The sequence below is a fragment of the Camarhynchus parvulus genome, chromosome 9, assembly GCF_901933205.1.
Source record: "Camarhynchus parvulus chromosome 9, STF_HiC, whole genome shotgun sequence".
Classification (NCBI taxonomy): Eukaryota; Metazoa; Chordata; class Aves; order Passeriformes; family Thraupidae; genus Camarhynchus; species Camarhynchus parvulus.
In genome coordinates, this window is record NC_044579.1 from 5,284,221 (window position 1) to 5,860,936 (window position 576,716).

Genomic DNA, 576,716 nt, shown 5'->3' on the forward strand with positions numbered 1-576,716 from the left:
CCTGTTTGGTAAAAAAAAAAAAAAGTCCATTCCTGTGATGCAGATACTGTGAATGATATTTTAGTGGCTACTTTATACTGACATTACAGCAGCTGGCTTTCCAAAAGTAGGATGGTGTCCCACGTTTTAACACAACATAGAGAAAGAGCAAGAGATGTTTTAAAGCTGAAACGAAAAGATAAGAAATGGTTTTGGAATATCTTCATATGCTTCATGGAATATAAGTTTGTTCTTTTCAAAATATTTTATCTATTTGATTTGTTTATCATGGTAGCATACACAAAAGCAAAATTGAGTGTGATATTTAATTTCTTGTATCATCCTTGGACCAGATTTCCAATAAAATTAGGATATCAGTCAGTCTTTGGAAGTTCAGTAAAAATATAAAGAGCCTGCATTTATTGATTTCACACTTTTGTAAATATGTTTGCAGACCTTTTTAAGAAAATGTATTCTACCATTTTGAAAAAAAAATAACAATGGAATCATTGTCTCGTTTATCTATTGAAATTACAGGCAATATAATGTGCTGTGCTGACATTTCTAGGAGAAATAAAACCGATAAAAACCGCATTTTGCTCAATGGTATCTCAGTTGGTTGTACCTGGTGTTCTCCTCCCACGGAAGACTTGCAAGGCATGGATGAACTTCCTGGATAAAATCCTCCATAGGAAAATGTAGTTGTTGTTTTTGTTGTCTGTACTAAACACGGATTCCTGCGTCACGAGTCTTTAATTATTGGATGTTTTTGTTAATCACACACTGAAAATCAGATGAATAGAGGTCTAACAAAGAAACATGTTACAGTTGTAAAGACACCACTGCACAGAAGATGCTGGAATTTCTGTTGCCAACTTCACTAGGAGATGAAACAGCTGACTTCACAGGAAGCTGTCAAACATCATGGTATTCCTTTGATGTTTGGAAGTTGTTGCATTTTCCCTGTGATGTTAGTTTAAAATATTGACCTTTCCCCCCACCTTTTTTTCTAGTACTGAACAGTTACTGGTGGTCGCTTTTTAATGTAAGGGAACGTTAGATAATTTAATTATTATTGTGAAAATGTGCTTCCAAATAAATTAGATTAATGGGAAATTCCCTTCAGAGGTTTTGTTATTTTTCATTCAATGCTTTTGTCAAAATATCTGTTGCAGCAGTTCTGTTTTGTTTTTTCCTTCAGTCTGCAAGCTAAGGGACTTTCTCCAAAGAACATTAAAAATCTCTTTTTCTATTTGAAATAATAACACTATAAGATTAAGATGCCCTCCTGAGGCCTCCAAGTAAATATGAACAATTTGAAACATGGCAAATGAGCTTTTACTCTAAACATTCTTGTTTGATTACATTCTGGCACATCAATACATTTGTATGCAGACCAGAAAATTAGCAGCATTTGATAAGGTGTTCAAGAGAACTTTGCAGCAGAATCGATGAGTTCATCACCAGCCATGCACAAAGTCCCTTTTCTCTTAGGTTCTGTTCATGCTACTGTATAATAAATTTCTTATATACAGGTTCAGTAAAACCTTAACTTTGTGAAATGGGAAATTGTTAGAACAAGATAATGAACTTTATCTGATGGAAAATGTTTAGAAAAAAACCTATTGAGAGTCACCTAGGAGGTGTAGATTTATATGCAACCTGGCTTCATTCCTTTTCATTGATATTATAATTCTCAGTAATTTGTACACCTGGGAAATCATAATTTCTGTAATAAGCTTTAGTTTTGAAAAATAATTTGAGTATTGTATGTAAATCATGGATTAAAACCTGAGTTTCGTGACCCTTTGCTACTGGGATGAATGAAAAACCTCGTAGAAGTGCAACAAATTTGTACAAGCAAATTTTATACAATCTCTTGAAATTTGTTTTGTTTTCACTTGAAGATAAAAGTACCATCACAGCAGCAGAAGCTGTGTATTTGTCTCAGAAAATGAAATGGCTTCCGGTGTATATATGCATCTGTCTGCACATGCATACCCACATGCAGCCAATAAAGGAGATTTCAAAACATGAGACTAACCAGGGAATTTTACCTTTTGGCACCATTCAAAGGTGTGGAGGTAATGCCTGCCCCTCATTCTGCATTCTCCAGTGTCACAGAGCAGCTGATAAGATGATGACAATGTTTTCAGCTCCAGCTGAATTAGTATTTTTTGTGGGACCATTGGAATCAATGAAGCCCTGGCAATTGACACCAGCTATCGATCTGCTTCTGGACCTTTAATGTTCATCATGGCTCATCTCACTGTCCAATTCTGCATATCTTCTCATGCACAGGAACACCCACTCACAGAAATTATTACAAGTATCAGTATCCTGATTTATGAGCACTACCAGGCTTTAAAATATGCTTTACAATATGCTTATGGATATTTGCATGTAAGGCAAAAATTCAGGGGGAAAAAGTCTTCTATATTAATAAAAACCAAACCCTGAAGTTACATGGATGCAAAGAAAAGATTAGTACCAGTCTGCAGCCTTAGCATGCTGTAGTAACTTTTATGTTAAAATCTATGTATAGAAAGGAACATTCAGTTCTTCCTGATCCTCAAATCTATATGTTGACCTATATGTCAAAGACAATGACACTTTACAGCAGTTGGAAGTCTGCTCTGTTCTTCTCCATTCTGGAAGGGAAGAGACAGACAACTGGGCCACATGTTGCTATAAATTCAGGACAGATTTTCTCTGTCATCTGAATTTTTCCCTCTCGATGTCAGCAAGGCCAGGCAACAGCATCTGTGAGCTGAGATTTATAATGATGCCATTAAAAAAAAAAAAAGTGGAGCTTTTGAGCCTATAGGGATACCCAGGTTTTTGCTTTACAGCTATAAGAGCCAGCAACTTTTTTTCAAATGGAAGTTGATACTGCTGGCACTCAGATGTGATAATACCAGAGCACAGTTAACAAAAGGTTGGTGAAAGACTCTATGAGCTGGTAACACTTCAATTGCATTATTAAAAATACAAAAAAAGGAAAAATATTTCATCTAGTGATTTTGTTCAGTTTTTGAGGAACTCAGGGAGCCTCACTGGACCTCCTGGGCAAGAAGGACAGAAAAGGAAATTCTGGGACTGCAAAGCAATTGTGGGCCAGATCCTGCGCAATACACTTGATTTCTACACTTGATAAATTTTCCCTGGAATAAAATGAGGAGTAGGGCAGAACCTTGCGGCCCGAGGCAGTTATGGGAGGGTGAGGTGTACAGTGTACCTGTTTCATCCAGTGGTTTGTAGAAACAACTTCAGCAGTAATTTTGAGCAATTAGGTCTATACAAAAGGTTCTAGAAATAATGCATGGTTGACACCACATGCATTTTCAGAAAAAGTCGTGCAATATTTCACTGATTGATGATAAATATATGGTTGCATAGTGTTGGTTTTTCTGCTTTTCATAAGGTTTCTCTTATGCAGAGGTGATATTCAGCTGAACTAATGAATAAATTTTGCTCTTATTGGCATAGAGGTAAGTCTGGAGAAATTTCATGAAAAGTGACAAGTGGGATCTTCAGTATGGTAAATAACACCCAAAACCAATTACTTTTGGTCAGCTAGTAGAGATTCCCTTGTTCAATCACGTGCTGATTTTTTCTTTAACATCCCTCCATTTGCCATAAATATATATTACTCTCTCCCCAGTTATTAATTGGAATAAGTGTACCCTGCTCTCCACAGAAGATGAAGATAACAGGAACCATTGGTTTCCTCTTCGCTCTCCAAGAGCAGAAAATGTAACAGAAGACAAATAACAAGCCAGGGTTTGGGGGCTGGGAGTTGAGGTTTGAGTTTGTTTTGTTTTAGTTTGGTTTTTCTTTCTTCTAGGCTATTTTGAGTATCTTGACTCTCTGAAGGCTGACCAGAAGCCAGCAAGAGATACAACCTTAATTGCTGCAGCCAGGAACCTTTTGGGGCATTTTCCTTTTGCCTTGTCCAGGAGGAAAGAGCAGGGTTAAATCCATGAAAAGAGATTTCTCTGGAAGAGCACTCCCAGCTGTACTTCTGAGATACACCACGGAAACATGAAAAAACTCACAGACTTTGCTGTGTTTGACAGAAAAAGAAACATAAAATTTAATACAATACTGATAATAATGATATATCTGAGATGACTTTTTTTTTTAATACAAGTAATCCTTTTTCAACAATACAGTTTATCTGAAGTCTAAAAGGGCTCATTGGTTACTAGACTTTAGACTGTATTGTAATACTGCATGTGAATTCCCCTTTGTTGAATTCATACTTGTCCTGGCTCCATTCTGTAATTCAATTTTATTTTAAAACTAGAAACTCTCTGCATTTTATCGAGTTGTTGTTGCTGTATGGACTATTGATAGTTGCAGTTTGCTGTCTCCAATTCATCATTTACTTAAATGCCATCATCCTTTCATTTATGAATTTATTTTTTCTTGCTTCTTTACAGGTTTTGTTGGGTTTTTAAAAAAATGTCTCTTGTGTGATAAGTGCAATTTTGTTCTTCATTCCCTCTCACATTGCTTCTACTGTCTCACACAAATGCAAATATTTGAAATAATTTAAATGTTTTCTTCACTTTATCTGTGTTCTTGTTCCTTCAGGTAGGAATTTTGCTTTAAATTGTTTTTCTTGTAGTTGCATATCTATCCAGGGATATTAAATTATGAACTCCCAGCTACAAGGATTACTATTCAGGGGGGGAATGGAAATCCAGGCTGCTCTAGTGTCTCCAGCATCCAGTAGAGGCAAGGCCAGCCTCTCCTGGCTAGGTACAAGAATGCCATCAGTCAATAATGACAGGCATGTGCCAGGGAGTTATCCACCACACACAGATGGCAATTTTTGCCTTTGAAAGATGCCACAGGTGCAATTTCACAGGGAACTTGGAGCTAAGGCAAGTGTGTGCCTCCAGACACGAGCAGAGCCTCATAAACTGAACTGCTTGCTAGATTAAGAAGCTTAAAAATAAACACCTTGCAGCTCATGGCCACACTTCAGACAAGTGCTGCTGGATTTTTGGGGCTGTGCAGGCTCTCAGAGCTTTGTTCTCAAGTGGGTTTTGTTGCAGTGCCTGTCTCTGTGCTACAGCTGCTCCATGGAGCTGAGCCCCTGCAGGAAACAGCCAAACTTCTGCTGACTGCACCTAGGAAAGATGAGCCCCTCTCCTTGCAGGGGGAATGAAACACAGATGGGCAGCATCAAACCCAATTTTCTACTCATTTTTAACTTGGAACAGCCCTTTGCTTCCCTTCGTAAGGGAGCAGCAGGGTTGAAGTTTTGGCTATGATTGTAGGAGGTGTTTCTGCTGTAGGTCTGTGCTGGATGTTGAAGGTTATCAGTATGAATTTCTTCCTTCATAAACTAAACCACCAGTGTTAGGTGCCTAGTGTAGGAATTTTAGTATTGGATAAATCATTGTTTACTGGTTATCTGTTTTTCCTTGCTGCCTAAAAGAGAACCAAAAGGAGGTGAACAAATTTACTACTCCTTCTGTCCTTCAGGTACACTTAACTATGAAAGCCTGACTTGAGCAGTTATTTTTACATACACATATGTTATTAACAATAATTATTTTTTTAGTTGCATAGATCGCACAATCACACCTTTTCATACCCAGTTTTTATTTTATTATGATGTGCCTCAGGCTGAGGAAGCAAGACCAGCAGTGATCAGAATTGAATGGCATGGAAAATCCTCACTTAAAAGAGTTTATAGTAGAAACTTCACAATAGTGAGCATAGTTATGACTGAGGGGAACTGCACATGGCTTCTACAGCATGGAATGCATTTCAGAGTGAACTCTGCCTTGGGATGGTTAGATGGCTAGAGTTGTTCTTATTTCTTCTATTTTTATAAATAGCTCCAAAATGAGATAGATGCATTCAAGATCAGGCACAGTGATGAGGTTTACAACAATTGCCATTTCCACAATGCCTCATTCCCTGTGATATTGCTTTGTGAGTGAGTTAGCAAAGTGGGAATGCAGAACAGAGAAATGCCGTAGGGGAGAGAAAGCAGGGAAGAAGAGCTGGAGGAAAAACACCAGCCCAGAGGAGTGAATTTTGGAGATCAAACCACTACTGAGCAGTCTGGCACACCAGCAGAAATGGGGCTTCTTGCAGGACTTGGTGAGACTGCTGTGTTTTGCCAGTTTGAGCTTCTTTGATCAAATGGGCTGATTCTCCTCAGGAGTTAGTGTGGGTTTAGACACATTTAACACACAATAGCTGTACTTAACAAAAAAGACTGGCTGCTTGTTCTGGTGCAAGGGAGTCCTTATTTTATGCAGTCAGACATTTCACTTTCTCCTAGTTTTGAGTGTGTTTGCAGGCTTCAAACCTTTGTCTAAGGACTACCAGAGATGATAGGAACAGCAAGTGTTCACAAGTGAAAAGGATGAGAGTTGTATTTTCAAAAACTGCCCCAAAGCACATGGGGTTTTATTAGCTGTAAGCAGCATAATAAATTATTTCTGTCATCTTAGCAGCCCCCAGTTACACTGTCACAGTGAGTGGCACTATTTTAACCTGTGTTGAGCATGAAAATATACAATAGCTGCATTGATGTCAAGCATTTGCAGAAGGGTTTACATGAGTATTTTTAGACTTCTGTGTGGTCTCTGACATATATGTGACAAGCACTTAGGACCACTAGATTTATAAAAACATACTTTAGAGCAATACTACATATAAATCATTGTGAACTTATTTTACCAGAGAGAGAACTGACTGTCCTGTAAATCATTAGTGCCATTAAGAGACCTATGCAGAATATGATCACTTATGTCTTGGAGAGGAGCTACACAAATGCCTTGGCTGCATTTGTTCAAACCTCTGAGCCTCATGCTGTGTGTTGCAATCAGATTAACTGAAAAGCTCAAAACAAACAGAACAAAACACATAAAGGTGATAGCAATATTTGCCCCATGCTGAGGTCAAAGAGGTGTAAATCCTGACAGATATTGATGGTTTCATTGCTTATGAAGCTACTAAACATCATCCATTTAGGAGAGATCAACAGGAAAAGCGCCAGCTGAAGGGGACTACCTGTGGTGCAATCAGCACCAAGTACACGTCCATCCATGTCCATCCTGTTGATGTGTAAGGCTTCTGTAAAGCTGCTTTCTCAGATTAGCAGTCAAAGCTGAAAATTATGAATTTCAGATAACAGCTGTGAGCATTCCTTGGACTCATTGATTCCAAGATTTTCAACAAACTCTCATTTATTTGAATAATTTGCCAAGAAGTTGCCATCTTGTTAACCCAGATACTGGGCATAGCAGCCTTTGGTTTGCAGTAGAGGTGTTTGGGTTGGTATGATTATACATGGTTCACATCCGATCAGCAGAAAATAACCTTTTTTAATATTGTGACCATTAGCTGTGTACCTTGAGTCCTGCAATTTCAGAGGATGAGAGCAAAAGAACACTTACCTGGATATTAGCTGTTTGACTTTCACAAAGTTAATGAAGAGCACTTCTGGGAAATGGGACATGTCTTGTCTTTCATCCTGGACAACAGGAATTTCCCTGCTGGCATTCAGACAGCTCCTGCAATTAGATTTGCATTAATATCTACTCTGGTTTCCATCTTCATTCTTATAGGTACATGCTAATGAAAAAAGAAATCCTGAATGTTCTTGTTCAACTTTTGAGTGTAAAAATATCTTTGCCTGGCTGATGTTAATGACACACAACCCTGGGATGTTGTGAGGCTGTTGCACAGGTACACTCCAACTCGGTGACTGGAATGCAGCTGCTCTGTACAAGCATTTTGATAGTGTAAAAAAACTTCCAGCTTTACACCACAAACACTGCAGCTTCCATAGCTCCTCCAGCTGTCTGGGCAGTGCCAAAGTCTCACTGGAAAACCAAGAAAGGCCGTCAAAAGGCAGCTGGAAAGCATCTCTGTGCAGGTTGGTAAGGACAAGTGGTTGCAGCCTTCCACATGGAATTTACAAGTATCGGACTGAAACGCAGCAGGAGAGAGCAACCAAAGAGCTTGTTTCAGGTTTTTATCACTGCCATGATGGTAATGGAGCTAGGTCTGTGGTCTGGTGTGCAAAGGAAATAGAAACAGCAAATCAAATCTTGGGAAAAAAATCTTAGGGAAAAAACAAGCAAATATTTCTGAGCTTAAAATTTTAATCTGAGCTGTTGGCTTGCTGGTGACCTTAACTCTCACAGCTGTTACCTCACAGCAGACCTTCTGTGCTTTTTCTGCACACTAGGTGACAGCAGCTTAAATCTTCAGCTGTTTGTTTCCAAAGTAGAGCAGATCTGCAGCTTCTTCATAGTTGACGTAAATCAGCTTGTGAAGCTGGCTTCATAATTTCTGTGACCTGTCCACAATCGCCCAGGTAGGTGCTGAGTTTATTTTTTCATGGATGTTCATCCTGGGTCTGTGTTGCAATGGTCAGAACACAGTGTGGGTGTGGGTGGTGAAAACTGATCATATGATAAGGAGCTGAATTTGGAATTTGCAGGCTGCAAACCTTTGACACCCCATCTAGCAAGCTATGCTATAGACTATGTTTTTCCCATAATGTGAAACTATTTTTAAGATGGGAACAATAGATAGTTGCATAGAAGAAAGAAAAGTCTCATTAAAAATCAAAGAGAAAGAAGTGCTATAATAATTTTACCAATCATTTATTTCTTGGTTTTGAAAAAAAAATTTTTTCCTATTTTCTTCGGTCAAATTTAGTAACATCTAGAAAAATAGTCCATATTTTTCAAAATGTTCACAAAATTACATTGCAATTATTATTTTGAATGAACTAGTTTTATTTCACATGTTTTCACCAACAAAAAGGAAAGAATAGCAATAAACCAGCATGATTTCTAGACTGCACTGAGCATTTACCCCACGCAAGCCTGAGATGCCTACCCACAAGATAAATCCTCTCGTTCAGCTGCAACACGAGCAAGTGGCAGCCTCAGAGCTGCTCTGGGTTAAACTGGCAGGGAGGCATCCCGTTCCAAAATCTGGATTCTCTGCCCCATGGTGGTGCCTGTGAGCTGGGCAGCAGGGGCAAGGGGACAGTGGTACTGAGATTTTTCACCTGCATTCAATGGCAGATGAGGGACAGAAGGCACAGACCCATTTTGTCCCTATCAGCAACTGCAGCTCCTCTCCATGCAGTCCCTCTCACTTATCTTGGACAGATCTCTAACAGCATGAGCTTGTGCCCCATTAGGCAAGAGTTAAAACCTGCAATTAAAAATACTAACATTCCATTTCAGAAAGTGGAGGCAGGCCAGAATAACCCAGAGCAGACAGCAGGGTCAACAGCAGGCAGGGTCTGTAAATTGACTCTGTCTGGCATGAGCAAACTTAGGTAAGTGCTGATTAGGCAGCTCTTGTGCCTTTTGTGGAAACAAATTCAAGCTGCAGCCTCCCATACACAGCACAGCTGATGATGGGTTGTTACTTAAAGGTCTGGGAAAACAGCTTTCAGATCCTGAGCTTGTCAGAAAAAACAGCAGGAGGGTGCAGGAATAATGAAAACAAATGTACACTGAGAACCGGGTGGGTAACACAGGTGCAGAAGTCAACAGTGTGACGTGCCCCAAAAGGTAAAGCAGGAAACTGCAAAGTCAAAGCTGAACCAGGACACCCAAACAGCTTCCTTCTGTTCATTACTTGCTGTGCTTAGGTCCTGACAGGGCAAACAACATAAATTATGCTTTTCTTCCCCTGTGCAGGGAGGCACAGCTTTAAGATGCTTCCTCTCCTTGGAGAAAGAGGCTGCAAAATTGCCCTGGCTGGGAGAGATGGTTTGAAGGAGAAGGAAAGCAGCAGTGGTGCTGTTGCAGAGGGGGGAGCCCACTGACAAGTGGCATCAGCAGCTGGAGCAGAGCTGATCTGCAGCACAAATAGATGGTGGTGGGTGTTCAGGCTATTCCTGTAAGCCCTAATGACCACAAAGCATTTTCCTTCTATTCAGTATGAAGAAGGTTTTCAGACAGCACTTAATGATTCACTTCCCTTACAAATGAATAGAGGAAAACATCCTTTAATCAACAAAACCCTCTCATTGCTGTTGATAACAGGTTTTTTCAGAGGTGTTTAAAAAAAAGTCTCATTTCCAGCTGTCTCATATGCACAATTCTCAAAATAGCTGAGAATTTGGAAGACATTTTATGTATTTTTAGGTTTAAAAGAACTTCATGACTACACTCATGAGGAGTAAAATAATTCTTATTGTTGTTATCTAATTTCTGGCAGTAGGTACTAATTAAAAAAACAAAAAAGGAACTGTGGAAAACTACTACAGCTATTACTTGACCTACTCTGTAAAAGGTAGCTGCTGTAATTTTACAAGCAGCTCCAGCTGCAGCTGTTTATCTAATGAGCTTTGGAAGACCCAACTCTCCCATCTTGACAGCTCCAAGAAACACAGAAGCATGGCAAGAAGTGGCATTGATGCTTTAATAAGTGACATTCTTTCCTCCGAGTCAGCATGAATGAAACATGTTGGAAGAGTGGTGGAGGCACTGGGAGACCACTTCTAATTAAAGCTTAAAGCCAGCACCTATCTTTGTGCTAAGAGTGAGAGACTCCAATGCACAGATGATAAATAAGTGTAGGTGGTCACAGACTGCAAGGAACCTACAAAAGACAGAGGCATTTTGTGGCAGAACAGAGTCATTTCGGGTCCTTGCCATACATGTGAGCTGTATAAATGCTATTGGATATTTCTGCTTTGCATAAACTAGGTTTGCATAAACTAGGATTTCAGATCCCTTGAACAGGAGTCCTGTGGTAGCCCTGGACCTTCTCTACCAGTCCATTTGATGCTGCTGCCCCAGTCTAGTGCAGGGTAAGGCTCACATCCCTACAGCACTGTGCCACAACCTCCTGCTGCTGTCACCTTCATGGTTAAGCCTCTAGCCAAGTCACTTAAGTGGTCTCAGTGTCTTGATGTCAACAGCTTAACCCTAGAAAAATGTGCATATTCAGGTTCGGACAAGGAGGAATCACAAATTGGAATTAAAGCTGAGCTCCCCGTTTGGCTTTGTTCTGATGCACAGCCATTCTCAGAGTACAGTTAAAAATAAAATTACCTCTTTCTTTTCCGTGCTGCTGTCATGATTGTCAGTCCCCAGCAGATGCCCTAACTTCCCACTGCACCCCGCTGGCTCTGCTGCCCCTGTTGTCTCTCAGTCCAAAGAGTTTCAGAACAAGAGACAGGCTTTTATGGAGCCTGGCAAAGCTTCAGAAGGGAAAAGGAAAAAATCAATACGGCTTCAAAGCGAAGTCTTTGCTTCAGTGATTATGACACTTGCCCTTTCTTCACTAGTGGGAAAAACAACAAGGACACTTACACCAGCAATGGAAATAGAATGAACAACAACAGAGAGACCTTCCAGGTTTGACTTGTAAAAGGAAATAACTTTATAGTCATCGTCCCTGTTTGGTGACATCAAAAGCAGGTATAGGGTGTTAGGCGGTGCAGCCTGGGAATGAAGTGGAAAGTAACACAAAGTCAAAGAGAAGAGCTGAAGGAATTTGGATCAAGAGATAATGGACTCTGCTGAAGAAACGGCAAGAAAAGACATGACACAAAGGTCAGGTCCATCGTGGCACAATCAAATCTGTTATAAAATGTCACCTGCAAAGGTGGCCCATAACAGTAAAAGGACCTTCCAATAAGTTTTACACCATTTGACAGCTTTGCAGCAACTGAAAATGGTGACAGACCCTCACACTTTGCTAATGAACAGATTCTCAGTAGAGTTGAGCAGGTCAGAAATTTTCTAACCAAAGCTGAAAATGCCAATTAAGGAAATTAATGTTTCTGCAAAATCAAAACAACTCTAAAAGACTCCCACTGATGTTTTTTAGAGGATTTGCAAAAATATAAACTAAATGTAACCCTCAGAAGTCTGCTTCAATTATTTTTCATATTCAATTTTTTAAATTTGTTTCCAGTTCCTTTTGTTTCAAAACTATGTGCTTGTTCCAAGTTCTTAATTGCATTCTGGTCTGAATATACAACTTCTTAGCTGGTTTTCCAAGCTGTTTTGTTCTGATGTTTCTATTTCTGTGTCGTTCTTCACATATAACTTTGTGGACCTCTTTCTTTTGGAACACAGTGCATTGTTTCGATAGACTTTGTGTAATTGTTTGAAAATAGTATTTTTGTAAAGGCATTTTCCTTAAGTGAAGCTGCGCCTTCAGCTGCAGCTGCCCCCGGCTTTGTTGGAGTTTCTGGCCTGTGCAGGGGATAATTTGCAGGACCTGCAAATTCCCCCTGCTGAGAGGGATCCTGGGCCAGCTGCTGTTGCTGCAGTCATGTCAGGGAGCAGGCTCCATCCCTGGTGAAGCCCAGAGCAGATTTCTGAGGATTTCTACATGGTTAGTGTGGCAGGACAGTCATGAACTCCTTGCTCTCACCCCTGTACTTGTGCTTGGGTGAGAGTTCTGCAGCTACAAGAATCAATGAAATTGTATTGATTTCTCCTCACCATCATAAAGCTTGTCTTCTCCTATCTCCAGTCTGCAAGCTGAGAAAGGAGACTGTAAAACTACCATTGTCTTACATTTTTTCTCTTTTTTCTTCCCCCATTCTGTGCTTGCACAGGAGACCAAGATTTGAGTCTGACAGAGCCACCTGGTAACTGCATGACAGCAGCCTGCTCTGTTAACACTCAGGTTGTGAAAATAGCTGCTTTTGAAGCTTTCTAAGGAAGAAGGGCAGAGTGGGATTGCCCAAAAGGCAAAAGTTGAGTGACTTTTCTGGCTTTACTCATCTCTCTACAAGCAACAGCAGTCAAGGAGATGTAATGTGAGTGAATAGGTCAGTGCACCTCCGGATATTCCAGATTCACATAAAATTGCTTTTTCAGAGTAATTTCAGCTCCCTCTGCTTGATGTTTGCTGTTCTAGGAAGAAGATAGGTAGCCCTCATTCATCTGAAGGACACGGGAATGTCCACAACTGTTAAAAACTGTCTCAGTGGAAAAAGAGAAAATGTATTTTCAATAATATTTATCTTCACAGAAGCTGTGACTAAACCAATGCCTGTCAAAAAATGAGTGGGCAGGTGTCTACTTCTGCTGCTCACACAGACTGGTGGGGCAGTTTGGCTTTTGACAGCCAGCTGATCCAACTGAGAAAATCTCCAGCTACACAATTTTTATTTAAAAAGTTGCAGTATGGCAAGTAAAACTGTAATGGCTGTTAGATAGGTGTAAGTGCTGATCAAATGACCAACTACATACCTGTTATTATCAATATTGAAATCTGCATTGAAATTTTGTGTTATTTAAGGGATAAATTTGAGTAGCTAATGCTTTCTACTCCACCAAAAGAATGAGGCACACCCAGTGAAAACAAAAAAAAATGCCATGTGATTTATCTGCCACAGCACTGTTTGTGACTTTCCCCACCCTCGTGGCTTCAATAATTCCCATAATTCTTATTCACACTGTGGGGGCTGTTGCTTGCAGGGTGTTGAGCTACACTCAGAGTAGTGTGAGCAGGGTCTGCAGATGAGGACACACAGAAGGAGAGGGGAAAACTCCTCTGTGGGTAGCTGGGAAGAGCAGTGCTGGGGTCCCCAGCCAGGTGTCCTCTGGGCCGAGGATGAAGAGAGAGATGATGATTTTTCTTGTACACTTTCCCACTATTTATTATATGCTTTTTTTTCTCAGTGGGATCAACCCAAACTCCCTCTTGGATGCTCCTCTTTGTGGCATGATTACAGCTGAGTACAGTAATTAGGGAAATTGTTGCACATTGGCCATTAACCTCCTGTGCCCATGTGTTATTGGCTAATATTTCAGTGTTTAAAATACTAATAGTACAGAGTATACAAACACTGGTTTGTTGTTTCAGTTGCCTCTGACACAAACTAGCACCTACAAAACGAGGTATGAAAAGGCTGGGGGAAAGGGCTGATTTTCACACCAGAGGTAATGGCTTCCCATGAGAACCTGCCATATAAAATTATTGGGGTTTGCAGGTGCACGGCCACGGGAACAATTAAACAAAGCTGTGAGAACAACAATGGCAGCACAGCTGCTGTGAAAGAGTCCAGAGCTGCAAAGAGCTGCAAAGAGCAGCCCCTGAGCACTGGGGCACCTGAGGCACAGCACAACCCAGGCCAAATTCAGCTTCAACACAAGCTAAAGGGGATGTTTTAGTGCTCAGTGCCTCATCTCAGCTTCAGATGTGAACCCAAGCCTTGCAATAATGTAGAACATAAAAATATACATCTGAGCATCTTTTGCATCAAAATATACATCTAAGCCAATCTACACTTTGGGTTTTGTTCTGGAATGGTGTTTATTCAGAGAGTGTAATCCTTCCTAAATAAACAAACACAAACTCACACCTCTCCTCTCCCTGTAGCCCACAGATCACAACGTGAATCATGCTGAAGTACAGAAAACGAGCCCAATCAAGCTGGTGAAATGACCCAGATTGGAGATATGAAGGCCTCTAAATTAAGAGTGCTCTGCTGCAGACCCCCAGGCTAGTAAAGCTCACGACTGTTTGCTCCAGCATCACAGTTGCTATGGCAATTCATATAGACAAACCCAGTAACCTGTCAGGATCCAACCAGGTAAAAAACTAGGACTTAAATTATATTCAGAAACAAACAGGAAGCTGATAGAGATGCCAAAGAATCTATGTACTCTATTCTCAGTGTCTAATACCATTTCACAGGCAGGCAGTGCATTCTGTACAAGCTGCACATTCCTAAAGCTTTTGAACACTTCTACCACACAGAGCACATTGCAGCAACTCTGACTTGTAGGAAAAAATAAAATAGAAAAAAACTTTTGTAAAGAAACTGGGAACAGACAGAAAGTGCTTAAACAGACCCAGACAATGCCTGCTTGGAGGCTACTCTAAAAAAAAAAGGCAGATGGTGTCTTATTAGAAGAGAGATGAGATATTTTTCAGATTCTTTGACATGATGCTGAGACAAAACCCAGGTACCTTGCAAATGACAAATCTCCAACAGCAGGGAGACAAGCATGTGGCTGTGATGGGATCTGCTGCATTTTAGAGATGTCAGGCTGGACCTTGTTTCCATTTAATTAGTGAATCCATCTTGTTCATGTTCCTAGTAGTATAGCACCTTAAATTGCATTATAATCTGCTTCTCAGTAGAAATGGCATTGAGAAAAAAAAACCCAAAACCACAAAAAAATTGTCAGGAGCTGCTTTTACCCAATTTCATTAACTTAGTTTTGTCATCTTCAGTAATGAATTCAGTGACATAAATAAGGGATTTACCAAATAGAGACCACAGCTTTATCACACTGAAACTTTCTTATGTCACTCACAAACACCTTTATAAAGTGCAAAATATCACCTCAAACAAGAGATAAAACAGATATCTAAATGTGCATTTCTGAGAAGGACTTTCCTTATTCCTTTTGCTCACCTGGAGGTGCAAATGACTGAAAATGGGTAGCAGACAGTCCCGTCCCTCCCTCACCAGGCAGTCAGAGACCTTCTAGATGGGCCAAAGCAGAAACACTGTGACCCTCACAAGGCTGTGGCATCAGAGAGGTTCCTTTATGGGGCACTACCAATGTAGGAGCAGTCAGTTTTTAATTTCGAAAAGCGAAAAACACTGCTGTGAGCATGGAATCCTGTCAACTGTCAGAACAGGAATCACAGAAAAGACCTTTAAGATCATTGAATCCAACCATTGCTCCAGCACTGCCAAGCCCACCACCAAACCATGTCCCCAAGTGCCAAAATTCCCCATCTTTTCAATCCCCCCAGGGGCTGTACCAAGGATTTGACCAAACCAACATTAGTGTTAACACTGCCTGCCACCACTGCAGGGGAGAAGGGGCTGTGTCTCCTGTCAGGCACAGCTCCTCCCTCCAAAAGAATGCACTGGCACAGCTTTGTACTGTAACATTTCATTCCTTGCCCTGCCTGCACATCTCCCTTCTCGAGGAGCTGTGGACACACCAAGTAAATCAAAGTGATAAGAATTTATGAAACCCAAAGCAGCGCTGGATTTTGGACTGACAGCATGATTGTATATGGGTACTAATAAAAGGCAAAGGTTCCCTGAAGCCACAGGCTATGAAGTGGAGTAGAGCAATGTGATTAAGAGAGAGTTAAGAGGTATTAAACTTTGAAGGAAAAGGCATTCCACAGTGACATGTTAATAGATCCCAGGAAAGATTTGTTAATGGACTAAAAATTGAGAGGCTCTTTGTAGGCAGCACTAAGTAAAAAGTAAATCACAGTTTCTCCATGGGGGAGGTTCACTGAGAGCCTGGAGAAGGCAGGAGGACACCCAGGGTACACCCAGGGCTGCCTGGTGGGGGCTTGGAGCCCAGGACACAGGGAGGACACAGGGACACAGGGCTGCTTCCAGTGGTGCTGTACCACAGCTCTGCACAGCCACACCTGGTTCGCATCTTCCTTCCCATCACACTGAGCACATGAGTGAATGAAATCTTATGATTTGAGTTTACAAAGGTGGTTAGGGATGCAGTGATTTCCTGAAAACTTCTTTCTGGGGTGCGAAACACAGAGTGTGACACAAGATATAGCTAAATAGTAGCTAATTTTCAAATAAAACACACTGCAGTTGGGCAATAGCTGAAAAATGAAATACGATCTTATCAAAGTCTGAACCTTGTAAGGACACTGAGCCCAGTAAAAAACTTCATCTGGCTGGTATGAGATACTAAAATTTCCTGATAGCGACCCAAAAGGAATTGTAATCAGGGTGGAAAAAAGGGCAGTAAAATGTTTGTCTTGGCCTGATCTTCTTTCTGTGATCTTCTTTCCAAGCTGACATATTGGAAGCAACAAAAGTGACAATATTTCAGAGCACACTCCTCTCTGAAAAGCAGAGAGCTCCAGAACAAGTAATATTGTCTCTTCTTGACAATGAAAGGCTGATTTATTCTTGCTCCATTATAATAAAAGGCATCACATATTTTGCGACATATTGAAATCAGTGGGGGACCTTTACCTTTTACCAGTGGGGCAATTTCACTTCTCCATAGCCTTGTTCAGATGCACCTGAGATTTTTAGACTTTCTAACACAAAGTCTAACCTGCATTTCATAGGCAATGCAAAAGTGACTGCAGGAACTTTGGATGTGGCTTTGGAGAGGACTGGATGTAATTCCACAGCTGTTATTGCACCACCAAACACAGCTCTTTCCTGCAAAAGAGGCAATCCTGTGTATTTGATAACAGGGAGTGGTGTACATGGTGAAAAGAATTAACAAAACAGGTGCCTAAAATCTGGTTTGGGCTTTTTTTTTCAGACTTGTGGCCTGTCAGGAGGCTAAAGATGAGCATCAAACAGGCATCAGCTGATGCTTTATTCACTTCTTGTGTGTTCAAGTCCTGGGTCAGTCCCAGTCCTTTCCTGATGTTTTACTTTTGGAATCCCAAACCCAGGCTGAGCCCTGGTGATGCAGGTTCCTTCAGATAACAGCAGCCAGGAGTTTTGCATTTGGGAGTTCATGAGCTACATAAAGTTGTTGAAGGGCATCAATGACCATCAATGTTTGCAGCTGGGGCTGCGCTCCCTCAAGTCTCTGCTGGAAAGAAACTTCAAGAAAGAGGGGCAAAAGCAGAGCTGTGAGAAGGGAAGAGATGGGATGCAGTTCTGGGACCCTGGTCTATAGCCACAAAGCAGGTTTGGAGGGAAGGCTGAAAGGAGTGAGATATCCAGGACATCTTCAGCCTGTGGAGAAGAGCCTTTCCCATGACTGGAGGTGGGTGTTTTAGTATCTTAAAGGGAATGGAATTTATATGGTTGTTTTGCAGGTACTTCTGAATGGGTGTGTTTTAAGGTGGGGATAAACAAGGGGAGTTAGAGGGAGTAGAGCCAAGGAGCTGTACCCACTCACTGTGCCTTTCAGACAGCAAAGCAATGTGAAAAATGCAAAGTGAGGATTCAGAACTGGAGAAATATTTGGTTTTTTGTTTTGTTGTTGTTTTTTTTTTAAAGAGTCCTACATCCTGCTGATAAAGTCCTACATGGTAGAAGAATGCCAAACTGTTGATTTTCTTGGAATGCTTATGATCCTAATTACTTTATTGATTCAATGCCTGTATTATATGTGGGTTTTGTTCTAACTTTTTGTTTCCACTTGTTTTTACTATACATAGCACTGAAATTTAATCTGTGTGAGATGGAACTGTCCTAGGGCTTTTTGTTGCTATAAGTCATAGGAGGTTTTTCAGACTATTTTCATATTAATAACTACTTAGCTTTTTCTTCTGGCTTTTGTTTTCCATGAGGAATACCCACTCTCTCCTTGTGGAAGAGGGGGAATGACATATTTGTTTGGGAGTTTTTGATTATTTTTATTTCAGTCTTTATTTCTTACCTGAGAACAGTCCTCCTAATATCTACTTTCCAGTGAGCACAGTAAATCATGAAATTATGTATTTATAATCTCTTTTTATTTTTAAAGGTATAGTAGAAGGGAAACCCATTTAGCAAATCAGGTACAAAACTAAGATCTATGTTTTAGGAGCTGCTGGGGAGTTGGAAGAAAATTGGCTCTTATGATGAAGCATTATTCAGTCCATCACACATGTGAAGTGTGATTTTGCCCCTGAGGTGAAGAAATGGGTGCTTTTCCCCTTTCTATACAACCTTGGAATTTGGAGGATTTTCCTTGTGTGCATTACTGTGCCACGTGGCAGTGCCTCTTGCACTTATATTTGGGATATGCTAAGAATGGCAGAACGTGTCTACTAGCAGAGTGAGGCAGGTAGAGGAAATAGGGTCAGGACTGTCCCCAGTTCTGCTTCCCCCCACACAGCTGCTCTTCACAATGGGAGAATGGGGATTTTATTATTTGGTTTTGTTCTGGATCTCTTTCAATAATAGTTTCTCTTGATAGAGAATTAATAGAACTCAGTGGTTTAATTTCAAACAGGTTTGAATTAACCTGTCTGTATGCACAGGAGCAACCCAGAGGTCTGAGCTTTGTGCACACCCTGTCTAAGCTCTTAGGGAGCCATCAACACTTCCATATCATCCCAATATTGCCTGGGCTGTAGGGCTGTGTCTGTGGTTAGGGCTGCCTCATGCTCCTTAGCAGTGATTTCAAGGTAGGCTAAATTAGCCATTAAATTATGAACTCAGAGACTAAGTGAGCTCTGGTTATTTGAAAGAGTGTATCGCTATAAGCCATCAATAAATATATCCCAAGAGGTGGGAATGGGTGTGTGGTGGGCAGAGGTTCAGCAAGCAGAATTTTCAGTATCCTTGGAGTAATGTTCAGCTTTGGAGGGCATGGAGAGCAGGAGCAAAGGGGGATGTGCTGCAACAACACCTCTTCAGTATTTCCCTTCTTTCACGTACAGCTTATTACCTTTAGTGTCACTGTGATGCATGAGAGTGACTGTGAGTGATGTTGATTATGTGCTGTGGGAAGGATGGAGTTTGAATTCTCCTCTTTGACTTTCCAGCACTTCATTCTGGTACAGAGTAAGATTGTTTTCTTGCCTTTTCCTGTTCCTCTTCAGAGCACTCCAAGAATACTAACAGCGTTCTTGTTCTGTGCTTTGCTGAGCACGGGGCTGTGAAATCCAGCTGGCACTTGCACAGAGATTCATATGGAGAACTGTCCTGGCTTCCTCCTCTTAACCCTCTAGGAGGCCAGTCATTCTATTTTTCAAGATATAAATTAATAAAATAAAACAAAAATTCCAGAATAGAATGTAGAAACTGCTGTTGAATCTGACTGATGTGTTAAGACTGCAGCTTGAACACAGAGGGCAAATCATGTGAAAATGCTAGTACTGTAAGAGAGAGAGCAAGGTTTGCAGAGAAGGAAAAATAATTTAAAGAATATTCTAAGCAACAGTGCCAGAAGGAAGTTGTACATATTTCAGAGAGACAGATTGGGTAAAGAAGCCTGGCAAAGCAAATCCTTGTAGCAAAGCTGTTAAAGCGGCATTGTCTTAGAGCAGTGCAAAATCTGCACTCTGCATTTCTCTGCATGAGTTAACCTGACCCCCAGCCGTTGTTTCCTACAGGAGTGGAATAACTTGATAGGCAGCAGGAGGCAAAATTATTTCAAGTCTTTTGGCATTGCTTCCTGTAACCAAAAAAGTAAACATGGACATCAGCATGTAAACAGGATGCTCAGCTGTAAGTTAGAGCAAGATGTAGCTTGTTCTACATTCAGCTTTTCTAAAAATAATTCTGCTTTAGTAAATAAGACATTCTGTATGTGTATCCTACTTCAACACATTTCAGATTGCCGTCAACAAACTGTAGGGTTTTAGAGGAAGGTGTTTGCTAAATAATAAGTAAGGCAAACTGGATTTACTAAATCAGAACCTTCTCTGTTTTTGTTGCTAAACTTCTGTATGGAATACGCTTTTCTGTATTTAGATAAATGCTGCTAGGGATTTACTGTTCTATTTGTGAATGTGGCTGTTCTTGCAAAGCAGTCTTATGCCTGAGATACTGGGAAAACCAGGAGGTGGGTGTTCTACTTCTAGTGCTGCATTACTGTGTTTTTCAGCCTTTTTTTTTAAGATGTATTTTGGCAAGCAAGACCATTTTCTTAACCAGATTTTTTCTTTTTTAATTTTGCTGCTGGCAAAAATGTGATCTCTTTGGTTTCTAGATAAAAAACTGCTGCAGTTTCTCTCAGAAGTCATAATTTGGACGTGTAGAGCTGCATCTCATAAAATAAACCATAGTCCCACAATATCCTGGGTTGACTAGGTACAGGGAAACTGTAGCTCTAAGGGGGACCTGACAGCAGCCTCCCTGTGCCTTTGAGCAAGTTAGCAAGAAGACAGAGCCAGGCTCTTACGGCACTGTATGGCAGGAAGCTGAGAGGCAAAGGATATAAACTGAAATCACAGAGGTTTACATTGAATTTAAGGGAAAAACTTTCTCATTGTTAGGCTAGTCAAGCAGATTTTGCCCAACGAAGTTGTGGAGCCTCCAACTGTGGAGATTTTTCAAAATCTGGTTGGATAAAGCTCTAGGCTGCTGTGGCAAACAGCAGTTTTGGATCATAATCTAGTTGGGGTTTTATGTCAAAATCTGATGCACCTGTATAAACTTCTTTTTGACCTACATAGATATAGGAGAGGGCAAAGCAAATTATAGCCTGAGAGATTTCTTCTCTTGACTTTCCAGCAAAGATGGTGTTCTTAACATTAGATATGGAGTAAGAATATAGTAGGAGCAGTACTTCAAGCTTTATATTCTAAAGGTTTTGTTCCTTGTCTGGATGGGACTCTGAGCAGTGCTCCAAGATGATGACATGGAGCTTTCAGTATGAAAACTGGCATGTGCCTTGCAACTGAAAATGAAGGCAGATTGTTGACATGCCAATTCCAGGTTCAGGGTGCTCTGATGGCTCAGCAGCTTCTAACTGAGGGAGTGTATTCACTTATCAGTGTAATGCCAAAAAACAGTGCTGGATTCATTTTATTTATTATTCATTTTATGGAGTAATTTTTCCTCACTGTATAGAAGACAATCAAACGTGGCACTACAAAGGAGGCTGGTGATGCTGTGTGTTCTGTTGGTTAGATGGAGAAGATGCTAAAGCCAGTATAAACTCAATGTGAGTTAATGAGTATAGCTATTTGTTTTCAACACTTATCCTGTAACAGAGCATTCATGCTATCCTAACAAGCAACTAAGTTGTGATGAAAATTGTTATTTGCATCTCAGACTTTGCTAGTCAGAGCCAATGGAGCTCTGCATGAAAGGCAAGGAAGGTCAAACTGCATGAAGCTTAATGTGCCATCTGAATTCCAGGTACTAGGAATTTCCTTTTCCTAGGTAAAGGAAGATGTCTGAGGGAAAAGGGTATACTGATCTAAAATATTCAAAATGCAAAAGAAAACAGGCTGTACTCTGCCATCCTTAAAACACTAGAGGTAAAAGCCATAAATATAGGCTGTATTTTTATGGGCAAGAACAGTACGTTTCTTGGTCTGTTGCACAGTCAGCCTTTTGCCATACTAATTGCTAAAATCATAAACATCCATAGTTTCAAGCTGGTTGCTGAAGTTGCCCACTAAATCTTTATACAAAAATTTAAGAAGTAAAAAACCAACACAAACTATAGAGGCTTCTTCCCAAGTTCTCCTCTAATGACACTGTGGTTCTAATAAAGTGATTAAACTTTCTCACCCCAGCTAGGGGTGCTGCTAAACCAAGTTGAAATACCCATCTTGCTGGGATTACCCTTCAGGCACTATTTAAATGATGCACCAGCAAATACATCGACTTTAACTTGACATTTGTTGTCCTTGCTGCTTTCCCCTACTAGTTCTGTAAGACACCGAATTCTTCCCTTGGAGTCATGAGTAGTGTTTAAGGAAAAAGAAATCTGTCTTTATTCTCAGAAATGACATTTTTTGTTGATGAGCCATCCATTTTCTTTCACTTATGAACTTTAAATTGTATGCTGCTTTGACAGCATTTTTACTCATGGAAGTATCCAGCTACACCATCACACTTCAAAAAAATTCCAACTGTTCAGAGCCAAATTGTTGTCTTGCTCAATGCACTGATGCTTGGTATGAAAGTGAACCAGAGCAGTGAAAAGCTATTTATTACATGATGGCATCTTCAAGCTTGTGTTAGTCTGAAAAGGTATTTTATTCTACTGAAGTTGCCACCTTAGCAGTCTGCAAGTTATGTTTTGCTTAAAAACTAACTTAATCACCCTTAGTTTTAAAAGTTTTGACCATGGGAATTAAAACTGTTACCAATCCCAAAATACCAGCTGAAATGAGAATAAATGAAAATACTAGGTACTGAAGCAGTGCTGCCTCTCACACGGTCTTTCTTGGACCCCTTCTGCCCAGAATTAAAAAAAAAAGGCAATGTTTTCCTATAAATTTGACATGTATTTCTCTGTACCAGTCTCTTTGCTGTGGATCCTGACTGGAATTAAAGCTCATGCACTGACAGAAGCAGTGTGAAGAGATCAAGTGGGATTCAGTCACGTGTCTTCTGTTTGCTTGTAAATTGCAATAGCAGAAGTGCGTTTGAAATTAAAAGGTCAAATAACATACTCTTTACAGTAGCCTGCAGTAGGACAAGTAAATCGGGTATAAGATGTGCCATAAAGAAAGTGTAAGCCCTGGACAAACAAAACCCCAATTTATCCACTTTAACCTATATTAGGTGTTTTACTGGCTCGAGTTTGCTTTTGCTATATGCAACAAATGGGCAGCACCGACAGGTGCAGGTAAGATTTTGATTAAATTCTGGCGCCCTCTTAGGTTTTCAATTATCTTTTAGTGTTTGCACTACTTGACTCCCTTTATTGGAGTTTGTTGGGTATATGTCTGGGAAACAGTGAAGAATTACAGCCACCAAATTGGAGAACAAACTTTACTGTGTGGATTTCATAGCAGCTCATGTAAATGTTTCTACTGTAGAGGTGTAGCGTGACAGGATTAACATCCATCCTCTGAAGCTACCTTTGAATCAGCAGTGAGCTGCCTTCTGTTCCTGTACCTTGTGTAGTCTCTTATGTCAATGCAGAGGACATGAAACCAGTGTTGGGATGTATTTTAACTTTTTTTAAGAGGGTTAAGTTGGATCACAAGACCAGGTACAGATTTAAATGGAAGTTCCATGAATGCTCTTCTTTAGAGGACTTGAGCGTAGCAGAACCTGCTCTGTTGTGGGTACAGCCACAAACAAGGCAGAAAATACCAGGGAAACAGCAAAGAGAGCACATCCCTTGGGTGTTCTCCAGGCTTTTTAGGTATTTAGATCTGAATTATGGGAGGCACAGGCCTCCTGACAGTGAGAGAATCAGGAACATGTGAACTCCTGCAGGTTGAAGCAGGTGCAAGGAAACAACCCCAGCGCAGTGGGATGGACCATCCCTGCTGTGGGTAGTGCTGCTCTGTGAATCAGTAAAAACTGTGGTGTCCCGGAATGGAAATAAGTGATGACCCATCAGTCTGCACTTGGATCTTCACCATGGACTTACAATGGGAGCAATAAGGCAGATTTCAGTGCCTGGGCTCAGCGCTGCACTGACAACAGGATGCAGCATGAGCTGAGTGGCAGCTTCCCACCAGATGCACCAAGGCTTGAGTGTGACTCTGTCAGCACTCCTAGAGTATGGTCTTGCTCAAATTACAGTTTTTAAAATATTTCAGTTTTTTACACACTGGTCCCCTGGAGAGTAAAAACTGAAATGTCCTTGATTCTATTGATTTCTGTGAAAGTTGTAACATCATTTTATCAGGTTTTGATTTAATTAGTCTGCTTCAGGGAGAGAATTACCATAGCATGTATAGCCCCTATTTAAGTGTACCCAGAATTGTATAATAGTGAAGTTTGTGCCAAACAAACAGCTGGGCTCTGTCTGGAAAAGCTTATATTGTGGTGGCACAAACAAGAATACACAATAAATACAAACACAGAACAGCATGTGGCCATTGCAGTTGGTAGTAAGTGGAAAGAAATTAAATTCTTCTGTTTCTGTGAGGTTTTTCTGCTAAGTGCTACAGAATTATAACAACTTGTTATTGTTTCTTTGTATGGACTATCTCTTGACACACTCCCCTTTGAAACAGAGCTTCTGTTCCAATTCTTGGATTATTCACCAGATTTCTTCTTATAACTTGCACCTTCTTTCCTTGTTTAAGACCCTCGTGATAATTTTGCTTCCAAGTTATAATATCTGTCCATCACTGATGGTTCCATATGGTCACTCTGTTTATACAGTTAATTTAATTAGGTCCTCTACAGTGAAACACTGCATGGGCATAAGCTCTAGTGTCTCTCCTGATGGATCACTAGGCAAAAGCCCTCAATCATGGGGACTTATATTAGAATGTGGTTTTAATTATTTAGATACTTATGAAAATCAGTCAAAAGATATATTAAGAAAGCAATGTTACACATTTCTTTAAAAAACAGTTGTAAGGAGGTGCCTACAAGCTAGTGAAGTTTACATTTAATGTAATCGAAAAAAATCTGATTTCTTGCTATTTATAAACAAGACTAAAAACATTTGCCCTCTTAAATATTATTTTCTCATTTTTCTGACAGCAAACTTGGGAGGAATCCTTCCCACAATAGTGGAACCTTTTTTTTTTTGTGTCTTGTCAGAGATAAGGTGACTGTGTGGAAAAACAATGATGATAGAGATCTGTAATTACTTGTGACTGATGAGCATATCTGACACTGTTTCCTGGTATGCACTGATAATTCTCTGAGGTAAGAGGGAAACAGACAACTTCCTCTGCTGGCAGTAGATATTTTATGTTCGGGATGCTGCTTGTGGTGAGGTTTTGGGCAGGATTGCTACACCACAGCGTGAAAATATTAGGAAAAACAATGCGTGTCTGGGGAGCATCTGTAAATGTTTCTGTCTTTCAGGTTGGTATAGTATGAATAAAGAGAAAATGAGTCCTAGGAGACAGAGAGCTCTTTCAGATGTCAGTCCTCCAATTACCTCTGTAAGGGCACACCAGAGCATCTCTGGGTAAAGGCCATCTGTCTTTTTCTCTTAATATGAATGGTGGCAATATAATTATTTTGAGTGGTGAAAGAAGATTCTCTCTTGGGAGAAATTTGTCTTGATTCAAAAGTACTGATATATGCAAAGTCAGAACTGGACCTGTAGCAGCTTTATTTCATGCTGAACATTTAAAATGTGTATGATATTTTAAAGTTTCTGAGAAGTTTTTGAAATGTGAACTAGTCTAAATTATGCAGAGGTCTTAGAGCTGAGCTAACTACAAACAAGCTTTCAAATCTACTACTAACCCTCAAAACTACCTCTACCTGAATGGCTTAAACGAAATGCTGTGCTCTGGAAGGGTAAGAGAATAATATTTAGCTAAACTGCACTTTATCCTGTGCGTCTCAAAATGATCAGTTGCAGGACAATCATTAAAATCACAGGCTATATGTTACTGTCTTTGGAAGCAAATGATACATTGCAAGATTTGTGGGTCTTTGTCTTTTATCACAGCAAATCGAATGTGTCTGTGTCAACAGGGGTTCTTTTTAGATTGTTCCTTATTTTGCTAGACCTGCTACTTTTAAATAAAATGTTTTGAGTTAATAAAGAACAAAAATGCTGATGTTTGTGGTGGTTTAAGAATTGCTGTTTGGTTTAAGTCTCTTTTCTTGCTAAGTACTAGCTATAATGCAGCTCCAGATGAAATCAACCAGTAATTAGGGGTTGCCTGCTCTCTATCTTCTCCACAATCTTCAGCAGTTACCTGTTTTGTTCAAAAACAACTGGAAGTCAGGTTATATGAAGAAACCCCGGGATGAGTTAAACGATCAAGACCCAGAAAAGCCTGGAGCACTGCAGTCTGTAGTGTTCCTCCTCCATTTGGAACAAATTACCTATCCCAGCTTCAGACCTCAGTGGGGGAGAATATAAATTGGTTTTTATTTAGTCTTAATGTTGTGTTCACCATCCTACCTGCGCTCAGAGTATTTGCTGTAAGTGTGAGCCCTGCAGGTTGCCAAAGGGCCACTTGCAATGCTCTGTCTTCTGCTCCTGCTCCAGTTCTGCTGTTTTAGCCATCCTGGATTAGAAGCCTAAACAGGGTACAGAGCATCAGGGGAAGAAGCCTGGAGAGAGGGCAGGGAAGTCTGGCTGGAGAACAGCAATGCATGTATTTCATGGTAAAAAGGTGCAAGAGGATCTGGAAGTGCCAGGCTTTGGTGAAAAAAAATAGGTAGTTAAAAAAGAGGATATGTTCTATAAACAAGATTAAAGGAAATTAAATTGGAGGATTAAGGCTCAGCTTCTCTACCTGTTCTCATTTTCTGTTTCAATTCACAAAAACCTCCTAAAATCCACCGGTGATTATTCTTTAAATAATGAAAAAAGCAAGAAGCATGTGTTCTCCATAATCTGCGGCTATAATCTTTATCATAGAAGCTGTTTCTCTTGTGGAACGACTTTGGGTGTTGTGGAGCCCTGTGTATGAGGGATGTTGATTATATTCACTCTCATCTCTGGAATGAGTGGGTCTGTGATTCACTGAGTGCTGTGTCCAGCTCTGGAGCCCCCAACATAAGGATGGTTTTGACCTGCTGCAGTGAGTCCCACAAAGATGATCACAGGCCAGGAGCATCTTTCCAATGGAGTCAGGCAAAGCTGGGGTTGTTCAGCCTGAAAAGGTTCTAAGAGACATTAAAGCCCCTTCCAGTACCAAGACTTTGAGGAACTATGTCTTGCAGCTAAGGATACAGCTTTACTGAGTGGGAGGGGAAAGGTGGGGAGGATCTACTGCAGGAAAGCTTTGATAAGAAACAGGGCTTCCATCTCATTTCAATATGATAGATTTCAAAGTTTAAAGAAAATGAGATTAAGTAGGGAGTCATTTCCTTTACAAAAAGAATAATCATACTCTAGTTTAAGCTTGGACAAAAATGAGAATTTCCTGCTTTTGCTAGTTATTCTTTGTAAGGCATGGATCAAGGGATAGAAAAATTTCAGGTGTACTGCAGAACCCCAAAAGAAATTAAGTTTTGCATCACTATGCACTACTTAAACAGTACTTGAACATGAATCAGACCAATTCTTCCACAAAGCATATGTGCTTAAAAGCCATTTTTAGGGAGGTATTTCACTGCTTATGGGATGATGAATAATAATGGCTTGTCTAAGTATGTCGCATTCCTCCTTGTTTAGTTGTCCTTTCCTAAGTACTTGGGGGAGCCATGGTAGCCTTTCTAGGCCTAATTTTGTTATCTTCTCACTTTCTTAAAACTGTATACGACTGTGCACTTTTGTCCTCTGGATCAGAGTGCTTGATTGTACAAGGGTAGAAACAGACCCTGAGTTAACCTGGAATTATCTCAGGAGGTGCAGCGAGGCAGTTCAGCTCTTAGGATACCTGATACAGGAACATCAGCTCTAGTGAGTTCCCGTGATCCATTTAATGTCTTCATTCTTTGGAAGCTACTGCTATTAGCAGACTTTATAGGTAGGTAACGCTCATTTTGGTTGCTTTGTAGTGTTATTTTTCCAAATTCATTATTTAAAAGGTCATTTTCCAAGGTTGCTAGGTCTGAAATGACTGTTCTTGGCAGCAGCTCCAACTGTCTCTTCATTTCATTAATTTTCTTGCTGAATCGTGGATTTGTTCTGTAAAATACATATATCCAATTAATTTTTCAGTATAAAAGGCAGAGACTGCCCATAAAAAGGAATTTTAGACTTTCAAACTGCATTTAGCAGATGGTTTTAAAGGTATTTAATTTCTTGTTTCCTCAAGTGCGGCTTCTGTTATTTAAATGTGTGGTGCCTTTAGCCTGGTAAAGAAGCAGGACTTGACATTCCAGGCATGCCTACCAGTCCTCTTGGTCTCAGAACCTTCCTTGATTAAAAGCTGCGGGAATGGGCGATAAGGGGCAGGATTGTAGGTCCCTTTCAGACCTTTAAAATGACGGTTTTAATGCTCTCCATCTCCTGGAATAAATAGTCCTGCCAACTACAGTGATCAGTGTCCTCCAGCAAAGGAGAGGACATCACCCTTCACAGTGTCAGTTCACCAGCGTGGCAACCAGGTAGGATCTTTCTTATATGGGTCGTAGACTGAACTCTCTTAAGAATTAGATTTTTCTGTTAGTTAATCAAATACAACCCAAAAACGCAGCATCAAACCCAGCAAGGATTAAGGGAGCCACGAGGTGGCAGTTCTGCTGCACAGAATGCCTAAAGCTGAATCACTTTGCAGGCTGGTAAAAAATACAAAAAGAGACAGACAAACCAACCCAACTTTCACGCACAGAAGGAAAGTAAACTTGTTCTTATAAACAGCCATTTAAAGTCAGGAGTTAAAAGCATCACATGGATTCCTTTCAACCTAACCAGGAGCTGGGCTCGATGATCCTTGTGTGTGCGTAACTCTCTTCCAACCCAAGTTATTCTATGCTAGACTTTCTGTAAAACAAAAACTTAGAAACTGCCTTATTCAGTATCTCAAGTCAATGAAATCTCTTTAAACTTAATATTCCATTTTCCCATGTTTCCATGACCATTTTCAAACTACCTGATATTTTTTTGATAAGGAAAGGTGTGCACCAATACTGGTGTTCTTGGGATGTACAGTTTTCATGCGCTGTTTCCTTTCAGGAAAGTTTTAGGGAAGGTTTTAAGTTTATATTTGATTATCTTGCATGTCCTTTTCTAGCCAGGTCATAGTAAGTTTTTGCAAAATGTAATTGCTTGGAGGTTTCTTTTTATTCATAGTGTAAATCTATTTCAGTTTCCCTGAATGTTGGGGGGCCATTTGATTTTTTTTTTTTTTGGTGACTTCCAGAGTGTGTGGTTGAGAGTCAGTATAAAAAAAAATGCCTTGCCAGTTGTCTAAAACGTCTCCCTTTGGTTGTAGCTCTGTACTGTGGTAAGCAAGTGCTCTCTGCCTGTGATCTTAGATGGTCTTTTGCCAATCCTTGGTAAAAGTGTTGGGGGGAAGGCAGGAATTCTTACAACAGCAGCAGGAAGACAAGGGTTTGTGCAGCAAAGCTAGCCTGGGTTTAGCACAAAGTTAATGGAATTTTGTATTTGACTGACTTTTGGCTATTGCTTAGTAATTAAGAGACCTGTCCAGGAATTTCTGACTAAGATGCAGCGGAGTTATGAGACTCCAAACAGCTTTCCTAACAAACTCCTAACGAGTTTGGAGGCCTGTGTGAAAGCATGTGGATTCATGGCTGGTGCACTTTGCATTTGGAGATAATTTCTCTGCTGCAGTGTCAGCTCACGCTTGTGCCAAGCTTGGGACTATCCAGAAGTAGTTCACAGCTGAAGCAGGGAAATGTGGAACTGTGGTGGTGTCAGATCTGTTTTAAACTTCAGCCTCAGCCTTTCTCATGGAATGGGCATGACTGGCTTAAACTGCACAGTACAAAATCCTCAAGTCTGGATGAACAAAACCAGTCTATAGCCATGGCTCCTACCTGGGAGTGGTATAGAAAAGAGAAGAATGTAGGAAGGAGCAGAGTTATAACATGTTATTGCAGGAGATGAAATTGTGAATAAAAACTGATGAATCATGCTTTGGGCAAATGCATTTGTACGCCTACAAGCCTGACAGATTTCTTTGGGCATGAAAAGTACACCTCCAGCTGCAGCTGCTTTACTTCTGCTTAATGTTGAAAAAAGTACTTTATTAATGAGGATTGTAGACTAGTTCACCTGCACTGTAGTGACCACATTGCTCTGTTTATTTCTAAAATTGTTTTCAGAGCTATGGCAGTCCAGTCAGACTTTCCCATTAATACTTTATTAGCAGAAGCCAATTCTGTTATAGATGCTGGAAATTTGCTTTTCTGTCTGCTTATATGTGCACCATATGCCTGGAAGACTTATGGAAGACTTTGTTTTCTGCCTTTTCTGCGGCAGCTGCTGGGCTAATATGCCTTTATTCCAATGGTAGTTTTTACTCAGTAGGGAAAACGTTTTAAATGTTCTTTTTTTTTTTCTTTCATAAGCATCTTTCTGGAAAAAGTAGCTGGACATATTTCTTCTTAAAATGAACATTTCTATCAGTAATTCCCTTAAACAATACTAACCCTGACTTCAGAGAGTGAAATTTACCAGTCTGATGCTTTTCCTGCCTTTGTTGAACAGCTGAGCCCTGCACCTGGTGTGGTAGCATCCGGGATTACAGGACAAATTGTAGATTTAGGGACAGAATTAACAGCAAGACGCTTCCAGGCAGAACTAAGTCATTAATCTGGGTCGGGGAAATTTGTTTTACTAAGGAGGCAGTATTGAAATGGCAGCGCATTCAAGATCAAAGTTTACCTGTTGAGAGGCTTTGTGAGAGCAGAGTAATTGCAGCAGTTCAGACACCCACAGAACTGCGCTCTGGTGTGGTTCGATCCTTCAGGGTTTGGTTTCAGGTGTGCTCGCGGTGCTCGGATGTTCAGGGATGCTCAGGGATAACGTGGATATGGGTCCTGCCCAGGGACCAGGGGTGAGCTCAGCTCCTCATCTCCCCTCACAGCTCCTCACAGGGCTGTGACCTGTACAGGCACAAAATGCTGCACGTCAGAAATTATCCCCCCACAAAAGATGTAAAACAAGGCTTGAACACCACCGTTATCTACCAAATGGTACAGAAGGCTGAGAGAGTTTGGGCTGTTTTGCCTGGAGATTAGAAAACGCCAAGGAAACCTCAGAGCCCCTCCTAGTTAAAGGGGCTACGAAGGGGTTTTGACAAGGGATGGAATGGTATGATGGAGAATACCCTCTCTCCACCGAAAGCTAGACTTAGATTAGATAGATGAAAGAAACTCTTCCCGGGGCGGGTGGTGAGACCCTGGCACAGGCTGCGCACAGAAACCGCGGCTGCCCCATCCCTGGCAGTGCTCAGTGCCGGGCTGGACAGAGCTTTGCGCACCCTGCTCTAATGGAAGGTGTCCCTGCCCGCGGCACAAGAATTGTAACAGGATGCTCTTTACAACCCAACCATTCCTCGGTCCCCTGACCGCCCTCCCCTCTGTCCCGTCCCATCCCGGCGGGGCTCGGCGGCTCCGGCGCGGCCCTGCGGGCGCTCCCCGGGGTGGCCCCTCACGGCCGGGGCCGGGCGCGCTCCGCTTTACGGCTGCTGAAAACTCCCTGGGCGGGCCGTGCGGCGCCGGGCACCGCGCGGGGCAGCGCAGGTACCGCCGGGTACCGCGGGGCACAGCGAAGGTACCGCAGGGCACAGCGCAGGGCGGCGCAGGTACCGCGGGGCACAGCGCGGGTACCGCGGGGCAGCGCAGGTAACGCCGGCTCGGGCGGACCAGGGGCGGGCGGGACACCCGGGCTCCTCGCCCCGAGCCCGGCTGTCAGCGCGGAGGAGAGCTCGGTCAGCTCCGTGCGTGTTTTTTTTTTTTTTTTTTTTTTTCCTAAAAGTTACTCAGACCTTGGGGAAATGAAAGGATCCGCGGCTGCTTCTGCGAGGGCTCCGGGCTGGAGCTGGTTTGGGGTAGGAGCGGTAAATGCGCCGTGCGGACGGTCCCGCACAGCCCGGAGCTCCCGCTCTCTCTCCATCCCTGGTTCCCACTGCCCGCGGGGAGCCGCTCCGTGTTCTGCTCTTTGCTTTCTGTTCGCCCAGAAACGGGACACGAGCGTGGTGTCTCTCGCCCGAGTTTAGAAACTGAACGGTGTGTTTACTAAATATTGAAACAGACTCCCCAAAACACAGTGAGCTGTGTCAAGTGTTGAAAACTTTCTGCAAGCCGTGAGCGCAGTCGGGAGGATGGCAGGACGCGCTCCCCTCGGGGTTTGGGGTGTGCTCAGGGTACCAGAAACGCAGCTGGGAAATTTCGCAACTTTCAGTCTAGGACAACATTGTCATTGTCGCTCTTCTATGTCATCCTCGGTGTCTTTGTTTCTGCATCCATGCAGAGCTCCTTGACTTCGGCAGGTGTTCGTCTCCTGTAGCTGAGACGGCCTCAAAATTGTAATTAAAATAAACTCCGTAACGAGCGTGGAGTTGACACTTGCAAAACAGCACTGAGGCATCTCGCTGACTTCAGCTGAAACTTGCGGAATTGTTGCTGACTCATCAGGACAGAAATATTCGGGGGAGAAATAAAGAATTTAGATTTTTAACCCTGATATGAACGGCCTGTTTCATGTTGGCTTATTTATTACTCGGTACATATTTCTTGCATTTACAGGCAAATTTATTTGTTCAGTGGTTAGCATATGGAAAGCATTAGATGACTGAAACTGTAACAATGCCAGTCTTGTATCTCAAGCAATATCTGTATGTATTTTTAGAATTTTAATCTAAAGAGCTCTTGTATGAGTCCCAGTACATCCATAACACAGCATTTATCTTTGCTATCATCAAAATACTAAAAAGTGTCTCCTGAATTTTGGTCATGGATCACATTCCTAGTAGATGTCTTAACTGTATGATAATCTACCATAAAGTTAATGACCTGAAACAAGCTGAAGAGTGATCTTTTGTCGTTTATCTCTAGGAAGTTTTTTTTCTACTGGAGTTTATTAATTAAAAATTTTACTCCAGAGCTACACACACAACATTTTGTTTAAAAAGTTATCCCACAGAAACATCCTTTTTTCCAAGTTTCATCAGATATTTCTTGGATTTAGTGTCTGTCTAAACTTTGCAGAGTTGTTTTTTCACATCCTTAAAATTATGAGAGTTTTACATTGCTGAAGATATTGGCTGAAACAATACTAACAGGTCACATTGTTTGATAATGAAGCAGCATTTTGTTTGTGATAATGGAAAAATGGTATTTTTTGCATTGAACAGTTGGGTGCAGGTTGTTTATCTGAAGCAGAAAATAAGGTTTAAATGGGAAGAAAGTCAGAATTGTCTAAGTTAATAGAAAGATGCTTGTGGTTCACATGGATGTCACAAGCTGCAGTTTTTGGTAGCAGCTCCCATAGTCATGCTGGATCATATGACTTCTCGCTCCGTTAATCCTCATAGCTGAAGTCTTTGCTTGTCACTGCTGTGGTACATACCTGCATTATTTCTTCCCCCTTTTTAAATAACCTCAGGCTATGAATACAAACCAGACAAGAATAGACCTTCAAAGTGCTTTATCTCCCCCTTAATAAACAGATTTATTTCAGAAGTTCTTTGTGATTCACATGTAATCCTCCAGGGAACGTGTGCTGTAGATCTTCATTATGGCAATCTGTCAAATAGACATTTCTAAATCCTCAGACTTTTTCAGTGGCTCTGGATCTTCTACTCCAAACCTAATTTTGTTGGCAAGGCCAGCATTCCTGCAGCATAGAATTGCCTAAACACTGCTTGGGAAGTGTTATGCTTTCTCGTTTTGTTTGGTTTCTTTTTCTTCTTTTCCAACCCTCTCCTCCCCTGTGATATTTGCTTTGGTGTTTGGACACGTGCATTATAAATACATTTATAAATGAGTTCATTAGGAGTATGCAATGTAATATGAGGACATCATTGATAGATGGCTCTGAATTAAAAATTAGTAGGACTGGGATCCTGTTTGGCATTTTTGTGCAGATCATACTTCGTTTTGCAAGTAATCCTGCTACGTAATGGGCCTTGTCTGCAGCTGTGGGATCCAGATACTGATGTGGAAATTGCCTCCAGTAAGCAACTCAGTGTTCTGACTGGGAAAGGAGTTTCTAGCCAGGTGAGGGTCAGTCTCTTCTTCTAAATAACAAGTAAAAGGACAAGAAGAAGCTGCTTATGCCTGGGGGGGGGTTTAGATTGGATGCTGGAAAAAAATTCTTCACAGAAAAAGACTGTTGAGCACTGGAACAATCTGCTCAGGAGAGTGGTGGAGTTGTCATGCCTGGAGGAATTTAGAAGATGTGTAAATGTGACACTTGGGGACACTTTTTAGTGTTGGGCTTGGCAGTGCTGGGTTAGTGGTTGGACTCCATGTTCTTAGAGGCCTTTTCCAGCCTAGGAGGTGCTGTGATTCTATCGTCAGTTGAAAACAAAGCATTGTGTTCTCAAAGACTTGGCAACATGTGCACCACAGCGCTTTGTTCCTCCTCAGGCGTGCATCTCTTGGGTCTGTCAGTGTGCCTGGTTAATGCTGCTGTGCAGGGAAGCAGCAAAGGTCGCTGTTCATCCTCCAGTACCTGTACAGTTTCAAAAAACCGATAATCAAGTGCACCTGTCACAGCCCAGGCTGAGTGCAGAAAAGGAGTTGTTTCCTCTCAGCCATCTTCTTGCCATGGGAGCTGTTGGTCAGTTGGGATCTAGCAGGGAAAAAAGAGACTGCATATCTGAAAACATAGTCAAGAAGTAAGCAAATGAAGGTTCACCAACACTGCTTCTTCTGGCTTCTTGTGCAAATGTGTTTGCAGTTCTTCGTGGATATCTGAGGCACAGAATAGGCACAGGAACTGAATAAAAATGGGAATATGCTATTATTTATTACTGATCTGTTACTTGTGTTGAAAATTGATGATACAACACTATTGACATGGGTTGTTGGCCTCATTAAGCCTTGGCTTTGAATTCAGGCTGGTTAACTCTACACGCTACTAAGTACATCATTCCACATTATCCAGAGCCAGAGGATTCAGCAGTCACACAGTTGTTCTGGGCTTTCTGCTTGAAAATCAGAGGGATGTGTCTCCCAAACACATGTAGGGAGGGGGATATATGCAACAGGGAAGTTGAATTGGTAGAATTGTTGGGTCTGTTGTTTAGTTTTCTCTGGATTGCTTGTTTTAGCTTCTCAGTTAACTGTTTTCCATGTAAATACAGATTAATTTGAGGGAACTTGTAGAAAAGCTCCAATATGGCCCAATCTCTATGTGACTGGGCAGGAAATGTACCGTGTCTTTGCATTTGGCACTAGTGAGATCACACCAAGAATCTTCTGTCAAGTTTGGGTGTTCATACTTCAAGCAGGATGTTGGAGTCAAAGAGACTTCAGAGAAGCACTCTAAGAATGAAAAAGGGCTGAAAATAGCTCCTGAGGGAGAAATTCTAAGAGCTCAGTATGTTAAATATTATCAAAGAGAAAGGAGGGGAGGGACTTGATTGCAGTGTTAGAGTGTGCGCCTTGTGAACTGAAATTTCTGATGAAGCAGAAAATGATGGGATATGAAGATCTGGCTAAAATATGAGCCAGATGCATTTGCAGTAGAAATAAGAACTGCATCTTCAGCAAGAGGGTAATTTATTGCACATAATGGTAGGATATTCATCAAAGGAAAATTTTAATTCGAATACGGTATTATTCCTTTAAGATGTACCTGAGTAAAACTTAATTGAGGGCATGTGTCCATGTGCTACACAAGTCACAGCAGATGATCAAAGTATTTTTTTCTGTATCTAAATACTTGCATGTACATAAAAAGACAATCATAAAATATGGTTAGCCCAGGAGACTGTTGAAATTAGAACAGAACTGATGGATAACGGAAGACTTTTAGTGTCTAAAATGCCTGGAAATGATGAATCACAGGATACTTAGTCGGGAGAGATGTCTGGAAATCCTATAGTCCAACCTCCAAAACAAAGAATTCTTAAACAAGAATTTGTTTTAACCGTACTGAAGGTTGAAAAGTTGGGTTGGCGAGTAATTCTTTAGCAATGCAAAGATGTCATTACACTCAATTTCTGCATTCGGAGGTCTTGGCCATTTTACATACTTATTTAATGTGCCAGTTGCTAAGATTCCTTACAGGTTTTCATGAAAGTGCTGTGGATATTAAGGTGGTTGAAGTTCAGAATCTGAAAGAAAGGTGAAATTAAAAAAAAAAACAACAAAAAACCCAAAAATCCTGCTGTCATTGAGTAAGTTTCATAGAAGAGAACACTTGGACTGCTATAGAAAACTGCTGAATACAACACGGTGGTAACAGAACATACTGTGTGTGTGTGGGAATTAATGGAGGGTTTGCAAGGAGGGATTTGTAGATCCTGCAGAGATTTGGGGGAAATCTGTGTTATAATGCATTATCTCCTGCAGTGAAGAGCCAGCAGGAATGTTCTGAGGTTTTTCCTGTGCTCAGTTTTACATGCCTTTAGCAGTCAATGCTTTCAGGTCTTAGGCTTAGTGGAATTGTAGGCAGCTGTGCTGGTTTTGCTGGGGATAGAGTTAATTTTCTTCCTAGTAGCTGGAACGGGGCTATGCTTTGGATTTGTGCTGGAAATGGTGTTGATAATAAAGGGATGTTTTGGTTAGCTCTGAGTAGTGCTTGCACAGAACCAAGGCCTTTTCTGCTCCTCACCCCACCAGTGAGGGGGCTGGGGATGCACAAGGAGTTGGAAGGGTCAGAGTTGGGACAGCTGATCCCAGTGACCCTGGGAATATTCCAGACTAAGTGGGGTTGTGCTTAGCATAAAGCAGGGAAGCAGAAAAGGATGACATCTGGAGTGATGGCACTTATTTTCCCAAGTCATTTTTACATGTGGTGGATCCAGGCTTTTCTGGGGTTGTCTGAACACCTGCCTGACCATGGGAAGTGGGGAACAAATTCCATGTCTGGTTTTGCTTTCGTGCACAGTTTTTACTTCACCTGTTAAACTGGCTTTATCTCAGCCCATGGCTTTTCTCACTTTTCTGATTCTCTCCCTCTTCTCACAGTGGGGGAGTGGCTGTGTGGGGCTGAGTTGGACCCCCTCGCTGGGGGTTAAACTGTGACAGCAGCAGGAGGAGAAATGAAAGAATGGAACATCAAAATAGCAAACCCTCGCTTTGACACAGTTTGACAGGATGAGCAGAAGTCAAGCTGCAGCACAAGTCAAATAAGATATGCCTGTCTTGTATAAACTCTTCAGCTTTATGGAGAACTTGTCAGGAATCAGCCTTCAATATGATGAGAGATCATCAAAATAAATGGAAAGGGCCAAGCTAAGAGCACATCACTCAGTGAAACCAGTCTTTTTTCTTAAACCCCAGAGGATACTGAAGCAATGACCAGGGGATTGATTAGGGAGCGAGGTTTGGTGAACCAAATCATGTATATGATGAGGACCAGCTGCTTATAAAACTGCAGCAAATTGCAGCAGGAAAAGTCTGCAGCTGGAAGGATTTTTGAGCGTCTGAAGGTGATTGTGCTTCTTGTCTCAAGGGATTATGTGCAAGTATCCAGAAAGTTTCATGATACATGCTGAAGAGAGAGCTGGATATTTGTTGTATTGCTCAATGTAAGTGTTGGAAAAAGCTGAAAAAGTGGAGGTTTTGGGGCTCAGTCCACAAATTTTAAGCCATTTACTTTGATTGCGCACTTCCTTACAAATGTTTAACAGCTTAGAAACAGCTGGATGATGGATGATTCTGAAGGCTGCAATTACAGAAAAACCTGCAGCAGTAAGTGTGCAAGACAGAGATGTTTGACCATGTGTTGTTTTTCTCCTTACTAGCAGCAGAAACTAATTCATAGGTGAATTCATACTTTCCTTCAGGATTGTTTTTAGTTGTTATTCTTTTTAGGCATTTATTTTTGTGTTCTAAGTAGTTCTATAAAAGTTCTGCATTTATTTTATATTTCTGTTCATGTTAGAGATTACCTAAATTTGTTTCAAGCTTTGTCTTTGCAATGGTGGTAAAAATTTAACTTTCATAAAACATAAGATTTTTTTTTATGCACTGACTTAGGCTGTTAATATGTGTGATATAAGATGTCATGGGCCAGGTTTGTGGTTTAAAAAGATTAACTTTAGTAAAACTGTAATGTAGAGTGATGGGTGAGAAATTTTTTAAAAAAGCTAATTATTTGCAGAAAACCATGTGTATACTGACAATTTCCAAGTAGACTTGGGTGTATTTATCTGCCCATTATAGTTCTTATTTTACAGATGAATATGCTAAGTGCTATTCAGAATTATTTGGCCATATGTTCCTGTTTTTATGGAACTTCATTTTGCGGGCTCTTTATATAAATAAAGTTTTCTCTTCATGATGGAATATACTAAGAGGGAGAGAAAAGAATGTTATTTCAAATGTTATACCTTTTGCAAAAGAGCAGATGGTGTTTATATGTGGGGCTTCGAGGAAGTTTTACACTTTGAAACTACTGCTTTATTCCAGATTGTCTGAGAGAAAGGTGGTTTTAGCTCCTGTGGAGCATCCCAGGTTGTGTCATAGCTGATCTCAGGGTGTTCTAAAGCCAGCAGAGTTGTGGGGTTACGCTGACCCTTTGTCACTGTGTTTGTATAATGTGGATTGTTCCCAAGTGCGGGCAAGAGTTGCTTGCCTAGAGTTTATTTTGTGCAGTACTTTGGCAAGAGTGGTCCTGAGCGAGGTGACACTGAATGGTTTCGAGCTTCTGCATCTTTATTTGTGCCTTTTAAGACTTGACTCTTCCAGTTTTCAAATTTCCAGCTTTGGAAGTTGTCGGGGAACAGTCCCGTGGTGACACAAGTCAGCCCCTTCAGCACCTTTGGACAGCTCACCACCACCACAGCTGGTTCTCTGCAGTCAATTTGATGCCTCATTGGCACTAAATGTGATCCAAAATCCCCTGGGAAAAAACAGTAGGCAGATGATGAATTTTCTTAGTTGTCTTTTAATATGAAATTTGAAATCCACTGGTCATGCCAATGGTGAGAAAAAATGAACTTGTTAGTAAAGTCTCAGAGGAACTTTTAGGTGGGTGCTGCAGGCTGCATTGACACATTAAATTATTAAACATGACTTTTTACAAATGTGTTCCAAGACATTTACATCTATGAATCACAAACATCACGCTGGGTGAGACTAAAGGCAGGGATTTATGTCGTTTTGCTGTCCACATTAGTTAATTGTTTTTCACTATTCCCTTGCTTAGTTATTGGGGGTTTTTATGACAATATTTGGGCACGTTAAGAAGCATATTTTCCTCATGGTGATTCGCTTCAAATAACTTTGTTTTAGTACTATTTTGGTAGGAACAAATCCGTATGGGCTCTGGCACAGAAATAATGTCTTGCATGAATATTTGAAATGTAATTAGAGAGCAGCAAAAAATACTGAACTGCTGTAGATACACACCTTGTATCTACAACAAATAAAGCGTTATGTTGGGGGCTTAGAGAATTTTGTAATCTTCCTGTTGACACTGCAGTTGTTGTGGGAGCCACTGCAGAGCATCTGCTGCCTGAAGGAGCTCCCTGTGAGGAGGAAACTGAAACCTTGGGGTCACCTGTGTACAAAAATGGAATGTACTGTGCCTCTGGCTCTGGCCTCTGAGGCTCAGCTATGGAAGCCTAATAAAATGTTAGTGGATTTACTCATTTAGAGGACTCTGACAATACCTGTGGAAGAAAATAATTGGCTTGATCAGGCTCTTGCTTCCTTTAACTATTAAAGAAGGTTGTGCCCTCATCCCCATTCTGTAAGAAAGCCACTGCAGCCATGCATTAGGGAGGAAAAACCAAAAAGTTTTGATTAGACAGGGGAGATAGTTACATGATGACAGAAAAATGCCTCTGGAATTTTTATTTTAGTAGTGAGACGTTGCACTACTGCATATTTTTACTGTATCAACTGAGAATAAAGCCTATTCAGTATTATTTATGTAAGTGCTTCCACAAGAGAGGCAGTGCTGTGGGACACTCAAAGCCTTGTTTTCAGACCAAAGTGTTGGCCCAGAGATGATGTGTGAGCATGTGCTCAACATGTTCAGTGCTCAGTGGTTATTCAGCCTCTCTGGGCTGCAGATAAGTACGCAGAAGTATCCAGTGTTCTCCTGGGATGGAATGAGAACAAATGCAAAGATATTTTTAAGTCAAACTGAATTCTTGTTTTCTTACCAGCTAATCACATGTATTAGATGCTTGATGAGTTTCTGCTGTCTGAAAAACAGATTCAACATGGGCAAATATGTCTGGCGCAAGCCAGATGGTTTGATTTTTGTCTTCATGGAAGGAGTAGGAAAAAATACATGTAGTGAGCAGAGAGGCTGTGGAGAATGTGGTGCTTACAGGGAAAAATAAAAATTACTTCTCTATCCTGATCAATTACTAGCCTATGCAGTTTTAATAAAGAGCTTTTCTTGATTGCCAAGTTGTGGCTTCTTTTCACTTGCTTCATCCACCTACTTGTAATGCTTTGAAAATGACTATTTTGGGATGTGTTCTCTTGCTTTCATCCTTAGTCAAAAAAGGGTTTTTTCCCTCCTGTTTCCTAACAGCTGTTTTTCATAAGTGTGTGTGTGGATAAATACTAATTTCCCCTGTGGTCTAGCTGGCTTTTCTGCACTGTTAATGCTCCACCACAGCAAAAAGTGATTCTGTATCTACACTTCATTCTTGGTGTGTTTTGTATGCCAGCAATTAGGTGTAGATTTTGAAGCTGAGTGGGTGATTAACTCTGAAAGTGTAAATTCACTAACTTTGCATGTCTGTTTTACATGGGTTTCACTATCTAACCAGTTCTTAGGAACACTTCTGTTTTTCTAAGAGCAAAACATGTCTGCTCTGCACGAGAAAAAAAAAAAAACAAACCAAAATAGGTTTCTAGTATTTTTTAAAATTTAATTAATGTGAATATTCAAAGATCCAGCAGTTCAGAATCAGAAAGTCCCAGGAACAAAAATATTCCTGGAATATGTGTTCCGAGGTAGGATACTTCTCTGGCACAGGTGTGGAGTTTTAGCTTTGTTTGTTTGGGTTTTTTTAGTAAAGTTATTGTTTTGCTTTTCCTTTTGTTTGTGAAATGGAGCATCTGCTGCTTTGTTCTTTTGAGCAATGTAAAGATGGTTCTTGCAAATAAGAATTACTGATATACTTTTGAGTACAGGGAACTGAAATGAAATACAGGTTTTCATATGTAGCAGTTATACACTGATGTACAAAGACAATAAAGAGTTTTTTATATATGTACAGTCTTGATCAGCTAGGCTCGTGGCCTCTGAGTTTGTAGTTTCCAGAAAGGCTGTAGGAAATACTTATAGGAATTTTTCTGAGTGCCTATGCTAAGAGGGATCTGAGGTGTATTAAAGGAAGTGTGCATTTCTTAGGAAATAGCAAGTTTGAAGAATTATGGAATTGCTATTTCAAGTTACGTGCCAGTAACCTGAGACTATCTCCCTTTTGAAAAAAGTTCTGGTTTTCTCTTACACACTCCAGGATTGAAGTGTGTTTGTTTTCTGGCTGCTGATGGATCAGGGCTTGCTGGAGTTGTCTGTGTGTCAGAGCAGAGGGACTGACAGCCCCTGGAAGGGGTGGGGTGAAACTCTCTGGTGTTCTCCAGCCTTCCTTCCAGTGAAGGACTTGTGTTCCCATACTTGAAAGGAATGGAAAAAGCATTAGTAAATATAAAATTTTTGTTGAATCATTGTGAGTAAAATACTTGTTCTTGTTGCTACTTCCTAAGGCAGAATTTTTTGGTTTGCTCTATTTTGCTCATCCAAGTATTGATGAGAAACTTGAAAAAACTTAATCTTGTGAGAAACAGAAGTGTGTTTTTGAAACAAAGTACTAATGCATAAGGACTACTTTCTGCTCTTTGTTTTTCTTATTTGGTTTTATTTTCCCCCCTTTTAGAAAAAAATATCTTTCTAGATCTAGATCCTTCTAATCTCTTAAGTGGCAAAGCCTAAGTAATTTTTTTCCTTTTTCTAGCAGATACTCTGTGTGATTCAGTTTTGAAGTCAAATTCCTTCTATGTTTAATGGAGACATTTCTTTTTCTTTATTTTGGTTGAAAGGAGTTAAGTAATGACCCTTCCTAGAAAGATGAGATAGAAGTGTTACCAAAGAAAAGAAAAAAAATTTTCTTGACCTTTAGTGCATATTTTTTTAAAGTATTGGTTCAAAAGTCTGAATATCCCTGATGTCCTGAGAAGGCATAAAAGTGTCAGTGTAAGAAATGTATCAAAGTAATTTGGTTTTTCAGTACTGAAATAAATGTGATTTAAAGGGAAACTGTCAAGATACTTAGATCTTAAACTACTTTTGTGGGAATTTGATTTTTATTCTGTTAGAGGCTTGCATTTACACTGTTGGTTCTAGAATAAATGAACTAAAAGCTGTAGAGAAACTTCAAAGATTACTATTACAGTGCTCTGTGGGGAATATTAATCCATTTATTGTTTATCTCTTGCCTTGGAGGAATTCCTTGTAGAAACTTTTACTCAATTATCTTGTGCAACGTGCAGTGTTCTTACCTGCTATGTGAATGTACTCCTGTTTAAATGATTGACTGCTGGCTGACACAAAGTTATCCTGGCTTGTGAGGAAAAGTGGCGTGGCAAAAGAACAGAATTTTCTTTGAAACTGTGTAGAGGAAATTGCCTTGCAGTGATATGAGATGTGCCTCACAATCTGCCTTAAAATGCACACTGACCCTTTTTCTGATATTGAGTGGAAACTTGGGTAGATATTTCTCAAATAAAAAGCAATCTGGAAATGGATTAAACCTGAATAATTATTCACTGATGGAAATCTAGATTTTGGAGCTTCCTAGGGACATTCTGTATGCACCCAGAAGTTCCTGAATGTACAGAAGCTAATATAAATATTACCTCAGTCTTTCCTGGTAATCTTTTCTCAATCTAGGCTTTGCTTAAAACCTAATTTCTGGTAGTCTATAGTCACTGACTATAACATGCAGGCCAGTGTGTGATTTCTGTTTCAGAGCATTTTTTTAACCCGGGCATACTAATCAGATTCTGCAGAGCTCTCTGCTGTATTTTGTTAGTTATTGCAGCAGGTTAAAAATTAAAAGGAAGGGCCAGTGAAAACTAATTTAACCAGGAGCTCCTTGTGCAGAGTCAGTACTGAGTGTGGTTTATCAGGGCTTTGTAATAAGAACACCACTATGAAGTAAAGAGGGATTCAGTGTTTATCTAAGATTCTGTTAAGATGAGAGAATTCTAGATCTTTTCCAGGGGACATTTTTGAAGACTTGTCATTTTTGTGGTATTTGTGTTTTTTATATTCTCAGTTGGCTGTTTGAGGTGAGCTGGACAGCAGGTTAGACTTGAACAAAATAAATATACACAGCCTAAAGTATGCAAGATTTTGCAATCAATGTAATGGAGCTAAACTGTTGGGGGGTTGTGTGGGTTTTTTTTCTAAGATTGGTTTTACCTTCATGAACTCTATATTAATATTGGAATTTTTTAAAAATACTCTACTACTAAAATACATGCTGAAATTATTTTCATTAATAGCTTAGTGTCTTTCCAGGCAATATTTATTCCTCATCCTCAGCCACTAACCTTTGTTTCTTTGATTTAGGCTTCTTCTGAGATTGTTTTAAGCCCCATTTTCCAGGGTGGGGATGTGTGGGTGCATTAGGAAAAATAAAAGACTTTACCTGGAGCTTGTACTGATCCTAAAAGCACTGAGGTATCTGAGGTGCTTGGCTTTTGTAGTGATTGCTTTAATCAAGCTAATTTGGGGACAATGAAATTTAGATGTCAGGATTTACAGGTGACTTACCCAGTGCTTAAGTCAGGGCTCCTGCTCAGCAAAGCATTAATATTGGCGATTATATGCTTTCTTCTGCTAATTCAACAAATTAATGAAGAATGTTTGCTGAAATCTCACAGACTTCACTTACTTGTGAGGAGATAATTACTTTTTGTTATGAATAAAGATCTGCAGTCACTGGCAACCTCAGGTGACTGTAAATGCTACACGAATGGCTGAAACAAAATCTGGAATAGTCAGGGTTGTCCATTTAGTGCTGGGCTGGCTTTGGCTGGTTGAAGGTCAAGAGCTGATGGGAGCAGCCCCAGTTCTCACATGTGCAGGGCCCCTTCCATGAATTCCTCGTGCATTTAGGGTGACCTGAGAGCTGTATTTGGATCCTGACAGTGAGACTGCCACACCGATGTGACAGCACAAAACTTGTGTTGTCCTGCATCAGCAGACATCAAAGAAACCTTTTTATTTAATAGTAAGAGATGCTCTGAGGAGCACAAAGTGGCTTCTTTGTTGTCTTGTTGGACAGACAGAATATCATATGCAGAATAGATTGTTGTACAATAATGAGTACCTAAGAAAAGTCTGAGTTATTCAAACATGTTGCCACTGGGCAAAGCAGGGGTGGGATATGGTTAAAAAAAGTCCAGCAAAGGAAGCTGGAACACATTTATATTGCGTTCTTTGCTTCCAGAGTAGCTTTCTTTATTGGATTCCTTATGTGTAAGTAACAAAGATTCATGAATAGTTTATTTGAATTTGATTTTTTCCTGATCTATGCATGAGTTTATTAGCTTTAGGCAGGTGCATAAAGATTCAAGGCTGTTTTTTGCTAAAATTCAGCTCCTAGTACTACATCAAATTTTGTTTGCTTTTAACTAGCAGAGGTTGTCAGAGTGCTGTAGCTGCTTACAGCTGTAATTCATGTCTGTTCCAGACGTGTCAGCCATTGGACTTCAGTGGACCTGAGGTCAGACTTGATGCAAATTTGGTAGTTTTTAAGAGAATTAATTTGGTGGAAAGAAATGAATGGAAAGACCTGAGCATTTTGCAGTGTTGTATTGAGAAATTCAGCCTTGACTAATGCAACTCAATTGTGTCCTTTTTTGTTTTGTGTTGTCCCTCCATCACATGATATGCTTTGACTGGCACAAGTGGTCACTAACAGAGCTAAATTAGTGTTAATCAGCTTATGGAACAAGTCCAGTTGGAGAGGTGAATAAAAAAATGTAAAACCCAAGCCCCAAATAGCCCTGCTTAAAAAAACTTACAATAGCATATTTATATATTACTGAAATTTATGTTCTCCAACCTAGTTCCAAGTTAATTGAGAAAAAAATATTTTATTAGGGTCAGAATTTTATCTGAGTGGACGTTCTGTAGTTCTGCGAAGTCTGCATGGTGAGAGCAGCATTGCACCTCCATGAAGTGGAGCAGGATGGATGCTGCACAGCTGAGTTCCTTACCTGCTGCAGCTTCCCAGGAGGCTGCTGGATGCCCTGGGGATGGAGTTCCCTGGGCTCTCTCCTGATTTCGTGGTGTTGCTGGATGTGTTAATGGAGCAGCAGATGTTAAAAGCAACTTTCCATGGGTTGTAAGCCAGGAATCACATAACTAGGAGCTCTGTCAAAGCCTGGAATAGGCTCTTAGGGAGCTCCTGAACATTATCTGTTGTTCTCTGGACTGTGTAGCTGCTGGAAATGCAGTCAGGAACTGAAGGGAAATTGTCTCACTTGAAGACTGAAAGTTTTTTTGTTATTTGGGGTTTGTTTTTTAATTATTGTTTTGTTTTTATTAATTTTTACCTAAATATTTTCTGTCCACGAGGAAAATGTCTAGAATATGAATATTTAAACACAAGTGGGAATGAACTTTGATTTTGAAGACTTGGTCACTATTAAAATACAGCCACTGTTCCCCTGTATGGCCTTATCTAATGCTACTTTTCTTTCCTGTGCTTTCAGTTCCCTGCCTATAAAATGAGTGATGTTATGCTGTCTTTCTAATGATGCTTCAGAAAAAGCAATAAGAAGCAGTGAATTAGGTCTGAGTTAATAGTTTTATATAGTCATAAGATTTTAGAAACCTTACTATGTCACTCTAGTTATGAGCCAAGAGTTTAATCTCTTTGACTGAATGATGAAGCTTATTTTCAATGGCAGTCTTGCCATGTGCTTCATTCGTGACACAGTTGCTGGGATAATAAATACTTGAAAAGTTAAAAAAGAGGAAGGCAAGACAAATAAATGTGAGCTTGTTTCTCTCTGCACTCAGGTCAGTGATTGCTTCTTTGTACTGAATATGGATGGTTTGAGTGGGAAGGCTAAAAATGGATAATTAGGAAGGCAATGGCATGTTTTGTCAGATTGTTTTAATACCTTTTGGGCTGTATCCAGTAGTAAAAACCTCATAATGTCTCCAGCTTTGTTTGAACTGTGGTTTCTGGTGGATGATGATGCTTTGTGTGGTGACTGATGCTTCTGGTGTGCAGCCTTTAATGCGTTCTTCACATTCCCCTCGCCGTTCCCTTCCTGCACAAACTCTGACTAGGAGAACAGCAATAGAAAAATCCTTCCTGATAATGAGGAAAGCCCTGCAGATATTCACAGCGTGTCATCATGTACGATTCCTGGATCAGAGTTGCTGGGGGGACAGGTATTTTTAGTCAGAGGATTGTCACAAAATGGATCTTCTGGCAGGAGGATGCGTTTGGTTCACCACCAAAGGCACAACAGCTTAATAGCACATTTTTGGATCTGTTTATGTTCAGTCAGATATGTGTTCTGGACATTTTCCTTGTGAACAGAGGATATTTGGAATGAAAAAGAAAACAAAAAAACCCCTAAGAAATAGGAAGTGTTGTTCCAGGATGATCACTGGGAGGAGCTGTTCATTACAGTTTTTATGCATTAAATCAGTGGCAAGGAAATGATGAGAGAGTGGGAAGGTGATGTGGAGGCAAAGAAACTTAGTCATGAGTGGGGAATACTCTTAGTAGAAAGGGATCAGTGGTTTAAAAAAAAATAAATTGAAGGAGCAGTGACCTCAAGGGAAAATACCAATTCACTAAAGTTTTGAACTTGTATATTAACTATTAAAGCAGAAGTGAGGTTGGGCCACATCATTCCTGGTGGGAATGCACTGAGCAGGTAGCAGTTGTCCAGCTGGCCATTAATGCACTGGAGAGCCCATGAACTGTTCCTGCCATTGGAATACTGAGAGGATCTTTGTCAGTGATCCTGTTACAGAGGTAACCCACCTCACAGAGATAATTTGTGTTTGAACCCTGATATGACTGAGTGAAAGGGGAAAAATCTTTGTAAAAATTCTCCACCACTATCTCCATAATCTCTACTTTAGTGAGCATCAGTCAAGTGAGAAAATGAAAAATTATAACCTGCCAAGCATCACTGGCAGACTGAAATGAAAAAATTGCAAGTTAATAACAGTGAAGCCTCCAAAAAATTTGCTGGCCAATTTAACATTGCTTTATCCAAGGTCACATCTTGCAACTGATTATTTTTAGCAATTTGCAGATGAGGATTTTCTACCTTTATTATGGGAAGTAAATATCAGGGAAACACCAAGTACAGTTTTAAAATTCAAAGTTATCAATCTCTTCATATCAAAAGTAAGTCGTGTTCCCTGCTTGTTTGCTTAAGACTAGGCACAGAAAATTTTTCCACTGTAATGAAATGGGATGTTTATGCTATACACTATGACAGTGATGAAGTCAGTGTGACATGAAAACTCACAGTGGAGTGAAAGAACTGAAAACAGGAAAAATTAGAACTTGCCTGAGTTTGTTCTGGAGCATTCTTGCTAATGTTTATGTGATAATTTTTACATAATAGTCTCAAAAGAGATTATGTTGCCTGTTTTTGAGATTAAAGGATTGTGAACCTATTGCAGGCAAGTACACAAAACTTATATAAGCTGTGTCCTGTGAGATGACCAAGGCACCTTAGTGGAGTCTAAGGTGTGAAAACCATTAGTGAACTGGAGCAGCATTTAATTTCCTCCAGTACAATCATCACTTTAATATTACAGGGTAAACCTTGGTACAACATTTGCAGAGCATTGTCACACTGTCACTTATTTAAAAAAGACCATTCTTCAACAACTGGAATGTATCATTGGTGTGTGGAAACTCCTGCCCTGGGCTTGCAGTGCAAGGGGAAACCCTCTGTTGTTTTCATGTGGTTCTGTGGTCCTTTTAATGAGGGATATGCAATATCCTGATATGCTGAGTGTACACAGCAGTTCTAGGGAGATTTTGTGGTCTGGTGGTTCAGAAATCTTGGCTGTGGGTAATTGTTTGTCAGCCACTCAGTGGTTGCAATGCAGAAAACATTGCAGCTCTTCTGGCCAGCATGGAAAGTGAAGGGCATTTCTTGTTGGAAGATTGATGAACCATTCTCTTTGTGACTGCCCTGGTTTTTAGCCAAAAAGGTCTTACCTATCATTAAAATAATAAAATTACTTGAGAAGCTCCACTCAAGGACTCCCCAAAAGCATTTGATTTTGTTCCTGTGTGTGCGAGCTGTGTAAGGTGGAGCTGCTCTGTGTTGAGAGAGGATAAACATGCAAAAGGTGCCCTGGTGTTTGTTAAAGATCTCCATGGTCAGAAGCCTCAGCCTCCAGAACCAAGTTTGCTGAGCACATGCTCAGTAGAAACAGGAGCTGAGTTCCCAGCTCTGTGTGGAAGTTCCCTGTTAGATCACTCATGTCCTGCCAGCCTTCTGAGATCTGACAAGATCGTAGCTTGAACTGTTTAATTTTTCTTGCTGTCGTGCAATGCATCACAGTGAGTTAGCTCTGTAGCCCTAATCTAATGCTTACTGCAGTGAAGCTGGGAATGTAGCCATCAATACTTATTTCAGTAAGCAAAGCAAAATGAAATATTTTTTTGACAACTTCTGTCCATTTCATTATCTCCTTTTTAGTCACAAAACTGTCTCATACAGTTTTTATACTTTCTTAAACTTTGTAGCCTGTCTGCTTTCATGTACATCAGGCTGATGCCAGATCTCTCTCTCCTCTCCCAGACAAGGTTCCATCCTTGTATTAGGTTAATCTGTTGCATTCCTGCAGCAGAAGGAAGCTGATTCTTTCCTGATGTGTCCAGCCACCTCTAGAGTTTAGGAACAAAAATTTCAGGGAGTAGAAGACTTTAAACAGATGTTTTATTGCCTTGCCTTTTTTTTTTTCTTATTCAAAAGTAATCTTGTTTAATGATATTTGCAATGCAAGCAAAATTGAGAAGCTTTAGTATTGCCATTCTTTAGCATCACTCAGTCATGCCAAAGTCTGACAGGGTGTGCTCTGTCCCAGACCAGACAGAGCTGCAATTCCTGCATTATGCTCACATTCAAAGTGGAATTTCCTCACTGAACTCTTTGCTATTTCCCCACTTATATTAAGGCTACTTTCTGTTTCTGCACGAAACTGTGTCTGTGTGTAATCTCTGTAAGTATACATGCCCTTTCCACCTTCTTTGGAGCAATAGAGTGGAGATTAAACTGAGTTTTTTCTGTAAAGCACTCAGTTTTCTAGGGTAATAGTTTTCTTTTAATGTTGCAGACATTGAGAGAAACAAATAGGCAAGAAGAAGAAAAAAACAAAGAATAGAGAGGATAAATACACACAGCTAGGCATGAGTTTTCTTTCACACCCTCTGGGACAGAACTGGATGAATTGTCCCTTTATTTACAGCAGCAGTGTTGATTTAGATGCTCTGTTCTGCCTCTGCTCCCCAGGAGTTAAATATCAGGGCACAACTTTGTTTTTACTTACATACAACCAGCTCTAGGGATGCTTGGCCCTCTGGATGGAGGAGAGACATCCATTGTGACATGCAGTTGTAAAATTGCAGTTCTTTGCTGGCTGAGAGGGATGCAGCGAGCTGTTCTCAAAACCAGGCCATTTTTCCTTGCTCTTGTGAAAAGCTTGAGCTTGACTCTCTCATTTTTGCTTTTCAGGAAGCTGAATGCTTTTGGGCTGTCTCCAGCCAAATGCTGATAATAGGCTCTATAAGGGAACTTCTATGCAGTGATTCTTTCAGCAAAGAAATTGCACATAGCAAAGGTGGAGCTGACCAGGAGAAAGGGAAGGTTAAAGCAAGCATTTAGATTTTTTCTTTTTTCAAGAGCTGGTCAGAGTAGATTAAGACCACCTGAACACACAATAACTATTTAAAATAGAATGGCAAAGCTGCACTTTTTTCCTGCAAAAATCCTCTAGAATATTGTTCATCCATTGATGAACACTTATTTTAAAGTCTTTTTCTGTGACAGGTATTTATGTATGAGGCTTGCCTTGTAATTGTGCAAGAAATGAAAATTGTTCATGTTAATTGACCTTCCTGTCCTTAAAGGAAATGTAGATACTTGCAGACCACTGCATTTTGTTTTCTTCTGAAAACATTTTAAGGTAATGCACCTTGTTTTTATAATTTGGGAAGTATTTTTCCAGTGGGCCTGACAGTGAAATGATGGCAGAGTTTTAAAATAGATACCCCCTTTGAAGCTTGTGTGCTGATTATTAAAGTGTGTGGAAAGGAGTTCTCTGACCCATTACAAAATAATTCTTTTGCCAACACAGAGCATAATGCATTCTGATGACGCTCATAATTGCAGTGCTTCCAGAGTAATTACCTTGGTAGTTAATTTTTGTATTGTTGGAATTCATATTTGTGTGTTGTGTTTAATTGAAATCTGCACGCTTTGATCTGCACACGTGTGGAAATACTCATTGGGTTTACGTGACAGCAAATGTGTATTTACTTGGCAGGTAAGCAAACATCTGGGTGTCTTACAGACAAATGCCTTTTTATCTCACCTGTGTGCGATACTCCATCCCTGTGCAGCTGCATTTTCCCAGGTTACAGCCAGCCCACGTAGTGGTGGATACTGGATGCTCAGGTGTTCATCCAGCATATCAGTTTCCAGAGTTCGGAATTGTGCCAGAAACCAGTTCATGGTCAGATTTTGGCCTCTGCCCTCGGATTCATTTGCTGATGTTGCCTCTCTTTAGTTACTTGTTACCTATTTGTACCAGCTGAGGTTCTTCCAGAGAAAAAGGAAATGAGTCTCCTAATTTTGAATTTTTGCCACTCCTCACTGAGCTGTGATGGAACTTGCTCTTTCTTTCGGCAAAGAGGTGCTTGAACTTTTTGTATGCAACTGAAAGCACCTGGTTATGAAGTGCTGAAGCCTAAAGAAGGAAGGGCATCTCTGTACAAGATGAAGAGTAAAGATAATGTGGCAGTGCTTTGACACAGAATGGGAAGGCAGATTTGGGAGTAGAAATAAATAAAAAAAAACGACAAAAAAAGTTCAAACAGTGATGTCTGTCTGTGTGGGTGTGATTTGCCTGTGTTAAAGTTAGGCTTGTAAGGTAAAACTAAAATAAACACGGCTTTCCCTGTAATAGACTTGGGTATTCTAAAAAGTCTTTTTTATAGAGTTCATATTGTATTTTGGGGTTAAATTACCCCAATAAAAATAATTCTTCCGTGTGCTTTCTGGATATGAAGTTTAATCAGGCTGTCTTGGAAAGAAGCCTGGGACTAACATGAGCATTTCCTTGATGTGATGTCTGCACATTTTCACAAGAGGAGTAAAGGTCATTCCCCTGTTGGATGGGAAAGAGCTTCCTAAAGCATGTTGGCAACACTAGCTATTTCTACATTTTCTTTACAGTGGTGATGTCATGAAGGTTAAATTTAAATTCACAGCTAAAAATAGCACCTAGAGTGTAAAACAATTGCTACATTAGCAGTTATTCAGTGATTGTAAGTCAAAATAAAGATAGTTATCGAGGAATTCTTAGTGGAAATCAGTGTTATCATCTGACCCTATTTTTTTTTAATCTTCTAAAAGCCTTCTGCATTACAGCTCTTCTAATGGTATAAAGGAGTGAAAGTTTTCTTGTATGAGCAGATCTGAGGACTGGAGTGAAGCTGCAGCTTGTACATCCAGGGGGTGATCACTGGATAGGAGCTCTTTTTGGTTATTACCAAAATACTGAACTAGGCAATCATCCAAACCTGTTCATGTCCATCTTTTTAGGGTGTAAATATTTTAAAGGCAGTGTTTATTACAGCAGTGTATTCTGGGGGCTTTTTTTTTTGTGTTCAGGATAAAAATGCGTGTGACCTTGGTTTAGGAAAAGTACAAGAACAAATTCCTTTGAATAAAAGCACATCTGAAAAGTTAAACAAAAAAATCCTTCTCTACAGATTAAGCCTGGTGCTTCTCTCCTCCCTTTTAAACATTTAAACACACCTCTTTACATGATGCTTAAGCTTTTAAGTCAAAGTTATGAGGTGCTTTAGCCAGGCTTGAGCCTGAGAACAAGACCCAAACCAGGACAATAACAAAATGACACAAAGATTGACTTCACCGTGCTTGCTGGATGAAGTGAAAACTGCTGAAATGTAATTCCCATATCCTGGGATTTCACTGCCTGCTGGAACTAATCTCATTAACTTAAAACCACCTGAGGCTTAAGAGACATATACACTGCTGTGAGAAATTATATTTATCTCATCCTAGGGGGAAATCCTTTCCCTCCCCTGGCTTACCTTACTTTTGACTTTGTCATTCGTGAATTACCAGGTCATTTCTCCCCCATGGGAAAGTCGTCATAGCTCACAGCTATGCAATTACTGTATCTGAAGTTCACTGCTGTATGAATGCTGAGATCACTGTTCGAGGGTTTTCTTCTTAAATAATTTCCTAGAGAAAACAAAGACTGGAAAAAGAATAGGTTAGCAGTTTACTTAAATAAAGTTCCTCCAGAGATACAGGAAAAGATTCCAGAACTAAAAACACAAGTATAAGGCAAAGAGGTTACTGAAAGCATTAAGGTGTTTATTGCCTTTGTAAACCAAACACTGAGTTTTCTTTAACCATTAAAGTTTAAGAGATTGGTGCCCTCTGATAAGTGGTAATTGGATGCAGAAATTTCCGATGTGAGGTTGCAGTTTGAAGTGAGTGTAGCCCGGGAGAGTTCTATAGTTGAGTGGTTGATTGCTGCACTCCAGCTTGGATTGAGAATAGATCCCAAATCTACATTCAGTATTAAATCCAGCCAGTAGAAATACTCTGTTTGACATAGGAGGATTTTGGATAAGGCTTTTACTGATAATCTTGTTGGACTTTGCAGCAAGGCAAAACGACCTTGTTCAAGTGTCTTTCAATGTGTGTCTACTTCTGAAAAAAAAAGACTGAATCAATTTTGGGTTATCCATTAAACAGCTCTAATATAAATGATACTAAGAAAAAAAAGGTAATGCAAAGACAGAGTGACTCTGAAAACCAAATCCTGAAGGCCTGATCTCGGAGATGGAATGCAGAAAGCCTTTTGCAGTGGAAGCTTTTTGTGGTGAGCCTGGCCCTTGGGTGCTGCTCCCAGAAGGGAGCCTTGGAGTGTAGGGATTTTGTGTTGTTGAAGTTACTGTCAGTGAAATGGAGGTGCCAGCTTCTGTGACTAACAGAAATGACCACTGAGCCAAACTACATGTCATTTTTGTAGAACCCAGCTCAAGAGGTGATTTGTGGGTTTGAATCATGGGTCTGTCAAAGTTCACTGTTTACAGTGGTTTATTGGCCCTAAGTGGCCATTTCCCAACCAGCCATTTGAATTGTTCTGTGTTGATAATGTGTGTATAGGGACAACAATAGATGCAGTTGCAATTGCAGACCAATTACAGTAATTAAAAATGATAATATAAGCCTCTGTTTCTCTTTCATCTGCATGGGATGAAAGTAATATGGTCTGTTGATGGGAATGCCCCATTAATCCTCTGCTAATGCCCTACATTTAAGGACCTACAATGAAGTGTAAGCAAGTAGTGAAGTGCATTAATGTCTCTGGATTAGGAGTCCTTGTAATTATGGTGCTAATTATGTGTTGTTGTGATCTTGTCTAGATGTAGGTGAATTTGGTCAAGTGTTTTTGTTTAATTTTGTCGAGTAATGAATAAACCAGTGAGGTTACACTTGGCTGTTGCTATTGTGTTGTTAAGAATAGAGTCTGTAGGGGTGAATGGTTGCTGAACTCTGGTGTACATTCCCTTTTCAGTCCTGCATAAATGAGCCTGGCATATTCCAGTTTATTTAGTGATGGACAGGCCGTTAGCTCTTAAAATAGCTAAGGAATAGGAACCTGACACCTTGAATGATTTATGTGTTTTCTTTGCAAGCTTGTTTCTGTTTTGTAACCTTTAAAATGTGAGTTTTATGAGCGATATCATTAAAATTTATGCTCCCTCTAGTATGTGATGTTAGTCATTATTGCTCTGCTGTGCCTCCAGATCACCTGTCTGAATTACAAAGCAACCTTCCTTGGAGCTAAATAATAATTTTTTTTCCAAATGTGTGCTGACTTCATTATTTTTCATTGGTACTCCCTTACCAGAGTAGAGGCCAGAATCTGGCCTTTCCTGCTTTCCATCTAACTGGGAAAGGTTACTAGGAGTAACTGTATATTTTTAGGGATGAAATATGAGGGGTCGTTTAACTTAAGAGATTTGATATCAATCAGAAGAAACTTCCGGAGAATTTGTTTTGAAGTGTACTCTATTTTCTCTTAGGTAACTGAGATTGATATGCTTGGGAGGTGATTTAATGTTGTGCTGGGCTTTGTTACGCTAATTTAAAAGTTTCAGCGAAGAGTGAATCTCAGAGGGAAAAAATGCTGATACTGAAAGTGAATCACAGTCCTTGATTCCATCAATTGAGACTCTTAAAGATCTTTATATACCAGGAAAGATTCTGTAAAAGGTTTCAAAGTTACACCTTTAGTCTGCATCCTCAAATTGAAGGTGCCAAAAAGGTTTCTTCTGGAAACCTCCACAACACTCAAAAGGTTTTGGCTGTTTTTTTTAACAAATTAATCCAATGAAAAATGGAAATTTTGCTGAGCTGTGGATTACTCCCCTGGTTCTCTGAAGGCTGTCAGGCAAACTGCTCTGTAACTCATGAAGACCCATCTCTCACTTCTTTCAGGAAATAAATGATCCTTATTCAATGGCTATGTTGTATATTGTCTAGCAGATTATGGTATAGAATAATTAATTGTGAGCTACTAGCAAGCTTTCATTCAGAGGTGAGATGGGATTGATTTCTGATCGGTATGACAGCAGATGGTTCAGTTTTTTCAAATCAAGCCTGTTTGCCTGGAATCAGAAAATTGAGTCCAACCATTAACCCAGCACTTCCCAGTCCTCCACAAGCCCATGTCCCCCAGTGCCACATCTTGTAAATACCTCTGGCCATGGGGATTCAGCCTGGGTTCCAGTGAAAAAATTTCTCCTAACAGCCTGTCTAAAACTTGCCCTGGCACAGCTTATGGCAGTTTCCTCTTGCCCTTTTGCTTGGGAGACAACCCTGCCTGGCCCCAACTTCCATTCAGGTGATTGTAGAGAGAGAGATGAGGTTCTTTTTCTCCTGGCTGATCCCTCTCAGCTCCCTCAGCTGCCCCTCAAAGGACTTGTTCTCTGTGCCTTCACCAGCTTCATCTTTCAGAAGATGCTGGAGCATGCAAAAGAGCTGGGATTCAGGCTTCTTGTAGCAATGTCTGTATGGTTTTTTTGTGTGTGTTTGTTTTTCTTACAAAACCTTATCATTGTAATACAAATGATTTACTGATGTTAACAGAGGATAAAATACTAATTTCAGCGCAGCCTGAGGCTACCATGATCTATTCAGTGCTGTCATCTAGTTTCATTGAAAGATATGTGATATAGCACTAGAAAATGAGTTTGAACAACAGAAAGTGTGTTACTGTTGGAAAACATAAGAATGGAATATGTCAGATAAGAGTTGTGCCAGAATAAGTGTTCTCAAGCACTGGATCCTCCAGCCACTGGCCTTTTCCTGAAATAGGTGGTATCATGTTGACTGTTGTTACTGTTATTAAAATACCTTGTCTGCTTCTGTTCCCAGAATGATTATTCTCTCAATATTTGCAAGGCAAGTTAACTGTCATGTTACAGATTTCCCTATTTATTTTTGTAATAAAGAAAATGTGAGCATCAGAGGTTCCTGCATTGAACACTTCCAGCAGCATAATTCCTAGAGCTGGAAGGAAAGCTCTGTGAGTTTGCACTCCTAATATCAACAGAGGTCTGTTTCGAGATTCTTGTCCTCACCACACACACTGCAACTAGACTTTGATTAAAGTAATGCTATCAGGTTGAAGTTTAATTTGCTCTATGCTAATTATATGTATTTTAAATTGTGAGTGGACTCCATACATAAATGTCAGTGAGATGGTGAAGGAGGTGGAAAGAAGAGCTGTGATGGTGATTAGAGGAGGCTGAGTTGAGTTTTTCATGGGATTAATGCTTTCCAAATTGGAGAATATAAGATTGAAAGTGAAGGGCACAGTCCTTGTTGAGGGAAAGTGGTGGAGTGATCCTAATGCGGAATCTCATTAAAGCAACTGTCAGGATTCCTCTATTTTACCATCACCCCCCCTTTTCTATAAGAGTCAGCTGTCGTTTGGAGTGAGCATACTGCCGAAGAGGCATTTACAAATAAATGAAAAATGTCACAATTGATTTTGCTCCTTTCAGAGGACTCCGTGTCAGCTTTGTCACAAACCCTTTGTTATTCTCTCTTTCAGATCTCTTGTCTGGACTTTGGAAATAACTTTGGTTCTTGGATTCCTTCTGTTGACCCGGGGTAAGCTCCCTGGATTATGACTTTTTATTAACATTTGTGCAACAGTTAAATAACACTGACTTTTCAGTGGCTGTGAAGGGTGAAATGCTAGAAGTTCTTACCAATTACCCTATGAGTGTGTATAGAGGCTGCATAATACAATCCACGCTTGAAAATACCACTAAAAACCAGATTTATTTTGTGGTTTCTCTTATAGAAGTATTTGCACATTATGGTAATTACTTTGCAAAATGTTGTGTGCCGTGGTAGCAGCCACATAAAATATGAATAGCTGTGTGGTTTTATTTGTTTCTAAAGAATATGTACTTCTAAGGTTGATAGTGTTATTTTCTTCCATATTTATAATTTCTTACTCTTTCACGGTATGTTAGATGGTTACAGTGCATTTTCCTGCGTGTTGAGGAGATCAAAAGGTTGTTTTTCTTATGTACTTGCTGGCTGGATAAGTGAAATGATGTGCAGTATCACTCTACCTCTTTTAATGCAAAAGTGTTGCCATAAGATTGGATATCTGTTGAAATGTCATTATAAGAAATAGTTGAGTTGGTTTAGATATGAAGTACCTAAACTACAGCTGCATCTAAAAAACCTCACTTAAGTTATTTTTTCCTTGTGCTTCAGTATTTGACATTGCAATCAAAAATACAGTGTTTTACTAAAATTGCTGTGAAAGAAGCTTCATTAACATCCAGAAAAATACCCGTGATCTTTTAAATAGGAGTTGAAGATTTCTGAAGACAGACCTGGTGCTACATTAAAGAGTAAATTTTGTCCTTGCATTTTCTGCGATGTCCAGCAAGTGTAACCTGCAAATAGTAATAGGATGAGAATTGCCACTTTCCACTAACTTCAACAAACTCACACCATATAGAAATAATTGGTTTGTGATGGTTTTGTATTTCTAAATGGATTCTTCAGCAACAATTCACATGTATTTTGCAATCTGGCAAACAGCCAAAAAATCCCTCTTTCAATACATGTTTTCTTCGCAGCATATGAAACAAAAGCTTGCTGCATTTTATCACTGTTGCTATTACTAGATTCTTAAAAACAAGAGACCTGAAGAAAATCACTTTGCTGTCACTTTTGTAGTCCAGAAACTCCTAAGAAGTTGGGGAAGTATTGGATTCTGCAAGGAAAACAAGAACAATTTATGGTGTCACCTGCCCTGTGTGCAGGTTTTGCTTCTTTCCCTCTTTCCCCTGGGATTTTAATGTAGCTTGATGGGCTCTACTTTAGCACTGCAGAACTCTGCTTGCATTGCTGTATGCATATTTGTCAGCTGTTTAAGCACTTTGAATGCATTTTATTTCATACCTGGTTTTTGCTGTTCTGATATTCCTTTTGCTTAATTAGAATGAAAGGTGTTGAATTTGTTGTAAAAGAAAATTTTAAATGAATGTTTGAACTAACTGTTGAATTTCCTCAAAGTTCACACCTTTTCTTCTTTTACTAGAAATCAAAACTTGTTAACTGGAAGAGCACCAAAGAGCACCCTTAATTTGTACTTTGGGCAGTTTTGTTTACATGGTAGTTTGTGGCAAAGCTCTCTAGGGCAGTCGCTAATAAATACTGTGTTGTGAGCAGTGGGCTGCCCAGTGTTGCTGTTTTTCTGTTAGTATTAGAAAAATGAAAAAAAAATCTAAGATATGAATCTGGAAAGACAGAAAATGAATTCTGGCAGTGTGGAAGATGATGACAGTCTCAAGGAATGAACCAGACAGTTCAAGGCTGTTATATTTGTGTAATTAATTATTACTGTAAACCGAGATGGAAGGAAGGAAAACTACGGGGAAAATAAAGAACTCATCATTATCAGCTCTATTCATTTCCCTCTAGTTCAAATTAGTAAATTGTTTTGAGGTAAATCTAAATGAAAATCTGTAGTATTTCACATCTAAATGAGGCATGCACTTAGGAGTAAAGCAGTGCTACAAAGGCCATTCCAGATCTCTCCCAAAATGCCTTGGAACAAAAATGTTTAAATATGATGTGGCAGATTTCAGAAGCTTAGACTTCCACTCACCAGATTTTCACTCAGCCACATTTGATCATGTTACTGATGTTGATGTGTCCCAGCTTCTGAGAGCTGAGCATACTCTGATCCGTGGTTGAGCAGATGTAAATATCTGTGCCCCAGCTGTTGGCATAGATGGGAATTAATTCCATATATTTGTCTGAATCTCATGTGAGATTGCTCTTGAGTTCTGGGTGTCCCTACAAGCAGTGGATGAAATGTCATGGCTGGCAACATTGCTGTGAGTTAGAAAATAGTGGGAGATTGTCTAAGGTCTCCATCCAGCAAATAGCAAAAACAGATTATTAAAATAAAAGAGAGACGTGTGAACACCTCTACTGCTTGTTCAGTTCACTGAGGAACTTGGAGGTTGGGAGTGAGCCTAGGAGGAGCCAAAGGGATGCACAGAGCATTTGTTCAAAGGAGAACCCTTCATGGAAGTGAACCAAAGGCAGTCCTGTGCTGCTAATTCAGGTTTCCTGAAAGCTTCTTTTCAGCCAGGAGGAAGGGAGCAGGGAGGTGCTCTGAGAGCTGTATCTTTCTGCATCAGTTTCTGTTCTTAAACTGCATGTATAAATGTTAGATCTGTTAAAATTTAATTTCTGCCGAGGGTGGCCATCCTGTTCCCCAGTGCTCACCCAGTGAGACTCTGCTGTTCATGCTGACAGTTGTTCAGCTCCTAGACTCAGGATATTCTTTCACTGTATTTTCATACACAGGTGTCTCTCTTCCTTTTTAATTTAATAGAAGTGTCTTTCTGAGTCTTGGGGATTCTGGTCTCATTTCAGCAGCGTGAATCACAGACCCTTCCTAGTGCCCAAATACACAACTTCTTGTGGAATAAGACAGCTTTTCTATATATGGAAAAAAAAAATTGACAAAGAGGGGAAGGTGGGGAAGTAAGGGATGATAACGTCAAGTAGAGAAAGAAAGGTTAGGAGGAGTTATTATTCATGAGTTTGTCAATTAAGTTATTACAGTGCACTTTTAGAAGAGTTACTTATAAAATCCTGAAGATAGTTCCTAGTTGAAACCAGCCCAGTTTTTGCACCACGTTATTTTTTAAATTCCATATTATTCCATTCACTATAGAGAGGTCACTCATACAATAAACAAATCGTTCCTCACCTCTTTGTATCTGAGGCTCTGCTCTGTGCTGCTGCCCCCTTTTAACTGTTACAAAACACTTATTATCCAACTGGTGTCCTCTGAAGTGTTTTGTGTTGTTGCTTTATAAATTGCAAGTGATGTAATAGAACTCACAGCAGAAAGGACATGTGGAGAAGACAATGCTAACAAACAGTTTGCAGCTCCTCATTGCCATGGCTGAATGAGTTGGTTTTAGGTAATTTGCTATTCAAACAGGAATAATGAGGTTAAATGCGTTTTACTCGTTTTTATTGTGGCACAATGGTCAAGCCTGAACCACTTAATTTGAAGGGGTTGGACAAGGCAAAGAAAATTGCTAATCATGTGCTTAATTGATCATTCTCTCACGATTGCCTGTAGCTGTAACGTGTTAACGATGGTTTGAGATTAACCATCAGAAAATCACTGAGACCATACAGGAACATACCATGGAGCAGCTTAATGGTGAAATGGTTCAATTGCTGCCAACTCAGCAGAGCCAAGGCAGGGGATGGAGCTCTCATTCTGAACCCCAGAAACCTGAGTTTTTCGTCAAAACCTGACTTGAAATGCATGTGGTGTGATCATCTCTGCATAGTCTGTTTGGAGGGGCAGGAAAGTACCTTTGACTGCATTTCCTGGGGTCATTATTTTGGCAAGAGCATCTTGGGAATGTTTTCAGCACGGAAAAGTATTTGCAGGACCTAATGCATTTTGAGCTTTCTCTATGAAACTGTAGTATTTGCTTCAGCAACAAATAATGATAATTACGGCTGGGGTTGGTGGTTTGGTTTTTTGTTTTTTCAACATTTCCTAGAACCAAAGTGTTTGAAATCCTATTCAGAATTGGTTTCCAAGTTCATATGTCTGCATATAGATTGGAATTACTGTAAGGAAAAAATCAATGAATTGCCATTGTGTTAATAGTATTGGCTCTATTTGATAAGTATGTCCTTGGGCTTTTTTCAGAGTTGTAGCTATAATTTATGAGTGCTGATTACAATTCCTATTTGTCTTCTAGAGAGAGGTTCTGCAAACTTGTCAGCTGTGACAGTGGCCTCCAGTAGCATGTTGGTTTTGCACAATGTCTTCATATAAAGGAAACAAATACAGCCTTCCACCCCCCACCATCTGTTGTTAGGGGTATTCCCTTATTTTCTACTGTTTTGGGGAAGAATTTGGCTTAGTGTTCTTGAATGAAGTATAATAATTAAGATTTTTAGCATTTGTAGAAGCTTGACTTGCATGCAGGAGGTCGATTGAGACAGCCTGACACGCTGTACTAAAACGATACATAAGTAGAGCAATGTTTTCATCAACAGAAATGTGTTGCTGTTCAAAGTTGATTCTCTCTGTGGGGTGCCATAAAGCAATTAGAAGACCATAACATGATCCTTCAGTATTGTATTAATTCCTTAGAGGGATGAATTCATCTTTTTTGACTGCAGTAGCGCCTGACTGGCCATGGAAATGCCACTGAATTATGAAATCATCTCTAAAACAAAGAACAGTTTTTCTAGAGGAGCATGTTTATTTTACAGAACTCGTAAAAGGCACACGCTTTTAGTGATTTTTGCTTGTAGCAAACTGGAAGTGAAAGTATTTATCTTAAAATTAAAAATCAACATGGAACACTCTGTACTTTGCCTTGAAGAAAACCGTATGTAAAATATTTGTCTTCTGTGAGGACAGGAGACTCTTAGATGGTTTCTGCCAACACAAGAAGAATCTCTTGTTACAGGTGATGAATTTTTGCAGCTGGTGTAAACTAATCCAGCTATGGCTTCATACTGTAAATGCAAAGCATGAGGATTTTGTGCAGTTTTCTTTTTCCCAGCAGTGGGTGGAGAGCTGAGTTTGTATAGTGAGACAATGCTAAAAATTAGCCTTGATTCAGCTTTTCTTGGATTTTTATTTTTATTTGTTAAATGACCAATGGTCTAAGCATGAGTTTGTAATAGAGGCTTGTGTTGGCTGGAAGTGGAGGGACACTGACCATGCACTGCTCAGATGGGGGAAGACTGGAAATACTTAATGGGTTTGATCAGAAAAGATTGTGTGCAGCCCCTCTAAGCTGACATGTTGCTCTGCTTACAGCAGGAATTCTAAAATGCACAAGGACATTGTTTTACCATCTTTTTATTATTCCCCTGTAGAACATCTTTCTGATTGTGCTATGATGTGTGTTGCAATTGAGAGCTTCTTTCCAGCCCACCAGACTTGTTTGTTTCTGCCGTGTTTCAGTTTGTACTCAGCATTAATTCTTCCTGTACTTATGTTTTCAGGTGCAGTGTTGGAAATGGCCCTTGCTGCCATATCCCAAAATAAGGCCCTTTTCTTAAAGAAATGACATTGAGGTCTAGTTTGCTATGGCAGAGGCTTTGGGAATGTGCAGCAAAAATTCAGAAGTGTAATTAAGGAAGCATTGACTTTAAGGCCTGCCTTGACTATTTCACTCAGGTCAATAATTCAGTGACTTTGCAGAGGCTGCATGCCTTAGCACAAAGAAAGGCATGAGTGGTTCCATATGTGCAAATTAGAAAATGATTCTCTTGTATGACACATGAAGGAAGACTTTAGTTTCAAGCAGGGGAGCATAATCACTGTTTCTTGGTTGCTAAATATCCAGTGTGCAAAACCAAATTTTCAGTGAAGGTATAGATCATTATTTCTCACGTGACTACTGAAAAATGAACGAAAATACAGAAGCTGCAATAGATGCTTCACACCCTGCTGTAGTTCAGGGGAGAGGTGCAATATTTAGCATCCTCATGGTATTCTCAGTATACTTAATTCTTTAGGACTATGCTTTTCTAATTATAGCACTTCTGAGTTCAAAAGAGTGTTTCATATAGCCTTAAGGCCTATGAAGGAGATTATCTTCTTGGGAGTTCTGACATTTGTTTTAATGGAAGCAGGATCAAGCACAAATGCTAGGCTGCAGTGACATTTAAATGTGATCAGCAATACTGATCAGCGATCAGGAAATCGAGCTGTTCCAGCTGCTTACTTAAGAGACTCCTTTATGTAACATATTGTCATTGTATGGGGTTTCTTTAATATTTTCTTAAAAAGAATATGGCTCTCCCTCTATGAATAAACCACCCTATCCTGGTGATGTGGATGACAAGGCTGTGATGGATTTCAGCAACATTATGAATCTCACCTGCTGGAGATGGAGTTTATATGCATGGATGCAGAAGTGCTCAAAGCAAAATGTTTCACCATCCTCAGATGAACGCTTTCGGTGCTCCGAGGCATCTCAGTGTGTTAGGGAAGGGAGCTCGTCTCCACAGAGATGAATGTTTTGCAGTGGTTTTATTCTCATAAAAAGCTGAAGCCAGAACCAAGAAATGGAGCAATTTTTGATGTAAAAAAAAATCATCCCAGCTCCTCTCCCCAGACAAAACACCTGCACAGGAAATAAATGATATTGTAATTAAAGTAACAGAGGTTTCAGCTTCAGCAGGGAGAGTGTCCAATAGTTTTCTGTATCGAAGCTCACCTCTTCATTTATCCATTAGTTGTAGTCTTCTTAATACACAGAAAAATCTGCCTCACAGGTACATGTTGAGATATGAGTAGACAAAGGCTGGGGCAGAACTGAAGCCTCTGGCAGAGACATGGCAGCTGACAGGGGATGTGGCACTTTGCATTTTAGTTGTGACTAGTTAGCTGGTTCTGCAATGTTTGTAGGAATACATTTGCAATAAGAAGTGAGAGCACCTTCTTTGATAGCTTTCATAGTGGTATTGGTTCCTTCAACCCAACAGAAGCAGCCTGACATCTTTCTTTTTCCTGTTGTTTCTCATTTGGTTTGTCCTGTACTGAATGGATATATTCAGAGTCAGCTGAAGCTTGACAAATGCAGCTGTGAAGACTTGTCTTCAAGCTATACTGCAGACTTTTCTCTCCCCTTTCTTTGCTCCAAGAAATACCTGTTCAACTGTTTTTATAGTATTTTTATGATAGGCATTTCAGATACCTACTGCTGGATAAATAAAACTGCCTTCCTAGCTTCAGGAGGTGGGGATGTTTTTTCATTTGTTTCTCAAAATTTGTTGCAGTGCAGAATGTAGTTGGATGTCATAGTAAAGAAGATGGCCTGGCATGGAAATGAGAGCATAATTAAAATTATTTTTCCTTTTCTAAGGATTGGGAACAAAATGTTGCTTAAACCTTTTTCTTAGAGGTATTACACCTAACAAGCTCTCTTGAGAGAGATGGGGGTAGAGCAGCAAAGCTATCAACAAAAATACGGAACGGCTGCGTTCCCTGGGGTTTGCTTAAATTTGAAAGTAGATAGGAACTGTGAAGAAATATAATGCAATCTGCTAAAGAAACTGCAGTATAACTCCAGTGGCCTCAGACACAGTAATGTACCAGTGTAAAGATCTCGTATTAACCTGAAAAATAGGTAGCAACATAAAACACTCTAAAGTTGCTTAGTTTACATTTGTCCTTGATGCATCGTCTTCAATGCCTTGTGGTGTGGAGATCAATTTATGCTGTAAATGCTGTGGAATGGAAATCAGGGCTTTTTACCTGTTGTGGGAAGGGCCCTGTGAACCTTCTCTGGGCTGCCTGTGTTGGAGTTTGACATGCTAAGTTCAAAATTACCACTGAGCTAAAACAGCAGTTAAATGATACTAAGTTCTTGGTCTTCATTTAATGGCAAGTTGAGGTTTACTGAGCCATTGAAGCCACTTGTGGTGTGAGATTTTCTGTCCTTGCCCACATGAATGTACCTGATGGAGTCATAACAGTGGTGCTTTAGGATTTGCAGCAAAGTAAGTAATTCTTGAGTGTTTCAAATGTTTGGGTTTTTTCTTTTTTTTGATAATCTGGAATGCTTGTTAATCCATGCAGTATTTGTTTTATTATAATCTTTTCTCAGAATTTGTGAATGCCTTCCATACAGAATCATCAGTAATGGTTTTGCAGAGCTTTTTACTTCTGAAATTCCAATTGAGAAGTAGCAGTTCTTTTGTCTGTTGTTTTGAGGAGGAGTTTGGTACTGGGTTCATAGAGAAGAGCGTGCTTAAATTTGAGCAAATCAATGCTTTCCAAGACTGACATAGATTTTTTTGAGAAATCCCATTGAGTTACAGTCTCCATTGTTTCCTTTCACACACACTTGAAAATCTGGAATCAGGTTATTGGTGTCTGAGATATTGGACAACTATGGGAACTGTAACTTTCAAGAACAGATCTGCATCTCAATAGAAGGAACATGGAAGATATGAGAAAAATCGAAATTTTATGTCAAAGCTCTTGTGGCTTTGAAGTTCAATAGAGGTGAACTGTAGAAGCAAACTGTTACTAAATAGTATCTCTTGCATCCTAAACATTCACATTTAGGTGTTGGTTTTCATCTTCCACAAAAGTCCACATAGCCAATGTGCCGATATTGCTGCTCTGAGTGTTAATTAACTTAGGGCTCTAACGTAATGGGAGTTGCTCAGTTTATTTGAATGAAGCTGTTGCTTTATTTGGTGTTGCTTTCCCATAACAGAACTTTGGGAGATTTCTGTGGGAGATGCTGCTGGTTTGTGATGGACTTGGTGAGCCTGTGCTGCAGAGAGGTGTCCTGATGGGCAGTGCCCAACCCAGGGCTTTCTGGAGAGGTGCACACTTGATTTTGCCAACTGCATCTCTCTGGCTTTACTGGGAGTGTTATTCTGGATGCTTTGCTCTGGGAGGTTTCTCCTTTTCTCACAATCAGCACATTCACTTTTTCCCACTACACTCTCATATCCCTCGTGTTTCTAATTATCATTTCAAAATCACTGCCTGTCCTTCATTCTGCATAATCTGTGCTTGTTTGCATTCCAGCAGCACGCCTGTACTGCAAATGCAACACCAATTAATAGTCTTTTCAGTAGTTTAAAATAAATACTGTCCGTGTATGGGCTTATTCTCAAACCATAATATATTCAGTATTTTTTATTTGACAGGCCTTGAGTTCTAAGAGCTGGATTTAGCAAAAGTTTGAAACTCTGTTTAGGCTGAGTAAGCAGATATCTTTGTCTAATCAGTTAAACACACCATGCTTCTTTATAGCTCTCTACAGGAGTAAAGAATTAAAAAAGTTAAGAAGTGAATAAATATCTCAAAAGATACCTATTTTTCCTTGAAATGTGCTTCACCTAGAAAAATATTCTTAATCTACAGTTTTCCTCTTTGCTCTTAGGTTATCAAATTATATGTGCATACAAATTTCAAAAGCAGACCTGAAATCATTGAAAATATTTTGCTGCCTTTTGCTTTAAGTTTTACTGTACTGTTTTTTTTTCTCTTAAACTTGATAATCTAAAATAATTGCAGTAATGAAGTAAGGGATAAGGTAAAGGCAAATTACAGCTAAATACTTTAAAATAATAAAAGCTTTATGGCTTGAAATTTGCTTTTGAAGTTTTCAGAGCCATCTAATTTCCTCAATAAAATGTCTCTGCAGTGTATAAAAAAAAACAGGACTATTTATCTTTTCTGAGGAGGAGTAAAGTATGACTTAACCCAAGAATTCATGCAGAGAATAGCATATAGAAACATGTTGATGTCAATAACGTAATGAAAAAGAGGAATCTTTTTTATTTTTTTGGCAGAAGACATCAGGCTAAGAGCAGCAAAATAAAGGACATATTTTCAGGTCAATTCTTTTGTTAAGGACTTCCTTTGAATGTTAACTTAGGTTTTCTGATCCAAGAAAAACTTCTGGTAATATGATTTAAGTATTGTCTTGGCCTCTTGCTCTCATGCTTGGTTAAATCATCCCTGACCATGAGGAAGAAGATGAGAATTTACAGAGTGATGTGGCTCTCCCTGAGAGCTGTGAAACAGGGAATTGTCCAAAGCTGCTGTGCTGGACGTTAATGAATATAACCCTGTAAGTAATTCTGACTATACGAGGGCAGTGTCACCTGGTTGGTGTTTAAGCACCTTTGTGTGCTTGTGTGACATAAGTACAGGGTCTGTACTTTGATTTCTGAACATGCAACTGATTTTGTAACTTCACACAAACCCCAGTCCCCACACTTGAAATTTTTCAAATCTATCAGGTTTTTTCCCCCTTTTTTAAGAAAAAGTATTACAGTATGTATTGTAGCTGATCTCTGAAGAAAGTACTTCACACCCCCCCCCATGAAAACTCTTGACCAAATTCTTGAAATTGCATCTTCTCTGTTATTGCTCAAAACTGATGGATGAGATGCAATGTTATGACTTGACAAGCTTAAGTACAAAATTATTGATCTCTGAACTGCAGCAGAACTCCTAAGGATAATCTCTCAGTATATATTTGGCATTGAGTAGTATTTAGCACTTGTTGCTTTTGCTGCACATTATTTCTTTTTGGATAATTTAGCCAGTTTCCAGAACTTCTTTGACAGCTGTGTTTCTCCAAGTTTCCTTTGGCATGGAAGAAAATTTGGGGCCAGATTTTTGCCTCAGAACTGATATCAAGTAATAATTGTCTTTTGAAATTGAGAGGATTTACCAAATGCTTGAAATTTGGGGATAAGCTGGAAATTTAACCTATGTACTAAGTGTATGGAATAAATGCGTTCACTAGTTTTGTGAGTCTGAAGGTCACAGCTATAGACAGATCCAAACCAGTAATTAACTAATTTATAATTTGCTGTTGGTTTGAATATTGAAATGAAGGTTGTATATCGCTGTGAGAGATGTGATCTAGCTCAGCCAGATGCATTGTGGGCTCAATGAAGAAATTGCTGAGTTAAATTCTTTGGCCTGTGCAATGTAGAAGGTCAGTCTGGGTGATCACAGTTGCCCTCTAAAATGCTGGTTGTCAAAAAGGAAGAGGGATGTATTTGAAAAAGCACAAAACAGGGCTTGTTAGAAATGAAGTGCCAATAGATAACATGGAGTGAGCAGATAATTGTCAATTTATGCAATTAGAATGTTTTAGAAAAACTGATGAAAAAATTGCTGGGTTAATGGAAGCATAAAGTAACATTGGTTTATCTTGCTGAACAAAAAATCCCAACCTTTTTAAAGTTTAACCCATACATAAAGTTGGCTGTTGCAGTTCTATGAGACTTGCAGAACTGAAGGATGTCTGTGTCCTTCCATCCATATTTAATATACACAACAGGACTCCATGTATACAGTTTTTGCTTGAGCTCCAGTGTGCTTAAATAATCTGGTTGCCTGGGGAAGAGGAAAATTGATGGGATAGGAAAAGGAAGGAATCTGAAAACAGGCTCCCAAACACACACCACAAAGCCTGTGTGCACACCTGCACTTGGTTTGTTTTATGCATTGTTGCACCTGAGTGGAGTCAAGTGGCACTAAAAGGAACCTTTCTTTATATTGGCTACTTATTTTCTAAAGAGTTTCAAATACATGTGAATTCAGAACCTATGTGGTAATCAGCCTTAGCTAAGGAAACCTTCATTAGATCCTTAGGAATATTAGAGTTACACAAAAATGCTAAAATCAAGAAAATTGTCAGTGTCCCGGTTGCCTTGATCAGGAAGAAATAATTTCATGTAAGTATAAATGCAAATGCCTTTAAATCGAATGGATATTCTTTAACATGGGGAGTATTTTTCTTACTTCCTGGATGTTTTCCCTATTTCCCTTTGTTGATGCAGGAGAAAGGTACTGCTTGTCTGAGAGGACTTGGCTGCTTCTCTTCTCCCTCAAAAATACTCATACCCAGAACATGCAGTGACCTAAGAAAATGTAATTTTGTGCTTGGTTAGTAACCCTGAATAACACAGTCTAACCTTAGATAACCTGGGAGTTTAGATTATGTTTTGAGAATATTTTAACTTTTTAATTAATATCATAGTTCTGCTGTTTGGCTTAAAAACTGGTCTTTGTCCAGTTCCTTTCCATGGAGCTCCATGTGGGAAGCAGCTATCTGCTCAAAAACAAGCTTACAGAAGTAATGCCTTGATTTGCGCAGGAAATATACTGGGTTACCTGTCGTGAACCCTAATCCCCTTAAACACATCAGAATTTAGTGGTGACTCTTCCCATACCTGGAAATATTTAAACAGGGACCCATAGGATGATTGAACAGAGTAAAGCAAATTGAATTTGGTTTAAGAATTCATCCTTTTTTGTCCTACATATCTAATTCATTTTTCTCAAATGCTGTTCATATTGTGTTGCATATTAATTGCATATTCTATGTTCTTTATTCATAATATACCACTGATAATAACAGAAAATTAAATTTTTAATTCCCAATGATACCTTAATTTAATGTTCCAGTTACTTCTCTTCTTTAACTAATCTTCTGTCCTCTGAACAAATTTGATTAAAATCATTACATTTATTAAGAAGAAATGGGCTAAAATGTATCACTTTAGTCCCACAGGGTATTAAAAATTCCTTTCTAAAGTGTGTCTTTTGGTGGATGGCAGATTTTAGGCAAGGAAATGGCTGATTAAAGCTCAGAAATCACTAGGATATTGAAAAGTGGAAGAAATTACTTGCTTTAGTTACTGCTTTTTCATTTTACAGGTAACCCATTCCTTCTTACTCTTGTCTCCTGATGCTGTAGTAATTATGAATTTGTGAGATTTGGGACGGGATGTGGGACACAGAGGAGTGATTACAGACTCATATCTTTCCTGGTGCTGTTTGCTGGGAGCCCTTGCAGGCAAGTGCTGAGGAAAGTTCCCCTGAGCTCTGTTCCTTTCTGTGCTGGGCTGAGCAGAGTCAGTGACAGGATCTGTAGGGTGGGACAATGCAGCCCTTGGACTTTTTTTTTTTCACCAGACAAAAATCTGTGGTCGGTGTTTACATTTAGATGTTTTGTAATTTGTAACTTCATGCTGATTTTGTTGCTTTGGTTTGGATTAAAGTGTTAGTGGTTTAACCTTCTTAGTTTTCTGTTGAATTATGTGATTATTGTGGCCCCTTTGATGTTATGCATATCTGTGTAATTAGGATGTTGTAATCTTCTTTCTTGGTCTCTGATACCGAGTTAATAATACCTCCTTAGGAAGTCTGATACAATATTGTTAACTGGTTGGGTAGGGAGGAGTTCACTTATCAGTGAACAGAATTTAAGCAGAGGTCCTTTTCCAAACCAGCAATATAAAGAAATGCTTTTGAAATGCTTGCATTTATTTTTTGTGGCTGTCCCTCTCAGTTCTCACTGTATGGCTGATTAACTGCATTCAAAACTCGATTTGCTGCCTGTATAGTGACAGAACTTTTTTGAAAATGTGAGTTAATGAAATTTAATGCTGTCTGTGCTGGCTTTTTTAGGTCCTTTGAGCACCCATTAAGTAGGTTAGCTGCTCACTTGTAAAGCTCTTTCAGCTGTGAATTAGAAAGCATCTGCCTTTACTGTATGGACTGTCATCTCATAGTCATTCTAATTTTCTCATATTCATTTCTAATTTTATCTCCTTCTGCTCCCTGGGCCTTAATTCTGCAAATTCATGATATTAATTTTGTGATGCCACAAATTAGTACACCTTCCACCATCCCTGGTTGTTTCAAGCCCTTTCAAAGCTGGCCTTGGACACTTCTGGGGATGGAGCAGCTTCTCTGGGCACCCTGTGCCAGGGCCTCCCCACCCTCACAGAAAAGAATTTTTTCCTAATGTCTAATCTAGATCTACTCTCTTTCAATTTGAAGAAATATTGCAAAATAATAACATTTCTAGGCACTTCATTATCTTCCATATCAGACAAGGAACTGATAGCAATTAAAACCATTTCCCCATCCAGTGTAAATTACAAAAACAGAAATAACGATTTGGAAACTTCAAAAATTCAACTTGAAATGTTTGAGTTGCACAAATGACTTAAATCACTGCATCATGTCTGGGCTATTCTACTTGGGCATTGCAAGAATTTGGAATTAAAGCATGGTGCATGTTAGCAGAAAAGCAGGAACACAGGTGAAAGGAATGTTGGAGTTCTAATGGAAATTCTGAGTTCTTTATAAATCTATCTGGTTTTGCTGCATTCATTCTTACATAATTAAGTAGCTTATAGTGATATTATGTATATTAATGTAGGAAATAATTTAGAATAGTTTTTGATACTCTGTAAGCTGTGGTTCACACAAGTCAGCCTTGAGGATGTGAAGACAGTGTTTCACAATTTTCACCAGGAAAACAGGGGTTTTTTTCACAGCTTTGTTAAAGTAACTATAAAGCTTTGTGCACCCTGTGCTAAATTTTGGTATGGAATTTCTCACCATAGGGGAATATACAACTTTTTAACCCCTGATTTAACACTTTCTCCCCCTATGCTTCAGAGGTTGAAAAATGGAACTTGGCAGACTTACAGTGTAATATGTGTGTTAGAACATGCATCTCAGGCCATGTGTATGTGTCTGTCTGTTTAAAATGTTGGGAGTGATGGAAACAATTTATGTGTGGAAAAACCACATAGTGGATATTAAAAGAGCAAGTCTTGGGAAAGTCTGAAAGAATGGGGAGGCACAGGCGAATAACTGGCTTAACACCAGGAAATGTGCACTGAAAAGGAGGGATTTAGCAATTGAGGATGGGATTATCACATGATGAGTTGCAGCTGGTTCAGGAGAAGGACTGACACTGAAGCTAAGCCTGGTTCCTCAGAGCCTGTTAGAGGGTAGAGAAAGGGAAGCAGAACTTCTTGGCTGAAGTTCTGGGCTGAGTTTTGTTGCAGCCCAGGTGTGCAATCCGGACGCCCTGTGTTTGGGGGCATGCTGTGCTTTGTTTGCAGGATGTATTCTGCACTCCCAGACTGGATTTATCTGGAGTGTAGCTGCTGCCTGACATGACCGGTGTTACACAGACATGAGAGAGGTTCCAGCTACACCCGTGTGCCACCCAGGGGCTGCTCTGGCAGTGCTGGGGTGACACTGGTGCTACTGCCTGGGCCAGCAAAGGCTTTGCTCTGGGTGAGGGTAAGTCCAGGTGTGAGTTAGAGCCATAATTCATAGCAGATGATACCTCAGATTTTAGCTTTTGTATTTTTGAGATTCTGTGCTGCTTTAGTGTGTGGGTCTAGGCTTCATATTTGGGGATGGTGAGCTCTGTGCACAGAGCAGGGAGACAAAACAATTCCTTCTCTAGCTGGGCACCAAGGACAACTGATCCAAATCTCAGGCCCAAGAGCACAAACAACGTGGGCTGAAGAGAGGAAAACAAGAAGGATGGGACTTCATAACCTGAAGCTGGAATTGGACAATTAACTCCAATATGCAAATGGAGCAGAACTTACAGAAGTGTAAGACCCTGTGAGCAGTCGTCCATTTTTGTGACCATTTTGGTTCATATTAGGTGTAGCCCTGGCTGTGCTCTTGTGCTGCCCAAGATGGATCTATTGAAGCCTCCTAATAAATCCCTGCTTTATTCTTTAGCTCCATCTAGTCTCGGTTCTGAGTCAGCCTGCACAAGGCATCAATGCAGATCCCGGTTCTGCACTGAAATCTGAGCAGGAGGAAACTCCCCCACCCATGGCCATTGAGCTGGGGACACTCTTGGCATGGGGAGGGAACAAAGAGGGCTCTGTGTGGGTCCCTGCATCCCCCTGAGCATTAATTTGTAGCCAATTATCTATTACATGCTTCATGCCCTTCTTCTTTCATTCCTTCTTCAAAACTATGTATGTGGGTGTGCAAACGAGGTTTTGATCTCCTTCTCTCTCTGCAGAAGTAACTTCTGATGCCAGATTTTGTAAAACTTGTTTTTGTTCATGCTGAGATAGCTGCATGCCAATATCCTTCTTGAAAGAATATTTTCTTAACAAGCCCTGATAATGGAAGTACCTGTAAAAGGTACTACATCAGTGTAATTAGAACTTGGATTAAGGGGGGAAAGTACAAACCACTTTTAAACTTGGATTTCAGACCATGAAATGAAAAGACCTGAATTTCTTACTTTTGGCAGGGAAGGAGTTTCAACAGTAATATAATATTCTGATCTTGATAACAGAATAAATTTTTGTTATAAATTGGAACCAATGCTTCCCTATTGAGCGTACAATATGACTTTCAAAATAATTATTTTTTTGGCTATAATATTAAATTGCACTTTTCAGGCTCAGGTTTTTATTCTTCATAGAATTACACTCATTTTTATTTTTGAAAGCAAGAGTCACATCACCTTTTTATACAGCCTCATGGGTTTTGGTGATAATTTTCATATGAAAATCGATACTAAGTATTAAAAGTCTGTTAATGAGTATAAATTAGTTCATATTCTTAAACCATTGCTGAATTGTCAAGTGGTTTATGATTTTTGGTCACAAAGGCCACTATGTGATCAGAGTCCAGGTGTTCAAAGCAAGGCAACCCGTGCATGGGACTAAGTGCTGCCTGCCTCACATACATCCTCAGAAAAAACCTACCATATCCCAAAGAATCTTGAGATTGCCTTAAATTTTGCTGTTTAAGAAGGAGGTCCTGTGTATATTGCGTGAGATAGGGTTTTTTTTGTGCTCCTCTTATTTATTTTTTAACCTTCCAGGTTCATTTTTTAAACCTTGCAAACTGAAAATACTAAATAAAATCACATCACTCCATAATTTGGAGTCCAAAGAAAAATGGCCTCTTACTGTGACAAAGCTCCTGAAATACTGAGCAGTTGATGGCTCTTTCCTTTTGGCATGCCTTGCATTTAAAAAAAGAGGAAAAAAAAAGACAGGCGGTTTAACTGGAACACTTGACAGACAAGGTTTAAATTAGAGAGAAGTGTGATTCTTTTGTCAGTCTCTGTAACCTTGTAGTTTCATAAATTAACTGTTCTTAAGTACTAATGACCTAGGAAAGGCAGATGTTGTATCCAGCTGTTAAATGGCTTTTTAATGCTTCCTTTTTATAGAGACAGTTAATTCCAGGGCAAAGCCTAAAACCATTTCAGGAAAGAAATTTCTAATGTAGTCCTCAGATGACTAACAGGAGTAATAGCAGTGAGTAAAAATGATAAACATCTGATGTTAACTACTGATTTTGAGCATTCCCCTATCCAGAGGTGACAGGAGCTCTGTGTAGGGAAGGAGGAAAGGAAAGTTGGGGCTGGGGACACCCAGAGCTTTGCTACCTTAGGCTCTCCAGCAGGAGAATTGAGCACTGTGAAACTGGAGCTCATTCTGAGTCCTCTGTGTGATTTTGGGGACCACAAAACAAGAGAGGCAGAGTTACCGGAGCGTCCAAAGGGGGCTGTGAAGGTGGTGCAGGGTCTGGAGGAGGATACCAGGAGTGGCTGAGGTCACTTGGTCTGTTCATCCTGGACACTGAGGTCAGACCTCATCAGGGTCTGGAGCTTCCTCACAAGGGGAAGAGGAGGGGCAGACACTGATCCCTTTGCCCTGGTGGTTGGTGACAGGACCTCAGGAATGGCATGGAACCGAGTCAGGGAAGGTTTAGGGTGGATATTACGAAAAGGTTTTTCACCCAGAGGGTGGCTGGACACTGGGACAGGCTCACCAGGGAAGTGGTCACAGCCCCAAGCCTGACAGAGTTCAAGGAGTGTTGGGACAAAGCTCTCAGGCCCAGGGTGAGATTCCTGGGGTGTCTGTGCAGGGCCAGGAGTTGGACTCAGTGATCCTTGAGGGTCCCTTCCAACTCAGGATATTCTATGATTCTGTAATTAACTAAATTTACCAGCTTGCAAGGTGACTGAATGCTCTTTCACTGTCTCACCAGGGTCTCATCCTCACCATGCTCACAACTCTGAGCTGTTCCTATTGCTCCTGTTTCCTTCTAAAGGTTGAAAGTGCTTGGATGGAGCTCTGAACTGCCTGGTCCAGTGGAAGGTGTCCCTGCCATGGCAGATGAGCTTTAGGGTCCCTTCCAACCCAAACCATTCTGTGATTCTCTGACTGAAAGCATGGAAATGCATTATACTGAACTACAGTAGAGCTATTACTCTTTAAAAAAAGCTTTTTTTTTCGCTTAGACATTTTTATTCTTTGGTGTGTTACTAATGGGCCGGCAAAGAGAAAAAAGCTGCAAATCTTTGGTCTTAAGTTTAGCCTGTGACAGATTGCAGGCACAGCACATTTAAAACCTTTATTTCAGTACCACATAGTTTTGTAACTAGTTTTAAGTACACTGTACAAACTTTGTCACTAATAAAAGCAAAGGTATGTTTTTACACTGCTTTCATCTCATACTGGCTTCTCCCCATCCTAGTGTCACATCATCCACTTGACATATTTTCATAATACTCATGTTATTTTTTAGTCTGTGTCTTCTTTTATATTCCTCCTAATTGTGTCAGAAAGCAATCATAAAAATGATTTATTTTTACTCCATATGGAAGTTTGTGGGTATTCAGAAAGATTATATGAGGGTTTTAGTGCTGACTTCATTAGCTGTGATCCTGTTCTTAGTCAAATCCTCACTGGGAGAACCAGTAAAATAACATCAGAGGATTTTTATGTGTGTGGAATTACGTAATTTGTTTTGTAATTACAGTGAATACAGAAGCAGGAAAAAAAACCCTCTTTTCCATTAATTATTAGACAGGAAAACAAAACATTTAATCTTTTAAAAAGTTTTAGGTTGTGGGGGAACATTGGGAATGATGCCATGTCAAATATTTATCCATCCCTTCCGGACAAAGTGTTGTGTGAGGTAAGAAAGAAAATGCAGTTAGAACAGCAGAAAACATTTCTGGCCACATTACACATCGATCATTCTTACAGGGAGGGGAAAAAAATGTGCCCTGCATTACTTAAAGGTGCTGGGAAGTAGGATGGAACTTAATTCTGTTACGGGAACAAATCATTTTGCCCTTCCTGTAGCAGGTCAGTGTTTTTGCAGCTGCTTTTTGTCCCTGAATATACTGGGCTTATGTGGCTGTCACTGGAAACTCGATGGTTACCAATAATGCAGTTTTGTGTTTGTCACTCCTGAGAAAATGTGGAGCAGAGCTGAGCAGAGAGGTTTCCTCTGCTGAGAAAGGACCTCTGAGGGATCCTCATGGGTGGAGGTGTCCTTGGACTGGAGGGGAAGTGTGTTTCTGCCCTGCTGAATGGAGCAAACTGAATCGTTCAGTGTTTGAAAATAAAAACCATGGTTTGAATAATCAGGGCCTTGGAAATCACATGGAAAGTGATTTCTGTCATCAAATTCTGCATTTCTGCTGATGTCCCGTGTTCCTGGCAGTCTGAAGAGAGGAGTTAGGAATGTGTAGCATGCAGTGATCAATGTACCTGAGCTGTGCAAGTGATTTTTCTGGCTGATGTCCATGTGTGCGGAGCTGGTGTGCAGGCTCTGTTGGTGTCAGGTTGGAGTCCCCAAGGAAGGTTTCGTGGTCCTCCTGTCCCTGTCAGTCAGAGTGTCTCAGCCTCTTCCTGACCTGGGATTTTAGCCTGCAACTCGCTTCAAGGGATAAATGAATGAATACAAATGCAGCTGTGTGAAAACAAGAGTTCAAGCATGGTTATCCCTTACAATAAATACACTGGGTTGATTAATTCTCTTGACAGTTTCCTTATGCCACTGACCAAAATAACATTGCTCTTATCTGTGTCTGTTGCTTCATCAAGCTTATCTCGTATCAGGCAGTTCAACTCTGCCTAAATGAAATATTCTTGATGCTTATGGTTGCATTCAGAATTACTTCTGCAAATCAGTTAGAAACAATGACCTGGTTACCCAGGGGTAAGATGAAAATCTCCTGTACTTCTTTAAATTTAAAAAAAGGAGAAGTTGGATGAAATGAAGTATGCATTAAGAAGTGAGTGACAGCAAAAGCTATCAGACTGTTGAGCTGTGTCTGCTGCTGTTATCAATTACAGTAAAAGATTTGTGGATCTTAAAAGAGGGTGTTTTATTCACAGGTAATTCAGGTTCATTTCTCATTTATACAGAGGGTCTGCTCAAGACCACCCACCTGGGAATGTGGAGTGGATTGAGACCTTCTGTAGACAGAGAGGAGCAGCCTCACATTCTCAAACCCTGGTCCTCATGGAATCCTGCTCTGGTGGGAGATATCCCTGCCCATGGCAGGGTGTTGGAACTCCATGAGCTCTAAGGACCCTTCCAGCCCAACCAGCTGTGAAGCTCTTTGTGCAATGGCACACTTTCATTTGGAGGAAAAGGCCTCTGAAATGGTGTTATACTAAATATTACTGTGTGAATTATTTGCTTTGTGGAATTTTTTTTCCCCCAAGTGACATTAATCCAGTTTTAAGCATGTGAAACTTCTGTGAAATTGCAGCAGTTTTACTTCGTTTGCTGTAAAAAAGTCTCGTATCAGGAGGAAAGCAGGAGGCTGTGGATGCTTTGTGGTTGTGATATAAACTTGTACTTAGCTGCAATGAGAAAAGCTCTTAAGCAGTATTTAATTTTGAGCACAATAATCCTTGTGGTTGTCAGTGAAACTAAATACAAATTATTCACCTGATTAATGTCTGGTGTACCTGGGGTTGGTGTTTGTAAAGGGTTGGATAATACCCAGGTCCGTACAGTTTTGTCAGACCATACTTCTTTGTCACATCATCTATAATTGAATATTAAAAATAGAATTTCTGATATGCAGCAGGTTGGAAAAAAATAGGCAAAGAAGTCATTGTCTAGGTCTGAGGAAACTACTGTGAAAGCTCCTGTTGAATGTTGGAATTTTGGAAAGGTTCTCTCTTGATTTCCTAAACCCACCTCTGTTTTGCTAATCTATAATCTATAATCTCTATATATATATATTTATATATCTGGGTGGGATCTATATGCAGTGGACTTCTGTGCCAGAATTTCTTGCTCTTGTGTGGTGACCCAGCCCTTGTCTTGCAGAAGTGAAGTCTTGTTTCACTGTGCTGGGTTTGTGCTGTGCTGCTTGGGTTGTCTGCTTTTGCTAGCAGTGTTCCTGACAGGATGCTTCTCTCTCAGCTGAAGAAAAATGGTATTTGTGAATATTTATGCTGCTTTTTGGTGTCAAAACCATGACCATCAACAGGACTACCCTTGTTACTTACTGTCAAGTGACTGTCAGCGCATGCTGAAGCCAAGTGGCTGAAATAAAGCAAGTCAAAAAAACAAAACAAAAAAGCAGAAACACAAATCAAAACAAACAATCAAAAAAATCAACAAAAAACCCCCCAATACCCCAGAAAAAAATATTTCTGGTAATGTGAAATTCACACCATCTCTCAAAACTTAGATCTTATCTAGTTGAGTGCTGCAGATGTACTGGTATGTACAAAATGTGCTTTATTCAGCTGTTGAATAATTAAGAACTTGCTGTAGGATGAGTTAAATGCGTTAAATTGCCCTATGTCAAGGGGAATTCAGAGAACTGACCTATGTGAAAGGAATTTGTGCAAAAGCCAAAAGTTTGATAGAAATCTCTCTAAACAGCCTCAAAATCTGCAAGTTTTCTCTGAATGGACTAGTTTCCTTCAGAACACTGCTGAATATTCCTTGTGAAGATGTAACAAAATTACTTTACTTGTTCCTGAATTTAAATTTTAGAGTAATAATAACATTAAAAACAAAAGAACAAACCCAACCCTCAAAAGATGCCTGCCAAAAAAAAAAAAAACCAAACCCTATTAATCTTTGATTTGAACACAGTATTTCAGACAAACATCCTATTACTTGGCCTTTTCTAGTTACTGTATTTGTCCATCATAGACCTTTAATGTTCTATGGAGCTTGCAAAAGAAGCTCTGTCTGCAAAGAAAAATATTTTTTAAGGAAGAAATATGTAAATCCAACCAATTCTGAGAAGGCTTAAAGGGTACAACTGGTTGTTCCTCAAGCAATGACCATAAACTTTGGCCTTTCAGTGTAACATTGCTTCCACAAAAACAATTTACCTTGACAGTGACTGATTAAGTCTGTTTACACCATCAAGGAACTTTTAATTTTTTTGTGGTGGTGGTATTAAAGTCACTGTTCTTTTCTCTGCTGCTCTGCAGTTCTTTGGAGGAGAACTATTCAAATAAAAGGCATAATACTCATTTCCTGAGGAGTTGCATCAAAAATGAAAGCACTGCCATGCTGATGGAGGGCTATATTGAAAGGCATCAAATAAAATTTATATTGGAGGAGCTGTCAGTGAAAAGGGTAATTAATCAAGATCCTTGCACATCCTGTTCTTTATTTTTGTCTCTATTAGAATCCTATGAACATGACAATAGATATATTCTTCTGATTAATGACCAATCTGTGCAATTGATCCAGCAGATTCAGTTACTGCTTATGATTGGCTTTCTGTCTATTAAAATACTGCTATTCATTTTCTATTCAAAGACCTAAATATTTCAGAACTTCTAGGATTTCAAGGGCTTTGTAGAAGTAAGTGGTTTTGTATGTCGTAGTGGCCAAAGAAAAAGTAAAAAATGAGGAAAAATCCAAGATTTAAAAAAACCCAAAACCCTAAGACATACATATGTATATATATCTTGCATAAATATGTACTAGAAAGATATTGATAAATATACTACAAATACTTAGAGATTTTTATATACATTAAAATTGCCCGCAGTCTCTTCAGAGCAGTTGGGCGCTATTGTGTGCACCACAATATATAAAGGTTATCTCTGACTCTGTTATTTATTTTATTCCTGATGTGAATTTGACACTTGAGCATCATAAAACACTTACATACACTGCAGGATGCATTTAGAGATTGTGCAGTTTGCCTCACCACCCTCTTCCTTTGTTACTCCCAAGCTGGTAATATCAATCTCTCAAGGTTTTCATTTCAGATTCTGACTCATTCAGTTTTGGTCAATAAATGACATAAGTTGTGTGTCAAAAGAAAAGACACTCACCAAACCCTGGAGTGTTGAAGCTGATGGGACTCTGGCAGGGATGGTAATTGCAGAGGGAGTGACAGGCACTTTTCTCTGCTGACCCCTCACTGTGGCTTCTGTAAAACACTGGACTTAATGTATAAGATTTTTTTCTCCCATGAAATTATTTTTTAGTGTTTATGAAGCTACGTAGTCATGTTCTTGAGCTAGTGTGAATGTCAGTCCACTGCTGGGCTGTCATTCAAAAATAAGGATCACAGAAAAATCAATTATTGCCACTATGAGGGTGCAGATGTGCAGGCAGATGAAAGGTGCAGGTGCACCTCATTGTTCCTGCTCTCTGGAACTCCTTATCCAAATCTGGGTGTTGCACTCTGAGCTGGGCTGCAGCAAGCTTGTAGAAATTGTGCTGCTGACTCCACTGGAATAAAGTTAGTGATTATAGCCCCATGTAGGAAGGCTTTTTCTTTTAGTGCTGTTAATGTTTGAGTGAACTTCTAACATTCCTGATTCTCAGCAGAGTATTAGGCCAAAAGGTTGATTTCTACTCCCATAAACCACTCAGAGTTTACACTTTTCTTTAAAATTTGAGGTCTCCATATTTCATTTCATTTCATTTCATAGGAAACAAATGGAATTTAATCCATTACCACCTATGACTTTTTTCCCCCAGTTTCCTGTTTAAATTACTTTTTCTCTTTTAATTTTCACATTAGCTTTCTCTTTGATGTAGTAATTGAGTCTTCTTCAGATTAAAAGGGGGAAAAATCATTGAGGAGCATGTTTCAGAGACTCAAAAAGAGGTAATTTGTAAAATTGGGTTATTTAATAAAACTCTGGATGATTTCTGGTAGGGTTTTGGCTCTTTAACATAGTACCATTTGTAAAGAGAGCTCTCAAAGAGGTGACAATGGCTGGAAGATTTTATAGGGTGAAGGGGTCAAAACTCTGGCCTGTCCTTACAGAAGGACAGATGTGTTCTAGCTACAATACTGATCATACTGGAGTTCAGTATCTCATCTCCTTAACTGCAATTCATGTTTGTTAATGACCTGCAGTCGGCCTGAACACAACTCCTTAATGCCTGATTAGTAGAACACTTGAACGTAAGAGAACATGGCATTAAGCATCTTCTGGACAGGGGCACAGGTGGGCCATATATTTTTGGGTGACTGGGAAAATTTCAAAGCAGATAAAGAGATGTTGTAGGTGAGCATCATCACCTGTGCTTGTGCAAAGCATGATCAGTCCAGGGGGGTGGCACAGGAGAGAATCAAACCTGTTCATACCCCAGGTAATTAGGAAGTCATTTGTTTAATTTAGATTTAGTAATAACATTGTGGTCATAAATAAAATCATTGCAGGATGGCAAAAGTCACCAGTGACTGTTTGGATTATTTTCTAATTTTAATTTTCTATTATAAAATAACTCAATATCAGACTTTATGGCAAAGTGCTTATGCTCTTTGGTTTGTAGGTGTGACGTGAATATAGGAACTCCCTGCAAAAGCCTTGGTGGGGGACGTTGGATTGGATGACATCCAGAGGTCCCTTCCAACCTTAATGATTCTGTGATTCACATTTGTAAAACAAAAACTGCATACAAGAAGGCCAAAGTGGTTTTGGTCGTTTTTTGTTTGTTTTATTTTGGGGGATAGATTTTTTTTTGTTTGTGGTTTGTTTGGGTTTGCTTTTTTAATGATTAGGGCAAGGAAATTATTTTTCTCCAGAGCTGCCTGTATAATAACCCTGGTGGTTAAATAAAGTGTAATTGGTCTATGGATCTGTAGATAGTAGTAATCATTTAACTGTTAGCCTAAAGGAGATGCATTTGGCCTTAGAATGTGTTATTAATAGGGCAAGATTATGTAGGGTTGTTGGGAAAATCAGTATTGAAATGCAGTTGCCCTGGACATTAATGCCATTAGAACAAAGTAATGCTTTCTGCTTGCTAGTGGAAGATCACCCATGACAAGGGAAAACTCCTGACTTGCAGAGAAGAGAGTGCTGTAGGGTACAGGGTGCCTCTGCTGAAAGGCTGGGCAGTGGGAGTGAAAAAAACCCTGTGAATAATTGACTCCTGTATCCAAGGATACAGGAGTAGGGAAAGGGACAATGAAAAAGACATTTTGCAGCGAGACACTCTGACAGATTTTCATAAATCTCCAGTTGTTAGTTGGTGAAATGTTTTATTTGCGCACCAGGAGTGCTGCTCGGTGTGCTCTGGCAGCACTGGATGTTTATTGTGGCTGATGGTGAGAGAATGCTGAGAGCTCAGGATTTAGCAAGGGAAGTGTTGGGTACCACACAAAGGACAGTGTTGATTCTGGTGCTGCTTTAGAGTTTTAGAGTAGCATCAATTTACTGTCTCATTGGGCTGAATCTTCCTGGTGTGTTAGACTGATGCAACTTGTAGCTGCCTGATGGATAGATGGAAACAGAAATATCTCCCAAGTCTCCATTCTGCCACTTGAAAGCTTAAGGTGTAAAAATTTATGGCTGACTTGCCCAACTTGTGCCATTGTGGGGCATTCAATTATGGATCTATGAGGCTGGCTTGGTGTTTTTCATTTTCTAAACTTCCATCCAATTATTCATTCTGGGACAGATTCAAAGTGTGCTGTTCTGGAAATTGTGTGTCCCTTCTCTTTAAAACTCTATTGAACTGCTGTTAAGAAGCCTCAAGGGAAATAAAAAAATAACTGAGCTGAATCACATCACCCAGGCTGTGTTGCCTGCTGCCTTCTGCTCTCAGGATGATGAGAACTTTGGGTGATGCCTGCTGATTTAATGATGATCATTTTCTGTGTGGTCAGTGAAACAATTGATCAGTTTTGTGTTACAGTACTGCCACGTTTTTTGCATGTATTAAAGTTACTTGAATTTGTGGTGATTTGTTGGAAATTTCAACAACACAGTGTTGGGTTTCCAGCTTGGGAGTGCTTCAGTGGCTGCTTGGCTTCTCTCTGCTTCTTGCCCAGGGTTGTGAAATCCAGATGTTGGATGCCTTGGTTGGGCAGTGGGGGACAGGACCAGCACTGAAAGGAAATGGAGCCATTGGGGTCAGCAGGACTGAGGGCCAGTACAGTGCTTTTCAAGTCTAAATAGATTAAAACTGTCAGTAGGTTTAACATTATGGTTTCCTTGAACCTCACATGTTATTTCTAAAGGTTTAAGATCCTCTTTTTGTGTAACTGGGTATAAATCCCTCCTTTTCTTCCTGCCAGTGCTGCTGAATCTGTAACTTTTTGCTAGGATAGATAATGATTAACTTGGGTGCTATTTGTACACGGGGAAGGAAACACCTGATACGCTGCCAGGTTTGATTTGGCTGCCCAGGAAAACCAAACAAAATCTCTGGAGAGAAAACCAGTTGGTCACTGACAGGAGCCAGTGTCTGAGGGTTTACCCAAATTTAAAACAAAACCCTTGCTGCTGTGTTGAGGGGACCTTCCTCCAGGCAGAGGGTGAGCAGAAGCAGTGTCAGAGCACTTGCTCAGCATCTGGCAGGCAGATGTGTGACCCCGGTGGGAAAAGCTGTAACTGCACTTTCAGGGGGCAGCAGGAGAGACTGTTCCCAATTGCTGCATGGAACTGAGTCTTGGTTTGTATTTTAATGGACTCAGTATCCTCTGAAATATTTAGAAAGTGCATTGCATTGTATTAGTCGCTCTGCAGGTGTGATGCTTACAAAGATTTATCTGAAGCCTCTGTTCAGTGTCCCATCTGTATGGATCTTTCAGTGTTTTGCAGAGAGGACATGCAATTAGAAGGCCTGCTGTAGGCTGGGAATTCCCAAACCTTGGACCTAGTCACCACTCCTGAGGATAAGATTTGTGTCCTACAGGGGCAGGGACAGCAGCTCAGGGCTCTGTGCTACACCTGGCAAGTTTTTGGGAGCGTGCAAGTCCCCAGCACAGCTTCCTGCCCATTCACAGGGTGATGCTTGAGGCTGCCAGGCTGTGCTTGGCCATGTACAGGGCCTGGAGGGCCATTCCAGACTCCCATTTTTCTCACACACTGCTGAATTGTGGTTTGTGTGTCACCAGATGCATGAGGAACCTCACAGGGGTTGGTGGTGAGGGATGTGAGCCTCTCTAGGTTCTCCAATGAAGGCATATTATTTTCTAGCTAAAACTTGGGGTTTTTTTCCTTAACTATCTCTGGTATTAAGTAATATTGGTGTAAGGTGGTGTGGATAGATGTACCCCGTAAATCTCTAAATCTGTCTTTAATCTTGTCTAAAACCATATGCTTGGCAGCTTAAGAGCCATAAGTAGAGGATGCAAATGTGAAACATCAGGGATGTTTATGTGGAGTGCTAAGGCGTGATTCATACTGAAATAATTTTATGTTGTGTATTCTTAGCTAAATATTAGCAGAATTCATATGACTACCAGAACTTGATAATGTGTGAAAACCGTGACAAAACCACTTGAGATGCACTTTAGTTACATCTCGAGGAAAAGGTTAGAGAAGACTCATACATCACTGTAAGAAATAAAATGCATAATACAGTAAATGTATTTTAATATGTGAAATGAATAAGCAAAAGTAAATAAAACCCATTAGAAGCAGTTGAAAAATGTTTTGTAGGTGTTTGTTGTGTGACTGTTTTGTTTAGAATTATCTACATTTATTTCCTCATTTTGTCCCTTCATTTTCCCCTTTAGAAGCTTTCTTCTAGAATGATCTAGAAAGCTTTCTTGCAAGACTTTTCTTTTTCCTTGAAAGGCAAGCACTTGCCATTCTTCCCCTTCAGCAGATTTTTCTTTAGTTGCAATGTAACTTACAGCAGCATTGGAGCATAGTTTATGGCAGGGAAAAACAAGTACAGAGCAGTTACTGGGGAAGCCATCAATGGCAGGCAGATCTCTTGCAAAATTAATGGGTTTCACTTCAGTCATGGCTTAATTAACATGCAGATTACTTCTACTGGTACTACTATCAAAGCAAGTGGGCACTGTACAGACAGTCATCAGTTATTCAGGTTTTTTTAAACCAACTCCATGTTCCTCCTTAAGCTATGTTGCCTTTCATTCCTTTAAAAATACAGTACATATGTGATATATCTATGTACAAATAAACATAAATCCATATTAGTTAACAAGGCAAATTTGTCTGCTTACCTTGCTTGGAGTGGCACTTTGGGATACTTTATAGTGGATGTACAAAGCACTGGCACTGCTTCCCTTGGTGTGAGGATTTGGCTGCACTTGGAGCTGTGTTCTATGTCACTTGAAAGTGGTATGGGCTAATTATTTCCATGGATTGTTTCCCAAATGGTAAAATAATGTCAGCACTGTTCCCAAATAACAACAAACTAGGTAATTTCAAAAATAAAAAAGAGGAGAGTGACAAATTTGTTTCTGAGAGAGAGGAAAAGTCATGTAGAGCAATATATAGTTTGTCAAACCACTATGTAATTACAGGAATAGAAAGACAAAAATATTTGAAATAAATTTATTTGTATTTATCTGAAACCTGAATTCAGAAGCTAATCAGAAGCTTCTTTTACTTTATAAAAGGAAGAGTGGCTTGTATCAGCTGTCTATCTTCTGTGTTATTTTTCCCAGTGTTGGTATTCCTGTTAATCTTTTTTGTCAGCTTTCCCAGCTCCCTTAAATCTCTTTTTTTTGTGGGTTTGCTTGAAGCAGAGAGGTAGACTAATATCCTGCTCCCTGAGGTTTACTTCTGGCTGCTTCTGCTGGAAGGGAGAGTTTAGAGATGGAGCCTGCTTAATGTATTTGTAGTTTTTCTTTGAGATGATTACTGCTTGGGTTGACTGAAAGTATGAATCCCAAACTTCCTTTAAAATAAAGCTGGGGGTAAATGGTGGTTGATGACTTAAGGCTGTTTTTGTTCTGTAGCTGGTGGAAACCTGAAAGACTTAATGTTTATGACATGAATTTCCACTTTCTTTTACGTGTTAGCTTTCTATACAAGCAGCAGATTATGAAAACATACATTTTAAAAAGTGGTGAAATGGTTTTAAATGGCTCCTAAAGTGTTTCTTTTTTAAAGAAAAGCTGTCTTTATATGTTTATAAAGTCTTTTGCAAGAGGAGAGGGATGCGTGATTCTTTGGGCTTTTTCTCTGCACAAGAACTAAGCAAGCCTTTATTCAAATGAAAAGATTGCTATTGAAATCTGTTTAAAGATAAAATCAGAAGTAACTCTGACATGCTAGCTAAATTTTGTAGGGCTGTTTGCCACTCTTAAAAGTGTGCTACAGAGACACACATACACATAAATAGGAGAAGAAAGTGGTAAAGGAATGGGAATATAAACCTGCAGGCTTTCTTATTAGCTAAAGCTGAAAAATATAAGTCCCAATTTTTATTCTTTTTCTTCAGATTTTTATTTCCCCCCCTAAAACCAGGATTTCTAGACAAGAATCCACACTGAGCAGCTCACAGACAGCAGCCTGGGAAGTTAGCACTGAAGCCAACAAATCGTTTCCTATATAATACTCTGCTGTGATCTCTATCTTAATAAAGAAAAAAGTCTCATCATTTGAACATTCATGTCATAATCATGTAGTGTAAAAAGTGCACAGGTTCAGCTGTTTTGTGTTTTGTGGTTGTTTTTTGTTGTTGTTTTTCTGAGTGCCCAGTACTTCCCAGTTTATGTATTCAGCACGAGTTTTTCAAAGCAGTGTAAGTAGAAAGAGAACTTTAGGGGCTGCTGTACAAGTGCACAGAGTATTTGTTTTACAGATGGACAAAGAAGAATTTGCCACATTGACAAATGAATCTCGAATTTCCTGAGTTCGCTGTGAAGATGTGTATGGCGTGACTCGGACTAAAGATGTTCTAACAAGTTGGACTGACTGGTGTGAATGTTTTTTGTGATGGCTCCACTAAGTTCAGCATCTCTGCATTATTTATAGCCATCTGCTTGATGTGTTGAAGGCTCTGGCTCAATTAGATTACCTTTTAGCAGGAACAGCTCTCAGGAGCAGTGCAAACAGGCATGTGTCTGGCTGCTGCAGAATAAATAAGGCAGTAAATAAAGTCAGTGGGGCTCTTTAACTGCTTTACTTAGGGAGTAAAAAGGACACATAACAAAAATATTTCAGGACAAAATATGTGATGACCTTTGCCCCTACAGTGAGAAAAAGGAGTGTTAAGGAATGGAATTATCCCTGTATTTTCAAAGGATTACAAAAAAGCCCAAAACCAAATCCAACAAACCAGTGAGTTGCAAATGCCTCTGAGCTGCTGAACTTCCAAAAATCTACATTTCCGTTTTGTAGGGTGGAGTTATTTATAAACTTAACTGAGGGGAGATATGGAAGTGATATTTGAAACAAGGTATTTAAAAAGACCAGCCAAGAATGATGGAAATCACACCATACTGTGCTGCTGTGACCAGAAAGTCCTTCAGTCCTATTTCAATCTGTTTCTAACAGCAGCACTACAAGAACAGCATTCCCCTTCTGCTTGATCTGGTTTGGAGAAAACTTCTGCTCCCAAATGAGTCATTTCACTGTGGAAATAGGGGATGTGTGAGGGAGGGAGTCAAATAGCATTGACTCCCTCTTGATTGTGGGTGGAGGAAAGGGAAAGAACATTCCTGATGCTTTTAGAGAACTGTAAGCTGTAAACAAGAGTGTGCAGCCCCAGAATTCTCCTGTGTGCTCAGTAATCAGGGTGAGATTGAGAGGCAAAACAGTCTTTGAACTTTTCTGCTTTTCACAGCAGGGATGAAAGTGAAAAGATGAGCAGGATCTTCTGGAGGTCAGCAGTGATGTAAGATCAAGGAGAGCTCAAGCATCCTTGCAAAATTAACCTGCATCAGTAATGCCAAATGAGAATGTTGATGAAGAGATATGAATGGATGGTGACAGTGTTGGCATGGAAGAGAAATGCTGAGGAGTAGGCTTGTAAGCTTTTTATTGTGTTCCCATCAAAAACCTGCACCTGGGTGTAGGAATGCCTTTGTCAGCCATTCCTGAGAGCCAGCCCCTCAAGGGTGATGTGAAAACTTTGAGTTCCACAGTCAGAGATGAAAATTGCTCTGGGAAAACTGTGCAGACTTAGTGGAAATGCATGGGTCAATATAGTCCTAATTTTTTAATTATTGTTTTTTTCCTACAGAATTTTTTTTTATCTGCTCAAGAAAATAGTATACTAAGAGTCAGCATTATTTGCATTGATACAATGGAGCAATTTCAGTAGTTAGGAGCTTTTTTGCATGTTGATTAGTGTTTGTTTATGGGGAAAAACTAGAAGGATGTGGAATTCTGCCTCCACAGAGGTGAAGAGAAGCTGTCCACTCTAAGGACCATGACTAACTGGAGCATACACATCAGTAACACTCCTACTTGTAATTATGTAATTTGCATTTTACCATCTGCCTCTTCCTTAATTGGACAAATTAGAACCAATACAAATTATTATGACAATGACAGTGATTCCAGATTGATAAATTAGAGGGACAAAGATGGTGCAAATAATTTGTTCTCTCCCCTAAATCATCTTGGTCTGCAGTTGTATGGAAATGCTGCCATTTCTTCATCCTCTGGAAGTTGTTTTTCACTTTCAAGCTGCTTCTTGATATTTTAAAATCAGCCTGTTATTATCTTAGCATGACATTTGGCCTGCAGTTCCCAGCTAGGGATGGAAAAGGCTATCATTGGGCCTCTCTGCACAAAATAGCTGGGCAGAACATTTCTGTACACAGGGACTGTTATTCTCACCTTTTGAAGAGCAATTTCTTTTGATGACTTGGAGAATATTTGACCTTCAAAGTAAAAGCTGCAGGCAGTACAATGTGCCTTTGTAGTAGTTGTGTAGAGGGTTGAATTTTGTGTGTGTGTGTGTCTTCCTTGTTAGTTTTGAGAACAATCTCTTCACTTTTCTGTAAATTGCAGTGATCGTTGTTGACCTGGTTAGTCCCATTCAGGCTTAGAACTGAATTACCAATAGTTGAGAACAGGTAATATTTAAGAAAACATCTTTTCTTGAAAAGCTCATGGAATTCTTAAAAGCCTCCTCAGCTATATATGAGAAAATTGGGTTTCTTCTATTTTCTATATAAATGACTTTCTGTTTTCTGTGTAAGTGATTTTCTTTTTACTCCAGGAAAAAAACCCTCTCTTGTTGTCTCTCAGCTTCAAGCTAAAGGACAGAAGAATGTGATGTGTGGATGGAAAACCTGTCCCCAAAGTACCTGTCCCCCAAACACCTGCAGGCTTTTGCACACCTGCCAAGTACCCAACATGTAACCTTTCTTCCTGAATGTGAGAATGACTTGGGAGGCTGCTCAGTAGAGAGGTCAGAGCAGATCTTGAGCTCTTCTAGAACTGTTCTCATTTATTTTATCTACTATCAGAGGAGCTTTAAGAATGATTTCAAGGGAATATGTGTGTCAATATATATGTGTGTATGTGTGTATATAATATATACGTTTATGTTGTTCTTAAGTTTAATTTGGAACTTGTACTTCTAACGAGCAAATTTTAAAAAATTTTGCACAAATTTTTAAAACTTATATGTCTTCTGGAATGCTGTAGCACAAATAAACATTGCCAGCGACTGAAGATCACACAGTTAGCAAAGAAGGAATTGTTTTCCTGTTGAAAAGATTTTTTGCACTAACATTCAAAGATTTTGCTGAAAGAATAAATATTTAAGCTTTGCTCTGTCCACTGTTCTGTCAACTGTTGAGATTATTGATGTGTTCTCTAATTTTGACTAGAAAATCCAAGACATGGGACTGACAGAATTCCAGTGTTGCTTGTACACACCAAGGAGAGGGATCTGATTTCATATTGAGGCAAAAAATGGTTTCTTATTTGGGACCACAGTATTTTCTAAAAAGAGCTATCTATGGAGGCATGAGAGTATTGATTACAAAAATTTAGGGCAGAAAGTCCATGCTAAATAGTGAGAGGTGGTTGTGAAACAGTTGACAGTGTTCATATTTACTGTATTCAGTTAATATCTTCAATTTAATACTAAGGTTTAGATTTCAAATGTAATCAAAACAATACAGTTCATCTTAGGATTGCCTTTTCTGTCTGAATACTGTGTACTAACAAATAACATGGTTTTGGTTAGCGACTTTTCCAAAATTCAGTTAAGTTTTGCTAGATTTGTATCAGCATAAATAAGCATATTTCCCTCTCCATTGAAGAGATTGGTCTCTTTCATTCATCATAATCTACTTTTTCACCTTTCCCTTTATGTTTTCCCAATTTGATATATCTGTAGGAGACTGGGACAAGAGGCTCAAAGGTGCATTTTCTGGAGCACGTGTCTGGCTTGCTGTGAGACGTGGGTACATCGGTGGACAAGGAGCTGAATTAGTGATGGGCATTATTTGTATTGGTTTATGGAGCACTGCTGCACTCTGTGGACAAACAGTGGATAATCCGGTGTCTGTTAATGCACTGTGGGTTTTGATGTGCTGCTCACTTAATGCAGAAAACCCTTCAGCTCTGCTTTTCATTGTGGGAATAAATGGATCAAACCAATCAACAGGTTAGAAGAGCTGGGCAACAAATTCCTGAAAAGCACTGCTGGTTTTACCCAGTCCCTCCTGAATAATTTCATGAATTATTTTTATTTCCAATAAATTATGTATAACCAGAGGACCACAAACACTTGTTAGAAGGGTGCTGGGATTGTTCCCCTCTGCTCACATATGGACTTGATGAGAGCCCAATATTCCAAAGTACTGGATGTGCTCCTTTCCTTGGATGGGGTAGGATTCTTGTTAGCTTCTATAGCATCAGGGAGTGTAGGGGCAGGTAACCACACACAGCTGTTTACTGCTAAATAAGACATGTGTAAATTCTTCCCTAGTACAGAAAAATCTATTTTCATGTGGCCTTGTCTTTGAAAATGACACTTTACAGAGGATGAGGAAGGGACTGTGCTGGGGTGATACTCTGTGCTGTAAACTCAGCTTAAAAATCTGAGCAATAGTGTCTTTCACAGGTGTTAGACAGTAAGTTTCTGACTGCTTCTGTGAGGAAGCTGCAGAGTGTATTTAGTCAGAGAGGACACAATTCACAAGCAAGACAGTACTAAAATTTCTTGGATATTACTTGCTTAGAATAATTTTTAAGGCTTTTGTTCTGCCGTGTCTTTTTTTCACGCAAGACATCATTTAATTTGTAAAACACTAGGATGGTATTTATAGAACAAAGTCTCTTAACCTGAAGTCTGGTGATATATTGGTATTTAAAGCAGTGATAATGCTGTTAGTGAGGAGCTTTAATTGCATGATTATAGACCAACAAAATTAGGCACAGCGACGTGCAGTCATGATAACCCAGTGATATGCTAAATTTATAGATAAGACTTCCTTTCTCTGCATCCCTATACTGTCAACATATACAGAAATGTTCCTAAAAGCTTGTGCTTCAGGGAATTTGGTGCTTGCTCCTGCTCACTGCCTTGCCAGGCAGTTTGGTGACAGGCTGTATGGATGTCATTGATAAGGCTCAGTGTCTCAAAGGTGGTTTATTCACCTGATGCCCTTGGAAAAAAACTCTCTCTGTGTGCCAGTTTCTTACCTTCGAAATGGTAATCTTGGAGGATACTGTGTGAAATCCATCAGGGGTCCAAGGTACACAAGGGTTATTTTATGGGATCCTAGCTGTACCTGCAGAGTTGGCTCCACTCATGAGCTGCACTGGGAACCCCCCCAGCCATCTGTTTTGCAACCCATTTTGAAAAAAACACCATAGCAAAGCACTCAGATTGCCTGTTAATGGAAGACTGAAGTTTATGATGACAGGTCAGCTTGTAAACATGGATTTACTGTTCTCTTTTACTGTGTGTCTATGCTAATCCATAGTTACATGCCATAAACTGAGGCCTCCTATGAAATTCTACATGCAAATCAGACATTATTCTATGTTTTCGTGGTAGGGGTTTTTTTGGGATGTGATCTTTGGGATGCATGAGTTAGCAGGAGGTGTACGTGACAGGAATGATAGTGATCACAACTGCCCTTTTTCTTCAGTGAAGTGTTACACAGTCCATGGCACGTTGCTCTAGAGCAACGTCCTCGTTTTGTGCGAGGACAAGGCAAAATGTGTCTTATTGCAGAGACTGTGCTCAGCAGCACAGTTGGGAATGATTAAATGCAGCTCAGAACAACATCTTTGCTCATGACACAGTGATTCAGCACTTCATGTTTCTGAGCAAGGAACAGGACTGCAGCCATCCCCTAATTGCTGTCAGCCTGGTGTACAACCGGTGTTTTCTGCTTGGGTCCTGTGCTCTGCCCATCCTCTGCACGCTCATCCTCGTGGTTAAACCATGGCAAGTTAACTTGCAGAGGTGTTACACCCTGGAGATAACAGCTGAATAGCATCATTCATTAAAACAAAACAAAACAACCTAGATGGTCTCTGCTGCTTTTCATTTTGAAATGGGAAAATTATCTTGGCACAGGGCATTTCCTGGGGATTAATGACTGGCTGGGGTTAATGGCCCTTGGCTTCACTGTGGGCCATCCACTCCTCCCTGCTGGTCATTAATCTGCAGGAAATGCCCTGTGCCAAGATCATTATTGTTGTATTTGGGTTCTTTGAAAGCTGAATTCGGGAACCCACACTGCTCTAATGTGTCAGAGCCTGCTGGGTGTTCTTACATTTAGGCCCTACATATTTTTTTTTTCCTGAGCTTATCTGAATAGAAAGTTTTCCTGAGTTTCTCTTAATGGAAAGTGTCTGTAATGCTTGAGATCCTTTAAAAATACTTCACTGAGCAGCAAGCAAGGTAATGGTAAACTTTGTGGTGAAAATAGAAGTTCTGTGTAGTGAAAATTTTTGAAAAGGTCGTGTACTTGGGGGCAGTCTGTGCCTTTTAGCCTGGTCTAGAGAAACAGGCAGAGCACTGGACCTGGCATGGAAACCTGCCAGGCAGTCTGAATGGGCTTTCTGCTCCAGGGTGGGAATGCAGGACTCAGGGTCTGCACAAGCTGTAAACCCCTTCTTAAAGCTAAGATGGTTCCCATTTTTAAAAGACTTTTTCTCTCCTGGAAAATTAAGATTAAGAAGAGATAACTGATTTTCTCCTCTACCACCCGCCAACAGTGTGCACAAAGTGGGGTTCTGTTCGTTCTCCCCAAATGATTTCAAGTTCAGAATGCACAATTTTTTTAATATAGATTTTATGTAATAAGGTTATGATGTCTTCTTGTACTCCATACTGAACTGGTTTAGGGTTGAATACAAAATTACAGAATTAAAAAAAAAAATTCCTTTGAGTGGGTCTGTTTAGTGTTGTGGCCAGGAAATGTCAACTTATGACTACTGGGATATTTCTTTATTAAAAATAATGTTAAAACTCAAACAACACAAAACCACCACCCCCACACCAACTACCATTCTTCTATTAATTAAACTATTTGATCCTATTAGTCCATATTAGAAGTAAGGTTATGAAGAAGTGAAGCTCATGCAGCACATAGTAAATGCAGTTTTGAGGGACCCAGCTGGTGAGTAAAGCTGATACTGTGCATTCATCTGACATTCTTAGATGGCTATTTTTATGTCAGTGAATTAATGAATTCACTGAAAAGAGTAAAAAATCAATGTTGTGCCCTGATTTTTTTTTCCCCTTCTTAAATGCTTTTTTCCCTTGCTCCTTTCTTTCACTCTGTGACTCAGGCAGGTCTGTGAAGTGTCCTGCTCTTTCCTTCAGGGGCTTTGCAAGCAGGCAGCCTGTTGCTGTCCTCCTCCCCATCCTCAGATGTACCGCTCTGTGAAGCTGCCTTGGGTCAACAGGAAACCTTCAAAATGTGCATTTCTGATCTTGAAAATGCCACTGTGAGCGTGAGGTTTGAAGACAGCTGCCAGCTTAGTAGAGTCTGTCGCATCTCTGTAGACCTTTTTGATTGATTTAGTAGAATTTTGGCAAGGAGAAGGAAAGATGTTTCATCAGGAGAAAAGGTTCTGGCTCGGGTCTACATCAAGACTTCTACAGATCTTCAGATTAAATGTGAGATTTGGATTTTTTGGGATGAAAGTATATTCATAACCCAGTTCTTGTGTCTACAAGTCAAGGATTATTTCTGCTGCTGTAGAAGGAACACTCTGAAGTCATTCTCTGTAGTAGTGATTATGAGCTGTCAGTCTGAAAGTTTTACCTAGAAAATATGATGTGACAAGAAATAAGGATTACTAATATTTTATAAGTAAACAATACTCTTATAGCAGCCTTTTTGTTCCAGATGGAATGGTAATTCCTACTCTGACAATAACCCTGTAACAAGGAGAAGACAGCTTGCCATTACTAGCTTTCCATGTGCTTTTAAAAATAGATTTTCATGTTCTGTCACTTACCCACTGAACATCAGAGATGATGTAGGTAAGTCAGGAAGTTGATATTGTTGTCAATGCATTTGAGACACTCTGTTAGTGAAAGCAAAGAAAAATGCAGTGATTAGCAGGGGAGAACCTGCCTATGTTTAGAACCCTGCCTTTGTTTGCCTGATCTAGGAAGATGTAAAGGAATGGGGAAAAAAATCTGCTTGTAAAGAAACCTTGCCTAAATTCCAGAGTATCTTTCTTTTGCTACTAGTCTGGTAAAGCCATCTTTTATTGTTGTCAGACTATAAACTTTAGGCAGAAAACATCTAGTTGGTAGACATGCATTTATTTTGCCTACTTTCTCACCAAAACCATGGTTTTTTTTTCCTTTGGATGAAGGGACAGGAGAAGGGCAGTAATAAATGAGAAATGGATTTTCCAGCTGCTTGTTTCTCTGCACCCAACCTTGGTAAGGACGGGCCAGAATGGATCCCTGGTACCCAAAAGTGGAGGATCCCCTTTGGCTGTGCTGGCCTCGTTGAGGGATGAGCATCAGTCCTGATGACTTGTATATGTCTAAATAATTTCCTAAAGTACACCCAAGGATAAACGAGGCTTTGGATCTGTGCTGGCTGGGGTAGAGTTAATTTCCTTCACAATGATAGTCCTCTTGCTGTTGTTATTAGACATATCCAACTACTTTACTTTGGTGGTATCAGGATGTGAAATAAAAGGTGTTTTTTGTTGGTTTTGTGCTCTTCAGATTATTGGGTTTACATAAATTTAACCAGCTAACAGTTATTTTCTAGTCAGAGACAAAACCAAGGCTGAAGAGTTAAGTATGAGCTTTGTCTCAGATAGGAGTCAGAGCTATCTTTACTGTACGGTTAAAAAACCTGACAGAAATTGAGTAAATGTTAATTAAAAATGCTGTGGGCTGCAGACAACATTTCCATTAAAATTAAATTTAAATAGAGAATTCCAAAGCAGATTTGCTGGAGTGAGAGCCATGAGGATCCTGATGAAGCTGAGTAGTTAAGATGGTCAGATGTACACAGCAGAATGCCAATATTTGATTGTTATATACCATACTCATTATACTGTGGTTTTGTGTCTTGTTTCCAGAAATTATCCCAGTTTTATCTTACTCTGATGTTTTTCTAGCTGTCCTAATATTTACAGAGCAGTATTTAGAGCATGGCAAAAAATATGGAAGCAGAATGATGCCCATATTTTATCTACTGTATCTAATATTCATTCCAAAGAAGGAAAATTTTAGCTGCTATTTTTCATTGTAAAAATTAATAGGTGCTTGTGTACATTTCTCAGCCAGATTTTTAGCTAGTATTTGTCTTTCCTTCTCATTTTCATACCTGCCAAACGTTTGAGTGTATTATCCCAAGAAAGAAATGGAGGCTGTGATAGTGATTATTAATTGTAGAAAAGTAAGTAGCTGTCAGTAACACTTTAAAAACTTGTTAGCCAGATACTTGTCTATATGTATGTGTTGCTTAGTTTTGTTGGCTTCAGCAGAAATTTATCATTCTCTTTGAAATGTGGAACATCTTAGAGGAAAGACCGACTCGTAGCATTTGCAAACCCCAAGACGCCAGGAGAGCTCAGTTTGCAATCATAAAGAGAAGCAGTCATACCCAAGAGACATCACTACTGCACTAAGAAAAATGTTTGCCAATCAGCAATATATAATGAATAATGAACGATATTTGTCATCGCCCTGAAAGTGGGGCATTGCAATACAAGTTGTACAGCTGTTATTGTTTAATTGCAGCTGGATTAATAAAATGTAATTTTTGCAGCCCATTTGCAATATACCACTGGGGAATACATTTTATTACCACCTTGGGTGTCTCTTAGTTAATAATTTGTGCCTTTTGAGCATCAGTGTTTGGCTTCAAATCCCAGATACAAGTTTATTAAAAATTGTAATAGTTCTTAGCGACTATAAAATGAAATGAAGTGCACAAAATGTGCATTTCCAGTGCATGAGTTTAAAATAATTTTTTTACTTGAATAATTTCAGTATTTCCAGGACTTAAAAGTATTGAATTTAAATAATTGTTAAATTTTTAATTTGCTAGACATACAATATTATTTTCAATAGATTATTTATATTTGTTCATAATTACAGATTCAGAATGGCATTGAGAATGTGGTCATAATATGTAATTTTTAAGACATGCCAAGTGTTTATGCAAAGCAGTGGCAATGCAGAGAAACTGGACTGATGTTCGAAGTCAGAAACAAGAACAAGACAGTAGTTAAATGATCTGATTTACAGAATTAGGCTGACCTGGTCAAAAATAATTGACAGGCCTTTCATAGATAAACTGGGCCTTGCTGCTGGTTGAGTGGGATCTCCTGTTATAGTCAAGGGTAAATCAGTTCTTGGCTAATTTCCCTTTGCTTATCAGTGGCAAATTCTCTAAGCAAGTGTCAGAAATGCAAAGCTGCCTCTGGATGAAAACACTTCTCCACAAATTCCCTCAGACAACTGGAGCAATTTCTCAGTTACCTGTGAAAAGCAGCACTGCTCCAGGCTCTGCTCCACATGCTTGTATCTCTTTGCCATCCACATCCAGCAGTTACTCCCATTTTATTCTTCTGAAAGAGAAACAAAACCCTCTCTCATTTTTGGGATGTGGCACCTTTGCTTCCCCTTTGGCTTTTTTCAAGTTTTAAGCTGGTGGTACTCAAAGGTGAGAAGGTGCCTTGGTGTTGCTGCTTGATGCTGTGAATGTGCTGCTCTTTCTGCTGCTTTCTAGGCAGTCTATCTCAGTACATACAAGTGGAAGTTGATATTTTTGGGATGGAAAATGTTGAAAACCTTCTCTTCTACAAGTGGCACAAGGTTTTTTGATTCTGGTTAAACAAGCATGGCACCTGGTGATTCCAGTCTTGTTTAGAGCGCAGTACTCTAACTCAGTTGGTTAAATGAGTAAATATTGCTAGAATGAAATGGAAAGTAACAGTTCTACTACTAGCATTTAAAGGAGCCTACTAAAAGCATGCTTACTGTTCTTTGTGTTAAAAAGGTAAAAAAAAAAAAAAAAGCTCAGGTAAACATTTGGTAAAAGATTTCCAGAACCCTTAATCCAAATTCTGTCAGCATCAGGGGGAAGGCTGAAGAGGAGGAGACTTAGAAAATGTGATAGTCTGCAATATTCAGAGAAACTCAATTTCAGAATTAGATTTTTGCCAGAAAATTGATTCTGTTCCTTGTTCCAGCAGTGCTTAGAGCACAGGTGAGTTAAGTGTGTGCAGCAACCAACCCCACTTTATAAAAGGTGTGCTGTGACCTTGCAGTGAATGTCCAGCACTTGTCTGTAATTACAAGCAACTGACCCTACCTTTTAAAAACTGCTGATATTTACCATGATTATCTGAGCAGAGAATTGGAAAAGCTGCTTTGCTGTGGTGTTACAGTTGTGGCCAGCCATTTTATAGGTTGAATACATGCCTGTTACTCCTTCATCCTTTTAAGGTTTTACTCTGAATATTGAAATTGGTCTGTGCCAGGGAAACCCTCTCCCATCTTTAGTTTATTCCATTTTTATCCAAAGTAATGGGTCACAGGACAAGATTAACACAGCCCTTCTGTGGATGAATGTACAATTTAGAGCAAGACGAAGGTGAGAATAGAGAAAGGTGGAGAGCTTGCCCTAAGTAAACATGAAATGTACTGCCTCTCCTGTCTCTGATAAATCCTCTTATCTCTGAGCATGGTGGGGAAGGGAGGGATGAAAGATGAACCTATCCCTTGCTGAAATAGGAATTTGCTTAAAGGTGAGAGCAAAGTAAAAGGAGCTATGTTAAACTTGAACTGTAATTGCTGCATCTGTGTCAGGGTTTGAAGGATCATGCACTGCACAAAGCTTCAATAGAAGAGCAGTCCAGCTGTAGCCCTGCTTTTTTTGTTCCTATTTTCCTTGCTGTGTGATGAGTGAGCTTACCTGGATTACTTTACATGTGATGATAGTACTTCTGTGAAACGACAATGACATTTGGTTTTTTAGATCATTAAGGAATTTGATCTTGAAAACTAAAACTTAGCAATAAATATGAGCTTGCTGAATCTCTTGCCAGAAAATTTTGTCTGAATTTAATATTTGAAAGAGTCAGAGTGAAACAGGGAATGACCCAACCTTCAAACATTCCCACATGTCATATGATTGTCAGTAAAAGAAGATTTGCCTTGTATGGGCACTTGCTATTAAAGCTTTACCATGGGAATCCTGGCTGAACCTGGGTTTCTGGTAGACAACTTGACACGACTTTCTTGGTACTCACAAAAAATCTGTAAGGTTTGACTTTTAATCACAGGAGGTAGTACAGACAGATGCTCACTGTTTGTGTTCAGTAATACCCAAGTGGAAAAGCTGTTGCAGGATCTCCTGTGAATTAATTTTTCCTGGTAATTAATTGTCTAAAAACCTGAGGGGGTAAGCTAGGAGAAGTTCTTCATGAGTATTGCAGCACCTGAAGGAGAAGGTTAAAGTGTAGAAAGTGCATCAAGCTGCTCAATCTTTTTTGTGCCTCCTGAAAATTCTCCCATCTCTTTATTTTCACAGCCACATGAAGATCGGGGGTACTGATTTAAAGCATGATAGTAATTTGGATTTGCTTGTGGTGTTAGTAGTCAGATGTGTATTTTTATCACCTTGAGGCACTGAGGAAATTGGCTGTGAGCATTTATATTTTGTTCTGGCTCCACGTTTTCCGGTGTGTTCATGGCCATGGCATTACACACCCTTGGTGAATACGAGGATGCTTATGAAATGTTAAGGCTGAGTGTATTTAATTTCATGTCAAGAAGGACTCCCTGCCACAGTGTTCAGCTGAGCCATTGTGAATAACTGTCAGTCTCAACACTGACATAAAGCACTTTTGTATGTGTGTGTGATGTAAGTTTTTATGGATTCAAAGCCCTTTTTTGTTGGTGTGTTTTCAAATTCTACAACAACTGGGCTTTCACCTCTTCAGAACATGCAGAGCAGTTTGTGGTTCTTCGGGCTTGCTAAAGTGGCCTTAAGTTTGCGGGGGTGGATATCTTCAGAGCTTAACAGTTCCATTAATATGTTTCAAAATTTATATATCCAAAATAAGTGTATATGTTTATTCCAAAATCATATGCCAGTCTTCTTTCATTGAGCTTTCATATTAATTTCTTGTTTCACTGTCAATGCCGGAATATACGGGAACAATTTTTTCATAAAAATCTTTTATATTAATAGTGTTTTGTAATAGTAAAGCCAGTAGCAAAATAAAATTCTGGAAATTATTTGGCCACAATTAAATGGAAGGGAAAAGTACCATTCTGATGACAAAATTGAAATCTTGTTTAAAAATGGGGTAGAAGTTTGCCAGTCTTCAGGAAGCATAAAATGCCATTAACCAGCATTTAGTCACTTGCTAATACTGGATGTGATTTCTAATTGCTTCTATACTTTGTCATTGTTTAACACAATCAAATCAAATTGGCCAGAAAATTTTTCTTGGATCGTCACAGTCCGTGACTGTGTTTTTACTGTTATTGTTCCAGCTTCTTTTTCATCACCTCAACCTTTACTGCTTCGTTAAGTCTAAAATTAGACTTTGACAATCAGCCTATTTTATTGGAATTATGAAAAGAAAGAAATATACATGGCAAAGTTGAAGGGGAGGCTCCAGTATCATATTTTATTTCATGCTTAGCAGTTCCTTGAGAGTTATCAAAGTCAGGGATCCTTTATTTGTAATTAAATACTCCTCACTTTAAAATCACGACTAATAAATGTCAAGTACAAGAAGAGGCACTATTATTCAGTGAAGGTCCTTGGATATGTTTTAGGGTGAAAATGTGTAGGCATGAAGGTTGTTAATTTTTAAAATGTTGTAGGGCTGGTTTCATTACAAAATCCTAAAGTTAACCACTTCAGATAAAGCTCAAAAATCATTGAAACATTTGGGGAGCTCTTGTACTACAGGAAGCTCTTGACATTTATAGTAATTAAAAGTGAAGGTATCTATTAAATACTTAAGTTATTCATATAAACACCAAGCTGGCGTGCAACTGTAAGAGTTTATATATCTTAATTAGAGCTGGTCAGAACTGTTCAGTGCAACTGTTTTCTGTGTTTGGTGGTGGCTGGGGTTTTGTGTTTTAATGAGACCCAAAAGCTTTGAGGAAACATTGACATAAATGCTTTGGGAGTCACCTGGAATGAGATTTATTATCTTGTGATTGGCAGATCCAATTTGGTTCCTGCAAGGCAAGGATTTGCAGTGCCTGGAGCATCTCTTTGTGAGACAGGCTGACGGAGCTGGGGGTGTTCAGCCTGGTGAAGAGAAGGCTCAAGGGGCTCCAAGAGAGCTTTAAGGTCTCTTCCAGCCCAAAACATCCTGTGATTCTTTGATGATTCTCCCTCCCTTGCTGTTGTGTATGTGTCTTGTAGCCTGTTTTGGCATGGGTGTTCTGTGCCCTGTGTGGTGTTTGGATGTTTTGTTTTGTTTAGTTTCTAATGAAGAATAGGAAAATACAAATCTTCCATTTCTCTGTGGGGTAGTCCAGTGGATCTTGGCCACAGTGACCCTGGCTGGTTTTCCTGATCCTGACTTAAAAGCATTAACTCATGTATTAGGATTTACGAGACTCTAGAGAGAATTGTATTTAGATATTTGGATATTTAAGTTTTGGAAAGTTACTCTTTCTACTGGGCAGCATCAACAAAATGTTAGTTCCCAGTACTGTTTTAAAAGTTACAGGAATTTGGTCTAACCTGTAGAGAAAAACAATATTGTCACTACTTATTTGATTGTAAATCCCTTTCAGTAAAACTTGCAGAGTGCACCCAAAACATATTTCTGTCTATTCTTGCCTATTACTATAACATCTGGGGGCTTTCCTGTCAGACAGTGAGATAATCCCATCTCTAGGATGAGCTTTTTTGCTTTTTTAAAGATTCCTCTTCTTGAAGGAAAAACAATATGTGCATTTGGATTGTGCCACAATTAAGGATGCACCAAAAACGCATCTGGTTGACCTAAGGTGTAATACTGAGCACTGTTGTGGAGTAATAGTTCTGTTACTGAGGCACAGCCATTCAAGTAGCATTGTAATAGGAAAGGCATTTTCTTTCCAGAGATAAAAGGCTCCCCTGTAAAATGGTGAAATCTCTTCCCAGTTTGTAGTTTTTTTCGCACTGGGCAGTCCTTTTGGTGGTGACGGAAACAACCAGAATAAAAGACTGGATTGCAGATTGGCACTTCATTATAACCTCTTAAAAATAATAATAACAACAAAAATTACTTTTTGGATACCATATTAATTCAGCTGAGAAGTATTTATATACCTTGAAGGCTGTAACAGAAACGTATTTCAATGCATTTCAGAAGAGATTTTGAGCATGCTGTGTTCAAATTTGATAAATGTGCCACTCTATTCAATTTGCAAATCCAAGTCTCTCCAATGTACTTTTTCATGCATTAGGTTTTTAATACTTACTTTTCCACACGTGCCCTGGAGAAAAGCATGCAATCCACTGTTACTCTGAGGTAAACTGGATTTCAGTGTAGTCTGTTTCAGATTAAATGAAATTGTTTATTAGTTTTGCAGTTCTGGAGAGCAGAGGCACCCTTGGGTTTTCATTGAGCTGATGAGGGATATGTTAGCCCATACATCCAAAGAGGACTGATGCTAATTGGGCTTTTCACTTTGATAAAGTCCTTGGTTTCAATGATGATATACAGGTTAGCTGCATCTTTTAATTAACAAAAAAAAAAAAATTAAATTCCTCTGCTGGAATTCCTTAACTGGTGAGTGATTTCTATATGCAAGCATGCTCTCTTGTGGTAAGCCATTTTATTGAATCCTCCACCAATCCAAAATTGTAACAAATTCTATTTCAAACTGTGATATTTTTAACCTTTTCTTTTTTATCATGCCATTGTTTCCAGGGTTTACAGTGTGCCATACAATGGCAGAGCCCTGGATATGGAATATGTGTCTGTACATATTTTGCAGATCTGTGCAGAGCAGTGAGTTGCATTCAGTGCTTGAGCAGCACGTGACTTTGCTGGCAGCATTCAGTTTGCTGTGGAATAAAGCGCTGTTTGACTAGCAATGTGTGATTCAGGGTGTGATGCTTGTACAGCCTCTAAACATCAGGCAGTAAAGAAGAGAGGATTCTAGTGCTGAAGCACCTTTATCAAATTCTGGTAACTTCATTTGTGCTTGTTGCAGCTGCTGAGATGCTGTTTAATTGAATCTGAGTCTCAGAAATTCAGTTACTCTGGTTTTGTCCAATAACAGAGAGTGTGGGGGGAAAAAAAGGCAAAACAACCCAAACTGTGCTGTGATGTGGGTATTCCTGGATGCTGTGAATGCCCAGGTGCATTTCTTTGCTCAGCATTGCAGTTAGGACTATCATAAGCATACAGATAAATTCAAAAAGCATAAAATTGAATACATCTCAGTTGCCTCCTCTTAAAAACATCAGCAAGATGGTTTTAGTCTTCATGATTAGCTTAATATCAAAGTATAACTTAATAAATGCCTGGGATACCCTTAATCCTCTATATTTCTCATAAGACAGCTGGGATTTCTATCCAGATTCTTTACTGGCTGAGTAATTTCCATATACATTTCTGTAGTGTTTTGCCTGGGGGTGAGGATAGCCAAATGTCAGCAAAGACATGAGGTTATGTTCAAATGGTCTCAGTCATGCAAGTTGTGGATACTTGCCTTCAACGGAAAATAAGGCTGTAAAGAAGAATTTCAGAGCATGTTTTTTGAGGGCCATGAAATTCCTGAAATCTGCTTAAACCCAGAAACACTGGGCACATCTCTCGTGAGCACAACTGCTGTTGACTTTTGTGGAAGTTTTGGCAGGCTGGCAATGCAAAGATCACATTCCCATGGTCGCAGAGATGATGTGATGGGTGCCCCTGTGCATGAACATTTAATGTCAAAACAATCAAATATGCAGCAGGTGTGGGCTATAGTGGAATGATCTCATTTGGCACAGAGCTTGGATAACGTGTAGGAGAGTAGGAGATGGATGGAATAAGAGCATACTGGAGTAATACATTCCATTTGCTGGAGCTTAATTTAGTTGTGGAGATGAGCAGCATTTTTAAAAGCAGTTTCTGTTGCATTCGTGTTATTTTATTTGTTATTCTTTAATATCAGTTACAGCTTCATTCAGTGAGAACTGAGAAGTGTGACCCTGTCTTTCAGTTTTCTTCTGGTTTTATGTAACCTGGAAGAAACATTTTAGAAGGTTCAGCACGTTGACTCAGCTCTTCATGAGAGCTTAATAGACCCTGAGCAGGAACCTGTGCTAGAAGCTTAAAATAAATATTTTATGGGGAAATGAAGTATTATTTTAAGGGCAGAAGTTGGTTAAACAGCATCAGCAGTTTCAAACTAAGGCAGACAGTGAACTGCACTGTTTACAGTGATAATTGTAGGAAGGTGTGAGGTGTGAATCTAGAGTTGAAGATGATGCTGTGTCACTGTGCTCAGACACAACCATCTGCTCGTGGTGCTGGTTTACCCCATCTTGTTGCACATAAGTTCTGTGCAGTCTGTTTTACCTGAAGCACAGGATTAGTCTCAGTTGAAGTTTTTTTTTCCCCATGGGCCTGGTTTGCTATATTAAGCAGTCATCATCTCTCTTGCAGTGGGCTTTAACTTCGAAGTTGTTTTTGTTTCCTGCTGTCCTTCACATTTCTCTTTTCCTCCATGTGCTTACCCACAGTTCTTTCTCCTCCAATGCTTAAGAATCCCATTTAGAAACACTTCATCCATCTTTGATATTGATCCAACTTTCTGTGGTATATGTGTGTTAAATAGAAGATGGTAGAGTTTTTCTTCTGGTTCAGTAGGCTCTCTTCAAGCTTTTATGTAACTGGGTGAGATTTTCTGTTTCTTTTTCTCACTGGAGAGTACTGATAATATAAGTAAAGAACCAGACAATTGCACTGTCTATTTTACCTCCACTTAAATCAATTTAGAGCACGAAATTATAATAATAAAAATAATACATCTGTGTTTAAAATTGATGGCTATTCAGTGCTCAACTCTGTAATATTATTCCTTTTTAATTTTTTTTTATTGTTCAGTTTTCTAGGAAGGCTGAATAACTCTTATCAGCCATGCAATGCCCACAGAGTTGACCAGCACCTCTCAGTGAGCCTGAGACCTAGAGATGTGCAAAAAGGTTCTTCTGATTATCTTTAAAAGAGCAAGACCACGAGTAGTTTGCATTCACTAAGGATGAGGGATGCACAGCTTTTTAGGATGGTGCCCCTGTGCTTCCAGAGGATCAAGAGAAATCAATGGTTTGGAGTATTTTAGGCTCTGCAGTGTGACTTTTGGAGAACACTGTTGACCACGAGTCTCACTGCTCTCTGGGTCCATTTCTGCTCTTTTCTTTGGCCTTTCCATGTTTTCTCTGCTGCTTCTCCCCAGCCCTTCTCATCCCAGTTGCTGTGCTGTGAACTCCATTTGCCCTAAATCAGGGGAAATGTGCTGTGCTGAGATTTCTTGGTTTTTGTTGGTGAATTAATGAAATCACATTTCAGAAATCTGTAGAAACATCTGCCCCTGGGTTGAGAAGTTTGGAATTTTAACCCACAGGGTCAAAATCTGGCAGTTGGAGGCGTTTGGAGCCAGATGCCATGCAGTTCAGCACTCCAGCCTATGGACTGAACTGGCTGCCATGGAAGCTGTGTGAAAATAACTGTACTTTATTTCACTCTTTTCCATTCTGTCTTGTTGCCAGTTCTTCCTTTAGTGTCCAGTGTTCAGAACCTGTGTTGCTAGTTTATTTTATTGGTTTTTTGGGGTAAGATTTTCAGCTCAACTCCTAATAGTGTGCATTCTTCTCTATCTAGAAGAATAAATCCAAGAGGATGGAGGAGAAACATCTAATTAATAGTAAGGATCACTGAACTTTGGGCAGAAGGTGAATCATATGGGAGTTGCATTGGTGCTGCAACTGAAAAAGTTTTAAGGTCTGAAGACCTATTTTAAATGAGTGATTTATCTTTACTCTCCATACTTATTTCTACCCTTCAAAAGGTGCAAAGAATCCGTTATCCTTCCTTGCCACAATGAATAAGGTTATTTCTGTGCTGGAAATAAACGGGCAATCACCAGAGCTGGAGACAGTTTTTCTTCTGGGTGGGTGATTTCAAGTAATTAACTAATTCAGTCATATGCAGAATACTGTTCTTAAAAGCCTTCTGAATTTAGTGTGTGCTGGCGAGTTTTTCTGTACATGAACCTTGAAACAAATTTCAAAGCTATCAATTTTCATAGCCACATTTGTCAGTTTGGCAGCAGTTCATTCTGAGCTTGATGCTAAGCATGATTATTGTAAGTTATTAACTATGCTTACTGTAAATCACCTGAATCTGCCCAGCTCTGCTGGCAAGGTGATGTGAGGCTCAGGGTTGTGCTGGTACATGTATTTATGACATATGCTACTGTTCAGAAATTACCTTTATCTTCAGGTTTTCAGGAGAAGGGATATAATTTGGTAGCGAGGATAATTTTAGCAGTATTCCTGTCTTGTGAAGAAAATTACTGAGCATCTGGAGTTCCTAATATTTTATTTTTTATCCTTCAAAAATGAGCTATTTCTGTTCTCTGATCCTTAAAATCAATCCCTCAGCTGAAAAACATGTTGAAATAACAGGTTACTCGTGGCATTTAGAGTAATGTTTAGAGGCTGCAGTGGAAGTCTGGCACTTTTTGCATTTGGTTGCTGCCTGTGAACAAGCCCATCTCTCAGCCCAGCCTCTGTCCCAAAATGCTTAAATTGAAATTTAATTGCAGTGGGTGTAGCTGGAGGAGCACAAGTCAAGCAGTGATGGCTTGAATTTTAGTAGGAAAGGAAAGGAAAAAAAAAAAAGAAAAAAAAGGAAGATGTCACAGCCCAGGCTCTACAGTGCAGTCCCTGGGCAGGGGCTGCAGGACCCAGTTCCCACAGCTGCCTCCTGTGCCTGCAGAAGGTGAAATCACACGTGCAGTGCATGTTAGTGGCCCCTGGAGGTTTCCCTATTGATCTGTGTCTTAATAATGCATAATAGGCAATCAGAGCTTTCCTGATCTTTTCAGAGACACGCTGTCAGCGAGAGTTGTAAATCACCCTGCTGCTGGTGGCTGTGTCTGACCTGCCCTCTACAACACCTCAGCAGCTTCCACTTCCACTGGGACTGCTCCTGACTCACCCAACAAGTCATCATTGCCTGGCCTTTCAACGAGGCAAGATAGATCTGCCACTGGTTAAAGAAATTATTTCAGAATAGAATAGGTACAGGTATTAGGATGATTTTGTTTTGTTTCTGCAGGCACGAACAAGAATGTTGGTTTTGCATTATTAGCCAATTTATCTGTTCTGCCTTGTTTAGGCTTTGCTCTCCTTTTGAAGATCATTCTTTTGTAGAATGGCTTAGGATGGGATTTTTGCTTTAGATGCTCAACTAAGTAGGGTTTTGCAATTCTCATGTTGCCTCTGTCCCACTTATTGGAACATTGACTTTTAGCAATGCATAGTCTTAAATCAGTAGGATCTTTATTGATACTTGCTGGTGACACAGCTAAGTTTAGCAGCAAACTGCAAACATACATTGCAGTAGTGCAGTGGGTTTACTTAGAAAGCAAGAAAATGAGATTTCAGAATTACATATTGTTGTTGGACACCATCTGCAATATTTGTCTTCTGGACTACTGGAATTCATAATCACTGCTGTAAAATATAACTTTTACCCTTGGTCTTTGGGAGTATTTAACAACACAGGCTAAAAGAAATTGGTGTAATTGTGTTACTACTATGTGTTAGTACTCATTGTGCAAACCCGTTCTGATTTTGCATTTGACAACATCAGAAGTTAATTGGATTACCAAAATAATGCAACAGCAGCAATGGCAGAGAATTCAGCTTATAGCACTAGTTTAAGTTTGTTTGTGTCATCCCATGGCTATTCCCTTTTTTATTTTTTTATTTTTTTCCCCTTAAAAAGGCATAGCTTAGGCATAGTCGTGACTTCTCCCTGTGTTAGTTCTTTAATAATAAAAAAAAAAAAAAGCAAAAGCTACTGGGGCGAAAACTCATTTAATTTGCGCAGGAAATAGGAGAATTGCAGGCTATTTTGGATATTTTGAGTACAATGTTTAATGTTTTATTTATATCTAGCATAATAAATATGCTGACCAATAATAAGTCAGCAAAACTCAGTGTAGCTGAACTGTTCAAAATGAATCAGCTTCTGTTTTTCCCTCTAACCTTGGACAGATGGCAGGCTGCTAGTGCTGTGGCTGACCAGGTGGATATCCCTAAACCAGGATTATCTAAGGAGGATGAAGATCAGAAGATGCCAATGGTCTGAGGCTGAGAATTCCAGAGATTGTCTGGGCAGGGGTAGACCTGGGATGTAGATGCCACATCCATGGCATGTCCTAGCCATGAAATTCCAGGCAGAATCAGGTCTGGCATCTTCTCTGCTGGTGAATCCATGGCATTGAGTGCCCCTGATCCTGGGGAGGAGGAGGGTCAGCCCTGCTGAGGCTGTGTCTCAGGAGGGGTTCTGAGGGGAAGAAAAGGCTCTCCTCCCTGTGCACCCCTTGGTGAAAACACAGCATGCCTTAGCTGTGGTGGCTCCTGAAGGGTGGGATGAGGGAGCACAATTTAGGGCTGGGCAGGAATACCCAACTGTTGCAGTAAGGCAGAAAAATGATAAAAGAAAGGCCTCATAAAAGCAGGCCTGCTGTGTTAGATCAGTGGCCTGTCATGTCTTCTAAGTGAAGGTAGCACTTTGCAAGTTCCTATGTGAAAACCATCCTGGTGTGAACAGTTCATTAACATAACAATCTATTCCTGGGTGAAAAACAACTAGCACCTGCATAAAATCTATCCCATGAGAATCAGTGGAGAAAATATTGAACCAATTTAAGAATAGAGAAATTTGATGGACAAGGAGAATACCTTTTACTAACCAATGGAGTGATTGGCAAAAAAGCTATTAACCAATTGGATTCACACACGAGGTCTGTAAAACCGTATAAAAAAGAATATGCAATAAAAATAGGCAGTAAAAAAAGGCCTTTGATACATTGCTCGGTGTGTCATTTCTGTCCTTCTCTGCAAAGAGACCCAACATAATTCAGGATAAGTGTCTTGAATGCAGTCAGGTTTCATTAGCACCCAGCTCTGAGCTGCTGCTGTGTGTGATGTGCCTGGACGAGCTCGTTGGTTACTGCTTGGTGCATCTCTACACCAAAAATCATTTTATTAGACAAAAATGTATCCTAACTGACACTGTACTCTTTGTTGGCATGGGGCTGAATTTCCTTGTCCTGGCCTCACACACCCTCTGTGATTCCCTGGACACAGGAGAAGGTTTTGAACTTGCTGGGTGCTAAAGTCACCTTTTCCATGGAGCCCCTGAGTTCTCCCATCTCAGCCAGGGGAGAACTGGAGGATGGAGGATGAAAAGTGCAGTGATGAGCACATTTCACACAGCAGCTCAGCCCTTGCTGATGGGCCAAGAATTGTTTTAATTTTTGGAATTTGGCTTGTTGTGTGCTGGGGCAAGATGGGAATGTGTGGATCAGTTTTTTCTCCTTACTTAAAAAAAAATCCCTGGGCTTCACAATGTTTCTGTTTGAAAAAAAAATAAGAAATATATATATATATATAATTTTCAATTTATGAAGCCTGCTGATATAAGGAATTTATATAAAAATGCTGGCAGATGATTATCTACAGTCATGCTATATAAACCTGGTTTTGGTGAGGTCTAGATCTTAGCAGTAGCAAAATACAAATTATTAGATGAAAATAGTTATAAAGTCTGGAAATTGACTTTTTGCTACTTTTTTATGATTTAATCTATTTATATGGAGAGACATACCTTCTTTTTCAACTGGGATGAATCTTGATGAGAATACAAGTAAAAATAAAATGCATATTATCTGTATTTTTTTTATTTATGCTGAGGGAGAAAATACAAACCCTTTTGAAGATGAACCTGTTGTCTTTGTGCTCCCGCTGAGAAATCTGCGTTCCCTCTCATTTGCTTTATTTCTTGTGTCTGAATCCCCTGAGCATGCGAACCTTCCTTTTCCTTAAAGGAGAGAAGCTTAAAGATGAAATGTGTCGTGTGTGCCCACTAAACCTGATAAACTGATACTCCTTTCCTGATATAATTTCAGCGGGCGTAAGGGACATATTCCCAAACCTGTTAAAATCAACAGAAGTTCTGCAAACTTCCGTGCATTTTGGACCAGGCTGGAAGTGAAATGTGTCACCGAGTTTATCACGGCGAGTTATTTTCTTCTCCTGCAGAGTGTTTCCTTCCCTTGGTCATCTCGTGTTATGCACTTGCTGCTTTGAAACACTGCAGTGGGGCTTTTTCTCAGTCTGTGGTGGTCCAAGCCAGCAGATATTTCTTTTATCTCGGTATCAAAGAGCAGAATGTGGCTTTAACATTGACAAGAAGCACTTGGAGACAAAGACTGACCTTTTGAAAGTGATGAAAAGGAGACCCCAGGGAATCCCATTAGGAGCAGGGAAGGTAGATAACAGCTCCTTCCACCCAACAAAGGTACAACATTCTGCTTATTCTTAGGGGACTTTGTAACTGAGGCCGGTGTCTTTGGCCTTTTCTTTCAGTTCAAAGCAGCCATCTGTGTCCTTTAATTTGAGTGGTAGATATTCAGTTATTTTTATCTGAATATATAAAGGCAAACTGTTGGAGTTCTTATCTCAAAGACAAAGCAAAAGGCCAACATAAGCTCTGTGTTTCTCCTCATGTAGTGGCTCTTCTTTCTCCCAGCCCTTTGCTGAGGTGCAGCGTGGATGCCCCGGGTGCTGCCAGGGCTGGTGGCAGCATTGACATTTGTCCTTGATGCCCAGCTGTCCCCTGGCACTCCTCAGAGCAGTGTATCCATCAAACTGCGCGTGCTGCTGAGATCTCAGCTGCACCTATTGATTTTTCTCGTGCATATAATACAAATACTTGCTGCTCTTCCCCTAATAGAAGACATGAGAACTACTTTGTCTAGATGCTTCCTGGAAGGTTTGGATGAAAGAAATAGGAAGAGGGAGATAGACTGGGTTGTTTTAACAGTGTTATTCTTCCATAGAAGCATTTAGTTGTATTTTCCTCAGTGTTTTTTTCTGTTATAATTGGCCAGAATTTCCTGACTCTGAAATGGTGGGATCCTTGGACATGCTTCCTTCTTTTCCAGGTCAACCTAGCATATGTTTAGGTCTTTTAAATGAATCCCAAAATGATAAAATAGAAAATGTATTGTATCCTTCAGATATGAGCTGGCCATTTTCAGTAGCAGGACTGGAGATTTGTTGTATTTATTTGGCCTGATTAAAAAAGTGTGAGTTCCAGGAGACCTATATGAAAGTTAGAAAGACACAATAATTTCTCTGTCATGCCATGGCTTGAGAACTTGATGGTGATCATAATATTCACCTGTTCTGTTTACTCAGAGTTCCTGATTTCAGGTCTTACAGATGTGGCAATTTGGAATTTAGGGTTAGAATTTTATAAATATTGAAGCTACCCTTAACTTTCAGTCTTCTAGTAAATTGTCAAAACACAAGGGAAGGAGATCCTTTCCATATTACCTGTTTGATCTGATTGCAAGTCAGAGGTCTTGCTATACAAATACCAAGAATTAGAGCAGTGATAAAATAGCATTATTTGGATAACATTTCATCATGTATATTTAATAATATATAAATATTATTAAAACTAGTAATAAAACTGCATTTTCTTAGGTTTGAGGGTAGTAATTTCAGATTACTGAAGTGTAGCAGGTCATAAAGTTGATGCTTTTCTTTCTTCACCAAGATCCAAGGACAGAAAATTATCTTTTGTGTAGGAATTTTACTTTCAGGTTCTGTGTCCAGACATGAGATTGAGAAAGTCCTCTTTTCTGAGGTTAGAAAATGCTGCAGGAAAATTATGGTTTCCTTTAAATTCTTCTTTTCATCATCCAGTGTAACGGGTGCATATTATTGCCAACACGGGATTGTGCAGAAATTGAAAAGATAAATTTGGATGGAAGGTTTTTCTGAAATACTTTCCTTCATTGAGAGAGTGGGAGAAATCTATGGTAGTTATCAAAATTTACGGCAATCATGCTTCTGTGTTTTATGTGTCTCAAAAGCAGAAAAGTAAATGAAAGGAGTCAAAAAGGATCTTTCAAAACTGTTGAAAATCTTTGCTCTCAGTGATGCCTTGGCTATTGTTTTAATTTGCTTTAGTTCTATGGTAGATTGTAACAGTGGGTGAGTAATTTACAGAAGCAACAAAGCCATCCCATTACTTCTTGGCAATAACAGAAATGAGCTTTTATGCTTAAACAAAGACAGTTTAATTGCAGTCAGCTCTGCTGCAAAACAGTAGAAAAAAGTCAATGCAAGAAAAAATTGGTTTTTTCTGGGGTCTTAAAGTGGCACATAGCTCTGTGTCTTCTGTCTGCAGCTGGATGTGCAAGTTGCTCTTTTAATGAAGATATTTTGAGTGGTGATCCTGATAACAGGGAATATGGGGGAGAAGCTTCTACCTGCCTGATGCTGATTTGTGAACTGTCTGCTTTTACGAAGGCTGGGACGGCTGCACAGCTGGCTTGGGTTCATGCTTTAGGCCACTGAAGGTGTTTTCTTGGCAGGGATGAGAGTGCCAGCAATCATATCTGTTGTTGTAGTCCCTCGAGGGTTTTCACATCACACAGCAGCCGCCTGACCACATGGCTGTGCCTGCTCAGAGCAGGCTGCCTGGGCAAGGAGCACATCAGGGAGGACAGCAGGAAAGGGATACCGGGTGCTGATGTGTTTGAAAAGTGACTGTCACCAGCTGGAGCCTTCCTGATCCTGGAAATGTGCATTCCTGAAAAGCAACTGAAGGGGATCCTGACTGCTGCCAATAAGTGCCAGCTGCCTTTAAACTTTGCCCTGGACCTTCTCCTTGAATGCACTCTGTGTCTGTGTAATATTTAACTGGCAGGGCAGACTGACTGGCTGAAATTTCAAATGGCTTGAGATGCCAGTGCAGATAGCTTTGAAAAATGGGGAAAAAAAAAAAGAAGAAAAAAGCTTACTTGGTTGCTCTGGTACTCTCAAGTATTCACTTCTGCATCACTTTTACTGACAGATCTTGTTTTGGGCCATGGGCTGCTCTCCTTCAGTGGAGGGCAGAGAAGGGAGAGATGTTCTCTGCAGGGGTGGGTGAACTGACCACATTTTGGTGAGGTGCTGGTCACAGGGGTTTACTAGAGGAGAAAGCTTCAAAGCCTCGGGACAGCAGATGATGACATTAGTTTGAGTTAGTACCTGCTCTGTGTGCAACACTGTGCCTTGGACTGAGACAGTCTCCCTGCAGGAGGTAGAGCTCTGCATCTCACAGTGGGCACTTTGCACTTGGAACTTGAAAATGCTCCCATTTCCTGGGGATTTAGGGAACTGCATTTGGGAGTTTACCTCCCTAAAGAACTGAGGATGAAAGCCTGTAACTCTGCTGCTTGGCTCTTGTCCCTTATCTCTGGTGTCCCTGAGTACTGGAGAGCCTGAGCATGTGTCCAGACCTGTTGCAGGCTGCAGCAGCCCCAAGGTTACACACAGTGGTTTCTTTCACCTGTGTGGATATCTTGATCTCTCCTCTACAGATGTAGGTTTGAAAGACCGCTCTAATCCCTCTTTCTCCATGTCAGCCTTTCAAGGGAAACTCTTGGTTTCCCCACAGAACATGTGAGATGCCTCAGTGTCAATACTGCACAATAGGACAGCGGGTGTAAATAAGATGATGAGAATAGGAGCAGTTTCTGTACTGTGTCCTTAAGAATCAGCAGACCTACTGATACCTCAAGTACCATTAATTCTTGATTGGGGCATGCTGAGCTTGTCAGAGGAGCCATCTGCCACCTCATTCTGTGCGTATTTATTTATTTATTAGAAAGGTGAATCCCGACACCTTGCATGGAAAAACTGTAAGGGGAACGATGTTTTTTATTCAGCTTCCTGCAGAAGATCTTACGAAAAAAAAAGGATGGTTTAACTTCTCTTGTTGACTATTTCTTCTGATACGCTGCATCATGTTGTATTCCCTTTTATACTGTGTTCACTGACTGGTTTCTGACTAATATGTCTTGATATTTGCTACTTGAACTGACATACAAAGAAGCTGTCATCACCAGCTGTGCAGAAGACATCTGAGAAAACCAACACTAAGTACTAAGAAGGAAATGAAAATGTCTTTTCTGCCCCGCTAAATTTGACTTGTGGTACTGGTTTTTTTGCCATCTTTCTCACTTGGCTCAACACGCTTGGCTGCTCTGAAAGAGAAACACTTTGCTGGCTGCCTCTTGCATGATCTCCAGGTGCAGGGGCGAATGCCCAGTTTCCTGCAATGCAGAAATAAGTCAGCTGATTACATTTTTGATGCCTTTTTGAAATCTGTGATCTTCAGGCTCTCCTCAGGTTTAAAGCATATCAGGATAGGTTACTTCTGTGTCTGAATGGTTTAGATTGGAAAATAGATGTTCAGCACCGATCGCAAATAATTTACTGTTCTGTTAAGAGGGGAGAATAGGAAGTAAGCTATTACCATAAAAAAATTTTACTGCAATTTTCCTCTGCATAAGCTTAAATTCTGTGTAGAGAGGTTGTCAATTAGTGTGCAGATTTTTTTAATTGGCTATAATAAAAAGCTAATTGGTGTTTTGCTTAAAGAGTGAATTAAGAAAGTGTTGCTATAGAAACTTTACATGTGTATAGTGCTGCTCTACATAACAGTAGATATAATAGTCTAATGACCTTTCTGAGCCAGCTGTAAAGTCAAAGAAAATGTGTTAAATTCAGGCTGGCTGCAGAGATCATTAGAGGGTTTGTGACTTTACCCATTTCATTGCCAGAAAGTGTCTCTGGCATTGTCTCATAGAGTGTTTCTCTTGACTCATGTCAAACCATATAACAAATGCTGGTCTCAAAAGACCTGAACTTTTGTAAAATCCAAGTGCTCCAATTGTGAATGTGTAAACTGATCTGTAATCTGTCAAGCGTGAAATGTACTACTGGGAAAAATTCATTTTCATAATCTGAGAAAATGCGATGATGGATCGAAAGTGGCAACATCTAATCCAAGAGCTGTTGTATCCTTGTGTCCCTCCTTCCTCTCCCTGCCCTCTCTACCCACTCAATTCTGAGCCTCATGTGAAACACAGGAATTACAATTTTAAGTGAAATGGGATTTCTGCTCTAATTTGCAATATTCTCTCCTAGCAAGAAACACTTACCTTCTCAAATATAAACTTTGTTGAGGAGAGAACAATCTCTTCAGGATTTGTGTACAGAAATATTTTTCCTCAGGCTTCCCTACTGAAATTACTTCAGAGTCATTATCTGTACCTTTGCTAGCTGCATAAAAGTTATATATAGGTGGCATGGATGAACATAGTTGTTACTGCCAAGGAAGGTGGTCACTAATGAAATAAATGGCCCTGGCTGGTAAAATTGAAACATGACCTTTTATTTTCAGTTCCCTGAATCTTATTGTTACTATGTCAACAAATTGTTCTGCTCCTTTTAAACTGTATATCTAGAAGGTGTAGGGGTGTGGGAGCCTGCAGTTATTAGACACGATGACAGAAAAAACCTAAAGTGTTCTGCATGTCCAAATGTGAGAGACAGGACAAAACTATAATCTGTTGATGTTCTGTGGAATTGTTCACTCTGGGATTTTTTTTTCCCAGTGATTTTCAACTAAATAAACAAAACAACCCCCATTCTGTGTCTGCTAAATTTGCCCCTGTACTTGTTCTTCAAACTGGTAAAACACAACCATGTTTGAGTGATTAGTGTATGATTTGACATTTTTTCCCCCCTCCCTTCTTTTCCTCTCCAGTAAATGCCTAAAAAAAAATAAATCAGTCTTCTAAGTGGTTGAATTTAGGAGAATCTCTCAGAATTCAGTGGAATTATACAGACAGCTTCTTTCTGTACCTCTGGGTCAGGACTGAGGAGTGTCATAACTTAGCAGCTATTCTTCCCTTGATACACATATGTAAGCCCTATTAGTGTTAATGCCTTTTTGAAATGCCTCCCTCATATATTCAATATCTACTACTGTGTCCAAACTCTGAAGCCTTATGAGTTGCATGGCATGTGACTGTCTCTAGAGCTTAATAGAAAGTTGGATTTAATCTCATAGTTCATCTTTTGAGCAGTAAAACTGTAAAAAAGATAAAATGTTGTAACGTGAAGCTTTTATCTGAGACTGTGAGCAAATAAGTTTTTTTTCTGGTCCAGGGAAAATACTGGGGTTTTTTTGTTATTTTTTTCATCTTCCTTTTGTCTTGTCCAGTCAGACCATGAATGTAAGATATACTTACAGGGGCTGTATAGTCTAGAGGTGTTCTTTTTGCAGAAGAGTAGTACAATATTGTATTGTCAAGGAAATGTAATTTTTGAAACCCAGTAAATCCATCCTTCAGTTTAAATTTTTGCTGCTTTGCTGCACTACATTTTCAACTGCCTTTGTGAAGAGGGGACTGGGTTTCTGAGGGGCAAAACATGAATTTTCTTTAGGACTGGTATTTTTCTCTTAGTTTTACTTGGCTGTACAAAGCTCTGAGCATCCCAATCTAACATTGGTATTTCTGTTCTAACTGTAAAATCAGTAAAATTTATATTAAAGCCAAGTGTGTGGGAGATGAAACTCCTGCTAGTTCAGTGTGTTGTTTATTTGGATTAGTGCTGGTTGTGGTGCTATAAAATGGAGTAATGAGGAGCTGGGTGGGTTCTGCATTCTGGACATTGAAAAGAAGTCACAGAATCAATGAGGTTGGAAAAGACCTTGGAGGTCCAGAGTGAACCAGACCTTGGCACTGGGTGCCACAGTCTTTCCTTCAACTGTCACAGTGCATTTTTATTTTTTATTTTTTTAAATTATCTTTACTGATATGGTTGTGTTTACAGAAAGTTATGACGAAAGTTGGTTGCTATTGGTCCTTTTCCCTCTTTGTTTTATAATTTATGGAGTGCAGCAATGGAAGCTTGCTTATTAGTGGAGCAATCTGTGGAATCTCTATAATAAGCCTTGATTAGGACTGAACTTCAGTAATATGCACAGAGACTGTTTAAATATGTACTGAACTACCTTGTTTTGCTTAAGGAAGGAACACATTGACAACTGAATTTCATTAAAGAAGGAGGGAGATTTATATGGGTGATAATGAGGTTGCTACTGGGAAATAGGTGAAATATTGAAATGATGATAATATCAGTGTTGTTTGTTTTTTGTAATAAGAGCAATTCCTGTTTACTGATGGATAACAAAGGCAATTGTTTGTTGTCCAGTGTTTTGTAGTATAGCAGAAGTGCCACCACAAATTCCCTGCTGAGGAGTCATGAGTCTTCATGAAACAGACCTTGCTGGGTACAAGGACATTGATTTTAACATTTTAGGCAGATATTTTGTTTCTTTAAGTAAGAAAAATATTTCCTAAGTACCATCATGCTTCAAAATATGTTCTACTTTGCTGCAGTGTCAGGAAAATGCATCTTCTATTTATATTTACAATTTGCATCATTGCAAATGATCAGCTTTCTGTTTCAATGAGTGGTATTATAAAATGTGATGTATCCCTCTTTTGCAGAGAATTAGTGTAGAGGCCAGATTGAAAATATGCCTTCGTGACAAAATCTCCACAAAGCTGATCCCTTCTTGGCTTTAAGGTAAATGAACAAAAACCTCTTCTGACTTTTCTTCTCATCATGGTTGTTATTCTGCTTGGAACAAATGTGAGGATATCATATGCTCAGAATAAAAAAATAGTATTTTAAGGAGTTAAGCTGCAAAACTTAAAATTTAGTCAAAGTGTAAGCATAAGCCAGTAATTTGAGTATGGCTTCAGTAATTAAAAGAAATGACAGTGGCATGAATGCTTATGTGTCTTACATACTGCCTTGCTAACTGTCTGTTTTTGTCTGAAAATTGAATATGCATATGAAGGGAGAGATCATTCTAATTGAATGGAAAATATGAAATTAAAAAGGCAACAAAGTATAAATAATTGAAAATCAGGTTGCAGCTCTCAGCTTCTGTATGTCGGGAGCTCAGTTGCAAACAAAATTGGTAGAATGGTAATTCACATTTTTCTTCCTCTTAATTTTCCTTTCATGGTACCATACTCCTGGTATAGGGAGCAAGGCAGTGAAAATGATGAAGGGGTAATTAAATATCTGTAGGAAAGTAAGAGCCAAACCAGAGACTAATTTTCAGCACTCTACAGCTTTCATTATATATGTATATGCTTTGATTTCTCATGTATATGGAAAATGTATCCTCTAACTGCATATTTTTAGCCTTTCTCCTCCAGAATTGTTTAACTTGCTGTGGCAAGCTTGTTTTGTTTGTGAAATCATTGCAGAAAAGAATTCTTTTAAAAACTTTATGAACAGTTAGTTACCTGTGCGTACAGCTAAGTATTCTTAATCTCAACTAAGTGTCCTTTATCATGGTTTTACCTGATTTGAATGTGTAGCATGTCTTGTTCCTTCATTGAAATCACTCAGAATGGGTAATTTTCAGTGTTTGGAACTTCTTGATTCTACATGCCCTGCTGTGTCTGTGGATGAAGGCACCAGTGAGGTTGCTTTACCCAAAACCCTTTATTTTCAACCAAAACTTGCCCCAAATTTAACCAATGCACATAGACATCACAGAAATCATCTTCTGCCACTTCATATCCCAGTACTGGGGTTGTGATACTGGCACAAGCCATAGACCCACATCCCAGGAGCACAATAAATTGGAAATACTCTCTGTCAGAGTTTGCTCAGTTGTGTATTTGGTTTAAAGGCCCAGGATTTGCCCTTAAGTGTCAGGTACTTCTAGAACCAAATCAGATTCAGTAGCTGTTGGGTATTTGATGGCAGCATAAGGTGATGCAAGAGTGGACTTTACCTGAAAGAGCTGTGTCCTCCCCTCTGTCCCCAGCATGGCCTTGCCACTTGCCCTGTGCCACTGGGGACACTTGGGATGCTGTGGGAGGAGCTGAGTGAGAGCTGCTCTGGCTGGAGCCAACCTGGGCTGGGAGGAGAGAAATGTTCCCCTTCTTTTGCACTGCCCAGCTCTGTCTGGGCTGCAGGACTGCCCTGCTGGTGCTGCCAGTGGAAGTGAACCTGGGGCTTGAGAATTACAGAGAGATAAGTGGTCCAGAGATGGGGTGTATTTGCACTAAGGACTGGATCAGTACCTCCAGTGGCTGAAGTACTGCTTTGTTTCCCTGGAATAAGTTAAAGATAGTTCTGCTTCTGAGATCAATTGGTTTTTATTTATCTTGATATGGTTTAGAGCAGCACTTCCTCATGGTGAATGCTGTTCTTCTGGGTTTAAAAAAAATGTAATCTGTTGCTTTATTTTTTACAAATTCAAAGGGCATTTAGTACTGTCAGCACGAGATCATCGTCGTCTAATAATATTAGATGTCCATTAATGTCAGCTTTTAACAGAGCCCTCTTCCTAATGCAGCCATACCTTGCAATCATGCTGAACCTTTCACTACAAAGCAATTACCTGAGTTGTGTGAATTGGCTAAAACCTCTGAGCTATTAAAACTCAGAATGTTGCTTCTGCTTGGAAAGAAAGTCGTGTTGTTTAACTCCCCCCTCCCCTTCATCCATCTCTGAGAGTGGGAGCCTGTGTGAGGGAGAAAAGAAAGGGAGCCTGATGGTGCTTAATGGCTGATGAATAAAGCCAAGGATACGGGAACGGTTGCCTGGCAACCTGGGAGGATGCACTGAGGTCCCTTGTCACTGCATAGGAGTTGACACTGGCTCATCTCTTGAGCTCATGAAGAAGGATTACTGAGGGTTTGCACACTTTATCCTCAATATGCATCGTGGCTGGTTTAGATCTGTATCTTATGTGTTTTGTCTCTGTGTATTTCACACTTCTAGAAAGAAACACAAGAGGAATAGAAGCAAATAAAGTGTTTTACTTAAAGGAAGAAAATGTGTGCTTCCTGTCCCATGCATTATTGTGCTTTCAAGATGAGAGCTGTGTCTAGGAAGATATTTGCCTAAAATTGAGAGCTCTTACACCTAATTCCATGTAAAGTTCTGTTTTCTTAGTCTGAGAGCCCTCTGAAAATTATCATTAGTGCTAAAAGATAATGAGCTTGAGTTTGTGTTACAATTGCAGCCCTGAGAAGAAGCCTTTTTGTGGTTAAACACAGCTCTAAAGTGACACATCTGCTTTATTTCCCTTCTTACACAGAAGTAATGTCAGGCTGAGAGCACACTGAGGATTCTGACAGACTTGACCTTGTACAAGTTATTCTTAAACAATTCAAATGGATTTTGAACGCAGGTGTCAGCATGAGGAGTGGATCTCTCTTTGTGCTGCAGGAGGGTTGTGCATAGGTGGTGTTTCCTTAGGGATGTGGTATTAATTTGGTGTTCCCTAGAAGACTTCTGGGAAAGTACATGGACATTACCCCGTGAACGTTGTTGTCATCAAGTGAACATTGATCCAGTAACTATTTTTGTTTTATATGGAGATAATTATTAAGGAAAAAGGTGCAAGAGGCTGCATAATCCAGTGTGTTTTGAACAGTTCAAGTAATTTTCTTTGCTCTTCTGTTTCTCAGAAACAGCTTTGGTGCCTAATGATGAGATCAAAGCTGTAGGAAACATGTTGGGTTCTTGTTTTGAGCTGTTGGACAAAAGAGCTACCTGGCATTTTTGGCCCATTTCTCACACAAGGCAAAAGTGAGGTTAAAGGGTGTGTATATCTACAATTGTATCATTTTGGGGATTCTTAAACAAAAAAAAAAATCAAACACCTCTCTCTTACTGGTAAGAGCAATTGTCATTTGCCAAATGCCTGCTTCCCTTTTTTCTTGTTGAGTTCAAGCTTTTTGTTAATAGTTGTTCCTACAGCTGAAACTGTAGAGTATTTTGGCATAGTGTGAAACCTGACCAGCTGTCAAAAAACACTGTTTGCATGGAAATGTATTGATGGAATTTGCAAAGAAATCTATTAAATTTACTGCAGGCTTTGTAATTATCAGACTTGGAACAATAATCTGATTTTTATCAGCATTTTCATCTAACTTTTTTTTTTTTTCTGTACAATCCATTCTCCTTCTCTGTCCCCAAGCAAACACACAGAGGCCAGACAGCAGCAGCCAGCTGTGTGGAACTGCTTCCTTGTAACTGGAGATCCTCAGAAATCAGGTGAAAGGTCTGAAAAGTTTCAGTGTGGATAGCCAAAGCCTTGAGGCCATTGTCATTAACAAAATGGTCTTTCTCCTTCTTTCTCTTGCAGGCTGCTGCATCTGACTTACTATTTATCTTTTTAATGGTTTATACTTGTATTACAAGCCCTGAGTTTGCTACAGGGTATTGAGAAATGTTACCTAGCTCATGATGATTCATGGGAAAGTTTGGATAAACTGCTCTGGACTGGTAACTTGTATTCTTTAGGGCAACCTTGGTCTGGGGCAAGATTGCTCTTTCTCATCATCTGCACGTGTGATTGTCTGTGGATAGAATTGTATTAACCCAAATTTAACCACTAGCATGGAGGGAGCTGCAGCTGCACTGGTGTTACAGAAACTTTGGACCCAAAGCCTTGAAGCTGGGCTTTAATCTGCTGTATCGATGAAGGAAAAGATGAAAATTTTAAGATGAATCTGTTCATGTCCAAAGTGTCTAAATTGCTGGCTGCTTACTCCCCTATAGCAGATTCTAATATAGCAAAATACCTTAAAAATACTTATAATTGAACCAAGACAATAAGTAAGTTTTTTTTTTTCTTTCTAACTGTGGGCAGTTTGTATTATTCTGTCTGTACAATACATTTCTGTTTAAAAAAGCACAACCAACTTCTGCCATGTTACCAGAAATGTTCTTTTATTTGCAATTCAAATGGAATAATTTTAAACTTTAAAACCTTTTTGTCCATCATGTTGTAAGGAATGTGAGTGGAGTATATTAAATGCTTTCAGCATTCTATTGAAATGCCTGCTGCTGTCTTAGGAAATTTCAGTTTTACTGATCTGTTAAAACATTGGTTACATTGAAATGTTGGTTAAGGAAACTTACACTATGATGCTTCAAATCAGCCAGTTTTGACACTTTCAACTTACTTTTTGCAAGGATTCTAATCTTCTTTTCTGACCCATATTGTAGTAATATCTGTAGGACTGCTTAATTTCTTATGGAACTGAAACACAGAAAGTCATGGAAAGTTTAACCCAGAACAGACAGGAATTAAAAAAAATTACTTTCTTTGTGTGTATCATGAGCACTGTAGGAAAGTGAGAGTCTGATTTCTTTTTCTTAATTATGGACACAAAATTAACTTCTCATCCTTCATTTTGGATTCTATGCTGTTTTGTGTTACATAATATCCTCTCCATTTGAGATATGGAAACAATTTATTAGTGAAAGCATATGATACAACAGGGGAAAAAAAGGGTCATGGTTGATGCATTTTTAGATCTAATTTCCTATATTGTTTCTGTATTTAAAAAATCCATGTGAAAATATAAGAAGCAATGCAATAACTGCATACAAGCAAATACCAAGCCAACAGCTGTGTTTTCTAAGAGTACAGCACTGCAACTGGAATTGGGAAAAATAAAACTTTATTGTGGATTTGGGGAGAAATGGAAAACAGTGCTAATCTAAAAATAATTGGTCTTTTTTTCCCCTCAGTTGGGGAGAATAAGATCTTGCTGCCTTTACTCTCTCTGGAAAAATAGAGCTCCTTCTGTTTTTTAGCAGTACTGCAAAGCTGATTCAGAGATGCAAACAGCAATGAAGAGTGTTATTCCACACTAGAAAGGCTTTGTATGGGGAGTTACTTATAGTAAATAATTGATCTAACAACTAGTTTGGAAAAAGGAGGCATTTATTCAGTCTGGAGCACAACTTGGATGCAGAGATGGTGCTGGGCAGAACCTCGGCCTGGCTTTGTGCAGTCCCCGTGCCTGCCCATCTGATCCTGCAGCCTGCTGGTTAAAAACCAAAGGAATGTGCTTTGCTGCAGACTGAGGGGCTGTGCGCAGGTGTGATGTGCGAGGCTGTCCCTGGAGAGGACATGGGTGTCACAGACACATTTTATCAAAAATCCTTTCCTTAGGATTTTTTCTCCTGAGAAGCTGAGAGGCCTCAGGAACAAAATGTAAACAGTGGTTATCTGCTGCTGTGGAATGCAACAGGTGGCTGTGATTGGTCTCATGTGGTTGTTTATAATTAATGGTCAATCACAGTCCAGCTGGCTCGGACTCTCTGTCCAAGACACAAGCCTTTGTCATTCATTCCTTCTTATTCTATTCTTAGCCAGCCTTCTGATGAAATCCTTTCTTCTATCCTTTTAGTATAGTTTTAATGTAATATATATCATAAAATAATAAATGAAGCCTTCTGAAACATGGAGTCAGATCCTCATCTCTTCCCTCTTCCTCAGACTCATGTGAACACCGTCCCAGATGGGGGTGAGGCTGTGCTGAGCTGAACGTGTGCCCTGCATGGAGCAGCAGGGTCAGGGAGCCTGTGCTCACCTTGCAGCCTGCCAGCAGCAAGGAAAGCTGCTTGTTCCCTTGTGGGTGCCCCTGCAGGGGCTGATTTCCATTTTTTATGGAGCAGGAAACAGAGATGGAGCAGGAAGTACTGGAGACCTTCCTACTGTGGTGATGCCATGATGATTTTTTTACCTTTCCTTTTATATATATACCTCTTATGTATTAAGCATGCTAAGTACCCTTAGCATGCATACTTGTAATTCCTTAAATCTGATATTTTAGCATAGTTCTGCTATTCTGTTAGGCCAGAAGACCAAACATCCCAAAGACCTCACAGCTGAAGGCAAGAAAACCCTATGCTATCTTAAAAAGCCAAGGTCCTCTCTAAAACACATCCTGCAAACTAGGATTAAACCCATCTAGGGGGGAGTACGTTGGGTTAGGGAGATGTCATGCTATTCATTCAAGCTCTCATTAGGGCATTTTTGTTAGATAAGATAATTTGCAAGATCTATAAAATTGTATCCATGATCTACCATGTGTGTGCATTTTGATGTGTTCCACCTTGGCAAATTGTTGCACCATAAAAATCCTTATTAAATACCCAGGTAAAAACCCTCTATCCCTTAACTGTGTCTGGCTCTTAATTTTAGAATCAAAGCAAATGCATCAGTGGGGCCAGTGAAGGGAATGGCCTACCAGAGCTTTGTCAGGAGACAACACCACCTGGCACAAGGGGGCAGCAAGTCTGCTGGCTAGAAAAGTAATAAATGGCTGTGGGAATATCAGCTCAGAGGCTTTTCTGCTCAGTTTGTGCCCTCCTTTGTCCATGGATGTGACAAAAGTGTTTTTCAGAGACCCTGTTTAGCCTGGTGGATGGTGTGTCAGGGCAGGGTTTGGTTGCTTTGCTCCATTCTGGAGGGATTCAGGCTCTGCTCGATGGGATGTGTGGATTGCAGGAGCTGCCTGTCCTGCTGTACGGGGCAGTCCCACACTGTGAGGTCCTTTGTAGCATATTATTGCTTCTCTGTAGGATATACATGGCTGTATATCTTTATATATATATGTGTGTGTGTGTTTTACAGCTCTCCTGTTGTAGCAATCTTTAGTGATTGAAGATTCACTCATAAGATTCTTCCTGGCTCTTCTGTATTTGCTGGGGTAGAAGATATTTCAGCATTCAAGTCTTCGTTGGCTTGAAAATCCATCTCCATGTTAAATGACTGTATTTCATATAGTAAATTTGTTATAAAAGCTTACATATGTGCCTGGAATGCAAGCTGACCTACTTAAACTGCAGCCCTTCCCAGCTGTGCTAGATGGATCTAGAGATGTGTGTTCATCTTGCCAAAATCTAAACCCTTTTTTGAAGAGGTGCTTTTTCTAAAAGAGTAAGGATAAAATGGTGATTTTTTTTCCTATTTAGAGCTGATCAGGTTTGATTTCCTGTATTAGGTTCCTAGACTCTGTGCTTCCTAATGTGATCTTAGAATAGTAAGATTTACTTCTTAGTTGTGCAAGATGGAGTTAGTTTTAGCATTTATAACGTGAGCTCTCTTGCTGACAAACTTTCTTCATTCCCTCCCTCTTCCATTCTCCTTTTCTTAAGCTGCTTACTTTTGTCATGCAATTTTTCCTTTGCTTTCAATTATAACTACAAGATTCATCAAAAGTAAGGGTGGTAGAAATAAATTGTGACGAGATTTTTCAGCCAAACAAACAGCATCTTTAAAAAGCTCTGGTTTAATTCTACTGTTCTCCTAAATAATCAAGTGGATCAAAGGGCAGGGGGATTTTTATTATATTTTGTATACTTTGCATTACTATCATTTATAGCCCCAGATTAAAAAGTACCATCTTCTGTGCGCCAGACCTTTATAGGAGTTTAATGAATACAGGAGTTTGTTGAATACAGAAAAGACCAAATTAGAAGGAAACAGAAGAAACTAATCCTTTTTTCCCACCTTCTGCAAACCAACTTCACAGTAATGTGTCTGCAGCTTTGGCTTCTGTGCACTCATCCTTCAGCTGCTCAAGTCTGAAGCTGCTGAAGCTTGAGTTGTTATTTATTTTCTGCAGACCTATTTTCATTAACTAGGAAGTATAAAACATTAAAAGTGAATCAGGAGGCCATTGCTGATTTTGATTGCTAACTTTTTTTTTTTGAGGTTTGGTTGCTAATGCTCTGGGAGTGAAAACTGAGGAGCAGAAACTGATTAGAAAATGGAATTTAAAGGAACTTCAAAAATTGCATTTTGACAAAGCACCTGTTTTCTATGGAGGGAAAAATACTTCTGTGAGGAAAATGGTCTTGTTTTAGCCTTCTAAATCAGGATTTTGAGAGGGAAGAAGGAGAGAGGTTCTGAGTTTTCTTATGGTCATAAAAGGTAAAATAGGTCACATTGTGTTACATTTGCCAATCATGTGAGGACAGTTAGGTCTCAGAGAGACAGAACAGTTACCCATAATTCAGGCATTGTGAAAATAATGTACACATTGTTAACAAAACAACAAAAAATAATGAATCCTTCTTTTTTCTGCATACTAATACATTCCCTTGGCATGTGATTTTCTCACTCAGCAAGGGATTAGGGAGAGCTTGAACAACATGTCAGTCATTTTGCTGGATATGCTTTTGAAAAAGGAGACTGCTCCTCTGTGCAACCTTCTCTGGGATCTGGAAGATCTAAATCTTAATTCTGTTCAGTCCACATCAGTGAGTTGCAAGTCAGAGTGGTGTTTTGGTGTTTTCTGGTCCCTTTAGTAATTGCCTATTATTAATGCTTAGAAATAAATGGGAACAAATATATTTTGTTTCTCACTAAGTTCCAAAGAGGTGATGTTAGCATCTGTGTGAAGTTTTATACCACAGCACCCTTGCAACTGGTGAAAAAGTGGTTAGCACAATTAGAGTTGGAAATAAAATGATGGAGTAAGTCTTCCCTGGGCTTTGCTCACTACTCAGTGCTGTCTGTGCAAGGTCTCTGCTGCTGGCACTCACTCTTTTTTTAGTGCATCATTTGCATTTAGTGCATTATTTGCATTGAAAACCTTTTTCACTGTGGGTTTGAGACTGGTTATCCTTTCCTTTGTGTTTAGTCCATTTTAATTGTGGAAGAAAGTATTTTTCCCTCCCATCTCATGTTTTAATTGAGGTTGTAGCCTGAACAACTGCTTGTAATTTAGAGGGAAACCAAATAGTGCTGTTCCTTTTGCTGTACCATTTTTCATGTGATAAATGAAGTAGCCATGTTGCTCTGAACAACAGAGAAATAAGCAGCACTAACATCAAGAAAACCCAAGCACCAACACTACACAAGCATCAGAATCTGTGCCCCTCTGGTTTCGTGAGGCAGACAGGATTGGCACTGTCCCTTTGCTCCCAGCACTCCTGCCATTGTTGAAGGTGAAATATTTGTTAAATCTGTCAGCCCATGGTGCCAGACAGGTGGTCAGTGCAAGAAACTTTATTGGCTGCTTCTGTCCTGTGATGCGCTTTAAAACACGTGGTTATCAAGGAGCACGTGTTCACAGAGCCTGGTTCAGAGTCATCTCAGCAATTGTGTGAAGGAACTCTGCATAGTCACAGTTCTTATGTTTCAGTTCTGGATATTATTTTGATTATCTCTGCAATTTCATATGTAATAATTGTGTCTCCTTATTCATGTTTTGGAAACACTGGGGCAATATTTTTTAGAAAAAACCAAACCCCAAAATGTGTATTTCCATTCGTTTTGTAGAGTATCTAGTGTAACAAAGCATGTTACCAGTAAGGAGTGACAGCAGCAGTGTTAGCTGTGGGTGATACTGCTTTGTTTGCATTGATTCTATAAAATAACAATATTCTTGAGTAAAAGTGAGAGTCCTGAAAGCCTTTGGGCCAGCACATAGAGGAAACCTTGGCTTTTCTGAAGGCTTTCATTTGTGAGGGCCTCTAGCTTTGCAGACCTACTCTAGGAAGCTTGTGACAAAATTCTCTGCCCATTCTCAGCACTGTTGGTGGGGTGTGCTCTGTTTCCAGTGACATGGAATTTAGGCTTACAGTCATCCATGGTGGCAGCAGGATGATGCAGTGATCGGCTTGCCACGGCTTCATGCACAGCATAACCAAATTTTCTTTTTTTCAGCCCTGATCACTACAATCATCAAATTACATTTCCTTTCACTTTCTGTCAGATCCACTCTTTAGACTAAGAAATATTGTATTTGATGTGCAGTAAATACATAGAATCACTTTCTCTTTTTTTCTTTCTGGGAGCAGAGCAAAGCCACTGCATTTTCACACTTGGGTGTTTCTGGAGAGGGTGAGTGAATTAAGAGTTCCTCCTTTGGAAAACACTCCATTTAAATCATTGCACACAACTGAGCACAACAAACGGTTCTAAGAGAACATAAAAGCAAGAAAGCTGCTTCTCACCATCAGTCATTGTTGAGAGAGGGAGTGTGAAAAATCTTGAGTTTCCGTCCTTTTTGCGCTATTCCCACTTGTAGTCTTCATTTCAAGGGAAGAAGTATTTTCAGTGCTATCATTCTCATCTCTTGAATTCTTAAAAATATTTAAGAGTTAACAGAAGGTGATGTGAGAAAATGCTAGAACTGTAACTACAGAATCCTTCTGTAGGTGCTAAAAGCCTAAAATCAAAACCTTACTCTTGAAGGAAGTGCTGGGAAGGAAGTGCTGGTACTCAGTAGCTAAGGAGAGGAGTTATTTATATAGCCTTAGACTTTCATTTTCTTTGGAATGAGTAGCTCTCCTTGTGGGGGTGGAGGGCACCTCATGGAGTACAGCAGTGAGGGTAAAAACTAATCATTGTGATTTTTTTCCATGCTTAGAAGTAATACCAACATAGGTTATTTAAGGATTTCTCTTTCAAGAGTTGGACAGTTTGGGTTTGGAGAGGGCAGGAATGCTCTAGATGTTGCTCTCGTCAGTTAATTTTCAAATATATTTTACTTTGCAGTGCATAAAGTTACTGATAAATAAACTTGTTTTTCTTAAACGTGTATTAAAAATAGAGCAACCCAAACTTGTTTGTTTATAGAAGCTCAGCACCAAATCTTTGACTTCCCAAGTTTGGTGGTCAAGGAGAAGTTTCTGAATGTGCTCCTCTGCTGTCTCCAGAAATGGATTGTGCAACTTAGGTATCTCTTTTCTTAATAGGGACCTGGTTGAAAAGCCTGAATAGACATAGAGCCTTTAATAAAGGCTCATTGTCTGTTCTTGCACTCTTGTTGTCCAGTAGCTGTCCTAACAGAAGCTTTCAGGAAAGACCACTTTGGTTTTTCACTCTTGAGGCAAACACAAAGCCACCAAAGTTCTTACTTACTCATTTCTCTGCACACCAAAATTTAGGTCTCTGTCCTTAAGCAGAGGAAGCTGCACTAGAACTGAAAACCTCCACTCACTAAACGGATGTTTCAGTGGAATGTTTCACTGGCACTTTCCAGAGAAAACTCAGTGAATTAATTCCAAGATGATGTTCAGCGTTGGAACTGGAGTCAGGGAGCAGCTGGGGAGATTCCCCAGGTGTCTGCTGGAGTCTCACCCCTTGCACTGACCCTGAGCTGGCCAGGGGCAGCTTCAGCTCACTGGCAGTAAATGACAGTAGGATGCATGAGCCTGGTGCATTGTAGGAACCCCTGACTGCAAATTTTGGGCCACGGGCTGACTGTGGGGGAATACATAGCAATAGCTCAGTTAAGCTAAGAGAAATAAAATAATAAAAGGCCTAATTTCAGACCTAAGTATATTTTTCTTTTCTCTTTGTTTTCTTGGTAAAGAGTCTTTTCTGGCTGTGGAGCAATCGAATTAACCCAATTAATGTAATAATCAGGCAAGAATAAAGCATGAACATTTTCTTGTAAACTCCTTCATTTCTGTAAATCAAGTGAAAACTTCTTTTGGAATTCACTGCTCTGATGACTGAGGTTTGGGGGTTGTCTGATTTACCTTCCATAGCAAAACTCAGGACATAAATATCTTTTACTTCAGCTTATGTGATGCTTACCTTGAGGGGTGGGGATGCTCTTACTCCTAAATGAGATTTTTGTTTGAATTAGCGTAGTTTGTTTCAGAAATTTTACTTGAAAAGTATGCTTTACCTAGCCTGAATTATCTTGAAAAGCTCATCTTCTAGTTTTTACCCTCTGTATTTCTGTTTCAATACTTAAAAAAAAAGGAAGAAAAAACAATACATTTTAGTTTTAAAAACAGACTTAATTGCTTCTGGATTACAAAACTTTTCTAACGCTATTGATTAGACCATTTTGAGTGTAATCCAGATGGAGCTTAACATGGGGAGAGCTAATTACCTCTTTTAAATTGCAGTTTTTTGTTCCTTTAAAATAACGCTGTGTCTTCTCTTTGATTTTTGTCATTGGCAGTTGCGAATGTAAATGTTGAAATAAAACTAACTTTGAAGGCAGAGAGACAGGTGTGCCTTTTCAACAAATTGATTACAAATGTATCAGACACCTGTTGTTTGATTTATGTGGCAGAAAAGAGCAAATATTTTCTTGTAACTCAGTTGGGAGTGTGGCTGGATAAGATAATCTCCTTGTGCTGGAGAGGGAGGATAAGACAAGCAAAACAACCTTTTGTTTTGTTTAGAAGCCCTTTTTGTTAAACAATCAAAACAATATTGAAATTGCAGTGTTGAAGGAAAGCATTTTCCTTGGGGATAATCCTTGGGAAAGGCAGGGGAAGGGTGGGTTGGGTTTGAGGTTCCTTGCAAAGATTTTGCCAAAGGGGCTCTGCATGGCAGCGATCGTTGCTCTCTTTGGTGGAGAACTGCAAAGTTCCCATCCCAGGTGCTGGTTTGATAGTTAACATTTAGATTTCCTACGAAATGCAAATTCAGAGGTTCTCTAAAAGCAGTTGCAAAATTTCTGTGGTCTTTGGCATTTTGTCCCAAGCACCTGCCACGAACCAGAGAGACCTGCATCTTGCAGCCTGTGTGAAAGTGAAAGGAGAGGGTGGGGAGCCCAAGAGGAGACAAAGCCGCCTTGCCCGAAGCACATGTTAATCAAAGCAGATCAAAGGATATGATGTCAGTTTATAGAGAAACAGGTCAGGCAGGCCCAGGTAGCTCAGGAAGCAGGATACTGATTATTCCCAGAAGAAAGTCAGGTATAGGGTTACCGCGCCACGGTGGGAAGTCAGGAGGTCAGAACTTGCACAGCAACCACGTCCCCTGGCTGGAACAGCTCAGCTCCTCTCAGGGGAGTTTATAATTCAGTGGAAATGGGAGAGAACGAGCCCAGTGCAGCGAGTGCAGCCCAGCCAGGTAAGCACACGTGGAATGCTGTGCTGTCGGGAGCTCTGGGGCATCCTTGCCCTGCGTGTGGGAGCTTGTTGTGCTGCCGGCTGTGCAGCGTGTCCACGCGATGGGACCTGTCCTTGCATGTGTTTTGGGGAAAGGAGGAAATCCACATCACTCATCTCTGCAATGCATTATTGAAAAAAACCCACTGCTTGCATTTTAGGAGGGCAAGGAAAAGTCTGATAAGATCATGTAAGCATTTGGCACTCTACTGTCAATAAAGCTTGCTTTAAATTTAAGGTGATCTGTGGATGTTGGGGTTACTGTTCTGTAGCTTTGTAAAACCTTCCGCAAATGCTTTTTGGGTAGGAAGTGCTTGGCACAACTACTTTGCACAAATTTCCTGCCTGTTGCATGTGAGCAGGGCATGGCAGATACAGGGAGATGAAAGATGTTTTCTGTTTAGCATTCGTGCCTTATTTCAGCTTGTTGCCTTTGTGTTTTTTTCCTTTTGTGGGTTGTTCTGAGGTTACACCAACACATGCATGCAAAATAGCCCTTGTGGGCACTTGTGTGACAAACTGTAAGAACAGAGTATTCTGTCCTAGGTATTTTAAATTTTCAATAGAATCCTGAACGCAACACTTCATAAATCTTGCTTAGTCCTTCTTTTGCAACATTAATGTCAAGTTTTTGCTTTGAGAAAGAATGTTTTCCCAGCAGCCCTTTTTTCTTTCAACAGGCTGTTTTAACATCCCAGAAAATATTATCATCCTGGGGAATTATTCCATTATTTTATCTTCTTAGCATTCAGTGGGTTTTTTCCCCTGACATTCAGCCCATGCTTTGCTTTTGCTTAACTTTACCAGTTTCTTCCTGGCCTCTTTCTCATGCTCTGCATATAAGGGATATAGCTTTGTGTCTATTTTGTGTTTTGCAAGAATCCTTAAACCATTGTAAAATTTTCAAAAGGTTTTCTGAGAGCTGGAGTGGTAACTTTCTAGTCAGTGACAAGATGTGTTGTTATTTTTCCCTTGAAGTTATTCTTTATATGCATGCCTGCATGTAATCCAGGGTTTCAAATGCGTGTCTCAGATTTCCATATTTTGTAGGGAATAACTCTATCATTGCTGGAGCAGGTTCAGTTCACAGAGATCTTCTATTCCACTGCCTTTCTCTCTCTCTCTCTTTTTTTTTTTCCTGTATTTTAATAATTATGTAGGAACAATCCAGAAAATATATGGCAGCAAATTAGATTTTGATCTAATTTGCTTAAGTAAAGCAGCAGGAATATTCAATGCTGTACAAGTCTAAATGCCATTTCAGGCATGGCAATGAAAGAATTGATATTGTTTCTTCCTCTCTTTCTTCATTGAGGACCTGACTTGTGGTTACAGGGGTTTGCTGCTCAGAAGGTTGTTCAGTCTAACTCCAGTCTTATTTTCTGTGCTGTACATGAGGAGCTATTTTACTTCTGCCAATATAATCTATGAATAAAACGGATGGAAAATATTTGCAAGCATGTTGTATTTTATACAGGTCTTTTGGGAACTATGATTGTGATTCTGGCTTAATTTGTGCCTTTTCTCTATTAGCCTAAGTGAGCTTATTCAAATGGAATTCCTCTTGATTTGCACTAATGGAAATGGGACAAGAGTTAGGGCTGCACAGTAATTTTGGCTTAAAAAAAATATATTCTGTGTGTGCATACATGCAAACGCACATGCACACCCCCAGTGTCACTTTGTCAGTTGCCATCAACCTTATTTCCGTGTGTGCTTGTTTTTAGAAACTGTCCCAAATAATTGGTGATTCAACTGGCATTTTTTAAGGAAAGAAAGGTGCAAAGATTAACATTACTCAAGATACCTGTCAAAACCACTGCTAGTGAGACAACCTGGGTTCCTTTTCATGTTATTTTTTTTTAGACAACTTTGAGGCTTGTGTGAATTACTAAAGGTGCCAGATTGACAGCCCTGGAGGCTGGCTTCACTTATTCATTAGCAAAAGAGATGCGGCCTGGGCAGCAGGTGCACAAACCTTCTTGCTCTGCAGTACCCATGGCTTCAGTTCTGCTGTGAAAAAAACCCTGGTTTTGAGGATCCAGGGTTTCAGTCCTGCTCCCTCCTTGCCTTTCCCTGCAGCATTTTCTTCTAATGGTGTTGTGATGATTAGGCTGGAGCCCTAAAGACTACACAGAGCCCTTTATTTGATTTCCCCCAGCAGCCGTCAGATGGGGAAGGAGGCTCGGGGCTTACATAAGTCAGTAATTCTCGCCATCTGGTCAATCAGTAAATATAAGGTCACTCTGCCGTCACAGCAGTTTTGTTTTGCACCAAGTACAGTAAGCCCAGAGAATAAATTAACTCTTGGTTCCGTCCGTTGTTGTTTTGCTGCTGCTGGCAGTGGTTCAGAGCCCCGTTCCCGCAGCCGGGGTGTGACAAGTGAAAAGAGCAAAGCTCTGAACAATGGGGCTGTGCCTGCCAGCCATGGATTGATTCCTGGTTCAGGCAGTGAACTGAGAGCCCTTCAGAAATGCACTGAAGCTCACCAGGAGTACCTTGGACTTTTGTGGTGGTTTGGGTTTTTTCCCTCTTTTGTTGTTGTTGAGTTTTTTGCTTTTAGAATCAAGATCCGTTCCCTTCGCATGACTTGTTTTCAGTCTTCCCATGAATTAAGTACTGTTTACTGGAGAATGTGACAATATAAGCCCCACAAGATGCAATTACTGTGAATTTTAATTTGATGACATTGTACATGAGTTGTAATTGATTTTACACTGTATTGTGTTGCTAGATGATGGTAGCAGCTTTGCTGGCTTGCTAAGTGTGTGTAATCCGTGCTTGCCTCTGGCCCACAGAGGAGAGAGCTGAATTGAGAAGTTCAAGTTAATGCAGCTTGTTCTTCTGGTTCTTGAGAGGCACAAGTAAGTGAGCAAGAATGAGGGGAGTCATATAAGCATTATTAATAAAACATCATAGAAAATTTGAGTTTTCTTCAGGGCTCCCTTATGTGCTGCTTATTAATGTAACTTAAACATTTTTATAACTCGTTTCATTATATATATATATATATATTTAATATAAACATATTATTAAACAGCTGCATTATTTCTAAAAGCAGTTCCCAGCAAGTTCAGATTCCCTCTGCAATTAATCTGGGCTTTGGATGAGCTCCGAGTGTGTGTTCCTTAGGGTTTGTTCTTGTGTTCTGATGTTGATTTTTAGATCAATATATATGTAGTTTCATGAAATATTTACAGACCAGGTCTGAAAGAAGCAGCTACTACTTTTTGCTGAGAGAGGTGATAGGAAAATATCAAGAGCCTACATAAAGATCCTGGCATGCTTGCATGGAGCACTGGGAATTGAGAAGGGAATGTCCCAGAAAGCAAATTTCAGTCTCAAATGTCTTTCTTACTTCTTGGCTACCATGTCTACCCAGCTTCCTAGGCTACATGAACAATTTCCTTTCAGGTTTGTGTTTTTGAGCAGGGCTCTAAATAATGCTAACGAATGCTGTAATCAGCTGCAGTTATTAACTGGGGGCTCTCTGACAAAAAGTGGCAATTCTGAAGGTGCATTGTCAAAGTGCTTCTCTCCCCTTGCTGTTGGATGACCTCAGCCCTGCAAGTCGAGGTTTTCTCTCTGGACAGTTACTGACAGAACATCACCAGGTCCCTTTTTGGCTCTTTTTGAATGATAATAGCAAGGGTTTCCTGTGACAGCATTTCTTGCACAGCTTGGCTCTATTCCCCAGCCAGGTACAGTAACAATAGGTAATTTAAAATAATTCGTTTTATTGCTGCCTCCTGTCGATTTTTGACTTTCATTTCAAAGTGGTGAATCTAGAAAGCTGGAGAAGTATGTTCTGATCACTATCCTGGTGCTGTGAAAAATACAAGATTTAAATAGTCCCGCAGAGCCATCAGCAGCTGGAACAGCACAGAGCACTCTTTTTTCTTCAGCTGAAGTAATTTGAACATTTTCAGGGTGCTTTTAACTCTTTTATCACAGGAATACCTGGGCTTTTTTAGCTTTCATTTCCCAATTCATATGTGCTCACAAATAAGGAGTTGAGATTTCAGTTCTACACAAATACTATCACTAATATAAGCCTATTAAATCTGAGAAAACTGCATAAATTGAAGCATGATAAGAGGGAATCTGTCTGCAATGGTGAGAATTGACCACAAAACTAGATATCAAGCCCAAGATTTTCAGCTCCAGTCTACTTGGTATTATTGTTGTTTTGCTGTCACAATCCCTTCCAGTTCTTAAAGGTATGTTGCAGATGATTGCATCCTAATATGTGTGCCTGAAAATGAAACAAGATAGCAACATCTTGCTGCAATAAGTAAAACTGAAATTGAAAACATAGTAGATGTACAGCAAAAGGATTATGTTTGCAAAGTGTTTAAAAACTTTTCCTCATAAAGCTGCTTTAACCTTTGAAATTCTACCAAATGTAGGAATGAGCCCTTGTCAGCAGTAGGGTCTGTCAGATTCAGTGTTTGCCACGCTAGGGAAGTGATCCAAGGGAAGTTGTTGGTTTTTCCCCCAGTACATCATTGTTCAGTGTGTGTGGTAAGGGTTATGTTTGTTTTGGCTGCTCCTGCACCTCTTTTTCTGAAAGTCAGTCACTTAGTGGAGAAAAGCAAAGAGCGGAGGTTGGCGCGGGGGGAATATCAATGTGGGCTGAGCAGCTCAGGCAAAGGAAACCTGGTGTTATGTAAACTTCTTATGCAGATATGAGCTAGTTCATAAACTAAAGAGTGCTCTGCATTCATAGCAGGCCCTGACAAGCTCTCTTTTTTCCCCCTTCTTCAAGTACTGGAAGTTTTCTGGAAGCGCCTGGAAATTTTTCCATCTCTATACAGGGATTTCATTCCATAGTCCTAGTGCAAAAGGTGGTGATGGTGAGAGGTTTTATTTTATTTTTCTTTTTCCTTTTCTTGAAAAAACAGCATCTCCACTGATCATCATCACAGTGGAGCAGTGTCCTGAATGCTATCATGTCTTGCAGTGAGTTCTTGAAATGTGTTTTTTAAAGACAAGTGAGGTTGGGTTTTTGTTGCAATGTCATTCTGATCCAGGTCTTTAGAATTTTTTTTTTCTTGAGTGTTTGGTTTTGTGTTGGGGGATTTGGCTGGTTGGTTCTGTTTCCCCCTCCCCTCCTCAAGGCCCAGTCTCTTAATTAGTCTCCTGGTTATGGGATATATAGAACTGAGACTAATAACTGCAAAGCTGTTCATTTTGCATTTAGCAATCAGAGAAGCAAGAAGGATTGACTTCATGTACATCAGGCAAGTAGATGGAAATCATTGCAAACCAACAGTGAACTTCAAAGAGATTTATCATTTTCTACCCCTTTGAAAAAAATGCACGTTCTATGTAATATTGGGGCTTTTCACTCAAATTTTAAAATTCTCGGTTTTTTAGAGTCCACTGTCATGTTTCATGGGTGGAGAGCCACAGGTACCTTTGGGCCTGCCTGGTACCAAGGGTCAGCTCTCTTGGAGTGTTGCTGCAGCTGCTTCTGCCTTTTTCCAGTTTCATGTTTCTGGTTAAATTTTGGACATATCCTGAAGCTCTCTTAGCATCAGAAGGACAAAAAGCATAAGCTAAAGGTAACTAAATCCATCCCTGTAGAAACAGTTACAGAAAGTGGAGCTGTGCTTTTTAGCCCAAATGTTACTCTGAATCCGTAGTGCTAGGCATAATAGCTGGCTTTGTCAATTTATATATATATTCATCTTTTTCTTCAAGTAGTGCTTTTAAAAGTGGCATTTCTGCTGTCTGTGTTTGCTCAGATTTTCTGTGCCTTCATAACACAATTAAGTTTACCACATTTTATTCCTGCTAGCCTTGCAAAGAGGGATTGAGTCAGACTGTATTTGTTCTTGTGCTTCATCAGCAGAAATGTTTGCCAGCTTTCTAGTTTTGCTTTATTTGTGAAAATGCAATGAATGGGGTTACACTGGTATCAGGAGGGTTTAATTTGGTTTGTGTTGTTATTAGCCTTGATTGAGAAACGAGCAAGAAATAATCCAGTTACTCTTCCACTGCCCAGGGATGAGTTTCTAGGGCTGATAGCAAATAAATACATCTCTTTTCACTGATAAACCAAGTCTATTTGGCCTGATAGTTACAGCAAACCCAAGCCATGGGATGGTTGTGCAGGATTGTTGTTTCTCCATCCTTATGGAAGCGCAGTTGTCCTTGATCAACTCTGCTCTCTTCTTCTTTGCTCTCTGTATGCCTTGGATAGAGGACGGACTCTCAGGGTTATAAATATACAGCTGTTCACATATGGCAGTAAATTTAATTTAAATTGCCATATATTGCTGTAGCTCCTGGCAGCACCAGTGACTCTGGGACCTGGCACCCCCTCCATGGAGGAAAGGCACGGTGAGCTCTGAGGGACTGACATTCAGTTCTCTGGCACTTCATGGGCATTGTGGCCACCTCCTGTAAACTGGAGCACAGCTTAACTGGCAGATAATTATATAAACCCTGTCTTCTGCATGCCTGAACAACAAAGTGTTTGTAACTCCTGCTTTCCTGATATAGAGAATTCTTTCCTAGTTACTGTTTCTATACTTACCAGATTACATGAAGAAAGCATAAAATCCTTTATATTATCCATAAACATAATAACAAATGCTACACTATATAACTTAGACTTAGTCAATAATTCTAGACTTAGCCTGAGGGGCTGAAGAGAAAATTATTCCTGTTACAAATTTTAATTATGCCATAAACTCTGGGAAATAGCTATTGATCTTCAGCATCTGGCATCAGAAATGTCGCCTGCTTTTTCTGGTTATTTAGTTTGTCAGTAGCATTGTCATATAGGATAAAAATAAAAAATGTCACAGGAGATGAAGATGCACCATATGCAAATGAGAATATTTTGGTTTGTTTATGTACTAAAAATATTTTATTGCTGAAGAGTTTTTTGTTTCTTACCAGATTTTTTTAGCTATCTCCAGAGAAATTTGCATTTGAGATGCAAGAAAGCAAATTCTAATTCTATCAAAGACTCTTTCTCACCATGGGATGCTGTAATGTGTACAGTGTGTTTCTTGTCTTAGAGGTACATTTAAAATTGGAATTCAATTAACTTCTCTGTTGTGGAAGAATTATAATTTCAAGGGCCAGATGAGACAATGGCTGGAACTTTATTTCTGCATTTGTTTTCTTAAACCAGGGCTGTTACATGATGACTGTTAGTGTAAAAATTTTAAGTCAGACTTAAAATAGTAACCTAGAAATTCTGATCTGCTCTGAAATCAGTGGCTCAGTGGCACAGTGAGCTCTTACACAGATGCTGCAGAGGAGAAGGAAAAGCTTTTAAGAAGTTTTAATTTTGGAGCAGGATGCACTGAGAACAGAACTAGAAATGCAGACCACCTTTCTAATCCATGTTAGGCCTAGAGCCACGTGTGTTGTTTGGTGGTTGGTCTGCATGTGTTCCATGAGGTTTGGTTGTAGGTGATTCCCCAAAAACAGTTTTGGGTGACTGGAAATAAAGGCTGTACTCCAGTAAAACTCGAGTGCAGGTGTCTCTGTAGGCAGGGTAACAAAGCTCCCTTTCCTTTCCCATGTCCAGAATGTTTGAGAAGACACTGCTGTGAGGCAGATGAGAGGTAGTTTTCCTTGTCCAGGAGAATTGGAGCTACACAGGGTGAAATGGGTTGGAGAGCTCCAAAGAATTGGCCCTTGGAAGGACAATTGAGGGCAGCTCACCACGAAGACAGAAATAACAGAGGCTCTGAGTGCTGAGCAGGTGCCTGGGGGGCCAAAAGCACTTTGTGCTTTCCCTTCAAGTGTCTGAAGCAAGGAGGGAATTGTGTGGGAATGTGAGAGAAACAAGTGCTGCTGGCTCAGTGCAGCGATACAGTGAACCCAGTCTAAGTGCCAAGCATTGATGTGAAAAGGAAGGATGTTTGTAAAGCTGTACCACGGGATTAGAAGGAGCTGTGTAAAGGAGACTCCCAGGAGCACCCTTGAGAAATACTGTACTTGTCTCCCAGTTAGAGCAAGGGATGGGAGCACCTCTGTCCCTTCCTGCTTGGTGGTTTTACATAAATTTTTACCTTCTTTTCTTCACCCTGTGGTGAGCTATGTGTTACGATACACGGCATCTGAAGTTTCTCAAACTTTGTGCACATGACTGTGACCTCTTACAGAAGAAGTAAACTCAGCAAAGTAGGACAAAGCTGACTTCAGAGGGGCAGCTTGTGGTGGCTGCTGCCAGCTCTTCAGCAGGAAATTTCTCCCTCTAAGAGTACCTGCCAGTGGCGAATTGATGCTCAAACCCTCCTGGCTGACTTCACTCAGCCTGGCTTTGAGCAAAAGGGATAGAAACAAATACCACTGAGGCTTGCAGGCATTTGGGGTGGCCAAGCTGACAGGTTGCGCTCCAGCAGGTAAACGGAAGCCTATTAAGAGCACACAGAGACAAAATGTGTTGTGTGAGCGTCAGGTGTTTTTTGGGATGGACCTCAGTGAGGCAGACAGCTGTGGCTGTTTCAAGGACACGGAGCAACCATGTGGTTTCTGAAGGATTTCTGTGTCAAGTTCTGACTTAAATATTTTCATGTAGAACTGAATGTCTAAATCAAAGCTTGCATCTGTGTTCACTTTACAGAGCAGGACCAAGGTGGCATCTCCATCTGACTGCAGAGCCCTCTCAGCAAAATGTAAAACACAGCACCATCCCCAATTTTGTGTTCTCTGAAGAGCCCTAGCAGAACTTGAATAATACTTTTTTGTCTGCTTTCATTTTCTAAAAAGAGCGAAATGTGTGAAATGTGTGCAGTTTTCACAGGGAAAGTGAACCATTGAAATGCCTAGTTCTCTCTAAAAGCTTCCAACAGCTTCTGAACCCAGACCTGCAGTTACCCTTTAGCCGTTTATTTAGGCCTTGTACTCCAGGAAAGTTCTGCCATTTATGTGTTCTACCATTTATTCTGGTGACAAAGAGAAGCTCAATACCTTGAAAAATGTAAGCTCTAATTTTTATATACCTGAATTTTTCTGTCTATTGTTTCTGGCTGGCAGGTCGGATTAGTACTGCTGCTGTACGCAGGAACTTAAAATTCATGTTGGTGTGTCACTGCAGTTACTACACTCCAGCCACCACACCAGAAAACTATTAACTTTCAGTTAATGATAACAGAAACTGTTTTATAATATACTGTGAAATTACATAATCGTCTGCAAAAAGTGTAAAGATTTTATATTAAGAAGCAATTAAACATTGGGGGATTTTTGTTTGTTTGTTTCTTTTTAACAAATTGTAAGACATGCAGTTAATTGGCTTTTGCTTTGGAGGGAATTTGTGCTTGCTGTAGCATGGTGTCTGCTCTAACAATAGATGTCTGCCACTGAATTTTGGGATGTTTACATGCAAGGGGAGGCCCTTTTTGATAGGGAGAGAGTAAAGTGGAAGCTTGCACCCATTAAATCTCAGTGTCATGTTGTACTCTGGAGACAAAGCCACAGATGGGCTAAGAAAGAAGGACTTGTCTCAATTTTTGGCTGAACAACAGATTTTCTCTGTTGGCTTGGTTGCCCCTTGTCTTGCTTCGTGCAAATAACTTGCTTCACATTTCCCCTTAAGTCTCATTTGAGATCAGCAGCAGGAGCTGCCCGTGCTCTGCAGGCAGCACAGGGTTAAACTCCGTCAATAGCTCTCGAGTGCCTTTATCTAAGGAAGGTAAATACCATATCAATATCCCAAGGACTACTGACAAGTGCCTTTGTGGCTTTAATTGGCTCAATTCTAGCAGTAGAGAAGAAGAGTGTTCAAATGAAATGAAAAAAAACCCAAGGTCTTCTGTGCATAAAGGTGGGGTTTGAACAAGCTGGGCTAAAAATCAAGAGGATGTATAAAACTCCATGAAGGATGGGAAGTGAAAGGTTGGAAAAGAATGAGGAGCAAAATGAATGTGATAATTTGCCCAGAAAACATTTGTGCTGCAGTTGTGGTCAGTTAGGAAACCTGGCAGCGCCAGCCACTTCCCTTTGCACTGATAGAAACCTCAAATCAGGGAGGAGGTTTCCATTTTCCCCAGGGTGTTCCTTGTTTCAAGACACACTTTCCCAACACCCATTTGGCCATACATCCCAAACGCCGTGAGCACTGTGCTAATAACAGGGTTATAAACCAGGCTGGAATGTGAGTCTGGATGTAATCTTGTGTGTTCCCTCCATGGTGTGCCATGTGGAAGATCCAGGGCAGGTTTCTGGGTGAGGGAGGGATTAGTTCCTTCAGTGCCCAGTGGACAGCAGTGAAGTGAAATCTTCTTTTTATCTTGTACTTTAAAGTTCAGTGTCAGTCTAAGTAGCTCTAAGCACACTCCAGAGGTGATACAGAAGTGAAAGGTTCCCTGTATATCACTTCAGTGTTGTTTCTTTTTCTGCTTTATGGCATTTCCAGCTCCTTCTATAATGCAAATATCTGTGTGCTTCATACATGAATTCTCGAGTATTGCAGGGATTATTTTGGGAGGGTTTTGTAGGTTGGTTTGTTTGTTTTTCTTTTTATTTATTTATTTTTTAATGAGGATGAAAATTTATCTAGCATAATGATTAGATATTTATTTGACTCATGGAAATGCTAAGTATTGTAAGATTTCAAACATCTTCGGGGAAAAAAAAATCCAGCCCCCTAAATTTACTTTAATCAAATATTATCCCAAACACAGTCTTTCTAAAGTGTGAAAGCTGAAATTTGGCTTGGAAATGCAGTGTATTGCTTTGTTTATTCTGATATCATTGCATGTTGTATTTTTAAAGGTAAGCTGTATCCTGCAGTGTTGGATGTCTTGGAGTCAGCAAACAGCAGGTGCTGACATCTGGCTCTGCTGAAGGTGGCTCTTCACATCCTTCAGGGACTTCTTGGGTCCCTAAACCAGTCTGCCCCTCGCCACTGCACCCTCCAGCTGAAGGTGAGGGATTCCAGGTTACACATCTGGAAATCCTGTCCCAGCCTTGCCTGGTGGTGCAAGCACAGGAGTTAATTGATCTGTGACCTGAAATCCATTTTGGAGGCACTGGGAGCCTGGGGTTGGGTGGGAATGTGTGCATGCACAGGCACACGGTGATCTGGCTTTGCCTGCAGCCATTTCCCAGAAATCAGGAGCGCTCAGAACACCCAGAACCTCCCAGAGACCAGGGCAGAGACAAATGAGCCGAGCAGCGAGGGAGGGTTGTACAACGCTTGGTGCACGTGTTCTGTGGTTACACAGGAGCAGTGATTAAAGTTCACCATTGTTTACACACTTATCTTATTACTGAATTCACCTTTAAAAAACTTAGGGTTCACATGTTTTGCCTTTCCCTTACATGGTTGTGCTCCTAACCTAGGAAGTCAGTGGTACATCCCCAGGCAATAATCATATTATTTCTCCAGGCATCCACCTTGGTCAGCAAACCTTTCCTGAACAGAGTCTGCAGAGGTGGAAGAGGTGTTTTTATTTCTTTAGATCTACCCAAAAGCAAGGGAAAAATCAAACTGATTCTGAGACCAAAAACGGAGTCTTAGTGTCTAGATATATGTAGCCTAAGGGTATTGTGTTCCCTTGTTTCTTTTATTTATGTAAAATTGTAGCTTTATTTCTGTCTATTTCTTTGTCTTTAATGCCAACCAAAAGGAAACATTTTGCTGGATTTAAGGTTTGTGTCCCAGTTCTGCAGCGTGGATGATTCCTGCTGTGCTCCAAATGAGTGAGGATAAGGTCCAGTAAAACCTGGCTTTTGTCTGTTTGTCAGCTGTTGGGTTTCAGAAACTTGGATAGTTCTTTTTTTTTTTTTCCTCTGAGTTTGGTGTCAGATGCAGCCATTTGAACTGGATTGCATCTTTTATTGCAATTACAGCAAAGCTAAAAGATGCAGGAAAGAAAAATCACCTTCATATTTCAAAAGAGATGTTTTATAAAAAAAGTAAAATAAAATGGGTTTTCTGTTTATTCAGAAACAGGTGTTTTTTAAACCAAATCATGAACTTGTACTCAGATTTAATTTATTGTTTAATTTTGTACCAGTCCTTAGAAAATAAACTGCCTTGGGAGCAAGTGAGCTGGAGTTTTCTATATGCTGAAGTCTTGGAATGAGGCTTCTTTCAGCAGAGTTCAGCATCCCAGGAAAAGAAACAAAATTGCTGATGAAGCAGGCTCATGTATATAGATATTTGCCAGGGTTTTAAAAATGCAGCAATCTCAGTTTGCAGCACAACTCTACCAAAGTCTGAGTAATTGAGTTCAGTCCAAATCAAATCTCAGTCTTCAAAACTCAGGCTTTTAAAAAGTGGAGTTTGTGTTGTTTTCTTTTTTCTTTTTTTCCTGGCTGTGGGACTCTGGCTGTGTTCAGGCATTTCATCCTCACTGCCTCTGAGTGCAGACAGGTCCTAAGTGGAGACAATGAAACCCAGCTGGTAACTTTAAATTATTTCTGACCAGATGTGAAATCGCCCACTGAAATTTTGCGATGGTCATCTTCTTTTCCTTTATGGAAATTCTTAGCTGATAAGCAAACACAAATCTTTGAGAATGAGGGTTTGAACTGAACCCAAGCTTTAAAACTTCTCCTGACTTGCAGTAATATTCTTCAACAGATTACAGGCATTATAAGCCCAAATATACGTGTTTGTTTTGCTAAGTTTTTGCTAAATCTTTTTAACATATTTTTCCTGACAATCACAGTCTATTTGAATTCTTCCTCTCGAAGACTGAGTAAAATTGTCTGCATTTCGTTTAATTCACTTCATCTTGTTTGTATTTCTCAGTCAGAATTGGAAGAGGGAGTATCCAGTCCACCCACTGACCCATGTCTGGCTTTCCAGGGAAAGTCAATTGTATATATTAAAAAAGGGTCATGTTTATCCTATTGGAGTGCTTCTGTTTGACAGGCTGTTTATTGCAACTATTTTTTCTTGTTTACTTTTTTTTCAATGGTATATATGGGCTAAAAGTTGTAATTGGCCATATTTTCTGTTTTGTCTTGGTTTGACTTTGGGATTTGTTTTGGGAAGTGAACGCTGAGGTCTTTGAATAGGCACATCTGTTGTGAAGATGGAAAACTGATAGAGGCATGATTGCTTACTGTAATAGGAGAAAATTAAAATCCTGTATTCCATGGAGCAGAACAGGAGCAGAATGCTGAGATAGCCCATTTGAAAAAGCAGAATTTTAAACGTTCCTGGGTTGTTCAGTTATCGTTTGAAAACCCCGTAACCATGAGGCATTGCAGCCATTTTAAATTACTTGTATATAAATGTTTAAATTATGCCAAGTATAAAGATAAGCATTTCTATTATACTTCTGATTTTGGAGATCATCAGTAACTTCCTATTCTTCATAAAGTTCAATTTCATGCAAGAGTAACTGATGTTTTCAGCTGCAGTCAGTGATGCTGGGGCTCTGCAGAGCTGTTGGGTGTTGAGGGAGAAGGATCCAAAGAGAAATAATTTAGAATAGCCTACGGTTGATTTACTAAGGTCATTGTGACAGTGTATCCATATCATGTTATTAAACACAAACATTATCATATTAGTCATTTTATGTATAATTATAACTGTATAATTACTCTATTTTATATACCCAGCTTTGTGCCCATTAGCTTTTAGTCTTAAATCGTTAAAGGCAGATTTTAACTTCCATATGAATATGAATGCACTTTTTACTTAATAAGGTCAGTCTTCTTTAAAAAAGAGCTCAACATCCTGCAGATGTTGCCTTTACCCATTATTAAAGTTTCCCTTTTTCAATCAAAACTTAATATTTCTAGACAGTTTGTCTTTCTATAATTAACTGAAATTAGGACATAGTGAAAATCTGTTTATAACTACTGTATTAGTCCTATTTGAAATTATTGTCTTCTTTCCCATAATGAATCAAATTTCTAATAATTCTTCCTGCTTACTAATTTGCATTGCTGTCTGGCTGCCTTGCATTTAATCAGAGAGAATAAACTGCTAATAGATCACCAGGAACCTGTCAGGAGCGCCAGTGTAGCAGTGTGAGTGCTGCCAGGGGATGGAAATACCTGGAAATGATGGGCTCAGTCCATTGGGGGTTTCACCCCTGCTCAGAAACACAATGACTGGCATCTCAAAACCTTCAAGAGAAGCTGCGGTAACCCAGATCTGTAATGGGACTTTGTGCTTATCTAGGAACCCCCTGTTTTCTGCCTGGCTTAGAATGCTGCTCTCATCCTGCTGTCCACCAGTGAGCAGCAGAGATGTGTTTGTTTCGGTGGGAAGTGTTACAGGAATGCCTGGGTTTGTGCTGCTGTTGGTTTCCATTCACTGCGTTAACAGAGGGCTCTGCCTTGAGCTGGAATGCTCTGCATGGTCAACTGCAAAAATGACATTTGCAGCTAGTGCTGAAAAAACCCAGCTGGGAGCTGGACACTTTCTTTGGTAAGGACTTCCTATTTACAGAAATAGTACAGAATACAGAATAGTTTGTGGGTATTAAATATTAGACAAAAAGACCAATGATGAAGTGATGTATTCTTAACTTCCTTCCTGTGCTTATATTGCCAAAAACCTGGTCCAGTGGAAGGTGTCCCTGCCCATAGCAGGGGGTTGGAACTACATAGTCTTTACATTCTTTCCAACCCAAACCATTCTACAGTTCTATAATTCTATGATTAATAATGGTTCATGCATTAAAAAAATTAAATAAGTTGTGTTAATTTTTTTTTTTTTGGTAGAAGCCCAGAGACTCCACAGAAGTTAGAGGGATGATTCAGTCTTCATCCAATACAGGAATTAAATGCAAATTTAAAACAATCATTGGTCATTAATCTTGGAAAAGACAATTAAAATTCTGAGAGAAACAACAATAAAATGTATTTTCTGGAGTAAGGATTCCCATCCTCTCTGTGCATTTCCGATAAAGAATGAAAGGCTTAATGAATGTGGAGAAAAGAGAAAGAAGAAAATTTGATGATAAGTAATGTCTCTGTGTGATTGTATGGCATTTGCTGTCCAGTTGGGTTCTTACAGCTGTGAAACATGGTGAACTACAAATATTTGGAATAGTCTGAAGTTTCCAAGCTCAATACTATAAGGAAAAAAATATTAAGAGCTGCTAATCCTTATTTGGCTGGTTTGTTTTCCAAAACGGAATACTTGGGGGAGAAGAGATTGTGGCATTCAAATGATAATAGAACCATGAACAGATTTGGGTTGAAAAGGACCTTAAAGCTCATCTCTTCCCCCAGGCCAGGCTGCTCCAAGCCCTGTCCAACGTGGCTTTGAACACTTCCCTCCATCCCCACCCAGGCCTGTGCAGGTCTTTTGGCTGCCACACCACCAGTGAATAATGAATTTGAGTGTTTTCACCCATGTGGTTTTACCCTCTTAACCAAGTGTTAGACATGGGGTTGAGAAATGACTCCTTTGCTATTTCCATTGTTGCACATATCACACACATGACAAAGCCTTAGCTTGTCATTATTTCTTGCAGTTTAATCTTGCTCTTGGCAATATCAGGGTGTAAAAATTATGAAAGCATATTGCATTCTTACTCTTCAATATTTTTTTTCTAGCAGATCCTGAGCACTTTTTGAAGTTTGAAATATGTTTTTTAAATCTCTCTGGTAGGAATGTTGGTATGTCCTTTCCTTCCTAACTTTGGAGCCAGCCTGGCTGTTGTGTTGGAGGGGGGAAAGAGAGAGGGGACTTTGTCTAAGAAACTTCATAACCTGATTGCAGAGATGATTGTTGTACACTGCCTGCATTAGGGGAGTGTTAAACACTCATTAGGGCTCTGAAGTGTTCTTCATTATGAACCTGGCTGCAGCTGGCATTCAACTTTTATGTTCCATGTTTTGATACAGTAATAATAGTGTAAATTACAACTGGGAAGATTCTAAGAGCAGGAATAACCAACAAAATAGTATTATACAGTTCCTTTCCCAGGCAAAATATTTTTGTTCTCTTTCCCTGTTCAGAGACAGAAGCTAATCCTACCCAAGGCACTTTTGAGAGTGCTCACAGAGGAGATTATTCCACAGGGACTCGACTTGCAGTTACAGCTCAGAGCTAATGTGACACCATATATTGAAGTGCTGTAGCTCCACTGAGCTGCCGCCCAGTGGCACCTGTCTGTGGGAAGGACAGGTGCGTGATTGAGAGGATTTTTTTCCTCAATCTGAGCCTCAGGTGACACATCTGGATCCTAACAGGGATGTCAGTGATCTGTTGTCACATTAGTAATGCATCAGGGCCCTGGAGCCCTGCTCCATGTGTCCCTGCAGGATCCACACTCCTCACACTCCCAGGATGTTGCACATTTGTGGCTGGATTGAAACCCAGCGAGTCTGTGAAAATGAAAACCCTTTTTTCACCCTCCTCCAGTTTTTCCTCTTGAGTCGTGTTTCGTGTCAGGTTCAAGATTATTTCAGGTTCTGTAAGTACTGTAGGGAGTGAACTGCTCTGTGTTATTTTTCACAATGCAGGGATCTACTAAGCCTCCTAAAACACAGCCAGGGCTGACATACACCTTGTAAATGTAAAGTTACTACAAACCCTAGCATCTCAAGGCTGTTTTTATTCCAACACCTACTTGCCTGTTCAAAGGTCACTATGGGCTGTGCCTCTCTGGAAAAAAGTGTTTTGTGCTGGGTACACAACATTACACAGAGTTTTATTCAAGAGGTGCTGATAACAGACTTGATTTGCTGGTTTGCTGGATGCTGGATCATGTTTCCCGCTTTGCAGGCCCTTCAGAGTAGAAATTGGTCTCATTTACTTCAATTTAAATGTTAATGATCCTCCTTTTCTCAAAGCAAAGGGAAATATGCACAATCACTCTGGAAATAGAGATATATTCTCCTGACAATCCCAGTACTAACTTTTTTATAAAAATCCTTTCAAATACTTGTTTTACTACTTGGCATTAAACTATTTCTTATGTAGAAAACTTTTGAAAGTCATTGATCAGAGTTTAAGATTCCAGACCCAATTTGACAATATATGTACCTATATGAAGACAGTAACATGAATGAAAATTGTTTGCTTTTGTTGTTGTCAGGTTCTTTTTCTAGCTTTGTAGTAGTTATAGAAACTCGTAAGTGCTCCACAAAGTTTGGGTGGGGAAATGTCAATACTTTATCAAACATTCAGTGAACTTTTATCATCTGCTTTATTTTGAAAACTTTATCCATCTGGGTTTATATAATAGCACGTTTTAGAACCCTTACTTAAAATATGTGCAAAATCTGCTTAAAACTCACGTGCCACTACAGTAGTAAGCAATGCTGAGCTGGATTTCCAGCTAAGTGTGTACTTGGAGCAGGATCAGGTGTATGTGGTACAAACTGGTGGGCAGAGGAGAAGAAATGTGTGATTGGGAAATCACAGGACATCGTGGCTGGTTCCTCAGCACTGCTTGGGAGTGAAACCAGTGTGAGAGCATGAAACACCAGTGTGTTTCGTGTTCTGCCACTGTGAAAACATGACAGGGACCTGCAGAGGAGACAGATTTTCACTGGTTCTTCTGAATTGCTGGGATCACCGCGCTGCGTCCAGTGCATTAGAACAAAATACAGTTGCAGAGGTGGTGCTGGAAGGGAATGCTAATGGGTACCAGGGATGTTTTCAAATCTTCATAGCAGGCTGGACAGGCTCTCTACCTTAACAATTGATGAGAAATTAAGGATTGTGTTCTTTAAAGTATTGAGAAAAATGCTGCTTTTCTGTTCCAGGTGGCTGTTAGTGCCTCCTCTTTTCTTTCCCTTTTTCTCTCCTCTCCCCCAGAAAACAGGGTGAGGGTCAGTTTGTGGTCTCCAAAGCTGCAATCCCAGCATCCATCTCCTCTTGTTATATCCATGTAGTGAAGAACAGAAAAGTTATCAAGGAATCATGATGAATAAGTTTAGATGAATGTTAATATGAAAACAAACTATTTACCCTGTCAGGGTGCTCCTGTGCCTTTCACGTCCCTCCCAATTTTTATGTTGCAACTTCATGTTTATTTTGCAGGGCAGAGGGAGGATTTTCCCTCCCTCTGATGAAGTGGTTTGTAAAGTTAAGTCATTTTAAGTTGTGGGCTAATTCACTAAACAGTTTCATGTCTGCCATCTCATATACAGGAAATGCTTTGTGCATTTTAACCTAAGAAAATACATCTGGGTTCTTTTAAAATTGAAGCTGGTTCTGTTTATATTAGCAGCTGAGGTTGCCATTACTTTTATTTTGTTGTTCAAATATTCTTAATAGGCAAAGGTGCCTATAACAGCTATAATTACATCACTGCATTTGCTGCTTGGAATATTGTTTATTGGCTTTGGATTAGGTGTCTTAATTACTTGATTGCTGTATTTTGGATTTGGATAAATGTCTCTTCATTTTTGTGGCATTCCAAGTATGATTAATATCTGCAAAACATATTGAAGTAATTAGGCTTTAATGTTCAAAATTGTCCTTTTTTTTTGTCAAGATGGAAGAAAGTGTCAATAAGAAAATAATTTTCATTTCAAATGAGTGCTCATAAATATGTAAAAATTAAAAAGCAATGAATTGTTTTTATGAATTTTAATGGCTGGCATGGTGCTGCATTATGCCAAGAGAATGAGTGGCATAAATTACAGTAGTCTATTAATTCATATAATTTCTGTAACTCATTTCATATGTGCTGGTTGTGCCTGTGTGCAGCCTAGACAAGCTGTTGTCGCACACATTGTGAATCTTTTCCCACAACATTGAAACTCATCCACGCTAAGCTGGAATGTGGTGGCAATTTCAATATCACTGATCAAAGCTGTAGCACTTCTTTGCAGAGCTCGAGGAGGGGAGGTTTCTCTGCTGAGTGGTGTAAGAGAAAGGATGTAGCAAGTGCTGAGGCATTTTAATGCTGTGTTGGCATTACTGTGGTTTCCTGGTGCCTTTTAACTACATCAAATTATTCACTAAGTTAAATAAATGTTAATGTAGAAGTAATTGAGTGCAGTTATACAGCCTTACCTTTCGGTAACATTTCATTCTGCATCTCCCTTGCTGAAAGGGATGTAGATAAAGGAGAAGTTGACAAAGTGGTATTAATGCTCTGTATAGTTAGTTATTCTACATCTGTGCTAGGGGTAGAGTATTGCACATGGTAACAGGATGAATTAGGGGATGATACAAGCGTGGAACAATTTTTAATAGACACCAGCAGACAGGAATTCAGTGTCTTCCTCTGAAATCTCTGATCAGAGCGAATCGTGGTGTTCAGGGCAGAGCAGGACGGTGGGTATAGGAAGGCAGGTGTTAAATGGAAAGGTCACAGTTGTATCTGTTATTAAAAAAAAAATTATAAATCCTCATTCAAGAGTGGCTGTGGTTTCAGAAATAGTCAGTAGGTTTGGGAAGCCCCGTGTGCTGAGCTGGGGAAGTGATCATGGACTCAGCCTCAGAGAGTTCCTCCAGCACTGCAGAAGGAGCAGGTTCAAAGCAGAGTCCTGCTGAGCTTCAGCTGGGGAGGTGCTGGTGCCAGAGAGCAGAGAGGGAGGGGGGCAGCTCAAATGAGGCCGTGACTTAGAGCTGGCACAGGTGTTTGCAGCCTGGTGGCCACACACCCAGAGTCAGTGGACGCCTCCAGGGATTTTTGAGGGTAATAAAGAAAAACAAAACTGTCAGCCTGAATTTGCTGTATAGGGGAGAAAACTGACTGAACTGGTAGGAGAAAACTTGCAGGGTCAGTAAACTGGGAAACCACATAGAGCTTGAGTGCCCAGACCCATCCTCAGTGAGATTTGCAGGAAGATTAATTACTAATAACTGATTGGATGCTAGATTACTTCCCTACCAACACTTTAATTGCAATTAAAATTGTCAGTTTGGATTGAACTTGGTGCTGATGGCTTCCCGCAAAGTTTTATCACTTTGTAAAGGTACTGTGCCTTTTTGATTAAAAAAATAACTTCCTGTGAAAAAAGACCAGAAAAATTCTTTGTCCAGCTGCTTTTTATTTTATCTATCTTTAATGTGAAAATTAACCTTTGAAAAGTATCCAACTTTTGCAGAAAGCAGAAGCTCCATTCTCTGGTGTATTCAAATATGCACAAATGGGCACTGCAGAGCAGGGAGCTGGAAATCAAACATCCTGTCACAGCTATAAAAGGTTATCACACTCTGTTGTACAAGACCTTTGCAGAAGTTATTTTATTAAAGTATTAACTCAAGACAGTATTTAAGATTATTCCTAACTTCAAAGGTAGTTAAAATAATATATTAGAAATTGAGTCTAAGCACTGATCTATGGGCTTAAATCAGTAAGTTGCTGAAATCAAAGTACTCAACAAGTTCACTAACTTTAGTTATCCCTGAAGATAAACCTTAATAATTTTTTTACAGCTGTGAGAAATTCAGTCTGTGCTTTTTGGTTGATTTAAATAAATCAAAATTATGTCCCAAAAAAAATTCCTTTTGGAGAAAAGCTCTTCATTTCCCTCCCCTCCTTTCTGTGCAATTCAGTGTTGGACAGCAGCACAGGAACATTTCCAGAAGTGGCAGTCACATGTAGATGCAAGGCTGGTTCATCTGGCAGCAGGCAGTGTGAAGGTCCCAGGTTACTCAGTGTTTGTGTACGTGTCTCCACTTCATTTCACATGACATGATGACAACATGCATCCCAAAACAAATTTGTTTCACTGGAATTCAAATCCACGTGGTGCAGGAAGCTGTGGTGCCCAGGAGCAATGCTGGTGCATAACCAACTGCCAATATTTTCCAAGTATAATTATTCTTCCTTTTAGATATGTTCATAGTGAAATATGTCTTTCACGTTGGAAAAACCTTCAGTGTTCTGTTGGTCATATAAAAATAGATGTGTTCTCATTTTAGATGTCCATTCAGTAAAGACAGAAGTCAGTGGCATTTGTTTCTTCCTGCAGCAATTTTCAAGATATGCCCTTGATTTTTTAATGTGTCTTTTCCCAGGATTCCAGCTCACTCCTTAAATCAGAACAGGTCTTCCTCCTTGTCCTCTTAATTTCCTTTATGCAGATTGTAACCCATAGAAAAATAGCAAACACACAAAAGAGTCAAATAAAACAAATCTACGAAGAAAATCTATTCATAAATGGAAAACTTAAACAGATTTTAGAAGTGAGACTATTATTTTCATTACTCTTGTGCCTATTTTTGTTTCCTGAAATGCCTAGGACTCATATCAGAGGTTACATGCAGTATGAGTAGACTTGTGGGGTTTGTTTTTAGGAAAGAGAAAGCTCTGCAGCTTGGAGATAAAATATAATGTAGTAGTTGCTAAGGTAACTGCATGCTTTTGTGAATAGTGGAACAAATTAGGTGAGCAAAACATCTGTAAATTGTCAATAGTAGGTTAGAGCAGCTCTCAGCTGCTGAGTTTAACCTCTTTGGACTGGCCAGGGAAGCCAAGGCATGATGATGATGATGAGGATGAGGATGATCCTGTAGTGCTCCCACTCCTGTCCCCTCCCTGGGAATCAGAGGTTGATGCTGAGCCTTCAAAGGGCCTGTGAGCAGGGGTGAGCCTGGCTGGTGTGTGAGGATGGAAGCTGTTTGCTTTGTTTCCTCTGGGGGGATGGAATGGGTGTGTTTGGCAGCTGCGCCTGGTCCATGGCTCCAGGGAGAGCTCGGAGTGATGGTGCTCCAAGGGATGGCACCCCGTGTGCTCTCACACCTGCTGCCCTGAGCCTGCAGCAGGGTTGGCCCTGCTCCTTGTCAGCTTATCCTGGAGGTGCTTCTTGATCGAGTGCACTCCTGAAAAAGAAACAGAGTTGGTCCCTTTGAAGGCTGAGCAATCCCACCCAGCACATCCTGTTCCCACACAGCAGCTGAGTGTGTGTGCACTTCCCTTTGCTGGAGCTCACAGCCTGGCAGCTGCTTTCTGGGATTAACCAGCTACCTCTGCCAACTGCTGGTGACCACCAGGGCATGTTTTGAAAAGTCTGAAACATAAATTTTACGGAGTGAAAGCCTGATGCTGTTATGTGATTACTTTAAAGAGTGATGGCTTGAGACTCCAGTCAAAATGTGGCTTGCATCTACAGAGAGGTAGATAAGATTTTATTTGAGAGGAGAAGCTTGCTGAATTTCTGGCATACTAGAGGCTAAAGATTAAAAATGAGAGCAGTAAGAATAGCAGATACCTTAATGGCTCCAAATCCTTTAACAATAAAAATTACTGTCTTCATTGCCATTCATAGCAGGGATTATTTTCCCAGGAGAGTGTCAAACAGGGCAAGTATGTCTAGAAATCAGTGATTTTATGTGCCCATATTTCTGAGCATCCATTTCTGGGCTGAAAAAATATATATTTTTTTAATTTCCCTACCCTTGACTTCCTGTTGTTTGGTAGTTTCCTCCCACTATCAGAAGTTTTGAGTAAGCTGTAGCTCCAGCACCAAACACAGCCCATGGTTTGTCATGTGAAGCAACTTTTCCATGTAACACTAGGGCCAGTACATACCTGTAGAGCTGCACCTCTTTTGGCTTAGTTTTAGCCCAGCTGGAACACAAAATATCTTTACTTGGTGGATCAGACACAGTAGTGGGTCAGATTCACAGTTAAAAAAAAAAAGAGTACAGAGTTACTTCATTTTAAGTCCGTAATTGGTATTTACCAATTAGCCATGAGTAACCAGTTGAAGGATTTTATTTGGCTTGTTACAGTTTTGATTCCCATTTAAAAACACAAATGTAGCTTCTAATTTTCTAGGGGGTTTAGTTGGTTGGTGTTTTTTGGGGTTTTTGTTGTTTGTTTCTGGGTTTTTTTCCTCACATGGAAACTCCTGCAATTGCTCTTACATGAATAATTTTAATGAGTGATTTTTTCAGCACGTTGAAATTTTGACTATTAGGTTTTGTGTTTAATTGTGTAAATTAATCTCCAAAATAAGACTTTTTTTGATGTAGGATATTACTTGTTGAGTTGGCCTAATCGGTTCAGGAGGTTGGAATAAATAAAAATGAACTTTAAATTGGGAAATGAGGCATAGACAGCACTACATGGAGTTTGGGTTTGCTGGTCTGCACACAGTATGTAAAATATTCTGCAGAGTGTAACTCCATAGACAGGAAGAAATATATTTTAGAATTAGGCAGGTAGCATTTTATACAGAATTTATTTGGTCTTTGACTGTAGACTGTCCAGATGAATGAAATCTATTTGTCCCAGCTCAGAAATCTCCTCTATTTCATTCCTTCTAGCTCAGTGATTACCAGAATCTCATTTTGAAGACACTTTCAAATCCAACCACCTGTGCTCGGAATTGGACCAGGGGATTCTTAAAGGTTTTATAAAAGCTACAATTACATTGGTCTGACATTGCTTGCATCCTTCCCAGGGTGTTTTCCACTTCACCTAACTAACTTTCTGTCCCTCTTCAAGAGACTTGCAGTCAGAATTGCTTTTTACAGTGAGACTTGAGACCATAGAAGAAGGAGTAAGTTATTACTGTGGGGCCTCATGCAGCCTCATCATTTTTCATCCTCACTTGCCCAGAAGTGAGAAGAGGAGATGCTGAAAGCTTTCCCTTGGAGGGCAGGGCTTTGGCCACTCTGTTAAAAGTACAGGCAGATAAAGGAACAAAACCCAGTATCCTGCATCCCTCATGTTTTGTTTTTTAGGTGGTAAATGCTAATTATGTGCACTTCAAAATTGCACATCCTGTGTCTCTGTGCTTTGCAGCACACACTTCCAAACAGCATTATCAGAGTGGGGAGATAAACGTAGTCATAAAATAAGCATCTTTATAAATATCTTATTGTTTGCTCTCTCTTTTAAAACACATTTATCTGGAGAATTTACTTTCATGACATCTCTCTTCTCCCTTTTCAAGGAGAACATTGATTTCTCCTCTCTAGGCCTCCCTCAACAGTGATGGTTTTCTTTCTATGCAGTCCCTGTTTTCCCCAGTTGTTTCGCTGTTCAGAATTTCTCAGTTTTTTTTTACCTCTGGAGAGCTCTTAATTACCATGAGCCTTTGGTTATTCTACAACTCCAGCAAGGAGTCGAGAGGATAAATGGTGTCAGTTCATGGCAAACACAAACACCTGCATAAGTTCTGCCACCTTTTGGACGAATGGTGATTATTTCTCATAAGAAATCTCAAAGATTTATTGAAAAAGTGTTCTTGTTCTTTACCTCTGCCAGGAATATCCAGACTATTAATAGCTGTCAATCTGAAACAAATTTGGGGCCTATCCATAAACCACACTTTTGACCCATTAAACAAAATGGATGATTTTACATATTTAAAAAAAAATCCTCTCTGTGGACAACCAATTTTATTCAGAAGAATTGCATTAAAATAAGAATTTTCTTTTCTTTTCTTTTCTTTTCTTTTCTTTTCTTTTCAGTCCTAAAGTCTGTTTGCAGTCTGTCAGTGGGAGAAGTGAAGGAGTTAACCAAACATTGGAGTTTTAACATGATAACTAAAACTAATACTCTGGTTTTCATCTACTTTGTTGGATCAAGGAAATAAAACAGGTGGAGCAAACCCACCACCACTGAAAGTGTGACAGAAAGATCTTATACTGCAGTGATAAATATAAAATATGTGGGTGTAGGATGGATGGAACAGGGAATTTTTTCCATGCTTGATGACAAGGGGCTGCTCTGGTGAGGAGAAAGTGTGACAGAGGTGTGTATCCCTCCTTGTGTGTGCAGTTCCTAAAACTGCAGCAAGGTGTTGGATCTCTGTCTGGTTTGGTTTTCCCATGTAGAAGGTCTCAACTTCTCAAGTCTTCGACATTCTTTGGATCAGGCGGATTGCTTGCATGTAGAAAGTAAAAGAAAAGGGAAATTAAAAAAACCCTCGTAACCATAGACATGATAATCATAGTGACAAATAGAAAAAAATATAATTTCTAAGAGAATTCAGACCAATTGTGGATTTTAATCACAAAGACAATCATGGCTGGTTTTGACAAATGATAAAAATAAATTCAACAGGCAATTTTGTGTTGCTATCAAATGGAACAAATTCTGGGGAGAAAAACCCCTCAGCCTAGTATTTCTGTTTCTGAAATTCATAACAGTAATTATAGTTACAAGGGTTTTGATGCAGTGATAAATGTACAATGGATCTTAATACATTTGTCCAGGGCACTCAGCTGGCTGAATACTGGATATGTCACTGAAATACACCTCTAATGTGGGGCAACTTTCTTACAATGAGAAAGTGAAGTTTGCTTTCTGATGTATAGAAAAGCAGTGTGGTATTTTGTGTGATTCTTACAAATAAGAACATAATACTGGAGAGGAAGAGCTTCTTTCTAATATGGGCAGTGGGCAGGATTTCAGAGGATTTAACAGTAACTGTGTCATTTCACACTTAGCTATGTTAGATGTTTTCTAACAAAACATTTTAGATGGAGCCATAGTATTCTTGAGAGGTTGAAGCATGGGGAAAGTTGAATTTGTGCTTGAATATAATGTATTGAAAAAGGGATGCCCTTGATGTCTAAATTGGCTGCTAGTTGGTTTTAGATTAAAGTGCATAAACTCCTTCTCTTTGTAAGGGAGTTGGGAGGCATTAAAAGCAGTTTCTGGAGTGATATTAGTAAGTACAATGCATTCCTTGGAATAATCATTTCATGGGAATAGTGTGGCAGTGCTGAATTATTTACAGGCTGATATTCTCAGTCAGAGATAAACTGCTAAGATATATTTAAAAACAGCCAAATAACTTGTGCTAATAATAAATGGCATAACTGAAATAATTGTCCAGCAGTTAAGTGTTTGCAAACAAGGCTTTGCTCTTGTTTCCCACACCTTATGAATTGGAATCCGAAGCTGGATTCAGGTGGACATGTGCTTTGAATGCTAGAGTGGAGTGTTTGAGGATAAGCTCTTGCAGAGTGATTGTTATTGTGGGCACGTGTTGAAGATTTGTGATGCAAATATGTGGAGTGTGGGGCTGAGATTAGAATCAAACCCATGACTAAAAGGCCAAAAGCTGAGATACTGCAGATCTAAGGGTCATGAACCTGCTGTCTTATGGGCTTTTATTTGCTTACAGTCCTGGGATTTTAAAGCTGTTCTCATACCTCTGAATCACTGCCTGGAAGGCTGAAAGGCTGGAGCTAAATGTAGAGCAGGGCAGGACTGCAAGGCCTTTGGGGAGCCAGGGATGACAGATTTAAGATGCAACTGTTGTGCTGCTTGTGTTAATGTCAGTATATTGTGGGGTAGGTATGAAGCTCAGAGAGGTTTTGGTTGATAGTAGAAGTCCAACAGATTTGATGGGCAGAGACTGTTGCTGTTAGGATACCCAGCTCACACACTTCATAAACAACTGGCTGTACAAAGGGAATAGCTTTTTTAAAGAAAAAATCCTGTGGATAATTTAAAGTAGGATAAAAGGATGTGTTATTATTTAAAATGCTTTACTAAGTTCAGGATCTTCTCTTATTGCTAAAAATTGAGAGAAGCCCTTTTGACCTTCCACTGTTTAACAGCTGTCAGTGGCAGAGCCATTACATTCATAAGCAGTTTTGCAGTGCATCTCACAATACATCACCTATTTATTTTAATACCTTTGTGCCCCAACCTGAGTCACAGCTCTTTTCCAGTTAAACATTCACTTATGGGTGGCCTAGAGAAAAGTAATGAAATGTAGATTTCATTAGCTCCAGTGGAATGTGTAATTTGACTACTGAAATGAATGCTCTTGCTCACTTAAACCCACACCTCTGGCCAGAGGAATTGAATGTGTTTGATCTCTGAGAGTGCTTCAGGAGGATAATTGGCTGATGGATTGGAGGGAGCATCCTGAGCTGGGTGGTGCTGTGGGTACCAGGTGAGAAGAGCGCCTGTCTGGGGACTCAGATCCCCTCCCTCTTTCTGCCCTGGTCCTTGGGACTGGATCACACAGAATCACAGAATGGTTTGGGTTGGAAAGGAGCTTAAAGATCATATTATTCCAACCCCCTGCCACGGGCAGGGACACCTTCCACTAGAGCAGGTTGTTCAAACCCCAGGCAGGTGAAAGCTCACACTGGGCATTGTCTGAGTGTGCTGATCCCAGCAGGGCCCACCTGGGGACACAGTTATGGGTCAGCTGAACACAGGGGCTGCCAAACAGGGTTTAAAGGGCTTAGAGGGAAAGCAAGGTCAGAGTGGTTTTGGTTTTCCTTTACAAAATGTTTAAGAATTAATTGAATGTGGCCTTCTGGTAGGAAGAGCAATCACTGTTTAAATACAGTTAAGGAATAGTTGTATTGTAGAATGTATTCTTTTGTAGCATTATTTTTTTATTTTTCTCTGGACAATAGAGATCTTCAAAGACGCATCTAAGCCCATGTGGCAATCCTTGCTCATTTGTCTTTTATATTTCTACATCCCAATGAAAAGAGGATTAAGACATAAATCGGTGTTCTGTCTCCTTCTGACTTGCCTTTAGGTTTGTGCATTTTTAGTCCATTTAGTCCTTTTTAATGACATGGATTCGTGTGGTGAAGGCTCTTCGTAGGTACAATGTTTTTGTGTTTGGCATTAGCCATGGACAATGTGCTATTTGCAGAGGAAAAAGAGCCCAACAGCAGGTGGAGCAATGAACTATTTACAGCACTGGATTGTGACATGTGCTTCCTTATTTTGTACTTGCTCCTTCTCCTTTTCCTCACTTCATTCAGATCAATTGTCAAACATCTGCCTGTCAAAAAAAAAAAAAAGCTGCCTTTCTATTTGGAAGATTAATTGGGTTATTTCAGTCACAGGAAAGTTGCCAGCTCGTGTAAAAATGGGAGGAGAGGGGACACAAATCCTAACAGCTATTGATTAATAACAGATGTATACTCAACAGGATGGAAGATAAACTGCTCTTTCCAGGGATTTGATGGATAGGTGCTTGCTTCTCAGTTTCCTGGGGAACACTGCAGGCTCTTCTGTTGGGCTGCTGAGGGTGTCACCTAATGAATTTCCATTTATTGCATGATAGTGAGCATTGATCAGGTCTCTGCTGCCAGTCAGGCTCCTGCTGCTGCCTCTGCCAGCCTTCCTCCAGTAGCAAATAACAGCTTCCAAAGACCGTTTTTCCCTGTTTCTTTTCTTTTCTGTGATTTCTTTCTGCTATTAAGGACCGACTTGAAATGTACATTCCTAGAAAAGATCAAATCCTAGAAAAATCAGCCCAAAGAGCATGCTGTCTTTGTCAATTACTTTGTTTAATGTGTAAAGTGTCCAGCAGAGTGTATAATCCAGTGTTTTGGTCAATTAGTAAATCAATATAATCCAAAGCAGATTTATAAACTGCACACAGACAACCTGGGGAACGGGGTCTTTAACGCCGATAGCATCAGCCAGCGTGTCAGAAGTTATAATGACAAAAGGACTGGGAAGAGAGTAACTAAATGCTGGATTGCTTTGTAATGCCAGTGTGAATAAAAGGCTGCTTTCACACACAACGTGAGGAAAAAGCATCCTGGCCTGCTGTAGGGCTTTTGTGCCTCTGTGTGTGTTAGCTGTGTGAGGATAGATGGCTGCAGGGACAAAGTAAAGAAGCAAAAGAGGTTGGTAGAGGAAGTGGTAGGGAACTTCATGAAACAGTAATTCCTAATCCACTTGCAGAGGTGTCCTAAAGTGCTGCAAATGCTCCCTGCATGTCATGCGCCGGAGAAGTGGTTCAGATTTTTGTTCTCCTCTCTCATTTGCATTGTGCTTTTCTGTGTTGTAAAATTAATGGTTGATGTAGTTTTGTGTGGATTTGAGCTGTGTTGGTCTTTGGATGAAATCTGGATTTATTTTTAAAGATTCCCTGTCACCTTTTATCCCTACAAGTGTCCTGGTATGTCTCTTGAATTTTACAGTGGAAATCATATACACCTGCATTTCAGTCCTTCTGCAGAATTACTCATGTGAAGGCCACAGCACTTGCAGTTTACTGAGCTATCAAGAGCTGTATAGTGTTGTCCAGCTGGAGCTTAATTTTTTGGTGGGTTGACAGGAATTTTTCTGGTTGTTATCAACAGCAGTCAAAATAAAATGAATCTCCCTCTGCCCAGAGAAAGTACTGGGCTTTTTTTAGTTTGATGAGCATCACCAGCAAGACCTAGTAGTATACCCCTTCAAATTGAAAAAATGTTTAAAGGACAAATTTTATCCAGATAACAAATAGCTGTTTGAAATCCAGCTCTTTACCTTTTGCCGTGCGTTGTGTGTGGCATTTTTGCTTCATCTTTTTGTAGTTTTTTGCTGTTACACACATGAAAACTGTGCTGCTGGGTCACTGCACCCCAGAGGACAGGCATTAATAAAAGCACCTGCTCAAGCTCTGGTTGAATTTTTGACGAAAATCCCACCAGCATCACTTCTGGCAATTGTCTTTCACCAGGTATTGCTACAGCAGGTGAATTGCAATGCTCCCTAACTGAAGGGTTCCTGAATAAAGGAAAAAGACCACAGCACAGTGTGAAAGTGAATCTGTTGTATGATAAATTACACTTTTTGTCTTTGATCACACAAGTCAAATTAAAATTTCATAAGGATTGGTATTAGTTTCTAAATTTTAGCAGCTGTACGGCTGAAGGAAATGCCTGCAAACCGAGAGAAGTTAATTTAATGAAATATTTGAACACATTCCTTATCCTCCCCATGATGCCCCTTAGATGTGTGTACTGGGCACTTGTTGCTGGGAATGCACTTCCCTTCTGCTGCCAGAGACAAGTTGGCTGGAGTACCCATGACCATCAAATTCCTGAAAATTTCCTCTTAGTGAAAGTCAAAAACATCTCTTTACATGTAAAAGTTATATATGGAGTTATGTTTAATCAGTTGTTTTACTTTCTGACACATCACAACCTGCGTGGGATTTATTTTTTTTTCTGAGCATAGAATCATTTAGGCTGCAAAGGCCTCTAAAACCATCAAGTCCAGCCATTAGCCCAGCACAGCCAAGTCTACATTAAACCATGTCCTTGAGTGTCATAATGCTGCCACATACAGCAGGATACCAGTTGAAAGAATCTCCTTTTTACCTAGAAGCTGAGGAAATAATGGTTGTCACAGCTGAGTCACAGAGGTAAATATTAATGAAAGATCTCCTGTAAGATCTCATTGTAAAGCCTCCTTGGAAATTCAGTCATATTTCCCTCATTAGCTGGAAGCTCTTTTGTCATTTGTGCAGTAACTTGCACTTCTGGAGGAATGTAACTTTTTTCAATGACAGTTTAAAGGAATCACTGTGTCGTTTGGTCTTCTGTAACTCATTTCTTAAGGATATATCTCTCTCAGTCAGTTCTCAAATTCTAAACTATATTTAAGATATATTAGTCACATGCATTGTCATGTTTTAGAAAACACTACGGATGTTCTAAAACTTCTGGGCAATTTCCAGACATGTACAGAGAAGTAGCATTATTTGTGTGCAGAGAAAATCATTGGTTTAATCACCTTGTATTTTGGGGCATCACTGTCTGGATGCCTCCTGAGAGCTTTCCTGTAAGAGCATCCTCCTGGCCGGTGGCTCCAGCCTCTGCTGGATCTGCTGGCAGTCCTTGAGGTTCTCTGCACTGCTTTTCTCCTCCTCAGCACAACCATACCTGCACTTTGAAGTTCCGTCGTGTTAACTCAAGACATTGTCTTCTGATCTCTTACAAAAAAAAAAACACCAATAATGGAAATACAGAGATCTTCCTGATTCCCGCTCCCCAGGCTAAACCACCTGCTCGCTGCAATTACCCCAGGCTTTCCATTGCTAGGATTTTCCCATATCACTGCACTTCAAAGGAAAGATATTAAACTAATGATTAATTGTAACATTGTACAATGCAGTTGCTGGCTTTTCTTGTCTTGCTCAGAGCTTCATGTAACTTTCCCTGTTAATTCGTTCAGAAGTTTTTATTTGATTCGAGTTTTTCAGAAAATGCCAAGGTAACAAAGGCCGCGTAAGTGTTTTCATCCTGTTTTAACAAAATTCTGTCCTGAATATGAGTGTTTTCTAAAGGGATTCATGGTTTTTTGTGGTTTTTTTTTTAATATTATTATCCTGTGAGATATCTTGTCTTGTAACAAATAATCTATAGTATGTCTTCTATGTCTTCTGCTTTTTGGAGAATGTAAGCAGAATTTAGTTGCTCACAGTTCCAGCTCTCCTTCAGGGTGCTTAACCAAAATGCACTTTGTGGGCTGTTTATGGGGGTGTGGGACTGGACCTTCAAGGGTTCCTTCCAACCCAAACTGTTCTATGATTCTGTTCTGTCTGTATCCTTGACCCTTTGTTGTATTCACACATGATAAGGGACAACCTCTAAGCTTTGAAAAGTAAGGGGTTGTGGGTTTTTTCACTCTGCAACATCTAAAATAACAATAAAGAAAGGAATAGAACAGTATTATTTGATTCGTACAAGTAAACACAGAATATAAAAAATGGAACGGTGACAATAACAGTATAGCAAGAAAGCAGCAGAAAAATGACAGGTTAAAAAAAAAACCCAAACCCTATCACTGTTAGCAAGTAAAACTCCACTTGAAAAACTTTGGGGTGTTTTTACATCCTAAAATCTCATTCTAAGAGGATTAATTAGAGATAAGATCAGCCATAGAATAATTGTGTGCAGACCTGAGTCCAGCTGACAGCACATGTGCCTTTCATTCACTCATCACCAAGAAATGGGTCCAACTTTCCCTTCGTCTCACAGCAAATTCAGATTTTAGAGATAATTTTTCCACCATTCAGGAGAAGGGACTTACTGGTGAAATGCAGGAAGAAATCCAGACTTAGATTATAGTCTGCATTGCCACCAAATACCATAAATATATGGACAAAAGGTAAACGGGCAGTTTCTATAAATCTGCAGTGGAACTTTATCTCAAAAATAACATGAACCTGAGTGCTGAATAACAAAGAACTGACAAGTTCTTGAGTTTGTTTTTCTTATGGTGCTTATATTTTAATTTTAATTCTTCTGTCAAAACTCTACACCCCAAACCCAGCAGGAATTAGGTCAGATTTGCAATTTCTTTCCAAGCTGATGATATGTAGTAGCCTTTAAATATTGCAGGAGCAGCACAGTAAACCTGAGCTGCCTGAGTACCTCCTCACTGATGGGAGATTTGTAGGAGACTTTGGTGTGTGACTTGATGAGCCTTCACTTTCCTCTCTGTTTTTGTCAGTATGGAGTCTTTCTTACTAGAGTAACTTCATTACTCTCTTTGTGACAAATTAAATTAAGAATTTTTGCCTATGCCAGGCTTCTAATGGTACCTAAAAATAATTTCAAGGCCAACAGCATAATGTCTTTCAGTAATTGTTAAATGTGAGTCAACTGACAAGGCTAAAATAAGAATCAGGCCAATTAAACCTCTCTTTGAGGATAGTGGTGCCTGTAATTAGAGATGCTCAGGAAATGTTTCTCCCTCGCTCCCCACCATTCCCCACCCTTTTTCTCCCACAGGATGATGGAAGTGAAGGGAGAGAGCACCCACCTTCAGCATTTTAGTGCTCACATGGGAATCTTCAGCAGCTTCTCCAGAATTTTGAAAGCTTTTAGCGAGGTTTTTAGCATGCATTTCTGAGAAATGTCTTGCCTTTTTTTTTAAGAACCAACCAATGCTCTCTGAAAAAAATCTCAAAAATATGCTTCAATGATACACTGTTTGTGGTGGTGGAGAGAGGGTGTTAAAGTGTCCTATTCAGACAACTGAAGAGCTGTGATTTGGAAGTGTGGCAATAACAAGTGTGGCAGGACTTCTGCTCTATTGTCTCAGCAGTCTGTGGGAGCTTTATTTTAAAAACAGAGTGATTTACCTCTTTCAAAATTGTTTATTTCTCATTAACCGGTGAGGAATTACATTATGAACTTCACTGTGGGTGGACCATAATCTTCACCTGCAGCTCAAGATGGAACACAGTTTAACTTCAAGTCAGGAGGCTACTTAAAATAGAGAAAATAAAGTAAATAAATAAAATAGAGAAACTGAGAAAGCTGTGTGTGGCAAGAGGGAGATGCCTGCAAGGCACTTCTGTTCTGTGTGATTCCCAGTTCACCAACTTCTTCTAATAGGTAGAACTCTATTGCATGCCACAAGGTGGTTGTAAAAAATTAGTTGTTATTCTTTTAAAATATATCTGCTTTATAATCTAGTTTCTCACAACAGCAGGCTCTTGTTTTTAGTGAGACTTCAAATGAATGCAGATTCATAAAATGCAGATTATGACCACCAAGGAGATATTTCTTACTCTTTACTAGGTCTTTCCATCCTTCACTGTTTGCATCCTTTATCTAACCATTTTCTACCTTAAGGACTGTAATTTTCTCTCTGCATGGAGAATTGCAAACCTTGTCCATTTCAAAGTTGTTTGGCTTTTGTCTATTTTGGTGTTGCTTCCTTTCATCCTGACTTTGTGATACCTAAGGTGTGTATTTTAAAACTCTGAATATGATGTTGAAGGTAGGAAATAATACGACTTTGTCTTCAAAAATAAATTCCTATTTGTGAAGTGTTGAAGCTTGCACTGAGCATTTGCTAGTTCTCTTTGTTCAGCAGTGGGCACGTGGTACAGTTGTATAATGTAAATTTAACAGTATTTTTTTTTTTCTAAAGCAACTTTGCACTGACTTTTTTCAGTGTGAACAGATTCCAAAGTCTTCAAGGTTTTGTTGGTCCCAGACTTGTATGTCACAGCAGTTTATAGTGTCTTGAATGTGGCTTAATTGGCTCCCAGATGTGAGAACAAAATGGACCCTTTTTCATTTATCTGTAGAGGACATGGGCATGTGCAATTACATCGTTGGAGTGTATTGATTTGTAACCCTATGGACTTTTTTTTTTTATCAAGGTTTTCTTTTTACAATCAGCAGGAATTTTGTATGGAATGTGCTGGGAATCCGGTGGGGATGTGTATTTCCTATTCACTCAGAGGTCCAAAACCCAGCGTGACATTGTCTTTGCAGTAAATTGTATTTTCCCTGGATTCTCTGCATTACAGGCTGAGGAGTTGGATCAAAACCTGGTGCTCTCAGCAGCAATGCCTGCATGCTACATTGTCATCTGTTGATGATATTTTTTAGCATTGAACCTAAATAAGGGCAACACCTTACAAAAAGTTGCAAAATAAAAAAGGAGGGGCTTTTGGTATGACTAAATTAGTAACTCTAAAGTTTATTCTAAATGGGTTTCTCAGCATTTCTATGCTTTTTTTTTTCTTTAAACTCCTGTTCCATATATCCTCAATTTAATTGCTAATGTAAAATTTAGCTCTGGGGACAATTTTTAACAGCCATCACGAGCAAGAATGCCATTCCAGACGTGGTACCTGATATTACTGTCTTTTCAGGGCGGCATTAGTAAAATAGTCTTAATGGGGCAAATATATTTGCAACTCAATATCCCCTTTGCCCAATCAGCTGCTACTAAAATTCTCCTTACATGTTTGACTCTTCTTGCCTTAATGAAAATTCACAGGAACAGAGGAGAGGTGAGTGGTAGTGGTACAAAATAATAGGTGCCATCAGGCACAAGTGTGTTTTATGAGCTTGTGTCACACAAAGCCTTGGGAAATCACAAATTATGTTTATCTTTTACATGCACAGAAGCAAACTACAATTCTCCAGTCTTCAAGGTATCTGCAAGTGGGTCTGTCTGTTCTTGCTGATTCAGTCTGAGCTAAGAAATACATCAGTAACCCTCTAGACTTTGCAGGGTTACTTTGGATGGATGGAGTTGTATGAAATTTCTTGTTGAGACATGAAAGCAGATGAAATTCAGGTGGTTTTACTCTTTAGGGTGATGTGAATTTCTTACTAGTTCAGGAAAAGTAAGTGAAAGGACTAGTCAGAGTGTCACAGAAGTGATTAAATTGTTCTTCCAGGTTCTGCTGATACAGTAAGGGAAGGAAACCATAGTTTCAGAAAGAAAGTAAAGCCCAATTACCTCTGAGTAGAACTGGCAATTTACTTTTTTCCTCTTTCCCCAGGGGCAAAGTGTTAGAACCATATTCTGTAGAATGGATCTGTCAAGAAAAAGAAAAAAAAAAAAGAAAAAAAGATGGGTTAAAATATTCACATTGGTTATATGAGGCTTAATTACAGCATTATATTAGATGCTTTCCAGCATTGGGAGCAACATTCCCCCATGCCCCCTCTCACCTGTGCAACTCAGGAACCTGCAGAGAACAATATCCCATTACTTCCAATTGCAGTTTTATCTTCTAGTTATGGATATGGTGCAATTCCTTCACTTAAAGGAGTTTTTGTTCACTTTCTATCTTCACATTTCATCTCACAGAGGGGTGATCAGAATGCAGTAGTGTCGAGGGTGCATTTGGTGAGGTTTGCAGGTATCAGAAGTATTTTTGAGATTTTTCAGGTTAGTTACAAGCCCTGGCATTTTGAGCAAGGAAACACAAAGAAAACCATGCAGCGATGAGTAATTTGCCATTTCCCAATAACCTTCCAAGCAGAACTGAGTGGGTTTTGCATGGCTTTCACAATTGCTTTGAAGAGCATTCAAATGCACCTCTCATGTTGAAACAGCCTTGTACTGAGGTTTCCCACACAGCATCCAGTGGTGTGTCCTAAGCAGTCCTCTGCAGGGCATTCCCAGACTCACATGTGAGAATTTTGTGTTTGAACTGCTCCTGTTCCTTCCATGCAGCTGCCAAACCAGTTGTTTTAGCTATTGGCTTTCCCTTTTAATCTTTGCTGCCTTGGTTACTCACGTGTGCTAAAGAATGAATGTTATTACTCGGATGATGACAGGAGCAATGAACACAAACTTGTTTAAACTGGGCATGTAATTTGAAAATTTTAAGAGGAATCTTCAAGTGGGAGCAAGTTCTTCACCAGCAGTGTTGCAGGTTCTGTTAGCTCCTCAATCCTTATTTGAAAGTAGCATCTCTATATTTTCTTCTCAATCCTGTGTCAGAGAAATGCTCCTCTGAATTGATATAAATTTACTACAAATAGGGAAACAGGAGGGACTGTGAAATATGTGGCATCTGCCTTGGGCCAATGCTGTGGAGGGATGCAGTCACTGTCTGGTTCAGGAGGATCTGCTGAATAAATACTGCAAGTTTTCCCATGAACCATAGCCCACAAAAAATTCCCAGTGGAAATGTGAGACCTGTAGTAGAAGACCAACAGACACAATGGTATTGCACATTTTAATGCCATAGGACAAGGGCAAGAGAAATAAAAAACGTGGACATGATGCTGGTTCTTTGCAATAGAAGCACATTGTTAGATAATATTCCACTTGTCCTGGAAATGGATTGTGATGAGGAAGGAGAAAGTAGAAACAACAGCTCTCTTTGCCACTCTTGAGACACACATTTCCTCCCCATGGCATTGACCATATCTATATAGTTTGAAGTCTCATTCTTAATGAAAAATCCCTTAGGCTTCCTGCACCTGTGGGAAAGTTTCTCATTATGTTCTGCAGGGCTTAATTTTCCATGCAGGGCTGTTCATGTTTTTAGTTCACAGGGAAAAAAATAAAAACCTTACTGATGAGAGATGCTGGAGAAAAAAGACTGATGGTGAAAATACACTGAGCAAGAGCTATCAGTCCTTGTTTAGGAAAGAAGACACAGTTCAATGTGTCTGAAATGGCAAAGGAAGCTGCCATTCATTTGAATATTACTGAAGGGCTTTCTTTCCCTCTTAGTCCTCACACTGTCTTGGTGCTTGGGGGGCTTATTGTCTTCCCATTTGGAAATCAGTGTAGTAGACATGGTCCTTACTGCGGGCTTGGAGGGGTGGGAGAAGCATCTTTTCAGCATCTTTTCTCTAATTGTATTTGTGAACTGACTTTGGCTCAGCTGTCGTCAGTGATGGTTGGGTGGAACTGCCAGGGTAGGAACCCAAATCTAAGGATCTCAGAAATGAAAATACTTGATAATTCCTTTTGGGTTTGATAAGATTCTCCTTACAGTCTCTTTCTCTTAATTAACTTAGGTTGAATGATGAGATTACTTTAACATTCACCATAAAATAACAGACTTTGGAGTAGTTATCACAGAAGAAATGGAGAAATGCAGCAATAACAGGAATTCCTATCATATTATTTTTTTAAATCTGTTAATTAATTTGAAGTGTTGGATACAATTTTGCAAAGCTTAGATATTAAATGGAGAACTTGTCCCTTGAAAATTAGTCTTGGTGAATAGTAAGAGTAGTAATAAAAAAAAAAAGAAATTTAGTACAACCTCTGGATACAGAGATAAAAAGAATAAGGCCAAGGTAGTCAGCTCTTGATTTCTGCTGTGTTATATTAAGAATGAGACAGAGTTTAAGTACAATTTAACAATAATTAATCTTAAATAAATACATAATGGCAGCATAATCAATGCAAATCTACGTAAATAGGAGTCATGGTGAATTAGAATGTAGTACTACTGAAAGGACTGCTCAAGATTTCATTAGCTAGAAAGACTAAAGAACCTGTTTACTAAGAAAAATACCCTTTTTCCTATACCAGTTGCTTCAGGTTGTTAATTTGAGAAGCTGATCGTTTTGCACCATTAATCATAATAATTAGAGACAGATTTAGTGAGCTTTAGTGCAGTTCTCAGCTAGATTAATAGTTGTGTAATCCAGTATTTATTAATATAAATGAAGTAAATTAGAAGCATGACATTATAAAGAGGAGGAAGAAACTTCAGGAACTTTCCTGGATCGTTCCAAAACTTCATTAATTTACAATGACAGGTTGTTCAGTAGTTTGCTTTGTTTTGTTTCAGTCTCTTTTTACTCCTGCAATAATAATGCTGCCATTCACGCTGGTAGGAATGTGTGTAATGCTTTCTAAACCATATTTACAGTTACTGAGTATCTATAGATTTTGGTATTCGGATGGAGATGGGAATAGGGAACTTACCAGCTATGGGAAGTTGTTCCTTTGTGATTAATACATATTCTTATCTGTGAGATCGTGTTCTTCATTCACCTGGAGGCTCTGAGCCAGGATTGCCAGCGGGGTTTGGTGTGGCAGGAGGCTCCCACCCCGTGTGGTGGCAGCAGTTTGTGTGTGAGCGTTGCCATGCAGGGGTTTCAAACAAGGAATCCCGTGGACAGCGATGTCTCCCCGCTGCTGCTCTCAGGTAGGGAGGAGGGAGGGTCCCTTCTGCTGCCTCTCACTCTGGGCTGCTTCGCTTCAGAGAGGAGCTGGGAGTGATGGAGTGGAGTGTGGAGGAGAGAGGTTTTCCCTGGCTCTGAATTTCTCATTCCTTTCCTGAGGCAGGCGCCTTCAGGAGTCTGTGTTTTCCCACTCTGGGGTTCACAGGGCAGATTAAGGCTGGTTTGTAACAAAATGTTCCACTGGTGCTGACCCCTCCCTGGGGTTCTGCCAGGGGTCAGGGGGTCTGTGAGTGCTCCTGTGCCTGGGAAATGCACATTTCCAGGGGCTTTATGGAACTTGTGTGCTGAAGCACCTCCTTTTTGAGCCATGTATGCAGTTAAGGGGAAAACCTCAGATTTATTTAGGATTGGCATCAGTTTCTCTTATAAACCTAATTCAACACTTCCAGAAATGAGAGGTTCTCCTGATGGCCTGCTTGAGCCTTGCTGATTCCGTTCCATCCTCTCTGTTTTAAAATTACTTTTTAAAAAATAGGAAGAAAATAATGAGTGGGTTAAAAGACTTCTGGTAGCTAAAAACATCCATAAATTAAAAATCTCCACAGGCATTTAGCAACTGGAGGAAATCTGCATGTTTCTTCAAGTGTTTTCTTACATGCTCCACCAAAACCCACTAGCAAAGCTGACCCACAGGTTCCCAAGAGTTACCAGCATTTTCTTCCCAAGAGACTTTTTCCTTTTGAAAGTATCTCCTCTTTCCTCCTGAAATGGAAGGCTTGTTTTTAACAGGGCAGTTCTTGACCTTCTTTCACCTTTTTGTTTTGGATACACCGGCTTAGCTTTGTATTGAAAATCACATTGCAAATCTAAATAGTCAGGGAAAACTTCAGAGCTCCCCGTGAGGAAAGCACCAGTTGCTGTATTCCTGTATTTTGAACAGCAGCTCCTCACAATGCAAAGCACCAGACAGCAGTTGTGAAGAAGGTAATTTCCTGTCCAATCCAGGCTCCTGGTTACAAATCACCTGACAAAAAGATCATGAAGAAGTAGTTGTGGGACATGTGCTCGGCCGTCACTCCGGTTATTCCACAGGCGCTTTCCAGCGAGCAAGTTGAGAAATAGGACCTGCTTTGCAGTGGGAGCTCCTTAGGGTAGGTGGTTTCAGTTTTGCCTCCCTTGATTTGACTAAGACAAGCCTGTTTGCATGTGGGAAGGGAATTCTCTTGGAGCGTGCCTTCACATGCAATTTCTCATACCTTTTTGGATCATCTTAAAAGAAATCTATACCTGTAGTTGACCTACTTAATCTATGCAATTATTCCACTTTGCTTGGGTGTATGCACATCATGTTCTTGTCTCTGTATTTTTTCCCCCGGTTCTTGGCAGTCCTTTTATTCCTTGTTAAAAATACCATTTGGTTATTAATGGGAACTTGAGTTGAGTATTTCCATTGTTAAAATTACTGGCCAGAAGAATGGAGGCAGGAACCAGACAGTGCTTTGCAAAATCACAGCCCATTCACTGCTTTCTCAGAAATCCTGCTGGATTCATTTAGGTGTTTTTAATAGTGATGAGTAAGGCAACTGGATCCCTGCTGAAAGCAAGTGAAATGTCAGGGATTGTTTGTTCTAGTTAAAAACGCACCCATTTCTCAACAGAGCTTGATGCTGCAACATCTCTTTATCTATGAATCTGCTAAGAGATTTCCAAGAGCTGATGGGTATCTTGTGCCTAATTGTCATCTTTTGTGTGATGCCAAATTTACTCATGTGTTCCTTCCTTCCTGGCTGTATTATAATATTCTTTAATGCTCCAGAGTCTGCAGCCTACATAAATTAAATATTTCTGAGTCAAATTGCCTGTGACTGTGGTGTATGTAGAGAGGACTCAGCCCTGTAAAACTCTTTTTGCTCTGTGATCCAGCAGAACTTGCTAACCAGCTAAAAATGAGGGATGTAAGTAGTTCTCCTGGAGACTCTGAGTCATTTGGTGTTTCCTTCTGGCTTAGTACTGGTACTCTTAACATACTGTGTTATCTGTTCCTTAATCAATATAATTAAACATCAACAAATCTCTTTAATCAGGCTTTAATTTAACTTAATCAGACTTAGTTTTGTTGAAATTTACTCTTCTCAGTTGTGGTGAAATGCTTACTAACACAGGAAAGAATGACACTTTACTTGCCTCATGTTACTAAGGCTTTACACTGACCTCACTGTGGTAGTGGAACAACAAGAAATGATTACAGATAAAATTAAAATTAAATGCAGAAGTTTCTAACCTAGCCATAGTAAACTTTCAGCAATATTAACATATGCAGATTACTGTACAGCATCTGATACTATTTAGTGCTTTGGTTATAACACTTTTGAACCTGATGTTTTGCTTTACATTTTTCTTGTAAATGTTGCTTTTGTGGAGTTGCTCTAATAAATTCTTCCCTGTGTTTTCCAAAGTATTGCCTTGCCCCTTGGCTATCATAGGGAAACAGCTGTGATTTAAGACATCAGCTTTGCTATTAACATCAAGTGGCTGCATAGCAGCCATGAATCATCTTTATGGATGTGTTCTGACTAAATCATAGGACTCATTAGGTGTGGATGGATGGATATCTGAGAAAGTGATATAGGTAATAGGCTGTCTTCTAAGATAATGAAAAGTTTTCACCTTCACTTTTCTTTATATTCTTGCCTTGGAAATGGTGGCTTCAATGCAAAGCTTGCAAACACGCAGCTGACAATGAGTCTATCCCTGTAAATCCATGCACAGAGGGCTGATTCATGTGGTTGAATGGTGATTATTCACAACTGGGACTTGTGTAGCAGAGTATTTTATCAGACAAGAACAAATTAAGTTTGGGTTCTTTTTTCAAGCTGGAAGTTCTCTGGCATTTGATGGCCAAGAAAGGATTGTCCCTGGTGTTCTCAGAGGAAGGTGGGGCGAGGTCCTGGAATGAATTTCACAGGAATGTGCAGGAAACAAATCTTGCTAATTTCTGTTTTGCCAAAACAGCCATTTAAATAGCAAGCATTCCTTCTACACGTGGCCTCTGCAGGAGAGTATTTAATCTTTCCTGTATAACTTATTTATTTCAAGGAAATTATTTTATTCTTCTACAGAAGAGGCAAACGTATAAGGAAATTGCCTCTTGGCCAAGTCATATCTCTTAACCCAGAAAATATTCACCCCCCCCAAATGAGCTGGGTTAATCTGCTCTTCTTGATAATGTTTTGCTATAATCAGATTTTTCACAGTTGCTCTCTAAATACTAATTTTTTTTGATCAAGCTTTCAATTTATTTGCTGCAAAGAATGGTTATTTAACAACAAAAACCCACACGAAAATAATGTGAACATTAACTGCCCTAAGACATGAACTCATTAGAAGCACACAGTCAGATTGATTGGACTGATAGTGATGGTGATGATAATAATAATTGCATTACAGCAGTGCCTTAGGATCCTAGCTGTAAATGAGGTTCACATTCTTGTAGGTACAAAACTAAGATCCTTTCCAGCTCAAGAAGAAGTGAAATGAGAAGCAGTGAAAGCTGGAATACAAATATTCCCTTCCTTTTTGTTTACTAAAGAAATTAATTTAAAAAAGGAAAAAAGAGAGGAGACCTGTCTGGATCCCAGCCGGATATAGAATTATTTAACTAAAAACCTCTGTGATCATTGAATCAAACCATTAACCCAGTCCTGCCAAGTCCACCAATATGCCAAATTCTGGTTTTTAGCACCTTCAAAAGAAGCAAAACATCTGTTGAGCATTTCTATAAAACACTGCCATACAGGAATATGGCATATTCTCCTCTCTGTTTGTGGTAAGCCGTTAATAAAGAAGTGAAATAATGAATGATGCAGGTTCCATCTGCAGTAATGCAGGTAGTGGTGGTAATAAGCAGGGAGCACAAATGCCTGTTTGAAGGATGAATTGAGGTTTGTACCAAGCTATTGCTTTTACAGTCAAGCAGATGTCATGGGCTTGCTTTACAGGATATTATGATATATGAAACCAAAGGCTTCTGAGCAGTAAAAATTACTCCTGTCAATTCATCTTTGTGTACGGCACTTTGATATATCATTCACAGCTTAATTATATTGTCATAGTCGAGAAATAAAAACAAAAGTCAGGCTGGCTCTTGCTTAAACCTCTCTCTGAAATAATGCTCATAGGTGAAGGGGGAAGAAATCCATAAGATCTATATAAAATTCCTCTATAATGTATTGTGCCATCAATAACAGGTTCCTTCCAACCAGTTGCACATGGTGCAGTTAGGGAGATTTCCATCAGCTCCCACTCACTGCACAGGAGCACAAACAGCCAACAAACACCAGAGATCCATGGGGAAAAGCCAGAGAGTGGGAATTGTCCTTTGGACAAGCCTTGGAGTGGCTGGGGTGTGTCAAACCACACTGGAATTAGGGCAGTGGAACCATGACAGAATTCTCTGGTGCACATTTGTGGGTCTGGCTGTGAGAGGTGTGTCTAATAATCCATCTGGGAATGCCTGGCTGTCCTGACATGGACTGTCAGCTGTCTCCAGAAGAAACTCTTGGGTGGTGGCACCTAGGGCTCCTTCAACTGCCACCTCTGGCCAAGGGACAGGAGGGGATGAAGAGTTTTTCAGATCTCGAGCTGGGCTCAGTTTGTTACCAAGGAGATGTATGGTTTTTTGGGCTTGCCTGTTAACTGGCAGGTTACACATGAAAAAACAAACTCTGTAATCAAAATAAATTGCACTATGTTGTTTAGCATGCAGCTTCTGAGGTTTAATTGCTATCAACTGCATTGATAAAAGCAAAACCCAAAGGAGTATTTTCTGTGTTCTCAGACTTGTGTTACTCTTTGCATATTTTACCTTCATCTAATAAGTTCCTCTTGTGTGACGCTGTTGGTTGAAGTGAATTGCATATGGATTCCTAACAGAGATCTACACTTCATCCAAAAAATCAGTGCAGTTAAATTAGGTTGAAATTTTTCAAAGTGTTGTGTTTGGCATATTGCTCCTGCACCTCATGTTTCTGGATGATGCTGTAATGCATATACAAATTAAATATAATGTTAATGTTTACTGCCAGGTGCTCCAAAAAAAAAAAAGTAATTTAAATTGCTAGACAAGTAAATGTAAATTAAGATAAGGGTGCTTAAACAGTTTATTGTATTATTTGCTGCCCATGTTTTATATACATTAATTCAAAAGATGGGTTGAGGCATGCACCTAATTTATTTAATGACTTCCTGCTGTAGCTGTGCTTTTGCCCATGGGTGGCTTTCAGAGTGACAGCTTGGAAGGCAGAGAAAGGTTGTTTATCTTTTAGCTCCAAGATGGGAAGTCAGAGGTGTGGACAGGCAGAGGTGCTGGTGATGAGGCAAAGTGGTGGCTGCTCGACAAAAATGGCTAATGAGGAGGGTTTTCATTGCAAGTGATCACTCTCAAGCCCTGTGGAATTTTTTCTGTGGATGCAAAGGTAGGGCTGCTCCCATATTCATCTGCCCGGGGACGTGGCACATGCTGACAGCACAATTTAGATATATGTAGGGCAAGTAGATTAATGAAGCATCAGGAAGAAGTTCAGACATAAAATCTTCTGTACTTACTTTGCCGCTAAAAGATTAGATTGGCTGTCATAAATTAGTAATCTGAGCCTTGTGACTGTACCAATTTGGTGCCTCTGCCTTTCTCTTCACTAGTTTAATGAAATTGTGCTTGCTTGCCTCATATATTAAAGAATCCATGTAATAAAACAACAGAAAAGAAACAAAACCTTACATGGTTCCCTGGCTACCTGGATGTAAAGAAATGGGTTGGAATGTGATGTTTGCAGATGCTTGCTTTGCTAAAAAAAAAAATCTTTCCATGTACGCAAAGTGCTTGTATAATTTATGTAAACAATTTTTTCCCCACAATTTTACATGTTTGGGGAAAAAACCCAAAACGTTTGGTATGCTATAATTTTTTAAGAATGCTGCAAAAAAGTAGTACAAGTTGCTTGTGGAATGCATGGCACATCTATATGTGAGAAAATTTTAGGAAAGCTTCTGATCAAAGTCAGAAAATAAACCTTCAGCTTTCAAACAATGCAATTTCAACATTCTAGGAAAATGAGGATTTTCTTTCTTCCCCCTGTTGAGGCCCCAGTTTGAATGAAGTCTCTGTGCCCTGATACTTAATGTGCAATTCGAGGCCCTTGCCCTGGGTGGAAATTCTGTTGTTATTTAGCAGTAACCTGCTGCCCCTGAGGCACAGTGTCAGTTCATGTACAATGTATTTAGTGATGTGTTCTGGGTGCACTAAATAAGAATTTGATTTTCCATTAAAGACTCGTTGAGAACAGCTATCTTTCTGAAGAGCTTTTCACATCTGTTCTTATCTTACTATTTTAATTGTCTAGAGCTGTATCTGTGTGCCAAGATTCCTTTTTCTTTTCTGTAATAAATTCCTTTATGATGCTGGTGAATGCTGTTGTTGATGTGGAATTGCCTGGCTTCACTTGGTGATTCTAATGCCTTTTGGGTGAGCTTTGTCCATCTGATTGAGACTTAATAAAATCAGTAAATGTCTCCTTTATAGTGTGTGGGTAATTTGCTTTTTAAAAAGGAAGAGGTGGAGTCCAATGCTCTGTAGTGATGGTTGGCATAGAAATATTGTTGTTCCTTTAGAAAAGCATTCACTGGGCAGGAGACCAGAAGCAACAGTTTAGCTGTTATTAATCTCTGGAATATTTAGGCTTCTCTTTTTGGCGTGATTTGCTAATAGAGTGTTTCGCCTGAGTAACCAATGTCTTCTGAAGGAAAAAATAAACAGATTTGTTTATCTGTAGCAGCTTGTTGTGATTTTTCACTTTCTTTCTCTGTTTGTATTTATTATATTTTTGTATGCAATGTATAAATATTGATATCTTGGAGAATAATTTTTACAAATAATCTTTTTCTAATGTAGTTGTCTGTGTCCATTCTTTTTTTTTTGCCAGATGATATTTTGCTGCTTAGCAGAATCCTCAGGCTTTCCTTTTCTATTATAAATGAACACCACAGATATGCAATTTAAAAACAATTATTTTCCAGGCAGTTATGGGTATGGTATTCTTAAAGTAACGCAAAGACCCTGGAACTTCCCAAGCTGATGAGAATGCAAGTGTAGCCCTTGCTGGTGAAATGGAGTTAATGCTCCAGAGATGTCTGAAAGTGGGGGTGTCTGTGTGTCTGTCTCTTCAAGGTGCTGATTCCAGCAGTTGGTCCTTGGTTTTTCCCTTGGTATCCCATAATGACAATTCTGCCTGCCCTGGTGAAGCACAGCTCATGTCCCCCATTGGAAGCTTTGCCAATCCTCCTTGGGGAGGATGTTGAACACGTGGAGATCTCCTTGACACTTTTCCCCGCTGTTCCCAGGAGTGAAAAGTAAAAGGCTCAATGGATTTGGGTAGGAGGGGTATTATATTGGCTGCAGGTGAAGGAATTTTGAGGCAAGTTCAGCCTCCAAGAAGTGATCTAATCTCTCTGGACTTCTCCCTTGCTACACTGACTTCTGCAGGTTTGACTAGTCCTGTGTGTGAAAATAATTTCAAATATCTCCATATATGTAAGTTAATAATTAAATAATTCTCTAAAATGTGTTCTGTTCCTATTCTATGTTGAAGGTTTTTAGTAGAGCTTGGTTTTTAATTTTGTTCTTTAGGTGAACTTAGTATATGATCATGTCAAGTTACTTGTTGAAAGTCTTATTGATTTCCTTAGCATTCCTGCTAGTTTCTAAATGTTAGTGTTAATCTTTTTGATAGTAGGAGCTCCTTGCTCTGCTCTTTGTTCAGGTAAGAGTAAGATAAATTCCTCAAGTAATAAGATGGGTTTATGTGTTATTGCATAAGTAATGGATTTGGTTGCTCTGATGATGAATGAAGTATTTCTCCTACTGTACATCTTTTCAGCAGAAAAGATTAGAACTGGACTAAACTATAAGTTACTGCTGTTAAATATTTCTGTGAGGATGATGCAGGTTCTTGACTTGCTGATTTATTTGGTAGGGAATCTGGACTCATTACTGAGTTTGCCCTGAAAGTTTCCTGTGAGCAAATAATCTCTCTTAATTTGCTTTTTCTAGAGAAAATTAAAAATAATAATCTTCTCTTGGATAGAACCTGATACTTAGCAATATTTCCAGATCTTGAGAAGAAAATAGATTTTTGTTGTCTGCATACAGTTTTAAATTGCTATGCTTGTAAATTACTGTGGGATTGCTACAGTAAATTACTGCCCTATAAAATGCTGCTTCTCAGTGGCCCAGGAAGATTTTTTAGTGTACATGCCACACTTAAAAGATACTGTAACATAAATCAAATTTATTTGAAAGGTATTATTAGGTTTTGTGTACTCTGTACTGAATAGTAGTGTATCCTTAGCAATGATTATTCATAAATCCCACAATTATTCAAAGAATAGCTGCACGATTAGAGCAGCATTGGCTGTGTTATCCTGTGTTATTACAACAGTATGGAAGCATTTTAATAATAACAAGGGATTTAATTGGAATAAAGACTTATTTGTGGAATGCTAAACACTTTGGTAAGCAAGGCATTTGAATTGTGCATTACAGGCACCCAGAGTATTATCAGCTAATTAGGAACTGAAAGGGCATATGTAGCGTTAGCAGAGGCTGTTCAACTTCTGCACAGTTGTATTTCAGTATTAAAATGGCTGGAACAATGATTATAAGTTTTATGTGACTTTAAGTATGGTTTATTACCTTCTGTGAACAGTTTCTAAAACATACTTTTAAGCAGTTTTCAGGGAACAGTGCACAATGAAATTTTGCAGTGAAGGTACTGATCTACAGCTAAAATATATTGTTGAAGTGTTCACATCATAATAGAATGGCATGAATATTAGATTTGTTTCTAGGAAAAGCTGTTTGTTTATCAACAGCTGTATTTTGTCAGGTAGTGGGAAACTATGAATTTAGGTTGATGGGTCCAGGTAAAAGAGGAGAAGCATTAATAGGAGCTTGGTACCGTGGGGAGTTCTTCATAATTAACCTGCCAGTTTTAAATTCCATCTGTAACATACTAATCAAATGCTTTTGACAGTTTAAGCTTTATTGTCACCTTTAAACCTCCACAGAAGGAGGATTTCCTCTGAAATCTGGCTGTTTCTTGCCTAGCTGTTAATTATGCCTAGTGACATAGCCTGCTAGTTTCCCTTCCTTTCAGGCCACTGCTGTCTGCAGACTTCTTTTGCTTCCAGACTATGGTATTTTATCCTCTGTCTTTGCTGTTCCTCACTTTTCGTTGAAATTCTTGGCAGAAATGGTGGCTCACACAAGTATTTTATCTTTTGTTCAAACCTTTGGTTGTTTATGACCAGTCAGCTGTCAAAACCCTGTGTCTGCTGGTGAGCTACGAAGTCATCCTTGCTGGAGGCTGAGTTTATTTGTCTAAGGAATTAAATATGTTATCATCTAGGTGTGGTGTTGTTGAAAGTAGCTAAAAATAGGTTAATAATGCTTCACAGAGAAGGAAGACTGTTGGTAAGCAGGCCAGGGTGGATTGTCATTTTGTGAATAAATAGCTTTTTCTTTGCTTTGTGTGAGGCTCAGAGGTGACTGTCCTCAGCCAGTGTGACACAGAGTTCTTGCCCTTTCAGCAGTGCAGAGGGGACACCTGTGAACCAGCTGGCTGTAGAGAGATGTGCTCCACTCTCCTTCCCACTCAGAACTTGGTTTGCTGGGGCCAGCTCCCTAAAATCAGGCTCCAGGTGTGCCCAAGGAGTGACTGTTAAGGAGGCAGAAGTGAGAGCACATCCCTTCTCCCTGCTTCCCAAATCAGATGTGGCTTTTTGGGAAAGGCTCCCAAATCTCTAAGTGTCTGAAAAGCTGTGGCATTGCACCAGGACTGATGGCTGGGGTTGAAATCCTGTACTGGTTGTTGTTTTCCAAAAAGGTCTTTCTTCACCAGAACTTGGGCACTTCTGGTGCCTCAGCACCTGTTGTGGAGCTTGAGCCTCCCATTAAAATGTGCATTTACCCTAAATTAAGTAGATACTAATGTAACAGACTGATTTTGTCCTCCAGTATGTTTATTGTACCTTTAAATCAAACAAATAAACTCCAAATGGCCGAGTTCCCTCTTGCTGTGCTGCTGGCAGATTTGTCATTTGTTTATTTACTGGTTTGTCTGAGAGCAGTGTCAGGAGCCCCTGAATTCCCCTTGCCTCACCCAAAAAACTCCTTCACCTATTAACACCAGTTGGAATGCATAAGGTGCTTATGAGGGGAAGTATTTCACAAGTACAGCTGAAGGTAAAGGCCTTGGCAGTGGGATCATGTGAATCCTTTCCCAGGAAGACCTGGCAGGGAAAGGATCTCACCCATTAAATGGTTTTTTTTTTTTTTTGCTCTTCCAGCTGTTGGAGCACCAGGCTTGCAGGGCATTGGGATACAATTTGCTTATCTAGTATCTGTAATTAATGTGTGAGCACAGTAGCCTTGTGAAGATGGAAAATGATGAACAGCAATAAGGCATTTCATTTCTGTTATATATTGTACTCTCCACGCAGATTATTGTTAACCTCAGATGTTTTATGGCTTTTTGATAATAGCAGAGGGTGTTTTATTCTGGATATTAATTGGAGTTACATTTTCTAATGTAGAAGTTCATTCTGTCCTTCATTAAATAAGCTAAAATTGCACTATTTGTCAGTTTATGGTTCTAACCACTCTTTATTTTTTAACAGTTGTGTAGGAGGGAAATCAGATTTATTGTCCTGTATGCTGCAAGTCTGGGACAGGTAGAATTAGAGGGAAGAAACATCGCAATCTCACAGCTCAGCATAAAGCTAGAAAATAACTTCAAGACCAGTGATTTTTTCCTGTTTTGGTTGGAGAATCTATTAAATGGAAGTACATGAGAGAGTTTTAAAAGAAATTGATTTCCTTACTAACAATGTTTTCTTGCCTGAATAAGAGTTTAATCATATTGGTGGGAAACAAAATTGATGAACCTTTAACATCAGATGGTACAGAAATAGTGATTAGAAACCATTTGCCTAAAGCTTAGAAGACAAAAATTCAGATTAAGCACAATTGAAACATTAATTTAATCTAATTCTGTTGAAGTCGTGGGGAAAATCTGCTGCTGTAAAATTAATTGTACTCCTCATTTCCAGTTATGAAAATGAATGAAATAATGTCAGTATAATTCTAGTTTAAAAGTCATCAATATACATTCTTGTCCTTTGTGCCTGATGCAAGCCTACCACCTCTCATTTAGGAAATCTCCTCCTCCTCCTGTCACGTTGCTTGCTTTCTGCCATTCCTTATCAACAAAACTGTCTAGATTTAGCTTCCCAAAGCCAAGAAAGTGAGAGCCCAGCAGTCACAAGCCTGCTTAGAAGAGAATTTAACAAAAGACAAAAACAGTATCACAGCTTCATTTACCAGGCTTGAGCAGGAAAGTAACCGTGGCCTTGGAACTGTTTCCTGAAAGAAATGCAAAAAAAAGAAAAAGAAAATAAAAACCACCAAAAACCCCAAAACAAAAAAACAAAAACAAAAAAAACAAAACAAAACAAACCAAACCAAAACAAAAAAAAACCACATAAAACCAAAACAAACAAACAAACAAAAAAAAAACAAAAAACCACAAAAACCTCAGTTGGTGCACAGTTATAACAGTTATATTGCTTTCCAGCATACAAATAGTTTGGACTTGGAACTCAGGTTGCTTTTTCCCCCTCATCCCTTTCCCACTGATCTGCAGAAATCATGGCTACAGGAATCATCTGGGGGGTATGTCTCTCCTGCTGGTGCTTCTGTGTGTTGTACAACTAGTTCACTATTTGCTATTCTGGTAAAGGAAGTGCTTTGGGGTTTTGTTGGGGTTTTTTTAGACAGCCTTGTCCATTGAATCAAACACTTCCTAGATAGGAAGGGCACTCTAATTTAATAAATAATTCCTTTCTAATTCTGTTCCTGGCTTCCAAAAATAACAACAAATTAATTAGTTCAGTCTCCAAACTCATGTTCTCTTCCTGGCTCCTTCAATGTGCAACACCAAAATGGGAACTGTTGGCTCAGATTCCACCGTGGTCCTTCCCAAACTGGTAGGAGGCACCCTAACAGAGTTTGACCACTTATTAGTGACTTTTCCTAGGGGAAGTCCAAGGAAACATGTGGTGTCTGATAAAGCCCATGTAAATGGATTTGTATTTCTGCTACTAGAAAGACCAAATATTACAGTTAAATCCTTGTACTTCTGTCAGCACCAGCGATCAGGCTGATTGGTTGATCCCTCTTCCCAACTTGTAATTAGTGAGCAATAAACTACTTCCATTTAGGCCAGATTGACTGAGGTAGGCAGGTTTTTCTCTTTTATTTCAACTCCCCACTGCCAGTCCCAGTTCAGCAGCTCCTGGTTGTGTGCATCTGGGCTGAGCCTCCTGCGCTGGTTCCCAGAATTGCTGATTTGCAGAGAAAAACATCATCTGCTGGGGTTTTACAAACTCCATCATTTAACTGTGTCATCCTTCTAAAACCTAATCTTTGTTCATTTAGGAGCTTGTTCTGGGGTGTTTTGGGTAAGGATTGCCACGAAGCCTTAAAATTTAAGTGGTCCAATTTGTGATGCTTTGTGGCGAGAGCTGGAGTGTCACCTCAAGTTAGATAGAAGGCAAATAAGCCTTGGTGTAGCCTCTCAGAGGACTGTGCCTTGTCTGTAGAGGACAGTTCTGGTGCTCTAGGAGGTTCTCTGTGTGGCTCAGCCCTCGTTTGCTTTAGGGTGTGGAGCCGTCTTTGAGGTGAGGGCAGCGGGTGCTGGTTACACACACGGCCCACACATGAGGCCTCTCCCATTTTGCAGCTTTGCAGGACTCAGGACCTGCCCCTGCTTGCAAAATTAGAAGTCATTTCACTTGGCTGAAGTGGGACAGGGCTTTGCTGACACCCCAGGCTTGGTTCTCTTGGTTCCAGGACGTCCTGTGGGTGACACAGGGGTCTGTGACAGCTCTGCCACCATCACGGGCCTGGTCGGTGTCTCCATTGGTGTTTGCAGTGTGCAGGGCGTGCTTGCAGCCTAATGTGGGATTTCTGCAGGTCAGACTTGGGGGAGATTGTTGTGCCTACATTCACAGATGCTCTTACAAGTAAAAGCCAAGCAACACCAGCAGTTTTAGCAGTGCTGGCTTTTTACAGACCCGGTGCTGTTGTGTTTGTGTGGGAGTTGCATGACAGCAGCAATGGTGCACAGGGAGCAATGCAGATCTGAGATGTGCTGTAGCTCGCTAATTCCAAGGCTTTCTGTTGGTGACATCTGTCATCCTGTTCAACAGGAGACCTTTATTGTGTATCTGGTTTGGTGCTTGGTGATTTAAATCCATGGGTGACTTACTGGCTGAAAAAGCTGTGTCACATAATGCCATCCAATAATTTTACCCAAATGTATGCTTTTTTTTTTAAGACACATTTTTAAACACAACCCAAATATATAACTATAATACAGCAATGCAGTTATTCATTAGATTGCATTTATTGCATAATTCCTTTAAAGGGAAACTAATTATTTGATTGTTCTCACCCACCAAAAAATATCAATCAGCATGCCAGACTAATTAACCTTCTCTAAAAGGTAACAATCAAATACAGCACATTTCCTCCCATAGGAAGACAGTACTTGTAAAGGTCACCATTTAGCTGTGCACCTCCTTTTATTGCACTTTCTCAAAAAAAAAAAGCAGGGGGGAAGGAGGGGTTGAATGATGAGAACTCAGTTCTTTCTAATGCTTAATAAACTTAACCTTTAGCATGGTATTGAACTTGATGATCCTGCATGAAAGAGGAGTGCATGCTGCTTTAGAGGCATTTGTGCTGACTGTTAGTTAATCATTTTTATTTGCTTTATGGATACGACAGAATATTTATTAAAATTCTTCAGAGCGTAGTAAATATGAAGAGAAGTTCAAGCAGCAGAGGAAGAAGGATGGTTCCTCTGAGAAGAGGGGGTGTGTGGGTACAAGTGACTGTAGGGGATGCATGTTGACTACAAAAAGATCTCCTCCTGAGCAGTCATCCTGCTGTCTGATTCTGGACATAACTTCTTGAGGTGCAGACAGTGCAAAATATGTGATTTATACTGGGTTTTTTGCCTGGGTTTGTCCACTGTAATAAATGGTTAAAAAATTTTGTCATAATTGAAAAGAAACACTGAATATTTTCTGCCTGCATGGTCATATTAGAAAGTGTGTGTGAAAACAATCATTTTGAAAAGGAAAAAAAGGGAATAAAAATATAATACTTTGCAAAGGGGTATTCTCAAAGCCCATCAAATGCAAAGCTTTCAAATTTCATCTCTGCTCAGGCATCATTTATTGCTGCATTGTAAGGAGTTAAGTATCTTTCCTCAAGCAGACTATAATTCTTCATCATACATGGTATGCTAAGTTGCTTTAGGAGGTAACTAGAGAATGAATTTCTTTTACTGCTGATCCCAAAGTGCCCAAAAATTCATAGGTTCCATAAGCATTTCTAAAGATCCATTAAAGTCATCCTAACCATGATGGATGGCAGGATGCTCTGGTTTACGTCATGCTCCTCATCTGTACTAAAATTAAGCTCCTGTTTCCTTAATTGAATATTAAATTTATTTTATTCCTTGGCAGACTAGACTTTCAGCAAGAATAAATCTCACGTTTATTTGCAACAGGTGCTAATCTCACTCAAAATGCACACCTGTGACTCCTTTCCCAAGAGATTTAGGCACTTTTGCCACAAGGTGCTGATTTTACCATAAATGGGATCTCTGTGGATTGAACTGAAATGTGGAAACCTGAGTTCCTGCTGGCAGGTTGGCTGTCTGTGCAATATTAGGGATTAGGGCTCTGCAGACAGTTCCTCAGGGCTGGACCGTCACTTGGAACTGAGAAGAATATAAAAAATATGAAATAACTTTCTTCTCATCTCTTGCTTGTGTGTTTTTCTCAGAGAAGGCAAAGCCAAGTGCTGCTCAGAAAGCAGAGAAAAGGCACTGGAGGTGACAAGTGTGTTTACCAGGCAGGGATGGAACTAGGGCATGACAAAGATAATAAATCCCATACAATTTTGTGCTTTTTCTGTTCTGCCTCTGGTTTCAGATCAATTTTTGTCTTTTTCCCAACTTGTTTTTCTTTTCCGTGCTGTTGGTATGTGTAGCAATCAACATACTAGATCCAGAATGTGTGCTCACTACTCAGGGATCCATGCCAGCAGCCAGCATCTTTTTTTTTGGCCCCTTTGGGCTGGGAAGTGAGGGCAGGGCTGGTGCCAGCAGTGAGCAGAGCCCTTTGTGCCCTCAGCTGTGCAGCAAAGCCAGTCCCTGCACCAAGAGTACAACAGCTCCCACCAGCAGCTCTTCAAAGATGCCCCACCTCTGAACTTGTTTTAGGGACGTCAATCATCTGTAATATTTGGCTTGTCAGTCAGTGCCAGCCTTCCCAGATAATGTGAAGTGGGGCTGGAAAGGCTCCTTCACGTTGAAGGCTCTTTAGTCATGACAGTTTTGGTACAGAAAACATCCATCAGCGTCACTAGTGGGAGGAAGCTGTGCTGTCTCTGTCAAATTCCAGTGCTCCTGATTAGTGGATTTTGTTGTTGTTGTGTTCATATTCTCCCCCAGGAAACCCACAGGATCACTTGTCTGATACTGTGTTGGCTCCCAGGGACATAATGTATAGCTTATTCTCAAAGCTGTGAAGCCTGATGTTTGCTCTCCAGGAACAGCAAGTGTCTTCAGAAGTCAGAAAGCTGCTTTTGGGCTGAGGTTACTTCCCTGAGAAATACATGTACAAAACTTCTTGCTTCCTTGCGTGCACCTTTATAGATGAAGTAAAATGTGCTGGCAATTGGTGCTTTAATTTTTGTGTGGGCAGCTGTTACATTTATATAAGTATCACTCCTTTTGAAAAATTGCTAGGAGATATAAAAGTTCAAGTTCTCTGCTGGAATATAATTCTGGCTTCTGTAAAAGCCTTGCATCTCCCTTCCTGTCAGTGTGCTTTGCCTGTCACATGCTTGAGCTTGTCTTGCTGCTCCTCTTACAAATCCAACTCTTCTGCTGACAGCAAGGAGTCAATTTCTAACAGAATAAATTTAAAATAAAACAAAAGCAAAATGCAAAGCTTCCTTCAGTTGAGATTTTTCATAGAAACAGGGAGGATAAATGGTAATGACTGTCTTCAGTGAGGTCATCTGTCTAACAACCCATTAAACAGACTTACTATTTCTGAACAACAAAAACAAGTGACTTGTTCTGGGTGTGTTAAGTGTGAAACCCTCTGTATTAAAAGGAGATCTAGAGGTTTAGTGTTGAGGTTGCCTCTATTAACTAATAAGGCAATTTTATTGAACATGTGAAGGAGTTAAAATGTTAATTGTGATGCTTGAAATGTTGGGTTTTGCCTACTAGATATTGGATATTCAGTTAAGTGGCTGTATAGTAAATATAAAAAGTATGTTGTTATACATGGTGTAACTCACCATGTTCAGGTTTTCTATAAAAGGACTCATGTTTTTTGCTAGAAAAGGGGCATACTTTTCAGAGGGAAAACTCTGTAAAATATGAAGAATTTCCTTGGTGCTTTGTAATAAGGAGAGGTAAAGCTGGTTGCATGCAGAATATCCTTTCCTTTCTCATCTGCTGCAAGTATTTTATACACCTCTGGCTGTAAGATCAACAATACCTTTCCATGGCTTGCTACTTCTGTGAATAATAAGGGAACAGTCTCTTTTGCAATGGATTTGATTTGATAAGATTTAGTACTGGAATGATATTAAACTTGCAAATATTTCAGTCAGCTTTAATATAAATTTTTATACTATGCTAGAATGAAGCCACAGTCTGAAATCATTTTACATCATGAGCAGTTTTAAATGAAAGTACTTGCAGATTATTTCTATCACATAAGTGCAGGAAAGAATCTGTTTCTGCCTAAATAATATTTAAGTCTATTACCTTAGGAGAAAACAGTCATTTCAAGCTTTAGCACCTGAGTGGTGCTGAATTTCAGTGATGGTGATAGGATGGTTATCAAAGTGCTGCCTTCTCAGGAGAATCCTTGCTTCAAACAAAGCTTGGCAACCTCACTAACAGGTCCACTAACACAGGCTGATGAAGGCTGATGATGCAGCAGCTTGGCTTGCCCAGCTTCTGGAAGTGGATATAAATTTATTTAAATATTTTTTGTATGTATATATGTGCACACACCTATTTCTGATATATATATATATATATATACACACACACACACACCTACATATATATATTTAATTTTTAAACATGCAATATCCTTTCTTGCAAAGATGGCCACAGTGTTTTTGTGCTTTTGAAATCACAACCCAAATTGAATCCCTTTGGGAGATTCAGAGGTCTGGGAGCTTCCCTTCTGCACCTGCTGCTCCTGCAGTGCAAAACAGCCCAGTTTGGAACAGCTTCCTTCTGTGTTGCCTTGCAGATCTGATGTGTTTTGTTTTTATAGGTCAGATAATTTTTGAGTGAAAGAGAAGTGCTAGGCAAATACCAATCCTTTAAATATCTTGGGACTGATGCTGCCAGTGTTCAGAGAGAGTTGACTGAATCGTGATTCTAGTCATTAAAAAATGAGCAAACAGTGCAGCCCCCAGTTATAAAATTACCTGAATTCATGTGAAGCATGTCTGAGTTGAGATGAAAAAAGATAAACTTGTGTGTGTGTGTGTGTTTGTCTTTGTTGCTATGGAATTAAATAAGGTTATTGGCCTCAGGATCTTTGGTTTGCATTGAATCGCTGAATTTTGAGACTGGGGTTTTTGCCTGAGTAGGTCAAGGGAAATAAATGTCTATTTACATTCACAAATTTTTAAATGTCATTTGGTTTATGTAACATTCACTGGGAGAAAAACAATACTTTTTTCTTAGTGTTATTTCTTTGTTTTCTTCTGTGAAAACGGAATCCTTAGAAAAAATTCAACATACAGCATTAAGAATATCCTGGTTTCCAGGCTCTTTCTTTTAACATTTACTGTTGGCTTCTGCAGAAACATTTCATGCATGTTCTGGAAAGTTGCCTTTAAACTTGGTGAAATGATAGCCCTGAAAGGATTTAGTGTGGTGCAAGGCTGCCAGCTAACTTGGGCTGCCACTGCAGCAATAGCAAATTTCATCTCTCCAAGGCTTCTGTTCCATGGGGTTGTTACTGGAACAAGAACTGAACAAATATTAAGTCATGTCACATGTGGAGAAACTTAATTTGGCAGTGCAGTTTTGATTTTACAGTTGGCTCTGGAAATGTGGCGTTTTTAACTTGCTCTTGTATTAAATCTTTGGGCCGGGTCTTCAGATATCGACCTAGATTTTGTCTCTGCCCATTGTTTCTGAAGTGTTAAGTCACCTTTGCGGGGTGCTGAGTAAGGAATGGCAGATTTGGCATATTTTGGGCGGTTGGGTTGTGTGAGCAGTGTGCCAGCCCCTCTCTGTACCCAGCCCTCACTTCAGAGCAGACCCTGGAGCTGCTCTGGGTGTGCCTGCAGTAAATGGCCCTGTAAACCTGATTTAGCACCTCACTGTGGGGCTGGGAGCTGTAACCTTGGTGCTCTGCTCCCCAGGGACACAGGAGCTGGCTTTAGCAGACAACACTAAACTGTTCTTCACATTTTGCTGTAAGATCAGTGCTTTTATGTCACCAAAGCTGTGGTATCTCTGAAGTACTTGAATTTTTAAAATCAAAGATAAAGATGTACCTACAGCAGTAATGTTGTTAAATTTCTTTATGGTACCTAAACCAAGCCATGTTTTCAGAACTTTAGTGGAAACAGAAAAACGCTGTTTTTCCTTTATTTATCCTAGACCTCTGGCTGCCTGAAATTCAGTCTATTGAGTCGAATTTTCTTACATTATAGAGATTAGTAACATAGTATGATTAATAGGATCAAAATCAGATGTTTTAGTGTACTGAAACCTATGTTTGTATACAGGGACAAAAAAGACTTTCAAGTGTCTCCCAGCATGCAAAAGCACCTGTCAATGTAACCTATGCATATGTATTTTGTTGAGATATGGTAGGTGCACATGAAATCTGCCAAGAAACTTGGGGTTTTTAGGATGTTTAACTTTTTGTCCCTCTCTACAGATGGATATGTAGCTGTTTCAGGTTTGTAATATATAGTATATATATATTGTGTAATAATAGAAGTATGAAAGTTCTGTGAAACTCTCAAAAATGTATTTTAAAAAATATACATTTGTTCTTCATTAAAGTTTATGGGAATTCCTAGACTTCTGTTAATGATCCCAGTATTTTGCAGTGTTTGAAAATTAGATTTTAAGCCAGAATAGGGGCTTATTTTATTTCCCTAAATCGAATAACCTTTACATTTTCAAAACTCTTTAGAGTGGTGTTAGCTACTCAGATTGCATATTAAAAAAACCCAACAAAACCACACACAAGAAAAAAGCTGCTACTGACTTGAATGTGCCCTGAATTATTCAAAGCTAAAAGATGGAAAGAAAATACTTTTTCTCATGTTTATCATCTTTACAGCATAAGTATCTTTTTAAGATAAGATGTGAACAACTCTGTAATACTGCATCGAAATTGTAGGAGGTGTCTTCTTAGTTCATGCCAGATCAACACAAGGTTCTTACTTTAATAACAAATTAGCAGGTAGAGAAGATTTTTTTTTCTTTTCTATTTTGTCTAAACTCATTTTTGTGAGTTTCTTGGACCATTTTTCATCAGAACTAAGGTTGGGAGGAAATGATGTGTTGGTGTATTAAAGTATAATGCATGTTTATACATTTTGACTTTAGACGTTCATGTTGTTCCCAGAAAATGTAGGGGGTTTTTATATTCAGAATAAAAGTGCTGACAAAGGGTTGAGTAGTCAGACATTAAGTAATCTCAGACCTCTGAGGAGTCTGTGTGAATACTGAATGTTATTAGTTTGGGCATGTGGAAATCTCAAACCTGCAAATTTCTTCTTGGCCTAGTGACACTTGGGAGAGAGGTTGGTTTGGTTTTGTTTGTACAAGAGCACAGTGCTTTATGAAACCCATCTGCTGGATCAGCACAAATTCCAGGCTCTGGATCTGTAGACATATTGCCAAGAAATGCAACCTGTGTTGCTGAAATATTCCCTTTCATGCAAGTGGATACGGGTTTATTACTCCAGCAGCTCTTTTGAAGAGGATCAGCCAGATCAATTGAAAAATATCTGTATAAAGTTAAAAAAGCACATGCAGGTATATAAATCTCATGTTTTCCTTAACCCTTTCACTCCTTATTAATAAAGTAAAAGACTAATGAGATCTTTTGTGATTTTTAGTACCTCAGCAGGTTCTGGTTGTTGGTTCATTGTTAACATGGGCAATTCAGGAATCATTATGAAGGAATTCTTGGATATGAGATGCAGGAATGTCTCAGCTTTCCTCCCAGGGCTTTGCAGGAATTCCTGGATGAACATGAGGCACTAAAAGTTCATAGTGTAGCCACAGTCCTTTTTGCATCAGTTACAAACGGGGGTGCTGCTGCTCCTACTTGCCTATTAAAAACCAAATTTGTCTGTTTTTCTGCAATGTGACAAGTGAAACTAGAGGAGATCTAATACTCTTCCTCTGAACATTTGACCAAGTAACTGCTAAAATGTCAAATGCTATTCAGGCATATGTTCTGCAGGAAGATGGCATTTTTGGGTGTTTGTGTTAGTGCATTGTAAATGTTAACAAAAATAATCATGATGAACTATTGAAATTTCTTGTACACAAATAAAAAAAGTCAGAGTAATGCAAGTAACTATAATACTTTAAAAGAATTTTAAATGTTGTTTTATTATTAGCAGGGTCTTTAAAAAAATGTTTAAAACAAGTGTCTCTTTACACTGCACTGTGTCCCTTTAAATTCTGAGCCTCTCTGCTGGGGTACTGCTCCTTCTCCTTCTAAACATGGTGCTGCCTTCATCGTGCTTCATCTCACTGTGCCACCTCTGACCATTAATGCAAATTGGAGGCCAGATAAGAGTTGCTCTGGATTTAAATTGGTGCAAATCACAGCAGAATCTGTCTCCAGTTCATATTAATGACTGCAAGTGGGAGAAGCTGCCTGAACAGAGAGGAAGCTCTAATGAGACCATGTTCCTTCACCCGTAGCCATATCTCTGCCACTAATCTCTTTTCTGGACTGTCGGATCAAGCTCATTTAATTGTGTTTTCAGTTAAAATCTGCAAAGTGCAAATATGGGAATAAACAAGGAATCATGTTTGCATGTTCAAGTGTCTTTCTCTTTAAATTCAGTGCTTACATTTTTCTTGGTAATTGCACTGGAATTGTTCTGTGCACGCATGGCTGCTCCAGGGGGTGGGGGAAGGATTTTTAGTCCTGCTTCTTGGAGCACCTGGGGCATTGCAAGAGCCCACAGTCACTTGGGCCTTTTCCTCTAGAGGAAGTTCAAATAAAAACCAAGAGAATATTTGTTTGTCCGTGGCTGTTGTTAATAGCAGAGTGAGATTTCTGTGCTAAAGCGCTGTCTGTCAGCAAAGCAAACACAGCATGTTGTGATGTTTGTGTGCCTGACTAAGGGCAGTATTTATTTTATCCTTGGAGAGCTTGCATGGAGGACAGAATTCCCACTGTGTCAGAAAGGATCTGCAGCAGATACCCTAAACTCCCTTCTTTGATAAAGTATCTTTTGTCAGTAAGTGTGTATGTTGAAAATTAGCAGTTCCTTCAGCACCAAAACCTTGACATTGAATATAATTGAGGAGGTTAGTGTCGGCGTGTTCCTAAGTATTACCTGTCATTTGAAATATGACAGTGCTGTAACTGCAGGACCTTGGGGACTTCACTGCTCTGGCACTGCCATCTGACTGCCTTGGAGTCTGTGAGACAGCTTCCGAGCACTTCGACCCTGAGATAATTAACATGGCCCTGGAGGCTTCTGCCTTTTGCTTTTCTACACTTGTTGTTTAATAAGATGTTTGTTGCTCTGCTTGTCTTTGATGCAGTGGTGTGCCATTAGGGACACAAGGTCCTTCACATGCTGTCTCAGTTAGTGGGTTTAGGTAATGCTGTCTGGGCAGCCATTCCTTTCAATTCCAGCAAATTAAAATATTATCATCAATTAGCCAGCTATGCCGGGTGGCTCGCTCTGTTTCTGAGGGGATGCACGTATTTGTGGTGTGTGAAAGCAAGGTGACAGGGAGGGAGAATATTATACAACTCAATTGCCAGGGAAAAATGAGGTTTTAAGCAATGTCAAATGCTAAAATGATATCACAGGATGCAGAGATGAAAGGCAGCACACAGCTCTTCAGGGGAGGGAGGGGTTTTTGCTGTCTGGGAGGTGCAGCCTTGGGGGGGAAGGTTATCAGCTGTCTGTGGTCAGAGAGACAGTTGTTTTAATCACTTGCATTAATCAAGATCATGATGGTTTAGTCCATAAAGTCTTTTTGGTGTTTTACTGAAAGCAAAACATATTTTTAAGGAGAAAAGAAAGAAAACAAAAACCGGAAATTTTGGAACGTCAGCACAACTGATTTTACTTTTTTACTCTGTGAAACAGTGTTTTAAAGGGTTGTGAAAAATTCAGCTGTGTTGCTCTAGAGAGATTCACACTACTACTTTGACAGCTCCCATGGCTAAGCTGCTTTTTAAATGCTGGTAGAACTCAAAACAACATTAAATTTAAATAATCAGCTCCAGTGGATGGCATGGTTGAGCCAGGGTGCTCCCACAAAAGGGCATTTTTAACCACAACAGAAGCTTCACAAAGTCATCTTGTTTCTAGGGAATTGTCTGTTTGAAGGAGAAAAAAACCTTAAGATAGTCTCCTTCAGGGTGGTTTTATTTTTTTTAAGCAGTTGTCCTCTTTTGTGTGTGTTTATTTCTGAAGGAAACAACAAATGAGCATAACCTGGAATGTGCAACATCAGAGAGCTATGGTTATAGCATTTAGCTTTTCATTTCATCTTGTAAGAACAAATGGAACTGGAAAGGTATCTCATTACACCCATTTAGCTTGAAATATTCCTAATCTGTCTTGCTTGTGGAGAGTATAATTTATAATTAGAACTGTGAAACAGTGCCAGATAATATTGAACAATGAGTTTGGCTGTTTTAGAGGAATGCTTTGAGTGGAGAAGCTTGGAAAATGCCATCAGATGAAGTTGCAGATATTGAAAAGATTAATTTATACACCACAGTCCACCCATAAGGACTCACAGTGCAATAACATCTTTCTAATTCCTTAGTGTATTATTTCCACTGTCATGCTAATACAGAATGAAAGAGGGAAATACAGCAGTTTTCTTCTAATAATCCAGCATTAGTTCAGGAGTTAAAGCTAAGATGACTGAAAGCTACAATATTCTAAAGACTCGTTCTCCAGTTCCTTTACATTATGAATATAAATATCTTCTCAGTTATAGACATTAGGCTTTCATTGAATAGCCCACCATTAGGCATAAAGCATATGAGAAAGCTGTCCTGCATTAGGCTATTGAAAGAGCACTGATTTAAAGCTCTTCTGTAACCTCACTTTGCAAATATTAAGGGAATAGTAAAGGAAAAAGGTATTGAGAATTCTACATAAATACATTCATCTTTGACTTTCATGTTGGAGTTTGGCTGACGTGGAATTTTTTTCCCCCTCTAAATGACAAGTCCAGCTTTTGATGTTGAGTCATAACCCAACAGAAAGATCACAGGAGTATTTGAACAATTCCTAGTTGATCCTTTTCTCCCTTAGAAAACCCTGTTAGTGGGGGGGAAGAATTATTTTCTCAGTAATGATGATGAAGTGAGGGATGTTGATCAACTATGGCTTATATTATACTAATTCTTGCTTGGATTTCAGTCAGCAATGATAGAAGACCAAGGTCAGCAAGAGATGTGATCCAAAACCTCACTGGAGTGGCTGGGGCTGTTCCTTGGGTCACAGCCAGCAGAGCCTCTCCAGTCACTGCTGCTTTCATTCTGCCTCGGCCTCTGCTCTGAGGCTGCAGGATTTTTTATGGGAATTGTGGAGATAAATATTGGAGGATGTCAGAAGGCTTCCAGTGGTGGTAAGAAGCATACTGTACACATAAATATCCTTTTTAACAAAGCCATTTAACTTTTATTTATCAGAAGCCTGTGAAGTTCTGTCAATTTTCCTAGTGAATGGTAGAAAATAGGTAGAATTAAGTGAGTAAAATTAACAGTAATAAAGTTAGGGGAGCATGAAATTAAAAAAGTGATTGCAGTAATAAGGAATAAAAGTTTTTCTAGAAAAATAATACCCTTCTCACTTGGTGAAAAACAGTATTAGTACTACTTATTAAAGAAGAATATATTTAGGTGATCAGTATTACACCAATGAAGTCTTCATACTTTTTGGTTTTACCTACTCTATTCTATTTGATTATCTCAAATTAATGTACTTTACAACTGCTAATCAATTTGTTCTTCTCATTTTAATGATAGGTAAGTATTACCAGCTTGCTTTTGAAAAAGAAAAAAAGATTGAAGCTGAGGCTTATGAGATAAGTGGAAAGAATCCATTAAAAAAGCTTTAGTTTCAGATTCTTGAAGGTGTGTAGCTCAAAAAAAGGTACAGAGCTCAGTATTTGCTGATACCTTCAAGTAGCATTCAGGTGCTTCAGTTTGCAAGTTTATACAGTGGGAACTCTATACAAAATATGTATGCAGCCCCTGAAACAGCAGCTCATTGCTCCAAGGGAGAGCATGCTACCAAGAATGAAGGAAATAATTATTTCTGCCTTTTTTCCCTTTTACCCTCACAAATTTTCATGTGCTCTTCACAAATTTCTCCCAACAAGAGAATGGAAGAGGAGTGAGTGTGAAGGAGGAGGAACACTCAGGTTACACATTGCAATATCATCATTATTCTAAGAGATGGATTTGGATTTGAATTGTCTTGGGAATGGAGGCTCTGTTAAATTGCTGAGATGATGGATTTAGGGTAAGAGAGAAGTGGGCAGACTGAGGGAGATGATCTTCTCCAGACAGCATTTGGCATAGCTCAGTTTTCTCTTTACAAGGTCTTGCATGTGAATCCTGCCTTGACAGATTTGTCCAGATCCTCCCCTCCACAAGTTTTCATAATTTACAAGTGAAAGGGTCAATAAAGCCCAGTAAAATCTTGATGTGGACAAGAAGACAACAAGAATATTGTGGTTTGTGCTACACAAACACAATGTTATGACAGTGTTAGGTTTTTGTACACAGATGTGATTAATACCATTTCACCAAAATAATGGGTTTGAATAACTGTTGAGATTCTTTCTCCCAAAGATCTTCATTAAAACACAGATCCTCAAAAATTTAGAGAGAGGAGATATTCGAAGGAATGTCATTTTAATACACTTTTCACAGCAATAATACTTCCTGGCAAATTGGTAATCAGGTTCCTGTGAGATGCTTTGCTTTCACAGTTCTCCAGTGGGTTGGTTCTTTAGGTGTTAAACAGCTCTAACAGGCCTGGATAAACTGAGAAGCTTGATAAGGTCAGAATGGTGGATGACTGCTGGAGACATACCTTATTCACAAAACATGCATTTATCTCTCTGAGTTCTTTTCTATTCATCTTTTCATCTCTGTTTTAGTTTCACATCTTCTACAGAAATGTCAGCGCATTATTACATTTTTTTTTTTATTATTATTACTGAGCTTTGCAGAGCCGATCTTTGTTATTTTCTTGATTCTTGCCCTTTTAATAACCTTTAAATGCAGGTCCACTTCTTGCTGGCAGAGCAGCTACTTTGCCGTGAGGGTTTGAAAAGGGACTCTTGTAGGAAGAAGAGTGTGTGCTGGGAAGCGTTAAATTTCCCCGCGTGTTATTATCTGAGTCACATCAGCTCAGTGGCACATTAAGTAATGGGCTGTCATGGTCTGTTGTTATGGAACAGTTCCCATGAACCAGCATTAGGTGTATCTTATGTAACAAGCCTATCTTTAGGCTGATGTACAGCATTTCACATCCAGCGCCAGGCAGGGATGGAGCTGATGTTTCCTTTCTGCCTCTGTCTGTGGTTTTTTTAATGCACACAAGCAGCACGTGGAAAGTGGAGGCTGTTGCTTTTTCTGCCTGCTAAAAGGAGATAACGTTTCTTCAAATAGCTGTGTTCTGGAAAGAAGAAAAGATTCTGGATCTGTGATTTAAATGCTGTAGCCTGCTGCCATGCAAGAGAGACAGAATTTGTCCTGTGGCACAAAAAAGTGCATCTGGGGAGAGGTTGTTTCAGTTTTGGTGACATTTTTAAGACTTGCTTCAGGGCCCAGATCAGATGTTTCTTAGATACCTATTGGCAAATGCCCATTTTTGATAGAATTGTTTAGGCTGGAAAAGACACTTTTAATATTATCAAGTCCAGCCGTTAACCCAGCACTGCCAAGATCACCACAAATCCATGTCCCTAAGAGCCACAGCTGTGTTTCATTTAAATCCCTCCAGGGGAGGCACTGCACCACTTCCCTGGGCAGCCTGTTCCAGTGCTTAACAACCCTTTCCATGCAGAAATTTTTCCTATATCCCATCTGTACCTCCTGGCACAACTTGAGGCCATTTCCTCTTGTCCTGCTGTTTGTGACTTGGGAGAAGAGACCAGCACCCACCTGGCTGTAATCTCCTTCCAGGTGCCTGCAGAGTGAGAAGGTCTCCCCTGAGGCTGCCTCTCTCCAGGCTGAGCCCCTTTCCCAGCTCCCTCAGCCCCTCCTGGTGCTCCAGACCCTTCCCCAGCTCAGTTCTCTTCTCTGGGCACACCCCAGCCCCTCCATGTCTTTCTTGGAGTAAATGGCCCCTCCATTTCTTGGAGTAAATGGCCCAAAACTGAACACAGGATTTGAGCACTGGAGCTGCTCACGTCAGCAGCAGAGAAATATCACGCTCACAGGGTGACCTTTGAGGAAAATCACTAATTTCTTTGTTTAGAGTGCAGAGGGCAGAGGTGTCACAGAGCAGTTGCTGGTAAATGGAGTGTATTATTTCTATATCAGTGTCACACTGTCAGGAAGTGGCACTTTGTTAAGATAATGTGACCTTTAGAATAATCTTTTAGTCTTCTATTCTTTCTCTGGTACCGTGAATCTCTACTTTTAATTCTTAATGTTTTTTGATGAAGTAGAAATAACACAAAATTCAGTTATTCATGTTCTTTCCTTTCAGCTGTATTAAATGTCTTTTTCATAAATGGCATAGGTGCCATTTTATCCGTGAAAAACTTCTGTTTGCTGACTGTAAAATGTACATCTGTTCTAAAATGTAAGTTTGGTAAGCATTTACATATTTTATAAAGGAGAGAAACTGATACAAGAATTGGGATCAGCTGCTTTCCAATGGTTTCTGTGGGGAAAGAAGTGGATAAAAAAATGCTCTGTGAGCTTTGTGCTAAGTTGTCTGTTGCAGAAACAGAAAGCCACAATGGTGGAGCTACTCTTATTTAAAAGGGAAAATATGAGACTAGGTTAGATAATAACAATTTGAATATTAGCAATGCTACCTGCTAGAGGGTTTTTTGCATTAAGTTGTCAATATATTTTTTTGAGGAGATTCCCCAGCTTCAAGATTTTCCTTCTCAGTCTGATCATCCTTATTAAGCACTTGTTGAATCAGAGGTTCAGCTTGGTCTCTTTCCCATCTCTCTTGGATCTGCTCTGTGAAATATGAGTCATGCAATACACTCTGGGTCAAGGAAACAGAATTCCCTGCTTCCACAAATATGTCCCAGTTTTAGAAATGAAGTTTGGTGATTTTTTTTGTTTCTTTATTTATTTGTTTTGGGTTTTTTAACTACCAAAAGATGTGGGTGAAAGCTTTCTATCCTACAAAACTGGTTTCCAGCAATTGCTGCTCTTTGCTTTCATGTCATGAAGCCTGTGGTCATAGAAAAAAGATCCTGCTACTCAGAATAGGAACTGGAAGTCTGCTTCATTATTTTTAAACCTCACTATTGTGATATGAGTGAAAATACAGTAGCAAAATACAGCTCAGTAGCTTCATGTGCATATTTTTTTAATTGAAGAAATGTAGATTTTTCCCTGGAGACAAAAACATTTTTAGAATAGAGGCTGCCTGTTCAAAAAAACATAGTCATCTAGCAGTGTTACAACAATTTGTTTTGTTCTAATTGTACAAAAGTCCTTAAAAGTATGTGAAAATATACACTTCAATACCATTCTGAATTATCCTTGAATTTCCATATAAAATCTCAGCATTATTGCTATACTTGGATAACTGAATAAAAATCCATGCTGATACAACAAATGTAACATATATTAATATTTCTGAGAAAAAGAAGGAAATCCTGCTTTACTTTGTGCTTAAAGATTGAAAGTTGGATTCTGTGCTTAACAGCAGAATCAGCCTTGTGTTACTTGGAATGAAAAAAATAACTTGTTAATGGCAATATTTAGCAAGAATTCTGAGAGAAAGGAGTTTAGTTTCTGAGCCCTGTTCAGTTTTGAAAGTGGGAAAAGTTATAAAAAAGTTTTATGGGGATTACTTTTATACTGTTTTTGAAAATGACACATTTCTATTTCTGGAATCGGAAACCTTGATTTTAATTTTTTTTTCCAAAAGGATGGTTCGTCATATAATTCAGCTGAAATAAAATCCAATTTTTCATTATATTTTTGTATGACTATCACTATTAGCAAACTTTCAGATCTTCCAAATTGTCAAAAAAACCCCAAACCCCAACTAAAAAAACCCCAACTAACTGCTGCTAATGTTTCCTACTATGGATGTATTACAGGACATTGAAAACTGCTGGAGAAGAAGACAGCACAAATAAGGAGAGCATCTCCCCATAAACTTTTTAATAGTGTTTTAAGCAGATACTAGACAGATTGTAGATGTGTCAGGTTTGTTAAAGCTAATACTTCAGCTCAGGGAAACCATTTGGCACTTGAAGTAAATCTCCCAGATGGAACAATATCATTAAAAATTAATTGTATAACCACTGGACCTGTCTTTAAAGACTTTTGAACTGCTGAGGCTTTCTAATCAGATATTGTTGCTCCAGTTCACCAGTGAAGCGAATCCAATGACTTTTCCTGCGTGTGGCCTACTTCTGTTAATGAAAGTACAATTTATTCACTTCAACGTACAGGCTGTAAAACTAATCTCCTGCTTGACACATTATTCTCTTCCACGTGTTTAACTTCTCTTCACAGAACCAAAAAAAAAGTGTATGGTAAATCAGAAGGGACACATCAATCAACTCGGCACCGTTTAAAAGCCAATTAAAGTTGGGGATGGTGGTGTTTGATGCTGAGCCTGGCTCTTCCTGGCCTGCCCTGTCTGACTTACGTCAGGCATGTCTCGCCTCTTATTCTTTGTAGGGTCTTCAGCATTCAAGGGAGCTTTAAAACTCAAGAACTTCTTATTTTTTTTTAGAAGCTTGTTTAGTATTTTTGACTTTTGTTCTTCTATCTGAGCTTTCTCATGCCATGATGTAACTTTTGGATGATAAATGTTCATCAGAAAACTTAACAGCACTTTCATTTGCACTACATCTGTTGCAGTTGATGGTGGACAAAACAGACCAGCTGGCTCTTGCTTTACTTTCTGCTCCTTTTCTGAGGCAAACTCACTCAATTTGATGCTCAGTATTGGGCAGGGGTGCCTTGAGGCAGCCACTGAGCTGCTGTAGGGATGTCTATGTCCCACTGGATACCTGTATCTACATTTATGTTCATATAAATGTGGACATCTCCTTTAGGTAAAGCTCTTACACTTCAGATTGGGGTGGTTTTTTTGGTGGGTTTTTTTTTGTTTTGTTTTGTTTTTGTTTTTGTGTGTGTGTGTTTTTTTTTTTTTTTTCCTGGAGGACAGAGCAGGTTGTTTCTGAGCTGGCTGCCCTTCTAGCAAGAGCTTCCCTCAGCCCATTCCTCACATGTCCAGCTACAGCACCTTTAGGGCTGTTTGGAGTCATTTTAATAGTCAGAGTCCTAATATTTGCCACTAAATATTGAAACCTGGTAGTTCTTACTGCCACTTTTATTTTCTAATAAGGCATTTGTTGCCACAAAAGTAGTTCAGTGGTTACATAGTTTTTTAAGAAAATACAGGACAATAGCTTACAATTACTCTGTATATAGCTATAGAAAATGCATGCACATATATAATTGTATGCATGTATACTTGCATATACTTAATAAAGTGGATAATTTGTGCACAAAACATCAGCCATTCCTAAAAAAAACCCAAAAGCAACTGAAAAATCCCAAACAACAACAGCATAGGACATGCAGAGGATTTTAATTAAACTCTGACTTCAGACTCTTTTTCCAAAATACTCTGGTGTAGTTAGTCTGAAAAGTAAATAAAGCTTCATTTAACAGCGTTCAATTTAAAAATAAAAATAATTGTCTTATGTGGTAAAAGGCACTATTACACTCTGAAGTCATATATCATATTTATTAAAATCTGATTTGAACTTCCTTTTCAAATGACAAGCACAGCACAGAATTAAATTGTATTTATTATTGTTTTCATTATGAGGTTTATTTTAATATATTTTCCCGAAGTTTATTTAGCATTTCAAGCTATACATCATAAACCTAGCTGGAGTGGTGCTGGAGATTTTAATGGTTCTACATCCAAGTGACCTTTTGTGATATTTCTGTTCTGATAACTTATAGGGATATAAACTGTGAGAATCAAAAGATGAAATTATAGAAAACAATTGTAGATGCTTCACCTTTCTTCTTTTATGCCATTTACCTACTCGGTAAAAAATAGGAAAAAATAAGTGCGTAACAAAGACAGGGTGACACTCAGGAAGCTGTGCTGGTTTTTCATTTGCCATGCATTCTCAGTGAGAAGTTGATCCCAAGTTGGAACTAGATGCACAATTTGGAGAGACCTTATCTTACTTGTCTACAAAATTAAATGCTAAATAATATTTCATATGTTATTTTGTAGTACTATAAAATGCAGAACCCAGCTTCCATAATCTCAGAGTTTGCTGAGAAATGGAACTAATAAAAAAATAATACAATGAAAGTTTGCATTATGAGCTGCCTAAATCACAAGCCTAGGTTTTTTACTTCCAATTAGGCAGCCAATTATGGCATTTGAAGTTAGAATGAAAATAACCCAAAAATTCAACTAGTGATTTTTATTATGTTTCTTTTATACGTCTCTATGCACATATATAAAAATCACTACTTAAACTTTGTGACTCAGATATTGTGACTCTTAAAGCCATTTGACCTTTCCATAAGGACAAAATACCCCATTCTATGGCAAAATTAAAGTGTTATGTATAAACTTGTATTATTTTGGAGTAATTTCACAAGCATTAAGTCTACCTCATACCAAACACTCCTTTTTTTCTGCCCATATCTTAATGTCTCACTAGAAGGCATCCCATAATGCCAGCAGGGGCTGGAACGTGCTGAGTCTCAGTGACAATTTGCTGATTATTCAAATTCATTTGCATTAGTTTTCTTACACTTTTGTGCCTTAATTTATGCCCATAATGCAAATGTTGATGCATCTCTGATGTAATTTCACATTCCTTAAGTTAGCATGACTCAGCCCCACTGATTTAAAATGCCAATCAAACCTTGTGTACCTCAGTGTTGATCTCATCATCCTCAGCCTCTTTGTAGGCAGCAATTCCTTGTCTAAAACATGAAGAACTTTCAGGAGAGCCTTTTTTTCTTTCTCTTTTTGCCTTCATAGTTGTTAAGTAGACAACATAATATTGGGCTGGGTGTTTATTTTTTTGTTGTTGTTGTTGTTTTTTTTCTTCAGTGCTCTTCTCTCATTTTCATGTAATTGCTCGGTTCAACTCTGATATCTCGTCTCTATTGTGCACCTCTATGTCCATGGCATTCTGTGCTTCTGCATGAAATGAAGAATTAATAAGAGCAGCATTTCTTCATTGCTTTCACACTTCAGAAGTATCAGAGTTCTGCACAGGAGCAAGAGCAGATGTGTGTGTGTATCTTTCTGACCTCTTTATACCTGCAAAACTAAAGATAAGTTTTCTTTTTTGGTGTTGCTGTTATTTTCTTGTCTACAAGGAAAACTTCTACTTTATGAAGCTAATTTTTATTTTTTCCATCTTAAATGTTGTGTTAGGAGTAAAACACGGTTTAGAACTTATTTATTACTCTTTCCAGCTGCAGAATATCAGCGCCAATGCAACAAAAGCTGTTGCACTTCAATTAAAAGATCAGGCTGAACATTGTTAATTTCCTCCCTCTTTCTGTGATTTTTTTTTTTTTTGGGGGGGGGAGTTTTGGAAAGATGTTCTAGAAGTTGTGTAATTAAATTATTACCTGCTGTATCACCATCTGCTTACATGATTTTGAAGTGTTTCTAACCTCTGTGTGTATGTGTTCACTTCATGACTTCACGGAAGTGCCAAAAAAGCAGTGAATGTACTCAGCAGATGGACTGAGGGACTCACATCCTCCAAGCAGTCAGTCTTGATTGTTCTGGGCATAATTAAGCATATTTTATCTAAATCTAATTATTTAGTTTCAAAACATGGCAAAGATGTGTTTATTTTCAATAGTCAAATATTCCTTATGGGACGAAGACCTACTCCAGATCATTGTTGTGACTAAACATTACTATTCGAATATTCCTGGTAAGATCATGTAAGGCCATGATTGTTTTTCATTTAGCTCAATACTCGTATCATTATCTTTTAAAAGATTTAACTCAATCCTTGCACTCTACAGTATGCTACAGGTAATTCTTAAAAAATAACTAGATCTGGATGCTCATAGTAGACTTGCCAAAAAGTGGGATTTGGATCTCAATGCTTAAATACTTCAGGTATGTGTTTGCTTTCAATCCTTAATGGTATTTCATTCAAAGCAATTAGAATGGTCAGAGGATTTAGGTTGGAGTGTGTTGTCCAGCAAAGAGCAAGAAATCATTTGAATTTAGAGAAGAAATCTGCAGATGTGAAGTCTTCATGGAAGAAGTACAGTAAGATCTGGCTGTAGTCAGGTAGTAGAAGAGCATTCTGCCCAGCCTCAGTAGGTTATTAGAGTGTGTTTATAGTGGTCATGGATGTCTTGGGAAACATCCATGGGATCCAGGTGTGGTGGTGAGTGGTTACAGTTTGTTGGGTTGTTGCTCCAGAACCCCCACCCCTACCACGGAGCTCTGCTGATTGGATGGGTCCGTTGCTCTTGGCTTACAAAACGCAGAGCTTCTGGCCAACAGACTGGCTTTGAGCTCATCTCAGTCCAGAACTGGTCTTTATAATTTATTAAAATAGTAGAAGTAAATAGTGAGATATCTGGATGATCACCAGCTTGCGAACAACGAGGCAAACCAGAAAACAGCCACCATTATTAGCTGCAATTCAGGGTGTGTTGTGGGATGGAAAGCTTCTGCTGACTCAGTTCTGCTGGACTCAAGAGCACAGTTTGGGGGAACTGACCAAACTGATTTCATTTGATACTGCTGGGAGTTAAGCAGCCTCTGCAGCCCACAGGAGGAGTTCATGGTGTCAGGATGAAGGAAGTGATGATCCTCTCAAGCACTTGCAGGCTGGGAAATCCATCGACTGCTGCATTCATTAGTAATCTTAAGACTTTCACATCATGACTCAGGTCTTGTGGGCTCATTAAATGAGAGTCCTTTCAGGTTTTATTCAGCTGTGTGAAGCCTAAATTGTGATAGGGCTTTAAGAAGGTTTTACTTACTATCATTTTATGTAAGTTTTCCAGTTTTTTACTCATGTTGCAGTAATTCTGACTTGGTAAACCAGATTCAAGCTATCTTCAAAGGCATTTAAGTAGCTTTTTTCAGTGCTATATTCAAAAACTCAAGTTAATACGCTCTCTACATTTCATTCCTTATATATTTATTTTTCTGGTTCTCATTAATTTAATTAGATTGCAGTCCTCCTTTGCTCTTTTTCTGGGCGATTGCTCTGCTGGATAAATCCATTTTAACTTTGATGGCTTATGCTAGAGGTGCATCCTCATAGGTATCTACTCAAATAAAAGTGCCCAGAGTATTCTCCTTTTTCCATAAACAAAATTCCCAATACAATCAGTAAAATTACTGGGTTTTGATAATCTGCATCTCTAATGACAAAGCCATCTCTTTACTTCAATGATAGCTACTTCAATGATTCATAAAAGTGCTTTAGAACACTGCTGATTTTGTTTTTGAAATCACCCAGCAGCTTAACAATCAGCTTGGATATAAAATTCAGTTCTCCAATTGTTTGTAGTAGTCTGCACTAGGTAGGAAAGTTTATGGGCATTTAGCCAACTGCCTTTTAGATGTTGCATCCACCTGTTTTGACATTAATCCATAAAAATAAACTCCATATGTAGCCCAGGAAATGATCTTTGTGGGTCCCAAGTTACAATGGCAATAATTAAAATGATTGCTTTCATGTCCCAGATGGTGACTGTGGTAGATAATTGTATTCTCTGCAATTATTTTGGACTAAGTTTAGCAGAGGAAGGTAAAAATCCGGTGTGGTTTTGAGACAGCACACAATATTTTATTGGTTTAACTGAAGGCTTAATTATTTCCAGGATCTGAAAGTAAGAGAAAAATGGAAATGGATTATAGGTCCAAAAGAGATTTATGAAGCATTTATGTGTTACCTAATACGGATGTGGCACAGTGGTCACTGTAGGGTTACTGTCTCCACATTCAATGTGGTGGGCTTTGGGCATGACCTTCTAATGGTTCTATTTAAGAATTTTGTAAAAAAGTCTGAAAATGGGTAATGGAACTTGCAACTTTTGGCCATATTCAGACCAAGGCCTTTGTAACATCTGGCAGAGCAGCTACAGCCTTTGTAGCTGGGTGAAGCAGAGTCATGGCTTGATACTTTTAAAAGAGATTGGAAAATGGAGTAATTAACTAACATCCTGATAGCCAATGACATGTTATGCAATTGTAATGATTTTGTTTGTGTTATAACAACCCTGGTCGTTTCAGGCTGTATTTTGGTAATATAAATATTTTGTGATAGAGCAGTGCTTTGTGACTTTCCAAATTTTACGTTTTCATGCCATTTGCCTAACATTTGGTCTCAAAACAGCTTTACTTTTAAGTGCCATTGAAGATCATTTATTTTTAATAATGCCCCAGTTCATAAATAAATTACAAAAGCTATGAGACATGCTTAATATAGTTCACTGTGTTTCTAAATACCCTTAATACATAAACTACAGGTATGTCCTGTATCTAAAATACAGGGAATTCTGTGAGTTTGCTGTTGGGAAAAAAAAAAACCAAAGAAAGAAGAGCATTCAGATTTTCAGTCTTGAATTTCTGTTAATGTACAAACTGTTTTCTAATGTCAATTCTTGATTCATTTTAATTATAAATTTAGTCACTCTAAATTTTTCATGAGCTTGGGTGACTTTGCACTAGAAACTGATTTGCTTCTTTCCTTGCTGTAAATCATGAAAAGCACTGTACTATGAAACTCAATGGGAGACATTTCCCTGTAAAAAAAGTAGTAGAGATAAAGGAAGTGCTGCTGCTTTTTTGATTTGTAAGTCCTTATCCTCTTCCTCATGGGCATCTTCTGACTTCTCTTTTTTTTTTTCCCCTCAGCTTAGAATTAGGTCACATATAAAAAAAGCTGATTAAGTTGTTTTGTGAGGGAAATATTCCCACTAAAACCCCTTATTTAATAAAAATGCACATTTTTAGCAAGGAAATGTTTATTTCTAATGAAATAATTAACATGTAAGGTAAAGCAGAGCATGTTCAGTTTTGAATGATGTTTCTGGGGAAACTGAAAAATTTAATTTTCATTTCTTTAAGTCAAAAAAAATACAGGTCCTTGTGGAGTTTAGGATCTGTATCCCTATTTCTATATTTATGTATTTTTTAAAATTTGTATTTCAAAAGGGAAGAAAGGCAGAAGAGATCAGGGCCACACTGAGAGTCGCTATAGTGATCTAGACAATTTCCCAGGGGCCTGCAGAGAGACAGAAGCTGCATATGAATGATGGTTGATTATACATTTGTTTATTTTATGAAGTCTTCTCTTCTTCCTTCAAGGAGACATCTAAGTATTGTAGGTAGAAAAAAAAAGGCAATTGGACTGTAATTCATATTTTGATCAAAATTATCTGTATAATGTTGAAAACACTATTTTTGCAGAATTTATTAGTTTGTATTATTGAGCGTCACTAATAACATGTTTGTTTCTTGGGATTCCTTTTCAGAGTCAGCTATGGATAATATTTTCATGAATATTGCCAGGTTATGTTCTTTGGAAATTAGCTTATTGATTCCCTTCAGTTGAAGGGTGACTTGTTGAGAACACTGGTTCCTTACTGACTCCTGATTCTGCACAGACAGTGTAAGCTGGTGACTAAGATTAAAATTAGGCTGGGAATAAAATCAATAAAAACCTTTATAACTTTGAAATTTCCACAAAACTCTCAAATCAAATGTTTTTAAAATGAAGTTGTCTGAAGTACCACAGGTTTCCTTTTGTTTGTGTCACTGGAATGATGCAGCAGATGAAGCCCAAGCTAGGAAGCAATTAAATGTATTATCTGCCAGATGAAGGAAGGAAAGCCTGAATTCAGATGGTTTTCCTGCCTCGGGCTGAAGGGTTCAGGGAATAGAACCTCTTCTAAAGGAGAAGTCTGCCTGGTCAAGACCAGGTCCTGCTGTCCTGCTCAGCCCTGCTGTAAGTCCAGCTGTACTCCTCACCCAAACCTGCAGAGCTCCTGCAGTGAGTCCTGGTGGGAGCTCTTGTGTTTCCATCCCACTCCAACCCAGCTGCAGTTACTGAAGGGGTTTTTGTAGATGTGGGATAGCAATAGCCTTGTGCCAGAAGCATGTGTGACCAAAGGTGGGCTGACACAGACCTTATTTGTGTGTTTATTCTGTGCTTTCTAACATAAAGGTGCTCCTGAGAAAGAAGTTTTGTCCACGTTTTGGTGATGTGGGAATTGTGACAAAGGCTGCAACAAATACGAGACAAATAAATGAAATGCTTCATTTATCAGTAATTCAGCAAACCTGCATCATTCCTGTGCTTCAAGGGTTACAAGTCAAGCAGTTTTTAGCAAGCTGCTAATCTGCTGTGCTTGCTCTATAGTTATAGTTGCTTGCTGTCCCAGGAGTTTCCAGCAAATGCTCATACAATCTGATTAACATGGTTCACATACAAAGGGCGCTGGCCTGGGGACTACCACGTCTCATTAATGGAAATGAATTTTTCATGCCATGGCTGCTATGTCTGTGTGTTAAGACTTTTCATTTCTTTTTCCAATTCTGTCTCTTTTCTGTATTGTATTTTTTTTAAGCAAAAATGTCCGTATGAATTTTAACAACTGGTTATATTACAGGTCTGAGAGTTTTTATTTTGCATACTGATGCTATTTTTACTAAGAAACAGATGTATTGGCAGCAGAGAAAGGGAGTGCAATGGCATACATTTGTGTTTATATTGAACCCTTTAGCTCTGATTGAATGCTTGATGAGTTCAGCTTAAGAATGAGGTGACTTGATCTGTTCTTGGCAGCAGTCCTGCTTTGTGTGGGAGGTTGGAGCAGGTGACCCTGTGAGGTCCCTGCCAGCCAACATTTTCATGATTCTGTGAATTGTCAACTTTTCAGAGTAACTTTCCAGAATTAATTCCAGTATTGTAATTGATGTATCATCCCATTTTTTAAGAGGCTGCAACGTGTTCTGCTATGACATGAATATGGACATGTTCTGGTTTATAGCTGAAAGCAGGGACAGAAGGTTTAGTCTTCTAGCACTGTTCCTTGGGGGATTTTGGATTAATTGTGCTTTTTAAAGAAAATTGGAGAGGAAGCAACTGTACATATTAAGCCAGTAAGCAAAGTATGCTCTGTGACTGATCATCCACAGCTGCTTTCCTGTGGCATTTGTTATTTAACATTTTTTGCTGTCAGCAGATTGTCATTTTCTGATTACCGTTACTTTGCTGAAGGGTCCCAAACATCACTGGCTGTCCTGTCCAGGGCGTGTACCTGGACATGGGCATCCAGCATCTCCCAGGATCATCAGCCCAGCCCACATTTAGCTGATGGTATAGAGCTGAATTAGCAGAAACCATCAGCCCTTCTGTTGATGCACTGTTCCCACTTTAGCAGGGAATTGCTGCAATACCTCTAAGCATCAGTTACATGGTTTATAGCCTTCTTCAGCTCAGTGTGCTAAGCTATATGTTTCTTGAATATGTCCTCTTTGTTCTTGTCATAATGCACACTTTACTTCTCTTCAACTGCTAATGTCTCTAAATCAAAAGTTCTACAGCATAAACAATTTCAGCTGTAATAGCTATGCACAGCCCTGGCCAAGTATAAAGAAGGTTTATGAGAAGTTTTTCCTCTACAGTCGCTGATCTGTTATTTTTAGATTGTATGGTGTGTGTCATGCTCTTCTCTAAGTGGTCAAGAAGTGTTATGGTTGCTTTTTAAGAAATTATTCCTTGAGAAATGTGTATAGACAAACAGTATTAATAAGCTCAGTCTACTGGCAGTCTGTGGTAAGTTGTGCATAGATGGAAATTTGACTGTCAACCTGAGTGTGTCAAAAATGACCAGACCAGGCTGAGACTGAAAATTAAGGTAGTCTTTAGGATAATGGACTTACCCAGTTCATTTCTTGCAATGCTCTCATCTCCATATAGCACAGCAAGGCTGAGAGATTTCTCTAAATAATGATTGGGAAGCCATCAAAGAGAGGCTGAAGATTAAACCATAGGCTAAAAAGCTGTGTCTTTTTTCCCAAGGATGTGGTCATGCTTGGGTAGGACTTGGCTGAAAACATCATCAGATCTCGCTGCTTTTGTGGCTTAGTTCTACAAGGGCTTAAGTGAAAGTGTGAAATTCTTCTGGAGAGCTGCTGACAGTTACTGATATGTGAAGCTCTACATGTAGATGTAGTTCATCACAGATCTTAAACCTGTGGCAGAACTGCCAGAAGATAGGTGTGCAGAGGAAATGGCAGAAAGAAGAAGGGGTGCTTCCTTTAATTTTTGTCCTCAGGAATCCACTGAGGATTCCTTTGTTGACCTGAACTGACACATCTCGGATTTTCTTTGTAAGAGAAATCATAAACTCATTTCAGCGTGTAGACATTGGCGGACTCAGGATGCTGAATGTCACACCATATTGACTATGTGTGAAAAAACATGTTCTGATAAATTCACAGGAATTGTGCGCCATGCAAAATTACACCTCCAGGCGGACTCAAATGACCAAACTCTGACATTTCTCAAACTTGACAGCTTATTTCAGAGGAGATTTAGGAAAAAAAAAGGTCAAAGGACACCAAACATATTACTGCTCTAGTCCGCCTATAGCTATAGCAACACTAAATCTTCTGATATTACATCTTGGGGCAAATTAAGGGTTTCTCATTTAGACCCTAGAAGCAGGAGTAAACAAGGTTTAGGAAGAACAGCTGAGGGAGATGGTGTTTGGAGACAAGGAGGCTTAGGGGAGACTTTATTTTCTCTACAACTCCCTGAAAGGATGTTTAGCCAGGTAGGGTTGGTCTTTTCTCTCAGGTAACAAGTGGTGAGACAGGAAGAAATGGCTTTAAGCTGCACCAGAGAGGGTTTAGATTGGATGCAGGGAATCTGTCTTCACTGAAAGCCCTTGTAGACAGCTGCCCAGGGCAGTGGTGGAGTGACCACCCCTGGATGTATTTAAAATCTGTGTAGCTCTGGCACTTGGGGACACAGCGTAGCGGTGGCCTTGGCAGTGCTGGGTGAATGGCTGGACTGGGTGACCTTAAAGGTCTTTTCCAACCTAACCAAGGCTGTGATTCTGCCTTTGTATAGATCATATGCAGGGTTGTCACAGCCTGATGGCTCCAGCAATATCCCCTGGCCTCGCCAGGAGCAGTCTCGGGGCTGATGGCGCGTGCCCAGCTCGATTGCCTCCTGACAGGAGTCTGGGCTGTCGCGGTGCCTCACAGGTGTGCAGGGGACACCAGTGTGCTTTACAAACATGGCCTCATCTTGGGTTGCCACGGCAACACCGCTCTGTGTACTTGAGCTTTAGCATTTGAGAGTTCACCCAGAAAATAAATTTGGCGCGATTATGAAGTACACTCGCTTGTTTTCTGAATTCTTTGGATACAGATCATTGAGAAGAGCAGAAAATTATGTTACTGCCTTACTGTTTTCTGCCATAAACCATGCACAGAATCATTAAAGCTGTCATCTATCAAAATATAGTAAAATTCCAATAAAGCTAAATTGTAAATGTTGCCATCTTCAGCTCCATAATATATTATTTTTAAGGGCTCCCTGTCATTGTTGAACTTGATAAAACTGAGTAAAACCCCACTGAGCAAGAAATGAGAAAAAAATCTAGAAAATGTAGTCTTGAAGTAAGAATTTAACTTTTTTTATACAAGTACTGACCTATTTTTCTACAGCAAGTTAGAATAGCACAGGATGGTGACAGTAGGAACATTTTCATGTGTGTCTATCAGTATTTTGAATATATCATTTAAAGTCTGGTTTTATCAAAAAAATTACTCTTGACATGAGACATTAGGGCTTCATATTTCCTCTGTATCTCTCATTTCCATGTGAAATATTGCTCATAGGAAGATTAAGAAGATTTGTCTTCTGTAACCAGCTAAGTTTGAGAAATTGATCCCAAGCTCTGAAAACTAGAGCACTTGGAACAGATTGCACGGAAAGAGTGTGGAGTCTCCTTCACAGGAGATACCCCAGAACCGTCTGGATGCAATCTAGTGCTGTGTCCTCTGGGATGACCCTGCTGGGACAGCAAGGTTGGACCAGTTTTAGATAAAATTTTATCCCAAAAGGTCCAGAGTCATCAGCTTGTTTGTGGGTTGTGGTTTCCTTTTTTGGTTGGTTTAGTTTGGTTGTTTTTCTTTCCCCAAACAGAATGTGTTCATATTTTCACTGCAAGGTTTTGTCACTGATTGTTTAAAATCAGGAATGGAGTTGATGCCTATGATGAGGCCACATTCCTGTTTTTCTTGTTTGTAGCCCATCCATAAAAGTGATCTTTTGATTTTGGTTTTCTTTTGTTTGTTTTTGTTGTTAGTTGGCTGGTTAGTTATGATGTTGGTTTTTTTGTGGGTTTTTTCTTCTGGTTTGTGGTATTTTTGTTCTTTCCAAGATATGGGTTGAAACCACACAGTATTTTGCAATGTTGGTTTGCATCTTTTGAAGTATAGCAGACTTCCACTAGCACATTTTATTACCATGTAGGAGCTTGTAAATGTACAGTTTCCAAATTTTCAAAGTTAAAATTACTTAATTTTAAAAATAATAATTTAAATAGGATTGACTGTAATTAAAGAGAAAAAAGAGTTTGAACAATATCAAAGTGAAATGTGCCCAATCTAAAGACTGGCATCGTAAAAATTTCCGAAGCAGAAATGAGTCATATAAAATTAACTTTCTTAAGAACTGCTATGGCCTGTTAGTGCAGCTATTGCTGTCAGCGTTTTCAAGTTAAACACCATTCACAATGATTTTATTTCACATCAAATTCAACTATAAGCTTAAATGCAAATGCCCCAATAATAGTTTTTGTCCTGTAAAGCTTTGTAGTTTATTTCCTTCAGAGGCAATTATAATGTCTGGGGCGATGTAATGCAAACTATACTTTGATAAAACCTTGAAGTTGGAAAAACATATCTGTGCAGGCAAACTCGGTGTTAGGTTAAGGTACAGAGAGTCTGAGGAAAAATGGGAAAAGGGAAATACTCGCATTTTGGAAGAAGAGCTTTTGGTGGGATGGGCAGGAGCTCAGACAGGGTTTTGGGAAGGTAAATGTTGGGGAGGTGGTTTGGGCAGGAGGATTTAGGTGGTGGAGCTGGGGCCTGGTGCAACTGAACAGAGATGTGGGACAGAATTTCTTTCCCTTACACCCAGTGTAAGAACAAAGTGTAAACACACATACACAACACATCCCAACTAGCCCCGGGAGTCCTGATTGTCCATCTGCTTTTTTGCTTTTAGAAACAATGAAATCCTACCCAATGCCCTTCTCAAGGAGAAGGATCTAAGTGTTGATTCCAGTGGAAAAACAAGTGATTAATTCATGAACTAAGAAACTGGAGTGTGTGTGTGTGTGGCTTCTCTCTCCTTGTTTGGCATTGTCATCCTGATGTTTGCAAATGAGCAAAAAGAGTGAACAGTGAGAGAACTGAGCTGTTCCCACCCTCATGGGAGGGTAGAGCTGTCCTGGAAGCAAAGCAAAGGCAGCAGCACAGCGCATCCCTCAAGGAATGCACAGGCTCTACCAGAGCCATTTTTACTGATCTGATTACTCCACAGTATTAACAAACCCCCTCAGCAGACTCTGCATCTATCACAGGTGCTGTTACCTCCTATAAAGTCAGTAAATATATCTGAGTTTTGTTTCAGGCAAATAGGTGTTTGCAAACTAAACATGTTTGAGAATGGGAAAGATCTGTGTGAGTAGTACATGCCCAGCATATTAGAGACCAGCTAAGGCTGCCTTTTTGTTACCTGGTCTACTGGGGAAGAAGGAACTTTCTGCAATCTTTCTGTGAGCCCCAGGAATTCACAGAGATTCTAAAAAGGCAGCAGGCAAATATATCCATGTACCTATGCACATCTGGATGGCCCAGGATATTACAGCTCAGGTGCTGATGCATTTGATTGTAGGCAGATTAACTCCTCTTCCAGCTGGGCATCATCTGCACAAGTCTTATCAATCAGGGTGCACCGCAGCCCCTGTTCCTGTCATGTGCTCGTCCTTTGTGTAGGTATCAATGGTATCCTGGTCCACGTGGCTATTTGTGTTATAATAAAATCAATGAGAGATTTTGAAGAGGTTAAATACTCTATCACATCTGTGCCAAAAAGGACTTACTAATGAAGAGGCAACTTTAGACTCAGCTGTGTTTTACAGACCTTTCTCCAGTCTGATCTCTCTGGTGTTTTTGCTACAACACTGCTCAGTCTTTCAGGTTGCATTCATCTTCAGTGAAATGTGAGCAACTGGTGAGTTTTGGCATTTGTTTTTATCTGGTGGCTCTATGGAGTGACAATTGTCCTGCTGAAACTGAACTGCTTGCCAAGCCCATATCCCAAAGGTGAGGGAAGGGAGCAATCATTACTACACAGAATTAAGGCGGCGGTGATGGAAATATCACATTATTATTTTTGAATTACAGGGCAGTGTAATGTTGCTGTTGACAAGGACATAATAATCTCTTCTGCAAACAAGTTTTGTCAGGGATTTATAACTCTGAAGAAATTTGTCTAGGCCTGAAACTTGGCATCATGTCATTTAACAAAGTACTAATTTGCTGTCATACATACTCTTAAGCCTTGCAAGTGCAGTAGGTGTTGAGCTCCATGATAAGCACATCCATTGGCCCTTTAAAAAGGTGATATTACATCTACTTTGGGGTTTCCCTGGGCACAAAATGATTACAAGGACTTAGAGGAAAAGCACTCTGTATAGAAGATACTGAGAAGAAAACAAAGAGGAAAGACCCCTTCAAAATGAGATGATCCAACAGCCCTAGAATTTTGGATTTATGACTGTACAGAGAGGCCCCAAGGCCTTTAGGAGAATTCCTGGGTGAATTTTGCCTTTTCAGTGGCCTGAGAAGGGCTCTCTGCAGGCAGCCCATTAACACTTGCCAACACTTCCTGCTGGGCATGAGCCTGCTAATTGTCTCAGCCATTTATGAGCTGCATTTAACAACTACAGCACCAGTCACAAACAATTTACAGTGTTATGCTCATATTGCTTTTTCCTTGTTGGTTTCATGTTCATGTAAACTCACTTTTCTGTTACGGAGGTATTGGAGGTGGCCTCTAATGAAGATCATATTCTGTAGTTTTCGAAAGCTTTGCTGGAAAGGGATTGAAGCAGGGAAAGTTGTCAGGAAAAGTTGCTGGTGGTTCCATAACAAGATATTCCTATCAGGCAGGATGTAAATGTGTTATTTTTAAGGTCAAAGCACAGGCAGAGAGTTTTGAAATGGGCTCGTTAAGGCAACAACAATCTGATAAAGCTGACTCTCCTGATTTCTTGTGTGTAGTTAATTGAAAGGATATTCAGCTTTGGTTTGATACCTCTCTATAAACATTCTCCCCACAAATCAGTGGAAGTATAGAAATGTACATCAGCTTTATTGGTCATCAGCTTGGCTCTGTCCAGTGTTCCAGAGTTTATGATCCCCTTTGCTGTCCCTATAGAGTGGCTTTAAAGCTCGCTTGGTGCATATTCAGACTTCTGGCATTTTGCAGTTGCTCTTTTATCTTCATAATAAAACATGTATTTAACAACAATTAAATGTTGAAACAGCTTGCTGGCAGATGGGGTGAATTTTCTATCTCCTGAAGTTTTCAAAAATGTCATTCAAAAATATGTTCATTTTATGGTCTGTGTTATAGAGAAGACTGAACTAGAGTACTGTAGTGGTTTTTTCTTGACTTCATTTTTCCTGTATTCCTATTGTCTTTTTTTCACAATTCACTATTACTGTGAATATGTGGTGTTTTCCTTCTCCTTCCAGTTCCACGCCAAAACTACATTTAATAAATAATGTTTAAATTATGCCTACTTCCTTAACCAGCTAAATACCAAATATTGAATAGAGCAGGTGTTACAGATTGCATGGTACAAATGATCTGTGCTTTAAGAGCCAGGAACCCTTTGTAAAATTACTTTTGGAATGGTTAAATGCAGTGCAGGCCCTGATCTCAGATACTTCAAGGTGAGTCCTTTGACTGGAACAAGGAGCTTAGAAATATTAGTGGGAAAAGTGAAGCTAACAACTGCAGCTACTCTTGCATTCTTTGCATTCTTTAACTAAAGGACGTGTGTTGCTAATAAGATCCCATACTCCAAAGACTGGTCTCAAATATAAAACTTGAATTGAATATTGATTTTTTAATTTTAGGTCATTTAGCTGCTTGCGTGTTTGTTGGTTTGTTTGTTTTTTTTTTTTTTTTTTTTCCTGAAGTGAGGAAACTGGTTTTGGTGCGCTGAATGAAAATTGAATTGCTAAGATGTTAAGCTGTGGAAAGGGGTTACTACTCATTTGCATAATAACCATTTCAAGGAATTTCATATGAATTTTTATTATGCATTCATATGCAGATTTAAATAACCTTTATTAATACACTCCATTGAACAATAACACCATTTTTTTCATATCATAAATACGGGGAAAACTTAACTACCACAGATAGGCAGTGGTCAACATTTATAAGCTCAGCAAGATTAATATTTGCCATGAAACACCATCTCAAAAACTGCCTTAATTCTGGTTTATGGCTAGTACTGTAGTAATCTGCCAAGGGTTTACCTGTTTGCCTAAACCAATTTGTTAAATTCCTAATTTTATCAGGAATTCTAGACCCAAAATTACCTGTTTATGAAATGCAGTGATGATTTGCTTTGCTTTAAAGGACAAAACATCAGTCTTTAATTTCTAATAAAAAGCAATGTGAAGTGAGTTGGAAAGATGAGGTTGTTGGGCAGTTGATATTACCTAGCAATGATCTCTGTCACTGATGGTTTGCAAGTTAATCCTTCCACTAATAGAAGAGGCGACAGAGTGAAAGGGCAGATAAATAGCCTGAAAATGAGTTATCTCAATTTTCCAAAGAATATTAATATATGGTTTGATGTCCCCTTGGTGCTTGGCAGGAAGCTCAGTGCAGCAGGCATCATTTCTGGGGCTGGCATTTTTAAATATCTTCCTGAACAACCTGGATGGAGAGGCAGAGTGCTCCCTTGGGAGATCTCCAGGTCATCCACAACCGTGGGGATTGTGGTGCTGGAGTTCAGAGGATCCTTCTCAAACCTGAGGGCTGGGCTAACAAACTCCACAGAGAGCAGCCACAGCAGCTTTGCAGCTGTTTGACTTTGCAGCCATTTGTGGACTCTGCTGGAATTTAAAGACTGAATTTGCAGTCGTTATTTATTAAATAAATAATGCAGGCTTTCACACTAATTTAAGAGTCTTTAGCTCATCTCACTCTAAACTCTGCTGCTCTCACTGCCTCTGGAAGAGTTTGGGCTGCAGGGGGGAGAAATGATTTGCAAAGGGACTGGAATGGTGACTTGGAACATGTGGGGTCTCTTGGCTGTTCCCAGACTGTCTGACAGTTATAGGTGAGGGATATTTATATGGCTGTAGGGGGAAAATAGGCACTGTAAATTGGTATTGTATAGAGGCAGATAGCCTTTCAGGGGACAATAGGCTGTTTCATTATATTGGAGCTTGCAAGCAGTTTGCTCTCTTCAGAGAGCTTCAAAAAGCTGAATTCCACTTTGCCATTACAGTGGGTTCCTCTGTTATGTGGTAATGTTATTTGGAGGTGAATCTTAGGGAGTGAAAATGCCTTAAAACATAAAAATGGAGTGGTAATGTAGTGTTGTATGTGTCAGTCTAGTGTTCATCGCTATGAGAGGTTTCATGTCTTTGTCTTCATTTAATTCTAATTGAGAAGTGAGACTAATGTTTGAAAAGCCCTAAATTACAGATGCTTGTGTGTTGGAATAGCTATTGTCAGAATGTGGGGGAAAAGGCACCCTGTTGTTGCAGTCTGTCAAAGATGATTTGTTGAAAATTGACTTTGAGTGTTTGTAGTGGAGGTCAGAGTTCCCTGTAGAGGGCTTCTACTTCCATAGAAATATCTAGAAGTGCCAGAGTTATGCCTTGCTATTAAAAGAGTGATTTTGTTGCAAGTACTTACCTGGTAGTGCTTTTGATTCATTAAAATGGGAAAAATAAGTGGAGCAAAACAGCTGGGACAATTTCTAAGTAAATTCATCAGTCATTCCGGAACTATGCATTTAAAATACCTATAAATAATAGAATGCTCCATCTAAATGGAAGCCTTTTATTGATATGTAAGTATAGTGTCACCCTGAAGTTTCTTTTTTAATTCATCATTTCCTTGTGTTTAGAATCAGATCAGGCAATTCATATTATTTCCAGCTTTTCAACTTTATTTTAGCAGCATTATTTTGTATAGTGTGTGAAATGAAATTGTTGCACACAGTTGTTAAGCTTTAAAATTACTTTCAGGTAACAAATAATTGTTTTGGAATCTCTGAGCCTTCACTCAATTTTTTAATATTATCTTGAGGACTGACAAAATAATTGGATAATTTCAGTGCTTTGCCATTGGCACTTTAAAATTCCTTTTATTCATATTTTTACAATATATTTCCCATGATGATGTTCACAGGGCTGCTGATGTGACAAAAGACAGGACAATGGAAATGGGGAGAGTGAAGTACTGAGAAGCCAGTTTTTGGGCTTTATTGTCTGTTTCGTTCTCTCAGGTTTACAAAGAATAAATAAATTGTTTAGGTATGCATATAGAAACAAACATTTCTGTTTTAAATTTTGTTTTAATAGATAAAAAGATGGCCTATCACAAAGTGAATGCAGACCAGAGAGCACAGGGGCACTCTCCATATCTGGACAACGATGAGCTCCAAGCCACAGCGTTGGACCTGGAGTGGGACATGGAGAAAGAGCTGGAGGAGCCTGGCTTTGACCATTTCCGACTGGACAGCACAGCCCAGCACCACCTGGGCAACTCACAGAGCCCTGACCTCGACCTGGAGCCCATCCAGCCTTCCTCTTCCCCAAAGGGAAGATTCCAGAGGCTCCAGGAAGACCCTGACTACATCTCCCACTACACGAGACAGGCACCAAAGAGCAACCGCTGCAGCTTTTTTCGGATACTGAAAGTGTTTTGCACTGCTTTGATTTTATTTATTTTTGGAATTGTGATAGGATATTATGCACGCAAGAAATGCCCTTCTCCCCCAACATCTCAAGAACCAAATAATCCTCAGATCTACCATGAAATTCTCAAGGAAATCAAAGCTGAAAATATTCAACGGATTTACAGGTACGTACCTTGGCAGGTTTTTTTGTCTAAATGCTCTCAGGTGTGACTGTTAAGTCTTCACCTGATTTTTTTATGTGGAATCTTATTTACAAACCCTGACTTTTTTTTTTTAATGCTCAGTTTTATCATGACACTTGGGAGATGTTCATAAGCGTATACAAAATTCGTCTTTTAAGAATGCAAATTTGTGCTAATCATAATAGGTTTTGCTTTATTAATGTTCTATTGCGAAATATATTATCTTTAATGTAAATGAATTGAAAAAACACAGATAATTCAAATTGAATGGAAATACAGACAATAGAACAGCTGTCCTAGATCCAGCTGACTGACAAATAACACTATTTAAAAGCAAGGTTGATATGAGTTATAATATTTTATGCTTTAAAAAAATCCCTATCTAATTTCTGTCACAAAAGTGAATTCTGTTTTTTGTTTTGTTTTTTTTTTCCTATATGGTAAATTAAACCTTTATCTTCTATGGTTTTAGGATGGAAAAATTGACCTTTGCACTCTGAAAGATGGTGATTTGGTTTTTTTTTGGTGGTTTTTTTTTTTCTTTCTTGCCTGTTTTAAGAATGTAAGTTTTGTAGAATACCTGGGTTTGACTGGGTTTGATTTTATTATTTTTTCAATGTGGAATCCTTTCACTTGTTTGACAGTCTATATAACATGTTTGTGTCAGAGTATAATCACTTTTCTGTAGCAGTGACTGTGGAAGAAAATAGGCAGGAACCAACTTTTGAAGTTACCAACTTTTGAAAGTTATTTCTATATGGGGAGGGGAGATGAGCTTATTTTTGGTTTCTGGAATGCAAAGTTCCTTTTTCATACTAAAGGTAATGAATTGCAGATTTTTTGACCACTCTCAGCTCAGAAGCAGCAGAACTCCCATCCCTGAAGTTAGAAAAGTCTGTTGGCATGGTCATCCAAAGAGATGTTACAGAGTAGATCAGAAATACATCAGAAGTAGCCACATGAGTGTTCTAGTAATATTTGTATTTTATCATATTTACTAAGCCAAGTCTTAAATCCTGTGAGTAATACCATGTTTTGAGCCAACACTATTACTAAATTGAAGAGAAAAAGTAAATATGAAGGGTTTCATGTCAGTTTTCAGGTACTGAACTGATTCTACTTCATACAAATCTAATTATTTTCATAATGGGAAAGTGTTCAGGTCATGAAAAATGTTGATTTTTTAATGTAAAAAGATAACTTATTTGTCTTTCAGAGAGTAAATGGAACTGAATTCTGTCATTAGGCTTTGTCACCAAAGTATTGGACTGAGCTAAGCCCTAAGATTGGGTATTACACAAATTACAGCAAATTGCTGACATGTCTGTCAGACTCAGGATAATACTTCAGTACTTTGTGTTTGGGGACTGGGAATCTCTTGCCATTCTACTATTTCAAAGGGTGGTTTAAAACCATCCCTTTTCAAACCCTTTATCACTTGTCAAATGATTTTAGCTTGCTATTAAGATGCTAGTGAGAATCTGGATTTTAGGTAAAATGAATTATATAAATACTTTGAAACTTAAAAAACTTCAGTAGTTGCCATCCTGTAACATAATTCTTAATACTTGTTTGGGGTTTTTTTTCCTGTTTAATAGTATGAATTCAGTAAAAGCAGTCGAATATTAATTCAGCTACCTATCAATTCTGTGTATAAATATATGATCAATGTTTTTAATGTACTGCATTACCCATAAGTTTTTCCTAACCCAGCATTTTGGTCTGAGACAGCTTTTATCCCATGTTGTGTTCAGTTGCTTTCCCTCAACATCTGTTTGGCAGGAGTCAGAGTGACTGCAAGGAAACCTGGATGTGTGTAGGGCTACAAGTACAGAATGTGCAAAGTATGTTGCTTGGGTAAAAGGAAAAAAAAAAAAGCCCAAACCTGACAAAATCAATATATGTTATTTGAAAACTTCCTTCAATAAAATACTGAGTTACGAGGTATAAGTGGCAGCTGCTTAGCTTGCAATTTCTAAATGTTACTGAGCATGACATTAATTTAATTTCTGTTGTTTACTCCTTAGATCAGGCTCAGATGGTATGGGAGTTTGCTAACAGTCCTGTGAAGGAATTAGGAGGAAAAAAACCAAAAGTGTTCAAGAGACACAGTGGTGCCAATCATAGTGCTGGAGCAGACATCACCTTAAATGTGCTTGAAGGTGTGGGGTGGGAGCTTCTGTTGGGGTGAAATCTGCTTGTGGTCAGCTGAAGCTTTGAGGATTTAACCCTTTGCACTTCTAAAGAGGTGGCAGAAGTGCTCCAGGGAGCTTGTGTTGGTTTTGTTTGGATTAGGACTGGATTCTGTGTGAGTTGATGAAGCCTGTCTACAAATCCCTGTCAAAGTGGTTGAGTCTCCATCCCTGGAGGGATTTAAAGGATATATAGATGTGGCTTTTAGGGACATGTTTAGTCACCTTGTCACTCAGAAGTGCTGGCTTAATGGTTGGACTCAGTCTTAGAGGTGTTTTTCAACCTAAACAATTCTGTGATGGTGTAGGATATCTGCAGTTTGTGTTCATGGGTTGCTGAATTGGGATATTCAGGTTCTCCACTGGAGGCTCCTGGTGGGCTCCTCTTTTGTCAGTGCCATCCTGACTGTCTGCATCATCCTGGCTCCGTTAAGGTTGTAGGGTTGTTTTTTTTTGGTTTGTTGGGTTGTTGTTGATGTTGTTGTTGTTTTGGTTTTTTTGTTTGTTTTTTGTCCCCCCCCCCCCCAGCAGACATACAAGAAATCATTAAGTAAGAAAACTCAGTGTGTTGGCTTTTATTTCTTCGACTTTGCACTTTGTTTCCTGTGAAATGGGAATGCTACAGGATTTCTGTGCAATTTAGCACAGTTGTAATTACTGGTTTTGGCCAAGTTGCTTAATCAGTGGTACAGTCTAAATCAACATTATCTCTGTGAGCCTTTTTGGACACCTCTCCCCACCCCCTCGGAGGAGGTGCTTGCATTGTTCACAATAAAAGGCAGAAATGAGTTAATTCCTCATGTTTCAGAGGTTTCAAGATGGGTTGCCAGAGGTGCCTGAAGGGGAAAAGTAATTGCACAAGAAAAATGAAGAGCTTTTCCTCACCTAGCATGCTGCATTTTAAACTGGGACAAAAAAGAAAAAAGGACCAATATTGTTAATAGGATTCAGTCAGTAAATCAAAGAATTCAGGAGTTTAAATACTACATTTGTTTAGATATATATTTTTGAAGATAAACAATCTGCTCCACAGTACAGGCAGAATCAGATCTGGTAAAAATCACTCTTGATTCTGCAGACATCACAGGGCTGATGAGAATCCAGTAATTATATCTGTTTGTGCCATGAGTGTAACTTTTCACAGTGTTCTTCTGGAAGACATATGACAAAATTTAACTTCAAGGTAAGTGTAACTTGTCTCCAAAAGGCCTTCAGGGTGGGTATGAAAAGGACATAAATCCTACATCCAAAACAGGAGAAAGTTGAAACACAGAATCTACTTTTTAAAAGGACACTCAGATTTCTACTATCACTTAAGTGCTTTTGAAAATTCAGCTGGTTTTTTTCTCACTCTGTATGATGTATATAAAGAATTTCAATTTTATTACTCCAAAACCAAATTAAAATGAAACATTCATATTTTATTTGGAAAATGTGGGGCTATTATAATTTTTTATGAGGTTTTAATTTTGGGTCTGGCTTCTGTAAATTAAATGGATAAACAAAGATTGATGTTGAATATTAAGAATAAAAGAAAGAGGCAGTTGTGTTGATGCCAGTGATAACTCTGGCTGTGCATTATTTATCAGATTAGCAGATTGCTCTTGTGTTCTTAAAATTCTTGTAGCCTTATTGAGCTTTACTCATAATTTCTTTCCAAAATTGTACATCTTGGTTGATATCAGATGCCAGGTTTTTTAGATAATCTTCCCATGATTAAAACTGGGATGGGGGCACAGAGGGAAGCATCTTTGCTTTGCTCTCCAGCCAGTCTACAGAGAAGCTCCTACATTTCAACTCTGCTTTTCATCCTGTGTATTCTCACTCAAATGCTCCCTTCTCTGTCATGTTTCTCCCCCTGGAGCAACAGGGAGGTTTAAATCCCTTCATAATACATCCAGTTGTAACTAACTGTCCTTTAGAGGCATATCTGTTCCTTATTCCAGCTGGTGATATCACCTGCAGGATCTCCCAAATCCATCTCTGGCAAGAATTGATTTGTCACTGGTGCCTGCTGCCATCCATAACTTCAGCTTAATTCTTCAAAGGGCTTTGGGAGAGCAGGCAGCAGCTGCTCTCCTGTGTGTCATGGCCAAGGAATAAAAGTGCCAGTGCAGTGAGAAAAGGACTTTTACTTGGTTTTTTTCCTCTTTTTTTCAAAGTGAAGTGAGAAGCTTCCATGTCCAAGTGTTTCTTGTTCCCTGATCAGTTGTAATCAGTGATGTTAATACCTTGGGGCTTCAAATATTTTTCTCAGGCAAAGCCTGTGAAATACATACCTGAGGAGCAGAGAGAGCCTGGAAAATTGTAGTTTTGGAGACTTGGACTGAAGTAAATTTACAGGCTGGTGCTTGGTGAATTGCCTTTTTCCAGGCATGTGGAATCCCTGCAGGAGCAGAGCATCCTCAGGAAGGGTGTGAGGAAGGAGTGCTCTGGTCACTGCTTCCCTGGGTACAGACCCATTTAGTGCCCACTCTTATTAACAGCTACTGCTAATTAACAGCTACACCTGACCTCTCCATGGCTGCTGGGAGCAGTGTGCTGGCCTAGCTCACTTCACTCATGACAGTTTTGTTCCCTGTACACAAATTTTGGTTTTTGTCACACCAACAGCTGGAAAGAACAATGAAAAAAAGCAATGGGAACTCATCCTGTTTCCTCCTGGATATCAGTTTCAGGTGCTTCTTGTGTTGCTATCAAAAATGCAAGTATTACATCTAGTTAGGCTCAGTCTGAAGCCAGGCCTGCTTCATCTTTGGGAATGGATGTTGGTGTATTCCCAGGTAACCAGGAGCTAAGTGAGCTCCCTAGATCCATTTCATTCCCACTGCAGAATCACTTGGGACTCTCTTCATTCACATGATAATTTTGAATGTGTATTTATAAGTACAAAGTCCTTTTTGAAAGGAGATGAGAGTAATACCAGACAAGGGAAAGTTCCCGCTTTTCCCCCTGCCACCTCCCCATTGAAGAATGGCTCTGGGAACATGGGGAGGTGGCTTTTGTGGAAGAAAGATGCCCTGTGTGACCCAAGTGCTATCTGTGGAACAGAGACTTGATAAATTTAGGCTTCAGATACCCACTTATGTCAAGTATGATTTCTTTTTAAACCAAAAAATAGGTTATATCTGTACTTCAGAGGTGTTAATAGAAAGGCTTGTTTGTTTTATAGTTTTCCTTGGTTTCATTATTTTTAAAAATTTTGTTTCTTTTTCTTTATATGAAAAAAGGATGCATTATATTGATATAATGCATGAGAAGGACATGTAAGTTTGATCCTGTTAGGGTCATCTGCAGCATAGGCTTATAATATTCCTTTTCCTTTTTGAAGAAACGTCTTAGGTTATGGTTTACTTACATTGAAAGGACGTGTTTCAAGTCCACCAAGTGTTTCACTGAGAAGAAGTTTTCTTTTTCGTTGATTATTTTTTTAACAATATCCATCAAAATATATCGATTTTTAGATGTTTGATTTGGGAAATAATTTCCAGTAAAATCCGATTCTTTGTATTGTAACTGTATCCTTTGTAAATTAAGTACATAGTGTTGCCTTAAGATAATTTTCCTAAGCAATGCATGTTTGATTTCCTAAGCAATAAGTGTGATATGTTAATGAATTAGAATCAATAAACTATATTATGCCACATCAGCATAATAAGCAATAAGTCCCTTGATAAATTTACTGTCACATCTTAGATGAATGGCTTTAGTCCTGCTGTTCTACAGTGCCTCGTGTGTTCCATGAGAAAGTGACACTGGTTTTTGATAGGCTGTAAAGTATAAATGAATTTTGCTCTGATCACTTATTTTTGAATTGCATAATCTTACTAATTTTAAAGATTACCTTGCTGGAATTGCCTCAGAGTCCTCACAAGAGGAGTGTGGTTAGGGTTTAGAGAGAGAACCAATTTCCATGGCCATTAGCTATGTGCTGCGTTACCATCACTGCTTAAAGTGTGGGGCAATTTAGTCCCAATTAGAACAGCAATTCTGAGTGGTGACAAGTGCTGCTTTCCCTAATAGATGATGAAATGAGCTGTGCCAACGTGGCTGAGTGAGTAATTTGCTTTTTAAAGGTCTGGCATTACACATTCCTGCCTGTTTGGGGTAGCAGAGGGATTGAGGAGGGCCTGATGATGCCTTGGATCCTTCTGTCAGCTGGGCTGCCCCAGGACATCTTGCTCTCCCCTTTGCCTGTAGGTGTCTGGTGCTGTTTGAAAAGCTCAGATTTTCAAGGGAGCATTTCTGTTTCAGGGACAATCTGGAATGGATGGTGAAACATCTATGGATTGTAAAAATCCATCCATTTTAAGAAACTTTTGGTGAGTGATAGGCTCTGCACTTGACTTTACCTGGAAGACAGAAATACTTGACTGGAGATTTCTGAGCAGCTCTTGACACTAATGCTGCCTAAAAGGCAGTATTTAGAAGCTAAAAAGGTATTTACGTTGCCATCTATCATTTTTATAGATTGAATCAAACCACATTTTTCCTAACAGAAAGAACCTGAAGGAATAAAAGCCGTACAGCCTTCTGAGATGACAACCAGTTTTCTTAGAAGGCCAGGTGCTTTCATTTGGCAAATACCACAGGGTGAAGAAATTGGACAAAGTTGTCCTTCGCTGTCCAGTCCTTGAAATTCAATTCAAGGAGGATCAGCAATTTTGGCTGGTGGTCCCAGGGATGTGTTTATAACAATAGTGAGGAACAAACCTTGCAGAACAAACCCCCTTAACAATTTAATTAGTGACACGTGGACTGCCTGAACAACACAGGAGTCTCTTCTATCTCTGCTCTGAACTTCCCAGCGTTACTGTGTGCTCAGAGGGTGGATTTTTCCTCAGAGATGGCGGCTGAGGGCATTCCAAGAGTCCCTACAATTTCTGAGGCAGCAAGCCCAGCAGATTGGTGTTTAGGATGCATCTCTCATCAGCACGGTGTGAGACTGAAGTCCATGGGTACTCCCGAGATCCAGCCTTTCAGTGGGATCTGCAGTTCCATGGTAGGCACTGCAACAATAAGCAATTAGTTTCCTGCCTCTACACATAAATCAAATTAACAAAGCCATGAGGGGAAGGAGTTTTCTCAGCCCTTTCTTGGTGGTGCTTTGACAAGCAGTTCCCTGCCATCAGCACCTATGACAGCTATTTGCTGGAAGCCTGATAAGCCAGACTGTTGCTGAATTTAACTAGCTGCAATTTGCTGTACTGCATTAAGTTACTGTTCATGCAGAATTTGTAACTGAAGGTTGCTGGGGAACATTGCTCAGGATCGATCAGGGATAATGAAATTGATATTGTCTGAATAATAATCAATTTTAATGGTGGTATTCTGCAGTAGTCTTCTGTTAAGGGGCTTCTATTCTCAGTTCAATTCTCTTTGAAAGCTGATGAGTTTCTGGAATGAAACAAATATGGATTGCATTGCAAAGTTGAGGCTTTCCCTGGCAATATTGGAGCTTGTGGAGTGTAAGGCTTTTCAAAATTAAAGAAGTTGGCTTTTTTTAATTTCTACAGTACTGTTCATGGACAAGAAGTTAAATAATGCCTCCTCCTCTGTGTGTGTGTCTAATTTCTCTCAGTCTCAGTAATGAGTGATCTTTAAATATACATTTTCAAGTTTCATCCTTCATATAGGCTGGTGTTTCCTTTCTCATCCTTCATGTAAGGTGATGTAGCCTTTGGACACATCCAGTTGCCACAAATTTACATATGTTCCTGTACAAGTTAAAATACCAACTCATACTCTGCTTGGTTTATGAGTGTTTCTTCAAGGCTGAAAAGGCTGTAATTTTCCAGTAAGATGGAATTTTCTCTTTCCCTTCTTTTTTTCTTTCTAGGGAAACAAGAAAGTTGAAAAGTGAATTGAAATGTCACTATCAAAACAGAATGTTCGAATAGCTCAGAAGCAAAATTGTTTGGAAATCTTTTTTTCTTGGAGACCTCATGATTTTTGTTCCTGTTTGGGGAATTTGGGGGGTGTGTGCTGACAGCTCCTCACAAAGCAAAGTCTGGTCTTTGACCAGCTTAATGTCTTTATTTCTCTTTCGTGAAAATTTGTTATTTAACAGAGTAGAGAAGATAACAGAAACAAAAATGAGCATTAAAAATAACACTTTAAGATCTTATTTGTTTTACTTTTTTTAATGGGTGCTCAATCTTCATTAGCCATCTGGCAAATTAATTGGGTTGTGTGAGGCTTCAAGAGAAAGGTCACTGTTGCTGAAAGGGTCAGGACCCCATCACAGATTGATTTCTCTCCAGGAAATTTGTGAAATCTCGGCAGACATAAGTTTGCAATAATTATAGTATTTTACTGAGAGTTGGGTCTAGAGAAAGAAAATGATTTGGAATGTCTTTCCTGTGGAAGTTGGGACATGGCTGCAGACCCCTGCAGTAATCCTCTCTCGTAATACAGAACTGATGAAATGGCCAGAATTTCGAAGCCCATTACCTTGACTCAGCAGTCAGAACTGGTGTGATGCTCCTGACAAAATCACATTTTGCTGCTGCCTCGGGTGACTAACTGAAGCCCACAGACTGGAGAAGGCCAGGACTTGATCAAAATTTGGAGAGGTGAGACAGTGAGAAGAAGGATCAATAGTTCAGAATGCGTAAGGAGCCCATGAAAATGTCAGTGTGCCTGTGATGGACATTGCTCTCTCTGTTCCAGGAGGGCTTAGCAGAGAGCTCAGATATTCACAGTTACACTTGTGGCCAGGCTGGAAGGTGTTCCCAGTGCTTCTGGAATCTGTTTCCTGTCCAAGGCTCTGTGAGCCAGGGCTGATGCAGTGCAGATTGAGAGCATTTAATTATTGAAATAGTTGGCTGAGTGCTATTTGCAAGGAAAAGGTGGTAGCTCTGGGAAGTCACTTGTTTTATGGTCATTTGTTAGTAATTGTTATTGAATGCTTTTATTTTCAATAAGTGCCAGCCTGGGTGATGGACCTTGTGATGTGTGCATTATTAAATAAATAGGCAGGCTTCAAAAAAGGCCATACAGGTCATGAACAAAGTTTCTGTTCCCTGTCAACTATTTAGGGAACGAAGCAAGGAGCTGAATTATTCATAACATGCTTAGTGCAAGGCAAATGGAACCTGCTGCTGTGTTGCTAGCAGTGCAAATAGTGACCTAAAATATACAAATGGTTTTCTTCTGTATTATAATGCCTGTTTTTCTTTACTAATCTTTCTGGAAACTATTTAAGAAAATTAAACCCTGTGACCAAAAAAAAAAAAAAGGTAAATCTGCATGGTTCCTCAGGATCCTAGCACAGATCCTAGCAGGGGATATTGTTTCTAAATTATTCAGTTGATGTGCTAAGAAGATAGATAGGGCATGCTGTTAATACAGGTATTCATTTTGTGGTTGTGGAAAATGTGTGGGGTTTGTTTTTTTTTTTTTTAATTCAATAACTTTTGTAAAGGCTGTTTCCTACAGACAGAAACATATCTATTTGTGTAGCTGTCCATTTCTGTATGGGGTTTTTTGCCTGTGTGAATACATAGGTGTAATTTTGCATAATAGCTGAAGTTCTGTGCTTTACACAGCACTTCTCAAAGCTGTCATATATTCCAGTGCTTGGCACCACTTCTCCCTGTGGTTGTGGCTGAAGCCTGATTGCCTTCTAATCCCAGGACCACAAGTACTCCTTGTGTTCATAGCTCCTTTGAAGGGATAAGAACTCAAAGTACCATGATGGTTGTGTTATAAATGCCCAGAGAGTTATTAAGGACACAGTCCTTACATATAAATACAGCTTGGGGGGCTTATCTCATTCATATCAACACAAGTGTTATATAGAATGTAAGATGAAGTTAGTTGATTGCAGTGCAGTACTATTTCCATATAAAAAAAAGATACCTGGGGGAGAATCCAGCATTAAATTACAAGTAGAAGTACACAGCACAGAAAAGCTGATGAATGGAACCAGCTCCTTTATGGCTTTGTTCTGTTGTTGGATATTCTTTAGCCAAACTGTCGTAGGGTTCAACACAAGGCAAAATATGTCTATGGTGTAGAAAAGGTGAGATGACTTAGTGATTTCTGTTTTTTTTTTCCCCTGATCTCTGTGTTTCATCAGTCTTTTTAGAGCTTGTATTGAAGCATACCAAGATGAATAAAATTTGTGACTAACTTTTTGAATTAATGCTTTTTTCCCCTTTGTTCTTGAGCTGGTTTTGCTAGGATGCCTGAGAGGGCTTGATATTAATAGTCTGTCCTGATTAACAGACTGAGCTAAACCAGAGGATTTGGGCTTTGGTGGCTGGTGGAGCTGGGTGCTGTCACAGAGCTCCTGAAAGGCACAGGGAGCTGTTCATGGCACTGTGAACAGGCTGGGCATTATCTGCGATTTGCAGTTCTTTGCTAGCAAAACTTTTTTTTTTTAAATTTTATTTTTTTTTTCTAAGCAGCAGACTCGGTTAAAACAAAAATCATTTGGTATTATTCTAGAAATACAAAGCTAAATAAATTAAATCCTCCTTTAGTCTTGTGGATTTGGAAATTGGTTTTACATACTTGTGTTGCATCCTGCCTGGATTAATCTAACTCCCTTTTCCCAGTTTTTGCCAGCACTGCTGCCTCAGCAGCCATGTACAGATCACAGATTCCTGAGGAGGAATGAGGCTTATGGAGGGCTGGGTCCCTCTTCTCTCTCTCTCTCATTTCCTCCTGACTCAGTATGTCTTGACATTAAAAAGGTTTCTCTGTGTGGGAAACAGTTAATCAGATCAGGATGAGTCAGAGCAGGATTAAATGTTGGCGGTCGGATTGGATCCCTTCCCCTCAGTTAACGTAATTAAGACTGACATTAAAGATCAAATTATCCTATATCAAATTAGGTCTAAGTGAGAAACTCTTCAGTGGCATTCCTGCACAGTGCTGGCCCTGCCTTGCTAAGGAGGCTTGAGGTCCTGCCAGAGGATCCCCAAGGTGCCTCCAGAGCTCTGGGTCTCCTTGCCGGAAGGTTCCTCTTGCAAAAGCAAAACTGGCTTTGGGGGAATGTTGGAATTTTTCCAGCAGACTGTGGAATTGTATGTATGAAATCTAAATGCTTTGCTGCTTGGCTGCCTTTCCTCAGGGGCATTTCTTACATTGCCTCAGGGAAACCCCAGGGTACTCCCAGGGCACCTCAGCTGAGCGGGGCACAGCAAAGGGTGGGATGGCACCAGCATCTTCTGACCGCTGAGAGATCATGGGATCCTCCTTTGCTCATGTGTTTGGTTTCTCCAGAACGAGTGAATCTCTTAGACAAGAGCAGCTGGCATTCCTGCAGCACTTGTTAGCACACACAGAATCACCAGGTTGGAAGAGAATGCTTGCACTGAATTTTGGTTATTGAATAACTCAGTCTGCCCCAAAAGAATTAACTTCAGCATTAGTTATATACTGGTACATAAGGACATTTTAACACTTTTTATTTATTGTGTGTTAGACACTGGTTGCTGGCTGCATTATATTATGAGACTCAGTTCAGCAGAGGTAGAAAAGAGATTTATCTAAAGATGAGTGTTAAGTATTTGTTATGTGCTGTTGTGCCACTCATAAAGAGTGACTTTGGGACAGGAATGGTGATATTCCATCGGTAACTGAAGATCTATTACCCTAAAGTAAAAAGAGGGTTTTTTTTCAGGATGAGAGGAAAGCAATTTCATACATAGAGGGATGGCAATAATTGCAATAAGGTTTCCTGTAGCCATACACAAATAGTTTCAGTTTTTAATGCCAGATTGTGATACAGGAAGTAAATAGTGCTTCATAAAACTACTAAAAAGATAACTTAAAAGAAAAAATGTGACCTTAGCAAGAATTGCTGGGGCAGCTATTCCAGAAGCATCAAAAGTATATTGTAGTTCTGTTTGTAATCCTTTAGATAGATGAGTTGATAGTAATAGAGAATTAGTGTTCCTTGCCAGATAGCTAGGAGATGTCTTTATGCTTTTTTATTGTGTTACAAACAATGTATTTACTTCTCCTCGGATGTGCACGTTATTGAAGTTTGTCAGAAAAATCTCTTATTTTATTTTGCCCACACCAGTGTTTGAAACCTTGGAAGGATTTGTGTGTGCTCAAGATTGGTTTGTTGTTATTAGAGCTGAGAGGGAGCTGATGGATCTCTGTTAGTACGGGTTTGAGACAGTATTTGAGCCACCCTGGGAATATGTGAGAATACAGTAAAATCAAATGTTTTTTACTTACAGCATTGCTTGAACACTAGCTCTGTGAGAGAGCACATTCTGCTAGATATGGAAAATTACAGTGAGTACTTGCAATGATCTGGCTCTGGGTTTATGAAATGGAGGAGTCCTGGTTTGATCTTAAAGGCAATGTAACAAAGTCTTCAGCTGCTTTTCCCTATTTACCAGGAGAATTTCATACCCACTGGAAATACTGTCTCTCACCAGCCTTGAATACACGCAGATGTTAACGTACAGCATCACAAAATAGTTATCTCTCCAGCTGAAAGTCTGAATTTTCAGAGAAAGTATAATTATTTAGGGAAAGTGAAGATGGAATGAAGACAAGAAAAGCTCCTTGACGGTATTCAATTTGCCTTTCAGAGTGTGTGTTTTATAATAATGTTTTGATTTAATCAAATTAATTATCTGTATTTTATTTTTCCTTAAAAAAAGAACAAAAAAATCCAAACAAAAGACAGGCATGAATTATTACACTAATATTATTATGCACTGGGAATCAAAAAGCCTGAGCTAATGCTGTTTAGACCCTTTTTTAAAGAAATAATCAAATACATTAAATTAATTTTTCCGTGAATATCATGTGAAATTTTTCTCATCTTCTTATATTAGCAGATCTCTGCAGAAGGGACTAGTTGACTAAATATAGATTCAGCACTTCAGTAATTTAGTAATTCAGTACATTACTATGGTTCCAGTCAGAAAGAACTCAAAAAAAACCCTAATGAAAATAATTTGGAATTAAAATGAGTTATAAGTATCATTTTTAAGCAGTATGTTGATAGTCATGGAAGTGGAGCTCTGTTTCTTAGAGGAGGATAAAGCCACATGATGAACTAAGGCAAATTGTATCCTTTTTAAATGCTTCTGATCTCTTCTTCCTGGTTTTGCCACTGAAATGGAGCCCCTTGAGTTTGCAACTCCCTTTGTGGTGGTCTAGATGTATAACTAATTATTTAACTAATTAATTCATCTTTCAGATCATATTTAAAAATTTTTATCAGTCTTTTTTCTGATTTCCTAGGTACACTTATTTTCTTGAATTTTCCCGAATTGTTCTGAATTTGCAATTGTGTAACTTAGCTCCTTTATTTAAATTTCCATCATTTATAGCTAACAGTGGGAATATTTTAATATTTTAATTTTGTTAGGTGAGATATCTAGCATGTCTTCGCACACTTGAGGAATATGGAATAACACACTTGGATTTTTTTTTTTAACTCACAAATAAAAGAAATAATCCTGATTGTCCATAGTTTCTCAGAGACAAGCCCCAGCATGACTGAGTTAGCTTATTATAGCATTGATAGGCACATGTTTTTTGAAATCTTTTTTCAAAGAAGTGCCTCTGTGTATAGAGGGACCAGAATAACTAAAGACTATGACTGTATGGATTTTAAAAATCTGGTTTATCAGGTGGCTAGGCAGGGAGATCTCTGGGGTAGTTAGTGATTTTATTTGCTTTCTATACTGTGGCTGGTGTTCTGGAGCCTTGTTTCAAGCCACTAAAATGCCAATAACCAGTAGTAACACTGCCTTTGTTTTCCTAAAAATTAATGCCTGCGTGTGTAGCTTATGCTCCTTAATTTTGAATGCAGCCTTTGCCGTAATTGTAGAAAATGAGAAAATTGTGAGCACAGAGTTGGAGAGAGGGTGAAGCTACCGCTGCTAAGGAAACCTTAATTGTTGAAGTTCAAGTTAAAAGGGTGAATATTCAGAATTGGATCAGACTGCAACCCCCCTAGAACTTACTGCGAATGCCATTTAAAAATGATTGGGCACTTCAGTTTAATTTGCTTGAAGGTGAAGAGCTTATGAGACATATTTGAACCCAGAAATAATTCTGACAGCTAATTTTTACATGCATGAAGAAGAAGTTTTATAGTGGAAACCTTGACTTTTAGTGCTGTAGAGCTGTCATAAAGGCCCTAATGATTTCTGACTTAATTACGTGTCTGAACACTTAGGTTGATCTGCATTCACTACCCTTTAGAGATTCATGTCCAAGTACCAAATACTGGATGCAGTCTTTGGCTGTGAAACCTGCTTTGCTTTACCTCTCAGCCTGCACAGCTCTGCTGAGATCTAGCAGACAGATTCTGTACTTGTTGGTAGTTTACATCTCGTTTTAGCCTCCACTCACGCCTCCCTAATTTATAAATAAACTGCACAAGCACGTCAGACCTCACTTGCTGCTTGTGTAAAATGTTCTGGGGCAACTGTTAGGAAAAGCCCATCTGTATTTGTAACAACACCCTCTGTGTGCCCATCAGTGTGTTGGGTTCCCAAAGTGTTTTTGCTGCCCTAGGGATCCACAGTGGGTTATTGAGGAGGAAAAGAGGAGCTGGACCTTCAGCAGTGCTGGACTGGAGAGATGCTGCAGCAGCAGAGCTGCCCTCCTTGTGCCTCTTCTGGGACAAGGGATGTCCTAGGCTGAGTAAAGAAACAAAAGAAAGTCTGGCTACATAGGATAGGGCAGGCTCATCTCTCCCTGGTTGTGGAAACGAAATGGTGAAGGAGTCATTAGTAGAAAGAGACTTGTTCTTCTTCCTTGGTATAAACCTGTTGGTTTAATAGTTAAGAAGTGTGAAATAAAAAAGGTTCAGCATCCAAAGGCTTCAGGCACCTTTATGAAAGATTGTTACCCTTTGGCTACAGTTAATTCCATTTTAAATATGTTTATTTTCATTTAGAAAGTTCAGCTGGAGTTTGGATGGCTTCCCAGCTTCATATTGCTGCAGTTTAAATGTACATAGACAGAAGAAAAATTCTTCCATAAAAGCTGCACTGTATGTAAATCATCCTGTACAGGCAAAGAGTTTGGTGCTAAGATGCCACTTATGTGTTAAGAGTGAATGATTTATGGGTTTGAGATGATATTTTAGGATTCTGCTGCCCATGCCTGTTTTTTAATAGCTCGTGTGTCATCCAGCTGGCACATACTGTGTCTGTGTGTGAAAGTCAATGTTAAAGTTAAAAGAACCTAATGAAACTGAATTTTCAGACAGAAGCATGTTGTAACATTACTATTTTTTGTGTCAGACATGCTAAATCTCATCTCAGTTCTCCTTGGGTTGGCAGAAATGTCAGTCCCAGACTGCACCGAGCCTCTTTGGGTATGATGCATTATTTGCTGATGCCGTTTTCTTGTTTACACAAGTGGATTTGCATGGCTTGGTGCTCCAGATATTGGACTACTGAAAACCACCTGCATCTGCTGAGGTATTGAGACTAAAGCTCTGGAGGCTGGCCAGGTTTCTGCAGTGCTTTTGCTTACGTGGTTGACAGTAACATCTGGTAACGCAGATGTTGAGTTCTGGAGAGCCATAATTATTCTGAGAGCAGGGAGAAGTTGTCACACATAGTTATTATCATGCTACTACCACAGGTATTAGTATCAAAGAGATCATTTTGTTCTTTGCTGACAGCATATGTTTTCTCAGCTTTGGAGATGTGCTAGTTTGATGCCATGGAATATGCAGAAGAAAAATTATCTTCGTGTTTTTAAGCAGTTTGAAGGTTAAAGAAGACCAAAGAGGCTGTAAATGCAAAATATTTTGTTTATTCAGAACACCAGTTTCCCTGAAACTGTAATTTCTGCCAGAGTATGTTTCACACTGTGCCCTGGAGCTCCTCATAAATAAGTGGGTTGAGGGAATAAGGGAAGTGCCTAAGCTCTCTCTGAGTGTCTCAGGTGTGTTAGGGTTTTGGTTTAACTTTGGTTTGGTTTTGGGTTCTTTTGAGTTATTTGTAAGTTTGTATTTTTGAACCCCAGACACATTTTCAGGCACAGGATTATTGGAAGAATAAGACAGCTGAGATGTTGGGAATTTTTGTATTTACAGAGGTATTACAGAACTAATATTTGAATTTCTACTGGGAGAGAGATTTAAACTCTACTAACAGAATAATTCCTGAAAATTTAATTCAGTTGGTCAGCTTGATATCAGGAATTAATCTCTTTTTTTAAAGACATACCTTTAACTGAAACAGCAAACAGTTGTTACTTCTTGAGTTATTATTTTTACAGTGAATACTGAGTTTTTATTTAAAAACTTTGTATTTGAACATCTGCACACATGGAACTGTGCATCTTGTTAAATCCTCCCAGTCAGTTTGATGCACAGTACAAAGTTTACGTTTGCAGTAGTGGCATTTAAAAATTACTTAGCCAACACAATTTTCTGATGTGGTTAGAAATAAAAGTTTACATGAGCCCAATGAAATGTGTTCAAAAATCTCTGTCCTATCTAGGACAAGTGTTTTTATCTTACATTGCATATGAGAGGTGTGAAAAAAATTTGAGTAAGAGGGACCAAATGAGTAGGAGTCCCAGGCTAAGAATGTGAAGAACCATAAAGTTCTCTTAATGTGTTATTCTGCACAGTCTAAATCTGAAACTAGTAGAAGGAATTTTATAATAATCTGTATTTATTCAGCATTAGAAATTGGTGGGTTTTTCTCTTGAAAACACAACTTTGTTCAAATTTGACTAAAAGTGAGGATTCTTTATTTGAACATCTGAAGTTACTTAAATTGTTCTGGTATTTTCCAAATTCATTAGCTCTCCTGTTGGCATAGCTCAGCAAGTGCTCAGGCAGCCCAGAGGAAAGTGAGATCACAAACAGGTCATCATGGAGTTGCTTCTCACATTGCCTTAATGTGCTGCGCAGAAGTTTGCTCTTTTCACTTTTGTCCTCAGTTCACATTTACATTTGAGGCTGTGCTTAGCCCTGGAAGAGCACTGGGAGCTGCTGACTGTGCTTGGCAATCACCAAAATGACTGAACCCTCTTTGTCACCTGGGGTCATACTTATATTTAGGTGGTTAACCAAGCCTTCTCTCGTTCCTTGCTTTTGCTCAGTAGTGCCTGTACACTGCTCTGCTTTCTACTGGCTTTGTGGTCCTCACACAGCCATTTCCTCCTTCACATGCCACCATTTCCCAGGGTAAGTAATTTTTGTGGGTTCAAATTGACCTTGGTGGCAGCAGTGAGTTATTTTGCCCCGTGTTGCATAGGAATGGTTACCCTGAGACACAGATTTTGTTACTCTCAGATACGGCTTGTTGGTGCAACAAGCGTAAGCGATTTAGCGTCATTTTCTGCCCTCTGGTTTTACTGCTGCTGGATGAAAAGGGCTGTTTGCTTTTATTCTCGTGTTTTATTTGTTGAGCACCATGCCTTTGAACTGTACTCACACAGTGCGCTAGGTCAGTGTTTAGTTTCAGATGCTTCTCAGTTTCCCTCGTGTAACTGCATCAGTCAACCCGGACAAAAACTCGGGTCGTTTTTGCATCTTCCATAGAATGTTTTTCCTAGGATTGTATAGCTCTGTGCCACCAAGGGAATTCCCATGCCACCTTGCTAGCTGACATGTCAACACCCTCCTGCCTTGGTCTTTCCAGGTGTTTTCTACCAGCTTTTTCTCCTGGAATGTATGGTGGCCAATTCTCATTCCCTTGCAGAAGAGAACAATTACTTTGCTGCTGGACATCACCATGGGAAAATCTGATTTAGAAAAGAACCAGAGCTCATCAGAGCTTTGTTCTGGCATGGTACTTAGTGTCTTACTAATGACTTTCAAAGAAAAGCAGGAGCTCCTTCTCTGTAAACTTTTCTCTGTGTGCCAGAGACAATTTGAGAGCTGTTTTTACAGAGTGGATTTTGCCGGCCTTGCTGCAGCGGGTCTGCACATTTATCAGTTAGCCTTCCTCAGGGGTATAATTGCCAGATGCTCTGTGATGCTCATTAAACTGGAATCAACATCCCTGTAAAATCCATAGAGATGGACTGCAATGCTCCTACTTCAAACAGGTAAACAAACCCTATTGTCAGCACTAAGAACTGCAGTGGCTGTTGCAGCACAGGAGGTATCTCCCTTGCAGTGGGCTTCTGTGGGGGAAAGGAACCCCAAAATAGTGAGGAAAAATTAAGATTTCCAAGCTAACAATATTTTTCCTACTTCTATACTTATAACACTTCATACTTACATCACATTGATGATGCAGAATATTAAATTCCAGCAAATGTGAATTTATATTTTCAACACCAGCAATATATTGGATACAATGGTAAATTCTGCCCAGTGAGAATTAGTCTTGGTATTATGTGTAAGATAGATAAAAGAGTACTATATATTATACCTGTAATTTCTATTTCAGCTAAGAAAGGTGGGTTCTGAGTGTGTGATAGCAGAGCAAGCTCTCTTCAAGCCAGTTTTACACTTTCCTCATTGAAAAAATGTTCTGATTTGAGAAAAAATGGACAAAGAATCTTAAAGCTTAAAATATAATGCAAGGTTAAATTGTGTCAACAGGAAACACCTTTGAAATATTGTACTTTTCACATGAGAAATTAAGAAAATATTGAAATGCATATTTCATAATTTAACTGTGCCAAATTTTATAAAAGGCATGGACTGCAACCCACAGCCCTGTTAATTAATTAAAAACAGCAGCAACAAAAAGGCAAGAAGATAAACAGGAGACCTTTTCAGCATCATCTGAGCTTTCCCAGTTAAGACTTAGCCCTGCTTCTGAAGATCAATAAGCTTCACAGATCAGGCATGTAATTGAAACTGCCTCCTGTTCTGTGCCAGTGCCAAATGCAGCAGAGCATTCTCTGGGAACTCACAGTCAATAATTACAGCTCACCTAATGGTTGTATTATGCCTTGAGGTGTTTCTGACTCTTCTGCAAAAAAATCTGGGCTTTTTTTTGGTCAGGCAAATGCATATTTTCGGTAAGCGCTTAAACACATAATTCCTTTTTAAATGTTGCCTAGCTGCTCTTTACAGTATTTTTATTAAAGGAAGGGGGGGAGGAAGCTTTCATCCATCATTTTTGTGATTATTTTGAATAAATGGGAGGTTTGATTTGGGTGGAGAGGGCAAAGAGCACAAGTTTCTTGTGGTAGCAGATGTGACATCTCCTCGGCATGGGGCACCTGCAGTGGCCTTTGCACCATTTTCAGCAGCACTGACCAAGCCATTGGAAGCCTTGGAGATGCTTCCTTCACACAAAACTTTCGGCCTTGTGTCACGAGGAAGTTTCACCCCTTGTAGACTCCAGTACTGGTTTTCAGTCACACAAAACCTTTTCATGTTTGTTAAATCTCTCAGAGCCAAAGCTGGACTTAGCCTGGGTGCTGATGGAAGCTGTTGATCCATGTAGGTCTTGCAATTATTTCTTTCCAGAACTTAGTTATTTCAGGCTTTATTAATGATACTGATGTAGCTATTTCCCTCTGCTTTCGCTTGAATTGCAAAGCATGTAGAACCATAATTTAATACAGAACTTTATTTAATGAAACAAACCTTTTTTTATCGCTGACCTGTACTGTGCTATTCCTTTAATAAGCAGCTGTTCCCTTTAGAGTTTGTAGTGATTGGTGTATTAGTGCTTGTTTTAAAAAGACAGCAAATATGTCTTCATATTCCATTTAAACTCAGCTTAAATTCAAACAGATTACTTAAAAAGCAGATGAGAAGTTACTGCATATTCAGCTCATGCAATGAGTGCACAAAGTCCAAGCGACTGCTTGTTTTGACAGAAATAACCATTAGACAGTCATTTGAAATTTTCTTTAAACTATTTCCTTTTATCAGTACACATCAGATTTTTGTGGATTTCAGAGGCACTTGATTTTACTTTCCATTTGATAACATAATTGCTAAACTACCTTTGGTGATCAATAAACCTGAAAATGAGAAATCTTTTCTCTCCTTTTCCTGCCTTTAGCCACATTGGCATTTTTAATTAAAAAAACCCAAACCAACAAAAAATAAACCCAAAAAACCAAGCTGACCCAAACAAAAGCACAAAGTTTAATTAACCAGCTATATTCGGGTGAATAACTTGGAAAATTATCAGTAGAACACATGTATAATAATCAGTTGATGTGCTGTCATTGTAATATGGAAATTTGAAGTTAACATGGTGTGGATAACACCTGGCTAGGTTGTTGCATATTCTCTTCCAGTTTTAATCCTTACCTCTTTGTATGGGGCATATGTAAGAATATTATTTTCTTCTGGTTTTAGTGTTAATACCACTTTAAATGAGTACACTTATTTAAAACTTTTCAATAATTTTCTTTTTCCAATATCTAATCAGTGGTGTTGATTGTGTCATGTTGGCAGCTTTAGAAAATGACAGCCTCTGTTAAAGTTCTCTGAAAATGTTTATTCCAGGTAACATTCTTGCTTTTCTCTGGAAGACCTCTTTAGTCACCAGGAGGGTTTTGGTAATTCTTTCCCCCTGCTTCTTGACTGACTTCTGATGATGCTTTTGTGAACTTCATGGGCAACAAAAGTAATTTTATGCTGAATTGAGAGAGCCATGCTTTTTGCAACTTTTTGGTGTCGTACTTATATTCCTAAATTCTTACTTCACTCTCTGTTTACTCTGGAGCAATTATTAACACTTTTGGTAGACTTTGTGAATTCCATGTGGGGTTTTGGGTGCTTTTTTTTTCTCCCAGGTGTGTTTTTCAGTTTGTGTTCAGGCAATACTGAATTGAAATGAGGAGCACTGGAACTCACAGCTGTTAAAATGGTAACAGATGTTGATTGTTCAGCTCCTCTTGGATCTCCTGGCTTTGGAAGTTGGAGTCTGGATTTAGCTGGAGTGTCAGACAGGACTCTAATTGCACCAAGTCCAAGAATAAGGACTGTGTGTGTCAAAGCTTTGATGTGATTGACCTTGATTTCCAGGTGATTCTAGGATTGAGTGAAAACAATGGTTTTCCATTATTTTTCTGCTCCAGGAAAAGCTGATAGAAATTTTGAAAAATGACATTCTGGAGGGTAAAAGGGTGGGTAAGACCTTTTTAATAATATTCAGTTGTTATTTCCATTTCAGTTTTTGACTGAAATTGAGGCTTTTTGCCCACCTTTTGCATCTGTACTGACTGACTCACACATTCTGACTCCATAAAATTCGCTGGGCTCATAATTGGTATTTAGTGGAAAGGTCACAATGGAAATCTTCATATAAAAGGAAGAAAAGTTTTGTTTCTCCTGGCTGCAGAGTCCTTGGGCTTGCTCAGCTGCAGTTTTGTGTATCTGTGGTGGCAATGTGCTGTCAGCAGAGGTGTCATAAAAAGTGAGGCCAAACCTGTCAGACACGCATGTTGAGGATATATCTGCCTTTGAAACTATCAGTCTGGAGGAGGCTGATAAGAGAACCAAGAGAAATCTTGACTTGAGAAAAGAGAGAGAGAATAGCAGGATTTAAGCTGATAGGGGAGAGGTGAGGTAAACAAGATAGGAAAGCTTGGGGATGACAGGTTTGTACTTTTGGTGTTAATAAATGACATCCCACCTCACACAGCATCGTCTCTCCTGGTAATCCCATAGTGGCATCCTGGGATCCCAGTCTGCTCCTGTGTGGCCTTGTCCCTGCTGGTGGCTTTTTGTTCTGCTGGCAGCCTGCTCTTTGGGAAAGGGAATCAAGGAGTGGGAATTTGGGTCACCCTCTTGCTGCCTCACCCTGAGTGTAGGGTCCCTGCCTTTCCGAAAGGAAGAGATGCCAGAAGACAGGCTGGTCATATCCTGCAAACCAAGCTATTGTTGGTGCCGTGTCCTGATATGTCCCTGACTTGCTTCAGACTGTCCAGCCCTGGAGCTGGGGGGATAGTTTGAGTCACAGCTGTCGGCACAGTGATGTCTGTGACCCCAGCACCAAGATCTCCAAACAAAAGGATTTCCTTGGCTGCTTCCTTGCAGATCCTCCACCTCCATAATGGCTTGGATGTGTGATGCTCACCTAAGGTGTGTTTGGGGTTTTGGGCAGGGCATGAGATTGTTTTGTTTTACTAATTGATTTTTATATTTTTCTCCCTACTCCTTACTTAGTGTTCAGAGTGTTTCTCTTACATTTCCATTTACTGGGTAGTGATGAGTCACTGTCTAGTGCTGTCCTATCACACCTGTTAAAAAATTACACCTGTTTGTTGTAGATAAGGCAAGAAACAAATTACTCTGGGGTGCCTTTCTCTGACACTTCATTTGTCTTCCAGACTGTGCAAGGGTAGTTACCTTCATGCCAAAATTAATTATGGGCAGCTCTGGAATTCTTAATCTGTCAGAAGCAACAGGAGAAGAAAACATTTTATTCAGTTCCAAAGACTGGGTGCATAAGAAAGAGATGGGAGTTTTCCAGACATAAATAGAAGCTTTCTCACTCCTATTTTCAGCTGATTCTGAGTTCTCACTGAAGTTGTAATAATTTTTTGCTTTCATCAAAATTGCTTTCCTGTGTCTTAAATTAGCAGGAACATGCTATAGCAGATGGCTGAAGAGTTAAACCGTTTTTCCTTTTTCTGCAGTAACAATGCTTACAGCAGAACTGTACACTCCTTCATTTGCCCTCTGTTTCAAGAAAGAAATGCCTTTTGAAAGAATAAATCTTGCATTGGTTGGCTATCATCTCCTAATCTAAAGACTGTAACTGGTAACTACATAAATTACTGTTATATTCTCAGCACAGTTTCAATTGAATGACTTTATTCCTCATAAAACCACTGCTGTATGGCTTTTTCCACCAGGAACGGTGTGTGAGGGACTTCTCGCTGTGTCCTCGTGCTGCTGGCCCAAATACTCCCTCCAGTCTGAGTGCAGACAGTAACTTTAAACTGTATTTATTTGTTTGGAATGAGTCAAGAGCCACAGGAAGGGTTGTGGCTTTCCCTGCTCATTCCCCTGCGAGTGCCACATGATGTGCCCTCCATCTGGTGGCAGGAGTACAGTGGGAAAGAGAAGGACTGAAAATGCATTTACAGGGTGAAGTAAAAGCCTTTCACTGACTGTTGATTTAACTAGGTAATATCCCTGCAGTCAGAAATTAAATTGTTAGCCTAGGGGTTTTCTAGAATAGGCTTGTTTAGAATAGTCTTCTTTATATTATAGCAAGCGAGAGAGGTTTATCCATCTCTTACTATATCCCTTTCCTCCCCTCAGTGTAAATCAAAGGAGGGTTTGGCTCAGGGTTTGCAGTGCTCCAGACCCCTTTGGTTTTCTCCTCTCTTTACAGAAATACAGTCCCTGTGGTGTGGCATGCAGCAGCTGTCCAGGAAGCCTGACGTGTAGGGAAACAAAATATTATTCCAAATACTGTTTTTATTTTCACTGAGCTCACATGCCCAGACCTGAGGAGTGCCGCCATTCCTGGCAGCATCCAAAGCCCTGTGTGTACTGAATGTCTTCTTGTGGCTCTGTGCCCTGAGCTGCCACCTGGAAAGGGACCCCAAAGGCAGCAGAGCTGGGTGGCAGTGGGTGACACTGCTGCTGGGACCCTGCAGTGGTGGCCCCAAAGCTGCTCATCACTGGCAGGGCAGGCAAGCATCCACACCATGGCCCTGTGTGACTGTCTCACCACCTTAGTTTCTCTATTGCACAAAGCAGCATTGTCAACACCACAAGGCAAAATTATTCATCTGCTTTCTATTGTTACTTGCTCAAGCAGTGAAAGTAATTATATCTAAATAGGAATATTTTTTAATTTGTTATCTGACTGCTGAGTGTTCTGGGTTCATTTCTGTTACGGTCTCCTTTGTAATCCTAACAGCTAAAATATTTTTTAATAGGAGCTGAAAATCTGACACTGTCACAGTATTCCGGGAGCAAAGACTTGAGACTGAATGCAAAACAGATTTGCATGGCTGGAAACTTCTTATTTGTTGCTGTAGGCACTTCTATAGGAATTTGGGAATAAAGCTGAGGGAAAAGGCTCCACTGTGAACCATGAATGACACTTCAAGTGCTATTTGCTTGTCTGAGTAATATCCTATAAAAATCTTGCTGATAGTTGGTCACATTACACAGATATGCCTAAAATGAGACTTGGTAATACACAATGGGATCTTGGCAGCATGTTGTGCCTTTTGCTTCCTCTCCTCTTCTCCAGCTTCTCTTTCTGAAATGGCTTTATTTTATATAAGAAGTAGTATTTTGTATGTTTGAAGTACTGACTGGACCTTTCTTGGGGGATGTATTAAACTCGTGCTGGGTATTGTAAGGAGTAAATAATTGATACAGTCAAGGATCCCAAAACCCTTCTGAATGTTTCAGTTACCACTTCTTCCTGAGTGTGCCTGGACTAGGAGCTGGAAAAAAACCACAGTGTTAAAATTCTTGTGTTATTGATAGTCTCCCATTCTCAAAAAAAAGAAATTACGTATTGACTCCTTGTGATTATATGTGTGATGCCACATTAACAATGCAATCATTAGCTGACAAGTGCAACCTTTCATTTTATTAATGTTTCTAATGATAGAGTTGGTAGGAATTATCTGATAATGCAACCTGTTATATGAAATCTTTGTCTGGATGTGGGTAATCACATTAAGTTCACCTATTGGTGTATTTCAGGCTCTTTAAAGCTTTTTATATAAGTGGCTTCTATGGTTTTGGATGGGTTTTTCTTTTTTTAGTTATGTAAGGAAGATGTCTAAGAATTCAGTAGTTTTCTATTGAGAGATGCTACTTAGAAGAAAATATTTTGTATATCAGTGTATATTGTAGATCAGAATCCATCTGGTTTTGGAGTGAGGGCAAAATACTGGTTAGGTTGCTTAATATACTTTTGTGCATTAATGGTTCATAAATATATTTTTGGTAGAAACTAGTGTCTCTGAATTGATCACTTCCTGTGGGTACTGCAAAGGAATTACAGTTGGTTTTGCATTAGAAGATTTTTGAAGCATATGGCACTAATGCTGTAATTTCTGGAAGCATTTGATGGGGTTTTGTACTGTGAATGTCTCTGTCACATTATGCAGCTGATGAGTGTGAAGATAGCATGTAAAATGACTTTGATTAATTTAAACTTTACCCTTTGTGTGGTACCATAACTTTGGGGGCTTCAGTACGGGGCACAGCTTTGCTCTGTAATTAACCCAGAGAGTCAGAGTTCAATATATGGGAGGTGATCCTGTAATTTTGTCATGTTAGGAGCTTACATTAAGTTTTTGACCTTGTTAGATACTGGATTTTTTTTTAATTTGATTTTTTTAAAAAATATTTTTTACTGAAAATTCCTCTGTAATCATCTATCGGCAGCTGAAAAGCTGTTGTGGGTCTCTCTGGCAGGCTGTGGTGAATGAGGCTGGAGCAGCCTGGGGTAGCTGAGTCTCCTGGGGTTTGTGCTGCAGCTGGCAGGAGACAAGTGGAGCTGCAGCTACAAGTGTTCAGGGGCAGGGAAAGCAGGTTGTGTTCCAGACATCTTGCTGTCATCAAGGGTTGCATTGAAATCTTCTGGTGTTCTGCAATCTCCCTTAAACAGGAAAATAGCAGCAGCAGATGAAGCAGGTGTCAGGCTCCTTCCAGTCCCAGCGGCTGATGCTGTGTGCACACACATGTGCATGAGTTACCAGTTATTCCTGGGGGAATAATTTATGTATATTCTACATATCTCCATGACTTCAGAACTAAGAAAATGCAGTTGTGAAAATTTGTTTTTACAATTATATGTTCATGTAAGAGACCTGCACATTTATAGGAAGAAAAGTAGGTATTTTCCTCTTGCAGTCAGTCTGGTTTGGGGTTTCTCCTTAATCTGGCAGCATGTGCAAACCTGTGTGTTAGCAGCCATTATTTCATGCATGATTGTTCTGGAATACAAATGGATAGAAACAGGGTGCCTTTGACTGCCTTTAAATGCAGGGTTTGCCTTTTTATTTGCCAATGCAGATGTATCTCTGTATTTTAAAAGCAGATCTTGGCTATTGGAAGCTGATTCAATTGTAGGATATCATCTACTTCATTATGCACAGACCACTTGGTCTCATTTCGTGTCATCTCCTGGCTATTTACTGAGTTTTTAACCTGGTTGCTGGAGTCCTGCAGTTTATTTTATCTTATTAATAGCACTGCTTTACAAAGGTCAGGCCCATTCAGCTAGAAGGTTTTGATATGCTGGTTTCATTTCAGGATAGAATAGCCACTGCCTACTGTGTGTGCCCCAAAAATCCTGGAAGATGAGTGATGTTGGATTACAATTAGTCTTAGGGAGCAGATTTGCTACACAAAAATATTTTTCTATCTGGTGGATTAGCTCAATTAACAAATATCTAATGTTTAAATTGTGTAAATAATCCTCCCAGACTGTTCTGGGTCAGGTGGGTTTCCTGTTCCATCAGCAGAGCTGAACAAAGAGGAATTCTCAGATAGAGGCAGAGGGGTAGGGAAGGGCTTGGGACAAGGATCCCTTTAGGGGGGTCAGTTAATGGGGTGGGTTTGCAGTACTGATCAGGCGGCAGATATTGGAAGGAAAAGCTCTTGAGACTTAGGGCTGAGACCTTAGTGACTAGAAGAGGATGAACCACTTAGGAAATGTCTTGTCCTTAGTAATACCTGATGCTGTGGAGTTGCCAGTGTCCCATGGGAAAGTGTTCTAACTGAGGAGGAAATAATCTCAACTGTACTTAAGTCTTTAATAAAACTCCTACGTAGGTGACCTAATTTTCAGTGCTCATCATTTTTAAGTCAAGATTTTATTTATTTATATGTCTAAATATGGATCTGAGATTCTAATGTTAATCATCCATTAAAAAAAAGTAAAAAGAAATCTTGGCTGTGATTAATTCAGTCTTTCCAGTTGCTGAGAGGTAGACTAAATGCATAGCTAGAGAGGGTAATTTTGTTGATGATTTAAGAAATGCATCCTAGCAATGTAGTGTATAGTAAGCTATAAAGCTGTTGTTGTCTTCATATAAATGTGTCATTAAATCACATTCCTAATATTAGTGGCCAAGGTGAACAGAAGATGATGCAGAGCAAGATTGTTCTCATTTTCTATTTCTCAGGTCTCTAAATGATCACATCTGCCTTGCATAACAGAATTATACAAGATCTTATAATGATTTCACCCCAGAAAAAACCCCTATCAATCTAAACCTTAAATAAGCTGATATTTGATTCTCCATAAGAAAGGTGCTGTGTTACACATGAGGACTATGAGTAATACTGTTAATTAAAATTTTGGACCTGACTATTGATGTAGAAGAAGATTTTACCCAAATTATACAAATTTGTACCTCGTGCTAGCCTAGAGAGCAAACCTGTGGGCACAGACTGCCAAGTCACCTCAAGTGACATCACTTTTATCTAAAACTTTAAAATCTGAGTACAAGGTGGGAAAACACTTCCAGCAGCTAGGCTATTCCTCTCCCCACTCACCATCTGGATATTGTGAGTAAATTATTTTTATAAGCCAATGCTTCTGGAGTGTTTCTCTTGTGATATGCAGGATGAAAGGCTGGGGGAGGCATACGTGGTCCAGTTCCCCTGTCAAGTTGAATTCTTTCTTTTTTTCTCCACTCAAGGTGTGTTTGGCTCATCAGTCATTTTTTCCAGTCCCAAGGCTCAAATGCATTGTGTTATTTGTTTGCTGATCCTGTCAGCCTAGCACACAGAGGAGTGTGTTATAGGGGAATAGTGGGCTGGAGCTGACAAGGGACATTTCAGGAGTGAAATGTGGTAATGCAGGAGAGCAGATGTGAAGCCATCAAAGGCTGAGGTAACCAAAGGACAGTTTGCAGTGAGAAGGGGAGGATGATGAGGAGAAGTGGTAGAAAAGCTCCCATGAATGGAAAAAATGTGTGTGACATGAGGTGACCCTCCTCCACACCCACATCCCAAAGCAAATCACAAAACCTCAGAAAGAAGAGAAGGTACAGGCAGGGTTGGACAGCCTTGACATAGCAGAGTTTACTGAGAAAGATGCAGAAGCAAACTTTATCCTAATTCACAGTGACTGGCACATATTTGGGTGACTGGAGCCTTTTTGTGCTCCCTCTGTGTGTACCCAGACTCTGCATTGATGCAGCATTTCCACTGATTGCTAAGGAAATTTGCTGTTTCAAACAGTCTGTAGAAAAGATGATCCCACATGCAATTCCAAAGAGAAGCTTAAGTCTTTTAGCTTTCCTAAATCCTGTTGGTGCTCTGGAAGATATTGCTTACATAAATATCACAGCTAATATTGTATTTTGTTGACAAAACTATTAACTTCACCCAAAATATGCTTAGCATCATCCCTTGTGCTCTCTGTTACAATGATTTAAAAAAAATAGTTTCTAAGGCTTAACGACATGTGATACTTGTTTTAATTGGAGATCAGATTTAATAAAATGCACTATTTGTTTCATTCAGTATTGCATGCACTTCCAAATTGTATTTTCTTCAGTAGCAAGACTCACAATAATGCACTTCTCCTCCTTTTTACCTTCTAACATACCCTAAGTGGCTCAGGTCTTAGAGTGATGGTTACTTGTAGAGTGAAGTTTTAATGCAAAGTAATTTGCTGAAGCATCTAACCAAAATTCAGAAGTGAATGCTGTCCTAATTGTCCTTGTGTCTGCTCTGGAAGAAACTGACGGAGTTGATCTAAATTTAGGCATCTGTATTTTGGTTTAAAATGAGCTTCCTTGTGTATGGTTTTAATTGTGGTTGGGGCAGAGCTTGCAGGGTTGGGGTGTGTCTGCTCTGTGGCCATGGAGTTCTGGACACTGCTTGTGGGAATGTTTGCAGCCAGCAGAAAATGTGCAGAAAGAAAAGCCTGCAATGATTCCTCATTAAACAGAACAACTACTTCAAAATAACACCCACGTATGGATTTGCACTCGTACAATTCCAATCAGCTCATTAAAGTAAATGTGTGCAAAATCCAGAACTGGCTGTTTCAGTGTGCTGCTCTCAGGAAGAAATGCGCAGGAATTGTTGAGTCTTTTGCAGTCCTGTTTTTCTCTTTCTGCCAGAATTCTGCCTGCGGTGAAAGTGCCAGGGAATAGGCTCAGTATGGGCTGTAAATCTGAACCACTTTGGGGGTGAGTGGAAGGAGAAGTTGAAGAAGGGACACAATATTCATTAGGCTGCAGTGAAACACTCACTGGGTTCCTGCATTTGCTAAGTAAGGTAGATTTGTTTTCTGAAGGTTTCCAATAAAACACAAAAATTCAGTTTATCTTCAGTTTTCCCAAAACACAGTCTTTACAGATACCTCTGTTGTAGTGCCTGTTGCTTCAAGTATAGCTACAATTTTCCAATTATTTTTTCTTTTTGTTTCCTCTGTTCATACAATTTTGATTGTGGCTACACTGCAAAAGTTGTGGTTTGATGTTTTCTTTGTCCCCTGCTTAAAAAGTCTGACGCTGCTATGATTCAGCTTGATTGAATATATTTAGACTTTGAACCCCTTACTTTTTTTTTCATTGTGATATTTATCCTTTTTATATGCCAGTGAGTGTGTCATATGTGTTAATGTCACAGATTTTTAAGAAACATGGGGGTGAAATGTTGTGTCTGCATAGTCCACGTAGGTAGTTTGTTACCAAGAATACAAGTAGTCATGTCATGCTAGTAACAAATAGACCATCTGCCTCCCACAATTCCTCCAGCTACTTGATAGTTTAATAGATGACTTTGTCTTCATGGTAGATATAAGAAGCAGTGGAGATAATTTGACTTCTTTTCTGCAGTAGAGATAACTTGACTGTGTTCTGTCTATGGGTACCCAGTAAAAACCTGCTTCACTGATGAATCTCTGAATCCTGTTCTGTGTCCTCTTGTCTGTCTGTGACTTCTTAACAGACCACATCAAGAGCAAACTCAGATTGATATTTACAAAAAACAAGACCAGAAAAACGTGCAGAAATTGTCCATTGTTATATAACAATTCTGCTTTTAATTCCCCCAGTGATGTAATTGACTTTGCAGCTTTGGACTAGAGCACTTTTACTGTCTAGCAACAGCCACCCCACTCTGGCCTTTGGGTTGAACCATCATGAGACCACAACATCCATCTGTCCTGGCAGTGAGCAGTTCAGGTGATTGTGCATCAAATTGTGCTGAATTAGGGGACATTTTTCAACCTGAATTCCAATTCCTGAACATCTCCATATTGCTGTTGCCTTGGTCTTTTATTTGTGCTCTGTTCACTTAGAAATGGGCTTTGAAATTTTTGCTAGATCATAAGAGAGGCTGAAGGTGAATTAGACCGTGTAAGTGTTACTCCCTGAAACCAGCACCGGCTATTCTGGGGACACTTTGTGGGGTTTATTTTATTTTCAGCTAGAGAAGGGCCAGAAGTCTGCAATGGACAAGGAAATGTGGATAAATTTTGGGGCTTTGGGGGAAGTGAGGTACTCTTGGGCATGCCAGTGTCAACAGGGAATGTTGCATACAAAATGTGCCAAAGGAAGAGCTAGAGAAGGAACAGGTCAGGTCCCTTTCCTATCACTTTTCTAGAAATCTCAACCTTAGAAGGGACAGAAAGGACCTTTTTGTATGGACCTGAAGTGGACTGTGCAGATGGTTTCAAGAGATTTTCTGTACTGGGAGGAAACCTACTGGATTCTCATTGCAAATGGAGTGATGATTCTGGAATCCAAACCTCTGATCAGCCCCAGACTTGACATCAGTAGAGGCTTAGAACTGACCAAGCAAATACTTTCAATTTTGCCTACTTTAAAAAGTTTATCCTTCTAGTGTCCCCACTGTGTACAGTGAAATCTGGTGTGAGGCAGATAGAACAATTCTGGAAGTCTAGCATTGAAGCTTAGTTGTCTTTTTGGGAACTTTTTAGTTTGGGGTGGGGGCAGGTGAATTCATGTTTAACAGTGGATTCTCAGCACTTTGGAAGTCTGACCTGTTTTATACAGTCCATGGAGATGTATTCAGGACCATTCCCTCCTGAAGCAAAGGACTGATGAGATGATGAGGCCACTTTGAGGTCAGCAGAGCTGAAGGAGTTGATGAACTCACTGCAGAGGTGCAGAGTTGAAATCAAAATAAAGGACAGCAGAAGGATAATAATTGAATTTTATGGAGGCAGACAATAATTGGATAGTAATCCTTCATTTTCAGTGCAAATGGCATATTCAGAATGGCCTTTTGTTGAATTTCTGCTTCAAGAGGAGTGGGGACAGGCTTGAAAGGGGCCAGAAGAGGTGAAGGAGGGCAGATGGAGATATCAGGAGCAGTAGCTGTTAGGAAATGGATGAAAAGACTGAGGAAATTTGATTTTGAGAGAAGATCAGTTGAGGGAAAGCCATGAGAGCAATCCTTATGTATGTAAAAAAAAACTTGCAGAAAGAAAAACATTAGTCTGTTCTCAACATGAGTGGGGGAAAGGAGAAAATGCAGCGTGTCTAAATACAGCAGGGTGATTATTTAGGATGGACAAGAGGTTTATATCTTTGGAAAAGGGCAGGAAAACAAATGCCTGGAGTGGCAATGGGGTGAGCTGAGCCTGCCTCAAACCAAATGATCTCCTGTGGCCTCTTCCCAAGCCTGTCTTTATAAGATTTTATGCTTGCTCCTTTGGAGAGAGCTTTTAGTTTATCCACAAGCAGTTGGATTTGTGGTGCAGTGTAAATAACTTCAGGACAGTGTTTTGGTTATCAGTGCTGATTTCCTCAGCTGTATATTAGAGCTGAAGGGTCACTTGGAAGCTGTCAGTGTTTTCAGATAAAAACAAATGCATCTGAAACACAGTTCAGCTGGTGAGATGGAGATTATCAGAACTAAGCCATGTGATATGGCATTTGTGATAACACTCTGCTTACATAAGCATGTGGAGATGGTATTTTACCCTTTCTCCTTTTTTTTTCTTTTAATTTGCAGTCTTCATTTTAACCAATACATTCTACTGAACTTTTAAATATTTTTGTAAAATATGCAAGTTGACATATCAGCTAGGAATCTTTGCAGTTCTATTAGAATCACATTAGCAAATTAACATATGCTGATAAAAAAATGAAGCTGATAACAGGAAGGTTACATGGCATCATCTTGTGGCTGTCTTAGGTTTTCCTGTATATCATGTTAACTTCTTGAAATTCATTAAAGAAATTAAAGTTTTTTAGATCCTTTTCAAATTCTAAAAATTAAACATTTATTTTGGGATTTATCTAATTCTAAGTAATCCTCAATCTTTAAATAATGGGTAGCTTTTCTAAGCAATGCTAAGTTGTTGTGGTTTTGCTTGGAGGTTTTTTTTTGTTTGTTTGTTTGTGGTTTTTTGTTTGTTTTGTGGGGTTTTTGTTTGTTTGTTTTGTGGTCTTTTGTTGGGTTTTGTGGATTGGTTTTTTTTGACGTTAGCATGCCCTCTTCAATTCCTCCTTGTCCTTTGAGAATTGGGGAATTATTTAAAAGTTAGATCATACAGTTCCAATAAAGATGTGCAATGCCATCAGAATGACACATTCAGTGTAATTACTTCAGAGTTCACAGTGTAATCTAATGATTGGCCATTGAAAGGAATAAAATACTGCCAGTTGAGCAGTATTGAGATTTTTTTTTTTCATCCGCAGATTTTTCTGTATAAAAAGCAAGGTTTCAGGTTTTTGGTTGTTTTTTTTTTTGTGTGTGTGAATAGGTTTTCTGTATAGAAAAAGAACCATCCAGTGCTATTCACATCCACACAGAAATGGTCTCCTTGCTGGAAGTAAACCTAATTGTCTCCGACAGTAAAAGGAACCACTTGGACTTGATTATGCAGCTGGTCACATTTTATTGAGACACTGACATATTCCCTGTGGTCCGGGAAGAAAAGGAGATGATATGGTTGTGAAGTTTTGCTGGGTCAGTGCTCTGCCAGTGAATGCAGGGTTATATGCAAACATTTCAAGGTGAGGGATTGTCTTTTCCCCGTCCTCCTTCCGCTGTGGCTCGACATCGCCCTCGGCGCTGTAACCCGCTGGAAAATGCAGGGCGCAGCTGTTTGGAGCTGCTGCTTGCCTTCCATTAGGAGAAAATAGAGTAAAACTCCTCATTAAATAATCAGATCTATAAGCTCCGAATAAAATTATCTATTCCCTTTGCTGTGTATAAAACAGAGGCTAAGGTATCCTTGTATGCCCAAAAGAAAGGTTTAGGTTAAAGCATGCAGCTTATTTAAAATGTGTTAGATGGAATTGCACAAAGATTCAGTTTGTGATGTTATGCATGCTCACTGTCATCTGTACCATAGAGGAAAACCTGTCTCTTGTGACTGAAATTTAACAACTGTGAAAGTTAATAAGAAAACTGTAGTTATGGGCATGTTACTGATAGTGAAAGAAAATGGCATAATTGTGAGAGATCATCTTTCAAACAAGAGTTCCTTTAATAATAATAAAAGAGGTTTCCTGTGTAGATATCTTCATTGTGTACGTATTTTGAAAGAGTTTTTTTTTTACCAGCTCATCTGTTGAAAGCCATTTATTGTAGTAAATAGAATAAATGTATGAGGAGTAGATCAGTCCAGTTTATGGTAAGCATTTGAAGTTTTGTGTTAGGGAAAAGCAAGGTCTCCATGCTTTGCTAAAAGGAAAGTGTGTCATTCTTGCAACCAAAGGGAGCAGTTGAATGTGGCAGTGACTTCTTTAGAGCTGAAGTGCACAATGTAAAAGTTATTTTCTCTCTCTTCTTTCTGTGGAATTTAGTGTTAGGATCTGATAAAATAGTCAATTTGAGAGACTGGAGCTGCCATTCTCCATGTTAAGGGTTCTGTGGTTAATTTACTATTGTTAAAATGGATAGTGATAACCATCTGTGGGTTGTTTGTTTGGGGTTTTTTTATGTTGTTGGGGTTTGTTTGTTTGTTTCTTTCTGTGATAACTGAAGCCACAAGTGTAAATAGCCAACCTGGTTTTTGTTCCTAGCTCTGTCTCTGCCTACCTGTCCCCCCTTGAGTGATTTGCTCATCTCGTATTGGCCCTCTAATGTTCTAAAGTATTTGGAAGATTTGGGTGCTGGCTAAATGTCACATAAAAAGCTTTGGAAGGCTCACCTATGGCCAGTTCATGACTTTGCAATGTTTAGTGTAGGGGAACAAAGAATTGCTTGTTTTCCAATAAACTGTGGAGTCAGAGAGTGAATCAGTCATTTTTCAATGCCTTCCACCATCTGCCTTGAATGCAAGTTTGGCTTGGATCATGGTGTTGGAAAGTGAGATTTGCACTGTCCCCATGAGTTTTATTTAAAAAGGTATAAAGGCATTTGACTGATGTGATGGGTTGGAGCAATAAACTTGGTAGTCCTGCAGTGAAAAAGCATAAATGTACAAAAGAGTTAAGCTTGGGAGCCAGCAGGGGCTGAGATCTGAGAGTGTTCTTCAATCCCATGGCAAAGAACTTCTCAGGAAAAAGAGAGGTTTGCCCTGGAGCAGTTCTGCATGAATTTATACCACGATAGGAGAAGATACATATGGCCAGGTACCCCTGTGAAAGTCTAATACCCAGGTGGACTTAAACACAGTGCAAAAATACTATAAAGTTTTGTTTAAAAGTATTTCTCTGTTTTCTCTTAGTATGGCTTTCTAAAGAGAGAGCTTATGACCCTTTTATTGGAAATACCTGAAAGCCACAGTACATATAATATTTTTTAAAAAATAAAAATTACAAAGTGTTTTTTTATTTTTGCTAGAGAACTGCACAACCAAATCTAGAGCTGGCATTCTGTTTTCTGACATTCCTTATTTTTTATGATTTCATGAATTGAATTTGTTCTGTGTCTGTGAGAATAAAAGCTGCCATAAATCACAGTCCTTTTTGTTAAAAGCCTGAATTGTACTTCTTTATGTTAAAGCATGTTAAAATGTATATTGTAAAATATGTAAAATTTGTGGTGCAGCTCTGTAAATATTCCCTTAGACAGCAAAAGCAGTAAGTTGTTGCCCAAGAATGAGCAGGGGTTAATTGTTATTATTATTGTTTGAAATATGCCCAGAATATCCAGAATATATGAAGACTAATGGTAGATGTGACAGGACATTTCATAGATCAGCTTTCTGCAGCAGGTGCTGGTGACCTTGCAATGTAACCTGAAGAACCTGAGGTGCTTCAGGATCCTGCATGCGCCTCTTTGCACTGTGAGCATGTTTCTCTCACCTCCTGAAAAATATTTATCCTCTCTTGGACCTGAATTTATTTATTTCTGTATTTTGGGAGCAGCAAATTTGTGCCCATCAGTTCAAACCATGGGAAATCCAACCGGGCAGGTTGGAGACCAGCCCAGAGGAGTGCCCTAATTAACAGGAACATGTAATTAAAATTGAAGCAGATGTGGCTTGGGCAGGTGGTGTTTCCTGTGTGTGCACACTGTGTGTGATGGACACAAATAACTCCTCTTTCTGCAAGTGTGGGAAATGCTGCTGGTGCATCTGCTGAGCAGTTGGTGTGTGTGAGTACCACAGCTCGGCTCTTAATGGACTGAAACGAGCTCTGAAATCCTCAACATATGAAAACATCTTTAAAACTCAGCCTGGACAAAGTTTGAAGTTAAAAAAAATATATATATTTGCATGAGAGGCTATAAATGTAATAACTCCATGTGATGCATTTCCTGCATTCTTCTGTGATTATCTGCCACTAGTTACTATTGGGAGCATCGTGTTAGACAAGAGAACACTTTGATCTGATGCAGCTTTACAAAATATGAGCAGTCATTGCAACTCACAGGATCTGAGAGCAGCTACTCAGCTGAAAAATCAATCTGTAAAAATTCCAAAATGCCATTTGTTGTTAGCTGTTACCTAAAAAGTTGCTTTATGAACAGTTTTGGTGAACTGGAAGAAAACAGTGGAAATTTACAGTCAAAATATGGGAATAAGGCACTTAAACATCTAACTCTGCAAAACTGGAATTCAGATTATTTTTTCATAGTAGGCCAGGAAGTGTAGGCTGTTCCCCATGCTCAGTACAGGTGGTAAATCCGAAAAGAAAAAAACTGACCAAACCAACCACACTTGAAGTTTTACGTATTTGTGGGGAATTTTTGTCCCTGTAGATCTTTCAGATTGAATCTGTAGAATCCTTCTGCAATTCCATTTTTTTTTCTTGGGGTTTTATAGCAATTTAATAGGATTGTCTGAGAAGTAATTGTGTTATACAGTTAAATGATTCCATCTCTTGGCTGTTAGAGTGACCTGTTGTAATTTTTCAGTGTCTGTTGAGTGGTGGTTCAGTGTCCCAGCTGGCTTATTTGCAATACCTTGTTCTCTCCTTTGGCAAGCTGTGCCTAAAGGTGCTGTTCTAGCAAATGACTTTCCATTAAGGCACGGCAGGTCTGTGTTCCCCATGGTTACCAAATTGAAAATTAAATTTGTATATTTTGTGTGTGTGTTCATTTATCTTCTATAATCTTCTGGTGAAGAGTAGCCTTTTGGTGCTGCAGAGGCCGCAGAACCCCTGGCATTATTACAGATGTATTTTCAACATATTTATAATTATTCTTCTAGGTTAAGGACTTTGAATCTTCAGCAGTGGTGATCTTTTCATCACATCAAAGTTGGAAATCTCAAGTGAAGTAGGGTGAACTTTCTGGGTTTTAAGTGCAATTTTACCTGGTTTTTTTCTGAGTTCAGGAACTGAGCCTTTTGAGATGGAGGAGAATGCTCAAGAACTGAGTTTGTCGCGTTCTGATGTACATTAGTTCCATACTGATCTGTATTAGAAAGTAAAGGTCAGGAATTTATGGAAATCTCTGAGAACATCCTATAAAGGCACAGGAGTGTTCAGACTGGCATTATCACATTTATTAGTGTTGATTCTGATTTGAGACCAAATCTTCAGTCTGTGGTGGCTTCACTTCACTGGATTATGTACATTTACAGCAACAGAGATGTGCCCATAAACTTTGTTGTTATTCCCATTGAATGAACCTGAAAAAATGCCTGAATAAAGTATCTTTTTAATGTGACCAAAGGGAGTCAAAAATTTGGCTGAAGTTCTCCGAGGCAGTGCTGTGAATGGAAATTGGCAATTGCATTGGTATTGGTTCCTTCTGAGCATGCAGCTGCTTGGGGAGCTGAGAACATCCTCACCCTGAGGGGCTGCTCCTCCCCACTGATGAAATCCACTGCTGGAACTCTCTGAGCCCTGCAAGTTCTAGGAATTAAATAATTTGAGCATTTGGAAAGAAGAACTGTTAAGTGCATGTAAAGTGTTGATACTCTTCCAGGCTGAACTGCCAAACTTGACAATTTTCTGACTTTGACTGGGTTTAGGAAATACTGGTTTTGCATATTTTACTTGTTATGCAATTTGTATGTGAAAAAAATAATGACTTCCATTACCTCTAACCAATTTAAGTTCATGCAGTCAGCATCAAAGGCAAATGCAAGTCAGCTATTGTAATAGGTCTGGGAAGAAAAAATCTTTCTGGTGTTGTTCATAAGATTTATCAAAGTAGTCTAATATGTGCTGATTTATTGTAAAATATGTATGGTCATAATCTGCAATTTGATTTTAACATGCTATAAAGACATTATGGAGTAAATAGTGAATGGGATCATTTCTGTAACTTAATCAGAAATGTTGTCACAAAAGTTTCAAAGACATGTTGATTTAATTTTGAAGGGGAAAGTAACTTCTATTAGTAAGGGAGCAATTTGCTTTTTGTATCTTCCTCTTTTAATGCTTAATTCCTTTTATTGTGACTGAATACTTCTGGTTACAATGTGCCATAACCCTATTGGCCTGGGATAAGTTTCTTTAATTATTTATTCTATTAGTGTTTCTATCACATGAGGGAAATGCAGATATTCCATTAATGATTGTGTTAATCAAACAACTTTCTGTATTTCTGCACTGCCCAAGTTTATGTCATTACATTAGCAGGCACAGGAGATGAAATTGGAAACTTGTAATATACTGCAGATTGGATTAAGTCATTTGTGTGGTGTAGACTGCTTGAAGACTTATTTTAGATAATTTAAAAACATTAAATCTGCAAGACAGTTATTGTTCCTGACAGGATCCCTGAAGTCTCAACATAAGGCCAGTGTTGTTGTAAAGATTTTGAACTTTGTGTGTGAATAGCCTTGCTGGAGCAATGCAGCTTGGGATACAGCATATTGCTTTGAACAAATATATTTTATAAAAAACCAAATTTATACAAAAATATGTCTGTTTAAAAAAAGCCTTTTGCATGTTGGAATAATCATTCTGCCCATGTAATGTGATGATGGGCATCAGGCATTTCAATGGAGAAGGTAATTTTTGAGCCATTTCTAGGTGTAATAGATGTTACAATTTTACTTTCTGCCCTTTTAAGGCCTTGATGTTATCTAGGCAGTAAATGTTCATTTTTCAAATGTTCAACCACAAGATGGGTGGAGAAGGGAGCCCTTGTGCTTGACTTCCATCGTAAGCTTTGCTTGCTGGGGCTCTCCCTTGGGGCAGTGCAGACCCTTCTAGAAGCAGTGCCAGTACCTTTAGCCAGGAGCTTCCCACCTGCAACACTGCAGCTGGTTTTGGATATTGCAGGGGTACCTGGAAAGAACCTGGTGGGATTCTCAGATACCTACTGCTTGCTCAAAAATACTATAAATTATTCAGCTGTTTATTTTTGATGTGTGCAAGACAGCCAGAGTGTTTTTTGAAGTTCTGTTGGGGACCTTAAAGCAGTTAGGTTTAGTGGCCTTTTTGTGAAGAGAAGGTTGTGGCCAAGACTTTCAGGCAGCGTCAGTATCTCTGTGCTTGGAAATCATACATCTGTGATCCTTAATCTTCTTTTCAGTCCTGAGAGCTTTGTAGACACACACACACACACACACACAAAAAAAAAAAAAAAAAAAAAACAAAAAACCAAAAAACCCAACTTCACAGAATTCAGCAAATACTCCATACGATTTTTGTGCTGCACGTGGGTAGTGCTTTTTATTTGAGTAATGAACTTTATTTCTGTCTTTCTTTGCTTACATGACTGCTTGCCTACATAAATAGAGGAAACCTTCAGTTGCTCCTTCAGCAATCCCATCCTCTGAACTTATCATGGCAATAATTTCAGCATCTGGAATCCTTTGGCATGTGCTAGGGAGGAGGGTGGTCCTTTGGTGCCTTCATCCTGTGCCCCCTGTGCCAGCCAGTATTGAAAGTGATGCCAGCCCAGACCAACCTGTATGAGTTCTCACTGACCATCAGTGGATATTGCCAAAATAATTCCCATGTTTGCCTCTTATACTGTCCAAGCTGGTGGCTCAGGTAATCCTTCAGTGCAGGTAGGAAATGTGAAGAACCTGCTGACAGTGAGCACAACATCTGGGGGAACAGTTCCATTCTGCTTAGTGAATTTGCTTTCCTTGATGAATTTAAGCCAAACATGTAATTATAACTATATAATTACAACTAATTTTTAGCTTCGTGCCTTCCCTGACATCCCTGAGATGTTACTTCAGATTGGCTTCTTCATGTTTAAAGATTGGTTAAGTTTATGCTCTTTTAGAAATTTGATAAGCAAATGATGTGTGAATTTTGAAACAGTTACTGTGATAATATCTGTAGGATTCTTTATTTCATTTGGGTATGTTTCCTATACATGCATTTTTTCTTACTTTTATTTCCCAAAAAACAGTTGCCTTTGTCTCATACTTAGTAAGAAAATATGAAAGTTGTATATTTTTTTGCATGTTTGATGATATGTTTTTAATAAAGTCATGTGCTGATGCATACTAAACTACAAGAGTCCTGATGGGAAATAAACTAAACTTTACTTGTGTGGGGTTTTTTTCAGAGATTTGTTAGAGTTCCCCAGAGGGGATGATGATGCAGACCTTGCAGTGAAAATCCAGGGTCAGTGGCGTTCCCAAGGCCTGGAGGATGTCCGGCTGGTGAATTACTCCGTTCTGCTTGACCTGCCAGGCCCTGCTTCAAACACAGTAACTCTGCAAAACAGCGGGGAATGCTTTTATCCAAGTGGACAACAGTGCAGCACAGACCCCAAAACACTTCACAGCCAGGACCTCCTGTACTCGTACGCAGCTTATTCTGCCAAAGGAACTCTTGAGGTAACGTGGCCATTCGTCTCTGTCACTTGCGGTGAAATAGAGTTAGGAAACAATAGCTTTTACTGAGCCTAACTGGAAAATTACACATAGAATCACAGAATTATTTAGGCAGGAAAAGACCTCTAAGATCATCAAATCCAATTGAAAATATGCTGAAATGCCTAACCTTAAAATAAGCATATTTATGTGAATTATGATGTGGCCAATTGTACTTATCTTAATTAACCTTACAACCTTATATCTATGAATACTTCATAGGAGATTGATATAGATATACACTCACATATATCTATGTGAATCTAATTATACAATGTCCATAATTTTTTAAGTATCTGTTTATGAATTGGCACATTTTGCTTGTGTGTAAAAATATGGAAGCTGTGTCTAGAGTTTCACTTTATCCTTGCTGATGTATGAGTGCTACTGGTTTGAGGGATGCTTGTAGGAAGGATGAGGCTGGTGGGAGTGCTGGGCTAATACCTGGAGCCTCTGAATTATGGTTGTGGATCTCACATAGTTTCTTCTGTGACAATTCAGTTGACATATCTGCTCTGTTTCCTCTTGAAAACACCGATTTGTAGTTTTATCTTACTGCAGTTACTCTAGGAAGTTTTGTCAGCAAAAAGATTCTACCTATTTGGATGTGTTACTTGCCAAGTGAAATAAGATCTTGGATTATCTTGTTTTTTGCTGTGTACTGTCTTCCCTGTCTGTTTTCCTTGAGCTTCTGACTAAATATTTTGAGAGTGCACAATGGAGCCATGATTTCTGTTTACCTTCCTAGCTGAGATAGTATAAATCTTAAAAAATATTTCCGAAATATAAAAATTGCAATTTCACTGCTAATTGCATTATTGTCATCTTCCTCCTTTCAAAAATATTGTATTATTCCACTGGAGCTGGGGGTTTCTATCTTGCTTTCTGTCTTACTTAAAAGACATGTTTGTTCATGGCTTAGAACACTTACAGACTAGAAAGGAACAGATTGTGGACATCTTAATATTTAAACATGCCTACTGTCCATGCTGAGTCTTGTCAGCCTCGTTCTGGGGCTCTGTCCAGTTCAAATTTGTTGCTGAGAAGCAAAATGAGGTAGGCAAGAAGAGGTCCTAACTTGCATGATACATGCTTTAACTTTTCCATGTGATAATGAATGTGGTTGCCTTCTCATATCACTTAAAAACTCCATATTTAATATTATTTTCTCATTGTAACTTAGTAAGAGTACCTGTAATCAGAGAGAGGAATGGTTGTGACCTTTGAGGTTTTATTTCATGAATGTCAATGCGGCGCTAACAAATTCATCAGATTGAAGGAAATCCAATGTTCCGGGAAAAAACGCTGCTGTTATTCCCAGCAGCATGGGCTCCACTCTCCATTATGTTCCAGGGCAGTTTGCTCTTATGAGTTCAGCACAAATGAGGATCACGCACACCATCCTCATCACAGGGGCTGGACCTTGGCTTTGGCAAATCTCCAGCCTTGCACTGGAGCCAAAGAATGACTCTCTGCATGGTTTTACAGGCAGTTCTTTGAGATACCTCAGCACCCTTACAAAACTTGAGATGTGTTCTTCAAAAAGCCTACCTGAAATGTCCTTGGATCAGGAGCTTTTGCCTAAAAGGGAAATTTTCCTATTTGTTTAGGCTACAGGTAAGTTGGTATTGATCTAACCTTCCTGACTTTCAATCCTACACACTAATCTCTACTATTTAAACTAATGGAAGTAGAAAAACTTTAAATGAGAAGTAGCAGGTGGTGGCTGTTGCTGGGCTCAGCCATCAGAAAGTGACTTGATTGCTTGCAGTGGAGCTACAAGTCGCGTATTTTGGATATCCTGCAGTGGTTTGTGATTGCAAAATCATGAGGGTTTTCCTGTGAACAGGTATTTTTATAACAGCTACTCATAACCTGAATAATTTTCTTTCAAATGTGGCACATCCTTAGCAGAAAATTCGTATTATGTGTCACTTAATCAGGCTGAATTGCTAATACTGCCTCGATGCTGCTGCTTCATTGTATCTCATTTGTCTGTTTGGTTTGCTAGAAGTTGAAGCAAATAAAACCATTAAGCTACTGCAGTCTGGCTACCAGCAGAGCTACAGCTCCACTTTGATGTTGACAAGGTTATTTGTAGAACAGCAAGACTCATTTTCTTTGACCACCTGTCATGTCCATTCATCATACGGCCATTGTGTATGAGCCATCCAATTTGTGCTTTCTGGTAACAGTCTAAACAGCATTTGTGAGTAAAAATGTGAGCATTTGTGATCTGAAATCTACTTCACAAACCTACTTAGTGCCACTGTGATGGATGGTGCACTTTACTAGTTCTCTGTATTTCATTGGGCTGTGAAAAGGTGACAGTGTTTACCCATCATGGTGACAGGCAGGGCAGCTTACAGTTCTGGAGAGGGCTGTCGAGTCACTTTTGAAATAGATATTGCAGCAGTTATGTAAATAATATATTGTAGGCTAGGTCAGCCTAAGGAAAGAATGACATACCTGAAATATATTTTTATTAAAACTTAAATATCAGCCACCTTTTATAGAGCTTAAACCTTTTGTCTGCTTGATAAAAACAGGAAAGCTGCTCTGGCCAGCAGAGTGCACATATAAATGGAAATTACATTGCTTCAAATTTATGCATTAAAGCAAAATGCATTGTCAGACAGTATCCAGCCAGTCTCCAAGTGAGGGTGGTGTGGTGAATCCGAATGTGCTGCTCCTGCCTCCTGGAGCTTCGGGATCCAGGAGCTGTGGGGGTGCTCTGTCCCTGGGGAGTGGAGGGGGCTGAGATGGGGAACATCACCAGGAGCTGATGAGAGAGGGCTCAAACCCCCGAAATCTGGTGTCCCCCTTCAGTTCCACTCTGTTAAATGGTGTTAGTAGCCCACGTGTGACAGGGTGTGGTGATCCCTGAATGCACCAGAGGAGAATATATTCTCCTTTGGGGTATATTTGGCTTTGGGATATATTTTGGGCTTGCAGGAGCCTGGGTGGCACTCAGGGCGCACTGAACAGTTGGTTTCAGTCAGTTCTGCTGAGTGCAGCAGCTTCTGGAATAAACACATGTCCACAATGTTTGTCTGCTCCCTCCACTGTTTCTTTAGCAACTGGAAATAGTCCTAGCAGATGTAATGGTTGGTGTGTGGGAATAACATTCAAGGACAGCCTAATTAAAGCAAAATGTAAATGGTATTTGCTTTGTATACATGCATTTTCTGAAATTATGTCTGTGTGACCTGAAGTTTTCCTCACTTTCCTTTCACCTTCAATTTATTCACTCTTTACTTTATGAAGTGTTAAGGAACTTTTGGCAATCCTAAGTCTGCTTTCATGCTTTGAACTTGGTGTCTTGGTGTCCCCTGTTGTGTGGCATTGTCTCATGATTCACTACTCTGCCTCTTTTGGAATAACGCACCAAATCCCTGTTGGTTCCTTTGCTGCCCCTCTCTTCTGGTTTGGGCTTTGTTTCCATCCTCGTGGATGTTCTCAGCAAGCCCAGCAAAACATCCTGTTTCTTTCCTGGAGCTTTCATGTACTGAAAGGACTGTTTTGGTTCAGGAGCCAGGAGAGGATACAAGCGTAGAAGTACTGGCATGTTCTTGAAATGGAGATGCACATGCAGGCAGGAAATATTTGAGGGGTTATGGACAGAAATGAGTTGTGCTCATCTCCAAGGCAGTTCTCCCAACACCTGACTATGTCTATTTTGTATTTTGGCTACTGCTGTGTCCCTGTCCCCTGGCTGCTTTGACTCCTCTGTTGTGTCACCTCACTTCCCTGCCATCATCCACACTCCCAGTTCCTATTGGTTTCTCTGATGATGATCTGAGGCATTTATACTCAATCAGCCAGGGGTATCTTTGATGAGTTTTGGAGGGGCTGCAGGGAGCAGACAAGTGGGAATGCTGCCTGCCTGCCTCTACCCACACCATGCAGAAGAGATTTGCTGCATCTGCTGGTCACGTCTCAGTCTGCTCCAGTTCGTTTGTTTTGGTGACATTTTCTCAGCTAAATGAGAGCCCACCACAGAGATTAATGCAACCTGAAGCAATCTGGGATGTACAAGCCCATCTGTTAAGCTCACTCAGTCATCTTCCCATCATTCTTCAATCTTGGCAAGAGGGGAATAAGGGAAGCAGGACTCTGATTTGGCTGTCAGATCCTCTTTCACAAGGAAGGGAGTTTGCCCACTTCTTATCCAGTATCCCATTTTCTTTTGGCTGTCTTTAGATGCCTCCTTTCCCCATCCATCCCCTTTTTTCCCAGGTTCTTTGCAGGAAGATGGGAGTCTTCCTTTCCTCCACTTGCCTGTTCCTCTAACCTTTCCCACTCCTGCCAGGAGTGTGTCCTACAGTCCCACTTGTGTGTCCTACAGTCCCCTCCCCTCCCTACTCAGGCTTACAGCCCTGTTTGCTGCTGCTACTGGCAGCTCTCTTTATTTCCTGCTCTGCACCAAAAGGTCTGGAATTCCTCTGGAGGGGACGGTGCATCAGGAAGTCCTTGACCCCAAAGCTTGCTTTCATTTGATTCGGTTTCATTGTGCTGGAAATGTGATTAGTGCACCCTTATTATCTTTTCTCTTCCCTCCAGCTAATCAGTGGTAATTTCCTTAACCATATTTCAGAATTAAGATTGGTGTCAGCGGGTTGGTTTTAGAAAATTTTAAAATCTTCCCAGGTTATTTTTATCCCCAGGCAGAATTTCTAAATGAGCCTTCTGCAGCATGCTCACTAGTGCATCTTGAATTCCAAAGGCAGAGAGCGCGTTTAATTTGGGTTAAATAATCGCAGCATCTCTTCCTAAGTCTTTCAGTCATTTTTGATGGCACATTGGTGCAAAATACCAAGCTAGAGGGAATCTTGATACATGTGTGCATTTAATTCTTTTAGGCATGCCAAATTTAGTTCATTATTATCTTTATTAACATTTTTGAAGATTTCTTCTCTGAAGAGACATGCACTAGCTAAAATGAATCCCTAGCAACTGAAATCAGTTTTGCAGATGGTTAGGGCTATAGGTTGAATAACACATACACACAAATGAGAAAAATCATGTGATTTTTTTTGGTAACATTTAGAAGTTTTAGTGCAGCTTTATTTATCTTTTATTTATAGAAGAGTTTCTCCGAAACCTCTTCCACAAATAATCATAATTTAGACCACTGCTCTGCATACCAAGTAGGCACAGCAATTTTCCAAGACAATCTCACTAAGAATATGGATTTTAGAATAGACTTGACCTTTAAGCAGAAAACAACATTCAACATTAACTACAGCATAGCTGCCACTCCGTTATAATTACATATAGAAAGCTGTGAAATGCAATGTGAAGGTTATATAATTTAAAATTGCAGGCAAGGGCTCCAAAAGCGATCACTGAAGAGATGTCCTGCAGAACATCCTGTCAGTTTTCTGGCATATATCACATAACCATTAATAAATAAAGTTGTACAGTTCTCTAAAAATAATAGTAGTTCATCGTGCTCAAAGCCCATATTAATATTGCTGGGAGATTTTTGTGTCATTGAAGGCAGGGGTTTCAAAGATGCAAATGCTGCTGCTGCAGAGCCTTTTGCTGTTTTATAATTGCAAGTCAATGCTGTCCTGATGTTGTACTTATAAAATATTAGTAATGGCATTTTAGTAATCATACCATTAATAATAAATGAGATTTTTTTAAATGATAAAAAAGCAAAAGGTGAGGCATCTTGGTATCTCGAGACATAACAGATCACTGAGCACTTCCATGCCACTGCACAGAATCAGCTGAAGGCATTTCTTAGTGAAGCCTCTGTACAATATTAGAGAGGGAGCAATGTTGAACCATAACAATTATTTATATTCCAACTACATGGTAAAAGCTAACGGGTGCAAACCCTGAGGGCTTAGGAGGAGTATTTGGTGCCTGTTTTAGGTTTTAGTGCAAGAAGAATTCCTGTGGAAATAAATGAGAATTACATCATTTCTAAGCAGAGTTAATTTTGTCTGTTAGCAGTCAGTATGAGAGAACAGCAGTGAAATCTGTGCAATTGAATGGGTCTCCAAAGAGGATTTTTCTCTTTAATCTTTATGGTATAATCAGGGCCACTGAGTTGGCATCACCTCTGCAGTCCAGTGGATACCTGGGTCGGTGCCCACCCAGTCAGGATTTTTTCCACCCCACTCTTCATTCACTCTTTATTAATGGTGTTTGGTTCAAACCTCAATACAAATGTACTCAGGTCAAGTGGAAACCTTTCTGCCCAATCCCAAGTCATGTTTTTCTTTTTCTCTTCTCTCTCTGTAACTTCTGAAGAAGTTACAGAGAGAGAAGATGGCACTTCTTTTCAAGTGCCATCTTCTCTCTCTCTGTAACTTCTTCTGAACCTACCAATAACATACCTGTGCTTTCATCTCTGTTTAAGTTTGTACAGCAATATTCTACTCAGAGGAGGAATTTTCAAGTAAAAAGCTTCTTGTCCTCTGAGCTCTTGGGATTGGGTTTTAGGGATCTTTTCCTTTTAAATTTCTTCAGTATTCTGGAGGTTTAAAGCTGTCTCAAAGGAATCCTGCTTGCGCTGTAAAAAACAAAAATTTCCTTCAACAGAGGGACTATTAAATATCAGCTTTTAAAAAATTGCTGCTATGAGAAAAACATCATAAGAAACAACTATAACTGATAAAAGAACAAGAACAAAATATTTTTGTATTTATATAATACTCAATACTTGTCCCTAAAACTACTTACATAACTTTATTGTTTAAAACAAATGTAGTTTCATGCATGAACAATAAAGAACTGCTTAAAATGCTGCTCAGTTCTCTGGTAGTTATGAGTGACTGTAAAATAGAATATTGGTTAAACTATTGCTGCTTCTCATTTTTTTAAGTTAGTTTTTCAGGAAGAGAAGCAAGTCCTAAAATCTCTTCAGGAACATTAGCAATAGAAAAGCATCTGTAGTTGAAGGCAGATTCCATTTTAGCGAGCATAAACATTATGTGTGTGGGAGCAGTATGGGCACAGGGCTCTGACCCTGGCAGGCTCTGGCATTAGGAACCCATGACAATATGGGTTACCATTGCTGTAATCAAATAGTTTTTTAAAAGGCAAAAAATCACTCTTCTGCTATACTTCACTTGATTATTTTTTAAATTGGAGGAAACAAAAATCTAAATATGGTGGTGCCTTGTGAATTAAAGCTGGCAGCTGAAAATAATCACCAGCAGTTATTTTAATTTTCAATGGAGTGTGATAAATCTTGAAGCCTCAGCAGTGTTTTATCTTAGGGGTTCTCTCTACCTACCAGAACAGCTACTACAATCAGCATTAGACAACATTTTGTCAAAATCTTAAAACTTACTTTCTTCTCATGTAGTAATATGAGTTCATTGGATGCTTTTTTGTGGGAGCCTCTGTCTCCTTGTTAAAATATTTTTTATTATTTTGAAATGAAAGTAGCACTGAAAATCCAAAACAAGTCTGAAGATTCCTTATCTCTGTTAGGATGTGGTGATATAAAGTCTAAATATCTTCTAAGATGAGCACATGAAAGAGTGGGAATAAGTTCTCACTTAAAAAAAAAAAAAAGGATCTTTGAGAGGTTTTAAATGTAACCCACACTAAGGATAAAGCTGTCATTAAAGAATAATTTGGTGAGAACTGCAGCGTGTCTGACTTCTTTGTTAAAAAACTTTGGTATTAAAGAGCAAAGGATGTACCTCTCTGGAGAGTGCTTTGAGGAATGCTCTAAATCTGGACACAGCCTTGGTAGTAGGAAAGACCAAAAAAAGAAGAAGATGACTCTCAGAGAAAATCCTTTGAAGCAAATACCTTTTGAAACCTTTCAGAGCAGGTCGGAAAAAAAAAAAAGTGATGCTGTGATACAGCTGGTTGAAATATATATATATATATATATATATGTATGTAAGAACTGAAATCTTAAAAATGTGAAGAATAATAAAAAGCTTTAAAAAAAAAAAAAAAAAAAAAAACCCAGACAGCAGCCATTGGCAAGTGTAGGTTTGGTATCCAGGTGCTGTTGGCACCTGGATAGTGCATTGACTGTGTATGGAAACTGTCAAAATGCCAGAGCCTCTTCACTGGCTAGACTAAAATGTCCTGAGAAAAAACTTTTGTTCAGAAATTCCCTTTTAAATCTGTTTGGAAATACAGCATTTAAGCCTCCACCTACCAACTGCAATCCCAGGAGAGAAGTATCTCTTTTCAAATAAATAAATAAAAAATGCTGCAAAGTAAATAAAGCTGAAAATGCATTGGTCTTCTCTCTTAGACATCCTTAGGTTTTTATTCTGTCTGATGTGCTGTCTCTCCCACTAAATAGAAATAAATCTCATGTCTAACCTCATGAAATGAATATTAGTTACAGTGTTTATCTCATTAATTTAGAGGGCCTTAATGTGAATTAATTCTGAGCTCTATCAGTTTTATTCTCACAATTATTTCTGGTGTTCCTGAGCTCTGCAGTTCAAAGGGAAGGTGCCTCATCAATCACCAGGCTGTGACTGGCCCAAGAGCAGGTGTGCGTGAGAAAGAAGGTGCTTCAAGGAATTTATCTTCCTTCCACTGAGTTATGTTACCATATAGAGTTAGTCCTGTCTGCTGCAGGATTCACTGCCTCACTCGGGTGCCTTGAAGGGGCAGAAGGGTGAGTAAGGATGGAGGAGGTCTGGCATGGCTACAACTAAGGGAGAGCAAAGCTGCTAAATATGCAAGAAAGGTCCTGCTGCCTTCTCATCCAGGAGGGATGTGTCTGCTGCTGCAGGTCAGGGCTTGCCAGGCACAGTCTTCACCTGGGAGATGTTTTAGGGAATGAATTAGGAGGAAAATTCTAGAAATTTTATGTTGCTGGAAAAAGAATTAATGCATCCGTTTCCTGACAAAACATTTTATTCAAGAAAATTTAATCGTGTTTTTGTCCACATTGCCCTTTTACCACTAAATCTTATATGTCTTGAGGCTAAAGTAGAACATTATAATCATGTAAAGTCACAAACGGAAATCTAGGATGAGAAATTCTATCAGTTATGGACAACATTAGGCTCAGGATTTTGAGGATAATATCGACTCTTTGAATTGAGGTCTTTCCCTGATGATCTCACTGCTGCTGTAGGGTTGCTTTGCTTGAATTAAACTGTTCCATCTTCTCTGCAGACTCTGTAGATAAATTGTTGACAATGTTTGTGGAGTAGGTACCAAAAATGTAGAGGCAATTGAAGAAATATGGAGGGAACCCCCTCTGCAGAAGTTAAAAGTAGTGGACATTGCTAATGGTGACTGTTGTTCTTTGTCTTGTGTATTGAATTGAGTCTCTTGTGTTTATTAAAGTCAAGGAAAGGCACCAGTGACTGCAGGAAGATGGATCATTAGGGAAATCTGTGCTGGAATCAGAGTTATGAGAGCACACACACACTGAGCTCCCTGTTTCTAGTTTCTTTTTGTTGATTGTTGAGGATCCGGGGCAGGAAGGATCAGAAGGGGTGAAGAGAGGGAATTGAGCACAGATTTCTGTGGTAACTGATAGTTCTCTAACAATGTCCCTGACTGCTTTTATTGGGAATTGAACCATCAAATGGTATTGCTGCAATAATACTGAGTGTTTCTGTGCTGCTGAGAGAGGCTGACCTGGATTCCAGGCTGTGTGGAAGATGAGGGAAGCTCTGTCCAGCTCCAGAGCTCTGGATGGGCTGCACTGATGGCAAAGCTTTTGATTTAAGCAATAAAATCAATTCTATGATGTCAGGGCAGGTTCCTCTTTCCTCCAGTCAAGCTGTCCAGATAACAGCATCTCTTCAGACTTTCCCATATGTTTTAGATGATGTAAAAATTTTTTCATCTTTTTTTTTTTTTTTGAGGTGCCACTGTACAAGATGAGGTTTACTGGGAACTCCTCTATAAAGAATGAGGTTCTGTCCTTTGCATGAGATTTCCTCTTTTTCTCCAAGTTTTTCCATCCCTGCTATGGGAGCACATGAACCAAGTTCTCAAATCTCTATGGGAGATTTCTGCCCACACTTAAGAGATGAATGTTCAAAATACCTATGTGAAATTTGACACAGTTCAGGAGAACCTTCACTCTAATCTTCGGAAACTCATGGGATAAAGGTGAACTACTAATTTTGCTATAGGCAAAATTTTCAAAATTAAGGTCTCTGAAAGAAAAGCCAAATGGTGCTGCCATGTAAAACCTTTACCTTACTGGGCAATGTAGGATGCACATCAACTCCAAAAGCTTGAGTGCACTTTTAAAAGCAAAATTTGAAAGCCTGAAACAGAAAAGAACTTTTTCTTCCCTGTACAATTTTCTTATCTGTGAGACAGGAATGACACACTACAGGTTTCTTGTAAAATAAGTCTGCTTCTAAAATGTTAGGTGGTTGAAAACCAGAAAAATATTCTTGTTTAATCACAGAGGAGAGCTGTTCTCAGGAACAGCTGTATCTCTATATCTAGATGCTTGTCCTGGTCAATCATTTGAGCCACTTGAATCTGATATTACTCAGGCACATTTGCTGTTTTTATTGGAGTCCTTTTCTTGTCTGAATATATTTTTAGAACTTATTTTTCTCCAGTCCTTTTTCTACAGATGTAATTTAGAGACCTATAAATCTGTGCAATGACTCAAAACAACAGGATTCACAGGAGATGGAAAAGATGTCATTTTCCTTTTCACAACTGCATATTTGCTTCTGAAAATTGTTTGCTCAAATGCTGCTTTAACTCTCAGATTTGTGTTTGCATCATTACATGGTTGGCCATCTCCCTGATTATGTTGAAGTGGATGATGTTTGGCCAAGAAAGGGCTGTAAGTAGTTTGTGAAAGATCATTTATTGTAATCCAGAAAATAAGAGTTCTCCCCAACATTTTTGAAAGTTCAAGTGTTCTCTGCATGCAGTGGATGACCTCCCCTTGTACATATGAATGAATATTTTCCTCTTTGAGGTAGGTGTCTGTTTTATTGTTATATATGTCTGGAATGTCCATTTGGTCACTTTGCATCCCTTGTCCTGGCTGTGTCACCTCCCAGGCACTCCCAGCCTACTTGGAGCAGGGAAAGCAGAAAGGGCCTTGGCTCTGTGCAAGCCCTGCTCAGTAATAATAATTAAAATAATCTCCATTATCACCCCTGCATTCAGCACAAATCCAAAACACAGCCCCATAACAGCACTGTGAAGAAAATTAATTCTACCCCAGCCAAAACCAGCACAGTTCTGAATCATGCATTCCAGGTTGGAAGACTGAAAATTGTAGGCTGTTTTCTGGACATTTTGTGTTGATGCAGCCAAACTGACTCAACTGGACAAAGCTGAAGCACCTGTCTCTAAGGAATTAAAATATCAAATGCATTCTAAGTTATAGAATGAAATATATTGGTTTTACTTAGATTCCGAAGCACATTCCAGTGTTTCAGTCCAGTTGTACACATTGTGTCTGTGGTGGCGTTTGCATTCACAGGATGTTCTTACGAGCTGGTATTTCAGACAGGAGATGATTTTACTTCTCTGGGTGGGTGGGTACAGCTCCTGCAGCTCACCTGAGCCTCTGAGCAGGTGGAGGGAGCTCCCCCAGCTCAGTTTGGTCCCTCCCCTGCCCAGCTGAGCTGGATCCATCCCTGCCACAGCTGTCCTGCAGAGCCTGGGTGTGGATAAAGTGCTTTAGACACTTCTGTGAGCTCCAAGCTTCTTCTTTAAGGGCTTAATGCTTGTAGCTACTCTAGGAGGGAATGCCTGGTTTCAATTCAGTGAGATATAAATGACTGGAGGACATTCTGCAGCCTCTCAATGTCTTGTGTTCATTCCCCGTGTCTCACAGAAACCAAGGAAATTTCCACCAAGCCTTGAGAATTTGTTGAGTTCAGACACAATGGGAATGGATTCTGACATAAACCCCTTTCACTGAAAATTTTAAGGCCAAGTTTAAATCACATCATTATAATTTCCTGTGTACATATGTAGGTTATGATTTATTTTTTTTTAAGATACCACATCACAGCTGACTAATTCTGTTTTGTTTAGTTTATCCTCAGTCTATGTAATTTGTAAATGTATATTTGCATGAATAATTACCTCTGAATAAGCTAAACCAAGCAGGCTGGCAAATACAGATTACTCTTTTTTCTTAGGAAAGTATGAGCAATGTGACTTTATGCTTTGGGGACTATTGCTACTAAATAGCCTTGCAGTTAGCTCTTAAAAAGAGGGGGATATGAATAATACTAAACACATACAAGAAAGAATAATTAGGATATAAAATTTTGTCACTAGTGAAGTGACAATCAGCACTGCTTAATGAAAGTTTGAAATAATATTTCTGATAGTATTTTAGGCATCTAATAATCTCATGTCCTTCAATTTTTTTGTAACAAAAGACGTTCTTAGAGATTCTAAAATAAGTAAATGTCAATTTAATGTGTCTGAAAATAACAATGTTTTATGTCAAAAACTTGAAATGCTAGATTTGTATGTATTATGTAAAATAGAGTAAGAAAGTTAGAAAGAAAATAGAAAATATGAAGAAAACCTACCCTAAGATGTTGTTTGGATATCTTGCTGGACATCATGAGTTAAGAAGTAATATTTAAGTACTAGTTTTGCCTTTTGGGAAACACAAAGAGTATGATTGGGGACAGAGTTGGCGGTTGTGAAAACTAAAATAAGAAAAAATAAAGTGGAAAAAAAAAGAGAACTGAGTTGTATCAGTTCAGATTTATTGGGGGCTCTGTAACCATAAAATACAGAAGAGCTCTTTTCTGTAGGCTATAAAAAGGCTTCGATCTTGATTCAGTCTCCCTCGGAGTTGGGAGGAAAAAAGTCTTGCAATAAACTGTAAGAAGCAGGGAAGCAAAGAAGTTTAACCTCAGTGTCTTTCCAAAAATGGTCCAGCACCAGCAAAAGGAAGCTGTGGGGCAGCTGCAGGAGAGCCCTGTCTGATGGGACTCTGAGAGCTGGACAGGTGGGACCAGGGGGAAGGCTTTACATGAAATGTGTCTGGGACTGAACTCTGTCTGCAAGGCCAAACTCCATCCAGCTGAGGTTAAGGGACATCTCTTTTTTCTCTTGTTTTAGAATAAATTACAGCTTTAGCTGTCACTGTAATGCAGCATGCAATTTTATGTAATAAAACCTAGACACAAGAACCCTTTCTGACTGTAAGCTGGCACTGTGAGTCATATTGTATTGAAATGCTCCAGAATTCTATTGTGGGAGCAGGAATATTGAAGCAAAGAAAAGAGAGCCTCTGTAAAGTGCTAGCAACCATGAAGATATCATGAATCTGTTTGAGGAGCAGGGCTTGTAGGTAAAACACATAGCAAGACTGAAGTTCTCTGATACAAATCTTCCCTGACATTTTTGGTCAGAAGCACCTCTTAGTCTTGTAACAGAGAAAAATAATCTTCAGTTAATCCAGATACATAATTATTTGCTTTTTGGGCTCAGACAGTCTCTGCCACTTTTCTTGCCTGGAACCGAGTTGAAGGAAAAAGACTGAAAGACAACTTTGGATATTAACATTTCTTTAGAAATACAGGAAGTATATAAAAGATATATTATGGATGGGTATTTTGTCTCTGATGTGCTCAACAGGACCCTGGTGGTGGCAACCACAGCTGTGGCTCCCTGATTATTGAAGGAAACTTTTGGCTGGAATGGGAACAGCTCTGGTCAGAAAGCATAACAGAGTTTACACCAACAAAGGATTTGGCACAGCTCCCTTATCTCCCCTTCCCTTTCTTCCTTTTCTCTAATTTTAAAGATCAGCTAGTTTTATATTTGCAGCTTTCTTCACGTTTGTTGATGTCCAGCTTTGATCTACAACCAGCTTGAGTTTACTTTTATGCTCTGCTGAGTGCTGCCTTCAGCCTCAATTTCAGAGCTGTGCAAATAAATTATAGCGATGTGTTTAATTAAAGTTCGTCTCATGTCCTGATTGCAGACTGTTGCCTTCTCAGATACAATTTGCAAATATATTTTGGAGTTTTATTTTAGGCAGGATGACTAGTTGAAGGTTATTTAATTGTGATTGATTGTGCATGGGATGTTTCTGCTGCCTTTATTTTGTGAACAACCTGAAAATAGTAGCTGAATGTTAAAGGACAAATGAAGGGCATTTACTTGGATGGAAGGAGGGGATGTAGTGAGTCTGAACAGTTACAGAACTGAGAGTTGATGCTTCTAGAATTACATGTGTGTGGTTTGGAGAAATTGCATTAATTCTGAGGAATGTACAATATTTATTAACATTAAATATTTAGTTTTATTCAATACTTGGAGTTTCTTTAGGGACTCTATTTCTGAAATCTTTTGGTGGCTAGGCTGGAATTGTGAATATGAGGACTATGAGGAATATGAGTGTGGAATCTTGACTGTGTCATTTTCATGCCTGCAGCTTCCACAGGCCTGAAATCCCCCATAGTTTGTATAGAATCCATTCATTAATATGGGTCAGGAGCTTGGTATTTGATAAAATCAATTCATCTTTTGAGGTTACTGAGCTATGGCACTACCAACAGGTAGCATGAAGAGGAGAAGACTTTTCACCACAGCCATTCTGTGGTGAAAAATTCATTTCATTTCAGCACAGCCATGCTGCTTTGGGTTTGCTTTCTGCCAAGCTTTTAAGAGCACAGTTTAAGAGCTGCTTTCTTATCTGCACTGACTGCATCCTTATTTTGGTGGTTAGAAACATCCCTTCCTGGGTATGCCACCTTTCAGTTTTGTGTTGGATTTTTTAGGTTTTTTTCCCCACAATGGTTTCTTCCCTGAGTCTTTTTTGCTGCCTTGTGGGTAAATCAGGCACAATCTGTCTCTCAGGCAGTGGGTTGGGTACAGATGTATAACGCTGTTGTTAAATCCTTCTCCTCAGTCAAGTGGACTAGTCAGAATGTGATAAGACAAACATATTTCTGTTATCATTTTCAACCTATTTATCTTATTCTTTTTAATTGCCTCAGAATTTGCAAGAAAGCAGGGTTTAAAAATAGTATCCAGCATCTTCAAGACCCTAGCTGCCACCTGCTTCATATATAGTTATTCATATTTTTCCTTTGCAAGACCTATTTTCCTCTGTGTCATCCATGACTGGATGAAGTATACTCTTTTTTTCTGTTTCATTTTGGAAATAAGTCGAAGAAATTAGGATAAAAATCCCTGACTCTCTTGATTGTTGCATTTTCAGAGTACTTCTCTTTTCTGTTTTGGGGGAGATTCTGTTAGAATTTTTAAGATGGAATGTTTACAACTCACTGAGCATCATCTTGGGACTTAGAAAACTAATAAGTTGCCTAACATAAAATAATTACTTTTCCTAAAAATGTTTGTTTTATTACCTACCCCTACTTCATTTCATGCATGGGGGAATACTACTGAACTCCACAATGCACATCACAATTTGCTCCTAAATAATCATATCTTTCAAACAGCATAGCTTGAAATGATTCGAGGAGTAAGTACCTCATTCAGATGGATAAAACAACTCATTCTTTAGCAGTTTCCCAGTTTTAGGGTAAGAGGATTTACTGTGGCATAGCTAAACCAAGTAGACAAGTGCTCTTTTTGGGCACCCGATAAAAGGATGAGTCCTCTTTTGTTTTTGAGCAGAATTATCCTACCACAGGAAAGCAGTTTATCAAATATGAGTAGTTGGGGGTGGGGTGTTTCACTTTTCAATAAGCTGGTGTGTGTAAAATGAGGATTATGTCATGTTGTAGGCATTTCTAAAACCAGAAATGAGAAATAATAGGAAATTTAATCTTTATTCATTTTTGGAGGTGTTAGAAATGTTGTGACTAAAACAGGCCTTCATGCATCATAAACGGTCTGTCAGCTTCTGAATGGATTGTTAGGAAGGTAGAATGTCTGGATTCAATAGGATTCTTCACCATTATTTGAGGTTGTATTTTTTCAATATTTAATTTTATATTAGAATTTAGGGTTCCAATTAGTTTAGCCACAGTCCACTAAATAAAACAAAAACTAACTACCCTGAGCTAGTATTGCTGTACTGTATTCGATGAGATTTTATTAATACTGCAAATTATTTTACTTTTTATTACAAATTTTACTTAAATGTATGGGTGCAGAACAGAGGAAGGAGTAAGAATAATTTGCATAACTGTTTTTGTAATTTAATGTGTACCTATTATTTTCTGGATTGTATTACCAAAATGTTACTACTTTGTTCTAAACTCTTCCAGTGAATTATTGACTTCATTTGGCCAGAGATGAGCCATGTGTAGTTTGACTTAAAAGAAGATTTAATTCACTTTTTGTTTGTCGTTTTAGCTGGAATTAGAGGTGGTATAAGCTGTGCAGACCTCTGGGTGCTAGGCTATATGTGCTATTTCCAGAATGTGATCACCTTTGAGCTTTGACATATCTGTATTTCATGTGGAAGATGTGTGATGAAAGCCCATGAAACTCTGTTCTATTACACCCAGCTGCTCCTTCACTATGCAATCTCTTACACGTACTCTCAATGCATGAATGTACTTAATAGCTTTGGCATTGGGGCCAACTTTTAAAATTTGAAGCAAAGCACATGGTTTGCGGAGTGTTTGGGGCAGCAGGGAGTCAACTTCTGTTTTCCACATAATTAAAAAATGAGCTGTGCTTTTTCAGGGCCTTTTTCTGTCTCTGTCCTGTTGAGCACGTGTTTCCTGGGGAAGACCAGCGAGTCTCTCTTGAAGATGCAGTTTGCATCCATAAATTAACTAAGAACATCCAAGGGCAGTTGCTAAACGCATTTATAATTGTGCAAACATGTAGTTTCGTTGTTTACAGAGCAGTGGATAGCACCCTGGAGAAGCAGAGAGCCAAAGGGATGTGCAGAGCAGCAGCACATGAATGTAGATGGGCAGGGAGCTCATTTCCGCACAGGCATCCTGCAGAAGCAAATGATCTTCATGATCTTCATGTTTGGGTATTGATTTTGCCTCAGGAAAAGTCAGTGTGCTTTCTCTAATACAAATAATGGCAGCCCTGATTTTTGCTTTGGAGAACAGGTGAGGAAGGCATTGGGTCCAAAGGAATTAGATAGAGGAATCCCCAGAAATCAACCTAGATGTAACCTCCCATAACCTCTCAAGCCATAAGACTTCTGAGACACTAATAACCATTGTATCTAATAACATATGTGTCGGTACAAATTAAAATAAAGATAAGAGCCACAGAAAGAGGTAAAAAATTTATGAACTTAAGCACCCTGGTAAATACCCTTTCCGTATCTGAGGTTAATTCTTTAAAACTGGAGGCATGAGATCAGGTAAAACATAAAATACCTTTCCCTAGTATGAAATCTTTACTTGATTTTATCCTACTTTTCAAATACTGTGGCCATACAGGAAAAAAATTATATTGGCTAAATAGTTTTCTAGTTCTTTAGAGATGAAAACCCCCATCTATTTCAGAAGAAACGGTGAAGTGTGAGCTTTCCTGTTCTACATTTCATTACTTGGTGTTAAATCTGATGTTTTCCTAGTCAGAAGTGTCTTATAACTTTGGCTGGCCTTTCCACATACTTGGTTTGTACAGCACTGATGACATATTGCAGACTTGGAAACTTTTATAAAGACAGGAATCTTGGCAAAGTTTTTGTATGGTTTCAACTTGAATGTTGAGATGCAAACTCACACAGATACAGTTTTTTTAAGGGTAAATACTTTCCTAAAATAGCCATGTTCAGGAATCTACTAAAATTTCACACATCCTACACATCCAGAACAACTGTTGCTAGAATTTAAACAGTTTGTGTAGGGATACCCAAAAGCAGAACTGTTGCCTTTGGCAATGAATCCATACTTAAGTTACAAAACTGAACCGAAAGAGAAAACTTTTCCATCTTGTACTGCTCCTCTTATTTTAATTTTTAAACACTTATGTAATATTCTTGTGTCTTCTTGTACTTGTGTTTTATGTGAGCACTGGGTACAGATTTAGAGGTTCCAGAATGTCCTCAGTGATGTCCTGAGAGGTTCACAGCATGCTAAAATAGTAATGTACAAGCCTGATTATCCTCCTACTTTGTTTTCACCAGAATTTATTGCTACAAATGAGTGAGAAAAATGCCCTTGGTCATTTTTAAATTATATATTTTAAAAAAATACTTGAAAACTCATCTTGAAATATTTTCCATTACTGCCAGTGCTTGACATTTAAAAATAACTTAGAACTTGTTCTATATTTTCTTGCAGAGTCCTAACAGAAGAGCTGAAAATCTTCATGTTCTAAACACTTTCAGATCGAAGTGACTCTAAATAATTTGACAAATATGTATTAATAGAAAACTATACACTATCAGAGCATAGTCTGTTATCACTGTAGTTATCTGAGTATAATGCTTGGATAACTGATGGATTAAAATAAAATACTTCAGTAGTTAGGTAAGATTGCTGAGGAGTCACAAAATAGAACTGTATTGGTGGGGTTTGTGCTACCTGTGTATTTCCAGAAGTGACCAGTAAAATCTCTCATTCCCTGAAATACTTCACAAGACTGATTATTTTTAAGAAAATAAACAGGAGTGAATTAGTATCCTTTACACAGTTTTAAATAAATTCCTGTAGCTAATGAGGGGAATGTCTTATCAGAATCAGAATTTCTTATAATCGCTGGGAAAATAAGGGGGGGTGTTTTATCATAGGTTATGAATTGTGAATTAAAACCACAAAAAAATTATCTGTCACATTGAACTTTCAAGATCTTTGCTATTAGAGATATTGCTGATTAGAAGTTGGGGTAAGGCAATTGCAGGACTCTGCTGAGATGCTTGTGCTTGTGCTAAAAACTTTGTTTCCATGCAAGGAGCACTCTCAGCGATGTGTGGCTGTAACTGTAGCCTGAATTTTGTGTCCTCTTTGCAGGCAGAGCTTGTTGATGTCCAGTATGGGACCGTGGAAGACCTGATCCGGATTCAAGCCATCACAAACGTGACCAAAAAAATTGCACTTTTGAAGCTCGGACAATCACCTCTGCTTTATAAGGTTAGTTACACATAGCTCAATTATTCATTTGGTGGGTTGGTTTTTTTTTTGCTTGTTTTTTTTCTGTTTCAAAATACAAAAACAAAGAGTTTCCCGTTTTCCTCAATAAGTCAGCACTTATTGACATTTAAATTCTTCCTCCATACTCACCACTGTCACTCTGAAGTACCTTTTATATGTTAAGAGTTGTTTATTTTTCTGTATATCTTGCAGTGCCCCAGTACTCTGCTGTATTTTCTCTGGGTGTACTAGAAGCCTTTTGACAAAGAAATCATTGAAAGAACTAATAAAGCAGAAGGGATTGTGTCTGGAGAGGGTGTACATGGGTGCACGTGTATCCATGCTCTCCAACCCCAGCTCTGGCAGAGAGTACAGAGCAGGAGCTCATTAATCCACTTTTGCACTAAACATAATAAACCACTCAACATGTAAACCACATTTAGACTCTAAACATCCAGTAAGTGCCTTCTGTTGCAAATATCTTATAAACAAAATTGCTGGTTTGACTTTCAGAAAATACAGAAAGTATGGTAGCTGAGTAAATGCTTAAACAATTCACTCCCAATTCACAAAAGCAATTATAAAAGAGCAGTGACTCCAGATCTTGCAGTTAAGTAAATTGGGACCTGCTCTGTTGGCCATTGAAAGCACAGCCAGGACTTCAATACAGATTCAAAAAATAACCACTTAATGTTTTTTTCTATAGGAATAAGATTTGTCTCAATAAAAATGCCATTTTCAACTGAGTAGCTTTAGCTGTTTGTTTAAATTATTTAGATGCAATTTAATTATGCCTGCGAAAGGTCAGTTGTCATTGCTGGGACTCGGTTGTTGCCCATCATTTCCAGCAATAGATCTGATCCTGCATTTCACTGCTGACAAAGCCAATGAAACAGCAATCAGGGCTCATAAAGCAGGGATTTGATAAAGATGTAAAGTTTGCTGTAGCAGCACTGTCTGTGAGATGGACTTTTTACCAATCTGTGTTCCTGTGAACACTCACTGTGTCTGAGTTACCGAGCAGCCTGAAGGAGAAGAGGAAACCAGAAGGTGCTGAGGACGAGGCACATCTCAGGAGTTTTTTGTGTGGGTTGGCTGTAGCCTGGTCCCAAATATGGCCTGTTAAATGGCTGAGGTGCATTAGCTACATTTCTGGTGCTCCAAAAGAATCAGTTCTGCACATTCAGAGTCTGTTACACAGCACAAACCAAAGTGTGCTGTGATCAGGAGACTGACTCAAATGAGTGCTCAGGGCCCGAGGTAAAATTACAGCCACCCAAACCTACTTCCCATGTTCTCCTCACAGAAGATTTGCCATTTTTCTTGAGCCTGTAAACTACCCTTTTCTAGAATATAATTTGTGTCTCTTTGGCAGTGGAATAATTGTAAGCTTTACTTTGCTTGTAACTATCAGTAAAGGTGTAGAAAGATTATCAGAAGTAGATTCTCCTTTCCTAAGGAATATTTGATGTGAAATATTGCCTTAAACTGCAAGTCGTGCTGGTTTAAATGAGCCCAGTATCTCTCTGCTGAATCCACTCTTTGTATCTTTTTCTCTCCCTTAATGTTTATGTTTCTGTACTTACTGGGTCTCACATTTCTGTTTCAGCTGATACTTCCCTCTCCCTATATTTTCCTTATCTCTGCCTTCCATGTGCTTGGTTTTACATCACATTAAAACAGAGCACTAGTTCATAAGAGAGCTGTGGCTATATAAACATATATACTTACTGGGTTTCTTTCCACTTTTTGTATTTAACTTGTATTTTTCATGTTAATTTCCTTTAATTTTTTCATTATTATTACTTTATATTATGCAAGTATCTCACTCTGGATTTGAATCTTATTATTATAGACCCTGCACTGAGGTTCCATCTTCATAACAGTTTCTAATTATGTCTCTATTTTTCAGTTGTATCTCCCTTGCACAGTTATGCTTTTTGTCTTTCTCTCTTTACTGCTGTTTTTTGTGTGTTTTTTTCTTTTTCTATTTTCCCCTTTTGTGTATTTAATTTGCCTTTTAAAAAATGTTTGATTGTTCTTTTTCTCTCTGCTGAGTCCTTTGGAAAAAAACCTGAAAGAAATAATAAACTACTGCTGGCAGAAAAAAAATCACCATGAAAACTGAACAACATTTCTTTTGTTTTTACATCATATTAAGAGAAAGGATGTGCTGTAGAAAAGAACTTCATGTTCAAGGGGCTAATTTACAGAACTAAGTCCAAGTGGTGGAAATTTGAATATTTGGAAATATAGTTATATAAATGGCAGTATTTTTGCAGTGTAGATTTAGTTTATAGAGATTGGATAAGGTACAAAATTGGGGGAGGATTAAGGTTGAAAATAATTTGGAGCTTGTACTTTCAGTCTTTCAGGCTGTGCCCATCTCTCATATCTTTCGACACTGAAAACAACAGAGTTCAGAGCTTGGAATAATTTGAAATTTGAATGTACAGGGAATTTGGAGTAGGCAGAAAAGCCTGAAGTTAATGTGCTGTTAAAATATGCAGTTTCGTCTTAAACATGAGTAATTCTGATTAAATTCCGTAAGGTTCATAAATTTAAGCTGCTTTGTGAGAACAAGATTTGCAGAAATCTGACCTGGAGTTATTTTTGCAATGGGATATGATTTTCAGATTTCACTGGGAGTGTTGTGTTTCTGTTCCACTGGATCAGAAGGTGGTTTCTGGTTAGGGGGAGTGAGGGGGGCAGCAGCCCTGGCAGTGGCACAGAGACACATCCTGATGCCTTAAGCTGGACCTTTTCAAACAAAGAATGTGTTACCTCAGCCACATCATAAATTACAGCTACAAAGAGAAAGAACATGGACCCTACCTTTACAGCAGGGTATCCACAAGAGCAGTGACTCTGGCCTGGGAAAAAACCCAAAACAAAATAAAAAAAACCCAAGTAGTTTACATTGCTAAAAAAATAAAGAAAGAAAGATAAAAATGTGTTACATATTTTATATATATAAAAATATCACAGTGGAGCAGGGGTTTAGAAGGGGTTTTCACCATTGTTAGGGCACTAAGATCAGTTAGAGAGCAGGACTTTATTATAGATTAATATAAAAATGAGGGAAAAATATAAAAATGAGGGAAAGGTAGAAATGCTTCAAGGAGCAAGCAAGAGCATTGCAAAGGCAAAATCCTTTTCAAATGCAGCTGAAAGGTTCAGAAATTTACTACATCCAGCACCTGGAGTGGCAATTTCCTATCGCAAGACAGACTGAGGCAGTGGGCTGAGCTGTGGGGCACCTGGGGAGCACTCATGTGACAGGGAACTTGGCATAACCAAGTCTTTTTGGTCTCATTAGCCACAGTAATTCACAGTGCTGGAAAACTGACAGGAGGAAAAAATTCAAACTGTTTCAACAACTCCTGAAGGGATCTTGTGACTAGTCTGAGACACTTGTAAGATCTGGATTGTTGCTGAATAGAGAGGGGGCTGGATTAAGGAAGAAGAAAAGTTTTCTTAAGCAGGGAGCTGAAATGAGACAAACGTAGAAGAGAAGTTTGGCACAACTTCTGGAAGGAATTGCCATGAAAATTGCCACGTTTTCTCATTCCTTGAGATTGAAGGTGTCTGTCTCCTGGTGTCCTGGCTAGAAGGAAAATTTGTGTTTTGGTGGAACTCTGGTTATTGGGGTCACTGGTGAGGTTGAGTAGCCAGTCACAGGAGGTCAGAGCAGACTCCTGATGTCCTTGAACCAGGAGGATCTATAAATGTGGCTGGTGAAAGATGGTGAGGTTTATTACCAGTGATTAAGCAAATCACTCATGTGGTGTGGAGCACCTTCTTGAGAAAAAACACCTTGAGCTGCCCACTGTGTTTGTAGACAACTTATTCTAATTGTGCAAATGTATGGTGGCAGCGATTGGCAAAAGCACCTTGGCATCACCCCCTCCTGTGCCCTGGAGCCCATCTGAGTGTGTGCCACTGCTCTGAGCATGCTGAGGAAACCAGAGGAGGCTTTTTCAGGGAGAACTGCACGGTGGTTTCAATAGCCAGCCTCTGGAAATGTCATTACCAAATTCAATTTTTGAAAAATGTTGTGTGTCTTGATCATGATTTAATCTTTAGGGGTTGCAATTCGTGAAAAAACCATAATTTTTGTCTTAAATTAACTTTTAATAGAGTAACAAAAGCCCTGAAGGCCAAACCACTTCATCTTTAAAATGTGCACATATTAACATTTTTTCCACATCCATTAAATGAAGATGTTGTTCTACTGTGTAAATATCTGTATTTATTTTAATAATTTACTGCCTTCATAAATATTCATAAAATTGCCTTTTAACTGTCATAAAGTTTAAGAATGTGGAGGCCTGGATGTTTATGCAGAGGTTATTGGCAGACCCTCACAGATAAGGGTTTGCTAAATAGAAAATATTAAAGATTCCCAGAATATAGGTAATTTGCAAAAGGGCTTCAGTTTAACAACTGTGTTAATTTTAAATAAGTTTACTTTAGAAAAAGTAATTTAACTTTTCTACAATGTCTACATTGTTTATTTCCTTGTTCCCTCTGGTACATTTTATGGCTAGCACATACATTTGTGAGGATGATAGTTTGCATTGTAAATCTCCATTTAACGAGGACCCTCCCTTTCCTTCCATCCCTTCCTCCCTCCCTAGAGATACACAAATAAATGTGTGTATGTTTATATACATATATACAGTGTGTGCATATAAATATACAAATAAAAACCATGGTAAAAAACAAACATTTTAAAGGGAACATAAACACTTGATATGCATTTCATTATTAAGGCCACTGGGGTTTTGGTTGGGGTTCTTTGTGACCTTTTTTGGATGGTAGAATTTTTTGGAAGGCTCCTAAAGTCTTTATATACACACATTTCCCCATATGAGTGCCATGGGACTTTTAATGATATTATATCCCTTCCTAAAGCCCTTCTCAAAAAGTCAAGCCACAGATATAGGCAGCATAAATAATAATTATGGAAACATGTAAAACTATACCTGGGGATCTGGATCTGAAGGGATTATCTAGTAACATCCACTGGATGTTACAGCATTCTGTTTTTCAGGTTTTCTCTAATTTACCACCCTCTTAAAATCTCATCTCAACTCCCAAAATCCTGAGTTTCTTTTGATAGTCCAAACTGAATTCAAATTGTTGGTGCAGAGTTTGCTAAGCAGCCAGTTTGTATTTCTACAGGGTATGCTAGTTCTTATTTTGTCTTGAAGGAAGTGGCTTTGTGATCCTTTTTCCTTAGCCTTTGTCTCCCCTGAATTTATCAGAGATTCTCTCCTTTGAGTTAGTTGCTTTTATTCTTTATCCTTTTTCTCTTCCCCCAAGGACTAGATTTAGTGTACTCGTGTTCTTAACCTTCCCCTTCCTCAAACAGCCTCTTTAATCTGTGAGATTTCACACAGTCTAAGGAATGGTCCCTTTGCATTTCTTCTCTACTTCCTACATAAGCAGATTCTACCTAGGCCTTCAAAAAACTGAATAATAACAATAATAATAACAATAATTTTATTATTATTATTATTACTATTAATGCCCAAAAGGTGTTAATGTAATTGAGGTTGCACACTCATCAGTCCTGTGTTTTGAATGATTCTTTCTGAATATCTTTCTGATTTTTGATTCATGGAATCTTGCAGAAGCTATTTTGCTGTTCAGTGAATACTGAAAAATTTTATGTTTGTTTCGAAGACCATTGGCCTTTCTTCATCAGAAAGTGAGACATTTAAGACGTTGGTAGACACAGTTGTCATATTCCTCTTGCTCTGACTGATAGCAGTGCTTTCATGTTCCTTTTGAACAGAAGGAACAAACCATAATAGTTAGTAGGAGAGACCTAGAGACATCCTGCCTCCATATCTTAAATCTGGTCTGGGTTGGCTGGACTAAGAAATGCACCCCAGCCCACCAGGGAAATGTACCAGAGTTAAAAAACCAAGTCTCTCTGCACACGTTTATGACCTAATGCTTCGTCCTGAAGTCATATTTTAATTCTTTATTGGAAAACTTAGTTTAAACATAGCTGAGTGAAAAAATGGAAAGTACCAGTTGTGATACATTTTCCCCTCAGTGTGAGGTACTGTGGGAAAGAAAATCAAGAAGTCCTTCTGACTTGAGAAATCCAGAGTTGATGACTAAAAAGCAGTCAAATAGGAAGTCCCAAACAGTGTTTTTGTATTTCTGATTGGAACCAAGTCACAGTGAGCTCCTGTGTTCAGTTCCCTGAAGGCTGTTAGTATCCACAGTAATTTTTAGTTGAGCATGTCAATTTTCCTCCAACTTCATCCAGCATTTGAAGGATGATGTACTGTGACCTGTGCCACCTAAAAGTGAAACAGAGCCAGTGCAGTTATAAATCCAATCTGTATCTGTCCACATGAGTATGAAATAGTTGACAGAAATTTGCTCTCTTATCCCCTTAGTCAAGTGCACTGCAGTAAATTAAAGAGGGAATTCTCACTCCACTTTTTACAGTAGAAATGGGAAAAAGTAATTTGCCCTTGTAAGCAGTAAGAAGAATATAAGGGGTGGGGTAGGGGAAAAGCAATTGATGTCTGGAAGGAAGCATAATTACAGCACAACTTGTCAATATTCTTGAGTAATTAACATTTTGTTTGCATCAGTAAAAGGACTTCTGGTTATTAATCATTTCCTTTTTGCTTACAAACCCCTGGATTTGATTGCATGGAAGGAGAGGTGTACTATTAGCAGTGTAAACAAAGGGGAAATGTAAGTTAGTGACCACAAGTAGGTATTGATTATTCTGCATTTCTGATGCCACACAATTTTACCTGAATGTTTTGAGAAGGCACTGCTGGTTTGCAGGCCTGTGTTCCCAGCTGTAGTTCCTATTCTCTCTTTCTCTTCTCTGTCAATACAGAAATTTCTGAAGTCCTGCTGGTGAATCAAACACTGAATTCTTCCTGATTTGACTCTGTGCATAGTCCTTTAGGGTTCCTTTCAGTAACCCTAAACACTTAAATTTCTCTTGGGGAAGTGATTCTAAATATTCATATACTCAATTGGCTGTTTAATTGCACATTTGCTGCATGTATTGAATGTATCCTTTGAAAAATTAGTCCAGCTCCCATAATGGATTGCTCTTCCCTGTGGGGAAAGTGTTATAGGAGATCTCCTCCTTTTAGTGCAGTAAAATTGAGTGAGACACTAAGTGGCTTCCATTCAAACATGGACAATGGCCGACTCATAAAGAATTCATTGTGGGGTCTTCTGAAGCCCTTATCTGATTTTAGAGGTGTGAAACTCAAGCATAATTTTTCTATTTTATCAAGCCCTTAAAAAGTGAGTAGTAAATGCAGTCATCCAATTTACTGTGTGAGTGCTATGTCCTGATAAATGGTGCAAAGTCAAGTGAAATGGATTTGCTGTGAGGCAACTGTTCTGAAGCAGAGCTGAGCAAAGATATCCATTGCTTCAGTTTGTACCCTGGATCCACTCATGATCAGCTACTTGTGTGCAGGGCAGTGGGAAAGGCCACTTCGTCTTCCCTTCAGACAATCCAAACCTTTTTAATTTGCTCTTCCTGCAGAGCACTTGGTCATACTTCTGCTTGTAGTCTTGGCCCTTCTTTTGTTGCTTGTGTAGGGAATTATTTTTCCTACCCAAGCTGCACATTGAGCTGCTCTGTTGCATTAGTTGAGCTTGGATTTCGCAAAAGGGCCATTGGCAGACAAATTATCTGGGTTGTTTCCCAGCTCATGTGTTTCCAGCACATTTCAACAGCAGCTGAGTAAGGAGGAAAATAAAATTGAAGATCTATGAGCTTTGAGGAGGGATGAGGGATGAATGGATAAAATCTCATCCTGCCAGGACAGATCTACCTGACTTTGGGTTCTTTCAAGGTGTCAGCCACTGGACTGGGTGAAGCAATGCCAGAAATCTTCAGAACTTCCCCCTCTAACAGCTCTGCAGAGGAGAGACAGAGACCAGCATGGTACATCCTGCTTAAATTTGATATTTTCTGGAATAGTGATCAGAGGAAAAGGTCATCTTTTTCAGGCAACGAGTGTTATATAAGTACTGCCCTCATTCTGTAATGGGTTTGACTTGTATGGCATGTTCTATAGTAGCTGCTGGTTTCTTATTTTATTAAGAAGAAGTTATGATTCTTCTCTGACATTTTATGCTCTTTTAAGTCTTTTCTCCTCATTTCAGAATGCTTCATAGTAATCAGTTTATTTACATATCTGTGAACTGAGAAACTGGGTTGAAAGGTATCAAAAGTCACTATTCGTGAATAAAGTATTTATGTAAAACATGATTTAGGAGATTATAGAAGTAAAAAGTTCTATTCCTAGAATCAGTATTTTATTTCATAAACCAGGATGTCACAGATTATTCAACTGAAGAATGATTTTCATGCCTTGTGGCTCTTCAGGATTTCCAGACCTTGGTTTGATTTTTGCATTGGTTCTGTGCTTTAGAGACTCAACTCTGAGAACTTCACAAAATCAACACTTGTGATTTCTGCATGCAAATGTGAATTCTGCCTTTTCAAATACACCTGTAATTTGTCACATGATCAGAATGTTGAGTAGAAGCATGGACGTGCTGGATGCTGAGATCCAGTCTTTTCATTTGCATCCATGGAACCAGGGATATTTATTTCTATTTTACATTCTATAATAACCGGCCTATGGATTTTTTTTTCTTTCCCTGGGATTACTTAAATTGCTCCTTTCAGATTTGTAGTAGCTGGATTTTGTGGAGCATAGATGGCTAAAATATGTAACTTCATGTCCTCCCTGGAGAGGGAAGAGTTGGCTTTTAGCATTAAATTTTTAAATTTTCTCTTTGACTGCATAATGCCATGGAACACCAAAGTCAAAATTTTACTCTTAGCCATTTGGGCCTCTTGATGCCTGTGCATGAATTTGAAAAGAAAAACACCAAGTCCATCATTACAAATATAATTGGCACCCTCTTTGCAAGTACAGCAATAACCACTTGGAATATTTTGTTTCGATTGCCAAAACATTAAACTAACCTTCTGTGCAGAAGGCAATTCTATCACAGTGAACATATTTTCACTTAACAGGAGAAGATTGTGCCTTTCAATATGAGAACTCAGGCATTTTAATTTCCTCTTTAGGTCTCAGTGAATAATTCACAAACACCATGTGCAACAAAGTTAGACTTACGTTGTTTTCTCTTGATCTAGGCCTAACAAAATGTCAGCTTCCTTTATATGTTATCCTGCTACATTCTCATGTTTTAAAGCGAGTTTGGTTTTTGTATTTGGCTTCTGGGGTTTTTCTTTGTGCTTTTTTTTTATTTTAGTATTGAACATGCTCTTCTGAGAGCAATTGTCCATATTTGGAGTTGTCTCATTCAAGGTAATTGATTGTTTTGTTGGGTTTTTTTGGGGTTGGTTGGTTGGTTGGTTGGTTGGTTTTTTGTTTGTTTTTTTTAAGCATCGATTGGGATGCTTTTTGACATATAGAGTCAATCAGGGTTGTTGCAAATAAAAAGATTCTTGAACTTCTTTATGGTCATGGGGAAAGAAAACAAGAATCACATGATCACAGTCACTGGAACCTTTAGAAAAAAAAGTTAGGGCCTCTTTCCTTGATTGACTTAAGGTGCAATTTTTCTTTGTTTCAAATTTCACATCACTTGTGCACTTCAGATTTCTCCAAAAATCAGTCTCTTCGTCAGATAAAACACCCTTAACCAAACAAACCCAAACTCTCACAAAGCTGCCCAGGAAAGCCTTGTAATTGTGAATAACCACAGAATGTGCATGGGCTGAGATCTGTCAGGGCAGCTCAGTTATGTGGAGATGCAGGTAATATTTTAGATGGAGGACAGATGTTTGCATTTTGTGAAGGCTGGAGGAGTGCCTGCACTGACAGCTGAACCTGTTATTTACCTTTTCCCACTGTCAGTTATTATGCAGACACAAGAATTCTTAGCACACAGCCTCAGAGGTGACCTTGAGGTGACCTAGAGAGACCTCCCTTGCAATAAGATGGAAGCATATATTTCACTTCTGAGTCAATCTTGGTTTTCCCTGGAGTGGGAATTGACTATATTGCCTCTTATATCAGCATTCAGTTATATGTGATGGGTTTATGTTATAAAATGTCCACTGGGGAACTGACCTGACAACTCATTTCAGTCAGGCCTCCACTGTAATCTCAGAGGAAAAATGATAACATTTAATCCACTTAACCACCTGGGTATGTCCTGTTCCTGTTTCTCATATTAGAGAGTATAACGAAAAAAGCAAGGCCAAATCTGCTAGTTCAGGCCATTCTTGGATTACAGGCTGAGGAAATCTTTATGAGACATTAGTGTTTAATTAGTCTGGAGCATCTTTGTAGAAATTACTGCCCCTTACCATGGTAAGGTGCTGCAATGTTCCTTAAAAAAGAGATACAAGGAAGGCATTTGGAATCCATTAGGAGAGCTGGGATCTGGCCTCCTCTTCCTGCCTAAGAACAGTCCCAATCCAAGCAGAATGTGTATTTTTTTCTTGGTTTGAAATACCTGAGAGAAGTCCAAGTATATTATTTGCACAGTGCTTTGCACCTGAAGCACCTTTCTTTTTGAGAAAGACTTGAACTCTTTGGAAGTGCAAAGTGAATCTTAAAGTTTAATATTCTAATGAGTTATTAATTTAAAGGATAATTTACTAATTTTTATTATTTGCTAGTATACCTGACTGGATGAACTTTGATGCGTGCACTTTACAGATTCACTGAAAGTTGCAAGGACAAAATCTGACATTGTCACTCAACGTGCTTTGTTTTCTTTGAAGGTGAAGTCATTTCAAGGCATACAGAAAATTCAGAAAATAAGATTTGCTTCTGACCTGCCAACAGTGCAGAATTGTTCAATACTTGGTGATACCAGTGGTAACAGGGGAAGAGTAGCTTAAATTGCCTATTTTTCCCTTTTTCTGTTATCTAGCAAACAGACTAAAACTACAAGTATGTTATTGAGTTTCAAGAAAACCTAAGTTTTCTTGAATTCCAAGTCCAAATTAGCTTGATAATAAAACAGATCTTCATTCTCAGTAAAGAGATCAGCTTGATGCAGTGAGGTTTCCAGAAGAATATAGAAAAACACCACTTTATGTTAAAGCACATTAAAACTCCCTTTATTTGATATAAAAACCATACATAAATGTGTTGCCCAGTACGTTTTACAGAGCAATTCCCCTTCAGCAGAAGTAGCCATGGGTGGTGTTTGGTCAGGTGAAACTCTCACATGACCATAAGGTCATGGCCATCACATGGCACCAGTATTGTTGAGATGCTGTCACCATGAACTGTCATGGTGAAGTGCACGCAAGTCTCTCATCCAGATTGATCAGATGCTTAGTCTTCTATCAAGAAGTTCTTAGTGACCAGAAAAATCTCTGCTCCTTTCTTTCACTGTGAGAACATCATGCAAGAAATGCCCTCTGTCAGCCTGATATCCTTCCTTGGCACAGCTTGTGCTTAAGGGAAGAGGATGGGTTGCAAAGCAAGTAGGAAATAATATTTTTTCTCCTGGTATTACTAGAAATTGCAATCATAGGTGTCTTGACTCCCTGAAGTGGAGGATATGTCTGGAGCAATTTAATTATAATCATGACTGTTCTGTGAAATGGGATATTTCAGTTCTGAGTCTGTTTATCTCTGCAATAGCTTTTAGTGATGAGGTCCTCTATGTGGATACTTAAACATTTCTTGATATAGAATTGGACATTGGAAAGCAGGTATATAAAACTCTGCTAATCCTTTACCATTTATTATGAGGGAAAGAAAAAAGAAAGAAAGATGCACAAAATATTCCAGCTTCAATCTAAATCTGAACAGCCCAGAGTAACTGATGTAATTCTGAAGGTACCACCTGCATGCTAAACATTTGTCTTTAAGGGTATTAGAAGGAATTTTTTTTTCTTGGTCTCAAGATTAATGAACAGTATGATGAATTCTTAACAAATCTGTACTCCTTAAAAAACACCCAAGCAAATTTTAAGCTTTTATTCTATTCCTGAATTAAACTAGTCAGTGTCTCATGGTCAAGGTATGTTACACGATGATTTGTTTAACCTATGAAGATGTTTGTAAATGATGGGGAAAAAAATGTCTTTAACATTACTATAATCCTGTTCTGTAAGTAGACTTGAAGAGGTAAAAAACCCCAACCCAACAGAAAACATTGCCCCTCAAAAGGGTGTTTCCTAGAAAAATTCTCTTATTTTGTTGCAGAAAAGATCTTAAATGGTAAGCCTGGAACTTAGCATCAATTACTGTGAGATGAAATTGATATAAATATTAAGACAGCCTTCGAAGTGTTCAGTTGTTTTCTAATAATCAAAGATTATCATACTGGGAGCAAAGAGTTGTTCAGGGGTTTACTGTCACAGCTGCCTCTTTAACTCAGTATCTTCATGGAGTGGCACATGAACAGATCATTCTCCTCAGAAATCTTGTGTGAAAGGACAGTTTAGTAGATGCTGGCAAAAACTCAAAAAGTTAAATTTGATTTTAAAACCCCTGTCATCCTGCTCTAAGTATCTTAACTGTGTAGGCCCTTGTTGGAAAGATGAGTATTAGTTAGTCTCTCTGTTTGTTTAAATCACGTCTATCTCTACAATTAACTGTCTTTGTGTACATTGTCTATTTTAGGATTAACCTTTAGTATTTGCAAACACAAAGAATCATAACAATTATGTGTATATTATTTTTCTATCCCCTGAGAGAATCACAGAATCATTTAGGTGGGAAAAGATCTTTAAGATCCTCAGGTTCCCTATCCAAACCCACCACTAAACCACGTCCCCAAGTGCCACACCCACACATCTTTTAAATCCCTCCAGGGATGGTGACTCCACCACTTCTGGGCAGCTTTTCCCCAATGCTTGATAACCCTTTTGGTGAAGAATTTTTCCTAATATCTAATTGATACTTCCCTGATGCAATTTGAGGCACTTTCCTCTCATCTAGTCCCTTGTTATTTGAGAGAGGAGACCAACAAATAAAGGTCAGGAAGCCTGACTTTGAGTTTCTTACCAATTAAGGGTTATTGACATTGAGGGTGCTACTTCGGTGTGAAGCTGATGCAGTTAAATGCAGGCTTAGGCATGAGGATTTCAGTAACTACCAATTTTCTAAACAGAATGGATGGAGATGCATTTTCCATTAAAAAATGATGCAAAAGTAAGCTTGCCCTGTAACCCTGAACTGGCTTTCTTTTCACCTTTTTAGTTAGAAGCAATAGTAAGTACAAAATTAGTCACCACTGTCAGTCGACAAAGAGAAGAAATTAATGTCTGAGAACAGAAATTTCTGTTTGTGGAGGTTTTTTTTTCACTCTGTCTCTTTTGCAAACTTATTGCAAGAGAAAATGCTTGTTCTGAACTTGGAAATATTCCCTGATTTTCTGTAGATTTCTGTCCTGTGCTAAACACCAGGGCCTGTGATTGTGGTCTTCATTCTGTGTCAGACCATTCATTGATTACTTTGACCATACATTCATTCCTGTAGTGTAATTTGGTGTTGAGATGGAGCTTTTATTTGGGTTTTTAGGTTGGAGGCTTTTGGTTTGGAATTTGTTTGAATTTTTTGTTGGTTTTTGGTTTGTCTTTTTCTTTTCCCCCAGCGTGAAGTTGTATATTCTTTAAAGACTTTTTCTGCAAGTTCTGTCTTAGGAGTTACAGTGCTGTAACAGATGTTGATTGATCATGAGTTTTATTGTATTTCTTTTTCATTCATCTTCTAACTGCAGTATTCTGTTTGTCATTTAGAAAGTTTAGTGGAGTTCTAGGAGCTGTAAGTGGTGCTAAATCTTTTCTGTGGGCCCATCGGAGGGAACTGTGTTTTTAATGTACAAGGTTTCAAAAGATATTTTCTTTTGGTCTTTCCTTCCCAAAAAATTGTCAGAGAAAGACAAAAATAATATGCTGTCAATGACCTAGTTGAGAAGAGTGACAGAGCAAGGGTTTTACTACCACATCTTTCTTAACCACCCTTGTATGACCTTGTTTTGTTATTGGGATCTTCCTGTCCTAATCACTGCATGGAAAAAAAACTCTTGGTGACAGCAAGTTGGACCTATTTTTCAACTTTTATATTTTTCAATTTATTTTTTAAGACAGGAGAAGGACATAATTTTGGATTGATGTTTTGGAACTAATTGTAGACTGGTGTTACTGAAGAGGAGCTGGGGATTGTTGGTTTGGCTTTTTTTTTCCCCCTAACTGCTGGTGAATGAATGACTTTGTAGTGCTTTGTGACTGCCAAACTAATCCAGCTGCCTTCCCTGTTCTCATCAAGTGCTTCAACCTTGGACCTCCTTCATGTAGCTCTTTCTACTATTTCATTTTCGTGAAATGGGCTATTTAGTAGGTCACAGGAGGAGGCAGAGCTCTGTTTTACTGATGTGCTGAGTGGAAAGCAGTGGAAAAGAAAGGGCCTAGGAAGACACAAAAGCTGCACATGTTGGCTTTTTCAGCTCTTGTATCTTTTGTGTAGATTGCCCGCAGTTGTGCTGTACCAGGGTTATATATTAAGTGGTGCTTCAGTTTATTACATACTCCACTTTAAACCTTGATGTTCAGTAGGAAAGATGCATTCATGATATGTCCTGTGTAGCACAGTTCATGAATAAGTTCTTGTGGAAAAAAAATTCTAGTTTCTGAAATGTCAGTGAGGAAACACAATCAAGACTAGCCTAATTTTTAATTTTAGAATTTCTAGGGGGGCTTAAGAGTGGAAATCACTACTGATAATTTATAAAGAACTTTTATTGCTAAGGTTTGTAATAACTTCTTTAATATTTATGGTTCTTGAAATGACTTTATGCACTGGGGCACATTCTTTACGATCATTTCTTTTATCACTCCTAGTTTGTGACTGTTGTTCTAATAAGGAAGATAAATAAGTTCATTCTGAGTATTGATTTACTTCAAGGCATGCTAGCCAAGTAGTTAAACACTGCTCTTTTCCATAAATGAATCTAAAATATTCATTAACCAATTAATAATATTCAGTTTTCTTAGTTGATATATAGATATGCCTGAGGCTTACATATAGCACACTCTATATCTTTATATGTTCTACTTGGAAACATAAAATGAAATGAAATGTAAATTTAAAAGTACATAGCAACGTTACGCAGTCTCAAAAGAAATTGTTATATTACATCTAAGGCGTTATTTTAAAAGCATGAAACCTGCATGCAATGTAATAGACCAGGAAAGAGTTGAGCAGGGAGTATGTTTTGTACTTGACAAAAATCCAAAGCAAAAGGCTAGAATTTTCCAGTACTAGTAATTGGATAAGAATTGTGATAGTAATAAAATAAATGAATAGATATTGGTCTTGCTATGTTTTAACAATCTAACAATTGTGCTAATATGAAATTACTTGGGGCAGCAAATGTGCCTTAATTGCACATCTCTGACTAATTGCTGTGTGGGCTCTGAGAGCATCTGCTGATGCCTTGGTAGATCCCATACAACAGCTGCACTCTTGGAGCTGGAGAAGTCCTAATCCTACTTTTATCTTGGAGATAGAAGGATGGCTTGGGCCATTTTCATTTCAACACTGCTGACTTCCAGTGTTGGTACTGGAAAATACCTATTCCAGGTACCCCAAGGATATTTACATTTCAGTTGAGAAAAGACCATAGGGAGAATGAAGGTTATGAGTTTACCCTGCATATGAGGCACAGTGAGGGGTGTTTATACACAGGAGGTACTTCCCTTGCTCTCAGCTCATTTTCTCCCTTATTCTTGCTGATATTTCAAGGGAGGTTGGAATGAGATGAGCTTTAAGGTCCCTCCCAAACCAAACCATTTTGTGATCCCATGACTGGGGTATCTCCAGACTGGGAGCCTGCTGCTGGAGCCCAGAGTGAGAAGAAAAAGATTGCAGGGAGTTGAGAGCCCCCAGAGGTTGGGAGCAGGTGCCCCAAAGGTTTGTGGTGAGCAGGGTGGCTGCAGGCACAGTGGAGCTGCAGCCACCTTCCCAGGGGGTTACTGCTTTTTGTGGCTTTTGTGCCCTGCACAACGTGCAGAAGGGTGAGGGGAACCTGAAAATGCAGCTTTCTGTGGGAGAAGTGTCCTGTGCTGGGAATAATGTTTGAAAATCCAATCTGCTGATCTTAATTTTTCTAGTGGTAGGGAAAAAAATAAATAAGAAAAAAAGAATAAAAAAATTAAGGGGACACTGGCAGAATTGACTTTGGTCTCTGACTCTGTTGGCACTTCAGTGGATTTTGGATTAAAAGTTGGGTAGAATGCATAAAATCCAACAAAGGGTCTAATCAGTTTATTCTTGATGATTTAGCAAGATTATAATTATATCTTTGTGTAATTGTTTTTTGTATGATGGATCTTCAGCTTTATTCTCTCTGTAATAGAGTCTAAACATAGACTGGAATAACCATAAACATAATCAGAAACAACAGTTTCAGTGTGAACAGGGAAATGCTATTGGCTTTCTGGAGGTTGCTCATCTGGACATTCATACAGCCTGTTTCTTTTTAATGTTTACTGAATATTTAATGATACTTATTATGCATACAGTGTGCCTCTACATGCTTATTTAGAAGTGACTAGTATTTCCTGAAGATGTAGGAATGCAATAGCAATATGAAAGGCTTTGTATTATATACTCATCAAATAATGGAGCTTTTTTTTTCTGGACTGTAAGCAATTCAATTATTTTGCTTCTGAAATAAATTAAGTAAAGCTTATTGAGTCCAATCAGCCCTTGTTTCCAGGGAATTGTAGTTCAATTTCATTTTTAATTAGATTGAACATTGTGAATTTCTTAGCAGTGGTAAGCAAGATCTGTCAATAAAATATGCACTCAATTTGTATTAAAAGTTGCTAAAATCTAGTACAGGGAACTGGCAGTATATCTGGTTTATGTTTAATTGTCCAAATATCCTATTGTGGAAAATTCCATTTTTAAAAACTGCTGATGTGTAACAAATTACTTTTCTTTGATAAAACTGTATAGAAGATGAGCGGGCAGCAAACAGGAAAAAGTATGGGACAGAACATTCAGTTCTTGATAAGCTTAATAGCACATGTAGGAGCAGGATGTTAAAATTTTTTTCTGTGCAGTGATTAGAGAATTAAACCAAGATGATTTTTGGTTTGCAGGGGAAGTCTCCAAAGATTTTTCCTAAACTGCCAGAGCTGTCCAGAGGTCAGTGTGGGGATTTCCAGTCAAACCAGCACACAACCAGCTTGTGACCAGTGTCCATTGAGAAGTCTACTGTCCTTGGATAGCACTTACCTGGAGGAGGAATGTACTTAAAAATATAATGGATGCTAAGCTGATGTGCAAAGTAGGTCTTACCCATCAGTGCCATGCAGCCCCACTGCTCAAAAGCAGATTTTTGTGATTAACATTGTAAAGTTTCTTACGTTTCCCTTCTGCTTTTCTTCCCACAATCTGTAGGACATCCAAGAAATACTAAAGGAAGACTGTCTCTTCCCTAGAACTAATTTTCTGGATATTAAAAAAAGGACAAAATTTTGAAAATCAAGAATTGTGAAAGCCAATTTTAGTTTGGAAAGCAGTTACAGAAAATGTCTTAAATCTTAGCTGTGCTTGTCAGATTCTTTCCACAAATAAATGCACTTCATGTTCTCATTTCTCTGGTAGTAACTACATCAAAGTCTTAAGGTCTTGACATGATACAGAGCAATTCTTTGATTTTGTATTGTTCCTATATGTGTCACTGTATGGCAGGAATAGTTTGATAAATTCCTTTGCAATATGTTTTCCCCCTTCTAAGACCTTTATGGCAATAGCCTGTCATTTATGAGACCACTGTGTATGCATTTATAGCTGTTGGAAGTTTTATGCAGCTTAATCCCTTTCTCAGCCCTGTTTGTTCAATATAACAATGATGCCATTCCTCAGGCGAGGACAGTGTTTGAGCTGGAAAGGAAAGATGTGTTTCTTTTTATGGTCCTCATTAAACTGGCTGCATCCTCCATCCCTTTTACAGCCTTAGCACAACACCTTGAGGGTTGATCAGCAAAAGCCAAAACCTCTTCTGCCACCACCAAATTCCTTTGAACATCCCGCTGTGTTTGTGATGGGGAATCCTGGAGCATGATTAAACATCAAGTGCAATATTAAAAGTACAAAGTGAAACCAAACCTTACTTTGTTAAAAACTTGGAATTTGGAAGCGTGGTATATAGATGAAGATATGTGTATTTAAGTGGGTTTTTCCACCTTGAGTTTTGTTTTGCATTTCCAAATGCTCTGTATTACAGTAGGTAATAGGTAGTAGAAGGCAGCAGCATCTGATTATACCCACAGCATCTAAACCTTACTTTTCTACCCAGTCTGCTGCAGAAATAAAAAGATATTGTTTCAGTGAGATCTTTCAACATTTTTAAATGTACCATTGCTCTTGCTTCATAATTTTACATACTGCCAATTAGTCATATGAGATGGGAGATCCTTTCAGAGCATCATGATTTTAATTGGGACTTCAGCAGAAAAGAGTAATTAATAACTGTTAACCTGTCCAGTAAAGCTGTGTCTCAGATTAATGAATCATGTCTTTTGCACATTGCGCTATGAATTGAAAAATGCAGCAGTTAAAAACTGATTACTGTAATTTGTATAATTAATGCTGATCTTTGCATTGAAGTATAATGACAATAGGAGATTTTTAAAAACATTTATATATTTGATTTTACTCCGAATAATATGTATTAGGTACAAACATATATTTTTTCATGTACTTTTGATATCCTTTTTTTTTACTGATTCATTTTTCTTTATTTTTGTTTCCATGCTCCGTATGTATTATGGCTTTGAATATAAAATTCTGCATGCATTTTTGTGAGGTTTACCTGGAAGGGACAGAGAAAAGGAGACCACAATTATATAGAGATATAAATAGGATCTTGTTTCTTATTTTATTAATGTGTTATGTACATGATTTGCTTTTTTAGCACTGATTGTAATAAACAGTGAGATTGTGAATCTGCCCTTAGGAAGAGGAAGAGTTTTGGCCTGAAGTTACATGGAGGAGGTTGTATGTTAGAGTAACAACATGATCCCAAATTAACTTTGCTGTCAGCAGCTGACACTTAAAGGCCTTTGTTGTCTAATGAACAGTGATGTCATTTACACTTAGGCAGTCGTGTAAAATACAATCTTTACAGTTCTGTGTGCAGCTTTAAGGAGATTTAAGTAAACTGCCATTTTAAGTGTTAAAAAAAAAACTCCTTAAGACTCTGTAAATACTTGTAGCCAAAGCATATTTTATCTCTTTATTTAGGATTCTGTTACTTTGCCAGACACAGACATATTTTTGATATAGAAAAACCTTCAAGCACCTCTGAGAGATTTCAGTGAGCAGCCTAATATTATCTATTAGTGTGATTATCTGTGTACAGGAATGAGGATGCACTTTCAGTAGTGTGAAATCCATTTACATAAATGACTTCTGAAGATGAGAACTACATTTCTAGGCACTTTTGACTTCAGACATTAAGGTGTGCTTAAAGGGCTTTTTGAAATGTACACTTTTAAAATGTACTATCACAGTACATTATACATACCAATATAGAGAACTATTAAATACTGTTGTGCAGCTAATTAATGTTGTTTCATTTACTACTATGTAAGGATTGAAAGAGTTGAAAGCAGAATTAGATAAGAAAATGCCGCTGGATTTCTATTGACCCTAATAACAGTAGGGACCCTATAGTAAAATAAAGAGATCTGGATCTTTTTTTTTCCTAGCACTAAAATTTGATTTTAAAATCTCTCTACAAGTGGTGGAATGTGTTTGGAAGTTGCTATATTTTAAATCAAAATTTCCAGACACACTGCTACTTGTTTTGAGTAAGAATGGAACCTTCCATGATGGCAGAGTCACTTGCTATATAGAATTGTAAGCCAATGTATCTTGTACTGAAGTGTTTTATCTTAAATAATGTATCAGTCAATAAAAGAACAGGTTGTTCCATGGATTAGTGAACAGGTTTTTCACAGCTCTGTTTCTTGAGGCTGGATTTTGTGGTGTCTAATCTGTGGACAAGTCTCTGTATTCCTTTACTTCTGCCGCTCTGTCTCTTGATTTCTTCCATGTTTTTTCCCTCTTCCATTAAGGAATAATCTGTTCAGTTTTTATTAATGCCTTCTCAGTCATGTATTAAGAGCATCTGCCTCTTGTCTGCTCAAGATCCCATTTCCATTAAACTTGCAGGGAATATACTGAGATATTTCCTCCTGTGAAATAAGTTTTCTGTGCCAACTAATCAGTGGCTCAGTCATTTCTGTGGATCAGGACACATAAATGGACAAGCTTAGAAAGTGGACTTAGGCAATATCTGCAATAATAGGGCTGGTGTTGTACCTCATAAAGCACAAACTGCACTGCTGATACTGTAAACACCATGAGGGGGAGAATTGTTTGTGCAGTGGGTTCTCAGGAGGTTTGTCCATATTTTGGAACTACTTGTGAATATGGTGAGAAGAATTGCTAATAATGAGAAGCTATTTGAATATGCAATTAGCAGATTGATATAATCCACAGTTACTTGCATCATTTTTTTTTCCTTTTTTCCTGGTGCATTCATAAGCATTCTTAACCATCACTGTTAGGAATCATGCATTGCTACTTTCTAAATTATTTGTAGCAGGACTGTTGCTAATAATAAAAAACTGGGAGGGAAAACATGCCATGTTTATTTAATTATTTTTAAACATTGGGGTCTTGCTGGATCAGAGGTTCTAGAAACAGGAGATGCAGTGAGAGAATAGTGTAGGAAACCCTCTGTACTCATGGTTGCTGTAATCCAGGTGAGACCGAAGTGTGATGTGATTTTCTGCTCTTTGCCCATGAAATGACAGCTTAAACGTGAGCCCAGATGTGGCTCCCATGCACAGAACATCAGAGTAGAGCTGCTTCAGTCACACTTTATTTTCAGCTGGAAAGAGAGGGTACTGCTGGAACACTCCATGCCTCAGTGTGCATGTTTTTAATTTTCTGAAGCTCTGGGATTAGCGGGTAACCAGTCCAGTGTAGCCCCTGGAAAATAATGAGGGCTGATTACCTGATTGGTTTTGTGCTGTGTGGTGCTCACAAAGTGCAAGGATGGTCTCAGCTGAGAAGAAGAGAGCAGGAGAAAAGATCTTCAGAGAGTCAGACTTTGCACTCAGGTGGAAGATAACAAATACAGCTTGAGGCCAGTACCTGCTGCACTGCTTCCCTGCTTATCACCAGTCACTGATAGGCAGATTTATGCATGATGCTGGAGATTCTCAGAGGCTGCAGTCTGTTCCGTTTGGTAGGTTCTGTGATCATTAATATAACCGCTAATTAAGTGTTCATTCAGGTGCACACTGGCCTCAGTTGAGCTAAAACACATAAAAGCCACCTGTGTAAGGCAGTGGCCCCTGTTTCTTGTTGCTTCTTTTCTTTTTCCTCAGCAAATAGTCATGCTCAGCTTGCTTATATTGGACATGATATCTGCCGGTAGGTTTGTGGTCAAAGTCTCACAGTACAGCTTGTCTGAAATGTGGAGCAGGGAGCTGGGCGCTGTTACCTGTGTGCCAGTGCAAAAGGGAAATGTTTCCTCTGCCACACCTCAGAGATGGTGCAGTTAAAATGGAGAAGCAACTTTGAGTTTTCCCCTTAGAGCCAAAGAGAGTTCTATAGACTGTTGCAGTCTGTCTCTTCACTGCTTCAGCCATATCATCTTTAAAAGGCAATTTAATGGTGCCTGGTGGTGTGTAGAGTTTACAAGGCTAAACTGTCCCCAGGTACACAACAGGGCCTTTGGTAAAGCAGCAGGTGTCTCACATTAGGTTAAATTGAGTCCAGAATGTTTTATGGGGTGGTTTAATACACTGAATTGGAACAGTCACATTTTTTAAGGTAACTCTAAAAACTGAGGACTTAAACAGCCATAAATAACTAAAGGGTTAACAGTGGGCACCAGCATCTGTTTTCAAGGGTTCTGCTGTTTCCAGTTTGTTCTGAGATGTTTATGGCTTTGGGAGAGGAACAATGCATACATCCAAAATCATAAGGAGCAGATTTTGCTGTTGGATGATTTTGCAATCTAAAATAATCCATTCATTTGAATAGATGTGCACTGGTTTACCTGAAGGAATTAATCTACAGTCTTCTGCCTTGTAAAAAAAATGCAGAACTTTCTTTGGCTTCTCTGTGCTTGGACAATTTATGGCTGGTAAAGTGTTGACGTATTTAAGATGAAAATGGAATCAACAATGCACATTTATTGTTGATATAGTTGTGCTGTCACTGTTGTAAAGTTAAAAAGCAGCAATTATAGCTGAAATCTGAAAGCTGTTTTGTAATTTCACGTGTGACACAACTTCTTACTAGAGATTGTAACCATGGCAGCAGTGGTTGCTGCCCTTTGTGAATAGCAGATGTGTAGTTACTTTCACTAAAACTGAGGAATTCAATAGTTGCTTGGTTTTTTTTAAGTGCAACGTTTTTAAAACTCTTTAAAAAAAATCTGTATTTCCTGTTTTGTGTGGTACTAAATAAACCAGGGATTAATAAAAAGATACTGGATATGGAGGCAGGAAAAGGCAATAGTTATTTTAAATCCTACCTGTTACATCATTTAGCTGTGATGTGTCCCTGGTTTTCCCACCCTACTTTTTGTGCAATCAAATCCTGTCTGAATATCTGAATACGAGCATGAATTGAAAACAGAACAAAACAATAGTAAATGAACCTACCATTTGGGAAACCCCTATTCCTGCACTACATTTAAGGTCTGTAATATATTTTTGCATCTGAGCTAATCACCCCTCATTCTCCTACTCATCTGACTAGGGTTGTCTCAAAGGATCCCTTTTCATCTGTGGATTGCTTGTTTGTGTAAGATAGGTAGGATTAAGTGACTCACAGGTTCAACTTGCATCTGCTTATCTGAATTCAAGATATCTGAATTCAGACGAGTGTCAAGGTCTTGGCAAAGCACAATATTAGATATATTTACTTACAGAAATGGCAAATAGTACTTTGCTATTTTTAGCATATTGCAAATACTAGGCTGCTATTTTTATATTTTTTTCTGTCTTAGCTGTTGAGTGAAGCAGAACTGAACACCAAATCCTTATGAGGCTCAGACTGAATGCCATATATTAATGTAATTTACATACTTGTAAAGCCACAAAGAACTGTGCATAAACATTCCTTAATACCAGCAGCTAGGAGATAAATTGAAAATTATATACATACACAAGAAGAAAAAGAAGGTTCTAAAATGTACAAGGAAGAAGACAACTGAACTGAGAAAAAGAGGTGTAGTAAAAAGTCCTCAGGTTCCTGTGAAATCAGAGTTGTGTAGAAACATCATACACCTGCAGTCACTCCTCAGGCCATTTGGAGACATTTGGAAAGGCATCAGTACAGCAGCCCAGTGAATAGTAAGATAATTCTTAAATACCTGAATTACTTTTGTCTGAAAAATTAATATAGTTTCTGTATCAGTGAGTAGTTTTCAGTCAATTCCAAATATGCAGAGCATTACACAGAAATGTCATCTCATTTCATGGGAGTATTTGCCACATTACAATTTGATTTTGGCCATTTCGGGATGAAATCCTCTTATTTTTCAGTTCTCTATGAAAGAAAAACCTGAGGTTTTCCAGTCAGAAAAGCTGCTGCTGGTTATGGCACTTGGATGCTTTTGTCCTTGGCTTTGGGGAAGTTTGCTTGATATTCTGGCCCAGATCCGTGATATTTGGAAACTAATTGCCAGTTCCAACTCAAACTTTGATGTTCTAATGAGACAAAATAAAAGCTATTTGTCTGACAGGAGGCAGATCCAAACATTTGAGTAAGATAGACTGGAGTTTTAAATTTAATTTTTTTTTTTGGTGTTCTGTAAACTTCTGTTTTCTCTCTTAACTGAAGAGTAACTGTGCCCAGAAATCCTGATGGCACTGTAGGCAAATATTCAGTGTGTGCTGTGTCCTTGAAGAGGTAAACTAAGCAAGAACACCTTACAGATAATAACATGGAAAATAGGGAAGATCAACTAAAGACATTTTAGTGACATTATTTTCAAAACTGAGGCATTTTCAGGGTGGTGTTTATGTCATAGGAAAACCTGTTAAGGTGCTAGAAGCACTTTGGCAGCGCAGCTTGGCACAGAGCAATCTGTGGTGAGCACGTGGTGCACGGGAAAGCCTCTATCTCAGCAGTAATTTAAAAAAATTAAAAATTATGTGTTTTAACACTGTTGTTGTTAATGGCCACCTGTGTTGCTTTGTTCCCTCAGCTTTCTCTGCTGGAAGATGCAGGGTTTGGTGGTGTTCTCATTTACACTGATCCTTGTGACTTGCCAAAGACTGCAGACCTTGCTGACAAAGCCTTTATGGTCTCCTTGAACAGCGGGGGAGATCCATCCACGCCTGGTTATGCCAGTATTGGTAAGTACTGGTCAGGATTTAGTCACTGAATATGCATTTTAATTCTCTGCAGATTGTAAGAATGGGAGTTAAAACACTAAACCAAATCTTGCTGGAAAGAGAGGCTCTGAGTAAGGAAACGCTGTGTAATGCAGCATGGCTTAAAGGATGGAATCCAGTCTCAAAAGTGCTTTAAATTCTTGGCACAAAGTCTGCACTCTCAATAGTTTATTGTGTTTTGTATTTGGGTATTCACACACTGAACCATTATTATTACCTGCCTCTTTTTATCCCATGAACAAAAGCCAAGACCGAAGTACTGATCCAGGATCTGTCCCTACTGAAAGAATTATTCCCTTCATTCTGTCTTCCTCTTTCATAGTCTCAGAAATATTTGGTCAGTAGGTACAAGTGAAATGTAATTAGACATTTATATTTTTAAAGTATTAAGAAAAAATAATGTTTATAGTATCTGTGTGCTACTATCACTTGAATAGAATGTGTTCATTTAGCCTTGCCCAGATAGACTTGGTTATTAATTATGCTTCTCTAAATAAATGTCTTTTTGAAAGGTGAGAAATACAGAATTGATTTCAAGGAACAACATAGTCTCAAGGGACATCATCTTATATAATTTTGTGTGGGATGTTTTTGAAGCAACGTTAACAATAAATAGAAGCAGGAGCATATTTGACTTGTATGTGCTGTTTAAATCTCCATTCTGGCTGTTCAGTGAGTGTGTGTTCTGCTTCTATGCAGCTTTTTCAGCTTTACAGCCCTTTTTACTGTCTAACTATTTGGAAATGTATTAAGCAGCTCTCTATGATTTTGTGACAAGGCTTCATCAAGAATATTTTGTCCAGTTACTGGCTCAGACATCTAAAGTTTGACTTGAATTGGCACTAAATCAACTGAGGGAACGTGGAGATACGTCATGCCTAGAATGGCAGAAAATAGGAATATTTGCCTGGTTGTCAAAGAAGGGTGTTAGCTATTCACAGCATGAATGCCTTGACAGCTCAGTGGGAAAGAAATTGCACATTTTCTCAGTGTCTCAGTGTACCTGACCCAGTGTTCTTAAAAGTGCCCTGGGAGCTACAGAGGTAAATATAACACTCTTCAAGCTTTATTCTTGCTCATTTCATGGAGCTATTTGAAAAACAGTTTGTGGTGTCTCTGTCTGGCTGACTCCTTAATGTTTTATTTACCCTACATGAAAAGTAAAGCTAATTAAAACAGATACACCAACATGAAGATGCCATTTCAGTGTTTAAACCTTATGTGTTAGTTTTCTGTCAGTAAATGATCTCATCTACAGTGTGCATTCCAATCTCCAGTTTGGGAAAGAGAAGCTTAATTATATGGACAATGGTGTTACAAGTGCATTGATGGTTTCTGGTAGAAGCCTTAGTGTGGCTTTATCTGTGATTTGAAATCTCTGAGCAACATTCATAGGCAGGAGCAGGTTATTATGCTTAAGATCATTTATATTTTGATCGTTGAATGCCATGATGAGCTGGAAAAAACGCAAAGGAATACTTGAGAAAACCCATTTTTTTCATGGTTTTGTCACTAGAAGGTAGATCAGATGGAAGTAATTCCTTTGTTTCTGATGATGATTTTGCTTTTCTGGAGACTGTGAATTGACTTGCTTAGAGGTAGCTCATGCCTGGGACAGCCACAAATGCGTTTTGAGTGCAGGCTTTTCCCTGGGGGATGCACTTGGATGTACAGTGGTTAAACTGCCTCGTGTGGGATAAAAGAGCCAGAGAACCCGGGCTGCCCCTTTCACTTTGATTCACAGAGTGTAATAAGCACTGCAAGAGATTTTATTGGAAGCTCCTGCCTAAGTTATTGGCATATCTTTGACACCATCTGCACTTCACACTTTGCCAGAAGAACTGTTACTATCACAAGCTCCAGGCTGCTCCTACCAGCATTCTCCCTTTTGCTGGGAAATTCCTGGTAGGATGAGTGATCCAAAGCTAGTCTTGTACTTGGTGAATAAAAGGTAGGAAACGTGGATTTTCGTGCTGCTGCCTTTGTTTCTCCCATTCTTTTAGTCTGAAAATAAATTTCTCAGTGGTATCAGAGTACTGGAATACTTCAGTATTTTCCTAGAAAAAAAAGTCTTCAGGAAACAGTATAATTTACAGATCTTTTCTCAAAGTTGACAACATTTTAAAATGGGATTTATGTAATAGTTCTGAGAGAATTTTGGAGTTCTCCTGAGGTTTCAGCTCACATTTTCTGTTTCATGAAGATTAAATGCTGCAGTTCTGCATATGAATCATCTTGAATGTATAGAAATAGCTTGAGGATGGGTTTGAGATGCCAACTACCTACGAGCAGAATGATTTTATTGATCTCTGTTTAACAAAGGGGAAAAAGTAATGATGAGAAGGGGAAGTGAACAGCACTTATTTGAAAGTTTCTGTAGCTCTGTTTCATAATTTAAATCTTCTGTTCTTAAGACTCTTCCAATCCTAAGTCCTATCAGTCCTGAAACAATCATAGAATCCTCTGTGAGCATCATTTCTCTCTTTGTGATTCTGACTGCTAAAGACGAGTGTCCTTCATTTTTAAGAATCTTTTTTCTGTGTTCCTGCTTTTGAAATGAAATAGATCCAGGGGGTGGAACTCAAGGAAGTAATCATACAGGATTAAGAAACTTGCTGAGGAAATAAGAGACTTGTGTAGCAAAAATTGTCTTGAAAATAAAGTTTAGAAGAATAGTGTAAAACTTGAGTGCTTTCCCCATCTAGTTTTCTTTTTCCATTTTGACTTTTTGACTGCTGCACTTCCTTTCACCCACCTTCGTCTGACAGGCACGTATTAGATTTCTCCACTGCTAGACTTCAGAGCTGTTTCAAATCAAATTTGTTTCCACACAGGAAATGGCTCAGTAAACAAAAATATGGATAGAATCTATTTGTCAATCCTACTATGTAAATAGAAAAGTGGCATTGTGATAAGCACTAAGAACCCTGCCCATGAGATAAGGTGCCTCATAATGGAATCCCTATCTGTGCAGAGGGGGAATAGAAATTATTTCATGACGAGTTCAGATGGCATCATAGAAAAGACTGTGAGCTTTTAAATGCTGAAATATAACAGCTGTAAAATACAATCTTATGGTATCAGCTGGAGTTTGAAGTGTAATGTTGTTTTAGGGAATTGTGATGCAGAGGTTATAGCAGTAAGGAAAAAGGGGTGTGTTTGGAAGTCATGAGTGGTTCAGGTTATGGTTAACAGCTGGTCATGTGAGCCATATCACAGGAATTTGGGTGAAAAAATCAGTGACATGGGAAATGCATGGGAAGTGTGACACTGGAAATCCCTGGAATTGTGAATAGTGCGCATCATTCAGACTGAGGAATTGACATGAGCATTCCTCAAACATTGCTAATAGGATTTGATCTCAGAAGCAGGGACAAGGAAGGCAAGGAATTGTTAAGGATTTGATCCACTGCAGGCCACAGCTGAGGCCATCAGCAAAGTCAGTGGTGCCTCTGGGAGTGTATTTAAGAAGGGACAAGGCTGCTGGACAGGCAGGGGAGTGAAACTGAGCCTGGAAAAGGGCAGGGTCTCAGTGCTGTTCACTTTTTTTGGGTTTGTTTCTCACTATCCCAATCTATTTTAACTGGCAGTTGCTGTCACTGTTTTGCCCATGGTGGTAATTGATGAGTGATCTCTCTGTCTTTACCCTGATCAGTGATCTTTTCTATCTTACTTTCTCTTACCCTGAAATGTAGGGATAATGGGAGTGTGGCTGGGTAGGGTCTGGAAGCTGGCCAAGGTTTACCCACCACACTCAGTTCAACAAAATTTAAACCCCCAATATGCTTGATAAAAACCCTGTGGCATTTACCTCTTTAGACATGTACCATTATTTAATTAGGCTTAGCCAGTTCTTCTACAGCAACCACAGGGAGCTGCTGCCACTGCTTGGAGTGTGGCTAAGTGGTGCTTGCTGAGATGGAGATGTGTCCCTGCTCATTTTTCAGTCAGCCCTGTGATTCTGTAGGTTTGGTGTGCCCTGCCTGATACCCGAGTGTGTCCTTTCTGTCCTTCACTTCATTGTATTTTACTCCTCTGAAGCCAGCAGCTGAGCAGAAGTTAGCTGGAAAATAGAACATTGTGTAATGGTTTTAACCATGCATATGCAACATATGTTCTAAAATGGTTTGTTATAAATCATCATGACTTTTTACAAGATGTCCTCAGCCCTGGTTTGTCTGTTCTTTTTGAGAACAAAACACAGTCACAATAATATATTTTCTGTGCTTGCCTCTGAGGCTATGGAAATGATTCTGGGAATATTTTTTTTTCTTTTTCAAAATTTGTGTTTGCTTTCTGCTTACAGCATTGGATAAATGAAATACAAAGATAATTTGTTGTAACATGACTGTCTACAGTCAGGCTTCTGTGCACTGTGCTTTGATTTTCCTCGAGAAAAGACTGAAGCTGAGGAGAAGGAAAAGCTGAAGTTTGATATTACAATTTAGGTGTGTGTATATATCTTTACATGTACTCTTGATCATTTTATTTTGGACTTACTACATAATTCCAGTGGTTTCCATAAAAAATGCAGAGTTTATCAGACCAACTACAGTGCTTCATCTGATATACTATGTTATTTTCTGTATGAACAAAAATCTGTGCTAATGCAATAGAGAGATAAGTCTTTGGAAAATACTGGCCTTTGAAAAGTGAATGCAACAGGTAATAATTTCAGGAGATTTTCAGTAATATCTGGTGGTTCAAGACGTGTCTAAATCCATGATTTGCCTCTTGAGATTTTTCAGGGTATAATAAAGCAAGTAAGCTTCTATGCAAGTATCAAATTACATGCTCTTGGATTTTTGGATTTGTGGGTTTTAGTTTTTAGTTTTTTCTCCTGTCTGGCTTCAGTTAGGTTTGCATGTATTTAAAACTGAGAGAATTAGTTGGACATGAGATATTTTAGACTCACAGGTTTGAGTGTGTGGACCTCTGTATTGCATATCAGATATCACTTCATCTTCTACTAAGCTGCCTATATTTTTTCTTGGACACAAATTTGAGTTGAAAACATTGTGATTTTATTAATTAGATTATTAGAAGCAGAGAGGAGAAATCACTGGCAATGATGCTGGAATAGCTTGCTAGCACTGTTTTTATTATTTGACTTTTGGAAATGCCATCATGAAGCATATGGTCAAAACTTTCCTCAATTTCAAGCAGAAAGTTATTAAGAATTTTGAATTTATAAGAGAAATGGAATATACAAGTGATGAAGACCAGATTATTTGAAAACAACAAATCAGCACTTCCTATGCTGCAAAATTAGCTCAGTGGGAAACATAATGACTAAATTCTTCCTGATAAATTGCAGAGGACGTCTCAATGTTTTCGACATTTCAGACTGTTTCAAACTACTACTAAACAGCTGTGACTCACTACAGAATGTTTTCCAGTGAAGCTGCTTTTTTTTTTCTCTTATCCAGCAAAAATAACATTTTAAATGGAGTCCAGATGAGACTTTTGAAGCTACCCAACTCACAAGTGAATTTGGAATATTTCAATCTTTTGTGCAGTCATGATTGCAATGAATCCTGCCATAGCTTTACTGACATACTTCAGCCCAGCATAATTTGTGCAAGTGAGCTGATTTATTCTGTGCTCACAAAACCACAAACATCACTGCATGGCAGTGCACCCAGCTGGTGTCTTGGAACCTGCTCCTGCAGAGTCTGGTTGAAATCAGCTGTCTTTGCACAAATTTGAGATGGGAGGCTCCTTTTTATGGGCCACGTGCTCTGTGGCCACTTCTTTGATGCTTGACACCCTTCTCTGGCATTACTGTGTTTTTTCCTGGCTTTGTAGGCTCCAAAACTCTGATTGTAGTATTATAGTAGAATAACTTCAGTGTGCTATGCCTCTCTTTCCTGTGTTTCTAATAGTTGAGTCTAATTATCACCTTCTTCCATTGTAGATGATATATTATACATTCTAAAAAAAATTATACCTGTCAGAATTTAAGATTCTATCCAAATAAGACTCTTAAGACTGTACAGATTTAAAACTCGCTGTTAATTTTTCAATGAAAGGTTAAGTTAAATTAAAACAAATGGTGGGTGGCAAAATGTGGGTTTACTGGTTTATTAGGTGTTAATTTAGTTTTGTACACAGAAAGGAAATTTTGAAAATACTTTATTTTTAAAATTTTTCAAAAAAACTGAATTTTTCTATGTCAAAGTTGATAAAATATAGGGAAGAGGTAGAAGTTATGTGGTTGAACAGTTTGAACATTTTGGACCCAATTCACTGTAAGTTGTGCCTTTTTCTAGTTAATGTTGTATGTACAAAGCAAGTTTTTTGAAGAAGACTGTTTTATTCAAGCATGCTGCTAAGATGACATGTCAGAGAAAAAGGCATTTCTGGTAGATTATTATCTATACATAATTATTAATGGTGCTGCAATTCCTAGAAACATGACTGTCTCATAGTGCAAACTCTGGCCAGATTCAACATTAATTCTGTCCAAAAGGGAAAAATGTCAACAACCAGAATAGATACCCCTCACAGAAAGATCAAGCATATATATATATATATATATAATTGTATTTCCTTATAAAGCTTGCCTGTCTTTCTCATACATTTGTAAGTGTCTGTATAAATGTGGTATTTTGGTATTTTATCCTCCCTCCTGTGCTGAAGCTGGAATACCACAATGTAACTGTGTTGCAGCCAGCACCTGCAAGTACACCTGCTCAGTAGCAAGAGCACCATAAAGTCAGCTGGCTGATTGTTTAAGCAATTAAAGATATAATTACTTCTATAATTGAATTTTTTTCCTAGTGCTGTTTGAATACTGAAAGCCAGACTATACCAAACCATCTTTAACATGACTTGATCTCTGTTCCAGCCCACTGCTTTTCCATATCCAGCAGCTGCATAAAAAAGATAATAGCACCTCTTCCTACTTTCAGACAGGTAGGAACTCCCCCAAAAGAAAACCTAATCACGTTGAAATGGAGATGTGGAAAATATTTCATTATTGCATAAATGAGTACTATCATATTATATAGTATTCATCTGCAGAGCTCTGAAAGACATGAGTAATTCACTGCAGTTTGAGTTTGGCCGATTTTCCAAAGCATTTTGCTTGTACTTTTCAAAGATAGTTCTGTTGGTTTCTTTTTTTTGGGGGGGTGTTGTGTGGTGTTTTTGGTTTTTTGACACTTGCACTGTTTTTCTTTCAGAGACAGAAAAATGCTCTGCCCAGGCGAACTGGGAAGAGGTGGTGGGGTGGGAGACAGGAAGGGGTTGATTTCAGTGACAGTGTTCTCCAGGGATATCCCTGATCCTGGTGTCAGTAAGGGAGAAATCATTTTGATAAACCTATGAAACTTTGAGAACTGTTTCAGTTTCAATTAAGAAAAGCATTTGCACAAAGTGTAACTTCCAATACTTCTTATATAGTAATTTTACATAGCTGACAGGTGGGTCTGTTGAGTTAATGAAACAAAAAAAAAAGAGTGAAGCCCCTTGGGTTATTTAAAACCTCATTGATGTCATAGATCTTTTAGAATAATAATATAATGATTTGCATATTTATTTAAAATATTGTGCTATAGGGACCACCCTTTACAAAATATATAATGAACAAATTAGGCAGCTTGTGCTGCCTAACTTGGAGGGATTTTTTTTTCTTCTAGCAGATGTCAGCTGAAGCTGACACGTGGTGACAGTCTGTTCCTTTCTGGTGTAATGCTCATAACAAAGAGACTAAATTTAGAATAGCTGGCTTACTCATGTTTTAAAATGCCTAGGTTTGTTGGGTTTTTTTCTTGATTTCCAAGCATCAGTGGTCTTTCAGCTAGTTCACTTAGTGATTTCTGCCAAGCCTAGTTTAATCCATGACTGCAAGGGATTTTCAGCACTATTTTGCATACTCTGGAAGAACTGAACCACACATTGCCAAGCCTTTTGCAGTTACAACGTGGGCAGTAGTAATTTTTGTATGGTAATTTTGGTATAAAATCCATTTTCCTTTTTGTAGTAGCAAATTAGGTGTAAAGGTGAGGTAAAACTAAGAATTAATTCCCTTCTAGGTTACTCTGCTCCCTCCCAAAACTGCTGCAATAGATATGACTTTGAGTTTTGCTGGTAAGAGGCAAAATATTTCTCTGGGTCAGTAGTGGAGCGTGCTGCTCACTGAAAGATGAGGTACAACACCTGGCATGGACTTTATTGAGGAATATTTCTCAAGTTTCCCTGAAAGGCTTTGCAAAGATGGCATGAGTGGAAAATATCTTGAGTTAACATCTGGTGACTCGTGCAAGGAGAGTTGTATAAATGCTATCTGGGCCATTTCATTAAAGTGTCTTTGGCTTTTTGTTTTTGTTTTTTTGGGGTTTGTTTTGTTTTGTTGGTTTTTTTGTTGTTGTTGTTTTGTTTTTGTTTGTTTGTTTTTTGTTTGTTTGTTTGTTTTTTGTTTTTTAATGGTTGGGGTGGATGGCATGAAATTCAGTAGTACCAAAAAATGTAGGTACTAAATAAGTATTGCTGTGTTTGATTAATTTTACTTTGGAGTAATCTTAGGTCATTAGATGCTCTTACCTCTTTTTTTTAATTAGTATTGTGGTTTTGAAGTGAGAGCATTACTTCCTGAGCATCAAGATACTGGAGGAAGTGTCCTGCCTCAAAGAGAAGCTTGGCTGCTGTCTAATACATCGATTTAAAAAATAAATAAATTCCAAGACAGAACACAAGTGAGGAAGACATGCGTGGATTTTAAGTAGGTGTCATAACTGCTGGGCACCACTCATGCTTTTTAATGTAATTTTTGTTTTTTAATACAACACACCAAAGCCTGGTAAAGAGCTGTGCTGAAAGGACTTAGGCAGGAGCAGTAGTCTGGTTAACAGTGTTTTCCAGAAGTTACAGCTTCACTTTAATTGTTTTGAGTTCTTGGCAATTTCATCTTAAACAAAATACATCTGTGTTTCTAGAGTCTGGGTTTATCCTCTGATTTACCCAAAGGACCTGTAATTGTGAACTCTGAAGCCCTAATTTAGGAATCAGCGCTTTAAAATAAGATTTAGGTACATCTCTCATTTGCTTTGTAAGGTGAAAAGTTGAATTGCAAATCTTGTAATAGATTTACAAATCCTAAAGCATACGTAGAAATACTGCAAGAGGCTTACAAATTGTAACATAAATCTTGATAAAGTAATTTTTAGCTACACAAATCTATACTCATTTCTAAGTTAAAATCTCTGTGATCCTGGCAGAGATCATTGTTGAATTTTAATGTCTTTCCTGTTTTGGGGTCAGGTTCTGTCTGCTTTGTTTCTACAGGACTTTTGTTTATTAAAATACTTTGTCTCAATTGCTCCTTCAACTTCATGGAATAAAAAGAAATTTAGATAGGAGTTTCCATTCATAGAAACTGCTACAAAAACTGTTCCCTGATGGTTCTTTTACAGCGGAAAAGGACAACTGAAACTTGCAGGAAAGTGCTGTGGTTTTGTAGGATGTTCCTCTCATGGTGTGCACGCCTCACCATGGTCAGCTTGTGAACAGACATCTTAATGTCTTGCCTTGCCTTAAGATGAAAAAATTCTGTCTTTCATTTTCTGTTGTTATTTTCTTGTTAAATATTTGAGTACTGTGAACCCCAGATTTACTGTTGGGTGGGCAGACCCTGGAGCAGATTGCACAGGCAGTTTCTTTCCCAGAGAAGATTCCCAAAAAGCTGCTCCTGAGCTGCTTCATCCGACACTGCTTTGAGCAGGTTGGGCTGGGTGCTCTCCAGATGTCCTCTCCAACCTGAGCTGTGATTCTCTATCAGGGAACACAAATTTTGGATAAATTCAGCCTGACAGATGTTATTTTTGCTGACACGGGTATTAGGATGAAGTCAGAGTGTAAGTGAGCTCTGGATGGCCTAAAAGAACCTGGGAACTGTGACATGAAGCCAGAAACCCCAGAGCTGTTACACCTTAAAATGTTCTCCCTTACAGCCCAGCTGGTCAGTGCACACTGTGTGCAGCGCTTGTGGAAAAGGTGTCTGTGGGACTGGAAGGGAAACAGGTTACTGGACTAAATACAAGAAGCACAGCCTGAACTGCACAGTTTTCTCCACAGTTAAGTTCTCACCCAAAACATTAATCAACAGAATGAGATGTTCATTTTAACTAAAACTCAGTTTCTCTCTTTTTTTTTCCTTTTGAATCAACGATTATATTGTATTATTTGAATCAACTGTTATTATCAGCTATGCTGTATGATTAATTTTCTGATCTTCACTCTTGATCCATAGTTTCAGGACTTCAGTCTTTGTGAGGACAAAGAAGGAGGTGCTTTGTGTGTTGGTGGTATGCAGCCATTTAAATTAAAATAGGGAATACCTTCTGTGACACCTGTTGTAATTGGCAGTGGAAGAAGTGACTGCTTCACCTGATTTAACATGTCCATCTATGCAATTACAACAATGGCAAGTATTCATTTGTGTCCCAATCTAAAGGATAAAAATAGCAGTAATTGTCAGAATGGGAAGAAACAGTGAATGTTTTGTGTGCTTTAACTTTAAAGAGAGAATTGGATGGATGAAATGTGGGTACTTTTGTTGTTACAGCCTGTACATTGAAGGCATTAAAGAAGATTTTTCACACAGTGCTGTGCAATGAGGAAGATGACAGGATCAAATCTAATTTTAGGGATTTCATTAAGTGGTTCCTGACATGTGAGAAATACATTAGTCAGTTCTCTGACATACTCTGCAACTCTCAATGATACTGGTTTTTCCCCTTACTTTAGGGAATGGTCTTGAGAGTTCATAAGCAGTTTTTGAGAGTGCTGAAGGAGGCACAGCATCATCTATTCAGATTCATCACTTGGGTTTTCTGAGATGTAAGATTGCTTGTGTATCAATGTGTATCAGTTGTGCACATCAGGATCTGCAGATACACAAATGTTTGCAGCTGCTTTGCTTAAACTGGGTCTGATAGTCCAGCAAAGCTGAGCTATTATAGCTGAGCTAATGCACTGATATCTCAATAACTGGGTGTGATAAGAGGGCAGGTATCCTCATATTAATTGGTTTTTACTTGCTGAACATGACTTTGCAATACCCAGATTCCCTGTCTTCCAGCAGGACTCCAGTCACCTACTGCTTGTTCACTGAAGAATTAAATTGTTGGAATTATTGTTTCCTAGTCTCTTAAAAAAACTTCTAAAGGCTAATGGATAACCTGCATAGCCAATTGATGTGCATTTTATATACAGTTTATCTTGGAAGCTTTACAAGTAAAGGAAAAATCCTATTTTGGACATTTATTGACTTTTTTATGTCATTTTTTTCTGCCAAGTTTAATGCTTAATTATTGGTTGTCACATGTAAAGAAAAAATGTTGAGATTTAGAATTCCTGAACAGGAGAGATATTGCTGCTCCTGTTTTCTGAGTTGTGCAGGGAAATGCACAGAGCTAAAATCCCAACTGTAAAGTTAGTTGAAGAGACACACACTGAATTCTGGGTTCATTCATTTTGCCCCCTGGAATATTCTGCTTTTCTTTTGCACTTGCTTTGGTTTATTTGCTGTGTGAATGTAAAGACGTGAGTGCATTTTAGTGGAAATTACAATAATAAAGTTTTGTGTGATTAATTAAAACAATTTTTTAAAAATTATCTTTAAATAGAGATTTTCCAAACCTGTTTAGACACAATCCTGAGTAATGTGCTCTGGGGAGACCCTGCTTGAGCAGGGAGGTTGGACTAGATGAGTTTGGGTGGATTTTTTCCAACCTCACTATTTCTGTCATTCTTTGAAGGTAAATGAGTTGTAAGAGATGTCCTCATGACACAGATATAATTGCAAATTTACTGGTTTTAGCTTACTAAAAATATTTATAGAGGAGAGAGATTTAATATTTTAGTAATTATTATAATAGAAATTGCCTCAAACACAAACATGTTTTGTATCTGTCATTTGTGACGCTGAATTTAAACTCTTTTTGAAAGTCTTATCCTGCCAGGGATAAAAAAAATAAGAGAATAAAGCAGAGGGAGTAAAAGAAATGAATGTTTAAGTAAATCCCCATAAAACATCCAGATACAGACCTGAGGCACTGATGTGTCCTGGAATAGATTTTGATGTGAGCATGTTTCTGTTCCAAATATGAAAACATGGATTTCCCTTTAGCTAAAAGCTGATGGATTTTTTCATATATCCAGTTTTAAATAAGGTAGAAGAAAGTCTTTGTCCCTAAACTTCAGTGATGAAAAGGATGGTTTATTTTTAGCCTCTACTGAACTGCATTAGTAGAATTTACCAACCAATATTTGTTATGATTTAAGGCTTGAAGAAGCACTTTTGCAGCTGAATTACCTTCTTGTTCTAACTGTAATTGTGCCCATGCATTGCATTTCTGACTGGGTGTAGGTGCTAATTTGAGTACTGGTGCCTGTGGTGATTTGAGTGTGAGACCAATTAGAAGCACAAATGGGTAATTAGTGCTCCAGTATGTTTAGGCAGTGTACAGCAATATCACCTAGTTCTGTTTCAGATTCTCCCTTCCTTGGTGCTGTCCTTTGTCTGAGATGTAGAAGTCACTTCTGGAGGGAGTTTTTGGAGGAAATACATATTGCAGCTTCTGATACTGCCTTCTGATATTGCCTTCCCAATGCTGGTAGATAATGATGCTCCAGTTGTTGTGGAGTGCTTCCTAAAAATGCTGATGACTCTTCAGTCCATTGGTCTGATTGAGGCTGGTGGCTGTGCAACATCTTGCATGTGCAATTTGCAAAACCTAAGCTTTATTCAGTAAATTGTCCTCAACCAGAGACTGTGAATGTTCTAATTGCAGAGATTGACTTATCATCCAGAAAAGAAGTTCAGTTCACAGGGCATCTCTGAACTTACTTGAGCTAAAGAGAGGAAGGAAATGCCTGACTCCTGTGGAAGGAAAGCTTCAGTTGTTTCAGAAATGTCAGGGCTGAGAATATCAGGCCAGTGACTTCTATGCCCCATTGATGGTGTGCTTTTCTTATGCTTCCATCAGTCATTTTCTTTGAATTATCATCTGGTGTCTTATTTTTGTGTTGATAAAGAAAACAATAATGCTCCCACTGTTAAATACTTGCTATAGATTACATCCTCCCCACCTTTTTTCAGTTCCTTTGTTACATTTTACCCATCTGCTGGAATTTTTAGTCTGGGGGCTTGCAATTGGAACAATAGTCCAGCTGAGACTTTGTGTGTTTGAATAACTGAGCTGTGAATGTACCTCATGTAGGGTATTCACACTGCTTATTCAGGATGAAAACTTATTTATGTGTATGTGAGGCTACAGCAGCCAATTTTGCTTAGAAAACAGGTATTATATTATTGGATACTTCTTTTATTTTCATTATTACTATTTAAAAGATGCCCTTCAAAAACTTGTCCACATATTTTTGGGCTTACTTAGATTTAATAAAAGAGTAGAGCTAGTGTGTGAACTAGTTTTACAGGATATAATTAATACTGTAAATCCTAGATAGTTACTGGAAAACTTGATAATTAATGAGTGCTTTTAAATGCATTTACAGCTCAGTCATGACAATGGTACATGTTACAGCACGTCAGGGACATGTGTTTTTCATATATTTGTGCCAACATAGTATTGACAACTCGAGTTCTTTTCTTCCTCACTGTAATCTCTGCTGCACTTTCCTACTTTGCATGAAAGAGAACAAATTGGCTCTTTCAAAGCTCTACACGTTCTGTCCAGGAAGCTAAATCAAAAGTATCTTAATTTTATACTTAAAATTTTATTGCTTTCTGTTAAACTTTTTTTAAGGCAAAAATTCCCGCTTTAGAAGGGCTGAGATATTTACCACAGTCCTTTTAGTTGCTCTGATATTTTCAATTTTATTCTCACTGGAAAACTGGGGTGCATTTTCTAAAAGCCCAAATACTGAAGAGTGAAGTCTTATGCTCCAAATTGACATAAGATTAAATGCTCCTTCTTCCAAATCATGGCTGAAAAAAAAACTGTGTTACATATAAAAAGCGTTTGCAAAGGTTGTTCACATATTTCATGAAAAATCAAAAGGAGTAACTTAGTGAACAAAAATTAATTTATAGAGTAAAAATTTTAGGAAGCACCTGACATTTCTTTTTTAGGATAAAATTAATGGAGGGGTTCCTAGAACTGGAGACACAGACTAAAGTTCTGGGCATTTTAAAGTTTTTAGGCTTTTGCTGTTGACTTGGGAGTCAAAATTTTGTTGGAATTTTCCACCTCTGAATTGCTGCAAGGTCAAGTTCATAGAGATAAAAAATGTCACATCTGTGTAGCGGGTGCAACAGCATTACAGAAAATGATTTGAAGTTGGGTGTTTGGGAATTAATTCAATTTGCCAATGCATGTCCACACATCCTTTTCCACTGTCATTACCTCTGCTTATATTATTTTCTCTATTACCATACAAGGTCTGTCTTCCCTTTGGATCAGATACTATTTTCTGTGAAGATTTAGTAAAATCCCACTAAAATACAGAGGGAGCTCATTCTTTTTCCTTTGAAGAAGTTGTTGATATATACACTGCAACAGCTATATTTGATTTTTACTTTTTAGGCTAATGCTCAAACACTATTTTGTCTACAGCTGATTTTTAATGCACACATATTTCACCATTAGAAGTGTAAAATATTTTGCACTCCATCCATCCATCCATCCATCCATCCATCCATCCATCCATCCATCCATCCATCCATCCATCCATCCATCCATCCATCCATCCATCCATCCATCCATCCATCCATCCATCATCACTTGGTGGGGCCTGCAGTATTTACTTCAGGAAGGGACAGTAATTTGTAAGACCTGGCTGAACTCCTTTGGATCTCGTTAGCAGCCAAGCTGCTCTCTAAATTAGCCTCTCTCTGAGCAAGCAAAATTCAGGCTGAATTTCTCCCTTCCTTATTCTGCTTTCTTGTTTGTGTTCAAAATTTCTTCCTGTGACCATTAGGAAGACATGAGGGAGAGCAGGGTCATTTTAGCCTGTCATTATGAACATTTTGCTATTTATTGTCCCTTGCTTGGTATTGATTGCAGACTAAGCCTCACAGTTGTTTGAAAGACAATCTTCAGCTGGGAATAGGAGAATTCTCTGTGGAACTGGCCAGCTTTCCCTGCTATTCCTACTACTTTGATCTATATTTGCTTTTATATTCAATGACTATTTTTGTAAGAAATAATACTGTTAACACTATCCTAGAGGTGAACTACTATCCAAATACACTTATTTATTATGAATGAAAAGATATTTTTGTATAGTTAATTGTTTTTTTCTAATGCAAGAGCAATAATTCTTTTGTTAATCTCAGTGCAACTTGTATTTTGCACTTGTGCAGATAATCTCTCTCCATTTTGGTTTTGTAAATTGTATGTTTTTATTCAGATATGCTGAACTCAGATGTGTGAGGAAAGGGAATATTATAGCTGGTAGTGGGTCTGTGCTGGTGCAAGATAAACTCAATCCCTTGCTTTAGGAAGGAGCAGCTGTAGAGATCCCCATCTCACATTTTGGGCAGTGTTTGTACACTTTGCCATGTTCCTCTGTAGCCGTTGGAACTGTTTTTTACCGGCAAACTATTTATTAAGAACCCTGCCTATTTATGAGAAGGGTGTATATAGCTCATGACCACATAAGGAGTAGTGATGGTTTTAGTCTCTAATAATTTTGATGTATGAGAAACAGTCCATATCTCCTAGGAATGAAAAAAATATCAGCAGCATTTTTATTTTCCATTAATTAATAACTGTGTTAATTAATAAGTGCAGAGTGAATGCTTCGGTGTCTTCTGAGTGTGTGAATTTTAGAACATATTGTCTGGTGAAGATCTTTAAAAAACATCAAATGATGTCTGTGATAACTTATATTTTATTCAAGTCCTTTATATTTCAGTAACATTACTTTGGAAAAAAACCCAGAAAACAGCAACTGTTTGGTAATTCATCCTAATAATGAGCATAGATAGCATAGGAAAGTATTTTAGCATTGCACATTAGCACTTGATTGCTTGAAATCCTGCTTCAAAATCACACATAGATCTAGTGTGAGTAATATCATTATGTCATTATGCACAGTACTGCAAAGCAATTAACAACTCCAGCTTTACTCAGTGAAGCTGCCAATTGAAAGCAACCTGAAAAGAAGTTGGATTTTGGAAGTACCAAACAAATTTATTGTTGTAATATAATTCACTGTAGTTAATAGTTTGAGAAGCATAGTGGAGTTCTTGCCTGACAATCAACCACAGAGTAGTTACATATATATGGAGTACCATATAAAGATATTTAACTCAAGGTTTTGAAATATGATTAGCAACTCAGCATCATTTTCAGAAAATATTTTTTATGTCCTTATTTCATTGAAGGTTAAAATACTTTTTGAAAAGAAAAATTCTTTGAAATATTTTAGGCTAAACAACATACTTTCAGTTGTGTTTTTAGTTTCTTGACCTGAGAATGTTAATTTGAACATTTCTTTGGTAAGCTATAAGCAGGTATAAAGTGGCTGCAGTAAAATTTTGATAGTTTACAGTAATAAATGATCTGATCCTGTGACTGTGAGCATACATTCAGGTTAAATGAGTCTTCAAACACAAGATAGTGGAGAAGAATACCTGGAAAAGAAGCATTAGCAGTCTTCATGCATAATAGAATGTTTATATTTGGGGTCAGATGTTCAGCAAGAGTTATCTTTTAAATTTATGTGCCATTCAGTCCTTCTGAAGTAAGCAAGAGATGAGTAATTATTGAGAGACTTTGGGTGAAACTGAGAGCCTGACAGCCTCTCAGTAGGAGAACAGAGGGAAAAATCTTCCTGTGAGGTAGATTAGGAAAACATTTCTTATGTGACATGTTAGAAACCATAGCTATTACAGGGGAGTTATGTAATCTTATTTTTATTTATTTATCTAAAGAAAAGTTCCTTCTAAATGGAACGCATGGCAAACAGGAAGGTGACTATTACACAGTTTAATGTAGGTCTGGATGATTTGTCTTTGAAGTGAAATGAACTGGAAACTTGCATTGCTTTTGAAATCTTGAATTCCTTTCCTGCAAGTGCTTACCATTGTAAAAGCTTTGACAACAATTTCTACCATCATTACTTGAATAAAATGCTTTTAAGAGAGCTTTTAGATTAGACTTTGAACTGGAAAAGGCATAAATATGTAGAAAAGTCTCCATTGGCATTATGTTTTCTATTAGCCAGCCTGTCAAATAACTAAGCTTGGCTCAACTCTGGGCTTTGCTTAAAAACTCATTCATATTATTCTAGTGGGTGAAAATCCATTTATTTTAATGCAGTTCCAGCTGCAGATCCAGATTTGTTACTGGAAATTCATTGGCTCTTGATTATTATTGGTGCTTCTGAATGAATTTTACTAGTATTCTGCATTTCAAACAAATACCTCCTGGTTATCAATTGTGGGTGTGTTCCATATAGATTGTCTTCATGTGCCAAACTGTGGAATCCTCTGGTGTAGGTTTCACTGTTCTTTTAAAATTTATACAGACAGGAAGAACCACAGCTGGAAGTATCCTTGGTGTAGAACTTCATGGAGCAGCACTTGAGCTAATGAGGGGTTTGTATTTATAGAAGTTGCTCTAAAGAGGCACTCAGAGTTTCAGAAATTAGTCTTAATTATTTCAGACTCTTGATTATTCAATGGACTATGTGCTTTTCTGATCTGAGGAAATTTCCATCTGTCTGCTGCCAGTTCTGATTCAGGTAGTTGGCTGTTGCTAGTGTCAAGTTATCTGATCATAGAAAAAATACATAATATATAATAATAAAAATTGAAATAGTTTCTGCTGCAGGGAACAGAGAGGTTTCTGGCAGGTTGTGCCAAAGGTGCTGTCTGTATATCTCAGTGTGTTTTGGGTTAAGAAATGGGTTAGGAAGGATGCGCTATAGAATTTCTTACCTTGGAGGAATTCTTCCACATCAGTTATGTCCTTCAAGAACTGCCCTGGGTATGGAGTTAAATAACAGTTTCATTTTCTCCTTTGTCTCAATGAATTCCCTTTGGAAATACTTCAGGGGAAGCAGAACCTTTGTCTGCTGAGGTTCCTAATGTAAGTTCCATGCACGCTGAATGTGGCCAATACTTGTCAAAAAATCCCCACCAATTTATTCCAAAACCTCTGAGGAACCATTGTGAAAGAAGATTTTAAGAAGCTTTTGATCTAAGTGGAATGACTTTATAATTAATCAACCCTTGGCATGAGATGTGTATCCTTCATAGAACACATTTTGAGTTGCAGCTTGAAAAATGTTATTCCATGCAGAGCCTAAAGAGCTCATCAATATAAAGGACTTCAAGTAAAGGATTGGAAAAAACCCACAACAGTAATTGAGTTATATTGGTGGTTACTTATAGAGATTTGTGTTGTGTTGATTTTCTAGGAACAGAAGAAAATTGTTTCATTTTATTATTCAGTTGCCAGAATACAGGCAAGCAACACCTATTAGCAGGTTTCCAAGCAGTGGTAGAAAAATACCACATTTCATAGAGGAAACACATTTAAGCTAGAGGTTAACTAGCAAAGTTTGAAATATTTACTTACTTAGAGTAGGAGGCAGGAAAGTATTGAATAAATTTAAAAGAAAGTATAATTAAACCAATTAATCTAAGGTAAAACCTTATTCTGCTCAATAAGCTCTGATGGGAAAATTATTAAACAAATTTGCATACGTAGAAAAAAAATCTAATTTTGTCATTAAATTATATAGGTTTATAGATACATGAAGTTTCATCAATACAGGTCTAATACTATCTAATTATATGTATAACAGCATTCTGTAAGGAAGATAAATAATAGCCTGTAGCAAATTCGTATTAATATATTAAATAATTTGGGTGATTGATTGTTTCAGGTTTCCTTTTTCTGTGTTTTCTCTGAGCTCATTAACACTTTCCAGGAGTCAGTGCCACTTTTTCAACTCCTACTCATAAGTAGGATTGGATTTTTGTGAGAAATGAATCACATAAGAGGCTGGGTTTTTTTAAAGAGGTACTTTCTTTAATTTCTGTCAAATCAGTGCAAGCATCAGTCCTTTATACATATGTGTGTCCACTTATTTAAATGTATTTATCATCTTCTCAGCAACTGGCCTCACTCAGCACTGGTGACTGTGACTGTCAGGAAAGTAATGGAATATATTTCAATGTTCCTCAATATTCCCTCTCTGTGCTTCATTCTGAGCTACAATTTCAGTTCATTTTTAGAGATAATCAGGACTCTGAATTGCTTAACCAAATTAAACTGAAATTGAAGAAAATTTAATTTTAATTAAAATAGAGTTGTAGCAAAACAATAGCTCACACTTTTTCATGTAGTAAATTTTTGCTTGTTTCACAGCAGTTAATTCCTTTGCCACATAATTATTGTATTGCTCTTTGTGTAAAAGCCACAAATGAGGTAAAAGCACAGTAGAAAAGATCAACTCTACTTACAGCCTAAAATAGTATTTTTGCCCTCTGGTCTGTTATTACTTAAATATTAGACTTGTTTACTGCAGTTGAAGTGCAGGCAGTGAAATTGGTGGCCTGATATCGTGTAAAGGGGTACTTGAATTTTTGCCTTATAATGAGCAGTGATGGACAACTCAGCTGCAAAGCCACTTCTGTCTCCCTGACTGAAGTGCCCTTATGCACCAGGTTTGAGAATGAAGTGTTGACTGCATGGGAAAATAATGTTTGATCTTTGAGTGGCTTTAAATATTTGTTTCTGAGCAGAAAACAGATACTTGAGGGCAAATTTCAACTTTCGTACAGCACTATTGACAGGAAATAGTTTATTATAAAGCTGCAAATGCTAGTTTGCAGTCTTGCATGAAATACAGTACCTGTGACAATAAAGAATGGTGCTACATGGTGTAGAGGCAATCACAACATGAATCATCTGTCACTTCAGCAAAACAGTGCCAATTGAATTTACAAATGTGGCATCTATTTATTTCTACCAGCACTGAGAAGGAGACGAAATGAAATGGAAGTGATGATTACTTGTGACACATTCCTTTTATGAAAATAACTTCTTTAACTCATGTTGTTGCAACAGACCATGTGTTCTTTTTATTTGTCTTTCTTTTAGTGAACCATATTTCTCTATATTTATTGGGGGTTTTACCTATCAATATGATGGAGCTGTGAGCATCTGCTACCTAGAGTAGAGTTGTGGTGGTGGCTCACCAGCTTTGTGTGTCCTTGAGTGGCTTCAGGTAAAAAGAACCATGGAACTGAATTGTGGCAGTAAATAGAATTAGAACATGGACAGAACTGAGGGCTAGATTATCACACGTGTTTGGACACAAGTCTTGAATGGAACTTTCCAGTAATGATTAAGTGATGTAGCAGGGTGATGTTGTGCCTTTCTCATTGCAAAAAAAAATCTTGGTGAGGTTTGTGTTAATACAACACAATACATCAGAACTGTGCTGCCAGGTAAGATTGATGTGCTCATACTGTGCTCTCCAGAAACACATCACTGGCAGCTGAGGGTTCTCTGGTTCGTGTGGGGTGTGTGTGAGCACAGCTGTGTGTTCGCAGGCCATCATAGTCTGTGTAGGCTCTGTGCCATCACTCTGCTCTAGTTCACAGTCACAGGACCAGATAAGATGGAAGAGACCTCCAGCTTCATGGAGTCCAACCTCTGAGCACCCACCAGGACCATTCCCCACCTTGTCAACTGAACCTGGGCACTGAATGCCACGTCCAGTCAATTCCTGGACACCTCCAGGGATGGTGACCCCACCATCCCCAGGGGCAGCCCCTTCAGGGTCTGACCACCCTTTCAGTGAAGAAATTCCTTCTGATGTCCAGCTAATTATTGAACCAGAAGCCAGTATGAGAGGATTTTACTATCGTATCCAGACACACACACACACACACACACACACACAAACACACACGCACACAAATTATGAGTCCCAAATACTCCAACAATTCAGGTCTCTGTCTGTACATCAACCAGATGTATCAAGTCTTCTTGATAGATGTGGATGCTGTGGATCTTTGAAATCTTGAGATCCCATTCTTCAGAGACACATGTAGTCCCTGGGGATGTCAGAGGAGAATAAATTTTAATAGTAAGCTGTTGGAAGGGAGGATGTTTATTAGAACTGTCCACATGTATAAAGTTGTCAAGATGCCACCCCTGCAAATATCTGTAACTTTGATGAATAAATGAAACAAAGAATGTTGTGCTTGACACTAACCTTTAGAATAAACTGGTCCTCTTCTTGGTAGAATATTTTGCACATGGTTTAATTTGTGTATCTTCCATGGGCCTGCATGTTTTTAAGGAGCCAGGTCCTCTGTAGTTTCAGCTTGTGAAAACAATTTATTTGCTGCAAGCTCTTTGCTAGTACCTATTCTATTTCAGTAGCAAACCTCTTATAACAACCTAGAAAATGAGAGTTGTGTTCAGTAGTTTAGCTAAGGTGCAATTGCTATGAAGGGCAAGATTTGCATAGGCATTTCTGTCCTTGTAGATTTTATATTGTTCTAGATATCATTTAAATTTCATTAAACTTCAGGTTAACGATCAAAATCAAACCATTGATTTCTTCTCCGCTGCTCTTTTGGGATTCTTCTGACCTATGCTCTTTGTAGACATAGGAAAAAAATAGGGTGATGGATTTCCGGCTGTGGCTGTGACCTGAGTGAGCTCTGCACATTTAACGCTGTGGGAAGGAACAAAGGATGGTTCCATGTCCTTTGGATCCTGTGGCAAGACCTGAGCTGGGAAGGGAATGTTCTTTGGGGGAGCTGTAGAGAGTCTGGGCTTTTTATTCCTATTTAAAGGAGAAGGTGAGTCAGGGTAACATTTGTGTTCATTATAAACAATGCTTTGGGCCTGCCTCGAGAATGGGGAACATCTGTGGAACTTGCCTGCTAACATTTTGCTTCTGAAATGTGATATTTCTGCAAAATAACACAGTAGAAGCAGAAAAAATCAGAACATGATTCCTGTTTTTCAATATTTTGGTTTTGGTCCATTAAGTTCCTATTGTTTTCCACGTTCATTTATCATTGTTATAGCACTGTATTTTCTTCTTTGTCTTTTCCATGTTCTTTATTCTGTTATAGCGTTTGGTCTTTTGCAGGTCATTCTTTGTTGAAAAACCTGAGATCCCAACTAGCAGGTTCCTCCTTTATTATTTAATATATGAATATAAGCTATCAAAAATATTTGTTTTCCCCCAGAAAAAAACCTTTGGTGACACTTTTAAAATTAGTTTTAAGTAAAAATTCAAATTACAATATACTTATTTTCTGCTGAATTTTACTAGATATAATTTGCAATAAGCTCCACTGTGTTTGTGGAAATGTTGTTATTATTTAATTTGAAAAAAAATCCTAAGTAGCATTTTTTAAAAATGTGTCAGAATATATGTTTATCACTGACTCATAATTTAAAACATGGCCTGAAATGCAGTATTCTGAAATGATGCTTCTGCTCTACCCTTCTTCAACAAGGAATTATTTCTTTCAAGCACTACCTTATTTTCTATTTCTTACAAATTTTCTTTGCTTCTGATCTTCCTGACTCAAATTGTCCTTGAATTTCAGGGAGTTCAACCTAAACGTTAACCAGCTCCTCAACTCTGTGATTTGAACAAAATTATTAAATTTTCATGCTCATCTCAGGTTACACAAACTCGTTTGAGGATGCAGAGCTCCTTACAAGAGGTTGTTCAGAAATCATTTAGGGCCAAGGGCTCTGTTTGGAGTTTGGAATGAATATTCACAGAAAATGTGCTGTTGTGCACAAAACAAAATCCAGTTCTCCTGGGTGTTGTAATCTCCTTCTGAAGCTGAATCCAGCAGTAGCACGAGTCAGCATGAACATAATAAAACATTGCAAACACATGAGCAGGTTATTAAGTAAATTACATACCAGTGTTTATGTATCTCTGAGGAGCGCTGCAAATAGATTATGGTTTGTTTGTCTCTGTTCCGTCATCCAAGAAATAAACCAAGATGTGTTACAAGGATTTCCATAGATTCAGAATTTTAGGAATTTCTGAGCATAGCTTTTTCTCCTCGCTATACTAACAGGATTAATGGGGGTCTTGAGAACACCTGTATCTTCATTTCAGGAAGCTGTCATTTGAGATTGATTTACCAGGTTATTTCTTTTTCTTCAGTAATTTAAATCAAATTATTACTGGTACATGACCACATATATCTACTTTATCTGGTCTCGAGTGTTGAAAGATTAATAAAGATGAACTGAGGACTTGGAACACTTCCATTGCAATCTGGCTTTTTAAAACCACTGATTCTTTTCTGTATTTCTTTTGATTGGGTGAAAGCCCTTTAGAACAAAATAAGAGCAGATAGAATTTTTTTTTTAACTTCTTGTGTGTCTTTGATACATATAGTCAAAATTTAATGTGAAAATTAGCATCACTGCAGTTCCAATTGCATGCTCTACCAAAACAAAGCTAAATGATATTAACATATTTAACATTGCTAGACATGCATTATTAGTAGATTTATCTTCTTTTACAAAATTTTTGACATTAATATCATGCAAGTAAAATTAGCACTGCAGCTTCTTTAAACTGCTAAAACAGCAGATGCATATTAATTATTTATCATTTTCAGCCAGAATATTAGAGGCTTTCTGTTCTTAAATGGTTTTCTCGAAGTATGCTATAATTATTTTTTTAAAAACTAGAGAAAAATAATAATAATAAGATTTTTCAATTATGTTTTTTAAATCTGTAAGAGGCTTTTGAATTGATGTGTATATCTAAGTGTCATCCTGTGTCTGGCAATGACTTTGGGTCCTAGAGGACACAGAGATCCCCTGGAACTGTGGCTTGGGAATAGAAGGCTTTGGGTTGAATTGGAGGAATTCCTGCCATACCTTATATATCCTCATCCCAGCTAACCTCTTACTCTGCTCATTTATTTAAGAGCACTGAATTTTGAAGTGTGCTGATCTGGTTCATAATACGGCTCCTGAAACAACTGTGCTGGCACAACTAAACTGTGCTGAAACCAAAATGTGGCTTTCAGTGGTTGCAAACAAATCTGGAAGCATGCATCAGAGATGGTTATTAGTTTAAGAAAAGCATCCTGTACCACAGATAACATATGCAATTTTATTTCATGTTGTCCTCCAAATATGTACAGACAGCATGTGATTGTGAGTCATTGCAGTGTTCACTACATGCTGTAAACAAAATAATTGTCATCCTAAACCTGTCACTTTCGGAGTTTTCTTGCAGATTTTCTATCTCCATTCCATTCCTTGCAGAGCACTATAGGACTTTTATTATTTTTAATAACAATAAATCTCATTATAGTGAGTAAACAGGAATATATGCTTGTTCATAATCAGAATAAGGATGGTATATGTTACCTGATGTGTGTTCTGGCAGCTGCAAACCTATTTTGCATAAAGCAAGACCCTTACTTTACTATATTTAGTCTCCATCATCACTGGAGGAAAGGAACTCCGTATCAATGTCTCATTTCCATATTTGTCGTTTGTTCCATCTGTGGTGGCCATCACCAGGGTTCAGTTCATGAAGGACCAAGCTCCAAGACCAGCCTGTTTATGTGCCAGAAGTTCCTTATTTTTGAAGTGGTTAACAGAAAACATGCAGGAGGTACTGTGTGCCCTCTTTGCTGCTGTGACTCCATGGTCCCACTCCTGCTTGGCTGGCTGGATCAGGAGGGAGAGAATTTTTTTTTTTTCCTAATGGAACTGATAACAAATTCCATAATGTGCTTGCCACTTGAATTTAAAGTACTCTGTAATATATCAGTTTTAAAATCCACCTGTGCCAAGCTTAGTTCATCAGTTTGATTTGTGTTCCCTCCTGCAGACACAAACACACACATGAGCTTCCCTCCAGAGTTCAGTTTAACATCCTATATCTAATTTTCTGGGAGCAACAAACAGGTACATTTCACACACGGGCTTGCAGGTATAGGATTCCTGAAGCAGTCTTCCCTAAGATAAAGATTAAAAAAAGAAAGTCCAAATATGTGTCTGGTATTTAATAATTTGGATTGTGTAGTTATTCTGAACATCAGAACTATAGCTTCAGGTAGTTCTGCTGAGCTCCATTGGATTAATACCTCTGCGTATTTTAGGAAAGTAAAAGATATCAAATTATTTTCCAAATTAGGATTTTGGATAGAATGGTTCCAGCAGTTTGTGGTCAGCTTTTTACATGCCTGATGGTTCTGTTTCCAATCTTTTCAGCATTGATTATTTCCACACACCTCCCTTACAGTGGGTTGTACCTATATCTTGAATTTAATGACAGTAGAAGGTGCTAAGCAGATATTTGTTCTATCCTATCAAGGATAGAATCCAAAATTAAATACTAAAGTACTGAATATGCTGGTTTGACTTCACTATGGATGGCAAACAATAAGTTGTGCAGAAACCTAAATATATGATTACTGGATTTTTAAAAATAAGCTTATTTTTAAAGTATCAAGTGATATTTATTTTTGTCTGATAACCTATAAGACTTTTGTCAACCCTTTTAAATACCCACCACCACTTTTAAAATGTTGGGCAGTGTTGTTTGGTTTTGGGTTTTTTTGTCACATGGCCAAACCTGCTTATGTTGCTGGAGAGTTTCTTTCACTTCAGTAGTGAGACAGGCATTTGCTAACACAGGAAAACCTGAGAATTGTCTCATCCTTTTTTTCCTGTTACATCCCATTGTTAGTAGAACATAAAAACATGTTTTAGCTATTTGAAATATGTGGAAGAAATGCTCTTTCCTTTTTATGACTTAGTAGTTACACAATTGTAGGATACTTAAAAAGGAAAAATTTTACTTCATGTCAGTTGGTGTGGAAATGTTACATAATGTTGCTCTGGTTTGGCCACTTCTGTGTCATTTTAATTATCAGCCACTACAACGAACTAAGTGGAAAGGGGAATTCAAAATGGTGAGAGCACTGGGAAAAGTTGTTTGGTTTTCTTTTTATTCTTGCCATTTTATTAAATATTCTCAGAAAGGAGCGGGGAAATTAGTGAGATGGTTTTGCATCACTGTGTCAGAGCAGTTTTGCTTTTACACAATACATGTGTTGCTTTTTATTCTGTGTATCTTAAAAAGAAACAAGAGTGACAGTATTTTTAAAGTACATTAAGTAGGCATTAAGACAAGAATGATTTGCAGTGAGAGAGAGGGGAGTGATGTTTGTTTTGTCTTTCATGGTGGTTAAGCACATTTCCTTGTGAGGGAGGGAAAAAGATGACAGCAAGTTCTGGAGGGTTTGGGGTTTTTTCTGTATTAGCTATAGAATATTTAGGTTTATTTTTAAGGACAGCAGAAATCTGTTTAAAGAAACAGTCTTGAGTAATACACACACAGATTTGCATCCACTCTACTGACAAAATGTTATGTAAACAGAATACAATGAATATACTCTGTAAAACAAACCAGTATTTCTGTAGAGTTCTGGTTTTCTTTGTGTATCAGTGATGTATTATTATTATTTGGGGAGTTTATCACAGGTGGTATGGTGTTTTCAGTTTTCTTTTAAACCCTTTGGCAACTCCTAAAGTCATGAGAATGTGATTATTTTAAAAAGGTGTTTTTAAAGAATTCTTTTTAACTATCTTCAATGCTAAGACCAAAGTGAAAAATGATTCTTAGATCCTCTCTGAGAACGCTCAGTAGCTTGGCTCTCTTCGAGGTGATGCTCACTGCCTTTCAGTTCTGTGTTTTCTGTAAATGTGCCTAAACCTTTCACAGGCACAGCCATCTTCCTCACCCATATTTCCAATCACTACATAGTTTTGAGCATCCCCTGTCCATTTGAGGCCATGCATCCTGAAATGCAAAAGCTGCCGCACAATGCTGTTGTGATTCATCATCTCGTGCTCCAATTGCCTGTAAAGCTGCTTTGAAATCATCTGGCTGTTGTGAAAATCCCTGGTTGCAGAATTTCAAAGTTCTTTCTTTTTTTTTTTTTTTTGTGTGTGTGTAAGAGAAGCAAATGTTTTTCTCTTCCTCCATACTTTTACCAGTGGCTAGTGAAGCAAAGCGCTTCAAAACTGGCATATGTTCCACATTGCAATTCTAGTGGATAATTCATAGAGAAGTGAATAAAGACATAGCAGGAAACTGCTTGTTACCAATTCTACTCCATAGGCACTTGCTCCAGATTCTGCTCCTCTTGAGTAACTTCTTTCCCTGCCAGTTTTTTTTTTCTTGCTGATATTTTAAAGTCTACAGTTATGGTCTTCTCCTTGGCGTTAATAAAATCCATTCTTACTTCCATTTTAAACACCTTGGACTGTTCAGCACTGTTTTTGTTAGAGGAAGAGGTCTCTGTTTGACTTAATATGCAGGAAAACCTTTATGTGACTTTTGGTGAGCAGTTGGGGATTGCTTTCCCAGAATTTCCCGTTCACAACTGCTTGCAGAACAGCACCAGTTTTTCTGGGTCAATATTCTGACTCTATTCACTTTCAGCAAGAAAAAACAGCTAGAATGATTTTCTTTTTTCAGCGATAAAATTTAGGAAGGCAAAAAATATGTCAGTGACTTTGTGTGGTGTAGCAGGTGGGTCTAGCAGAGGTTAAATGAGATGTGTAGCCTTAACTGAAGGCTGTTTTTTGAGTTAGAAGAGTCTGTCTTAAAAATGGACATAGGGACTGCATTGCAAGCTGCGGTAGATGAAGATTTAATCAAGTAGCTGCTGCTTAGCAAAATTATGGTGATGAGCAGTGCTGGTGAGTTCAGTACCCAGAGCCTTCCTGTTGTAGGTGCTGCCCAGCTCCTTGCAGCTTCTGTCTTTGGTTAGGTGAAAGCCAGAAAAACCCCAGATAACCTGATTTTTCAGAGAAATAGATCATTGTGACTGACTGCAGGACAACCAGTGGGAGCTAACAGCTGTTGAATGTTACCAACAAAGGTGGAGGGGAAGCTGGGTGCAAGTTCAAAGCACAAATAACATAAGTGCCTATGACATGTCAGTTTACACATCTTTGGGTTTGTCATGCTTAATACAAGATCAAGTGCTGACAAAGGACAGTGCAGAATGTGCACTGGGAATGAGCAAATGTAAGAATGCCTCTTTCACAGGAATGCATTGCACTAACTGTTCACTTCAGGAATTGAGTGACAAAACCATCTTATTTGACCAAATGCACACTAGTCTGTCTTTTATGCTCTAATTTATTCCCATCACGAGCTGAAAAGTCCTGCTTTGAGTGTCTATTTTCAGCATAAAACTGTTTGTCAAATTTCTATTAAGCTTAAGGTGAAAAATTAATGAGCCATTCACTTCAGATATTTCAAAACTAATACTGCTGTATTATTAATGCAGCAGAAAGTCAAAGACGTGGGTACGTACAATTATTGCTTGGAGTTCACTCAGACTACTTTTTGCTCTCTGTATTTTTGGGGGAAAATCATTAAATCAGAGTTTTAGGTCATAGAAGGAATTATTTTGATGAATTCTGTCATTAAGCTTTTTAGACCGTTTTAGTTGTTAACTTTTTGTTTTATCTGATCCTGGCAGAAGGTGCCTTGACTAAACACATATTGATGAAATATAATGTTCTTTCCCATCTGTCTTTGAACCTGGAATTTAAACAAAAATGAAAGAAAGGTGATTCATATAACACAAAACTCAGAGAAATGCAAATAAAAGACTCTTTCCATAATACTGAGGAAGCAGTTGGTGGAGCAATATATTTGGGCTACAGAAGTATGACATTGTGACTAAAACTCTGGTTTGTCAGTCTTCAAAAAGTCATTGACATGAAGATAAAATTGTTCTTTTGCTCAGAACTGTGTAGGGTATGGGGGACAGCAGTTACCATTAAATTCAGAAATCCCAGAGCATGTTGTCAGTACCAGTAGGTTGAGTGAAGAAACTTTCTAATGATTGCCTGTTTTTTGTGCTCCTAAAATTAACTTAATAATTGATTACTGTATTTTCCTCCTTGCTTTACAGTAAGTTCTCCAGGGACTTTTTGAAATTAATAGTGGTTATAGGCCTGGCACAGTCACATTGTTAGACTTGCAGAGAAGAAGGAATTCTGCTTCTTGGAAGAGTTTCATGCTATAAAACTAAATTTCATTAGAAGCAAAATGGCAAATTTAAATTATCTTTCAAGCATTCATTGTTCCCACGGATCCTGAAAGCTCTCTGTGCTCTGAAGGGTTTGGCTTCCAGAAGAGAAAGTGCCAGCAAGAATCCCCAAGTTCTTTCAGTGTGTTGGTTTCTTTCTGAAGTTACTCTGCTCTGTTTCACTCTCACTACAGCACCAAGCCCATGAGTATTTTAAACCTGAATGATTAGGCTTTAAGTAGCAGCCCTGGAAATCTCCAGGTTTTTAAATGTGCGCTGGAGAGATTGGTCTTGGATAGTTCACTTTTGAAATCTGGTCATGATGCACATTGCTTTTCTCAGCCTCCTTAACAAGGGGCAGTTAATAAATGCCTGGAAGAGGAAAGGAAACTTTGTTGGTTTTTTGGTTTTTTTTTCTTATTTTTTTAAAAAGCATTTTTTTAGTATTATTTCCAGTAGTGTTTTTTTCTCTGTTAGGAGTTCATCAAGTTTAGTTCCTAGAGAATTTTATAGAATTTAGGTCTGGAAAAGATGTCAGGAGGTTGTCTAATGTAGCACCTTCCCTTAGGGAGGGCATCAGCCATATCTGCATCATTCCTGACAGATGTTTGCTTACACTTTTCTCTAAAAAGATTTCAGTTAAAGAGATTTTGTCACCTGCCTAGTCAAGTCTTTATGAATTCCTCCTATTAGAAAATTTTCTTCCAGATAAATCTGCTCAGATAACTTAAATCTGCCTTTCTATAGATTCTTTTTTCTTTTTCTCCCACACTTCAAACTCCGTCTTCTATTGTAAAATGATTCATTGTTAAATATGGAGGGGTTTCTCCTGTAAGTTGTTTCTGAAAGTGTATCTTTCACAGGTTATTCAGGTGTGAAGCTCAAGTTGTGAGTAACTGGAGAAAGGAGAGATTTTTCTCATCTGAAATGTTTTGAGCTTCATTGCCCCTGTAATACAGGCTGCAGATTGGCAAACACTGGGAAGAAAATAATGTCTCAATTGCACATCTCTGATGGACTTCTTAGGATTCTTTTTGAGTGCAGAAACAGACTCTCAAAGCTTGACCAAACTGATTTTGCTGTCACTTTACTGATGTGACAACTTTGAGATCTTGAACCCCGACCAACTTTGATGAGACAAAGCTTTTTTTAAAGTTACATTTTGAACCAGCTTTACCTTTCCACCGAAGAATTTGTCTGATTCTTTCAAACTGAGCACTGATCACCTTGCCATTGAGTATTAAAGATGAGCAACACCTTTTGTTTTTCCATAATGAAATGATACACCTTTGGTCAATTTTTTCATTAGGATTAAAGGTGTACTATAAAAAGTTTCAGGAGTTTCTAGTACAAAAAAAGAAAAATTGAGAATGGGTCTAGACTTCTTTTTTTCTTTATACTGTGTTTCAGTAACAGTCCTGGTAATAGTTTCATAGAAATTTATTTGAAACATGCTGCTGATTGTTGATAGCTTCCTCCCCTTGTGCCTGCAGTCCCAGAGAATTTAAAGGATGCTTTTGGGTAGTAAAGAACTCAATGTTGACAGGAAATACAGAGTTTGTTTCACAGAGGTCGTGGGGAGAGGCCTTGTATTCTGAATCTCTGGTTGAAGGTTTGGACATGGTTCAGCAGGGGCAGGGACATTGTGAGGCTGTGTTGGAGCTGTGTCCTGTCCAGGCTGTCAACCTCCCCACCTTTTCCATGGTGGGATTTTCATCTGCCAGAAGCGTTCCTGCTTTCCGTGGGAAGAGGTGATCCCCAAGTACATCTGAAATAACTGAGAAAAACAGCTGCTTTTTCCTGAAGTGTTTCAGAGCATTTGTGTGTGCAAAGTTGGGTTTTTATTTTTCCCCACAGTTCTGTCAGTTGGTCTCCCAAAATATTTCATTATCTCATCAGAAACCTTTCCATGATCAAGTGTTAGACAGGCAGGTGTATACAAACTCACTTTTTTTTCTGTTAAAGGGAGATTTTAATACTTTGCATGAAACTGCTGATATTGAGAGGTTTATGCTATGTCTGCTTAAGATGTTTTAGCTGTAAATGAAGCATTCTGATGTTTTCTGGTCCATACCTTCCTCCACTCAATGTGTCTTGTTTAGTACCTTCTTATTCCAGACCTCCTTCAGCTGTTCAGTTTTTACTTGAATTTGAAAGTTATTGCCGATCAGTACTTCCATATTTCAGTGATTCCTTTAACTACACACAATTTAATTTGTTGTGTTTAATTCACAATCTAATATCTGCTCAGACTCATTTAACAGTTTCTTTCTTGTGGAACTATTGCCCAGATACCATGATATGTACATGTAATTTTGTACTACCTGTTCTTGAAGAAGCTATTTAATTTTTTTTTTTCAGTACTATAAACACAAAACAATAGCTGCTTATCTAAATCAGTTGTTTTGACTTGTGTGGTAGAGATTTGCATTTTTGTTTTTGGTTTATGAAGGAGAAAAATGTAATTTTCATTTCCTAAATTGCTCTTCCCTTTCTGTCATTTAAGATGGAAGCTACAGGCAGAATCGACTGAACCTCACAACACTGTTGGTACAACCAATTTCTGCACTGCTGGCCAGAAAACTTGTTTCCCTGCCTGAGGACACTGCCCAAAGAGACAGGTGTACACCCCTCCACCTGCCAGCTGCAGGTAATGCTTTTCAAATCCACTTCACCTTTGGGATGTTCCTCTCACGCTCCAAATCCACTTTCTACAGCTATACAACTAAGGTTTAGCTGATTATGGGTGTGTTTTGCTTAGATGCTTTCTAGAAGAGGCTATGAACAGTCTAAAAATTCTGCTCCTAAAATCTGATAGATGGAAGTTGTGGTTTAAAAAAAAGTAGAAGGCGTTGAGCACTAATTCTTAATATTGATTTAGAACCTTCTTTGTGTAGATGCCATCACTAGGGAGGTTTGTTAGTGCTGCAGTATGGTTTGTTAGGCCTTACTGTACTCCTAATAATGTGATTTTAACATTAAGACATCAGTAGCTATATTATTCTGTGGGGATTTTTTTCTGTTTCTGGAATGATAACACTTAAATTCTAAATGTGTTCCTTAATTTGTATATGGTATAGAACAAACAGTGTATTGTTACCTGAACCCTCAGGCAGCTTTTTCTCCCAATTTTCACCAGGAAAACAGGCATCATGATAAGAACAAAATACCTTGAGTAGAGCCAGATGAATGCATTCATAATATCTCCCTAGAAATAATGCCATTAGCAAAGTCAAACAGATTATTCCTTGAAAAAACTTATTGCTGACATAAGTTGATATTGGTGCTACTGTCTTCCAACACAGTGTTTCCCCAGAAGAACATCTTCCAGAGAACATTCTAGATGAGGTACATGTTTAAACAGTAATTCTTCAGTAAACAGTCTTCAGTTTTGTTTTTTACCTGTACATCTTTTACCAGAAAAAAAAATGTTTATTTCATTATAAGGCCCATTTAAATGAATTGATTTGAAACTGTGGTCTTGGAAAGGAGGAGGCAAATTAATTTAGCCACTGTATCCTGTGCTACACACAGTGATGATAACAGTAAAAACAAATTCTAAGGGCAACCAATGTAGTATCATGTGCTGTATGCCTTGTTTATTGCTTTTGGAAAGTTATTGTGGAATAGGAGGACAATACAACAAGTCATAAAAAAGGTTGATTAATTTTATGACTTGTGTTAGCATTTGCAGTTATACATACTAAAAAGGAAGGCAGAAGACCTCATGCTTCATGGCTTAAGCTATTGTGGTTAGGCAGGACAGTTGTTCTCCATGCATGGCTGACTAGATTTTTTAATAATGAACTTTTAATTTTAAAAATTATTGTCCCCACAAGCAGTAGAAAAGGGGAAGAGGCCATTTTGGAAGGAACAAGGGCTTAACCATTCCAGGTAGGCTGCATGAAGCTTGTTAGTATTGAAGGATTTTCCAACAGCTGAAGTGCCTGGAGCAAAGCCTGAATTTGGGCTGGAAAATGACACTCATTTTAGAAAGATAAAAGGCTGCACAACGTCTGTTTCTCAGAAAGCTTTGCCTGGAGGCTGCAGGGCAGAATCACCCCAAAGGGCAGCTTACTCTACTTTTTCTGTGACAGGTGTGGCATGTCTGTTTTATTTCCCTGAGAAGACAGGAATTCTGTGAGAGGAGAATTTCTGGAAAGAAAGAATATTCCAAGCCAGCAATCTAGTGAGAGGCAGTCCATGTCTGGTTTACTCTGGGTGAACACAACAGCTTGTGTGTGATCTCATGTAAAGCTTCTGAACCACAGTAATCCATGGGGGATTTTTTAAAAAGTCTTTATTTATTGAAAAAATAGGGACTAGAAGAAGAAACCTTGTATAATTCTGTAATGTATTATAATATATTTTTCCTTGAATAAGCTGTTGGTGTTCAGGAGCACAGAGTGTGCTGTTATTCAGCAGCAGCCTTAATGGAAGAGATAAAAGCCTGGTCTCATGATAAGAAATGGTGTAGAACTGTTTAATACTAGTAATAGCTAAAGAGATCATGCTGAGGACAGCAATGCATTAGAGAAGAGCAAAGGTTGAATTTGCAGTCTTCCTGTTGATTTGAAGAAGCTTAAGAGAGTGATTTCACTTCTGACGTGGGACTCATCATTTATCTGTCAAAAGAGGTGAATGAGCAATTCAGATGATTGGTTGGCTTGAAATTTGTTAAGATAAAATGATCATCATTCTCTCATCATTATGTTTCAAAAAGCTGAACAGCAGATTCATCAGTAATGATTAAACATTTATATATAGTTTTCTCACATTGCTGTTTTTTTTCCCTTAGCCTTGCAGTTTTCAAGAGACAAAATGTGACAGAGGGAGTGGGAGGATGGAGGCAAACATCCCACACAGATTGAGTGCTCAGGACCTACAAAGCAAATAGTGGGAATTGAAGTCAGCTGTTAATTTGGTGTTAGATGAAGTCAGTGATTAGATTTGCTTTTTGTTTGGTATGGTACATTATTGTTAATCCTCATTAATCTGAAATTCTGTGCTCCCATGAACTTTTTCCCAAAGATAGGCAATTAGAGGGAATTTCAGAGTGAACTTCTATAGAGAAACTGTAAACTTTTGAAGCTTCTTTTTTTTTTTTTTTTCACAAAATCTCGCTAGGATATTTGCTAGAACATTGTGAAGGTGGTTGTAAAACTAAAGCACTCCTATAAACATAAATGAGGGAAGTCTTGCTGTGTACAGTGAACTGCCTTTGTTGCTGTTAAGTTTCCCACTATTTGGGAGATTGCAGTAATGTACAAATTACCCTTTTTCAATTAAACTCTTGAGCATTTAATGTAAATCTATCTCATGGCAATTAATATACAAAGTGGTTTTTGACACTAATGACCATATACTTTGGTTTGAATGGAAATCCTGGACGCCTGCTATTTAAACACATCACAGTGTTACGGGTGTAATTTTCCCCTTTGGTTTTAAGTGTCAGTTTTCATACTCAACCTGATTAATGTGTGAAAAGAGAGAAGGTGAGAAAGATCCAGGATTTCAGTAGTGATCAGTCTCCAGGTGTCTGGGGCATCCTCCTGTTCTGTGGCTCATCCTATTCTTCCATTCTTTTCCGCATTTATGTTGCTGGTCACTCTTGGAGATGAGGACTGTGTGGTCACTTGGTGTGACCTGGTGTGGCAGCTCAGTCGGTAGGAAGTGTAAATGCAAGTGATCTCACTTAAACATCCCACTTCTTACCACCTGCTAATGTCTTTTCCTGTGCAATAGGTGTAATTTTTTTATACTTTAACTTCTAAAATTATAAAAGCAAGGCATGAATAGTTTAAGTAACCTGAATGATATCAAGCACTGTGTGAATAATAGAGCCAGGTACACAAAGACTCCCAGCATTCTGCTGCAGACAGTAAAATTACTCAGATCAAAATGCTTTTCTAGGCAGAATCGTTTGATCTTTTGTAACCTTTTTTTAGTCTACAAAATACAGTCACTGATCAATAGGGAATCATCACAGTGACTGCAGTGCAGAGCTCTGTTGTAGGCTGCAAACAAATCTACCTCCTCTGACAAAATGGGTGAGTGGAACAGATAACCAGAACTGACTGGTACTGGAAAGGGGTGCAGCGCAACACAATGAATTTTTATGAGACTTTGAACATCTATTTTATGTAGTTGCACGTGTCAGATGTTCATTATACTGAGTTTATAGTCAACTCTGATCATGTGAAATTTGAATCATTAATTATACGAAAGGAATAATTGGAAGAGTCTGTTACTTTCCATATTATACGATTCTCATCCAAGATAAATAAAATTCTCTGCCAAGTGCTGCACTAGTGCAAATCAAGTCTGTCTTCTTTTCAGTCAGAGGAAGGGCATGGAGTGATAAAGTGAATATCTCCTCCTGTTAAACTACAGCCTTGTGATAATATTATATGTGTTTCTCCTTGGTAGTTTGCTACCTGTCAGAGAAAATAAAGACTCCCATATTTAATAAACTCTGGCTGGGCCATCTCACACTCTGATATCAATATGCAAACAATACCATGATTTCTGGGTATTTGGACGATGCTAAACATGAATCCAAGGAAGCAAATAGAGAGAGATGCCAGCAGATTGTGTGGCAGTGCATGTTATTGTATCTACCAAATCTGGAGTCATTGTACAGAACAGAGTAGAAAGAGAACAAAGTTCTGCAGATGTCTCTTAGTCGCATTTGAAAGAGGAACAAGTTAAATAGGGAGCTCTGATCTATATGAAAACTTACAGACATTTATACCAATACTCTCAGATTTTCTTTTCATGATCACTTTAAATTCTGTTCCTTTTTTAAACAGAAGTTCATAAGAAGAATTAAGCATGAACAGTGTGAACCATTTTTTATATATCTTCCATCTACTCCCAGCTGAAGCCTAGAGAGCTTTTCTACCAGAATTGTAAATGATCAAGATATATTTTCAGAATTCTGTTCTGCACCAGTGTTTTCCTGTGTGATGCTTTGCTTTTGATTGCTATAAAGCAGGTAAAGAATGAAAGTAGTTTGAGGTTATGAAATTCAACTCTACCATCTGAAGCATTTTCAGCTCTCTTTGATGTTGACTGTGACACATTTATTCTGTATCACATTAGGCCACCCTAGTTTAGAGCCTCCTTAAAGAACTTTATTCTAGGCATTTCTTATTTCAAAAACTCTTCATCTGAAGAGTTTTATTTCTGGATTCCTCATTGTAGGTCAAAAAAGACGATGATCAAATACCAAGGAGTTTATTCATTAAGCTCTTCATACTAAGATTAGACTTGGAGACTCAAGATTTATGAATATTTGCTCAAAAAGGAGAATATGTTGTCAGTAGTCAACATAGTTGATTAATCAAATAGAGATATATTTGGGAAAACTATTAGAGGTATCAGATTTAGATGGTGTGTTGTTTATACACAAAAAAGGTGAAGGTTTTTCATTACAAGGACATCTGGCTAGGAGTTCTGACACATTGCTGTACAAATAGTTTTATACCTCATCAATACTGCACATTGCATAGATTCAGTATTGATTTTTGCATATTTTATATCATCACGCAATATTTTTCTGAGATTATATTCATTATTAAGTATATACTGTTTTATATTTTTTCACTTTTCTATGTATGCCATGTTGCATTTAGTGTTTTTTGTAAGTGCTGCATAAATGTGTGTGATGATTATATTTCTTCACTTAATGTTCTGTGTTTGTACTTGAAAACTGACATAAAATATATAGTAAATTAGGTTTTGGTCCCAAATTGACATGATGATGTGTCAAGTGCAGTTTTATGCTGATTACTTCAGCTCAGTTAGTGTTCCCTGAGTCATGTGAGCATGGATGTTTGATGATGTTTGAAATCTCTAGTTCAGTTGTGATTTCAGACAGATTCACATTTATTTAGGTGTTGATTTCAACAGGAACTATCTCAAAAACTGCATTACTTGAAGTTACTTAATGTGCTTTATTTCAGCAGTCTACTGAAATAGCTTTGGGTTTTATGATCCAGGAGTTCTGCTGAAATCCTTAAATTCAGTTAATACTTCATTTTTCTATACTTCTGTTAAGTGTGCATGTAGCGAAATTTTTTCAGTGATTAGCAAAAATCTTGTCAAATGAGTTTTCAAATCTGAGTTCCTAAAGATGCTTTTTAAAATCCAGTACTCAAATGCTCAGAAAGCTATTTGATGATAAGTGTTTAGCATGATCGGGATTCAGTAATTTAACCAACATACTTAAAAATGAGACTCAAGCTTATACTCCTCTATGCATGAGCTTGGGATGAAATTAAAAGTAAAAAAAAAAAACCAAACAAAAAAGAAACAAGCCTAACTTATGTTCTTTTAACATAACTACTGCAAATAGGTTTTTCACATCTGAAGTACTAAAATTATCCATCAAATGAGAGGAAACATAGCCATGGATTTCTAAAAATAACTGTGTAAATGTCAGAGGAGAAGGTAGTCATTTGGTATGAGACAATTTAAAAGTTCCAGGTCAGGAAAGAAATAAATAAAAAAAGATAACAGTAAATATGTTTGTGTTCTTCTATCCCAGAAGTAGCTTTTAGCTTACATAAGGACAGTGTATCCTGAATAATGTTAAGGTAAAGTCTTCTCATACCTTCCCAGGGAATATAGGAAAAAAAAAAAAAGAGAAAGTTGTCAAGATCCTTAAAATACAGTGTTAGGACAAGAGGTTTGTTGTCAGAACTGTTTAGAGGGGATTAAATTTTGGTTCTGCTGTATACTCCAAAGAGCAGTTTCAGCCTTTTCATCTGGTGTTCTAAGCCTTTAAGCCCAAGTCACTCTAAGCTGACTACTGTGTTACATGACTATTAACTCGAGTGTCTGATTTGAGAATATGGGTATTGCCAGAAGTTAATTTTCTGTGTCTTTATTGTCAGTTAGAGACTGGATAGCTGGTGTTGATTAAGGAAAAACAGTGAAGTCAGTTGTCTTCAAAAGGATTTATCGTCTTTTTGTCTGAGAAGAGCCCTAAAGGAACAAACATCTAAAGTGTTGTAGGAAAAGGAAAGGAGATCAGTTTTGACTTTAAATATCTTTTTTTTAAGAAGAGTAAATTGGATCCAGAATGGTTGTAGGTGAGAAACAGCAGCAAGAAGTAACTTGCATAATTTAGGTTAAATTTAAGCTGCTTAATCAACATAGATGGCTTGAGCTATTTTCACTTGTTTTAAAAGACCCTTTGGGAATCCTTTGGACTATTTTTTAATGATTTTTTTTTAAATTCTAAAATAATATCCGTGATTTTATTGAACAAACAATTATTTACATGGCATTAATAATTATTTTAAAATACAGTAACTTACATCAGATGAGCAAAGTTAATTATGTGACAAATGAAAATATTCACGTGCTGTGACTGATTGTTGGAAAGTCATGTGCCAGGGTTTATTTTTAATTAACTGCTTGGTTTGCATTTACACTGGTTTGTTCAAGCAAAACCAGAATTGTCATAGAGAAGACACATCTGTTGATAACTGAAGAGGTTTTTTTCTGAATAAAAAATAGAATAACTATTGTTAATTAATTTTTTAACAAACACTAGCAGTTCACTTGTTTTTTTTTAATACCAATGAAGACGAGTGAATTAAAATATATTGTATTTTATTTTAAGAAGATTTTGAAGTAAATTTACTGTATGAACCAGCAAATGAACCTTGAAGAACAGTAACCATGTGTTGTTTTTGTTTCACGTGTTGCAGTAAACTCCCCACTCACATATTCTGTGCACCTCAGGAAACAAATCCTTGGAAGAAATTGTTAGAAATGCATCCATGGGAGGATAATAGCCTGGGACATGGAGAGCAAAATTATCTGTGGAGTATTTTAATTGTGGTCTGTGGCAGTAGGGATATGGACATGGGAGGAATTGTGTCCCAGAGATGCTTCAGGCACATTTCTGCCCCAGGGGTGGAGCGTTCATGGATGGAGGAGAATCCCCCTGCAGGTCTGGGCTCAGCCACTGCTCATTGTCACACTGCTGCTGCTTCTTGAGTTCAAGCAGTGCAAGACATTTTCATTTCTCTTGGATAGAAGTTATGACTTTTCAGATGAGCTGGATGTTCACACATTATGTTTTCATATTTGGAAGGTGTCAGCAGCTCCCCATGGTTGGTTGGTTGGTTTCCACAGTCACAAACTGCAGGAACTCCTGTGGTTATTGTGTCCCACCTTCTTTTAATCAATTTAAACTCAGATATTTGCTCTAGTCTGCCTTTATTCTGTGCTACAGTCTCAAATGGTGTGGCAGAACTGGCAAGTTCCTTACATTTTAGCAGCTTTTGAAATCGTTCTGCCTTTGTATTTGCACCATTTCCTCATCTGATGCCAGCTAGGCCAAAAACCATGGCTTCTGTTGGCACATGTTCACAAGAGCATCGCCAAAGGCTGTGCTGGCGAAGCTGTGGGGAGGTCTGACTGCTCCCATCTGATTCCACACAGGGGCTTTTCTCCAGAAGAAAATGTAATATAAACCAGGTATAATTTCGTGAATGTTATTCATAGATGGACCTAGGTGAAGGATTAGGTGAGAAAAATCTATCAAGTTTAAGGCAAATTTTGTTATCACAGTTATGTAAATCCTACTCTTACAAATTTTCTTTTTCTGTTGTATTCTGGCAGCATTTATTGAGTGAATTCAATGATCTTTTAACTCAAGGAGCAGAGATCTCTTGAGATTCCATCTTTGAATCATGCTGCTAAAATGGATCTAAGAAAATAATGTAATATTTTGTGTTTTAATCTGTGGTTCCTATTCAGGTTTTTCTTAACCTCGTTTTAAATTCTTTTTTTAGTGTATGTGGAATTTATGTCTTCAGCCCATACGTTTCTTGGCTGGATAAATAAGTTCAAAATTTTCTTTTTTTTTTGTCTTTTAACAGGCAAAAAAACAATCAGTCTGAACATTCAGTCTGTCACAACTTACAAGACAATTTCTAATGTCATTGGATATCTAAAAGGAGCTGTATTTCCTGGTAAGTTTCTTTTTGTCATTTGTATTGATTATTTGTTTCACAATGGGTGAGAGTCATAGCTGGGATCAGGATCCTATTTTGCCAGATAATTCACTAATACAGAGGAGAGAAAAAGACTTTTTTTTGTGCTCATTTTGTGATTTGTGACAAGACAGAATATGAGGGTTAAACAGAGAATGATCTGAAGGGGATATTGTAGTTACAAAAAGCATATTTTTACACGAGCAGCAGGTGTTGCACATGGAGCACAGAGAGTATCAGTAGTTTGTACAAGCAGCTGTTCAATGGTTTTAATTTTAATATGGTTTTAACATTTGCTGCAGCCTTATTTTGTGTCTCAATCATGCCTTAAGCTAGTTTTATACAATTCTATGAATAATAATTACTGTTCTCTATGTGTGATGGTTGAACAATGGAACTCTAAATGCAGCTGGGACATAAAGCACAACCTCCCTCTGTCCTTTGATGCTGTACAGAAATAATGTTATCATCAGGATATCATAAAATCATTTGGAGATTATTTTATTAGTTAGTGAATTTACCTAAAGGATGAAGGTTTTCTGCAACATGAATGAATGCTGTTGCTGGTTACTTAAATAGTGCAAACAATTCCTAGTGTGCAGATGATCATCAAAACAGCATCATGTTTGCCTTAATACTCTCATATTAGGTTGTGAAGAAATGATGGAAATTTATTTACAGTCCCTTAGGGGGTAGGCCAGTCATTTCATATTTTAAGTAATGGAATAAAGGAGGTGGAGAAAATTTTATTCCTGTTGGTGAACTAACAACTCAGTTTTGTGCATGCAGAACTGTATACTTCTCACCAGACTTTTGGCTTGTTTAAAGCAACAGAGGAAACAATTAGCACAGTGAATTTAAGTTCTATGAAGGATTTAATTTCCTTCATGAATTTGAAGTTACCAGTCTGCTATTATTAATGTTTTGCAAATAGCTGTCATGGAGTTGGAAAGGCAGAAACTGCCACATTTAGACATTCTGTCTTCTGAATTGCAAAACAGAGGCAAGAAAAGGAATAAAAAGTGTGCTTCAGTTTCTGTTTAACAAGTCTTCTATCTCTTCTATACCTGAACCTTTCATCTTATTATTACATTTTTAATCAAAACTACTTTTTGGAGGTTTGCCAATATATGCTGAACTTTAGGTATCCAAGGAGATATAAAAAGTGAAGTCAGTAGCAGTGCCCAGATGGCAGCAGTTTGGATGTCTGGCTCAACAAGAGCCATAACAAGTGTCTTCTAGTGTAGGCACAAGTTAAATGTCTAATGCTCTGTAATATTTTGTACACAATCAATGTTAAACCTTTTTTTCTTTCTCTACTCTTCCTGGCTGACACTACAGTCGTTCCTCCTCAACTGCTTTGAATCTCGATATTTTCATGGCATTGATTCTCTGTCATTTTGATAGGGTTTTGCTCGTTTCATACACATGAAATATTCACCTTTATGTTCACAGAAGTGCAGAAAGAAGGCAAAATTTATCTTTAGTGCTTAATGAAAGACTGCAGAGCATCACCAAGGGTGGAATTTATTACATTTTGCTTAAAGACCACCAAACACACACACATAGAGACAAGCACATCTCTGTAATGCTGACGTTAGCTGGCATTTGATCTGAGGAATAAGAACAAGGATCTGAAGTGTAACTAAGATGTTAAAATCATTAGGAGTAGATGAAATGTGATAGTTGGTAGCATTTTAAAACCCAAAAAACGTAACACTGCTTTTATAGCTCTATTGGACATGGTTGAAGATGAGATGTATAACAAGAAAAGCCAGGATAAGGAGACTCTTTTTAATGATAAATCCCTGTTGTCCAGCCCATCACTAACATGAACACTATCCTGTTTTATCACCTTCAAGGGTATCTGATAGATATTTTTTCCTCTATCTCCAGTTTTTTCTCTTTTTTTTCATTTTTGCCATGTGATTCTGAGAAAGGATAGCTGCTGCCTCTGCAAGCATGACCATCCTTTCTCCTCTGCTTTTCCTGTAGTCATTCGCTTTAGGGTTCGGCCTCAGTTTGAGGGAGAGGTGTGCAAAGATGAAGAATTTCAAAGGAGGCACCAGCTGTTATGTTTTGCTCCTGCTCATTCAGCTGCCATCTCCAGCAGCAAGTTGATGCTTCCTTCTCAATCAAAATATCCTGTATTATTTGAATAAAGTGTCTCTCCTCTCACATGGTCTGTACACAGGCTAAACAGAAATTATTATACAGGCAAGCACTGATTCGGCCTGATCCCCCTGTGCTAGTGGCACTTCCATTAATGACCTAGAGGCGTGTAAGGCCATTCATTTTGGTTCCTAATTCCTGTCATTTAATGAGTTGAAAATCCTATGTCTTTTCATTGTCAATGCAACCGATAATTAAGCATATCATGGTGCAACACACAAGATGCAAAATTATATGATTTAGATTTCATTTTGTTACATTAAATTATTATGTAATCTAGGTTGACACTTTGCATATCTGTTTTTAGAAAGAAATTCTCATTTCCATACCTACACACCCCCAAAGTTGATTGAAAATACTGTGTTACAGGTACATAAAAAATCATCTCTTTGTAAAGCATTTTTGATTCCTTGTTAAACAACATGTTCAAATATTTTGTTGAACAATGCTGGTGAAACTCCAGTTTGATAGAGAATGCTTTTTTAATCAAAGTGTTCTATTAATCTTCTTCCCAGGCAGCAGTCACTGCAAAACATACTGAGTAGATATTTTAATTTTATAAGCAAATACAAGATGCGGGCATTGTGCAGTAATCTGTTGCTGCATTGTGATCAACTGACAGCAGGTGAATGAGTTCAGTTGGTTAAAGAAAGAAAACTTTTCCACTTTTTGGAACCCAAATGACACTCAGGGGTTGCTGTGGGTCTGGCATCACTGTTCCTCACTGCTGATAACCGTTCTTATGTTTTCTCTTGATATCCTGAAATAGGAAAAAAAACACCTTTAAAGTCTAGATCTGGGCCAGAAGGAGACTTTAAAAATATCAGAGCAAAACCAGAAAACAATCCTTCAAAGAGGGTTGTGGATTCATCTCACCCAGAAGGTCTAATAGTTTAATAGCTCATTCGGAATAATCTTGCTTGAACTTCTTGACAGGCCTCAGTCACACCAGTCAGTCATGTTATTTAATGTGTTGTAACGCATCGTTGGTTCTGGAGTAAAATAAAGGGGTTTTTTCCCTTGTGAGTGATATTAGGGTTACATATAATGCCTTGAGAGATTAAGATTTAATTTTGTTTCTCTGGAAAAAAAAGTGAGGGGTTTTTTGGTCCTTTTTTTTTTCTGTGAGTAACCATAGGCATATTTTTTATTTCAGGCTAAAACTTCTTGCTTTTCATTCTATAAAATGCTTTCTTCCAGCATTAACACAGCTGCTAGGTGTGACTTACCATATCTGTATCATTCATTATCTCTATCCCTCTGTCATGTCTCCTCTCCAAACCTGCAGTCCCGGTATTTTAATGTCTCCTTCCACATAAGGCTAAGTCCTGATCATCTCTAATCTGCTTGCCAGCTGCTCCACTGCTGTTTCTGCCATGTCTTTTTTGAGATAGGGTGGTGAGCACTGGACACAGTCTTCCAGGTGAGGGAGTACTAATACTTTGTGTATTTTCTTTGTTTCCCACTGTACTGCCATACCTTTTGTTTTTTGTTTTTTGGTTGCTTTGTTTTGTTTTATTTTGCTTTTGGATGCTGATGTGTATTGAGGATCATTTCCTGCTTATTATTTTGTGGTTTTTTCATAACACTCTACTGTGAGCATGATTGTCTATATGACCTAGTCCTGGCTGTAAAAATGGTCTGTATCAGATCTATAAGGAGAGCAATAAACAAACAAGGAAGGCAAAGGTATGGGGGTTAATTTAGGAAACTGTATACATGTATTTATCTACTAGTTCATTTTTAAGTAGCACTCACAGTTTTGTGTATAATTGTTGTATGATTGTCTTGCACGTCATCATATACTATTTTGTTGACAGCTTTGTGTTGCATTAATGACATTACACACTACTAATACAGTTAATTTTTAGGGTTGTTTGGAATTCTTTTAATCTGAGTATCCAAAAAAAAAAAGTTTGATTTTTATTTTTTTGGGTTTTTTTATTCCTCGTTTCAGACAGATACGTCATCATTGGTAGCCATCACAGCAGTTTGCAGGGCTATGGTGGGCAAGGCTGGGCCAGCAGCACTGCTGTGATCACAGCCCTGCTCCAAGCCCTGATGCCAGAGGTGAGGAGGGGCTGGAGGCCTGACAGGACCCTGCTCTTCTGCTCGTGGGGAGGAACAGCCCTGGGCAACGTCGGCTCCTACGAATGGGCTGAGGTAAAACTGCTCTCACTGCAGGGAGGGTTCCTTCTGCTGAAAATATGAAATTACCACGTGGAATTTGTGGCTCATCAACTGCCCTCTGAGGTCTGTCTGTGTTCATTCATGTACTGCCCAGTCAATGCAGGGAAAACATTTTTTGAGGCATTCCTGGGATAATGAGGTGCCAGGATGCTGCCATGGCTGTGGAGGTTGCACATACAGCATCCTTGGGAGCTGCTTTCCCTCCCTGGTGGAAGCTCCCTCCACAGCTCTGTAAAAGGGCATTGCCAGGGCTTGACAGAGGGAGGAAAACCTCAGAAAACAGCAGAGGCACAGAAAGAGCTTAAAAGCTTTTTTACCTTCTTGAGGGTTTAATATTTAATAATTTTTCATCGACGGGCTTAGTGTGAAGAGAATCAAGAGAAGAAGAAGAGAACCATACTGCAGTTTCCATTAATTAAACAAACCTAGCAGTGTCTCCATGGCTAGTGCTGATTCATTTCTCACAGGTCTGTGCTGAGGAGCTGGACACAATCCCAAACAGACAATTCCTTGGGCTCTTACTTTCAACAGAATGGGAATCAGCTGGTTGAAAGAATATACCTCAAAAAGTATTGATGATCATACATGGCTAAAGTAGACTCCAGGTCATTAATTAAAGGAGTTGCTACTCCTCTAGGCAGAGAATTTCATGGCTGCTTTTCCAGGTCTAATGGTTCAATGAATTAAAACAGTAGATAAAATAAAGAGTTAATTGCTTTTTACCATGCATAAGAAGCAGCCAGCACTCATTGAAATTTCATACTTCCAACATGATTATTCTTCAGAAACAAGAGGGGGTGGAAAAATCAAATTGAAAAGATCCAGGCTGGAAGCAAAATTTGTTTAGTTCCACTTCAAGTCAGCTTTGCATCAGATGTAATTGCGTTACACCCCTTCTGTTCAATATAAAGAGCCACTTCATGCAAAGAGGAACTCATTACTGAGAAGGCAAAGGGGATCCTTTTAAAAAAGAGATAATAATTGAAACGGTTTGTACATGCTATTTTTATATAGTCTGAAAAATAATAAAATGAAAACACCAGGAAAGTTATGCAATTCAAATCTGAGTTTGGTCTCTGAATGTTTGAGTCCATTTAGCTGTTGATAATGATTGCTTTTGAAGTTTGTCTTCTGTAAGGCATAAGTTTAAAAGGCCATCATGTTGTTTCACAGTGTGTAATGTTTTCATTTTTGGCCTTACAAGTGTAGTAATTTTTAATTCCTCCCAGACCTGTTTGCATTTTCTTTAGATGATGTGTGAAATGGAATTATAACTTCTGCTATAGAGAGAAATAGAGAAATAGCACTGAGATATCCTTTGAAGTTTCCAAGAGCATATTGTGAGAAGCAGTAGTTAACTAATACTTGGGGAATCACAGAGGATGGAAATGTAGGGTGCAGTTTTCCCCTAGAAGCAACCAAAAGAACAAAACCAGCCTTAATTATAATGATGCAGGGTAGTAACCATTTTTCTGCTTGTGTTGTAGGATCTCAGGAGTGTTCTTCAAAGAAACGTTGTGGCCTACATCAGCCTCCATAATCCAGTCACAGGCAACTCAACTTTACGGCCCGTGGCATCCCCTTCTCTTCAGCAGCTGGCAGCAGAGGTTAGAAATAAAATATTTCATTTCACTTGCAGTTTATGAGGTTACATGGTTAAGATCAGTTGACATTACACAGCAATTGGTGGTTATTTCATTTAAGAATTTTAACCTCACAAATACACATGAACTGGTTTGTTTTTTTTTAAAGTAAGCAGGGTAAATTTTATTTTAAAAAATAATAGATGGAGAGGTTGGAAGGAATAGTTTGTTTCACCTGTTTGTTAGACAAAGTCTGACCATACTTGCATGCCCTACAGCTTTTTTACCTTTTGGCAGCTTTAAAGCAACATATTTGTTATTCTTCAGCACAGAGCACATTTTTCTCATCCTAATCAGGTCTTTCCAGACTGTTTCTCAGTTTGCATTTGAACCTGTATATTTACCAGATGTAACATGACACACAGGGAGAGTGTTACTCCTACCATAATAAATCCTGTCTGAAGTGAGTATGTCAGATGCAGTGCTCAGCCGTGCCTGTGCAGCTCATCTGCAGTCAGAATATTCCATGGCTGTAAGGGCACAGAGGCCTCCAACTAATGACCCCTGTGCTGCTCCTGAGCTTTCTGAATTTATCAATATTTTACATGAATGGAAAATAGCGTAAGGCACGTTCTAAATTACAAAACCAGTGTGAAATGGTATAAAATGGAGTTCAATTTCACTTCCATAAATTATAGTTTTTAGATTTTTTTTCCTGCATGTTTGCCAAATGAATACTTATTCTGATGTTTATTTGGCTTGCCTCTGAAGCATTTGGTAAAAAACACTCCTCAAAGCTGCATCTTGGATTGAATGCAGTTTAAGACTGATCTGGCTTGGCAATTGTTCAACTAAGTTAGTAAAATTATATCAGTAAATTGCTTCTTAGCAATGTCTTAACCACTTCTCCTGTTCAGTGTTTAAGTGGTAATTTCCTCATGGAAAGAATTTATTATTTATGATTTATTCTCTGTAAGTATTATGAAAAATGTGAGGCAACATCATTTCAGAGAAAAATAAAGCTTCCATTTGTGGAAAATTATTTATATATGTGAGTCTGCAGGTGTTATGGATATGTCAATTCAAATTTTGTTATCAGTTTTAGCTATTGTATTTTCAAGAAATACTACCCTGAAAAGTTGCTAGCCTTTTGCTAACCTAGTGGTGTTGGCAGTTCTATCTCCATTAAAACAAGTATTTGCCATTTAAGGGAGTAAGTTTATTATTATCCTTGAGCTATTTGGTTTTTTCTCATTTTATTTCTTTGTCTCTACAACACAATCTATGGCAGTGATCTGAAAATTAAATTGTCTGGAGCTTTGCAGCAGTCTCTTTATTATCTATTTATCACTTTATTAAGACTCAATTTTTTTCATCCTAATAAATGCCATATTAGTGTGAGCATTACATTCATGTCCTCTGTTTTGAAAAGGAAACAAACTTCTGTTTATTTCTGTGGTGTTAAATAATATTTTGTAATTCTTGTAATAGCAGTTGTGTTCTGTTCAGCAGTATGGAAGGAGCCCCTCTTAGCAGCCTTGCATTGCACCTGTTAATTAATAAAACGTGACTAGAATGTCTTGTTTGTTTTTTTTTAGAGTCCCAGTAAACACCTTCCATCTCACTTCTGATTCTTTAATTTTGAGACTGCATCCCTTCTGCATGTTTATCCTAAAGCCCCATCTAAAAAGTAAAGGATAAAATGCATGTGAGCATTTTATCTGTATGGCTTTCCTTTTTGTAGGATATTAGTATTTGTAATTAAAATAACTGTCATACAGTTTATGACATTAAAAAGATTTATAGGAATTATTGCTTCCAAATGCTGGCTAGAGTTCTGAATTCATATCAAATTACTGACAATGATGGAGCAGCCAAGCACAGATCCTTGTGTGTTCCCATGGGTACTCACAGTTTGCCATGTGTCCAGAAGATTTTCTCTGGAAGACTGATCTGCTTATAAAGAATATTGATATTACTTCCAGCACTTGCCAGGAAGACAATGTAATTACAGATTACCTGTAAGTTATGACACTGCAAATGGGCTGAGATGTGACTTTTTGGAGCTCATCTCATCTTGAAGAAATTGTGAGTCTGTTCACATGAGCTTCTTGCTACCAGGTGCAAGTTGCAGAGCTTAAAAATTCTAATGAGAGAAAAGGATCATTTTAGTTTTTGTGAGCTCTGAATATAGGTTAGAACAGAAAAGAAGGTGAAAGAGGAATTTAGAATTAATGATATCAGTCCATTCTAAAATTAAAAGATAGATTAGCCTGTTTTGTTTAGGTGGATGGAAATTTTCCATAATTTGTGAATACATGGAAGGTCCTGAACTGTGCCTATGGATTCAATGGTAGAACTCATAATTAAATTCCATTTTTAGCCCACAACAAAAGAAGCTGTCAGGCATTATTTTTCCTTCTACTGCTAAACAGTGTTGTAACATTGTTTGCAGGCAAAGGAGACTGAAATCTCACCATTTTTGGGTTTTGTTCAGTGCTCACTGTAGTGCTAAAGTTGTGTGTGAAAGAGAGGGAGAATGTATTCCTAGAGAAAATTAATTTGTGTTAGAAAAGCCTACAGAGAATAAATGCTAGGATCCTAGGGATAACAATGAAAAACTGTAGTTTGTCCTGTGAAAGAGAACACAAGTAATAATCACACTAGGTTCAGAGCATTCTGTGGATGCTGCAAGGAACATAATTTAAAGAGAACTGTGGGGAAAATAGCAAACTAAGATGGGCCAATGCACACAGCAGTGTTTGATTTCTGTCTTGGTTTTTTGTATTTTTTAATAAAATAAAATATTGGACAATTGCTAATCACTGCAGCTTCCACAATATCTTTTTTCCCTTAATTTCTGGGAAAATTAGGAAAGAAGTTTTAGCTGAAATATTATTTGTAAGGATTTTCTAACATCAACAATGAAAAGAAGAATCAGGAAACTTAATAACTTGTCTGCTATGTGAGGTCTGGCAATCAGAGAATAGAGTAAGTGCTTGGCTAATTAACAGAGACCATGTTTCTTAAAGAATGTTTTGTATAAAGGGATTATATCTTCATATTAGTTGCAGGTTTCAAAAGGGAGCTACATAAGCAGTCTGCAAATAATAATTTTATATGCCTGTCTGTGGGATTCTGGTTGAAACACCAAATTACACGAAGAAGCAAATTTAAATATTTGGATTAATTAAGCAAAGAGGAACTCAAACAGTTCTGAGACCTTGACATATTTAATTCAAATATTTTTTATATAACTAATTAGTGTCCACATTAACAAGAGGGAAGTACTGCCAAGTTATATTTTTGTCTACTGTTATTTTGTACAGAAAATGATGGTTAATTCGCTTGCTCAGTTGGTGAATCAGCATTTGTTGGCAGAGTGTCATTGGTAAATTGGGTTTGTTCAAGGCTGGGATTCATTCTCTGTAAATAAGGCCGTTAATGATTTTTTCTATAATGGACATGTCACAAAGAAAAAAAAGTTATTATGAAACATAAATTCATTGCTGTTGTCTTTTAACTGATTGTGAGATCATCAGACTCCAGGTCTGCTGCTACTGCTGAGCCCAACAGAACTTACTGCTCCTGTCTCCCAAGGAAAGGAGTGATTTAAAGCTATTGATGAACGAGTTGATCATTAAAAATGACTGTGCCAAGTATTGTTCCATGCTATATATCAGTATTTGTTTCCACTAATGGAGTAAAAGGCATAAAACATCTCTGCATTTAAAGGTGGTGTTATTGACAGAAAGTTCCTTTTGTCTTTATGAAGTAGAGCCAAAGATAAATTTCTGCATAGATGTTACTATCATTATTTCTCGATTTAAAAAAAATAAAATCTTACATTTATGTCAGCATCAATTCTCTTCTTCCAGCTTCTATGTGTTTCTCATTTTTTTAATCCTGTCAGCATTAATAGTGACTCTTCTAGTATATATCAGTAGTTGTAAATAAGAAAAAATATGATTATTTGAATTGCTTGTTCTATGTCTTATAACAGAACACTGTTGCTTCCCCATGAGCTTTCAGTCTTTACCTATTATCACTTTTAGTGTGAGATTTGATTGCTGGTGTTACTTTTTCTATTTGTGTTGAGAGCAAAGGAAAATCTCTTAGAGAATCAGAAGTTTATGCTGCAGACTTCTATCTCAGGAATTCCTAACTGTGTTAGAATGATGCTGTTAATATAATTGGCAATACTTCATTGCCAGTTCTATTAAATTAATTAAGATGCTGCTCCTCCAATGTGAAAAGTTTCATTTAATGAGGGATTTGATTTGCAGCAGGTTTTTTTTTTTGCATTATCTGACCACTTTTTCCTTTTCATAAAATGCTGCTTTCTGCTTTGTTACATATTTTTTCAGTCTTCGAAATTGAATAATTTTATTACATTAATGCCAATTCAGACAGTGAGTAATTTAACCTACTCATATATTTTGATGTTATGAAAATACTATTACTGTTAAATTTGGAGAAAAGAGTTTGTTAGCAAAGCATAATGTAATAATGAGTGAATTTTCCAGCTGTGTTCTTACTGGAGAACAATTCCTTTGTTCCTGATGACTCAAGCTTTCTGCTTCCATGTCCTTCCTTGTATTTACATAGATTTCTAATAGAGGTGTAAATGATGTATATTTTCAGAAAGGTTTTCTTGGTTTGAAATGTAAATATCTATTTCTATAGCCCTTGTGGATGCAACTGAATAAATCTGAATATTTTATTATGTTCAGGTGTGGTACTGGAGTAGGTAAGTAATTCCTTTTCTGCTGCAAAAATGGGGTTTGGTTCAAGTTTTCTATTGTCTAATTGAGTTAATATTGTCTCATATAAGGAGCTGTACCATGTAAGGGAATTGTTTTTCTCTTCCAGACACTTTAGCCAGACTACAATATTAGAAAAATTAACTTCACTTCTGTCTAAATATTCTTTTGTTTAATAATAATCATCTTGATTATTTCCCTTCAGAACTGACTTTTTCATGATAATAGAAAGATGTTTTCTTAGTGATAGAAAAACCTTTTATGTAGAGAGTTTGAAAGTAAACTTTTAGTTCTTACAAAAGAAGATAGATTGAGAGCTCTGGATATTATAAAGTTTGTACTTAAACGGAAATCATTGAAAAGTTTCTCTTGACGTTTCTCTCATCATTATTAACTGTGTTGCTGAATGAAATTAAATTGACTCAATAGGTATAAGTTGTACTACACAAACAGCCCATGGGAAAGAAATGCACATGCAAAAATCAGGTGTATGGCCAAATAACCAGAAAGAAAGAAAGCACCTTTAAATCAGAATTGATAAGAAATTAATATCAACTGAAATGTGTAATGTATAACCAGTCTGTTTAAGGTTTTTTGATCCAAAATAGCTGCAGCCATGGACTTCAGTTGTGCATGTCACAGAAAAAGAATCAAAATCTTGTGCAGCACAATTAACTCTTTAGTCTGCAGATCCTTATTGGAAAAAAAAGCACCTGGATAGTGAAGAGCAGACCATTTGTTTGTTATAAATAAAAAAGGTGACCTATTTTCAGTAATGCCATATATATTTAACCTTGCCAGAAGTATCAGTGTGGCCTGAGTGCACTGAATCTCACCTCCTGGAGAAGGTTCCAGGTGCTCTTTGACACATTCTGCTCCCCCTGTCTCAGTGTGCCTTGGAGCTGTGATTGATCGCTCTTTGGACAAGCATGAAGATGTTTGTTTTTAAGTGATGTACCTCTCTTTTATGTTGTAAAATTGTGAGCTATTTCACAGAGTACTGAGCAGGTTACTGAAGTCAGAGGAGTGGGAAGAACTGAAAGTTTGTAGAAACCTGGGAAGGTTTGGGGTTTTTGGTTTGAATGGGGGTTTTTTGTTGTTTCTTTGGGGTTTTTTTTGTTTTGGTTTGGGTGTTTTTTAAGCTATTTTTTCCAGGAAGAGCAGAATTTCCTCTGTAGAATGGTAAACCAGTAACTGAGGTGAAAATGTTGACCTGAGCCCCAGTAGGTGCAGGGAAGAGTCTGGAATTCCTGCTCATGCTGAGAGATTTTGAGGTTGGAAGTTCTCTTTCAACATGGACCCTTGTCATGCTTGGAGAACTCTTACGTGTCTTCTAGGGTTCAGGTTTAAAAATAAACTCAAAATTAGGGTGATTGGCATATTTTTGTTACATAAATTTCCCCCCCTTTAATTTCAGTGTTGTCATAGTAACAGTTCTTACACGTGAAAACAAAAGCTTGATTGCTTTAAGGCTTTTAATTGAACTTCTGTGTCTCTTGTTTAGGCATACTTGTATAAGAAATACTCAAATTTAGGAAGACAAAAAAAAAAGAAATCCCCAAACACCTCACCTGGTTAATATGAGGCATCAAAACGAAAAAAAAAATCTTAAAATTTTAACTTGGGCATATTTATTGACAAGAAGTTAGAATTCCTTTGATGAATTCTTTGAAACCACATGTGAAGAAGATCGTTCCAAATCCGTTTAAAACTGTGATAGTTTGAATAATCACAAACATAAACTTAAACTATTCTGGGATTTGCCTGATTTGTTCATTCTTCATCTGTTTACCACAAGCAGATTCTGATGATGGTGTCTTGTCTAGTGTGAAAAAAAAGACTGAACAGAGCTAGAAGGGAGACTTTTGGGGCACCATAAACAGGGAATGTGAAATTTCAAAAGCAATTTCAAGCCAATTTAATATATGTGGAAAATACCTGTATTTTCCAAATTATTCCTGAGGTTTTAATTAGTAACAGAGTTGAGATGGATTTTTATTTATTGAGTCAAAGAGCCACAATTCCCATAGTATTACTGCTGTCTTGAAGGGCACACAGAATGGGACTTCACTGAATAGAACAGAGAAAATTTTACAGCAGATAATCTCAGATGTCAGGAAAAGCCAAAATGCAAGAAATAGTTTTCTTGGAGGTTCTGCAAAAAGCTTTCTTTTGGCAGCTAAAGGTCACACAGCTCCAACCTTTGTATCCTGGCAGAGCATTGAAAGGGATTTCAAAACTTCTTTTGTAGCCTTCTATTTTAACACTTTAAATGCTTTAAGTTTTCTTTCAAAGGAGGTTAAGGAGAGCTGCTGGCTCCTCTGCTTTGTAACACAACATCCTTGTCTTGAATAGGTAATTACTGTATAATTACTTTAAAAAGGCTCAATGTTCTACCTTCAACAGGTAATTCAGCACTAGAAGGGAGACTTCTAGCTATATCATTATTTGCATATGCAATTATAGCAGTGAGACCAGAGATACAAACTGTGGCAGGTGGAGAAAGATTTCATATTGAGGAAAAAATGAGCTCATATTTATGGGATTCAATAGCTTTAGCCCATTAAAATATATTGGGTTGTGAGGTAATTTTTTTCCACACTGCTGACTAGAATGTGCACCTTTGAGAATTCATGTAGATGCTGTATTATTTAGTATTCTCAGAAATATATATATATGTAGCATTCATTAGTCTTCCTTACCAGAGTAAATAGATCTAGATTGCACTTTACAGGATATGTCAATTTGTTTTCTCAATTTGTGCAGTGCAAACGTTTCTCCCTTACAGACTGTGTATGCATTGTTTCAGAAAGCTCAATTTTATTGCATCAGAATTAACTTTTAAAGATCAGAATTTGGAGGATGAAACCTGAAATATAATGTTATAGATATTTTAATTAGATTATATTGTGCAGTAGTTAGTTAGAAGCTATCAGTTGTCTGTAGAAGTCTGCTAATTAGTTCTGAAATAAAATACATTATCAGCCTTTCTCAATTTCCCTGTTTTATATGAAAAAGCAGGGACATATCCCTGAAAACTTATTAATAAAACTCCACATTTCTTTAACAAATTTAAATGTCTTTTTCAGTCTTGTAGTTCTTGACAGGACATAGAAATTACAGTATCCCTGTTCAATGCTTTGCTTAGTTTTTGGAAAGATCTCAGATAATAATTCCTATTTTCAGAGCACAAAGAAACACATCATTTAGATGTATGATGAGTTTTGGGTGATAGCTGGCAAGTTTGTGTTTTGTTGAAAATCTTTTCTAAGTTCCTTGGACTAGATCAGATTCATGTTAGAATCCATGTTTTAACCAGGTTCTGGTTAAAGCCACATTTTATTCAAGTAGTTGAAGTTCTTCTCCCAAGCCCTAAATTTCATGGTTCTTGAAACCAAGTTCAAGTGAGCTTCTATGGAAACCAGAAAGAAAAAGTCATTTGACCATATGGCTTTCCCTTCTCTAGGGTTTTCTCTTCTCTAGGGTTTTCTCTTCTTTCCCCGCTGCTATTGTTTTGCTATACAGAGGCAAGAACTCTTTCTTGTGGTTTAAGTAGATAAAAGTTGGAAGAATCCAATCAGGAAGAGAGTATTACAGTACCCACTGCTGTAAAAATAAAATCATTTGACATCTTTTGGATCATTTAATTCATCTCTCAGTGGAGCCTAGAGACCTGCATTTGTGGTGCTGACACACTTTAATAAATCTGCTTTGTGATTATCTTCCTGAGAAATTCAATTTCTACACATACTTGATATCTTAAGTGCAAATACTGTTATTATGTCATTTGTTCAATTCCCATTGAAGTCCAGAAGAGGATTTTTATGTGGAAAATATGATGGTGGTTTATTGACCTTCATGGTCTGTATGCAGTGGTGGGAGTGACTTTCATTTCAAAAGCTGAAAAATAGGTTTTGTGTGTGGCTTGAAGGGGGTGATTTGTTCATGCATAGTTGCTATTAAGAAGTTTCACTGTCAGACTGCAGGTTTCAGGGCAAGGTAAAGCTTTGTCAGCAGTAAATTTCTCTGGCCTTGTTCCAGGCCTGTGCCGTGAGGGAAGATTGGCCACAGTTACCCATGTGTCAAGAGAGTTCTTCAGAGAATCACTGATTTTCTGTGTTCTGTTCCATAAAAAAGTTTCTTCATTTGTGTACAATTGAAATTTGATCTTTGATTATAGTAATAAAGTCAGGGATTTTGATGGCAGATTTCTCCCCCACTTTAAAAAACTTGATTGTTGCACTGGCTATACCATGTGTCCCCTCTTAGCTGGATAATGTGGATTATGGGATCCTGTGGATCCCATAAAAGAGCTGATAGGATATTGGGAATACATGTGGAGGAGCAGGGAATGAGGCATGTAATATACAGGACAAGGATAAATGATTTTATTTTATTTTTTCCTGGTGAAGCATGTGAGTTTAAGTTGTGCTCATAAACAGCAGATTGAAGATCTCAGCATGGTGGGAGAAACCCCTGCATGGGGAAAGGGTGGCAGACAGCTGACCTCTGCAGAGATCTGCTTTTCAGGGTCAGCTTGATGATGAAGCTCATGAGGGTGTCTGCTGAGCTCATTTGCACATTGGCAAGTGCTGGTGTTTGGGAAGTGGTGCTAGCAAACATTTCTGGTAGAAATCCCACATATCCGAGTTCTTTGTAGCTCAGAAAACATGACATGGGAATGCTGATGGTTGGGAAAAATGTAAATTAGAGTAGTTACAAACTGTAGTAAATTAGAGCAGTTACAAACTGTAGTAAAATCAAGTAGTTACAAACTGTAGTAAATTAGAGCAGTTACAAATTGTAGTAAATTAGAGTAGTTACAAACTGTAGTAAATCAGAGCAGTTACAAACTGTAGTAAATTAGAGTAGTTGCAAACTGTAGTGTCCACGTTACACCCAGCTGTGGGCCTAATTTCTGACATTTAGTGCTGCGGTACAAACACAGCAAGAAAAAGCTTGAGCACCATGAAGTCCAGGAGAGTTTTAATTTTTGCATTATCGAAAAACAGATAGACTGCATCCGTGAGTTACAAATGCAAAAATGGTCAAAAATCATCTATATACAAAATTAGATCAAAATGCGTAAGCTCTAAAGGAAAAAGCATCTGAAGTTTGGAGTGTTGGGTGTGGAGACAGGTTCCCTCTTGATACATTCTGGGTTGTCCATCATAATGGAATACAATTTTAAGCAGTTTCCTGAAATTTACCATCAATAAATGTGACTCACTGAATAGTGAGGCTTAGCCTGTGGTCATGGAAATTCAGTCTTTAAAGTCACTTCAAAGTTTTGGAGAGTTTGCCTTTTCCTGTGCTGCTGAAAATATATGGAAGAAGTTATAATGCAGTATTTTCTGGGGTAAGTGGATACTTTGGAGAAACACAGCTACCAAAGGTCTGTGCAACAGTTTCTGAATCATTTTTTTAAACTTTATATTTTTAAGGTACTGAGATACTTGGAACTGCTGATGGCATTCCCATTGCAGTCTTGTCACTTATATAATTCATGCTATGTAATTTTAGCTTTAAATATTTGATTGCTCTGAAATTCTCTTATCAAATGGGAACATACTTGCTTGATTTTTACCTTCCCTGAAAAAGCCATTAAAATTCCTAGCAGTTTGTGCTGAGTGTTGGCAACAGGTACAGTTGACTCAATGAGGCATGGGACTTCAATTTGGTTATAGGAAGGATAAATGTAATTCAGAATCATGTAACAAGCATCAGGAATCAGAGAAAGACTGTCAGTAGATAGAGTTAAATGTAGAAAAAGTACAGAAGTACAGGATAGAAAATTAAATTTACACTATATAATTTTTTACTACCTTGCTTTTGTATTTCCTGCTAGTTTGATGTAACTTTTGCATCTAAAATGTGATTTAGTCCTGTGAGGTACCATTTATTATAAAGACTTTACACTGATAGTCATGGGGTTTTTTTTAAAAATAAGACAAATATTTAAAAGTATGCAAATACTTCTTAACAGAAACCAAAGCCTTGAACAAGAATTACAGGATAAAGTTTGTCTCATGTTTTTCTAGCTGTAAGCTAAATAAAAATAACTCCATTTTGCAAAGTAGTATAACATACAGCAGTATATTTAAATTTTTTGTTCCAAGCACAGATATTTCTCCATGCATTATTTATAACCGCTGCTATTGTAATTTCCCATTTTTTTAGGAAGTCACCATTGAAATGCAAAAATTACTTTACACAGTTTTGAAAGGTACAACTGGAGTTTTATTTTCAGCAGGTTGTGTTTTGTAGGTAAACTGACTTTTCCTTGGTTCAGTAGAAATCTGAATACAATACCAGAACTGGGTCTTGTCTAATCTTGGTTTGACCTGACCTTTTGAAAGCATTGTGTTTGTCACCATTTTCGGTTTCTTCTTCCTCTCTGGGTGAAAAGGCCTTCTCTGGCGTGCAGAATACCTGCAGGCTTTTAGAAAGAACAATTCTTTTAAAACCATGAGGTTTATCTAAAAGGCAGATTTTTTTCTTGTGAAAATGCAGTTCTGCCTTCCTGCACGGCCTAAAAAAACTGTTTACACTTGGAATTTCCAGGTGTGGTGCTTTTGTGTATGAAAACACAGAGTAATTTGGTGGTGGGAGAATTTAGATTGTCTAATGGGGATCCCTGGGGTTGTAGTGATTTGTTTGAGAATCACCTGCAGTGTCCACGAGTATCAGAGGGATTCAGATGATGCTGAATTCCTTGTCCCTGATGACTTTCAATAAACACAATTCTTGAGGGAGTTGTTTTTCCCTGGTGACAAGTTCCTCTCAATGGAATATGTGTGTGTGCAGGGAACATCTCTCACATCACTGTGGTAGTCCTGAAGAACCCAAACCAGGGGCAATTTCTGAGATTTAAATTTCTCTTTTCTGTGACTGATTTTGCAGGGCTACAGAATCTCACCAGAGTCTTCATGTTACCCTTAAAGGTCATTAAATAATGTTAGATTTTAGATATTTTCAGTAAGGCTTTGCACATGCTTAAATGAAAATATGTGTAAGTGGGAAGGAAAAATTGCTAAGGAAGTAAAGAACCAACATTTTATTCCTTTTTAATTAATCACTTCAATCTTAATATAACATTAATTAAATGCAGCAAGGTTTAGTCACTCTACCTCATAAGATTTCATGGTGTAGCTTTAATCAGGTAATCAAATGATCACATTGTATAAATAGGCAAATACATCACATCAGTGGTGTGTAACATTCAGGCTATTTAAACCACAACTACTCTCCATCTATAGCATATTAATTATCACCACCACATTTAGCTTTTCTTTTCCTACACAGAGAAAGAATGAATGAATGAATATAATTTAGAATTATTTTTATGCACATAGTTGAATCATGTCAGTTTGATACGGCTCAAAATTGGGGAAATGCTGTGCATTTAATTATTATGTAGTTGTTTTGCTCTATGATATTGAGCAATACAGAAATGTTAGATACCTTGCTTGCCTTTAGTTGGTTTGAAAAGCACTTTGAGGTCCACAGGGCAAAATGCCATATTAAATCTCCCTAATAATTTCTGAAAGAGCTGATTTGCATTAATAGCAGTATGTATAATAATCAATAAAGACAGAGCACAACAGGATGTATGTAGCCAAACTTGATAGTCAGCTGGGAGAAAACAGAGAAGTATGCTTGCCATAGAATTGATGCAATTCCTAGGAGCTCTTAGGTTTTTTTTAATAGCCTTTGACAGTCATCTATTAATATTTTTTTAAGAACCATCAAGCCTTCTGCCTCTAATGGTCCGTTTGCTAGAGTGTGGCAGGTGTTTATAGATGAGGGACACAGACCTGAGAGTCCTTTCTCTGGCCTTTATTACCTGTTGGTGTTGATTTACATATTTAATAAATATGTTAATATCTTGATTTCTGCATTTTTAACAAGATCTGTGATGAATTAAATAAATTCTGTGGCTCTTCCTTCAGACAATTTTACTTGCTCTAGATGGTCTCTCATACCTCAGGTCCTTAATTGCACCAGTCCCTGACACAGGTACTGATTCAGCTCAGAAATAGAGATCAATTATTCATGAAGAATAAGCTTCCTTGTTGTAGTTCTGAAGCTGGGATCACTGACATACTGTAAGAATAACTGTTCATTCTTTACTGGCCCTGTTGAAAGCTCCTTCGATGTTTTAATCCATTTTCAGAAGGTGGTAATGTTTTAAGTGAAGCTGGAGTCAAGTAAAGAAGAGTAGTAACCAGAACTAACAAATGAGTTCTGCAATGAAGTCCCACTTGATTGTACTTCAGATGTGTCAGATTTGTTTTAGGACACTAACTCAAATGAAATGTATTTGATTTGCCATATGCTACTCTTCATTTTCTCAAATTTGTAACATAAACCTGTAAGATGGTGCTGACACCCAAAATGAGCTCCAGAGAAATAAAATTATTCAATTACAAATAGCACGTGAATCCTTGCACTGACACCAAGCATTCCTTGATTCCTGGCTCACCAGTGGCTTGGTTGGGCTCCAGTCTGAAGGAAGGGCTTGACTGACATGGTGGAGCCCAGCCTGAGCAGCTGAGTGCTCTAAATACAGCCAGTTTGTCTTTTTCCTGTAAGGCTAACCAGCTGAAGAAATGCAGCTTGGCTGCTCTTCAAATGGCAGTTAGTTGTGTGTTGCTAATAGTTTATTCTAGATACATTTTAAAAGATTTTTTAAAATTAATTGTAGTGTTTTTTTAATATTAGAGCATTATTATTCTTTAAGTCTATTAGTCTGGGGAAACATTTCATGTGTTTAATGAATGCAAAACACTATATGAACTTTGCAGTTGTTGCCAAGGAGTTGAAGAATGCTGGTGTTGTAGAGTCTGCCTAACAATAAAAACAGATTGGAAGAGCACAGCATCTTGCATGTAAAGCATTCTCCTATATTGGTGCTGGGTTAAATATTTATTGTTGGGCTTGTGTGTGAGAACAGTGCAAGTGGAATAAAGCAGTTAAACTCTTAAAATGCTGTACTATTGAATTGAACATTGCTGTCATAAAAATATTAATCCTATACTGTCAAGGATGGTGATAAAAACCCCCAAACCACCATATTTTATGGTCCCCTTAACCAAAGCTGTAAACATTTCATATATAAACTTTCATGCATAAGAAAAACTAAATTTCATGGTTGCTGTAGGAAGGCATCTCTTCAGCTCCTGGTAGGCTGGTAGAAATGGGGGTTGGTGGATATTCAGAATTAAGTGTCAAAAGCTGTATTTCACAATTTCAAGGCATTCATTGAGGCTTTAAAACTAAAGGAAGAACAGGCTACTCAACACTTAGGAAACTTGACCAGCTGTGGTGGGCAGTGTGAAGGGAGGAGAGTCTGATCTATGCTGTAGTGTGGAACACTGGGTGATCCATAAATGCCTTATAATTCCTGAAAGGAGCAGTGGATCTTGTGCACAGATACATGCATAAAACCTTAATTATGGATTTTTGCTGTTGTGATTATTAAAACAACTTTTCCAATGAATTTGTTGTTTAGGTTTCTGCCATTTCTGTTAGGACTTTTTGGACAGGCCTCGAACAACTGTGAATGTATGTAAGAATGGCAGGAGCAGAAATGCTTAACAGATTAAAAAAAAAGGAGTAATACAACCACCTTTCAGAATTATCTATGAAATGGAAGCTATTTCTTGAAGGTATTTTAAAATAATTTTCTGTGAGACTCTGCAGCCTTTATTTAAACTGTGTAATATGCAATTGCATTATTCACAGCACTGAAATGAAACTGTGAAGCAATAATTATGCTAATTTTGAAATGGGGAAATACCGAGATTTGTCTCTGTCTAACATTTTCCTGATAACCTTGGAGACTTTAATATACAGAATTTGCTGTATTTTTGTGTTAAAGTAGAACCAATTTTAGGCTATTCTTCTAGAAAGCCTGTAATTTTGTTGGTAGAGGTGAGGAAGTTATGTTATACTATATAAACTGTTAGCTAAATGCAAATAATCTCCAGTACTTCAACTTCCTAATATTCTTGAAAAGAAACCTGAGTAGCTTATTTGCTGTAATAGATGTTGAAAGCCTTTATGCCTACTGTTTATTAAGTGTTTAATTACCTGGTAGGTTTAAAAGCTATACAAGTATGTGGCACTCAGTCTGGGCTTGATCTCCAGTTTCCGTATTTATTACAGTTCTGTTGCTAAAATATACCATTAAATACTTACGTGAAAGAAATACAAAGATTTCCCTGACTAGAATTGTTTTAAGAAGCCTACACAGAAAATGTGTATTACTTACACAGGAGATGTGTATTGGGTATCTTCAGCCTTTTAATTCTGTTTTTCTCTTAAGCCCTACTTTGTGGGAAATTCTTCACATTGCCAGCATTTCACAGACATATCTTAGATTGAATATGATAATCCCATTCATTATCTTTGCTTTTTGATGTGGCAGAACATGCTATTAACTGAATAAAAAACTGATTCCGTAGGAGCCATTAAAGATCTCAAAATCTTCCAAAAGGCACCACCATGATGCCTTCTAATCTTCTGGCCAGCATGAGGCACTCCACGTGCCTTCATTCTTCTCCTGCCTCTCCTGCCACCTCAGATAAGATTTTCTTTGTCCTCTGAAACACTCAGCTGTGTTGCAGCAAAACTTCTCTCTGCCATGTTAAAGTTGCTTCAACCCAAAGAATGCTGTTTAAATGAGATGTTGCTACAAGTCTTCAAGAGCCTGACTGCAAATAATTAAGTAAAGCTTTGATTTGTGTTTGTTTTTTTTCAGAGCCAGAGCTTCAACTGTGTGGAAAAGGCTAGATGTCCAGGATCCAATGTGAGTTCTGTGCAGATACAGGGAGATGCAGATTATTTCATCAACCACCTTGGAGTACCTGCCACACAGTTTTCCTATGAGGATATCAAAACATCAGAGGTAACTGTTACTAAAAATGAACAAAATGAAAATAGCAGGAAGATAGAATTATGTTTTCTCAGGGTATATTGTGTTGTAGTGGAAATTTATCTCCTTTAAGTGCGTTTTTTTTAGGTCTTCAGAGGATTGCCATAGAGCTTCAAAGTGTCTGTTTTTGTAGGGATATGGTATTCAAAGAAACAGATGCACATTGAAGGATGTTGTGTTAAAAATGTTAATATTGCTGATAGTTGTATTGGCTACATGTTATCTAACCCAACTTTTGAGACTGTTTTCAACATAGAGGAAACAGGTATTGATGTGTATTTTTTTACTGCACAGTAGGATGTGGCAATCTTCAAAATGCATTCTACATCCATTTTCATACCATGAGAAAAATAAAATTCTCTAGGATAAGCATTGGTGGCAAGGATATGTGTGCTTGATTGGAGTCTTCCAGACACCATGGCTTTTTTCAGTCCATCATCTTCTGCAAGGTAGGTGGAAGGAAGGACTATGTGGAATAGCTGCTAAGTGACAACAAAAAAATTCCTCTGGACCTTTCACATAGTTTTCATTCAAGATCTGTGTATATACAATCTACAGACCACAAGAAAGAATCTGCAAAATTCGGTATATCAAAACAGTGAGTATTTCCCAGCAACATTTACAACATGAACATTGAAGGTTCCCTTGGCTATTGTCTACTTTAATCCAAAGTTATTCTTCATGTTCAGTTAACCTTGTAAATGTGCATTTTTGTGTCTCAGAATGACTCATCAATGTAATTAAAATCATAAATGACAATATTTCTATATTTGCTTAAACATGACGCTCTAAATTTGGTTCTTTGTTAAAAATTCAGCTTTTGTCCTTCTTGAAAATTCATTTCCTAGAAATAAACTTGGTAAGTGTAATCTGCAGTCTTGAAGTAGACATACTGCACTTCTCAGACTGTAGGAGACCTTGACCCCATGAGGTCTGTTTTATGTGAGAAATAAATCTGCTTGGCACAATGTGTAAATTTGTCTTGGCAAGAGGATGGAATTTTTCCCTAAAAGTGAAGTCACACAGAATGATTAAATTTGGATTATTTGCTATGTCTCTGTTATTTATTGTACAGGTTGTTAACAGTCCTCCAGAAGATAAGCTCATTGTCTCTCCTATGTTCTATCAAACAAGCAATCTGTTTGTCCTTTACTGTTTATTGCCATTGCTTATTGTGGATTCTGTTTATTGACAGATATTATAAGGCAGATAAATTATTCTGTGTTGACAGCCGTATTAATAAACATTGCAAGAATTTCTGTTAGGCAGGTTAGGGGCTGATAAAAATCTGTTGGTTTGCAGGGAGGGATTTTTGCTTGTTTGTTTCCATCCAGCTTTTTTAACTACGCCTCAGCTTTGTCAGCTTCGTTGCAAAACAAGATTTGGGCAAACAGGTTCAGAAATTGACTGTTCTGATGTGCTTTTGTGGGTTATCATTTTGTGAGGTTGCTTTCCTCTTCTGTCTCTCTCACTGCTGTGACCTACTCAGGAATCACTCTTCCTTTGGAATATACATCACTTGTTTATTTTACCCACCTGTCAGCCAGCGTGCAGTGTCAGGTAAAACTGATGCTGTTCCACAGCTGGAAAAAACTGGTTTGGAGTTAAAAAGCCCAAGACCTGTGCTTGTATTCTTCCTCCAGAGCAGCAGCTCCAGGTCATTTTTAGAAATGCATTTCTTCCCCAGTCGGAGCAATGCCAGTCCGCAGAGAGAGGGTTATAAAAACCTTCCATTGACAGCAACCTGAGGAGTAAATACGAGCAAATAAAAGTTGTAAGAGGAAACATTCAGGCCAGAAGAGTAAGTAAAACTGTCTGGCTTGGAATTACGTAATACAGTGAACCACAGCCTCGGGCAGGTTAAATCTGCCTGGCAAATGCCTGTGGTGGGGTCTGTGAGCCAGTAAAGTGCAGTGTGAGAATTCAGCCACTGCTGTAAAAGTGCACTGGGTGAAATGCAGCTCATTTATTCGCCAGCAGAAAATATGCAGCATTTTAGTCTCAAAGTAAGTAAACTTGGAAGAATTTCTCAAGTGGAAAAAATCATAATATTGCCCCAGTTTCCAAGGATTCTCTTGCAGTTGCTGAAGAAAGCCTTCCTCATCTCCTTACCTCGGCTGTGCTGGGTTTTCCATCACATGAGGGTCACATTCTGATTAGTAATATGTTAGCAGTCAAGCTGATCAGGTTTTCTTAATACTGCTGATTATTTTGCTTTCAGTATGAGTTATGCTATTCAAGAGAATGATTAGTGTGCATCCAAGTGACTATGTAGAGTCTCCAGAGAGAGACCTAAGTGTTGATTTCAAATCAGTTTCTCTGCTACTGAAAGCCATGATTAGTCTATTAGTCCTCACCTCAGCAGAGAATAGTGTTAGAAACATACTCAGTTAGCTTTACAGCAACATGGAAGAATAACATAAACTAAGAGAGCTCTTAAAGACTTGTCTTAGCCACTCTATGTGCTGCATAAAAAATGGATATCAGTCAAATTACTTTATTGTATGAGCATTGGTATGTGAGAAATAACTACATGGCACAGCTGAGTACATTCTGATTTTTTCCCCTATGTGTGGACTATTTCTGTGCTCTTGAAAATATTAGTCTTGTTTGTATAACAGTGTATTTTCAAACCCAAAACTGATGTAACAGATATGACACATACATGTCCTCCATAATGAGAAAATACATGCATGTAACAGACAAACAGACATGTTCATCGCAGCTCTGCTTGATGTCTTGGATATAAATTCCTCCCCTGTGGTATTTTAACTTTGTAAACAAAATAATCTTATTTACATGACTGAAGCTCAGCTCTTGGTTACCTGGTTGTAAATTATGAATAACTCTGAAAACACTGGATATGCTGGTGTATGACCTCAGGGATGTGCACTCAGTTTTTGTTTGGATTCATGATGGTTCTCATTTTTGAATGGATGTACATGGATTGTGTGCCTGCCCGTATCACTTAGAGCTCACCTTGTTTCTCACACTTCTCTCCCTTAGTTCCTTAAGATTTGCATTGTTTTTCTTTTTGCATGAGCATCATCTTTGTAATTTTCCATGTTTAGCTTTCCTCTTGATGGAGCACCTTAAAGTGTAGTTTGCTCTGCTAGAATCAACATTCTGATGGCCTTTTTTATTTCATGAAAGGGGAGAGGGAAAAGTAGTTTTAAAGAGATCTGTGTTTGGGTAGTACTGGGCTTCTTCCCTGAAGGGAAAAGGTCCAACCCCCTAGTTACAGGTTAATTTCTTTTGATTCCTTCTTTCCTAGCACAGTTTATAGCGCAGCTGCTGAAGTCCTGGAGCACAAGTAATCACAAAGACTGAGAAAAAGAGCCTTGCTGTGGCTGCCTAATGTTTGGGTAGTAGAGAAAATAGAAACTGGGTTTTCAGTTTTTTTCAGTGAGAGATTTGACTTTTTCTCCAGCATTGTAAGTCAAACATCATTGAACTGTTCAGCATTTTGAGTTCCATCACTTAAAAACTTCAGCTGATACAGGTGTATTTTGAGCTTTTTTCAAGATGGAAATTAATTGACTGTTACCATCCATTTCTGTGTCATTGCAGTCAAGAGTTTCATGAGGAATCCACTTTTTAAAATTATAGTTGGATGATTTCCCATGTTATCTGCATATTATTCATCCTTCTTGGTGCATCCTGTTGCAGAATGATTCCTGTCTGATAAAACAGAATCTTAAATCCCCTCTGTGATAATATAGTAGTTTACATCAACATTAGCATTATTACTTTGTTTGGGGAAAAAAAACCTGCTGCACATGCACATTATCAAAAAATAACCAACAACTTACTAACTTGTTCTTTTTTTTTTTTAATATTTATTGATGGGGACATAATCATCATGAAACATTTCCTAGTAGATGTCCATGTTTGGGTATGCAGGACTCACAGAACATTTACTTTTACACCTAGATCATAAAAGTTGTTTTCCGTATCTTCACTCAAACTTAAGTACAGGCAAGAAGTATAAAAATTACCTGTCACATTATTCACAGGCTAGACCAAGGTAGTGTAATACCATGGGCCACTAAGCTAATTTAGAAGAAAAATGAAAAGAGGTTTCTTTATAGAAGGCATTTGTATGTAATATATGTAGAAGAGTTTAGAATTTTGACAGTTTGAGATTGTATCCTCTTTAGAGAGAATGCATAATGATTTTTATTTCTGTTGAAATATGCATAACTTTCTGAAGGTAACTTTCAACTTTCATTAGGGCCCTTAAAAGTGATTTTCACCCACACTGGTGTAAAACAGAGGGCACTAAATCCTAACTGTTCAGTGAATGTGGCTTCTCAGTGGTTGTTACCATCCTCCCTCCCACCCTGTCCTGCCCTCTTTTCTTCCTTTTTATCTCACTTTGGGGAAACTTACTGCAGTTTCTTGATTTCAGTGTTTACATGTTTAGACTGATACATCATGCACTTCTCTCAAAAGAGCTCAAAAGCTTTCCAAGATTTCTTTGTTATGAGAAAAGAATCAGAAGAGCCATCCTTGATGGAGAGAACTTAGGGTCTAGTTTACAGAAAAATAACTCTTGTGTTGCAAGCTGCTTTTGTCTCTTTGATGTGCTGATGTTGGTGTAAGGGAGGGCTCAGGGAGCTTGGAGTGCTGTTCAGTGCATCTCCCTTACACCTGTTCCAAAGTGAAAAGGAAGCTGGTGTTTGAAGCCCAAACAGATTTCATTTTTAAATGCATCTATATGTATAATCAATGTGGCTTTGTGGAAAGAAAGTCTGTGGTATAGTTTCATCTCCAGAAATACAACCTTGTACCTGTTGTGTGCATCTTGAAAGCAAACCTGAGTAGTCTTACCTGTGGTATTCTTTATTGAGAGCTGGTTTTGTGTCAGTCATGTAATTATTGCTCAAACAGGTCCAGTGCTTAAAGCCAATCCACTTTTTTTTTTCTGAAGTTCTGGAGCTCTATGCTCTTAATGCAGTTACTCACCATCTTGAATCACAGCATTAATCAATTGTTAGTCCATATCGAGATGATTTTCTCCTTTACTTCTGGTGTTCCCTCCTTCAGTCCCTTTCCAGCCAGTAGAGAGTCAGTGCAGCCATGACACAATCTTGAGATTTCTGACTGCTTGGATTATCTATCTACAGCTGACCAGGCCCTTCTGGTAAATGTCCTGCTGTTTATCTGACATTATTATTTGTGTCCTCCTTGATTAAGTGTCACCCAGTACCAATTAATTTATCAAAGCCAAGTATATTTATCAAGAAATTCCACCACACCATCATTTTCTTGGAGGGATCAGACCAAATGCAAAGACATGATGTGCTTAATTCAGCCTTAGCTGCTCAACAGAGAACCTGAGGGCTTGTGGCATTTGTGTGAATGTCCTTGGAAGAGGTTTAGTACAGGTTATCTGAGTCTGTAGTTCCAGGAAGATTCTTACCCCAAACAGAAGCCATGTTTCTCCTCTTATATCTGCCTAGGTGAGAGTTTGCATAACAGCAATGTGTTGCCGTGATGATCTGTGATTTGGTAGCTTTTCCATCTGGAAATACAGCTCTGCATGGCTCTCCCCCATTCCCTGTTTCACTTCTCTTTTCTCCCTGGTACATGATAAATTTTTTAAGGAAATAACACAGCTGGTAGTTTCCCATGGGGAGTTACTGGAGATGTTTCATGCCTGTATGAAAGAATGAAAGTACCAGTGTGCTTGGAATACCAGCAAGTCTTTGCAAAGGAGCAAATGTGTATCAGCCTCAGGATGGTTGCTTGGGAGCCCAGGATTCCCTTTTCTGAGCTGCCTCTGGAGAGTTTGATGCTGCTGCACTTGCTGCTGAGAGAGTTTATTAACTGTGAGTAAAACTTCAAGGGCAGCAAGGTGTGGCAGTGGGAGTTGGTTGTGTCAAGGTGAAGAGAGAGGTTCATTTGTGTTTCTGCACAAGCAGGGAGCTGCCAGTGTGTAACAAGGAATAGTTCCAGGAGTCCCCAGCAGGTTGCCTGGGACTACCTGAGGGTCCAAACCACAGCTGCCTTTCTGACTCAGGGATTGTGCTGGCTTTATAATAACTGTGCTTCTCTTTATTCAGACTGATTTTTTCCTGACCAATGTGTTTTTTCTGTCTCTAGCATAAATTAGTGTTTTCTAATTTCTCAGTTCAGTCAGGGGTTAGTGTAGTACTCACCAATAACTCATTAATTCATTAGTCCATCTGTTCATTTGGATGCTAATTGAGTTGAATTTGGTAGTGAGAGCATGGTGAAATTGTTAAGGTTAATGACTCGGTGTTTTACAAGACAAAATGCGTTTGATGTTCAATTGATTGCTTGAGTTGTTTTATTGAATAATATGAATATTTAGTTACTTAATTTCATGGAAGAGCATCTTTGTTATTGCACTAATGCTAGTGAAACTGATGACGTCCTCATCAGTTTGGACACATTACTCTGCTCCAAAAAATTCTGTCTGGCCTCACAAATCTTAGTGCTTTGATGTCCCAGACATCACACAGTGCATCCAGAAGGGGAAAATTCTTTATGTAAACTTGCCTTATGGTATCAAAATCACACAGCTTCTTTAGCATTCATTCACACTGCATGAGTACATGTTGTTTCTGTGAGCTCTGTGGAGTCCTTGCAGATTCTCTCAGAGGCTCCTCAGTGTCTTGGAATTGACTGAGGATTGTTGGAAGGCAATGGAAGAAAGAGATGGGAGTTAACAGGATCAATGGAATATGGGGAAATGTGAAAAATTCGTTTAGACACCAATTAATTGCTTCTGTTTGAAGCATTTAGTTACTGAAAATATTATCTAAGGACAGATGTCACTGAATTCTCTGTTCCCCTTGGAGAATTAAATGGCCTGTTGCATTCATGGTAATGTTTTACCACTGTCCTTCTGAGTGGCTGAATTCAGCTGACCAGCTAAAAATATTCTGGTAGAATATCTGGAATAAGTATCAAAACTTGTTTTGTGCCAGTAGATATTACAAGTGTGGCACTCAGTTTGTCTTTCTGGGGGGAAAAAATCAAGATCACTGGGCAATCAAACAGCTGTGGTTTGGGCCAGTGATGCATTCTCACTGATAAAATTTGCAATAGTTGATATATTGTATCATGGACATTGAAGAACTGGTTAATAAGGCTTCTGATAAATATTGGCTTGAAGACATTATTATTCTTAGCAAAACACAATTTTTATTCTTACTGCAAGGTGGTGAGCCTCCCGCCTACACAACATCTGTCTAGTGTCTAACGTTAGAAATCTTCATTCGGTGTAATTAATTTTTTTTGAGCACTAAAATTTAAAGTGGGAAATAGGAAGCATTGAATCAGGAAATAAAAGCATTGATAATATTTGATTGTGAAAGACATTGTCACTGGGATTCATGACTTCCAGGAGGACATTGTTAGGGTGCTCTTCCTGGAACTTACTGTTTCTTTTTAACTTGAATGCTCACAATTAATCATAAAATGTTACAAAATGTGCTTGCACCCTTCACACAACACATCCAAGAAAAGCTGTTCTCTCTTAGATGTACTGAATATTACTGAGCCTCCTGTTTCTAAGTTCTGAAACTTTGGGAAGATCCTCTGTCAGGTTCCAGGTTTCTGGCTTGGGCCACTCCTACCTAAACTGCTGATTCTGCTTTCAGTGTAAAAAGCACCAAGGGAAAACTGCAGAGGAATAAAGCCAGGCAAGTATCCTGACACCCTAAAAGTTTCTTTCTTTGTGCTGCAGTCTGTGAGTTTATAGCTTTACAGTGATTATTTCAATTCACTTACTAGCATAAGGAAGAAAACATTAAATTAAAAGAGATGAGAGAAATGTGCTTATATTCTTTTCCTTATGACTGTTGGCTGGGTTTTTTTCTGGCTGCAGATGAGTTGAATAATAAAATAACTTGTGCAGCAGTGATTCCAATTCTGCCTCTCCTGTGTTCCTGTGCAGTCTTGTTTGGCAGGCCCTGCTCGTTTTGTCCAGCATTGGGTAGCATTGCAAGGTCACTGCACATCTTTACCAGGATATTCAAACAGAAAATAGATGTGCTTTTGTTTCTTTTCTAAGAGGTCTTCAGTAAACTCAAATTGTGAAAATGCAGAAGACTCTTGTCAGAAACTCCTTCTGACAAGCCTGTTTTCCAGAGTAGGGGCATTCTCACTTTGAAGATGTGTGTTAGGCTGTGGCAATTGCAGAGCTTTGGTTTATAAAAATAATTTTATGGACCTATTTTATGTCTTTTGTATCAGTGAAACAAACTTTTACATTATTTTATAATCCTTTGTGGATTTGGGAGGTGATATTTAATTAGATATCTAGAGCATTTGCTAGAAAGGGTAAAGCTACCCTGCTAGTGAGATGGAGAGGCAGAAAATCTCTTCTGCACTGTATTTGCAACCTTTATTAGTGAGAAATCCTATATGCCTGTTATTATTTCATCAATTCAATTTGAGCCACACTTTGGCTTCTGTCTGTTCTAGCCTACATAATCCACTTCTTCAGTAAATCTGCTTCAGTTTGCAGTACCCTCCCAAAGTAAAAGTAAGATAGATGATGATAAACTATATTTTAGTCTATGAGATACCTTTTCCATTGCTCTCTTTTTGATCCTTCTTACAGTCAAACCTCTTGTTCAATCACCCTGCCAGGCAGTAAAAAAAGGGGGAAGAGGTGGCCTTTTAGCCTTGGTGAGGTGAAACAGCTCTGTCACAAAGAAATGCAATTGAATATTTTCTGCCAGGACACCGTATGCCAATTGCTTGACTTAGGGAAAATGGAAGAAGGAATTAGTGAAAGCCTGCAGTGCTGATTTCAGAGGTGTTTTTGTTCTTCTCGCTGCTCTCTCTTTATCTTTTCTCCTGGCAGGGCTTTCTCCATCACACTATGACAATTTTTTGGCGCTGGTGTTGAATACAGATGCAGACAACTCCTGATGCAGTTGTGAAGCCTCTGGGTTTCTGGGTGATAGTTCTGGGCACTGCACAGATTCAGAGTGTGCCTTGTGTGACTTCAGCCTCCCAGCTGAACCTGTGCCCAGGGAGATTCTGAAGATGTGCAGTGTCTACTTTGTGTTTCAGGTGCCAGACACTGCACATTTGTGTGTATCCCTCATTTTTCTGCAATTATGCTTTTTGTGCTGTTGCACTACAAAAAGGCAGAAAGAGTGAAACAGGTTAATAGCTCATGGAACATACAGAGCATGTATTTATACTGGGCAGGTAACAGAGCATAGTGTCAGTCCTGATGCAGCAAAAGCAACCCCTAAATTCTCACCTTCTAGACATTTTTCGTTGGTCTGTATGAAGAAAATAAATATTTTTCTCTTGCTTTACATCCTTCTTTCATGTATTTGCCTTGCAGGCTTTAGCAGTGTAAGATTAACACATTTATACCTCTTGCCCACCTGTACAAATTTCAGAAGGATTTCTGCTCTCACCTGCTTCCTCTCTGTTTTTACCTTTCCCGGTGCTTTCTTTTGTCTCCTGTGCAATATAAAATTGGTGCCATGAATATTGTGGAGTGCTGAAGGGCAATGCCGGCCTGAGTATGGACAATTCTGACAAATGTTAACGAGAGCGGAGTCAAACTGGATAAAGAACTTTAGTCTAAAGATTGTTTTTCCAGATGGAGCATCTTTATTGCTGAGTGGTGAAACCTCCACTGCCTGTTACTTTCAAAACAAACAAACAACAAAAAAGCCTCCCCTCACCCCCCCCTCCCCCAACCCCAGAAAAATTATTTCTGGAGATGTTTGTGTATTGTTCACCAGGTAAAGAACAGAAGGAGGTCTTCTTGTAAAAGCTGGGGAACATCCAGCAGGCAAGAAAAATCAGTTTGAGTGTGGAATGAGAGCATATTAAGGAATTATTACCTACATAATTTGAGTACATAACTTCACAATTTCTCTAACTGGTAATTTTGCTGTTTCTCAAGTAATAGTCAAGAAAACAGAATCTCTTCTGGATTCAGCTACTAAAAAAATGCACATGTATTTACAGAAATAATTCCAGTTCTAAGACATTGTATGGCCAAATTTTATTTTTTAAAAACTTTTTATTTAATAAGAGCAAAATTGATCTCTAAAGCATGTTTTGGTATTTACTGTTTTTCATTAAATCACCAGAAGTGCTCTGGGATTTTATTTGTGATTTAAAATGCATTGGTTGAAAGTTGGCATATAAATTGAAGGTATAAGACAGTACACAAGGGATGGTGAATTTAGTACCTTTAGATGGTGAAACATTTTGTTCACTTAATTAGTTAAGGAAGGATAAGTTAAGTTAGAAAAATGGGTGTAGAAAATCAGAAGTGAAATTTAGTGCAAGTGTCCATCATAAATAAGCAAGAGTAAGCCAGATTTGAGGTTTTAAGAGATTTTAGCCTGCATTTTCGATCTCCATTTAACTGATTCATAAATCAATTAATTACTGTCACAAGACCTGAGGGCAGCAGGAAATTGGGTTCAAATTAAAAAGAAAGGGAGGCAATTTGTTTTAAGATTGAAAGTTGAATGTTCAATCGAAGTTTAATCAGAAGTGACCCATTATTTGAAAAGTAGAACATCAATGTCGTTCTAATTTCACAGAATGCTTCATTAAATGAGTATTGAAAAGACCAGGTTAACTGATTATTCCAAAAGGAACACAAGACAAAGGAAACTCACTTCCAAATACTTGTTACGCTTGTTCATTTCTCTTCTGAAGAGTTCATAGAGATAACAAATATATTCATTGGGAATTAAGGGATTTTTGGGATGATCCTTTGTAGATTGTAAAGTTTGTTTGATAAAAGCATAACTTCATATCAGAAGATAAAATTTTCTTAATCCATTTGGATTGCCATGAACTTAAAGAAAAATTAACAGAATGCGATAGAAAGCAAAGGCAACAATTTTCAACGCACTAGTGGAAGTTGGGCCTCCTGAATTTCTGGATGTTTCACAGTGGTCTGACCTTGAAAAGGTTTCCCCATAATTTGATACCATCTCCAGAGCTTTCACAATGCTTTGAAGACTGCCCTGTGAACAAGGTGAGGGTGATGCTAATGCCTGGCTGGGGCAGAGGTGATGATTTGTGTTTAGGAGGTGAGTGTGGGAGAGAACAACAACTGCAGCTGTAGCTCCTACTGTGGCTGAAAAGCATAAAGGAATAATACAGTTGGTTTTAATATTTTTGGATTAGCAACTCTTTCTCTTGGTGTGCATTTACTAAAAATTTGCTTAGCAAATTTCTGTTCAAAAATCCAAAATACAACACTCACTTGTGAGCTTGATGAAACAATGACAGAGAAGTGTGATTCAGTTTCCAGCTTGTGGAAGGCGTTGCTCTTGCTGTTAAATGCTGAGAGGTGCTCTTGGAACATCATCTGGACCTTCTCTCTGCCATGTGCTCCCTGGGCTTCTGTTAGTTGGGAAGCTCATGCAGCTTTCTCTAGTGAGCATAGTGCTCGAGAAAAGGAAAAGGCAAGAGAAACAAAGTTGGCCTTTCTAGTTGTTCTTTATGGAGGAGATTGTTATGAGAAAAAAAAAGGCAAAAAAGAAGCAGCCACAGCTGTTTTAAACATTTGCTGTTACAAGTGCCCAGCAGGATCATTTCAGATGTCAGCAAGTTTTTTCAAACAGAAATTCTTTTCAAGATCTTTGCAAGCAGGGACTTGATTCCTTCATGAGCAAAACAACTCGTCACTTGTGATGTCCAAGTCATTTTGGTTCATTTGCTGATTGTTGCCTGTGTAAGCTGAGATCTTCCAAAGGCAGAGGCTGCTGGTTCACCTGGCCCAGGTGGGGTCTGGAGTGGAGTGGCAGAGGAACCATGTGAGCAGTGCCTCCCTGCTTTCCAGGCAGCTGATCCACCAAGCTTTCTATTCCAAAGACATTTGTCTTTTGAGCAATAATCTGACCTTGTGTAGCAAATCTAATTCGGTAGTCACTCCCTTCCCTGACTCTCAGTGAGATACACAAGTGTGAATATAAATAATGCAACTCTTTAAGTTATTGATTGCATTTATGTGACTGCTTATGAGCAACATCAGCAGCACCACAGCAGAATGAGGGTGTTCCTCAGCAGCCCCCCAGTCAAATGGCACAGCTCTGTAAACTGCTGTGCAAACTCGAAACAAAGATGAATAGTTATGAGTTAATGCTGAAGTATGTATTAATCTTTGTAATAAATGACTTTGTGCATCTTCTCCCAGAGATCTAAAAAAAAAAATTCTGAAAGAAAAAACTACTTCATTTATTTTTGTGATGTTTCTGTGACAAGTTATGCAACACACAGATGCATCACTGATCACAAAAATTTATATGATGCCCTGCTAATTATAATATATATATTTTTTTAAGAAAGTGGTGGGAGTTTGCTACCAGAAATAATCTCCTAGAAATGCATGGAAACGCTGATAGAATATTGATCATGAAGGCATTAATTTATAGAAAAATTCAAAAAGCAAATTTACCAGCAATGTAATGTAATTCCTGCTTTAGGCATCTGGGCACCTTTGAGGCTTAGAGGTTTGTTTTATATTGTTTTGCCTTTTTTTTCCAGTCCACTTCTTGTTATTGGTTTCTTGTTTTCTTGTGACAACAAATGTGCAAATAATGTCTTTTTTTTTTTTTAGAGTACAAGAAGAGATGAACATTCTGTACAAACAATATATTAGATTGTTTGGTGTTAATAGACTGGTTAACGTAAAGTATATAATTTTAGGGAGTTGACAAAAAACCCCTTATTATGTAGATGGAGTCACTGGATAGAAAAGTGGGATGGATGGAGAAGATAAAAGAGTATTCCTTGATTATTGTGGTTACATTTCTCCTGAAGACTTAAATCATAACTTAGTTAATAAGATGTCTGATTGCTACTTAGCTCAGAATAAAGCTGTGTGGATTTTTTTTTTTTTTTCTCCTGGCAGGCAAAATTTTTAGCTGCTTTGGGAAGCGTAATTACAGAGACAACTGCCATTCCAGAAATAAAGTCATAGGACATAGGGGTTTTTTGCCTTTTTCGGGGGCTTGGAATCAGTCAATGAGATCAGTGCAATAAGTGTCATAATCATCAAAATTTAAGAAAGATTGGAAGGGTTTCTCAGTCTATCAACAAAATTCAATAACCAATTGAAGAAGGAAATCAACGTGGAATCCTAAAAAGCCCCTTTCTTCTTTCTCACAGAATTCCAGCTTTCTCTCTGAAGCTCTTTTTCCTGTACCTGCAACAAAAACTGAAGAGCTGGATCCCTCCTTCAGCCTGCATGAGACCATTGCCAAGGTAAGAGAAATGGAGATCTCATTTATACATACTTTTCTCTTGAATTTGCTAATAGTTTTGAAATATAATCTGTTTCCCTGTGAGTCCTTTCAATATAGTTAAAATTTGTGCAGTTCTCTTCACTGGGATCCACGTTGGGAATATTCTTTCCATTGGTCAACTTGTGTGATCAAAGCAGTTTCACGTGCAAATGCTTCATTTGAAACGATAACTTTTTATTCTTATTTTTCACTGCAAATCACTCACAGTCTGCTTTGCTTGTATGACCACTCAGGCTGGTGGAAAAGCTTGTGTTGATTTGAAGCCCTTCATCACCAATAGGGAAATAGGATTTTAGTGGTTTTTAGGTTTTTTCCTTGCATATGCGTTGATACTAAATAACAGTATAAAAGTTTGAGTGTAATTTTTTTTACATGAGGGTTGGTGTAAGTACTAATAATCAGCTACCTGTGCCTTGTGCTCTCTGATGTCAGTGGGTACCCTAATTTCATGGACACTGAAAAGGAGGAGATTGCTGAACGTGGCAGAAAAAAATGAACGGGAGATACGCAGCTATTAAACAGATGGATCTGTAATCTGAGTGCTTAGAAGATCTAATTTGTCAGAACAATTCATATTAAGATCTTGGCACTGAAAAGGTAGATTTAGGGTGGATTGCTGTGAGACCCATGCTGATCTGAAGCGTTCAAAGAAAGAGAAATCTCTAAGCTTCCCAGTGGCAAAGAACTGAAACATTCAGTAGTGTGATGCAGTACAAAACTTGGTGATATCTTAAGTGAGATTTGCAGGCCTTGTAATTTCAATATAATAATGTATATAATATCAAGTATCAAAGTGGAGGAGTGTGTGTTTGTGTGGCAGAAAAGGGATTTTCTCACCTTAGCAGAAGTGAGATAAAACTCCCTTTTTATCAAATGCACTCTTAGAAAAGTATGTGCTGTTTTTAAATAAATTTCATCAGTGTTACTCAGCACAGTGTTTCATGGTAACCAGTCAATTCAGTGATTAACCAGCTTGAAAATACTTTTGTGTCCACTCTCTGCTCACCAGAGCACCCTCATAAGACTGAGATCATGCAGTTCTGGAAGCTGGAGTGGCAGACCCCTAACAGAGGATGCCACTGGAGCCACTTGCCCAGGACCATGAAATAATCTCATGTTAATTTTTACTCTATCAGGCACCAAAGTCATGAAAGGCACGCCAGAAGTGACATAATTGGTTTTATGATGAGTTATGGGTGCTGACAGATAACTCTTGAGAAAATAATTAGTGAACCTGATTATTCTACACTCCAATTATGGAATTGCATAAAGTAGAACTACTCTAATGCAATTAACTTCTAAACATTAAACAAAACAGCAAGAGGGAGGAGTGTTTCCATTTCTAAAGGAAATAAGGGGGTTTTGTGTAACATACTGTGATATTTCTATTTTTTTAAAATATAAACGCTTCCAAGGAGAGGACAGACAGGTTCTCTTCCTGAAGCAAATGGAATGAAAAGTATGCAAATGCAATGAAGAGACTGCTGGACTGTTGGTAAATGAAATTCACATTTTGACCACAGATAACGTGCAGCACAAGAATGTTGACTTGTGGCATTTTCTAGCAGGATCATACTGGTCTGTTCCTTTGAAGCATGGAAGGGATATATATCCCCATTTACCTGTGTTTAGTCCCATTAATTTTCTAATATAGGGAACATTCTTTCAAACTGGCAATGCAGTGACGTCAGTAACTTTGGTAGTTTCTTTCTCTGTAATCTTTCTAAAAATGAAAATCTGTGGTTTGGTGCATGCTACCTCTGCCAAGTATTTTAATCTTCCTGCGTGGTGTCTGCAAATGAGTTTGGTTTTGTTTGTTTATTTGTTTGGTTTTGGGGTGTTTGTTTTTGTTGGGGTTTTTTTGCATACCAAGATAACACAACATATCTAAATTAACATGAAGGTCTCACACTCTTAAAATCCAAAAGATTTTTGGGATTTTGCCAATTTTGAATCAGTAGAATAGTGCTGTGAACAGAATGTCTGTGTGGCAGAGTTTTATCAGAGGCATTTCTAACAGAGTATTATTCCTGGTGTAGATATTTCAACAGAGTACATTCATATTCCTGTGTTATTCCTACTGTATTGTGCCCTTTTGGGAATCAGATCATTTTTGAAAGGTTGTGCCTGGGCATGCCAATAGCTTCTGCATTGAGGCATCTCTACATCTGTGCATTCCATTGAGGTATTTTCTGTTTTCATTTAGAAATTGCCTCTGTGTAGAGACAGAGGGTTTGGCAGGGTTGTTTTAGCAGCAGAGACACAATATTACTCCAGTCAGAGTCACAGCACCTAAAGTGTTAAAGAGTTTATTTGGTGTGTGCAGATCTCATCTCATTGAGCAAACAGAATTCTGATGCATCTGAAAATATCTCATATCCTAGAAAACCCTTTATCCTTGTGAGGCCCAGGCAGATACATGGCAGCCTTCCCCCACATCACTGTGTAGGGTGCAGTCTGGAAATTTCTCCTATATGCTCTGATTTTCATCATGAAAATGTGGCATTTTGGGTGTCCATTTTCACAGGTAATTTCTCCAGTTAGCTTTCTTCAGTGATGTATTCTGTTCAGTGTAATTTTTAAAGTTCCTCTTTTCAGTTGCATGTGCCAGACTTTGCCATCACCTCTCAGTCTCTTCATCAAAGGCTCGAGTTCTGCACAGACCAGCAGAACTCTCACATCTTTTTGAAGGTGAATTACATTATGATTTTGTTCTTTCAAAATGAATTATTCAAGCCCCCAGTCAACAAGCAGGAATACGTACTGGGGTAGGTGACAGATGCTGGATGAGGTTAACAAAGCAGAAGAAAAGGTCTCAGTGTATGAAGTGAGGACCAAGGTGGGGGCCTGATCAATATACATATTTCAGTCTACTCTTGATACTGAATTTTTAGATGTGGAGTTTGACCTTGTTGTGAATCTACCAGAAATATCTGTGGTACCATTTGTGTGCCCTGTCACACACAAAAACATGGGTTTTGGGCTGAGAAGGCTGGCAGCAATTCATGTTATTTTTCAGAGCTCTCGTCTGCCCCAAGGTGATGGAGCAGCATAGGTGCAGTGTAATGTGCCAGTTGCTGTAGTCACTCCCTAAGTTAAATAATTTGCTTTTTTTTCTCACCAACATCTCATATACTGGCTTTGGGAATCTTACAGGTATTTATGGTTTGGTGGTATTTGAGATATTTAAGGCACAAATCTATTGTCTGTGGTGACACTGTGAATACAAACAAAACCCAAACTTTGTGTTTTCTTGCAAAGCAGCACAGGCACCCATATTTCACAGGAATGGTTTGATTTAGCACATATTCTCTTAAGCACACAAGTGAGAGTCTTTATTTTACCTTTAGCCTTTGTGCATGAAAGAACATATAATCCAGTTCAAGCAGAGGGTAAATACAAACCTGCTGAAAACTCCTTCTACCAATGTGTGTTTTATTCTGTGGCTATTGTCAGCAGCAATAAAAGCAAGAGCAAATCTGGTAATATAACCTGGTACCTTGTAATTGTAACTAGTAATTAATTCTGTTAATTGTGGTGAATAGGAAAGTAACAACATTCAAAAGGAGAAAAAGAAAAAGCTGTCTGGGGATTTTCTCAGCATTAGATATGAGAGAAGTGACTTTTCTGCTAAAGACATGAGGTTTTCTGACAGACAGTCACACTGTTTGGCCAGACAGCATATTCTCTATCTGCTCCAGCCTAGTTAGGGGAGATATGCTTGGAATTTTTCAGTAGTTCTTTGTTCCTAAAAGCAAGTAGCCTCAAGGACTCTTGCACTTTATACTTGAACTCTGGTGGATAAAGACTAGGTAATAAAAATAAGCTGAAATTGCAGAACCCCTGGTAAAAATTTGATGAACCAGCTGTACCATCCAACACAGCTCTACTTGGTTAAGTCAGGTATTAAAAAACAGCTCTATTCCCCTACCCTCTGAAATTTTCCATATCTTCTCTGCTGATATGCTAATATGCTTCCTTCAAAATGGAAGAATTATTACAGGACAGAACTAATTACATTTCCTCCTGTGACATATATTCATGAGGTTGTGGGAAGATGTCAAAGCTCTGTTATTACAAGATTGTTAGATTGTTTCTGAGCTTCTTTTTTTTTTTTTTTTTTTGAGTCACTGGAATGTAATGCTTTCAGCTTAGAGAACTCTCACAGCTATGAAAATACCAGAACAACCAGGAGCTGTGGTTTAAATGAATAAGAGAAAATCAACAAATCAACAAAAAAATATAGCAGCCATTAGCAGCATGGCATGTGTAGAAACCATCCCCACGGATTGTCTATGAACATTCTTACCTGTTCAGTTCTCTGACTGAAAACAGAAAATTATTTCTACATTCCTTAAGTATTTTTGATATTGCATTAAGACTGTATGTTCTTTTAAAAAGTTATCATTGGCTTCTGTCAAAATGTTTATTGCACTTCAAAACCATTCGTTCCTGAAGTCCTCTTTTAGACCTAAATTGTACTTGGCTACTCTCAAGATTTGTCTGCAAATGTCAGTAAAAGGAAAAAGAAGGCATTGCATCATTTTTCAAACTAGAGTTGTAGTTTAAGTGAAGGAAGCAAATGTGTCAGCTCCATCTGATCCAATCAAACCACAGGATAAACATGTAAGCTGATACATTATGTACCATCCTAAATCTTAGGATAGGAAGCCAAGATTGATGTTGTTTGTACATCTCATGGAACACCCTTTTTACTGCAAATAACAGCAATCTGAATAAGCAAAAGAAGATAGGTAGGAGTGAGAGGAAGCATTGTTTAATCCCTATTTTAGATACAAGAAAATAAAATACTATGAGTCAAAAGTGGTACTTACAGTAACTGAGTAACTACTTCATTTCCTCACCTGAATACAGAATGAACTTGTAAAATCTGATTTGTTCGACCAAACAAAGACTGGAACATTTCAAAGCTGGAGCTAGATTTTTGAAGGTGCATTACGACAAATATTGGGGATTTGCTGAAATTTCAGCTCCTGGCTGTGACCAACTGAACATTTTTTTTCTCTGTACTGAGGCCACGTGAATGCCTGTGGGAGTGGGACTTACCTGCCTTGGGAAGAAGTTACACTTCCCACAGCACTTCCTTCCTTTGCCAGGGCTTGTTTTGGTTAAGATCTGGCTGCAGCTCTGTCTGCATTGGTGACAGGCTCTCAGCAAAGATCTCTGTGACAGGTGTCTTTTTTTGGGGGGGAGGTTTTGTCTCCTGGTTGATGATCATGACTGTACAAAGAAGCTACTGTATATTTATTGCACAAGTCAAACTACTGCTTTCAGTTTGCCCAATAGTGGCTTTTGCTGTGTAATGAGAAAAATCTATTGTACATCCTTTGCTTTTATTTCAAAAATATAAGTTGCTGTGAGGGATGTCAAACAATTGGACAAGTGCATGCATTTTTTAAGGAAAGTCAATACATATGTTTATAGAATCAGGTAATAATTTGATTTGTAGTCAACCACTGAAATCCAACAAGTTTAAATCTGAACAAACCTAAAAAACAAATCTGAAGCTTGCTTCTCTAATAGGTAGGAATATGCCTGGGGCTGTTTGAATATTCCCCTGTTTCCCACTACCCCGTTCTTCACACACTTAGTTACTGAATTTAGCAGACTCTAATTTTATTAATCCATTCTTTAGCACTGGTACTACCGTAGGGCATTTGTTATTGGCACACATGTATTGAATTGGTGGCTTTACAAGGAAGATGAATTTTTCTTTAAAGAAGATGCCAACATTCTAGAGGAATAGTTCCTCTGGGTACTCTAAAAGTACTGTGTCTGTTGTAGCAGCTCTCTGTAGGAGCTCCTTTCTGTCTACAGATCTTTTGACAAAGATGTCAAATCAGACAGTTCTTTCCCCAGTGCATTCCTCTTAAAACATGAAGTTTTTACTAACAATAATGTAGTAACTACTTTTTTTTTCTTTTCTTTTTTTTTTTAATTTAGTGTATTCCAATTTACATTTGAGTGAATATGAAGTAAAGTCAGTGGAACTTTAGTATATGCTCAAGTGACAAAGAATGGAAATAGCTGCTTCTGTACTAAGAGTTAATTAGCTGGTTTTGCAGACAACTTGCAGAAAGACCTGTGGAAATGCAGCTGCTAAAGTGTATGTTTCTTTGTTTGTTTTAGTTTTTAGACCATAGTTATAACTTCTTTTGTGTACAGTTGAACAGTGTATTCTTGACATTTTTTTATACATTGTTTCTTACATAGCTACAGTCACATTGCAGGTGCTGAAGTTTACAGACACTGAAGTTTGCTTCATGAGCTCAGTCCTGAATTCAAAATCAAATTTTCAAGACTTTGGATTGTCTCAAAGAATTTTAAAATGACAGTTTTCCTTAGGAGACTTAGCCCAATATGTAGTGGTTTTAATCTTGTCTTTAAATGTGGACACCTATTTTGGCATCAAAGTGATAACTGAACTTTTCTGCAGCCGTGCTCTTGATGCTGGGCATTTCTTGGGATTTGAGCCATCCAGAGGGGGGAGGATAAGACCAAAATTAAACATCTAGACAATGCATAAGAGCTGTGTGTCCTGGGGAAAAGCTCCTAAGAACCAACATACTATGTCCTGAGTATAAATTAAGCACAATGTCTGCCCTTATTTAAGTTTAGCCCTTAAATCCTGGTCAAGAGCCAAAAGAAACAGCTGAAACTTCAGATTTCATTGTGCAGCACCATGGAATTCTCTACTTGCATTTTAGATTTTGTGGCACTGAGAGGAGTGGCTGGGCCTGTTTCAAATCCCTGCTCTTTGATGCCTTCATTGCAGATGTGCTGTGAAAATCTGATCCCAGTGGCAGATATAATCTTTGCTTGAAATTCTTATTCTGAATGGTTTTTTAACTGGTTGTGTATGACAAACCCGATGTATTCTCAGTGATAAAAATCTTCAGGATGCTTTTGTAACATAATCCTGTGCATGAAATTGTACTCTGCCCTTGTCCTTTATTTTCTCCTATTCTGTCTCCTAATACGTTGATGTGCAGGCAGTTCAACTGAGTATAACTGAAAAGCACAATTAAATGTTTTTAATTAGATCTCCTGAAATGAAGGATTGCAAAATTAGCATGAAGGCTGCCTTTACAAATACAAGTGGACAACATGAAGAAATTCTGTCAAATGTAGAAGTTGTGAGCCAAAATTAGTGTACACTTAAAAAATTTATGATGAGTCAAAAAACAACATAAGTGAAGTTATTACAAAATCCCAGCAAGAACTTGTTTGTAGGGCTGGTTTTGTTACCAGTTTAGTCAAAAAGAGAGCATTGCCAGTTTGCTGAGACACTCAGGTATTAAAGCCTTCAGGACTCACACGCTCAAGTACAATCCCAGTTTCCATTTGAGTCCAACAGAATAGATGCAAGCTTGTTGGTTTAATGAGATTTAATCAACTAACAGGAGTGATGACCCCACCCACCAGCAGTTCCTTGGGCCAGGGGCTGGGTTTTGTCTGTAGCAAACTAACCATAAAACCAAAGCAGTATAAGAGATATACCTTCCTACAGTGGAAATGGTATTTCTGTTTCATAAGCAGAGATCATATGCTGGCTATGAAGCTATTTTTTATTTTAATACCTTCTTGTAAAACTAATGGCTAGGAGTTTCATAAATTGCAGCCTAATTCCAACCATGCACATATAATATTGATTTTAAAAGGTACAGCATCTGGATCATCTATTGAAATAATAGTTCAAAATTTAAACTAATATTACAGAGTACTGCATTTCGACCTAAAGTGTTTCATGACAAGAATCCAGCAGCCAATAAATGAAAAACAACATTTCAAAAGGGTAGAAGGGAAGAAAGATGGAAGTTGCTCTGGGGTAGTGGAATATAGTATATTCTAGTATGCTGCAGCCTTTTCCTCATCTAAAAGTGATATGACTGTGGAAATAGAGAGAAATTTCTTCAAAATCAGGTTATCAGTAAAACTGTATGTCCTGAATGGTGCTTACTTTGAGAAGTCATTTATAAAAAAGTAGTTTTTTCTTAGTTATGTGATAATCCTTCAATCTCAGAAGGTGCTTGTCTTTTCCTTAGATGAAAGAATAGCCCATTTATTGTGCTGCTGAGATACGTCAGTAAAAGGTGTACATGGATATTGCATAATATTCTGAGACAGTGCCAAAGTTCTACTTAATCTGTTCTAAATTATCACAGATGAGCAGTAAAATAATCTCCATGTTGCTACCATCAGATGTGATCCATCCACACTTGGGTGTTAACTTCTTTAGAACAATCAAACTCTGAATGGGTAACATTTACTTTCTTGTGACAAAACAGTTCTAATTCCCAAATGGCCAAATAAATAGCAACACATTTTCACCTAACTGAAGTTTTTAAATTTATTCAAAGCAGTTAATTGGTAAAGTTATTATTCTACTGGTTTGTTTGAGCTGTGTATACACACAGACTTCATGAAATTGAAATACTTGGAAAAAGATATTACTAAAGATTATCTACTCAATGATATTTTCTATATTTTTATAAGAGATGTTAAATGTAACACAAGTTTGTTTTTCATTAATTTAGAGAGTACTGACAGTTGTAGGCTCTGGCAAACTGGCAGACTTTTAATCACAGCCTGTAAAAAATCCAAGGCAACAAAAAGTCCACTGCCTTCTTCTCAATTAGCTTATTTTTGCAACATATGATCATAAGGGGTGTATTGCTGTTTTTTTAAATACCAGCTTTAAAAAACAAAGCAGATAGTGTCATTTTTTTTTCATTTCCTCTTTAAGGTGTTTACTTGAGATACCATTTTGAGGAATCTATTTTTAATAACTTTGTGGCATCTGACAAGGAGCCAGCATTTCTTATCATTCAGATTTCACTTTTTAAAACTACTGATTAGTGCCCTCTGTTAGATAAATGCACCTGACATAAACGGATGAGCCCAATAATTCAATATAATCCTGGTTCTCTGTACTTCAGTGAAGTTCACTCTGGCTTCACCCAGTACAGGTGCCAGTGGTTGACATAAAGGGTTCATATAAAAATTACTTGTCAGATTTTTTAGCTGCTCATGAAGTGTTTGAGCCTGTAACTGCAGGTGCACTCCTGGATTTTCAGGTACAAACTGAGAGGCAGCAGCTGCAGATCCAACTCTTTATATTCAGAACAAAATGTGTAGTTTTGGCTCTGTGAATGCCAGATCTGTTGGGAATTCAATTATAAACCATATTCTGGATCCTTGGTAATCCCCCAGCACTGTGCTGTGCTTGAGACAGGAATTCAGTCCCAAGTCTTAAAAGGATGCAGAGGAGCACTCTGCAGACAAAAGGCTAAAAATACTTAGATTTATACAGCTGAAAAACTTGATTAGACTCAGTGGAATAAGTGCTCTGCTACAGAAGTTTCAAGTGTCATTAAAAAGCAAAATTGATTGAATCAAAATGGAGAAAAAGTTCCTTTTTCTTGTCTTTATTTCGCTTCAAATGAGGAGAACATTCCCTTGTATGGGCACAGCTTGGGGGTCAGCACACTACGCCCTTTCACTTTTTGGGTACTGCTCTGTCAAGAGAGGATTTGGCAAAAGAGTTTTTAATAGAAAACCTGTTTGCAATATAAGGAATTATATTAATAGCGTTAAAGTAAAACAATTCATATAAGTACTTTAAGAAAATGTAGCAACTTTCACTGTTACATATCTTGTTTGTAACATAATTTATTGACCTTACCATGGAGGAACATTTTTGAAATTTAAGTTGTCAGTTAAACTTTTCTCCTGCTTTTTAGAAGTGTCTCAGGAAGCGTAAACAACTCTTAAAATAACAAGAACTACTTTCTTCCACCTGTCGTTGCTACATCACTTCTGACTCCCTGCGTCTTCCCTTCCTGTCGCCTGTATCCCATCAAACCCTGAGCTGAATGCCAAGTTTTAACACCTGCTGTTGGAATGGGATTTTCAAAAGGCTTTGAAGCTAATGTAATAATTAAGATTATCAGATGTCTCCATCAGGTGAAGGTTGCTGGGTCTGTGGTTCCCCAGTTCCCGTGAGGCAATCTGGATGCTGCCATGCAGTGAGCAGGGTGAGATTTGATCTCACTGAAAAGGAACCATTAGGGTTTGCTGTTGGTTTTGCTCGAGGCTTTGTTTTGTTTTCAGCTCTCAGATCTGATTTGCCATTCAAGCTTTGGTGTCTGTGGGAAGATGAGAGTGAGAAGTGCATGGGGAGCCTGGCACAGGGGGTGTTCCAGTGGCAGCAGAATTCCTGCTAGGCTTTGAAATTTGAACTGAAAGGGTGTTAAAATTGGCCTGAGGAGGATTTGTTCTTTGCATGCCAGTTCTATGGCCAGTTGATTCCTAGATCTGCTTAAAATTCATGCCTTAAATTTAAATAGTCCTTTCTGCATATGTTGTTGATGTTATTCCAATAGAATTGTAGAAGAACCATGGCTAAACATGCCACATAATGACATATTGCTGTTTTTACAAAGAAACAAAACCCAGCAACTGAGGTGCTTTGTGGATGGAGTATGATTTATTTTGAACTTTGGAGGAGAACATGAGAAACAGATTACAAAGCCTTTTATGAAACTCATTACTACATCTGGACTTCCTGAACTCACTGTAGAAATTCTGATTGGAATTTATAGAACATGATTAAGCGTTAATGTGTAAGGGCTGTGTGTGTAATTGTAAATTCTGGTACTAATGTCTGAGCCCCAAAACTGTGATTTAGAAATAAATCTATTGCTTGTACTGGCAAAGTGCACAGGAAAAATCAAAAACTAATCAAAACTTTATTTAGGTTTTATTGGTAAGATTTACATATATGTTATGGTTTGTATAAATCTGTTGTGGGGTTTGTAAATAGGCTTTCAGATTAGTAAATCCATTTGGACAATATTTGCTGAAAACCTAAGGGGTATGCATTACTTGGCATTTAGGGAAGTATATGCTTTAGGGAAATTCCTAAAAATGCTTTTCTGTTTTAGTTCTGGCAACCTTTATGGTGAGTTATTGAAAACTGAGCTCTGAGAAAGCCGATTTGCATCTCCCACTTTTATTAGGGAACCACTGGTTTTATTTACCACTAATAAACTGGTTTCATAATGCGGCTTTAGTGTTGCTCAGTAGCTAAAGAAAAATTAGTTCCTGTGCTGTATGTTTAAGAATGCTCCTTTTCAGAGTTAAATCTAACACAAATCTAGTCAAGCTCGACTTGCAGCGTGGTTTGCTGTTTAGTTACTCAGACTCCAGTCTTTTTGTTGTGTGCTTTTCAATTTTTGTAAACTGTGTGACTTGCCACAAGCTGTAGTTAAATAATCACAGTTTATCTAATTGGGGAAATTGCATTAATAAATGAAAGACAAATTAGTGTAATTTTTTTTTTAACAGAAAGCTGTTTGTTCAAGGGCGCAAGGTTAGAATGGCACTACCACAAGATGATTTTCTATAGCCAGGTTATCAGGTACAAAGAAGAGACTGCACTATACAGCTATATAAAGGTTTTTGCCTTCCCATTCTGTGTATTCAGGACAAGGGCTGTCACCAGGAGGACAAAGCTGGTGGAAGGGCTGGAACACAGGAGCAGCTGAGAGCTGTGGGGTTGTGCTGTTGGGAGAAAAGGAGGCTGAAGGGCAGGCTCCAGTGACAGGACTGTGGGAATGGTGCTGAACTGTGCCAGGGCAGGTTAGACTGGATATAGAAAGCATTTCTTTACCAGGAGTGTGGTCAGACATTGGAACATGCTTCCTAGAGGGGTGCTCACTCCCCCAAACCTGGCAGTGTTTAAAAGGCTTCTGTGCAATGCCCTCAACAACATTCTGCAACCTGGTCAGCCTTGGGTCGGCCAGGCAGTCACAGAATTATCCTTGCAGGTCCTTCCCAACAATTCCAAACAATTCCATTCTGAAACAATTCCATTCCCTGTGGATGCCTTCTGCCAGGCTTTTTCTTTAACACTATTCACAAGCCTGGAAAGGTCTGACAATGAGTTTTACACCAGCTCTGTCAAGTATCATGGTTTATAATCTGGTTAGCCAGCACTTGTTTTTAATAATTGACTCTGGAAATTCACCTGTTCCAAACATCAGCACTAAGAAGATTATACAAAGCAAAAGGGTTGAACTCTTAGTAAGAAAAACATTTTGTAGATCTGCTTCATTGCTGGCTTTTATTTAAAACGGCAGCAAATTGAAAGGCAGTTAGTTTGCCATGCCATGTCAGAGGTCACATGGCATGAGGTGAAAGCACAGTGCTGCAAAATTCCTGGAATTTCTGCATTCCTCTGCAGCTGGTTCATGGGAACTTCCTTCTGATCCTACAGCAGTGCTCTGCCCTCAATCAACACTTTTATCCTGGCATAAAAACTAATAATTCATGCAGCCTCCACTATTAACAGTTGCCATTCCTAACAGCTCTATTGTAATATAAAAAGTGCAACATGATAATGAATAAAAGATTATAAAATTATATGGGCACATTAAGACAGGTATGTGTGGTGGAATGGAAGATCTGATATGAGGAGCTGTTTAGCAACTGTTGCAAATACAATAAAAGCAGAGCTGCATGAAAGAATGTGAGTAACAGCAGTGTGTCTTTACCACATGACTGGAAAGGAAGGATTAAATTTGAATTTAAATGAACACAGCCTGCAAAATATCCTGAGTTAAATCACGAGAATTTCGGAATCAAGAATTTTCAGATAGCCAAGAAATGGTTTAAGATTGAATATCTGGTCTCCCTGGTCAGTTCAAATTTGAATACTATTGATCTTTTGTGAAGCTGTGATCCTAGAAAAAGTACTTCTCAGCTAGGACAAGAGCACATAATGAGAAATATGTGATGGAATCATTGACAGAACCCCTCCTTACAGCACAGTTTGATTCTGGGGTAATTGCAAGGTGCGGTTGGGCCTTTACATAAATATCATATTTTTTAAAGTGATGAAGAAAATGGGCCCACAGAAAGATTCTGTCTCGACTGACATGAGCAATATTCTTCAGAACTTGGAGCTCCAGCCAGTGCATTGCTTTTGACTGACATTTCTAAGGGAAATGTTAAGCTTTTTTCTTCCTTTTTTCTTGAGATAAACTGAACAAACTTGCAGCTGACAGGATCTCATATGAGATCCTAATGAGGCAAAGAGAACGAAACATTTCTTTTTATGCTGAAGTGCCAAAACTGTAATGACATTGTATCATGGTTTTCAAAAAAAATCAAAAGATAAAAAATCTTGCTTGTAACTCAATAGATATTTTGCATAATGTAGTGGACTGAATGCTGAATGTTCAGGAAATGAGTTAATCAAAACTCCTCTGTCTCATCTCTTTTTTCCTCATGAGATTGGGAATCTTCCATGGCGTTCCCTTTCTCTTGCAGGAAGAAGATCTCTGTCTACAGTAAAATCTCACAAGAGAGAAGAGGACTAATTATTTGGCAATATGGAACTATTTCCAGTTGTGTTCTAAGTAACAATTTTTTTTCCAGATAAAGAATGCTACAGATATTTTTTCAAGTGTTTATCTAAACCAGCCTATCTCAGAAACTCTGTGTTCTAAATGCTTCATGTATATCACTTCATTTTAAAATGAGTATTATCCTAAATCAGTAAGTTATTTTCTGTTTGAAACAGCGCTAATGCATCAATGAAACCTGCATTATAAAATAGCTAAATGTGAAAAAAGCTAAGTAGTCCAAATACAAAGTAGATTTTACTAAAGTATCAAATTTTCAAAAAAAAAATTAAATTAGGAATTTCACTTACTTCAAAACATCATTCACTGAAAAAAAAAATATGGTTCATTTTAAAAAAATTTCCATCAATTATTGAAAATTTCTTTTCTAAATTTCCTATTTTGCCTTGCTATATAAACAGGCAGTGAACTGCTGGCATGATTGTTCTTTACTCCACTAAGAATTTTGCTATATTTCTTTGAAAGGCTCCTCTTCTGCAGATTTTCTGTTGAAAATTGGATCACTCCTGCTTATGTCTAGAGCTTTCAAAGGATGAAACCCCAAACAGAAATATTGCAGCATTCTTCTCTACTGTGTCAGAAGGAAAAAAAAAAACAACTCACAAAACACATCACAGCGGCAAAGAAGAGAGCAAGAGTGCGTCAGCTGAACGAGATTAGATTGGGATTGGATATTAGGAAGAAATTTCTTTACTATGAGGGTGGGGAGCCCTGGCACAGGGTGCCCAGAGAAGCTGTGGCTGCCCCTGGATCCCTGGAAATGTCCCAGGCTGGGTAGGATGGGGTTTGGAACATTCTGAGCCAGTGAAAGGTGTCCCTGCCCATGGCAGGGGGTGCTACAAGACGAACTCTATAACATATTTGACTATAGTCTACCTTAGAGAGCTTATTTTTTCCAAATTACAATGTGTAGTTAATAGAGAAGATGAATTTCTAATGGGAAAATTCAATTTCAGATTTTGTTTCCTGTTATCTGGCGCATTTTTCAATTGATCTGTATTTGCTGGAAAAGGACCACGATACTCTAGAGCCATTTTATTTTTCTTAGTTAGACAGAAGCAAACAAAAATAAACCTTAAGATGCTTGGGTACAGACAGTGTCTGAATCCACAGCAAGTGCTTTTATCTCATCACACCATTAGAGTTGTTAAAAAATTATCAGTCTCTCATTGCCTGGGTGTCACAAAAGAAATTCAGCTTGGTTTTTTATTAAAGCAAAACTCTGAAACATGCAATTTTTCTGCTCTTGATGCCTCTACAGCCACCATTTCTCCAGGCCACAGTGCAGGAGAGTGAGGCTGTTAAAGGTGCTTGGCTGGTGCCCTTCAGCCCCATCAATAAATGTTCTGCTGGCAGATGTGTCCTGGGAATGGGAGGGCCTTGGCTTTGGTCTTACTCAGCACTCGTGTCCTGACAAGAGAAATTAGCTTCTTGCTTGCCTAACAAAACAGACTCTTACATTGGCAGGAGCGCCCAAATTCTGACATTTGCGGAAAAATTATGAAATTCTGAAAGCTTTGGGCAGTTGTGTTCCGTTTATGTAACAGAACACAGTGGCTACATGGGCATATTTTTAAAAACTGAGCTCTAGTTCGAAAATAAAGAAATATCAATTTGTGTCCCATTTAGTATCCTATGCATTCAGCCTGTCCAGAAACAGGTGATGTTGTTGTTAATGATCTACTTTTCACCTTCCATTTCTAGGCACAGTAAATTGCTGGTAGGTTTTCCTTTTAGGAACAGAGATCAATACTTGCAAATTCATACAAAGTTTTTTGAAAATAGCAAGCCCTTAGAAAATATTACAGTGCATAAAATTGTTTCCCAATATATTCTAATTTGGATCAGAAACCAAAGCAAGGAAGTGAGAGTCATGGTGAGGAGCACAAAAAAGGAAACGTGGGTTTGATCAATACGTTCCATTTTTTCTTTTTTTCTCCCTGCTTGTAGTTCAGCTGTGTACTTTTATTCTGTTCTAGCATTTAGCGGGGAGAAAAAGAAGCAGAAATGATAGCAAGAATTTTGTATTTTTTCAGTATTGGGTTCTCAGTTGTCTTCTATAGAGATATTTTATCCACTAGCCCAGTCCTGGGTTGGGGATAATTTTGTTACACAGTAAGAAACTATTAAACAAACCTAGGGGGCATGCAGCTGGGTAGGTTTGGTTTTTGCTGGTTTTTTAGATGTCGTCACGAAATATTTTTTAAAGGCTTGTAGTCTCTTTCTTCATCTTTTATCATGTTCATTGTGTTACTGTTGGAAGCAGGATGATTCTATTTGCTGCTTGTGCTTTCTTTGCCTTACTTTCTATTAGGGCTTACATCTAAATTAAAGATTATGAGCATATATGAAATAAAAAACTTGCATGGAATCAGGAATGAATACCTCCTTAGTGTATCACTCAGAAAAGCTGTGACATATGCTGCTGAAATATGTTTCATTTAATTAAAAACCTTCATGTTTTGTACATTTCTGCTTGAACTGCTTCACTGATGTAGATCATTGAAGTAGAGCTGGTCTTGTGGGAATACTGTAGGAACAACAAAAACTACTTCTTTGTCTTAAAATACACCCTTTGCATGTCATGACTTTCTAGTATCCCATTGAATGGTATTTATATTTTCATGCCTTTTATCTTATTTAAGAAAAGGAGATTTCAGTGGAACATCTTAGAGCTTTAGAGCTTTTATAAAGAAGGGACATAATTGGCCAAATTACCACTGTCACAGTCCTCACTGCAGTACAGCATTAGTCTACAAACCTTGGCAGTGATCATTGGCTGGATACACATCCTAAACACACCAGGAAAGGCAGTTCATTATTACACATGAATTAGACTGAAATCACTCTACTTATTGCTGGAAACTGAATCTCCAGATTCATGTTTGAGGAATCCACACAGCACTTTAGGTATTACAGCCTGGTTGAAGTGCTGTCTTTTTATATGCTTGCCTACAGCATCTCATAGCAGCTATAAATGTTCTGTGACACTGCAGAACATCTCCTCTGTCAGGCCAGGAGTTAAGGCTAAGGGTGCCTTGTAAGCAGAACTCTCAAGAAGCTGCTGGTGAGCATTTTCCATATTCTTATTCCCCTTTATTTCTTCCTACTTGCATATTGTCAGGTGTAATCAGTTAAAGGTGTGTAAATTGCTTTCAGAGGATTGAAATATAGAATACCTTGCATGATCACGTTTGCCTTCAGTACATTGCTTGCAAGTTGTGTTCCAGACCCTCAGATAGTCTCACCTTAATTTTTAACAGCAATTTCAAAGGGACATAACACATAGAGAGAACCCTCCTCCAGAATAGCCTTACACTGTGAAATGTTGTTTTAATTGAATTTCCCTGTAAACAGCTTCAGGTGTAAATTTAATTTCTCTCTAAACAGTTTAAGGTGTAAGCTTGCTTTTGCTTTATTTTAAAATTTATTTATTTTTATTTGGGGTGTGTTTTCCACAGTCTTTTTCAGGTACTCCATGCATTTCTGTTGGCAGGGTATTAACCTGAGGAGAGCTCTACTTTAGAGCTCAGCTTTTTCTCCATCAGAGCACAAGTCTTGTGTGTCAGTCATAGGAGAAATGTGGAAGAATGAAAAATTGGAAAGTAAACAGGAAGAAATACAGTCATTTGATTTACAGGCTGACACTTGTCATTTTCATGAGGAGGCAAAGAAAACAGTGAATTTCCAAAGGTTGTAAGAGTTGAAGAGAGTACTTTTCAAAAATTTCTATGCTCAGCTTGGACAATTCCCTAAATTTTCATAGAAACTATAGTAAACACATCCTTGTAATTAAGCTATTTCTAGCAACTTTTGAGTTTTATTTGAACATGTGAAGCAATACAACCTTTTTGGAAGGAAACTAACCAGTGTTTTTCCAACGTGATTTTGAGTACTTGTTTATTCATTGAAATCTTTCTTAATTAGAGGAAGCAAAAAAAAATAGTTTCTTCTTCTCATTTATTCTTCTCATTCTTTGTATGAGCATTTCAAAGCTACTTGAACTTAAGCTAAGAAACTCATTAGTAAAGTTCTATGAACTTCTAATTTTTGGATGTATGTTTTTTCTGTATTTTCTGAAAAACAGAACAAATCATTGGTGAGTATATATACTGTTGTAAAATTCTGCAGTCTCCTCTGATCCATAATTGTGTTTCTTGGACTATTTTTACCATAATTTCCTTAGGTGACGTGGACTTTCAAGCTTCCATTCTTGTATGACTAGATAGGTAATAAAATTATTGAAGCGTGACTTTGAGAATGAGCAACTAATAACTTTAAATTTACTGTCTGCTCCAATAATTGTAGTTTTCAAAGTATCTCAAAGGGCAGCCTAGGAATCTTGCTTTTAGTGTCCATGTAAGGCAATACTGGAGATGATCTTGAGCTATGTGGTTTTAATAGGAAGATTTTTAATTAAGAAAGAAGCTCTTTCTCACTTTGGTTGGTTTAGTCCACTGAGTTGTGTTGCTTTTCTTGCTAGTCTTAGTGGTTTTAATTCACAGAAAGTAATGAAGAAAAAACTGCAAACCACATCTTTTACACTGCTAAACAGCCACAGTAATATGTTTAGAAAATGTATTGAGCTGCCTAATCCAAAGCTCATGGAAACTGAATGCAGGTTGATAGCAGTGGGATGTAATTAGGCTTGGCTGACTTTTTTTTTTTTTTTAACCCTTTTGTGTTAAATGTGATCACTTTTCCTGAGAAGCAGATGGTGAGGGAAGGGCTGACAATACCAGAGCTAAGGGCTAAGGCTGCCTGGTGTCCACTCACATCTTTGACCAAATAATTGCTTTTGAAAGGTTGTTTCAAAGCTCAGCATCCATTTCCAGAGGGACTGCCCTTTCAGTTACCAGCTTTATTTAGTACCTGCCAGCTAACCTGGGGTGGGAAACACTCTCCAGTTAACATCCCCAGCAATACAAAATTATCATTTTTAGTGGACTAAACCCCAAAATTAGTTCTAGACTTTTTGGGTTTGTTTTTTTTTTTCAAGTCAAGTTTCAGCCACACTGAGCAGTAAGACACAAGACAGGCAAGAGTTCTGCTGACCTTCAGTGTTGAGATTAATGCTTGTAGGTAGTGCAGATGGCTACACTTAGGTTTTTTATTTGCATTCGTCTAGACAGACTTTGTGACATGCTGCTGACTTTCTTTCCCCTCAAATGTGAATTCAGAATGAAAATAAAATACCATGGATGAGATACTGTGAACCATTATGATAACTCATGCTAATTGAAGTTAGATTTCAGGATTTATGAATTATCTCTGCTCATTAGATTAAGCTAAAGAACTTTGAGGTCATTTAGTCCATTGGTGCTGGTACAATATACTCACTTCCTTTCTTCCTAGGTTGTATTTAACTACAAAGAGAAAAGTCTTGCGCTGCTTTATTTGATGGACTGTTCCACAATCCAAAATGACTTCTCACAAAGTTTTTTCCTTCTCTTGTTCAATTGAAATAGTTTTCCCTTAATTACATCACTTTTGGTTGTTTCTTTTAATTTTTCCTTGGAAACTTGAATTTCCTGTCACTACTGTGTTCTGAATTTCTTTAGTAAAAGAATTCTTTATTTTGAGATCAGAGAATTCTGATATACATTAGCACTTTAATTATAAGCTACAGAATGATAACTGAATGAATAGGGTGAAGGCTTTTTTAGACTAGCAGGGCTGACAATTAAAAAGGCTTTTGCATGACTTGCAGCATAGCCTTTTTTTTTTTTTTGGTTAAGTGTGGCTATTATTGTAAATGAAGATTAATAATCACTAATAGCTATTGGGCTCTTTTAATGTAATATTCTTCACAAATAAACCCCTCAGCTTAGATGGTACTGGTGCCCCTCTTCGCATCCCCTCTTTTGCAAATGTCAGTTGTTACTTAAGCAGAGTAAGCAGAAAATTAACTCTGTCTTCAGTCAAGTTTAACCTCTGTCTCAGGGACACGAGGGTTTTGTGCAGAAAATTGCTGGAGGACTGGAGGTAAGACAAATATTAACAAATCAGCATAATATAGGGGTCTAATCTAGTACTGTGTCTGGAGTCTGCTGTTCTTGGAATGGAAAATTTAAACATTTGGGAATGGGCAGACACAGTGATGCCTCCAGACTCCCTTGGGACAGCCCTGCTGCTGTGACCCTCAGCAGGACCCAGCTAGCAGTGCTTAAAAACTGCCAGATTTAGCATCCTTTCCAGTTTCCCTGGTTCAAATATCTTGAGAGGTCGGTATTGATAAAGTGAAATGGAGTTCAAGTGGTGTTAGGAAACTTGGAGTTTGTTACTTGTTACTCATTTTGCCTAATGACTGAATTCTAAAATCTGTCATTTTCTAAAATTTGTCTGTAAGTGAAAACTATTTTCTTTAAACACAGTGTTAAATATGCATTGTGATCAATTCCTCATTCCAAAAACATCCCATATAATTATTATTGGATGAAACCTGGATGAATATATTGTTCATTAGGGTTCAGAATCTTGCAGCATTATCCTATACCCAAAAGATGAGAACAGTTCTGAAAGGCTTTTTAGTTTTTCTGAAAATACAAGTGAAAAACTTGTAAAATCTGTTTTTGATGTATGATGGAGACATAGTGCAATATCTTCTAGAAATTTCACTCTGATATCAAAATTCTTTTGAAGATTATTTTTATTGAGTTTAAGGCTATTCACACTACATCAAATCCCTTTCCAAATGCTCAGATTCAGAGTACATACCCATTGCCTTTTTACTGGCTGGGGGCGGGGGAATTCTCAGAGTCTAGAAAGTCTTCATGTATTTTAAAAATATGAAATTAATATTATATGTAATTGCATCTATCTTCAATTTTAACATATGGAAGAGCTTTGAGATGAGTTTTTCTCTGATCTGCGAATTGAAGTGCACTTACACACATGCATGCCTGTATCACTTTGGATGCTCCCTAATTTATTTGTTCACTCTGGGTCAGTGCCATATTCCACAGCACTTTTTCAGTCTGGGGGGAATTGTGTAAAAATTTGGAATTTTACATAATATGAGGGAAGTTATGTGGAATGCACAGATTACAATATGCCAAAGGACGTTTTAGGATTCCGGTACATTTTCATTCTAGAGAATTCTTTTAATTCCATCCTTTTTTCCCTGACCTCATGATCAAACCATTTCTCTGCATTGTAATTGTCTCTTATCTTGACGTATTTGCCTTGCAAGTCTTTTTTCCTCCTGGAATCCATCTATAGTGTTGTATCAAAATGATGTTCCTCAGATGTCCTTTTTATCTTCTCCTTTTCCAGACATTGCCCAGGCTCCTGTTGATGGTCTGCAGCAAATTCCAACTTGTTTTTTTGCTAAATAGTCTGCTTTTGCCAGACTTCATCTGTTTCACTCTCCAGACTCCTCAACTACTTCCTTTTCATCTTACCTTTCACTAAACTGATCAGACCTTCACCCTTGTTGTCTTTATATTTGGAATACCAAGTAACATTCCCTGCGTTATTGGAAGATTATATTCTCTTAAAATGTTCTTCTCTGTGTAATATTTGCTGTTTCCATCAGATCATGCTGCTTTGTCCCTTTAACACAGAACCCACCTAAGGATACAGTGGAATGAAATGGCCATCATAATTTAATGATTTTAGTAACAGGTGTATGATTATAGACCCAGATGTGCCAATAAATCTCAATTTTACCTTCAGATACTTTGATTTTTACAGCTAGGGTTTCTTATGAATTTCAAGGGCCATTCTATGACCTGAGTTTCCTTTCTCTGTTCATATAAATATCTGTAATGGGAAAGATTATTTATTTTGTCTTCAATCAGTGTTTTTCAGAGACAAGTTAGAAAGATGAGGGAATTTCTTTTTTGGGTAAAATGGCTGTCTCAGGAACATGCCAGCTAATTATAAAATACTTCAAGTTCATAAAACTGACTTGGGATTTCCTAAAACTCAAAGGGTTTGTCAGACTTGGCATTTCCCCCAAGCCTGAGGGGAGGTTGCTCAGCCCAAACACATTCATCTTTAATTAATGTTTTCTTTTTAAAATAAAACAAGCAACCTTACCCCAACTTTATTTGTGAAGTTATACTGTTTAATTATAGATCTCCTTTTGAGGTTCAAATTTGAAATTATTACTGTAAGTCAAGTGATTACTTCTTGTTTTATTTACATTGAAGATGGAATGTTCTGATGTAAAAATGGTGGGAAAAAAGTCACAGAAATTCTGCCATTGAGTTCTGATACTTGTAATAAGCTTAAATACATTTCTAGCTTGGTAAATCCCATGCAAGTAAATCCAAGAGCAGAATCTTACCGTAATTGAAGTAATTGCCTAAGAAGGAAATTGAGGCTGTTTGTGAAAGTTGCAGTAGATATTGGTGTCTGGGGGTAGCCCCAGTGAATTCTCCCCTGAGGTGGAATGTGCCTTTAATGTTGATGGGTCTTTTCTGTGAGCTCTGTACTGCAGCACGCTGTATTTTCAGTCTGCCTGGGATCCTCAGCTCTGTGGGTCACTGGTGTCTCTCCCTCAGGGCCAGTCTGTCGTGTTTAATGAACTGTCACTGCTCCAATCCTGACTGATTAGAGTGACCTAAGGGGAAAAATTCATTGTACCTTTGCATCAAGAGATGGCAAGAGAGAAAAGAGCAGTGTTTTCTCTGTATAACTATTAAATATCTCAGCTTTTCTGAGTTTGAGGGGATAGGGAGACTTTAATATGTAATGTCATTAATCTTTTCATAATGCTTGTTCTGTTGAGTATGCTGAATTGACTGTCCAAGTTTGACAAGTTCCTCAAGGAACTATTTCCTCAACCCATCATGGATGATTTTCTTTAGTTGTTTCAACTCCTAAATTCAGTTTCTTTCTTTCTTTCATTGTCCCTGGTTCTCCCTAAATTCTGTCTAAGGACTGGCTGCTGCCTAGGATATATTCTTCTTTCAGTATGGTCACTTAGAAGATATAATTGCAAATAAAATTTGGGCTAATCAGAGGCTCCTCTAATAGCATTTCCTCATCCTCATCTCACAATCTCCACAGTCAGGTCTGACTCATTTTGAAGGTCATGCAATGCAGAGTTTAAGGATGGTGGTATATTGATGCATCTCAGTCCTGATATCGTGATCATTAATGTTGAAAAAGTGTATAAATGAAATTGAGATAGATGAAAAAAAAGTAAAAAAAAATGTATTGTCACAATAATGGAAGAAAAATAATAATGAACATCAAGGAGAATGACTGTTCGGTGCTGAAGCAGATTATGTGCATTATTTTAATTAAGAGTGCTTAATAGTACATATGGTTTCCCTTGAATAATAATTGCATGCTGATGAAGTATGATTAGAGACTTTTTTTTTTTTGAAGTTCAATTAAATCAAATCCATTTCTGTAAAAGGAGAGTGATTAAAAAGATGATATCAAGGTCTAAACTGAAGGCTGTGGCTGAAGCTTCCTATTGCAGATTTCTTTATTATCACTCTCCTCTGATGACTATTATCTAGTTTTTAACAATGCCACAAGTTTCAGACTGAGTCCTGTAGATTGAGCAGAAGAAGTGGCTTTACAGATCAAACAGAAACTTGGGAAGTCCTTGGATGTCCTTTGGGTATGTGATCCTGGGGTTGTTTCCAGCCTGGGAAGACTCTTGGTTCATGCATGTGTCTGAGGAGATACTCTGATTATCAGGGCTCTAAGGCAACATACTGTTTTCTGGGCTGATCTGTTTCTGTAGAGTGCTTGTGAACCTGGGTGATTAAATGCAGACTTGCACTGCTGCTTCTTTTCTCTGCAAGTCATTACTGTCTGCCTTGGAAGGCTCCGAGACCAGCAGGGCCCAGCCAACTGTCTGGCAACTGTTAACAAAATTATCAATTATCTTCTTGAGTCCCATCATCTTGTGCTTTGATTATCCTGTGAGTAAGGAGGGCTGGTTGTGCTAACATCCTGATTGGTGCCCTAAACACACACACAAGGCAGGGGAAGGGAATGATGCTCATTATCTGGGAGCAAACACAGGCAAGGCTGTCCAGTAGCATGGGAGATCGTGGTGTCCAGGCTCAATCACAGCCTGGTTTGTGTTTTATACCAGTCCACAGCAATCTGCACTGACGCCTCTTGTCTGTTACTCTGAGGGGACTTTTACTTTCTTTGCTTCAAACTTCCCTTTATAACAAGGAAAAAATGCATTTTTTTGTGCTTAAGCATGTGCACTGATGGCTAACTGCATCTTTTACCGTGCAAATGGCTTTATTACACATGCAAATAAATAAAATTTTGGTTTAAGGTAATTAACATCTGTCCAAGATACAATTTCTGTACATGATCATTGTCATTGGAGATCTTTCACTCTGATCTATGGAGATCGATTTTGTTTCATATTTCATTGTATATTTTTTTCTTTGTACCAGAACAATAGGTAGATCTGTTTCCTCAGGACTGTGTGTAGCCAGCTTCAGGCAGCTAACATGGCTTCTTTCAAAAGGATCCAGCACTGCTTCCTTCTCCTCTTCCACACCTGAAGAGGGGCAGAGAATGAAAGAATCCAAGAGGTCATTTCCAGTGCAGTGACGGTATCTGAGTTTTTGGAAATGTTATGTGCAAATCATTCTGCTTTAAAGCAAACCTTTCAGTATTTGTCCCCCTCAGAGACCATCAGAGCAACGTGGCTTTAACGTTGCAGCTAAAAAAGAATTAACACTAGAGCAAATATTTAAATTCTCTGTAAGAAAGCCAGCATGAGGGTTTGTGAAGATTTAAAGATTTGTATTGTCATGGTGTGGTCTCCTCAGCCAGAGCCCAAGAAGTGCAGAAGACCATTCTGCTGCATCCTTTTGCGTGCTCATAACCATGCACACTGGGGAAAAGTCTGACTAACTCTTTTTCCTAAGATTTTAATCTAGTGGCCCTTTAGAAGTTAATTCAACACTGTCTTTGCATGCAGATACCAGGAGAATTTGACATGCATAAATATTAACTAGATTAGAAAATCATCATTTTAAGATTATTGCTGCTTACATTTATGTGCTCCACAGTTGACTTCATGGCTTGCTGTGTAAGCAGCAGCCCTGTGCAGACAGAAAGTCAGTTCCAAACAAACTGGGTTGAGCACAGGTTCATGTGCACAGTGCCAAGCCTAACTCAATAAAGGCATTATCTTGGAAGGGAGTTCAGCATCCCTCTTCTCTGCCCCTGCGGTAACAAGAGCCTGAGAACTGCCAAGAATGGGCCAGGCTCTGTGTGCGGAGCAGCAGGATGTGGATAGAAGGTAGGAGTGGAAAGAAACTCTTGGATAATATCAAGGAGTAATAACCCAGGGCATGGGGAATCATTCCTCACTACAAATTAATGCAATTTAAAATATTTTTTAATAGAATTGTATAAAATCCTAGGTTGGAAGGGATCTACAAGGATCATCAAAGTCCAACTCCTGGGACAACCCCATCAATCACACCATGATATTAGAAAACTCATATAAAGGCATTTAGGTACACAAAAAAAAATATATATCCATATACATATAATCTGAAAAGCAGTAATTTCTACGAGTACACAAAAACCAAAGCAGAGATAAGTAGGAGTTTCTTTTTTTGTGCAAGAAACTGAAAGTAGTGGGATCAATGATCACTGCCAGCTGTGAATGAAATCCATACAAAATGTAATTTAATTGTTCTAAGTGCTGTATATTACTGAATTGGCCAACAAATTAGATTTTAAGCAAATTATACACTTAAGAGGATATTTTTGACCTTAATTTATCAGTGACTCAGAACCTCATCATGAATCATGCAGAAAACGTAGTGTATGATCGTGTAAATAGAGATCTGTATTCCAGAGCCAGCCCAAGCTACCATAGTCCTGGATTATCTTAATATGTAATTTTGGGGATGCCTAGTGCTGTGTGCCACCCTGATACAAACAGTCAAGTGCTGCTTGCTGTGCACAGGATACCTGAAGAGAGGGAAAGTCCATGTTTGATTTGCAATCACTTTTATTTCCTAATCAATATTTTCTGTGCTAAGAGTAAGTAAACTAATATTAAATTATTTGGGGGTGGGGGGATTGTTGAAATGAAGTGTTTAATATTTGCAAGAACTCCCACTTTCCTTGTTCAGAAATAGGTATTTCTGATGAATTGCTGTGCTCTGGTTCACCTACTGTAGCACAGACTCTCCATAGTCCTTTCTCAGAGAGCCCTCTACTGTCCTAAAATACAGCATGAGCCATTCAGTGTCTGATACTCCGAAATACCATTTGATCTGAGGTGTGAATACATGCCCTGGTGCCAAGGTAGATTTCAATAAGGGAAAAAAACCCCAAAACAAACAACAAACACATGGTACTACTGAATACTTAAGAAATCTGAATTTTTGAAGTTTGACAACTTTAATGCAAAATGAACGTGTTTATGGGCAGATTTCTATTTCTCTGCCTAACCATGGGAATGTGGTTTTCAGAAAGATAGAGGCTCAAAGAACTGGTTGTTTTCTCATGTTCCTGCCTCTGATTTTTCTTGTGTGAATCAGTTAATTTTTTTGAAAGGTGATGAATATAAAAAAATCCCTGCTGTGTAGACTGATTCTGCAGGAAATTTTTCCACAGTAAATTGAGATCCCACTATTAAAAATGCTCATTAATTTCTCATGAGTCTCACGACTGCTGCCATTCATCTGGTAACACTAGGTGCTGAAATTGTTATTGCCAGGGAATCAGAGATTTCATTTAAATAGACTCAATTTCTCATGTTTAATTAAGGAAGTTGAGTGGATAGGGGGAATCAGAAGCAGCATATTCATGGAATTTGCCTGTATTAATAAAAATATTTCTTCAGTTTTGCAGGGGGGGAGAAGGTGGGGAAGGCTGATTGGTTTAACATTTGAGATTGCTAATATTGTGGTTCTGAGAGGGGATCTTAATATATGCAGATATTCGTTCCTTACTTACATGGGTGTGGAGGCTGAAGCTGTTGTTTATAATTGGTTTAATGTCAGAAGATCTGTGCAGGTCACTCTGCCCATCAGTGTGTGTGGGAAGAGAGACCCTTGATGCAAAAGATGAACACCTGAGATTAAACATTGCAACAGCCAGTCACCAAAGTTAAACCTTTCCTCTCACCTTAAGGAAGGAACAAGAGGAAAGAGCTGTTATTTTCAACACAGGGTCATTGATCCTTCTAAACAGGACAGAATTCTGCCATGTTTCTTCCCCATCCATGACCCCCAGGGGTAATGTATGAAGGGAGAGGTGCCAGGTGTGAGGGCAAATGTGACTTTAAAAAATTAGTGCTGACATCAAAGGAAGGTGAGGCTCAGAGCTGCTCAGTCCCAAGGATTGCTTGGGTCTGTAGCAGGCAGGCTTAGGGATGGGGGGATGTTGAGTCTGTAGCTGAGAATCTGCACAGGTCTACCACACTACCATGTCACACTGCCTCTCCTCTCACATGGTTTGTCATGGCTTGGGTGGATAAGCTGCCACATGTGTGCTGGTTTCGTCTGGAAGTGCACAGATGTCAGTAAAGTGTTGTTAGCATGCATAGAATAAAATTTTAAAAGTGTGTTGCAGAGGCATAGGGCTTGAAATGCAGAGGAGTTGGTGCTGCACAACTCAGGTTTCAAATAACTGAGCCTAATTCTTTCCAGCAGGTAAAACTGGAGTACAGCACTGCTGAAGACATTGTTTACAGAAGGATAAACATGGCAGTTTACCTGATTTTTTAAGTTATGTCATTTGTAACTTGGCATATGAAGAGATCTGAGATGTCTGTTTAGATTTTAATGCTCCTAATGTAACTAAAAATGTCCTAAAGGCTCAGCACTTCCACCCACTGAGGTTTGCATAGCACAGGCTGGATACGGCACAGTTTCAAATTCCACTGAACAAAAAACCCCAAAAAACCCCCAAGATTGGTGTGTAAACTTCTGTGTCAAAGAAATTCCAGCACGCTGCACGCTGCTGTTTATTCTAGCAGATTGATCTCTCTCATGCATAATATTTTCATATCTTCATATCCACTAAATATGCTTTAATTTTATTCATCTTGCAAGTTTCTGCTGCTGTGGCAGAATGGAGGATGGGTGGCTGTGCCTGCCTTGTCAGGAAAACCAGACAGCACTTGAGGCATGTCCCTGCAAGGCAGGCTCAGGAGCAGCATGCCCCCAAAGCAAAACTGAATTGTGTAACAGAGACTCTGTGGAGCCTTTCACATTTATCCAGCCTGGCCTTAAAGTATTCATATTTTTAAAAAAATTAAATTTGTGTGCCAGCAGACATCCTTTATGTTGCTAGTAGGCAGCTTGGATGTTTGAGGAGGAAAGTTGTGTTGAACACTGAGTTTAGCTCCCTGAGAAAACAGCTGTGACATACAAAAAATCCCCAGCCTGTGATGAATCCCCCCAAACTCCACTTTATTTCATTTCCTTATTTGCATTGTAAAACAGCTAAACTGGTAATGTATATTTATAATTTATATAGAGGAACATATTGTGTGCATTTAATCCAGGTATTTTTTTTATGTCACAGTCTTTTAGAAAGTGTTGTGGATCCATCTGATGTTCCTGAAAATTGGATTTTATAGTCAAATTAGGTTCACAGATAGGTAGAATTGCAAGAATGCATAGTTCCTGAAGGAATAGTTTGTAAAACTCTGGAAGAGAAAAGAACCTACAGTGTCATTTGGAAATGTCACATGATACTGAATCATCTTTAACACCAGCATTTTTTTAAGTTTGTGATTTTTCCTTTTATCTGTTGGGATCTACACAGTGTCAGAGAAGTAAAAGCAGGGACAGCAGTTATTTCCTTCCTACAAAGATGTTTATCCCTTTAGGTAAAAGACCTTGAAATAATGTTACTTTGGTATAAACCTATTTTAAATATTCAGATTTGTTTTGCAGTATGCATGGAATCACAGAATGGTTTGAGTTGGAAGGGACCTTAAAACTCATCTTTGGGCTTTGCCATGGGCAGGGACACCCTTCCATTGTCCCAGGCTGCTCCAAGCCTTGTCCAACCTGGCCTTGGGCACTTCCAGGGATGGGGCAGCCACAGCTGCTCTGGGCAACCACTGCCTCCCCACCCTCATAGAGAACAAATAAGTACAATTCTACAGTTATTGTTACATTTTATATTAATGCTTATTTTTAAAGTAATTGGGAGTTCATCAAATAAATTTTCATGTACTGAAAAACACCTTTCCCACAGCTGAGTGCATTGTTAGTAATTGTTTTTTCTTTTTAAAATAGAAAGAAAATCGTTATGGGATGAATTAGCATTTGAACTCTTAAGATCTTTTCTTAGACTTAATAATTGTATAAATGTTACATCAGTTATTGTGTATTGTATGTGTATTATGTATAAATGCTGTTTGAAAAGTTGTCATTAGTGTTTTAACCACTTCAGTATGGGAATAGAATCAATCATGCTGCTTTAGCTTTTCACTTCATGAGAAAATTGTTGTCTTTACTCTTAGCTAAATTATTCTTGCATTTAATAATTCAGTAGTCGGTCTGATGCATTTTTCACCTGGGAAAAGGGGGCCAAAGCTTGTCTCTATTTTCCATGTATATTCAGCGTTGCGCTCGAGGGAATAGTATATCCAAAAATAAGACTATAAATAAGAAATCAGTAGCCTTTTCTGTCTTGCTGCTTTATGTGGGTTTGATATATGCTCCTGCAGCATTATTACTTACTCTGTTCAAATCAATGCTCTGAGCTTTCCTTTACATGATTGATTTCTTCCAGATTAGCCCACGAAGTACGTGATTTAATAAACACCACTGCTACCTGTTTGCTAACACACAGATGTCTGCAGTGCTAGACAGAGACTGTAAAATTTCTAAAAGTGCTCCAGTCAGTCATAAGATTTGGATGGTATCATTTTATTTAAGTAGGAAAAAGAAAACAGATTTGGTCTGCTATAGTTGAAAGCAAACTAAAATTCCTTGGAAGAAACAGAAATAAGGCAAGAATTCATTAAAATGAAGCCAGATTCTGCAGGAGATAATGATGTGAAGAAAAGTTGCTTACTAGGGTATTGTCCTCTTTAAATGCCACTTTTCTGCTTCACAAAAGAAGCATTTTTCCCTTGCTTTTGTGTTCTTAAAAATTGTGGTAGCAGACTGTAAAGTATCAGCAACAACATTGTAACTGCTGATGTCACTTCCTAAAATATCTATGGATATGTATTTGTATTACCATTGAGTGAAAGTTTTAGCAGAAATGGGCTGTCAAGGAAGAATTTAAATGTTCTGTAGTGCTGTCCTGGGGTTCAGTGGGTGTGGGGTCCATGTAGAATACCTGCTTTTTATTAGGATGTTATTTCAGTGTCACAGTTGCTTATCTGTAGCAACTCACAGGGTGCTCATGTTCTGGGCAGTATGTCTTGCAAGAGTTCCATGCAGGACATGGAAGGATTTTGTGTGCCATTTGGATATTTAGAACCAGACTTTTTACAGTTGCTTCTGGCTGGATTATATGGAGCTGGTTTAGGTACAGTCTTGTACAGGTTTTAGTTTGTCCTTACAGCTTCATTTTTTGTCTTTCCATAATACCTCTCTGTTATCTCGGAGACCAGTGTTTTTTAGTGCTTTCCAGACAATTTTTGTGTATAATTACTAACAGATAATGTAATGGCCTTTGAGCATTGATGGCCTGAGGAATTGGGAAGTTTCTTCATAAGTTACTATGTAATACTTTCACACAGCTGTCCAGACATAGTATTTTTTATCTTTAAGTTCACTCTATTGATTTTCCTGATAATGGCCTGACATAACATTATTCCTCCCTAAATTTCCTCTCTCTATATAAGGCAGGGTTTTTTTAATTCATGCCTTCTGTGATACTGTTTTCTCTGGAGGTAAATCTCCATAACTTCCCATCTGTGCTCAGATGTGGGCTGCAGTCTGATACACACCATATTCCCTCAGTCTCTGTACCCAAACCAGTCTGTGGCCAGGTCATTTCTTCTGTGCTTTCTGAGAAATGTTGTGAGGTTCTATTAATCTTTCTCCAGGAAACTTGTATTTCTGATATTACCCTGCTTTCATCCACTTTCCTGGGAGATAGCTTTCCTTTTCAATTGCTGTACTATTGTTTTTAATATTACTGAGGCTTGTTGTCTTTTCCTGCTACTTTCTATTGTAAAATTAAAATGCTACTTTTGGCACAGAAACAATCATACTGCTTTTGAAGGATAGATATTATTCTTGCTCCCCCAACACCTTGGGAAGAATTGTACAATATGATTCTATTCAGTCCACATTTTCATCAACATGGTCACCATCACCTGCAGCCATCATTCCATTTTAGAGCACAGCCTTACAGGTATTTTTTCCCTTTCTGCTATATCAATATATGAAGAAGATGAATGAAAGTTTCTTGCATGTTTTTGTCAGTGTGTTTTTATAGCTCCCACGAACAGTGATGGACTTGGCAGCCTGGAGACTGAAATCCTCTGTTTAATCACAGCTAGGTGTAGTTCAGCAGAAAGATGTATTTCTATACACAGCCCCTGTAGCATGTCTAAGCCTCGAGCTGGGGAACTGACCTTCTGTAAACGGAAAAAAGCTCTCAGGCCTCTCAGCCCCTGCCTTATCTGTGAACTGTTGAAAAAGAAGCATTCGTGCCATTGAGTTTTTGTGACAGGTGCTGACATCTAGTCTGGAGTGGACTGAGAGCTCTCTTTGGGGAATTTCTTTCCCTGAGTTCCTGAGAGAAAGCAGTACTCTATCCAGCCTGGGAGTTGTACATCTGCGTGCATCGAGTTGTCACATAACGCTTCTAAAGACAGTGGCTTTTCAGGCCAGCTTGCATTTAGCCCTAGGCTTGAACTTCTGATTATTAATATCTGTGATTCTTTATTTTGATTGTGAAAACTCTCAAAATCCAATAGCTGAGACCAGAGAACTAACTAAAACTGTAAACTTCATTCCCATGTTTAGAGTATTGAGATATTTCATTTGGAAACAAAGCAAAAAGGTCCTCCAGAGAATCCTGCAACATTCTAAGTCCAGAGAAGACACACTGCACAGAATTGTTGTGTGTGGTTATAAATTGTATTCCCTGAACATTTTGTAATGTTGTACAGAAAGGCAATGGTCCTGGTCATATTCCTTTTCATAAATATGTGCTTATTTCCCTGAAAATCCAATGTAATGAAAAAATATGCTATTCCAGAAGAAGTGCTGGCTATATAAATCTGCTGGAAATAATTTGACTGGGTGTTGGGTCTTTTTGTATTTTTCAGCTAACAGGACAAGTGACTTTGCAAATTGCCACTGATCCAGTTTTGCCGTTTAATGCCCTCGACATCGCGTTAGAAGTTCAGAACAGTCTGAAAGGTAATTTTCATTAGAGGACTATTGTTCTCCATTATTACAGGGGGGAAAAATCATCATCTAATCCCTGATACATATTTTCAATACTTGAATAATAGCCAGTGATTTTACTAGTTAAATAGGGCCATTATATACTGCTGAATAAAACACAGTTTTGGTGCTAAAGAAAGCCACAAAGTTTTTTTATTTCTTCTGATGTTACTTTGTCAATTAAGCAGTACAGGTTAGTGTATTGTCCTGAGACCTCTGAAAAATATTTCTGTTTATAGGTTTATGAAACTCTCAAGTTGATCTGTTAAATAGAGAAGTCATTTCTATAAAATCATGCCCAAACTTCACATATTCTTCAGCAGATTGCAAGATCATATCTCAAATGTAAAGACTTTTTGCAATCTTCAGGTGCTACCCCTGCATTTCATTCACTCCCTACACTATAAAGCACCACTTTTCTGTAACACATACTCATAGAAGTATGATATCTTTTCTTTAATCTTTGCCATCCATCATTGTGAAGATGTAGGAGTCAGGAGGCAAGTATTGGTCTGGAACCAGTGAGCATCTAAAAAGACAAGTAATTTTAGCTCTGTTGTGCCACATAAACATTGGTTTAGTTCAGCCTAAACACAGCAGGGGATGATCATCAAATGCAGTGTGGCTCAGCTGGTATTCCTTCAACTGAACATGAGATATCTTCTATTGTTCTTTCTTTTTCTTTATTTTGAGTAACAGGACATGTTGATTTAAACTGACTTTTTTTTCCCTCAACTTCAGTTAGATCATTTATCTCTACCACTTCAGGGGAGAGAAAATTATTTCCTGGGCTGTAGGGCCAGCAGGATAAATTTTCTCCCAGCTGTTCACTTTGGAGTTTTGTTTAATGATTTTTCTCATGGCTTTCATGTCTTGTCTGTCTTTGACTTGTATAAAAGATTAGTTTATGTTCATTTTGGAAAACATTAAGACAATGGTCCTTTTTCAGTTACTTAAATGAGAAGTTGTACTTTTTTTTTATGTGGCTCATGAGTTTATTCATTCTTCAAAAGATTTTTTGTTGAACAAACTTTCCAGTTCAAAGTTGGAATGTGTTAGTAAGCGGTTTCCTTCTCCAACTCAATGCAAACTATAAATGTAGAAAATGTGAAGGTAAATCTGCATGACATGTAAAATATTTGTTCATTAGGCTTAATTTTGTGCCTCTGGGATCTGGTTCAGCCAATTCCTTGAACACAGATTTTATTACCCATTGGACTTTCTCACATGCTTGAAGTTAAATTTTGTGTAAATATTTGAGTCACTGTTTTTGCCATCTCCTGGATGTGCTCACAAAAGGTTGTGTATACCTTGGTGCTTGTTAATACTGCATTTATTTACATTTCTAAAGGATTTAACTCTGTAATGTGGTGGGTGTCTGTGCAGTTAGCTCTGCTAAATTCCATGGGATATTACTCAGCACCTCACAGACCATTTCTTACATCCAGGATAGTGTGGATGGCAGGTTGTGTCATCCCCAGCACGTTCATATGGCTCATGGCATGTTCTTCAGAAAGATGGGGAAGAGGCTGTTAAGTGACACGTGTTCTCTCCCCTTGCACACACCAGAACTCTTGGAAACAAACCACTGCTTTTGGGTTTATCTGAAAGAAAGGGTTGGGGCTGGAGAGATTTATTTTTCTGCCTCTGCTGATGGTCTGATGTTTAACAGGAAACCTTGTGGTCATAAATGATGAGAGATGGGGGTTCCAACACTGAAATCCAGGTCCCCAGGGCTGGTCAGGCTGTTGCCTGCCTATTCACAGATGTGATATTTTAAACAAATTCATAAATAAGTGACTGCTTAGAATATTCTCATTAGCTACACCTTGCAGCTGTGTGGGATTTGTGCCTTCCATACATTTAAAGTCAAGACTCATTTTAACTTGAATCAAATACATTAATATCTTGCTAGGCCTTGTATCCTATGAAAATCCAATTAATCTTTTGTGGTAGGGTGCAGACAAGATGTCAGATCTGGTGTGTGAGTGATAGAAACAGTGCTTTTAAACATTTCCTTCAGAAATGCTTTGTATGTATGTGCCAGTAAAAATGTACAATCATTTGTATAGAAGTGATTTGTATGTATACAAGCATTTTTATCCAGAACATATTTGTGTTTACTGCTTCAAGCTCTTAGCACTGTGCTCCTTTAGCCTGTCTTTAAAATCTGGGGTATGTTACAGCAAGTTTCAGTTTTTGATGGTGGAGATTCTCCAGGACCTCCTTAGGATTAAAAGCATTGCTGTACCTTTGCACCAGACTGTCCCAGCAGTTCAGCCACCCAGTTTACACAATTCAAGTCAGCCAGGTTGGTGTTGTGCCTCACTTGGGTGCTGTTGAAGCTGATGTCATTTATTATTGGCACTCACTTGGACTCATGCAAACCTTTCAAAACTGATGTCTGTGCCCCAGCCCTGAATAGCGCCTGTGCAGCACCAGGCAGGAGAGGTGAGATCCCCACTTGTGGCTGTCAGCACAGGCTGCTGGAGCAAATTGTAGCCATCTCTGATAGCCACCGGCTGAGAGGGAGAGCCTCATGAAGACAAATTGAGGGTGGATGAGACTTTCTGGTTTTCCAGAAGTGCAAGAGCTGTGATTTAAAGCTCTTTGGCTGACTCAGTGTCAGCTGTGTGTGGCTTCTTATCAGTTAGGCCCTTTCTTCTCCCAGAATGGATGTTTTACAGATGTTACTGCAGCTGAAGTACTTGGGGTGATAATACTAGGCAGCACTAGCAGAAGTTTAAAATAATCTGGTTTACAATAATTCATTCCCAGGGAAGTCTGCGTGACTTTCCACAGCCCTATCTCTACCCATACATTTCAAAACATCAGGCTAAACTCTCTGTTCTTAGAAAAAAATCAATAGAGGAACCTATCTCTCTCATTTACTTGATGGCTGCATGCTCATTGCCTACAGCTATCTGCTGCTCTTCAGCTTGGCATCATTTTACCTGCTTGACTGTATTTCCCTGATCATTTTGGGTGCTTTTCAGAATTACTCTCTCCTCCTGTCTGTAATGTTCAGAAAATTTCACTCTTTACTGTTCCTACCCTTTATTCTTGACTGCAGCAGAGGTGAAAAATGCAACAAATCTGTATGTAAGACAGAAAAATCTCTTTTGTCATGAGACACTGGCATCTTGTCTTCAGCATCCATTCAAGGTTATTATGTATTAGTACCTTTTTTCAGGCTTTAAAAGACAGTCATGGAAAAAGGCATTTTCCATGGACAAACATTTAGTTCTGAAGGGCAAGGATGAACATTTGTTCTGTGTTTGTAGGCCTTAAGTTTCAGCAGCTCTGTACAAAGTCATTGGTAACTTCATAGAATCATAGAATGGTTTGGGTTGGAAGGGACCTTTTAAAGGTCACCTAGTCCAATCCAGGGATTAGGGAGATTTTCCAGTAGATCAAGATGCTCAGAGCCTCATCCAAGCTGGAACTGAATGTTTCCAGGATGGGGCATCCACCACCTCCCTGGTCAACCCAGTGTTCCACCATCCTCATTGTAAAAAGTCTCTTCCTTACACCTAGTCTAAATCTAATTTTTTGGTTTAAAACCCTTACCCCTTGTCCTATTTCAGAAGTTTGTCCCAAAGTTTCTTACAAATCCCCCTTTCAGTATTAAAAGAGCACAATGAAGTCTCCCTGGAGCCTGCCCTTCTCCAGGCTCCTGTATTGACATGCACACAGTAAAATGTCACAACATTCCTCTTTAACATAACTTCTTTGAAAAAAGGCTTGGAGCAACACCAGATGAGTTTACTTGGGCTATGGCAGTCATGGTAGCAAAATTGAAGCTGATGGCAACATATCCTTTGCACTGTGGATTTGTGGTTCTGCCCCTTTAGGGTGCCTCCTACAAAGCTTTCCCATTCAGATTTTTCTACTGCCAGGTCTGCTTATCCTATTTTACAGAGCATGAAAAATTTTCCTAGTGAATACAGCAGCACATGATAACTGATTCAGAATTTGCAAGCTAATCAAAACCTGAAGCAATTTCCCTTCTCTCTTACATGCAAACACATGTTCACATATATGCTAAACAAGCATCATGCCTTAAAATGCAGATTTGTCTGTGCTCCCTTTCCTATAAGTACTCATAGGCAAGTATTTTTATAACAGAGGGCACAAACAGAATTTAAAACTGTTCAGCCTCTAGCTGTGCTTTTTCATAAGAGTAATCAGTTACAGAGGGAAAGGCTGTTATATTCAGTGTCTGTAAAAATATCTGTTTGGTGTAACTTGTTTCTGAATAAGATCCAGTTGCATTTAGCAAATGCAATGAAATTCAACAGTGTAATCCCCTGATCAAGAGTGCACATGCTCTTGAGTCACTTTACTGTGTTTGCAATTTTATTTTTGTAGCAACTAAACAACTAGCTTGGATGATTCATCATGATTCTCATTGGAGACAAAAGGACAATGAATACAAAATAAAATAATGTGACATTGTTTTCTCTTAAACAAGGTAACACTTGTGCTTGATTTTCTCTGTAAAAGCATCACAAGGTGCTTAAGACATTATTAGTTAATGCAGGGTTTTCTTGGAGAATCATTTGCCCTTCCATTCCCATCTTCTCAGCCTGAGAAAAGCATAAATCAGTTTCCCTTGGTGGTGCAGTTCAGTGTGTGGTGATGCCTGTTCTGTCCTTGGCTGGCTGAGGTAACGCTGCCCATCCTTGCAGGTTTTGTGCTGAACCATTTGAAAAGGGCCTGGGTGTGTGTTCTCTAACAAGTGCTGGTTTAGAGTGTAAAACAGAGATTTGGTTCAAGGGCCGTGGAGAACAACTGAGAGCATTTACAGGATATTTGTGTTTAAAAGGGTGGTCTAGTTGGCTTCATTTCCAAATACAGAAAGATAGGTTTTCCCTTTATCTCACTTTCCCTACTGAAAAGGCAAAGCTGGCCTTTGCAATTGTTTATATAAGATTCAGAATAATAAGTTTTATGTTGCTTGGAATACAAAGTGCTTTGCTGAAACCAAAGGATTCTTTCTAACAGGATGAATTTAAATACTTCCATATGGACACAAGTCCCAGGGTAAGGTGTGCATGGTGCCTGCATTACATACATGGGAATGGGAAGTTCTTCAGTTGCACAGGATGTTTGCCAAAGATTTGGAAATTAAGGATAATGATATTTTGCAAATATCTTAAATGTAGCAAGCTTATATGCTTGAAGAATATTTTTATGCAGCATCAACCATCAACTTGATTAGAATTTCAATTACTTCAGACTCAGAGAGTTACCAACCCTTTATATCAAGATTCCAGCACACCTGTTATCCATTCTGCTTAGGGAAAGGCGGATTGGTCAAGTGTTATTAGCAAAGGAACCTTGTCCCAAACCAGGGCAGACATAAACCATCTTCTCACATTCCTGTTCCCCCAGAGAGCTTCTGTTCATTGTTGAAATTCATCTTGATATCTCAGGAGATCTGACAGTTTCTCTCACACCAGCATCTTGTCTCTCTGTGTGTTCCAGATCATTTCATGTTTTGCTAGATTGGAATGTGCTAGTCAGCTGAATGACAGAAGTATATGGGATCTGTGAACTCCTTTTCCTGTGCTGGAATGTATCCAATAGCAAGTCTCTTTTTCCATATGAGAGGGAGAATGGGTTATATTCAGGCATTTCCTTGGATTTCTTAGTTATACCTGTTTGCTTTTTCATCCCTATCGTGTGCTCACCTTTCAGACTCCAACCATGAATAATTTGAGAAATGGGTTGGTGTTTGTCCTGATTTTAACTAGAGTAGAGTTAATTTTCTTCCTAGTAGCTGGTACTGTGTTGTGGATGTAGGATGAGGTGAAGGTTGGTTACTCACTGACGTTTCTGTTGTTGTTCAGTCGCGCTTACCCTGAGGACTTTCCAGTTTCCCATGTTTTCCCAGAGAGGAGTTACAGGAAGCTGGGAGGGAGCATGGCCAGGACAGCTGACCTGAACTGACCAAAGGTGTATTTCATACCAGAGAAATCAGGCTCTGTTTAAGCTGAGGTGGCAAAGGAGACTGATTGCTGCTGGGGCCAGGCTGAACATGGTCAGCCCAATAGAATTGCTCATCACTTGTCTGTCTTGGGTTTTATGTCTCTCTTTAGGTTTTCTCCCTTTTTGATGCTATATTTTTACTGTTTTTATTATGATCATCATCATTATGTATCAATTATCAAACTGTTCTAATTTCAGCCCATTGGTTTTAACTTTTTGATTCTTCTCCCCATTCCATCAGGGAAGCCAGTGGGTGTGAGTAAGCAGCTGCATGGTACTTGCCAGCTGAGCTTAAACCATGTCAGTGTTCCCCAATTACTATTTGTGATTTTTCCATGTGTATCTTAGACAAGGAAGTTGAAAATTCATTGAGCTTGAGTCCTGAACCACTTTCTTTGTTTAATTATCTCAGTCACTAAGGTACAGAACTCCCTGAGGTTTGCGCATTCAGGTGGAGATGAGACAGCTCCTATAACAGCATGGTTTATGTTGATTAAGGCATTATTTGAAAGATCTAAGCATAGTTGGATTTCTTGTCAATAGGTGAAGTGAATCTTGGCCTTAAAGAGAATTTCTGCATCCTGGAAATGTTTGTGCTGACTGATACTGCTTTTGACTTTCTATCAGGTTCAGGCTCTGCTTTCTCTCTCCATGAGCTTGTAAAGATGAAGGCAGTCCATGCACACACTGGGAAAGGAGCCACACTCTTCACCTGCACTGCAGGTGGGAGGAGGCTGCACATTCACAGCGCTCCAATTCACATTTCTCTTTCTGGACTATGAACAGGGAAATACTGAAATTGTGGTGTGCTCCTAGGTGATTTTATTCTTTTGCTGTCTGAGTGGGGTTGCTAACAAAGCAATAGTTACCACTCCAAGTTAAAAAGTTTTGAAAATATTGACTGGATTAGAATATGCATTAGGATATCAATTAAAGTTGGCTCATTGGCATATGACTTAAGTGATTAAGAGGAGCAATTTCATATAACCCTCTACAATTGCTGTTAACCTCTAAGATTCTAAAATGTTGAATCAAATTCAATTAAACTCTGCATATTAAAATATTCTATATAGCAGTCATTATGGAATCCAAGCACCAGCTTTCAGATTCAAGAGCAACAGCATCAAATGGCATTGAATAAATTCAGTCTCAGAAGGAAATGTTGTAGCTCTTGATTTATAACCATTGCTTCCTGCATGCCTGTTTTTCCAATGCTAGATTTTAAGCTGTACCCCAAAAATCATTCCTCACAGCTTATTAGATCTTAAAGCATCAGAGCCCAAATTGATCTTTGAAGAGCAGATCAGAGGTTACACGGAATGATCTATGGCTTCCCTTGACCCGTTTGTGCTGCTCACAGGGGAAGGAGAGGCTCAGGTTTTAATTGGACTATTAATTTTGACTTGGAAGCAAGAGTAATAAGTGGTGTGTGAATCACTGGTGACTGTCTTGCTGTCCCTGCTCCCAGGTGATGAAGCAGGCGTCCCTCAGCTGCTGGCAGTGGCATCGCGGCTGAGGGACACGGCGGAGCTGTTCCAGTCGGACGAGATGCGCCCGGCCAATGACCCCCAGGAGCGAGCTCCTGTCAGAGTCAGGATGCTCAATGATGTGCTGCAAGGCTTGGAGAAAAGCTTCCTGCTCCAGCAAGCTCCTCCAGGACTTTACAGGTACGGTACACTGTGTTCCACACGTTCTGCAGCTGAGCTAAAATGGTGTTCACCACTGCTTGGTTTGCAGAGCTGTCTTTAAAAAGAAAACGTCAGTGAGTACCCAGAATTAAAGCTATTTTTTTCCTATCACGTCCTTTCTGCAGGAAACATTAATTCACTACAATGCAAGGGGTCATTAGAATGCAGCAGCGTAGCACTTCTGTCATGACATTGCTGCTAACAGACGTATGGTGTGATGGCAGCCCAGGCAGCGTGGCAGAAACGTGTGTCAGATGGTACAGGAAGCTCTCAGAAGGAGAAAATATTTTGAAGTCTAATACTGCTTGACAAGCTCCACCTATATTTTATTTAAAACTTTGTACAGTTCACTGAAGATTCAGAATTATACAAGATACTGTGTAGCATTATTTAACATCTTTAATTATATAGCAGCGTTCTTGGATGCATTTCAGCGAGTTAAAGGCAGTACATTCCAGTTAATGAGGAGGCCTGAGTCAGTTACTGTTCATAACATCTTGTCTCTGCTTGGAATTATTCTCTGATATGTATTCAGCTGCACTACCCAGGTTGGTTTTAAGATGTCGTAGTCATCCCATCTTTTACTTTCTAAGAAGTCTGCAGGTCTCTGTCTCTCACCAGAACCAACTAAAGTAGCAAAACTGTACTTTGATTTCAGTTGATGGGGAAAATTATTTCCAGTGTCTCGTGCAAGTGAATGTGTAAAAGTGGGCATCAAAGAGACAAGTGGTAGAGGTGAGGAAGGAAAGCAGAAAGCTCCAGCCACAGGAGGGATTCTTCCAGTTATTAGCAATGGTATAAAACAAATGCAGTAATCTTTTAACAAAAGCAAAGGGGAAAAAAAAGCAAGGTAGTTATGGGGAGCTCAAAAGTGTCAGTGAATAAAAGCCCTACAGCTGTAATAAAGGAAATAGAGTAATTATATTTGGGGAGAGGCTAATTTACTTCCTTCCTGCTGTGACTGGATTTGTAACATAAAGAAATAAGCCAAAATGGGATTAGATAAAGTCTGATATTCCAGGTTTAGCAGTGCTGTCTGTCTTGTCTGAACTGGTATGGTGTTGCAAAGGAGCCAAAAACCTGTTTAATAATAATGTAATATTTATGTGTTGCATTGCAACAGCAACATTCAACATTGTTGAATCTGGCCCAGCTCTTTATTTGTAAAAATAAATTATATCAAAATTTAAGATTATAAGGAGAGGGTTCTTGCAGTGCTTGCATTATTAAGTTTGTTATTTACCAAAATGTAATTACTAGATATGCAAACATAATGTAACAAAATTTTCACCTGCTTTCCACAGTACTTTAGTACAGAGCAAAAGTACTTTCACATTGGCAAAGTAGACACTGTGGAAGTGAAAATGTTGTACTTGCTGCCCTCCAATTTAATTAAATTTGATACAGGATTTAACAGTACAAGATTTCCAAGACTAGGAGAAAACATTGGCTTTGACTTTACTCTGAATAAATTTACCTGACATCATCTGGAATATACAACAGTAAAGGACACCTTGTGTGTCATCATTTAGATGTTCATTTAAAAAGAATACAACCTTTGTACAGTGCCAAGGTGTGTAATTGTTACCTTTAATGGCAAATCTACACAGATAAACAGAACCAAGGACACTGTTAGGGTGCTGATATCCTTTGCTGCCATTTAAAATCTGAAGTACATTTGCTTAATTAAAAAATAAAAAGCATCTAAGTCTTGTTTAGATTATTTTTCATTTCTTAGGGATTGAAAGTCCTTCTATTAGTTGATGAAGTTATGTGACTATGTTTTCTATTCTGAAGATATAATTGTGTCCCGAGAACACTAGAAATACTTGAAAAGCCTAATACACTTTTTTTTTTGCTTGTAAAATTTTAAGCTTACTCTTTTTGTCATTTTGTAAAGAAAACAAACCAAAAAATCAGTCTCACAGCCAGGACCTTGTATGCCATGTTTCATCCCAGTCAGAAGATTGATAGGCAAGTTATAAACCCCTGAAATAGTGGTTTATAATGGAAATGCTGGCAGCCCTTTAACTATAGCAGCACAAGCAGTACAGCAATAAATACTGTGCTTCATCTGTAAACAGAAATTTAGGATGCAGTTTGCAGCCTTGACCTTCAGGCTCCAACTGTGTTTAGATCATTAAGATTCCATAAATACTGTAATTTACAGCCTTCTGAAGGAAGAATTTGTGTGCACAGTAAAGGACGTATTCTTCATGAAAAAATGATTGCTTCCTGTATACCCATTTGGACTCATATTCTCAACCTCAATCAAAGCACTTGACAAATTTGCTGAAGTTTTAGGCATCATTTTTAGCCTTGTGTTTGTCCTAATTCACAGCTCTCTGGATCTATACTGTGTTTTCTGTCCTAGAACTTGAATTAAAAAGAAAGGTGTTTTTTTTTCTTTATTGCGGGAGTGTTGCAACCTTCCTGTGCTTCTCCACTACAGGGGAACTGATACATCTTTTATATATCTTTTTTTTTCTATAGTTGGTACACACATTCCCCTAGCTATAGTCTTTTACTGTATATAGATCCTTAAAAAAATAAATGCCTCATTCCAGTCAATGTCATAGGGCAATATTTGGGCATAATTGATACATTTTGCATCTATAATGAGAAGTAATATAATCAGACTTACTAGCAGACTTCAAATTACTGTTTTTTTAATAATTGGATTAGGATATTTGACTAAATTTCAGTAATCATGATTGACATTGGCAGGTTGTTCAATACAGTAAATGCTGTAGTTTTGAAGCTCATTCCTCTTACCTGAACTTCCTGACATTGAACTGCAAATTTGACAACAGCACATTCCCCATGATCTCTATTTCCAGCTGAGCTGGAAATACACAAGTACAGCTTTAATCAGGGTATTTTAGACTTATCCAGAAATTTAGGCAGAATGAAAAATAATAGGTTGAGGAATATCCTGCTTTGCAAAAGTTACCCTGGGACTTGATTTGGGGTTAGGAGAAAATTGCTGAGTTTTGTTGTACCTGAAGTATTTCTTTGATTCCCAGTGGTAACCCTGGGTACATTTTCTATTTTCAGAACAAATTTCTAGGCATAAAATAGGATTGCTGTTGGTATTTTTCATTTATTTCGCTTTGTTTCTCATAGCGTAACCATAATACCGATAATTATTTGGATTTATAATTTGCCATTATTTTAAAGGAATAATCAGTAGAAATCTGTTTCTCACCTTTAGCCATTTCTTGCTTTCCACTCTTTCAATGTATACTTGTATGGAACGTTTCTGTGTGTTTTCTGATGATCATATTTTGCTACTAAAGGTAATAATCATAGATTACACAGCAGTGGCATCTACAAGGTAAATGTAAGAACAGAGGCTTTGTTACTTTAGGCACTGTACAGGGAAAAAAAACAACATTGAAGCATATTGTCCTCTCCATGAGATGGTCAGCCTCACCAGAGCCATAAAAAGATTCCATAAATATTGATCATGTCGTGCTTTTGCATGCTTTTCCCTCTACAGAAATACTGACCAAAACACTGGCACCAATATCAGGGATAGCAACACAGTGTGGATCTTCCTGGTGTTCAGAAATAACTGAGTTCAAATCTTGTGTTTGCCTAGGCTCAGTAAGAGGGTTCTCCCTGTTTATTGTATGTTTTGTTGTACTTCTTATATTTACTGATTCCCACAGCTTCTGCCACCTGTCAGCCTGATGTATCTGTCAGGTCTGTGTGTTCACTCCTTAGCTGCTCACAGAGAGCCTCCCCCTGTGTTGAAGGGCAGAGCTCTCCAGTGCACAATAATATTGAAAAAAACGAGATAATAAAGCAAACTTCATGGAGTATCAGGCATGGCACACTCAGTGCAGGGAGATCTTCAGTCTCACTGAAAGTGTCACATTCCTTCAGCTTCAGATCTAATGTTCAGGTGTGCTGTTGATACCAGATGAATCCAGTAGTAACCATGCAGAATTAGAATCCCCTGGGATGCTCCCCCCAAAATTTTCAAACCTAAGAGAGTCATTAAAATCACAGCTTGTGTCTTCAGTATTTAAAATTAAAGCCAAAAAGAGACATAGAAGGACTCAGGCTGTCATTTCTGTTCCAGTTAGGTGCATTTTATTCTTAATAGACCCTTGCCTAAGGATCAGTTATGTCCTGATTGACAGTTCTTTTAACAGTTTTATAAAAAAGTCAAAGTCAACATGTGTAAAATCTTTCTTTACATGTTTTATCTTAGCCTGCCAAGTTTATCCTGTCCATTAAGGCTCTATGCATCTGCCACCACTATTTATGGAATTTTTGCAGGGATGGTTGTGCTTTGTCTAATAGATGTAATTGAGTGAATTGAGTAATAAGTAGGTGAAAAGCAAGGATTTTGAAAGCAATCTGTGTGTTCAGCAAAGACCTCCAGCAGTTTTTATTGCTCATTTGTATCAGTTAAACTTCTTCCTTTTGCTTCTTTTGATCACAGATACCCAAGTGTGACATCAACACTTCATTGGGCTAAAGAGTTACAACAAATGGTGCATTTTAATGCACTGAACAAAATACTGGCAGTAAGCAAAGATAGATTGTGCAGCCTGAATTTGACATAATTAAATGAAAGAACAGTCAAAAAGTGTTTTCAGTACCATTCAAAAAAGGCAACTTGCATCGCTGCTGAACTCTTGCCACTCAAGTGTGTGTTGTTCACCAGAACAAATATTTTCCTTTCAGATTGAGATTTGTTACGTACATTCCTGACATGTGTATATTCTACAGGATTTATTTCTGCTTTGCTGGTAAACTGCAGCAGACTCTCAGGTTTCAAAATACACATGCCCTAAGAGTCTAGTTTCCAGAGATATGTTTGGTGGGAAAATTAAAGAGCTTATTATATCTCCACATGTAAACAATCTGCTCATTGGATTTACAGAGGATGAGCATTAAAGATGCAAATATCCTGCTAATATTAAAGAGTAACATGGGTAAACATGGAGTGCAATGTCACCTGCAAAATAAAACCCCAGCCCAGAGCTTCTACCCAAGACAGTAGTTCTGTCTCATTGTATAAACTCTGGAGGTCTCTTTTTTCATTTTGAATTCTTCATATATGACTTTAAGTAGAAAGCATTCCTGTCTCCTTTGTAGTAATATTTGAGATGTTTTTTGACTGACCTGAACCAAATGCATGGAGTATTTTTATTGTTCTGCTTTGTATTATGTGGAACAGAGAATGATTTGATACAGTGTCAATGATCCTTAGTATGGGAAATACTGAAATAATTCATGTTTCGCTGGCAGCAGTAGATAATGTTCTGTCTCTATTATCTGCCATGTGCAATTTGTAAATACAATGCTAGAATTATGTTGGGAGAGAAGAAAAGGATGTAGAATAGTTTACCTCAGATTTTGCCATTCAGTCAGAATAAATGAATTTCTGTCTTCCAACACAGCAATGATTTCCTTCCTTACTTTTGACCCCCATATTTTGCATCTTTCAAATTTGCAACTCCTTTTCTTCTATGATTTTTTTTTTCACGGCTTATAAATGGAGTTGCGAACAGTGGCATTACTTGTTTCTCTAATCCTTCTCTGGTGTTCTGCAGTTGTTGTTCAGCTCCCTTCTCTCTGATAAGCATTTGTCCAAACGTATTTTTTACACCCAAAACGCCTTCCCATTTTCTTCTGCCTTATTCCTTTGAACTTTACAGTGTTTGAGCAGTGTGATTGTGGTCTCTGCAGTTGTAATCATGGAGCAGCACACTTATCCTAGCACACACCAGTAGCATTTACTAGGCTGATAATGCTCTTACAAATTCCTGCTATTGGTTATTATTTTTCTCATGACTGATAATGATGCTGAATTATGCCCTTTCTTAATACTGAGGAGATGCAGTAAAGTGACTGATAGTCATACTCAAAACACCTGATCCATCTGAGTGGCAATTGGGATGTTTTTTCCTTTGGAATCACCGATACATGTAATGGCCACGAATTAATGACTGTATTTGTTGTCTTGTAAATTTTTACTATTTAAAGAGCATTTGCTGCATAAATACTACTGAATTAGCCATCTGCAGAGCTGTAATTATGGCAGACTTTAAAGCTTATTTAAACAGGGAACATGAAAATCTTTTCATTACACCTGCAAAAGCAGAAAACCTCTGTAATCAGGGATTATGTCATGGCTTGAAAACAGATTTCTCACTTCCCTGATATGAAGGGAAACCTGGTTTTACATATATTAATTTATTTTTCCTCTACGTACTTCCCATTAATTTTCTTCCATCTTTTTAATTAGGTTGATTTGTATACTTGCAGAGTTCTCTCTGTACAATACATCAGACCCATTATGTTTGTGATCCAGTAAATATTATATTGTAATTTAACCCAGCCTTAGTTGTCCTGAAGACAAGACTGTGTCCAGGAAATAATATTCCTCATGCTTCCCATGAATGTGCATAGTCTTGGCCTTGCAAAAAAAGAAAAAAAAGGGTTGGGTTTTTTTTGTAAAATACCATTTATTTTAATATGTGTCCTTACTGGATGTTTTAGCCCATTTCACAGCAGTTGTTGTGCTGACTGTAAAAGCCCTGGCACAGCTGTTCTGTGAGCTCAGTGCAGAGCTCTCATGCCAACCTCCAGCAAGTCTTGTGGTTTGCATGCAACTCCACTCCATGTCCCTTGCTGGCAGATCTTGCTTGGTCTGCACTTATGGTGCTAAATAGGGCAAGAATATTTAGTTCCAGGAAAAAAAAATCTGCTGTGATCTCAGGAAGCTATACAAAGTATTAGATTCTGAATAATTTATTAAATCCGACAGAAACTTAATACTGTATACATTATTTCATATTTATTATAAACAGTAGGACTGGTAACATTTTTTAGATCTGAGAAATATCTGAATCCACGTTTTTGATCATGACAGATAAGAACCACTCATATATGAGTGGTTATATTTCAACCATATATGTTAGCCAAGAACACTTCCTGACTATAGTATAAAAATAAATGGAATTCATTGGGCAAATAGTTAATATGCAGTATTCCCCCACTAACATATTACCCAGGCAATAGAGCTCAGAAATGTGTTGATGAGATCATTAACAGGAAAATTCCCTTAACTGGGACTTAAAAGAAGTGTTAATTTTATGTGTGTACCTGCCACTGCAGGTAATAATGATATAACTTTAGGCATTTCTTTAAAGATGTATTATGTATTATGACATACTCTTTTATCTCTCGTTAACTCTTATGATAATGACCTATGGTGATGCTCTCCTGTCACGTGGCTCAGAGTTATTTAGGGTGATAAACCCAGTCAGGATCAGAGCTGGAGATCAAGGTCAAGCCAGTTCCTGCATTAAGCACTGGACACTGGCTGCTGCTTTGTTTGGGAATGGGATTCCTCCTCAGGAAGAGGATGTTTTACATGATTTCTAAATAAAAAGCCCTATGAAGTCATCAGAACATCAGCTGTGAGCCATTTGGAAATAATTTTATTAATTCACTTCCCTCAAGTTCTTCAAAATAGTAGCACATCTGCTTTGAATTTGAGTGTTTCAGACTGAGACATCCTTAAAAGACAGTTTCCTCCAAATCATTCACAGAAGCATATGTTTCTTTCACTTGAAAAGCAAGTGTAGCATAAATCATTCAAAGAACAACATGCTTACATTTGTAACCAACAATGTAGCTACATTATTTGAAATTTAACAAAGAATATTTCATACCAGTTGCTGCCAGCAAATAACATTTTAAAATACAGTTGTATCAATTTTGTTCAATGCATCATCAATCTTTTAAGTATAAATGTGAGTCCTTGTTCTGAGGAACGACAGAAAAAGTGCTGGTGGATTTTCAAGGAATTTTTACATCTCCATGGGGTATACATCACTCTCCATCAGCTGCATACAGGGTTTGGAAGCTCTGTGGCAAAGACTCTGATAGTGGGTTCTGTGGCTTCTTCAGGAATTTCTGCATCAAGTTGCTTAATTAATGTCTGTGAAACTTTAGAGAAAATTATGCCTAATTAGAGGACTGTTCTTTAGTAGTGATAAATGGTGACTTGCAACTTCTGAAGAACAAATGCATCCTATTTCTATCTTTTTATTTCACTTCTGTGAAGTCATTCTGTACTGTTGAAGCTCTAGATTGGATTCTCCTTACCTACTGATCTTGTTTACTCCAAAGCAAGAAAGAAATCAGCTTCTCAACCCAGCAAATTTTCACCAAGAGAAAAACTGTGAGTGCAGGGTAATGTTGATATTAAGCACTGGCAAATAGACACTTTTATTGCAGGCTGATTTTACTCAAACTCAGTCTTTAAGCTAGTCAGGCTTCTTAGCTCCATTATTCTTACTTGAGGCTGTTCCAGAACATCAGTCCTCTTTTGATCTGCCACTTGCCAGCTTCCATTTATTCATGGTTATTATATATTATACTAGACACTGTTTGCTATCAAAAGTCACAAAAATTAGGAAGTGATGTAATTATTGTTTATTTAGCAAACGTGAAAAAGTTTGGCTACAGGTTGTCAAAGATTTAGTATTCCCTTTATTTCTCAGCCATTGCAGAACACTGTCCTATTATCAGAAAATCAATTGTTAGCTTTATGTCAGTCTTCTCTGTTGGCAGAAGACATTTAATTATCAAAAGAATAGTTTCCTTACACATTTCAGAGCAGAAATGAAAGTGAATGTTTTCTGTGAATGTTGAGTTTTGGTGATAAAAAAGTCCTCAAGCAACCTTTCTTGGATTAAATTCTTTAATAGATCTTTTGCTTTCTCTTTGGGATTCTGGATGCTCCTACATGGCTTTGGAATCTGCTATTGGTGCACTCAAGGCCCTCACAAAGATTTAAAGTTGTCAAGGTGCATCAAGCTGAAACTTAGGCTAGAGTTAGGGTTAGGTTAGGCTTTAGTGATCCTTCAGTGAGAGATTAGTGTGTTTCATCCCTTACCTTTAAAAAGTACTGCAATCAAAGAGAACTGTAGGGAAATAAAAGATAATGTATCTTGTAAGCCAGTTTGGCTTCTCTTTTTCCCTTTGTTTATTTGGCAGGCAGTCAAGCCAAGCACTGAGACACTTCACAGAGCTGCCAAAATCAGGATTAATTTTTTAAAGAAACCCTATTTAAAACTGACCTCTCAAAAATGTACTCAAACCTGGAATAATTACCTCCTTGTGGTCCATGTCCCAACAGGATTCTGTTCATGCATTTACCACAACCTCCATTTGCCATAATTGACTCAATTAGAGGTGTCCTAATGCCTGTCTTTTATGCAAGATAAATTTGTGTCTAGCAAGGAGAGAGTGTGTCTGGTTTACCACTGTCTCATAATGATGCCTTTGAAATGCCTTTCAGTTGATCAGACTTTATTTGGGTTTGATATCTCGATTACCTGCAGCTTATCAACTGCTGATAACATGCAGATACATCCCTTTCAGGCAGACACTCACCTCTGAGTGTCCATGATTTTTAAATATGTCACTTTCTGGAATATAGATTGGTGGAACCATTTGTAGCCTGTTAGGAGAGCACAAAGGGAAGGCAGTTGATGGCTCTGAAAAGGGGGAGGATGTGTAGGAAACAAAAGTTAGGAACAATTACAGAGGATGCTTGAAAATGCATGTTGGGTTTGTGGGGACTTAGGGCAGTGAAGGAGTGGTGATATTTACAGCTGAGTTTGGTGATATTTACAGCAGAGTTGGGTGCCACATCCCCATGTTCTCTGGCCCATGTGTGTGTTGTTCCATCCCATGGCCCCAGCAACTTCCACCATTCAGTCCAGCAGGGAATGAGCATTGTAGGAAAAAAAAAGGGTTCCTGTGGATCAGCTCTAATGACATGTAATGACACTTCACCAGGGCATGTATCTCCTCCTGATAAAAGCTGATCTTACTTGGCCAGCAGCTATAATTTTATAATTATAAACCTTCTGCCACAATGCTGCTGTGAAATAAAATAGGTAAGATAACAAAACTGCACGTGGGTGTCAAAAATATTTAAAAAATAAGAGAGGAAAGGAGAACAGCCATTGGAGATCAAAAGATAAGGATCTCAGAGGAAGAACGAAAATTTTGCATGTTCACTGTGAAATTTTCTGAGGTGCAAATTTGTATAAACAAACCAGTATAAATCTTCTTGTGCTGTTTCCTGAGAAGAAGATTTTGTGATATTTTTATGTCCTACAATGAATAACCAGTGTATGGAAGTCCCAACATGTAAATATTATGAGAGTGCATTTACTTATTTACCAAAGTAATCATATTTTATGTCTTACAAACATGAACGAAAACAGACTCCTAAATGTAAGAAAAGTGCATTCAAAATTGAACAGTATCAGGAGAAAGGGGAATTCAGAGAATCCTTGTTCTGGTGTGCTTTGTTTTCTTTTCTTTTTTTCCCTGGAGAGTACGAGAAAAAACAAATCAGGGAATTACAAAATTGAGTTTGTGAGGATGCTGAAGTCATAACACATTGTGTTATAACTGGAACAGACAGAGGCTGCCCACAGCATTTATCTCTAAACAATTTTACTGTGATTCCGCAGAGAAAAGCTGCACTAATTTCATGTGGGACACTAGACTTACCATCATGTCCTAATGATTTAATAATTACTTTTCAAAATCTCAACCGTGGGCTGTTAGATGGGAGTCTGTTTGTAAGTGCCTGAGTAATTCATCTTGTGTTGTACATTACCTACAGACAAAATTTTCTTGTAAGCTAAAAAATCGTTTTTCATGACAAGAATAATGTGGTAATCTTGTTTCATCTTGTACTGTCCAGTTGCTCTAATATTGAAGTTGTGTTAAAGTCAATATATTTCTAGTGTGATCTGTCATTCAAGAATTTGTCAAATTCCTTCTGGTCTGGTGGGTGTGACTGTACCTCCTTATTTATGGTTATGTAGAACAGCATTTAATGGCATTATTTTGATCAGGAATGCTTCTGTTCCTAGGCCTGCCAAGGATTTATAAAAGTTGTAGTAGAGGCTCTCTTTATAGTTTCTTTACTTTGCTAAGGCTGGTTTTTTTGGTTGTAGCCAAAAGTATCTCTTTCAGTGGTACTGCTTGAAGTTATTAATTGAGTTTCCTACCTCAGTGTTCCACTTTTCAGGTCACTGGGATGTGTCATAGAAACAAGCCCATTAGGACGAATGATGTGTGTTGTAATTTCATCAGCATCATCAATAATTTATTGCAGTTTTCTGTTTTAGGTGGGGGTCAGGCTGACTGTGTGAATTTTGTTCATAAGATAAAATAGTTAAAGATGAAGGTAGATACTTAAGCAATTAGGTCAGAGGCTGGAATTGTTGTTTTAGAGGTGTAGGCTACAAACCCAATTTGTGTTGAGGAATGTTTAAGTAATTGAATTTCCGCAGGTTAAATTAAAGTCTTTTGCTATCATTCTGCATGTTGTGGGCACATGGTGATACCTTGTGTCAATGAAATGGCTGGGGTTTGTTTTTCAGTCTGTGTGTAATCTTTAATGAAAACACTTTTCTGACTTGTAAAGGCTTGGAAGTAATAAACTGAACTGACCATTTTTTTAATTTGATGAAGCTTCAACAGAGATAAGAAGTAAACTTGTATAAATTGACTCTCATGAACATGCATAAAGAGAGAAATCATTTTGTGCAACAAAGGGATGGCATGGCTTGCCAAGCAAAGATAAGTAATTGGAAAATACAAGATCCCAGTGAGAACTCCTAGCAGAAAAGTTGAAAAAAACAGGTGCTGTATTATGTTACTTATTAGTATTTGCATGCATAAAAATATAAATGAGGTTCTGCTGTACTATGTAATCAGCTATTCTGAAGTCATATTACTGTTTTAGAAGTTATTATTTTAAAATTATGACAGCAGACTGCTTGTCTCATTCATCAAACTAAGCTCTCATCAGACAGTAATTTGCCCTACATTCAGGTGGGGTGGGATAGCAATTCTTGTTCTTACTTGGATCACATGCCTGTGTATTTACTGTGGAACCACCAGTGATACCAAAATCACAGAGGTAGATTTAAACTATGTTAACCTTGCATGTCAGGCTAAACCATCTTTATTAGCTTGTGTGCCTTGTTTAGAGCCCATTTGATGATGGGACATGAGGTCTGTTCCTATTCACCACAAACATTGTCTCAGCAGTCCCCAAATGTTACAGTGTTCAGACCATCCTCTCTTTAGAGTTGTTTCTGGCACTCTGAGTCAATGTTGCTCTGCTGATGGTTGCTGTCTTATGATGTGTTTATAAGCTGACCTAAAGGAATAGAGGGATCCTAACACAGATCAGGGCACCTGTGTTGTAGGCATTTGGAGTAGAATTCCAGCTCAGTCAAACTCTCCCAGCCACCAGCAAACAGATCTCTCCTGAGGGTAGAAAGAAATGTGATTAGCACTGTCCTTGCTGTTGGAGGTGTTTGAGGGGCTGTGAGCAGCCTTCTTTCTCCCTGTGAACTCCAGGAACTATAGAGGAGAGTTCTTCAAAAGCCTGGCTCTGCTTGCACTGATCTCAGCAGGAGTCCCTGAACTGAGGGAGCAAACTCAATCCCTGCTTTGAAAAATGCAGTATTTCTCATTGCACAGCCTATCCTTAAAAACCAACCAACCAAGAATTTATCTGGCTCTCAACATACACAGTTTTCATTTACTATGTCACAGAGGCTGCTTTGGGACAGTCCACCTTGAGTCACCTTTGAGCGTGAGCTGCACCACACACAGGGAACAGTTAGCAGCAGCTCCAAGCTAAGGGGGTTGTCCTGTGCTGTGCAGTGCAAGCTGAGGAAGTTGTTGCCACATCTGCCTGTTTCTGCCCTCTTGATGGGGCTTTCTGTCCCCACTGAGCTCTTCTTGCACATACTCCTAACCCGTTTCTGTCTAAATGGTCTATGGCAGTGATGGCCTGTTGTTTAAACTGTCCTGCTGCTGCAGGGTTGGATTCCAACCCCTTCCTCCTCTGTTTAAATCTCTAATGCCTTGCACTGCAGACCCCTTGAACTGTCTGGATGTATTGCTGCCAGGGGATAAAAAACTCATCATTCCTTCTGCACACTGCTGGCTTTGGATGTATACCCAATATTGGGGGGTAAAAACATAGACTGAAAAATTGCCTCGTGAGGGCAGGAGTTATTTCATATCTTTGAAAAAAATGACCTCTCATTCAAAACATTTTTTAAAGCTGGAAAACATGGCAAAAGATTGTGGGTGTTCTGTGGCATCATTTATTGGTCTACTTTGTTACCTTTCCCCCAGGCAGATTTGCACTTAGGTGATTCATAGAATAAGATGCACTTCTGTGTTCATCTGTCTTCTGTAAATAAACTTGGCAGTTTTATTACTGATTTGGAGTTGCCATTTGGCCTGTTCTGTCATGCCATTAGGTTACTAACAAAGTGTGGGAGCTGTCCTCTTTCTTGCAGGGTTCTCCACACAGCTTCTCCCCTGCCCTGAACACCTGTCCTGTATTTAAGGAGAAGGTCCTGCACCAAATCACTGTAGCTTTCCTGTTTCAAATTTCATTCACTTCTGTTTGCAATCAAAGGAGCTCCTGGGTAGAGGTTTATGATGTTTATGTGCTCTTCTAATTAGTATAATGATTACACCTGGTTTTGGATAACATTTATAGCCTGCTTCAAAGAGCCCCATTAAAATCACTGACTAGCTTTGAATTCTGAGCCTTCCCCACCTCATACAAATAGCATTTCCAAGGGATCACACAATTCTCTTGCATCTGTTTTTCTACAAACCATTAAATTTTTTTGCAGATATTACTGGAAAATGCAGATTTTGTTTCACAAGGGTTTAGCTGTGGGTGCTGTCTCTTTCCTCTAGGATGGGACATTAAAGATGGGTTACCCTTGTTCTGAAACCACAAAGGATTGTTGATGAAATAAAGTCTCTGCTGAAGGCAAGGAGAGTTTTACCATTGGCATCAATGCAGCTGGAATTTCACCTCTGAAGAGTGAAATAAATAATGTGAGCAGATAGGAAAACAAAAACAAAACCAAACCTGTGCTGAGGGTTCACAGCAGTAACCAAACTCTTTTTAGAGGGGAATAAATGGAATTCATCTGAGACACAAAATCCTTCATGAGGGGTGTGATAGGTCTAGGCTTATGCTTTTGAATAAAAACTTGAATGGTCAGAGAGGAATGTGAGACTTCTTTGATGGATTTAGTAACTGCTCCAATGTAAGTATATGTAGTTCAGTGAATAAATTCAGTTTATAGAGGCATAATAAATATGCATTTGTCTCTCAATCTGCCATGGGTCAGCTTTACTGTGCATAATATGTATTATCTGTAAGCTGTGGCTGATACTTGCAGGGTTTCTTGATGGCATCTGATGGATTATTTTTGAGTAAAAATCTTACCATTCTCTCCATTGTTCTCTTTCAGAAATATTCTTTACAGACTGGATGACAGGACCAGCCAGTTTTCAGTACTGCTGGAGGCACTGGAGCACTGCAAACTACATCAGTCAAATGAGACCGTGCAGGCAGCCTTGTCAGAGGTGCTGAACAGCATCAATTCAGCTCAGGTTTACTTCAAAGCAGGACTTGATGTGTTTGAGACTGCCTTAGCTGGAAAGAAATGAGAGGATTCTCTGCATTCTAAGACATTTGTTTACAACTCTCTAAAAAAAAGTTCAACTGGGACCAGAATTACTCTGAGGATCAAACCTTTCTCAGCCTTCCCTTCAGCTGGCGCTTAAAGGTACTGCAACACGTGGTTTAAGAAATGTAAAACAGTATTTTGCACTGTTCACAATATATCTCAAATGCCTGTTCCTGAATGTATAAAACCTAAAGAGAGGGAGTTACACTTCAGAGATGATTTTTGGAAGGACATCTGCTGTATTTTTGTATGTAAAATATGTTTTTATGACTAAGAGCTCAATGATGCGAAGTACCAAGCACGTCCTGCAGTGTGCTGAAGCCCTGGTTCTGAGACACCCCAGATGTGCAGCTAGGGGAGATTTCCTCTGTCAGAAAAACATGATTCAAGTCTCTTGAGGTTTTCAGCAAGCTCATCTTCTTCCTTACGCTATTCAGAGTAAGGAAGGACGTGGTGTTTCCATTGGTGTCCAGCACCAGAGTGGAAATGCGCAGAACACCTTTAAGGGTGCAATGCAACACCTTTACTCCTGTGGAACAATAAATACCTCAGTTCTGACAATATGGATAAACTTTGATTCTTCCATTTCTGTATAAAAATAAAGAGTCGTTTTCGCTGATGTTTCTTGGAGAAATTTTTGTGATGATTTCAAATTATTTGAAAAGTGTGAACCAGTAATTACACTTGCACAAAAATGCTTTGAATGTTTTTGTTAAATGAAAGAACTGCCTAGTCTTTATAAGGGTGGAGGCCTTAAAAATTTTCACCAGACATTACCAAAAAATTCCACTTCAACGTCTCTAGACTTCCAAAGAGCTGTAAATAAAAGCAGGACCTCCAAGTCCTGGGAAAAGTTTTGGGATTCCATCACTCTTGGCCACACCATCCACTATTCCAGGCTGGATTGTTCCATCAGGCCTCACATCTAGGACCTGGGTCATTGTCAGAAAAGCACAAGGAAAACATACATCCATTCCCCAGGAATTCAAGTGTGGAGGCACAAGCTGGTGAAGCACATTGCAGAGCTAAAATGCAAATCTGATTTTCTATTGGTAGAAGGCTCTAATCACACCATTGCCTGTTGGCCAAAGTAATCTGTGTGTGAAAGGATCAGTGTCCTCTGAGGGGATGCTATACCCATTTGCAGGTCTTAATAATATATACAGTTGAAATTGTTAAGCCCTATTTGGGCTTTACAGTCTCAAATGATTCTAGGTTTAGAGCTTAAATAATTAATTTTATATAGATACTTAGAATTTAAATATAATTTATTTGATGGAAATGTTAAATGTATTGTTATCCAGTTTGCCATGTAAACATTACAGGAACATTTCAGGTAGGAATAAAAATGGAAAAAGTGTCTGTATTAATGTTTAAAATTGCCTTCAGGAAAATTTCTGAGTGCACAATTTGGTGAAAATTTTTTTAAAGTTCACATAGCAAGAAATGAGCTGTTTAGAGATCTGGGTTTCTGTTTTCGAAGTCCTTACAAAGGGGTCTCTCCAAGCAATGGCCCAGGACTGGGTACACACAGCTGTGCTGTTGCTACATTTCTTCATGAGTTATGATTGAGCAGAGGCAGAGCTGTGCAGTTGAACAGCAGCCTCTGCAGTGAGAATTTGTTCAGCACCAGTCAGTGGGATTGCATGGACTCATCATTATCTCCTAGCTTTCCTTGGCATCTGACCAGCAAAAATTGATGATGATTCTTTTGCTAATGCTGGCACCAGTTCTGTTTAGTGCAGAGAGAATTTGACTTCTGGAGAGTAATGTTGTTTATGATGTAGGTTCACCCCTTGTCTGCGTAGTTTTTATTTTTGTAAGATTTAAGTGGTTGGAATATTTGAATTTGAATTGTATGTTTGTTTGAGGGACTTGGGGATGTACTGTGCGTGTTACAATTGAATTATATTTGTGACAGGGACCACTCTTCTAACAGCTCATTAAGTGACATAATTTCTTTAGAGTGCTGCCTCACTGTGGAGCCTTTGATGGGATTTGGTGATCAGGGGTCAGGTTAGGAGACCAAAAGAGAGATTAACACCTTTGTTAACTCTGCCAGGTGAACTTAATAACTGCTTCCTCACCCTTAGAATGTTCCACCACATCCACCTCTAATGCAACCAAAGTGTACTCAGCAAAATCAGTGAAATCTGGTGGAAGCAATATCTCTCATGGATGCTTTCTCAACCCTGTAATGCCAAAATTAAATATTTATCTTGTTTTCTCACTAATGTCCTCCTGTAACCACTTCTAAACTAACAGGCCTAAAAGTACTCTGCTAGAAAAGCACTGCTGTTGTAAATGTCTGTCTATTCTAGACACAATCAGATGTTCTTGTTGGTGAGATGAATCAGATGAGCTATTTAGGGACTTAAATGCATTGATCTCAATGTCATCTCACACTTGTAGATCTTTTGAAGGCTTTTATTTCAATGTTCAGATCTTACATATAAGTGAGAGCTCAGTGATAATATTTGTACCATTATAGCTTTGAAAAAAAAAGCATTTTTGAGCCATATCCTCCCATTGATTTTTAAATCCTATCTATTGACTTCAAGGAATTCACAGCAAGTTAAGGTCCTAAGTATCTGGTGAGCTTCTGACATAGAGTTTTTGCCCAAACAGCTGTGGAACATCAGCTAAAGGAAAGTGTTAGTAAATCATAGCAGCTTACCCAGATTGACTTCATTCGTGTGTTGTACTGGAATAAACAGAGCACCCTTAAAGGCAGAAGTACATTTGCAAATTGCCTGAATGATACTAAAAATGTGTTAGCTTTTCAGCAGCATCAGCTGCCAGAGACAGTATAACAAATGCATTGATTGCTCCTTAATCTAGAGTCATGCTCACAGTGACCAGAAAATCCCTGCAGCCTGCAATATTTGTGTGTTGAGACAGTTGATAATAAAAAGCCAATAAGGTTTTATTAGTATGTATTTTAAAGAGTCCATAAAAAAGCTAAAGCACAATCAAGGCAGATGAATAAAAAGTACATGGGAGCTGGATTTGAGTACTAACCTTAAAAAAGGCAGTGAATTGTTTTTATCATCCGAGAAAAATAATGGCTGTGTGAATATGCAAACACACAAATGCCTTATATCTTCAGAAGGTTGTGCAAATATTAATTTAGTTGCAGTGATATAATACATCTAGATAAACGTAGATGTAAATAATTATGTGAGAAAATTAGCAAACTCTTTGCATTGCCTCCCTTCCCTTTTAGGGAAGTATTTCAGTCTAGAGATGTGAAAGGAGGCACTGCAGCCGACCTCAGTTCTTGCAGCAGTAGGTGGAGAAAGGTTAAATCTTGGGTATTGCAGAAGGAACCACTGGAGGTCATTTATTCCATCCTTCCTGCTCAAGCAGGGTCACCTAAAAACAGCCTCCCAGGAGGGGCTGTGCTCAGGTTACTGTTGAATCTCCAGGGATGGAGATTCCTCAACCTCTCTGGGCAATCTGTGCCACCCTCACAGAGAAAGGGTTTCATTATTCCATAGAAACAGTTCCTCCAAATTTCTCTCTGTATTTCTGAGTTGTTAAATTATTGTAATTATTTTCATTGCAAGCATTCAAAAGGTAGACATCATTTCACCTAGCAAAAACTCTCAGACACCATCTCTAGGATTTCACAGGTATAAAATGTTGGGAAGTTTGTATGAGGAGATTTGTCCTTCAAGCCATAAAATATTTTTTTAAGCCATAGAAATGAATGTCTTTATCTTTTGAGGTCTTTTATACAGTCCCTGGTCCCCAGTCACAGGATTTCACTATACTTTATGAGGTTGTCACCTCATCAGCATATATGTGGCTATAAATGCATCTACTTTACCCAGACTTTGGGGTCTCACTGTGGCTGGTGTTGAGTGGAAAGGAAGGCAAGATAACTGTATGGCTCATTCTGGCTTTCAGAGCTGATAACTGCTGTAGAAATGCCTGGTCTGTGTTCTCCAAGGAGCAGTTCAGATTTCCCTGGCAGGGCCTGTGCTGGGAGCAGTGGTCTGTGGCACCTCTGTGTGGCTGTCCCAGCAAACCAGCTCAGTGTGGGAGATGTTCTTTCCCTTTGCCACTCAGTAACATTTCAGAAGTGTCACACCAGCCCCAGCAGAGTGAGTGATAGGAAAAAAAATCTCATTTCAACACACCTGGGACCTGAGTTTGGAAAACAGTTAGCCTTGTACTATTAGTGTTCAAAACAGAGTAAGGTGTTGTGTTTTGGAGCTCTGAATCTACAAAATTTGAGATAGGGTTTCCAGTAGCACGAGTAAATGTCTCAAATATAGAATACAAACATTTGTGGTCTACTACGTGTTATTATAATTTATATTAAAAATTACTTGGATAACAATACAGTGATAGTTTTGGGTGGCTTTAACCCTCTGGCTGTTTTTTCTCCCTCTAACACTATTTTCTCCAATCCCCTGCATTCATCTTCTCTCACATCTTTTTTGCAATGTGATGATTTTTCCCGTCCTTCATCACCTTTTTTTTCAGCCATTCCCACTAGCTTTCTGTCTCCATTCTGCTTCCTTATCACTTCTTAAGCTCCCCTTTAATTTGCCAACCACCCCCCAAGTTAATCCCCTCTTTTCTCTCTCTGATCTCAGTCATGCCTTTTGTTCCCCATTCAGTTAGCAACTCACCTCCCTCAAGTTTCAATTATTATTCCTGGAACAGCTGACCATAATAAAGAGCTGAAAGTGGTGGAAAAGTCCTGCTCAGATCCGATGGATAAAGTGTAAGGAGACATCATCTGTTAAATTCAAAGTATTCACTTCTGAGTACATGTAAGCAGCAGGTTTTCAGTTATAGCTTGACTGAATAGAAACAGACTTTTTTCCCTATCTTCTTTCTCTTTAATGTCTGGACCAGGAAATTCCCTCAAAAGTAGCAGTGTAGAAAGGTGATCATCTTGAAAGTTTTGAAATAAACCTTTGAAGTTTATTTGAATCCAATTCTGAAGTTGGATGCATAAGAAATTACAGACAAAGAATCAGAATTGGTAGTACCTGTCTACAAAATAAAACAGGCAATATCTAAGCACAGAATTTCTCTGATCTTGCAGGAGCCATCCAGCACTCTCTCCATGTTGGCTAAATACCAAACTTCTGTGTGTAATTCTGCTGTCCTACATCGTTTTACATTGTTAAGGATGGCAAGGACTAAAGGCACATGCACAAACCTGTACTTGAACATGCACATTTGAGCCTAGGAAGTGCCTAAGAATAATGAATACTCATTTGGGAAACAAAGGCTTTTAAAATATGTAAATTAAACTGCGTGTTTACTAAAACTATGGTGCTGTTAAGCCTTTGTTTTTTCCTAATTATAATCCCACTGCTGCTGGTTATTTCTACTGTTGCTCATACAGACTTGTCCTAACTGGAGAAAATGTACACCTGCATGGATTTGCAAAAGAGATTGTGTTGCCCCTAAGTCTCACTGACCTTACTGGACTGTTTTTTCCAACAGGGTTGACTTTACCATAATCACTTACTAGGGCACTATTCCACAGAACCAAGGTCAGCAGAATTTGGCCACTATTCATGGAATTTCCCACAAGATTTGGTATCAGAAGATCAATTATTTCAATTTAGTCTATTTTCTTTAATCTCTCAACATAGATTATAACAAGCAAGAATGTTTTTTTTTTTTTAATTGGGAGGAGTCTCTTGTTAAACGTTAAGTAAGCCCACAGGGCAGAATATGAATGTGTATGTACAAGTGATATAATCTAGAATTAACTTTATACCTATTATGAATGTTGGATTAATGCAGACATACTTTTATAAATTTCACAGGTTGGAATTAATACAAGGGCTTAATTTAAGAAATTTAATCAGAATAAAGGTGTGGAACAACAGTTTTGCTGTGTAAATGTATTGTGTGCTTCCTCATCTGCCTAATCCATTTGGCAAAAAAAAAATAGGGTTTTATCTAATCTGCTTCTCTTTGATTTATTTTCCAGCAAGCCTTTGAAAATGAAGTCTTGGTCTTTCTTTGAAATGTGTGCTGCCTTTAATGTTTATGGAACACTTCTCAAGTGTTCAGACAGTGTAACACCACCTCGTCCAATCAGCCCTGCATTATTTGATAGGATTGAGTGGAATTTCAAAGCGTGGTCTTTGGAAGAAGGTCCTTTCCTGACTGTTACTATATATGCTATTACATACTAGAGTGGCTGCCTTTACCATGCAGTGCTGCAGGTGTGCAATGTGATGCTTTGTGGCACTAATTGAAGAGAATTTTTATTTTTTCAGTCGTTTTGCAGAGACCTGTTAATTTTCTGCCATTTGAGGCTGTGCTCCCCTGACCATGCTGGTGACAGAGCAATGCAATACCCAGTGCTCTTAGCACAGGTATGTGGCATGTTGAGGGTTTGTCTGAGCTCTCAGTGCATTTCCAGTTTTTAAATAATGTCCCTTGTAGCCCCACTTTGCTTTTGTGTAGCTCTGTCCTGATAGCAGTGTGAGTGACCCCAAGAAGAGGTGGACAGGTCTGACTTTCTGGTGAACTTGCTACAGAAACTGCTGATGCCCCTATCCTTAAAAAGGTAAATTAAATACTTCCCAAACATTTGGTGTTTTCAGCCTGTACACTGAGGATTCTGGAATAGTTTTGGATACTGCTTGTTTTTTTTGATGCAGTCTCATTTCATGTTCTCAGCAGCTGAAACTTCTTGTAGTGTATGAATCCACTAGAGGGGAAATAAGAAAATCCTTAATATTTTATACTCAGAGAAAATAAGATGAACACAAATTCCCTGTGTTTTCCATTTGCAGTTTACATGAGTTAATATGCAACATACTCTTATCACACATGCTGTGATTTGGTATTCTGAGACAAATAGGAAATGAATGTGATTCCCTATCCAGAGGAGCTATATTGAATTCAGGGAACGTTTCACGTCCAAGCATCTTCACTGCAGTGTGAGCAAGCACAAGTTAAGACACTTGAAACAGATACTTTTGGGGGTTTTAGCAAGGTGTGGAAAATAATATTCTTCTGCATAAGGGCAGATTTTAGCATTGCATTCATACCCAGGTGTGTGGTGATGTATTGTGAGTCCTCATTGCTGTACCTGTTAGATTAATGCTCAGGTGCTGTTATCAGTGTCCCTGCTGGTCTCAACACAAACTGGTTTTTTTTTCAGTCAGTAGCACTTTGCAGAGTTTACCTACTCAGATGGAATATGCAAGTATTTCTGCTTTTTGTATGCAGAAGAGCAGCTGTCAAGTTGTGTTACCTTTATCAAGCCTTGACACAGAATTTGAGATGCCTGAGTGACGACTCTGTCATTCCATCTACTTCTGCATTTTCACGTAGTAAAATCACGTTGCCAAAAATGATAGCTAGTCAGTGCAGAATATTAAGTAACTACTTTTTTTTTTTGACCATGAAATAATAGAAAATTGCTGCAGTGATATCCGGAAACCAAAAAATACCATGTTATGTGGAAATGTGCAATGAAAGGTTGATTTTTATAACACTTTATAGAATGTTGAGTCTGAATAAAACAGCTTATTTGCAAAATTAGTTTACTTTGTATCAATTTGTATTTTTATAACATAGTGCAATAAAAAGAGAATGTTGGCCATTAATGTCAGTAGATTCTACATACTTTGATTAAGAAGCACATTTTATTTGTTTGTGCTCTGAATTTGATTTTTGGAGTTTGTGAGAGTGTTTGTACAGACGGCACTGTGGGCTGGAATTCAATAAGAGGCATTTTTTGTGAAAGCAGAGTGAGTTGGACAATGTCTTTTTGCATAGTTTTACTGTTGCCAGAAATTAAACTGGAATACGAAGATGTGTATAATGTACATTGCGCTGAATGGCTTGGAATTATATTAATTTGCTTTTTTGTTTGCTTTTCTTTCTTATTTATAATTGGTTCTGCCAGAAAGCTGTAGCATATGCCTCTCAAGCTGCTGATGCAGTAATGGAGATCCCAGGGCATTAAAGCATAATGGGAAGAAAGAAAAAGGCAAGGAAGGAAAAAAATTTAAAAATAGCTAGACAGAACCTCAAGAAGCTGGGATGGGATGAAGAAGCTGGGATGGGATGAAGAAGCTGGGATGAAATATGTAATACTGAAATGTGTAATCAGAAATGAGCTGGTATATTCCAGACTGGAAGAGGGCATCCAGAGAAACAAGGACAAAAAAAAAAAAAAAGAAGAAGATTGCCATCTGCATCTACCACAAACATGCTGACATTTCTAACACTAATTCTGTGTTTTCCCTCTGAATAATAAAAGACCTCAGTGCAGGAATTCGTAGGGGTGGATTTGTCTCCAGCTGGGGTGACAGGCAGGTGTTTCTCAGCGTGGGACTGTGTATGAAAGATGGTCAAATTATGTGACTAAGTTTCCACATATGTCATGTGTCACTGCTTTTCCTGAAGTGAAAGATCACTGCTTTAACTGAAATGAAGAAGCAGAACTATGCTGGGAGACCTTGATGTGCAGGTGTTACTTATCCAGTGAGTGTGAAAAATTAGAGAATACCCCCACGCATGAAGTTCACTTTTTCAAATTCTAGGAGGATGACCCTCTGATGAGCACTGACTGAGTTCACTTTCAGGACTGTGCCATTCATAAAGCACTTGTCATGCTCTCCTAGCACAACATAATCAGGGCCCTGTGAGTGAGCAATAGCCTTGTACTCATAGCAAGGAAATTTATTATCCTGTAGGTAAAATGACAACTTCATTATCATTCACTATTATAAAATAGCAGGGAGAGTAGCAGTTGAAATAAAAAGGCATCTTTTAAAATAATTCTTTTTACTGTAAGAAAATCCAATACATAAATTCGTGTCATGTAACATTTTATTAATTTATGAAGAATTTAACTTGATGTTCCATGGCACACTTCACTGATGCTTCATTCTTAGATTTAGTGGTAACAATTTGCAGTGACTGGTTGCAATATCATGGGGTTTTTTTAAACCAGCTTTGTACCTCCTAACTGTGCAATTTTAGATTGGCAGAATTCTGCCTCACTTACTTTGCTGGCCATCCAAGGAAGTGGTTCTAGGCTGTTCAATTTGATGCAGCTTTGTAAACCGACTGCAGGTACTTAGTTCTGGTCACAATACAGGGCAAAATACTTGACAGATGAGTCATTTCTCATGTTTCGTGCTCTTATTTCCATGAGGCCTTCACCATCCATGTGCAATTACCAACTGGTCAGGATAAGACAAACTCTTTCTTGTCAGAATGATTATATTAACCCAACTTTTCTGTCATCTATTAGAATTTCTGAGAAAAAAGCCTTTTCAGAATACATTAATTTGCTTCAGATTGCCTGTGCTGATGCCTGTCACTTTATAATTTTATAATAAATTAAAATAAATAACTGACCATGACGGGTAACTCTCTAAGTAGACATAGAACAGGTGACATCCTAAGGTGTGACCCTGGTGGGGGTTAGAAGGTCCTTCCCAGTACTGGGAGTGTTGGAATTAGTAATGGTGGCTGGGAAAGAGAGTTAAGTACGTTGGGAAAGAGAAACCACAAACCATCAGATTGACAGGGAAAGAATGGGAACAGCAGGAAGTTGAGAGGGCTAATGGAACTCTTTTTTTTTGGTTTCCATCATAATATTTTAGTAAGTTTTTAAAATTGCTTTTCTGCACCAGTTTTCTTTGCAGAGAGTTATGGCCAGGCCGCAGCCAACACTCCAGGGATCTCCAGATCAGCCCACATAAGGAACTATTTCCAAGTTTGTAATTACTTTAATAAAATCTCTTAAGAAGGGGCACTGGCTACTGCTGCAAGGCAATCCTTTTTGGAGAAACAGAGAAGGTGTTTGTCATTCCAATACTGTTAGGAATCAATAATGAGTAATCAATATAATGAAGGCTGAGGCAGAAAGTTGTTCTGAACCCATAAGTAAATTTATGAGGGGAAAACTCACTCTTGTAAATTTTACATGAAAATAAATTGCTGTGTTTTCTGATCGCCCTGGGGGCTCTGAGCTGGTCAGTGTCACAGCAGCCCTATGACCTAAAGAGGTTTTCTATTTTCCTCTGCTGTAGATAGTGGGACTAAGGCAAAGGGAGATTGCTAAGAGAAATGCAGGGATGTTTGGGGGCTCCTGCATTTCAGCAGAGAACTGTGACTGCTGGACTCTCTTTCTTAGAGAGATGCCTTTGTCAAAGACAGAGATATTTTGCCAAGATAGATTTCTCTAGTCAGAGAACAGTTATATACTGGAGGGGGTTTTGTGGTTTTTTTTTTCCAAGAGGATGTAAAAAGACTTAAGAATTCTCTCCCTGACCAATTGTATGACACTTTGGATAAATCTTTATATGCAATAATACTCAAGGACCTAAGTAATACATCATATTTGATCTGACCCTGCATAAATCATTTATTCATGATATATCATTCATAACTTGATTCATTGACTCATCTTTAGACAAGACAAGGTCAGTAGAAAAAAATGATTAAGCTTTTTGCCTGCAGGAAGAAGAAGCTTAAACAACAAATTCATCTTCACATCTGACCTCATGAAACTTGACAGTGAAGATTTTAAAAATAGAAGTAGGCTTTAAAAGCCAAGTTTTACCCCCAATTACACTAGTTTAAAGTCACAGTCATTCCACTTGCAATAGAGCAAATGGGAAAAGGCTGTACAAGGCAGCAGAATCACTCTGGAGTTTGTACCATCAATTTGACTCTGAAAGAGGGCACTTGGACTTCTGAAGTTGAAAATCATGTGCCTGAATATTTTAATGGATCTAAGATGGCAAGTCAGACTCTGTACCCAGTCATATCACTGTAAATCTGGTAAGATGGCATGAAATTTCAGACCAGTCAAAGCCCCCTAGCAGTCTAGACTATGTAGATTCCTTGATTTAATGGTTTTGCCTCTGTTACCATTGAAATTTCCTTTCCATATACCTGAAGTGTCCTTGAGAGCAGCACTTTTAGGACAGGTCACTGTTTGGTTAAATAGCACAAGATGCAAGAGTATTTCATTTCCCAGCAGGGTACCCATGGTCCCAGCAGCATCTGATTCCTCAGAAAAGAGAACAAAATCTTCCTCATGTTCTATTGCAGCCCTGGCAACATTTGTAGTGGAATAATAATTATAAGAGGAAATACTATCCGACTCCAGGTAAGGTAAAGCAGATCCTTCAAACTAATTTAAATTTTTCCATGTGCTTAAGTGTCCTCAGGGCACAGCATTATTCAAGTAAGTGTCTATGCCTTTATTCTTAAATTAAGCAAACTAAAGCAATTTGTCAAAATTGATCTTGATTCCATTTGGTTGAATTTTCAGCCTCTTTGCAGTTCTCAGAGTGATTGAGGGCCTTTATCAGCATGTGAAACTGAAATACATGCAGGGTGCTAATACAATGAAACCTCTGGAATTCTTTTGAGTAACAGAGATGGAAATGTTTAATTGTGAAAGTAGCTGAAATCAGTATTTAATGTATCAATGCACCTGCATGCATATGCAAGCAAAAACCAATTATACTTTAGAAAAGAAATAAACTTTAAGGTAGCTGGCAGGGGTTTGTTCTCAGAGGGGTTTGGTGAGGCTTCACTTTGGTTTTGGCTTCTTTCAGACTCTTTTATTACAGAGTAGCCCACAAAATGTTATGATTATGAGTGGGAGCTGCAGACTCCTTGAGCAGTGTGTTTCCCCTCCATATCCATCTAGAAAGCTGTGCTAAATAACCTAGAGCTGTTTGCACATCTCCAGTGCTCAGCAGCCTTTAAAATGTCTAATTTCTTTGCTCTCTGATTGTGCTTTAGACAATAGCATAAATCAGAAATACATTAGCTCAAGGCATGTCGTGTTGTTTTCTTATATCACAGTTCTTAAAAGGAACATGAGCTGTATTTTCTTATAGGAATAAACACTTTAATCAATTTAATATTTTAAAGATAAATTCGACCTACTGACTAATTTAAGTACCACATACACACAAAAAAAATATTATGTTTCTGTTCCATTTAAATTCTTCTGCCCTGCCAGTCATGATTACCTCTACACATAGTGACCCTAAAGGAAGAGTAGGGCAGTGGCTCCCAGTACTGACACAATCATTTAGCAATTCCTTAAGAATGTGGGATGAGAGAGCAACACACTGATTTGGCCGCAGCAGGAAAGAGACAGCAGGACTCCCTCTCGAAGAGAAAGCAGTTTCTCTGAAGCCTTGAGCCTTAGATTTGAATGCTGTGTGTCTTCTGCATGACTGTCCCTTTGTAGAGATCCTAAAATTATCCTGAATTCTGCTTTGTTTCAAGCAGGAGAGACAAATAATTTGCTCAAAGTTAGGTTGTTTGCTTCTCTGTGTGGAAACTTGTTATGCATAGATTTCTCTTCTGGTGTCATTGAAATTCCTGCAGAAGATTCCTAATGGGTTCCCAGGACATTGTGGATAGACACTATTCTAGTGACACCTTCCCTTGTTTCTTTTTCTCTTTTCCCCCATTCAAATGAAGTGTTACAGTGATATTATTATCCAGCTTGAATGAAATTCCTGATAAAACTCCATTGGGTTTGCCTGAATAAAACATTTCTGTAATATTGTCTAGTTAAACTCTACTATTATCTCATTATTACTTTCTCCAGCCTAAAGCCTTTCCTTGTGATATTCTTTTTGTCAATGCCTGGGAATGTCTTGGTGAACCAAGGCTGTATTACCTCAGCAAATGTGTGTCTACATTCCAGTTCATTCATATTTTATCCATTACAGAATATTCCTATTGTGCTCCCTTTCTTCCTGATAAAAATATTTCACTGACTAACTAAAATTAGTTAATTTGTGCTATTTTTCCACGGTAGGATTTTAGACCAAAGTCCTGTTTGCTTAGAATTGAAGACATTATGCTCCCTAAAAAATTACCCTTTAACTTGCTACATTTTCTTAGTTGGACCCACTTAGCTGTGTATTTATTTTATATTAAAAAAACCATTCCAAATTGAGCAAATGCCTGTGCTGATAACCCCAGCCCAGACATGCATGATGGTTCAAATTCAGGTCTTTTCTGTTGTATTTGACACATAGAGCAAATCAGTTTTACAGGTCACTATTAAATTTATATAAAGCCAGCACCAAGCACATGTATTAATTGGTCTGGGTTAAAAAAAAAAGAAAATAAATAAATTATTATTGATTCCCTCTTTCATATTGCATCTTTTGAATGAGTAGACCCATGCTATAAAGATGGGAATATATCAATCACCATGTCTGGCTGTATTTCCCAATTGCTGTTAAGAACAAAAACTATTAATACTAAAACCTGGTGCTCAACGAATAAGGTCAAATTCATTCTGCAGCTATAGTGACAATATAATTAATGAGAGATCTGTATATAGCAAGAAAGGAGAATATTGACCCATTAATACACATTTAAAATCAAAGGCAATTTATCTCCTGGCAATTCTAGCACGTGTTGAATGTTTCAAGATTTTTTTCCCCTCTAAATGAAGGACAGAAAAGCCATTTAAAAACTAAAACTGTTTGAATCTATCAATGATACTTGAAAGTCTGAAACTTGGGCAGCATCATATGTCAAAGCAGAACAGGAAGAGCACAGAGGGATAATTTCTGGAGCAGCTGGAAGGAACAAAGATCTGTTCAGAATTTCAGCTTGGTAAGTGCTTTATCCTGTGCAGTCAGTATTCTTTCTCCAATGTATGTGTGGGGAAATCAAGCATTAATGTAACACCCAGAGCTGTTCGTGAGAATTCAGGAAAAAACCCTCCAAGATCTACAGTCCACCGTTGTATTCAGGAGCAAAGTGCTTTTCTGCAGAGCCAGGGTGGAGTGTAAAGGAACTCTTTAAAGCAGCAGGAAGGTGCCTGCTGAGCTCTGCCCTCCAAGGGCACCCCCACATAACCATGGAGCTACTGAGCCCTCACAGAGCCTGGGGAAAACAGCAAAGCAAAGTGGAACCCAAAGCAATCCTGTTCCACTCTGGGAATGCTCACAGTTTTTGTTGGGGTGATTCTTCCACAGGGAAAATGCTGCATTTTTGCTGAGTTGAGGTTCCTCTGCCATGCTTGCCATGGTTGTATTTATTTCTCTGTCCTGCAGGTGGATATATTAACTCTTAAAGTTAGTTTACTGTTTTGCTTGGCATAAATGTTTGGTTTCCACATTTTTTATCCCAGTTGACTTTATGTTTTGAAAAGGTCTGTGTGAGCTCTTGCTACAAGTGGTAAGGAAATCCTTTTCTATACACAATGTGTGGACTATCTTCATGAATCATAGAATCAGGTCATTTCACATCCAGTCATTTCTTGAACACTTCCAGGGGTGGTGACTCCACCACGTCCCTGTGTTATGAAGGTATCACATTTTGCCACTTTTCTCCCAAAAGGTAATAGACTATATCCATGATATGGCTGTGCCAAATAAAATAGAGCAAAGTCTCCTGTGCCTACCTCAGAGTTTTTATCATATTGTTTCTTGTGGCAAGTTCAATAACACTAACAAAACCTCCATCTGTTTTTAAGGATTGTTCTGTACAATCTCTAAAACAAATAAATAGCTAAAAAGTCTTTCACGTTGCACCAGCAAAAAGAATGTCCCGTAACTAAAATACTTGTGTTCTGCTAAAGCTATATTGCCAATGTTAGGGGAAGAATGTTTGTGATTTTCTGACATGGTTTATTGAAATTATTTAGAAAGATATCAGTGTTTTTATTGTAACTACATCAATCTTAAAGGTCTCTGAATTCAGCATTTTCAAGAACTCTTCAATCACTGGCAGGAAATCCAGTTGATAACAAATAAGGCATTTCTGTATTTCTTAATGCTTGCTGTGAGTATATTCAGGTGAGAACTTTTTGCAACCCATAATCACAATATAAGGAGAAAGACTGGTCATTTGTTTTTGTCTATCTCAGATAAAATGAAAGGGGAAATTAATAGTTTTAATGAATTTCTCCATCATTTTGGATAAGCAATCAAAAATTATAATCCTCTCTGTTCTTAATTTCATATTGAAATTTCTTTGTCACGTTAAATATTTTCTGACCTGACAAGAATTGAGGTGTGAATGAATGTCAGTGGGAAATGAAACATCAACTGACTTGGGATCAGTTAAGTCATCCAAATTCTGGGGAAGAACTGGCTGATGATGTTGAATTGTAGTTGTTTCCCATTACAAATATGTATATATAGTTCATATAATTAAGTTTTCAATATCTTTTTTCTCCCATGAAAGTCATCAAAATGTATAAATGCTTGTTCATTGGTTGGGGCTTTTACTATAATATTAATGTAGCATTAAATTTAATATAATATTAAAAATTAGAAACCATTTTCTTTACTAGGTACCAGAGAAGCCAGAACATTAAGGTAAGAGAAAGAATAAAAGAAAATAGCTTTGTTTGGTTTGGGGTTTTTTTTTTTTGTTGTTTCTGATTGTTGTCATGCAATCTATCTAATTTAGCCAGCATAGTTTGCTCTCTGGGTTGATCATTACAGATAAACAGATAAGTACTGCAAAATTATATATGTATATATAAAATATGATTTGTTTTATGGAAAATCTATAATATGCTACAGCTCTGTCTGAAATGAACCAAGATTCATAACAAACTGAATGCACTCTCTCTTCTTAAAGCAGGTATAAATTCAAAGTTAATTTGCCATCTTTTTTTCTCTGGTTAATATTGCTTTTTTAGTCTTGACCAGCCTGCAATTAATAGCAAAATGCAGAGAAAATATGAATTCCCATTAATCAAAACCTCTTTCCAGGTTTGATGCAGTCAGTGTAGTGATGATGGAACATATTTGCCATGCATCCTTAAAAATTATCACTCCTTGGTTTCCATCTTTCTGCTGGAACAGTGGCCTTGACGTGGATTCATTTTGTTCCCATGCATTAAATTTATTTTTAGCAAGTTTATTATATAGTGCTGATATTTCTGTTGTTGGCAAAATACTTGTGTGACATTTTAAAGCCACATTTTCTTCCAAACTGAATAATGACCTGTAAGATCTGCACAAATATTCCAGATCCTTTAAATATTTGTGTTATTTCTAGGAAGAAGCAAAGTTGAAAGCTTTCAAAACATGGCTTCAATCTGGATTTCTCCTCCAAAAGTCTGGCTGAATTAAATTAAATATTACTTAATTAACTTTAATTTACTTAATGATATATTAAGTAGTCTTTGCCCAGTACATTGGGAAGGAATGGTGAGTTCTTTATACAAACGTGTTAGAAAGATCTGCTTAGTGCCACAGCCTGGTTAGGTGGCTGATGCCAGGATGGTGCAAGCAAAAGCACTTTGTTATGCCTCTCTCAGGCATAATTTGTGTAAAAAATTATTTTAAGATTTTGTGCAAAAAATAAATTTTAATAATTTAAACTCTGCAAATCAAATGGAAATCAAGAATCTAAATTCTTTCCCTGGCTGTGAAAGTTCCTGGCTAAACAAACAGAAGAACTCGGTTTTCTAAAGGGGTCAAGATAATCTCAGATTAAAAATATTATTTAGTTGCATGCATGAATACATAATCTTATGTTGTGTGAGGGAAGATGGGTAAAGCAATATCTGTGTGAGCAACTGAGTCCAGTAATTAGCTTTCTTTCCATTTGGCAACAAATAGCTGTGCAGTAATATCAGAAGAACATTACTGAAACTAATTTTCAGTAATGTGACTCCTTGATATTACAAATGCATGAAACCCATTAAATAAAGTTAATTGAATTTTAAAAGGCCACTTACAGCTCACACATCAGGTAGTTTTCTGTATCACATCATCCAAAATATTTCTTTGTGAGCGAAAAGCAGAACAAAAACAGAGCAACAAAACCCAAACAACTCCCCCTCTTCCCTGGACTGATTATACTCTACTCCCAAATGTCCTGCTCTCAATGTGCTGGCACTTCTTGTTGGACAAGTCTGTTCCTGATCCCAGTTACACAAAGAAGTGGCATTTCATGGGAGTGTAGGAGAAAAGGAATCTCATGTCAAATAAGCAGATCTGGGAAAAAAATATCTCACTGTCTGTGTAGTGTCAAGAAGAAATTAGAGAGGGATGAAACAAAACCTGATGAAAGTCAAACCATAACCTCATCCTGCAGAGAGATGTGAAGACAGTCAGTATTCTACACTAGAACATTGGCTGGTGAGGTTTAGGAGCAGCCTTGGAGTTGCTGTTCCACACAGGGGAAGAGCTGAGCAAATATTTGTGCAGAACTGGGGTTTACAGAAGAGCCACCCATGGCACAGTGAAAGTGAACATTGAGTTCTGAGCTCACAGGCCAATGGGAGAAACATAAAGCAGTAAAATACTCTGGGTTGGAAGGAATGCACAAGGAACATCAAAGTCTTGGCCTGTGGACAGCCCCAAGAACCCCACAATTGCCCTTGTGGGAAGATGGGAAACATTTCTTCTGCCCTAGGGAAAGGCCAGCTCGTCACTGGTGTCATTATTATCAATTCTTCCCCAAGATCTTGGCTCAGCTGTCAGTCTTGCCAGTGCCCTTGGATTTCAGGAGCTGGGTCAGCATTGTCACAAACCCACATAACCACAACTTAACCCAAATAGCTGCTTTTTAAAGAAAATCCTTTGGGAGCCACAAACCAGCTAAAGATGCAATCACTCTTGGGCTGCAAAGGAGATGAGAAAAATTAATAATCAAAGCTGCATAATGAGCAGAATGGCAGCTTATTTATGGAGGGTGCATTTTCATCTCCAGCAAGTGAGGAAGAAATGACTTCTGTGAATACAAATGAGGAAAATAAAATACCTCAAGATCTTTGGGAGGAAATTTTGACTTATCAGATAATGAGCTCGCTTTTAGTGATGAGAATGATAATGATTCCATTACTAATACTGATAACAATAACAATGGCTGTATGTAAGCTTAGCAACATCAAATGGTTTGCATCTGGTGAAAGAAGAAATTGTTAATATAGAAATATGAAAGACATGAAAAGATACTCTTTTTTGGAAGCAGCATAGACACAAAGCCTAACAGTAATAATAAATTACATGAAAAAATAAATTACATGGAAAAAATATATAAAATTTTTTGCTGTTATTATAATTTGCAGAAACTAGAATAAAATTGTCAGGTTTAGGAAACCTGAATTCATCCTACTCCCATCCTCGAGACTGAGTGCCATGATAAATAGTCAGATGGCCAGACAGATAATTAGATGTGCTGGGTTTCAATAGCCTCATCACTTGGGGCTGTCTGGAGGGGGAAAAAGAAAACAAATAAAAAGCCTCAAACACAGACTAAAGACAGTGTTCTTAGTTTTCTAGCACTGAGAACTTCCTGCTTCTTGAGGATGATCCAATGACAGTTCTTGCAGCCCATCCAGACTGAAACATGATCCACTTTCGCTTGACAGCAACAGAGCCTTCTCATAGGCACCAGTAGGTGTTGGAATGAAACCAAAATTATCAAGAAGATTGATAATGACTGAAGTAATTGGGTTAGTTGATTATCAAATATACACCTTAAACTGTTTCATAAATCACCAACTGCCAGATTGAGCCTCAAGGGAAGGTTCTACAGAGTCAACATGAGAACTTATGTTGATACAGAGAATATTATCATCTGCTGACATTTACCTTCCATCCCCTTATCTAAAATCATGCCTCTATTAATTCATAATCTATGATAAGTGAAATATACATCAGAGGACTACACTAGGTAATAAACCCTGCATTGTAATTTCCAGCCAAGGTAGTCAAAGCTACAGTTTTAATGAAGTTCCACTTCCCACTTGGAACTCTGCAGGGAGGGAGGGAGTCAGTGATTCCAGAGGCCTTTAATGACAGCACTTCCTCCTTTAATCAGAGAACCCCACCTCATGCCTCACTTGTAGTTCTCACCAGTAGCATTCAGAGAAAAGATTAATTGAGTTAAACAAGGGCTAAAAAGAGTGTTAATTCCCTGGAATCTTCAGCTGCTGCCCTCTGTCACCATGGCTGCAAGAATGCCTTGCCCATTGTGTGAGTACTGAGTTACTTATTGAGGGATTTTGGTCCTTGGTGAGCAGCTTTGAGGCAAGTCAGGGCTGGCTGGTGAAATAACACAAGTATAGGACAATTTTTTAAAATTAAAAAAGCCAAACCAAACCACAAACCAGGTCAGGTTGGTTTTTTTTTTCTTAATCTTTCCTCTCGTTTGTTCATTCTGGAAGACTGAAAGCAAATTTAAAAAAGAGACCAAGGCATGGCAGAAAAGTGGTATTTTCCTGCACTAAGTGCTTTCAGCTGCTCTCAAGACATGCTTTGTGTCAATTGTACTTAATATTATACAGCTGTTCTAAGTGGTAGACTATTAAAAAACCCTCTGATTTCTCTTTGTTGTACTTCCAAGATTTCCTGTCCTGAAGGAAATTGGTTTGGATAGAAATGTGGAAAAAGTAGTCTAACAGTTCAAAAGATTTTTTCCAGAAAAGTAGTCACACTTTTGAAGTAGAATTTCCTGTGAGTGGAAATAAAATTCTTCCTTCTTTTAGTTAAAAATATTGGATACATTCATTGTCAGCCATTGGGTAAAGGTTAGTTGTTACAGTGAGCTTGGTTATCTGGCCCAAAGCATAGCTTAATCTCATCTGAGCCTTTCCTTCACAGTCACAGCATCAGGACGCTCAGCATCAGGGGGTGGGTTAGCCTTGAGTTCTGGTCAAACACCCTCCCCCTGCTCACCAGGATGGGGTGGGATCACAGAATCATGGAATATTCTGAGCTGGAAGGGCCCACAAGGATTAAATCTGCCTCTGGCTCTGCAGAGAGCAACCCCAAGAATCACTGACAGCCTGTGCCTGAGAGCCTTGTCCAAACATTCCTTGGATTCTGTCAGGCTTGGGGCTCTGACCACTTCCCTGGGGAGCTGTTCCAGTGCCCAAACACCCTCTGGGTGAAAAACCTTTTCCTAATATCCAACCTAAACCTTTCCTGACACAACTCTAGACCACTCCACTGGTCACCAGAGAGCAGAGATCAGTGCCTGACCCTCCTCTCCCCCTCATGAGGAAGCTGCAGACCCCAAGGAGGTCTCCCCTCATCACAGGGAAAGTGAGGTGAAAAATTTGTGGGCCAAGGTAAAGACAGGGAGATCACCTAACTATGATTGTCGCACACAAAACAGACTCAATTTAAAGGAAAATGAATATATTACCAATTAAAATAGAATCGGAGAGTGAGAGGCAATGACAAAAATGGAAAAAACACTCTCCTCTCAGCCTTTATTTTGCAGACTCAACTCCCACCTTGTATCCTGCCTGTGGACACGGTGGATGGGGAATGGGGGCTGAACTTGACTCATTGAGTGGTCAGTGGCAGCAGAGCTTTGAGAAATACACTGTGACTCTTGCAGTTGTATTTCTGTGTTTCTAAATGAACTCTAATTTTGATCACAATCTCTTTAGTTGGGAATGGCTCTTTCTTCTAAAGAGCATCTACGTGGGTTGATTTCCATAACAGGGGTAAATAGTTTTGCCTAATTTGACCTATAAATGGAGAAAGAAAGGATTGACCAACATATCACTGAATAAAGAGACTGTGACTACATGAAATATATAGGAGAGCTTTTAAAAACTTACATTGATTAATAGCTTTTATAAATTTAAGCAAGGCAGTACCAAATGCAGCTATGATTTATCAATATTTAACTGTGAGACGGATAAGCCATAAGTAATCAATAACAACAGACAATTAGGATTCTGAGGTAATTAAGAGAATGGCAGTGGATGGCAAATGGCTCTAATAGCCTCACGAGAGAGCTCTAATGATGATAATGGGCAGCTGTAGCAAAGAGCTCAGTATCCAGCCACAGAAAAAGGCACAGCTGTGGTTGTGACAAGCATTCCCAAATCCTGGAGCTGTCCCGGCCCACTGTGGCACACCAGGCCCTGCTGTTGGTCCTCAGCGTCCATACCCACAGCCCAGGGCTCCAAACACATCTCACTGTTCTGAAGAAAGTCTTTGCTTCCATAGCAGCTTTTTGTAGGGCGACAGAATATAAGTAAATAAAGGTAGTATAGAAAGTAATCTTACCCCCTTAAAGAGTTGCAGCTATTAGGAGCAGGCCTGACTTTAACAGGCCACAGCTGTAGCCAATAAGAAGAAGAGTGTTATGAAAGAGTGGATTGGTTGGCTGAGGGGAACTGGAGTCAGTTGGCTACTGGGAGAAGAAGAAAGATTCTGTGGTTGGAGGAGCTGGCTATGAGAAACATCAAGGCAGTATGAAACTCTTGCACTAAGGAGACAACAATATGAAACCTTTGCAATATGATGACAACAGCGTTTTCCTAACAGTGAGGGGATTTAATGCTGATCTGCTTCTGCTGGTCCAACATTGGTACTTTTTTGAGGTTTCTTTCATCCCCTCACGAGTCCATAACCTCTGCCTTTCTCTTCCCTGTTCCTCAGTTTCCCCGGCTGATAGCTCACTGTTTGTGCTGAGGCACTTTCCCAGCACAGAGGTTTTTTTGTTTCTTTGGGAAACTACTTTCCTGAAACCAACTCCCATTTCCCATTTCAGTGTTCCATATTGACATTTGAATTTCATATTCCAAAGGCAATGTTCCTTTCAAACAGTTCCTTTCCCCCTCATTCTGCAGCTGTCCTAGTGATGCTGTTCCTGCATTATTTTTTCCTATGTGCTATTTATTGTGTTAAATCAGCCATTTGTTAGTTCAGCAGTTCTGCTGTGGTTTGTAGATATTCCCGGGCCTTAAAATTATGCAAAATCAGCAATTTGGTTAGTTCCTGTCTCACCACAAGTAATGCCAAATGTATTTTCACAGGGTTGGCAAAAATTACACCGAGGCCCATCTTGTCTTTAATGATCCCCTCTCTGCTGCTCTGGGACAATATTATGTTAAGGCCTATGCAGCTCATTGGTTCCCTTCACCTGAAATAGCAAATTATGAGGGAGCCTATCAGCCTGTCTTGGCTCACTGGTTCCCTTCCCCTGCTATGGAAAAGTGTCTGTGCTGTTTTTGGATTTCCCCTTGCATGGCTTCCAACAGGAGAGCACTTAAAAGAGAATTCACTGGCAAATTCCTCCATTTAGAAAAATCATTTTAGCCTTATTGATCAACAGGAATTTAGCTGCATATCTTGAAAATGGTTCTCTATCCTCTCTGATATCATTTTTGGGTTTTTCCCCTGGGAACACATTAGTTTTAGAATACTTTTTTGAACAAATGGCAAAAAATAATGCCTTTGCCCACAGTTTCTGATTCTATTGCACACACATACAGTATTGGATGCTGGCATGCTACAATGGCATATTTGGATGGGAAAATAATTGAAATGTACTTTATGTTTTAGCTGATACAGTTACTTTTTGAGATACTCAGAGGGAAAAAAGCTATAAAAAAGCTAGCTACAAATTAATCTGTAATTGCTAACTTTGAGAACTCTGCAATTTTTGTAAAGAATGTAGCCATTGTTTGACACAGGATATACATGTAAATTTACTCCTGTCTTTGTCATTCTTGAGAAATAAATAGTAAGTTTAGTATTAAAAACAATATGTTATTGGTTTTGAGATATATTTTTATTACATAAAAATGCATTCAAGTTGGCCAAAGTAACTGTAATTTCAACCAGAATCTTATTTTTGTTTGTCTTTAAAAGCCCTTGGAATACTTTATGTCCATGGAACAGAGGGTTTTTCAGCATAAGGCCCAGGGGAAGATTGGCACATCCTTACTTTCTGTACACTTTACTGTTCTTGTAATGAACCTGTTCTACCAAACTCACGAGTACCTGATTTCTATACTTATCACAGAAATGGCAATAAACTAGTTCATATTTTGCAGTTTGAGATAGTTAACTTGCTCAGAATACATTTTATTATGAGGAAAGCATAGCCTGGACAATTTATAGATTAATAACTGAAAAAAGTTGGTTGTGGTTTAAATGAAGAATGTGTCAGTCCTACTGAGAAGCAGCACACTTTTACTACGAGGTGGGAAATAAGATATTTGTGAAGAAACTCTGTATGTGCCCCAAATATTAAATTTTGAAACATTGCTTTATTTTAACATTTTAACAGGTCTATTTTAACATTAAGCATAAAGTAGGGCAGGTTGTTTCAAGAAATTTATTGTCTATGTTGAAAGATACTGGACAATCTAAATCTCCCTTATATGGCTTAGTGATATCCTGTTTCATTTTAGATACCATTTTAAATACCCAGTGAGTCATTTGTAGTAAATAAGAGTGTGGGGAGTAAAACCATTCCTGACTAGTAGCTTGGAAGCATGCCATGGGTTTTGCCACTGGAGATGAGATCCTGCAGTGTTCTGTAATGAAATCTCTGATTGAGCTCCCTACCAAAGAGCGTATCAGTAAATCAAAATCACATCGTGCCTACAAAATCTATTTTACTGAAAATGGTGCAGGATTAAAATGATCAGATTATAAAACATCCAGGTGCTTTGTGGGCTTGTGGGTGACACTTCTTTATCAGCAGCAGGTGATGTCCCCAGCTTTAGCAGCAGGATACCTGCAGCGCTTAGTGCATGCATCGCTCAGGTCTGTTTTCCAAAACTGTGCCGTTGAAACAGCTCCAAGAGAAACAAAACAAAATATTTTGTTTATATGAAAAACAAAATAAGGTATTTATATGAAAAACAAGACAAAGTAAGGTGTTTTTATGAAAAAAAAGTAAAATAAGGTGTTTATATACCACTGGGTAAAGGGAAGATGTCCTTGGACTTCCTGCCTTGTGCCTTGTAGGGATGGATTGATTGATGGGGTTTCTTTCTGACAGAAAGACACAGCAGCCCAAAATGACACCAAATACTCTTGGGGTGCTCTCCCTGTGGCAAGCTGGTATCAGGGATCTGCTGCTTCCCTGTGCTGGGGGTTTTGCCTGCAATGGGCTGCAGTGCAGTCCCACAGTTTCTGATAAAAACTGGAGAATTACTGCTAATTAGAATAAAAACAGGTCACAGATATGTAGCCTATTTTTTCCTAAAAATGTTTGAAGGATTTATTGTTCTTGTGTCCCTCAGTGAAATGTATTTGGCAGAAGGACATTTGAACCTGCAGATATGCATATCTCTAATTTGTGTGTGTGCCTCTATATATTTATATATAAACATGAATATCCAATACTTTATTGCTTTATTTTGGGATTTTTGTTTTCATGAGTAAGACAGACCTTGAAAAAGACTGTGAAACCTTTTGAAGTGTTTTTAGGAAGTTTCCAACAAATTTATTACAGATTCTTCAGTGAGTTTACATTTTAACATCCCATTAAAGCCTAATTATTTGTAACAACCAAAGAAGAAAACTCAGAATTAAGAACAGGGAACATTTACAGCTCTGATATAAAATGTTTGCTATTTTTATATAGTTATTTACAACTCTGTTGTGGCTGAATTAATGAGTTAACTTATTACCTGTATATGAGTATTTATTGTTGGTGTCATTATCATGTAACTGTAATTTTAATTAATTCCTTGACAGTGTGTCTGTGACTTCTGTGTGGAACATTAAATGTCAAATTGGTTTTCTTTGTTGCCTCATTTGTAAGTATTAAAGTATTTATGTACAGTACAAAGAAATTAGGAACAATTACTGTAAGAGATCTATGGCAAGCAGACTGCAAAAACCTACCCTGTTGAAGTTTAGAGTACTTTGGATTTTTTACAAGTTAGATTGAGCATAGAACATGTTCAGATGCAAAAAATAATAACCCATGTATCATTGCTGGATGTGTGTCTGTGTGTGTCCATTTAATGGTTTCTCTTTGATTTTTGAAGAGCACATTATAAAAGGATACTTTTTAGAGTGACACTGAGGCAGAGATGGGCAACTGCAGTCACATTATTGGGGTTTAGGTGATTTTGTATGCTCCTTTTATTTATACTTATATTAGTGAGAATCAGCTCTTCAGACTAAGTTCATCAAGAGTTCTCACTTTGTAATTATTTTCAGAGTAAAAATATTATGGGATCCTCAAAACCTGAGCATATAAATCAGAATTTTTAATTTTTTTTTTTATTTTTAAGTACATGTTCTGAGTTTGCCTGCTTTGGTGTCATCTCAACCTTTCATTTGCAGATTAAACAGGTGACTGAACATGGGGTTTTTTTTGTATAAGCCTTTATGTTCTTTTAGTTATGGTATTTTTTTGATCCAGGAGCATTACAGATCAAGATGCCGATATTTTATGAAGTCACCATACTGATATTGGTACTATATTACAGTATATGGCTAAAAAGAGGCCAGTGTTAAAGGGAATAATAAAAAATGTCTTTGGGTTCTGATATCTTCTAGAATTAATGCAGTGGTATAAATAATTAAAAAATAATAACGGATTAATGCAGATCTAAATGAAGGGTGGTGAGTCCACAAAGTTGCCATGCAGTTACTGCAGGAGCTGATTCCAGTGTAACCACACAATGAAGTATTTATTTCATTTTTCAAAACTTGTTTTCAAAACCCGAGCCACAGCTCTTTCAGGACTTGCTTATCAAGGGGCAACTTTAATCTACATGGGCGTATAAATCCTCACATTTGAGCTTCCATGAATTAGGACTGGTTTGACCTGAAGCACAACATTATGGTAGGTCTCGGTTCCCCTCCAGAGCAGGGAGCCTTTGTCCTGTGCATGGAGCCTGCAGGGGAAAGACAGAGCTGCCCTAAAGAGTTTCCAGTCTAAGTAGACCTGACAAATAATAGGAGGAAAGCGCTGTTATTCATATTCTCTTCTTACACCTGGAAAACTGATTCATAGGAGATGTTATGAAAAGCCCATAAAAGTCAGGAAAAGGCTCCCAGTGACTCCAGTGGATCTATGATGTTATATCAGCCAAGCACTTAGGGGACACTCTTAAATTATTGTCTTACTCTGAGGCCTGTTCCACACCAGGTTTGCAGAATAGGCTGGCAACTGCTTCTGGTGTCAGTGCTGGATGAGTTACCCACAAATGCTGTAATTTTGCCAAACAATAAATCTATTTATGGAGGCTATTCAGCCTTTCAGCAGTTAGACAATCCCATATGTATGGGAACACGCACCTTGCATCTCAGTTAAAGCTCCCAGATCTGATTTGTAGCCTATGAAAATCAATTCTGTTCTTCAGCAGGCTTTGCCTGGTGACCCCAGGGAATTTTAATCATTGATACAAGAATTCCAAAATTGATCTAATGTTTAAGAAATAATTTCTTCCCTGCTACCACAGAAAATACTGGGTTTCTATCATCCTCAGAAATGTCTTACTGAGTAATGCACAGTGAAGGAGGTCATAATCTGGGGCATCTGAAATATCAGTGGTGGTGAGTCTTGCATGCAGCAGCCAAGGGCAGGTTTCTTCTCACCAGTGCACTCTTCAGATCTCCCTTGCAGGGTCTGGATTCAGGCTCCTCATCGATGGCACTAAGAGCTCAGCCTGTGCTGGGGTACACACTGTGCAAGGAGGGAAATGGAAAATCATTGGGGGAGTGGGAGAGGAACACTAATAAAATTGAGGTGGTAGCAAGCCATTAAAGAGAGGCTAGCCTGGTCCAGCATGCCAGAGCATCAAACTCATGTGCTGTTATGGTGGGGTTTATTAGCATCACTAAACATTATTAATTGTGCAAGGAGACAGAGCTCACACCATGTGTGACACACACACTCACACACCCCATCCTCCTTGTCCCAGAATGTTTATCACTCAAATTTTCATTTGGCCAGATGAGAATGGTCTGCAATAGAGAACTGTGTTCCCACCAGTCAACTCTGTGATTTTGGCCAGAGATACCTCTAGGAATGAGAAAGGAAAGGAAATCAAGGTCAAAATGTCATTCTCACAGGGGAAGGGCATGGCTGAGGTTTTGGCAGCCTTGGTGACTGAACAGGGGGAAGAAAAGAGAGAATAACAAAAACCAAGCCAGGGCCACTGGCTCAGATGGATTCAGAGCACTCTGCTCTGTTAAAAATAATTTAATGAGAAAAACTGTTGGAGAAAGAGCTACATGGTGGACAATGGAGGGGAGCAAAAGTGCCCTTGCACTTGGTCAACCTCAAGAGTTCTGTGATAGCTTCACCACCAAGCTGAGAAGATTTAACATTGAAATAATTCACCTGACCTTCAAAAATCTTCCATGTCTCCAAAATATGTATTGTGCAAGGGAAAAAATTATTTCATATAAACTCTTTGCTAAAGTTAGCAGCAAATATTTAACTCCCCATGCAAGGCAGGTAATTGCAAGTTTCAGACTGTATCTCTGGACTGTATCTTAGGACTCTGTATGTTGTGTTAGATCACAAGTGACACCAAACCTGAGTGATCTGCAGTCAGATCTGCAGTGTGTAAGCACAGCTGGTTGCATTCCAGATGCAATCTCAGGCAGGACTTGGAATAGAAGAGGACTATTGAGGATTTTTGGGACTCTTGGGTTTGAAGGACTGTTGGGATATTGAGGACTGTTGGAACTGGATCCAGTTAGATCAGTTCATCCAACTGAACTATTATTATAATGTTAAATGTCCAAAGCAAATATTGTCTCCTTGGATGTCCAGCAAATCTTTAAGAAAAGCTTCATCTTGTATGTGATGCTCAAGAGTAAACACTGCAAATTTTATTTACTTAAAGATTTTTTGTCATGGGAGATGGACCAGTGGCAATGCATAGGCAAGCAATTTTCAGTTTTACAGCAGGTAAATAAGAGTCTTTAATGCTCTTGTTTTGAAAGGAGCATTCCTATTCTTCATTTTTTACAGGATGGGAATTTTGCCTCAGTTCATACAGGGTGTTTTCCATGCCCTGATCACTGTAGTTGGTCAGAACACCTGCAGCCAAAAGCTCTGTTAACTTGTCTTGGCAACTGTGATTTGCATGTTTCTCTGTTTCTGGCATGGTTGTTCATTTTGCTGTGCCTTTGAAGTTCACTTAGGCTTGCTGTTAAAAAAAGTGTGATTTTTGCTTTTCCAAATGCTTTATTTTCTCATTGACTAACACAAATCTCCCTTAGTTGTCAATGTTCATTAAAAATCTTTGTCTCTTACTCTGGACTTGGATAAACATTTGTGAGTTCTGTTTTTTTTGCTTTCCTGCAGTTCAAGCAATTCTCAAAACACGCCATAATGTTCAGTGGCAATGATAAACCTTTTGCTTCTCTTTCTCTGAGGAAGAGCTGGATCAAAGTCCTGTGAACTTGTCTGATTTTTATGGGTGCTGCTGGTAATTAAGGAATTACTGCTGCATTTGAACAGAAGATGCCTCAGCTGTTACCTGTTGTGTGTCTAGCAGGATGCAACCTCTGGGACCCAGAAAGAAAGGTCCTTTAAGGTTTGAATATTGCTCAGTGCAGGGTCTCCAAAACTACCCAAGCATATCTGCATTGAAAACAGCCATTGATAACCACCTGTGCTAATAATGTGGAATATTGGGCTGCTAAAGAAAATGCAGCAGAGGCTGGAAACTTCCAATCCTACCAGTTTAGAGACTATCGTTGCTTGCTATCAGGGAAAAGCCATCTGTAAAGATGGAAAAAAAAAAGACTTTCTATTGACATTAGATTAATAAGAACTGGAAAATAAAGACTGACATTTTTGGATGAGGGAGTTTGTATATTTAGAGGAGAGCTGTGTGTTTCATCCTGGCGGGTTCTGGCGTGGAACAAGCCCTGTGATGCAGCAGAGGACCCGAGGGGTGGGATGCAGCTCCCGAGGGAGGTCCAGGCTGTGCGGGTTCTCCTGGGAGGCTGGGGAAGGCTCCCGAGGAGTGTGCAACAACCAACAGTGCCATCGTGTGAGCGCAGCCCACCCTGCACGGCCAGAAGGGAGCTCGGCAGCAATAAAACACACATTTCTGTGCTGCTGCCTTTCGGGAGGGTCCAGGCCTTTCTGAGCAGCTGTTCAGAATGCCAGGATCAGGGATTGTCTCCTTATGTGAACAGACTCCCGTGCTGGCCAAATCCCCTGATCTTGTAGCCAGGGTCAGCTGGTAGTTTATCCATCTGGTAGTTTATCCTGCACATCAATACCTGCTATTAAATACAGTAGTTCATAGCAGTACCTTACCTCCTTCCATCCCTTGTGACCTTTCTTCCTTGCTTTCTTATTGTCATTCAACAAGTAAGAGCATGCAAATCCACCATGAAAGGCATCGTAGCAAATAATAGTCGATCCTACTTTATAAAGAATGATTTATGATATTATTTCTGTTACTCGTTATTGGCTCCATTCCTTGAGATGATGAAGGACCTATCTTTATTAACCTCAGCTAGCTGAAAACATTTCATCTATGAGGTTTTTTTTGAAGAAATGCATCTTGGTAACTCATGATGGAAGGCATCTGCGCTGACCCCTCAGCGCTGCTGTGACTTTCAATATATTATACTTAATAACAGATAAACATCCTTAGCCAGAAACAGAATCCTGCACTGCAGCTTGATTACATCTGCAAAGAGCAGTGATTGCCCTATTTGAATACAAAAACAGTGAGTGATGGCAAGCAAACACAATCTGTTTAAAGCCCTACTGATGAAATGCTTTCAGTGCTCAAACCAAGGGTTTGTCATTTTTCCAGGGTGGCGTGTTCTGCCCCCAGTGATTGCAGCATTTGTCCCTAATCTGTGTGGGGAGATAGCAAATACAGGGGCAGTTTCCTCTGGAACACACAGCTGAACTTCTCAAAGTTAAAGTGGGGCAAACATGGCCTCATAAAAGATTGCTGGAACAATACAGTCAAGAGGAACAGCCGCTGTGGATTTCTCCATGCCAAGGCTGGATGTTGCCTGGAAGATAATGTTTGGACAAATGTAACTATTGTGCTCAAGCAGAATGACTGTGAGTAAAGAGCTACCATGATGCACTGCTGTTATTTGCTTTTAAACCCATTTTAAAGAACTAATTTGTACCACTAAATTTGTTTTTAGGGAAAAATCCTTAGTTGTGAACAAAGGTATTGTAAAATTTAAAGTTAAAGGCTGAAGCCTTTGATGAGAAATTTATTTCTACCTTTGTTCCATTAGTAGCCTCTGTGTTTTGAGGGCTTCTGTGAGTCTTACTGATATTGATTTGATGCTCTGGGTCTGCAACAGGTCAGACTAGATGGATCTCTTGTAGATATCACCTGGGAGGCCACAGCTTGTAGAGTGCAGCGTTCAGCTTCAAAGGGTTACTAGAATTTTAATGGGTAGATGTTACAATAGCAGGTTTTTGTGGGATAGCCAGAGTCTTCCTCCTTACAAGGCTCATTAGTTTAAAGGAAAATAGTTAGGAAAAAAACAAACCAAACCAAAACCAAAAAAACCCTAACTCAAATCAAACCAAACCAAAAGAACCTGTTCAATTCTTTCAGATGTCTTCACCATTTTTCTTGTGACAGGATATTGCTACAGTACTGTTCTGTTCTGATGTAGAAAGCCAAGAATTTTCTTTGTTAGTGCATAATTGATTTATATACAAACACATACATATACAGTATATATTGCTGATGCAATACCCAAAGGGAAAGAGAGTAGCAAAACAGACATTTTGGTGTGTTTGTTGTCAGGAAATGTCGTGATTCATCTTTCATGAGCATCTGCAAATATGCATCTGCCAACTCTATTTTACTAAAAGCTTGTTCTCAGCCAAACATATTCTCACCCCTAGAGTACCACATTTTTGATTGACAAATAGAAAAGGATTAATGATTACTTGAATGTCTCTACACATTCCCACACTCCCATTTTCTGCTGCACAATAGGAACAAGGACCATGATTCACTCTCACGGGCACATAGTAGGAATAACTTTGTTGTTTTTCCAGTTCTGTACACATCCCTTTGAAGTGACACAGGGGGAACAAACAAGGCCTTACAGGATGAAGAGTGGGGCCCACCCTCAGTGGTTAGCTGTGCTTAAAAATTTACTTAATTTTACAGTAATTCCAGAGCGTTGCATTCTAATCTGCATGAGGCACTACTAATGAAATGAAATTTATGGAAGTTGGTGTCACTCTTGCTCTGCTATTAAGAGGGTCTGTGGCAGTCCAACAGTTAAAACTGTGGTAATTATCAGGGCTCATCAGGTAACACAGTTTCCTGTCTCGCTCTGATTTCATTCTGATCTTGCTCTCACACCAAGGAACAAAATTTCCATTATAGATGTGCAATGAAATCGCAACCAATGTTTTAACAGGCTGAACGCAAAAATTGCACTGGGGCATTAAACTAAAGTTTGGTATCTTATAAAGATATACTTTGGTCTTCCGTGACTACCCCTCAGTTTGAGACTAAATATTGCAGAGCACATGAAGTTGCTCCTGAGCTTCCTGACAGTTCTGAGCCAGTCTGTTGGTTTTCATTAGGAGCAGGGGAGAGCAGGGAGAGGAACTGTTCTTGTTTATTTTGGCAAATGGAGTTGTCAACATCTTCTGAAATCAGCAAACAGTAAGGCCAAACTGGGGACATTAAATTTCGTTTAAGATCATTGAAATAACTTTTGTCTCATGATTAGGATTAAAGGTCAGGCATTTTAACACACAGCGCTCCTCTCTAATCTTAAACTCCAGCTCATTTCAATATAGAAATTAAACCATGCCCTCCAAATTGCAACTAAATGTGGATAACATGACATCGTAGTTTGCCATGAGGATTATTTTTGGGTACTGTGAATGATAAAGCACAGAAAGATCACCAATTATTTCCAAGTATCATTTTGTAGTATGAGAAAGTAGACTGAAAATAAAGAAAAAAAAGCTATGTTCCAACAGCATTTGTTGACTTTTCCTTCTTCATCCTTAGTGGTAAATTGACAGCATTTCATTAGTTTTTATTGTGTTTCCTTCCTCAACAGTTCCGTTTCTAACTTAATCTCTTTTAGCTGGAGAAAAAAGTTGATTAACCTCATCTTGTTTAATGTTTAATTGTATTTTTATCTTCTCTCTAAAAGTAGCAAACCTATCAGTAAAATGTTTTGGGGTGTGTAAATTCCTTGTTGCTGTCCACAAAAGCCATTTAGAATGATTGTCTCCTTTTTACTCTTAGGTTTTTTTTTTGGGGGGTATTCTCTTCATTCACCTAGACTAAAATGGAATATTCAGAACAACAAAAAAAAACCCCAAAAAATCTCTGGGTGGTTCATTTCTTTCCTAATGTGGGGTGAATTTCTGAATGTGCTTTCTGTGCTGGAAATGCAAGAACCTGTTTTGGCTAACTCCTCCCCAACCTGCTGCCCACCCCTCTGGGGTGCAGATTAGAGACATGGTCTCCTGTATAAAAAGGATAAGTGAGTTAATAAAAAATAAAGTACATAGGAGGCCAGAGTAAATGGAGCATATAATTTTTTCATGAACTGGTCTCTTAAGTTTCATTTTGCAAGGCATCATGATTTTCTACATATTTATGAAAATATGAGAGAGTGAACTAGATGCTTAATGTGCAATCTACTTAGCAATTTTAAGTAAAGCTGTATCTTGCTCTCCCTGTCAGAAAACCCAGAGTCTTCTGCAGGCACCACCACAAATGATAGCAGGATCTGTTATGAGTTTCTGTAATGCTGCAAACCTTCCTCCAGAGCCACTTGTCTTACAGAACAACGTGCCAGTTTGTGCTCTTTGGTAACATTCAAGCAAAAACATTGTCAAACTGATTCTCAAGGATGGAATGTGATGCTTCAAGAATAAAAGTTGCTTAAGATTGATATCATTGTACACAAGTAAAATAAAGTACAACTCTTAAGAGAGACGGATGAGTATAAACTTTTGAAAAAGTTATGAGATAGAAGTGTTGGGTTTTTTCCTAACATCCAAATGGTGTTTTCAATCTTGAAAGCTCTAAAGCAGTTTATAAAGATAATTAGGCATAAATGTCCCCATTTCACAGCTGTGCAAACAGAGGGAAACAGTTCTGTAACCTACTTACCAAAATCTTACAGAGGTAAGCAAATCTTGAGCCACCAGATTGCAAGCACTGGTTCGTTAACATTGCTTTTTTTTGTGCCTGCTTCTTTGTAGCTAAATTAATTAATATTGATATATCAAAGCAGCCAAAGTAGACCTAGATCTCAAGCTCGTAAGATGACCTGTTTCATTTCTGTCTCAAGTTACATTTCTTTGATAAGACATCAGCTTCAGAACAATTCAAGATATTTCAGTTCTGTGCCTCGTTGCAGGCTTTGAATTCCACTAAAATTTCCCATTTCATGCCTGGGAAGTTGTAAGGCAAGAGGTACCTGCCTGTAGCACTGTGAGAGCATCACACCCAGGAATGGTGCAAGGAACCATCCAGGTGCTACCCCAAGCAGCAGCTGCAGGAAAGGTGCTTGCACACACACAGGCTTTGCAGTTTCCAAAGCACACAGGCTCCTGCTTTAGCAACATCTCCATGACAACTGCTTTATAATTCATGCCACATAATATATAATTTTGCTGTTAAAAAAAAAAAAAAAGCCTCTGCCAACATACAACATACTTACAAGGCCACATTCTTGAAAATTAAATGAACCTGAAAGAATTTTTAGCAATCAATTAACCATTAAATAAAGCTTAAGGGACATTAGACAGTAAGAATGACAGTATTTATAGTGTTGATGTGATCATGAAATCTCATTCTCTGCTTCTCCACCATTCCCACCATTTCAAATCCCTATAATTGATACTTATGCAACATTTCAGTCAATAGCTATAAAAGGGAATAAGGAGCACGAAATGGCTCTTTGGCATTTAATGAGTAAGTACAATCCCACTGAGCTTTGTATTCCAGAATTTTTTGCTAATCGGTCTTGTTTTAACTGAAGGAGTTGAACTGTTTGAGGCATATCAACAGGTTTGGGGATTGGCAAACAATAGAATGATAGCAAAGATAATAGGAAAAAATGTGTTCTAATGCAGTGCAGAGAATTAAAACTATTAAAATGCCTTTCCCAGTTATTGCTTCAATGCCAAGGTAACCAATCAAATAAAACTGCTTCTGTAAGATTAATAGACATTCTGAAAGGTATGAAATGCAGTGTAAGTTTGGTTCTGTAAATTTACCAAGAGCAAGGTACAGATAAATTGTGAGAGGGAGAAACAGATATCAAGTTTTCCTGGCTATCTCCTACTTTAGGAGGCAGAAGAAGGAAACAAGAGTAACAGGGAAAAGCATGTTATATTCAATGGATTTTGGACATCCCATTAGTTGTTCTGGTTTAATTGATATCTTTTTGTTTTTAACTTGTAATTTTATTTTAAACATCAAGTCTAAGAAATGCTGGGGTGCAGAGACCTGGGATGCAAGACCTTGACTCTTTCACAGCATAAAAAGGGGATATGCACCCATCATAAAAATGTTCTGTTGCTTTTATGCTGTGTTTTGGAATTGTGTGTTGTAATGTATAGAATTTGTATTGATTTCAGAACTGAGGAACAGAAACTACACAAGATATCAATAGGAAGAAATTATCAAATGACAAACTACTTTTATTGGGTTATAAAATTTTATTTAAAGAAGCACCAAGGCAAAAAACCACATTCTGGAATGAGAAACACAAGTCCAAACTACAAGGATCTCCTCATAAGACAAGTTACTGACTCAAGTTTACAGGTTTTAGCTACCAAAAATACAAGCTTAACTCCCCAGTGAGACCTAATTCAGAAAAAATTACTTTACTGGCCAACTGACAGCAGCTGTGCAGAGCTAATCCCAAAGCAGGGTGTGCTTAAGTCAGAAACACATGATGATTTTGACTGTTTTCTGAGTATCTTCCCTTACTGCATTTCCTCCAGTGGATGAGAGGAGAAATGAACTAAAACTTCCAGCAGCAGTTCAAAACAGGACTGATGTTTCACCCTTTTATGCAGGGTTCCAGGTATGCAGTTTTATTTTGAGATTTATGTGACTCTGGAGCAGAATTTACATTGCTTGGTTTACAGAGAGGTGGAACTTTGGTTTGAAAGTAGACTAAACCTGGTGCTCAAACCTAAGGAACTGAGGCAATTCTTTATTTCATTTGTTCAGGGTACATACTGATGTGTATTGTGGGGTTTTATTTGTATTGACTGTCATGTTCCTCAATTGCTGGGGCCTGTGCTTCTGCAGAACACTCGGAATTCACCAGCGGGGGAGTGGAAGAAGGGGAACATCTTGTACAGCATAAGGACAGTTTAATTTTCCACAGCTAAAAGTGATAAAAACTCCCAGTAGAGTTGAGCTGCATTTTTCTTTTAAAGAATAACAAAAATTAAGCTACTCTTGGTAGATTCTGCAAGGTCCATGGTCAGACTTCTGCTTTCTGTTTTAGCAGCAGGTCACATTAGAAATATTTAAATAAGGATTGAAGGAAACAGTTGCGCACAAATATTGATGCCAATGCAAGAGCAAAGATCAGGTAGCAGCTTGTTAATTCCAGCCAGAGTAGCTGAATGAGTCTGGCCCTTCTAGAGAGGAAACTTCTCAGTAATAGCACTGTGAATTAGGGAACTCTTTTCTGGTTTAATTATGTTGACCACTGAACAAATATTTCTCTTTTTTCTGACCATGTTGTTCCATCTGTCACTTATTCCCCTAACCCTGTGTATTTACTCCTTTCCATCTGTCTGTAATCCATATAACTCTGGAATATTTCTTCCCTTGTAGATTAAGTATTTGCTCTGTCAATTCTTCATTTTTTCTCTTTCTTTGAAGACATACTGCTGTGTTGAACCATCTTCCTACATCCCTGTCTTCAGCTCTCATCCTCCTCTTCGACTTCTAGACTCTGCTGCTGAACATGCTGATATTTGGGTCTTGTACAATGCTAAGAATATCAATGTTCAGTAAATATCAGTATGGGAAAGGCACAGTTGCTATAAGAGAAATAAATAGCTCAGGAAAAAATCAAGATACTGCTGCCTCTGCAACAGCCACTGGCTGCAGTGACTGTAAAATGTAACTAAGAGCTAAATTGTCAGTTTTGGTGTGTGCTAAAGAAACCAAGCAATGTCACACATGCAGATGTTTACTTTCCATTATCCTGGCAACCCCCAGTATATAGATCCTTGTGGTGCAATGTAAACTCCTTTCAAGATGACATTTAAGAGGAACTTAATCTGTGTAGAGCACTAACAAACTGAGGCACAGCGGATTTATTCATTTAAGAGAATTATTCATTTAATTTTTTGCCATTTAGTATTTATATTCATTTACCATTCATTTATTCCCTTCATTTTTATTCATTTATTCATTTATCAAATATTCATTTTAATGGTTTTCATTATCACTATAGTAACTGTAGGGACAGTTTTGCAATAATTTTATTCCTTAAATAGGTTTAGTCTTGGAAAATCTATAGAACAGGGTGGGGCCACTTGCTTGTCAGGTTCATTCCCTTTCCTCAGAAGTGTTTGTCTCTTTACCCCCCTTGTTTCTGTGCAGTTCTACCTAATTTCTCTTAAATTCCTTTCTATGTTTTATGACAACAGCCTAGCTCAGTGATATTAGACCAAATGCTTCACTGATGTGAAGTACTGAAACCTGAGTGTGTTACTCAGTGCTTTGGACACTGATTTAGTCTGCTTGTTTCTCCATAAATTTTTCTTTTATTTTCCCTGTAGAGTGGCTTTTCCTCAAAAATTCACCTCTTATTTCCTTTTAATGCCAGTTCCATTTCTATGTAAATGAGACCCCTGCAAGCCAGGGAACAATGACCTTCTAAGCAGCAATTGTTTTGAACTACAGCAGAAGAAAGCCTAAACCTCTGAAAACATTGGGTTCTGTATATGAATTTCCATTGCAGCACTAAGAATTCAGGTGTTCTGTTTTTTCTTCAAAAAAATAATTCTCTAATGTGAAAACAGTGGATGAGTAATACCTTTCAACTTCACTAAGGATCAGATTGTCCTTTTGATGGAAACAAATGGATCATCTGATACCTTTTGTACAAGGCCAATGCTTTTGAGTTGGAATTCTTGTTCTTTTGTTATAATTGATCAGTGCTTATGCAGTTGAGTCCTGGAAGTGTGTAACCAGTCACCTAAAAGGAAATCTTCCTGTGGGTAGTGAAACTTTATCCTGGGAAGGGATATTCACCGATGAACCCAGCTTGCTCTTGGTGAGGGATTAAGTTGTTTGTGGTTTTTAACCTTCCATCCTCAGTGAGCCCCAAAGTCCTAGAAAACAGCTCTGTGACTCCCTTAGTGCTCTTTTGCATCACAGCTTCAAACCAGTCAGGATCTCGTCTTCCCAAATAAACCTTTTCTCCCTTAATCAAACACTGCATTTGAAACTTAAATTCAATTGTAATTAGACCTCCCTGAATTCAAGCCATTTCCATCATGTCATCTTTCACAGCCTATCTGTGCTCTGAGTTGTGTCAGGAACTTTGGTGTTGTGTCAACAACAGAAACACAGCTGAAATACTTTCTGATTGGTTGGTTAGTAGCTATATTTAGCACTTGTATTTTTTTAATTATTACTATTTATATCACCAGAATAGAAAGAAAACCCCTATCCTTGTAGAAAGAACAATGAACTGGGTATTCCCTATAATTCTATATTAAGTAAACCAAACTGCTTCAGATATTTACATTCAGAAGTTTATCTTTGTTGCCAGAAGAGCTAGAAGTAATTTTCTTTACAATGAGATCTTAAGTTTGTAGAGTGTGTCATGACTCTGCAGCAAAAACTCTTCATACCCTGACTTGAGGCTGCAACTCTAATTTTGAGAACCATTGCTCTGGAGGCTTTTTATCAGCTCCAAAAATGTCTTATCTCTGGTTGCTTTTAACTGCATAATAAGAGGTCATTTGAAATAGGTAATGTCTTCTTAAGGGTTTATAATCTAAAGCCCACAGTTGTCAATGAACATTCATTGACTTCAGGGACTCTGAATTGGGTATTTATTCATAATATGTGGTGTTGGCTTAGTAATTTTAGTCGTATTAAGATATGAGAAATGGACTGCCTATTAAAGCTAGACAGAAATATTCTGGTGACATTTAATTTGTCAGATAAAGCCTTGGAATTCCTGTGAATGTAAATATTTTTCAGCAGCCTCTTTAAATAACCTCTGCCTGAGGAAGCGATCCTTTTCCCAGCTCACCTGTCCAGCTCCTCCCAGCTCCTGAGAATTCTTATAGCCCTGGAGAGGATGTCCCAGGGCTTTTGAAGAGCTGCAGCTCCATCTGTGGCGTCACAGCCTGCAGGAGCCTTGGGCTCCACTTCCTGAGGCTGATTGCTCAGGGTTAACCTGGGAGGTTAGGCCCAGACACAGCATAAAACACCATTAACATAAATGTCTATTCTTCTTTACACTCCAAATGATTTTCTTCAAAGTATTAGAACTTGCTAAAAAGGTTGGGCATTTTTTTAAAATCAGTCAAGGAAACTTGCTTAAAAGAATAATAATCAAAGTGTACGTTCAATTAAGAGGAGACATAGTTTTGACTTTCATCTCATCTCCTCATGCAGTGTTTGAACAAGTTTTATGAACGAGTTTTTTGGGAGTTTCACTGCCCTCCCCCTCAACAGAGAGTGAAGTCAGTGGGAAGAGATCTGATGTGTGCTTTACCCCTCTGGTGTGTGCATGTATGTTTTTTCATTAAATCTGAACATTAACCTGATGGCCTTTAGGCACAATACTTTCTGAAAAACTTAGGTGTGCTGATTATTGCTTGCTTTCCAACTCCAGATCCTCTTGCAAACACTTCAGGGACCTCATTAAATTCTGCAGCTGTATTACCCTCCTCCTTTATTAACTTTCTTCAAATATCCTGCCGTGGTCTAATGTCTTCTCTTGTCAGCCTCACTCCACTTCATACACCTGAAGGAGACTTTATTGTTCTTATTTCCTTGTTCTGAAAACTTCATTCATAGCCAGTTTTGACTTCCCAGGTTATTTTTTTTAGCTCATCCCTCCATTGTATCAGCCTTTGTAGTCCCTTGATAAAACTCTGTGATTTTTAGGCATGGCATGCATTTTTTAATCATTGTTTTAATTTCCTGATTTAACTCTAAATAGGGCAAGAAGTACAGCAGAAACATATCTGGTCTTGTAACTTTTTCCTTTGTCCTAAAAAAAGAAAAGAAAAGGAGAACTTGCAATAACACGAAAAAATAGTCTCAAAACCTGGAGAAGTCTTAGCCTTATTTTTAGGAAGTTGTTAGTCCAGTGAGTGAACAGGTGGCTACAAAAGGCAGCCCAATTCACTGCTGTATCCTAAAAGTTGGAGCCACAGCCTCTCACTGCCTCTCGAGCCTGGCCACGAAGGCTTTGTATCAATTCCCCCAATTCCTGCTCCCACTCCAGGCTCTTCTCACCTCCATAGCAAACACTCCTGTTGCAAGAAAGATGAAAGATGCTTTTGTGAGGGATTTCTACCTGTTATATCCAGGCTTACCCACATATTGACCTGTCCACAGATACAAATCTCATCTTTAACTTGTTTTACCAGTTTCAAGAGACTTGGTTTTACACGTTTCACTGACCATTACTGCTTCACACTATTTCCAATCTCTTTTTGTTAGAGAAAGACTTGTTGGGTCCTATCTCTGTGTCACTCTCAGCAATAAATGAAGATGTAAACACATTTCAGTAAAATTAGGGATAGTGGAAAAATTAATATTAAACTTCGCTTCATGAAAACTTGGGAATTAAGTAGACAGGACAATTATTTCAGGAAAAAATACAGTATAGTAAAGGGATGTAACAATTACCTCATGCAGAGCCAGCTCAAGTCAGCATTTTAAAGGAGTCTGTATGTCTACTTGCAAGGACTTATGATGCTCAGTGCAATCTGTTAAACCAAGTCAACTGGGCAAGACTAATGCCAGATCAATTGCAGTTACTAATGTTCATACAACTACAGGGTAAAAATATTCTTAGTTGAGCATAACATTCAGTGCAGGCAGCAATACCTGCACCTGAGCAGGTATTCATAACCTGAGCTTCTCAAATTAAGTAGTCTGGTGAAGTACAAGGGAGAATTTACCATGTGTTAGGAATTTCCAGTGCTAGTGTTCTCAAAATTTTCTTATTATTCTAGTTTTATGGTTCATTTCCAAATGGTTACTAATGTTCCTACCACGTTGAAATGGAACCTGGATCATTGTTGAATATTCAGTGTCTCACTGGTCTGACAGATCTTCATTCTAATCACTTAAAAACTGTTCCTGTTGATTTCAGAAAATCTCTTGAATAAATCAGAATTAATTATGGGATGCAGAACTCGGTTTCTCAAATGATTCATGGTGGTTTATTAGGAAAAAATAGATTCAAATCTGCTGAAATTAGTCCTGCCTACAGAGAGGTATCAGTGTGATTGTATTTTCACAGATTGATAAAGAGATCAAGGGAAATGCTTTGCTCTAGGATTTCCTTAGATCAATTCATGGGGCGATTCCAGCTGCCCTGTGTTGTACTTCACCACCAGAGTGTCCTCAGCAGTCTGAGATGCAATGATGGCACCAGCTCTGTGTTCATTACCTCTGTATCTGAGCTTTCAACATTAAAACTTGACCACACAATCATGGGATCAATCAAGACCATCTTGTTCCAACCCCCTACACGGGCAGGGACAGCTTCCACTGGCCCAGGTTGCTCCAAGCCCTGTCCAACCTGGCCTTGAACAATTCCAGGGATGGGGCAGCCACAGCATCTCTGGGCAGCCTGTGCCAGGGCCTCACCACCCTCCCAGAGAAGAATTTCTTCCTAATATTTCATCTAAATTACCCTCTTTCAGTTTAAATCAAATTCCCCTTATCCTTTCCCCACATGCCCAAGAAAGATACTTTCAAACCCTTTATTTTGCAGAATATCCTTGAAGAGATACACCATTTTAAAATGCAGGAGATGTATAATTGTTACAAATTCCATGAGTTGGGCTCTTGGAGAATGAGATGCTCATTTTGGCTGCCCATGCTGGTTAGATCTCACTGACCACATGAGTGCCCCATCCTGGCTGTGGGAACTCCAAGGCCAAGAGCCATGCAGGCAGGAAACCTGCAAAGCACACAGCACTTGTCAGCTGCAGCCTGTGCTTACAGCTGGGTGTTTTCTTGTCACAGCCCTGCTCATTCAGGGATGTGTGCACACAGAATTCAGGCACCGGGGATGCATGACTTGGAAAGCACTCACAGAAATCAGACTGAAAACTTGTTTTCTTCAGAGCTGGTTGTTTGTTTGTTTGTTTGTTGACAGGGAGTAAGCACAAAGGGCGAGTGCTGGGGATGGCTTCAGGCGAGGGCAGAGCTAAAGGAGAGGCCAGGCTGGGGCTGTCTGCTGTGTCAGCTCACAGGGACAATCAGGGATTGCAGTGCAAGGCCAAGGCAGTGACACCTGCTGAAAACTGCTGCTGCTCCTGAGGAGGGTTTGCTCAATTTGATACTATATATTCCTGCAGTAATTGGTCAAAAGAGAGTGAAAAGAACCTCTAAACCCACCCCTTAGGGTATGAAATAAGATGTTTCAATCTTTTTTCGTGGTTGAAAAGGGCAAGAATAGAAAGCAGAGTTAACATTCTTTTTCAACAACTCATTTTTACTCTCCCAGGATCCTGGGAAAACACCTGCTGAGAATCCTAGAACTCCCAAAAGATGCTGTACAGAACTGACATCCTTTTCAGCTATAGGTCTCAGGAAGGTTTTTTCCATATCAGAAAAATTTTGTTGAAGGATTATTTGAAATTTTTCAAAATTGCTTAGTTGTTAAAAAAAAAACACCAAACCTAAAAGTGCTGTGAGAGATGGAGAGGGGAATAACATTTCAACACCTTTTTACTAAGCTTAAACTACAGCTTCATTATTTACACATATGATTATTTTGCTGTTTGTTAGTTCTGCTGTGGTTTACTCAGGATTTTCCTGTACAAATAACTCAGTAAATGTGCACCATAACACAAACATTGTGATGTATGTTTATTTATAAGCTCTCAGAAGCTATAAAATATACTTTGAGTTACTTCTGTATGTGTTTATATCTGTATCTTTGAACTTACTCTACTGTAAGGCTAAAGGTCAGTGGCCCTCTGTCCTCGTGTCCCTGGCAGGAAGGTTGGCCCTGTGGTTTGGGTGACCTCAATCTGTCAGCTCCATCTCAGAAAATGTGTGAGAATGTGTTTAACTCATCCCCTGGCACTGCACAGTGTGCAAGTTCTGGGCTTTCCAACAGCCTGTCAGGAATTCAGCTGATGCTACGTGTGAATCTCAGAAAGAAAGAGAGAAATGTTGGGCAAAACATTTTGTGTTTAGTGAGAGGCATTTCCTGACAGAACTCTGCTGTGGTGAAAATGTTTTCCATTCTTAAAAAAACTAAATTTGCTATCAACTGCTGCATAGTAAATGGATGTAAACTGTAGTTTACATCAGAGCAGGCTGTGACACAGCAATATCTTTGTTCCCAGGGAACAGAGGAGTTGTGGCAAGAGCAGAGTTTGCTCACACCCCAAGTAATAAGGGTGGCTTTGTCACTGCTGTGCCATCAGTGCTGATCAACAGCTTTGCTGAGCTCCAAAATTCTGGCTGTGAAAGAAAGCAAAATCTTAACACCTCCCCAGTTACTGTGATTCTTATCTTCATTTTTGTAAGATACAATTGTCCTGCACTATTGAGTTCTTTTATTTGCCAGTTGTCAATACAGATTCTGCCCATTATTGTGATGGCAACTCTCTTCCCTTTTATGTCAATGTAAAGAATAGCAGCTTTTCTGAAGTCAAGGAAATTAAACATTTTGTTTTATCAATGCAAGTTAAAAAAAAGGATCAAGCCCTGTATTTGTTTTATTCCTAGCTTTGCTTCCAGCAAAATTTTAGATGCACTAAATACCATTAAAAAATACAAAAATCCATGTTTCAACATTTCCAGCATACGAGACAGCAGCAAAATACAGATTTCTTAGTTTCTTTGTATCTCAGTTTGTATAAAAAATTAGTACAGAGCTCCAGAAAGGTATGAAAGAGCCCTACCCAGGGAGCAAGTGCACAGTGCCAGGCAATTGGTGTTGTTCTGTGCCCTATTTTCACAGACAAACAATTTCTGCCACCATAAAATGCATGAAAGTTCAGAAATTTCAGGAGTCCCTGTGGTGCTGTGAGTTGTTTTCTTCTTCTGTTGTTTGTGGTGTTCTTAGTTTCTCCTAACTGATGCAGGCATAAACCACTTTTTCTTCCTGAAGGGGCGTTTCATTCTCTGAGAGGAATTTCTTTGAATTTCATCATGATCATGCTAAAAGAAGTGCTACCTGCTCCCATTTTCAGTTTCTCAAGGGTATAATTCATTCAGGGGACAAGACCACTTGCTCCTCAGGTACCCAGAGACAGGGTATTTGGCAGTAATAAAGACAAGTTAAATAAAAACCCTCTCACCATATTCCACAGGCCTTATGCCTTAGATTTCTATGTGTAAATGTAGCTTTGTAGTTTTAATATAAGAATTAATAATTTTCACAAATAAGCAGTATAATGTAAGGCCAGGTATACAATATATAAATTTAATAGCTTCTTATTGTAAGATTTCTCACTTCTAGAAAATAATACAGGGATTAGGGGGGGAAAAAAAGATGACATTTCAGCCTCTGATACTGTTTTTTTTCTCCTCCTAGTCACAACAGTAAATCAAGTTCCCAGAAAGCTCAATCACATCTGGCACTGAACACGTGCCAAAGACCAGAGCACAATCTTTCCTGCACATGGATCTACTGAGATCTGTGTACAGAGTACAACTGAGTTTATGGAAAAATTTATGGCAGCTTTAAAGTAAGTGCCTCCTTAACAAGTGCTCTGGAGTGCCATTCTCTGTTCTGGGTGTGCTGTCAGAAATCTGTCAGGTGTCCAAGGCCTGGGCTGGGTATAGTCACTAACAGCAGCTGGATCCAAGTTTATCCTAAGTGCTGGACAAACACAGGATAAATCTGCAATAACTAAAATTCCCTCTCCTCTATAGTTTCACCCCTCAAAGCAGAGCCATAAGGAAATGTTGGGAATGAAGTAAGCTCAGTAAGCCCTGCTGTCATCCTCAGCAGTGCCTTTACACCTAAGCAGTCATTCCTGCGTTGCTGACAAACTCTTTTTCCATTTCAGCTTTGACTTAAAAGTAAAATATGATAGGTTTTTTTAAAACATTTTGGTTGTTGTAGTAATTTCTCTACTCCTAGTCCTAATAGCTGCTGGCTTGTGACTGGAACAATTTAATCTCTGCATGTTCCCCTTTAGTTCCTGTCTTTGCCTAAAGGTGAAGGTTTCAGTGTGCTGCGTGCCCATGCTGAGCTCTGTGCTAACCCAGCTCCTCCTGCCCAGTGTGTTACACAAATAAAATAAGTCTTAGAGTACCAAATCCTTTACCAGGTGACAGCACAAATCCTTTGAAAATCCTTTTCTAGTTTGTGGTAATGTGTTATGTTTTATGATGAATCCACTCAGGACTTTACCAATGGCTTTGAGGGGAAGGACAAGGTATGAATAGAGAAAAGATTGGTGATTTTTGGGGGCATTAATTAGATGGGCCTTCCATAAAATTCAGTGTCAAAGAGGCTCAGGGGAGGGCCAAGAGCTGCTGTCACTGTGCAGGTTGGAGAGGGCAGCACTTCCTTCAGGGATGATGCACATCCCACCTCTACTGTAAGGACAGGACAGTGCAGAGACTGTGCTGGGAATCAGCTGAACTCAACACAGCAGAAGGGTTTTGTCTAGATTACATCAAATCTGCTCTTCAAGTCTCCAGCATTATTCTTCCAAAATCTCTTATTTACAAGCTACATATGGGGAAAAGTCACATTCACTTAGAGAGGAAACTTCCCAGTAGAAGTTCAAAATGTTTGTAAGAACACCACGTTATCAAAGCCATGTTTTCATGTTCTAACCTAGACTTGGCTCAACTTCACCTTGCTGAGTGGGATGTTTTTGTTGTTGTTTGCTGGCAACCCCCCAAAAATGTAATAAATAAATACATAGTCAAGAGTCCAGAATGAGCAAGATTCATGGCTGATTTTCTCCAGTAGTAAAAATCTTGCTACTCAAGTATGATGTACTGGTAGTTTGTTGCATCTTTGTCTTATTTTTCTTTGGCAGTTCTCTAATAGTTAACACCTAAGTACTCAGAGCATGGTTATGGGGTTCAAGACAGATAGAGAGAAATACATGAGAAATGTGTATGTTGATATACGCTTTAAATGAACTCAAAAATCTCTTTATCATCCTGATATCCCTTATATCATCCTGCTAGTGTGCTGGCAAGCCATGCAGATGGGCCTCAGTACTTTAATTTTTGTATCACAGAAGAATTTGATTTTAGAATGAGCAAAAGCCTACACAGATATGTAAATCCTTTGCTGTTACAGTGGGGAGATCCAGACAGATTTATTTCTTTCCCAAAACTTCACCTTTAAGGAGATTTCTTGAGCCACAAGTGGAAGGGAGATGAGGAGATCAGCAGTCCTCCATGAGGAGCATTGGTTTTCCTTCTGGAAATCTTTACTGTGATGTTCACACATGACCAAGTGGAGCCATTCCCTGCCTGGGTGCCAGACTGCACCTCTTTAACCAGCTTGCAGAATGAGCTGATGATAAACTCTTCTTTAATTTACTGTGAGGTCGGCTTTCTCCCATGCCACTATGGTGGGAATGTTTCAGTTCCTTTAATACACACTCCAACCTGCATCTTAAATTAACAAAAAAACTATCCATTTCCTTCCCACCTTTATACAAGCACATAAAGGAAAACAGTATTAAGCAGATCATTAATGGCTTTTGCTCTTTGCTGTGTGCTGTGATAACCAACTGCTCCAGTGACATAGCAGGAGAGACTTTGGGACCTTTTTTACAGGAATACATAGAAGGGTGGAGAATTTTTCTATTTTCAGCAGAAATTCAATACTTTTTCATAAATATTGAACTGAAAATATTCTAGAAATAGTCTTGCATGACTAATTTATTTTTTTTAGCTTAGGAAGGTGTTTAGGGCATAGGATGGGAAGAATTTTTTTTTTTTTTTGTGTGTGTGTGATCCAAAGAGATTTCGATATCCTATTTGATCTGAGAGCATTTTTCTTTCTTTTTAATTGGTCACTACCACTGTCATAGTTGATTAATAAAACTAGAGCTGCAAAAATAGAAACAATTAGCACCAATAGTGCTGTGCACCTCAGTACACTGCAAACATACATTTTATCTTTTACCCATTAAATGGTTCCTCTCTCAGATAAACCCTGCTAATCTAATGACCTGCTAGATCACACAGTGAATCAGAGGGAGAGCAGTGGAAACAAGTTTAAGGGCATGAAGCTACAAATACTCTTGACTATGAGTAACTTTACTCTTGGGAGTATTTCAATTAACTTGTGGAGGGATTGTGTAGGGTAATAAGCTCTGAACTTCATGGAAAGTGTTCTCAGGACTGGTCCCCAAGCATATTCAATTGCAGTCTTCACATAAAATCACATAAATCTGTAGTCAGGGACTTTTAATAAACATATTTTATACCATAAATTACTTTCTGAGGAGGATTTTTAGAGGTATAATTTTACAGCATTGACCTCCAATAGACTCATAAAATTCTATCATGTTAAATGTATATTTAATGGCTTTAAACATTTTATATTAGTGAGCCAGTGGGCCTGGAGGACTCTAGTACTGCAACAACCTATTGCGTCAGTGGATATTTAGAGAGATTTAAAAAATGCAGATTATTGACTTTATTATTGATGCAGAGGAGCCACTATATCTTATCAGGCAATTAAATGCCCTTTCATAAAGGGCTCATTGCATGGAGACTGAATTTATGGAAATGATGAAACTTAATGGCTCCAAAGGAATCATTACATCCAGTCTGAAACCCTTTTTGGGATATTCATATTTATTTTAATATCCATGCTTGTAGTAATGAGAAATTAAGGAATTTTGTAGTAAATTGCAAATATAAGTAGGTAGATGTAGAGGTTGCTATATTAATTTGAGTAAATCCTAAAGAGAAATGTACTTGCAGCATTTCTTCCTGCCTTTAAAGGTACAGAGTTAAACCAGCCCAGTGAAAAGAGATGGCTGTATTTTGATAGCTTTTGTAAATCCAGGATGTGCCAGGTCAAAATTTACAATTTTAATTTTCATTTCTACATTTGATTTACGAACACTTACCCACACTTCATTCCTTTCTACTAGGGCTGTAATTTTGCACAGATTATTCTGACATGTATTTTATAGCTAATGAAGGATTTTGGATGTATCCACATACAATATGGCATTGAACCTGGAAATTGCTCTGCTGTCTTCACTTGAGTCCCTTTATAAATTCAGTCCTAAATTCAGCCTTCCAATGAGGTCCCTCTGGCTGGCAGTTTTTTCAGTTCTAAGCGTGTGCATTATCCAGACAGGTTCTCAGAGATTTAATTTATTTTTTCCAAAGACCTGGATATTTAACATTATTTGATATTGGACACAAAGGAGTAGAAAATATGAGAAGTACACCACAAGAATGCTAGATTTTTGCAGGGTTTTGTTTCCTACTTGGGGTAACACATCCCTCTTTTGGAAATTAAACTGTGCCTGTGTTGAAAATTGCCACATCATAAAAACCCCTGTGTTGGCATTCTCATGTGGTGAATACACCCAAGGAGGGGTCTGTAGGTCATCTATTCTGAATTTTACTGTAGCTCCATTCAGTCTTTGCTCTCTCATCTCTTCTTACTTGGCAAAAGAGGAGAATTCAGGGAATATCATATTGCAATAGCCTGTGTGGTCTCTGGGGAGAGAAAATTTTCAAATTGACTACATAGATGTAGAATTTAAATAAACACTTGCTGATTTTCTTGAACTTCAAAACTGGCCTTTTCCTTTGTCTGAGATTGGCAAAATGCAAGCATGGGATTTCACTGTGCTTCCCATAGCACAGTTTTGCCCCTATTTTCAGTAATTTTTTTTCTTAAATATCCTCACATTAGTAAAGCCAGGTTTACCTGTTTTACAGGTTTACCTGTGTTATCAAGCTATCCTGAGATTTTGGTAACCTTTTAGAATTTCCCAGGACTGTTATGCCTAATACTGAAGCATAGATACCTCTGGACATCCTGTTAGATTTGGAGCAAAACCAGAAAAAAGTCACTAAACAGAGACAGTGCTTCATTAGCCACTAATTTGAGACAGTGCTTAAGATCAGAGTTAACTTTAGGAATCTCTTTAGTTTCTGTTCAAGTCAAAGATGAGACTTCTTCTTAAACTGAAGAATCTTTTCTGCTTAAAGGCTTCTCTGAGTAAGGCCCTTTGTGGAATAATAATTAAACCACAAATTTTAAAGAAGTCTTTTTTCATATTTGACTCACTTTCTTACTGCAGGGCTATTTATAAGATAATGCTTTCATTTAGAAGAGGTAGTTTCCCTGTTGTTGCTGTGAAGAAGCTTTACAGAGTAGTAAAATTATTTCAGGTCCTTGAAATGTTTGGTTTTGACTTCCATTTTCATGATTTTGGTGATTTTTGTTGTTGTTGTTGGCTTTTTTTGTGGTTTTTTTGGTTGGTTGGTTGGTTTTTTTTTTGGTTGGTTGGTTTGGTTTTTTGGTTTTGTTTTTTTTTAATAGAAAATGTTCCAATGCTATAAAATGAATTCTTTTGTAGAAGGAGACTATAGAAAGGTCCCTGAAGTGCTTCACTTTGAGGAGCTTTGTTCATCGAGGTAGAGGGCTTTCTAAGCCACAAGCATTGTAATTACCTGGCTTTGCTCTCTTTGAAATCAGTGGCAAAACTCTTGCAGGCTGCAGAGGCAGCAAGAGTGAAAGGAACTGCTTCCCTTTGGTTTATTGTTCCATTTTCTGATTAACATCTTAAACTGCATTTTGATCATGCAGTTTTCACTGTTGGAGAATGTATGATGGTCTTTTGTTGATCTTCTGAGGGAACAACAGCTCATCTTGATGCTCAGCCAGGGCATCTCTCATTCAGCTGTCCCTCTCAGTTACTGTGTGAGAATGCAGCACAGCCCTGGCTCAGAGTGTCCCCACTCCATCTGGTGACCTGTCAGAAGAGCTTTTAGACCTCTTTCCTTTTTTTTCTGCGCAAAATGTGTTTTTAACATTTCGTGCTGAATAGGTTTAACAGGTCAGATTCAAAGTAAGATTGCTATCATTGAAAAAGTTACTCTGCACAGCTTAGCCACAGTGAATATCCAGAAGAGGTATTCTTAGCCTGCAGAAAGTATTGTGTCATTTAACTGTCCCAGAGGTCAATGGCAGAAAATAAAGACTACATCATGTTACCTAGCATTTGTTGCAATGAGAACTATGAACAAGTTAACATACATCCATTTGACTATGGAACTGAGCCATTTTGGCATTTATTTCTTTTCATTTTCCTAAACAGATGGTTTTATTCCCACCATGCAATTTTTCCCCCACCACTGTTTTCTTCTCATCTAGCTTTCATTAGCTTTTGTTCTCCACACATTATTCAGGCAAGTGTGCTGCACATAATCCAGGATTGCAATTAAACAGGACTGGGAGTGTAGTAAATGAATGGCAGATCTGTACTTAAGCTTCTGCCAGAGATAATGGTGGATAGGTGCAGGGGTCCACTCATTCCGCTCCATTCTATGACTCTGTTATGTGTCGGTATTAAACAGAAAGGACCAATATTTCTCTCTGTTTCCCTCCCCTTTCACTTCTACCTGTGTCACACGACATCCATCAGTCTCACAAAGGCAGTGTCACATGCTTAGTTATTGCTGCCAGAAGTAATACAAAATCAGACTTGGCTGACATGTAAAAAGCAGAGCCTTCTTTATGGCAGGTCAATAAAAGTCACCACAAAAAAAATCTGTGGACTTTTAATGGAGAAAAAGCACTAATGAATAGGCATTAATTGAAAATTAGGGCATGAAAAACAGAAAAGAGGTAAGACAAATCAATTGCTATATCTATAAGACTGAGCTGACAATAAACCACCAGCAATAGCAGCAAGATGCATTGGACCAAAATAATCACAGGTGAAAACAGAGGGAAGTTAGGTATGAATAAATTAGTTTACAAAGGTCTACAAACACTACACAATTTCACAACTGAACATGAGTGGAGTAACTGTACAAAAGGATTGGAACTATAAACTATACAAAGAATTTAAGATTTATGCCCTGCCTCTTGTAGGAGATATAATGATTGACTGTGGTAGCATAAAGAAACAAAAACCATGGTGACTCTTTCCTTGGGCAGAGTAGGGTCTGTGCCTGTGTTAATTTTATAATCTTCTGTAAAACCTGGGAGTCTCAGTTCCCTCTTGTGCTGAGCACAGATGGTGCACGCTGCAGCTCCACGTTCAGCAGATGGACACGTGGGCATGAAAGGTGATGCAGAGGAGAAAGTTTGATCTCAGTAACCTTGCTGTCAGGTGATTTCATTTGTGATGTGAGTGGGGAGAATTTACCGGGTAACTCTGTGCTTCAATTCTCCTCTTTACAATGATAAATTATTTTTCCTTTGTGTTGAAAACCATATTCAGGAACTGTACTTCTGCATTCTCTTAAGCTCTGAAAGCCCTAAATATTTTGTTGGCTCTTCCTGACAAATTAGAGACAGGCTGAACATGAAAGAGGATATTTATGAAAGAGTTACAAGGTCATTTACAAAACCTATGCTGTTGTTGTTGTACATATAATTTCATACAAAAATTTCTGACATATAAAACTGGTTATTATTACCCAGATAATGAACAACTTGTGCCATTTTTGTTCTAAGCACTGCTGCTTGTTTAACCTGCACTGTCTGTGCCCAAGTGTGCATGCACCAGGACACCTTGGAGAGAAGGATGCTGTGCCTTTGTGATTGCTGCAGAGCAGCCAGCATTCCTTTCAGTTTGGAATTTTTCAACATGAAATTACAATCATATTCCTGCTCTCCACTGGCATCAACAAAACCCATTAACTGTAATAACAGGACTCATTTTGCTCTTATTAGGCATTTATTAGGAGCTAAGTATCTTGATAAAGCAGAATATGCTGCAACTTGACAGCAGAACTGAAGCATTCTGGAGAGGGCTCCTGCCATCCATCCTCCTTCCCTGGTGGTGATGGATGTGCACCATGAAGAGATTAAATCATGTGCTTCACTCGAGTAATAAAATGCTCTGTGCACTTTCTCAGTAGTCAGATTGTTGATTCTGATCAAGTGGAGGACTTGGCTGATCTTGGGATTCAGCTGATAAGAAAGTGGAAATATTTGAAAATCAGAATTGACTGCCAACTAACTCCATCATTTCATACATTCATCTATAATGGTTAAAATATTGTGTGTTGTTAAATTTATTGCTGCACATTGCAATAAAGAGCAGTCTCTGAATTTAAATAGTTGGATTGAATTTTTTTTTCTCTTAATTTCCCGAGGCACAGGAGCTCTTCTATCATAGAAACTACTCCTGGCTCACACCTGGGGCCAAGGCACAGCTGTGGGGCAGTGCAGGGCCACACTCAGAGCACTGTCTTTGCACTGCTGTGAAACCTCCGGATTCCAGCTGATGTATCAGGGCAGAATTAACAAATGGAAAAATCACAGATTCAAAGTTCAGGTGCATATAAGCAAATATTTTTCTAGAATAGTTAATATGGTTTTTGTCTGATCTGAAGCTATTTGATAATACAGGTTGAATCATGTTTAATTAAAATCTATCTAATTATGCTGCTTGTTTTGTGGGATGAAATTTACACTTCCATTTCCCAGAATTCCCAAATTGCTAAATGAAGCTGCAATGTCATATTCTAGGTGCAGCTTTTTCTCTTTCAGAAGAACCTGTCCAACTTATTGTAATGGAGAGAGGTGGTAAATCAGAAACTAGGAATCTTATTTTCTACCTTGGTAGCAAGGAGTCTTTATAGCTATTCACTCTTGCCTCCTCTTTGTGACTGTCATGCTTAGTGGAATTTCTTCTACAGGAAGAATTGAGCCTGACCCCAGTGTGTCTGCAGTAACTGAGATATGTAACAGCACAATGGTCAGGGGCATGCTCCTAGAGAAGAGGTCTTGTGAGTTTATGTCCTCTCAGGAAAAGGTATGCTCTTAACAACTCTTCTGGAATTTATTGTGCAGTTTAGCAAAAGCAAAAAAAAAAAAAAAAAAAAGTAGCCTTAAAAGCCTCACTTATTTTCAGGTAAAATACAGATATAAGCATTAACTGCTGCAATTATTACCTATTGTAATACCCAAGTTTCAGGTTTCTTTTCCCTTTATTCTGGTTTTTTTGGTCTCAAGAATGTAGAAAGCAGCTGATTGCTGAAAGTAGAAGGGAATTAGCCTTTGATTCAGTGCAATTTACACACATGTACTTCCATCTAGAGCTGTTATTTTAGCATTTTACTCTTTTAGGTACTTGCTGTATTCTAAAATAAGCAAAGTCCAAAACTGTATGGTATTGCACAGAAGGACTCAGAGTAATCAATGTATGGATTAAACAACACTGTCAATTAATCTTTGAGTTTGGAATGACTTGGCAAAGGTTTTCAGTATCATTCAAGAAAGAACATGGGGCTCTGCAGTTTTCTTAAAGGAATTCTATATTTTTCTAAATATGCATGCAGCAGTTTGCTAATCCGTGTCCTTGCTTTGCTGTAAATACCTCAAAACTGCATTTCTGAGTTATGTTCAGGTGACCTGGGTATGATCAGGTAGTGCCAAAGGTGCCAGGTCTGCAGTCATTGGGGTTTAGGTAATTCAAGAGCATGCTTGATTCAATACATTTTAATTAGCACTGGGAAACAAGTGTACAGTATGGTGCATTGGTAGATGACAATGTTATACAAGTGCATTTTTCTGTGATGAACAGAATGTTCTGCTTTATTCTGAGATCTATTCCATAGGGCAGTTGGCATGAACTTGGTTTAAAATGGCTATAAATCCATGGAGGTTCTATTCTCCTTAAACCAGAGGAGTTGGGGAGAGGGAATAGAACCCAATATGTCAGGAAAATAGCGGGCAGCACTTGTGTGTCTTAGCAAGGAGACAAGTTGCTGAGATTTACATGTAAGGATGAGAAACTCCTTTCAAAACTTTTCTTTACAACACTGCAGTTTGGGAAATACATAACAATGAAAGCATGTTTACTTTGTGTGGAATTCGTGTCATGATGAGGATAATAAGACCCTCCAAGGCAATAATTGCTTCACTGTAGGGTGCTTCTGCATCTCAAATTGCTCAGCATCTGGGTTTTAAATCATTTGTGTTCCTGGTGGGTAAAGCTGCCAGGCAGACAAGTAGCATTTTTAAACTTACACAGCACGACCATGGCATGTGTGCATTTAAGGCTGAGCTTATTATCATCAGGAACTGTTACTTACACCATAGAGACAGGCACCAAATAGATTCTGTATGATACAATCTTAATAAATTCTTTTCATTCACAAGGAAATCATTCAGCTTATGTTAGAGATGTGGTTTGGGTGTTTCAGCAGACTGTCCAGCAGGAAGGCTTTGTCTGCTGAGCTCAGAAAATGTGCAGTAAATTCCACAACTTATCTGTGTTATGCTGAGCAGGTGACTGCCACTAAATGCCATGCTGAAGATCACGTTATAAGCAGGAAGAGGCTTTGCTGTATTCCTGGAGAATTATGATATTAACATGTAAAGTAGACCTCAGCTTGGTTAGAGCCATTCTGTCTGCAGGAACCACTGAAACTGAACCTGTGCTTCATTTTTACTGGGGGAGGATTAGATGGTGCCAAATATTCTGCCTTTGATGTGTCCTTCTCCACTGCAGCTTCTAAATGATTGCATGCAGAGTGTTCTTCCAATCCTAACCTAACTGGGTATGTCATGGTGCATATGGGGATCAGTTGTTGTGGTGCTGATTTTTGAAAATGCTGATTCCAAAAAGAGCACCCTGAGGTGGCTGTTTGGTGGTGGCTGCAAGTCCAACTTGAAACAGCTGATCTGCACCTTGACTATCTGAGTTACTGAGGTGTGGGCAGCAGTGAGACTTGCACTGTCCATGCTCTGTCCATCTCAAGTTATGGCTTAACACCTTGTGTTCATGTGTTTATATCCCCAACTCTCAGTGCTGGTCTTTTGGGGAAGTTTTCAAATTCTGCTCTTGCCTACATCCACCGTGTCTCTGGGACAGGCCAGCCTCGTGCGCTGCTGTCTGTGCAGACTGTGGGTCTCAAATGCAATGCCAATCTACCTCTCCTGAAACTCTGGCTCTGGAGACACCCTGGCAAAGCTGTGGTGTGCCTGACATTTCTTTCTGGCTCCAGTGGCAGCTGCTTTGAGGTTTTTTTGGGGTTGTTTGTTTTTTTTTGGCGGATGGGGGGAGGTTGGGAGGTTTTTTTTAGTTTTGTTTGTTTGCTTTTTCTTCTTCTTTTTTCTCTTCTCCCACCCCCAGGTTATTATAAACTTGGATCAATTCCCTGATCTGATTCACTTCACAGTCACACCAATAGTGGTACTGGCACAACAGAGGGAACAGTAAGAATTAGCAGAAGGAGCAGTGGCTGCACACAGCAGCTCTTGTACAGAAAGAAAAACACCCTAAAGTCCTCTCTACTGTGTCCATTTCAAGTATCTGTTACAGGAGCTTTTTTTTTTGTTGTGGATTTTCCTCTCTTTGTTGCTACACAGATTTTTTTCCCCTGTACAAGGAGTTGTTTCAACTCTGCCAGTACCTATCTGCCGCCTCGTTAGCTGTCTGCTGACTACTGAAGCTCTTAGGAAAGAAGCAAAAACCTCTGTAGACTTCTAAGCCATATTAGCAGGCAACTGAAAATTAGCAGTAAGATAAACATTGCCTGATCTTCAAAAGGCAAAAAGAGTAATAATTTTCTTGTTCACACAATTCTGGCTCAAAATCTTCTGGTAGTCACACATGCAGAGTGATTAGGGATACCCATTCCATGAGGGGATTTTCCCCTCTGCACTCAAAAGAGGTTTGCCAAGCCAGCCTATGCTGGTGCTTGGTGCTTTCATGCTTTTTTGCTTTCTACCAAATGGTGTGAATCAGCATTACTTGATGATCTTGAAAGTGTTAATTATGCTTGTGGTCTGTGGTTTGGTTCTTTGCTCGCAAGCTTCTTTTTTTTCCCCTTTTTTTTCCATGAAGGGAAATTGAATCACTTGGAAGGTGATTCTGCTCTCTAATGTCATACTTCTCCATGTCAGTATTCAGTCATGGCATAAACTTCTCAATGTACCTGAAATCATCCTTTTTTAATTCTTATCCTCAGTTTTAGGAAAGGAGAGAAGTTAGTAATAAGAAATGAAAATTTTTTACTTTCATGTTTGCTTGATTTCGTAAAAAGATTCACAGTTAGGTCCTGACTTTTCTTGAGCCAGTAGCACCTTCAGTCATCTCTTATACCACTACAAAGTGAACATAGTAATCCTGCCTTTCTTCTTTCATTTGAGGGTGATACAATGTTCATGCACCTGAACTTATGACAAAATGGTCTAGTAAAACACAGATCTGCTGAAAACTTCAGCATTTCTATTGTTTTTTTTGTTGCCGTCTGCTTTGGCAATATTTGGATTCTGGACAAGATGGAGGTTGCCTGGTAGCTGTGAGACAAAAAAATAATAATTCTGCTAATGCTAATAATAATGGTATAATTTTAATGAAAAGAAGAGAGAAAAATAACACCTGACAGTTGCTCACCTCTCCCTGACCAATACCCAGCCAGTCCTGAGCAGTGGTTGATGGTTTCTGGCCAAGTGCCCCTTGTTGATACACTTGTTGATGTCGTGTGGTGTGAAATACCCCTTGGACCAGGTTCAGTCAGCTGGCCTGGCCATGCTCCCTAAAGCATGGCCATCCTCCTGGCCATCCTCCCCTTGTCCCCCTGCTCACTGTCAGAGCATGGGAAACTGGAAAGTCCAGGACTTGGGGTGAGCATGGCTCAGCAATAGCTCCAACATCAGTGCGTTATCAGCATCTTCCACAGCCTAAATTCCAAACACTGCCTGTACCAGCTGCTAAGAAGAGAATTTACTTTATTCCAGCCCAAACCAGGACACATCTGAACTGTGCTTAGAACTGCAATTGAATTGGGCTCTTGGAAATAGCTGTAAGGGTGAGGAAAGTGCTCAGATCCTTGCTCTGTGCCAGCCTAGAGCAGAGAAGCTTTTGTTTGTTTCTGTAGCATGGAGATGCCTTTCTGTTACCTCATGTCCATTAATGTGTTCACCAGGAAACCTGAAATCAGAGCTGTAGGAGGTATTTTACTTACCCTTTGGCACAGAATGATAACTTTCAGCAAAGGGGACTTTTATTCAGCCAGATGCAGGAGATTTCAGACGTGTACCTGAAGGCAGAGGAGATTGAGATTTCTAAGGTATATACTACACAAAAGAGTGCTACACTCTCCACCAGTTTAGGAAAGTGTCTAGAGACTTTATTCTGCTTTTACCCATATAGGTCTAAGGAAATTAATCAATAAGCAAGGACACAGGGTGAAAACATATGGTCTTTGATACTTAATAAATGGATTAACAGAGTCCACTGCTTAATATTCAGCCTCTGCCTTACGAGTATAAATTAATAAGCATTAGGTTCTCTTTAATGAGGAATTTTCCCTTTTAAAACCTGAATGAATTATCAAAAAGAGCTCTGGCAGAATTTCAAAGACATTTTCTGACCTTCTAGTATTCTGGCCTGCATGAATTTTTAACAAGATGCTATATATCTGGAAGGCCTATTAGAATTTGTCTGCAGGAAATCTATCTGCCCTGCAGCCCCTCACCCCCTTTTTTTCTTTTCTTCTTTCTTTCATTCTTTTTTTTTTTTTGGATAATCAGACAACTAAAGCAGAAAAAGGAAATATATCTGTAATAGCAAGGGAATGTTTAATTTATGGAAATAAAGTTATAAAAAAAGAGTCCTTATTCAAGTTAATAAAACTCCACACATGGCTTTTAAATATTAATCATGGCTGGCAAAAATCCTTTATTTATACTGCAACTTTCATTTATATTCGTTTTTGTATAGTATCAACTATGTAAAGTGTTCCAAGATCTGTTTGAAAATGCATATTTTAAAGTGCATAACATGCATAACTTGCAATTGAATGCACATGGCCATGCTTTTCTTTTTTGCTGGTTTCTATCCCAGGAAACCTTTAAGAACTCTTCCTGGCATCTGAGACTGTTCAGAAAATAAATATAACAGACCAAAGCAGATGCTTTAAGTATTTGTAGATTGCTTTTCAGCATAATGAAGAAAGTTTATTGTCATTACTTGCCTAATTTTTTTATTTTTTAAAGGTTTGCTCTGTGACATTTTGAAAAGGCAGAACATTGTGTTTCATAAAAGGTTTTAGTTATCTATGCAAATTTTTACTGATGATGTTTTGAATTCTAAATGCCACTTCAGAGAAAAAAACTGTATCTGTTAATGTAAATGGAACTGTTTCACTTTTTGGCATCACAGCCTCAGCTGGTCCTACAGGCAGGGCAGGCTGTGGGTGGGGTATTGCTCTGAGTTCCTGGAGCAGGTTCCATGTAGCTACTTCTGCTCATGAATTAGACCCTGCCTCGTGGAGCTGCCTGGAGGCTTCACCTTGCCCACCTGGAAGCTGCAGAATAGAAAACACCTGGGAGCAGCCCTTGCTCCCAGACATGGGTGATGTGCTCCGTGATCCCCACGTGGATCAGTGCCTGTGTGAACCAGGGGAGAAACAGCCTTTAGGTTTTAGTAAACAGATTATTAGAAAGTGGTTCCCTTTATCTTGTTAATAATGGCAGGAACCACTAATAGGATTTCCATGTCACTATTTCTTTTATTCCACTAGTTTCAGGGGAAAGTTCCAGTCTGAGTTAATCCTTTTGTGCAAAATACCTCCCCTGGATAAACCCACAGGAACTACTGCAGTTGGTGGAATTGCACATCACTTGGACCTGAGCCACTGACTGAGCATAAAACTGGGAAATTCAGAGGCTGGTTCACACATTCAAATGCTAACTGGTCCCTTGGGTCTGGAGTTCACTGACATTCCCTGCCCTGGCTCTTGATTAGGGCCACACAAGGGTAGAAAATGATGCTGAAACACATGGCTTAATAAGAGCTGGTTAATTATTTGCTCATATTGCTTTGTCAGGACAGCTTAGCCCTGGAACAACCCCACTGCGGCTGATTTTCAATAAGGCAGCATTGAGCTGACACAGAATTGTTTTTCTTTGACAGGACAAGGAGTAATGGTTTAAATTGAAGGTGTGTCCATTTAGGTTAAAGATAAGAAAGTTTTTTACAGTGAGGGTGGTGAAGCAATAGCACAGGTTGCCCAGAGAGGTGGTAGATGCTCCATTCCTGGGAATGTTGAAGGTCAGGTTGGACAGGGCTCTGAGAAGTCCCCACTCCTTGCAGGGGTTTCGATTAGACAGCCTTTGAATAGTCCCTTCCAGCTTGAACTATTCTATCATTCCAGAATTTCTTTGCAGGGGGAGAAAGTTTTAAAGATGTGTTGGTTTAATTGTTGCGAATAAGGCCTGCAAGAGCTTGTGGCAGCACTTTTCTGCCCATGTCAGACATCTGCAAGGACACAGGCAAAGCTGGATGTACCAGTGTTGCCAGAGGGCAGCCAGGGACTGTATCCCTGTTGTACCTTTCATATTGTTGCCATTGGTTCTCGGTCTCTTATTCATGTCCAGTGCTGCACATGCACAGGCAGCCTTTCTGAGCTCATTGCCTACAGGCAGGCAGCCTGACAGGTCCCTCCCAATTCCCTGGTGGAGGGATGACAGAGAAGTGGGATGTCACTCTCTTCAAAATGTTTTCCACTAGAGTGACAGGTGATTCCTGGCATGCAAAAGTGACTCTCATGGGGGACATTTATGTTTGGTTTGGTTTTTTTTCTTTTGTTGGGAACTCATGGGTGCAAAAAGAAAAAGGCAATTGGACTGACAAGTGAGAGCTGCACAATAACAGGGTAGGGAAACCAGAGAGGATAAGAAAAAAGTCCCAGGCAGGTAGGTGGCAGGAGCCCCAAGGGTGAGTAACAATGCAAAGGGAAGATCTCTGTCTTAGACTTCTTTAGCTAAACCTGTGGTTGTGTTTTTTAAAAATGTATCACTTGCTGTTTCTTTGCTAAGGCTCAATGTAAAATAAGTTGGAGACCTTATAAGAAAATAAGACAGAAGTGCTTTGGCACAGGCTCCACATTCAACACCTAAAGGGTCCAGCAAGTTGAATAATGTTTGTACCCCAGTGTTTGTGGTGCAGGGCTGTTGTACATCCTAGCACTGCCCAGAGAGACTGGCCAGCAAACCTTTGCAGAGCTCATGGAGAACTGGGATATCCTGTGGTCTGGAGGGGTCCTGAGTTCAGTGCAGAGAAACAAGGGAACAGAGTTTGTTCGGACATCAGACTCCCCCCAAATAGCACACCTTGGAGCGATGTTGCGCAATCAACATGAACAATCAGTTCTAGTAATAAAGGTTCCCACAGGCCAATGTTTTTTGACCTTTTTATTTCATTTTGAAATGTCCTCATGCTGCAGAGTTAAAGGATCAGTGTGCATGAGGAGTTGAACATGCTAACAGTAGAACTGAGGGCCGGATCAGTATGTCCTGGTTTCACCCCAGTGAAGTCTGTTAGGGAAAATAATGATGAGAGTTTGAAAGACACCTGGAGATGTTAATCACCCAAATGCCATCAACAGTGCTTGAAAATTACTTCTACATGCCTCAATTTAAATAAAGGGATTGTCAATATCTACTCGATTAAGCTGGGTCTCCCTGACAGTGCTATTGACCACAAGGGAGGGGAGTGTGCTGTATTGATGATAAATGGTGAAATAATTAACAAACTGTTGTTCTTCAGACAAACTATTATATTTCCCCAGAGAGAAAGAACTTTGGGACCGTTTTATGGAAGTACTTTCTGAGCATGGTATGAGTGGGTTAGAAATTAGATAAAGGGATAATTCTGTGAACCATTATGCTTATCTTTAAGGACATTAAAATAAAAATATACTGTGCCTTACATCTGCAAGCTGCATAGGACTACATTTTCAAATTAATTTTTTTTTCTGAATAAGCCACTGTACTTGCAAGGAGTGATTTGCATTTAATGATTTAAATGAACAGGTATCTGCTCAGATGGCAGAGCATACACCAAAAGGAACTGGGGAGTAGAGAGCACTGACGTTTGTATACAACATTTCTCAGAGGAAGCCAAGTCTATAGCTGAGCAGAAACAAAATTAAAATAATGTTTTCAGGTGGGCAGTGCAGCTGGTACCCTTGAGTTTGCCTCTGCCTTTGCCCTCTCTGCTGATTTCCTAGCATTTCTTTATATGGCATGGCTTCTGATTTATGCCATGTGACAGAGAGCCCAAATGGTTTTTCTGAAGCTTCATGTGACTACTTGGTGGCACATTTGAAAGAGTAAATAAGGCCAGGTGGAACAAAGAAAGCTGCCATGCATCTTGTCTCAGCTGCTCTTTCTGCAGGGCAGTGGGAAGGAACTTTTCCTGAGAGCAACTTGAGAAGTCCAAGATGGGGCAGCTTGGGCAGGGCCAAGGTGGGCAGCAGCACCCACCAGGGACTAGAGCTTCAGTGAGACTTGACCTCGGTGAGTGCAAGAGAAGGAGCCAGTGCTGCATGGCAAAGACAGTTGAAGGTTTGTTTTACCATAATTTGACTTGTCAGGGGTCTGAATCTCCTGTAGTGGTAGCTGTCCTCTTGGGAGACAAAGGTGTATCTTCAGCTGCTGCCTTGGGGGGTCACACGGCACTGCCCCAGCGCCACCTGAGGGAAGGGTCTGTCAGGTGTTCTGGGCAGTGCTCGGTGGCTCAGCCGCCACCTCTGTGCCTCAAGTCACAGTTTCACCATCTCTGGTGAGAGGCTGATTGTCACATCAAGCCCCAGTGCTTTCCCACACGCTTTCCTCAGGGGTTTGATAGTGGCAGAATCCACTGGCACAGCCTAATCTTGTCCAGAACAGTGAGCTGATGGCCCCATGGGAAAATGCTGCTCTCAGAAACTCCCCAGGCGTTGAATTCCTAGAGTTCATCTGGGCTGTCAGATGAGTGCAGCCATCAGTTGATTTAGATTTCTCGAGTAGGACAATGAAATATTTCTGGAGGTCATATCAATGAGTATATATTAGAAGAATAAATAGTGATCAGAGGAAATGTTTAGGTTTTAAATGCAGGCATTGAGTCCAAATGTTTTGTTCAGCCTTCCTGTTTCCCAGTTTGTTCTGAAATGCTGCAGAGAGGTTCTGCCTCCTGTATACAGAACAGAAAGGTTCAGTAGGTTTTGTACAATGAAGAGCTCACAAAAGTGTATTCTAACACCTGTAATTACCAAAAAAGCACTTATGGGGCAAAGACTTGGATGTGTGTTCATGTAAAACATCCAAGGGAGTACAAGACAGATTCCTGTGTCTAGTTTATTATTAGTTAGTAGTGTGAGTTATAACACTAGTTATTGTATTTCCTAGTTTATTTTTGTGGCACATCCTAGGCCATAGCACGGCATCTGGAGATGTTTAAGGAAGGATTGGATGTGGCACTTGTTGCCATGGTCTGGTTGACAAGGTGGTGTTTGGTCATAGTTAGACTCAAACATCTGAGAGGTTTTTTCCAACCTCAGTGATGTTTCTGTGATCTCTGCTCATTTATTGCTGCCTGGTGTGTTTCTCTGATGGGATTTTTCTGATTCATCTGTCCACGCAATCCTAAGCATCTGTAATGGAGTTATCTTGGTGGAAAAGAGAAAATGCCTATTTAAATGTTCACTGAGACATAATATTTTGGGGAAGGGTTAATTTTGTCTGGTAGGATGATTTTTATATCATATGAGGATGCAATGCATTTTATAGATTTAAAATTAACGATGTATTGTATGAATGCTACAGGAAATTAGGTGTACCTGAAGGGAGTTGGGTGCCCTGTATAAATAAGGTTGCATTAACTATGCATGAAAAACCGAAACAAATTAGCAATAATTGGATATCTGTGTTCTTCGTGCATGTAGTAAGAGGAAACAGCAATTTTGTGGTAGGAGAGAGACTGGGAACGAAAACTTACTTCTAATTGTGACTCAATATGTGTTAACTGTGAAGCCAGTGAATGTCTCTCAGACAGTGCAAGTCACCATCCTCCCTGCCTTTTTCCACCTCTCCATCTACAGGATAATTGAGTACTGTGATTTTTTGGTGTTTTTTTTTAATCTCTCCACAAATAATGATTTGAATTTCGAAAGGTTTTGCTTTGAAAATGCTATCACCCTCTTTGTTTTTGCTTTTTTGCATATGTTCCACAATTTTGCTGGCAGGGAAATTCATAAGCTGCAAGTTTTAACTAATTAGAGAATATTAACAGAGGATGAATTTCAAATTCATATATGTGGCATTTCACACTATCTATTCTAAGTCATATGCTCTCCTCTCATGAGCTAATAATGTACTGTGTAATTTATGAGGTATGTCAAACGGGCTACTTCACAGATTTTAAATATCAGCTCATAAATTGTGAATAATCATACTCACAAATATTATTTCTAGAAATTAATTAAAATTAATAATAGATGTGTATACTAATTGTTGACCTCTGGTGGCAAAGACTCTGTACATGGAAGAGGAAACCATTTTTCTCAATGATTTTCTGCACAATTGCTCTAATAGACAATCTGACTACAGACTGGAATAGCAAGGCTTAAATTAGGTATTGAATATCAAGCACTGGCAAAGTAGGAAATGGAATTGTTTGTTATCCACTGTGATGATGAGAATCCCACTTCTGTAAATTTAGTTCCAGCAGTCAACTGCACTGAAGAAACACTCAATTTTCCATGGAAACATAACTGCTTCCTGGAGCACAGCAGCACAACAGCTCCATGCTACTTAGACAAATGCAGAAATTCACATATAAATAACTGCACATTGTCTTGCACCTAAGTAAATCAATATATGACTGTGTAAATCCTTGAGATTTTTGAAAATTCTGGCCTTGACCAAAAAACACCCCAAGATTAAAAGTATATTTGTATATATTTTCCATCTGCAAACTTCGATATAATTTGAAGATTGGTCTTATCAGAAAACAACTTTCTTCAGGAAATTGATTTGCTGCTTTACTAAAAGAGTTTCGGCTGCCTTGCCAGGAGGAGCCCTGTTTTTCGGTTTTGTGCAAGGAGTGCCATTTGCATCAAGAGAAACTATTCCCTTGGCTAAGAATTACCTCTGTGATATGAATCAATGGAGCAGGGCTTTATAGCTTTGTTTATATCAAGCCCATGATGGGATTGAAAAATAGAACTAGACTCTTCTTGCCTAAGACTTTTATCATCAATGAGGTTAAATGTGTGGGTGACAGAAAGCATGGTTGCAGGTTCTTGGAGCTGACTTCAGTCTGTCCATCCTTTGTTTCCCTTATCTCTAAAATGGGAGCAAAATAGATATTGTGCTGTTTCAAAAGAGTGGGAGCAATGGCTCTGAATTTGTGAGTTATGTGCTGATGCTTTGGTGACTGGAGGCTGAAAGTACAAAGTTCTGCAGAGTTGGTTTCTTGTTCCCTTCATGTCCTGGGGAAGGTGTCCAGGCTTGGGTCTGCCTCTCTGTTAATTTCTCTATTTCTCTTCCTTTGAGATATCTTTGAAAGCTTTTCCCCCCACTGTCTGTTCATTTTCTGACCCTAAAATATGTCTAGGCAGGTGATTTTTGCACACTGTGTGGTCAGTAAGCTTCACCTATGATTGACCATCCTTCCTTATGAATTCTCTTTCGTTCAGTGTAAATCCACCCCTGATTGCCCTTGTGTCAGGGGTGGTTTTCCACTGGCTTAAGAACATGTGTGAGTTTCCCTAACAACTTGCAGGGCAGCTTTCAGGAGACAGCAGTGGTTGATATAATCCTCAGAAAGAGATGAAAAAGGGTGGAAAAGGGTTTCTGTGTGTCTCCTGTCGCTCAGGCCTTGCTCCCCAGAAGCCTCTCTGCAAAATGGCATGGGAGGATTAAAGCAGCTAAAACATTCCCATGAAACAGAACCAGGTCCTGGTCTGAGCAGGAGGATTTTTGCATGGGGGAAGTTGGATTGTGAGGAGAAAAAGATGGAATCTGAAGGATTCCATTCTTTTTTTTCCATTATAACCTGGATACAGAGTTCCAAATAGAGAAAAAATATTAACCTGCACTGGTGTTCTCTTTGTTCTGTAAGAAGAATTCATTGCTCTTCTGGAGCTGAAAGGAGTTCTGAGCACCCCCAATTGAGTTGAACTGGTCTGTAATAATATTTATTGATCACATTTCCTTGATAGTGGCCATTAACATCTTCCAGTAATAGCAAAAAATCTTTGGTGTTTTTCAGAATTAACCAGAGGATGCACCTTGTCTATTGTTATGGATATATGGATTGGCTACCCAGCTATTTGGCTTTAGGGTTTTTTTTAAGGATTGTTAGGTCAGCTGGTAAATGCACTTTGTTAATTTTAGAAAATGAACACGTAGCGCAATATTTTTTCCTTTATTTGGTTGCAAAACAAACAGGGCTTTTTGTGTGTTTATTTTGTCTTTTGTCTTTCTTTTCCTTTTTTTTTTTAACAGAAAAGCCCTGGGGACCCAGTGAACAAATAAATTATATATTTTTTCTAGTACTGCATAGTTTTATTATGTTTATAATTTGTTAGTCATTCTGTTTCTTACCAGAAGTAGCTGTTGTTTCAGGATTACAGAAAATCTATTGGGGATAGAGAAATGAGATATTTACAGAAGCAGACATATTTTTTCAGTTTCTTTACTGGATTAAAGAAGAAAAATGGTGGAATGCACAGGAAAATGAAAAGACATGCTTATTTTTTCTTGAGATAATATGTTAACACTATTCAGTTATGTGTATTTATCTCCAATCTTTACAACTCAAAAGATTTGAATATAATAAAACTCTGGTGCACCAAAACCAAGCAGTAATAAAAAACCCCATTGTTCTAATTTAATGTATTTGACAAATTACCTCAAAAACAAAAAGTTGCTTCTTTTATTGTTTTTTTTTTTCCAATGCAGAAAGAGCCCATAACCTTATCAGATTACAATTCCTTAGCATTGCATACTTTATGATTAAAATAGTCTGTGAATCACTTGGTTTTTAGGTTCAGAATACAATTCAACCTGATTTCTGTTACACCAGGGCTAAACAGGGACAAAAGCTTTATTTTTCAAGACTTTCTAACTGAATTCAAATGAGGCTTCACCTGGTGTCCTGCCCATTTCTGTGGGTGCACTTAAGTGATTTTACTCTTTGGTGTTGGCAGTTCTGCAATATCTTAATTGGAAAATACCAGTGAAAACATTAGTCCCCTCATATCTAGTAAGAGTTTATTCACTCCCTAACAAATGATTCCTCAAGGTTAAGTTGAAAGAAATTAACATGGGCAGACTAAGAGAAAAGAAAAAAAATTAAAACCCAACAGTAGTAATTGAAACTCTTTTTAGTGGGATTTTAATGTGAAACCTCCATTATCTGTAAAGAATCTGCATCAAGTTTGTCCTTGTCCTCCATTATTTGTTTGATTAAAAAGAAAAAAACCAAACCAACAAACAAAAGAGAAGTTAAGTTTTAAAACTGACACTCAAGCTTACAAATTATTTTTTAAATTGTTCCATTAAATTAAAAAACACTCGGGATAGAAAGGGACACACATTGAATGTAATAAAAATCTGCAGGACTTACATGGAACTGTGACAATTACACCAGTGTAGAAAATGCAGTCACCACTGAAATGGCTGAAATTTGGTGACTGCAGTTTGCACACAGAGGATTAAAAAACAGCTGGCAAAATTTCAGTGCCCCAGCTAGGCTTGTGCATTCTGACATGGGTTTGCAACAAACTTTGGCCTGTATTAAATCTGACATATCAGATGTCTCAATGTCTTAAGAAAACAGGCTTTTAACCTAAATAGAGATGTAAGAGCATCTAAAAATGTCCCTATTGAACGAACTGTCGAACTTAAAATCAAGACCAGATGAAGTCAATCAGCAGGTTAGCTTTTTAATTAAAAAGCTTTCTTTAGTGGTTTCACATGTATCTTGTTAATTTGTCCAGTTTTGATGTTTTTCTCCTGTGTGCTGGCTATTAGGCTGCACAAATTGAAAGACTTTCCTGCCTATGCAGGTCACATGCAGAGTTGTGGTCAAAATACATCTTTTGTCTAGTCCACTCTCTTGAGATGTTCAAAGTAGCTATTCACACCAAGGTAATTGGCAGAACTATGTTTCTACACAGCCCTTAGATTTGTGCTTGGCTTATCAATAAAAAGTAACTGGTGAAAAAAATAATTCAAAATAACTACTTTGAACCAGGTTGAATAAAGTATCAGTTGCCTAAAATACACATCTTCCTAATGTGACCAGGGAAAAAACATAATAATAATGAAAACCTCTGAAAATAGCTCTTATCTGAGCTGTTTAGACACGGGCAGCACTCATGACATTGTTCATAGAGGATTTTGTGTGACTGCAGTCACTTCACATCTTAATATAATAGTCCTTGATCCTCTGTTGCTCCTGAAGTGTGTGACAGTCTACCTTGCAGTGCACTTGCTAGAGAGGAGGAAAGAAAAAGATAAGCCAGGCACACCAGTGGATGCTTCCCATCTTTCTGGTGTGGTTGTAGCTGAACCTGTGACTCCAGAAGAAAGAGGATGAGAGGAGCAGTGTAGATGAGGAGTACTGCAATGTACAATTATTTGACTTCATGTTTTTGTTCCCTGGGGTTGCCAAACCTCTCTTGAGGAGTTAGATTTGAAGAAAATTGAAAGAACTGTCATTTCTCTGTCCTACCCTGTTGCCTGTTGGATGACTTCTTAGTTTGGTTAAGTTCCTGAAAGCTAAAAATCACTTAGAGAGACAATTTCTGTCAAGGACATGCTTAATCAGCTGCACTCAGGTAGGAGGTAACAGCAGCTCTCTCTTGGGCTTTGTAGTAACTCTTTGTGTAGATAAGCAACATGGTGCACTGGCTGCTTAAAAGTGTCTCTTGTGTTTGAAGCAAACTCCATGGGCTCTAAGCTGTGTTCAGAGTTACTTTGATAAATGCATATCTTAAATTTTGTCAGCCAGAGAAAAGTTTTTAAAACTGGTAGACCACCTTCCCCAAGCCAGTGAAAGTTTCATGTCATTTCCTTTCCTATTTCCATTTTTCCCCATATCCAAGGTAAAAGAATAAAGCCTATTATACTTCAAGAAATGTATTTTGATTCCTTTTATGTTGTCTTCTTTAAATATGATGTTCTATGACAGTATTACTGTAAATTGGAGAGTGATTCTCTTCCCTTTGAAGCTCAGACCTATTCTTCATTTAATGTGTCTACCCGCTTCACGTGGCCCGCTCTGCCAGGTTCCTGTGAAGATGCAGTGCATCTGCTTTTGTGAACTCTGTCATCTCCTTCTCAAATGTAGAGCTGAATACTTCCTGTTCTTGGACTCTTTAGAGTTCAGTTCGCAAATTTGCACTTTTTTTCCTTTTTATTTTGTTTCTTTTTAAATTTTTTTTTTCTATGCTATGGGTGTCTAGAATTCCATAGTTATACCAAGTGTTAGAGAGTAAGTCTCACATGCAAATAGTGGCCTTTTCAGTGGTAAGTGGTTCAATTGCCAGTGTAAAAATAGACACTTCCTCATACCTTTGTGCTGTTTATTATTCTATATTAGCATCTGTGAAGTGCTGTTTAATGCTTTTCAGTGGTGTGCGTGGCTCAGGAGCACAATGAGCCAGCTCAGGCTGACAGACCTCGCTGTCCTTTCAGCTGAGAAGCCAAAGCTTGGTGCAATATCCCTGAAAGAAGCAATCAGTGGATTTACAGAACAACACAGCACACTGACTTTTACTGCCTGTCCCCAAAACATAATATTAAATTATGTGTTAAAAAGGATATTAGGGGCACGGCTTTGGAAGAATCCAGCTTGTGTCCCATCCGAATTAGCATATAGATGAGCTGGAGTCTCAGATGAAGCACAACCTAGATGAGTTTTCTAGCACTTTGCTGCTTTGCACATTATCTCTGTCGAAATACAGCTTTGTGAGTACAGCCTTACACACACACACATTTCTGGAGATGTTGCATAGGCAGCAATGAAAGCAGCAGCAGCCACAAGGGACAGCACTCACCTCCGCTCCCATGCCTCCTGTGCCTTATCAAAACAGACCTGACACACGTGTATGCAGCCCTGCATCGTCCAAAAGGCTTTCCCAGTAAGGCAAATCTGTAAGGCTAAGTTACTCCTGTTGTCCCCTGGAACAGCATTGAACCATTCCTAGCACAGAAACTGTGAAGCGCAAAATTTTGAAAATTTTGGTAGAATTTCAAGTGTCCCCAGTCACATGACTTCTACAAGTTCAGCTAGGACATTATTCTGTATACCAGTAACCTAGGGCCTGGGTATGACCTGGAAAATACTGGATGAACTCCTTCCAGTTAAACATGAGTGAAGCCTAAAGAAATATTTATGAAAATAGTAATGTTGTGTTTGCAGAATAAAAATAAATAGCATGGTTTGGAATTAGGTCTTGCATTACTGACAGAACCTAGAAAAGAGTTTTTTGGGCAAAACAACAGTTGTCCTTTGGAGAGCTTAAACCTGAACTGTACCTGGCAAAGCCTGTAAAGAATGACATATAGCCCCTTTCCTTTGTTGCAAGTTGCTGCCAGCCTTGATTGTGCATTTTAAGGAGTAAAGGAGAAATGTGTTCCCCTCTGTGAATTTTTAACATAATGCTAACACCAGTGGGCAATGATGGTTCTTCAGTGCAACTGGCATCCATAGAAAGAGCTCCTCCTCTAATGAAGCATTTGTTTCCCAATTTATTTTGTAGCTGGAAAGAACAGAATATTTTGGACTCCAGTGGGATCATTGTTCAATGGAAATTGAAAATAGGAAAGGGGCTTTTGCAGAAAGGCCTTCTCTTACCTGGCTGTTGCATGTTCTCTTGCAGGCCGGGTATAAGCAACAATTCCTCCCCACATGGAACATTGAAGCCTGGATGCTACCCAGAAATGAGATATAAGAGAGGAGTAATTATTTTTCTGAGCACTGTTGTCAGGAAAAAAGCTTTTATTACTAGCTTCACATCATCACAATACGAGTTTGAAAAGAATTATTAAGTTACTGATGGCAGTGTAATGAATTATTAATATAAGCAGTTTACAAAAATGTATGCTTATATTTGAAGTTCTCCTCTTTGAGAACGTGGGTAAATAAGAGAATATCTGTATAGATTCAAGACTAAACCTGAGGGAACTGCTAAGGTATTAGTGCAGACCACTAGGATTGTTTGCAAGAGTCTTACTGAAGTCAGAACTTAGACTGTGTTGATAGAGGAAAATGAATTTTATTGCAATTGCTTTACTTTGTTCACACCAGGGAGGTAAATTTAACTTTGTAACCATCATTTGCTTCCTTGCAATATATATTGTCAGGTAAAGAAAGACTAGTGCTTTCTGCCATTCTCTTTTACTTAGAAGTTACAAAAAAAAAAAACAAACAAAAAAATTAAACAGAAAAAACCAAGGAATGGAAAGAGTCGGGATTTTTTTTTATTTAAAAAATATTTATTTATCACACCTTTCATCAAGGATTTAAAAAGCATCTCTGAGCAAATTCATGTCAATGAAGGTGCATTTTGCTACCACATATTTCTCCACAGAGAGTCCAGTTGGCTCAAAAAAATGACTGTGCCTCTTAACAGTTGTAGCAATTCAAAATAGAATTAATGTAATTCAAAATAGAATTAAAATCCTATGACTTTTCTTATATCATACTGCAAGGCTTGTAAGGTGTAAAGTACCAGGGAGGTTCTCAAGAAAGACTGTTTGAGATTCCTTATTGCTAATCACTTATTGCTAATTTTGCCTGAGCAGGACTTGTCAGCTTCCTGGCAGATATTTGAACATCCACCCAAGAAAGGTGGGATATCTGTGTGGGAATTACCATTGGAGAGGAGTTACCATTTGCTTGAGAAACACATCAAATTCTCTAAATCACTGAGAATTTTGGTGGAATGAGAATAATGGACATTCCTACCCTGTGGGTTTTTGATTTTTTTTTTAATAGTCAATTCAGTCTGTGATCCTTGAAGGTATTTAAGTGACTAACAAGTAGGTGAGAGCAATATATTCTACTCCCTTGTAAACTCTGATATGGTGAGGGGCAAGTAGAAGCAGACTGAAGGTGAGAAAAGAGGTGTTACCCATACAAATGTGGACAAGGAGCGAACCTGTCTTTTATGTCTCTCTCAAAAGATAAAATCTTGAAAGGATTTGAGTTATTGCTATTTTCAGCTGTCTTTTTTTTTTTTCCAGAAGCACATAGCTGAATTCTGTGTATGTAGAAAATATGTCTCTGATTATGTAAATGCTCTTAAAAAATATTGGGTGGTGTGAGGACAAAAATAGGAGAAATTAGCAGAAATTAGTTTAACTTGTATTGAGGGTGGGTGAGTGAGGTGCTGCTCTGACCAGTGCCTGCTACACTGACATGTTTTCTCTGAATTTTATCAGGGAGCTTTTTGTGCACTTTTCCATATATAGTTTGCCCTGTAGGTATAAGAAGGTGTTTGTTCCACAAGAAACAATAGCAACCAGAAGTGAAAATTACTGCCAGCTCATCAGATGCAATTGAATAATAATGAAAGCTAATGCAAGACAACATTCAAGGTTATTTTTAAATCTTTGTAAAGGTCAATGTATTCAATGGTATTCAATTCCAACTGCTGAAAGAGTTGCTGTGTTTAAATATGATGCCCTTGTTTAGGAAATAAAAGATCCTTACCAGGAAGGGTAAACAGGACAAAGCCCTATCTGTGTCTTCTTATCACATAATTTAGGGAAACAATTTCAGAAGTATTATTTTGATTATTACTTTCAGTCTCCAGAACCTGTGTACTTTTTCCTCCATCTCAAGTTGCAAAGTTCATTACTAGATAAAGAGCAAGGTGCCTCCTTTGTGGACCTTTTCTACCCTGGGTGGCTGAAGAAAGCAAAAACAATCTCGTGCTCCTGACTGGTGGAACCTTGGTAAGCTCTGGAGATGTCATTAGGCAATCATTTGGCCACTGTAAAAATATCACCATGTAAATGCTGCAATGTTAATTGTTTTTTTGTTCTTCTGACTTGTGCCCTCCTTTTGTTATTGTGCTTATAGGAGGAGAAAAAGATCCTAGTGCTCAGAACTGGAGAACTAGGTAATGAAGGGAGAGGAAAAACAGAGAAAACAAAACACCACAGTGGTGGTATTGACTTTAGACAGCTAAAGGTGTCTGCAACACCCCCTTGATGTTGCTAATTGTTGAAGAATATTAAAAGTTTGCTTCACAGAATCACATCAAAAATGCTGCCAGGGCAGTTTAGAGAGAGGAAATGTCAGCATAGAGCCTTGGGCAAACACAGAGTCCCTTCCCTGTGTGCAGGAGCCCTGTGGCTCTCAGCATCTGTATCAATGGCAGGAACTGTGGGACAGTAAAAAAATGAGATATTTACTGATCATAGAGCCAAAAGCCAGAGAGGGAGAGGAAGGCACAGGAGTATAGATATGGGAATTCATATATTTTAATTTTAGAAATATTTATTCCCAAGTTAATGACTTATTTTAATTTTTTTAATTAAGGTAATATTGGAGCCATGATGCCTATGATTTATAAAATAGAAGAATTATCCTGGAGGGAATATTAAATTTTTCTTTTATTCAGATGTTCATATTCTCTGTCAATACATGTTGGGCTACTCATACAGAATTTCATGTTGTTTACTTGTCACTCCATTTTTTAAAGGCAGAGAAAAATCATGGCAAAGGTAACTTAAAAATGTGAGACCAGATAATTCACAAGTATTATAAGTTTAACAAAGTTCCTTTTGTATAGGAAAAGTGTTTTTACATAAAGATTTAACATTTCTTTGCAAAGTAACACAGGCAAAGAAATGTAATAAATAATTCCTAGAGACAGCTTTGCATAAATATTTACCAGACCCTTTTTTTCCAGTGATAGATAGGTGCTGAAATGCTGTTGGAGTTGTGGACCTTAAGACTATCTAAGAAGCTCTATTCATACAAATGCTGCTCTCTAACATTCAAATAAACCATCTGGATAAAGGTTAAGGGCAGAGAGACACAATTCAAGGGCAGGTAACAGCTGCATGGTGATGGCCACGTCAGGACTGCCAGTTTTTTTCCCCGCCCTGTCAGGGGAATTGTTCAGAGCTCAGATTGAAGGAAAAGAGGAGCTAAAGGAAGAGGGTTCAGAAACAATCAGCAGAAACAAAAAGCAGCACAGAGGAGACCACTCAGGGAAGAGTTTCATTCAGTGATGTCTGCTAATGTGCGCACTGGACTGTGCTGTGCTTTCCTTTAATTGTGTGGGTGTGGCAAAGAAAGCCTTTTTTGTTGTTTTACAAAATTTATTACTGACAGCTGTTAGATTAATGTGGAGGTGTGCAGTTTCAGCAGCAGTGCACAGACAGCAGAGCTGCATTTGCTTTAGGAGATTTAGAGTCATATTAATGGCTGTGTCTGGGAACTGCTGCTGGGAGGGATGCTGAGTGTGCCACCTTCTGCCACACAAAGCTGAAGTGGAGAAGGGAGTGCTAGAGACTGTTTGAAAGCTGATGTGATTTCATTGGTTTCAACAATATTATTATCACCAATTAACTCAGGTCCAAAGAGAATTTGTACAGCATTTTTTACGTATTCCTCTGCAGGCTTCTTCCCATATCAAGTACAGCAGTTTGAAAGAACAGCATCATGTCCTTAGAACTTACCAGTAAAGAGAAAATGTTTACAACTTGTCTCTGAACAGCACTGCATGGATGATGGAACACTTCTGAAAGAATATCTGTGAAGGAAATAAACCCATTAATTGAACAGAATTACTGCTCGCCAAAGCTACATGTTTGAGAGGTCTCTACAGTATTCAAATAACTATTGAACCATTTGGCACATCCCTAATAAAAACCTTTATCCATTAGCCCCATTGGTGCATGCTTAGGCAAATTAACTCTTTTATATGTAGATCTAAAGAAAATGGTGTGTTATAATTAAATGATTCTTTTGGGGGCAGTAAACCTCTCTTCAAACAGCTTGAATATTAGTGCAGTCGTTTTTCTTTCAGCCCTACTAATCACAGCAAATTTAGCTTGCACAGCCAGAGTCAGGGTGCATGTTACAGGACATTCTGGCAATGGTGATGAACAGATCCCACAAGAGCTGGTGTTTGCTTTATAAGAGGATTCTATCTGAACTTAATGGAAATGTATCTGGATCCTTGCTGTTCATGAAATCGTGTGGCTGTTTAAGATGTCTGGAACTTGAGATATGTGGAGGTCACAGCCCACCCCACATAAGCCCATTGTATGACTGACTTTGGGTTTGAATGGAAGATCTAGAGGACAAATGGCAACTGGAGCCATCACATTTAAAAACAGAATCCTCTCTCCTCCAAGTCACTCAAGCTGTTCACCCCAGTTTCTAAATTGTTTGAAACTTTTTTGACTTAGGTGACATTTTGAACCTTCTGATGGGTGGAAAAGGCACCAGATACTGAATCATAATGGAGCAGACCCATCGTTACCTTGATGAATATTTAGGCCAGGATTTCCTGCCATGGTTACCAGTGGCTGGGCTCTGATATTTTGAACTGTACTTCCTTTACTGCAAGTGCTGAATATCTGTTTTTCTGAAAACTGGGCTCTATGGACATGCCCTGTTCTGGTTTTTAGTTGTAAAGCTAAACACTCCACATTTAAATGCTGTAATCTCCTGAGACAACACAAAGCTGCTTTCTAAAAATATAAGTGTATGTGTTAGACTTTAGATTTTTGTCTAGGATATAGAAGGCACTTTTTATATTATTACCAAATTTAGTCTTGGATTTCCACATATCTACTGGATATCTTACTGGAATTACCGGGATGAAAAATTTATTCGTACCTCTTTTTCTTTGCTGTTTTCTTTATTTTCTACTGTCAGGCTTGTAAGTGTGCTCCTGCTGAGGGAGGCAGGTGATTGCTTTCAAACAGTTCCAGTGCAGTTGGTTGGTGGCTGCGTCTAGCACAAGCCTCTGTTGTCAACTACATCATTTTATTGGCAATGAGGATCTATTTTTGGTTTGTGTTGCTTGTTGTCTTTTGGTTTGTTTGGGGGTTTTTTTTGTTTGTTTTTGTTTCTCTTTTTTTTTTTTTTTTTTTTTTGAGGAGAAGAACTTACAGAGACTGCAAATTTTCTGGTTAGTTTAAGGTCCAGCTCTGCCTGCATCTTTGTGTTCTTCTGGGGAATGGTGGACTCCCGTGCCAGCCACTGCCATCACACAAATATCACTTTTCCCTGGGCTTTCTGAAGTACCTGGTGCCTTGGAGCATCCAGATACATTTGAAATACTTCACTATCTGATGCCTGAGGTCAATAAGTTTGGATGCTGTCAAAGTAGAATCATTAAAATAGGACTTCTATGGGATGGAATTATAAGTAGGATTAGCAACAGGATGTGATTCAAATGTTGTGGACACTGCAGTTTTGATTTGCAATAAGCAAAGTACTTTTTTTTTTTTCTTTCAGATTATGTGCTGCAGGATATAAAAGGGCAAGCAGTTTATCTCGCAGGCCCATGAGCTGCCTTCAGTTTGCACATGCAGCTTACATTGGTGGGAGTCCCAGTGTATTCTGAGGACTCAGTCCAAACAAATATCTTAAGGGGAAGTGTTCAAATATGAGCCATCCAATTTGTTTGCTGTTCTAAACTGAAAATTAGCAGACTTTAAAAGGCTAAATTCACCATGAATGTAGATCTCTCAGGCCTCACCACCCTCACAGGGAAGAATTTCTACAAAATATCTAATCTAAACCTGCCCTCTGTCACTTTGAAGCCATTTCCCTTTGTCCTCACTCATGTCCTTATCAAAAGTTCCTCTCTGGATCTCTTGTATCCCCCTTTGGGTATTGGAAGGTGCTGAAAGCTTCTCCCAGAGCCTTCTCCTCTCCAGGTGAACAAAGCCAGGTCTCCCAGCCTGTCTCCATAGCAGAGGTGTCCCAGCCTCCAGAGCAGCTGATGTTTCTGTGTTCATTTACATTTTGCCATCATAGAACGTTTTTAGATGTTTATTCCCATGTGAGAAGGATGATGTTGCCTTTGCTCCTTGTCAGGCACAGTGTTCTGTGCACTGTTTTTTTTTTAGTCTGACTGGGCTTTCCAAAGATGGTAAGAGAGACATAATTTCCAAGAAAACATCGCTCCTTCCTTCTTTTAGGAAAAAAGGGTGAGTCCTTTATTCTCACTGATTCCGCGAGATGAAATTTATCCGTTACAAATTCGGAGCAGCACAGAAATGTCGGAAATTTTATTGTTACTCCATAATTGTTTGTTTCAGTGCTCTGTGCTTGTGGGGGTCACCAGTTCACTCCCAGGGAAGTCCAGCTGTGATTCAGAGCAGTTTCCTCAGCTCTCAGCACCGGGGTTGTTTAACCTTGAGGCTGCTGTGCTGTATCAGTGGTGATGCCTCATGTGCAAATGTGCTGCTTTGAAATGCAGAGCCCGCACCTCCTGTGTCCTACCTTGCAGACTGCACTCAGTTTTCTGGAAGGTGAAGCATTATTTTCCACATCTCTCCTGGGATGTATCGAGAGCCTACTGAATTCTGTAAAGACTTCGGATTTAGTTTGCTTACCACTCTCTAGCTATTATCAGATACCAAAGGAAATACATAATGTAACGCACAGAAAAGAAATGATGGTTCAGCGTTATGTAAAAATTGCTGCTGTTCCACTTATTTGAGATATTCTTTGAATGTCAGAAAAGGTCTTTTGGCATCTTAAGTAAATCTTATGTTTCCTGGTAGTGGGTGCTGTCATGCTGTCAGGAATCACAGGTGCCAAATTCGAGGGTCACAGGTCTGACTTGAGCATGAACAATTTCAGACCTAAGGGAGGCTAGAAACGTTTGAGTTATAGAAAAGCAGAAAATACTTTTTTTTTTTTTTCCCTTTTCTCATCTCACCAAAGAAATAGTGACCAAATTCTCATGGAAATTCATATCTCAGGCTCAGGCAGTGGCCAGGTTTTATCATTTCACAGTTCACATTGCTCCAGCTGATGACAATGAGCCACAGCAGTTTTAATGTTCTTATAGTGACTTCTGTCTGAAAAGCAAGAAGCAGCTCTTGTTAATCTGGCTGGAAATTTTCTGAAGGCCTTTGCCTCTATTCAAAGAGAAGGTTCATTGAAACTGAAGCATGTGGAAAAAACCCACTGAACCTTTGACAAATTTCTCATGTTAGCTAGGTTTAGGGTCCTTGAAGATATTACATTCCCTACCATGTACTCCCCAGCTCTCTGGTTTCCTAGTGCCATTGATGCTTGCTGGGGGAATAATTGTTGCACTGGTTGGGAAAGAGGGACTGAACTCTTTAAAAAATATTTTCTGCAGTTCATAAAAGCAAAAAGTAATTAATAACCTGCCTTCACTTTGACACCCCCAAAATTTTGCAACACATTTATTCTAAATATGAAATTTTCCATATGGGGGGGTTATTCTGGCTCAACTTTAACTTTCTGTACTAATTACAAAGCCACTTTGTTGACTTCCTTTAGACTTTTTACTTATAAGCATTTTTCATGGTAATTAAAGTGTGTAAGTAATTCAGCTGATCCTTTACATAGTCTTATTTACAATGTAATTAGGACCACTGCAAGAAGAGTGCAAGCAATTAGTGATTTAATCCTAGTAAAGAATGCTTTGAGTTTCAGGTTTGGCTTTTTTTTGCTTTTAATTCTTCCACACCTCCCTCTCTAAGAATGATGGTAAAGGAATACACAACGTGTTTCAGATTATCTCAAGGAGAGAATTCCAGTTTGGGGAGCATAATTGCTTTATATTTGCGTGGGCTGCAGATGAAATATTTTTTTTCTCTACACTAAGCAGTGTCACCTTGTCTTTCAACAGGTACTTGGGATTCCTGGGTTCCTCTTCTGACTTAGACATTGATTCACTGTCTGGCCTTAGGTAATGTATTATCACACTTTCAAATTTGTGTGCCTGTAGCTACATTCACATACTAAAATAAGTGACTGTCAAAAAGCAAGTAATTTATGGAATTATGTAACAATAGAACACAACCCCAGCTCTGCAAAAGTTAAGGATATTTAATTTTATACTGATTAGTGCTGTTCACTTAAACATTTGCATAACAGATCATAGGTAGGGGGGTTTGGTATCTAATCTAAAGCATCAGATTTTGAACGTTACGTCACTTTGCCTTCATGTGAAATATTTTTCTTTTAAGCCATGACTCTGATTCCACAATTATCTTTTTTTTCCATATTAGCCCAATAACCAGCAATTACAATGTCAGTTGAGTGTGTGTGAGTAGAGAAAAGCTGATTACTTAATGAAATGATACTATGACAGCTGTTCATAAGAAAAAGGAAACAACAGCTTATGAAAGATTCTTCAATGAAAAATGCACAAACATTTAGGTTGCACTTGATTCTCTTTAATTGATAACCTTTTGGTGAAAAAAGGACACCAGTACTAAGCACCCTTCACCACAGACCCCTTGCTTGGGCACTAACAAAAAGCAATAAGTGAGAAGTCAAAAATTCTCCTGCTAAGAAGATTGCAGTGCATACATTACTGACATTTCCATAGCAGGGAAGGAGAATTAGGATATGTATACATTTATATCCCTAGAGGTGGCTGGCAAGTGACTTTAGTTTTATCCTGAAGGTAAATAAGTGCTGGAGACCAAAGGTGCTGGTGTAGACAGGCAGGATAAGTTTCAGAAGCAAGTCCTTCTGGGATGGAAATAATGATCATTCCTGTGTGAACAACTTCCAGCCATTCCACCTGTGATGTACCCATTAGAGTACAAGCACCTTGGACTGCAAATTACAGATATGCCCTCCTGTACTTGACATCCCCTTTGCTCCCTTGGTTCATTTTCAAGAATAGCTCAGACTTTTCCCAGCTTCAGTAAAAAAATTAATTTATACCTTAAAATTATTAGAAATTTTTCTCTTAAAAAATACATGACTGGATTTAATACTATGTTTTGTGAAATAGGTTAAATGCAGTTTCCTGGTTTCCTGCATATTTAAAATTATGACCCTTTCTTTTAAATTGCTTATGATTTTTAATAAGCAAATCAAGACCTACTTCAACTCTAATTAAAGCTCAGTAGAAATGCAGAAGGATAATGGACACAGGACAGGCAATCTTCTGGAAATTAAAAAAAATGGTGTTTTGAAGAAAATGTTTTTGACAGATTTTTATTTTCAGAAGGCAGATACAATTCTTTCTGCTTCATCAGTTATCAAGAATTTTAATAATTAGTTGCAGTATAATTAACCATTAAGTGAAGAAAGTTGTATTTTTGTTCCATGGTAAGGGGTTTCAATATTTATTTACTGTAAGAAAGAGTTGTATCTTTATTTTAAATTACTCTAGTAGAGCATATTTACATTCCTGAGCATGAGTGAATTTTACAACCCTCGACATTATATTTTTGCTGTTTTATATGATCTTAATTCCAGCTCCTGTCATAGAAATCCTCTTAGGTTGGATTCAAACTTATGTTATGTCTTTGTGCATTTGGCCAGACCAGCCTGGCTGGAATCCACCTGGCTTCATTTGGCTTGTGCCAGTCCCAATAGCTGGGTGTCAGGCCCCTCTAGCTTTTCATAATGTGCTTTTCTGGCACTTCTAGATGGTTCTGAATCCTGGGCTTACTGCTGCTTGTGCCCTTGGATTGTTACCCATGCATCTTTCTCTCTATTTCTTTCCTTTTTTTTTTTCCTCTTTTTTACCCCTTTCCTCCTAACTTTTTCACTGACTGTATGATTACAGTAAAAACCCGGTGAAACACAGTAGGATGGATTTGCTGCTGGTGTGGCTTCAAAAAGTTCTGTTATTTGTGAAACAAATATATGCAGAAACAAAGAAAACAAACAAAAATCTGATTTATTGCCTGTATGTTACATGTAGAGTCTTTTTTGGTGTATTTAAATAATAGGAAGATTGCAAGTAAGATTTCAGATGCAATTTGGTTTTTAAGGATCCTGCACAGTTAGGAGGTTTTCCAACAAATTAGGCCAAATTGTCTCTATGCTGCTGGAGATTGTAGGTGTTGGTGGTGGGGTTTATTTTTTGTTTGTTTGTTTGGTTTGGTTTTTGTGTAATTTTTTGTTGTTTGTTTTTTGTTGTTTTGGGGGTGGTGGTTTTTTAAAATCAGATGTGCTTTTCTCTTTACATGAAGTATATAATGCAGTGAATGACAGGAATATTTTTGCAAGGCATTTGTGTGACTACTCATAAAACAAGAACCTTCTAACGCTTCCTTCTCATCAGTATGGTTTCAAAGAAAATGGTAATATTTTATTGGAGAGTGGGACAAATAATGACAAAATACACCCATTTGTTAAGGACAAAAAGCAGGATATTCTTGGGGAAAAAGCATCCACAGCTTTTAAACATTACATGATTAACAAGTAAAAAAAAAAGGTTTGTTAATAAAATAAAATCTATAAGTTCAAGTTAATGCAAAGACAAGTCTTGAAATAACTTGATGAGTCTTATTTAACCCAGTTTTAGTAACTGCATTTCTTGTCAAAACAGTCAAGGAGGATCTGACGCTTAATAATAATGTGAAAGTTGTGTTAAAATAAACAGGAGGAATTAATGTGAAGTGCAAATGCAATTCTGATAGACTTCCTTTTGCTGAAGTTTGTTCACCAGGAATTTTGCTGTAATTCAAGACTGATGCTTTCAGTTTGTCTTATGTTGCAGAAAAGTTGTATTCAGCAGATGGAAGGGCTCTGATGAACGCAGCGCTTAGTTTTTCTGCTATCCAATAAAGCTGCAACGACACTGTGTGAATCTGGGAGCTCTCATAATGTGTGAGAAGTCAGGAGAAATTGTATTACAGTAATTGACTTCAGTAGGATCGAGACTTCCGCTACCAATTCCACGGGGCTTTCAGTAGTTTTGCAGTCTATTTTAAGGCATGTGCACACTGGTGGAAGTAGTGCTTCTAATCAAAATGAGCTATATTTTATTCAGACCTTGGAGACCAAGTAGGTAGAGCTAATTGGCTTATAACTGACCTGCTTAAAGGATGTCAAAATTGGCTGTTGGCTGTTCCTTTATAACATTAGTTTGATTGACTAAGAGTCTGGCAGCAAGATATGAAATATTATGAACCCAATTCATTAAAATTGTCCCCATTTTAGATCATTACATATTTTCAGAACAAATGGAACATATTTGCAGTATAAAAGAAATATGGATCTGTAAATTACTAACCTGTCAGCCACCTCCTTCTCCTTCTGTTCCCCTCCCCAGAATAAAAAACTCCAGTTGATCACAGGAAAATAAGGGGAGAGCAGTGGGACATACCTTTTTCTCATGGTACTATGCAAAATAAGTGTCTTTATAAAAATAAAGAGGAATATTCTGGGCTTGACTTGCTTCCAAATTATTTGGTTGCCTGTCATGCAAGGACTCAGTTCCAGAGGAATGTGCATGCAGAGCTATCATTACATCAGAATTCTGCCTCCCTCTCATTGGGGAAGCTTTTGCTCCTTTGGATAATAGTTTTATTTCACCTTTTTTAAATCACTGACTTTTACTCTGCTAGGCTCACAGCTGCTGTTCTTCAGGTGACTGATCTCACCCCAGTGTTGGTAGCATTCAGTTCTGAATGTGGCATGACCAGGGGAGGCTGAGATGAAAGGTGCATGTGCTGTTTGCAGGCTGAAGAAACTGCACTCCAGGCTGTGGGAGGATGGGGAATTGGGAAGTTGCAGTGTCTTGCATGGACATTTTGGTACATTTGTATTTTATACCAGCTTTTAAACCCCCCTATCAGCATAAAGGGAGGACCTACAGGATTATTTTAGTTGTGAAGATTAGTGCTGAAACTTGGTGCTGGGGTGTTAGCCCACCTGCTGACCCCTGGGGGTTGCACTCTTGCCAAGTGTTGCTCCTCTGAATGTGGGAGGAGGTGAGGTTCTGCTCATCATTCATTTGCAGGTGGTGATTATGCTGGAAATCATCTCATGGAAGTTTGCTTTGGGCCACATTCCAGCTGCTGCATTTTCCAATGTCCTTGGCTGTCTCCTCTCCTCAGGTCCTTGGCTCCATCCTTTCCAAGCAGGCTCGCTCAGCTCTGCTGGGCACGAGCAGGGTGTGTGCTACAGTGCCTTCAGGGGTGAAGGTGCAGCAATCTGTCCTTCAGCCAAAGGCTTCTGGTTTGTTCCTGCAGAATTGTGGTACAGCCAGAGCTAAAATTGCATTAGGGCACGTCTGTTTGCTGCCTACATCTCTTACAAACAACATGAACAAATTATGGTGGTGCTGTTCCATGTGAATGTGAGTTATGCATCTTATCCAAGCTCTTGGAGTTGTTCATTAATATAGATTGTTGTTTGTTCATTTTGGCAAAGCTCAGAAAATCCTACAGGGGCCAAAAGCAACTGAAATCCTCATTACCTCTACCAGCAAATGATGCATTCATCATCTTTAAGCTGAAAAACACAGTCCCTTTTTCTTTCTTTATGCACAAAATAGCTTTTTTAGGTTCTGAACTTGAGAACAGGAGGCTCAACATAATGAGAGCCAGTCTTCTGAAAGAAGCAACATGCTAGGGAGGATTTGCCTATTATGCTTTTGCTTTACTGTCTTTTGCTAATGTTACATTGCAATTCCAAACATCACAAGTTTCAGGGATGATGCTTGGTGTTTATGTTCATCTCTGTGTTCCTCAGCAAACACTTTGAAGGTTGGTAAATTGAGGATATCGTTCTTTCTTTGCAACATGCCTCTTCCACAGCACCTACCCCTGGCATGAAGTAAAATCTCAGTCATGCTCCATTCCCATCCTCCACATTTCAGATCTCTGTTGGTACCCAGGTAGCACAGGTAGAAGTCTGGCACCCACTGCAAGAGCTTTGTAAATATTATGAGGAAAAATACCACAACTAAAATAATGATGTCTCTTGACATTACCTGTGGTAATGTCCAAATCTTGTTGCTTGTGCTCCATTTTCTGAGTTGAAAGTTGTTTCCTACTGTGATTGGGTAAATTTTAAAACAAGCCACAGCAGCCAGCATGAAGCAGTGCTTACTTTAAAGGAGAAATGATCTCCTGCTCTTCTTCACAATACAGCTGGGACTTGCTTTCCCCTTGACTTTGGCTCGGAGGAAACTTTGCCCTGAGCCATGCAGCCAGGCTCTGGGGGACAGGGGGAGAGGCTTTGATAGATGGTGATGAGCAGGCATTTCAGACTGTACATCCTGATGCCTAAATTAGCTGTAATTATTAAAGCAACATGGTTCACTAGAGCAGCATATGATTGTAAGGATATTCTCAGTTCTGTCTAGTACATTCTTTAACAAAGCTGAACCATCCTGTCTCCCTGTTTTTCATCCAGCCTTTCCAGTGCTTTGTTCTCCTGCTGAAAATTTAGATTTTTTTTTTTGTCATCTAGTCCCTCTTTTACATTGCTAACAGGGGGCACTACTGGATAGATGATAGAAAGGGCAGTGATTTGAGTCCAGCGTTCCTTCTGTCCATCTAAAGGACTGGTGTACAACTGCTTCCCTCCGTGTCAAATTTATGTTGTATTCCATGATTCACACAGACTGAGGCCAAAAAATCAGATAAATTTATCTGTTTGAATTTTATCATCCCTTGAACCATTCTTACTGATTTGAGGCCTTGATGTTAATAATAATTTCACAATATTTCTCTTGTCTAATCCCTGTCTACCTCTTTCCCTTTCAAATTTTGCTGAAAGCTAATTTAGTTTTTTCTTCCCACCTTTTCTCCAGCACTCTGTACATCCTACCTTAACTGGATTGTCCTCTTTTCATCTGTCTTATGTATTTATGGTTGCAATATGTCCTTTGCTGCACATTAAATCCTTTGGTGCTCCCAAGCCAGCCTTGGCTGTGTGAATTTAATGAGGGTTGTGTGGTGCTTGGTGTCGTAAGTTATCTTAGCCTGATTTTTCAAGTGTCTGCTGTTGGACTGGTTTATGATTTTCCTGATGTGGTGGAGGATGAGGGTGCCCCAAAGGCTGCTCCTAAGAGCAGGGATTTCCTGCTCTGGCTGTGGCTCACCTGGTGAGGGCTGCACTGCTTCCCTCCAGGTCTGCATTTAGGTGGCAGGGTGGGACATTTGTAGTGGCAACCTTTGTCAGGGAAAGGTTTTTGTCTCCTGAGCATCTCCAGGGTGCAGGGAGGAACAGGAATGAAACTAGAAGCATATTTTAGAGCTGTGAGCAGTCCCTTTTACTGACTAAAGAGAGGTTATGAAGTGAGGATTGTGATCCTGCCAGTCCCTGTACGGCTGCTCTCAGTGCAGGCTGTGAGCAGCATCGCTTTCCTACTCCTGTGGAGTGGTTGCCCCTCCTCAGGAGGAGCTGAGCTTCTTCTGCAGTCATGGAAATTGTTCCTACTTGCAAACTGTGGAGGAAGATCAGAACTGAAATTTGAAATTTTATTAATCATCAGGTAATCAAACCTAAATTGGAAAATCCAGAAGTGTAGTCAGGCATGGCAAGAATCTAATTACACATCTTCTCACAGGTTGGAATAAAATCCCCACAGGATAATTGAACCTTTTTTTTTTGTACCTGTATGTGTTCTTAAATTCAACTAAACTGGCAACACATCAAAACAGATCCTTTCAGGTATTCTGCTGGAGTCCTTGACTGTCCCTTGTAAAACACACCACGCTGCTGGGGCACAAGTAATCACCAATGTGCTCTGTGACTCCTTGTGCACATCTTGAAGGTAATTCAGGAGACTTCTGTGTGATAATGAGGTTCAGTATCTCAGCTTCAGCCAGCCCATTGTCAGAATGACATCTGGTTTTAGTAACTGCTGGTAAGAGATGATGTGAGGCACTGTACAGCTTTCTTCTCACTGTTCTCAGGTGTAACAAATATCTACAGCTTCCAGATTTATAGGGCAGCTGTGATCAGATAATTTACAACAAAAAGTGCTGTCCTTTCACCTATGTTTTCCTTCAATGTCCTCTAACAGTATCATGAGAGACTGTAGTTACAGTAACACAGTATTTTTAAGCTTTTAAAATGCTTTATCCTTAGCTGAGACATGGGACACAGTATTGATTTATCACATTACAATGTTACTGGGCAGTTTGGGTCTGAATATGGAGCTGATAAAATATTGGACAAAAACACTGGTGCAATTTGGGTGATTCCAATGCAGATACTGAGCTAATGTGAAAACTTGCTGGGTACTGTGTGCCTATTTATGGGGTGCAAATGATGGAATGAGACTTCAGGTTTTTGGGGAAAAAACATTTTTTATCTGAGATACCGTTCGTAGATGTGCTATGATTCAGTGCAGTGGGAACTCCTGTTTGTCATCAGTTCTAGTGAAAAGTGTGCAGGATGTCCCTGAAAAGTGCCCTGGAGTGGGAGTGCAGGGTCTGTCCCTCACCCTGCCAGGGACCTGCACTGTGAGCACACACAAAGTGCTTCAGCTCTCTGTGATCCAGGGTCACCCCTGCTCAGTAAAGAGCACCCACCATCCCAGGGGAATGTTTTGGAACCTCTCATGGTTTCCCAGGTTGTCAAATAGTCACCAAAGGTCTAATCTTTCACACAATATTGAATTTTTTCTTAATCTCCATTTCAGTGGTGTTTTAAAGCCTGTTTTCATTGTTTTTCAAACCATACTTTACACTGTTGTTCCTTTTTCATGTGTTTCCTTTTATCCTCTTACCTGACAGGAGGGGGATGTGGGAGACAGTTTTACCTGGCACACAGTCCTCTTGTCTATTGAACTAAGCAGCCAAGAGAGGAAATAAATAGGCATTTAAAGAGATTCTTGGGATTTTCTAAAGACAATATATTGGTGAGAGGTTAGTTTTGTGATTTCTGGTTTTGTACAGTATATACTTTGGTCCTTCTGTGCCACTCTCCCTTTCCTCTCAGTCTTCTGCATGCTTCTCCTAAAAGCAAAGTTATTTTCAAAGCTGTTATGATAGCACAAGCTGTCCCTTGTGAATACATGGTGCTAGCTATTCTGTTCCTACATGAAGAATTTGGGGTTTTCCCCTCTGCTCCCTGTGCCCTCATTCAGGTGTGATTTGGGTACTTAGGTCCTGCTACAGCCTATGGGATGATATTTTATTTGCCCAGGATTTTGTTGTTTGGTTGTGTTTTCCTTCTTGCTCTACTGAAAGTATTTGCTGGGAAAGTTGCCCTCACTTTAGTGAGCAATCCTGGCACCTGAAAGTGGCACTGCCTCTCTCCTCTCTGCTGATCCCAGAGCCACTGGGGAAATGCCAATGCTGAGTGGCTTCATCTCTGTCAGGCTGAAAGGCTGCTTCATTTAATTGCAAATTTCTTCCTGAGCAACCTGACCCCAGCTTACCTGGAGCCATAATATGAACTTTGGCAAGTAAATATGTATAACTTTTAATAAATCAAAGCACTTGTAAGCCAAAAAATCCCCAGGGATTCACAATTTTTTTCTTTTTCTTTTTTTTTTATAAGACAGTTTGTTCTTTTTACTCTCTACTGAAATTATCTGCAAAATCTCAAGGTAATTACATTCAGCAGAAGTGGGGACATGAACAGGACACCTGCACTGCTTTTCCTGCTTTTCCTTTCAGCATGGGGACTCGTCTCCTCTCAGGTCAGTGAGCCAAACTCTACTTTAGACAAAATGAAACCCCAAGGTCAACTGAATGTGAATTTTTGGTGTCAAACATCAGACACAGCACTGCAAAGGCTGATTTCTAGAATCCATATGGCATTATGAGAATATTTCACTGAAATGTTCAGTCTCTGTGTTGTGGACATAGAGGTTTTGATAAACTCAAATGACAGATGCCCTTCTAAAATAATCTGGTGTGACAACCTGCTCAGTGTGAGTCACTAGAATTTGATAAATTTTCCTTTTATCAACCAACATAATTTTTAATTGAGCTAGAAAAGAGGATTTTTCAAGGCATCAAATGATGAAGCCCAATTGTATGCTCAATTTAATAGTCAATTATCCACCAAAAAAAGTGTTCTTTACATCTAAACATAAAAGATGGATGTTTTTAAAATCTGGGTGTTGTTCTGCCTTTGCCTGAAGAGCTCTTTAGAATCAGGAGCCCACCCACTTCTCACTTTTATTTTATATATGAAGCTGCAAAAGAAATTTTCTTAATATTCCAATTTGTCGGAAAAATTTGTACACCCCAGATATGATGCTACAGGAATAGCGTCTGTATCTTGAAGTATAGAATCTTTCTTTGTGTTTCTATTACTACACCATGCTTATATTTCCATTTTCATCTCTCAAGGACAGCCCATTTTACAGGCACTCCAGCAGCTTGAAGTATTTTGAAGAAAGGAATGGTTATAAAATTTCTGGTGGAAAATTCTAATGCAGTTGTAGTTCCTTCACTGCTGAAGCCAAAATACCATTTTAGAGGGATTTGAAAAGAGTGGTATGTTATTTCAGTGGCTAGATGTAGAATAGTGCTGTGGATAAATCATCACTCCACTGTTGGGTATGGCTTGGCAAGCCCAGGGCTTGGCACTCTGGGGTGCAATAATTTCCTCAGGAGAAGGGGGCAAGGAGCAGAGCAGCCACAAATCTCCTGCCTTGGCACAACAGAGGCAAAAGCAGGCAGAGTTAGGGGATATCCTCTGGTTCCATTTTACCTTTTTTAGGGATCTGTCCCACTAATTTCAGGGTCAGATTGAGATGGATGTGGGAAATTGCTGCAATGCAGTGTCTACAATAAGAATATTCACCTTTCCTTTTTTTTTTTTAATTCTGTTAACCAGTTATTGAAAATTCATCTCATTTGATAATTACTATGAGTTGAATACACCAATAGGGATATTTTATTCCAATGCAGGTGTTATCTCTGCTTAGCTTTGGCTCACCTTTAAAATATCTATAATTAGATTTGGAAAGAGAGTCTTTCATTCTTAAACTTATTGAAAAAAATGGCATTTTGCTGTGCTTCATAGAATAGTAAGACCAATTAAATTCTTCAAGATAATGGTATTCTGAACTTGCATCTATTTTTGGAACATTAATTATATTCTGCAATGCTTCCTGTGAAAAATCAGAGACAGATACAAGCATTAGTATGTGTTAATTAAATCTGAGTTAATATTTTTGGTCAGGGCTCTGCAGTACATACATAGATGTGTTTGCTGGTTAATATTTTTTGTATTTTTATTCTAGTTGTATTTTTCTATTAGTTAAATGCCACATATTGGTTTTTGTACATACTACAAAGGCTTGATTCAATCAGGTCAAAGTTAGTTTCTGACCAGGTTATCCAAGATCAAACTCTTCTTTACACAGAGCAGGAAAAATATGTAGTGGCAATAAAGACAGCTTCTCTTTCAGAAATGTAAAACTGAAGGTCTTGTTGGTTGTTTGTCTGCAATTTTTCATGTAACTTTGCTGGTTTGTTTGGGTTTTGTTTTCAGCCAAATCTCCAAAACTCTCAGTTTTCATCCCAAACTAAATACACTGTTAGATTGCCCTTTTTTATCTTAAATGCTGCTGAAATTCTTCATCTTCATTCCTTTCTGTAAACCTAATTCACAAGTAGGTTTCCTTTTGCAGCACTTGCACCAAGTAAGTTGACGAGGTTTTATATTTGTGCTCTTCATTTCCATTTTTATAAGGACATCATGGAAACCATAGTGTCAGCTGGGAAGCTGAGCATATAGATGAGACTGTGAGCATGAAATATTCATGCTACATCTCCCTGAAAGCCTTGCATTGATGTAGAAGGGCTTGTTTTCTTTCCCTTTCCCTCATCCCCCATTATTTTACACTGAAAAATTGGCATAGTCTCAAAAAAAAAGTGGGTCAGGAAGATGCAGGACATGTGAGTCTTTCTGTTCTTCTGCAGGGCATCACTTCCAGCAGGTATGGGAGGAGAAACTCCTGAAAATCTCTTTTTTTAGTCTCATGCTCCTGCCCTGTGTTTCAGGAAGAGGCAGCTCAATGGCACTTGTTGCCCTTCACCTGCTCATTTATTCTCCTCTATGTTTTCAGACTGACTGAAATATTTTTAAAATTTATCTTGAAGTGATTTGTTGCAAAAAATTACAATTCTGTGTGCTTCTGTGATATTCAGCCATTTCAGTCTGAAATTCTCATGAAGATTTTAACTTGTTGCAAACTGTTGTTCTAGGTAATATTAATTTTTTTTCAGGGAGAAATTTATTAACATTTAAAAAAGTAAATCAGGTTTGAACCCAAGGATATTCCATTTAAAAATTATAAAAATGGAAATATGTGTCTTTCATCATTCTCCTGACATTCTTTAAAAATCAGTGTTCTTGGTGACTAAATTGTGACTGTGTTTGAACAGTTTTTCCCCACTGGAAATGATTTAGTCAAAATTTTTAAATTTATTTCTTTATGGATTATTGTGAGCATATTCTGGAATTATGACCCTTATGTGCTTATAAGAGATTTGAGACAATGACTGGAAATATTTTGATTTATAACATATAAATTAATTCAGATTTCCATTATTTGTGAAAAATCTCACTGTTTTCTGAGAATCCAAGTAATACGTTGCCTGAAAGACCGCCAGATCTAACTACTGTAGGCAACTAAACTTTTTAAGCTATTCTTCCAGATAAGCAAACCAGGTTTTCTTCTACTAGTACTGCGCAGAGCAAAAATAATGAACAAATATAATTATACTAATATACAAATATAATTATAATTATATATACTAATATAATATATCATAATAATATATTATGTATAATATTATGTTGTATAATTAAATATTAATTAATAATATTAATATTTAATATTTATTAATAATTTGAGTCAATTTATATATTAATTGAATCATTATTAGAATTATTAAAGATGTAGAATTAAATATTATTATAATTATATAATATATACTCTATATTATATATATACTAATTATATATACTAATATGCAAATATAATTATATATATGTAATTTAAAATACTGTAGTAATTAGGTAAAAAAGAGATTCCATTACAGGCATTTTTGGCAGAATTTGAAAATGAACTTGGGTTTTCTTGCGACTCATTTGTCCTTTTTCCTGTTGTGTTTGTTAGATGCTGTCAGTCATTATTTATGAATATATGGAAGAGTGCCACTGAGTTACACAACCTCTTAGTGGAATCAGTCCAGAATTTTCCATTATCTGTTCTTCACTGGAAAACTTGGGACTTAAAATTGGTTATGTCTGATTTCTAAGAAGCAAACTCACCCTAAGATTAAGAGGAGTAGTTTTTTCATGTTTAAAAGCCCCAATGTCAGGGGCTGCCCAAAGACCCAATGTGGTAAAGCAAGGGGCACAGGGAGTCCTGTAAAGATGAGAAGTGATATTGGTGCACCAGGATGTGGGCTGTGCAAAAACTTCTGCTTTTCTGGTATTTGCTGATGGCTCAAGATTTATAAAAGAGATAAAATTTATAAAAGAGATCAGCTTTCTGCAGTTTCTACCATAATATTCCTGTTCTGTGTATGCCTTTCTAACATTTGTCTGTTTGCAAGAAGGGAATATCTCTGAAACTGTTGGTTATTACTACTGATATTCATATTTTGAAAATCTGCCTTACTCCTATGTTAGTTTTCTCATGCTGTGGTCCTAAAACTAATTTGGCAGAGCTTACAAGCTGTTTGAATCATATTGAGTCTTGCCTCGTTTTTTCACAGTCACATTTGAAATGATCTGTCAAATAATCACATATTGCTCACCTTAGACCTTAGAGGAGAATAATCTGCACAAACTGTGCAGTTCCTGATTGCCATCCCCTCACCTCCAAATAATAAATAATTTACAGCTATCACGTGTTCCTTCTACAGTTGAGTATAGAGGCAAAAAAAGAAACTATCTTCATTTCATCATTAGCTTAATCAAGGCAGTGTATCAGTAACCTGCAGGGAAACTGATTGCTGAGGAGCAGGGGGAGGTGATGGCTGAGTAACAAATGAGTTTTTGAACCTTAGGCCTTTTGAATTTTAGTCAATTTTAACTAAAGTTCCTGAAAACTCTTAAGTTCTTTTCTATTAGAAGTTATAGTATTTTGAAAAGATTACATGAGAAAACAGTTTCGAAAATACTCAAACACCATAATTTCCCTGTTCCTTTTCTTTCTTTTCCAGTGTGAAACATGATTTCTTGAGCCTTGCAGGAAGGGGTAACCTTCAAATCCAGCATCTTTGACTGGCAAGGGGCTGCAGACCCTCAAGGCCTTTTCTTGGCTGCCCAGCATGGAGGCAGCAATTCCAGAGTGCTGCTTTTTGTAACAAAATCTCTGGGTCTGCAGCTTTTCACCATGGAGTTGAGAGCTAAAATTCAACATCTGAGTAAAGCCAAAGCTTCTGCATTGAAGCTGAAGCAGAGGAGCATCAGCCAGGGAGCCCAGACCCAGAGTCCCAGACAGCAAAACCACAGGGATGTGGAACTTTGGTCTCCCAACCAGCCAGGTGATTGTGGCTGTTCTTGCAGAATTCAATGAACAAATTCACATAAACAAAATTTGAATGATAATCAAGGATTTTTTTTTTTTTGTTTGGAGTTGTATGGCTATTTGTGGTTCAGAGGCATAAAAGATGGGATAGCAGAAACTCTTCATGGGCCTATAAATGTATTCATTTTCCAAGCAACTTCAGAGTCATGGTTTGTATCTGAATTTTGCCCTTAAATACCTTGCTTCTGGATGATGAAAATAGTGGGTAACTGCAGTCTTCTCTTGGAATTACCCTCTTTCTCTTCTTCTATAATAATCTATTTTCCCACTTTCTTCCAGACACCCTGTGGCCATTTTTGTTCTTCTGTCTATCTCCAGGCTTATTTTTTTAATTTTTTTTTTTTCTTTTTAGAGTTTTAAAGCCCTCAGGTTAAAAAAGATGAAGAAGGCAGATCTGAAATGCTCAAGAGAGTTCACAGCCTGTAAAAAGAGCAGTGAAAATCAAAATTGGGGAAAAAATTGCACAATGCACAGGACGTAGCGGCTTAAAGAAGGCTCAAAAAGAAACTTTCAAAAACAAATTTTCCCTTTGAGAAATATTCCATCAAAATGTTTCAGCTTCTTTTATCTCCTGTGTCTTCTGTGAGTTATGTTTAAACACTGAAATAGTCCCTTGAGCATATATAAACTCAAAATGAACAGGGAACTAACTAGAGATGCAGGATTCTCTTTTGTTCTTTAGATGCTCTGGTTATTGGTTATTTTTTCTTCACTGGGATGGATATGCTGGATTTTTCTAGTTTAGGGATACAGGTAATTCTGGAGTAATGGGTGGCAGCTTTTATTTTCCATGGCAGAGCTAATTCCTTGCAAATGTTTTGATGCTTTTAGGCTTTTCTCAGCATCAAGTCCCAACCATTTGCCTCATGTTTTTTAAAGCCAATACTATAAGAGCCCCTCAACTCAAGATATTAATAGTATGATAGTGTCAAAATAGCTAAAGGATTTTGGGGGACAAGCTGCTAGGAATGACAATGACAATCTCTAAAATTATGAAATAAAGTTACAGAAATATGAAATATGTTGACTAAAGATAGGCATATTTTCAGTGGCATGAGAGATAGATAGACCAGTCAGGAGGAAACTTTGGGTCGCTTTACTTTTCCTAAAAATCCCACTAGGCCAGATACTGACCTAAATCAGGTAAATATCAAACCAGAGTAGAGCAGTAGAAATGAACCAGTTTATAGCCATTGAAAGAGAGATAAGAATCAAAGATGTTGATGTCACTGTAGCTGCAACTGAAACAACTCATTTCAGACTAAATAAAACATTAATACCTTGATGCTTCTCTCTATTTCATGGAATGCTCCAATTATGAGTTTGAGCATCCCCAGGTAAGTTTCAGTGCAGAAATTTGTTTGGAAAAGGGTCCACTGAGGATTCTGTGCTAAGTTATCTAACAAAGAATAAAGTGAGTCGGTGTCTCATATGGATTACTGCCTTGCTGAACCTGCTGCTGTATTTGGTGAGGTGTGAACAAACACTGCCTTGATATAGATAATCTTGTTAAACAGTGTTAAAACACTGAGAGAGGATTGCAGCTGGTGGAGAGACTGAGGGAGGCTGCTGGTGTGAGGAGACATGTGGACACTTTTAATTATAGGAGTAGGGATGCCCTACCTGTGAGGGAAGGCTTTGGTATGAAATTCAATCTGAGAGTTTCTGGCCTTTACAAATGTTCTCAGTACTTTTGTGTTCACAGAAGTGATTTATGATTATTTTTATTGCTGGTTGGATTACAGATAATGTAAAGGCCCTGCAGATGCATAGAAGCTTAGAATCAAGGATTTATTGTTGGGTGTTCAAATAATGTCTGGATGGACCTTGAATTCAGAGCTGGTCCTGCAAATAAGCCCAGGTAAGATTGTATTTATATATGAATTGAAAAAAAGTGCCATTCTTAAACCACAAGAAAATATCTCTTATTTTCTCCTTTACTTAGGAAGACTGTAAAACAAAAAGGCAGTGGTAAAATGCCATGGTTGAAAAAATGCTGAGGAGATGACTGAATGACCCTGATAAATCCCCTTTCCTAGTTGTTGGATAGAGGTTCCCTAAGCACAATCTCGTTTAATGGGGTAGGAAGCGCTGGATCCCTCAGAGTGCAGGAAATGGGAAATCACAATTATTTATTGGGTCAAACACTTGATTTGCATTCAAATAGGGGTGAAAGAAACCCCATTGCTTTGTCTGCCTGGCTTATTGAGGGCTGAAGTTTTTATTTATGAAGGTTTTAAAGCTCTCATCAATCTGAGCAGCCAGGGTGTGCTGGTGAGGGCAGTTCTGGGGCTCTCCTGCACCCTGCCCCTGCCAGGCTGGGTACCACACACCCCTCTGGCAGCACCTCTCACCACATCCATGGTCTCAGACAGACCATCAAGATATTCTGTATGAACAAGTAGAAATTCTGGGCAGAAAACAGAGAACAGAATCTCCTCACAGATTTATTTTTTCTGAGAAGTAGCTCGCACTCTCATGTTGGGTTTGAATTCCTGCTGACAGTTTCCTCAGAATTTCTTCACCAAAATGATGTCTGTGTACTTTAATATTTCCAAAAGGAGACATTAGTGCACAAGGCAGTCAGAGGAGATGGGAAGGCAGATTTCCCTGGAGTGTAAATGAAAACTCAGAGCTGGGAGATGACTTTTGCTCTAGTGAGAGTTATTTTCCCACCCTTTAAGCACACCAGCCCTGGAGCTGACACAGCCCCAGTTCTGGCAGTGAAGATCAGCTCTGTAAATTGAGCACAGAATCCCTGAAAGTCATGTAGCCAGACAATCCTCCCAATATTGCACTCAGGTGTGGGAGTTTAAAGCCACCTTGCTCAGGAAGGTGGAATCAAAATGCTTTTCTGCAAAATTACATTGATTCTCCTTGCTACATTCTGATGAACTTCAATAATTTTTTCCCCCTCAAGTGATCACTGATCAATCTAAAAAACTGTGAAATTAAGTTGTTTGAACCAGGAATTAAAAATTTCCAGCAATTAAAAACAAAGAAACAAACCAAAACAGCCACCAGCATTAGAAATTGATTAATCATGACAACAACTGAGATGCTGAAATTAGTTGTCCTTGTTCCAAAGGGTTTGTAACTAGTATGATCTTTTTGAAGCTATTAAATGATAGTTTAGCTGTGTTATTATTTGTAAAGCAGCTACTTTTGTATCCTGAGCCCACTGAGTAAATGTTTTGCACAGTAGGAGACTGTAACATAGCAAGCCTAATCATTGTCATTTTACTGTACAAGAGGTAATTTTAGAAAATGATTCCTTAAATTATAAGATTCAAACAAAGTCAAGGCTCTCCAGCTGGGAACTTTTGTATTTTCTGTCATTGGAAAGTGTCTTTCTTCTAAATACAGCGAATCTTGCGCAGATTCACTACTACTGGTCTAAATAAAGTAAAGGAAATTTAAAATTTTGCATATTTAGTAATCTTTCTCTCAGTTAATGCAAGTATAATGAGTTGTCCATAGGGAGGGCACTGGGCACACAATGGATCTGATTCCCTCCTGAATGACTCTGGCTTGGCTCCAGAGCAGCTGTGCTGCAATTGATAGCACAGCACTGCTGTGTATTTAAATAATGTGAGAAAGACTCCTCTCATCTGATTCTAACATTGGGATTAAGGGTGTGCTAGTCCTTTTATACTTCTAGCAGTCTGGACTTTAATCACTACCCCCAGATATGCAGATGAAATCTGTTTTACTTCTGCTACACAGCTTTTGGAGGGTTGCAGTGTAATACATACATTTCAGAAGCTTTTAGAGTGTGACCTACCACAACCTCCTCATTTTCCTGTACAGTGTTTTGCAGTGTGTGCTCTTATAAAGAATATATTCCAGTTTTGTGCAGTTTTCTGCAGTACCATTGCCTTATTTTTTTCCTAAATGAATTGCATGGACTTTTCATTTAGCTCCTAGTTCATCCAGATAATTTAAAATATTTTTCCCCTTTTATATACTGATGTTAATTTTCATCCTGATCAAAATGTCACCTCTGTTTGGTATCAGATTTTCTATCTGGTTGTATTTCCACATTAGAAAAAATTTATTCAAAATGCATGCCTGGTTCTGAGGTTCCAATATTTGCCCTTCTGTTGGCATTTTCCCCTCTCTGCAGTCGATGTCAATGCATTGCTAATTTTGATGTGATAGCATTTTACACTCACATTTCCGATTGCAGTGCAAAGTGCAAGGCAGCAAGAATTAGGCCTGCAATGCACTGGGAGTCTCATGACAGTCAGGAGCTGATGAAATTTGAATTCCACCCCATCTCCTCAATTCACTTTGCACAGGGCATTCCTTTGAAATGCTGTTGGTGTGGGCCAGGTCTGTCTTATTGCCCAGGGCAGCAACTCCAGCATCAGCTGGTGAACCTGACATGAAACCCAAGGAGTCACGTGAGGAACACAGACAAATCATTTAGCCTGCTATTAAACTGCAAGATTTTCCCTTTTTAAAAAATTTTATTTTCCCTTGTTGGCCTGCACTTGGTTAGAGTTGTCTGGAGGTGACCACTGCTCTAACCAGTAGGTGTGTATGGATGCTGTTGCCTCATCTCCCCAGTCCTGGATCACTGAGGATTGACACCCCTGGCAAGAAACAACTTTGGGAAAAGGCTGCATGCAGAACAATGCAGCTGTGCACGGGGAGCAGTGTGGCAGAGAGGCAGGAAGGATCAAACAACTACCAGAGTTGCTAGAGGGGAGAGTTTAATGACAAGTTACTGTGACATTTATGACCAGATCAATTATGAAGACTGAAAAAATCTATGGTATATTTCCAGGGTATTACTGTAGAGCCATCTGATACAGGGGTTGCCATGGCAAGTACAGATTTTCTATTAACCAGGAAGGTGAATGGTCTCATAAAGCCCATGGAAGTTGTTAGTGAATAAATTGCATATGGGAAGCACCTCTATTGATCCCTATGGAAATTTAATATTTTCAAACAAAGCTGTAAAGTCTTTTCCTTGGTTATTTTTAAAAAACAGTCTGGGGTACTGTCAAAAGCAAATGCACCATTTCTGGTATTCCCCATGTCTTGAATGACAGCCTAGACAGATTGGAAAATCAGCACTCAGCTAAAAATACTAGTGTGGAGGCAGCAGGGTAAGAAAGTAAGTTACTGAATATTGTTAAATAGGTCTGTCTCTACAGCTTTGATACTTGATAAAGTTAAGATCTTTGTCATCACAACCTGAGAACTAAAACAAATATACTTGCACTGTTTAATACTTGATTATATAATTTGTGATAAACATTTCAGGAGACCAGTAAGAACAGGAAAAAGCATTATTGTTAATGGAAGTTGGATAAACTGAGCAAAGGAAATCTCATCAAGGATCTATATTTCACTCTATCCCCCCAGTGCTGTATGCATGTAGAAAAGAGTCCCCTTGTTATGTGTTCTAACCATGTAGAAACAATACAAGGATAGAAGGAACAGGTTGTCCAGAGAATTTTTGTCTGCCCCATCCCTGGGAGTGTCCATGGCCAGGCTGGACAAGGATTGGAGCAACCTGGGATAGTGAAAGGTGTCCCTGCCCATGGCAGGGAAATGGAACAAGATAATATTTTATGGTCTTTAAGAATTCTGTAGTTCTGTACTTCTGTGGGTAGGTAAACTCTGAGGTGTCTTTCTCAGGCCCAGACATGCAGACACAAAACTTGCTGTGAGGTGCTGGTTGTAGCAGAATGGCAGGAACATTCCTGTGCTTTTGCCATCTTCTCTATAACAAACACAGTGCTGATTTTTTTTACAGTAATTTTGGTGTGCAGCAGAACAATGCAGCTGTTACTAGCAGTAGAACAACAAAGTTGTTACTAAATGCTTTGCTTTCACTGTTGCTCACAGAGTATAAATTGATCAGTAATTGTTGAGCTTGGGAAAGTCTAGAGGAATACAGAAAGTTTATTGATATTTCACTGGGCAACTGTCTTGTTTGGTGGCAAGCATTTGTGCAGAGGGTCAGGTCAGATGCTGACAGTCCAGCAGGAAATGTGTTGCAGCTGTGGATGCATTCACTGATGTGATAGAGTATGTTCTTTACTTAAAGGAAGGCAGAATCATCAGTCGTGTCCCACTGTTCCCATTTCTCATTCACGCCAGAGGATGTCTGCTTTGACTTCTCCTTCCCTGTCTCTGATCCTGGCAGCTCTGCCTCTCTGGCCACTCCATGTGTGGTTGCTCAGGCAGGATAACAGCTCAGAAACAAGGCTGGGTATGGTGGCCATGCAGCCTTCAGTGAGCTCTGCTTGTCCAGCAGAATGAAACCAAGCACGTGGAGTCACAGCTTTCTCTCATCTGCAGCAGGTACTTTCTTCTTCACTGCACCAGCTGTATTTTTGTTAGCAGTCATCTTCAGTCCTACACATCTTTATTAACAATTTATTTTGCCCATATGCTAAGTATCTGCTCTAATAATTAGCAACGTTGTGTATCCATTTAGTACCATATCTTTTTAAATGCAGTATGTTCATATTTCCTAGTCCACATATCTTCCCCCAAGCAATACCACAGGTGCTTCCTTTAGACCTCTGTTTTCCTTTGAACTACAGTGGTTCAGCTCATTAGCCTGTCTCACTTCTTATCAGTCACACTTGCTTCTCATTACTCTGGTTGCAGAGCTACCATAATTAGATTTTATATTTTTAGGCATTCATAACACTGCTTTAGTGTACACTGTGCTATCAGAAGCGTTTTAGAAAAACCATAAGACCAAACTAATTAAAATGTTCCACAGAGACTTTTTAAAGGAGAGTTGCTGTTGCTGCTGACTTGGTAAATTCAGGCACACACAGCTGTGGGGCCAGGGGGGCAGAGAGGGGAGGTCACTCGGATCTCCTGCCTGTGCAGCTCACAGGACCTCACCCTGCATCTTTTGCTTCCAGGCCATTATCTCTGATGGCTCTCAGGAGAAGATAAGCTACATTTGGCTTTAAAGACTTGGGGTTTTTCCCCCAAGCTTGCCTTTTCACTCCTCGAAGTTCTCCCCTCTTGCCAAAGGCAGTGCAGAGATCTTGAGCACCTAACTTTGTTCAGGTAACCCAAATACTTCTCAGAAACTGGAAACAGGGTGTCCCCACCCTATTCACAGATTGTGCTCATTGTATTCTCTATTATTTTGTAGTCTCCTGCAAGGGGTTTTCTCACCAGAAGTAGAATCTCTGTGTTCATTTCCTTTCCTGAACAGCTGCATTTTCCTCCTCCTATGAGTTGCTGCTCTCTTGCTCTTCTGGAATGGCTTAGATGGGCTGAGACTGTTTCCACTCTTATATAGGAGCATCTGTATACAGATGGACCTTGGTGACAGTAAGGGAAATGGGTCTGGAAGGCACCTGCAAGGCTGTGCATACCTGTAATAATAATAATAATAATTAATAGAATTATTGCTGCTTGTGTTTTAAAATGGGGTTTTCTGCAGGGGCATTTGCCTCACACTCAGCAGTATCTCTAGAGATGTAACTTATTCTATAGTCTCTATATAGAATGGGATATTTTTAGATGGGAGCAATTTTGTACACAGGAAGCTTTAAGTTTACTTCCTTTACTGAAATATTTTCTGTGTTGAAGGGAATCTGAGCTGTTGAATTTCACTGGCTCCTAAAATAACATGCACAAATGTATTTATATTTATTTTGTAACTTAATTTGTATAACTGTGTTGCAGATATTCCATCTGAAACAAGAAAAATGACCTGGTGTTGTAGTAGGTTGCTCATTTCCCTGGAAACCCAGCTTCTAACATGAAGCTTACTTGGAAATTAGTTACAGCAGGTCTAATCACTCTCCATCCTTCATCTCATTTGTTCAGTCTCTGCTAGCAGTAGAAATCTTTACTTTGGGGAGGCAGAAAACTGTATTCTACCAACATAATCACATTCTTCTGTCATTCAGACACTTATTTTAGAATTAGCCAAAAAAGTTAAAGGTCTATTTTACAATAATAAAAACTCAATTACTGGAATCTCTAAAGGGAGTAAGTAGCAGTAAATATGAAACAAGTGTATTAGTATTTAAAAATAACTACTGCAGTGCAAATTTACATAAATAACTATTGTTCTTTTAGAATCCAAAGCAGTATATTTCCTTGCTTCTTCAATAGAGTGCTTGCTGCTGGGTTTCCATTACTATTAATTTTTGGGTATTATTATTGATATTATTACTATTATTATTACTATTATTATTATTGTTGTTGTTGTTAATTTATTGTTTTTATATTAATTGTAGAAAGTATTGGCTATTGAAGACCTTCTTGAAATTTCTTACATCTGTATTATATCATGTTTTACACCAGAATTTTCAAGGCCATCTGTATAAGGGAGTTGGAGGCCACAGATTCACTAAGGAGCCCTGGATTTGTTCTGTTTAGTGGAACAGAAACTCCAGACTCAAGGGCTTTGGGGTATCACACCTTGATATATGTAAATATACAAACTGCAGGATTGTGTCCATCTGCTGAAGTACTCTGCATCCTTGAGCAGTATTTGTTTTATGCTTCTTCAAGTGTGTTGTGCCAGTGGACTCTGCCAATTCAGCCTGTTTGTCCTGTACATTTAAACTGGGAGAAGCCCCAAGCCCTGCAGGGTTGGGCAGTGTCCTCTGTTCACATGGGGCTCACCCCTTCCTGGGCACGTGTCCTGGGCTCTCAGGCAACTTGCATTTGCTCCTTTCTCTCATTGTCCTCTCTTCATATAAAGTGAAGGTCTCTTTTTTTACAATCAGATGGTTTGCTTTGTCTAGCAGAAGTTAGAGCTTGCATTGTTATTTCTGCCTTAATAGCTCAGCAGAGGTTTCAGTCTATTTAAAGATTCTTGTAATGATTTTAGTGGTTTTTATGTGTATACAGCAGGGATTTATTGATGTATGAAAGCCAATATTAAGTGTCAAAGACATGAAATAAGAAATGTGCCCATGTATGCAGGCTTTGTGTATAAACCTACAACCCATAATCAGTTGTTAATGATGTTGATTTTTCTTTTTCTTTTGTGCCATAAGAAGTGTTTCAGAGAGGCTTTGGAGCCTCACTGAATCCAGCTGTGCCTTGTGCACTCATTGTTCATGGGCTGGTGATGACAGGAGCTATCAATACAGTGCCACAAGAGTTTGGCTCAGGGTCTGTGTGCTGGTTCTGGCTCTTCAGCTGAATTCCCCTCAATTGTTTTCTGTTTTTTACAGTCTTTCTCCCTGTATAAGTTGTTAGTTCTTTGTTTATACTGAGACCATTGTCTTCTCTAAAGCACTTTTCTCTAAAAATATTCTGCTTCTTTAACTTCATAGTCCCAAGTCCTCACTGGGGACCAGCTTCTGTCCTGCTGAGACAGGAGGGAGCAGGTGGCACTCATCCTAGAGGAGATGTGATCTACTACAAGCAGGAGAAATACAGTAAAAAAGACAAATTAGGGTTGTATAAAGAAGCAATGCAATAATTATTGCAAACTGATAGTTGGCATTATCAGCATAGGCTGGAGTGTCTTTTGTTAGCCTTTTTGTTTATCTCTGGAGCCCTGGTCCAGCAGTTTCCTGGGATATGGTGTGAGTTGCTTTGCCCAGAGGAGAGGAGGAGGTGTTAAAACAACATGGCTTCTGCAAGGCTGTAATTTGGATATCAGAGCAGAAAATGGATGCAGCTGGCATGTTCAGGATGTTCAGGACAATTAAGAACATGGCTCTTCATTTACATCCTTGCTGCACTGTTAGACAGCCCCCAGGAAAAGCAATTCTGCATTTCTGTATCTGGATTTTGAAAGAGGAGATGGGAATGAAAGCTGTTATCCCTCTGAGAAGAACATTTCCTGTTTGGTAAAGCGCAGCCATCCTTTCTGATGCAAGGAAAAATTATTGGTGAATAGCAAATGAACCTTAACAAGAAATATCCATTGAAGGGTGAGAGGAAATAGAGAGCTCAGGGATTCTGGTATGAACACACACTTTTCAAACAGATTAAAATCACTGAAAGAACATTTCACCCTTCTACTGGCAAATGAACTGTTTAACCAATGGGGTGTTGTATTTATTTTTTCTTTCCTAAGCAGGGAAAAAACAGTGGAAAATTCTTCTGGCCAGGTCTGCCCTCTGACTTAACAAACCCCAGCTGAGATTCAGAGGACTCAACAGCTTATTCCATACCCAGTGGTCAGGAGAAATCCAGACACTCTGTCATGGTGCTTCTGGTACATGGGTGGAGAACACTTCACAGTCCTTGTTCTGAGGTTGTTCAGAATCGAGATCTGCTCCTTTCAACACCTTTCTGGTTCACATTCAGAATTTTTTCCCTCCAAAAACAAGGCACAGCAAAGGTTTATGCAGATGTTGCACTGAGTGCATGTTGGCTCTTCAGCACAGAGATGCTTGCTCCCAGGCCAGCAGCTCACAGCTAACCTTAGAGGGTATTCCTTCTCATACAGCAGAATATTCCTATTGGAAATCCATGGGAAATAAACAAGAAATGAGAATAATTCAATCCCCCCCTGCTGCATCAACCCAGGATAACAAACAGTGTTATCAAAGCAGCAGTTCCCTTTCCCAAGGCAGGTAATGGCAGAGCAGTAAAGGGCAGATCTGTCTCACTAAGGGGCCTGTCACAGTTCTCACTCAGCAGCTGGAATATAGTACCTGTGTGCTGTATATAAATATCAGCAGCTGGAAAGTAGTACCTATGTACTGTATATAAATGTAGGCACATACATGTAGCCATTTACCAGGACTCTACTTTCAAAGTCTGGGGTTTTGTTCTGCCTCATTTCTTGAAGACCCTTTTTGGAGTGCAGCATCATACAGAAAATCTTTTCAAGGTCTCCCTCAGTTCTAGGTCAGCAGTGCTACAGAAACCCCTCGTAGGCCTAAACCATTTATAATATATCAAATATGTATAAATTCTGTAGACAGAAAATACCTTATTTCCATAGTATTTTCTGAAAACATACTGAAACATCACTTAAAGAATTAATTGAGCCAGAACTCACATGCAAAAAAATGTTCTTCCTTCTCTGCATTACAAGAAAGCAATTAGTGAACACTGGAGGCAGCAGCTTTTGCTAATCAAAAGAGCTGAGTCTAACTTCTGTCTGCTTAAGCAATTCTGTTTTGAAAGGAAAGGGAAAACCAGACATACTACTGGACCATCAATTGAAATGAAAACATGCAATGCAACACAATTAATTCTTTTAAAAGCAAGAATTTTTCATTCATAGTGCAAATGTGTGAGGAAAATGACATGGCTAATAGTCTTTGAACACTGCTTTATGTGAATGACTTTTAAGACTCAATCTTTCAAGTTCATGTCTGTTGGTAGCGAAATATTTTTTGTTTAAATGCTTCTAGAATATTGACATCACATTTTCACCCCCTTTTCCATTTTGATTTTACTATTGATAGGGTGTTCCATCTTTGCTTTGCCATCACATGCTCTTCATGCTCCATAAGGAGAATCTGGTAAACTTTAAACAGAGGCTTGAGGGAGAACAGGTCTTTTACAGTTATCACTGCATTTGGCTGGATAAATATTTTCCTTTTTTTTCTTCCTCCCCTCTCTTTTCTTTTCTTTTGCTGTTGTGACTGTATAAGACATAAGGAAAATTCAAATTAACTTACTATTTTAAAACATAGTTAGTGTTTTTCATGTTGCAGACAACAGGCCCTACAGCTTGTCCTGACAGTTTTATTTCCAACCATAATAGCTCTGATTTAATCTTTAAAGGAAACATCCCTACACAGGACTTGTTATTATTCATTTATACATTAGTATTGAGGGAAAAAACCTCTCTTGGAATTTGGTGATATCCAAACTGAATTCTTGACTTTGCCACAGATTTCTTGCCTGTTTGAGTTTGTTCGCCTGAGATAAGTCCTTTGATGATATATAAATATTACACAGTTGTAATAGTTATTACTCTATTGTTGTTTCTATCAGAGCAGTCAAAACCCCAAAGAATAACTTAAAAATTTTATTTCCCTACAGTCTTTTGACAAAGCTTTTGTCTCCAGCTGAATACAGAGAGCTTGGTTGTTTGACAGATGCATTTTAAGGGCAGGTGAGTGTTTTTCATGGGCTGGTTAATCAGTATGAACCAACCATTATATTGACAGGCTAATAAAAGATGGCCTTTAATGATCATTTTAGTCTTGGGGTGAAGGGATGAATTCAAACAATTCTTTCAGTCCTGTCCTGTCCTGTGCTTATCTGTGTCTAAAGTAACCTGTCATAGACTGCCAATGTTCAATGAAAGAGGAAGATGCAGCAGCCAAAAACCTTCAGGTTATTTTGCTGTAGTCTCCACAAGGATGGAGTTTAGAGAGAAAAGAATGTATAACCTAATGTTTTGCCTGAGATGTGATGTCTGCTTTCCAGATTATCAAAATGTCACTGGTATATTTTTCTGGTCTGTTTTCTCTTTCTAATTAAGTTTCCTGTCTCCCTGTCATGCTCCCACCCCCACTACCATTTTTGTTCATCTCCCTCTCAAAGGTACCAAAGGAACAGGCCAGTTCTCCTCCTGCTGTGAAGTTAAAAAACTCAAGGTAGTGTTAAATTGACATGGGCTGTGCTGCTCTGCCAGTCTCTGAAATGTCATTGCCTGGGCAGCCTGCTGGGCTCAGCTCAGCACCACGGTGCCAAGACTGCTAATAACAAAAGATAAAGGTTAATGAAGGAGGGAGGGATGGAGGATGTGTTATTATCCAAAATCAAGTTGTCTGCTTTCTATCTGTAAGGTTTGCTCAAGGCCTGAGGTTTTTATTTTTAATTCTTTGTTTTTCCCCCTTAGCAGTGTTTTTATTTAGTTCATAGGGTAAATCACAATGGGTTCACAGAACCCACTCCAGCATCTTTCTTTCAGCGTGGTGTCCTTGGCTTCTCCAGCAGTCCTTGAAGTTATGAGTTATCCTCATCTGGCCCTGTGTGATTGCAAGGCATAAATGAGGTCCTTTGTGGCTTTAGAGGTCCCTGTTTCTAGAAGTAAGAAGCTGAGCATGCCCGGGGCCCTGCTCTGTCAGTGGAGATGCCTCTTGTCCCTCCCAGTGTAAAATGTTCCTGTGCCCTGGCTGTGCTTGCTGTGTGTTTGTGGTGTGAGGGTCTCCTCACAACAGGGTTATTTCTCTGCTAATGTTGGGAGGCTGCTCAGTGTTTTTTCCTGTTGAGCTCCATCAGAAGGCTGTGCTGCTGTGAACAGCCTGTGTGCAGTGTAGGGGTGACTGGAACAAAAAGAAAAGCCAAAGGCCACTAGACACACATTTTCTGTCCATCTACCAGGGCACAGTAGCTCCATTGCAGCTCTGACACACCAGGATGCTGCTCCCACCACGTTCCTGACCCTCTCCCTCCTGCCATGCCCCTGTGAGCTGTCAGTTCTGCTGTTTGTGTATTTGTTCCCACACCAGCCCTACTCACACACAATTCCTTCGTCCCAATACCCTCTGTGCTCTGTGACATGATGCTCTGAGCTTGCACTGCAGCTGGTTCCTGCTTCTGCCTTGTGTCTCTGATGTGACCTGACCTTTCTGCACACAGGAAGCAGATCTGCCCTTATTCTCCACCTTCTGCTTCTGCTTTTGTCACTGCAGTCACAGCTGGCTTGTTGCTACCAAAAAAAAAAAAAGCACATATTAGGATTTAGGATTTTTGTGGGTCTGTGCATCTCAAGCCCATGCATTTGTTTTTTATGGTGAATTTGCAGTATTAGGATATTGCTGGTACACCACTCCATAACTTTCAACTGCAGCTGAGATGGAGGCAGTTAAGTGTCTGTCCTAGGGTGAATTTTTATTTTTAGAATTATGAAAAATAACTTACTTTACAAAGGTAAGGATGTGTCTTACCTCTCATTCCACCTTTCTTTAGTAACCCCCTGAAAAGCAGACAGGGAGGCTGACAGAAAAATTCTCCACAGCAACAAATAACAGGTTGGAATCTGACAGCTAGAAAATATTCTTAGCTGCAAGTCATACCTATGGTAGCAGAGGAGTCTGAAAAAGTCCACGTTTTTACTTGTTGAAAAGCTGGTCCCAGCTTAGGTGATTGCTGTAGTTATTGCTTTTTTCCCTCTTACTGTAAACTGTTTTGCAAATTTTTTTTTACTGATTTTTAAAAGAAATTTTAAAAATGTCATATCATAATGGAAACAGTTAAAAGTTGTGTGAGACCAGGATAAAAATGCATAATTGGAAGTGCATATAAATGCATCAGTGCAGATACTCACCCATCAGTGTATCCATACAGATTTACCTCTAGATATGCATTGTAGAGAGACCAAAAAGACCAGGTCTTGTTTGTCAAGCTTTATTAAACTGGAAGTCCCCAAAATTAAAAACAAGAGCTGTCACAACTGGGACAAACTAAATGGTTCCCAGAATTTGCTGCTCTAGGATGTTATCCTTTGTTTTTTGAAAAATGACAGAAATTTACAGTAGTTGCCACCTGTTTATAAAATGAGTAGGAGGGTGGTGGGAGGAAAGGAGATTATTTTTTTAATCCTCCATTGCCACCAGTACATTGACAATGGAGAAAAGTGCTTAAAGAAAAAGAAAACAATGCACCTTACCTGAAGAGTAGAGGGAATTTGCTGTTTGTTTTTTGATTTTAAGTTTTTTTAATTAAATTCTTTAGACTTGGGCAAAATACCAAAACAAAGTCCAAATTCAGCAGTTACAGGCATTCTCCATCTCTCAGTTAAGGCAATGGAAATCCTCCCATTGACGATCCCTGTGCATTGCACACTGCTGGAGGCAGAATACACAATGAGAGGGAAAACCTAATCTAAGTATTATGAGCAGATACACCCAAGTGTTGCATAAAATGATTTTGTAGAGCATTATGCAATGTAGTAAAAATGTATGACAGTAAAATATGACTAGAGCTACTGTATAGAAACACCATAGAAACGGAATAGTTTAGAGCAGAATAAAAGAAATAGAACCAGATACTACTGACAAGAAAGTAGAATATTGTGGTAAGAAGGAAAAAGCCATGATAAGCTGAGTTTCTTCTTGAAAATAATTTAATATACAGATTTATATTTTCAGTTATAAAGGGCAGTGTTTTAGAGCCTTCTTCAAAGAACTCCACTATTGAGCCTAACTCAAAGGAACTTTGAAACAGAAGAGCAAAACTCCCTTGAAGGCAGGGAGCAAGAGCTCTAATTTGCTTTGGAGAAGCTGAAGGAACAAAATTCGTGCAGAGATCCCTCCCATTCCCTTAATTTTCATCGAGCTTTTTCCCAGGCTCACAAGGTGACTCCCTGGGGCGCACTTTGCCAGCCCCCATTATCAGCTGGAGTGGGTCGAGCTCTGGCCCTGCTCAGGGATGGGTAATTTGTCAAAGAGGGAGCGTGGCTGCTCAGGCGTGTGCTGATGAGTGTGCACACATCCCACACCCTGCGTGCCACACCAGGCATTTAATTGTTCTGATTGTGCTCCTAGAAACTCCTCACAGCCTGTTCAATAGCTGCTGCTCTCATTTACATAAGCGCTGGAAGTTTGCTTGTGCTGGTGCTGTGTCCCAGTTGCAGCTTCTCAGCTGAAAGATTAAAGGCAGGAGGAAAGAAAATTCCCTTCTCCCTCTCAGAGACCCATCCATGGGGACATCAGTTCCTACAGAGGCTGTTGTGTTTTGTCCCCCTAAAAAGGGCCATATGCATGGCCCAGTGTCACCTGTACAAAGTACATGAGTCTCTCTGTTTTTTGATCAGGGACAAGCTCAGTTTCAGGCATATTTGAAAAATGAAGATTCTGCTTCCTTTATTGTATCTGTTTAGAACCGTTTAGAAATTATGTTCCACTGATGTTCAGTGTCTCTAATTGTAATTAAATGTCTGGCAGTGATCAGCTGAATTTGTACTCATAACTAAAGAAAAAGTGTGCTAGTTCAGCTGCCTGTTTTTCATGAAGTTGAGTAAATTGGCATTTAGAATAAGAGGCATCACAAGGAAAAGGCATCTCTTCTACTTATGGGAAATAAATCTTGATTTCTTTTAAATATTATTTAAATTAGACCCTTCTGGCCGTATCCATCCCTGCTCTCATTCTAACCAGCAGTTTCAAAAGCTGAGTGAATGACTACAGTCCCTTGTTTTTATGAGCTGCAGTTAAAAAATCCATGAGTTTTCTTTATAGAAATGGTGCCTTTTGAAGCTATTCATGAATTGCCTTTTTCCCCCTAGGTTATAGGAACCACTGAATTAATCCAGAAATTCAGAATCCACATCCATTTCTATCATCATTGCTGGGTTTGCTTAAGTTTAATACTTTCCTTGTCAGCTTCTTTTGTCTACTTTAATACGATTTTTATTTACTCTGTAGCAGCAAATACCCAGAACACCTATATTTGATTGAAACTTTACCATCTGTGATCTTCATATGTGTGGGATGTGTCTGGTAAATCCAAGTGTAACACTTTCCTGTTTTGCTCTGGCTGCAGATGGGAATTCCTTTTTGATGAGCAGTTGATTTTCCCAAGGTGCTGTAGGATCATAGCACTGCAAGGTAGCCTTGGTGTCCTCCAATGTGAGTCCTCACTGTTCTCCAAGTACCCAGCCCTGACTCAAGGCAGCTTTCCTTGAGATTTTTTCCCCTCTGCATTTTAAAGAGAACTGAACAGATCTTATGAAAAGTTTTGGTGGAAATTTCCTGACATTTGTCCCAGTTACAGTCCAATAGCTATTACTTAACTGGCAAGAGAATTAGATTCCTAGAAAACCTGCTGTGTCTCTTTTTTTTATGCGAGGCTAAAGGTCAAGAGCAACATGGCTTTTTTTGCATGTGATGTGTGTGTGGGGTGGGTGGATCTGGGTGTGCAGAGTCTGGAACCAAAATGTGGGAAAATCCCATGCACAGGCGCTGGGTCTGACTGCACATGGGCCAGGATGGGTACAGGTACCAGCTCTTCACCCAGCATTTATCCCACACTGTTTCCACTCCTCTTGCATATCAGTGGGTGCAAACTACTACCCTTATGAATGTTGTTACTATAATAACTAAAAGCAGACCAGATCCTAGTGCCTGGTGGAAGAATTCTGTGTCTGGGATTGTCAACCTGAAGCTGGAGATGGGAATTATGCTTTTTTAGACAGGATTGGGAATGATTTTGGAGAATTTAGGTGAATCTTCACTTTGTTCTGCCTGTCAGGAGTATGGTTAATCTGATGAGTCAATGGGGGTGTATCCAACCTAACCCCTGCAGAGTTTTGCTTTATTGTCCTTGATAGTATTAAAACTGGATAGTAATTTTGGTGAACTTTTTTACTGTGTAGGTATTACTGAGATCCATGTGCTGAGTGCTATTGCTGAAACAAAAGTAAGGAAAATGTAAGGGCTTTTGAAAGAATCAAAGGAAGCATTCCAAATATTCTCAGAATCTATTAAAAAATATAATTAGGAAAGGGAGCAGGTAGTTGTCTTCCTCCCAGAAAATAAATTGCCCTGCGGGAGATTTATGGCAGTCATTGGGTTCAAAAGCATGAGATGAATCCCTTTCAGGTACCTGTGGACATCTGTAGGAAAAAACCTCCTCACCCTGCACTGAGAGGAAGGTGAAAGGACCAGGATGCTGAGATCACAGGCTGTATAGTCAGCACCTTCATAATGAGAACCTTTACAGATCCTTTGATGATGCTATAGAATGAACATCCATCCTATTGAATATACACATTCTTGGGGAGGGAAGGGAGTCTGAGAATGTAAAAAGTACAAGTTTTAATTTAAAAACCCACAAATTTTGCATTTTGAGAGCTCTGGTTGATTTTCAAGTGTTCTGTGGGATTTGACATATGGTTTTATTAGGTTAGCACAATTATCCTGGAACCACTTATGGACAGCACTGACAAATGCAGCTCTTGGGAGTGTGATTATGAGAAGACACTCAATGTTTCTCAAGTGTTGTCTTTAGTAGTACTTGAGCAATTGACTTTGCCGAGTAATGAGACATCATCTCCAGACTATCAAGATTTAGCCAAGCAATTATTTCTTGAGCTCTAGTCCTGTACAAATATTTAGGGGCTTTTGCAGTGCAGTCACATTTGAATTGTAAGGGGATGTTCCATGACTGTAACTGCACAGGGATGGGTTTATTTACGTGGGATTTTTCAGGCAGATGTTGGAGCACTTCAGCAGGCAGATGTGATGTTTGTTTGGTTGAAGTGCCAAGATGGCCAGGAGCCTTGTGGCTGCAGCAGAGCTGTTTTGAGTTCCAGATAATTCACTCTGCCTTTCCACAGGCTTTGGGAGCTGGGGCTCAGTGCCCTGCTAAGGGGGCTCAGCTCTGGAGCTCCCCTGTGCCCAGCTGGCTGGGAATGTGGGATTTTACACCAGACACCATGTGGGCTTAGACAGTATCTCCTTCTCTTCCCCATGGCCTAATCCAAATCCCAGTGGAGTGAAAAGATGATCCCCCATTTATTTCATTGGTCTTTCAATCAGAACCTGGTAGAAGAAGAAATTCACCAGGACTAGGGTGTCCTGCTGCCAGACATTCACACGACTGAGCTTGGGATGTTTGTCCTTACTGTGTCACATTTCTCTGATATTTTCTTCCTTGATATAATATTTTGTGTTTCCCATAATTACAGCAACTACAATTACCACTTCATTTCAAGTATTTTGCCCATGACTAGTTTTAATCTGCTTTACCCTGCTTGCCTACCAATGGCTAATAAATTCTGAATGTGCAGCCAGTTTTTACCAAATCTAAAATGGCAGAAGTTATCTCAGAGTCACTGAGTTTCTAAAACTTATTATTATTATTATTATTATTATTATTATTATTATTATTATTATTATTATTATTATTATAATATTATATTATAATTATTATTATTATTATTAGCCAAGGCAGAGGTAGGAAACAGAATATGTAAACTTAGTGGTTATTTGTGAAAGAACAGGTGCAATAGGATCTTAGTTTTTTGTGACTGGGTAGTTAATATAAAGATTCACATAAAAAAAAAGAGAACTGATGAGGATTTATTCAATGTAGAGTAAGTCAACAGCAGAGACTCTTAATTTTCCTTTACACAAGTCCCTTAATTATCAAGATTTGGGACTGACTTTTGCAGGACATTAATATGGAATAGGGTGCAACTTGGGCTGTTTGCCTTATTTAATACATTTTCTGAAATATCTACACATTTCAGTACAAATTTTCTGATAACTTTAGTAGCTATGTAGATAATGAAAAGTGTATTAGGGCAATGAACAGTCAAAAAAAAATTATATCTAAACTTCTAGAAGGTTCACCTTGTATTATTCTATCCATCTTGTTTAATGGCTGAGGCTGATGGGGCTACACAACGATTATTTTGCTTTAAGCATTTAATTTTGAAAATTTTTTCGATAAAAAGGTAAGACTTAATTGAAATCTTAACAACCTAGATCAAGGAGCTCTGACCTGACACTCAGGCAGAGCTGGAGTTGGTGAAATCCCCAGCAGGGCACCCTTGGTCCAGCAGCACAAGGCTGCAGCTCATCACACCAACCCATGGTGAGCTCCAGTAGTCTCAGACTAACTCAGAAAAGCCCTGGAAGGGATATCCCAGTGCTAACCACAGGAGTCAACCCCTGCTCTGAATCAAGAGCAGTGTGACAAACTCTTGCCTGGAGTTAATGTTTATGGCTGGTTTTATAAGCTGCTGGAAAGCAGGACGTATTGCTACACCCTGAAATATAATGGTGCCTCTGACTGGTGCTATAATAAACTGCAGAGCCTCCTCCCAACCTTTTGGATTAAGTAATAAAAGAAAATGATTAAGAATGAAATCCCATCATTTATCTTTTGTTGAATAAAACCCTTTTTTTTTCCCCATCCCAGCTCGCCAACAGTGACAGCCATGAAAATGAATGATTTGGTTTCACCCAAAATGATGGATAATCCTGCTGGAAGAGCATGACAATGATAGACAGACATCTTCTGAAGGAGAAGGTAATAGAAAAGGCTGACACTTTGATAGGCACCATGATGAACAAGGCCTGGGGGGCGGTGAGTTAATAGGGTTAATAGAAGTGCTCCAGCTCTCCCAGCCCCTTCTATCTCTGTGCTCCTTTTAGAGCTCCTTGAACAGCAAAATAACATTGTGAGCACTGGGAGGAGAGAAGCATTTTGTAATTCACCAATGTGCTTTTTTGTGTATTCCTTAATGCTGTGGTGAAATTAGAATTAAACTGCTTCCTTAAGTGAGGTGTAGGGAAAGCCCACCCTGCTCAAACCTCATCAGAGCTTTGCTTTTACCTCTTCCATCTCTCAGACTCTGCTTGCAGGTAATACAATGTCCTAAGGGCATTGCACATGTTGAATTTAGTCACCTGGGAAATAGATGGTTGGAGCCCTGCTGAACTTGATGGTGGGCCACATTCTGACATGAACTAAACCAGAATTTAGCCCGAGTAGTTTTACTGATGCCAACAAAATATGTGCCTGGTTTCTTGGTCAGCTACAAACAGAAATATTTGAATGTCAGGAAAATAAAGAGGTAAGATTTATTCAAATTATTTTAAATTTCTTATAACTACCCTATTTATTTCCATTTTTTCTTTCATAAACTGTATTTTTTTCTGATAACACAAAATAACATTTATTAATGTGTATTTCATTACTTATTGTACTTTTTTTTTCCTTATCAATGTCTGTTCAAAGAGGTTAGGTGTTTGCAAGCCCCACTATCTCGGCTAGCAATTAAGCTAACATATGCTCTACAAGCTTTTTATGCCTTTTGCATTATGGGATATTTTGGTTTGAGCTAAGAGTTTCTTACTCAGTTTTTGCAACCAACTACAAGAACAGGTCTTGACATGAATGGCTTGTACAATTTTACAGTTAAATTATCAATATAAGTCAGACTAACATGAGAAGAGTAACATAAGTGAGTAATGAGGTAAATAAACAGAAGAAATATAGTGTCAATAAGCAAGCTTTACAACTAAAGGAATTTAAGCCAATATATTTCAGAACAAAAGAATGTGATGCACAGTTGGCAAAGTCTCTCTGAGACTATAATGAAGAGTCATAATGAAATACTTGTCTCTGTTACTACTAAGAAATAATATATGGCTCACTCTGTGGGCTGGTGGAGGACAGACCAGCTCCCTGACATGCTGCATTAACTGGGACATACAAAATCCTTCTCTGTATTTATCTTTTCCCTTGCTTATTTATTTTTAATGCTCCTGGACATGGATTGTCAACATGTCTGCCAGCAGACGCCACGTTTCTGTATAACCTTAAAAGGATTCATGTAATCCAAATAAGCTTGGGGGGTGTATTCTGTAAGCACATGACAAATGCCTTTATTGATAGACTTGTAGTCTGGCTTCAGGACACAGCTGATATAAAATATACAGTACATGTTGAAAAGAAGGCTTTAATTCGTATATCTAAAGTTTTTATTTGACTGCAAATACGTTTAACTCATCTACCAGTTTTTATTGACTTTCTTATTTAAGTGTTTTCATTAGGTGTATCTATTACTTTCTCTTCATGTACAGGAGCATTTCTGCTTCTGTAGGATGTGTTATGCTGTTGTTTAAAACAATGCAGAGTTACTACATCAAGTGTAACCCCAGGTTTAGTGCAGACCAAGCTGGTTTACATCACTCTCAGGTATTACTTGGCTTTCTAGTACACGACTGCAGGCTGCTAAGCAGGAGCACTATGAAGCAATTTCATATGATGGAACAAGATCCTTCAGAATTGCAAATCCCTGCTGGCCTCTGGCCTGACCCCCCTACACCAAGCCACAGGTTATAGGAATGTTAAAACTAGGTCAAAACAATGTCAGAACAGAATAATTCACAGCACAAAGTGTGTCCTGGTGTAGAGAGTGTGAGGGCACACTACAGACCAGGAAGGGTGGCTAAATTGATCTCTGTGCTTTTGAAAGTTATTCTGGTCCCAGACAGTGAGGATGAAGCACGCAGCAGATTATGAGATTCAATCTGTTTTATTTCTTCTCACAGGATATTGCATATTTTTTTTTACTTTCTGATTATTATGAATTAATCAGTAGTGCCTGTGGATGGTACCACAATTAAAAGCCTCTGCTCCAGGGAGTTTACACAAATAGAACAGAGGACACAACAACAGTGTGTGCTCCATAAACAGAGCACACAACAAACTGCCAGACAGGTACAGTGATTACAAAATAGGTGATCCAGAACTGAATCTCATGGGTATCATCCCTGCCTTGTTTTCTGTCTAGCAATGAGCTGGTTAATTCTGTCTTTCACTTACAGAACCCAAAAATGTTCATTTCAAGGGGCTATGCAAGCTTGTGTTATATTATATTAACCAATGACCCATGGAAAAGACAAGACATCCATCTTTCTGGAGCAAGTCACTCCATGCTTTTGTACCTTGGCCTTCCCATCTGTAGAATCTCTAGAATGACTCTGAGTTTCTTTTGTAAAATGCCTGAAAGACGCAGAGGAGGAGGAGGATGCCACACTTCTGCAGTGTCAGCACGGATGCCCTGGTACACAACTCACTGCTGTGGTACACGGGAAATGAAAAGTTTGATTTCAGCTCACTGCCCTTTCAGCATGTGCAGGCAGTGACAGTCCTGGCAGGGCCATCACAATCCCTGTCTCACTGGCAAGGGATGGAAATGGAGGGGCTGAACCAGCTCTGGGATTTACTGCTCACAGAAATGTGGAGCTTAGATGTACTTCTGGCTTTATGCAGATCCTCAGGGCTGTGGTGAATTACATGGACACTTCAATTGCAGACTGATTTAGAGCTTATGCTTTTTGTGCTATTTTTAGCCTAATGGGTTCATGACTGAGCCTTGTATCTGTAAAGACAATTCAAGTAATAATAGTAATAGAGCTGTAGATATCTGTGTTTTTACAGCATACTGGCTGCACAACCCATTGGTACTTGAAAACAGAAATGCTTTTGAAATAAAACCCACTACACCTTTAGTCCAGCACAATTCCCAGATCACAGATTGTCCATCTCTTTCATTTTTTAGTATGCCCTCAATGTCAATTACCTTTTTAGTTTACTGTTTTTCCCCCAGAAAAACAGAGTTGACATTAAGCTGTGTTCTAAAAGAACAAGCTGATCTGAATGTTAAATTAATACATATCTATGCATGCACATATATCTATTTTCACTGCAAGGCACATATTTCAAATGTATCAAAAGATTTTTGTCATTTGCGTATGAAAATTAATTCATAAATCTTTTTTGTATTTACAGCAGCCCTGGCAGAGTTTATCAAAAATGAGCTGCCTTACAGAACTATCAATGGATTAATAAAAAGAATCTGATCTAATATTCATGACACAGGAGACAAATGTAAACGGTCAGGCAACTTCATCTTTTTATTCTTGGAGAAATGTTGTTTTTTTCATAACTTTTCCTTGTAGGTTTTGTTTTCTCATTTCATAACTGCTTTAAAAAAAGAACTGTGCCATCAATTTTGCTAGATTGCATTATTCATGCAGAGGTAATACACACCAAATTCAATGCACAAAGGAAAGAAATACAAAAGAACATTCTATATTATTATTCATATAAACCCAAGAAAACTTCCAAAATCATGCTGTCCTATTATATTTATGACCCAATAATACTCTTCAGCTGTGTAGTTCTTAATGTCCAAACATGTCTTGCTGCCCTGTTGCTCAGAGGAAATCTTGGTATCTATTTGTTTATCCCAATTACTTTTACAACTTGATTTTGCTCTGAGACCCAGGCAGCCAATAACTAATTTGGGGAAAGGATCATTCTTACACTCAGATCTGTGACCTGAGCTGCTGATTGTAATGGAAGCTATTAGCCTATTCCAGAGGAATGTGAAAATGAAATCTTTTGTTGGGATTGCACTCATGCTGGACTCTCCAGACACTTTTTGAAGGCCATTTTTGTGTTGATGGCATTAACTTTGGGGTGATCTTGGAATGAGGTTTCCTTAGCTTCCCCTAGAAGCAGGTCTGCCTGATCCAAAGGGTCTGCTCAGCTTCCTGCTCTTATTTACCTGTTGTACCAGCGCTCATTTCCTTGGCTTAGTGGGGACCCAGTAGTGTTGGGTTAATGATTGGGCTCAATGATCTTAAAGGCCTTTCCCAACTTTCCCCTTTCTTTTTCTGACCTTCCTTAATTATATTTCTGAGAAACCTCCCAGTCTCACCTAGCTTGGTGCTTGGGAATTTATTGAAATCTTTGCTTGACTACTGCATAATTCACAGGAAGGTGCTCAATAATTACTGGGCCAGATTCTCTTCTGGTGGAAAAGGGTGTGGATGTCAGGCAGGCAACTCTCCTGTCCCAGAGTGGCCATCTCAGAGTCACTGCTGCTCTTGGACTATGGGAGATGCAGCATTAAGCTTTTTGGTCTGCTCAGGTGGTGTTACCTTGCATTCAAAAGCAATTAGAGTCCTCAATATTGCGCACATACCATTTACTTGCTTTCTAATTTAGAACTATACTGAGGAAAAATTACTTTCCAACAGAAAATGTCAATGGTTTCATAGCAACCAGAGGTACCTGAGAGCTTTCCTTTCATGTTAAATCCCATCATAAGAGCATCAAGCCTGGTGCTTTATGCCTCATGTTGGTGTGAGAGAGCGACTGCTGCATCCAAGCAGCAGAGCCAGTCCCTGCAGTCTGCTCCTTGCACATGCTGGAACCAAAATCTAAGAGGCCACCATCTTGTTCTGTCAGAGGTTGGGTGCTTTATTTTAATTAACTTCAACAATTGCTTCAACAGACAGAAGCTTGTTTTAAATGGGTTTCATCTTCAGATCTTTCATTTTGTGGAATGGCTTGATTTTGTGCTCAGAAACTGTGAAATGAGAAGTTACTGCAAAAAAATCAGTCAATGTTAACAACCTTCCAGCTGTTTTCCAACTGAAACCAAATGGTAACCAAAGCTGCAGTCTGATCCAACACAGACTATTGGAGAGGCAAAAATAATCTGATTCTTGTTTCTTATGGTTGTCAAATGTATTGTGCCCTGTAGACTGTGTTTGCCATGAACTGAGCAAAGACTATCTGCATGGGTTTTAAACTGGGATTCTCCTGGGGAAAAGCCAGCTCCTGCTTGAGCAGCCTTACCCTGGGGCTGTGCACTGGTGCAGAAGGCAGGGAAAGCAGAAAGAGATGGGAAACCATTGCACTGTGAGATGGTGACAGGTGATTCCTTTTGTCCCTACAGTACCTGGGATGCACAATGACACGAGGTTATATCTGCCTCAGCTATCGCCTCAAGATAAACATTAATTTTCAGTGATTTCTCCAGTTTTATAGTTCACTCTCCAACTGCTGTGTGCAGGTTGCTTGGCCTCATTAGGCTCAGCACTATGTGAGTTTGTATTTTTCTCCCCAGAAAAAGGAGTGCATTTGGAGACTTGTCCCTGAGCACATGCAGAAGTTCATCCCAGCACCTAAATGCTCTGCAAAGGTGCAAGCAGCAAAAACATGGGAGCTTGCAAATGCTTTATATTGGTGGTATACATACTTTTTTCTCAGCTCTTAATACAAATTAACTGTTTATTTTGGGTTTTATTGACTGGCTGTTACAGTACTGAGGCAGTTTTGGGGTCAGTTTAATAAAAAAAAAGGGGCTGACTTCTGGCTCTGCTTTTTTGGTCAAAAATGAGTTATGGTCTCAATAAATCAGAACATAAAGTAAGAAATTTGTCTTTGTTGGGCTTTGTATGTGGAAAGAAATGAGCTTCAGCTGATGTGGGATTTGGTAAAATTAAATATGCCTGCTGGGAAAAGCTGTTATTGGATATTATAAGAAAAGATTGATTTCAAAAAGCTCAGACTGTTGTATGAACAATCAGTGAAATCAGTATTTTTATACAGCAAAGGCATAAAAATTCCAATGAAACAATGAGTCACAGTTTCTTCATAGAAACAGGATTCCAAAATACCTTGAGAAGAACGAGGCAGGTGCCCCCAGGGTTGGCATTGTGATGAGCTTTCCTCTTAGTGTACTCTTGAACAAATGAACAAACTAAATGTGCACATTGCCCAGCATGGCTACACCTTCTGTTGCCTTTTCTGCCATCTTTTTCAGTGCTTTTTTTGTGAACATGATTTTATTATCCTAAATGAAAAGCATATTTCATACCATATCTGGACTCTCACTAAAACTTTAATTTCCTTACCTTCAGCTTTACACAGCTTATAAAAGATAATTGGGCTGAACTTGGGCAGACCCTGTGCACTTGGATGTGCAGAAAATTATTTTCCCCAAATAAAGCACCTCACAGCAGACTGGCTGTGTTGTCATGTTGTTTGAACTTCGATTGTGTTCTGAATAATCCTGAAGTGATCCCTAATTATTATTTTTTTGTTTAGTCTGAGTCAGCTTTGGGGAGTTACTAGTTTTCTTTCACTTAATTGTGTTGTTGGCCACGTGAGGGATAAAACCAAGCACTTAAGTCTTTGACTGGCAGCTGTGCTTAGCTAGAAGTGCAGTTATAGGTTATAAAAGTAGACTAAGGATCTTTTAAAAATGTTTTATATGTCGTGTTTGTATGTCACACATCACTTCATTTTTTATAAGCTCGGAATTATACTTGTGGACTGTGACTCATAATCCATAAGAAATATATATAGATATTTAAGATTTCTAACAGAAATGAAGCATGACAGTTGAAGAACCAAAGCTGATTCTTGTAAGAATAATAAATCCATGGAAATCATAGAAACACAGATCATTGCACAGATAGAGACCAATATAACAAACCAATAAGCATAAGGATGCCCAAGGAGAAAAGTGATTATGAAAAATAACAAAGAACTTATGCTAGTCCAAATCTGTAGGAAAGAGAACAAAAGAAAGTAAGTATGAAAATTGCCTTGAATATTGGTACTTTGGCAGAAAAAATAATTCCCTCAGGCAGCTATCCATCTGGTGCCCAGTTTGTGTCACACAAACCGAGGTCATCTTAACAAATGTGTAACATATTCATGGCTAACAAGATTTGTAACCTGCATTGTTTGCTATGTTTATTTAATGGACTGTATTCCATTAAAATTAAGCTGTGATTTCACAAGCTTCCAAATTTGTTCTGCTTCTATGAGTTCCTCACCTTCCCTCCCAGTAATTTTGTATTTTAACCATTTATGGCAGGAAAAGCTGAAGTGTTCATGTTTCTAAAGAGTCTTAGGAAATGGTAATTGATTGTCAGTACTGTGACCACCTTCAAAGTCTGCATTAGGCTGTTGTGGAGCAGGGTATTTATTTAGTCATCCCTTCAGTTTTTGGGATATTAGAAAAATACCATTATTACCACAACAACAAATGCAAACCCAAGGCTCTATCATAGCCATAATAGTTCAATGAGTTATCTTTCTCCTCCTCCCTTTCTAGATCACTCCAAGATATGATCTGTTGAAAGTGTATGCATGCTTTTCAGGTAAGGAGGCAATGCTTTTTTCCAGTATTATGAAAAAAAAATTATAATGTGTGGGTTGCTTATACAGCTTGCTCTGCAGGTTGGTCTATTGGGCTCTAAATCTGACCTATTATTTTGCTTCCTTCAGTACATTGGCTTGCATTTAATGCCTCATCTCTTTTCCCTCATGATTTCAGTGGCAAAATTTGCTCAGTTTTCATTATGGTAAAAATTCCTTTAAGGTTATGGATAAAAACAGAATTTAAAGTAGTATGGTGATATTAAAGTCTCTAACTGTTACAGATGAATAGCAGAATGTTGGGAATGTTCCCACTATCTGTGCTGCAGGGAAAAAAAAAAATTAAAAAAAGGATATGTACAAAGTAGAGGTACAAGAAGGTTTTGGAGGGCAGAGAAAACGCTTTCCAGTGGGAGATTTCTGTTGAGCTTATAAAAAAAGAAAGTTAAGCCTGTATAAACACCTTTCTGTGAAGAAAACATGAAATACTACAGGATTCTTTAATCCACCAAAGAAACATATAGCAAGAACCAGTAGCTGGGAGCTAAAGCAAAACAATTTCAAATTAGAAATAAAGCACTGCTGTTTTCTCTCTGTTTCACAGAGATGGTAATTAAACTTTGGGGCAGGCTAAGTTGCAGTAGAAAATGGTAGGTGTCATCTCTGGGGACTTTCAAATACAGTTTATATACTTTCTGAAAGTTATTTTTTGCCTGAACACAAGTAATGGGGGGCTCAATATCAGAGGTAATTGGATGGAATATAAGGATCTGAAACAAAAACTCAGTGTAGATGAACTAATCTCTTCTCCTGGCCTTAAATGTATGAAAATATAGATTACATTACTGCAATGTGTTTGTTTCCTACACCTAATTGGTTTTCTTTCAAGGCTCAAAAATCTTTAGTCACTGCAGCTTGCATCACTAACCTTTAAGAATTCAAAACAATGCTCTTTATTGCTTGCTGAATTGTCACATACTATATGTCTCTAAATCCATCTGAATGTGCAATTTCCAACTCCTGATTAGCACCAGGAGCCCAGTCAAGGATGACAGAACAGCATCCAATTCTGTTGATCTCTACTGCAATTACAAGTCAAAAGCTGCATAAGGGCCAGCCTACAGCTTAAGTCTTTTCAGAAAAAACTGCTTGAAAACCTGTTATATCACAGGGGTTATTGATGGGAATAGGGTGGTTGACAGGAAATTTTTAAAAACCCAAACCTTTCTAAGATGAATTACAGCACAAATACGTAACACACAGAGAATGGACTGACTTCAGTGTCAATTTCTGTGGACAGATTCCCCACAAGTCACTGGGTAGAAAGTGTCACCAGACACTTGCAATAGTTCCAGTCCCAGAGCAAGATGCTGTCTTGTTTCCAAGGACACAGTGATTTAAATGTTCCCTATTCTCCCTGAGCAAGTCAGAAATTGCACTGAGTTGGATGTGACAGTGAGTGTTCAGACAAATTGGTGGGGTGGGGTGGGGTTAAGCCATTCACTGTCTGTGTCCAAAATGCTCTATCAAGGAACTCAGAGGATTATTTTCTGAGGAGTGTCAGCTACAGTTGCAGTGCTGATTTAATACAAAAATGTGTGCACCTACTCTGCCCTAATCCCCATTCTTCCTTCTTATGCCTTGCTGTGTTTTCCTCCAGCAGCTCTTCCTACCAGAATGTGATTCCACTCTTTCAAACACTTTTTGACTTGATTCACTTTGTCTCATAGAGTATTTATCTTCCTCCTATTTCTGATTGCCACTGATGTCCTTTCTCCTAGAAGATATATTCAACTATTCATATATTCACTATTTTTCAGATTTTATTTATATCAGCTTGGTAGAAAAATATAATAAATTGCTGTGACTCAGGAGTGCTTACAGGAATAAATTGTCCAAGACTTTTAATAAAATTATGCTGTCTTGTAAGCCAGGGTCTTTGTAAACAAAGGCATTACACCAGAATAAAACTTTCCTGTCTAAGCTTTGATGGCAGGTCTTGAGGGGGCCATGCTTTGGCTTCTCCAAGCTTGAACATGGATAGATCATTGGCAATTGGCTTTTCCCAAACCCTGACTGTCTGTAGGAAGTTTTCATGGTCAGTGCTGCTATCAGCCCTAACTTCATGCACTCCTGATCCAGATTTTGTCCCAGTCAGGACAAAGTGAAGAAGAAGGAACTCCCACAGAAATGCCAGTGGTGCTTTACTTCCCCCAAAACACTTCCCCTTGAAAAGTAGAGCTGTAAAAAAAAAAAAAATCTAAAAAATAATCAATCAATTCTGACTAATCTAAACCTTCAATCCCAAACCAATCCATTTTGTGGGTGTGACCTGGCAGCTGGTGGGACTCCTGAAGTTCAGAGCAAGTGTCCCAGCTATTTTATATGTTTTAAGTAGGGGATAGATAGTTCACCTGAGAGTGCTAATTTTTTTTAAACTCTTCATTAATTTGAATTCTAACTCACACATCTTGTTGTCAATTGAATGCATTATCTCCTTTTTCCACCACATGCTATTATATAGGTACTTCTTGGGTAAGAAATTGTCTCTATTAGCATTTCTGTCATGCAGAACAAGCATTCTGTCAGTGTTGGCAGCTCTTTTTTGCTACAGGTCTCAAATGTGAATTGAATTTTATATAAATTTCATGCTGTGACTTAAATTATCTCCCTTGAAGAATGACTACCTGTAGCACTCCTTTTAGTGGAGAGTCCTCAAAGAATCCCAACTATGGGACTTGTAGTGAAGTTAAAAATCAAGAAGTGGGTTTTAGGTGAAAGAACATTTTATCCAAAGCATTTGTCACAGTAATTTCAGCTGTTTCCATCGTAAGCAGGAGGGCTAGCTATGATTTTTTAGAGTTCCAGGTATTTCTGATGTTCTACATTACTAAATACCAGTTCCCAGGTGTGAAACTTGGCACTAAGTTGTTAAATCCTTCTGCTTTTGAAAGCTGCTTCAAAATATCCTTCAAATGTAAGAAAGGATAATTTGGAAATCCGATCAGCAACACATATGGTGTGCTGACTGTATTTTTTATATCTCATATGCCTGCAGAAGACATGGGAGAAGCCCAGGAGAATCTTACATGGATTGTTAGTGCTGCCCAGGATTTCCCTCACAGAGAATTGGTGGTGTCACCCTTTAATAGTTTTGTTCCCTGAAATCCCTCTTTTGAAAATTAACAAAGGCAAATAACTTCTGTCTCCTCCTTCCTGCAGAGGAGGGAAACTGGAAAAGCAGTTGCAGGTGAGTGCACTAGGAAATTATATGATAGGAGCACTTTGCAAAACGTTTTTTAAAAAGCTTTTATCATGTTAACTGGTGCAGCACCCAGCACAGAGTTGCAATCATGTTCCCTGTTAAAGAGAATTGACTTAATTCATTTTCATGTTGTGACCTGCTACAGTTTAATTTACCTGAGAGCATTCTTCCTGTCAATACAGGCTGGATGGAAACATGATAACTTCAGGTTATGTTAAGTGTCTGATTTGTGATGCAGTTTACCTCTGCAATGACTGCACTGTTCAAATTAATTAATACCAGATCATTATCTTTGGATGGCAGGCAGATGTTGAGGTTATGGTGTTTGTGAACCCTAAGCCTGTCTTTTTTTTCTGTACAGATAACCAGCAGTTGCTATATAAATTGGAGAGCCAAGGTCTAGGCCTTCTGGCAGTCAATTGGTTTTGTAATTATCTTAGTAATAGTTCTCAATTATTATTCAGTAAAGGTCATCTTTTCTCTGCTAATGGGTCACAGCACCCCCTCGGGATCCAGAGATGGGCCAGGTCTCCTTTTTATCATGTAAATGACTTGCCATCTGTGTGCCATGCAGGTTCATCCAAGACAGTTCTGAAAACACTGATTATTAATATCAAAGCTGCAGATTCTGGCAGGACTGTAGAATTTGGTTTCAAATATTTTTAAATATGGGCTGTGTTTCCTGAAATTTTCAAGACTCTATTAAATGCCGTGGACAGCTTAGTGGCAATTGTCTTCCAGTAATACAATGATTAAAAATGCAAACTTCTATTTTAACTAGTGACATTTTTAGTTAACAAACCCCGATACCCTTTTTTCCAGCCCATGCCTGCATTCATTTGTGTCCCATTGTATTTACTTCTGCTATGTGATTGCCTGGGGGAAGTTAAATTACCAACTATAGTTATTACACTTGCACAAACTTCTTTATTCCCTTCTCTAGATCATGTTTACATTGCAGGCTGTGCTGAAAGTGAATAAAATGAAAAAGTCATCATTTGTTTCTACTCTATTGTAATAGCCATGCTGTAATTGGTGCTGTTTCATATAAAATTACCATATAAATTGTGCCATCCAAAGCTGCAACAGAAAGAGCAAGAGTATTTACAATAAATGACAAATCTCTGTTAATTATTGATAGCCTAATAAACACACCATTATAATTCAGTCTTATTATTCATTATTAATAATAACTCTTATTTACTATTCATTGTGTAAGGATCAATTATGATTAACTGTCCTAAAAATGAACGGTCCACATGCGTGTTTCTATTTTCAGGGCATTTTCCATTGAGGGAAAAGCTTTGTGCATTGACGTGCTCTGTCCAACAGGACAAAACATGGCTGTACCCAAACAGCTTTACAGGCACCAGTGTCCTGATCCTGGTGTCTGGGAAAAGCTGCCATGAGCTCTGTCAGAGGCAGTTGATGATTTTGTTTCTTTGGAGGTCGTTACTTGGCCCAAAGGTGGTTGACTTTTGACCTAGGATGTTCTTGGCCATCTGGGCACACAGCAGTTTACTTTTCATAGTAATGAAGTTTTGCTTCATTAAAGTAAAGTAAAGCTTTGTTTTACTGCTTAGTAATGTCAGGGATCTCTTTTTAAAATAAACTCTGCCAAAAATTCATTGAGGCATCATCATAAATCGTGGTGGTTTCAAAGCTTAATTTTGCTGGGCAAGGAGGCTGAATTTCAGGCATTACAATGACAATGTGTCCTTGTGTGGATCTGCAAAGTGACCATCAGCTGTTGTGTGAATGAAGATTTCTCCAGAAATGATCAGTTTATTGAGCCTTTGGCCTTATAATACTTTTTATGTAGATGCAACCAGCCCAGCCTTTCTAGACTGCATTGCCAGAGTCAAGGCTTTTACCTTCTGGTGTTGGTAGTGTCACTGCTGGCTGTAGGAAGGACAGGACTAGAAGTATTCACAGCCAACACTGCTCCCTTTTCCTACCAGGTTTTTGATTTTCTGACATCTCTTCCAAGCATAACTCAACTGGCAATTGCCACTAAGAAATAGCACCAGAGAATATTGATTTCTTACAATGCAGACCAAATTCTTTCCTTCTTTGTTTCTTTTATGCTTCTGACCAGACTTTGTCTGATATTTTGCTTTGTCACTCATTTCCAGGTTTTTGATGCACAGGTAACTCCACCATATCCCCTGTTAGATGTTAAATGCTGCAAATTCCATCTGAGATGCACTGAGACAAGAAGTCACTGTCCACCAGTGCTCCCGGGGTGTGCCACACAGGGAAGTGCCTTGAAGTTTTCACAGGACATGAATATGGGGCAGGAGGATGATCACTGCATGCCAAGGTGAGGCTTTCCTTCAGATCTGACTGGATTTCACACTGATTTATCAGTGGGGGTTTAAAGTGCACTGTCTGCAGGTGGCATTCTTGAGTTATCCAGAGTTTCTTGGCACAGAAGAGTTTCTTCATACGCAGTTTTTTTTGACAAGGGTTCTCCACTGTCTTTCCCCAACTGCCCACTTCAGAATTCAAAATATCTGTAAAATGCTCTGTATTTTTCCATGATGTGCCAGTTCTCACCAGCTGTGATTTTCCAATGGAGTGATGCACTATAAGGCAGCCAACTGACTCGTAAAAGGAGATGAGTTTGTGTGCCAAGGAGAGTTTAGCATAATGTTTCAACTGCAAATATAAAACACAGTTTCAAATAAGGAAGAGAAGAAATTCAAAAAGTATATAAATATGATATGTGTAAATATTTTTTATTTTGTTTCAAATTTTGTCTTACTCTGCTGTGTATATGGCATCTGAGACACACTGAACATTTTTAGCACATAAGAAATAATTCGCTTAGTTTATGGACACAAAGCAGTGTATAAACCATGTAGCTCAATAAATGCTTTGTTTCCAATTCTTATGTGCATGACATAGCTGGAATTATTCCAGAAATTCATATCAAGGTAAGTCCTGCCAGCAGAATGAAGTTACAACAGAAGCCTTGGGTAACTCGTGGCACCTTTACCAGCAGTGCAGGAGGAGTGTGCTTTAACACCACGCCTGTGCCTCGTGTTCACACCTCTCCTCAAGCTGTGCAAGGCCATGCCGGAGTGTCACTGCTTAACCACTGCTCCCATTGCCCAGGGGAGCTGTCTCACAGGCTGGGCTGCACAAGTCACACCTTCCTATTGAGGTGTTGACACATCTTAAATGAGACCAGAATTTGTTCTCTCTTTAACTGGTCAGTGGCCCTCTGCACAGTGTTCTTGGGCAGCTCTCCCAGCTCCTCCTGAGGTAATTAAATATTGATCTTGCCCCTTTTGCAGATGAAAATGCTCACACTGTGTTTCAAGAAAGGATCACTTTTTCATGGTGTCATGGTTCAACCCCAGCCAGCAATTCAGTTTCACAGATCGGCTGCTCCCCAGCGGGGCTGAGGAGAGAACCAGAAAAGTGACAGGCAGGAAACACGTGGGTTGAGATAAAGACACTTCAGTAGGGAAAATAATAGCACAGAGTGCAAAGTAGAGCATGGAATTCATTGCCCACTTCCCATGCCCAGGCAGGTGTGCAGCCATCCCCAAAAAGCCAGGTTCCATCACCCAATCAGGGATGGGACACCCTTGGGTCACTTGGGGTCTGCTGTCCCAGCTGTGCCCTCTCCCAGACCCCTGTGCCCCCAGCCCCCTTGCTGCTGGAGGGGATGGGGAGCAGAAAAGGCCCTGCCAGGGTAAGCTCAGCCATAGCTAAAACAACCCTGTGCTATCAACGCTTTCCAAAACACAGCCCCATGTTAGCTCTATGAGGAAAATTATCTCCATCCCAGGCAAAAGCAGCACACAGTCTGTTACTCTAGTTGATATAATTTTCTAATTAAGGTATAATTAATGTATAATGCAGTAGAAATACTCCTACAATAGGTAGGAGTGAAATTGTGACCATCTACTGTTATTGAAAATGTTCTATAAACCCCATTATGCCATTGTACAATTATTCTCTAAATGTCAGTGATGTGAGGAGCACAAACAAGAAGTCGCTGTTATTAGACATGCTTTTATTATGCAGCCTAACTGAGAGCAATATTGTGTTTAAGAATAAGCAGGGAAGTAAAATATGAGGGATTTTGATCACAGAGAAATCAGTTTTACCATGTGCTGTAAATATTACTGAGGCAGCAGCATGCCTACTTTTCAGAAGCCAGAAAATGAACAAAACAAAGGCAGGAATATCATGAATTGTAATTTGCTGCAAATGCAAACTATTCAATGTATTAGTATTTTTTTTAAATTTTTTTCTTTGTTTTGTTTTGTTTTTAAGTAAGGTAATATACATATTTTGATCACTTTGCTGGAACCTCAAAACATGGAAATACAGCACCAATGAGACTTGAAAGCTCCATCAAATGCCTGCTGAAAAGTGTCTGTTACTGGCACAACTGCAAGAGCTTTTGCTATTTTTTTCAACCAACATTTGCAGCATTTCCCACCTAGTGCAGAAAATGGTGGCTGCTTGCATAAACATATATTTAAGGCTTAAAAGAGCCAGCTTTGAAGTTACTCCAACTGTTTGTGTTTACAGAGGAGTGAGTGTGTCAGGAGAGAAGCTGCCTGTTCATCAGCTCTCTGTGGCAAATCTGCCCTTGAATTCAGCAAAACAAGAGTTAAACTTGCATTCCTCTTGCAGCTGAAATACAGCTCTGGTGCAGTGCACTCCTGCACCATCCTCCACCTTGCCTTTTGTGCATGGTATAATTATCAAATTCATTATAATAACTCCTGCATGTAAGTATTGTACTTACCCGAGGGCAACCTGGGAGATTTTACATTTGCAAGCCCCATTTTGTTCTTCTGTAATAAAACTCTACATTGAACATAGGGTGGCACCAGGCAAACATCAAAATGTCTAATATTTAGTAGATAAAGGGTGAAGACTATGATATACTCTTGCAGAGAAATGAAGACTGGTAGATTGAAGGCAGCTAAATTAATTAAGCCAAATACATAATTATTTGGCAATTTAATGACTAGATATTCAATGAATATTTTCTTATTTATCAGATTAAACAATAATTAAATTAGTCTTCATAACAGGGGAGTGAGACAAAGGTTTTTCTTTAATTTTACATTCTCACTTAAGGTTTTCATATAAGCAGATTTTGATAACATGGGAATGCAGAACTGTGCAATCTGAGGGAAAACAGCAGCACCAAGGAAGTTATATTTTAGGTTTTTACAACAGAGATATGTTCAATAACCAGGTCAGCTTTCCTAGGAGAAAAGAAGGCAAATAAACCCAGCCTCCCACCCAAACTTAATTTGATGCAGATGAATGAAACGTCAGCAGACTTTTGGCCCTAAGTGGAAAGGGGAACAATGGAAGGCAGGTTTTTTTGTTGGGAGATAATTTTTTGTTGTTTTACACTTCTGAGATTTGAAGCCTGCCTGAAAAAAAATTGGAACTCAAATATAGGTCTTTGTTTTTAAAATTTTGTTTTTCATTTATATGAATACAGGAAGCGTGGGAATATCTCATTTTATTGCTGTTGTGATTATAGAAAAGAAAAATCTGTAACTTTATGTGCTATATTCCTGTGCCATATACTAGATTAATAGCAGCAGAAGATCATTATCCAGGCTAACTTTTAACCCATTCTCAGTGCAGTCCTTTGGGCCTGTCTCACTGAGGACTCTCCTATAATGTATAGCATTCATTTGGGTCTAAACTTCTGGTTTTAATGGTGTTGTCTCCCTGAACCATGGGCTGTAGAGTGCTGCATACCAAACATTGTTCAGTACACCCTGATGTGAAATATTTCCCTCTCTGGTAGCTGTGCCACATATGAAGTGTTCAGAAAACACATGGATGAGGTGCTTAGCAAATGGTTCAGTGGTGGACCTGGTCCTGTAAGGTTGATTGTGGGAACTCTGCACATCACTCCGGATGTGAGGAGTCCCCCGAGACCACGTCGAGAGCCGAAACCCCGTCAGGGGGCTCGGAGATCTTGGCATGATGCCCAGAACACTTGGTGGCTGGATTTCGATCCTGCAAATGAATTGCCAGTTTGGTATGAGGGCTGGAAGGTGTCACAGGTTTAAAGGGTGTTTTTATAAGGTGTACACAGGGTGAAAATATAAGTTTTAAAAATTTTTGTATAAAGGTAATGGGGACAAGATGGAGGGGACAGGGCGTGTCTCATCCTTCTTCCTTCTTCTTCTTGTTCTCCATCTTCTGCTGTGGTGTTGGCACTCAGGGATTGGTTTGGGGAAGGGGTGCACTGTCCAACATGGGTGATAGGTATTGGAAGGTAAAGGTAACTATGATATACGTAATTTGTGGTATAAGAGACGGAGCAGCCTTGGGGGCGGTCGGAGAGCGTCGTGGCTGCCTTGCTGGTCAGACCTCTGTCTGCCAGGAAGAAAATTTTGTAGATAAGACTTAATAAACAACCTGAAGACTGAACAGCAAAGAGTCCAGTCTCATTCTTCAGAGCCTGGGGTCGCTCCCTGGACCACCCAACTCACCTCGGGGGCAGAGAACAAGCAGCCGGCCCCGAGAGTTGATAACTGGACTTGATGACCTCAGAGATGTTTTCCAAGCTTAATGATTCAATGATTCTCATCTGGAGCCTGCACATGCCCCTTCCCAGGAAACTGAGTACAAAACCTGTGCTTTTCCAGCCCCTGGGTGCCCGTGTCTGCACTTGTCCCTCTGTTCTCAGCAGAAGTGGCTTTCCCTGGGCGAGCTGTCAAGGCAGTGTGGTCCCCATGCTGGGCCCTCTGCATGGCTGCTCTGCTCCCACCTCAGAGCAAGGGCAGCCACCCCTGTGAGTCCCAGGTTTTGGGGAACCAAGGAGGTCACAGAGAATGTGGAGTTAGAGGCAGGTGAGAGCTGAGGCAAAGAACTGCAATGGCAAGAGCTCTGCTAGAGGGGGTCAGGAGATGGAGGCAGTGGAAAAGCATAGAGGGGATATTTTATTCTGAAAGGCCAGTTACTGCATGTACAGAGGGTATCACAACACTGGGATGTGCTTTGGTATGTTTTCTAATCTCCATAGTGGCAAGGAATCAAACTAATCCCCGTTCAGTGCTGGCAGCGTGGAAGTGCCTCCAGCAGCCAGTGCAAGGCGCTGAGGATGGAAACAGCAAAAAGCCTTAAAATGCTTCTCTAACCCTGAAATGAGCTCATCCACTGCCCCAAGCCTTTCTAGGGAGGCAGGGACCCCCAGCACTTGGCACGTTGGATGCCATGGCTGGCTGCACTCGCTGGAGAGCTTCATAACACTGACAAATGGCCTGGGGGGCTCCTTAACCAAGAGCAAGAATGATAGCAGAGCTAATGTTCACTCCACAACACTCTGCACTGTATTTTGGGGTTTTTAGTGGTGTAACCAAGGTGTAAATATGGATACAGGGCTTTTAAAACTTCCCAATAAAGAGAAAACATTGTTTGAAGCCATGGAAGCTGCATATCCACTGGCACAGCAGCTAATGCAGCTTGCTTCTCCAGTAGTGCCCTCAAGTACCTTTAGATATTCATATATAAAATGTAAGTACATAACCTGCTGTAAAAAGCTACAGCAGTGCCCTTGGCAAGCTTCCCTGGCCTGTGGAGGGTAATTACATGTGGAACACATACACAGCTCCAAAATTGACCTCAGTAGATGTCCAGCTTTTTCTCATACAAATGCTGTGAGATCTATCCATGCTAATAAGAGAATTTGTTGTATCTTGATGGAGAATTTTGACTTTGTAACCTAATCAGAGCTCACCAGGCAAAAAAAGGAAAAAAGAAAAAAGATGAAGATACTTTTCCCATCAATTCCAAGAAGGATTTAGATCCATACACAGCCCTGCCAGGCTCCAATTCCGGAGGTGAGTAAACCAGAAGGATCAGCTTGTTCTGGATGGAAATGTGTCTACAGCAAAGGCCAGCTTGGAAATACAGCTTTGTGTTTCAGCCAAAAATCAGACAGAAATGGTCAGAGCTGAAATGTTACATCAGGCCCTGGTTACAGCAAACCACACAACTGCTCAGGAAGGTATGACTTCAAATCTGTTCTTTTAGGGTAAAATTGTGAATGATCCTGTGTCACTCTCATGAGTGCTATGGTTCCCACAAGTACCATATATAAAAAGGAAAAAAAAAGAAACATCTGCATTTTTAATATGCTTTCAAAATGTTTTGAGATCATTTTGTGATTGGGGGTTTTTAGGCATTTACCTATGCTTTTAATGGAATTATGAGATTTATGTTGTTAGATCACCCTCTTTATCTGTCCATATCAAATGGCTAATACTAAGCTAGTCAGAAATGTTTATTAGAAATGGCTTGTGCTGGAATTGTGAGTTCTCAGGGTTTTTTTCTGGAAATATAGAAGTTCTGATAAAAACTTTAAAGCATCTAGATTGCTGCTGTCCAGAAGGACTTTACTAAGAGAAAATTATTAAGAAGAGGAAAAACAGATCCAACAAATAATCAACTCAGGTCTGGAGGAATGAGATTCAAGTACCATTTCTGCAGACAGAGTTTTGGCACATAGGCAGAGAAAGAAAATACAAATATAAATTACAAAAAATGCTGTCTAAGAAAATGAGCAATTTGATACAGATTTACTGTTTAAAAATTGAGGTGCAATATTTGTAGTTAAACATTTATATAAATGAAAGCTGTGTGTATATTTCTGTACAAATGATGAAGGTGACCCTGATTTAGTTCATTAAAAAAAATGGAACATTTAAATATGTAAATCATAGATGAGCTAAGTTTAGGGATGGTTATCATAAATGTCTGTTATCTTTGAACATGAACATATGCTCACTATGCTAATTCTGTAGCATCCTTAGATCAAATGCTGGCATATTTCAGTGTTTTGCATTGCTTGAAAATTTGACTTCAGATTTCATAATTTTCTTTATTTTAAGGTTATATTAAGGCTTTTTTTTGTTCCAGTCACCAAATGCCAAATTAAGAGGGACCATCTGAAGGAAGACATTTTCCTGTGTTCCTCTGTTAACCTTGAGAAGTTGCATCTTGCTGGACACTGCACTGAAAACAGTCCAGAAGAATATGAGACCAGAACCTGACCAGTCCATAATTCATAAGTAAATGTAATGTCTTACAAAGGATAAACTTTATAGAAATTTTCCTTAAAAATGCATGCCTTTTAAATTGTTAAGATCAGGGCCCCAAATTTTTAAACAGACTGGTGGCTCAAGGTTGCTGGTGTCTGTATGTACTTGAAGTTTTGTTTTAAGAGATGAAATTTGTCATAAAAGAAAACCATGATTTCATGTATGGAAACAGATTCCTCAGTTCCTGCTTATCCAAGAAACATTCCTGTGGGTTTCTCCCTGAAAACTTACAGAAACAGACTTCTTGATACAATGAGAGGATGAAGTTTGACTGCTCTTTTATAAATCTCATTACCATTTTTAAGTTTTCTTTAAGCTGAAGATGATAGCAGTTTATATTTTCATTTCAAACACGACCCACAAAACATTTTCCTATTAATTTAAGCTCTTGCATCTCTGTTTTGTGCCCAACAAGAGCTCTTTTATTAAGGTGTAAATATGTCCCTAAAACAATGAAAGTGCCATTATCACCCTTTTATTCATTTAGGTGCCCAGGAAGGGAACTGCAAAGGCATTTAGCTAAAAGCATCTTTTTAGTATAAAGAGATAACATTAACACGAGGATCTCTGCAGATCATTAATCTGGTTCTCCTCTAATGTACTCTCCCTTGTATTTTGTTTAGCAGAATACAGTGAGAGATAAATGGCAGGCACATCTGGGAAGAGGCACTGGAAGTTTCCACTCGTTGCTCACCTCTCTCTCTTGGCACTGGGCTCATCCACAGAGTGAGTATTCATTAAATCCTTTTCTCCAAGCTGTGTCCTGTCTGCTGAATCCCAGCAGAGGAGAACAGGTCACTTAGTATTAAGTGGCATTGTAAAACTGCTGCCTTGTGTCTCAAGAATAAAAACCACAGGAGGTTCTACATGGTGTAGCATGAATCCTGAAATTCTTTATTTTTTACAGAGCAGCCAGCTGGGGTTTTTTTTTGCCTCATCCACACTCTGTTCCCACATGGCTCTTGGAATGTTCCACAATACCTCCAATGATACATTGTGGGAACAGGCATGGAACAATGGAACAAAACCTGGAACGATGCTGTGAAAAGATATCAAAATATTTCACTTAAGAAAAAATGTTCTGACTCTTCATACTTTTTCAGATGATGGTATTTTGACCTTTTGGAAGAAAAGATCTAAAATATTTGCTCTTTGAATGAAATGACAAATAGGGATTTTATGTGTGTAAGTATCCATTGCTTTCCTAGGTAAACTGTCCTGCTGGCTGCCTATCTTTGATAAACTCCATTGAATTTGAGTTTTTTAGCATTAGCTTCTAGCCATTGCATGAAATTAAACAATATTCTACCCTTTATACCAACCATAAAAATGAACATTACTCTGAAAATTTTACAAGAGGAGTTTGCAAAGTCAGCCAGGCTACTGGTTATTGTGGCAGTGTTTCAGATCTTAAAGCATTTACAATAATTTTGGTATCAGAGACAATGGCTATCAGGAGTTATGGTGAAGTGTGGCCTTGCAGAGCAGTCTTGTCACCAACCCATGTGCAAACAAAAAAACCAAATAAGCTTCAGCATCTCCAATTAAAAAACTCAACTCTGGTGTTTTGTTGTCCTCTAAAACAATTTGGCAAAGCCTCTCTAGAACAGGGTTGGGGTTTTTTCAGTCAACTAAGAGCCAGCCAATGTTCTTGGACTCAGGTTGTACTCCAGTCTTGGGTGCTTTAAGGATGTAAAGAGAGCAGAGGGAAATTTCAGGGAAATGACTTGGCATGTTTCCATTATTGCTAATAGGATTAGAAAAGTGATGAATTATCACTGGAGATTTTGATATCTCCTAATAAAGAAGACAATCTGCAAGCAATACTTGCAACCAGCTGTTGCTATTCATGGTGCAATTCTGTTTGGCTGGCAGAGTTTCTCTGATTTCCAGCACTCAGAACCTCCACTGCCTTTTTTCCAGGCTGAGCCATCCAGGTTTGCCATCCTGCCTGGATCCAGCAGCTGCAGGAGCCACAAAGTTGGGATGGATGTCCACTTTTAATAATAAGGAAAAAAAAAAACAAAGCAGGAAGGAGGATTGTCACAGGTTTTGATTCTCAAATACTTTTTACATTGATCAAGCTGTTTGGGTAAGTGACACCTGTCCAGGAGATTGTCCCCAAGCTGAGGGTCAGTCTGTGATGAGAGGGTTCAGTTGTGTTATTTTACTATCTCTGAATACAGTATACACAACTTTGCCCCTGGTTTACTCCTGATGTAACACTTATATAATTAACTAAATAATGTGGCTGTGTGTCCAAAGTTTTTAAAGTTTCTCACAAAAACAGAATTTAGCGAAATTTTAATGATTTTCATTTTCATTTTTGTTCATTGATAAAAGATATGATAAGGAGGAGATTTATTCCTTTTCACTGTCCGTGAGAAAGAAGTAAACTAATGTACATATACTTGGACAAAACCTTTAGAATTACATCTTTCTTGGTTAAAATAACAAAATCTGGCTTATTAAATCCCTGACATTTATGAAAATAGGCATAGTATATTGAATTTTCTTGACCCAATGCCACTGTGGAACATGCTTCAAAATGTTCAAAGCATTTCATTAGAAAAATTTTTTAAGACACTCCAAATTTTATTTTAATTTTAAGCTAACTAGGTAATAGTGTTTGCAGAGAAAAGTATTCCTATGAAATAATTATTTTGAGGTTTTAATAATAAAGATAGGTTATTTCATATATTACCTCACAGCAGTGTGAGGCTGGGAAATTTCCTTCCATTTATTCCTTATTTTTAAAAAGTGATGTGAAAGTGGTGATGTTAAACAAGTCAGAGAATTAGTTCTAATAACATAGTGTGTTATTATTCAGTGGAAGTGCCAAGAAAATAGGTTTTCTCACAAAAAACCAAAACTAAACAGTAAACAAAGGACATTTAAAAACATTTGTCTGTGGACAATCAGCTGGTTTTGGTGTTTAAACTGCAGTGACAGTCCTTGTCCAAATAACAAAGGGTGAATGTTTAGACATCACCTAACCTATTGAAATAAATTGGAAATACCCTATAAAGAAAGAAGAGTTGACACTTTATGTTACTAACACTCCCTTAACACCAGGGAGTGTGTCCTGATATGAATCAATCCTTTGATAAAGACAGAACACAAAAAATTCAGAAAGCAACTCAGATTAACAGAATAATTTAAAGACATTTGTAGCCCATTTTCACTGCCACATTGTGCCAGAAGAGCAAAGCAGCAGAAGTGATATATAGATCATTGATTTTTATCCCTTTCAGAGCAGCCCTTCTTAGTATTTTTAATGAAACATTAAATGATTGTAATGTAAACTGTAACAGAATGGCACAGTTTTATACTTTCTTAATTGGATGCTAATATCCATGTCAGTATTTGCATGAAAAATGGTGTACTAAGCCAAAATATCAAGGTTTTTAAAACTCATAATCATTCTTCTGCTGATACCATCTGTCAGCTTAATCTTCACCTCCCAGAATGCAACGAAGAGGGTGCCTTCAGGGGAAGGAAAAGAAAAAAAAAATACAGTTATGAAAGTACAATAAATTGAGTTTAAACCATGGGCCTGAAATCCCATTTGATTATGTAGGGATTATTAGTTATTAATTGTCAAAGTTGGAAAATTATTAAGAATTGTGGTTGGGGCACTGTCAGTCATCTCCCTGAAGGAGTTATGGGAGCCCCTGGGGAAGGGATGGATGGAGAGGGGATGGAGATGGGATCATGGAGATGGAGAGGGGATGGAGGAGGGATGGAGGAGGGATGGAGAGCAGTGCAGATGCATGGCTGGCACAGCAAACCCCTGAGGAGGAGTCACAGAGGTGCCTCTGAGAGCACCTGGAGCAGCTGGAATTCTCTCTCCAGCAGGGAAAGTGTGTGTCCCCTCTGCACTGAGTGAGGGGGATGTGAAGGAGTCAGAGCTGTGTGTGCTCTTCATTCTTCACAGAGCTCAGGAGGGCTTGGATTGGAGGGGACCTTAAAGATCACCGCGTTCCCAGCCCCTGCCATGGGCAGGGGTCTCACCCACTAAATCAGGTTTCTCAGAGCCCCACCCAGCCTGGCCTTGATTCTCCTCTGGGCTTGTCATTTTTACATCTCCCCTGCACATTGACAGGAGATGGTGTTTGCTGGAGCCTCCAAGGCAGCACCTGGAGGAATCTTGGCTTCAGGTTTTCCAGCTGGGGTGTGAGGTACAGTGGGAGGGGTGTGATCCAAGGAAGCCAAAGGGGGAAAGAAATGTAATCTTCATATGGAAAAATCTTATTTTGGCATAGAAAATCAAAATTGTTCCAGCAGAGTTTTCTTCCAGCCTCTGGAAGAAGGCTGGAAGGAAATGAGCACCAATGGCCCTCTCCAGATCCTAACAGGGAAGAAAATATCAGAGAGGATCAGAGCTATAGCATCAGAGAAGTAAGGTTTTTTTCATTAATACTATTTTCATAATGTCCAAAGTAAAATGAAACATGTGGTTAGCTGGACAGGGTGGGCAAGTTGGCATAAGGAGAAATAATGTTACGTTCTGCCTTGCAAAGTGGTCTTTTTTTTGTCCCAGGATCTAGTTTCTGTATGATAAATCTTTGCAAATTTGAGGTTTCATAAGATTTTTGTATGTATGTGCATACATAAGTACACATCCATCTATATTTATTTATATAAAAGACATTTTACTTTCATTGTGCTTTTTACCTTGTACGGCACATTTAACAGGCTCCCCATGTCTCATACAAATTTTCTGAATTATTTCTCCTATGTTTGCTTATCTGTGATTCCAGAATGACTTGAAGCGATCCTACTGAGCAAATTTCCCAGAATCAGTCCTCAGATTGGCATTCTGGTAAGTTAATAGCAGAAGGCTCTTTCAGAATACTTTACAAAATGGGATCCCTATTTTTCTTTCTGCTTTCTTCCTCCCCACCCTTTATTCAGAAGTAATTGCAGATTAGCACAGGGAGGGAAGTGTCTCATATATTTCCTTGTAAGTTGTTTTAAACCTCAAGTAGTTTATCCTATTTCCATTTATTAATACAAGACAGAGTCTAAAGTACACAGAGACACAACACATATTCATCTAGCAGTGGCAGGTTAACCAGGCTTTCTAAAGAATATTAGACTCTGTTCAGTCAGTGCCATTCTCCAGGTCTTTCTTTGGTCCATTGTGGGGAATCTGAATGAGGAATTAAACTCCTCTATCAGATAATAGTCAGTCATTCTGATGAGAGAGAATTTCCATAATTTATCTGCCAAGGTGAATTTCCACACAGGGCAGAGGAGCAGCCAGAGGCAGGGAATCCACTTCAGCTGGCACAACTCCATTGAAGCCTCAAACAACACAAAGGCTCCAGGTTGCTCCTTCCAAAGGGACTTTTTTACTGCAGGACATGCAATCACCTCCCTTCTGGAGAAGTTAATTGTGGTTACACCAAAGGCCAAATTAATTTCATCATCAGCTTACAAATCAAAGTTGGGTCAATAAGGACCTATGTACTCCTTCAAATAATAAAATCCCTTAGAAGGGGAGGAATTATTTGCCCTCCCTTTGAAGTATTTCTCTTGGGAAATGAAATGGAGAAGGGCAGAAAATGACACCACCATCTATTTTATAAATTCTAAGTGTCTTTTCACATTCATAAACCTTTAAGCCAGAGCTTCTTGGCTTTTCATGTTTTTTCAAAGGTGATTTGAAACTGTTTTTTGTGAGCATGCTCATCTTACTTTTGGGTTTCACCTACACATTTCTCTAGAAGTCCACTTTAACTCAGAACCTGGCAAGTAATTTAGCACTTCTTTATTGAAACATGTGCATGAGCCTTAAAACCACCAGACAGCTGCAGCACAAACATCTGTCTTTTCAAAAGATAACACCCTGCCAAAATGCCCCAGAGCAAAATCCCTTGCCTTGGTTTGAAGTAGAAGCAGCAGCAGCAACTACAGTAGTTAGAGAGCAAGTATTTTTGGAAAGATGACAGCTGGGTTGTCAGACACTAATGCTGAATTACACAATGCTTGTATGCTACAGCAGAGATGTAATAAGCAATTATTCTTACATTATCATATATGGGGCTGCCAAAGTACTGTCTGAGAGGCAAGATAAAGGGCTCGAGGTCTGCACTGGTTCCATTGATGCTGGGGGGTTTCCATCAAATGGAGTTAAGTCTATTTTCAGTCTTGTCATCTGAGGAAGTATCAGCTTAAACATCTGTCATGGCAAAGGGATATCAACAAATGGCATCTCCAAGGCAGAATTATCCCCAGCACGAGAGAAGCAGGCGAGCTAGTTACTGTAACTGCTGCTGATCAGAATTTAGCTTCTTCATCAGCAGATTTAGTACAGAGAGTAAAATCATATTTACTTAATCTTCAGCGTTGGAACTCTCAACAAATTTCATTGTATTTCACATATGTCATTTTTACACAGCACTGTTAAAAAGATCACTGCAGTCTTCAAAGAAAGTAAGAGGTCTCTGGGTAGTATTTATTTAGATCTTTTCTCATCTGGAAAGAGAAAATAAAAGAACTCCAGTCAGGGAGAAGGATGAGCAAACATATTGAATAGATCCTTTGTCAAAGAAAACAGCCAAGCAAGCCTAGGGCTGGAAAACAGATGACTGGGGGTGATATGGCACAGGTCTGTGCAATTATAAACAAAGAAATTAAGAGAAAGGATTTGCTCACTGTTTCTCAAAATAGAAGAACAAAAGGACAGCAAACGGGCTGTTGGGGTTACAAGTTCCAAACAATCACAAGGTCATTTTCCAACATCCAGTTTAATGATCAGTTTAGTTAGACTAGTTAGTTAAACAACTAGTCAAATTCATGGCTATGAGCCAGAAATATATTTGAAGTTAAAACTCCAGCAGCAGAATTGATGGAAGGAAAAACCTCCACTGAGGACTTCATAGATGTAATTTCTGCCTCAGTTGCAAAGTCTTACCCTTGTAATTTCTCCCTTGGTATGCACAGCTGGAGAGTGGCTGATGGCCCAAACCAGACCTGACATGGATCTTCTCGTGCTCTAAATCACAGGGCTGGAAATTTAACTCCTTCCAATTGTCAGGAACCCACTGAAGTCAGGTGACCCATGCAGATTTATTCTAAGGGCCTCTATGTATTTGTAACCATCAGAAAAAAGGAAGGACCTCAGGAAAACAAATAATATAACCAGAAAAGTTTTAAGAAAAGTTATTCAAGAATCTTTTCATTACCTTAAAATGACAACTATTAGAAATTTTATTTGAAATAATTGTGTGGTTTTCCAAGAAGCACCATTCAACAGCTGCTCCATCTCAGCTCCTGGCAAAGCTGGTAAGGACAGTTCTCCAGACATGACTTTGCTAAACCAAGGCAGGGTGTTATTTGCAGTCAGATTCCTCAAAAAGGATTTTTAGCCTCATCTCACACTTCTGGTTTCTTAAATTTCAGCTCAGATTAAGCAGTAACTCATCCAGAGAGGACATGAAAATAGCCTAATCCAACACAATTAAATAAATTCACAGCCAAGTCATGTTAAGAAAGCTCAGTGTGTTTCCCCTTCCACTTGGGACCATGCAACACCCAACTGCCCAGCTGTTTTTGGGAAGAATGACAGACTTCAAGCACAATGACAACTAAGCAGAAGCATTACTTAGACTACCAACTGCACCAAATGTGGCTATGCCATCTGAAGTCAGTGGTATGTGTTATTAATAGATTCAGTAATTATGTCACTGAGAGTCACTAAATGTTGATTCTCATGTTAAACAGGATCTGCTTCCCCTTTCATTTTGGAGACACCAAAACCTGAGAGATTCTGCTCCACATTCACGTTTCCAAGCTGAGAGAAAAGTGAATTCAGCTGTGGAATTCTGATTGTGGATTCCTGTTACCTCTGTTCCAGCACACCTGTGTTCCAGCTGGGCTCTGGCTTCATCCTTCCTCTGACTGACCCACAGCTGGCCTGGTAGCTGCCCAAGGACAGGCAGCAGTGCCAAATACACATTTAGGGGAGCCTCTAATGAATCCCCACTGAAATTCCATCAACTGTGCAAAGTACATTGATTAAATGCTACTTGCCACACAGGTAAATGTTTTCTGGGGTGTGCATTTGTTGGTAAGAAAAATTGACTAGCAGGGTACCTGAATTTCATTCACAGCATCTATTCATAGCACACAGACACATTCTGCAATTGTAGTCACTATTAAGAAAAATCAACAAAAGGCTACAGCATTATCTGAGCTTCTCCAGCAATTTCCTCTCACAAATTAGGCATGCCTTACTTTTCCTTTTGTTGTCCAAGGAAGTGTTATTTGTATAATGTTCCACTGAGCTTTAAATAGTTTTCCAGAGCATTTCTCAGATGAATTAAGAATAAAGTTACCTGCTATTGAACTACTGTTATTCCTTTGTTGCCTCAGATTCTCAGTTTCAGATGTGCCAGGGTTAAAAAAAGTCCTCCCTAACTCTCACAAAGCCCTCCAGGGAGTCTCTGTCACATTTAATCTTTCCCTGTTTCCCTGTTTCTCAGGGTGGCTTCTGAATAACAGCAGTTTTGTCTACTTTATTTGCTCTTTCTCTTACACACACCCAGTTGAAGAAAAGTAATTGAAACTATGGCATCTCGCCTTGCAGTATCTGTATAGTTTGAACCGAGGTGTGTCTAGAGATCAAATTTCTGCTTATCAAGTGCATAAATGTGATCCAAAGCCTGGAGACATCAGTGAACTCTGCAGGAGTTCACTTGCTGAGCAGGTGTTCATGGCCCACCACAGGAAGAGAGATTTGGGGTAGAAATAGCTTTTCCACCTCTACAAACTGAGTAGCTTTTTGCTGCAATTTGCACCTCTGGACCTCCCAGTGACACCCAGGTTGCTCTGAATGAGTCTGGCAGCCCGGGCTGAGCACAGCAGTGAGCCATCAAACAGCTCAGTGTCTCCTGCCTGGCTTTTGCTGTGAAACACAAACTGGTGATGCTGCAGGAGCTCTGTGTCCTGCTACACCTGAGCCACAGCGGCTGCATCTCTTTCCATGCCGTGGTACACACACTTCTGACTCACCATCAGAAAATTCTTCCCATTTCCTACACAGCTGACCATTTGCTTTCAGTTATGCAATTTTTTTTTTTAAGTAGAAGCTTGATGCTCTTTTTATGTTAACTTCTACAAATGAAACAATCACCAGTGTTAAGCAACCTCCTATAGGAATGAAGCAGAAATGGGCCAGTCAGGCCTCATCAGACAAGATAGCTTTCTGTTGAGACAAACCACCCTATTTCCCAGGAATTGAAGTCTCATGGAAATCATCCCTGCATCTGGAAACAGCTCTGAGCCAGGATTCACTAAGCATCTAGTCTGCCTTCCACACAGGGGGAATCTTTGCATCAACAATTGTCTAATTTGAGGTTTTTTATAAAACTGCTATGCTGGATGGAACAATTTTGGACCTTGAACATTGTCAAAGAATTCTATACTCTAAACATCTCCAGTGCTGAGCTGCTGTTGTTTGTAATAGTGTGTGCTTACATCCTCTCCTTGCTTTTCTATTGACAGAGACATTTAAAACCTTAAAGCTGATTTTTTAAATGAAATAATTACATGTTAGGCTTCTGAAAGTCTCTTCTAGGGATTTATGCTTTCAGTTCATTCTCAAAACCTCAGTCTTAGTAAACTACAGTGATATTGGGATATTGAAACATTAATTCTGTGATGATTTTTACTACTCCCATTTTCTTTCAGAACCTCACAAATTATCTTTTTGTTATTATGGTCTTGTGGAAACCTATTCTTGGTGTGAATGATAAGACAGGTGTTTGTCATTTTGAAGACTGGTAAAGGTATTTTAAGGCAGTACTTAGCAGCATAAATTAAGTGTTCTCTAATAATCTACATGAAATGTTCAAGAGTATTTTCCATGCAATTATGAAAATAGACTAGGGAAATGACACACATTCTCAGGACTGGATTGCATTTTTATATCTTATCACAGAGCAGTTCTGGCTACTACTTGCAAGACCTAACCCTATTTGCTGGCTCTTTCCAGAGACAGGACTTTGGACACAAATGGCACAGACAGGTGAGTTACAGAGGCATCAGTGTCCCAAGCAGGTCTTTGGATGTTTTTCCTGAGCCTTGGGATCACTTTGTGGTGGAAGGTTAGTGGTTCCACAGAGGGGAAAAAAAAGAATCACAGTGAAACACCAGCCAGGAAATGGGTACTCCAGGGATGGAAATGCTCTCATGCTCCACCTCTGACTGCTGCACTTTACATTTTCTGCAGTACATCTTCTTCTGCTTTTGCTCGGCTTGTTTTGTGTTTTACTGTATGCAGTGAAACAGGTTGGAGGGTTCCCTCACAAAATCATAATGGAGCAACCACACAACCTTGCTGTCAAATACATTTTGTTAATTTTCCCTTCATTTCATCTCTCCTATTTACACAATGTTTCACAGTTCCTTGTATTCCTGTTCTAAGTATTTCCTCTGCAAACCTGGCCTTAAAATATCTGCTGGCTGCTTTCCCTGCCTTATGTTTTAGCCAAGCTATATCTAAATTACCTTAAATTTCTTTTTTATCTCATGTAAATGCCTACAATTCTTTGGCTAGGTTTTTTTGTGGGGTGTGTTAATGCTGTGCTTTGCCACTCCTCTCCCCAGCAGGGCCCTCTCTCCCATCACCCGTGGACTCGTGGCACTGAGATGTCCAAGGGCAGCTGCTGGATCACACCCTGAGGATTCCTGCTGAGCTTCTGTTGTGGAAGAGCTGGCATAGACAGGAAGAAAAGCTGCTTTTAAGGTATGCTAAGATAAAAGAGAGCAGCAGCAGCTCTGTGAGAAACTCCAGGGTTGCTCTTGCTGCCCTAAGATAGTTGACTAGTACACATATTTTGTCTGGATTCCCATTTTTATTTTAGGCGTTCCTTAGAATTGAGCCTCTTTTAAAAAGAGATAATTTCTTGTTAAAGTTGGTCTTTGATCTCCAAGCGGAGGTTTGGGAGCAAGTACAATTTAAAATATTTCTTAACAGCAGAAATTATAATAGTAGTTGTGTTGCCTTTTTTAAAGTAAGTTTTGTCTCTGCTAGTGAATATCTGCAATTTGTGCTATTGTTCCTCAGATGAAAGTGTGGGGTATTTTTACAATGAAGAATTCTACTATCATAGAATTGGAAAGCTCTTTGGGTAAATAAACCTCCTTTAATCTCCTTAGCCTTTCACTTGGATCATTTATCCACTGTAGATCTAATAATTGAGATGAAACCCATACAATATTTTATTCTTTAAACTGACAATGTGGGCAACATAACACAGCTGGCCTTTTTCCTTCTTTCACATTCATTTTGTGACAGGTGTGGTGGCCAAATGACAGTGTCACAAACCACTGTCCTGATGTCACTAAGGGCAATGGCCTTCTTTGTCCAACTGTAAAGTTTTAGAAGGTTTGGGAAGATTTTTATTCTGTGGGGGGCTATGAATTTTCATTTCCATTAAAATTTATTCAAACAAAATGAAGACATGTCACTTTTAAACACAGAAGTTCTGGGTTTGTTTTTTGTTGGTTTTTTTTTTCTTTTTTGACTGTATAACTGCAGGTGTTTTCTGCCTGAGAACCTGGGTTAGCACGTGGTGTGTGAAATATTGCTACATGCATTTCAGAAAGTCAAAAGCCCAAATATTGTTGCTGTGCAGCAGAAGTGATGGGGTTCTTGAGAATATGAGTGGTGAGCAGTTACTCAGATTAATAACAGGATGTCTGCAGTCCACTAAAGAGCACTGGCAATCACTCAGACACCTGAGCACTGCACAGGGAGGACATTCACAGCAGAAAAAGTTCAGATTTATTGCTGAAAATACATAACATTTCTGTGAATAAATGAAGCTCAGAGTCATGCTTGGTATACTCAGGATCTAACTAACAAAGAAGATTAAATGTGAGTGGGAGATGCATGACTTGAGATCAAATCAGTGGAAACACACACAACAAAATGAAGGAGAAACTGGTGAAATGTGTAAAAAGAGGGATTGGGAAGTGGGTTTGAGCTCTGAGCATGTTGCTGGGCTCACTCTGTGCAGTGTGGCTCTCACTGCTCTGCCTCAGCAAAGGGGGTGGGTGGCAAACTCAGGACTGAAACCCTGCGCCTGGACACACCTGAGGGAGCCTTTCGTAATCAGGGTTTGTTCCAGGGGCTGCAGAAAGAGGAAAGGGTCCAAACCCACGTTCCTCAATCAGCCCAGGCGCAATGAAGTGGCCTTCTGCATTTGCAGTTCCCTGTGTCTCAATAGATAGTAGTTAATAGTTTTAATTATCTGCAACCAGCTAATTAAATCTGATGGGCATCTTGATAGGAACAACTTGTCATGGCACAAGGCTTCATAAAGTTGACAGTGGCTCTCTAGGCAGCAACTGCTTTTGATGGAAGATCTCCAAACTGGTTAAGGTGTGTTTGAAATATTGAAATAGAAATGGCTGCTTTGTGTCCTGGCTGGCTCTAGCTTGAGCATTAGGTCACATCAAAGTCAAAGTCTCTTTTTAATGATCAGTGCTAGCTGGGGTGCTGAGCCTTGAGGGATGATATGGGAAAAGGGAGATGAGGACTAAATTGGCTTCTATTTAGGATGCTGGGAAGAGAAAGGCAAGCAATGTTCCATAGTCACTTTTCAGTGTATCTCCATCAGAAACAGAAACCAAATTACTTCATTGACATTAAACAAATAATCCAGCATCCATGCCTGGATTATTATAAAAAATAGTAATAAGAAATATAATAATAAAAATATTTATATGTAAAAACTAATATTATTCATAATTTCTGGTTGGACTCTAGACCATTATTGGCATTGTGTTCAATTTGGACATTATTGTCCTAAATTGACCATGATTTCTTTCATCCAACAGCTTGGCAAATGACACAATGGCAAGTTTTGGATAATTAAATAAATACTTAATACCCAGCATTTCTCCACTCCACTGTCCAAAAAAACCTTTAACAAACACATTTTCAAGGAAATTATAACTTTCTTTGTGTTATGAGTAATGCAATATTAAGCATATACCTCAGCTCTTGAATCATGGCTTTATCTTTGATGTTAGTGATCAAATACTCATTGCCTTGATTATTCAAATAATTAGATATTTTATCAGTTTCCTTGAAAAGCTCAGAAGTAAAGAGCCAAACCCCTTGAAGGGCTGTTCAATATTTAGTTTACTGTCAGCAGAAGAATCATCAGGCAGGAGGATACTGCAACAGGGGGTAAAAAGTATTTGTTGCAGGAAGTCTCAGATTTTCAAAGTGAGTGCTTTACAACCTTTGCAGTGTTGCTTCTTGCAAAAAAAAAAACCAAACCAAAAAAAAAAACCACAACAACCCAAAAAACCAAAAACTGAAGGCCAAACCCACACCTGAGGATACTATCACAACTGCAGGAGCATTAAAGGAAGCAAAGCCATCCCTTACCCAGCTCAAGGCTCTGCTCAAGCATCCATTCTGCTTTGACTTAAGTGGTGTTTAAAGACAATAACATGAGGAAAATCTGCATTTCACCCTTGCAGAAGAGGTGATGCAAAGCTTCTATTCTTATGCACGAAAATAGAATTAAAGATCATATATAATTAGAACTGGAGATGTAAATTCCTCGGGTTTTTTTAAGAACATCAAATAGTGGCACCAATGAAATCCCAATGTTTTTAAGGTTATAATTTACCAGTGGCATGAAAAGAAAAATTAGTATTTAGATCTTTGTTATGCTTAATCATTTCAAGCTTTCTGACTGCTGTGAGGATGTCGGGGAACATTAGAATAAAATCAGCTCAATGCTCATGCATAATTTGCAAGAAGTTTTTTGTTTGCTATAATTTCTACTCTTTCATACTAATTGTCATCAGCAGAGGATGCAGGCTGTAGTTGTTTTGCTAAATATAAATATAGCTACAGTATTTTTTGTTCAATTTATTCATTTATCTCACCCTGGGTGTATACACCATGTAAAATGTATCTCTCAAGAAAGATAAAGAGAGTATTTCAGTGTGTGTGCACTGTAGAAATGAGAGGTGTAGAATGTGTGAGTGCTTTTTATTTTTATTGAGGAACAAAATATGAGAGTGATTGCCATCCCTTTCTGCCACAGATTTTGGTTATGGCTCCATGCTCCAGATACTTATGGAAGTGTGCAGAAATATATTCTCAAAAAAAGTCAGATGTGGCTTGACTTAAATATTAATTCTCTTAAAATTTCAATAATTTTAAGTATTATCTATTAAAAAAAGAGTTCACAAATGCTTCATAATAAAACACTGTTATACCTGTATATCACTGTAAGTAACACTTTATGTACATAAATTCATCATGAGATTAAATGTTTGATTTCACCATCCTGAACTACCCCATTGCAATGAATAATACAAAGAGTTACAAACACAATGTGTTTTTTTTAACTTAAGTGTTTGAGGTGCTTTTATGAACATATGAACAGTTAAGTAATTTCTGAAGAAAAATATGTTCTTATCCAAAATCAAGCACTACATTTTCAAGAGGCTTTTCTTTTTCCTTCATATTGGGTCAGAAATAGAAAGATTACAGCTGTTACAAAGTAGTCAAAGAGAAAAAGGATGACTGGGAGCATTAAAAGTGGGCAAGTGTTTTAATTTTCATTTTGGTTTTGCTACCCTTCAAACTAAGACATGACTTCACTGTTTGCTTTCCTTCAAGAAAGCAAGATTTTACAGAGAAGCCTGCAGTAGTGAATATGAGCAAGAAATAGAGATGCAGAAATATCCTGCTTGAAACAGACAATTAAACATGTAACTGTTTAAATGGGGAGATGTGAGGTAGCAGAATCCTAAGCAGAAATTCTATACATTTTTGTATTACTTCACACAACAAGATGTAACCTTTATAGTTCTCCAAGTGTTTAGAAAGCTGGATGCATAGTTCTAGAACAGACCTTGTCCTAGAGAAACTGCTGAGCACAGCTTTTGTATTGTTGAATTAATGCATTTTATTTACTGTGAAATGTTCACATTATTGAATCCTATTTTTCTCACAGCTGGTCATACTGTGGAAAGCAAACCATCCCGTTTAAATAAAGAAAACCATACCATTGTACTGGTAAGTCAGAAGATAGCAATTCTGTATAATGGAAATGCAAATACAAATGCAATTTTTATTTCATGGGTAAATGGAACTTGCAAAAAGGTGGTGCAATGTTTTTCCCCTCTTTTGTTCATCTCATCATTGGGTCACACACTAACCCATCCTTCATTCACCATATTCCATATGTTTTGCTGCACTTCAAAAGGGTTTATGAACATTTCTCTTCTGATCTAGTAGCTTGGTGAGCAGAGGTTGAGGGATTGAATTACCCAAGGTCTTCAAAAGTTATTTCACAGACACGTCCTCTTCACTGAAGATTACTTGAGATAATAGCTGTTTGCCTGTGGGTCTCTCTTTCCTGTTGCAGAGCATTCTCAGCACAATGTCCTTTTAGGCAGCTCTCAGCACTCCAAACAATAAGCTACCTACTCACTCTGTCCTCCCTCTGTTTCTGCACTCATTAAGGTAAGAACAAATGTAAAAACAGTCTTAAATTTCCAATAAACATTTCTATTGCCATATTCCTTTAAGTAGTCTAAAAGATAGTGAATATTTTGCTAATGTTGTTTATTTTTTTTGTTGTTGTTTTTTTCCCTACAAACACAATGGAGTTTAGAAAGATTTGGCATTACCAGAGTCAGGATTGCAAAGTTAAAGGTGGGTAGAGGGAGAGCATAATTAGTGAGGGGCAGGAGCTGAAGGCTCTGCTGGGCAGATTCTCAGAACAATGCAATGCAGAATGAGAAAGTGAAAGCCTGGGTTTATTGTTTTTCAAATTAATCCTCCTTTAGTACTTGTAATATGTGCATTGTCCTTGAGGAGAGGGGGCTGTGCACAGAGCATTCCCCACCTCGTCTGTAGCTCTGAGACGTGGGAGACTCACTCAGAGAGCAGCTGCTTTTCTTGGGGCTTATCCAAGGCAACTGGAGCTGTGAAGCTTTTGAGGATCACCTTTCACATTAAATCTGTTTTCTTCAGGAAATAAATTCTCACTTCAGTGTGGCCTGTGCTATATAAGTATACAAATCAAGAAGTGTTTCTGATTGAAAGGGCACATAGAGATTGCTCCAGGCTACTAATACCATCCTTGTGTGAAACAAAGATAGATAACCAAGAGAGGGTTCAAAAGTGATAATACACACACAAAAATGTGCTATTTTTTCCAAAACAGCACACCTTTATCACCATTAGCTCAGAGCTTTCTTTATATTTTAGTGACACTTACAAGGGTTCCTGCTAAAAGATGTGAAAACAGGATCAGTACCTGTGTTAAAGCTGCAGTATTGGAAAATGAGCTGATGAAGAGCTCAAAGATCTGGATGAGACTGGAAAAATATTTTTATATCAATGCAAAATTGATGCTGCAATGTAAGGAAAAAATTCAAACTATCTTCTAACCAAGGACTTTTATGCTCCTACCCTCAATGTCTTTGAATCTGAACCTCATTTTATCTTCTAGCTAAGTCTGATTCAATTCCCCTTTAAAGGACAGTAAAACTTTCCATTCGTTTCAGTGTGGGCTAAGTGAGGTGTCATGGACAAGGTGAAACAGATAAATGAGCATTTACAGAATCAGATATGAGCATTCCTGAATCACAGAGGGATGATATGGTAATATATAGTACCCAATGGGAATGCTGAGCCCCTGGAGAATGATTTTCATGAGGATGTGTCCTACCTTCCAGCTGGGACTGTCTCTTCTGAGGTCATAATTGAGTAAATACAGCCACACCTGCCTCATACAAACTCCCCCTCAGCAAGGCAGTGATGAAATGGCACCCCAGAAAGTGGGGTACCCCAGTGTGTGCTGGCTCCTGCACTGCAGAGTAAAGCCTGAACCATTTCTACATCCTCTTGACCCAGGAGAATATCTACATATCTGAAAGATTATTTTAAAATTCAATTTGTCCTCTACATTCTATAAAGGTATTTCTTTAATTCAGCATGGTAGAACCAACTATGTAATAAGGCACTTCTCCTTTCATACTTTTTAAATAATACTTTCCTGAGCTATAGGTAAAAAGGTCATGATCTGCAGGAGATAAGGGTAGCAGATTGTCCAGTAATATGGATCATTTTTCTTGCCTGTCTGGAATTTTTATTGCAGTGCTAGATCCTCCACAGAGCAAAGAAAATGACAGGGAAAGCATTGACAGCATTCTCCAGTGCCTGCTGAGGTCCTTAGCCTTTAAATATTTCAGGCAGCATCTCTGATTCAGAATGAAAATGGACAAATGAAAACATGAACTGAGTTCTTCAGGATGGAAGTTGCGGGAAGAGCCAGAGATGAGATTTATCAGGGTATGGAATAGGTTTCTAGTGGAAAGTTATGGCAAATTAGCCTGAATATAGTACTCAGATATATGGCAGGAAGCAATTCCAGAGAGTTATGGCAATAAGCAGAGTAGCCTGCAGGTCTTTTTCATCTGGACAGTTTGGGAATGAGTCTGTGATTGGTTTTCCTCATGGCACAGTCTGCAGCTGGTAAGCAAGGAGAGGAAAAAAGTCAATATTATTTTTTTTAAAGTGTTCCCATTATTTTGCTCTTTGGCCAATACTCATTACTGCGTAAGTCAAGTTTCCCACTTACTCCACAGCACCTTGGAAACATTTTTGATTGTAGAAACAACCAATAGTCTCTTGGAGGTGGTGGCAGGAAAGTAGGGCAGAATCAGGAGGGAAAAACCAAAACTGCTCATCTTATCACTCCCCCCACCCCTTTTATAAGAGCACTCAGCTCAAGAGGACCTTTTTTTCAGGCCGTGTTCAATCTGCTGCAGTTTCAAAAGTCTCAAGTGATAGGGAATATTTTCTCACCATTTACTGGGAAGTTGGAGTGTGTCAGCTCCAACTAATAAATATCTGGTTTGACGGTGACATTTACAAGTCTCCTGCTCCGCTGAGCTCAGTGCACAAGTTAACAGCTCACATCCCAAAGTCAGTTCCTTAATTATCTTGTCCTTCCCCCAAAGATTTGTCAGGAATTCCTCTGATGATGCCCCAGACAGATGTGGCACACCAGCTTTTGCCTTCAACAGGACTTTCTGGGTTCCTGAGGACACCTGACATGGCAGGAGGAAGTGACTCAGCTATTTTTCAGTGCCTGTTCCTCCAACCCCCACAAGGTTTTCCTAAAAATGCATTTGCTTGACTGCTATTCAACTTTTTCATCACACATTCAACAGAAAGAAGCAAAATCTTCCCTTGAACAATGTTCTGTATTATTGAAGGCAGTTTGGGGAAAAGATCTTGTATCTAGGACAGGATAGAATATAAATTAACATGGAAAAGACAAGAGGAAGTTTAGCACAGTGTATGGAATCCAGGATTTTTTCATAATTTAATTCTTGCTTCTTAAAGAGGCATGGATTCTTTCTCCTTCTTCACAGATTTTCCACTGAAAATTTTTTATAAGCAGTCACAAGACGAGAAGAGACCAGAAGATCCTATGGCTCTTTAATTGTACCTATTCTTCTGTCTCCTTCATGAAATATTATAGGGAACAAATAAATATCAATTTCACACTTGTGGAATGATGCCTTCTTTATATGCAGAAATTAATTATAAATCCTTCCAAAGTAAATCCTTATGATCTCATCAAATTACTGTATTAAAAATCATCATAAAAATATCTTTCCATGTGAGACTCTGAAATATATGAAATGTAAATTAAC

The 576,716-nt window shown here is 38.8% G+C and overlaps 1 protein-coding gene across 8 annotated transcripts; it reads left to right on the plus strand.

The window, feature by feature from the left end:
• Positions 1–31,459: 31,459 nt before the first annotated feature.
• Positions 31,460–432,147, plus strand: NAALADL2 (N-acetylated alpha-linked acidic dipeptidase like 2). 8 transcript variants are annotated; one of them, XM_030954170.1, is made up of 16 exons: positions 31,460–31,702; positions 56,406–56,464; positions 116,256–116,334; positions 214,761–215,262; positions 255,169–255,442; positions 274,306–274,425; positions 298,702–298,852; positions 330,466–330,609; positions 338,861–338,953; positions 343,104–343,309; positions 344,824–344,943; positions 360,448–360,594; positions 373,768–373,863; positions 405,573–405,666; positions 413,156–413,354; positions 427,742–432,147. In XM_030954170.1, exons 4-16 carry the CDS (start codon positions 214,769–214,771, stop codon positions 427,938–427,940), a joined length of 2,337 nt encoding a protein of 778 aa, XP_030810030.1. In that variant the 5' UTR covers positions 31,460–31,702; positions 56,406–56,464; positions 116,256–116,334; positions 214,761–214,768; the 3' UTR covers positions 427,941–432,147. The 8 variants fall into 8 exon arrangements, with proteins under 8 accessions (XP_030810030.1, XP_030810033.1, XP_030810032.1 ...); XM_030954173.1 differs by having other exon boundaries at positions 31,460–31,662; XM_030954172.1 differs by having other exon boundaries at positions 31,460–31,631.
• Positions 432,148–576,716: the final 144,569 nt, after the last annotated feature.

What these genes read in the sequence shown, in the direction of transcription:
- NAALADL2 (XM_030954168.1), top strand. Translation starts at nt 129,379, where the DNA reads ATGGGAGAGAACGAGCCCAGTGCAGCGAGTGCAGCCCAGCCAG. An exon ending in AATCACCTCTGCTTTATAAG is followed by an intron (nt 274,426 to 298,701) that starts GTTAGTTACACA and finishes TTGTTCCCTCAG; the next exon opens with CTTTCTCTGCTGGAAGATGC. An exon ending in GCTCCTCCAGGACTTTACAG is followed by an intron (nt 413,355 to 427,741) that starts GTACGGTACACT and finishes GTTCTCTTTCAG; the next exon opens with AAATATTCTTTACAGACTGG.